The sequence below is a fragment of the Pomacea canaliculata genome, linkage group LG11 (assembly GCF_003073045.1).
Source record: "Pomacea canaliculata isolate SZHN2017 linkage group LG11, ASM307304v1, whole genome shotgun sequence".
NCBI classification, from domain to species: Eukaryota; Metazoa; Mollusca; class Gastropoda; order Architaenioglossa; family Ampullariidae; genus Pomacea; species Pomacea canaliculata.
In genome coordinates this window covers 14,102,314-14,633,120 of record NC_037600.1, presented here as the reverse complement: position 1 = coordinate 14,633,120, position 530,807 = coordinate 14,102,314, and the positions used below count along the sequence as shown (strand labels likewise).

Genomic DNA, 530,807 nt, shown 5'->3' with positions numbered 1-530,807 from the left:
CCATTTTAGCCTGCAATCAAAAAACAGAGCCTACGTACCTGAAGGAGTTTACTGTCTCAACAGGTACACAATAAAACAAAATTTTATTTTCCTAAAGTCTATGCCTATCTCTTCTGTCTTATCTACATTTAATTTTGATAAGGCAAATAAAAACAAGTAAAAACTCCAATACCCACCAAAACCTAACACTTCTTATTTTTTTAAAAATCCAGTGATTGATGTTTGCACTGGTCTCCCTGACATTCTGGTAGCAGACTTTTCAGGGGTATTTGTCAAAATGTCAATTTGTCCAGTTACTATGTTGGCAGGCTGTGTGGTTTCTGTTGGTCTCTTAGCTGTCTGGGTTGATGGCTCAGTTGCTGGATGAGGTAACTGCTGCTTCTTAGTCGGCTGGAAGCTGATGCAGTCCTCCAACTTCCTTTTTTGGACAGCATTCTGGCAAATAGTGTCCTGTTTTTTTTGTTGTTTTTTTTTAGCCAGATGAGCCTCTCTTTCCAAATGCACTGTATATGATGCATGTGCAGAAATCACATTTTTTATCATTTGGTCACTGGGGACCATCTGTATGGCTCTCAGTCCTCTGGCCCTTAAATCATACTTAATAAACCCAATGGCTTCAACATTTTTAGGTGTAAGGTTGGTTCTGTCTTTTTCAACAATGTCATCCATAATATTAAAGGTTCCCTCTGCCCGGCATTTTATTCGCTTCCAGTAATCGTTTTCTTTGAGTACGGATCAGTGACTAAACTTATGTCGGGGACGATACGAACATCGCCAGTGAAAAGACAGATAAAGGTGGAAACACTAAAAGGACTTTTAATTGTGAAGTGCAACTTTGACAGCGAAAATTCACGAAATCCTTGTGAAAAAATGTATGACACAATCTTGCAATGACTGAAACTTTACAAGGAGATTCACGGTCTATGAAGTACGGTTTTGGAGTAACAGCCCCGCAAGATGACAAAGGTGCTGGACCATTATTAGCACGATAATTTATACAGCGCCTCACCTGCACGTCCGCAAAGTTGGCTGAGCGGGAGATAAGGTAGGAATATTTTAATTTAAATTTTAAATACCGGTTTTCTATTTAAAATGGAATACTGTAGTGGCGTGGACAGATCTGCCGTTGAAAGCATCACTGCTCGGTAAAGTCAGAGGAAAGTCCCCACACAGCCCCCTCCCCCTATTTATCGGCGTTCTTTGTCGGTGACGACAGCATCATCGGCACGTGTCTTGCTTTCGCTCCCGAAACGTCTGACCACCTTACCCGAGGTCATCTTTCTGACTTATTGCTAGCTGTGTTAAACAAGTTGTGACAAAAAAATTGAAGTTCAGAAAACACTTCTAAGTTATAATTAAGCAAATTATTGAACCCATGTCTTCACGTTAAGCCCGACAATAATAACAAGCAGTTTATTAAGTTATCGTCACCATATTATTTCGCTGTAAGAAAAATCCGGTACTATCACAGACAGTGGGAAAGCTAGGTTACAAACAATGAAAACACTAAATTCGTGCGTTATTTGGCGAAATTAATCCAACCTATCTAACTGTATATAAATCAGTGCTTCCGGCATCATATCAATAGGGATGTTGATACATGTACTCCATGACCCTGGCCCCGCGCGGATGGTCGGCCCCAGGCCCCGCGTGGTCCTAACGCCGCCTCTGCCTATTACCACTAGCGTATGGTATCGTTCATGATACGAGAAATTTTCGCTTTTTTATTCATAGTCCCTGGTCCTTCGTAATCAGTGAAAATTTTGAATTTTACTTTCCATCCCAGTTCCGTCCTGAGATTTTTTCTCAGGACGGAAATCCGTCCCCCGGACGGAGAACTCCCATCCCTGATAAATCAATATGATACTCCAAACCCACACCACAGCCAAACATTTCAGAAACCATTTCCTACCCTATACAGTGACCATCCAACTCTCCCCACCCCCAAGTCCTAGGCCAGACCTGCCATGTGGAGTGTGCAAGACCTTTCTGGCCTTGTTAGGTGTATGCCAATGTGACAGTATCTGACAATGCCCAGCCTTTCAGCGACCCTGTAATCCTCACCTCACTGACCCACTCAATTGTTCACAGATCCATCATTTGTCAGACAGACCCTGTCATCTGTCAGATGTTCTCTGCTAAAAGATGTGTGACACAATGGTCCTCTCCCCAAACAATAGGTTCAGCCAGACACTGATGGGAACTACCCGCTAGATAACTTAGTATACCACGAGAGTGCAACACAATAAAATAAAAGCACAAAAATGCTGGAAAGCAATGGAATTGTTGTTTTAGATGTGCAGATTGATGCTTACACAACAGAATGTACATATCATAATTTCTATGTTTTTATTGCCTTGTTTTCAGTCAATGTTTTTATTTCTGCCTTTGTTCGAGGGCTAGACATAGAACTGAGATTTCACTGTACTTTAGACACTTGTTGGTACTACGAGGCATAGCCAATTGGCACTCATACAGATGCATGCCCCACTTGACAGGCTTAACTTTAATACTGACTCTACTGGCAATCCTTCCCCTTCACATACAGTGCCACATCAACACCAAAATGATGTTAAGGAATGTTTACAAGATGACCCAAGTGGAAGATTTCCTGCAGTTTTATTACACGCATGCAAAAAAGTAAAACAAAATAAATTATAGTACAGTACATTAACATGAAGAAAAACAATGTAAACAAAGGAAAGAAAAGTGCATATGACACCTAGCTGAAATATCTACAGACTTTTATGCAGTGGTACTTTTTGCAACCTTGCAATGAAAAGAGAATTTGAAATAATTTTCATACTACGAAAAGTTAAAGAACTTACATGATTCAAGTGTTCAATCAGTGGTCTCAGCTTATGCAAGTGATCACAACGGGGTAGACTCCTCGGTAATGTTGTCATTTATGTGGAAGGACAAAATTTGTATAAACCTCTCTTTCTCTTCATATGCTTGGATGTTCAGTACTGAATTTGTAGACGTCAACAATCCTGTTTTTTTTTTCCACACTCCTTATGTGAAGAGAGTTGCAAGTGTGATATCTCGTTGATCGTAGCAGGTTTTCAAACTGCAACGTACTACAATAAAAAAAACTCAACCGAATTGCGTTCTTCTGAGGGCAGCAGTTTGAAGGCCCTTGAAGTTCGGGTGATGCCTTGAACGTGAGGTGATACATTACTGTGAATTTGAGCACCATTATTTATATTTAGTCTTTTTCACATGCGTAAAAATAGCTATCAAGTCTACAATAAGACCTACGGCCATCAAGTTTTCTTTGGTAGCCATCGGCACATAACGTGCTTCATCACTCGCCATGATGGATGGGCATCTTCATCGTTCCAAATTCACTCCTCGTGCAGAAGTTTTACATTTAAACAAACATATCTGAAGTAGAATACAACCTTCATCGTTGAATTTCCTTGAAGCAACTATGTCTGCTTCTCGAAATAAGAGTATTTTCTGCGCTGAGAATCGTGATACACTCTGATCGTTGGTTTGCTTCTAGCTAAAGTCTCAACGACGTTACTGGTCAGCGAAATTCAAATAGCAGCGACTCGCCCGGATGGACCTGACTAAGAACGATAAATGCAAAACAATGTATTCGTAGTTACTTCCCTTAGTCTACTTGGAATTAAAAAAACAAAAACCCAAACAAATAAACCCCCAAACGTTACTGAATATCCTTTGTCAAATCACAGACGTGAATAAAGACACACAGGAAAAAAATCTCAGCAAAAGTTCAGAATAAGAAAATACGAGACCACAAATAATTAATCCATAACCAGTCTTTATTTGTAATGATTCAGACTAATTTTTTTTTTTATGTCGAGCTCTAGCTGCTCCTCGATCATTACCTATTTGACACAAAAATTCCAAATTCTCACTATGGATTAAAATAATTATACAATTAAAGTGACAGTTGAATACACGCACATGCATGCACGCAAACACACACATGCATGCACAAAAGCACGCACGTACGTGTGAGTACACGTATACAGGCTCAGAGACATTAAAAGAAAATAATGCGTGTTTTACTGCCCAGAAAAGCAACCAGTCACCATGGGAGCGGAAGCAAGCCTCAGTTGATTTCAGATAAGCAAAATATTGGGTTTAAGGTGAAAGTGAGTTCTAAAAAATGTTCAAATTGCAATCAATCAGAACCTAGAAAACAGTGTGGTTGTGCATTGGCCAGCTGGAAGTGATGGCCTCTTTGCCAGATCCTCCCTCTGGGTCATGTTTTCGAGACTTTTAGCGACCTCTGGTTTCTTTGTCATCCGTATTTTGACAGGTTACTTAATTTACTTGCCTGGTGATATTCATGCATATGTCATAACCAGCGAATGGCGAAACTGAAAGAATTCAGTCAAAAAACTAGATGGTACATTTTTCCCCACGAAAGCTTGCATCTGATGGTTGTCACATAAGGCCCGTAAGATGGTCCAACGGATCAGTATTTTTGTTGACCCCGTCTTCCTCTTCTACCTGATCGTCGGCTGGATGCCTTTGTTCTGACACTTTCTCCGCATTTCTCTGCAATCAGTAGATAAGTGAATAAATGAATGGGATTGAACGAGATGATGGACACACGGGCAAACCAATAACCTCATATGTCGGCCACAAAAGAAAGGAACAAATTACACCAGCATAAAGTTGTTTGAAATTATTTTTCACTAATCTAGAAAAAACAACAATAACAACAATTTGTTAAATACATTTCCCTGTGTGGACGCGTGTTCACCATGCACTGCAAACACGTTCTGAAGAGGCAGAGAACTCCAAACATTGGGGCATGATTAGGAAAATAAGCGTCTACCGAATTTCTCTCGTCTGATGCGTGTCACAGACAGGTGGGCAACACAAACAGACGAAAGAGAGTCAAGAGACAGATGAATTTTGAGTTGTGATAAGTGGCAGATGAGATAGAGGGAGGGAGGGAGGGTAAAGAGAAAAATGAAATATTAAAAATACAGGTGTACACTTACTGGTTTGGATAATCCCCGAACAGAACGGAGTTACCTTTGGGAGTGGCATTCGCTTTAAGCCCTGTGTCAAAGTGAAATATAAAGAACAAAAATACAAAAATATAAAGAAATATAATATAAAGTAACATCATTTAGTTTTATATCCAAATCAGTAAAATAAAACAAAACAAGAGCCCCCAAAACCTGAAAAAACCCCGAACAAAAATTCTGCTCAAAAACTTAGGGAGGCAACAGCCTGGCATTTTTGTAGATTATTGCTAGCGGTCTCGGAATTTCGTGTTACACAAACGTTTACTCTAGAAGTTATTTTCAAATAAGTTCACAGGACTACACACAACTCCACATATAACATGATAAAGACCATCTTATATTCATATACCTTAATAAAGACAAAGTTATTTTAAATACAACATAATCAGTTTTCTGATCATTTGGTGGGGAGTATGTTGGGATGGAGAGGCAACAATAAAAGAAGCTGACTGCAATGTGACTGCAATTTTTAATTTTATTCAAAGTATCATCAAAGTTGTCTAAAGTGAATGCCGTTCAAAGTGGTAAGAGAAAAAGAAAATAAGCAAATAAAAAAAAGTAAACAGAAACTCAACAAACAGCAAAAACAAAAAAAAAATATAGCAAGAGCAGGTAACAAAACAGATCGTCCCCCTCAAAGAAAAAAATGATAAGAGAAAAAAAAACCAAAAAAACCAAAAGTAAAATTGCTGTGAAATGGAGAAAATCCACAGAGTGATAACCTTAACCAGCATAACCCTCACATTGGAAGCAGAGGAGGAATCCTTTCTCCTCCCCATGGAGCATGGAGTGATGCAGAGTGTAGTTAGCGTAAAACAACATCTCGATCTTGGAGACATCCTTCACCGGAAATGTTGTGTCGTGTGCATCGATAAACCTCGTGACATTTTGCTTGGAGGAGTTGGTGTACAACAGAACCAGGAAATCGCTGTGCCGTATCCCGAAGTCTTGCACCTATGAAAAGAAAATAAATAAATAATAATAAAAAAAAATGCTGTATGAGAGTCAACGGCGGGCTCCGAAAAGGTTCACGCAGAATTAGAGATATGTATCGAAATACAATGAAAATTTGCAAGAATCATAAACATTTAAAAATTAATAAGCAGCAGAACAAAGGTAGATAACAAGTTTTTTTTTTTTTAAAATGGGACAAAATACGTTGAAGGAACGACTGCTAGGTTAATGCATTTGATGCAAATATTCAAATTTAAAAAATACTTTATGAGAGTCTTACTTGCGTATGAGTTGTCTATTGTTGTTTAAACTTAATGGATATGTCATCAAAGCACGTGTTCAGGCACACACACACATATATATGAATATGAGTGAGACGTCTCACCGTAAACCATAGATTCTTAATTCCGGGTTTCTGTGGACGAGTGAAGTATAGAATGCCATACTTGGAACCATCTCTGTAGCTCCATGGATACAACGTGTGGCTTCGAACCAGCCCTGACTCTTTGTTGGTTGTAGATATATTTCCCAACACATCAAGAACAGGCGCTGAGTGGAGTGAGACAAAAAAGAAAAGAAAATCAAGCAGATGGATGGCTAGATGATACTCACCACCTTCCTCCTTCAAAAAATCGCATTATGAATATAATGACGCAATAATCACTGACTTTGTTTTTGGTAATCCACGACTAATCATTTGATTCAGCCCAATGATTATAATATTTTAAAGCTAAAGTAAACCGTTTAAAAGTATTATATACATAAGAAAGAAACAAAACAATTAATCAAAAAATAGACGATTGGATAAATGTCTTTAAATTCTTTTCTATTTCACTGTAAATAGAAGAAAAGAATTTCATCGACCTTCTTTTTTATTTTTTTCATAATGAAAATATCTTTATAGTAGAAGTGAATTACTAGGGATGCCAAAACCTAAAAGGTAATTCCTCATGATTGGTACAATGGTACAATGATTTGGGTAAAACAAAGGCCTAGTGTTTCCTTGCTTGTAAAGCACCACCATCAGACAACATGATGTTTTTAACAATGTTGGCTGGGAAACAGAGGAGTCCAAACACTCCACCACCAAGTAGATGTCCTTAGATAAATTTCACTTGCATACATAATTGTGTGTATCCGAGATCGCGGCATAGCTGGATGGTTGGGAAGACCTCATGGTCGCATGCCAGTTTGACAGCACTCGTGGGAGTTTTGAGATATACAAGATGTATTAGGAAGGCATATCAGGCTCGTGTCGAGTGACGATATTTTTTCATAGCTGCCATCTGTGCTCTACTGTTACTGCTAGGACGGGAGGCTTTATCACAAAAGCAGAAGCAAAGAGGACTGCTGCTGGTGCTATCATTGTTGACGATAGAGAAAGAGAGAGAGAGAGAAGAATTTTTGAAGAATGGAATGAAGAAGACACCAGACAATTTGACAATTGGGCTTACTCTTGTTTTTGATGCACGAGAAGCTAATTTCGAACGACTCCGGAGTTTTGCCGACACATTGTCCTGACCAGTCCTTGTCTATCGTTATGATTGGGTGACCCCTGTAGGTCAAACTGCACGTTTTATTCCACTTGCATCTTCTGGCCTCGGCAAGGAGGAGCTGGGTGTATCCCCTGCACTCCCCGGCCACGGCGGTGGCGTTGACTTCAAAGACAGGACCGCTGGGGCACTTGAAGCTGAAAGGCTTGGTTCTTAGATCGTTGGATGGAAGCAAAAAGTTGTTCCTGTCTTTGCATGTTGCTGCTAGAAAAAAAAATCGCTCAGTGATACATTATCAAGGCATATACCGTACAAGGCATCTTTCTCTCTCATCACACTCCTGATAAACAAGTAGAAAACACAAGAAAAAAGAAAAGGAACGAAAGACCTGGGCAAACAGACAGACATACAGACCAAAGAAGAGATGGAACTATTAATGGCACCAGATGTCTTTATAACAGTCGTTCAAAATATTCTGCAGTCCGCAGTAAAGTAGGTCTGTCGATCTCAATACTGATGATGGCTATCGGACATTTTTCCAGATGGTATATTATGGCATATTTATAAACATTTTATAGTTAGCGGAAGGATTTTTAATGTTTTATTTTATCGATGCGACTCACTTCCCCTGTGAATACTATAGTGCCTCCGAGGCAACTGCGTAGTTAACCTAATGGTAGAACCGGACCTGTACATTAGTGGTTTGTTCATACGTACTTGAATAAGACGTAGTAATACTTTGATAATTACTTCCTTCACCTTTTCTCAAAACTGCTATTGTGAAAAACACATTTTCAGTCCTTTTTTCCAGATGAAGGGGAACATAGTAATGGAGTGAAACACAAGCTTCCAACACTGCCTAAATTAAGGTTAATGAATCAGAGAATACTAGAAAGTACTGATCCAACTGTTCTAAACGTTCAGACACCGGACAGACACGCGCACTTACAAATATTTTTTTTGTAAGTGTACAAAATAATGATACTAGAACCAACATTTTAATTTAATTATAACATGCTTTTCCTTTTTTAAAATCAAGAGCTCATAATAATTTAGTGTAAATTATAGAGAAGCAAAGAAATAATCAGTATTACTCCACACAGATGCATGACCACAGATAACAGACACGCATGCAAACATACAAACATTCACAAGCAGATTCATTTCGGTTCATGTTATAATAATAATAAAGTATGATTGCAGGGCTTGAAGAGTGAATGGAGTTGAGCTATACGTGGGTTTTGGAAAGTGAGAAAGCAGTGTCTACATCGTGGCAGGTGCAATCTATTATCCTATCGTCGCCATCCCATCGTACCTTGCTGCGAATTTCGTCGCGATGCAGATCCCTGGGCAGGTCCTTTCCTTCCTCGGGGAGTTCTAACGGCGCTTGCAAAACACAGCAACACCAGTAGCACCAGCAGCACCTTCATGGTTACGAGGCCGAGTGGAGAATAGTTGTCACCCCCCTTTCTCCTCCAAACCAGATCCGCGCGTGCGCCGGTGTGACTTCCGGCTGTGCTCTTGTTGTCTTTTGTTGGCAAGAGTTTTGGGTTTTTTTGTTTGTTTGCCAAGTCAGTGACAGTGGTCAATGGTTCGCGTGTGCGTGTGGGTAGGAGGTGTGTCTGTGTGTGTGTAGGGGGAGTGAGGTAACGAAGGGGAGGACCACCAGCTGGGGAACCGCTCGCTCGTCGTCGTTATTCTGAGGGTCGTAAGGTCTCGGGGACACGGACTTTGGTTTTCTCCCAGAATAAAGGACAGGAAAATGGCGCACTTAAATGATAGTGGATTCTTAGACCTTTTCAATGCATACAAGTTTAATTATGTGCGAATCACGCGATTTTGTTTGAACCATTCGAACACATCTCTATCCAGATCGTCAGATTTTAAACCTTTTGTTGTCTTGCGAGCACTCATCCCATTAAATGTATCGGATGAAGTTACGAACTTGTAGAGTTCTTCTTTCTTCTGAACAATATCACACACTGTTTGATTTCCGATGAAAGTTTGACGGACGATGCAACCCATACACATCTAGCACTCTAGTATTGTACTTATTCATGTTTGTCGAGGGTTGTAGGTCATTTCTCGAAGTGTCTGCTGAACCTACCGTTTGGAGATGGGGGGGACTGGCGTGTCACACATCTTTTAGCAGAGACCACCTGGCAGATGACGGATCTACACTGTGGTACTAGGGTTTACACCAGGGACGATTGTTTCAGTCGGGTCAATGAGGCGACCAGGATTACAAGGGACGCTGAAAGGCTTTGTCATCACACCTAGCAAAAGCCAGAAAGGTCTTACATATGCTCTCAGATGTCTAGCAGCTTCTTTTTTAGGAGCTCACGGATAACCAAATGCACTGTTAATTAAAGACCGGAGAATCGAGGTTCTACTGTATTATTTTAGTAAAAATTAAATTAGACAGCCTATTATATAATTAAATATGGCTTATCTTTTGACCAAATGCAGGCAGAAATGCCAATGCTAATGCGGTAATAATATTATGTAATATTATTCTTTAAAATATACGATAGCGGCGTTCTACCAAACGGACGTCGCATGCAAGCCATCTGTCTGGCTTTCTTTCCTCCCTCTTTCAGACCTTCAGTCTACAACGACGAATTTCTAAGCGGTATAATGCGTTTGTTGAAGAAGCGGTCGTCAGCAAATGGAACTAAAACCCTGGCATCAGATTGTCATTTACGACCATCAAAACAATTGCTAGAAAGTCTCTGTCACTGTCGTCAAATTTAGTGGTCTAATTACTTAATTGGGTCCTTTCGATGATTCATCCACTTAAGGACGACACTGCTCTTCTGTGAACACAACGGATCCAGTCCCATGAAAATAATGTCGCTTCAGGAACGATACAAGGAGCTTCTTCCTTTGCACTTTGCCCTTTGCCCTCGACAAACAGCGAGGAAAGAAAACAGGCCGACGTAGGATGGGACTAGCGTTGTGGTCGTCACTGTCGTTCGGTGTCCTGGGAAAGCATGACTACAATCGTGTTCTAGTTTGCTCCGTGATTTCAAGGCCAGTGGGTGTCAGGCGATTTTACTTAGTTTCGTCTAAGTCATCCGATCCGACAAATGGCGCAGCAGCAGTAGTAGTCGTAAACAGTCGCCTAAACCTAATATTATGGCCACAGCATGGATCACCTCGTCTGTTGACCAAAAATGAAAGGTTCTTACGGGGAAAAGTTTGTCTGACTTTAGAAATAAAAAGAAATTGTGCCATGAACTAGCATGTCATTCACGACAGGTCGTAACGCCTCACAACAGTCACGTGATACTTTGTTAGATCCTTTCTACGCAAGGATAAAACCAAAATTATCTTTGTAATCCCAGGGCTTCTGCTTACGCAAAAAATTGCGTACAGTACGCATTAAAAGTTCGGAGGACCCCTTCAATTTTCGTCAATGGGATCCCAGGGGACCCCTTCAAATTTTGGCGAAGAACAGATACAAAATTGGGTAAGTGTAGTGTCTGACATCGTAGCTTAATCTATTATTGTCGTCTGCTACAAGGTGAGAGTTACTTCCCTTGCGCTGAGATTTTTTCCTTACTGGGAAGAGTTCCAAGATGTCGTTGACAGCGTGGATAGAATCATCGTCTCAGAAACGGAAAGAAAGTGAGCACCTCAAGTACAGTGAGCATAAGCTCATCACAGATGTTTGCACAGACTTCATGGCACAGAAATATCGCCGTTTCTGACTAGACATTACAGTGCTTTGTGTGCCTAAAAGGCAGTTGAACAAAGTAGTCGATTTGTTTTGGTTTTTTTTCAACTTAGTAAAGGGACACCTTAGAGTTAGCCTGGGACTCCTAAGAAATCTGAAGAAGGGGTTCCTGGGACCCCAAAGAATTAAACCTTAACAGAAGCCCTGTAATCCTTTCTAATATTCTTTGATTCATTAACCTTAATTTAGGCAGTGTTGGAAGCTAGTGTTTGTTTATTCATTTTGCCCCGGTTTTTAACACTGAGTGCGCTGAGTAGACTCTGCAGTTAGGAAATGCCGTGTAAAATCTTTTTTTTTTTTTTTTTTTTAAAAAAGGAAGAAGAACACTTTTGTGCCTCTGGGCGTCCGTTATTTAATACACCAAAACCATACACTGACATCAAACTGAAATAAAAGCAAAAGCAAACAACTTAGCTGAAAGATTGGAAGGAACACGCATTTTAAACTTTACCTTTTTTTTATTTCGCACAATGCCCAGCGAAATAGCACAAAGAGAAAGCAGGAACAGCGAATGACAAAGAAAGCGCAGGTAACTCTATCGATACCTTGAGACTAATGACCAAAGAGAGTTATGGGACTTACAACAGTTACGATCGTGAGTTACGAAAATTACGAATTATGAGAGTTGTGAAAATTATGAAAACTATTGACAACTCCTTCAGATTGTTTCGTAAAAATAAAAAAGCAAGCAAAAAAAAAAAAAAAAAACCCGAAAAAACAAACAAACAAAAAAGCAAACAAAAAAAAGAACAAAAAAAAAAAAGCAAAACAAAACAAAACCCAAAAAAAAAAAAAAAAAACAACAAAAAACCAACCAACCAACCAAACAAAAACCAACAAAATAAAAAAAAAAAAAAAATAAATCACATAAATGTAAAAAAAGAAGAGATCTCAAAGTGTGGGGAACAATTTTACCACTATTTAAAAATCGATCTGCTAAATGCGGAAAGATAAGTGTTAACAAATCTAGAAAAATTAAACTGCTTTATTTTCTTTAAAGGATAATACTATAAAGTTTTTCTTCAGTGACTACTTGCGCACACTCTTGAGTCAGGTGTAAGAATGATTTAATTGTAATTTAGTTAATAGCAAGGTCACGGTAAATTAATCACCTGGTAACGAATTACTGTCACAAACCGAGAAATGCACATTCTTACGCAGAAATGCATGCAGGGTAGCTTGATACAAGAAGAAAGATTGCCATTAAATAAACTGTTTTAAATGTGTCTTTCAAAAGACGTGAAAGCTTAGGACCTGAACACAGAATACACATATCGTTGCATGTAGTAAGCACATCAATAGACGTGGTAAGCGAATACTGTACACATTCTGAGAAGAACGATTGAAGTATTGGAGATGAAATTAGCCTTTTAAGTAGGTAAGTAATATTACAATATTTCTTGTCCTTGTCCTTGTTCTTTAAAGTAGTTTTCATTGTTCTTCTATGACTTCTTGCCTCCATTTTGTTGCCCTTTTTAGGTTTTGGTGTCCTTTCCTTCTTGCCACCTTTCTTTTGTGAGCAGGTAGGTATTCCTGGCAAGACACACATATATGATTTCATTAGGAATGCTTGAAAATCATCGTTTAAAGAATTCTATAAAAAATGAATTTTTTCTACTTGCAAACTTTGTGCCAAAGAAACTTTTCTTTGTACAAACAGGTGAAAAGAAATTCCACTTTGGTACAAAGGGCGTTCATTATGCAATTTCGTGAAAGGAATTTCTTTGTGAACAGGGATTTCTCCTTTGTGAATATTTGTGCAAAAGAATTTATTCTTTGTGAAAATTGGTACAATGATTTTTCTGGATTCTCTTGATATCAGCCTAACCCCAGATATAAGCCCTAGTTCAGATCGTCAGCCAGACGAAGGGATTTCTCTCGTCAGTTGAAACACATGACGGACGTATTGAATCATAAAGCAATGATATTCATATTTACAGTAATACTAAAAATAAATGATAATATAAACTATAATGGACAATAATTTAATGGGAAATGGAGTAGCAAGAAATTCAGGCCTGAAGTCAGGGTTTAGAGAGTTATGACGATGTCGCAGAAGATGACATGACTGAATTAGAATAAATGCAGATTTTTGTATAAATAAAAAAACATTCGCAGGTTGAGTTTCAATGAAACCGGAAGTTATACATTGCTATACAAATCACGCAAAATATTTATTGAAGCTAATGGCATTTAAATGTAAACTCAACTCACGCTTCTTGCTTTCGTGCATAACTTTTGATCTTTAAAGAAAGAAAAAAATGTTTCTTGCAAATGACTTTGCTTTCTATGCTGTTTTCATGAATTCATTGATGCACACTAAACTATAAAGTTTGCAGAAAAATAGTTCTTAATGAAAAATTAAACAGAAAAGTTTTAAGTAAAAGAAAATCGCTTACCGTTTTCAAACAAAGGCTCACAAGCGTTCTTGATGTCTGACCCTTGAATATAAAAATATTGACAAGTAAGTTACAATAAGTTTGTTGTTAAAATCATTCATGTTATACTGTTGTGTCGTACATGGAGTTCCAAAACAAGATAAACAATCTTTTTTGAACCTCAGCTCTGTTTATATATTTGTGCTCGAGTACTGTAAAGGAAAATAGACATTTTTTTTACCCCATCTCTACCTGTCTTTCTGTGTTTGGGTGTCGTAAAACAAGATAAACAATTCTCTTTTGACCTCTTTTTTACCTGCATCTTTTTTTACGTTTGAACACTTATGTATTCATCATTTTATGTTGTAATCGGTCTGCAGTTTCAATAAATTGCACCTTAAAGGATGTCTTCAAAAAAGTGAATGCTTCTATGATGTTTCTTGTGTGTCAAGGTTTGGTTCTCCTTCTACCGTATCTCTATTTGATTTCTTTTAAGGGAGGGGGATTTTCAGTTCAGCCCTCTCTTCGATCTTTTTCTCTGCTAAGGAATAAAGCTTGGATTTTAAGTACTGTATAGGTCCTGCCTTCAGCCTATTTATGAATTGGGCACAATGTTTAGACACTGTGAACCACTGCCCATACAGCAGCTGGCTGTGGGATCACTTACCGTAAGACCACAACATTAGTGACAATTTCGAGTACAGAGGTACTTACAGGTGAAGCAGATGACGAAGCCTTTGGCTCCATAACTGACCCCTGCATTGAAGGCAAAGTTCACCGTTTCAGCATCGTCGAGTTTTCTGGTTTCCTCCGGGGAGGGCTCAGCCCTCATGAAGGTTTCGTTGTAGGACTCGAACAAAATTTTGTTGTCCTTTGTCCAGCTCACAGTCAGCACGTCTTTGTGCCAGAGACGGAAATCCCGAAACTGGTGGGGGAAAAAAATAAAGAAACTGGAAGGAGTTGTGAAGGTCAGGAACACTTCAGCATGAAAATGGTGATAAGACAAAAAGCACAGAGTAGAGAAAAAAGATGGAGAGAGGTGGCAGGCAAAGAGAGAGAGAGAGAATCGGTCCATCGGTACAACGATCAACAGAATACACATCCAGACTCTGTACCATCTGGACAAAAAAAAAAAAAGTAAAGAAAGAAAAGGACAGGCTAGAATGCTAGCGTCCTCCCTTTCCCATCAAACAAACCAATCAAGTGTTTATCCTAGACAGGTCTCCTTCTCACCGTGTACACAAATTTCTTTCCTCCGTTGGCGGGTCTCCGAAGGGTTACATTGTGGTCGGCGCGATCGTAATTCCAAGGATAATCGGGGTGGCTTATGAGAATACCTCTGTCAGCGTTTATCTCCCTTGTGTTGCTTTCATGAAGAATGGGAAAGACTTCGACTTTGTCTGTAATCGAGAATGAATGAAAAGATCATGAAATTCCATCTCCCCTTGTTTGATTAGCCATTTTGTTTTAAACTTCTTCCTCATCTCATTTATGGTCGCTTATTATACTATCGGAAACGACGCAGACACAATTTAAAAAATTCTCACTAGAAGAAGAAATAAAAGTGAAATGAACCAAGCATACTTTTTTCCCACCTACCACCAACACACTTTAGTGAGGAATATAAAAAATGACCTGATAAAAAAAAACCGAATGACTACTACTGACAATGTATTGATAAGGTTCGGGATAGGTTTTGTTATTGTTGTTGCTGTTGTTATGTTGGTGGTATCTTTTTGTTGTATTTTAGCTTACTCTTAGTGCAGTTAAAGTGCACATGGAAGGTCCCCGGCGATTTGGTCATGCAGTGGCCGTTCTTCAGTAGCTCATCTGTACTGAGTTCCTTGAGTTTTAGCATGAAGTTAAAACTCCGAGCTTTGTTGTATTTAATTAAGCAAGAGGTCTTCCAGTAGCATTGGTTTTCCTAAGGAAGGACAGTCAAAACATACTAGTTTAGCATCGATGAATAACAGTAACAGTGTGTGTCAACAATTTGTATTGAAGCTACTAACAGATACGACAGTGTGTTCACAATCTCTATTCGACATGCTTAAAGGCCTAATAGGATGGAAAATGTTGTTCCATTGAGCGAGTAAAGTTCAGTGCAAGATGCTATCTCCCCAGATACCTCCCTTCTGAAGTCAACAACAAAACAGTCAGAAATGCACATCAGTGCATTTATGTTGTGAATTCTGCAACCAATGGGAGAGCTGGGACCATCTGTTTATTAGGCGTGTTTGTAAACAAAAATGATGCCACGATTTTGACTTTTTCTGTGCTTGGCGATGTTTGTAGGCGTGTATCTGGAGATTAGAGGATCATTTACCGAGAAAGATGATAAATAGAATCTTGCCCAGGGCTTTCTCAATCATTAAAAACAAACTGCAGCCTATAACATACAGGAAATAGAATGAACAGTCTCTATTACAACTCGTTGTCACACAGAGCAGAACATACAGTATTAAAACTATTAAATAAATTTGAGAGCGTTTTCACAATGTTTTTAGATATGCTTAGCTGATATTTGTTGCCTGTGTGAAAGCAAGTTAGACAACACTGATTCGATCCACATTGATGGCTATGTGTCTTTCTACAAGAACCGTAGCAAATGCGTAAGAAGATCGGGAGGTGTTCTTATGCTAGTAAGGGAATCGCTCGCTCAATATGTAACTATTTTTGAAGAGCAATCTGGAAAAAATAATATAGATAGCGATAGTGTGCATTATTACTCTTTTGTTGATCACAAGATAAACCAGGATGCCTTATTTCTAAAAGTAAAAAAGGAAGCCATAGGACAGGATATTATGTTTGTGGGCATGTACATACCACCTGAAGGGTCACACTATGTAAATTTAGATGCATTTAGTGAACTCGAGGAGACCCTTCTTGCTCTTAAAACAGAACATATATGTATAATGGGAGACCTAAATGCTAGAACTGGGCAAATCTCAGAAAACCTGAGTGATGAACCACTGAACCCTGATTGTAGTCTCAATAATTATTATGATCTACCAAAACGTGTCTCCCAAGACAAAAGTACTAATAACAATGGTAAAAAACTAATTGAATTATGCAGAAACCTAAACCTTGCAATTGTCAATGGAAGAGCAGGTCCCGACAAAAACACAGGAAAGCTTACCTGTAAAAACTCAAGCATAGTAGATTACTTCATACTGTCTGGAGAACTCTTTAATATAATTGAAGACTTTAATGTCCTAGAATTTAATGAGTTATATTCTGATATTCACTGTCCACTAGAACTCCACCTCAAACTACCTTCCAAACAAAACCTTCAACCCAAAGTACTCCCATTACTAAATGATGATAAAGTAAAGAAGGACACAACACTAAAGAAACCCAAATGGAAAAACAGAATGAAAGATGACTTTATTAGTTCCCTAGATTCAAACAAGATTAGCCACTTAACAAATGAAGTCAACGAGCTGTTACAAAGAAATCATGAAGTAGACTTACACAAGATTGATGCACTAACCCAAGAGGTATGTAATATTATGCTGGATAGTGCTAGTAGATGTGGCCTACTCCCTTATGCCAGCAACCCAAAGAAACAGCAAGTCCCTAGTCAAAAACCTAAAACCAAACCATGGTTTAACCCCAACTGTCGCAGGAAAAGACGCGAATTCTTTAAAGCACGGCGCCAAGCGAAAACGTGTAACAACCCAGAATCCCAATCACGCATGAATAGAGCTGGACAGGATTACAAGAGAGAAATAAGAAAGCAGTTTAAACTCTACCAGCAAAAATGGTTTAGGAAAATTAGACACTTAAGAAGTAAGGACCCAAAGGTTTTCTGGAACATTCTGAACAAGAATAACAGTGATAAAATAAAGAAGGAAACCCCAACCTGTAATGAATTTTTACAGCACTTCATGGAGATAAACAATCCTGGCAATTACACACCTGAAACTGACCTACTTGTGAATACCACTGAAACTAGCAATAACTATCTCAACAGTGAAGTAACAGAGAGTGAGGTTGCTAATTGCCTAAAAAAGCTAAAAGGAAATAAAGCTTGTGGAAATGACAATATAATAAATGAATTTTTAAAATTTTCTCAACCAAAGACTCTGACCCTATTCACAGCCCTCTTTAACCTCATATTAGCAACAGGTCATGCCCCCACAGAATGGGCAACAGGTATTATAACACCAGTTTTTAAAAACAAAGGAGAACAAAGTGATCCAAATAACTACCGTGGCATTACAATCCTTAGCTGTTTTGGTAAGCTATTCACAAGTGTCCTTAATGTACGCTTAAAACATTACCTAGAGGAAAATGATCTCATAGGACAGGAACAAGCAGGCTTTCGGCAGGGGTTATCCACCCTTGACCACCTATTCACCATGCAAAGCATCCTCGAAATTTTACTAAGTAGAAAAAAAACGAGTTTTCTGCGCGTTTATAGATTACCAGAAAGCATTCGACAAGATAGATAGAACTTACTTGTGGGAAAAATTGCTAGATCTTGGAGCGAAGGGAAGATTCATGAATATAATCAAGGATATATACAAAAAGGCAAATCCTGTGTTTAAGATTAATGGAAACCAGTCAGAGTTTTTTAAAAGTAGTCATGGTGTCAGACAAGGGGAGAACCTATCTCCTCTATTATTTTGCAATTTATCTTAATGATCTGAAAACGCATCTCTTAGCAGACTCTGTTAGTGGTCTCCCAGAACTAGCCAAACTGACACCAAATAAACCTCACCCCCCAAGAACTGATGTGCTTCTTAAAATTATTCATACTCCTATATGCAGATGATACTGTCATTTTATCCGAAACACCAGAAAATCTACAGAATGCTTTAGACAGCATGAAAAAATACTGTGACAAGTGGAACCTGACAATTAACTCAGACAAAACAAAAATAGTTATTTTCTCTAGAGGTAAAATAAGAAAGAAACCAACATTTGTTTATAACGGTGAGAAACTTGAAATAGTAGACTATTACTCCTATCTTGGCCTGAAACTAAACTACAATAACAAATTTCTAGTAGCACAAAAAGACCTATATGACAGAGCCTCAAGAGCCATGTTTGCTTTACTGAAAAAATGTAAAAAGTCACAGCTACCACTAGATATTCAACTCGACATGTTTGACAGAATTGTTCTTCCAGTACTTACCTATGGTTGTGAAATATGGGCATCAGGAATTAGTGACATTTGTGGTAAACTACAGCTAAGATTTTATAAAATGGTCCTCAAAAATAAGAAAGTCCACCCCATCTTGTATAGTGCTTGGAGAATGTGGTCGCTTCCTGTTAGTCTTCTTATTAAAGTAGGATGCTTAGCTTTTGGTTTAAATTGATTAGCAACAGTAATAAACTATCAAGCACTACATATAGAATGCTCTTAAATCTACACGAAACAAACATTCTTAAGTCTAGCTATATCAGTACTATCCAGACAACGCTGCAAGACCTTGGCCTAAGTGGAATATGGATAAACCAGAAAAGCATAAACATAAACAGGTGATTGGTTCAAGAAGAAAGTAGATAGGTCCCTACAGGACCAGTATATCCAGAATTGGTTAGGGGAACTAGACTCCAAACAAATATACTCAAATTATAGAATGTTTAAAAGCAGCTTCTTACTAGAACCCTACTTAAAAATCCTACCCCCACATGATTACCTCCCTTTAATAAAATTTTAGGTCATTGAATAACCACTTTCCAGTGAATAAAGGTAGGCAAACAGATATCCCTAGAAATGAAAGGTTCTGTAGACTCTGCAACACCAAGGACATAGGGGATGAATTCCACTATCTTTTTAATTGTAACAAATTTGATACCCAGCGAAAAAAATACTTACCAAGCTACTATACTCGTAACCCAAATGCTTTACAAATTCCAATCTTTATTAGCCTCAAAAATAAAAAAGACCCTTAGTAGACTATCTCAATTTGTAAAGATATTACTAAGAACAGTAAATTAGTTTAAATTGATAAAACGTGTGTGTGTGTGGGATATATTGTACACAGGATGGATGGGAGTGCATTACCCCTGTGATAAAGAAATAGTAAAGAATACAGAACACCTGTGAAAGAGAGTGAGGGAGAACAAGAGAGTGGTTATCCTATGTTCTGATATGTCCAGATGCTTTAACCTACTCGATTACAATATCCAAGTTTACACGAAATGATTGGAAAGGAAAGAATGAGTGGATGATTTTGAATATATGTAAATGAGAGACACCCTATATTTAATGATAAGAATGTGAATGTATATGCATTGATACTTCCTAATTTCTCAATACCCCCTGGAGGGCGACAGAATAAAAGAATCTTGAATCTTGAATCTTGAATCTTGTAATGATATCAACAGTCCAGAAGCTGTGTTGGACAGTCAAATAAATGATGATATTAAGAAAAAAAAACCCCAAGACCTAAAAAAACAAAACAAAAAAAAAAAAAACAATTCAAACGTTAGTGCTGATTTATTTGCATTTCTTAAACTAACAAAAAAATTCTTTTAACGAAAATGCGAACCAGTCTGCTGTAGCTGTGTTATTGAGACATGTTTAAACTTTCGAAAAAAATGAAAGAAATAAAGGTGATAATTTAATCCACTCTAAAGTGCCCAGAACGTAAGAAGGGAGCGTTTGTGTAAGAAAAAAAAAGTGAGTTACCTGTACGAAGAGGTCATGTGTGATGCCCCTACAGGTTTCATTGACACCTATGATGTTGACAGAGGCAAGGACTCCTCCAGGACAGGTAGCATTCAGTCCTTGCTCGAGGTCTTCGACACTCATTGGGTTAGGACATGAAGGTTTCCCTTTGGAATCTAAGAAGAAAAATAAAGAGATAATGAAAAAACAAGACAAAGAACTACAGAAAAGACGATAGTCAATGCCTTTGGCACCAGAAGTAACAGGTCCAACAGTGGAAGATAATCCTATAAAACCAAGCACATCGGATAAAAAGTTGTATTGTATACTGCTTTGAGAGTATGATAATCAAAATATATAAACAGACCTTTCAGCAGCAAAAGAGTTGTTTGGAAAATTTCTGACTAAATCGAAATAACAAATGAAATTAAAATGTTTACTGCGAACGCAGACTGACTGCACTGAAACGAAAATGAAGATGATGTACTCGCCTTTCTTTTTTCCGCCTTTATTTTTTTTCTGTCCGTTTCTCTCTTTTTTCTCCTCAGTTAAGAGGAGACCCAGCAGAAACAGGAAGAAAATGAGAGAAAAGCGCATATTTGCAACACGAAGTTGAAAACGGCAGATACTGTAGATGATATTCTTTGCAACTTACAGCCGTTTAACAGCTAGCAAGTCTCTTTCTGATTTAAAAGAAAAACTCTTGGCGCTCTCTCTTTTTTAAAAATTTTTTGTGTGCATGTAATTGTTGTCCTCTGCCATCTAGCGCCAGGAGTCCATTGCAAAAGAAAAGTGTGCATCCCTTCGTGCATTACACACATCGACTCCAGGAGTGATCTGGAAGGGTTTACAAGCCTGTTATTAAGATGTCTGGCTTTTCTGGTTAAAATAAAATTTGTCTTTTTTTTTTTGCCTAGGTGACTGAGAAGCTCTTGAAACGGTTTGACATCGCTACAAGAAAAATATACATTCATTGAAATTTTTTTTTTGTTTTTTGTCAATTCATCGAATTCGTTCGATTCATAAAATAAATGCAGTTTTAGGAGTGAAATAACAATTGAGGTTTATTTAAGGCGCATAACTTTTAGACGATGATAAACTTCTGCTTTCGAGTTTTTAAAAACGGAAGAAGAGATTTCACAATGCTCAAGCCAATTGCTTTCAAGGACCGTGTGAGGGGTGAGTTGGGGGAGGGGTGCACCATGTTCAATTGTCACAGACTTCATGGCCATCTGTGTAAGTCTTTTCTGGCTAGAGGCCAAGCGGATCCTTGTGACTTGACATGTTGCTGTGGTGATTACTGACCCAAACCAGCAGCTAAAAGTACAATTGTACACGCGCACGCACACACACACACACACAACAGGATGAGTGTTTTATTGGCTTTTATAGACTCTTGAACTCAAGATATTTGATTATGAAGTTCTTTTTTCTTTCCTATTTTACTCTTTGTTTTGCAAGAAGCTTCTCTTGCTAGCACTTAACGTTTCGCCCCGCATCCCTCTCCATCTTGCGAGTATTCCGGTACTTGACATGGCAGTCAACACCGCTAAGAACACACAAAATGAGAACACAAAGAACAGACACGCACGCACGCACGCATGCACACACACAGAGCATTGCACAGTATTTCCGCTGATAATAGAAGATTCTGGAGTCTTTATTAATTGTTTCTGCTCGTGTCACAGTGTCCTAGTTTTCAGCACTCGTGGTCGACAATCGCACGGTGAAACAAAAGAGTGTCGCATCCTATTAATAGCTTTGTGTCAGACAATGTTACCCAGTTTCCACTAGGGCGAACATCTAAATGTTTACAAGAAGACGAAGCATCTACAGGAGGAAGAGTTGGAGAGGAGAATGGGATGCACGAAGAACGAAAAAAAAAAGGATGAGAGTGAAATGATATTCGGAAATCCCAAGAGCAGCTCTTGAAGAGGTCAAGTGATATGTGCTAAGGACTAGCTTTCAAACCAGCAGCTGCCATCTAAATAAGGTTTAGAGGAAATTCTGGTATTTTTAGTCACCTTGTCGAAAGTTAGGCAGAAATGAATAAGAGACGACATTGCTTAAAGTTCATGGCCGCCAGCACACACAAACACAAACATACACAAACATGCGTACGTGTACAATGACACTTGCATCTTGACGACAGGAAGTACAATGATGAGGTCAGAGTTGCAGGTCAGATTTAGTTCCACTTTTAGCTCCAATTGTTCCTCGGCACTCGGAAGAAGTAACGATCTAGATATGTGTATGCATGTGTTGTAAAAAAAAAAAAAAAAAAAAAAAGTGGTATGAGCGAACATCAACATCAGAAATAGATTTTGCAAACATAATAATAATCATCAAAACACTGTTGGATTGTTTATTTTAAATGGAAAGTCCCAACCACCACCATCAAGCTTTAGCACCATTTGAGAAGGGGGATAATTAGAAGGGAGGGTAGCACTGGGAACCTTCCTTGAAGGCTAAGTTCAATAATTTCTATAATCTGTGGTCTGTGGCTGCGCTGTTGACAGATGACACATATAGAAAACAATAAGGCTTGGCGGAGAAGAGATCCGAACCCGTCATACCCGATTTTGTGTGGGTCAACCACTGCGCCTGTGTAATACTCGACCAAACCAAACTAAATCACAGGAAGGCAAACAATACATAGCAGCTAAAATATATTTTAGTATGATGTCGCTCAATAGTCTGTGAAGTGGATAGATAGCCTGGTAACTAGACCAGCGGCATCCACAGACACATGATCTGTCTATACAGCTCCTTGTCTATACAACTCTGTTATACAGACCTGCACAGACGTACACACTATAGCTGCCGCGATACTCGGGTTCGCACATCCCCCAGTTGATCCAACGATAGAATTTGTACCTGATATCATAGATTGATGCTGAGGGAGTGTGGGAGTGGAGATTAGAACCATCTATTCAAATGAGATAAGGATCTAGCTTATTCTAGCAAAAAGCTTCCCTAGGACCTAGGTCACAGCACTACCACACCATCTTTTTTTAACAGTGTCTTGTCACAACACGATATCTTTCTTTTCTCTTTCTTTCTTTTAGTTTGTCTCGTCTTCTTTCATATTTCTCTAGTGTTATTTTCGTCATTATTATTATTTCTTCGCGGATGCGGATTGCAGACGTGTCTGCTCATGGGAGGTAAACGAGTATGAGGAGATTGAGGAATGGCAGTTACGTCCCTTAGACCGGCACATCTCACCATGGAAGTTCGTGGTGTCATCTTCTCCCTCCTCCAGCCCCTGCCACCTCAGGCCAGTTGTGCCTTGAGTTCATGTATTTTTATTTTAACTTTTTGTGCAGGTACAAAGGTCATGGGTGGGTCAGCAAAAAGTAAATAGTATATTGTTCTTTCATTTGAAAGTAATTAATGTGTACAGAAGTAAAATTGTCTGGAGGTTTAAAGCTAGGTAACTAGAAGTCTCTATACCCAGGAAATAACTTTAACCGCCTCTCTCACTCTACCTAATTAATAGAAACTGGTTTAGGAGATTTCTTGAGTAGTGTATGGATATCAGACTGAATTCCGAAGTAGGGAAGTAGTAAAAGGAGTATTTATAAATTTACATAATTTTGCGAAATCTTCACTGGTGGTTCTAAGCGTCCTTCGTGAAAAATGAAATAAGATGCGCACAATACTTTGATCGTTTAAATTGTAGGAAGGTTGTGATAAAAGGACAGGAAGATCGGTTGGTCAGATGACATTAGCATTTTGGTGATCATATTTAAGCAGCTTTCGGCCAACAGAAATGTGCATAGAATATTTTTTTCTTAAAGAGAACAAAGTCAGTAGCACAGCAGAACAGAACTTTTATTGACAATAAAAAAAGCCTAAATGATGCCGAGCATTAAAAATAACAGATTTTTTTTTTCATCGGCACTTATAGAATTACAAACGACATAATGTACAATGACAAGGCTTCTAAGACTAGGTACCTTTCTCAGGTCTTCTTGACTAAAACACTTCTACAAGCGGTCTCCAGGTTACAAACGAGTTAAAGTTCCAGAGAGGCAGTGTTGGGTCGATTTTGTAAATCAGATCACACATGTATGGTCCATCACTGGGCATTCCCCAGCACTTACACATGAATAGCAAATTCCCTAAATTCAAGTTGAATGTGACGTAGTATTAAAGGACTAACACACACACACGCACACACACAAGTATGTGAATAAAGTGTGAAATAGTAAAAAAGTGAGGTTGCTATAATATCAACATTTCTCCAAAATTTACCTCCCGAAATGTATTTGTTATTTCTCTGTTGAATACGTATACACGCATGCACATAAATATTAACTAATCCATCAGTACACGTACAGTAGCAGACACACACGTAGTCGAACGCACATACAAGTACTTGCACGAAAGCGTTCGATGCCCGCAGTTCATCATCATAGCACAATATTGTCAGGCTCTCTGTCACGTGACCAAGACGGGGCTCTACGACTGCTTCAGCTTCTGTCTGCGCTGTCGTCTTGTCTTACTGATGAAAGAACAGTTGGCTGCTCGCAGACACACAGACACATACGCACGCACACGTACGGAAGCACGCACGCACGCACACACATAAGGGTAAAAGTTAAAATAAGTAATCAGAGTAAGACACAGCTTTTGTGGGTACATAGAAAAGCATTTTAATGAAAGAACATCGTTAGTGTATGAAGAGTGTGTGTGTACATATATTATTATATCAGTAGGTGGTGTGAGGGTGGTGTATGTGAGAGTTAAAGAAAGTGAGAGTAGAAGTGAAGAAAAACTGGGAAAGGGAAAGAGTGATTGTGTGTGAGAGAGGGAAAGAAGGGACAACAAAGTACATCTGTACTGTCTGTGATATGAAAGCGTTTGGGTCATTTCTCCATAGAATATGCCGGAAAAATTTATACACAGAGTCGCAATTTAACATCAGAAGTATCAATCCGCTTTTGTGAGTTCATATCTTAATTACGCCCCAATCCTCTTTTTCTTTGTGTTTTCGGTTCCACCCCACATCACATGAGTGCATTTGGAACCGTTTGCACGTCATTCCAGACAGGATAACGAAAAGAAACCCTGATCACACCCACTCATTAGCAAGGAATGATAGAAAACCCAGTCACGATTTTTCCCCGTATGAAGAAGAAATATAATATTTGGTGCATTCTTGGCCAAGGAAATCCCTTAGATATTATTTTCCTCTCTCTACAATTTCCTAACGCTTGGCTAGTTTAGACTTTGGTCCCTAGAAACACTCCCACCAACACTTGCAAGCTTTTCCTTGGCATTAATACTGGAAATCAATGGCGACCTAGGTGGGTCCCTAATGAGTGAGGAAATAAATGTGGGTTTGTCCTGGTTTTTCCCAAGATCCATTGCAACACCCACAGCCCCAAGCCTAATATAATTATCAATATCTCTGCAATCTAGGTCCAGGAATGTTGGACCAGCCCTGATTTAATTTTTAATTTTCACTTTACAGAACAAAGCAAACGAGATTCTCAGATTTCATACGAGATCTCACTATTCATCGAATGTTAGACCCTAGATACCAATGGTTGGAATACTAAATTTTAAAGACATGCAGTTTACCTGGTTGTGTATTGATCATAAACACGACAACCCACAAACGTAAAAAGAATGTAAAACAGACATAAACAAAGCATTTGTCACCTTTGTGGAACAGGCCTTCACATGCTCCTGAGTTTTTGGGGTTTTCGTCTGGATGTGACCCTGTAAAGGTAAATCGTGAAGTTAAACACAGATATTTTGTTTTTATTCCTGTAAATCATGATTTTTAAAAACAAAGTCTTAGTTTTGAATCCAATAAGTCGCGGGTTTAAAAATATGTATTTCATTTTGAATCCAACAAATCTTGACTTTAAAAACATATATTTAGTTTTGAATGAAATAAATTGTGCAAGACAGCACCAGTCTCCACTGAACAACTTCTGTTTGCAGTTCATTGCGCTTTTGGCAATACACAGAAAAGAGAGAGCAAATACAAAGAAACCCTAGGAGATAATTGATTAATTTTCTAAAAATATGAAAAAAATCCATTGTCTTGTCCTATAATAACATGCAATTCATACAATAAAAGGTGTGCATTGTATAGTTATATAATAATTAAATAATTATCTGCTCGCACTTACACGCAAAGCAGATGACAAAGCCGCTGCCTCCATTACTGGTAATCGTTTGAAGGGCAAAGGTCACTCTCTCAGCATTGGTGGCTAGCTTGCTGACGTGGTCTTTACTAAGAGTAAAGTTGGACCTGAAGATCTCGGTACTTATGGCACCAGTGTCCTGATCGATCCAGGTGACAGTCAAGTAGTCTTTGTCCCACAGATGAAAGCTACGGAACTGATAACACACACACGAAAACACACACACACAAAATATTTAAAGACAGCTTGAAAACTTGGCATACTGTGTTATGACGGGTAAGTGTACCCGGAATGGTGGATGGAAAAACAATTCATTTAGTATGGTCATGTACAATAACAACATGGAAGTGATTCAGCAGGTGAGGTGAGGACGGCGGATGGAGACGTTTGGATCTGCCGGCAACACGCCCCGCCCTTGACACGGTGAACCATATCCTGTGGCCACTGAGCGATGAGACTTTTTACCTTAAACTACGGGGTCATTTTATTTTGTTTCTGTGGTATGCTTTGCATTATAGTTTGGATCAGACAGAACTTTAAAAGATCCAAGGCAATAAAGTGATGGAACTGAGTAAGCGAGCATGGATAATGTTCCCTTCTGACTTGCTAGAAAAGTCAGTTTGAGGTGAAAAAAAAAAAAAATCAGAAAGAAGGGAAAATGCTGTTAGGACATACATAGATACAGACGGACGGACGGACCGACAGACAGAGACCATTATAAAATGTTTCGCAAATCAGTTCCAGGCAAAAGAATATTGAAAGAGCCACTGCAGGTAATTTCCAGCTCATAGTAGCAGTGAACAGGGGAATCCTACATTTAACAAGTGAACTCACCGTATACTGCAGGTTCATAGACCTTGCCGGGTCAGGGTTCAAGAGGGTCAGTGTGTGGTCAGCTCGGCTGTACAACCATGGGTGCTCCTCGTGGCTACGGATGAGCCCCTTTCGGGCAGTTGTCTCCCTTGTCTGGGTGCGGTGAGGCATATTCATCACGTGTGTGCCTGAAAACATAGATGGTCTGATTAACCCTGAATGTTTACTTCAAATTCTCGTACAAGCTGTGCTAATGAATGAATGAATGAATGAATGAATGAATGAATGAAGGAAGGAAGGAAGGAAGGAACGAAGGAAGGACAAAGGAACCTATCATTGCAACTTGTTCGATGAAATAGAAGGATTTTAATTAGTGGCAGTTAGCTCAGAATAATTAAAGATAAAATAGAAAAAAAAACCGGTGTGTATGGATATCTGAAAGTAAAAATGTTCATTGATTGTGTCAAAGCACAACATACAATAAAGTTAAACATGAAAATGCTCATTTGAATTTTATCCCAGCATTGAAAGAACGTAAATTGTCCGTGTGACTGTTTAATAAATAAACAATCACAGGTCGTTTCCAGAGTAATCTTCTTCTGCTTTTTTTCTTTTTGAGCATTGTTACTTTTTTTATTGGGTGCATCATGTCATTGAAAGTTTTTTCCTTCCTGATATACCTTTCGTGCATTCAAAGTTCAATTTGAAGCTCTTCGCAGTCTTTGCTAAACATTCTTGGCTTGTAGGGAGGTTTGAAGGACTACCTCCCTTGGGCATGAGCAAATAGGTGGGTTTCTTATTGTTTACGATCTGGCAAGAAGGTTTCCAGTGGCACAGTAGCTCCTGTAAAGCAGGGGAAAGTGAGCAGAAAATAATTCAAATCCAGTATGTCACAAAGTAATGAGAAAAATATAATTACAATAAAACGTGTAGTTTGTTACCGATATCAGATGTCAGTTTCGGGTTTTAAATAATCTTCCAAATATAAAAGTAAATGTACAAAAGTCCTGTTACGCATGCGCGTTAATTTGATGTCATTAAACATGAATGTACGTGGTGCATAAATTGTACAACGTGCTATTGTTTTTCAACTTTGCACTATTTAGGAATGTAAATACATGAACAAAAAAAAAAAAAAAAATTGAGAGTCCAGATTTCCCTCCCTTCTACAAAGATGTACACTGTGGACTGGATAGGTTGTAAAAAAGCTTCTTGTTTCAATGAGCTTAAAGTTATAAATTTAGCAACTTCTCTAGACGTAGATGGTGATGTTTCGTCAACTAAAGGTGTAGAGTAAGAGGAATGGGACTTACCTCTCTTATGTTGCTTAACTGTAAATAAGCACTTCTAGAATAGCAAGAAAACTGGAAGCCCAAACTGTTTGAAAGATAAACTATGTTTTTTTTCAGGAGCATTGGCTTTCTTTTTTCACTCTTACCTGTACGTACAACTCGGGGGAGATGCCCTCACACCCGCCATTGACTCCGACAATGTTGGCAGAGGTAAGAAGACTATCCCTAGGGCAGGTGACGAGCAGGTCTTTCCGGAACTTTCGTTCTGTGATGGAGCTTCGACACTTTTTCCCTCCTGAAATTGATGCCAGGAATGATGGCTCATGCGTTTTCAGGATGATTAAGGTTAAAGATCCGGTAGAGCGAATGAGAGACTGATCGGCCCATTTCAAGGGAAATCCAAACAGTACACAGTACAAAATAAAACAATGCAATAAAATATACATCCTTAGATACACAAACAGTGTGATGAAATAGTAAACTATTAGTTAAATTTTGTTCTTCAAATGCCTCATAGATGCAATTTGCTACATTATTAACGATATACTGGGTAGTATTTGCTAGTAGCATGGATAAACTAAAGGGAGATAGTTACAGGTAATACGTTTTATGTACAATTTCTTTCTCAATACATTGTATATTAGACATACGAACACAACATGCAATTCCGACTCTACAACACCAGGACAAAAGGGACATAATGGGATGTTAGGATTGTCAATTTGCTTGTTCCCAAAACGCAAACGATGTGGCTTCAGACATGAAACCCCAAGTCGAAACTGTATTAAATCATTACAAATTCCTATGTGTTGGACATCATTCAGATATTACACATTGTTGCTTGCTAGTACTACACAAAATATCTAGTTGAGTTTGAAGGCCTTGTGGTGTATCTGAAGTGAGGACTACGTCGTCAGCGAATAACAGAATTAATGATATGTAGTAGGTCGGGGCTTAGCTGCACTCCAAGTTTACCATGCTCAATAATATTCTTTGCTAACAAGTCGATAGAAAGAAAAGAGGACAGAACCACATGTTACCTGGTTTAACCCTCTGGGGCAGAAGAAAGAAACAGTAGCATCACAACCTACCCTAACTTCTTCCTGAACGACGTTATAATACTCTGGAAAGCGTTTAGGTTTTACCTTTGGCCCCATTTATATTCAAAATGTTACACAACTTTCCCTGTACAATAGAATCAAATGCTTTTTTGAAGTCTATAAATGCAACGTAAAGCTTTTTGTGGTGTAGTAGTTGTTTTTATACCATAACTGAGATCTAATATAAGATATGAGATCTAACTAATATTTTATCTATTGTACAGTACTTTTTTCATCTTGTACAAGAGGTTGGGGGGTATTGGTGTTACTAAAAGCCAGCAACTAAGGCTATATCCCAGCAAGGCAGCCAGCCCTGTAAACAGATGCCGCATTCAACCCCGTCATGTAAAGCTAGCTCCAAGAAATGTGAGGTCTCTAATACCTCACTTCCTCATGACCTGAAAAGGTCATGGTACGACCTTTACCATTTTTGTTTACCTTAAAAATGAGACATTTGCTTTAAAAATATTTGCCACGTCTTGAGTACACTGAAGTAACAACAACACCCTCACGAAAAGCGAGCATAAATCCACATGTGTATGTGTGAGTATGTGTCCATATATGCGTCTGTGTCTATGTGTACATGTGGGAGCATGTCTCTTTATGTGTGCATATTTGCACATGTGAATATCTGTGTATGTGTCCTTGTATGTGTGAATATATGTGTATGTGTGGATGTGTATCTGCATGTATTTTTCTGTATATGTGCACGTGTTTGTGTGCTCATGGGTGCATGGTGTATGTGAGAGAGAGAGAGAGAGTGGGGGGGAGCATGTAGAGAAGCAAATCACAGGAAAGAAAGACAGAACAGAAGGTCTAAGGCTGAATTAAAAAATAAAGAACCACAGACATGAAGAATCAAAGAAAAAAAAGTGACAGAAGCGAGAACTGTCGTAAGTGCACACATCACACAGTTTTAACCCTCTGCCACTCGTGCTGTACTGCTTGTACAGGTAAGTGCCAAAATCTACATGCTTAACATTGATTGCTTAGGCACAATAACAAAATGGTTACTTGCCCTTTATCCTGCGTGTCGCCGTTGTGCTCATAAAGAGAATACTCGAAATCAACACGAGAAAAAGCGAGATTTGCATGGCGCTGTCCCAAGTGGTTCGTGTAGCAAATGGGCTTCTTTATTGCTCCCTGCTTGTCCTTATGGCTTGCCCTCGAGGGTTACCCTTTTCTTGAAAAAGAGGAAGGAGAGTGTCCTTGCTTTTAATTTCTCGATCTAGTCATGGGTTGCACTCCGCAATGAGCTGGACTAACCAAATCAATTGTTTTATTTCGTGAGATAAAGACAATCAGGAAGTCGCACGGTTAAGACTCTGGTGTCGCAGATAAAACACGAAATGCTAAAGCTTCAGATTGTATCAAGTCTTTCAGAGGTAACTCTGTCTGGTGCGCTTGACGTGGGGTTCAAAGAGTTTGCTCGAGACGAGACTAAAAAGTAAGTCACGTGACACAACCTGCTGCGGTTTATGGTCTGTAATAAAGTTTATTTTCCTCTCAACTTCTTTCAGTTGGCTGTAGTCATGAAGAAAGGTATGCCGCTGTAGATAAAAAAAGGCATAATAGAAGGTTGAAAGGTCACCACGGTATGAAACCTTGTATAACACAGATGGTCCTCGACTTACAAAGAGATTACCTTACGATAAACCAACTCATTGTAAGTCGGGTGCAGTGTGCAATCAAATGCCAAATTTCGCTGAATGTGTGCATTGGTCTCTTTCAAAGTTCAGGAAGGAATGACTGATTCTTTCTCCGCTTGACTGTGTGTGGTGGTGGAATAAACTACGAAATGGGCGAACGTACGAATCAACAATAAATAAATGAATGTAGGGCCACTGAATTTAAAATGTAATAGAACTTGTTGAAGCCACCGCGCAGAGACATACTACTACTCACAATGCCATGCAAACCAACGTGGATACTGAATTTCTTGACATCTTTTTTTAAATAAAAAAAAAAAAATTATTCAACGTTGACCTTTTCTTACAAATTAAGAGTCAATCATGGCGGCATGTGGGCAAGGTCTCTCCATTAGTTTCACATCAGTCATTCCACTGTTGTCTTCACGAGACAAACAGAAAGGTCACGCAAACGAGGTAGCAGAGCACGAAGGGGGAAGGAGGTTAGAAAGTATGGGGGGTGGAGGAGGTTCTCATAGGGGAGGTATCCATGTGAAGCGGCAGGAGATGAGAAAAATCCAGGAAGTGGTAACCTAGTCGTCCTACTGGGGAAGCTAGACCGTTTGGAGACCCCGTTGCTGGACTGCGCTCTACAAGAAAGCAATCTTCCCCAATCTTCAACAAATGAATATCGCAGTGAGAATAATTCAGCCATCACATCTTCAATTGTTTTGTTGTTTTTGTTTTTAATAAAGGAGTTAGGAGCTCTTGGTTACAATCATGGTGTCACGAAGCTATTGACCACTTGTATTTATTATTTTGTTTTTTAATATTTTATTATAGTTGGAGAATAATTTCCAGTAGAGTAGAATGGAGGGGAAGAATTGTTTTGAGCAATTAGCTTTAGGCTTGAAGGAAATAAATGATTACTAGAGATACAGAAGCTAATGTTTCGTATACTTTCATGATGTGGGCAAAAGAAAGTCTCTACTGCAGAAATTGTTTGCGGTACATAAAATGTGGTTTTGAGTGTGAGTATGACTGGCTCCATTTTTTGAGCGAATTGAGTTAATTTCAACACTGAGTTAGTGTTAGGCTTCCTCCCCTATCCTCGTACATATGTGTGAGATAGGTGAACACACACACACACACACCATACACACATACACATATGTACCTACTATCACCCATTGGTGCCCCCAATTCCTAGTCGCGTGTGAGTTGACCTTTGCTATTTCTTCAGACGTGTGTGTGCGCGTGTGCGTGTTTGTACATATACAATAGCGGCACATTTCTAGAGTCCAGAAGCTCATCCAGGAAGTCTTACAGTCCAGGAAGCGCGAGAACGAGGCCCCGAAAGCGGACGCTGCCCCCTGTGCATACAGTTGACCTTTTGGCGGGTTCACGCCTCCCTCTTTTGAAGTCCTCCCTCTCGCGATCCAGGAACAAAAGACGAGCTCCCCAGTAAAATCTTGAAGGGCTGAGAGTGTTAATGCGGGGAAGGTATAAAAACACGAGCAAAACAAGAATTTATTTCTTTATTTTATGCTTCAGCGGTGACTTGTTGACCTTAGAGAAACGTAGAGCTCGAGACACATGCAGATTACAGGTTGTGGTCTTCATCGTTGTTCACACAGTACATGTGTAACGGTTTTCTGATGATAAATTAAGCAAAAGCTATAGTTTATCAAATTAATGTAGGGGGGCGTAGCTTCAGTCCGTACAGCAGAGCGACACAAATAATATTTCCCAGCCATCCAATGAACAGACATAAACTGAGTTTAAAGTTTGTTTTTTTTTAATCACGAACATTGCTACCTTAAAAAAGCTTATCATAAAGATTAAACAAAATATTTACATTTTGCAGGTAAATTGGTATGTACAGTAATCTTGTTTATACGAATCGTGTTCGTAAATATTCACGATTAAAATAATTGAACGGCAGTTTATCGCATCTTATGCACCAGTGTGTGATGTTTATTTATTATATACATACGCGTGTGCGTACGTGCGTACGTTTTATATTCAAAACAAAAAGCGGAAGAGGAGGTAGTGTATGTCATAAGGTCCCTCAGCCGGACATTTGTCATAAAATATGTAGATATGTTTAGCAAACTGTTGTACAAAACTTTGACAAACAGAAACATATTCTAGGACATGAATCCAGTGAACAACGGCCTTTAGGACACAAGGCAAAGGTGGAGGTGCACGACGACCTCACATATGTCCAACATCAACAAGCAACTACGACTACTTCAGGGTGATATGTCAACTTCCTCGTCGCTTCATCTCTCCCTTTGATTTCGGAATCCTGTTCCCTCTTCGCCCTGCAAAAGAGTGTCAGAGTTTACTAGGATAGTCAAAAACATTTATTATTTGTCCACTGGTTACTGGTCATAGTGTGAACTTTAGTCTTGTAAATTAGCTTGTACTATCCCACCTTGAGTAACTCGGACATTCGTGATTAACATTGTTTTTTTCCCTATGAATCTTTACGAAATTAGTCCTCTCGATGAAATTTTAATCTTTCTAGACATTGTCCAGCATTCTGAGGACCATGTCTGACTATCATAACATGACAGTATGTTAAACCGTAGTAAAAGTATTATTGTTTGTAAAAGTAACTAGTCAGGAGATAGAAAAGTCAAAGATTGGTTCATTTCTTTACCTTTTTTCTTAGAATTCTTTGACCGTCGTCTCTTCTTGTTTTCTTTTATTGTATCAGACAGACTGCCACAGTCATAGAAGTCAGGATCCACAGGTCCTGTCATGGGGACAACAGCTAAAAAAAAAATGGTCACATCATTATTAAACTCAGACAAAGGTAACAAGTTCTCATAACTCACCTTTCAAGAAGACAGCAAATGTCACATCTCGACTGACAGAAATAGATACAAAATAATTTTTTAAAACTCACGTTCGAGTTTCAGAGCAAAGCCTTGTCCATGCATGGAGTGTTTTCCCTTTCTGAACTCGATGTCCACGCAGCCCGACAGAAAAGTTTCTTCCAAAACATCATTTCCGGCAAAATCCTTTCGCAATGTTCGACGGTTATTCTCGCTGACATCCCACAGTCTTAACAGATCCCCGTTCTTTGATCGAGGAGGTAAGTCCAGGTGGTTGCTGAGTATGCGCAGTCCATACTTCCGGTGCACTCGCAGTCGCTTTTGGCACGTGAGAGGGTGCGTTTCGTAGTTCCACGGGTAATCCTCGTGGCTCAGCAAGATGGCGCTTGTGAGGTTCATTTCCTCCAATTCCTTTGTCACAGAGGTTGTACACGGATTCTGCACAGCAAATGATTGGAAATATTGAATGCCCTCGGTTTACTTTCCTCTTTGCATGTCTTTACATCTGACAGATTTGGTTTATTTAAATGGAGAAATCGAACGACAGATTTAATTTTTAAATTAGGAATTTTAAAGTTAGCCAACATAAATCTAGAGTATACAATAAGGAAGTCTGTAAAGAAAAAAAAAGAGCTTTTACTCATTCACTCACTGACTAAATGACTGATTCTATATGTCTCACGCAGGCAGGCACGCACTCAAGCACGCACACACTTCAGAGAAAGAGTATTGAATTGAATTGAATTGAATTGAATTGAATTGAATTGAATGATTATTTATTTGATGGGTCAACGACCCTTTCAGAGAAAAAGAGAGAGAAAAGATTGAGGGTGTGTCAAACCAAGTGAAGCAGCGAAGGAAAAAAGCTCGACCTTTATTCTATTCGTTCTTATGTTAAACTAGTAAAGTGTATTAAGAGAACAAGTTCAAACCACTGTTTTCCTGAGATTTTTAAACACAGTCTTGCCAAATTTAGTCAAACATTCGACGATGTACTTAACATGTGAAGTTCAGTACTTTAAAAGTACCCGGACAAGATTAAGGGTGTGTCAAACTAAACGAAGCAGCCAAGCAAAAAGGACGACCCACATTGTTTGTTCGCTCTTATGTCAACAAACTAATAAAATTCATTGATTATAATTAACTTCAATGACATGTCGAGGAAAGATTCTACACCTGGATAATTAAGGTAATGGAGCGAAGGTCCCTAAATTAAATGTCACGAAGCAGTTTAACCTGTTCACTGCTGGGTGTCGAATCCCATCTGTTGACCGTCAGACGCATGGAACGTATGTTTCTTTAAATAAAAAAATTTATTGCTCACCAAAATAACTACCTTTGGGAATTGATACATTGATTACAATCTATTGGTGGATGGAGGCTACCACAGGTATGAACAGTACAGCTGACAGTTATTTTAAATTCACCTCAACCAACACAAAGGAGCAGTTTAAAGGAATGAAAATATGATGTTAGATGATGTGTGTTACTGATCTGATTTTTTTTTTTTTTTTTTCGATGGTGACCGAAAAGGAGACACAACCTGTCAAATAAAAATCAACTTCAAGCAGGAAAAATACGAAACTGAAGGAGTTAAAGCTATTTCGTGATGTAGAATAGTTTTACCAAAACAAGTTGAAGGATACCGTGGGGATTTTTTTAGCCTCAATGGTAGAATCCTTATTTTTGTTATTATGAGATTTGTTAAAACACCTAAGTTCTCTTTTTTTCTGTGTATGTGCCTGTTTATTGTGTCATCAGTTTTGAATTGCTAGCATTGTGATACAGTTTCTTCTGCATTTGAATTCGCTGTTTATAAGGAAGGAGAGATGTCAAAGGCTTCTGTCGGTTGTTTGCCCAACGGCCGATGTTTTCGAAACCCTTTATTGTGTTACCTTCTGTAGGCGATTAATGTGTAAATACGTTTTCAGAAATAAACTATTAGGAATCGGATTTAGCATACCCATCAAAACAAATAGACCGAAGCACGTAGGAAAACACACACACGCACAGAAAGGGACACACCCTCAGTTTCCCAAAAATGCATGCGCACACAAACACACCCACACAGGGAACTAACAATGAAACATGGAGAATGTAGCGGTCCTGAACTTAGCTGCATCTTTATTGAATAAATCTGTTGATTTATTGTTGTAGCTATTTTTTAACATCCGTAATCTACAAACACATTTCTAAATAGTCTGTGAGGCTAACCCAGCTATGGGTGGAGTGTAACACTAGTTGTATGATACAACCACATTTATTTATTATTTTTCACCTAACAGGCGGGTATCTGATTAACCAGGCAAGGCTACATGCAACAGAAGGAAAAAATGACTCTTCCGTTACCTAGATACGATGCACCACTTACAGTTTATGGCAACAAAGCAATGAGACACATTTTTTAAAACTTTTTTTAATAGCATTTTAGCGTTCATTATCATTTGTAGTTTTGAGTAAGCAATCTGACCTTTTGGCACACACGAGGCACCGACGAGGTCGAAGTAGTCCGGCAGGCGAGCCAAGCATCGCTCGTGAGTCACTCTCAGAATCGGCATGCCCCGTTGCCATGACATCCGACACGTGGGCTGCCAGTAGCACTGCAAGCGCTGCACCAGAGAGTTGGGGGTCTCCCCCACACAGTCACCATTCACCGCGCTGCAGCTCCGGTCCCACCCCGAAGACCCCATGCGCACCCGTGGGTCAAAGATCACACCACCCCAGGGGCAGTTCAGGGTCACCGACTCCTCCGTCAGGGGCAGGCAGCTGCTGATGGAAGGCTCGCACTGAGGAAGAGCGAGAAACACACTTGTAGTCTCTACTTCACCACAGTACAAAGTGTGCGAAAACATTTGTTAAAAATGGATTTGTCAAATATTTTACATGAGTGGAGAAGTTTTGTTCTCCAAAGTCCGTTTGAATATTTAAATCATTCGCCGGACATATACATATTATCAACTGAAAACTTAGGCTGTTGTCTTTGGTAAGCTCCTAGTTTGACGACAGTGTAAACACAGTCACCTCAGCACAGGCCGCGGGCAGGAGACTTCTATTTACTTCTATGCATCCTGCCTACGTCCCTACGTCATGTCTACGTCACTACGTCCTGTATACGTTCCTTTCTTGTCCTTCACAATCTGCGTTATAATGATTCGCTTAATGTAAATTTATACTGTTATTTTAAAAAAACAACACCCCCCAAAATAAAAACAACAACAAAACAAACAAAACAAACAAACAAAACAAAACAAACAAACAAAAAAAACAACAAAACAAACAAACAAAAAAACTCCCCAAAAAACAACCAAAGCCTAGATTTACTGACTTTCGAGTCTTTCTGATTTTGCGGACCTGTTTCCCACCCCTGCTACAAAGCTACAGTTGACACAAGTTTATGCGAAAGCTCGATTTATTATCTTTACCCAAACCCACAACCATCCGGACTACAAACCATGTTTGTCAGGCTATATAAAGGCTACATAAATGCACTATAAAGTATAGTGATGTAGTCATTACTTTCCTTGAGAGACAATTACTATTACAAATAAAATATTATAGAGCCGCTATGTTTAGAGATCCTGGACCATAACTATTATCATATTCTAACCAAGGTTTCAAAATAATCTCATTTATATTGTGAATAACAAAATGTAAATGAGTGTAAGAAGTTTGGTTCAACACAACAAGTTTTTCAAGCTACTAAAGTTTACATTTATTTCCACACACGCTTTACCAGTTAAAATTATTGTTTACAGACTATTATTATTAAATTTTATTTATTGTTATATTCGATTATTTTCCTCTCAAATCGTATCGTTTGAAACAAGCTGAAGTGCTTCAAACATCAGTTTCAGTGAGACGAGGTGTAATACTAAGTGTTATATGTTGATATGTATATTTTGCTGACTGTTTTATGTTCTACTTTAATATAAAGCAGCGGAAAACCTTGCAAAATGGTGAGATCTAGATTCTGGCTTCATTGCCTCCCTGGTTTTACATTCCAGATATCCTCTTAAAGGACAAAATTAGGAGTTATATATATATAGATATATATGCCCTATACAAATTTTTCTCAGTCGTCCGCAGTTCATCTTCATTGCAAATATTCAAGGCTAACGACTTTACCATTAAACGAAGTTTCTCCAAACGTTGATATGACACGGGCGTCGTCCCCAAGCAAAATTTCCTGTGTTTGATGCTGAAATGGCTTTTCTGGAAAAAAAAGATACTGTTACTTGTAGATCATGAATTCAAAGAAAACTTTATTGCTTGAATATTGAGGAGAAAAATATCTTTTTTTTTTGAACCCTTATACATGCTATCCTTATTTTGTACAAATTTTCCTGGCCTATTATTACGATATTTCTTTCATACTTGTGAAGAAATTACTGGAAAAGCAGAAAGTAGAAACATGAAAAGTGGCAGGTATCATTAACCTGTTGGCTTAAAGCAAGTAAACGTTTCATCGTGTGGGCACAGAATGTGGACACACTGTAATAAGAGAGGGTTAAAGTTCACAAGGAAACTAAATCTGCACTGAGGGCTACATATAGGGCAATCGAAAAAAATAAAGAGATATTAAATGACAAAAACTGCGTTGGGGTGAGTAAGTAGATAATATTCACGCTACTTGCGGCTAAAATCTTGTCTTTGTAAACACGATAGAGGAATGGACAAGAAGAGAGACAGAACAATATTTTGACACTTGTTGACAAACACTTTTTGACCAAAGGATCATTATAATAAATAAAATATTTACGCTCAAACAGGATAACGAAAGTCTCGTCCGATCCGCCATGTCCGAGGTGTGAGAAGAAGTCGACCACGATCTCTCCTGACGTCACAGCAAAGATGGAGTGAAGACGGGTCCCGCATGCAAGTGGTTGCTCGTGACCACTCGAGGGAACATAACTCAGCCTGAAGGAGCCTTCGTTGCAGTGAGTGGCAGCGTCGACTGTCACTGAAGTGTCTGATTGGGTTTGGGTCTCAGTCTGACCACAGAACGACCGCCACAACCCACGATCGTTGTAGCTGTGAAGCGACGACTGACGGTTGCTAAGGACACCAGAGTCGGCGTCAATGACAGAAGCGTTGTAGTCGCAGATGTCGTAGAGTTTGTCTGAAAGAAGGAAGATAAAATTTTAAACCTTTTAATTAATGTTTGGACTCTCAGTTACTTGTTTATGTTAGATAAGAATGGTTAAAACATTACAGTGGGGTATCTTACTGTCACCAAAACAACAACATTACTGTGCAGTGAAAACAATAGAACTCTCTCCCCTTCCATATCCGCCATCTACCCACCATTGAATTCTTTAAATGTTCATTAAAGACACATCTCTTCCTCGAACATCACTCCCAAGAACAGCCCACGCAATGCTAGTCCATCCTCAAACTTCTACTCCTCTTACTCTGCAGAATCAGATACTCTCAGTTCTTGTTACCTGATTCCTTTTTGCGTTTTATATTTGATCTTTTGTTGGTCATCTTGTATCAGTTATCGGTCCTGCTTTTATATTTTCGTCTGTCGCTTGTTGCCCATGCCCATCCCATCAAGCACTAAAGGCACGATCCTAACGAGAGTGAGTATGCGCTATATAAATCACGCGTTGTTTTGAAGAAGAAGAAGAAGAAGAAGAAGAAGAAGAACAACAACAACAACAACAACAACAACAACAACAACAACAACAACAACTGTTCTGCATTATATGAATATGTAAACTTTTTGTACGTGTAAACGGGACTTCAGTCGTATGATAATGTCCGGAGATCCGCAAGTGCTCCTTGTAATGGCATTCATGACAAGACTTCCGGAATGTTAGCATTGGTGTGAACCAGCCAATAAGATGTAAGATGTATGACGGACAAACTTTATTATGAAACTCTGTCTTACCAAGCCTGTCTGACTTGTCTTGTCAAAAATCATCTAGAATTGTTACTCTGTCTCCCCCACAATACAGCCTCAGCGGCTGAACAATCAACCTATCTTGCAATGGAAACCTCTTAAGCAAACCTGTGCACGTCTTTCAAATAATTATAAACATAAAAATAAAAATAAAAATAAAATAAACATTAGAAAACTTCGCACTTCTAGTTTAGGACCTTCTCAACCGGACACACTGGCAAGTAGATGACAATGATAAGAAAACTGTTCATACAACAACCCCATCAAAAAATTACTGTCACAAAATTCGTCAGTGTGTGTCTCAGGTTAAAGGTCCTCATTAATCGGGAAAATGACCTGCATGTGCACGCAGTGGCTGTAAATTAAACTGACAACACTCACCGCCTATCCTCCCACCCCATCCCTAGCAATAAAAAAAAATGCAGACACGACGCATTATTATCTTTTTGCGTATCGCCCACCCGTACAGTCGGAAGTGTTCCGGCGTGACAATGGCCCCACGTGACATACAGGAGTACTGGAGTCCTTGTATACCCGGAACAGTGTCGCGATTGCGCGGTGATACGGGGTGGGAGGTGACAGGCGGCTGTCTGTTGGTAGATTAGCGTCTGTGGGTGCGTTTATGACAGAATTTAGCTCCTTGAAAATACTTTAATGAAAAGGATGCTAAAAGTAAAACGTTGTTGATGTCTGAAGAGAAGTAAAAAATGAGCTTGAGTGCTTGCTGACATGAGTGTAAAACATGATAATAAAGTGGGTACAAACTGTGTGTGTACGTGTATAAGAGTGTGTGAGTGTGAGAGTAGAGTGAGATTGTGTAAGTAAATGTAACTCTGTGTGTGTGGGAGAGAGAGTTGTGTGCGTGTGTGGTGGTGTGTGAACGTGTGTATACGCGTCTTCGTGTGTGTGTGTGTGTGCAGTTTTCTCGTTGATTATTATATCACAACGAAGAGATAATGTTCTTGAAATGACAGCGGGGATACAAAAGGAGATAGAAGAAATATGCGCATAATTACCTACAGGTAATTATAGATATCACACACACACATTCACATACGTACGTCACATTTACTTACTTTTACTTACACTCCGATACTTGCAAATGTATTATCTAGTCTCTTTGTTTAAACATGTTTGTTTTTTGTCTCCCTCCTGCCTCCCTCCTTGTATTCATTCATTCGTTACTTTATGAAAAGATTCTGCAAACTTTCATTCTCTCTCGTTTGATGTAGCCTGTATGTAATACTAATAGTATTATGTGCACATTATGTGCGTACGTGCATATATCATGATTGTAATGTGATACATTATTTTGTTATTATTGTTTTAGACACCATGGAATAGGCAGACGGCGGATTTAATTTAATGAATGCGAATTCGAATTCAGTTAAAATTAATTTCTCTCTTTCTCTCGTTTTTTCTCCCCTTCTATTCCTGACGACTACCATTCCTCCATTTAAAATGTATAAATTTAAAGACTTCCTTTCACCGACAAGAAACTACACAAGTCATTTTGCTCTCTCTCTCACACACACACACAGAGCTAGAGCCTGCGATCACGTGAGCACATATCTCTGTACACAGACACCCTGTTGATAAAGTCGACACAGCTGACTAGCCCCCTACCCCACGTTTCTACGTTCCTCGTTATTAACGGGTGGATTGATAAGTTTTATACGATGGCCAAACATTGAAGGACAAGGAAGTGTCGCAAGCACCAATCTTCACGGTTAGAAGGTTCTTATCGCAAAAAACACTTTTGTCCACCAGCAATAATCTAAGTCCTGTGAGGCAGAATAGGGAAGTTCACTCAGTTCACATGAGTTTAAACGATCACAAACGATCAGGAATAAGTACGAAGTCTTATCCACCCCCTCCTCCACGACTCAGACCCTCCCACTTTCGTTCTTCTATAAACTTTGTCCTTTCTTTCAGTTTCAGCCAAATAATTTCACAGAGCAAGCTTCCTCGCAGAAGCGGTAGCCGGACGTGAGGAGGAGTTGTGGAAGGTGAGGAGGATGTAGAGAAAACTCTTCCTCTCTGTCGACAATTCGACTCAGTTTCGACTGAAATTTCTCGAAAAAAGACCTGACAGTTCACCACCGTCCTGCAGTTCATCTGCCCGAGTGAGGGCCGGGGTAGGCACGACATTCAAGGCAGTTTACAAAAGTGCTGCATCAGCTATTTTCTCGACTTCCTCATTCCCAGAAAACTGATCCCCAGGTCATTGCAAGCAAAAATAGGATTCTGGGTGAGGGGAAGAAGTAAATCGGTGAACACATCTTAAAGTACTCTTACTTGGGGTGCAATTTATTTTCCTCAATAATTGGGTAAAGCGCAGTGGAAGATACTTCTTCCATCCAAGTCTGCGTAGATACCCCAGTTTCGTTCTCAAAATACTTGTCAACAAACCTTCCAGTAAGAAATAGGTCAGTATTGTGGAGAGACATGAGTGTACATGAACCTTTTATAAAGGTTAATGAAGGCCTCGGTCTGTGGAAAAGTATGGTAATTGCATATAGGTATCTGTGTACAAACGTGACGTCACGAGTTCGACATTTCTGTACAAGGCGATGTTTGTAGACATGTATCTCGCACATGCACACGTTTTTGTTTTTTGTTTTTTGGAATGGCTTTGCTATTCTTCCTAAATAAAATCCTAACGAAGTCTGTAAACATGGAGTTGATTCTCTCACCTGAGGGAAGGCAAAGTGGATTGTTGAAGGCGACGTAGTTCGGGGTGACTCCTACACAGCTGGAGTTGGATGATTTCACAATAGGCATGTGCTCATGCCATCTCAATGTGCAGGTGTTTTCCCAAAGACACTTGTTTATCTGTTTCATCAAAGACAACGCTCCATCATCATCATCATCATCATCATCATCATCAATGTTAACGAGAGTGTATTCGGGTTAACAAAAGCTGGATTCAGTAAATCTCTTTCGCGGAATCGGTTAGCGAAAGAGTTGAATATTTTTTCTTATTAATAGGGCATTAACTGATCAAAAACCCAGACAAAGTAAAAGAAAAATATAGACACAATATACAAGATAGACAGAAAGACAGACCAACACATACTTATAATAAGAATAAGCATGAAAATAAAAACAAAGAACGTTAAGAAAAAAAATTGTCTCTTGTCCTCTCTAATAAGGAAGCACAACTAAACAAACAAAATAGTAAATAGAACACAGCACAAGGACACTAATTCTGTGGCTGGCTCTGGGAAGTTAATGGAAGCCATGGGTCGGTGTTATTCAGGTTCACATCCTTATCACAGACCAAAATGTTGGTGAGTCACGAACTCAGACCTACTGGTCATCAATTCATCGTTCTTCTGTTAGGAACGCAGAATTTATAATTGTTCAGGAACATTTTTCAAATCACCAGGGGCCATAGTTGTAAAGTGAGTGTATGGTCTTTTCTCAGAGCGAAAATGGGGAACTCAAGGAAAAGCGTCTTGTTTCCAAAATCATAAAGCAGTTTCAAGAAATCGTGGACATTTTTTCATGTTTCTTGACCTCAGGGTACATTTCCCTCCGTCTTATAATAACGGCTTTAGGGGAAAAATAACATCTGCGGGGTCTAGACACCACTCTATAATTTCGGAAACAAGACGTTTATCCTTGACATCACTCTACTAACGCTAAGTCCACACTGGGGAAGTCTTTTAAAGATGAAAGAGCGTTTCTTTTAACAATGAAAGCGAGATCGATTCCACTTCCTTCTCGTTTTTGATTTTTTTTTTAAATAAACGTTCCCGGTTACAATTGTTACAGAAACCCTGCAACCAGCATCACCTGAACGCTCGTGTCACGTGCTTGTCCGTGACAGTCGGTGGCCGAGAAGCCGCAGGATTCTTTGTCGTGACGCGTGTGCGCAGCGACGTAGAAGACCGGGCGGTAGATGACGTAGCCGAGAGGACAGGTCACGTGAATTTTGTCCTTCCTGCTCGTGATGCACTTGCCCCACATGTGCTCCGCCTCTGGGAGGAAAGGTCAAAGGTCGAATACAGGAATTAAGAAAAACAAACATAGAGTGATTGAGATAAACGTGCATGACTTGAGGTGACATGGCGGGATTGAGTTGAGACTTTCAAGTGAGTTCGAGGAATCGTTATCAGCAAAAATTACTCGAATTTATTATTATTATTTTTTTTTGTTCATCAGATCAGTTCTGTCAAGTGATTACAAATTACCTGCGCGTATCTGATCGCGAACGTTCCTTTCATGTGATTCATTTTTGTATGTCCGACGAGACAATAAAATAAAACAAAGAATTCCCCCCCAAAAAAAAAAAACAACAACAACAACAAAACAAAAAAACAAAAACAAAACTGCAACAACAACAACAACAACAAAAGAAAAAAAAAAGAAAAAACAAACCAAAAACAAACCCACACTAATGGCTTGTCTGAAATAATATTTTGTTTCGCTGAAGAAGTACAGACGCATAAGTGGGTGTGTGTTTTCAGAAAAAAGTACATAATCTTCACAAACAGGATATATACTTGTGTACCGGACATATTATTGCAATAAACGAAGTAAGTATATGGCCAATAGGAATCCGAGATCTTTTTTCAGTTTTAAGTTTGATCTTATTGCGGGACGTCCTGGTTGTCGTGCTCGACTTTTTGTTCTTTATGACGAGTGTTGTCAAGCACCTCCGATAGGCACGAAATCAGTCGAGATGTTTTATTTACGCGGAAGCTTAGATGTCATGATTAGAGAACACACAACATTGATGGAATGATTGACTGACGGACTGATTGTTGTTTATCGCCGGGTCAGCGAGAAAGGTCATATCGTGGCGGATATTGTAATCAGTAGAAATCTGATACGATCCAAAATGGCCGTAGATTGTTCATGTAAAACATTTATGGGAACACTTACTTAAAAGATTAAAACCATAAATATTTGGCGGGAGTCTGTTATGTTTAGGGCTTTTATGGCAGTTATAAAGTCATACAGTTATATAAGATGACAACAGACGCTTATGAACACTGTGAAGGTAACAATCATGAGCCAGGTTTTCTCCCTTGACTCTGTATGTCAACATTATTGTAGGGAGCTCACAGGGAAGATGAAAGGACCATAAAATATTTGAAATCGACTCTTTAGACTATCGAACTGAAAAAGAGAGTATAAAAGATATCCTAAAATAATTACATAGAATATTACTAAAGGGAAATAGCACTTGAATAACTTTTCATCAGTCCGTCTCTCTTTCTCTCTGTTAAGTATTTACAATTGTGAGCCACATCTCATCGACATATTTACAAAAATTCCTTTCACATTTTGCATTGCCAGGCAGGCACTTGACTGGAATCCTCAGGGGAAGAGGAGAGCTGGGAGACCAAAGCAGACTTGGAAAAGAACAGTAGAGAGCCAGGAAAGGACTAAAGGGGCTGTCTGTCCAAAAACGGGTCCGCCGGCGAGGTGGTGTTGCGGCCCTATGCTCCTCCCAGGAGTAACAAAGACCCAGCTAGACTAAAATATACAGTTGTCACGGACAGCAGAAACTAATTCAATTTTCATATATAATTGTTTTCTGACATGATCCAACAAATATATATTGATTTGTCATATGGCCAAAAATGTTTCCTTGTCCTCTGACAATAAGTATCAACAAATCTCATTTGATTCGGTATTCAACTTGACTCTTTCTGTTGGGATTTTCTATGAAATCAATAAATAAACAAAGACAAACAGCAAACAAAGGTCTAATTTTAATATGACATCGCAAAATTATTTTGGTGTATTTTTATATCTATAAAGTTAGAATGTCTTCTCGTAAAGCTCGTCCAACATTCTTAAAGCGCAACAACTCTAACATCGGTGAAACTCGGATAAGATTTCAGTTTACCTGTAAAGTCAACATTATTTGAAAACGTTAACAATAAAAGACAATAAAATGCGTTAAGAAGATTGCCGAGATTTAAAATTAAAAGGGCTGATTTAAAAAGGTCGCCATATAGCCAAGGAAGGTTAACATTTACAGCAATTTAAATCCGAACTTTATCGACGTATTCACCATTTCAGTGTAAAATGTCAAAAATATATAAATAAATTAGAGAGAAAACACACAGAGTGAAAAAAGGAACAAAAAAGAAAAAGAGAACAAGAGAGATGTAAGACGTTTAATATACACAACACTGATTGCGACTTAAAGCTGAAACGATACCCGAGAATTCATCTGATCTGGTCCATTACGCAACAGGAATACATCTGGATAATGGAATTCCCTACTTAGTCTATTTCTATCAATAAAGTGGGTACATTCCATACCTGGTATACAGAAGGTGAAATTCCCAAGCAGGATTACGTGGATGATTGTGAACAGCAATGTCCAAAGGTAAAGCCCCATTGCGCTTTTGCTTGCAAACGACAAATGATCGTCCCTTCCTGGTCAGGCGCCGCACTTAAACAAATACAAATGTCACAGCCAATCAGGGTTAGAACGAATAACCCAATATTTGCGTGGGCGTCGCATCCATGAATTATTTGTTTCTCATTCTAGGGTTGGTTGTTTCGGTGAAGAAAAAAGTCACTCACATTTCACCCTTTTTCCTCCACGGGCAGAGACGATTGGGGGTGTGGGTTTGGAAGAAAGCCACGTGACCTCAGAACAGATGATGTTCTGTCAACACATCTTCGTTCTTTTTTTGTGAGAAATGGACTCAGAAGGCAGCCACGACTGTGTGTGTAGAACGTGCATCACAGCTCGTGCTCAAGACTTCGACGTCCGTAGCTGGCAGCACCATCACCAGCACCAACACCAGCAGCAGCAGCGGCGACGGCAGCGATAACGGCGACGAAATGAAGCATTGAACTGATGCAGACGTCTGTGTGCGAGCGTTCTAGTCACCCAACACTCTTAGTAATCAGGGGCCGTAATTATAAAAACCAAGAGCAAGTCGTTTCCGTAGTTACAACGCGATGTCCAGATCTCGCTGACACTACCCGATGTTTGTTGTTGTTGTTGTTGTTGTTGTTGTTTGTTTTACCTCACGGCAACTTTGCCATCACTTTATAACTACACATACACTCGGTAAAAACATCATCTACGGGGTGTGTACACCTCTGTATAGTTTTGGAAACGAAACGCTTTTCCTTGAGTTCCCCCCGCTGTCCTAGGGGTTAGGGTTGCCCTCACTTCTAAGTACAACTCTAATATTTAGACTCGCGCTGCGGCATCTGTTGACTGGTGGCCGGTGACTTTACTCAGGGTACTCAGGTTCACCAGGCGGTCCGGTGGCACAACGGCTAGCGCTGTTAGCGCCTGTCACCAATACAGTGAAGGTTGGCTGCCCTGAGTTATTTCTCGTCTCAGGCATGCTGTTCTTTCTCTGCACGTGGCATCTGTTTACAGGGCTGGCCGCCCTCCGCCAAGGACGGTCCCAAGCCCGGCTGAAAAAGGAGGAGGGTTGGGCGTGGGGCCAGCACCCCCACCCCGTAAAAAAAAAAACAAATCCTTGCTACCAAAACATCGACAACAGTTAAGACTGTAGTCGATGGCCTATGCCCCAGGAGGGGCGAAAGGGCCCAAAAAAACAAAAACAAAAACAAAAAAAAAACTCAGGTTCACCCCTTTATCACATCTCTATTTATTGTCCCTAATGCTAGTTACAAACATCCTCCTGTTTAGCGAATTCACCAACCACATCACACATAAAATAAAAGTACATCCAGGGGAACTCTTCCTGCTACAAATATATAGTAAAAGCAGTGCTTTAAATTCTTCTTTTCACTCCTTTCAGAGGTGAATCCGCGTTAGGAGCAGAGGTCAGTCACTTAATACGGATGTAGAACACTTACAGGTGATTAAGGAAGCCACGTGACAGGTTCTGCAGGATTATCCTACATGAGAGAGCTGGTAAAGGATTTAGAACTGGACACAGACTTGCAGCAGTCTGCAGATGACAAACATCTTCTATCGAATGTTGAAATATCTAACTTATAAGTTTTAGTGTCGAGTTTGAGGCCTGTCCTACTGTGGTCTTATAAATTGCAGGGGAGGCAACTGAACAAAATACCACTTACCACGAGGTGTCTCCCTTTAATACAAACGTCGACGTTTGACAAATCGTAATATCTCCAACCTGATTTTAAATAATAATAATAATTAATTGTATGATAGATTTTTTCTTCATGATTTTGATATCATTTTGTAGTTTCCAAGTTATTGCTTTTTTAATATTTTAATTTCCAAGTAACTTTATGGTCGAAATTAAAAATGAATGAAATTATGATTTCAAAATGTCATGACTGCAAAAATTAATTACTACACAAAAATAATTATCATTTAATACTACCTAAAACGCTCTAATGTTTTTAGGAGACCTAAAAAATGTCACTTCAAAACAGGAAAACCTTTCTCCCTGATTTCTTCTCAAGAAACTGGTTAAGCTGCAGAATTGAGCGATAAAATGTTTACAGGTCATTGTAACAAACTACAAAACTTCTTTTATGTGTCTTTTATGTTTGTCTTCTATTCTTTGTCTGTATAGTCGTTTCTCCATTTGTCCATATTCTATGTCTCCTGTCTTAAGCGCTTAGAGCATGCTCCTTTGTGAACGTGATTATGCGCTGTATAAATCACACATTTATTACTATTATTACTATATTTTTAAAAATGTCATTTGTGGTTTTCCACAGTATCCTAAATAAAACTAAACAGTATCCTGTTTAACTATTTAAGTCAAAACCCGCTAATAATCAAGCAATTGAATGTGAAACACGAAGCCCGAATATCTTGAAATTTTGTGAAAACTCGTTTAATGGGATGTTGTTATAAGATTGTCTTTAAAAAAAGTAGAGGCTTAATGGAGAACATTTTAAATAATATGAAAGTAGTAAATTAAAACTTCCGATGTCAGGGCAAGAGCAGGAACTAGCACCCACAACAATGTGTGAGATGAGAGTAGCTTTCCTCTTCCCTCACCTTGCGACAAACATCTCGATGATGACGTTCAAGGAAGGGAAGCAGTTCAGCTGTGGATTAATTATCTTTTGCTCATGCAAAAGAAGCTGGACCTCAGTATCATCGACGGATGAAGTCAGTGGAGATATTTCTGCTTCATGTTTGGGGCTCGTCCTCAACGTGACTGTCACCCTCCCTCGCTAGTGTTTTAAAGTGACAAAGTCATTCATCATGAGGCCCCTTAAGGGTCGCTGGGAAAAATGTTTTGCACGATTCGTAGTGAGTCTTCAGCGGTAAGAAGGATTGGTTGTTCATATCAACAGATTATTATCGGTAGAAGGTTGTATTTTTGTTTTTTCTGAGACTGTTGATTTACTTTTTAGGGACCCGAATAAAAGTGGTGTACATAGCGCTCTTTGTTGATTCATAGAAGATTGAACGTAGGACAAAGTTGGATGCTCTAGAGTCTAGACGACTTGAAAAAGTCTGTTAATCTGCACGTGAATTTAGTTTGTCATGCAAACGTGCACGTTCTCGAGTGTAATATGTAATATGTGCTTTCCTTATTTCAATATTATTTTAACAAAAAATATGTTTGTTACAAACACTTGTGAAGCGTATTTGTAACTGGTGAGGACACTGGAAAACTGTTGCCATATGTGAAAGTTCAAGGAGACAGGAGGAACCAAGATAGATAAATCGATGATGATGACGATGATGATTATGATGGTGATGATAATAATAATAATAATTCAAAATTTATAAGCGCATACTCACATTCCTAAGGAGCAAGCGCTAAAGAACAACAACAAAACATGGACAGCATACGAGGGACAGGAAAACAAACAAACAAATAACAGGTGAACTATAAAAGAATAAACAACAGTACTACCGAAAAATAAAATCAAATACAGAAAACACAAAGAAGAACCAAATAACGAGATAGATTGAAGATTTTTTTCAGACGTAGAAATGGTCTACAAACCTCAAACTTTAATGTTCAGAGGATATTCCTTAGAAATCATTACCATAAATAATGGGATGAATGCCCATGGCATACGTGTATGTGTGTGGGGGTGACGATAAAGGTTATTCAGGGCCCACAGCACCCTGTGACGTGAACCGTTACCAAAAAACCCACAGACACTGCGCCATGCCTCAATGACTTCTGCCCGAGGCGAGGCGCCACCTGGAATTTGAAACGTTTGCTGACAGAACGCCTACAACCTACATCGTGTTGACACAGTTTCAACGGGCGATGAGGCAAACCTTAATATATAAAAAGCGAAAGGATGTCAGGAGAGACAAATGAGAAAAAGAAGCAGGGAGGAAGGTTGAAGAGGACACACCCGTCTTACTACGCATGCGCGAACGCACGCACGCACGCCTGCACTCACACACACATGGACGCACAAAGACACATAAATAAAAAATGTTCTTATTTTTATTTTTCTCGCATACTGACTGTCACATGTGGAAAGGCTTAAACGAGGTACCAGCACGCAAAAGAAAGTTTTGTTTTAGAAAATTGAGTACTTTTTGTTCACATGAAAGTACAAGAAAATATATGAAAACAAAACAAAAACTGAGTTTCTGTCTCGATTAATTTTTGAGATTTTTTTCTTTGAGGTTTGTAATTTCCGTCACAGCTATAATTACTTTATTTCGATCATGTTTGAAGCTCTCATATACAGCAGCTAGAAACATTAAAAGTCGTTAAAAACTTTTTTTGAGAAATTACCAACAATGATTTTCTACTCGTGAACAAAAAATTAAGTTACAAAAAAAAATGTACTGGGGTAAAAACTTATCAAAATCTGGAAAGATGATATGCAGATTGAAAAATTACAAAGCCATCAATCTTTCAGGCGGAAGAATGAGAAGCTTATGAGTAATGAAGTGTAAACAGGAAGACAAGAGATATTTCTAGTAAAACTATTGTTAGGGTGTAAGGTCGGTGAGAGACAAATAGTGAAACAATAGAAGTAAAGGGTTGGAGGGATCAGTCAAATGCCCCCAGAGCACCAGAACGTGTCCAAGGGTGGAGTACGGCAAGAGGGAGGAGCCAAAAAACAAGTGCAGTAATCCAGGCTTGAGACACCTGGCTTGACGGTGACATTAGTAATCAGAAAGCGTCAAGAGAAGATAAACAACAACAATAAAACAGAATAACAACAAAAACCCAAGTTTTCCACCAAAGAGGAGACGTGATGCTGGACGTGGAAAGGGAGGAATCAAGAACACCACCAAGACTCTTAGAGCTGGACAATCAGGGAATCGTGGTGTCAGACAATCTGAGACCAGAGGAAGAGACAGTTTTCTAGCTTCAGTGATTATTGCTTCAGAGTTCAGCTCGAGTTTACTTTCAGTCATCCAGTTCTGGATGTTAGAATAGCAGTGGTTGGTGGAAGAGAGAAGGTTTTCAATTTTTTGGCAGGAATGACTCGACAACCAAAGAACAACCAATGCTTTTGCCTGCACAACTGCATCTAAACCATGTTCAGCCTATATCAAAATATAGCATGGAAGTTAATTTAATTCAGTTGACACTTGGTGTCAGAAATTAAACTAAGTATTGTACAGATTCAAACTTGACTGTCCTTTTTGAAAAAAAAATTTATCGAAATTGCATACCTTTACAAAGTGATTTACTGAGACGAGAGACATTTACAGAAAATTATTTAACTCATGTCCTTCTTCAGATTTAATTTACTTTTGCTGTAAAGTTCTCCTGTACCTCTTAATGTCTCCAAAACTTATGAAATGGCAATAAGGAAGACAACTGTATGGCTGTAAAGATATTCATGTGTATTCGTCAGCTACAATTGTTTTCAAGTATCAGTTCAGAACACTTCCATGTACGTACAATACGTATACTGTTATCTGAGCATCTTGATTACGGGAAAGACGACGAGTATTACCCAGGGTGTCTATAAGTATTGATAAGTAGATGATGATCTTTAGAGACTAATATATAATTTTCCTAAAATGGTTGCAAATAAATATATTTATACGTATATAAAACAAAAATTGACCAGGAGAGATCATGGAACATGATTATAACCAACAGTTGAAGCATTCCGTCATTGGCCTAGAGAAAAATATAGTTGTTTCTCGGTGGAAAACTTACAAGGAAATACTAGTTACCAACAGATGCATAATTATGAAAGAACTGAAATGTTTGAGGAATTATATTCGCGGAAACTTTCTCAAACATCACGATAAATTGTTGGTCAGGCCGAACAAAAAAGGACAAAGCATCCCTTGCAGGGCCTCTGCTCGTGACGTGGTTCTGGAGCGTTTGACGTAGACAGAAGAAGATGAAGACCTGTCATTGTCATTGTCATCGTTCGGGCGTTATATTAACGAAGGCTTGTTGTCGGGCCTGTTTACTTTCAGTCCGACCACTGTCTTACACCCAACATCGTAAACAGCCGACAGTAACAGAGTTAGATTCTGGAAATTTCTAGCGCGTGCTGACATCTAGGTCTGTGGCTCTGTCACGTGTTCGGAGGTATATAAGTGGAGAGCTGATGAGATTTGGGAACTAAGCTGAGAAAATACAAAAAAAAGCAAGTGACTAAAATTTGAGCCGAGAGAAATATATTTTGTGTTCCTGGCACTGCGCACATCTCAAGGAGCTTTGTTTACGGTCATGGCACTTGTTGTTCAACTAACGGCGATTTTGTTGTTATTATCTCTCGGTAAGTACAATACCATCCACAGACAACTATTTCAACAAATAAGTTAATCCCTAGTTGACAATTTTAATATAGACATATATATTTTAAAATTAAAAATGGATGCTGTATTTTTACATTTATTGCAGAACTTTTAGCAATTAAAATATGACATTATTCTGAAAGAAAGAAAGAAAGAAAGAAGAAAAAGAAGAAGAAGAAGAAGAAGAAAGAAGAAGAAGATGATGATGATGATGATGATGATGAATGATGATGATGATGATGATGATGATGATGATGATTGTGACAATTGGATAACTGGTGGACATTTTCTAACATTCTTTCTATTTTCCAGCTTCACATGTCAATGGCGCCAGCACCGCGGCTCCATCTGTCGCTGTCGACGTCACATCAGCATTGTCATCAACAGAATCACTAATAACTGCATCATCAGCGGGAGTTATTACGGTAGCATCTTCACCTGCAGGCGATGTCAGCGCAACAACAGTTTCTTTCGCTGTAGACGCCGGCGCAGCAGCGCCATCCTTAGACTTTGGCACCACAGACACCAGCAGCCAGACTACCGAGTCCTCTTTGCCAAATAACTCCTCCCTCACAGACGCATCCCCTAGCAACGCCTCGTTCATAGGTGACGTCACAACTCCACAGCCGCCTCCCGCAGAGCAGACGGTTCCGGTAGTTCCTCCATCAGCAACAGGCGTCGACCCCGGGAATGCATCCCTGACGTCATCAAGTGACAATCTGACATCTTCCTTCCCAGACGTGAATGTCGTCATATCGTCACCAGCCCAGCCCAGTGGGGGGAATGCACTTCCTGACCTGGTCGCAGAAACGACAGCATCGTCGACTGATGCTACAACGGCAGGGACTCCCTGTGACCTCATTTCCGCCAATCGATGTCTCCAAGCAGGATTCAATGATTTGAGCCAATCGCTCTTCTTTCTCTTCACATTTCGCAAACCCCAGGTTACCGTTCCTTACTTCTGCGGGTAAGTGTCACGTGTATTTTCTGTTTCTTTTTTGTTTTTCTTTGTAAAATAATTTCTTAAAATGAATCTTAAGTGGAATGTCTGTGGAATGTACATTCACAGGTCCGTAGGGTTAGTTTCCCTTTAAAAGGAATCTTAAGTCGAATAAAAAGGCGCCTGTCTGTTGGTTTGTAACGAATTTTTTGTAAAAATTTTCCTGGCAGCAAATTTAGCGCACACCGCACCTGTTTGCAAGAACACCTGAGGTCCTGTACTTCAAAGGAGCGTCTTCGGCATGACGTGTTAATGGCAGCGATGGACTTCATCTGCTTACCTCAGGCCACCCAAGGTAAAAAAAAAACAAAAAACCCCAAAAACCCTGAAAGTATATTTGCCTCAGGGGTCACAGGCATGACAAAATAATTAATCTATGCTCATCTCCAGGTCACGGTAGAGGACATAATACATCATATCCTTATCTCACAGGTATGAATTAGCCTCCGGACATCCCCAAACCGTTACGAAAAGTCTTTTATGTTTGCCGCTTAAGACTTCAAAGGTAATGGGGCAACACCATCAGTGTGGAATGTTTGCTTTAGGGTCTGAGTAGGCGTTGACTCAAGTGGGCGTGGTCATTAAAAGAGCTCGGGGGAAGAATTGTTGTCGGATATTGCTTTTATCCTTCAGTAACTTGCAGTTTATGTTGATATTGCAAAAATAACTTTGACGGCAAAAGAGTTAAAGAAATAAAAACCTCATTAAACAAGAGTAAAAATAAAGTATAAATAAGTTAAAGCTTAACAAAATCAGATAATAAATATAAACTATAAATTAATTCTGGGTTGCAGTGGTCGCAGCTGTGTTGCCATGTTTGCAGAATGCACAGACAGGTGGAGGTCTTCTGCAATGCTCTGGCGGTGCTCAGCTTGCTCTCAGACAGGGTGACATGTGCAGGTGAGAAATTTCATACCTGTTGTCCTTCTGGACTTCTTGGTCTACTACTTGTGCAGTGATGCTAGTGGCAACCTTGTGAATGGTGTACCAACGTGACGTAGGCGCTGGTTGATCGCAGGTGTGAATCGCGTTCTTTGCTAGCGAATAATTAATTAACGGATGGGTTTTTGAAGTTGAAATTTACAGGTTAGATTTTTGTATCTGTGATATCTGCAAAAAACGCAAATCACTTAGGTTGGTCTGTAAACAATTCTCAAAGAGCAGAAAAATAGGGGAATATAGGGATGCCTTATAATTACATTCAAATTTAACATAATCTAAATTTAAATAATTTAATTCTTTTGAGGTGGGGGAAGGGGTTATTTACCCTACACCTAACATTCGTTGATGTCTTTTTAATGTCTTTCTAGCCTGATGTCGGCATACACTGACTGCGCCAGCCAAGTGTTCGCTCGCTGCAGTGCCAGTGCTGCAAGCGGCATCCGGGACTTGCTGTACAACACTTTCTCGCCATTCAGAGCCACTTCTGGTTGTCCGGCGAGACCGGCCACTCAGCTGCCCTTGGCAACGACTCCCTCTCCGGTCCCGTTGACTGGGAACTTCATTCTGACAACCACTACAGCTACTGTTCCCTTAGCAAAGACGGGGCAGCCGTCTCCTCCGCAACCATTTACGCCTCCCCCGCAACCACTCGTCCCCCCGAAACGTGAGTTGAGTTCGAGTCTTTGCATCCATCTTTATTACATTTTATGTAACGGGTCTCACTTTTAGTCTCATTCTTCCACGTTCCAAGGTTGACAGTTTTCCAATATTCCAATATTGATGGCGCATGGTAATAATAATAATAATATAATAATAATAATAATAATAATATAATAATAATAATAACAACAACAATAATAATAACAACAATAATAATAATAACAATAATAACAACAACAACCAACAACAACGCCAACAAAAGTCAAAGAAAGAAAGTGTGGGGACGATGGATCCCTTAGGAATATTCCTGGATCCTCGGGTTGTTAGCTAACAGAACAAACTATCAGAGATAAAATTAAACCTCTGTGAAACAATTTCGGAAAATGTCATTTTTTTGGTTTAATTATTCTTTGATCATACTAATTTTCATTTCAACTTTATTATCAAATTTATTCAATTTATTCACCAGCTCGTCTTCAGCTGAAATGCTACGAATGTAGCAGCGCATCTTCCGGTGCTGCCTTCAACGAGTATTGTGCCCCTGACGGGGACGTAAGCCGCCGCTACTTGCACAGTTCTCTCCCTTGCAACGGCCCCTGTTACAGCAGATTGCAGAAAAACTATTTCGGACATATGTGTGAGTACAACTCTCGTACCTGTGACACATCCTTCTCTCAATCTTCTCGTCTGTCCGCTCATCATGGCGGACTGGAAGTCCTGTTGTCTTTTTCTCGCTGTCCTCTTGACCTCTCCTCGCAGGAAATCAGATGCAGAACATTTTAGTTGTAAAATAAAATAATAAATGGTTTCTCAATATTTGTACAGATGTAGAACGAGGCTGTGGAGCTGGACTTCAAGCAATTTTTCCAGGCGGGATTCCAACACACGGCTGCCATCAAAGACCTCGACAGACATGGTGCTTCTGCTCCCATCGCAACGGCTGTAACATTCAGGACATGGAGCAATACATGGAGTCAGTCTGAAAATTCCTTCATTAACATTCTTCTTCGGGTGGATTGACGGTGTATTGTGGATCAATGTTGTATGGAAGCAAATGACAGACAAAAGAAATTGTATAAGAGATTTGTAATACCAGTGACAGACCTTCACGTGGAGCAAGAAATCCTGTACCTTCTTTCAGCTTTTGATTAAATATTTTTTTTTTAAATTACCGAATTTGTTAAATCAGAATGGTTCAACGCTATTTGATTGTCATGTGACTAACATAATTTTGAAAGAAAAACTTAAAAATTTCTGAATTTTTAAATAATTGTTTACATTTAAAAAATACTGGTATTTGTGAGTAATCTTCATTGTACTGTGACAGAATATCAAGCAACGAATTTTACGACTGTTGGTATTGGATTTGTACATGGAAATGTAAGACTGCAAGGTATTTCAAAGAATGGGATAGAAACTTTAGCAGTCAGTTTCCTGGAATGTAGTCTGTTTATGTCAGTTTACTGGAATATAGTTTGTTTAGACCAAAATACAGGAATATAGTATGTTTAGGTCAAGGAACAATTTTATGTTATAACAAGAAGCCTTAGTCTGAAATCCTACATTTAAAATATGACTTCAAATCCTCTTCCAGGGAGTATGGAAAATGAGACAAGGACTTATTTCAGTAAAGTTGGAGATACACTTTTTAATATGTGGATAAATTATTTGAGACAACATGGGATGAGTATACGATAAAATAATTTCTTTTAAACCAGTTGAATCCGTCTTTGAGATATATGCCATATGTATAAAGAAAAGGCTAGATAGTACCGATCTTTAAAGCTTGAGTGTCTGTGGGCAGCTGCTACTTTACTGCGCATGACAAAAGGTGATGAGGATGAGAAGCTGACAAAAGATTTTGTGCACATTGATATGGATGGCTTACTTTGCTGATGGATGGAATGTTAAATTGTATTACTTTATGTGTATATTGATGCTTGATTTTGTATGTGCACATATTGTAAAAATATTGTTATTTTTAAGTGATTTTTTTGTTTTGTTTATTTGTTCCTTATAAAATTAAAGTTGAAAAGAATGTTCTTTGCGCCTAATACGACCATTTACTGATTCGACCAGATGTGTGTGTGCACACATGTGTTTGTGTGTTTATTCTGTGCAACCGCTTCTTCCTTTAAATTCTTTCCCGTAGTACAGATTTCCACTGACTGAATAAAAAAATAAAGATTTCATCGCAACCTATGGACAAGAATTTTTGTTTGATTTGCAAAATATTCCTATTTAATCTACATCATCTCTAAAGTTTCCAACAGAAATCACTTGATTCAATTTATTTTTTTTTCCTGGAAATGCCTTGCGTCCATATTCATCAGTGTGATCACGTGATTAGGTATTTCGAAACCTGTTGATCTTTATATAGCGCCAAAATTCCACAAAATCCTCTGTTTCAGTAGGAATAGTTGACTTTTAAGTTTTATTCATTTTTAAATTGTGATATCGCGGTCGGGAAAGGCACACAACCATTAACAAGACAGCAGCTGAGTGCAGTGGTTGTAACCTCGTCCTTTCATAGCTCTCCAACACCCCAAGGGGCCGCAGTTACGAGTAAGCCCTTACCCCGGAGGCACCATGGATAAATCTATGTTTTATTGTTATGGTAGTTATAAAACGTTGTACAGACACCGCAGACGAATCTTCTCCTCGGGTGGTTGTCGCTGTAAACAAGCGGTAAATATGCTCAACGCAATTTAAATCATTATTCACGGGGTCTGCACGCAACTGAGACGAGACACTTGCCCTGGGTCTGGCTATAAATAGAACCAACTGTCCAATCAGGGCACTTGGGACTTTCCCAGATGACGTCATGGAGTGCAGAGGCTATATTTGTCCCATAAACATCCGGGTCCTAGACATCAGTGTCCAGAACGCACGTGACATTTAGATCCTCCTCGGTACAAGGAGGCGCTGTCGTATCCCCCTTCACACATGAAATATCCACATGCTGCTGCATAGTCTTAATATTCATAAAATGGTTTTAATTAATTTTCTGGAATTTATGAACATTTGTGTGTGAGTGGGAAGAAATAAAGGCAATCAAGCGATCAATCCAAAAGTCAATATAAATATATATGTATAAAGAGAGGTAACTCATAACAACAAAGAGTCGACAGACATTTGAAGTCTTTATTTGCAAAACTGTCATCGATGTAAAACAAGGTCTTCAACAGATAACATTATTGTTGTCAGTTTGTAGAAGAAAAAGAACTGGACAACATTATTTATTTACAGCTACTGGAGTAGTGGAACCAATGCTGGCGGAATCTCTGGCACAACGAGAGTAATGCTCATGGGCTTTAAAATAAACACAACAAGGTAAACATAACAAGATGTGTATGTATGTGTGTGTGTGTGAGAGAGAGAGAGAGTGTCTCAGTGCGCATGCTCGTCAGAGCTACAGTAAATGTTTTTTCTCTGGATTTCTGTGAAAAAAAAAAAAAAGCCGACATCAAGCAAACAGTTGTCAATGAAGCACAGTGCACAAAAAGAACCTCAGTGACGCAATACTTTCATTCAACGGACAAAATTCTTTTGAGAATCAGTTTAAAAATGTCTAAGATGAAAATACAGTGCACCAAATAAGTCCCAACTCTTAATGTTTCATTTCGTGATGTGTAGGCATGGCGTAATCTTCAGGTTTGCTCGTACAGTTTTGCTGTTTTAATTTTTTTTTTTTTAATAAATGCAGATTTTCAGTCGTTCCTTTAAAAAACGAGTAGTCACGAAAGGATTATTTCATAAAACAATACCAGAATCATGAAGAAAAAAAAAATGGGGAGGGACTAGGGTCACCATGTCGCCTCCGAGAGTTTCATGAAGTCGTGGCATCAAGTAGGTAACATGAGCGCAGGTGTGTCATCATCGCTTCGTGCACTTCTTGCTGGTTCCTCTTACAGAGAATGCATCATAAGCTGTTTGAAAGCAAAACTCAGGGACTAGCCGTGGTGGTGGTGGTGGTGGTCGTGGATTTGTAGTGCTCTTCGAGGTAGTACTTTGACACGTCTGTCAGATTCTGGGTGTTACTCAGATCTCCCAGGCTGAAGCACCAATAGACCTTGTCCAATACTCGGCATCCAGGTGAGGTGTCATAGGTCTCAGGAAACCAGAAGTTTCGTTCACACCCACGATTGATCGCTAGGGTTTAAAAATAAAACATACATTGTCATGGTAAGGAAAACTTTAGCAAGAATTTAACCCTAATACTGATTTGAAAATATTGACAGGATAAGCAAACATTTTCTGGAAATTGATTATAAACCAAATCCTTTACAGGAAATCGACAAAGTACTGAAGAGAAAACAGAAAGTTTGGCAGGAAACTACCCAGGGTACCAAAGAGAAAAAAAGTTGACAAGAAACTGACCGGGTAAGACAAGAAAAGAGGCGATGGACTTCATGTGAGAATAGTTATAATGAGGACAACAGACAAATAACGGAGGACGTTAATGACGATGTCGATGATGACGAATAATGAAGTATGAAGCTATAAACCAGGATCATGTAGGTTTTCTTTGACGTTGACTATATAAAGTCAAAATGTTTAAAAATAATCTTTGTATAAATTTCGTGTTTGACTCTCTAGAAACGTCCATCATCAGCAGCTACTTCTCGAGTACTGGAGTTTTAAAGTCAGTGGTAGTGTAGCTGATGGTCAAAAGAAATATTCAGGCCCAAATGGAATTAGAAATTAAACCAGGGCCCATAGTGGCTAAATCTACAGTTGTATCACTTTTGCTACTATGAATATGGACAGGTGTGTCATCTTGGTTATCTACGTCGTCACACCTGTTTTCATCTGGTTATTCCGCTGTACTTATAGACCGTGATGGGTCCAAGCACTAGATTTCTGAGAAAGGGGAGAAGTGGGGGACCAATCGCATTCTTTGAGCGCTTCACTTACTTCCAGCCGGCCATAATGATCCAAAAGAGACGCAGGGCCCGTTACAAGGAGATGTCGCACTAGTAGGGGTGATGGCGCCGTTAACGGGACAGTCGGGGTTGAGCCAGCCGCCCTCGGTGTGGGTGCCGCTGTTGCAGTCGTAGCATTGGTAAGGAGCTGCAACAAAGAGAATGAGGATAAGAGGTGGGAGGTTAGCTAACCCCCTGCTCCTCCCTCCCCTGTCAGCTAGACAGGTGGCACAGGTGTCTTGCTCTCTGTCGTCTGCTCCTTTACCCGCCCCACCGGCCACCAAGACACACACACACAACACACAGGTTGGTTGTGCTGGGTTCAACTCTCGTTATGGACACGCTATTCTTTCTCTGAATGTGGCATTTGTTTATAGGCTGGCTGCCTTGCTGTCATATAGCCTTAGTTGCTGGCTCGGCGAAAAACATCATTCCCACCTCCCTTGTGCTGTATTTGTCTTTTTTTTTTTTTTCGTTTTCTGTCTTTCATTGTGTCTATACATTTTTTCTGTATTCCCTTCTGTTTGTCGAAGCAACACAACTCACGAGGTGGGATTGTCGTTGTCGTGGTGCCCTCAGCTACAGTTGCAGGGGGCGTGGTAGTGTCATCAACTACAGTTGCAGGGGACGTGGTCGTGAAGTCATCAACTACAGTTGCAGGGGGCGTGGTCGTGTTGTCATCAACTACAGGTGCAGGGGGCGTGGTCGTGGAGTCATCAACTACAGGTGCAGGGGGCGTGGTCGGGGAGTCATCAACTACAGGTGCAGGAGGCGTGGTCGTGGAGTCATCAACTGCTGGAGGGATCGTTTCAGTCGGCACAGTCTCAATGGGCGGGAGACCTGCTGTGGTGGTGACCTCATCAGCTGGCACGGTGAATGCGTGAGCACAAACACCTGAATAGAGAGAGCAGAAACAAATTATTGCTTTGCTTTCAATAATGAACAGGTGTTTTCCCTCAAATGTCCATGTGGATTAATGACTTTGTATTGCATCATCATCATCATCATGTGCATCATCATCATCATCATCATCAATGGATGGCAATTCATTACCACAATCAACACACACTGCGGGACGTTTTCAAGCGAACACCTGTGGGGTCACGTGCTACCAAGCTGTCGACTGCACTCATCCTCGTTTACAGACAGCTCAGTTGACGTTTCGGCGCTAACCATCCATCTACCTCCCCATTCCCCGAGTCGACAAATGCATAGCTAAACAAAGAAGAATTGTTCGCTTGCCTAACAGAGACAAGAAACACATATTTCAGTCAGCTCATTTGAGACAAAATAGAATTAGAGAGGCTTTCGTTGTATGCCCAGGGGTTAGGACTGGGAGAGTTTGTTAGCTACAATACGTTTGTCTATATTCCTCCTAGATTTCACACATTCATATGTAGATGTTTGTATGTATGCCTGTGACATATATTGTATGTATGCCTGTATTATATTCATTTATGAATATATACCTAAAATACAAGAAACAGTTCATCTGTTATCGGATTTGGATCACACAGGTGCATCCCTGCGCGCACACTCAGACAAATAAACTAACAAAAGAAGGAACGAACCAACCCACCAACGAACAAACGAACGAACAAACGAACGAACAAACGAACGAACAAACGAACGAACAAATAAATAAGCAATCAAGCAAGCAATCAAGCAAGCAATCAAGCAAGCAAACAAATAGGCTATGACACACGCAAGATTATAAATGAGAATTTTAACGGTGTAAAACCAATCACACCCATAATTACCTGAACATCCTTACATTTTTTAAAAAAATATCTGCCTAAGCTAGAAATGTCCCCAAGAGGTATAAAAAAAATTCCAAATTAATCACCCGAACCCTTAGAGCAATTAAGTTTCTGACATAATTATGTGCTCCTATACGAAAGAATGTAAGACAAAAACAAACACCTCCACAAAAAAAACAAACGAAAAACCAAAAAAACAAAAACAAAAAAAAAACAACAACAACAACAAAAAAAACCAGCAAAAAACAACAACAACAAAACCAAAAAAAAAATAAAATAAAAAAGAAAGAACCCTCCCACAGCGTTTTCAAACGAAAATAAATGTCACACACTGTAGTCATACAAAGTACACTCTTACCCAAAGCAAGACAAAGCAGTGCGACTGAAAGTTTCATCTTCCACTGTTTCCTGAAGCAGACCAAGTTAACAGCAGGTGAGACACCGAGCGTTGTAGAGAACAGTGAACAACAGGGTCACGTCCGACTATTTATAGCAGCGCCGACCTGTGAGTCTTTCCGGTAACGTGAGTCACCGACTGTAGTGGGTGGGCAGACAGGTAAGAAAGGTATATACTAAGGTAGGACATTTGTGTCATAACGTGCTAAACATTCGCTAACTATCCCACGAACAGTTACAAATATTTTACAAAACAAACTGCAAACGTAACAACATTTTGTTGTTCTGAGTTTTGTTGTGTCGTTGTGTCGCTTCAACAAAAACTTTCATAGTTTTACAGGTTTTACAGAATTATTACAGAATTTATGTCATATACCGATCATAAATTTAAATTAAATTGCACATTCGCTATCTGTAGGTGAGTTTATTTCCAGAACATTCTCACCAGTCTCACTTGTCCACAGGACGTCTTTCTTTCGTCCAAGACTTTCTTTGTTCTCGAGCTTTGTTATCAACTCTTCCTGTTCAGGGTCGTCAGCTAATGTCAAGATAGGAAACCATCTGTTCCTTTATCTATTATCGATAGAATTTTTTAACGATCCTTGATAATTTATTTTAGCAATTTTGATACTGTAGTGCTTCCATAAGTATTACAATTTCAATTTCGTTACATCCTGTAGCGCACCTTCAAGAAACCGGACAGGTCTCTGATTTTTTTTTTTCAGCCTTCTTTCCTTCTCCTTCTCCGCTACCGACCTCCCCTACTCACTCCATCAAAATGGGATAGTGCATAATGGAGGGGTGCGCTGAGAAAATATATTTTTAAAAGGGCGTAGGGGGAGACTAATAACTTTGAATGCACTAAAAGTACGATTGCCAATGATAAAAATAATGGTTTTACATTTGACATTGCCTGGAGAGGCGTCGTGCGCATGCGTCTCACGTCTGACATTAGTATAATGAGGCACGAGGTTCTAATTGCACTATCGTTGTATGAAGAAGAAGAAGAAAAAGAAAAAAAAAAAAAGAAAAAGAAAAAGAAGATGATCTAAGTGTTCTGAGATAAAACAAAGCCAGGGGAAATGAAGAATACACATGCGCAAGAATACTTAATGTATTGATGCACATGACGAGTTAAGTTATTTGAATTGCCCATTGGGACTAATAAAGTTGGTTGTTATTGTTATTGTTATTGTTAAGTGTTTACTAACACAACTAATTAGCTTAGGAAGGAAAGTTGTCTATCTGAGCTTCTCTTCTGGAAGTGTATCGTCTATGAATGTTTCATGTGCGTGCGAGTATATATATGTGTGTGCTTGTGTTAGAGAGAGAGAGAGCATGCATACATTTATTAATATCTTTAGAAATGTAAATTGTTCTTGATTTATTTAAAGCTTTTTTATGTTTACTCTGGGTGGTACCCGACCCCAACACCCACTCGTGCAATAACTGGCAAGTCATCAGAAACAAACAGTATCCTGCACTTACCCTGTATCCTGTTGGTGTTTGTCATCTACCCCAGCCTTGCCCTACTGTCACGCCATCGATCCACCTCGGATATCTTTCCATGAAGAACTTGTTTATTGCCGCTTCAATGATCTACAACCACGACATCGTCAACACGTGGTGCAATGAATTCTTTTATATCTGGTGTTTATGTACAATATCGCACCCAAACACTTATTTATCATGTTTCATCGCCATAAAGCCTGGCATTATATCCATATCTTGTTGACGTACGTTGAAGACACGTCAACTGTTTTCAGTTATTGAATAAACAACTCTCCGTGTCTTTGATGTTTTATAATAAAATAGCTTCAAAATCTTTAGTGGCGGTTATTTTTTTTTGCTTACAAATTAAGCTCCGTGGATATTTGTTTTTACGACAATGATTTTTTTTATATTTACCTGCAGTTTGTGAGAAGTGATTAAAAGCACTTTAAATGTTGTTTAGTTTCCAGTGTAAACTGCTCCTTAAAGTACTCAGCTTTATGTTTGTTAACCCTTGTAACACATGTAATGTCTCTTGTGTTACAGACACGCAATCTAAACATTTACAGTAACATCTCTCGTAACACATTAAATGTTTATTTTTATTACATGCACATGAATTTAAATAACACAGTAGGTTTTTTTGCTCATATCAAGAAAAAGTTGTATCACTTTTAATATAATAATTAATTTAATATTTGTTAAACCTGTCGACAAATCTGGCTACACAACTGTTCTCAACACTTCTGGTAACAAAAATCATCCATCAATCTCTAACAAAATAAGAAATAAAATAAGAATAAAATATTTAATAATTGAAATATCTTTGCTTATTCTGTAAGCCGCTGGTTTAAACATGTTTCTTCAACAGTCTCACGAAATACTAAAATCTTTGACGATTGATATATCATTTCTTATTCTGTAAGCCGCTGGTTGAAACTTGTTTCTTCGTTACTAAACGTTTCCAGTCCAAACAAACAAACAAACAAAACAAAACAACAACAAACAAACAAACAAACAAACAAACAAACAAAACAAAACCTTTGGGAATCAATACCAGGTGTATTGGAAGTTTATTTATATCTAACTTCAGACCCTGTCTATTGAAAGTTTCTTCACCTGTAGGTTATTCAAAGAAACATCGGTTATTCAAATCTTCCGTCTTGCAGACAGGATGAATAAAATGATACTTTGCTTTAGTGATGCACGTGAACACACGCATGTGCAATCTCCAATCATTTTATTATTCCCACCCAGACACACAAACACACTGTTGTGTTTGTCAATATTCTTTTCTATATATAACCCTTAGAGGTCTATATCCCCTGCAGGTGTGAAATCTATTTTCAAACGATTATGATCAGGTGTTTTGAAGGTGTGTGAAAGGAAGAGTTCGAATGTCAACAAAGTATTAGAACTCGATGAATACTTCCTGATCCGTCGTGGAAAAATAATATTTTTTATTCTGGTTAAAGTGTCTCGTCTTTGTTCACGGAACAAAGAAAGGAGTGTGTTGTGGTCGAAGACAATTTTCGGGTGTGATGTTTATGGCTAAACCGATTTTCCCAGTAACTCTCTCCTTGATTTCTTTACAACCTTGCACCGGGGATCCGTCCTCTCGTCGAATGCTCTCACCTCGTCAAATCCTTTGACAAAAAATCTAGGCTGTGCTAAACAGACAGGCCAACATGTAGATAAAACTATGTACTTTACCTTTCTGCACCTTACCACAAGTTATAAAAAAAGTTTTATGGGAAAGGAAAGGAAGGATACCTGAGGTTAGTAGGACTGGGGTTTTTTTATTCTTCATTTGCATATAAATGTTATGCTGATGTGAGCTCCCTGTAAGGACGATGCATGTCAGCTAAAATTCGCCATTTGTATTCTATGAAACAGAAGGGTGAGGTGAGAAAGCGAGGGTTGAGGCAGACAGGAAGAGGGGAAACCCTCCATGACGTAAAGTCTCGACTACAATGGCTCGACAACATTTATAATAATAGTTTCCGTGTCATTCTGACTAAATTGTCAGGTGAGCAGAAGTGCAGACTGCACCCCTGCTGCAAATATTTTAAATATACGCTAGGGTAGGAACGATAATTGATGGCATAAAGCTAAAAGGTTTTTTTTTTTTTGGCACTTTGGGTAGGTAGGAAAGTGTTAGACAAATTTTTCAGGGCAAGGTATCTTTTGAGACGGCGGTGACTATCTCCTCTACCCTTCACTGCTATACCTTTCCAAACCCTCTATGAAATCAGGTATTCATTAATTCAGTGGGTCTCCTACGTCACACAGGTATCGAGCTAGCAGGACCTAGTGCTTACCTGGCGTCAAATCAAAATAACTTGGTCAAATTTTTTTCGGACTGAAATGTTCGGTGTCTTGTTCGCCACATCCTGATATCCTGTTTAACAGGAAATAAACTCTTCAGCAAGGGAAGCTAAGTATGGTTAGATCATCCTGAAAGGATCCATATCCTGTCTCTTTTCGAAGTAGCCCTGGGGAAAACCATGCAAACAAACTTAGACCTAATTTGGAGGGGTCAGACCTTGGCTAATTTAACGGTTCAAGTTTAAACCTTAAAACTTCAGAAGCAAGTTTTAAAGTGTTTTATGAAATTGCTTCTAAACCCTTTGTATTAAAAAGTGTTTTAACTTCAGACCTGTGTTGAAATTCGGAATATGTTGTAATTCCTTTTGATGATTTTGGAAGGGAAAGTGCTTCCACCTCGAGGTGATTTCGCACTGTGGGGGATGGGGATCGTGGGGGTATGTGGGAGGTGGGAGAAGGGGGGAAGGGATTGGTGAGGTGTGGGGTTAGATTGTTTTGTGGGTTTGTAGGTGTTGTTCTACTCATGCTTGTGACTTCTTTTCCTGTTGATGTCTGGGAGGTTTGCCAAGTGCGCATTGGTGCTGAGCTGTGTTTGTCCTCTCCTTTCCTGTTGTCAGTCTGCGAGGTCAGCCAAGTGTCCTTTGTGGTGAACTGTGCTGGTGTCCTCTTTCCCTGCTGTTGTCACTCGCTATCGGTGCCTAGGAGGTTCCCTAAGTCCACCCTGGTGGTATTCTGTATTGGTTACCGGATCCCTTGTGTTGCCCTATTCTAATATTAAAAAAAAAATTAGGATATAATTTTAGTTTCCATTTTTTAACCTGGCTTTTAGGTGATTTGATGCCTCTTTCATGTTGGTGTTTAGTTTTATTAACCCATTTATTAAAACGTCTATGGCTATTGTTTGAGTTGTTTTGTATTAATGGTCATGTTATCCAGTTATAACCTTTTGCCCATCTTATTTCAATCTAGAGTGTGGGTGGTTTGTCACCATTGGTGCTATATATGTCGTACAACGGAGCCCATATATATATAACTTTCTGTCCTGTAAACTTTAAATAAGTTCCCGTCATCGTATTTTCTCTATTGAGGCAGTCACGAACTTCAATGTCCCTGCCCTTCCATGACCTCGTATTTACCAGACACCAAGCCTCATGGTGAAGGTTGTATTTTACGAAGACAACGATCTGCACTTGGTTTTACCCCAATCCTTTCTATAACCTGTGCATCTTTGTTTTAGAGTATGCTAATAAATATTAACTTGGGAAAGAAATAGTATTATCAAAACAAAATGGATGTCCTTCTCTTCATTTTTGCCTGAATGTGAAATAGAAGTCGATGGTTTCACAAGAATGCATGCTTCGTGGTCGGATATGTTTACATAACTACTTGTTTGTTTAGCAAGTTGTTTGTTGACCAGATCTTGTGGGAAGTGTCACGTGCTCAATCGTATCTTATCGAAGAAGGATCCAGGGTTTAAACCTGATGACGTCACGTCCCCGCCTTTCCCGATGACCCCAACACCCTGACCGGTGGCGGATGTCTGGCTCTTATCCAGCGAGCGACAGAAGGGTGCAGCATAGATGTGGGGGGAGGAGGGAGTCTGCTTTGTCTGCGGTTAGAGTGGAGGGCACTCAACCTTTCACTAGGTGACCTCCTCCTCCTCCTCCCCCGCACGCGCCAACTTCCTGCAGCTAAAGGTCAAGGTAAGTACAGGTGTGTCGTGGACGTCCTACTTTACCTGACAGCGACGTTTGAGAAGATGTCCATCAGAGACTGATGTTTGTTATTAACTTCTAGTTTTTTCTTTTTAAAAAAAAATTTCTTTTATTCACATGCTTCTGTCATAGAAGTACAGTGTTCAGGGTTTTATTCCTGTCTGTCTTGTCAGTGAACGGCAATGATATTTTTGGCATCTGGTATCATTTGGCAAAGTTTTGATACTTTTATTTTATGTTTGATCGGCCAACGTGTTTGTTGTTATTATTTATTATTGTTATTATATATTATGTTGTTATTATAACCAGTGATAGATATCGGCGTTTGGTAGGGACAAGATCTGTTGGTGCTTAATTTCGGCAAGAACTAATTAATTCTTTGTCATTGTTATTGCAACTTTCATTGCCATCGTCACGAACATTATCCTTCTTACTGCTATTGTCACTGGCATTGTCATCCTCACGGTTATTGTCCCTCTCATTGTTATTTTCATTGCAACTGTTTTCATTATCACTGTCATTGCTATTGTCGCTGGTATTGCCATGGCCGTTGTCATCATCACTGACATTGTCATTCTCAGTGTTATTGTCACTGCCATTGTTATTTATTATCAGTGCAACTGCTATTGCTATTTTCATTGTCACTGTCATTGTCACCATCAATGATAACTGTATTCTCATGGTTATTGTCATTATGGCCATCATCCCTTTCATTGTCATTGTCAGTTATAAAGTAAGTCGAGTAAGCAACAGTAATTTTGACGATGTAAAAAACCTAAATGTGTTTGTTTTTAAATTGGTAGAGGGTCGTTTTTTGTTTTTGTCAGAAAAATTCTTCTTATTCCCCACCCATTGCTTATCAGTGATTGCTTGTATCTTTTTCGCTTGATGAACTTAGTTCCTGGAGCAGAATGGAAACAGGAGATGTCGCGTTCATCTGAGTAACAAAAGACCAGGACTCAAAGCGATACCGCCTCAAATCGGTGTATATGCTCGATAAATATCCTGCTTACGAAAACATTCCCGCAAATACCCATCAGTCTGTCCTCATTAACAGATATCACTTTGCTTTCGTTAGTGCGAAGTCTTCCGCATGACTTCACATGAGTTCATTAGAAAGGACAGCCATGACACCGACTGATGTCTTTATGTCTGAGACGGAACACGAGGGAGGAAAAGGAGGGGCTGATCTCTTCCCACCTTACCTGGAAAAGCATTTATCTCACCAGTTTATCAAAACACACGTTTTCTAGTTCGTTAGTCATGCAGTTATTTTGTTTGTTTATCTTTTCTGTTACTTAATTTAGGAACCACACCAATCTTAATAAGTCCTACGCAATTTTTAAAAATTTCTTAAATTTGTGTTTCTAGATTGAAAAGAAAAGCTCTGGATCTCTTTGCATTAAAAGGTTGGGAATATAAAAATATATATTAACACACATATATGTATATATAATATGTACTTTAATTACGTAATTTATGTTTGAATGTTAGTGATTTAAAAACAAGGATCCCTCTTCAAGCTGAAGAAACCCAAACTGTCCGTTCGCGAAGAAGAATTGTGTCAAAACACTGACAGATCGTTGCTGTCCAGATGATGTCTGTCAGTAATCCCGACGACGACAAAGGTGACGATGGTTGCGGTCAGTGACCTGTGAACGATGTCCCCGGCACTGCGTTTGTCTTCGTCTCTGTCACCATCAGCCAGGACACTCGTGGAGGTCCTCGGAACTTTTTTGGATGACGGATGGTGGTGAGGGGGAGGACACAACAGCCAGTCGCCATGTTTGACAACTGCAGGGGTGTCTTCACAAGGTCTTGCTGAACAAAACCAACAAAGCAAAACAGAAGACATATTTTCACTTACTCTGTACTAAACCAGTACAAAATATGAATTTTACCTCTATTTCAAAAAATCTATTTATGGTGACTGAGGAGCAGTATTGTTTGTGGATGTGACTTTTACATGAGAGAGAAAATAAATGGAAAACCAGGCTTTGTCGAGGACCAGGGTGAACCTCTCACCAGGGGCGCGCCATTGCCGAGTCCGTGACGGCATTAACCCCGGGTAGATACATCTCGACGACCCAGTCAGTCGCTGGCCTCTGGCTGTGAAACATGCCATTCTTCCCTCCCCACCAAACCTTTGCCTCCAGCAGATCCTCGTCCTCACCCTCCCTCAGGCTTCCTCGCCAGGCCTGGCACGTGGTGGTATCTGCGTTAGTATCTTCACAACTATCTCATGTTTTAATCAGAGAGAAAATTTTGAATAAATAGTGGGTTAACAGATTTTGCAAAGAGATGAGAAAAAAATGTTTGTGTGCATGTGTTTGTGTGTGCATGCGCCTACTTTCGTGTGTGTGTGTGTGAGAGAGAGAGCGTGTTTCTCATGTTTGTGTGAGTATGTAGGTGTGTATGTAGGTGTGTTGATATATGTGTATACCATTCTGTGAGTTGATCTTATGGCAGCTGTATATTTCCCGGATTCTAGATAAGTGCCGCAGACCTCACTTCAGATACTAAAACGTTTTTACAACAGGAATCGTCGACGTTGACGCAGGTGACATGTGGACGAACTTCCTCTGAGATGTGACATAGCTTGCGTCACACTCGCGGGTGTCTAACGTCCTCGTCGTGATCTAAAACAAACATATCAAATTATACTCCATTGGGGAGCGTCCATAAATAGAACGAAGAGCAGGTCTGACAACAAAAAAAAAAAAAAAAAAAAAAAGAAAGAAAGAAAAAAAGAAAAAAAAAACCCAACTAAACCATTAATACAAATGTCCCGAGCATTAACAGGAGAAACATATTGGAAAGGGAGGCAAGAGGAGACAGAGCCAGGCTACTGACGTCACTTAATGGTGGCTGAGCATTGACGTCATTTCCTGGTTGAGATCTCGCTGTCTCGCTTCTGCCGAGATCTTTGGCTGTCGCTCGTTTTCCTTTCGTCCTCACCCCGCGATCGTTAGCGAGCTTCCTCTAACAGTTAATAAACACTGTCCCCTGACCTTTTGCACCGCCATTAGTTACTGGGCTACAAGTGCCTTTTAATTAATAATCTAATTTAATTTCCTGATGTCTTTAACTTACTCACATTAATATGGCCTTCCGTCTTCTTTTTTTAGCTCCTTATCTTGTTTTGTTCCTAATGGTATATTATATCTCTAAAGGTTTTTCAGTTATGTTAGAGGTAGATCGGTTTTTGTTTACAAGAAAATGGTTTTCTTATTCAGATGTCTTTTCTCTGCTGTGCAGACATTTGTCACAGACTGTGGACTGTTAAGGACTAAGTACACAGCTCTGTCCTGAGTCGTGTTCACTGTCAACACTGACTGTAACGTGCCTTAGGGCTCATGGGCTCCGCCAGGGATTCAGTTGGCGACAAGTTTTTTTTTCTCCACTCCCGCAATCTGTGTTTTCCATCAGTTTACAGTGACCCAGTGAACTTTTGTGTCCTAGAAATCAAGCTTCTTTTATTCTTTCTTGTTATTCTTCATTTATTCATTACTTTTGTTTGCTGTGAACTCATTTTGTTGAAGTATTGGTTTAGTAATTTCCTTAAATAGTGATTGAATTTGTTAGTTATGTATGATATATTTTTATCAATGTTTTGTGCAGTAGTATTCAAACTTTTTCTTCAGCTCTCAGTGAATGACAGTTTGGTCACGTCTCTAGAACGGGTAGCTTGTTGGTTTTGGTGGTCTGTCATTTGGTCGGACATCATTGTCTCAATATTCTTCCGTTTTTTTTAATTCTTGGGTTATATCGCATCATTAAAACTGGATTGCTATTATTGTTCAAGACTTCAAGACTATAGTCAGAAAAGTCACGACAGCGACCTTCATTATTCTCTTGATTCTCTCTCTTTCTCTGGCTGCTTGAAAATAATTGTTGTCGACGATGATGAGTATCTTAAAATAAGTGAAGTTCACAGGAGGCCTGACAGAGCTCATCGAAAGAACCGAATGGAGGAATGAAGAAGGCAGTGATCCAGCGACGTGAGACGGAAATAATGTTTGTTATTCATCCCTTTTGAGATCTCTCTTGTTCGATAAAGTGATGAATATCGTCAATGCGTCGTCAAAGCTGTTTCCTTTGTAGCATGTTTGTGTGGTGAGGTGGGAGGTGATGATGGGATAAAGGCGTGGTGTCATTATGAGCTCTATACGTCACATGTTTATTATTGTGATTACAGGTGGACAGCTCACATCAAACACACTGTCATTTCAAACGCAAGGTGAGTGCAGAATATCAATCAGTGGTCGCAGGTGGTTCCTTTTTTTTTTTTTTTGCAGGTTTCAAGCCAGAAAGACAATAACAACCCAGACAGTAACTTATTTTCTCTGTACTACCTGTTGAACACTCATCAACGATTGATGCATTGCAATAAAGCATTGCAGGCCAGGTGGAGCAGGTGTTCTCATTGAAGGAGCGGTGTGATGATGCTGTTAATGACGACGGGGTTGGTCACGCTGAGTACAAATTTATTGTAAATCCATTGTTGACTTTAAATGGTTCGCTGAGACCTTACAGACCTGAGTAATTCTCGGCCAACAGGCAGCAGTTCAGAGAGACACGTCCATGGCGTGTGGATGTCAAACTGCGATAATCTTCCTGGTATTATGTAAGCCTACTCACGTTATTTAAATTGTCATGTGAGAAAAGAGAACTATTTTTTTTTTCATATTTATAGACAAATATCTAGCAAATATATGATAAAACAAAAAGATATTTTCTCTAATATCATCGTCATAAAAAAAAAAACATTGACCGTTTCTCGCCCCTAGACATTTGCATAGTTCGCGACAAACATACGATTAATTTTTATCTAATTTATGCATCGTCACAAAATCGTCGTGAACACAAAAACATTTCTCTATGACACTGAACGGAAAACCTGAAGGAAAGAGGAAAGGAAGAAATACCTGAAAAAGACGAGAGAAGAGACAGAGAGAGAACAACTAGAGGAGAAATAAGACGGAAAAAGCTGTCTTTACAACAGTTTTACAAGTAAGGCTTCCATAATAAATTACATCTGTGAATCTCATTACTTGATAACTATCCAGATGGTATCGGACGGCAGACTTAGCAATAAAACATTTGATAGCTTAATTAAGGAATTGAATTATTTGTTTCATCGCACATTAATAGGAATATTGTTTGAACACACCGGACTGTTGATGGAACGGTTCAGAACTTTCGCGTCATAAGGAGGTGCATCAGTGCATGGTTGAATGACTCCACGTTGATTCTCTTACCACCTTTAAGTCTTTAATCTTTTCAGAATCGGTGATTCTCTGTGACCCTGTCCTGACCCTGAGAGTGCATAACGCATGTCTGTAATTTACTTTGTGTGTGTGAGTGTGTGTGTGTGTGTGTGTGAGTGTGTTGTAGAAGTGTGTCTGTAATATGCGAATACGGATGCATGGTTGTTGATTTAGTCTATGTATGATTTATGTAAAGCACTATGCCAGGACTCTAATCACTCGGGTATCTGCTACAAAACAGTCCTAGCAGCATCATCAGTCACTTATATTAACAAAACCCATCTCTGCAACCCCTCTACCCCTCAATGATTGCGTACTAAGCAACTTCCCAGTTCGCCTGGTTGTATACCTACAAGCAGAGGAAAGGTTATGTTATTGAATTTATATTTTTATCCAAAGTCATTCATCACTTTAAAAAAAAACAACAAAAACAACAAAAAACAAAAAAAAACAACCAGCGGACCAGCATCGCACCTCCCACCCCTAAATGATTGCGCCTCTGGATCGTTTTTAATTGTTTTGAAAAGAACTTTATCATAATCTCGAAAAATAAGCTATTGTACAGCTTCTGTACATTTCGTCTGCCATTAAATCGCGAACCAGAAAGTAAAGCTACGTAGATGATCTGATGTCACTCCCTACCTGTAGTCTACAGTTTTGGGTAGCTGGACCTATAGCCGCCTCTACCCTGGAGGTGACACCTACTTTTGTATCAGCCTCTAGAGTTGTTTCTGCTTTTAGGAAGTATTTTGTGATTCAAGGAACGTCGATTCCAGAGTGACGACTGTAATTTTCGTAAAAACTTGTGTCAGGACATCGAGTCCAAAAAGAAGGTGTGGAAGCTGCGTCACGTGACTACAGCAAATGTCTGCAAGATTCGAACATTCAGCGACTGATTTTTCTTTGAGTACACATTCACAAACAGTTCTTTTGTTCTCCAGCTCCAGCTGTTTATTGCAGGAAAGAAACTCAATACTAGTTTATAATTGAAAAAATTGTTTAATTTTTGTTGTTGTTGATATTTGTGATTACGGTAAGAGAATTATTTGCACCGCTATCGACATGCATGTTAAAATTAATTTAAAATTTTTAATGTGGCGAGTCTCCGTTACTTATACTGTGTTTGGTAGAGTGAGATAATTTTTGGTATGGAATTGAGTCAGTGAATTTTTTTTTTTTTTTGTCCTCTTTTCATTATCTAAGTATTAAATAGACGAAAAAAGATGGAGGAGAAGGAACGTGAAAGATTGAGACAAGAAATTTTGGGGCAAATCAGGGTTGGAGGAGGGAGGATAGGTATTGGTTCATGCAGTCAGATGCAAACTTACTTTCAGAGACTTACATTTGTTCCTGTGTCTTTTTTTAGGGGTGGAGATTGATGTGGAATGAGAGAAGAAATAAAAAACCCGGACCTCAGATTGACTACAGCACGGGGACTCACGGTACATCAAATATAAATCTGACGAGGCAGGACACGGCGAGTGTACTTCATCTGGGAGTTCTTGGTAGCTCGGCAGTGCTCGTATAACATTTCCTTCAGATGCTTCTCCAACACCAGGCTCCACAGCATCCGGGGCTTCAGTGCGTCTCTTGGCATCAACAGCTTCTTGTACACAATGCAGTAGTGAGATTTCGAGCGGAACGGCGCTGAGACCTGGTGTTGGGGCCGCAGGTCGGGCCTGTAGGGATCATCACGTCTGTCGCGGTCCATCACGCGGGCCTTGTTATGGCGGGTCAAAGGTGGCAACGACATCGCTGAGACTTTCCGAATGACTCAAAGAACGGCGTCCACAAACTTCAGGCGAAAGTTGATAACTGGAGAAAAAAAAGATGCAAGGTTGTTGATGTCGTTGCTGAAAACAAACTTTTGTAACTTGAATTTTTTCTTAAAAAGCAAGGAGCAAACTGGCAACAAGGAGGTTAACCATTTGTAAACGCATCTTTTCGGATAGTTAGCGTTAATTGTTTGTTACATCATAGTTTGATCGCAAAACTCACGTAATATCAAAACTTGACCTGACACTTGGCAAGTCCTAGGACAGTAATTTTACCACGTGACCTCACAGCTGGGTAGACAGGGTCTCCCTTCTGCCACCCAGTCGCTTCAGAAACGCCAAGACAGCGAACTCTTCTTAGCAGACGGTAAACCTGAAAAAGAAAGAATAAATAAAGAAAATAAATGCTTCGCTTCTTCGTGTTATCTAAGGCTCTGACTTCTAAATAGCGAACTAAAAATGCTATGACTTATGAATTATTTATTTACTTTTAAAGTTATGACATTTGTGACTGTACATTAGTAATAAATAATGCCTGTTTTGTTCACTCACTCACTCACTCACTCACTCACTCACTCACTCACTCACTCACTCACTCACTCACTCACTCACTAGTTCAAAATAGGATTTCTAAAACATCCATATCAAAACCTTTGATCACTTGCATAGACCTTCTATCCCACTCAAATACTTATGCTAACAATAAAAAAACTGCACGAGGATATCATTTACTAATTTCCTAGTCACAAATCCCTGTCAAATTTGACAACAACTCCGATCTTTGTACATATTTGAATTTTTTTCTTTAATAAATCAGTTTTATAGTGAAGTAGTGTTTCAGTTTTCTTATCTTAGATAAAAAAAAAACCAACATAACTTTGCTTATTCTGTTACTCTCGTAAATAAAGGTTTGTCATTATCTTTGTCACCCACTCACTCCTCGCATGATATGCAGTGAACAATGCACGATTCTTTAGATTAGATTTTTATCTACTTTCTAGATCATCCTTTTCATTCACCCTCGTCCGGTCTCAGTTCGTGTGTACGTAAACTGCGTACTTCGCAAGCCCACGTCTTTATTTTACATTCGGGAAAAAAATGTTCAAAAACGGCAAAAAATAGATAAATCAAGAGATATAAAAGGCAGAGAGACAGAGAAAAAAAAAGAGTTTAGTAGTGTGTTTAGAAGGAGGAAAGATGTTTGAATGCACGTTTAAAAGATTATTAAAAGTGAACTTAATTAAATAGACTCCTACAAGCAACGTCCTGTGTATGTCAGAACTCACGTGCACGTGCAGGGTTGCACATCCTCACACGGACATGTTCTCAGCTGTTCACACACCCCAACGCACACACCTGTCGTCTACGTCATCTAGCATCATCAGATTGTCACGACAGACAAAGACTAGATTCTGTGTCATATCGTCTTATCTGTCGTTTCGTGTCGTGTTATCAGTCGTGTCTTAAAAGAAAAACAAAGAAACAAACAAACACACACAAATAAACAAACAAACAAACAAACAAACAAACAAACAAACCAACCAACCAACCAACTAACCAACCAAGCAGCAGATCTCGTAAGATGTCGCCAGACCTTCACAACGATTGCATTGAACTTAAATCAGGAGAACTCCTCACTTTTGACCTGCACCTGGATGATCCTGAGGTTGAGACATTCACTGGCACTAAATGCAGCTAATGTTTAGTGTCGCCCAGGAGACTAGATAATGTTGCTGCGCCCGCACGGAGCGAGAGAGCGACAGCAGATATCGTCTGCCTGTGGATTCAACTCGCAGGAATTGCGTCACATGATAATGACGTCATCCACAGTTTCCGTGACCTCAAAACTCGTTGGCATGGCAACGGAAATGATGTAATGGTTTCTTTTTCTCCCTTGTGTTCTCCATTGGACAGAATGCCGTAACGTGTGAACTGACTTCCAGGATATAAAATAAAACCACTCCAATGATGATGACGATGATGATGATGATATGACGGCGACAACATTCTTGATGTGTTTGATAAATTTCACACAGGGTACAGAAGCTGTTAAACTTCCCAAAACTAAAGTGAATCCCAACAGTTAAAAAAAAAAACACCTGTACTCATGAGTATACACATATTCAAACAAAAGCTCGCGTGCAAGCACACACACACACGCACATATCCTTCGAAAGGAAACGAACGTGTAATAGAGATCTGTAGAGAGATGTTGTAAATGGTCAATAAAAAATTATAAGACTACCACCACCACCATGACCACCTCAACAACATAAAAAAAAAAACAACAATCCAGAAGTCACGCACTCCCAACTGATGCAACATTTCGTGATCGCCGAAGAAATGAAAATAATGTAAATTCAAAATACGTTTATTTGCGTAACGTTAATAAAAAAAACCCTACAAAAATATGAAATACACACATCATACATCAGTAAGCATAAAAATTATAATAAATACCTAATAGGTCATTGTTCAACATCTTGTGCACTAAGCACAGCAGAAGTAGACATCGTACGGTTTCTTACGACCCACTTGCCGAATTTTGGAACTCATGGTGGGTTGTGAAACGCGGGTGGACACCTCCTTGATGTGCTTTTCCCACACCAGGCTGGTCAGCAGATTGGGTTTGAACCAGTCCCGCCTCTCCAGCAGCTGACTGTACTTTCCCTCGTAAAAGGTTTTTCTGTGAGCTAACGAGCTGCTCTGACTATTAGAATTGCTGTCATTCACTTCTCCTTTCTTCACCTCCTGGTCGTTCATGGTATCTATCTGATTTTTGTAAAAAAAAAAATAAAAAAATAAAAAAGGCATTTCTATAATGAAATGTTGGCATACTTTTTTGTTTTGGCTGTGTAGTGTAGCATGCGATTGCGAGTCCTAATTAGTATATCTTATCCAGGCTGCAAATGATCCTGTCCCCACCACGCCCAGTCATATAGTGGATCTAATAGGTCTAGGTCTTTCTTTTTATTTCGGCCACTCATCGGTCTGCGTGCAAAATGCTTATTTGAAACCTAATGAGGTCTTAAGCGGTCAGAAGAGAAATCCATCGATATAATAGTGTGTATATAATAGTGTGTATATAATAATGTCTATATAATAATGTCTATATAATTGTATATACAGGACTGTGTATATAGGAGTGCATATATAATAGTGTGTATATAACTGTGTGTATATAATAGTGTGTATAAAATAGTGTGCAGTGTTAAGGGTTTCAACTGCTCATCATTTTTCACAGATTAGGATGTGCAAGATGGAGGTACAGATCTAAAGCTCGTAGTTCAGATTCACAAAGCATTATTATGCTCGTATAAAAGTAGATTATATAATATAATATAATATAATATAATATAATATAATATAATATAATATAATATAATATAATATAATAACTAGAATTAGTTCTTGTCCACAGAGCAAATCATCGTCCATAACTTAAGATACACAAATACAAAGACTGTTTTTAAAGACTAAACAGTAGATCTTGGAACAAGGAGCTGGAAAAGATACAGGGAAACCAGAATAATTGTCGTGCATCAAAGTCATTGATAATTACAAGAACTGCATGGTAGCAAAATGTTCCAGTGAGAGGTTAATGTTTCTGTACGTACTATGCCCTGAAGCTGAAAAATGAATGGCGGACGCTGGCAGAAGAATGGTTAAAGAACAGAACATGATTCCTACAGTCGGTCACAGAAACACATCAGAAAGTAAAGTTCAGTCAATGATGAACACAGACACAAACTGCATATCCATTGCAGTTACAACCAAGCATATAAAGAATCAATTATGGAGTATAAATTGAACGTGTACTTACGTTAATTAGTACTATCCACAAAGCGATATCGTCGTATAATAAACTGTTCCCAATCCAATATATGCACCACAGATTAAAATGTCGACGCTATGTCTTCAAAAAGTCTAAGCAGTTTTCTAAAATCATTTTCTGAAAAACATTTTTGCTCCTATACATTATGAATCGCCAATGGTCAGTAGCTTTTCTGTCTTGGTGCTTGTAAGTCTAATTGTTTCCGAGATCGGGTAGCTTGGTAACGTTGCTACGTCATTAATGAGCTCATTCTGAGGTCAGCGACGAGTTTGACGTGTGGGTACGCAACTTCCGGTTACCCAGGGATACTTACTTGCTGCCATTTGCCGAAACCTGGCGAAATGAAGGTGAATCACGTCTAGACATGACAGGTGGGTCCTTGAATCTTCAGTTTCAGTCTCTTCACCAAAATGAATTCCATTCAATCTTGTTGAAGTCTTGACTACTAGAAGAATCTATAGAATTAACTAAAGTTAGAGTTAGGGCTAGATCAAACGCTGGCCGCGTCGAGTGGGAAGGTCCAACAAATTACGGTGTCCCTGACCAGAAACTACAAATAAAATGTTTCTCGAATATGTGCGTTTTAAGGGCATGCTTGAATGGCTCGATCGTGTGCTGGTGGCGTATCACACGAAGAAGGGAGCTCCAACAAGATGATGCTGAATGGGCAAACATGTCTTCACCAAATGTTTTCGTCCTGATTCTGGGAAGGGAAAGGAGGCAGAAGAATGAAGATGTCTGCTAGGGTTGTAAGCAGTTCAGAGGTCATAGAAGTGAAAATAGGAGCAGAGCCTGAAGCAGATTGAAGAAATTATTTCTAGTTTATGGAAGCTAGTGGAGAAGACGGAAAACATATTTTGATGATCTCGCTTGCGTGCCTAGAGTATGACTCGTGCTGCAGATCATGTAGAGTTGCTGGAGTTTGTTGATAAGATACAAACGATAGCCGGACGAGAGAATTTTACAAAAGACAAGTCAAAGGCATACACGAGGATGTGAGCAGTTCAAACATAAAAATGCATCTCCCACTTAAAGTTACTGAGTGTTGAATGTCCATATGTGTCTCGTTCAGTGAAGTCACATTGGACGAAGTCAAATGTCTGCGAGTAAATAAAGTATACTCTGTCAAAAAGAGTTTGCTTGAATGCGTTATCACATTCTGTTTAAAATCACTATGTAAACATCCCAGTGTTGCAAGTTGTAATTTCTAGAAGCTTTTACTCTTTTTATGTAAAAAACATCCGAACAGTTTTTATACATTTTTTATAACTTACGCTGATCATCAAAACCATGAAACTTTTATAATATACAGCAGGTATCCTGCCCATGAATCATCGCTATTCACGGGAAATGACTTTTAAAAAGTCAGTTTGAGGGAGACATGCTTTAGCCGCTCAGTGATGTCATCTTAATGGAGGATGGGGAGTGTATATGTGATTTATGGGGAATGTGGAACGGTGGAGTCATGCAGTGCATGGCGTCTGCAATAGAATTGCTTGAAACCTATTATGTTGCCATGCTGCATGACTCAATATAAATTGCCCAGCATTTGTGCACGTTGTCACTGTTATGGGCATCTTGGATAAACTAACAAAATTTTAAATGGCTGAATAAATTTGCTGTAATAACAGAAGGCAAGGAAAGCCATGATCTGTTTGTTGAAGTATGTTTTAAAGCGAGGATGATGCAAGGGAAGCAACTGCGAATGCTTAACCAGATAGCTAGTGTACCTCATTACTTCCCTTACATTGTTTGCACTACTCATGGACGTGGGATAGAAGTTCGTGCACTACTGTAAGTCGACGTCAGTGTGAGATACTTTATTTTTAAGCTTGTGCGCTTCACATTTGGGGAAAATTCCAGCTTGGTACACCGCTACTCTAATTTTTTCTTTCTCTCATGTCATGGGATCACCGCGCATTGAGCGCATCTTTGTGATGCGGATACTAGCGCGCTACAAAACTACATCATCATCATCATCATAGTTAAATCCTTTTGTATCTTTCTCTTCTCCTGTTCCCATCCCTTTCATGCCTCCATTAATTCACAAAACACCATTCAATAAAATGTTGACAGCATTGCACTTTATTGTTCTGTTTGTATATTATTGAAACACGAAGAAAATACTCTCAAGCAAACATTTTAAATTCGCTATTTATTTTCAAAACCACTTCAGCTTCTTTTTTCCAAATATGTTAGCTTCTTCACATTTTTTTCAAAGTAACATTAGCACTTCAGCACTCTGTGAAACTGAAGAAAAGAAACTTTTCATGAAAGGAGACCTCACTGAAACAGTTCATTACTCTGGTCTTTAAATAAGGATCTGTCATTCGTCAGTTGAGTTTCTCATAAATTTTCGCAAACTTTGGAAGACAGAACGTGTTATTTTTCCTATATTATCTCCTTTCTCCAACCCATGCCACAAGCAGTCTATGAGCCAGGAACTGTATAAATTTTCTTATACGCAACGTCTGTGCGTCTCACAAACCTCTTTAAAAATGCAACATGACAAAATAATCAAAACAGTAACTGATATTAATTTTATGGTGGAGGCAAAAGTAGAATGACTAAAGCATGAACTAGAAAACAGAAGACATTCACACCTTTTGGCCAATCATATCAGTTTATTCACGTACTGTCTTCAGAAATAAGCATTAAAATGCCTGCTGCTAACTTTTATAATATATACCGGACCAAAAGAAAAAAGAAAACCCCAAAACTTAAACCTAAAGAATTAAAAAATCTTTACCAACCACTAATAAAAGGTGATGCTAAAACAATTACATATTTTGCAAAAGGAAGATGATCTTGGATAAAGTACAGGGGAAACATGCTCATCTTGTTATTACTGCCATGATGCTTGGAACATTTCTAAGATAACTTAAAGTGGAAATGCCATCAAACTTATTGACAAGAAATATACACATGTAGCACCAAAAGAAAGCCGATACATACTGCCTCTCTGTCCCTTCAAGAAAAAGACTGTGATGTGAAATCTGTTCAAGAAACAGCATTTCATCTGATTGAGTTATATTTTGCTTTCCTGACACAAATCTAACAATAACTAACATGATTTGAACATGGAAATAGTAACATCACATAAGTCTTGTTAAACATAACTAAGGGGTTTATCCCACAGAACTGTGCAGGGATACAGGAGCTGATATCCCATGCATCCAACCTGGAACAGTTCACCCTCTAAAATTTATAGAGATCTTTATGTATAGAAAGACAGCACAAATTACTGTAAAACCCCAGCCAACTCACTGAAATTGCAATAATTACTCCACATGCTCCAATGTCATGAAAATAAAGATTAATGACTTAAGAGAAAAAACAAATTTCAGCAAATGCCTACCTTTTATCATAGCACTGTCTTCATCATAGTTTTATTTTTCGACATCTTTGATAACATATTAACAACTGTCAATTCTATCACATCTTCATGATACTTCACAATACTATCTCATTCTGTGAGAACGCATCAAATGCATCTCAACACACACAAACTTCTTCCCAGACTGTCACTCATGCAGACCCTTTGCATATCAAAATGAAGTTTAAATAAATTGTACGCTTCCATGCAGTTTCAAAATATCAAAATGTACTGACAAGATTTAACTTGTTGATAATGCCACACAAAATTAACCAAATAGAATATAATAAACTACAACACAAATAGCAACTACTTCTTAGACAGATTTTACTGTCAATACGAATGGTGCATGCTACTAGGAAATATGCAGTGAGGCCATCCTGTAACTGACCAATTAAATAATTGCACAATACTTGCATAAAAATCTCTATCCGTTATACTACAGAATGCTTTTTTATGCCTTACAAATAAAAGCAATAAATATTTAGTAAGCATCACGCAAAAGTATTTACTGACAAAGGATTCTGAGTCTTAAAAAAAAGCACAAATTAGATCTATTTCTTTTTAAGTAAGCTGCAACCACTTTACCTCATGCATTTTAAAATGGTGGAAACGTGGGGGTAGGGTTGAAATACATGGCTACAAATAAAACCTGGAAAATATTCAAAATTTGAGTTTTACTAGCATTTTATATTTACAGATTCCCCTCTCTCTAACCTTATTAAGAATTTGACAAATATAGAAATACACTAAGGTACCGTGTCATTGAGTAGAACTTTAAAAAAATGTGTTTAACATGTTTCATGTCGTTTTAATTATTTGTGTTGGCATGTGCTTCATTACATTATTTACAACAAATAATACATATGAAAGAAATACATATGAAGCAGAGAGTAATGGAAACATGCAGTTTTCTTATATAAGGTGTATACAATTTTAGAAAAATAAATTAATCAACAATATGTATAATTTTAAATTAACTGATACAGTAAAGAGTAATAAAAATAAACTACACATTAATCTCAAAATAAGGTTTATAATGTGCATGTTTTAAATTTAACAATTAATAATCATTAGTGCAAAAATAAACATGCATAAAAAACACTTGGGCAAATATTTCTAGACACCAATGAACACGTTTCGATAGACAATTATTAGTTGTTACTGCTGAAAAGCATAAAGTCAAATGAAAATTTAAAACAAAATACAAGCACAAAATTCTTTTTTCCTTCTTAAATGGAAGATGACATCTTTTGCAGAGACTGCTGAAATCCTCTTTTTATTGTTACTAAAGTGAAAGTAAACCAAATGTAATCTTTTTGAACACTTCTTTATTTTTTTCTTCCATAACTGGTATGCTGGAAAAGTTTCTGCTAACAGTTACCCAGCTTCAAGCAGATGGACTTTACACCAGTCTCTGGACTTACATACCGGGTGGCACCCACCTTCCTCTTCAATTGAAAAGCAGGCTTGAGAGACTGTACTTGTCAGCTGCTGTATCTATCCAGGTGTTTTCCCCCCACCTCCCTCAATGACAGATATTAGTCAAGGGGACGAAAGAAAGAATGAACTTAATAAATGAATTTCAATTTAAAATCCAGACTGCACACTGCCCTTCAGAATCAGATCCTATAAAAAGAGAAGCTTTTTCCAGCCCTATCCAACCTTTGCTTTAAAGATTTGAAGATAAAAAATAACACATGAAAAACTTAAGGGGTTGTAATTAAATATGCATTCACTTGTCTATAAATCAAAACATATAATTTTGTTTCTTTTCCCTCTCTTTCTCTCTCTCTCTGTCAATCTCTTTCTTCCACACAGTTGCACATCTATGCTCCACCCCTCCATACTTCTTAATGTTTTGACAAGAACTTTTATAACATATAAAAGATTAATTACATGGACACTGTTAACATGCATCATAACACATTATTATTAGCCCACAAAGTGTTAAAAAAACCCAGGTGTGTTTATGTGTGTATAAAGTCCCAAGAGCTTTTATTCTAATAAAGATATTATACTGATACTAGTAACTGCTTCAATCTGCTTGTCCTGAAACATATGCCAAAGATGCTAGGTCAGCATTGCTAGTAAGCTAATGTTAACACCATCATTATCATCAACTATTCTTAGCATTTAAGTAACACTTGACACATATCTGAAACAATTTTAACACTTGTCAAAGTGTTTAGAACACTTCATATCCTAGAGAATCATATTTCCAGTAACTGGTGTCATTGTTTAATAACATTACTTAAAATCTTATAATTTAAGAAACATAAGGTACATCTTGCAGATCAAACTGCTCATTACAACATACCTTTTAATATCATCTTTCTTGGGTTTCTTCAACTTGCTGCCTTCGAAGCCTTGTCAGTTCTTCTGCCTTGGTGCTTGCGTAGTGATGATACATCATCTTAACACCTGTCACAACTGATAGCCGCAGCCGCAGATTATAGCGAAAGGAATTTTTCTTATTCTTTACAGCACGTTTGTAACGAACTTCTAAGTCCCTGATTTTCTGATCAAGTAGCACAATCTGTTGACAGGCTTTTTCAAATTTTGTCCTGGCTTCACTCATTTTTTCATCCAGATGAGTGGCATCCACTGGCACTGTTGCCATCATACAATCTTAAAACAGTATTGTACTCAGGACTGATTAGCAAGGCTGTGTTATTTTAAATGCAATATCCCTGTACCACCTTTCACCATATACTCTCTTATAGAGTACGAACGTATTACGGTGATATAGTGTCAAATGTATAATATTAAGCGTTTATACACCACAACTCAAATGTGAAAATGGTTTCTAGACACCATCCCAAAAGCACGTATTTCGCACCAAACCACAGAATATTTTTTTTGGTCCGATGTACCCTTTTCCGATGAAATCCTTTTTTATCCAGTCTGCAATCCGTGAAATTATAAACCACTTTAGAATGTAGTGCTTTTTGACCTGCGTTTCCTTCGTTTACGCCAGTAAACGCCGACTTCTTCAACGACTCTATGTCGAATGCTTTCAAGTTCATACACCAACTAACGAAGTGAATTCGATGTTGACAAAAACAATCTGATTTCGACTCAAAATAAGGTTCATCTCTTGCAAGCGGAACCTTGAGGTTTCAAAATTCAACGATGATTTTTCACACGAACTTGATGAAACTGTTTGATGCGTAGTCATAGCAAACGTCGGCTGTGTCTGGCACTTTGTAGCTGTGGTGCAATTTTCACATTGACAGGGGTCAGAAGGGGTCAACACGGGTTTAAACAGAAACAATGAAATCCAGTGTTTTGAAAAAAATAGTTACTAGTAAACATTGAATCGTGAGATTTATTTTATGTCACGACAGTGCTGAACCAACCGAGAAATGCAAAATTTCATGTACGAAATCCCCAACACCTTGCGTTGTAACACAACGACGTACTAAAACAGGAAGTAAACGTCTCGGCTGTCCGAAAACGAGGCCTACGTTGTAGTTAGAGTGACCTCCCTTGGCTAGTAGGGCGTCTTCCTTTCTATTTTTATGTACATTTTGTCATCATCTTAACGAAATTTAAAAGTGTTTTCCAAATTGTTTGCTTCAGAAATTGTTATTGACATATCGGGAGCTAGGATGAGGAAACAAATCTAGGATGCCTGAAGTCATCTCAATGCATGTTACCTGTTTCAAAAAATGAGTAACCCATGATGTCGGGATTTTCGTCTGCTTCGAAATCAAGATAAACTCTGGAAGAGTTATTGAAAAGGAAACCCTACATCGTATAGTGTGTATTCAGCCATCGTTAGGCTAACTTATTTATTTTGGGGCTGTACCCTGTCATTTAAGATAATGTGAGATATTGCGCAGATTTATTTGAAATACAAAAAAAAAAAAAAAGTGAAACAATTAAAATGATCTGTTTATAGCTGGATGCCCATTATGGTAAGTGGAAGTAATGAGCTTCCTTGCTTTCAGCGTTAGTTATGTGACATGCAGAGTCGCCAGGATTTCCAAAATTAAAGATAGATCTCTGCACGCAGGGCACTCTGTATTCGCGCAGTTACTGCCTGGCATCTCAAGTAATTACGACTGTACATGTAAGACAATCGAGCGACCTACGGACTTCTTTGAACCAGTCGATCGTCTGCCAAAATGTGAAATGTACTTGTTTTCATTTTTTAAATTCATCCTAGGTTAATTTGACTGAAATGTAATTTATCAAGTACAACACCATTAGAAATAGGCTGCCCGTAGTATTTTAACACTATATATAAGTACAAAGATAACAAATAACACGGCTGGCATAGAGTCGTTAAAGAGTATCAGGGGCGGCTGCCTTCAAAGGAAAGGCTGGTTTTCAAGTTTTATTGTGAGCGAATTCAAACAGCTTGATATCAAATATTTTACACAGTAAATTTGCTAAGTACACGCCATTATGTACTCGTTCATTCCATTATCAATAGGTAAACAAAATTTGTTGTGTAGTCACCAAGCATGAGTTTTTGATACACTAATCTAGGGCCAGCACTGGACCACTTTTCACTTTCAATCTTCGGCCAATATTGCAACCAAGGAAATATCAATTCGCCTAGTGTGAGTTTTTGATATTTTTCCGTCTCTCTGCATGCAGGCTATGGACACTGTTATACATTTCATGTTATACTGATAATTTGTCAGTCTTACATTTCTTCAAGTCTCTGGCTTAAGCTAGCATTTTATTTACACCCTGGCACAATACTGTACTTGACACAGACCTGATTAAAGTCACACCCTTTGTATGGTCTGATTTTTACGTTCTGCTTCATTTAGCATTTGGTTTTTAATTTATATGTATTTTTTATATTTCATCTTTTGGTTTATTGTAATGAAAACTTGTAACTAATGGCATGCTGACAGCAATCTGTTATAAGAGAAGACAAGAAGCTGCACAAACTGGCATCTTCTGCCCCTAGTCAAATGACTGCAAAATTGGCAACACCAAATAAAAACAACGGGTTCCTTAAAAACGTCTTTATTCAGTGAGGGTGAGCTCACTGTGATGTCATAAAATTACAAATACATGTATATCTAAAAGAACCTTAATGCTACATGTGTTATGCAATACAACACTGGAAAATATAAACTGTGACATTCAAAAGGTGTAAATATTTTTCTTTAATAAAGATGGCACATACAATTGAGATTCATCTAATGTCATTTAGAGATTGTGTTTCAAATTAGGATGATATAGTGTCAAATAGAATATCCTAGTAAAAGATTTCCACCAAAAATCCTAAGGAAACTCAGCTACTAAATAGGTAAACAACACTTTGAGCTCTGAAAAGATATCACAAATCTGTTAAACATCATGTACAAAACTATATCAGCTGTAAAATAATTACAACTATCAACTTTATGTGAAAGCATTTTATAAGGTTATGCAAGAAAGTTACATGTTAATTCAATCTGAATCTAATGTCTCCACAAGCATTCCAACTTATTATTTTCAACTGTACAGAATATTTGTAATTATGACTGTATTTGCACAAAAAAATTAATGAGTACAGACTTAAATTCTATTTAATTCTGTTGAATAAATGCAACAAGAGCAAGAAAACAACTTTATGCATAAATATGTGCATGTGTGCACACACACACACACACTATAAGCACTGGACAGTGTACTGACGACCAATGAACAAGTTGAAATCGTGTGATTCATACATACCAATCAAAAAGTCTTTGTTAGTTTTAAACAGTTTTGTCTGCATTTAAAAATGATCTATCCTTAATCTTGACACATAAAAATTTTTAATACAGTCACAGCTCACTTGAGATATTCAGATCGTCTTCCTTACCCTTTCCTATGCCCGAGTCAGTGTTGCATCAAATCAGTGGCAAAAAAAAAAAAATAGAGTGTAGAAATAGCAAAGTTCATTCTCTCCTCTTCAGAGTTTTCAGAAGCACCTTCTCCAATGCCATCATGGGCGCCTCGAATGCAATGGAAATAACTGCAGCAACCATGAAGGAGAATAAAAGAAGGCCAAGGAAGGCTATCACCTGCAACACAAGCAACCAGCAGCAACTATCAATATATATTACTATCACCACCACTGTTGACAGAAAACAAACAAGCAGCCAACTAAGCAGCAGCAGTGACAAAATGAATTATCCTAATGCCAAGCCCAAAATCATTTCTATGAAATGAGCTCCCTGTCAGGCTGCCTTACAGATGCTCATGGATGAGCACCTGTACACCCCTTTCCTACTTATTCAGGGCTGCTAAGAGTTGCTAGAAAGTTACTATTATGGGATGGAGGCATGGTGGGTGGGATAGGTGTTTTACACAGAACCAGCAACCATGGCTATATCATAGCAAAGCAGCCAGCCCTGTAAACAGATGCCACATGCAGAGAAAGAACAGCTTTCCCAAGATGAGAGCTGAACCCAGGACACTGTTGCATCACCAGAGCACCCTGGGGCATGGCAAATATTGGTGAAAGTGATGAAGGGATTTCGAAGGATCACTGTTGGTATTCTGTGAGAAAGTAGACCATTAATATGTTTGTGAGACCCCTTCCGTTGTGTCACGCTCTGCTGGGTAAGGCATCCCTCTGTTCCATGTTTTCTAAAAAGTGCTTATTGGGTTGATTAAGTTTTCATGTTTCGATCCGTAATTATGATTTTAGGGTTATAAGCAAGGACATTTAATGATGGCGATATGTTCTGAAAAATACACTGCTAGGTGACTTCATCTTTTACCTGTCATTTATGATAATGTGAGATATTGTGTATTCTTTTATAAGACCTGCAGCACAGTAGGTTATGTCTATACCACCATCACCGCCAAACACATGAGTGATACCTTGAACAATGATGTAATGACAAGAATGTTACCAACGACAGGATTTTTACCGTTATAATCTTATGGGACTATGATTGTATATGTAGTCCTCCATTAACCAAAATGTTTTGATTTAAAAGAAATGTATGAAGAAACACTTAGAAAAATGGAAGAAAATGTGTTTAGTTACAGCTAGAACTCATGAACTACAAAGCATAGGTAAAAATTAAAACGGTATCTCACGATAAGGAATCATACAATCTGACACCAGAGTCCATTAGAAATAAAAACTCATGATTTAGCTTAGAGTGATATTACTCACCACATTCTCATCTGAGACATAGAATGGGGTGTCTCTGCTGTAGAAGTATGCTTCCATTATTATGATGTGTACCAAGTAGACACAGTAAGTCAGACGACTTAGGGGCACTAGTGCTTTCCATGACAAAATAGTGTTCACAAATCCTGCACAAATCAAAGGCAGAATGCAGAACTACACGACAATGAACACTAAGAGGATGTTTCCACCCACCCCTACTATTCAATTATTTAAATTATGCACATATTCTCTTAAGCATCATACAAAAGATGTCCTAGTTTGCATGGTCAAGTCCCACACTGGGAGAATTTACTTCTGAGTCAGGGGATAAAAGCCAATTATCAAGATACAGCGGGTATAAAAAAGCATAAATTTTATAGTTATTATTTTGCAACTTTTCAAATAATCAGTTTTCCTGTATTTTTTTTTTAATTGAACCTGGGGTATCAAATTTTAATTCTGACCGCATCAGTGATATTTGGTGAGATGTCATAGCTGATTGCCATGCCAGTAAGTCTTTATATATAGAAGAGTTGGTTTTGGAGTTAAAAAAAAAAAAATGGAGGTGACTGAGACATGAAAAAAATGCTTCTGCTTACCTCCATTGCCAGTAACACAGGAAAAAATGACCCATGCTACACAGGCTCCCCAGGCTGTGCGGCTGAGAGCATTGTACAAAGCAGACAATGACACGCTCAAATATGACCTTCAAAGTCATCATAAAGTCCATACACCACGGCCAAACCCACAGCAGTTGCAACTATCCACCCAAACAGATTCAGAATCTGCACAACAGTAAATAATGAGTGTAATGACATAAACATGGCTTCCACTATTTAATATTTTATCTATCTTTAAACCTAGCTATTACTAATTTCAGGCACTCTATGGTTGACACAGCTTAATACATATTACCACTGCCTGTTAACTTGTTCTAATTGTAACTGAATTTCTGATTGCAGACCATATACTTACTGAAATGTTAGCTCTAATCATGACGCCATAGATTACAAACAATCAAGAACGTCAATCAATGTGAAAAAGGCAAAGGTCCCTGTGATCTTTCTCAGGTCGCTAGGGAGGAGACTACTTTTCTTGGGGACCAGCTTTATGTGATGGTGGTGTCCATCTCCTTTTCTCGCAGCCTTACTTTCCCAAACCCTCTTGGAGTCAGGTACCTATTGCCACCAGCTGGGTCGACTGGGGCAAAGTGAACTGCGCTACATGGGTATCGAACCAGTGCACTCTCAGTTCAGATACCAGCACTCTAACCACTAGGCTATCCACTTTCCCAGTCAATAAATGCAATCAAGGTACTTTATTCCCAATGCATATCAATCTCAGAATTATATAAATCTCAATATTTTTATGCTAAAGACAAGAGATATGTACCAGACAATGATGTGATGCAAATATTTAGCACTATCTTGTAAATGAAACTGCTCTTGGCTGGTTACCATTTTGCACCAAGGACAGCAGATAGGTTAGATGCTAAGACAAGTTTCGGTATGTGGGAGAAAAATCAGAACACTTGAAGACAATACTGTGGGTAGCACAATAAGCAGATAGCAGATGCATATAAATTCCTCAGGGTTTTTTGGCAAGATCTCAACCCATTTCAGTCTTCAGTAATGAACTGTTTTAAGTCTTCATGGTGAGTACATTACCAATGTGTACCAATGCCATAAATATTTCCCATATATAACCTCAGATGGAGATAAATACTGAAAAACTGTTGCTGTACAACTAAAGAAAATCAACGTTTCATTATAGACATATAATGCATGCCGTGTGAATGCTGCATAATACTTCATACCAAACAATTCCCAAGAAACATGCTTGTCAAAAATCAATCATTACCAACTAAATTAACATACTAATACATATAATGTTGAATAAAAATTAAAATACCTTATTAATTTGGATTCTGCAATTATAGTGGTACAAGAGGTATCCTGTTACCATGCCAACTATATATGGACCCATGCGAGTGTATGGTTTGATGTACAGCTCATGCTGGTATTTCTCCCTGAAAAATGTTTCAAAAATAATAAATATATATCTTCTGAAATTGTTTGCTGAGTACAACCTCATTTACTTTGTATAAAGCACAAATACATCAACTCAAGCTTTGACTACAATGTGCACAAATGTGCATGCAGAGAAACACCACAAACACAGGTATTTTTATTATCTCTAATCAGATAAGCAAGTTGGAAAAGAACTTTACAGTCCACTCAGTGCTGCACAAAGTTCCTCTTATCACACTAAGACAAAACTTTCATCCCTTAAGTTTTTGGCGAAAGTGAAATAGGTGGATGGTGGATGGTGGGTGGGGTTAATAATATGTATGACACATACACTACACCCTGAGTACCAGCAGTGAACAAGCTGGCTGGTAGATGGTCTGCCACAGTAAGGCAGGCAGGGGTGACGACTGTTGCCGTAAGAAAAATTCCATATGCGATCATACCATATTTCACCGAGCTGAAACAGTACACAAGAAGAACAGCCAGATTCAGAAGTCTGGTAATGATGTTGTTGTCATTATTAAGGAGCAATGTTAAATAAATATTGGCAGGCTACTAATGCTATTTTTTTTTTTTAATTCAAGCTCCGCCATTTTCTTAAATCTGTAGTGTCTAGTTTGTGCTTTGAAAATGTCACGTTTTGATTCATAAGCTGAAAAAATTAAATTAATAAACACCAATAAAAATAGTTTGGTGTTGGAATTTGGAGATATTTCTGCTCAGGAACGTTACAGGAAAATGTGGTACACTCTCATGTGCACACACACACCACACACTTATTTTTAATAACATTTGAGACTTTATACTTGTTCATACATGTCCTTATATAAAAGCTATAATTTTTTTCAAATAAACTTGCCATGCAAATTCATGCACATACAACATTCAGTATGTTTTGTTTCTTTGCTCAAGAACTATACAATTAAAACTCACAAAACTTACTAATAGAATGGAACAAAAATGAGAGGGCTCAGTATGTAAAATTGCATGTCATTAGCAAGGTACCAAGTGAAGCCCATGCACTGAAAACAAGACAAAAGTTGACAATGAAATGACCTTTCATCTCCATAATGATACATGTTTACACATTGATAAACTAATTAGGCTGACAGTTCTTCAATCACATTGATTATTTCCTCCACACCTTTGCTAACTGTTGCCCAAATCATTATAATCCTCAAGGTCCATAAAGCTGTTGCATATAGTGAAGAATCAAAGGTTAAAGGAAAAGGCAAGTGAAATGGGCAGTTTAGGCTTAAAATATAGATACTGATGCTCTGAATCATTGCTGTTTAAAAATTTCGTGGACCTGGGAAATGGATGGATTTGATGACATCACTTGACAACAAAACATGACAGCCTCCTTGTGCTGCCCAAAAATGATAAAGAATTACACTGTTATCCAGGTCTACAAAATTGTTGATGTACAGCAAGTTGGTCCACCATGACATCTTGCAGTTGTCTCGATCTGGTTGCTTGTCAGGCCACATTGGGCCACTTCCCCAGTATGGTCCCAGACACACATACAGAAGGAGGATCAGCATGTAAGGTGGTGTGAGCCTATCATTAAAAGAAAGAAAAACCAGGGTGCACACATACACACAGATAAAAATGAACCATCGCCATCGAGGGCAAATTGTGGTGGTTAGAAGCTTGATAAACTAAGCCAAAAGGGACAAAATCCACTCATTTAGCTAGGTGAAAAGGGACAAAATCCAGTCATTTAGGTAGTTGAATCACAGTTGAAAAGAGCTACATCCTTTAACACAGGAGCAAGAAGACCTCAATTTAAAATTTTAAAGTAAAGATTTCATTGTAATTAGGATGTCATGTTATGTTTTAAAAAAATATTTCAAATTCGTACATGCCTTGAGATCAGAATTCAAGGTCAAGGTTGGATTTAAAGTATTAATAAATAGTACCTCCAAAAGCGATGTAAGTAAAAAATGGCCCAGTTTAATCTTCCAGCACATCTCTTCATCTCTTTCAATGATAAGAAGGCGACAAGAAGACCACTGAAAATAACAGACAATAAATAATTCAAATGTCAGCTTAGCTTACATTTATTCAATTAGTCCTGATCAGGACTTTGATAAAAATTTAATTACAAAATCTATTACTAAAGATAACATTAAAATGTGTCAGGATAAATAAAATAATGCTTTAAAAATAAAAAAAAACATATTATGAAGAAAACGAACTAAATTTTATACATTTTCAATCTTTTACAACTAGCATCATTTGTCTACATAATATGATATCTGCTATAAAAAAAAGATGTAAAAACCTTAGCACAAAAAAAGTATCCACAGAGAACACTGCATTAGAGATGGCAAGAAAACTCCACCGATCCTGTACTTCCATATAGTAGCTATAGAAGTTTGCTGTAAAAGAAAAAAGTAGTCTGCAGCTCATATGGGCAATACTTGCTGATTAAAAAGGAAAATCTTTTCTAAGTTGGGAAAAGAATTAATTACTGACCAGTGTATATACTATAGAGCCAGGAACAAATTTCTTTTCCTTTTCTCAAGACAATCAGATAGCTCAAGATTACAGTTAAGGGCCTTTTTAAAAATCTGTTGTAACATCAGCACCCAAAAGTGGGTGCAGAAATGTGCTTTGGCTGCAACTCAATCATGAATGAACGTAAATCTTGCCTATGTCATGGCATTTCTCAAATGGTTTTTCACTTGACTTATTTTTAAGATAATGAATAAAAGTAACAGGATGAAAACTCCCATAAAAGAAAACGTGAAGAAATAAAATGTTGTTAATATAATGTACTAACTATTTTTAAATAAAAAACACAAATGTACCTACATGCAGCTCCAAGTGGCGTGATGAATGTATGACCTAAGACCACCCAGGTCATGCTGAAAAAACGTATCCCATGCAAGCAGGCAAGGTTGTTGTGTGACTGAGTGGTACTCAGCAGCTTAGAGCCATTTGTATACACAGAAAATGATACCAGGATCTGGACAATTAGGCCTGTTTACAATGAACAAAAACCTTTAAAACAGAAGTAAAGGAGGAGTTCTTGTAACTCTAGAAAAAAATACAACACAAAAAATGTCTTGCTGGATACATATATATAATTATCCTCTTGTGTATTAAACTTACGATTAATTCACAAATCAAAAATAATGATGTTGGTGATGCTGTGCTAGTACACATTTTATAAACAGAATTGTTTTCAATATTCTTATATTGCTTAAATATGTTTAGGCCAGTGTTTGTATGGAAAACACATTCTGTATTTCTTTTGATATTTGCAAAGTGCTCTGATGAGGATGATTTATAATTCTCCCAGGAAAATACATTTTTCATACTGAATGGTGCAGCTAAATAAAGATTTTTAAGCTTTTTACCCCCTTCTATGTCTTCTGAAAATCTCTGCCTAAAACACACCTGGTTCAGGTGAAGCTATGCCTGTTTTAAAACCCAGTAACAAAGGCTTCTCTTCTTCAGGTACATTCTCAAACACAGAATTGATGCCAAGGCTGTCCATTTCCTGGGACCTCCATTTAGGCATTTGAATGGCAACTATATCTATCAACGTGCCAATCACCATCAGTGCAGCAAACACACTGCACACAACCCTAATACAAAGAGGGAGCAATCACATGAGTAAATGTTTCAAACCATAGAACTGGTTTTACTAGAATGTCTTAGTTTTCCTACACAGACTTTACACATTTTATCTACTTAACCAACCCTTTTTTCTAAACTTAGTATTTAATCTCACTTTAAGTGAAAGTAAAATGCAGCTTAAATGCTAAGAAGCTGTTTATTAATGATTATTAATGACAGAAATCAAGGCAATCACAAGGTAAACAGGAAAAAATGGCCAGGCTTATTTAGTATCTGCTTTGTTATAATTTTATTACATCCTCTAAACATGATTACTAGGTTGACTCATTCCAGCATCAATATATATTTAAATATCAACAACAGTGTATTTATTCAAATTCTACTTACACTCCTGCAATAGCATATCTGTCCAAAGGCTTGCTTGGTTTTTGACATGTTGCAGATACTTGTTTTTCTTTATTCCATCTCCTTGCCACTATAACACAAATATTTACAGATAATTTAGAGACGATTTTTTTAAGTTGTAGTCACCCCACAATGCCATTTGACGTCTGGTAGGAACCACCTCCATTTCTAATATAAATAAACTAACTTCTTATACTTTGTAAAATATGTCCATAATGAAGTTTAAAAAAGATTAATACATTCCCATGGGTTTTCACAATAAGGATGATCTTAAATACCAGTTTCTGCCTTATCAAAAGAGTGTACTTTGTAAGCAGAACATGCAGATTTATACACTTTATAGGTAGATAAAATGCTTCAGTAGCTTATTTTCATTCCGTTAAAATAAAGTTATTTAGAGCTGTTAATTTTTTAATTGCAGAAGCTTATTTTTCCCTTTCTTTTCTTTTTACCACCATAATTTCCCAAACAAAATAGTTTAAAAGGGAAAATTATTCCAATATTCCACTAATCTTCTAAAGAAAAAAAACAACAACTTACAAACTTGTAAAAATAGAGTAACATCTTCACTTGAGCAAGAATTGGGTACACAGAGTCCCTCATTGATAACAGCAAAAGGTATTGCCTGCAGCATCATGAGACGCAACGTGTGAGTGGCATCACGAATAAAAACAGCAAGAGGAAAGATGATCCACAATAGCACTGAAACAACCTCTGAACATTTTTAAACTACAAAAAAGCACATAATAAAGTATAAACTCCATTCAGCAATCAATCTATTCCTGAAATATTTGCTGTGACCACAGATTGTAGCTTCTGGGAAATTTCTGTTTATGCACATACTGTAGATCACTTCAGTATTAGGGGGCTTATCTATTTTTAAATTCTAACCTGTCCAAAATGAAATTCAGTTGAAATAATGTTGTTGAAATGTTAACTAGTTATGACAGCTGTTTAAAATTAAAAAATAAATATCAAGTACAATGGTATTGTTAGACTACTGATGTATACATTTATATACACGACCCATTGAATCACCTCAGAAAGTATCAGTGATGCTGTACAGTACTGTCCCTTGAATTCTGCCTGGATTAAGCTGTTGCTGTCATTTACAGTCAAGTTGAAGCACTCTTTGTATGCCCCAGGCCAAACAAAGTTTAAGCCTTTCAAGTTAGGTGGGGGTTTGCCTATGATATCCAGCACTGAAAATAATGAGATTTCTTTTTTTATTTCAGTCATAACTTGCTGGTTTAACACCGACTTTCTAGAACTACTGCTTCTTCCATATTAAGTAAGACAAGCATATGGAATAAAAAAAAAGGTCACTCAAACACACATAAAACACACCCTACCCCACCCACAACTAGGAAAAGGGGGACAGCAGGATATCTGTTATTCCTACACGAGGAAACAATCATAACAGTCCTGAGATGAAAAGGGTTTTTAAAAAGTTATGCAAGAAATTTCTTGATATTAATCATTATTTTTACATTAAAGAAATGTTTGATGAGTGAAAATTATATTTAAACTTACATGTAAGTGCCCAAGGCTCTCCTCCTACCAAACCTACCAAAATATGTCTTGTCTGGTTGAAGCAAAGTTTGGAAACATTTGCTATACCTGCAGTGTTGTTACCAGACAAAAAATCATCAATTCCATTAAACAGCTCTTCTTGAAAGCGTGTTGGGGATAATAAGATGGAAAATCTTCAAGAAACTGCTCTGAGACAAAAGATTTTTCTGCGCTGGATGATGAAGCTTTTGCCATGGCAAATTTTTGGAAGTAGGATGGCATTTGTTGAGCGGTGCATATCTGCACGCAAAGCAATGCTGTTAGCAATATCACAACACCCATAGCAGCTGGCAGGTTCCTTGACACATGAAGCTGCAGCATCAGATAAAGTTACGCAAAACTATGCTGAGGTAAACAAACCAGCTTGAGGATAATCGGTGAGATCTGGAACAAAAATGTCAAATGATATAGGAACACATAGAATGTGAAAGTGCAAGCCAAAAGAGTGATAAAGTTTAATTTAAAAAAAAATGTTCCTTCAGTGATGACGAAAAAATCGTTTATTATTTAAAATTAGGATTTACGTTTAAATAGATAAATATAAAGCGTGCATACACCTAAATACATATACTGTACATAGGTGCTCTATGTCAAAGAACGATTATTCGGATTACCCCCCTTACTATTAAGGACACTGCTTACCCACTCCTGGAGCTTTTCTCGTCAACATAATATTATTCTTGTCAAACATATTTACGAGGCAACACATCGGCTAAACACAGAGTTTGCGTTCTATTTTTTAGGAAATTTAGTGCCTTTGGTCAGGCATCAGAGTATACCATGGTACAGATTATCGTTTACAGTCTTTGGCAAGCTGTTGAGCGGGATTAGGGGAAACAAAATTTTCTGAAAAATTAACGAAATATTTTGTTCTTGTCGACTTTAATATCATTGTTTTACAATGATCGTATTAAGTGTTCAGTTTTTCTCTTTTTTCATTTTACTCGTCCTTATCTATTTCAGTGTTCTGTTTCATTTTTAAAAAAAGACCTCGATCTGTTTACTTTCCGGGAATTTAATATTTTTAATTCTGATCCTGTCGCCATAGTTATATCTATCGAGAGCTTACATATAGTTATGTTGTCAGTGCTCACACAATAAAGAACCATTAGAGAAATGTTTGCCATCTCCAGTTTGAGATAATAGTCACTGATCCGTGGAATTAAGAATCAGAACTTACCGACCTTGCTACCCCGGTGCCTGATCCGTCATCATGTGATCAGCGAGCGTGTTACTAAATTTAGAACATGCATTGTTCTTGTTTACTTATGACTGATGGGGTGCGTGGTTTTCCCCCGAATGATAGAATAACACTCACGGACATCAGGACAGAGCATAGATACGTTTATTTTCGTTTATTTATAATAATAGATGACAGAAATGTTTACCGTGATGTATTTTTAATCATGATGTTAATGTGGGCAACTGTTTTAGAGGGGCAGATCATATATATTTTTTTCATCTATATATATATAGTTCACTCACTATGCATAGTTAGTGCACGTACGTTGTTCGAAACGCATATGCTTATTTTCTCCCTTTTAAGACGTTACATATGGTGGCTTCAAATGGAGAAAAATATTGTATGAGGAATTAATTAAGTGTCGATCGATATACGTCTGCTACGCTAGCTAATCAGATTTCTAGTTTTCTACAGTATCATAATAAAGGAAACTATGTGAAAGTAAAAGACAGATTGAAAGAAAGCCTGGCAGGGGAAATTTAGCGAGCGAGCTATCGAATAGTCGCTTGAAGACTGATACATACCACTGAGATTTCATTTTTCATTTAATTCGAAACGTCTTACCTACCTTGCCAAGTATAAGATGTCAACCTGTCAAGTAAGGGAGGGGAATCAAGCTGTATAAATGTACGTTTCATTGTATAGTTATACTTACGCCTCACATGCATGAGCTTGACTCAAATGAAGTGACTTCAAGGTAAAGGTTAATAATGAAACCACAGCCAACCAGATCGAGCTAACAGTACACTTCAGCCGGGACGAAGCAGGATACGTACCCCTGTATGTTATAAGTAAACAATTAAAGCAAACAGTGAACTAAGGTGTTCTTGTGGTTAGCAGCCATTTATTGGGAGAGGGAACTTCATGCTGACAGTGAACCACATTCACATTCTTGCCTCCACAGTAGTTTTTTTTTTTTAAAGGGGGCAGCTGTTACCCTTGCCTTCCACTCACCTCGGTTCCTACACCATTGTCTTTGACGGATCACACTTTTCATGGACTCATTTTACAGTATTTTTTGTGTTCAGAAGACGTTTAGGTCCATGTTCATGCACAATTATTTATATTTTTGATTGATTACCCATCCTTATGGCTTATTACTACTGATTAACCCTATCCTAAACTCGGATTACAATCTTCTGTAGAGATTGCAAAAGGACATGTCTAAATTTCTAAACCCAAAAGACAGCCGTGTAAGTTCCTTTAGTTATACACAAGACCTTAAAAAAATATGCAAAAATAAAATACTAGATCTAAAATAAATAATTTAAAAAATGGAGAGAAAGGATGATCTTAATAATAAGGATCCGACAAACCGTCTCGTTGCAATGAAAGATCTTCTACAACCACTGGACAGAGTCGAAGTCTCACAGCATTGTCAAAGTCAATGGAGCAAAGAATATTCTGTCCAGAGAATTCTGTCCTCTCCAGTCGCTGATTCTGTGTGATTCTGATTCAAGCAGGACAATCGGAATAAGAATTTTGTTATATCATCTTACAGGCACACGACTTGTGAATAGTTTGTGTGTGTTGTGTGTGTGCAAAGATAGTTTTAACGGAACTGGAAAAGCACTGAACAAGTCTTGGAGGATTATGAGCACGAAATACTTCTCTTTGGCGTTCATCTTGTCCTGTGGTAGACTGTATATCTGAGCGAACTAATTAACCGCTTTTAGCCACACATATAAAAGTGTCATATCAACCATTACACCATCAACTTCATCCACGGAAACACGATGTCGCCTAGGAAACAGTAAATAAAAGCGGGTTCAAGACTTGAAGAGGTCGGAGACGTTAACTCCATTTAACAGTGCCTACAGAAAGGATCTTCGATCTCTAACGCCTACGCCAGACCGGCTGATTTCGCCCTGCCCTTTGACCTCGACGATTAGCATTTGCTAATGGACGACGAGTGTAGCGTGATTGGTGTCACTTCCGGTCGGTCTTTTCTGCCCAACATCGATTTCTCCGATGCCTTCCGGTCCCCTGGCAGAGAGAAAAAATGGCGGCTGCGCCAGTTACCGTCCTCAAAAGGTGGTGACTGGGTCCCCGACAGTTTCTTTTTTTGCGAGTTAAGCCAGCCTCATCACCGCCTCGTTGAATGCGTTATCTTTAATGTCGGTAGTGTTGTCAATGCTGAAGAACGTGCCTGAAGACCAAGTCGTCCTCAGTTCCCAAAGTTCCCCACCTGAAATAAATACAAATCAGTAAGTTTCCCTATATCTACAGTTATACAGACGATTGCATATCATAGCTTGGTACAACAAGTATAAGTCTTTTGTCTTCTGATATAAATAAAAAGAATTATGAAAGGTATGAAACTTGTAAAAAGTAAAGAATATTATGATCGTTTGTTAAACTGATTTAAGCATGTTAAATAGTAGATAAGTACTTTAAATTCCAAAAACGCCGTTAAACAGTACCTTACCTATAGTCTAACGGTTGTTCAGTAAATGTGATGGCGTAGCATCAGATACACTAAAGTTGTTAGTAGAAGGAAACAGGCTTGCCGGAATTCGTTGTATGGGGATGGATCCCTATATTAAATTGCTAGCAGTTTTATCCTGCTCTTTGTCTAAATAACACGAAACAACTTAATAGCTTAACGACTAAATAGCTTTGGCCCCAGAGGACTCTTGTTTCTACATACATATTATTGTTCCAGAAATGTTTTGCTCGTTGGACGAAAAGTATTCTATCATGCAAGCTGGTTGTTCGTTGCTTCCGATGCGCAGCTTCTACAAAACGTGGATTCAAGTCCTTTTATTCCGTCTGTCACAAATTGATCAGTCAAGACAACAGGTTATGATAACAAATCGCTGTCAGTGGAATTTTTGTACCAATTAACCTCTCAGACCCTTTGGAAAGTGACATGAAAGGATTTGTAGACTTTTATATCTTCTTCGATCTGTAGCTTGCGTGTGTCACCCTTCGACTGTTGTTGTTGTTGTCCCAAAGGGCTTTGATAGCTGAGTGAGAGTGTAACGAAATTTTCTAGGACTTACAGAAACATGTGTTCACATATTTTGTGAAAAGAGCGTTCGTGGGCGGGGTGGGGACTAACAGGGTGGAGTGAGTGATGGGGTAGGTGCGAGAGATCGGTTTGTGCAGTATGTTAGGCCCAAAAGTAAAAGATCGAGAGACTTCCCCTCCCACATCTCCCCCCATAAACACAGCAACTCAAGCCGCCTCATTTGTTAGAAATTGCACAGATTGAGAAGGTCGCCACTTCGGAGCGAGCACAATAATCGTCGACCAATGGGAAGCCGACGCGAGCATTCACGTCCACCCACGTGATCAATACGCGGCGTGGTTCTTGCTGTACTTTCTTCTGGTTCCAGCAGCAGACCGGTGGTGTTTGTTCTGAGATGCGATCACAGGTACACACGTGCAATATGTCCTTTTGATGTCAATCAGCGCCGAGTCGACAGCGCGTGTGTGCGCGTGATTACCTCCACGAAAAAACAAAAAAAAGTAACAAATAAAAAAGTAAAAAGTTCAAGATTGCGCAGCCGCCCATTGAAGGTGATGGATGGAAGATAGGGAACTGTAAATGGCTGTTTTATTAATCCCTTTTATTTATTTTTCCTTTTTTGTTATCGACGAAGGTATGAAAGTGCACGAGTTTTGCTCCCGAGATTACTGTTGCCGCAGTTAGCACTTATACGACTCCATAATTGGAAACATTCATTTGCTCGAGATGATAATTAAGATTTGTTGTTATTTAAAAATAGAAATATCTCTTTGCATGTAAAGATTCTCAGAGCTGAAGTGCCGTAGTTGTAGTGAAGTGGAAGTGGAAGCTAACTTTGCTTTCATTGCCTTTTACCATCTGTGAAGAATCAAATACCCATTAGCAAGTGGAAGTGAGTGGGTGTGAAATTTCTGTTACAAACCCTTATGGCCTCGAGCTAGAGAATAGTGAAAGGGGTAGAGACAGACAGAAAAAAAGAAAGAATAAGAGTGAAATTTTTTTTGGTATGGCATTGGCCCTTCTTTGTATAAAATGGATCAACAAATCATCTGCTGCATGATGTGTGATCAATGAAATACGTTTTTGTTGTCGGGTATTTGCAAGCCTAACCAAATCATTTTTTTACATTCAGCAAACTGTCAGAAAAGCTTTCAGCATTCTATCCTTTCCAGAACATGTACTAGCTGGAGAATTTGCTTTATTGGAACTTGAAGTCATCCGAACCCTCTACACACCAGCTGCTGAACCACAGATGGACTGTTGGTTTGTGGAGGTGAAGGATGTTGTAGGTTTGTGTGGGTGTAGGATGGTGTTTGTGTGTGATATTGCAGGTTTGTGTAGGTGTGTAATTTAGTAGGTTTTGTGGGTGTGTGATGTTGTTGGTCTGTTTTACGAATCATTTTATGTCATTATGTCATTGTGTGTTGCTATGACATAACTTTTGCCTTATTGTCTCCTTGTATCAAGCAACTTTTTTTTATAACCGAGCAAACTGCCCAAGTTAAACTGCCAGTTGTGATTACCAAAATGGGCAATTTTTCATTTATCAGTACAAAAAAATACAGTAGAGCTATTGCGGCTATGAAAGTAGCCATTATGAACTTTCATCCTGTCACAAAATGTCTTTTCTCTAAGTTAGAAACAAAGATGTCGACCGCGAGACAGCGAGAGAAAATAAAGACTTAGGATTTACATTTGGTGGTTTGAAGTTTGAATGCATATGTAATGAAGGAATACGTTTTTGTTGTCAGATATTAATAAAACTAAGCAAAATACTTTTTATTGTCGAAATTTCCGTGCTTGATATCACCTTTGCCATAGTCTGGGGTCTGTATGTTCTAAGTCACAAACGTCGAACAGTAACATTTTCTGTCGTCGATGGACGAAGCTCCACAATAAAGTAAAGCCAAGATGTCTACGAGGTATACGGCTAGCTGTGTCCTGTAGATTTGCACGTCTGCTTACACCATGTCGCTACCCTGAGGGTTTACAATGTTGGGAGGGAGCACAGGTCACAGTCTGTCTCGAGCTGTCGCTCGTAAGAAGAGGAGATTAGACCGTTCTACATATTTGACCGTTACAGTTTTGGACTGTATGCGAGCTTGCTCACACACACTGGTCTTCGAGCTAGCCATATCTTTGTACAAGCAGTTGCTGGGTCCGTCCAGGCTCGTGCATGCCAACCCGTCCTCAGTCCCACCGACAGGCGGGACGCCGCGACGAAGTGTGTGCAGGGAGGGACGTGGAGGCCTGCGCATACGGGTCCGCGAGCTTGGGAGGGAGGGAGAAGGGGATGGGGAGGAGGTTTAGCTGCTGTGCAGCAACTGCCGTCGATAGGACGCCGATGACAGTAGTCGACAGGACTTTCAGCACCGAGGGCACCTCCGAGGTCGTGCGAGAGCAGCCGTGGTACTGGGCTGAAACATTCGCTCGTCTCCGATAAACTCTTGCACCAAATCTGAAAGTCTGGGACAGGTGAGAGAGATACAGGTGGTACGTTAGAAGGTTCCCTCGTCGTTGTCTGTGACTGCACGCTCATCGCCGTCAGGTCAGAAGTGGGTCGACAGCTTACTGATAAGGTGGGTCATGAAGTGTGTATGTGTGTAGTATGAGTACTAAAGTCTGCAGGATTTTCAACAATTGTTTTTTTTTTCACGCGATCCTTTTGATTTCTGTTTCCTGTTCTATGTCCTACCTGCCTCGCTTACTTATTTTATGTAGCTTTTTTGAATTTGTCTTACTCTCGGGCTCTCTGAATCGCACTAATAAAAAAGTAAAAAGCAACACAGGGACCTGTGGATTAATACAAGCATACTTTGTATACGTCTTCCCGGTTTCTTTTTTTTTATCTTTTATTATTGTTTTACACCTCGTGGACATTTTCTTATTACATACCCAAACTACCAATATAACCCCAGCGCCAGTAGACTAGCCACACTCTCTACACTTAAAGATCTACTAAGGTCAAAACGTTTTTCTAACGACTGGGTAAAGCTTAGTGCAAGATTCTAGTTACCCCAAATCAGGGAAAATACCCTGTTTCTAGTCTCGAGATACATACATACAAACATCACCATGCACAGAAAGATGTAAAATCGTGACGTCACGTTTGTACAAAAATGCCTAATTAACTTGTGTTCCCAGCTTGTCCACTAATTCCCTTCACAGAGTAAAAGACATGCATATACACGTACAATCCTGTGTTGTCGATCTCTTTCTGTTTATGCTGATGTTTTCAGGTGTGTATCGCGAGAACGGAAGGGGATTAATGTAGTACCGTGCACCGAGCTTTATAGAAGCATTAGAAAAAATAATTTGCACTCTTCTCGACCTTTAAATCCTGAAGCAGGTCAAGTGATTAGCGTGAGACACCGATCTTAAAAGTCCGTTTGCGTTGTGCGTGTGCATATAACAAATCGGTCGACACCGTTTGCTTAGTAAAAAGTTGTAGAGGAAGGAGTTTTGTTGAAAGGACATGCATGCTTCTGTAACTATCTTCTGAGCGATGCCGGGCAGGTACGCCAGTGTGCACTCATGCCAACGATCACTAAGGAGGTTTTTGTTCTACTTAATAGCCAACCACAACTTTCGTCTAGGCAGCACTTCTAGGGTGTGCATGTCTGGGTATACTTCTCCTTCATTTTTGACCGTTACAGTTTTATGACCGCTTAGGCGAACTCACACACACACACACAGGAAGCCCTTTCCACAACCTTTGTCCCCACTTGCAGAACAGTTCTTACGGGAGCAACCGATTTGGTGAAAGGTCAGATATAAGCGACTTTTTTTTTTTTGTTTTGTTTTGTTTTTTCTTAGATTGACAATACATGACATACAGACATTGTTTTAAAACCGAAAATCGCGAGGCTTGATGAACCCCCTTGCTGTACAGCACATAGTTAAAGTCGAACCTTTCTTAGGGTGGGATGAAATGGTTCGACTCACGGTGACTCAGGTGAGTCGAGAATCACACGTTCAGTGCCGGCCACTCTTGTGGTCATGCTCCACTAATTGCTTTCATCTGGCCTGATAGGTGTCCCCACCTCCCTTCGCCATTCTTTTCTGCCGGACGGTAGAAGATCGACATTAAAGCTTTTTTACCATTCACAAAGAATATTTTGAGACACAACTTTAAGCGAATGTACATTTGTCTGATTGTGTTGGAGTAAGAATTGTATTGTGTTTGAATGTGTTCTTGTTAGTAGTGGTGTAAATGTGTGTGTGTGTGTGCCTACATAGTCTCGTTTTGGAATCAAAATGGCGCCCGCTCTAATCTCATCTCCAGCAGGCCAAGGAAAAAGCGGCTCACATTTTCAAATCTCCTTCCATACATAAAACCTCAATAAGACTCATTAACCCTCTGAAATCTTCCAGGCTGGTAGAATTTGATGAACTTCGTCACGGTTATAAGCAAGCTCACCGACGATGTGGCAGCTCAGGTGTACTCGGTGGAGGGCGTTGAGTCATAATTGCCCCTTGTGAACATGGCGGCAGTCTTTGGAGCAGATCAAACTACAGTCAATACATCCCTTCCCCGTAGTCTGTTTATTATAGCTACCCCCTCTCTAGTCCATTGTTCGGGCTATTAAACCTCTTCAGAATTTCTGTATGTGGCCACTACCTGCTAATGCACTTGTCCAGTTCGCTAGAGCTGGGGAAAGTCAAACAACATCGATCTGAAACTGGATTTTGCGCGGGCGAGCCATTGGCCGAGGTGAGTATAATGGATGTTTTATGTGAAGCTAGCAACTGTGGGTATACCACGACCAAGTAGTCAGCTCTGTAAGCAGGTGCTGCAAGCAGAGAAAAAAACCCAGCCTATCCCAGGCGGGATTTGAACTCCGGTCGCTCTGATTGAGACCTGCACAGTTTACACATATCGATGTATACTGAAAGGAAATATTTACCCTGATTTAGAGAAACATTATGCTGGACTGAGATTTATCCAATTAGAAAGATTTTCCCACCCTAATGGACATTTAAGTAATTTAATTGTGTTTTGATAAAGGGAAAGAACAAAACAAACTTCCACTAAAGCTCATTTTTTCGCTTTTTCTCTCTCCCACCCCGTATCCCGCTTTTAGAAGGAAAAGGGTTAATGTCAGGTTTGAAAGACACACAAAACGAAAAAAAGTCTCAGTGACCTCCAGAGAATGTACATAAAGACCAGAAAAAAATCGAGTAGGGATAGAGACGATTCTTCTCTTCACTCGTTCCCATGTGTGATCAGATGAAAGAGGAACAGTTTCTTACTTTGACATCAGGTCAGTTGGACACCATGTTACTTGTAGGTATTAAAACACTCTGTAAAGCTCGAACTGTATTGGTTCATTTTGGATTACAACTCCTGTTCGTTGTACTTTGCCTGTTTTGTTCTTCCTCCATTTCGCTCCTTCTTATCGTCTGTTTACATTGCTTGTCAACTATTTCTCTCTCTCCTTCTCATGTAATCAGCGAGTGCAGCTTCCTGTGCATCCGGTCACCGCCAATCTCGGTTAAAGCTCCACCATCCAAATCACTTTTGATAACACAATTCCCACTGACACATTGACAAGTCAATGGTCTTCTTTTCTTTATATGTCTGCACGCTCTCTACAATATTCTTTCTCTCACGCATTCGTTCCTTCATCAGTGCATTCATTGTTGCGTTCATTGGTATCTCTTTTATTTTCATTTGTCGATCAATCACCCCGGCCCTACCCTTAACACACACAACTTTATTACCTTAGCTTAATAATAATAATAATAATAATAATAATAATAATAATAATAATAATAATAATAATAATAATAATAATAATAATAACAACAATAATAATAATAATAATAATAATAATAATAATAATAATAATAATAATAATAATAATAATAATAATCCTTTTACAAAGATCGAAAAAGTCAGCAAACCTCTTTATTTTCTCACAGCTGACAAAAATGTGTGTCTCTCTGTTAACCTCTTTAAATTTTCCTCTTATTGCAGTCAATGAACAATTTACCCCTCGAAAGGGGACGGTATTAAGATCAAAGGGAAATAATCTGGACTTGACAACAATAATAATACCGAGCTTTATCCGTGATTGTAGTGTTTATTTTCATCCTGTGTTTTATTTCTACATCCATTGCTTAGTTATGAACTAGAAAAATTCTAAAATTTGCCCATCAAAGATATTTTCAAAGAATTCTTTTGTTAGAAGCAGTCAATGGTGGATCGTTCACCGGGCAGTAGTTTTGATGGGAATATTGCTCCTGCTCTCAAGTCTTGAAAGGTTTGTGTCTGGACATGATGGCTCGTCCACGGTGAGGAGGTCTTGCCCTATCGACCCCAGTAGCAGCCACGCTGGAAGTTTTATTGTATAACTGCTGCTTCTACATTCATGTGTGCTTTGAACACATCCATTCGCTTGGCTTATGTTTGGTTTGTTTTCCTAACTGGTCGGAAATCAAACACTAAGAGCTGAGACCTTTTTGGCCTGTTTGCCTGCCTGTCTGCTTGCCTGTATGTCTGTCTATCATTGAAGAATGTGATGAAAGAATCCTATTCCTGTCTTGTGTTTGACAGTTACTTGGGAATTATTTGGTGATGGAGAAGAATGTGTTGGTCGTCTATGTGCGACAATTGCATCACTACCCTCATCTCCACCCCATCAATCTGTGATGGCTTGCTCACATTTCGTGAATAAAAATTGTGAGTTTGGAAGAAGAATTCGCTCCACTGTTAACTTGAAACTTTTATTCCTTCCATGGAGACAAGCGTGATCACGTGAGTGCCTCCATCTTATTGCCGGTCGTTTCGCGTTAGAACGGCTCGTGGATATTTAAAAAAAAAAAAATCAAAAATAAAAACCAATGAAGTGATGTTCTGAGAAAATGTTTATGCTCGCTACAAGTGTTATTCTTCTGCTCGGCGCACGACTTGCCGGGCGATTTTTCCGGAGAAGTCATCTCCTCCTGTCCTTCCTGCTGCAGGTACATCCTGAAACAGTCTGTCACGTCGTCACAGATGCGAATCTCATGACTTTTAGATAATAAACTTCTAAAAATAGCACGCATTCTTCCTGAGGTTTGAGTATTTCCAGACGTTCGCACGCACACAATTAGATAAACATCTTTTTTGTCTCTCGGACACGCACACGCGCACGCGTTCTCTCTTTCTCTCTCTCTCACACACAGAGAAAAGGAGAGAACACAGATCGATTGGAGCGATCGACGACATCTTTCCCCTCAGGGACTTCGACTTGAGCACACTATTTGCATTGGATAATTGTTGAATTAATTGCACGGGCAGGACAGCAAGGAACCTTTGACTCTAGACACAGATTTTTTTTATCTGGACATCGAGGGCAGACTTTGGGGCTAGAGAATGACGGAACCATCAGGATTGAGACCCCGGATGTAAAGGCCAGCTCGTTGCATCTATTTCCATAATACAATATTTTCTTTCCGCGTGATGTCTTATTCTTATGTAGAAACAGTTGGGCAAACGTGATGGGATCAGCTCGCTCGTGATCATGTATGGCGGAGGAATCGGTCAGACTGACGACTTCCTTTCGCTTCACAAAACAATCCTTCACGCACACGAACCTAGACGAACATGTGGACTACAGAAATGTGTTAAATTTTCATTGTGACCTGTGAATTCACATCAGCCTGATCGAGTAGACCACTAGGTTCGTAGCATATGCAAAGCTCATTCTTATAAATAATTTCAGGGGATTAATCCTGATTTTGTGGATAGTGAAAAATATTGCTTACATTTTCCTTTCTTCGTTTTTTTTCAGATCTTAAACACCAGTATCCATTGCAAAGTCTGGTAGAACGAAGACTAGAAAGTTCGGTTTTGAGGAGAACCAATGGAAAGCAAAGAATTCGAGGAACATGGCGCGGAGATGCTCCATTATGTCACTTCTTATCTGGATTCCATCGGGTCTCGGCGAGCCCTGCCTGATGTTCAACCAGGGTTTATGAAAGGAATGATCCCCGACAAGGCCCCAGATACCCCCGACTCGTGGGAGGATGTGCTGAAAGACGTGGAGAGGGTCGTGATGCCAGGAGTGAGTAGTTTCCCTTTGTGGCAGTTGTACAGTGTCTTACTTGTCCCACACTTCAACTATTGCAATGCGTCTACTTTAACAAGGGAGGGTTTAAAAAAAAAATGCAGTTAAGCTAATTCTGTTTTGAATTGCATACATGAGTCGTTTAAAAGAATATTTTAGACCTTCAGACCTTGTCTCTATAGTTCTAATGAATTCAATTAAATACAGGAGATATATAGAGAGCGCAATTGTTATTCTCCCTGCGCTTTACAGTAATAAACAAACAGAGAGATACATTTTTAATAATGCATGTGAGACTGTAACACGCATGCACGTGCACACACACGCTCGTAGCACCCACGTACAAGGCTCACACGTCAGTCGCTAAATCTCGCCACGTGGCTCACTAGTTATCCGCCCTGCTCTCCACAGACAAATAAATAAATAAATAAATTACCACATAACAATGATACCTATAACAGTTTTGTATAGTATTCAAAGTCCAACGTGTGTTTGTTAGGTAAGGTCGTGACGTCACCATTGTACTCTTGGTGTGACAGGTGACGCACTGGCAGTCGCCGAAGTTCTTCGCTTATTTCCCGACAGCCTCGTCCTACCCGTCCATGCTGGCTGACGTCCTCTGCAACGCCATTGGCTGCATCGGCTTCACGTGGGTAAGTGGCGCCAGTGACCCCGCCTTCTCGCTGTTGGTGCAGTTCTTGGTGTGACATCAACTCTCTGTCGCTTTGTACACCAGTAAGATGTCTAGCCCTTGAGACATTTTCGTTGCTAAGATTTCTTGACAAGAACAGAGGAGGAGGAGGTGGAGGAGTTGGAAGAGATGAAAGTAATGTGCACAACGGAACACGAAACAAACTGCACGTGTGTCAAGTGGCAAGGCGTCAGGGCCAGTGAATAATAATAATAATAATGATGATGATGACGATGATGATGATGATGTCACCAAGGCTTCACGTGTATAACGATCATGTCTCTCTCTCTCTCTCACACACACACACACACACACACGCTCACGCACACAGCCATAATTTTAGCGAGAACGTGGGAGGTAATAAATTGCAAAAAAAAAAAAACAAAAACAAAAATTAAAAAAAAACGGAAGAATATTGAGGGAAGGCTGTTGACAGTAATACTTTTTTAGCTGAAATATAAAACTGCTACGCATGGGAGCATTCATTAGCTGAACTGACAGTGAGTGCCAACTACACGGGGAAATAAAACTGAACTTACCTGAGTTTTTTGACAAGAGGACGAAGATGGCTGGCAGGCCAGGAATCAGGTCTTGTCTCCAAGTTAGGATCCACTGTCCAGACCCCCAGATATTTCTTTATGTTGTGCATCTTTGCCACTGAGTTGTGACTACGGGTGAAGCAACACCTGCGAGTCTGGACACAACTCTATAACCATGGAAACAAGTCGATCACATTTTCCATAACCCGCTTCTCGTGCCTCCTCCTTGCACCTGTGTGTGTGAAGTGACGTACAGGTTGTAGACACAGGTGACGTGTTTCTACAGACCGAGTGACATGCACAGGGCCGTAGGAGACTGTGGTGATGTTGGAACAACCATTGGGAGCTCGTGTCTCGGGTGCGTGTGTGTGTGAGAGAGAGAGGGGGCGCCTTTTACCTGTACCTCGTCACCATGACGACCGAGCATTTGCGACTCTGTCCCTACAGGCGTCGTGTCCATCCTGCACAGAGCTAGAGGTGCTGATGATGGACTGGCTGGGCCAGATGCTGCAACTTCCGGACACCTTCCTCTTTTCGGGACCTGGCAAGGGAGGTGGCGTCATACAGGTGAGGTGGTGTCATACAGGTGAGGTGGGGGTCATACAGGTGAGGTGGGGGTCATACAGGTGAGGTGGGGTCATACAGGTGAGGTGGGGTCATACAGGTGAGGTGGTGTCATACAGGTGAGGTGGGGTCATACAGGTGACGTGGGGTCATACAGGTGACGTGGGGTCATACAGGGGACATGTGCACGGAACGCAGCAGGGGCGCTAACTTCATGGCTAAGGCAAAGAGCTACACACTCAGAAAATCGTGTTACCTCTCCTAATAGTAGTGCCTTGCGATGTCACTCGTACATTTTTGCCTCCAGGACGATGATGTTCGCTTAGATAATCAAACCGACGACGATGACGATGATGACGATGACGACGATGACGATGATGATGATTTGTGATGTTTGTGATTCGTTGTGCGATGACAGGGAACAGCCAGCGAAGCAACCCTCATGTGCCTCTTGTCTGCCAGGACACTCTTCTTCAAAAAAGAGCAAAAGAAGAACCCGGATTATACCTTGGGCCAGCTCGTGGACAAACTGGTTGCTTACTGCTCCGATCAGGTACTAAGAATATTAAAGATATTTTATATTTATATTTTGTATATTTTATTCTTTTGCGGGGAAAATAATACTCAATGAAAGGGTTCCTTTGCGACAGGGTGTAATACTCTACTCTGTATTTTGACAGTTCTAGGAACTTCAGCAATCGGAGTCACAAGGGAAAATATCTATTCGGTCTCAAAAATCGTTTAGATAACAGTTTAGATGCTTTACTGTTCCTTCTTTAAGTACTCCAACCAAACCGATATCCACAGCACAATAATTTTTTTCTCTGATAAAAATCTTTTACTCTCATAAAAGTTTGCTTTGTTCTGAAATTTGTACTAAATTTTACTAAAGAATTGTTTTCCTCTTAATCATATTCTCACTATGTTTATTATTGGATTATTCGTGAATATGTATGGTTTATGTTTTTCTGAGCAAGTCCAACCTGTTTATTGTTAGGCTCACTCTTCCGTGGAACGCGCTGGCTTGATCGGCGCAGTGCGCATGCGCAAACTGGAAACGGATGAGAAGGGTTCACTGCGAGGTCCAGCCTTACAAGAAGCCATACTGGAGGACAAAGCTAAAGGTTTCATTCCGTTCTTTGTGAGTTTTCTTTCTTTCTATTCTGATTACTATACAAATGAAATAACAATAAAATACAATAATGTAATGTATTTTTTTTTACTAGAATTGTTGTTTGTTTAGAATTAATTTATTTTAGACAAAGTTTTAAAGCTGGGTCTCATGAATTGTAGTTTGTAATCGTTGTTCGCTTCGAAGACACTTCTTTTAATAATAGACATTTATAGACAAACTATTTTAGAGAGTAGCATCCTTTTTTAGTTTGTAAGAACAAGGTGTGTGCGTGTATATAAAACATATATCTGTATGTAGAGGTGCAGATGGTAATAAGCATGTACTGCATTCTGTAAAGACTTTATTGCAAGTATAAAAGTATAAAAGTGTAACCGATCAGCTCTTGGCTCTTCGAACTTCGTGCAAAAAGATATTTGTTTGGCATGAAGGTCTCCAGGAACTGTGCTGTACTCTCTTTTATTTATCTTGTATCTTGCTGATTAATGTTTGATAATAATTATTGTCTTTATCAGTTAGTTACTGTCTTTATTGACTATATTTCAGCTAGTTATCATCAGCGTTTTGATCTCTTAATCATTACTCGCCTTTTTATTTGTGTGCAGGTTGTTGCTACTTCCGGTACCACGACCTCCTGTGCTTTTGACAATCTGAAAGAGTTAGGTCCCATCTGTGAGTTAATGATAGATAATTTATGCATCCACACGCTAGGATAAGAGGCAGCAGGAACATGATAGCACATTGTGAACCTAACACACACATCTACAATACAGCCACATTAGTATGCATACACACAACCACACCAATACAAACACTTGCTCCAAACTTTAGGCGCGAGTCTTAAAGAGTGTATTGTAAATAAAAAATAAATAAATAAAGAGGTGTGTGTGTGAGAGAGAGAGAGAGAGGAATGTGTGCATAAAAGATTATATACATTTGTTTATAATGTCGAATGAAGAAAACAATGCACACATGCACAATGAATTCCTGTTTGTGATAACTTCAAAGGGAAAATTGAACAGTTGTCAGAAAAGAAAAAAACAACTTTTAACGTCCTGTCTTCCTGTCCTCACCTCAAGGCCAAGAACACGGGGTGTGGATGCACATCGACGCTGCTTACGCTGGGAGCTCATTTATATGTCCAGAGTTCCGTCCCCTGTTGGACGGAGTTGAGGTGGGTGTTGTTCTTTAGGATGCGGAGGAGGAGGAGGAGGAGGAGGAGGAGGAGGAGGAGGAGAAGGAGAAAATTGGCGTTTTAAGTCGAACCAGCAACTAAGACTATATCAGGGCAAGGCAGCCAGCCCTGTAAACAGATAAACAGATGTCACATACAGAAAAAGAACAGCGTGCCTGAGACGAGAGCTGAACCCAGGGCAGCCAGCGCTCAGTTTATTGGTGACAGGCGCTAACTGAAATAGAACTTCTCAAAATATTTTTTCGCTTCCCGACAGTAAATCACCCTCGTTAATCCTAGTTACTGGAAACATTGCCTTCGGTTACACGAAAGCATCCTATTACGTTATTGTTTATACTATGCAAGCCTATTGTATATGTTTTTTAATTTCGTAGAGGATATCAGCGACTGACCCTTGACTATTGTGCTTTTTTTCCCAGTATGCCATGTCTTTCAATTTCAACCCGCACAAGTGGCTGAAGGTCATGTTCGACTGTTCTACTCTGTGGTGAGTAATATGGACTGAGTATTATATATTATGAGTAGTCTTATTGTTATATTCTTGATGTATTGCTTCCTTCCCTTGTCACATCAAGCCACTCACCGGATTGATCCGACCATTGCGTCATAATTCAGTGAGAAATGTTTGTAGACAGGAAGTCCCTCGTGACATTGAGTGAGAATAATGCATTGTGGTCCAAATGTGTTCAGTGTAATGAAGGAGATATGAACAGTCATGGAAACCGGCCCTGGCTCTTGCCGGCGTCTAGTATAAAGTCCTCACGTAAAAGATGTTAAAGGGACACAACTCGGTTTTGATGACGCCACACGCTTTTCGATTCTTTCCCTTTAACCTCATAACCACCTGATGAAAGATTGGTTAGAGAATTGATGTCCTAATGCAGCTACCCGGTTCTTTGTATCCCAGTGTCTAATTTTTGTGTAATTTCAGGGTACAGAATACTGATTACCTTCGGTACGCCTTTGATGTCGACCCACTCTACCTTAAACATGAAAACCAAGGCGTGATGCCAGACTTTAGGGTAATCCTTCTTTTTCATGTCTGTTAAAAAATTTCTGATTTCTTAAAAAATTTTTTCACATTTTTTAACAACTTTTTATTCTAGATGTAAGAATTTTGACTTCTATGTCTCCGTAAATTTGATGCTTCTGTTACAAAACAACTGTTCTCTACACCATTGTTTGGAAAATAAACAGTTACCTGTAAAGTGTTTCGGGATATAAAAGGTAGATCATTCAAATTTTGTTTTGGTGACCCACAGCATTGGCAGATTCCATTAGGACGAAAGTTTCGCTCGTTGAAGATCTGGTTTGTGTTGAGGCTTTATGGACGACAGAAACTTCAGGAGGCCATCAGGAAGGTAAGCATGCGATTGACAAAAAAACAATTTGATAGTATCAACACAGAAAAGCTCGAGGACAAATATTTTGTTCATATTTTATACTCTATGGTCTTGAGTTGAAATCTTGAAGACTTGAAAGACTGTCTCTGTTGTAACATTGCCACGTAAACAGTTTATTAAACAATCCCTGAGACAGAATCGCGCTGAGTACCAACATGGCGCCTATGGCTTCAGGTGGAGATAGAGGGCAGAGGTTAGTGGTCTCCAGGCCTGACGAGAGGGGGGGGACAGGGGGTCTGGTGTACCCGGGCCCGCGGCTGTCAAGGGGGCCCGGCCATGGTCAGTGGATTTTTTTTTTTTCTTCTTCTCCTTTACATTATATACTGGGAAAATAATTTACGATTTCAAGTACAAGGGGCCCGGAGAGGTCGTCTGTCCCGGGGCCCGGGCTGGCTCTCGGCGGCCCTGGTGGTCTCACCTGATTGCACATGGCAATGAGTCCTCATCATTGTACCTGTATCATTGTACCTCATCATTGTACCTCATCATGATCTCACTTGATCATAAACTCACTTTATCTTCCTCACATACCTCACCGCCTCACTTTCACTTTCTTCACAGGATGTGCGTCTCGCGCATGAGTTCGAGGCTCTAGTGAAGACTGACGACAGGTTTGAGATCACCGCTGAGGTCATTCTGGGGCTCGTTTGCTTCCGGTTGAAGGTACTTTGCGCAGTAGTTCCCCATTACTAACCCACAGGCTACAAATAATCGTCTTTAACTTAACTTACACCCCCACACACACACACACGCATATTAATGGTGATACATTTATTTATGTATCTATATAACCAATTTACACCCAAGCACGCACCCATTGTTGCAGCCTACTTGTTTCTTGGTTAATAACAGGTTTCTGTTTCAGGGTGAAGATGCGACATCTGAACGCCTGCTGAGAGATGTGAACAATGATGGCCGCATCCACCTGGTCCCCTCTCACATGAAGGGCAAGTTCTTTCTGCGCCTGGCCATGTGCGGGCCCAGCCTCCAGAGCCAGGACATTGTCTACGCCTGGGATGTCATCAAGGATGTTGCTGACCACGTGCTCAATTCCCACAAAGCCAAACAATAAAATTATGGTTTATACCAAAGGGTCGGTTAACAAGCCAGGTAACCATCGCTCTAGTCTTTGTGGTCGAGAGTTGAACGTGTTTCAGATGAAGTGTTCAAACTACCGCTGCAGGAAAGATGGAATGAAAAAAAAGGACAAGATGTGGATGAAAGTTTGTGAGGCGATTGTTTCAATATTTGCCAAAATGCAGTTGACTGGACTGTTTCAATGTTTGTAATAAGAGCCCGGTAAGCAAACTCAGGCCTCACAGTAGCAAGACATTTTAATTCCGTTACCTATTCCTAAATATAGTTCTGGAGTTGATGACTGTCATTGTTACCTACTGCTGCCCATGTCGACATTTTTCTCCATTTTCTTGAGATGTCACACCCTTATGAGCACAAAAAATAGTAATTTTCTTTACTTTAACTTAATTGCACAGCTTGCCTAGTTTCATTGGCCGTCCTGTGTGTGATAATCTTGCAGTTCAAGATAAAGTTTGTTGATGTCTCGCAATGTTAATTTTTAATTGTTAAATTGTTGCTATAGGCCACTCCTGAAGGTCTTGTTTAGCGAGAGAGTATAACTTATTGCATTCATGCCAAAGAAGTTTAAAGTGAACTATGTGGATCACAGCACTGCAGTGGTAGTACTTCAAGCATAATAAACAGGTGTGCGAACGTGTTTGTGTTTCTTATGTGTGTGTGTGCGTGCGAGTGAATGTCTTCTGTTGTGTTCGAGGTTTGTCTTCTAGGCAAGCGCCAATGGAGCTGTATTAACTATTTATTAATATACACGTATTTATTTATAAATACAATAAGGTTATTTATTAATATAAGTTAAATTTGTTAAATTTAATGTTTTTCGTTCCACAACTGCTTTTGATGGCAATAAACTTGTTTAATACATCTCTGAATTTAAAAGAAACAACTTATACACGATTTCCGAGTAATTATTTTCTTTAAGCAATCTAGAAAAGATTTTAAATAAATGTACTTCGTTCTAATAGGGTAAAAAAATGTGAAAAACAACAACAACAACAACAACAAACGAACAATTTTTAAAGAAAAAAACTGTTGTCTTGCCAATGATGGACCCAAACCATCGAATTATTTTCCCAATTTACTGGATTCATTTTATGACAAGACATTAATTACATAAACCTAAACGAATGCCAAAATATGGTTTTTCAAAATCAGTAAATATTTAATTTTTTTTAATAAAAAGGTCTAGGGTACAATTTTTTGAAATGGTAAAACCAGGAACTTGTATTGACTGGACTGCTGGCAGACGATATTTTCCAGGTGTGTATCTCCAGAGCAGAAGGGCGGTATTTACTCGCGTTTGGAGAAGCAGTATCTTGCTATGACATTTTCTCAGAAAAAAATATACACCCCACTAGACCTTTAAGAATGTAAACATATCACAACTGTCGAAGAATATGCGTGACGTGACAAGTTCACGAATGGAAAACCTGAAGGAAGTCGTGACCCTGAGGTCATCCCATGGAAAAGCTGATTGTCGTTTGCCAGGTGACAGGCTTGTTTGATTTGTTGACAGTTGATAGGATCACAGGTGGCTGCACGGCGAGTCGCCGTCGTCGTAGTGTGGCCGATAATCCTTGCTTTACACAATAGTTATGGCTTGCCCACCTGCAGACACCACGCAATACTGTGTTGCACCTTAGAATGGCCGATGTCTAAAGACCTCCATAGACAGACATGACAGGCTGGCCACGTGGTGAAAGATCTCTGGCGGGTTTGTTCCTTTCAAAATCCTACATCGTTTCTTTTATCTCCACAAGGTGTTTCTTAGGATTTGTATTTGTATCGTGTTGTTATTTTGGGTAAATGTGTGTGTGCGTGTGTGCACGTGGGTATGTCGAAAAAAGGAGAGAATCGTCTGTGTAAAGCACGAATAGAGCCAAGATACGCCACATAAAATTATTATTATTAGTAGTAGTAGTAGTAGTAATAGTGGTAGTAGTAGTAGTAGTGGTAGTAGTAGTAGTAGTAGTAGTTGCAAGATAACTAGTTTTTCTGTTACAACTCTCGCATGATAACGACTAGGCGGTCTGGTTCGAATCTCGTATGGCGCAGTAAACACACCGCCAATCGAATGGATACCTCTCCGAGTATAGGAATAAGGATGACAAAGTGGGGAGATGGACACCGCACTTCACATAAAGGTGGCCTCGAGAAAATTGTAGTTTTAAACATCTGACTCTCCGAATGACTAAAGGTTACTGAACGATCTTGACTTCCACCTAGCAAGAACTAAAGCTCAAGTCTTGTTATATTTGTGTGCACTGCAGCGCCACCATCTGTTCAAGGTAGGTCACTAATACAGGTTAAGTTATATGGTCTGTAACAAACACTTGAGACATGAATCCTCGTTATTTTTTTTTTTTTTTATTTAAATGGTTACATCGCCCACCGTTCCTTTTTTTCCCGTTAGTAGAAACGACAAAAGTGAGAGGAGAAAACGCTCTTGCCTGCACTTACCTGTTGCGATGAAAGTGCTTTCAAGTCATCAAAGGCTCTGCGCATGTACTGTTGTTCAAACTGTTGTTCAAACACAAACGGCTTCCTACTTGATGTCAAGCGTGGCAACGAGCACAAGAGATCGCCACACTGTTCGTGTGCGCGCTTGGCAAAGGGCGAGGGTTCGAGAATAAACGACCGGCCATCCGTCCACCTTCGAGCGTATTTAACGATATTTAGTTGCCTCGGTCCTTTTTTTTTTTTTTTCCTTTTGGTTGTCAGGGTCGGACGCGGCAAGGTGAGCAGTCCCAGCGTGCACCACGCCGTAGAGGACACCTGTTCTTGAAGGACACGACAGGTACGCGGGGCGTCAGTCAGGTGGTGAGAGCACTTCCGTTACGGTCGGTTGTCACGGTCAGCGTGTGTGTCGGTCGAGTGCTGTACGAACTAATATTGTCTCCCTTCTGTTTGTGGTGGACTTTTATCTGCTCCAATAATGTCAGCAGTTCTTTGATGTCAGTAAAATCCGTTAAGTTGGAACGTGGGCAACGGAACTGCTGGACTAGAGGTCTGTTCCCTCGGGAAGGTTTTGCTTTGAAGTCAGTTGTTCGCAGAAACTTCGGTTGTTTCTGTAATCGACGTTCAGTGTTCATTCGTTAGCCACCCAGCCACTTGCAGCAGTCCCCAGCTCAGCGGTTTGGCACCTGCAGGGGGCAGCAGCAGTATCAAGTAACAGAACCCGGAGTTTATAGACGGTTGACTCTCGGTCGCTTGAGGGAGCCATTCTTGGTAAGTCCTACTGGCTGAGTGTTTTGTTTTATGAAGTTGATGTCAGGTCACCAAAGTATTTGTCCCATACTTTATCTCAAGCCGCCCTGTCTTGTGCGCTTCTTTCTTTCTTCCGTCCTTCCTCTGTGTGTGTGTGTGTTTTCTTTTTCTTCTTACTCTGCATGTCTGTGTGCGCGTCTGACTCTGAACACTGAATTGTGATTTAGCTTCTGTAAAGGAGCGTAAATGATATTATCTTCCTTTTCATCAGTTCCATTTTGCTTAACGAAATCTCGTCACTTCATCTTCATCTCAGAACACAGCTTCGTCAGCTTCGTGCTGGGGTCACATGACGGTGATACAGATTTCTCATCGCTAACAATCACCGTGAAGCCATTGCTGGTGGTCGCTCCATGCGCCTTTAAAGCCCCGTTAATCTCTCCTCCAAGTGGAAAATCTCCCCATTGACATTCCCATTAGTCCTGCCCCTTCCTCCACGCAACCCCCCCCTGCCCCGCCTTTGCAAGCACTGAACCGAGAACTTTCTGCTCAGCTTGCAGGAGAGACGAACACAGGCTGGAACAGGCAACTGTGTAACATGTAGCATGTAACATGTAATGTCGATTGCGGCATGGTATGAATGAGTCTACAGACACTGGCACCTCGCCCAGGTCACTCGTGTGGGTAGAACCGCATTATTAAGGGTGCAGGTGGCAAAGTCGATAGGATTTTTTAATCTTACGATGTTAATTATGAAAGTAAGTCTTACAAGCACCGAGGGAATGAAACCCGTGCACACGTATGTGTATGTGTTTACCTGTGTGTGTGTGTGTTTGTGTGTTTGTGTGTGTGTGCACGAGCCCGAATATACGTGATTCTTAGCTACCTGTCTTTCATAATTTATTCTGCCAGTTGATACTTTGGTAGTGGTTAGTAAACTCAACCAATAATAATCCTCCCACGTCCTATTTCAGTCATGTTCAAACACGCATATTTCTTTAGCAGTTCACAGGGAAAAATTGTGATCCTCTTATACACAATGAATAATATATTTTAATTTAAGACCTCATTAAAATATTTTGCTAAACATTCAACTATTTATTTAAAATGTAGCTTTATTTATTTATTTAAATGTAGAAAATAATCTCTTAAAAAAACTGCTTAGAAAAATTTAAAGCAGACCCTTTTAAATTATATGATGAACCAAAAATATTATGATAATTATAATTAACTGATTAAAAAGTATTTTTACTTTAGAAGCAGAGTCAATAGCTGACTGTTTGTGACTTGGTGGTGTGCGCACAACGGTCACACATTATTGCAAACGACAGAAGGACTTGCGAACGGCTCCCCTATCCGTTATCGCCTAATTAAGGTCTCGGCGGCCATTTGTGATTTACGAGTAGAATAATGCGGCCTGGGAGGTAGCGGTCGGCAGTTTGGTGATCAATTACAAGTGCCATTCAGAATTTTGTGTCGACCGTCGTCAAGCGGCCATGTTGGTGGTCCTGACCAGGCTTGTCTGAGGTGGCAGACTGAACAACAGGAGGGAAAGAGGGACGAAAGATTTAGGGTAGAAAATGAGACAAGTACCCGTATGAGTGATTGACGACCGTTATTTCTTTGATATGCCGACATGATTCAGGGACTCCACTAGTATAGATGTTGATATGCCGGCATGATTGACCCTGGATATATAGCCTGAACTACTGGCCCGACATATAGCATCTCATGTTCCACCCTTCTCTGTACCCAGCTGTTGATCGTCAATGGATGAATCGCACGAAGACACACTAGATGACCAGGTTTCTGAGACAGAGACTGGTGGCGCTGCTGCTGCTGCTGTTCCTTCCAGTGAGACTCACCCGGCATCAAGAGCAGAGAGTGGCTCACCAGACCCCGCCAACACCCCTGTCAAACCGGAAGTCGTTACAGTCGTGCCGTCTGCTCATGTTTCTGAACCTTCTGCAGTTCCCGAGTCACCAGCCGCCCTGCCCCATCCTCACAGCTTCCACGGTCCAGCGACCAGCTCCGTTCAGGTGAGTCACTGGGCGTGCAGGTGCTTCGTCCATCGTGTGAGTGAGTGAGTGAATGTTGGTTTGAATGAACAATGGCATTGACAGAACAAAGTGTAAAAAAATAAAAGTTGGCATCAAAATAGTCTGGTTTCACGATAGGTAAGTATCACAATCTCTCAACCAAAACAAACTTCTGAAAAGGGAGGAAGAAGTGGTCAAGTCATCTGCAACAATACTTCCACTAGTCCCAACGAAACATTTTCTCTCTGACAACAGGTCAGTGGCAACCCCGCCCTTCTGACCTTAAACCAGATGGCGATCGCGAACGCCTCGCAGAATAAGCTCCCCTGCGGCGATGTCAAGGGTCCTCGTCAAGCGATTGGCTCGCCACACGCTCTCCAGCGCCTCCAAGCTGGGGCCGTGGTACAAGGGAGATAAGTACGTGGATCGCTCTTTCTATTCGTGGCGCAACCTGCAACTCTTCAGCGACTACCAGAAACAAATCTACACCCCGTCAGGCGCCATCAAGGGAACGTACCGGAAATAAGCGCCATTGTGAAGGGAGGTAACCGACGAGTGTGATATTGGTTGTGGACCTTGTCGGGGGTGATGTGAATAAAGCAGATGAGGGATTTCTTCAGTGCTAGCAGGGAAAGTATTAATGATGCTCATATAAATGTGAAATAATGCGTAAGAATGATTATTTGTTGTTGTTTTTTTTTTCAAACATAATTCACAACATTTTTAGTCAGAATGTGTTTCTTTAGAATGATTCATCCGTCGCCTGTGAATTTTTTGACTGCTGTACCACAGACACTTTTGGTTTGGTAGAGTCGGCCGTCTTCTTTTGTCATGGAAGTAATTATTTATTTTTAATAAAAAATATAAATGTATGACTTTTTTCTCACCACAACAGTATTACAACATAAACTCTGAATTTTACTGCGGCAGTCTGTGATTTGTGTTAAATGGTTAGATACCTTTTGTCTAATTATTTTGTTAAATTAATTACTATCTCATGTAATGGCTTGGACTGTTGTTACCTAATCTTTCTCTGTCTAACTAATATCCTTTTCATCGAAGTGTCATTATATGGATTATTGAGGATTGAGATTTCTGTTTGCTGATTTACATAGCTGTAGATGAGTTGAGAGTCAATTTAAGAGTCAATGTTATGTTTGTAGACAAAGAAGTGCAAACATATTACATATAATACTAGTTAAACTGCTTGCAACTTTGTTTTTAAGGTCTGAATTCAAGCAGAAAATTTATATACGTTTATGAGACATTTGTAAATTGCAAGTTTGGCATTTACAAATGATAAACTCGCCGTTTACGAAGTTCAATAGAATTTTGTCTTTTCCAAAAAAAAAAAATAAATAAATAAACAAATAAAACCAAAACACTTTTTGGTAATAGGAGTGCTCCTAATATTGGGTTTGTGTGACAAGATAGGTTTGTTTAGCAATTTTTATGTGAATTATTGTCGTTTCTGTCATATCCAAAGGACTGAATGTGGTGGTCATGATGGCAGAATTCAAGCGTTAGCTTCAAAATTGTTTGCTGTTTGGGGAAATCTCTATTGTTGTCATCTTTATCTCAACTTTCTTCTATCTCCAAACACACACACAAGGGCTAAAAGAAAGAGAGTGGGTAGAACTTGATGGCAGTCTTGTCATTGAGCTTAAGAACATTACTGTCTGTTTCCTTTTTTAGTGTGATAGAGAGAAGTTTATAAAGCCTAGCAAGACTCCAACAAGCTTTGCTTTCATAACATTTATTTCTAGATGTAAACACATTTTGTAGTTTGCATAATGGGAAAGAAATGTCATTAAGAGCGCATTGCATTTATTTTTCTTGAACGCACAGCAAAAGTAGAAAGAAAAACAAACCTAAAAGCAAGAAAGCAGTTTCAGTGCTACACTCAGAACAGCCATTGTGTACATACTAGTATCAGCTGTACAAGCTTTCCCTTTGTATATTTACAGTAATAGCAGCTTATTATTTAGTTTTGAACAAGCTTTTGACGATTTAGAAAATACATGAAAAAAATTCAGATCAAATGCTGTGACTTCCTCCCGACTACTGCCACATCGAAGCAATTGCTAAAAAGAATATAAAAGTAGAAAAAAAATACTCGTTGGACGCAGTTTACAAAACTCAAGCGGCTTTTTCTACCCAAGATTGGGAAGACCTGCGACTGTTGTCTGATCAGACACAAGTGTTGGACTCTACAAAGAAGTAGAAGCCTTGCTGGCAGGACCTGAGGAACGCATCGCCCCATAGGTCGCACTGGATGTATTTGTTCTCGTCTGGGGCGTACGGGAAGTACAGCCTCTCTGCCGCAATGTTTTCACGGGTACACGGGTACGCAAACCCTCTGGAGACGATGCCGCCGGTGCCAATGACGATAGGCGCCTGGGTGGTGGCAGGAATCACGATGTGGTACTCGGGGTGATCGCCTGATAGGGTGAAGCCTGGAGGTACGCAGGTCGTGTCCGGCTGGTCCCAGACGAAGTTTGGAGGACAGGGCATGACGAACGGAATTTGGTTGTTGTCGCACATGATGTACTTGTGGGGGTCCTTGGGATAAGGGAAGAACCGGGTAACACCGTTGCAGGGGTTGATAACATCTGGCAGGACCTCACAAGTGAGAGCGCTCTCTCGCCACACCTGGACAACGAAGCGGGAAAAAAGACTTTGAAGTCATGAATCTGAAGTGAGGTGTGCGCAGGCTAGTGTGTAGGATTGTCGGCAAATCACCTGGAGGACATCATAGGTTTTACAACTACCGGCCCCTAATGTCGTGATTTATAATCCACGACAGGAGCAGTGACATAAACAACTCAAAACTAGAAAGAAATAGAAGAGATCAAGGGAGGGGAGGACAGGATATTCTAGGTGGATGACAGCAAAAGAGTAGAGTGAAAGGTCATGGTTTGTCTCACCTCATTAATGGGGCAGGATTGGACGAATACCCCGCCCCACATGTCGCACTGCAGGTACTCGCGATCGTTGGTGGGGCACGCGAAGAAGAAACGGTTGTTTCTCAGGTTCTCCACCGTGCAGGGGTTGACGGGAAGACCGCAGTAGCCAGTGGTCACCGGTGTGCCGCACCCGGACAAGATCGGGCTGTTCGCTCCCACACAGTATCTGCAGTCTTGGCTGAAGAAAGGTCGATCTGAAACATTCGCGTGAGCGCATGCACCAGATGCTGTGTGTCGTTGGACAGTATTTTTTTCTCTCACTCATTTGCACACACACACACACACGTGGTTACTGGTTGTCAGAATTTAAGCTCTAGCCATGGATGTATAGTTGGATGGCTGTCTGTCTGCCAAGACCAACGCTTAGCCTCTTGTGAAGTTCTCCGCTGTTAGTCTCGGCGAGTCTAAACAATGAATGCGACCAAACCGGAAGTTGTGTACACACCAGTCTCGTTTTAGCAGTTAACTGTAAAAATTGTCTGCCAGCAGTCCAGTAATACAAGTTCGTGCTCTAGCTGTAGACAATCACGAAACATGAGAGAGATAGGAAAAAAGTAAATAATACACTGATACAATATTACCAGGACAACAACAACCACAAAATCTGACCAGGTGGGCAGTGGGTGATGTACATCCCGTTCTGCAAGTCGCATTGTATGAAGAGGCTGGTGCTGTATGGGTAGGGAAAGCGGTCCACTGTTCTACCCACCGTGAGGCAAGGGTTCGTAGTCGGGTATGGATAGTCCGCTGAAAAGACACAGACAAAGAAAATATAGTTTATAAACACCACCAAACAATATGAATCGGTCAGGCCGTTTTTATTTTAAAAATATGGACAAAAAAATTCGGTCAGTTAGGCACACGCATGCCAGATCCTCACGCATACGCAGTTTTATGTGTGAACAGACAAGACAGATACTTACTTGTACACGGGGTTTGGGTGGTAGCTGAAACAAAATAAAATGTAAAAATTGAACTAAATATTTGACAAAAGAGCGAAATTATCACAACAATGAGATTAAAAAATTTAGACAATCGAATATTGGAAAAAACGATAAACAAGTGTAAGAAGTCATTATACTTATGTTTATTTACTTCTGGTCAAAAGCATACTTTAACACAATAAATATTTCTTATAAAATGAATGCCTACCTCTAACACAATACATAATTAACAATAAATATTCTTGTATAAAATAAATACTTTACAAATACATACTTCTTTCAAATGTTTATCTACTTCTGAAGCATATATTTTACATGTTTATCGACTTCTGTACAAGAGCATACTTCTTAATAAACACTTCTTTCACAATTCTTACTACACTCGCCTCACGATAAATAAATTATTGCTCTTTACATGAATAGACTTCTCACACATGTTTAAATACTTGTGGAGGAGATACACTTACTTGGAATGCCGTTGACGGCTTCGATTAATGCAAAACAGTTGGAAGTGCTGGACGTGGCCTCCAGGAACGTGACGTAGAGGTAGGGCGAGTTGGCGATGATGGACACGGAAGCCACGTCAGCGGATGTGGTCAGAATTCTGTCCGCGACGTCCCGGAAGTACTGGTCGGGCCTGGGGGTGCGAGGGGAGACGTAGATGTTACCGCTGCTGCAGGTGGTGTTGGCCTACGAACAAAAATATTTGTCTTTCTAGTTATTTTGTCTAACCCTCCTAGCCCCGAAAGACATTTTTTTTCATTTGTTTACCTCGCAGAACTTTCGTCAGAGGGAAAGTTTTTTTTTTTTAAATAAAGTAACGGAAGCATTTTTCATAGCTACTATTCGTGCAAAATTAAAAAAGTAAAGTCCTATGATAAAGGCTTGTGAGATCTACTAAAACAGCTTAGACCAAAGAACACGTGACCAAAGAAGTCTCACTCTGATCGTCATCTGTTGGGACATCATAGGAAAAGCTACGTTGCGACATTGGTCCAGACGACAGCGGATCATCCCCAGCGCCATCATAGGCTCTATACACAAAGAGCAAATAGTCAATTTTCTGTAGCCATTATGATAAATATATTTACTGCCGCATTATTAAACAGATATAACACATCTGTACTCATTGGTATGGTTTCTATACTCATGTAGCTCTTAAATGGAGGCCGGTGGGGACTGAATATAGTCAACCCTGACTCAGATGGATATAACCCTTTAGTTCACATCCTGGAGCAAGTCCATCCTATAACATTTCAGGGTGCTTCATGGGGTTATGGCTCCCCCTCGGAGTTAAGACTGTCCCCTCCATATTGCAGACCTTTTGACTGTACGAAGCAGAGGCAAAAATACATCTTCATAACACATTGCTGAAGCAGCAAACTAACAAATTTTCGTTGCTGACGGATCACATCAAGATGAATGAACGACTCACCTTTGCATATTTTGAACTGCGTCTCCTGTACGATGTCTTTCAAGTGCTGGAACTGATCCACCCTGAGCTGATGGTCGCACGCCGGCTCAGTAGCAACTGTGGCAAGGGAATTTAAGACAGCACCAGTGCCTACCCCGACAGTGAACACAGACACCCCTTCAGCTACAGCCATGTTCCTCGCCTCCTGCAAGTAGAAAGTTTATATACTGTATCTGTCCACCATTTGAGACCTGCGCATTGACATCATACTGCTACTGCTGCTGCTGCTGCTGGTACTACTACTAATAATAATAATTATAAAAGTCTGATTGGTCATGAAAGGACAAGTTTTTCGCTGTTTTCCGACACTTGGAATACGAAGTCTTGAACATTCTGACAAGAAAGGAAAATAAAGCACTTTATTCTATTCGAATTCGTTTCGTCATTTTCAGAAACTCCATCCACCATAGGGACCACTTGAGCATTACAAAATCACATAGAGGATCAGGAGGATACTTGTATCCTATTACTATTTGCAAAGTCTGTCAAACCAAATCCCTCTTCGTATTGACCTGCATGGAAGCCGTGTTGGATGGCTGGTTGTCGGTCACCAAGATGAGGATCCTGGCAGCGTTGGCACGTCCAGTGCTTTTGAAGGCATCGGCCAAAGCACTTCGCAGAAAAAAACCAGTGTCCGAGGTACCTGCAGTCGCTCCAGACATTTGAGATGCACTCTTGATGGCCGCCAAAATCTGGACAAGACAAAAACCTGGAGTAGTTAGCAGCGATATATCGTCTGAAAATTTCTCAACATCTGTTACAAGGGCGGTCGTAATGTTCAGTGAATTCCATGTAATGAAAGCTACTTGAGAGAACACTGTTAGCACTATTACTCTAAACATGTGCGCCCCGTTTGCGTCCATCTTCCTTGTACATAACTCTTCAACAAGATGAACTCTCCATTTAGTCTAATTAATCAGCAGCAGGTCGATGTGATGTCAAGGATGAGGTAGGAAACTTACATCGGATTTCACTTGATTAAACGAGGTCAGCCGGAATTCGTTGCGAAGATTTCCTGCTCCAAACTGATACAGAGATACCCGGATCAGCTGACTGTCCAGAGTCAGCCCGTCCACGACAGACGACACGTATTCCAACATGCGTTTGAAGTTCTCGTTGGAAGTGGCGCTGTCGAGGACGAAGACGACGTCTGCCTGCTGTGTCCCACTGCAAGCTGAGTCAACATCAAGACATCAGTGAACGATCTCTCACACACACTACACACATCCACACACACACACAAACAAATAAACCACGGATGTGTATATGTGGACTGCTGTCTGCCGAGACCAACGCTTGGCCTTTTGCGAAGTTCTCCGCTGTTAGTCTCGACGAGCCTAAGCAATGAGTGTGACCAAACCGGAAGCTTTGTACACATCTGCCTCGTTTTAGTAGTTACTGGGAAAAAATCATCTGTCAGCGGTCGAGTAATACAAATTCGTTCTTACACACACATACACACATATGTACGCACACATCTTACCTCCGTTCCAAAATTCAACTGAACGCGTGAAGTTCGTTGCAGATCCGGATAACCGATAGAGATCTTGCCGAAAGGTTCCTTGCTCTTCGGATGTTGATGGGACTGGTCGTTCCTAAGTAGGTTTATTTAATCAACACGAAAACCTTTTAATATTTCATGCTTAATGGGGTTATTTCTTACCAGTACAAGTTACAATTTATATTTAATTAGAACTATAACCCTGAAACCCGGATCAAAGCGCTTGCATATAAGAAAACACACACACTGTCGCGTACCACCCCCAGACGGCGGAGGATGCACGCCCGTAACCGCTCGCACAGCCGGAACGAACGCGCAACCCCCTCCGCTCGGCCGGAGACGGCTTGCTGACATACCATTCGAACCACAGGCTGAGCGCAGACCACACGACAACGACGACAAAGACAAAGTTTACAAAACAAACAGCTTTATTAACTAACATAAAATAACACTAATAGGAAGCAAGTATCAAAATAATTCCAAAAAAAAATCTCAAGCGTCTCTAACACCTGCTTAGAGTAAACACACAAAAAATAAACACAATAAAAGAGTTGCCCTGTGTACAGGCGAGATGCGAAGCAAACACAAAAAATGCCCACCACCCGCACGTACTGCGGGGTGGCAGATCAACTGTCCGCACGAAGTGTCCGCGGGCGGCAGCCCGCCCTCTGGCTCTGCGTGCCGCTCCAGCGCTCGACCCTACCCCCCTTCTTCTTCTCCTCCAGCTGGCCCCACCCTCCCTCCTCTCGTCCAGGTACGAGGCTTGGGTAGGCCGCTGGTCACGTGAACCCCTGCTCGCCGGCCCTAACCCTGCTCCACCTAAGGCTGGCCGCACACTCGCGCAGCGGGGTCACGAGTTCACACGCCGACGAGGTGACGCGGGTACGGGTAGGCCGGTTGACACAATGGCGGATGATACTTCAACGACGAAAAACACGTAGCATAAAACATGGAGAACAGGTAGGATAAGTAGAAACAAATGGAAGTGTAAATGGAAGCCCAAAATGGCTTGTGATGGTGAGAGACCAGCGCCGGCCGCTAGGGCCACGGTCCCGCACCATCCCCCACGTCCGGCGCCGTCCGTAGCCGGATGAAGACTCTCCAGAAAAGACAGAAAAAAACGCGCCAATGACCCCACGCGCGCGAAAGGCAAGAAAAAGACAAAGAAAAGGGGGGGGAGGAAGCCAAAGAGAGGAGGGGTTTTCTGTCCCGTCCCGAAAAGAAGAGACCTGTGAAGACCCTGCGAGCAGCGGACGCGCGACGACGACGCCGCGAGTCAGGGCTCTAGGGCTCGCGAGACGGATAGGGTTACACAGGGACCCAGGTAAACCGTCCTTTGCTTCTCCCCATCCGGACGCACACACCCAGCGACGGGCCAGCACAGTACGGGAAGAACAACACGGACAGCAGAACAATCGCCGACACGCGACACACACAATACACAGGATGAAGGAAATCGGAGTATTCAGAATAACCACAGATGCCTGTAAACAGATGTCACATCCAGAAAGATATATATCTTATGCGAGATACGAACTGAGGACATCCAACTAGCCACTGCGTGACCATCCGCCCCAAACCCGAAAGAATAACATAGGAAAGGTATTTTGAGAAGCATGAACGAAAGATAAAGATAAGAGAAAGACGACGACTAGAGAAAGATAATGACCAGAAAAGAATTCACAATAGAAATGAAACGGAAAAAATTCAAAGCATTTATCACAAGCTGTAGAAAGAAAAGATACAGCAACAACAACAACAACAACAACAAAAAAAAAAAAAAAGGCCGACAGACTGAGTCAGAAAGCAGTAACAATGGTGTAATACCGCGAAGGTGATGTATAACATGGCCGCCAGAGCGGAGTACAGAGGCTTCTGCAGGTCATGCCACTGAACATTCTGCCAGGCGATTCCGAAGGCGTCTTCTATCTGCCTGTACTTTGCCTGCAATGCCGCGGAGACTGGGAACCGTTGGGTGCTTTGGAACATCGGTTGTGACACCTGCACAGTTCAGATCATTATCAGACAGCTACAAAAGATAATAATTTGAAAAAAAAAATGTTCACCTGAAAGCTGTTTTTCGTTATTGTTTCTAGTTTATATCACAAAAATTCTAGACTCCTTATCACATTTTCGTTTGTACAAATCATGTAGAAATTACATGATTGATGACATTTTAAAACCCTAGCAATAGGGAGAGAAGTATGGATAAGTATATATTCACTATTCACAACACATTATCATTGTTCTGGAATAAATAATGTACGTATTTCACACCACATTGCAGAACCAAATCTGTCAGCTATCATCGTTTTTTATCAGCTGTTTCGAGGAGGAATTTTGTTACCCTCCATATGCCGGCATAGTAATAGTTGGGGTCATAGGTGTAAGGGATGGTCCCGTCCCGTGTTTCCACGTAGGCAAGTCGTCTCAGGAACAGGTAGTCCTCCGGAAAGATGCACGAGTGGTAAATGAGATTGACGACAGCATCGACCACACTTGCTCCTGAAGCCCCCGCCTGCACCACCTGTGACAAGGCAAGTACATCAGGTGAGCACACTGTGACCTATTGTGGTCACTCACTAAAAGAATCAATCAATCAATCAATCAATCAATCAATTTGATTAAATTAGACCAGTGCCTCTTATCCTCTGAAGCTTTGATCTCAAGCCGAATTCTTCTCTTTCATATCCGCCATCTACTCATCTACTCCCCATCAAAACCCTTAAATGTGCACAACATCATGTGAACAAAGCAAACTAAAAATAATTTAAATTTATATCTTACTGGATTGTCCGCAGAAATGGAGAGGTCGGTCACATTCACAATGGAGTTGGCTGCGGTTGCCGTGGTAATCAAGGCTGCAGCCAACAGGAACAGTCCTTTCTGAACCTCCATGGCCGGCAATTAACTGAGCACAGAAATAAAAATAGCACGACTAGAATCTTCTAGATGATAAAAATAACTATCAGGAGCTTTCAAATATACTTTTCAATGTTTTCAACTCGTTCATACTATTAAGTTGCTCTTACATAAGCAAGTGCGCACACACAGAGACCACAAATGGCGAAACAAAAGACATCAAGGGATGAGCAGACTGGACAAAGAACTAAGCTAAAGACCAAGGCAAACCCACCTCAATAAGGCAAAGAATAACGAAAACGCTTGGTTTGGTGTAAAACAAAATAAAAATAAACCAAAGCAAAAAACAAAACAAAAAGAGCGTATAAAGATAAATAACATTTCCGTTACTGTTCTAATTGAAGAAAAGAGAAATTGACTGTGTACAATAATTCTCACTTTTCGCTGATCTGTTCGTGGCATTTGCGACTTCAAGAGAAACAACAAACAATAAAACCATTACCAACTAACATAAATGCAAACAAGAGTTAAGTTCAAATATTTCCGGTCACAAAATCTTCACCAGATTTATAAATACAAAAGACTCAAAACACGAAGTGCGAATCGAAGTAGCCAGAGAAAAGTTGTGGACGGGAAGAGGACGTGCAAACTCCACGAAGACAGTTCTTCGAATTGGGAATCGAAATATTTTTACTTATTTACATTATATAAAAAATACTATGTTAAAAAATTTACTGAAAATAACGAAGAATTTACTATGTAAGAAAGAAATGACTGTATATAATGAAAAATTTACTCTAAATAACTGTGGATAATACAGCGCAAACTGCAAATAATGGAGAACTGTATACAATGAAGACATCACCGTATACAATAGAGAACTAAATGTTTGCCATGAAGAACTTGCTGTGAATAATGTAGAACTTACTGTAGATAATGAAGAACTTATTGTATAAAGTGAAGGACTTACTGTAAGAAGCCTCGGGACCTGCTCTCTACCTGACTTGTACCGGTCGGCAGGGCGAGTGTGAAGAATGACTCACTGCAGAAGGCTTTATACCTCTTGGCTAAAGTATTTCCTGTAATCAGACACAAACACCTTAGCTATCTTGGCAAAAATCTTTCTATGGTGTTTTCTTTTCAATTGCAATGTTTTGTTTATCGATAAAAGAGTTAAAACTTCTATTGCGATATGCTTCAGACCCCGGAGGTCAGTTCATCAACCAATAGAAGTACCAGCCAGGAACACGTAACCGGAATTCAGTTTCATTTAATTTGCAGAAGATGTACGGTAATGACTAGAAAAAGATTGTGAACAAAAACAGCGAATCAGACGCTCAGAAGCTGAATGAAGATCTTCCTTCTTGTCTTCCATAGGCCAGGGGAGATAACACAAGCTACTCTTGAGCCACTCACGAGGTCCGGCGTCTTTTGCTAGCGGAGTTTGGAAAATAAACTCTGGATTTTGTTATGTTTTGTAGGCGTGTATGCATGTCAGTCAGAGGGCCTCTGTCTGTCTGTCTGTGTGTGTGTGTGTGTGTGTGAGCGCGTGTGACGATGTGTGTCTATGCATGCCTTATGTATGTATGTTTTAATGTTTTGTTACGAATGGTCGAGTCGACCGGTAACATTTTCAATGTTTTGGTGATCTACTAACTATACAACAATAAAGCTTTGTTGATGTGTGGCTGATAATAGAGAATACTATCCTGATGATGACTTCAAAGTGTGAACTACAGGTGTCCGGGGTTACTTGCTGGATTCCTGACTCAAGGAAAAGAAGAAATAAGCCCGATATTGCCGAAACAAATAATAAAATCCCGGAGGATGAAATGACTTCTTATATTTTACTGAGACACAAAAAAATTAAATTCAGTTAAAAAATAACTCAAGAAATTCTTTCCTTTCTTCAAAGACTCAACCCTGCATCTAGTTGTTTGCGTCTGAAGTAGTTGTGGACTCTAGTGCCTCAGGCAATTGTTTTCTGCACTTTTCATGAAAATCTTTTCGTTTTGTTGTTGTTTTTTTTATATAGTTTCTCAGCCTTTAGAGATATCTCCTGTACTTACTTCTTAATGACTAATAATAAAATATTTAAATACTTTATGCTTTTCTTTAATTAAGGAGAAGAGTTTTCTTATAGACAGACACCTTTATTTCTTATGGTCCTTGGTTTGTGAAATTCAGTGACTCGTATAGGTCTTTTGGGTGTGTCTGTGTGGATTTGTGTGTACGTGTGCACGTGTGTTTGTGTGCGTGAATATGTGTGTGTGTGTGTGTGTGTGTGTGTGTGTGTGCGTGTGTGCGTGTGTGTACGCGTGTGTTTGCAAAAGTGTAAGTTTATGTGTGAGTGTGTGCTTGTATTTATATACGTGTGTGTGTGCTTATATATGTGTTTGTGTGTGTGTGTGTGGATTTGCAGTACATCTGTCTCCATCTTTCCTGACATCTCCCTGTATAAAACTGATTGTCGCTCTGATGTGACTATTGCACGAAAATAAACATCGAACATCATCACATAGAGACAGAAATACACTCGGATTTAAGTGTGCTGTGAATTGAAATAAAAGTGCAGCAGTCGTATTTTATTTGTTCACTTTTTTGCTTGACGAAAATGGAGATGTAAGTGTCACACATTTGTTCTTTCTTTTTAGTCAGGTCAGTACTTGAAAAAAGGTTTTGAAACCCCTTTTTCAAGCCGGACCTCTAATATTGTTGACTGACAAGCTATCTAGTTTATGCGATAGGTTCTGCACGATAAGATAATTCTGTGGTTAAGAGTCCTGTGAAGTGAGGGGACGAAGAAGAAGAAGAAGAAAGGGGATCTTGAGGTCAGAGTGAATAACACTCGTAGACTCCAGGCTTTTGTCACCAACCGTTGTACCCTGTGCCCTGCTTGCTTTTCACCAGTTCCCCCTAGTTCCCCATTGGCAGAAGGGACTCGTGTACTAAATGTCTTTGCTTGACTGTTTGCCAGTCAACTATCAAACCATTTAAACAAGAAGTAGTCACTATTACAAGTCATTTAAATTTTTTTCTTGCTTTGGTTTTCATCCAACCTTTTAACGTATCTTTACTTTCTCTCTGAGTGATAAAGCTTTAGTTGCTGACACGGAGTAAAACTGAAATAACAAACCGACTATCTCTTAATTTTCACTTCAATATACAATCTCTGATCGCATTTTCTTCTATGGATTATTAATGACCATCTAACGATTATCAATTACTTGCTCGATTCAATGAGCATTTCCTACTCACCAGCAGTGATGCTGTAGTAGATATATATTTATGTATTTTGTGGAAGCAACATTTCGATTGAAAATAGTCGGCATAAAAGCAGTGTATTTATCTCATCATCTTAATACCGTTGCAACTTTTGGTTTGAATCATTCTGTCAAGAAAGTAAACCCTATGGCGACTCTGCTGTCCCATCCAGCTTTTTATTCTGTTCCAATTTCTGAGCATCTCTCTGTCCATAGAAATGTGTATAATGTCTACTCTGCAAACTCTGCATTAAAGGCTTTATTGAGATTTATTGTGTGCATTTTCCCCAAGATCTTTATCTGTCTTACTATTGTTGTTTGTGAAACAACTGTTAAAAGTGTAGCAAACATGGAAACCCATTCCCATTGAATGAGGCCATGGACGAGTTTCCTTGTCTGTGGACGACTTCCTTTTTGATATGAGATCGACACTGAGGTCGTAATCGGCGATAACAAGCTCTGGAAGTGGTGGTGGAGTGTGACTTGAGTGGCCTACATGACTACTCTCTTATCTGGAGTATGGCTTGCGAATGTTTGAACAAAACAGTAAACTTGGTTACAACCATGTTTGTCACAGTGTTTCATTTTCCTCTCTTTCGTCTGATGACCATTTTAGTTTTCTTTTCTTCTTTCTTTAAAAGACAGCTTTATTTCCGAGACATAATCAAAAAGAGGATTCAAGAGGATTCAATTGCATTTTCTGAGCTTGCAATAATTGCAGGATGCCACGGTCATCAACAGGTGTCACCTTTGATCCCGGTTGTCACTCGGTGACTCACCTCATAAGTCGAGCAGTTTTCAAGTGTTTGATGGAAGAGAAGAAGAAACAGTAGTAGATTATGTTGACAGTTCAGGGCATTCTCTTGGTCCTTCATTGTCTCTTGTCCTAGGGATTCTTCTTTAAAACTGTACTGCAATTAGTTTAAAGTCTTTAATTTTCTAGTACAATCTTGAGTACGCAGTAGGTAAGACCATGTCCTCCGCAAGGTGAACTGATCTGTATTTAAATCAGTTTTTTTTGGCACGATGACAACAAACTTCCTCTAGGTCGACTCATTTGTTCGTCATTATCTTTTCATATGGTCTGTCTGACTGACTGTTCGACTGCATGACTACCTATGAGTGTCTGAAAGTCTGTCTAACTACCAAACTACCAAACTGTTTGACTGCATGACTGCCTCTTTGCCTGACTGCTTAACTTCCCGACTGCTAGTGCCTGTGTTTTGATGTGTCCCCTCCTTTCTCTGACTTTTACGTGAAAACGCAAAATTACATTTATTTACAACTACTGCATGTAAACAGGACTGGATGTCGGGACTAATCACCTGCTTTACCATTTTAAACTGATTGATTTTTTACCTTATCTGAAGACATTACCAGCAGGCTGATTCAGAAGGAGCATATAAATTAAAAGCTGACAATGATAAGAGCTGTTGGTTGGTAGCCGAGGGTTAGATCGCTGGCGCCCGAACCCGCCATCGGTCCCGACGACTGTTACAAGGTCAATGGCAACTGAACTGATCGCATGTGATCAACATTACATACTGTTCAAAAACCTTCTATGTGACTTCAACTTAAAGAAGCCTTATTGAGGAACCTTATTAATTTAAAATGCAATTTTAGAAAATTAAATATCTTTTAATGTGAATGGATTTTGTCATTTTCTTATTTTAAATAAGTAGGGCAAAATATGTTGCCTAACATAAAATTTAAATAAAAATCTTATTGTATTCATAAACTATAGTAATGACTAACTATTAATAAAGATTAATGTATGTATTTATAAAGAAATAAATAACTGAAGCCTACTTTATAACAGCTTTTATATTTGAATTAATTTAAATTGCGTATGTAAAAACAGTAAATGGGAAAAGTCTGGCGAAATACACCGTCATCTCCAGCTAAATATTGCTCTTATTATCCTTATCAACCGACGTGATGATAATTTTATCGTCAGACTGTAGTTTACATGTGAGTTTTCACCTAAAAGCTAAAAGCACAATTTTTCTTTTTCACAATTTCTGCCATCAAGTGGAGAAAAAAAATTAGAGGGAAGTAACTCTCAAAAGCTGATTCAGTTTTTGGAATGCAGCAGTTTCCTCCCATGCACTGTTCGATGAGATCGTCTCGGCGTTGTAAACCTATTTGCGTATGCTTGTGTGTTTTGCCGATGGTGAATTAAAGACAACAGAAAGTAATTATGGTTTTCATTCGAAGCTTTCTTTGTGGTATAACACTGTCAACCATTAGTTCCTTATGCATTTAATGTTGTTTTATCGTGACATTTAATTTAAGATTTAAGCCTTTGTGTTTAAATGAGTGAATATCTTTGTCCATCTCTGGACAGCTTTTCTGGAAATTCAGGTAGACTGCAAATTAGATATAAATACCCATTTTAATTGAAGATTCACGTATAATTTTTGTATGGTATGAGTGCTATCAGCGTCTGCTTTCTTTTGAGATTAGACCATTCAGCACATACTTAAGTATCTGATTAGACCTAAAGCAACAATTATTTCTGGTGGGAAATTAAAAAATTAGATAAAAGGAATAAAACAGCCTATGATTCGAGAATCGGGATGGGGATGTGTTGCTTTTTGTTGTTTATATGTTTGTTTATTTCGTTTTGTGTTCGGGTCGTTTTTTGTTTGTTTGTTTGTTGTTGTTTTTTTATTATTTGTTTCGCGTTTATCTTTTGTGATTTTGTTGTTAGTTTTATTTATGGTTTCTTGTTCTTTTAATTTTTAAAATGTTTCTTGTTCTTAAAAAGACGAAAAATTAGGTTAGTTGTTTGAAAGTCATTTCTGGTGACAAATGCACAATATTGGTAGACGTCGACTGCCGGTCTTTTCTGCCTAACGGATTCTTCTGAAGATCTTGAAGATCACACAGTCAGTCCTTTGCTTAAAGATTTTCATGCGGTTTTCCTCTGCTTTGTGTTTGCATCGATACCAGCAGTCTTCTGGCGATTTCAGCTCCGTTGACTAGAGTGTCTGTTGATCTATTCTGCGTTGCTACTGACGACACAATGGCTTTGCGTGCTGTTACATCTGAACTCAGGGCCGCTGAGAGCAAGCCCCTCGCTAAAGCAAGTAGCTGGTAAAGTTCATAGATGCAAGAGTGATCAGAGGCTAAAGACAGATAAAAGTTATGTCAGACTAATCAGTAACAAAGTATTGTATTTGTTCCTAATCTCAACTGCCTGACTGTCCACCAGCAAGTCAGCTTACATCACCTTTCATCACTGGCAGAAAACATCAGTGAGTCATCGTCATCACAAGTGGTCATCGTGCAGTTTGACAGTGTGGTCTGTGTCTATCAGCTATATACAGGAATAGACAAAGGTCACAAAGATACAACCACAGTGCATCGAGCTCTGCTCTCGCCAAATGACTGTAGGTGACTGTTAAACGGATTGATGTAGAAAACCTACATCGCGAGTTGTTTTATGTACAGAAAGATGTTGTGTTAACGAATCAGCAACAACATGAGACCATTCTCCATATTACTGTAACTTCGTCCATCGCCATGAACTGTAGACGGCATGCCTGGTATGGGCTGTGGTTTTTACAATCACCTTCTACATGGTCACATTTATCTTGTGTATAGAGCTAGAGGTCACATATATCTTGTGTACAGAGCTAGACGTCACATATATCTTGTGTAAAGAGTTAGAGAAGTGGCGCCCCAAGAGTGCGTCCGGTAGTGTAATAGCAGTCAACGGCTCTGGGTTCAGATCTCGTCTCGGAACACTCTGTGTATGTGACACCTGTTTGCAGGGCTGGGCATCGGGGGTTTTCTCCGGTTTCCTTCCCCTCCCTTACCCCCCATAGTACGAAATCACCCCAAGGTTGAAGCACTTTCCTACTAAATCAACTAACTAATCAATCGCTCGTTAAAGCGAGGCAGACAAAGGAAGAATGAGTTCAGTGAGTGCTATTTCATGTCCATTTTTTCGGCGTCTTAAAGCAAGCTCGTTATCTTCATTTGTTGACCATATTTTCCTTACTAATGACTCACCATAAAACAATGAAATTACACAAACTAATATTAATCTTTTTACTAGCGTGTACAGTTCATTACACTTTTAATTCGTCTGAAGTTAAAATAGTAAATCATCTATTCTATTTCATACACTTAGAACTTTCCCTGATTCCGGGCACGAAGAATTGTTCAGAGATTAAAGGCAGTTGAGGAATTCGGCATGGAAGTGGAAGCCTATCGGGCAGGACTTAAGGTAAGCATCCCCCGACCGGTCGCAACGGATATACTTTGTCTCATCATAAGTATACGCGAAGAGCAACTTGTTCAGTACGATGTTTTGCTGGGTGCACGGGGCCGCATACCCAGTGGAAATGAGGATGCCGGGGCCGGTTTCGGTACCAATGTCGAATGGAAGCCGCGTAGTATCCACGGGAATCACCACGTCAACGGATGGCACGCACGTCTGGAGGGACTGTTCCCAGACGTGGTTGACAGGACAGAAGAGGATGAGCGGACCGTAGATGTCGTCACACAGGACGTAGCGATGCGGGTCGATGTCGTATGGCATGTAACGGGAAAGACCGGTGCACGGGTATCTAGCCGTGGGCTCTGCGGTTGCCATGGTGATCAAGACAGCCGCCAGCACGAACAGCAGTTCTTGTACCTTCATAGTCGTGACTTGCTGAGTACAAAAATTAAAGTAACATATGAAGTGTGTGACAGATTGGAGCTTCGTGAAAACATTATATACTTCATATTTATTATTGTTCATTAACACAATTATGTTTAAGAGCTGAGCTAGCTTGCATACACACAAGGGCGCGCATTAAGAGAAGGAGGGAAAAAAAAAACGAAAGAAAACTTTTTATTTACTTAGTTAACAGAATAAGAAAAAAGTCTCCATTTTTACATTTAGACCTCAGTCGGTGGAAAAAATTGAAACGCTACATTTCTACAAAAAAGCACTAAACTTAGAGGCAAGAGAATATTACAATAAATACAAAGATGAGACTAAGTTTTATTTATTTGACAGATATTTTGTTGACTAGTGAATAGATAACGTAAGATGTTTACTTTTTCACTGTTAGTAATGGGTGTTTATATTGGGTGGGAGGCCACTGCAAGCGCTCAAAGGTTTATATACATATATATGTGTATGGAGAGAGTGAGAGAGAAGGAACAATAAAAAAAAGAAACTTAATGTACAAAGAAATAAATCAAATTGTAAAGGTATAAAATAAGAAAAATAAACACTTCGAGCATAATATTAAAACAAAATATATAACATATCAAGCGCTTGCTATGTTGAGTGAAACACTAGTTCTGGTTATAAGCGACACCAAAACAATTTTAACAATGACAGAAGTAATTATGAACCTACTTCAAGGACCCTTAGGATCTGCTACACCCAAAACTTATTTTGGTCGGAAGGAGCAGTGCGATAAACCGACTACGAAATACGGTTTTATACCTGATGATTAAAGTATTTCCTCTAATTAAACAACCATATAGAACTGTTGCACTAGTGCCGTCTCCGTGTTTATAAAACAGCAAACTGCAATGTTTTGTCAAATAAAACCTTTCAGTTGACTAACAATATTTGCAATAATTATCGCGATAGTCCTAAACAACCCATCCATCAATGCATCATAATTAACAGGCTGTATGATATAACTCGACTCGAATGTCCTTAATCTGCAGAAGAAATACGGTTTCTGGAAATTTTCGATAAAAGAAATAAACTGACAGATGTTGAAGACGTTCTTCCTTGTCCTTATCCAAATAACCTCTGTAGAGATAAGAAATTATTAACTAACTGTTGTTCAATATTTTAAAAATACAGTCATTTCTAGAAAACTCCCAAACAGCAAACAAATATATTTAATAAATCTCTTTTTCCTGCAAAGAAATTTCTACTCTCCTTCACCTGAATTTTTTTTTTTCGTTAAAAGCTATGTATGTAATAAAGAAGAAAGTAATAAAGGTGTGCTGTTTGAAATAAATGGAAATATCTGGTAAAAATGTTACAGTCACTGAATTCAAAACTTGGCCTACCCTTTGGTGTCTCCTAATCACGATTAAGTCGGCGCCAAATATGTCAGGTCTCAAAGAACTGCAGGAACCATATTTATCTGAGATGACGAAAATGGAATTTTAGAACAGATTGCTGAATTCTCTTTGGAAAAAAAAACAGACTCTAGGTCAGTCCAGATATCGGACACAAGGACCGTGCACTACTCGCTGCCCTCTGTGTGGAAAAAATATTTTGTGGAATAAATATTTATACCGAATATGACTTTTACCATAATTCTAAATAAAGCGTCTGATCGGTACCAGTTAGTTTCTCAAATATATGGAAGAATATGGGAATAACTGATCAGCCATTTAGCAATCTTTGATCAACCGTCAACCAGTCGAAAATGTTGTCTTGTTCCCGTACATCATCCAAAAGTAAACAAACGAGACAGCACGAGTGGTTCGTTTTGAACTATGACTCCACGTTGGATTGTGAAAGCAGACTCCATCACTAGTTTGTTTTAGAAGAAATACGGTTTCTGGAAGATCGTGATCAGGCAAGACAATGACTCAGCTGTAAGTGATCTTTGTTCTTGTCCTTATCTAGCCGATGGCTTGAAAGATGAAAAACTATTGCCAACAGGTCCTTTGTGTGACCTTTTGAGGTCATTCATTATTTGAGTAACAATGTTTTGTTTCTTTGAGTTGTAACTAATGTTATTAATATTTTTAATAACAAACCTTTCCCTGCACAGTGGTGTATTCTTTCTTTTCTTTACACATGTTATTTTTATCAATATATGAACTCATATATATTACATAAATTATATATGTACATGCACATTTATAATGGTAACATTGGTAACATACAGTCCTTTTGATACATGCGGTCTACTAATCTTTCTGCGAAGTTTAAAATAAATGTAACTACCTGGATACTATCTCAGAGTGTACAGCAACTCTTTTTTTTTCTTTTTTTTAAAGATTTGACCTACCTTTTGGTGTCTAGCAGATAAAGCCACTGAGATCAAGTAGTGCAAAATATACTAGACCCTGAAGAATTCTATACACTACTTTTAGACAGACAGACAGGATGACAGACAGACAGACAGACAATGACTTTGAGTACCGATCCTTTCTTTCCTACCTTGTCTGTGAAAGATAAGACACCCACGTCTAAGACAGTCACGACCGACAGATTGTCGGATCATTCACTTGACCTGTGATGGTTGACATTTGTAGATTGACCCATCCCGGGGTCAGGGAGGGGTGAGGTGGTGGGAGCTGGATGAAGCAGCAGCTGACGAGTGTCGTCTGTGTTGAGCCGAGGTCAGCAGGTCCGGACATGTAGGATCAGTCCTTTCCTTTATGTTCCTCTTTAGGTCTCTCTGAGAGGATGGTCTGAGACAATTGTTCGGGTCTATCTGAAAAGTAACAGGGCTGGTATCACAAACAATTTAGTTTGACAACAATCTACATGGTTTCCCCTTCAAAGTAATCCTCCTCGAGTCTAATGAACTTTTCCATCCTTCTCTGCCATGCCATTCTATAGCGCCGTGGTTACGACCCCCTTGATGGCCCCCATACCTTTAAACAACAGGTTCCCATGATGATCCCCTTGACCTTTGGGAATGTGAAAAAGGTCACATGGAGCAAGATCAGGTGAATAGGTCCGGCGATGTTCTCGCAGGGAACTACGGGATGCTCAGGGCGTGCAAGTGGTGAAGCAGCCAGTGTCAATACTGGAAAACAACAAAACAAAGTGATATTTAATTCATATTGCACAACCCATGTAAAATAATAGTCCTTTAATAGTAATTAAATAAATTACTCAGCAAATGGACAAAACATCAAGTTTAAATTGTACTGGACAATAAAACCCCATTAAACTGCACTTTTAAAAAGTTTATGGTAATAATTCATATTTTATTTGTGTGCTCTTTAGTTCACAAATATTTGGACAAATCAATAAAAATGTCACTTAAACTGCACTAACTGTTACATCATTAGCTGGGTAAAGTACTGCCTAATAAGTGTGTAACGGATAAGTACTTAGTAGAGGGGGTTAGGAGGGAAGATCGACAACCGTGGTTGATCTGATCTAGGGTAGTGGGCTGGAAGTTGTTTGCCCTTGAGCAAATGACGTAAATTGTGATGTCAAAATAAGGTGACGTAAAAGATAGAGGAAAATAACGTTAGAGAAAACGGTGGGCAGAGAGCGGAACAGAAGTTGGAATTGGTGGTTTTTCTCTGGACTTTCTCGCTACTGCTGCGACAGCGGAATAAGTATTACCGGGGGAGTAATACTGTGTTTATACTACAGGTGGATGTACTTCACTGATCGTGATTTACTGTAGTCCGTGTCATCGCCGTGGGGGAGCTCTGTGGCTTGGGCATCCCGCAGTACAGTTTCTTGGTGGGGCCAACAAACCACACACTGGTGTGAGCGAGTAAACAACGGTCCCAGAACAGAAAACTTGGTGCAAGACTGGGGCACCGACTTCCATCTGTCGCCTGGAAGGAACAGTTCTTAACAGCCGGAGAGTAAGCGCCGGTGGAGGAAAGGTTTCCTCCCGGCCTTCAGCTCACCTATCATCATCCTGCCAAACACATAGGAGGCAACCGCATGTGCAAGACCGAGACGTTCTGCTTGTAAACTGTTGGTATCGTAAAAACAATTTATTTTTAACAATAAATAGACTTCTAGGAAAGAAGATTAGTGGGACTAATTAGAATAGAGGACTTGGGAGGGTCACAAAGACTTTAATATAAAAAGGTTAATGTTTCATCAAGAACAAACATTTTATACGATAATACAGTGAATATTAACATTGGTAATTCATCAAGAAAGGACAGCTCCGGAGACAGCGGAATACTTCATCAGTGACACTATTTATGGGAATCAACTTTATTGTTAACTCTAATAGTGCGTTGGGTGAATGATAACATATTGGTAATATATCTTGTGTGGCGAATGAAGGAGTGAGTCTCTGATTGTGGATACTTTGCCTTTGTTTCATTTAAAATTGTATTTGAATTCAATAATTATTCGTGCCTCTAAGAAGGTACGCCCACCCTCAAGCGATCAGAATATTTTGGTTTGTGGAAAGAATGCGCGTGTCCGCGGACGGTCCGTGACAAAGTGGGGGCCAAATTTTAAGCGAAACTGTCAACTATCAGCCAAGATAAAGTTAAAAGTGACTCCACCCATAACCTTTCAGAAAGAGAAGACATGGTTAATTTGAAAATGTCTCTGAAAAAAAATGAATGAAAATACCCAACAATGGTTCTAATCGCTGTTTAAAGGGAAATCAGCAGGTGTCACCTCTGACCTCTGACGACAGCAGACCAACATTCTGACCTGTAGCACTAGTGTGTATACACTCACTGCACAAGGCGGTATGCAAAGGTTTTTAATTGCCAGCAACAGTAAACAAGGGGGTGGGAAGACGTCACAGGGCGTGGAGAGTTGATTGTCTCCTCTTTCTCCCCTCTCCCCTCCGTGTCCTCGTCCTGATCATCTTATTACATCGTCTCCATGTTGCTACACTAAACTCTTTAATTAATTGTAGTTCTTGTGATTTCTGTTTGAAATAGTCGAGCGGAGAATTGATAGTATATAAATTTTGCATGGTTCATTAAATATTTATGTGGGATTCTGTTGATCTTCCTCTTTTACCCGAAATGCAATCTGGTTAAAACAGTGTCAGGGGACTTTTATTTGTTACACAGTCTCTAATTTCTTAGACTATCAGTCTATCAGTCCCCGAGTCTGCTTGCCAGGCTTTGAATAATCTTTTGTTTTCTTTTTCTTGATCATTTTAAAATATTAGTACCATCACCCGTAGAAATCATTCCTTAGTGCTGCTAGAAACCATTTTTATTATTCCAAAGTGGTAGAAGTAGAAGTAGTATTAAGTTCTGCTCTTTGACAAAAGTTTCCAATCGCTTATCTCTATAATCTGTTCTCAATCAAATAAAGGAGGCATAAAAATCAGGCAGAGCACATTTTTGACATTGACTTTATTTTTTTCGTTGTTTACAGACAAAAAACATTATTTAAGAAGCACAATGTACATATTTCCACAATCTGGCATTCGCATTATCACTCGTGCATGCGTCTGTATACATTTTGTATTAAAGCAACAATCAAGAAACATTTATTGCATAATAAACCAAGCATTACTTATTTCATAATAAACCAAGTATTAGTGTGTAATAGACCAAGTGTTGTTGTGTAACAAATCAAGTAACATTTCTTGAATAATAAATCGTTCTTTTGTGTAATAAACCAAATAACATTTATTGTGTAATTTTGAACGAACTCTGAGCGGGCCATTGACAAAGGTCAAGCCGTGGAGATTTTCTACTTCTGACCTTTTTCTAGTCTTTTTTCAGCGAAACTATCGTGTTTGAAATGGAGGAACTATACTTGTTAATCGTTTGCATACCCTTCAACTGAACTGTGCAGTTCAACAAAGAAGAAATAGTGAGCGCAGTTCTCTGGAATTTAACTTACATTCCGTTACAAGATACAGACATCTGAAATAAGCTGTACATACAAACATAGCAGTTTGCAAGGCTCAAGCGTCTTCTACCATTTACAACGTGTAGGACTGATGTCTGATTAGACACAAGTGCTGGACTCGGGAAGGAAGCGGAAGCCTGGCTGGCAGGACTTGAGGAAAGCATCCCCCCATAGGTCGCACTGGATGTACTTGGTCTCGTCTTCGGCGTACGGGAAGTACAGCCTGTCTGCCGCGATGTTTTCAGGGGTACAAAGGGTACGGTCGACCCCGTTGATGCGGGTGGTAGTGGTGGCAGTGGTGGTGGTGGTGGTAAAAGTCTGGCAGCTGTTCGACATCTGGTTCCATATGTATGTGGGAGGATAGCACGTCAAATGGTAAGCCTGATGGCTGTAGCACAGATAATAACTGTGGGGATCAGCGGGGTCGGGTACATACTGGGAGCTGCCGACACAGAGGCCAGACTCCTGTGGAAAAACGCAGCTCAGCTGGTCCTGTTGCCACACCTAGTTGGAGACAACGAATGAATGTGAAAAGTTAGCCAGACCACGTTTATGGGGAGGATAACTAACAAAACGAGAAAAAATATTCGAGAAAGGTGGAGGAAACGCATGCAGCGAAGATAGTTTGAATACATCCAGACAGTCGATTAAATCTGGTTTGTAAATAGTAGTAGTAGTAAACTGCGCAATTTTACGCAACCTTTGCTCAAGCGAGGTCGACAGAAGGAAAGCCATGGAGATCATCTGCTACTAACCTCACTCTTTTTTTATTATTGTTTCGTAGTAGGAAAGAAAAACCGTTGTTACGAAATAAGTTTACTTCACACTGGTTTGATAAAAGGATGAGATGAAGAAGATAAATAAATAATAAAAGTGTGTTGCTATGCTGTGAGCCACCAAGAATCACAGCTTGAATTCTCTCCCTTTTATTCGTTTTCTCTCCTCCGCCCTTACTTCATCCCCTCACTCATAACTTGTGCTTCATCATTATCGTCTTCTTTCACGTCTTCAGCTTCTAGATCTTCTACTCCTACTATAGATACTACTAATGCTGCTGCTGTTTTTAGTGGGAGTAGTGGTTCTTGCCGACCTTCTCTGATGTTCAAGGTAATTAAGGAACTTTTGGCTTACCGCTGACGACGGACAAGACTGCACGTGGGGATTGCCCCAAGGGTCGCACTGCAGGTACTCGCTGCTGTCTCTGGGACACGCAAAGAAGTAGTTGTTGTTGAGCAGGTTGTACTTGGTGCAGGGGTTAGAAGAGAGACCACATAAGTCATTGGTCCCTTGAGTGCACCTGGCTAGGGAAGGTACGCTCGGTCCAACGCAGAATTTGCAGTTTGGGTCGAAGGTAGGCACTTCTGAAATGTAAACATGTAAAGAAGACGCATTATGCCGTGAGACATTCTTATACACGTAAATGCATGAATGAACTCGTATATGTGCTGACCGGCAACTTCATCCTATTGCGAACGTGTGGGTCTGGGTCTACTGCATATGGTCGTCGAATCCTGTGTTGTATTAATTAATTTTTCTGCCTTCAGAGTTTGTCTCTTTATTTTCTAGTAGGACTAATGTATTTACAGAATATTTGCTGCTCCTCTGGCTGCTCTGAGGCATGCTGGCTGCCATGTTTTTATCTGCAAGGTGGAAAGGTCATCGCTCCGTTGAGTTCTACTTTCTGTCAGAACTCTTATTTGACAGCTGAAGCCTTCATGTTGCCGTGATAATGCTGTTATTTACAGGCCATCTTGCTGTTATCACCTCCTGTTCTGTGGCAATAGTGTAAGTCTGGCTGAGATGCCAACGGAAATCAGTCTGCTGTTACACTGGCGCAGAGTTCCATTCCCTTTCCTCTGGATGACCTGTGCGCACCATTAATGTGCTTTTCCATGGTGTGCACGATCGTTTGGTCTTTGTTTGACGAAGTCTCCCCAAGTCTGTCCATTGGACTTCAGCTAGTTCACGATGTTTCATTGCGTAGACGTTGCAGTTGGTGAATGTTTTTTTCCCTGATGTACACACCTTCCGGTTTCCGACAGTTTTTTTTCCTTCTATTGCCAGAATGTTAGGGGACCGTGCGATGTTTGTTCATTAACCCTTGCTTATCTTCTGTCCAGATTTGTGGAAGAGGAAAAATCAGATTGCAATCTGATCACTGCCAATAAAAGTTAGATATAATCTTCGATCATATTTTGTAACAATAAGAATGAATATGAAGATATCGCAATGCAAAGATAACTGACCAGGCGGGCATATGGTCAGGTACATCCTGTCCTGCAGATCGCATTGTATGAACATGCGGGTGTTAAATGGATAGGCAAACCGGTCTTCTGTTCTACCCAGCGCTTGGCAAGGATTCGGATCCGGATAGTAAATTGTCGCTGAAAAGTCACGTATAAGACAGCTTTTATTAATATAACAATATTATATATATATATTCAAATGGGTACAGTTTAGTTGAGAAGTATATAATGATAAATTTCTGGACTGAGTACTCATGTTAACATTTTTTTCCTGTAATAAAAACGACTCGAGCATAGTAAAAATAATTATTTATTCTGTGTTCAGACCTCAATACTGTAAACTCAAAAAATTAAGAAAATCTTAAGTCAGAATACCGATAAGGAACATAACGGAAGTAACGACAGTACAGCTTGCCCAAATGTTTATGTAAATATTTTATTTGTAATAAGGACACGTAGATATGACGTCACAATCCGTTCGAAATCTGATTGGCTACAGTATAAACTTCTGAACATGACGTCACTGTATGATGCAGTGTGGGATATGCCCACCATTTATTTTTACACACCACAAAATCGCCGTCAAACCATAAATATCAATGAGAATTACAATGTACGACTGTTGCCACATCGTCTTATTTTTAGTTTGATCACTTAACAAATAAAGTGTGTTTAGTGCTTTTGTTTCCATGCCTACATTTCAATGTCGTGACAAAAATCTCAGTCGAGTCGGTATAAATAATCATTCACATTCAGGTAGACACAGGCAGACAAGTACAAACTCGCGTACCTCACAGAAAAGAGAGACTTACGTATTGTTTGCGGGTGCGATGGTGCTGCAACGAAATGAATTTTTGTTGCGGTAAAAGAATTCTCTAGACCAAGCTAAACAAAACAGCATAAAAGAGGAAAATTAATAAGAAGGCATGGTTAAAAAAACCACGTAACTAAGAAAGAATAATACAGGTAGGAAAACAAGGTGATAAACATACTTCAATTACTAATAAACAAACACAGAGTTATCTCTTTATTGCTGAGCAGAGAGAATATTTTTGATGGTCTGTTGGACAACCACAGATGAAGTGCACATTTGTTTATATTTATGTACTTCGTACCATGCTTATGCACCTTGCTTAGACTTACTTGTTAATCCGTCGTACGCTTCGATCACGGCGTAGCAGCTTGAAGCCCCAAGAATGACCTCAGTGAATGTTGCATAAACGTATGGCGAGCTGCCAGAGACCGACGCATGAGCTGCGTTGGAAGTAGCGTCCACAACCAGGTCCTCCGCATCCCAGAAACTTCCGGTGGGCCTCGGGCTACGAGTGGAGACGTAGATTATTCCGCTGCTGCAGTTGGTGGCGGCCTGGGAGCAGAGAGAGGTGTCTGCACTGCCTTTACTTACAATTGAAGTTCAAAAATCGTATTTTGTTTGCCAGCATGACATGGCCGATGGCAGAGCCACATGGTCACATTTACATTATTACCAATCACCTTGTCGTCAGTAGGTCATCACCACACGAAAGGAATTATCTTCACCAGTGGTGAAAGAAAGTAGGAGAAGTAGGTGTTGTGATGCTGACTAACAGCTTGGAGAAAACTAGGAGCATAAGGTAATGAAGAGCTTTCTTGTCGCTAATAGGCGCCCGCATCAGCAAGTGCGCGATAATTACACACAGCTGCTGACATCAAGTTTTAACTCACTCTGACTGTCATTTGTGGTGAGGTCATGGGGAAAGCTATGTTGCGACACTGGTCCAGACGACAGCGGACCCCTCCAAGGGCAATCATGGGTTCTGTAAGAAAGTTAAATTGTTTAATATTCTTTTAATTATTTTACAAAATATTTACCTTCCAGGTTATTTTCCGTGAGATATTTTTCGGAATTATTCTTTTCAGGAAAGAAGTTTCAAAAGTGGCCTTTACTGTTATCGGTTGTCTGTATGACTTACCTTTGCAATTTATTTTTAGGTAGATATACAGTTCTATCGTCTGACTTTTTCTGAATAATATTTGTCATGGTGTAAAACAAAGAACTGGGTCTACTAAGTACGACAGTAGTTAAGAAACGAGGGAACGTTTATTTGTGTTACCCAAGGAACTGTAGTTATAAGGCAATGATAACGGTTCCATGGGATCAAGAAACTTTAAGTCTGTAGGGTATGGATACAACTTTATTACTTCGGAGAAGCTTTTTCTTGAGTTTTCCATTTTGCCCTGAGGAAAAGGCCTACTCTCTATTCGTTGTTTAGGAGGGAAAATCAACAACCATAATAACTACAGAATGGCATGGCTAGTAGAGAGAGAACTAAATAACTAAAAAGCGACCTGGAGGACTATCACTAAACTTGCTACTGGTAGACAAAAATGGAGGTCTCTTGTGAATACCTTATGTACCCAATCTCGCTTTATATCTACGGTCCCTGGACACGATACTTTCACGAATGTCGCTACGATGTTTAACACTTAGTAATCACCTTGTACAACATTCTTCAAAAGAAAATAAAGGATGGGACAGAAATCTTGTCATCACACATACAATATTGATGTTCTTTATGGAATCTGTGTTTCTAGGAAAGACAGATTTGTAACTAGGTCTGAAAGTCGGTGCTACCCAAATACACATAAGGCTCACCTCTGCATATTTTGAACTGTGTCTGTTGAGCAATGCTGCTCAAGGAGACAAATTGGTCGACCCGTATCTGATGGTCGCACTCAGGCTGAGTTGCCACATGGGCAAGAGAGGTCATAAGTGCCTCATCGCCGACCCCCACAGTAAACACAGACACTCCTTCAGCTGTTGCCATATCCCTTGCTGTCTGAAAATATACCATATTCATACAACATTTTGATGCTGTTGAAGTTGTATTACAATCTTTGGAGCTGCACAGGGGTTTGTATAGGGCATCCGAACACACACATACTGATGCAGATGGAAAAATAGATCTGCATTCCCTAAGTCCATTGGATAGGGGGGTGATAGTCTTTATCATTTTATGTTTACCTGCATGCTAATCAAGTTGGATTGATGTTTGTCAGTGACCAAGACAAGGATCTTGGCAGCGTTCGGACGCTGTGCTGATGATGCAAAGGCCTCGCCTAGAACGGGCTGGAGCTGGCTACCTATGTCAGGTGCTGACGAGGTCAGTGAATATATCTGAGAAGTCCAAGAAATGGTATCCATAATCTACATGAAAAGAATCAACCAGAGCAATTAGCAGCAAAAATATGATTTTTGGCCAAGTCAAGGAAAAGCAACTCCTGAAACGGAACTTTGTCTTCCAGGTTGTTAGAAGTGTCTAGTGATAGGACTGAATTATTCGTATTAAAATTGAAAATTTTATTTAAAATAAATGAATTATATAATTAATGATTTTTGTTGATCCCTCTCAAATGATCTTGGCTACCTGTGGCACCTGAAGGGATTTTGCGAAAACGTATTAGTCAAGTACTAATGAACACACATGTTTAAAGAAATTTTTGACAAGTTTCTTTTTCTAGTGGCTTATCTATCTGTTTCTCCGATTCTTTCCATCTATACGTGACACGTTAACCAGATTATTTCTTCTTCTAAAGTTAATTTATTAGTATCATCAGAAAAACTGTCACTTATTAGAGCCACATGAATCCGAGGTGAGACTTACACTGCTTTTTATAAGATTCGTTCCCAAGCTGAAATCCCTGTGAGGAATGGAAGAGCCTCCAATTTGATACAGAGCTACCCGGACGTTACCGTTGTCCACGGGAAGCCCGTATACAACACGCTGGAGGTAGTCCTGCATATATCTAAAGTTCTCGCTGGAAGTGGCGCTGTCGATGACAAAGACGACGTCGGCTTGCTCTGTCCCGCTGCAAGCTGAGTCAGCATAATAGCATCTGTGAGACTGCTGCTCCTCTCTCTCTCACAAGCAAACAAACAAACAAACAAACAAACAAACAAACAAACAAACAAACAAACAAACAAACAAACAAACCACCACCACCAAAACAAGCAGCGTTTGGCAGGATAGGTGAAGCACATTGTCACCCTCAGTATCATGATTGAGCAGTCTATTGAGTGTCAGTCCTCCCTCTATGTAACTTTTGTGGACTTTGAGAGGGCGTTGGACATTGTCATATAGAGGATGGTGATCCATTATGGTATTTCACCTAAGCTCATAAACCTTTTTCAGGGGTTGTACGAAGACTGGTCTTGCCAAGTTATTCAAAACGGCAAACTCACTAAACATTTTGTAGTGAAGAACGGTGTAAGACAGGGTTGCATATTATCACCTACAATAATCCTGATAATCATAGATAGGATTATCCGCAAGACAACCCAGGACAACAACACCGTATCCAGTGGACCTTCACCAAACAGCTAGAGAACCTGGACTTTGCAGATGGCATTAGTCTCCTATCTCATCGGCAACAACATGCACAAACCAAACTGAGCCAGCTAGCAGAGGAAGCAGAGAAGACTGGCTTAAAGATCAACAGAAAGAACGCCGAAGTGATGAGAATCAATAACAAGCAGGAATTTCCAGTCCAACTTCAAGGAGAGAACATTCTGGAAACAGACCGCTTCACGTATCTGAGGAGCATTGTCAACAAGGATGATGGAGCAGACGATGACATCAAAATCCCCATCAACAAGGCCAGGTCTGCTTTCAACAGCCTACGCCCCATCTGGAACTCCCGAGCATTATCCTTCCGCAGTAAGACCCACATCTTCAACACCAATGTGAGCTGTGAGACCAAAGCAAAAGTAGAAGAATAAAACTTCAGCAAAATGTCATTAAAATCGAAAGGTAATCACTATTTCTATACACCACACATGTTTAATTGTTAAACTTATTCTCAAACAAAACTCTTACTGTTTTCCCATCCGATGGTTGATAATCCGCCTGATGGAAAGTTACTCAGCCAAAAAGATATTTGATCGTTGGGGGATGATGGTATTTGAAGACCCTAAGCGGATTTCACGAAACAGAAAAATAATATTACTCAGAGTTTCATTATTCAGCAATGCTGTTCACGGTTATCTCAAGCATAAAACAAGTGAATACATAAAATAAAATAATAAGCAAGAGATATTTTTCGTGTTGACGGCTAGAGGAGGAGTGCAAGAAGGGAAGATGATGCTGATGATTACTATGACGACGAAGAAGAAAAGGCAAAGAAGCGATCAAGCAGACTGTTCCAGAGAATGGCAAGAATTGTTCAATACCCTGTAGGTGATGTACAGCTTGGCAGCAAGAGCGGAGTAGAGCGGCTTCTGAAGGTCCTCCCACCTCACACTCTGCCAGTTGATTCCGAAAGCTGCTTCAATCTTCCTGTGGGCTTCCAGTAAGGCTGGTGAGCTTTGTTGTTGGGTTTCCATGAACATATCTTTATTCGTCTGCACAGTCAAAATCCAGCCTAACTGTTGTTTACATGCAAGTCTATATCAAAGCGTGCTACTCTCCCGAATACGACCTGTTAGTTCGTGCGTGCGTGTGATGTTTTTGTTGCTGGTACTATATCTTTGCAATATAATTTTATTCTTTTACTTCCCACTCCAAGTTGGCTAAATATAACTCTGCTTAGGCCTGCTAGATAAATGATTTCACACCTTTTCTACTTGGTTCTTAGAAAACAAGCAATATTTTTGGCCATAACGAAGACGGGATACTGAACATTCTAGAACTGTCTGTTCAGATGTTTTACCCTCCATATGCCATTGTAATACGTGTTCATCATGTAAGTGTTAGGCGCCTTTCCATCCTCTGTTTCCAGATAGGCAAGCCGTCGGAGAAACAAGTAATCATCTGGGAAGATACAGGAGTGGTCAATGAGATCCACAACAGCGTCAACCACGTCTGATCCTGAGGCTCCCGCCTGCACTACCTGTGAAAAAAAAAAAATAAAAAGGTTGTATTAAAGGCTAAGATTAAGTGGGTCTAATGATTAAAAAAATTTCATCGAAAAAGAAACATATAGTGAGTGTCATTTCCCTTTCTACAAAAAAGACATAACAATAAATAATTTGACAAGCTTGGAACGTTTATTGCCCTCCAAGCTAACTTAACCGTCAGATTCTTTACGAAAACGCAGTCCCTTTGCTTGGGACGAGCTGGGTAATGACCTCCTAATGACCTGGTGCCGTATTCATAAAGCGAGGGCAAGTCGATAAACCGGGAAATCAAGAACAAGTGTCTTATCTCCATGCCTATAAATGTAAGTTCAGACTTAGTGGGTGACATTTTATTTCAGGGATCATAGATATGATAAGAAATACCCTGACGTAAAGCAGTATTCACAGGATTTTGGACACTTGACCGTTAAGTATCGAGACAAATGTTATATCTTGATTTCCCCATTTTAACCCTGGGTAACGACTTACCCTCACCTCATGAATACGGCCCCAATGGAGCGTCCGCAAGCTTGATAAACTGTGCTCATCTGACGAAGAACATTAAATATAGGCACATTCGGACTATCCACTAAATTGTAAAATTTACAGTTTTCTATGGCTTCAATCTTACTGGACTGTCTGCATGCACGTTGAGTTGGGTCACCGCTACGGTTGCAAGACTTATCAAGGCTGTAGCCAGCAGGATTAGTCGATTTCGAACCTCCATGGTTGAGGGCTAGCTGACAACACCAATGTAAACGAGCAAATAAGGTACATTTCTTAATTGCGTAATTAATGCACACAAGTGCACGCATGTACGCTCTCCCAAACACACACACAAACACATACATATATAGTAATGTATTTCCTCCAATAAGACACAAAACGAAAAGGACATCGACTTGAACACTTGCAATAATGAAAATAATTATAGTATTTATCCATAGAATAGTTTTACAGATTAAAAGAACATTTCGTTTTGCGATATTCCTTTGCCTAAAATAGCTTTCTTAATATATAGTGATTCACATAGTAATCATATAATCAGACCCCAGTGTCGCTAATTGACAGAAAAAATACGGTTTCTGAAAAGTCTTGTATACCATGTAAGTCCATGCTACCTGAGTCTATGTTTGCAACATCGTTATTTTGGGAAAATCGTGATAAAGGAAAGAAGCTGACTCGGGTATAAAAGAACTTCCCTCTTGTTATTATCCACCAATCAAAATTTATTGTTGAACAACCTGCTTGTGCGTTCTTTCATTTTTTCTGGAAAAGCTAAATCTTTTATCGAAGCTCCGAAGTTCTTCCTACAAGGACACTCTACCTTGCTAACGTTGATAAGCAAATGATAATGGCTTATAATGTGGGTTTGAACATGCATATAGAAATACATCAAACCATGTATGAACATTTAAAATCTCTCCTTTTTTGTTTGTTTATGTGTGTGTGCATCTCTAATTGACTTATTTTAAAGTAACTAAAAACATACCTGTTCGTAGAAACTCCAAGAGAAATAAGCCTCTAGTGGAAACAATGATGTCTGTGTACCTCTGTCCTGCTGCTGTTAGGGACAAAGTTTTTTTATATATATAGAGAGAGAAATGCACTGTTTTTAGGATTACGTGGAACCTGTTGTCCTTGAAGGAGACACCGATGTAAAAAAAAAATTTTCTTATCAATAAATTGCGTTCTATTGTCATATGTTCCCGAGACTGGGTCGATTTAGATGATAAAAAGATATTAGAAATAAAGAAAATACATCAGGTTCTGAGCTCACTGTGTTCTTCTCTATCGCAGGGTTTGTTAATGTATTTTAGGGAGATAAAGAAATCACGGTCAAAGTCGCATTTCAGTTTTCTAAGCGACCACTTCGACTTTAAGCACTTTAGACATTCTCTCATTTCTCAGTCTATCAGTCTCTAAGTCAGCTTGCCAGTCTTTAAATCATCTTTTCGCGTTTTCTTCTTCGAGATAATTTTAAAATATTAGTACCCAGGACAATCTCTTCACCAACAGAAGCATTCCTTATTGCTGTTAGAATTCATTCCCTATTGCCGCTAATTATTATTTATTCATTACTACTAAAACATTTCCGCTAATAACTAACCCTTACCGACATTAGAAACCATTTTTTACTCTAGAACAATTCCTTACTGTCACTAAAAACACTTTTTAATTACCCAATATCTGTTAGGTGTCACTAATCACTAATACAAATACTTGCTTTATGTGCTTTTCTGGAAGTAGTAATTTTTGTCTTTGTCATTTTTAAGATTATTTGTCACCGCCGTCACATATTTAGTTTGGCTGAGGGTCAATGCAGTTTTCTTTCATAACATGAATAGTGATGCTTAATTTTGCAGGTCTAATTAGCTAATGTTCTCTCTCTGTGTCTAGCTGGTTCATGATGGCCTCTTTTGTACCACGTATTCTTTCTGATCTCCACTTGTAGTAGTACTATCATCAGTATGATTAAAATCTGCACTTATTATTATTGTTCTATAAAAGTTTCCTATAGCTTATCTCTATAATCTGTTCTCAATAAAACGAAGGAGGCATAAAAATCAGGGAGAGCACATTTTTAACATTGAGTTTATTTTCTTCGATGTTAACAGACAAAAATAAAATCTGTAATAAGCAAAATGTACATATTTCCACTATCTGGCATTCGCATTATCACTCGCATTATTCGTCTGTATAAATCTTGTAGCAAGTCCAGAAACATTTATTGCATAATAAACCAAATAACATTTATTCTGTAATTTTCACCTCTGAGCGGGCCATTGACAAAGGTAAAGCCGTGGAGATTTTCTACTTCTGACCTTTTTCTAGTCTTTTTTCAGCGAAACTATCGTGTGTGAAATGGAGGAACTATACTTGTTAATCGTTTGCATACCCTTCAACTGAACTGTGCAGTTCAACAAAGAAGAAATAGTGAGCGCAGTTCTCTGGAATTTAACTGACGCGCCTGTATACGTTCCGTTACAAGGTACAGACATCTGAAATGAGCTGGACATGAAAGTATAGCAGTTTGCAAGGATGACTGTTGTCTGATTAGACACAAGTGCTGGACTCGGCAAGGAAGTGGAAGCCCGGCTGGCAGGTCATGAGGAAAGCATCCCCCCATAGGTCGCACTGGATGTATTTGGTCTCGTCTTGGGCGTACGGGAAGTACAGCCTGTCTGCCGCGATGTTTTCACGGGTACACGGGTACCCATACCTAACGGAGCCAATGGGGATATGGCTGCCGATAGTGTAGGTGGTGGGGGTAGAGGTAGGGGTGGTGAAGATGATCGTAGTCTGGCAGCTGTTCAACATCTGGTTCCATATGTATGTGGGAGGATAGCACGTCAAATGGTAAGCCTGATGGTTGTAGCACAAATAATAACTGTGGGGATCAGTGGGGTCGGGTTCATACAGGGAGCTGCCGACACAGTGGCCAGACACCGATGGCATCACGCAGCTCAGCTGGTCCTGTTGCCACACCTAGTTGGAGACAACGAATAAACGTGAAAAGTTAGCCAGACCACGTTTATGGGGAGGATAACTAACAAAACGAGAAAAAATATTCGAGAAAGGAGGTGGGGGAAACGCATGCAGAGAAGATAGTTTGAATACATCCAGACAGTCGATAAAATCTGGTTTGTAAATAGCAGTAGTAGTACACTGCGTAATTTTACGCAACCTTCACTCAAACGAGGTCGACAGAAGGAAAGCCATGGAGATCATCTGCTACTAACCTCAATTTTTTTTATTATTGTTTCGTAGTAAGAAAGTAAAATCTTTGTTGCAAAATGTTTACTTCACACTGGTTTTCTAAAAGTATGAGATAAAAAAAAAAAAAATAAAAGCGTGTTGCTATGCTGTGAGTCACAAAGAATCAAAGCTTGGATTCTCTCCCTTCTCTTCGTTTTCTCTCTTCCGCCCTTACTTCATCCCCTCACTCATAGCTTACGCTTCATCATTCTCGTCTTCTTTCACGTCTTCAGCTTCTAGATCTTCTACTCCTACTATATATACTACTAATGCTGCTGCTGTTTTTAGTGGGAGTAGTGGTTCTTGCCTACCTTCTCTTCTGCCTCTGATGTTTAAGGTAATTAAAGAACTTTTGGCTTACCGCTGACAACGGACAAAACTGCAAGTGGGGATTGCCCCAAGGGTCGCACTGCAGGTACTCTCTGCTGTCTCTGGGGCACGCAAAGAAGTAGTTGTTGTTGAGCAGGTTGTACTTGGTGCAGGGGTTAGATGAGAGACCACATAAGTCATTGGTCCCTGGAGTGCAGCTGGCTAGGGAAGGTACGCTCGGTCCAACGCAGAATTTGCAGTTTGGGTCGAAGGTAGGCACTTCTGAAATGTTAACATGTAAAGAAGACGTATTATTTCGTAAGACATTCTTATAGGCGTAAATACATGAATGAAATCATACATGTGCACAGCTCTAGCTGACCGTAAACTTTATCCTGTTGCGAACGTGTGGGTCTCGGTCCAATGTAGATGGTCGTCGAATCCTGTGTCGTACTAATTTATTTTTCTGTCTTCAAAGTTTGTCTCTTTCTTTTCTGGTAGGACTAATGTGTTTACAGAATCTTTGTTGCTCCTCCGGCTGCTCTGGGACATGCTGGCTGGCATCTACAAGTGGAAAAGGTCATCTCTCCGTTGTGTCAGAACTCTTCTTTGACAGCTGAAGCCTTCTTGTTGCCGTGATGGTGGTGTTATTTACAAGCCACCTTGCTGTTATCTTCTCATGTTCCGTGGCAATACTGTTAGTCTGGCTGAGATTCCAACGGAAATAAGTCTGCTGTTACACTTTCCTCTGGATGAGCTGTGCGCACCATTAATGTGCTTTTCCATGGTGTGTCCGATCTTTTGGTCTTTGTCTGATGAAGTCTCCCCAAAGTCTCCCATTGGACTTCCGCTAGTTCACGTTGTCTCATTGGGTAGACGTTGCAATTCGTGAAAGTTTTTTACCCGATGTACAGACCTTCCACTTTCCGACAGTTTTTTTTTTCCTTCTGTTGCCAGAATGTTAATGAAGTCGTTCGAGTGTTATTCTCTTTGCTTGACATTTGCGATGGGACCGTGCGATGTTTGTTCATTAGCCCTTGCTTATCTGCTGTCCAGATTCGTGGAAGGGGAAAATGAGATTGCAATTCCACTCCCTTCCAATAAAAGTTAGATATAATCTTAGATTATATTTGTAAAATATTTCGATTTGTGAGTAGTGGAGGCATGTCTAAAAATATATTTTCATAAGTATAATTGATTCACGTAAGTAGAAAAGTAAGATATATATAGTAAGTAGTTTCACTATTTTATAACAATAATGATAAATATGAAGATATTGCACTACAAAGAGAACTGACCAGGTGGGCATATGGTCAGGTACATCCTGTCCTGCAGATCGCATTGTATGAACATGCGGGTGTTAAATGGATAGGCAAACCGGTCTTCTGTTCTACCCAGCGCTTGGCAAGGATTCGGATTCGGATAGTAAAATGTCGCTGAAAAGTCACGTATAAGACAGCTGTTATTAATATAGCAAGTCATATATATATATTCAAATGGGTACAGTTTAGTTGAGAAGTATATAATGATAAATTTCTAAGCTCACCAGGCATGGAAACAGTTTTTTCAAGGTAATAAAAACCACGCAAGGATAATAAAAATAAATATTTATTCTGTTTTCAGATCTCAAGACTGTAAAGTCAAAAAATTTAGAAAATCTTCCAGAATATTGACAAGGAACAGTAGTAACAGCACAGCTTGCCCAAATGTTTGTGTAAATATTTTGTTTGTAATAAGGACACCTAGAGATGACGTCACAATCCGAAAGATCCGATTGGCTACAGCATAAACTTCTGAACATGACGTCACTGTATGATGCAGTGTGGGATATGCAAACCATTTATTTTTACACACCACGAAATCGCCGTCAAACCATAAATATCAATGAGAATTACAATGTACGACTGTTGCCATATCGTCTTATTTTAGTTTGATCACTTAACAAATGAAGTGTGTTTAGTGCGTTTGTTTCCATGCCTACATTTCAATGCCGTGACAAAAACCTCAGTCGAGTCGGTATAAATAATCATTCACATTCAGGTAGACACAGGCAGACAAGTACAAACTCGCGTACAAAACAGAAAAGAGAGACTTACGTAATGTAGGCTGGTACACTGGTGCTGCAACGAAATGAATTCTTGTTGCGGTAAAAGAATTCTCTAGACCAAACTAAACAAAACAGCAGAAATGAGGAAAATTAAAAAGAAGCCATGGTATAAAAAAACCCACGTGAACTAAGAAAGAATAATACAGATAGGAAAACAAGGTGGTGAACATACTTCAATTCCTAATAAACAAATACAGGGTTATCTCTCTATTGCTGAGCAGGGCGAATATTCTGGATGGTCTGTTGGACATTGCAAGATCATATGGTCAGCGGCGACAACAGATTGACTTTTGTTTTTAAAGTGGTAGAGCCTCCTGATACTCGTCTTAATAAATTTACTGACATCATTGCCAAAGTCTACATGTCTACAGTGTCAAAAAAATGGTGAGTGTGTATAGTTTTAAGGAGAGTTTGGAGGGTCCAAGGGGCCGTAGTTATGAAGCAAGTGTAAGTTAATATTCGAGGGCAAAGTGGGAACTCAAGGAAAAGCGTCTTGTTCCCAAAGTTAAGGCACTGTTGCATGTTTTTTTACCTCCAGAGCACCTTTGATGCCACCTTTATAACTAGGACTCCATGGGTAAAACATCTGCATTGTACATATACAGCTTTATAACTTTGAAAACAATATGCTTGTGTTGAGTTCCACAGAGCAACGACTTACCCTCGCTTCATAAACACAACCACAGATGAAGTGCACATCTGTTTATATTTATGTACTTCGTACCATGCTTATGCACCTTGCTTAGACTTACTTGTTAATCCGTCGTACGCTTCGATCACGGCGTAGCAGCTTGAAGCCCCAGGAGTGACCTCAGTGAATTTTGCATAAACGTATGGCGAGATGCCAGAGACCGACGCATGAGCTGCGTTGGAAGTAGCGTCCACAACCAGGTCCTTCGCATCCCAGAAACTTCCGGTGGGCCTCGGGCTGCGAGTGGAGACGTAGATTATTCCGCTGCTGCAGGTGGTGGTGGCCTGGGAGCAGAGAGAGAGGTGTCTAACTGCTTTTGCTTAGAATTGAAGTGCAATGACAGTAAATATTGTGTTTCGCTTGTCAGCATGACATGGTCAATAGCATGTCCCATTTGCTTTATTGGCAATGACCATGCCATCACCATGTCGTCACTAGGTCATCACCACACGAAAGGAATTATCTTCACAAAGTGGGAAAAGTGGGTGTTGTGATACTACTTTTGACTAACAGCTTGGAGAAAACGAGGGGCAGAAAGCAATGGAGGGTTTTCCTATCTCAAACTGGCGCCCGCATCAGCAAGCGCGTGAGGATTACGCGTTTTTTTAAATAAACACACAGCTGATGACAGCAAGTTTTCACTCACTCTGACTGTCATTTGGTGAGGTCATCGGGAAAGCTATGTTGCGACACTCGTCCAGACGACAGCGAGCCGCTCCCAGGGCAATCATGGGTTCTGTAAGAACAATAGTCTTGAGATTATTGCATGGATAATTTTAAGGCTGAATTAATGTATAAATTTAACACCTCTGTGTATGTATTTACCTCTTATTGTAAATGGTCCTTAGTGTCCTTATTTAGCTATTCGATTGATCATGAGCATTAAAAATGTGTTCTTTGTTCCTACTGGTCCATATCATTTTTTATTAGCAAACTCCGTTTTAATCATTCTCAAAACCACAGAATAGCAGAAAGTGTTCTAAGTAGTTAATTTTTCTCAGCCATTTATTCCTGAGATAAAAATGTTGTTTAATATTATTTTAATCATTTAAAAAAATATTTGCCTTCCAATTTATTTTTCATGAGTTCCTTCGGATTTATTCTTTTCAAGAAGAAGTTTCAAAAGTGATCTTCACTTTTATCGGTTGTCTGTGTTCCTTACTTTTTTAATTTATATTTTAGGTAGATATACAGTACTATCGTCTGACTTTTCTGAATAATTTTTTTTGCCGGGTGTAAAACAAAGAATTTGGTCTACGAAGTACGACTGTAGTTAAGAAACGAGGGTCAGTTTGTTGGTTCCCTGAGACCAAGAAACATAAAGTCTGTAGAGTATGGATACAACTAAATAACTTCGGAGACACTTTTTCTTGAGTTTTCCATTTTGCCCAGAGGAAGACCTACTCTCGATTCGTTGTTTAGGAGGGAAAATATCAACAACTATAATAACTAGAGAATGGCAAGGACTAGTAGAGAGAGAACTAAATGACTAAAAACCTGGAGGACTATTACTCAACTTGCTACTGGTTAGAAAATATGGAGGTCTCTTGTGAATACCTTATGTACCCAATCTCGTTTTATATCTACTGTCCCTGGGCACGACACTTTAACGAATGTCTCTACAATGTTTAACACTTGGTACAACATTCTCCAATAGAAAATAAAGGCTGGGGCAGAAATCTTGTCATCATACATACAATACTGATGTTCTTTACGGAATTTGTGTCTCAAGGAAAGACAAATTTATAGCTAAGTCTGAAAGTCGGTGCTACCCAGATACACATGAGGCTCACCTCTGCATATTTTGAACTGTGTCTGTTGAGCGATGCTGCTCAAGGAGACAAATTGGTCGACCCGTATCTGATGGTCGCACTCAGGCTGAGTTGCCACATGGGCAAGAGAGGTCATAAGTGCCTCATCGCCGACCCCCACAGTAAACACAGACACTCCTTTAGCTATTGCCTGAAAATATACCATATTCATACAACATTTTGATGCTGTTGAAGTTGTATTACAATCTTTACAGATGCACAGGAGCTTGTATAGTGAATCCGCTCACACACATACTGCTGCAGATGGAAAAATAGATTTGCATTCCTAGGGCAATTGGGTACGGGGGAGACAGTCTTTATCATTTCATGTTTACCTGCATGCCAATCAAGTTGTTTTGATGTTTGTCTGTGACCAAGACAATGATCTTGGCAGCGTTCGGACGCTGTGATGATGATGCAAAGGCCTCTTCTATAATGTGCTGAAGCTGGCTACCTATGTCAGGTGCTAACAAGGTCAGTGAATATGTTTGAGAAGTCCAAGAAATGGTATCCATAATCTGCATGTAAAGAATCAACCAGAGCAATTAGCAGCAACAATATTATCTTTGTTCAAGTTATGGAAAAGCAACTCTTGAAACGTCAAGAACAATAAGGCTTATATCTTCCAGATTATTAGAAGTGTCTAGTGATGGGACTGAATTATTCGTTTTAAATTGAAAATAGTATTAAAAAAATAAATGGATCACATAATTAATGATTTTTTGATCCCTCTCAAATGATCTTGGCTACCTGGGGCACCTGAATAAATTTTCTCAAACAAGTTAGTGAAATACTAATGAACAAACATGTTTAAAGACATTTACGACAAGTTTCTTTTTCTATCTGTTTGTTCGATTCTTTCCATCTGTAGGTGACACGTTAACCAGATTATTTCTTCTTGTAAAGTTAATTTATTAGTAACATCAGAAAAACTAATTATTAGAACTACATGAACCCAAGGTGAGACTTACACTGCTTTTTATAAGATTCGTTCCCAAGCTGAAATCCCTGTGAGGAATGGAAGAGCCTCCAATTTGATACAGAGCTACCCGGACGTTACCGTTGTCCACGGGAAGCCCGTATACAACACGCTGGAGGTAGTCCTGCATATATCTAAAGTTCTCGCTGGAGGTGGCGCTGTCGATGACAAAGACGACGTCGGCTTGCTCTGTCCCGCTGCAAGCTGAGTCAGCATAATAGCATCTGTGAGACTGCTGCTCCCCTCTCCCCACAAAACACAAGCACAACCCAAGACATAGACAAGAGAGCGTAAGAGAAATGAGAGAGCGAAAATAGAAGAATAAAGTTCATCAAAAAAATCCGTTAGACTCAAAAGGTAATCACTATTTCTATGCCACTCATGTTCAGTTGTTAAACTTATGCTCAAACAAAACTCTTACTGTTTTCCCATGTGATAGTTGATGATCCGCCTGATGGAAAGTTACTCAGCCAAAAAGATGCTTGATCATTGGGGGCTGATGGTATTTGAAGACCCTAAGAGGATTTCACGAAACAGAAAAATAATATTGCTGAGTTTCATTATTCAGCAATGTTTTAGACAGTTTCCTCAAGCATAAAACTAGTGAATACATAAAATCAAATAATAAGCGAGAGATATTTTTCGTGTCGACGTCTAGTGGAGGAGTGCAAGCAATGATGATGATGATGACGATACGACGACGAAGAAGAAAATGCAAAGAAGCGATCAAGCAGACTTTTCCAGAGAATGGTAAGAATTGTACAATACCCTGTAGGTGATGGTCAGCATGGCAGCAAGAGCGGAGTAGAGCGGCTTCTGAAGGTCCTCCCACCTCACACTCTGCCAGTTGATTCCGAAAGCTGCTTCAATCTTCCTGTGGGCTGCCAGTAAGGCTGGTGAGCTTTGTTGTTGGGTGTTGAAGAACATATCTTTATTCGTCTGCACAGTCAAAATCCAGCCTAAATGTTGTCTCTTTGCAAGTCTAAATCAAAGTGAGCTACACTCCCGAGTACGACCTGTTAGATGACAGTTAGAGCCAGATATATTATATATGCACGCGCACCCCTGCGTGTGATGTTTTTGTTGCTGATGTTATATCTTTGCAATGTAATTTTATTCTTTTCACTTCCCACTCCAAGTTGGCTAAATATAATCTTGCTTAGGCCTGCTAGATACAAGATTTCACACCTATCTATTTAGCAATATCTTACAAAGATTTGAAAACAAAGCAATTATTTTGCGATAAGGTAGACTGGGTATTGAACATTCTAGAACTGTCTATAGTGATGTTTTACCCTCCATATGCCATTGTAATACGTGTTCATCATGTAAGTGCTAGGCGCCTTTCCATCCTCTGTTTCCAGATAGGCAAGCCGTCGGAGAAACAAGTAATCTTCTGGGAAGATACAGGAGTGGTAAATGAGATCCACAACAGCGTCAACCACTTCTAATCCTGAGGCTCCCGGCTGCACTACCTGTAAAAAACAAAAAGATCGGATTAAGTGCTGAGATCTAGAAGGCATAGTGATTAAATATTCCCACATTTTAACTCTGGGTAACGACTTACCGTCGCCTCATGAATACGGCCCCAATGGAGAGTCCTTGAAAACTGTGCTCAGCTGATCAAGAACATTAAATACAGGCGGGACTATTAAAAACCACATTCGTACATTGTTTTCGGACTATTCACTAAATTGTAAAATTTACAGTTTTCTATGGCTTCAATCTTACTGGATTGTCTGCATGCACGTTGAGTTGGGTCACCGCTACGGTTGCAAGACTGATCAAGGCTGTAGCCAGCATGACAAGTCGTTTTCGAACCTCCATGGTTGAGGGCTAGCTGAGAACACCAATGTAAACGAGAAAATAAGGTACATTTCTTAATTGCGTAATTAATGCACACAAGTGCACGCATGTACGCTCTCCCAAACACACACACACAAGAGATAAGAAAATGAACAAAAGAACGATAAAGTAACATGAGACAAAAGCGTTACACCATTTACAAGTTAAGTCAGGGACAGCATGATGATCAATAAAATTTTGTTTCAATTGTGATCTATGCTCAAATTTACTTAAGGAATAAATAAATCAATATAACTAGGACTTACTTTAAGAACCTTAGGGCCCGCCTTCTTTGTGCCTTGTTTTGATAGGTAGTGCCAGTGTGATGACCTACTCGAGAAGCGCAGTTTATATATATCGCCATGAATGTATTTCCTCCAATAAGACACAAAACAAAAAGGACACCGACTTGAACATTTGCAATAATGAAAATAATTATAGTATTCAGTATAGAATTGTTTTATAATAATTCAGTCCCATCAGTATAGAACTGTTTTATAGATTAAAAGAATATTAAGATTTGCGATATTATTCTGCCACTAATGATAGCTTTATTAATATATAGTGATTCACACAGTAATCATATAATCAGACTCCAGTGTCTCTAATTGACAGAAAAAATACGGTTTCTGAAAAGTCTTGTATACCATGTATGTCCATGCTACCTGAGTCTATGTTTGCAACATCGTTATTTTAGGAAAATCGTGATAAAGGAAAGAAGCTGACTCCGGTATAAAAAAACTTCCTTCTTGTTCTTATCCTCCAATCAAAATTTATCCTGATTGTGCATTCTTTCATTTTTTTCTGGAAAATCTAATTCTTTTATCGAGGCTCCGAAGTTCTTCCTACAAGACACTCTACCTTGCTCTTGATTACAAAATGATAATCGCTTATAATGTGTGTATGAACATGTAATTATAGAAACACATCAACTCATGTATGAACAGTTAAAATCTCTAATTTTCTGTTTGTGTGTGTGTGTGTGCGCTTCTCTAATTGACTCATTTCAAAGTAACTAAATACATACCTGTTCCTAGAAGCAAGAGAAATATACCTCTAGTGGAAACATCGATGTCATAAGGAGAGGACATTGCTAACTTGCAGTCAAAACAACAGGCAGCAAGACATCAGCAGCTAACAGTTTGGAAACATCCATCTATCTAATCAATACTTAAAAATTCAGACGCCACGATTTACTTTTGTTTGTTTCTGTTATCTCTTGGTTTTACTTTTGGCTGCAATTTTTGGATTGTCTTTATGTTCACTAGTTTCTGCCTTTTTAAAACTGTATTTTAGAGTGCTAGCTTTCGAACTGAAAGAAGCGATGGTTCGCTTCCCGAGTAGATCCAGTCTGTGTACTTATGTCCTGCTAGGGAATTTTTTTTTTTTAAAGGAATACGCTGTTTTTACGATCACGTGGAACCTGTTGTCCTTGAAGGAGACACCGATGCAAGGGTTTTTTTCTTATCGATAAATTGCGTTCTAGTGTCATATGTCCCCGAGACTGGGTCGATTTAGATGATAAAAAGATATTAGAAATAAAGAAAATACATCAGATGCAGAGCTCTCTGTCTTCTCTATCGCATGGCTTGTTAATTTAGGAAGATAAAAAAGCACAGTCTAAGTCACATTTGTTTCAGTTTTTTACGTGACCGCTTCGACTTCAAACTGACAGAAATAATATAAAATGTCACTGACGTGGATAGTTAAAAATGAAAACTAGTCAAGTAGTGAGTTTTTTAATATACGGAAAAATCGTGATTGGATATTATATCCCTAATGCCATAAATATCAAATGTCAATTTATTTGCATAACGCAATGGAATGTAATGAAACTGCATTTAGAAAAAATACTTATAATAAAACAATTTTGGAATGCCAGATTAGTGTAAGCTTAAGTTTAAAATTATTTTTGATTTCGTAAAATAATTTCGATCAGAAAAAAAGCGTTTCAATGGCTGAAGTATTGCATACTAAACGGTAAACTTCCAAGACGAATTTCTAGCATTTAGACAAAAAAATCTGACAATGATCCCAGTGGGGTCATACACCGAGGACAAATATTCACTCTAGGAATTTTGGGAAAAGCTCTGAACCCGAAAGGCTCTGATTGAAACTTCTTATCTGTGGGAATCAGCAGGTGTCATCTTTGATCATGTGACGTCTGGTCAAAGTAACCTTAAAGTGTGCTTGCAGTCACTTCAAAAGTTGAATTTGAAATATCATTTACCAAGAATAAATTATCAACAATTGCCATAAAATGTCTGAAAGCTGACAATCTGTTGTATACGTTAAAGCCTTCTTATTCTCCTCCTCATCCTCAGCTTTGAAAACTTAGTTTTAGTTCTTGAGTTATCATTAGCAGACTGCAACCTTGCAGTGCATTGCGCAGATGACCCAAATGTAACGAATGATTCAAATTATCTCTATTTTTTTAACCATTTTATCTTCGCCCTTATTTGCCAAAAGCCCTGGTTACACAGAGTATAACAGTCAATTATTTCTCAGTTTTCTTGTTTCCCAATCATCGGTCTGTCAGTTTGTCTATGAGTCATTCTGTCCAAGCAACTATCAGTCTGACCGATCGGCTGCCTATCGTGCCGGCCTTCTATTTGTCTGTCTTTGCAAATTGAGGCTGTGATTTTAATTTTCCCCTCCTCCCTTCTTCCCATGGGTACGTGGGGATATTCACTTCCTCTTCTATATTTTGTCCTGTTCGCGACCAAATATCTAAAAATACAAGGTGCCGTTATACAAAATACTAAAAGAAAAATCCTGCAGAGATTATTTGCATTCTTTTACATTTTAAAAACCTAATACTGCATTTGCATATTTGCGTGCATGTAATATTGGCGTCTATGCAGCTATATGTAAAGATATGGCTGTAATGACATGAGCATGCATGCGTCAGCTCAGTTACCAATGTGTATGCAGCTTTACTGACATGTCATGTTTTAAACCCGCGTTTGCCTGAAAGTAGTTGACCGAACATAATAAGCATCTTTATTCTCTTCCTAATTATAGTAACTTTATTAATAATTAATTGTTTGACTAAGTTTACAACTACCTAACAAACCCAGAATTTCTGTTGTTAGTGAGTCACATATTCTTGTTGCTGTCTTTCCCGTCAGGACGATAAAATCTCCACAGCAGAAAACGAAAATGACCATAAAATCCACTCTGTGAAGCAGGTTCAATGATTTCTAGGTTTTCTGTGATCTATCTATCTATTCCTCTTCGTGCATCAGGTTGCACATAAGGCCTCAACCAGAGTCCGCCACCGATGTCGATCGGCTGAAACCCGCTCTAGGTGACCCCATGTCCAGCCCTTTCCCTTCATCTCCCTTTCCACTGTTCTTCTCCAAGTTTCCTTTGGGCGGCCTCGTTTTCTTCGGCCATCTGGAGTCCATCGTAGGGCGACTCTGGAGAGGTCTGCTGTCTGCTGGCGGAGCACATGTCCAATCCATCGCCAACGCCTTCGTTGAACCTGCGTGGTGATGGACTCAGTTTCAGTTCTTCGGTGGAGTTCTTCGTTGGTGATGGTGTTTGGCCAAAAGATGTTAAGTATGCGCGTGAGGCATCTGTTTTGGAAAACGATGGTTTTGGTCATCTTCCAAGATCCGTAAAGGAGGGTGCTGATCACATTTGACTTGAATATTCTCAGCTTGATCTTCTGGCTGATGTTTTCTGCCTTCCATGTGCTCCTGAGTGAGGCGAAGGCCTGGCTGGCTTTCACCAGTCGGGCTCGAATCTTTCCCTCCGCATCCTCGGTGTTTGACATTTTGGACCCAAGATATGTTAAACTGTCGACTTCCTCAATCTCTTCTCCATTTAGTTTGATGCTGTCTTGGACTCTGACTCTGACTCATACTGTTTGTTTTTTTTAGTGCTGACCTTCAAGCCAAGGTTTCCAGCTGTTTCTGAGACGGCAGGTTTTCTGTGAAATAGCCTGTTAAGGTGTTGATGCCGCACATCGAGTGCCCAGTGTGGTGCGTGAGCATATAACGTCAATTTTCATACGTGGCTATATATCGCTTAAGAGGGTGGGGGGAGTTGGTGTTTTACACCGTGCCAGCAACTATGGCTATATCATGGCAAGGCAGCCAGCCTTGTGAACAGATGCCACGTGCAGAGAAAGAACAGCGTGTCCGAGACGAGAAATGAACTCAGGGCAGCCAACCTTCGCCACCAGGCCGCCTATATCGCTTAAGAGCGCACGGTGCACAGAAAGAGATGAACAACACAGACGCCAGGATAGAAGTAGTAAAAATAATCATAATAATTAATTTATATAGGAAATACAATATCTCAGCCAGAGGTGGACTCATTGCGCTGAACAAGATCACAAAATAGCAGCAAAGATGTGTAGAACAAGTTAACAAAATGGTAACAACGATGTATAACAAGATCAAAAAATAGTAACAACGATGTAGAACGAAGAACAAATGTGAGGACTCACTGCATTCCGACAGTAAAGGGTGATCAATGCAGATTTAACGGTAACGACTCCAGAGAATAAGGTTAGTGACATCAGGAGAATATTGTGAAGATACTGAGTAATCTTGAGAATATGAAGAAATTTTATCATATGAAACTGCAAGAGGGCGATAATCACTTCAGTTTATTCACTGCAGCTCAAGATGGCTGCCGAAGTGGGTGACGGTGGAGTGGAATTCAACCAATAGATCCAAGCAGTTCGCACTTCAAAATAACATTATATACAGTACTGTTGAAAACCAGAAGAGGAAGAAAACGCAGCAGAAGCACATGTGAATATGAAGGTCCAACACCTTTATCTTAATCAAACATGACCTCAAAACAAAAAATCAAGGAGAGCAGATCCCCTAAGTTCGTTAGGCGAAGGGACAGAACTCTCAGTATTTGGAGAGAGTTATTCTTCAGCTCATGGAACATGTGGGACCACATATTCTATTCAAATCAAATCAGACTATTGTCTGTCGAGGAGACCCATATAATATTAATTATGCGAATATGTGTATCGGTGTTTTGTTAAGGTTTTGAGCGCTTTCTGTGCATGGTGGTGTTTTTAGATGTTTGCCTGGAGGAAAGGAGTATTCATCCGGATTTGGGGAAGCATTCTTCATCACCGGGACGATCCAGGCATTAAAGAAAAGAAGATGGTTCTACTTCTCACATGAATACTCACTTCTTTACAAGCAAGCTTATTTTCTTTACTCGTGTATGCTATCCCTTTGTTAAGACATAAATGGTTTTTACATCTGTTCTTCCCTTTTCTATAGTTACATCTACATGTTGGCTTATATTAAGTCCACTGTGGGAACATGCCTCTTATAGGTGTATCATCATTTACTACATCACATATGAACACTTCGAACACGCTATACTAAATTTGTTTAGCATTTATTATATGTTTATTTAAAGTTATGCTAGTACGTACTTATTTCAATCGCTGTTAACAGCCTCGATAAAGGCATAACAGTTTGAAGGTACAGAAGTGGCGTAGATATAGGGCATAGTTGAGGGCGTGCAGTTGGTAGCAGACACAGAAACCAGGTTGGTAGGTGTGATCATGATCCTGTCTGCAACTTCCCGATGGTACTATGGTGGCTTCGGACTATGTATGGCGACATAGAGAGTGCCGCTGCCACAGGTGGTGTTAGCCTAAGAACAGAAGTTGTCTGCCAAACTTAAAGTTCTGATCGAGAAAGAGAAAGAAGAATAAACAAATTTGGTGTGTTAGCTTTCCTGCCATGGCCGGCAAAAGGACAAAAAGAGAGAATTTGGTTGAACAAGAGGTAATACTTGTCTCAAAAAAGACTCAAGTGGCAGCAATGTAGGGTTGTCTTGACGCAAAGTGGCGCATTCATTATTAAATAATCTAGAGGTGATCTTAAAACTTTGTTCGTTTGGATTTATTGGTCATGGTTGCTTCCTTGCGCGGGAAAGTGCTTTCATCAAGGGATGATTTCACACTATGAGAGGGGAGAGGAAAGGAGAAAACCCCCGACGCTCAGCCCTGTGGACATGTATCATATACATATAGTGTCTCGAGTGGAGATCTGAACCCTGCTCCGCTCACTGCAGTGATGACAAGCGAGTGTTTTAATCGCTACACTACTGGGCGCCCATTCCCGGAGAAAACCTCGTCATTGTTCACTTCTGTTATCTGTTTTGCAGTTTTTCTATAGGCAGCCTTTCTCAGAAATGGCCATTTTCTTAAGTTTTGTTTTTGCTCTTGCTGACCTTGGCTACGATATTATTATGGCAATCATTTTGTTTGCTTTCAATTTATTTTTTTTTTAATCTGTTATTGCTTAGGAATTGCTTTATCTTGTTGTGGCTAGGTTATTTCGAATCTTTTTGCGTATCTCCCTGTATGCTAGTGCATCTGACGTTTTTCTCACTCTACCCTCCTACACTTGCCTTCGTGTGCCCTTGTTTTGTCATTTACCTGTTTACTTCTTTTGATATGCCATATTGTACCGTACTACTCTTGGAAAGTCTACTACACTTTGATTACAGTATCAATAAGCACATTCATTATGGGGATAAAACGCTTTATAGCAGTTTCGCCAAGCAAACGAAGGTGCTGGAAAACATTTCTCTGATGAGTACCTACTTTTATAAAGAGTAGTCTGGTTTATAATTGCTTAAACCATCGCCATTATCCTCCTCGGTCGGCCAAGAAAAGCTTAAAACTAACTTAACAGACTTAAACCGCAATCTGAAAAGTTTGAACAGATCTTAAACCACAATAATAGCTTGGTAGTTTCTGGGATGTACACCAATAGGCTCTATCTACTGTATATCTGATACATAGATTCCAGGAAGACACTTCACAGCATGCAACACTATAGGAAATCACAGAAAAGGACATAAATGCCAACCCAAGTCACAGAACATCTATGTGACAAGACCACTGGTTCAGTCTTCTTAAATAACAGTTGACTGGCTCAGAACAATTAGAATCGAAAACGTCGTCTGTTATTCCCTACATTCATAATCTTTTTGGAAAGAATCCCGGCAAATGAAAATGAGAGAGGACAGTCACTAGCTTGGACACAGGTTGGTTAGCTGTTAAAGAACGAGAGTTTGCTGCACTCAATGACGCCTTTAAAAAGCACCAAGAGCCAGACGTAGACGTGAAGATAAATGCAAACAAGATTATGCTTAGTTCCAGCAACCCTAATGCCGAAATGAAGGTGAAACTCGAAAAACTTGATCGTTTTTTTCCTTGACTTAAAACCAGATGTGCTTTCCAGAACAGGACAGAAGGTTGACATGACTCTGAGGCCAATACATACACCCTTGGTTATCTAAAGCACAGGAAACTTAAAAGCCTTGACAGTAAATGTCAAAAAGAAACACAGGCCATGGAGACGAAGGGAAGGGCCAGACCTTCTCCGAGCCTTTGCAAGTTTAACCTGGAGCCTTGCGGTATCCACCTTCCTCCTGTCAAGACGGGGAGGCATTGCATAGGACTTTGTTGTGGATAGGCGTTTCTTTCTAGCATGTTCTCTTTACATCGCTGAAACACCATCTATCTTAAAAGATTGCGATGTATGTAAATTTCTATATTGCATTGTTCTCTTGACTGAGAGATCCAGAATCCCGCGAGGAATATTTGTGATATTACCACATATGGTTATAGGTTCGCCGCCTTTCAGTTGGTTTTCTCCACCTTGTGTTACGTTGATCGTTAAAGCAGCAGAAAATAACTTTGCGGCATGGTAGATATGGGTTATTTATATATTATTTTTTAAAACTTTTGTTTTATCAACAAATGAAGGACAACAATGAAGACTGGTCATGCCTCGTGAGGGTGGTCCTAAAATCTACCTTTATGTGACCTATGACATCAGGTGCAGGTGGTCAAGGCCGGGGGTCCTGTTATCTGGCTGTGAAGTGTAACGCTCTCTTACGTTCCGATATTCTTTAGTCGCATGTAGTCCATGTTTTTCATCGCATTTCAGTTGCTGTGGGCAGTGATAAGAGGGGTGGGGGGCTTGATAAGAAATGAACATGTTTTGTAGACACACTGCATGAGAGTACACTTATGCATAAACTACTCATTTTGACCTTTTTCTAAATTTAGTGCTGTTCGACTCGTAACTATATAGGTTTTTGAATTCTATATTAGTCTTACGAATATCTTCCTTGTTATCAATCTGAAAATAACTTTCTTAAACGTACTAATTTCTGGCATGATGATGATGATTGATGATGATGATTTTTGCATTTTGTCTGTGTTAGAATGATACTTATTTTTATTTAAGTCGTATCGAATTTAATCTAGGATAAAATTTTAAAAAGAGGAAAACAAGTAAACTTCACAGTTTGACTTACGTACGTGCCTGTCCGACGATGTCCACGGGCCGTACTTTGTCCACCCCTGACATATATCACTGATTAGTAGAATTATTCTGAGTGGGATTTGAATCACCCCGAAAGCACAGTGCAATGCCTTATTTTTAGTTCTTAAAGTTTTGTTTAATTTGTAACATTTTTGATCCGAACATGAGATTCTTGCCTTTGAGTGCCATATAGTGAAGTATAATCAAGGCTATGCAATACACATACAGTTCACGATAATTCCATGCTAAGAGTAAGGAAACGTGAGGAAGAGAGGGCGCATTTGTGCCATCAGTGACTAATGAACTCGATCTTAGCTCTTTTAGTACAATTGTACAATTTTTATTTGTATGTGTTATTATTTTTTACTGTCATACTGTAATCTATAGTTAGATGAGACACTGGAGCAATAATACTTTTTCTTTGTCTATATGGACTACTTCTTTTGTCATATGGGGATCAAGACTGGCGTGATCACGTTTGTTGATAACAATTAAAAGTTCATGGAAGTCGTACGTGGGGGTGCACTGTAACATTGCATAAGTACTCCGTTACTTCGCGAATGCACTTCAAAAAGATATATAACAATTTATAGGTCTCAGCTGCAGCTGTCTTTTCTCAATTACGTTTTCACAGTCTAACTTTAAGAGTAAGTCAATGGCATCTTTCAATTATATGTTATCTAAAACTGAAAGCATACTTTCATAACTGCAGTTATTTAGAAACTAAAATAAAAATAGTTTATTATAGAGTGTTAAATACTACATTATTGTATACGTCATTCAACAGGCAGAGCAGTATAGGTTAGCATTGCCACAACACTTATAGTAACGGGTCGTGCTATGTACGGCTATAAACGCCACCTTTCTGAAATTTTTATTCTTACAATTTTTACCAACAACGGATGACTGGAATCTTGACACTGCGTTCTGCAGATGATTACAAAGCCGTGTAGTTCTAATTGAAATAAGAATGTACAGGTATTAATTAGCCATAAAGTCACTCTCTGGCCGTACTCTACAACACCTTTGACTGGTCGGAAAGGACAAATAAAGCATCAAAAGTAAGTCTTTGAAAAAAGTGAAAGAACCGCGCAGTTTTGTAATTTCTGTAGTACCTGACAAGAACATTGCAACCATTTCTTTTTTCAATATTGAAGAATATGGATTCAAACTACTTTGGTTCGTCTTTCCGTTTTAATGTGTATTTTATTTATTTATTTTTTTCTATTTTTTTTTATAAATTTTGATTGGCGCATTTTAACCCCTGACCTTCACAAAACCTCGTGATTTCAAGATGGCGGACCACGCGGTGTTGCACAGCGGTATTTTCATCCTGTTTTACGATCATGGAACTCGGCAAATATCCACATAACTCCAGAAAATCTTATGTTTCCTCTTTTTATTGTGTACGTATTTCAGATTTCATTTTCTTTTTATATTTGTGCATAATTGTGCTGTAAATTTAATCCAAGGCTTACTTGGGGCATTGCAGACGACGTCTCGTGACTGAGCTAGTCCAAATTTATCGGTAGGGAGGTTTTGTTTTTGGCGTGTGTGTATAGTGGCGAGAGAAGTCTGTATATTCTAATTATATTATACTTATTATAATATCTTTATATGGCATAGTTCTCTGAATAGAAATTTAGTTTTAGTAAGGAGGTTTTGTCTTATTCAGGACATTCTCAAAATAGCCTACACCCTCTCCCCCCCCCATCAAAGGTTGTTGTAACTGGATGCACGGGGGTCAAAATTGACGGGCAAACGAAGTTGTTAGTGAGAAATACTATCTAAATGTGTCTGAAGGAAAAATTAAGGGAACCTAATATACTCGTAACGACATTCTGCCTTTTGCTTCCCAAAATGTTTCCTTAGTTCCAACTCTGTTTAGAACCGATGCTTGCACATGGATCTGCGCTCATTCCGCGAAACTTTCCCACATCTTTACAAAAACTTTTGGATACATTTTTTTTTCTTTAGTACCCTACAGTTTCTGTGTGGCTGCATACTTTTTGTCAATGTTTTTATTGATTGTTGTGCTGTACAAGTGCATCAGAAAAAAGACGCTCAACACGAGGGCGACTTGCCGCAGCTCGCTAGCATTTTAGTTTCTTACTCCTATTTTCTCATATCCATTGCTCAGTCAGCTTAGTTCATTTTTGATCTTGTACTTGCCTGTGGCGGTCTGGGGCCACCAACTGTATCTGCTGTTGTTGAGAAGTGTGTGGGAGAAAGAGAATGTGTGTGTGAGAGAGAGACACTATATTTCATTATGTACATTTATATAATCTCTTTTATATCATGTAAATGTATATATTATTGCTAGTATGGGGCACTATCTTGAATTATATTAATTATTATTTATTATATATTAATTATATATATTATATTTATTTCAGTGATGAAGACGATGCTGTACAGGAGATCAAAAGCATGCCTGGCATTAGACGATATGGAATAAATCGTTTGAAGGAAGCGGTTGCACCACTGATTGCCAAGGGTCTTAAATCAGTGCTTATCTTTGGAGTTCCAGGCAAAGTAGAGAAAGTGTGTGTTTTGCAGTACCCTTGAAGTTTGAATGTTTGAGCTTAAAGAGAACATCATCTTTTTGTGTCTTTCTGAATCATTGTACTGTGTTATCTTCTTCATTTACAACTGATTTGTTGTTTTGCAGAGAGTTGTTAGAAACATTAGTGAAAGAGCTAATTTATAAAGAAGTTCACAGAGCTACCATACGGAATCCATTTTTAATGTATACTCATTCCTTATAGAAACCCAGTATAAATTCTTTTGTTTAGAGGGTGGTATTCTGTTGTTGCAGAGTAATATTTTGTTGTTGCTGGTTAATCTTTCAGGATGGCAAAGGTTCAGCAGCAGATGATGAAGATGGTCCTGTAATTAAGTCTGTGAAAAAGCTGCATGAATGGTTCCCAGGTCTTCTAATAGCCTGTGATGTGTGCTTATGCCCATACACAGATCATGGTCACTGTGGTGTGTATAGACTTATTGTTTAGTTTTCCATAACTTAATTACTGTCTAAAAGCTGTGCATAAATCTTTCTTGAAAACAAACTGCTAAAGTAAAATATATTGGTTATTGTTTTTTTAACTTTTGTAGATTTTGTGGATAGTGTGCCTTCCAAAAGCAGTCTCTAATAATCTCAAGGTAGCTTTTATGCAATGAAAACATTTTTACTTTATTGTCGCATAAATCTATTGCTAGGTAGAAAACTTCAAAAGGTTCCAGAACCACCACTGGTCAACTCAGAGATTGTCTTCTAGTGTTTAATTCTCTGAAACCTGTGGAATTATTTCTCTACTTAGGTTCACAAATACAAAGGCCTGTTTTAAAGCATTCATTGTTTTTTTTTGGGTTTTTTTTTCATCCCTGTACAGGAATATTGCGGGAAAATGGCACCATTGACAATGAAGCAAGTATCCAACGATTGGCAGAAGTAGCTGTTGCATATGCCAAAGCAGGTACAATTTGAGAAAGTTTTTCAGTACAGTTAATATTAGATACGATTTATAACTGAGCTAATTTTTAAACTGAGTAATACTAAACTTTTAAAACTTTGTTTGGAATTTGTATTATTCTATGATCCAGATTTTGCTTGTTCAATGGTCAGGTTGTCAAGTCATTGCACCCTCGGACATGATGGATGGACGCATTGGTGCTATCAAAAAAGCTCTGTTCAAGAATGACATGGGAAACACTGTGTCTGTAATGAGTTACAGTGCCAAGTTTGCCTCTTCTTTCTATGGTCCTTTTCGGTACGCATATTTATCTCTTTTAATGCAGAAATAAACACTTTCAGGCTTAAGTTCCTTCTTAAATCTCTTCTCCATGTTCTTTAGTGTGAGAAAAAGTCTTTTTTTTTGTCCTTGTTTTTACCCTTTTTCGTCATTCAAATTTGTTACATATTTATTCTTTCCTGACTGTCGGCATTCTGTGAAAATAATTTGGGATAAGTTTTATAAAGTTCTGTGACCAATGGGTTTTAGTATCCTGTTTTGTTGGGTTTTTTTAATTGTTAGATTGAGCTGTGTTAACTGATGTACATATTGCATTTCAAGTGCACATTTAACCTGCTAGTTATGGGAAGATTTAATTCTGCATAAATAATGACAGTAAATGTTTCATGAGGTAAAAATACTTTTGAAATCTAATTTTAAGATGTCTTGTTCTTCATTTTGCATTTTTTTCCTGCACAGCGATGCTGCAAAAAGTGCACCAGCTTTTGGTGATCGCCGATGCTATCAGCTCCCTCCAGGTTCCATTGGCTTGGCTGAAAGAGCAGTGGTATGTGAAACCTTTCCAAGCAAGAAGAACTTTGATAAGCAGTTTTTTTTGCGTTAGAAAACACTGATAAAGATGATCTAATATTCTGTTATGTTCTTTATTGAAATTTAATTGACTAAAAATTTGGCATTCTGGCAGGATCGCGATGTGGCTGAGGGAGCAGACTTCTTAATGGTGAAGCCAGGCATTGCATATCTGGATGTTGTGAGATTGATTAAACAAAAGGTATTTTAGTTCAGTTTTGAGTGATGCAAATGTATCAAATTTTTCTATAGAGGTGCGTACAAGAAGGTTTTGTATTAAGAATTTTATAGCTTATGTGAATTTTAAAATTTAGCATACTTTGATGAAAATGGTTTGTGAAAAGTATTGTTTATAAAGCAAAACTTAATTTGAAACTGAAATAATATGGTTAATCAAAGAAGTGGTGATATTTTTTGGTGTTCTACAGTATCCAACTCATCCCCTTGCCATCTACCATGTGTCAGGAGAATATGCAATGCTGTATCATGCTGCTGCAGCTGGAGCATTTCAGCTGAAGGCTGCAGTAATGGAATCCCTTTATAGCATGCGCAGAGCAGGTTGGTTGTTCTTTTCCATTTTATTCTTGCTACAGAAATACTACAGGGCTGAGAAGGGAATGTTTTGCATGAATAACATGGGCATTAAGAGTCATTATAGCTTGAAAATGGGTCCTTCCATTCTCCCCGTTTATGGGCATGGTACAAAACTAAGTGAAGTGGGTAATTAAGACATTGCTAAAACACTCGCTTGTCACCAATATAGTCATAAGTTAGGATCCCAGGCTTACTCTTGGGGTGCGACATCTCGTCACAGAATTGGCAATCAAAAGCTCTTTTCTGGCATGCTGATGATGTCCTTCAGCAATCTCTTTTTGAATCAGAAATTTTGTACAAAGAACCTTCACTTTATCCATTTCTCACCGCCATATTCATCATGATGTTTTTTGCTAGGACTTGAAATTTAAAGTCTCTTCTGCTGCTAAACATGAAAAATACAAGGGGATTCTCATTCTGTTTCAGGGGTGGATATCCTCATCACGTACTTTACACCCGAAGTCCTGGACTGGTTGTGCGAAGAGCAGTCATAAATGATGAAATGCTCATAGTTTAGAGAAGAAAATGAATGCTGCTGAAGATAACATCTGTCAAGAGCTTACAAGAAGAGTTTATCTCCATTCAGAAGCACTACTGTGGTTTTTTAAAGTAAAGAGAAATACACTGATGCACAAGAAGCCCTTGCACTTTTTCTGATTATGCCATGCTTATATAAAATACTGCAGCTACAACTTAGTAGATGATAGGGGTATGATGGTCAGCTAGTGATTTTTTTATACGAATGTGTGCTATAAATATACATCTGATAATCATGGTATTTTCTATTCATGTTAACAGAGTGTATACTAGTTCCTTGTTGTGCCACAGCTATAGAGCTGTTGTGATATTTAATAAACTACCAACAAGCTTCAAGCATTACAGATGAAGGGTCTGTAGGAATAAATGTGACAATGTCTCAGGTTGATGTATGAAATAACAAAATACCCAAATAAGTATTATGTAGAACTACAATGGAATTAGTTACTTAGATGTTAATCTGTGGTGTGGAGGACTTGGCCTGCTGAACACTGACATTTTGTCATCACTTTCTGTTATTTGTAAAGCGCCTTGAGCTATACTTCCGAACATTATTATTAATCTAGAAATTTCATTTAAGTGGGTGGTGGGAGAAGACAAACATGTATTATCTATATTGTATTTTAGTTATGTATCAGTAGAATGGGAAAGGTGTAATTATTTTACACAATGTGTATCTTTTTTATCCAAAACTAAAGTTTTTTCATTCCTAGACTATGAAGAATGCATTCATAAACATTAGGTACATAAAACACTTTACAACTTGCCTATTCTAGTATAAGATTGTTAGATAATGAAATTTAAAAAAAAACAATCAGGTGTAGCTCTGGAGAGAATGTATTATGGTTAGATGGACTGATATACAATTGCATCTCATGCAAATATTAGAATCCTACATAAACATTGACATATTAGTCAAGCAAGTTTAATTCTCCATGGGATATAACAAGATATGTTTATGTAATCCCGCGGTTCTCAACCTGTGCAGACAAGGGGGGCATGAATGTGGTCATTTTTTTGAAAGTTTCTTATATCTTATATCAATATTAGGGAAATTAGCTGGCTAAGGGGGTCACGTGGACGTACCTTTTTTCGGCTTGGTGGGGGGGGCGCGTCATAAGTAAAAGGTTGAGAAACACAGATGTAATCCATCACCTGGATTGATATGTGAATTATGCTGTATACAGTTAACTAATAAAGGAAGTGATTTCCAACTGTAGTCTGGACTGGGATACTTTTATGATGAAAGGGTTAGCTTCTACAACATGTAATGAGTGCCTCATTAAACATTTACTACATAGTTAACTGCATGAAATGAGCGCAGTCTATTTTCTTGATGCTTTATTCTGTACAAGTGGTAATGTGGATTAATTAAGTTTACTTCAAATACTTGGTACATTGTTATTAATTTGTTGAGAATTTTCACAATATAACTAATAAATATGCTTATTTTGTCTATTGACGAAAATTCTTTCTATATTGATATAGAATTTTATAAGTGGTTTATTGCTGATTAATAAGTGACAGAACCTATTTTAATTTTACAGACTTATGACAACAAATAAATGATACTGATCTTGATGCAGGCTTATCATATTTTTTATTATCATTTGGCATTGTTACTTTTATCATTCATTTTTAAGTAGTTGTTTTTCAAAGCTGATTTAAGAAAGAACAACTAGGTCAACCTGATCGTTCTTAGATATTATATATAAACATATTTCATATACAAATGTCTTTCACATCTGTGTTCAGATCTGATTTTGTTGATGCTAAAAGACAGTAAATTTTTGTCCAAAAAAATCTTGGTCATTTGTTTCATTTAATATTGCTACAGCTCTTTAATCTACATATAGTATTTTTAAGTGTCTGAATTTACTTAGGTGTCCATTTTGAGGGTTAATTTCAGAAGGATTAGGTGTGCTTGTAGAGCTTTGGTAGAACTTTATTGTAAGCAAAAGAATGCAAATTATCCATCATGAACATCTTCACACTGTCACATCCAGATCCAGCAGGCACACTGTCCAAATTTTATGCTGGAATTAAATGAAACAATACAATTTGGGATACTCTGTTGCCTAGTGCCAACTGGAATAGGATTGAGAAGCTGGATGTTGGGTGGAGGTCTCCTCAGATCTGTGATTGGAAACTGGGACAAAGACTTGTTATAAAATACAACTTTCTTGCACGTAAAAACATGCCCAGAATCTGTTAGAAACATAAAGGATCTGACTTGTAAGAGTTATTTAAAAGATGCATGCACGGTGGAGTTTATGCTCAAATAAAATGATGAAAAGCTTTTACACAGCATCTTTTTCCACGTGTGAGTTTCGTGTGCTTGAACAAATGAGAACCAGTTCAAATCAGAGGTAGGGGTAGGAGGGAGACAGGGGAAAGACCACCAGCTACTGTAGGTATTCACATATGAGGTAAGTCCTGAAGCGTGTCGAAGGTGGTCACTACAATAGGAACATAACATTCCTGGCACGCAAGACAAATTAAAAAAATAAAAACAGCGGCACACATTCATGTCGATCAGGTCTGACGTTTGGCACATCCGAGAAGTCCGCGTAACCAGACCATAGCGACCGACTTGGCCAGTACAACTTAAGAAGTCCATGGGAGAGTTGTGTAGAATGGCCAACTTTGAGCTTACGGAAGACAATGCGAGCAGCGTTTTTTCTTAACTCCTGTCATGCCTGCAGCTAAGGACAACAATGTGGGAAGTTGCGGTAGTCCAGCCGGGACAGAACATATGCAGACATGAGCTATTTTGGATAGAAACAACGGTTAAAACACGGTCAGACTTAGATATTGAATTCTTTTAATAACAATAACAAATACAGATAGCTTTTTCGCACTTCAGTCTCATCTGAATCCTGAAATAGATAACAAATTCCAAACACCGAGCTCGTCAGATTTATTTCCCTTCGACTTCCCACAAATCCCTGACAGCGGAAATGGATGCCATGGCGGCGGATTTGGTAGCCGTTGAGGCATGTTTTTCTGATCGGTGAGAGCTCAAAGAACTTGTCTTGATCGCGAAAGTTTCACACCAAAAGCGGGCTAGCCTCGAAGGAATGGCAGTGAATTATAAAAGTATTGCATCAGTAATGTAAGTCTTTAAATTATTTTATTTCACGCTGTTTGTAAACAAACCAACCATGCCACTTGCTAGTAGTACTAGTAGTACTGTGGTCCTAGTTCCATGGTAAGAGAATCTGAATGCAATCATTTGTCTAATGAAGCGTCGAGTCATTTTTATGAGATAAACGTAGAACGGCGAATAGCATTCCTTAATTAAAAGGTTGTAATATCGGTTGAAATTATTATATGGTTTCATGTAAGTATCATTTAAGGAGACAGTGTAAAAACTGAATGGGGCCTTTTATTTCTTTATAGTATGTGTAATATAAAAACATAAACTATTGAATTTTAAATCTTCATTTCATTACTTATTACTGTTCATACATTTGACTTTTAGAAAAAAGTGTATGACACAAAGAAGACATATATTTCAGTCTGTTGTTCAATGTTTCCTTTTGTCCATGAAATGTTTATTGTGTTACACATTTCTCTACAGATTTTAGCTATAGAAAGTGCTGGCTTTTGGTGTAAATTCTGTTTCTGGCGTGGCAGTGATTGCACCAGAGGTTAAAATAAGGTTTTCAAAAAGTGACAAAACTGCATTTTATATGTCTGATTTCAGGTTTGCACACTGACAATCTGACCTGCCTGCATGAGGATTTCTTCTTACCAGAATGCATCCCAGCAAGAAGAAAGGCTGGGACCCTCATCTTGGATCAGGTAATTGAGATTTGTATTAATATCCTTGGTGTTTAAGTTGCTTTTTTTTTTTGAAAAGAAGTCTTCTGTAGTTTACATAAACAGATGCAATATAAAGTTGAAAAAGAGAAAACAACTGTGCAGAAAGCTTCTTGTTTTTCATAGTCCTTGTGAGTTTAGCCAAGATTTTTACTTTTCTGGGAAGGTGATTTCCTTTATTTCTGATGGGAAAAACTTGTTTCGGATAACGAAACAACTTTCCAGTATGGATTGTGTTCGCTAACCAAGGTTCCACTGTACTTATAGAATAGAAATGTGAAATTTGTGTGCATCTAATTACATAGCCATGGGTGTATAAACCAATATGAATATACATATAAATCAATGTAAACTATTTGACAATGAAAACATTTCAGGGCAATGTAGTGTCATTTAGATTCAAAGCTGTTTGGATCAGTTATTAAGGTAGATATTAAAATATGAATATTCTTAGCATTTCCTTATTCATTGACTTGTTAGAACCGTGTGGAATGGGGAATTGTACAAACTGATCTTCACATTCAGTGTAGAAAAGTAACAGCCACTTCCCCAGAATTCCTGGATAATCTTACTTGACAAATAGGATGGTGTTGTAGATCTGTTCATGGTTTTAGCTGTTACACGCAGACTTTATCAATTAGCAATAGTTGTTTTCTTTACCTTTTTTTTGATCAGACCCCAGACACCCAATTATACATATTTGCTCAATGGCAGAATGATATGTGGGCTTTACTTCTGGTATGCATGCACTTAACAAATCTGGTCTGCCTTTTGAATGTAATCTGACCTAGCATTGCCATGTTTGACACCATGTTCTTCAGTGACATTGCCAGTATAGCTCTTATCACATGGGGCAGGAATTGAAACATGGAAATCTAGTTAATCCAATGTAATCTCATAATGAATTTCTATTTAAGAGAGAGGAAAATAAATCTACCAATATGAGTTACTCCAGACTCCTTAAAAAGCTTGTCTGATAACAACAGTTTTGAATTTTGGATGCTAGAAATGAGATATTGCAGAGTTTTGACAGTGCTTTGAATGAGTTGACCTTTTGTCAGGACGTCTCTTTCTTGCAGATCAGAATTTCTCTTTTTTGCCAGTTCTGTTTGATTATTGCTGTACTGTCAGTGTGAATCGCAAGGAGGATGACCTGTTTCTAAAAGAAATGAATGGAAGATGTGAAATAGGTGCTAATAACATAAGTGCACAATAGGTAATGTTTGCTTAATTATGTTCCTTTGAAAATGTGTTGCTCTTCATTTTTGTTTTTTTTCCCCTTCTTCTCCCCTCTCCGTCCCATTCCATGTTGTGCTGTAGGAAGGGCTGCTTTTCTTTTTCTTTTTGTTATCAATTTGTAATATCAAATATCATGTTAAAGTCAAACTACATGTCAGCCATAATATACGTAATCTTTGTATTGATTTTGGGGCTAACTGTGCTTTAACAATAGGCAGAATGTTGTGTGCAAATATTTTATGAATGAAGGAGGGCTGAAATATTTTTGTATATTTATTTGTATTGACCTTTTTGTAATTACAAAGCATACAACTAAATGAATGCATAAATAATCAACATTTGAGATGATAATGTAAACATAGGCATAACATTTCTCAGAGAGAATCTAAAATAAATAGCTGTTTAAAAAAAACAGTTTACAATGTACTCCAGTCCTTAGTGTGAATAAGTATAGTCATCAGACTGATAAACTTCATTGACTGATGTCAATATGAAATGCTTGGTCATATATCATGAACAAAATATGAAGGGTTTTTTTTCCAAATTAGCAGAAAGTTGTACTTTTTTGTGTTTTGAGATTTCAGGGGAGATTTCTTTCAAAATCAGGTTTTGATTCATGCATTTAGAAGAGGATGACATAGAAAGCTTTTATTTTTTTTTTTTTAGGGGTGGTAGAATAAAGAAAGGCCTCTAAGTTTCAGCTATCTATTTTGACTGTGCAACCACGGGCATGATTATACTTTCTGTTCTTTCACCCCATCTTCCTTAATCAACTGAAATACATTATAGTGCTTGGTCCTGAATGGCATGGCAGGTTTGTTTATGGTTCATGGTCTGGCATTAACAGCAAAGAGGGCTCAATAAAAGAAGGTTCTCTAGCAGTAATTTGCAACTTAACTGTCAACTAAAAATGGCCCTTGCTGCTTCCAGACAGTTTGAACGACACTTTTGAGTTTGCAGTTGAAAAGGAAATTCAGTACTTTCTTTTTTGTCGTGTGAAAGAACTCCCCATTTATGAGCAGCGAAACCTTGAACACAAAGTTACACCCTTCAATGTGCTCTCCCTAGCCACATTTTCAGGCTGCTAGCAATGGTTTTGTAATTTTGTTCCCCCTTGTAAAGGTTTGAACGAGAAACGTATGAGATAAAGGTTCTCATTCTAAAGCTGTGATCATTTTGAGATTTGCAAGTCAGATAATTCTCCTAGGCATGTTTACCACAGGTGTCAGATGGAAATGAATACCAGTTGCATTCCAGACTACCAAATTTAGTGCCAGGTGGCAATGAAAGTCATACCTACATCCCCTCTGTCTTGGGCTCACATACAAACTTAGAGGTTACTGATAATCACCTGCGAAACTGCTTATCACAATGTGGAGTAATTCAGCCTATCATTCAAATTCAGCATAAGTTGAACATTAAACAGTTGAAACCTTCTGATATCTTGTATATTGTTGCACTGCTGTAGATGTGACATTGTTACCATCAGTCTTTGTGCATGTCAGTCATGGACAACCAAAGTCTGCTTCTCTTCATCTTCATTCAGACATGCATTAACACTTGCATATGGTGTCTTGAGTTACATTCACTATATAATTTGTGTCTGCTACGATTCATGTCTTTCAAAGTTTCTACTACACCATGATTGAATAACCTTTGGGTTTTCCTGTTGATACGTATTTTGCATAATTGTTGATAAGTTTGGTCTGTGTTTGAAGGTGTGCCTTTCATTTTGAATCTATATTTTAATACCACTTGTTTTGTAAAGGGCAGTTAAGTAAAGTACTATATAAATCTGCTTTTTTAAAACATAGATTTAGAAACATTGTCCAATAGCTTGGATTTCTCTTTTCTTTATCTTAAGTATTTGCAGTACATACAGACACCTAGATTGGCTCAAGTGTATGCCGCATGTAATCTGTATATGACAATATAGTTGATTATGAGTTAGAAAATACTGGTGAGTTGTGATCATATATGGACACATGCATATCCAAACTTATGGTTTGTTGATTTTTGTTTGTTTGAAGACAACTACTAAATGTATGGCGACTCTAAAGTAAAAACCTTTGCGGAGGAGACGCGACTTTCAGATGACCTTAGCTTGTGGCGAGAAACCCACTTGCAAGCTCTGTGGCAGATGAAAAGGATAATTTATTTTCTTGAACAATAAACTGCAGACATACAGTTCCACTAGACAAGTGAAGTCGGCGAACTCACTGTAGATGTAGGCATTTGGGGCATAAGAAATGGTTCTTTGAGAGGTAGAGAATTGATCTCCCGGCCAAGATTTAAAAAAAAAAAGGTTCAGATTGAGTAGTGATGGTGGTACACGTAGTACACGTACGATTGCACAGTTACAAAACTGATTAAACTAGCAAACCCACTCCCATATTGTTATATATATATGTATGTGTGTATATAAGATATATGTGATGTTGTGGCTTGCATATCTCGAGGGTAAAATTGGCACGTAAATACTAATGTGTGGAGATCCTTATTCGAACCTTTGATTACTGTACCGTCAGAGTGCGGACTTACCGAACAAATGGCTCTAAATCCCGAGGAGATAAAGTATGAGCCCTACATTGCCTTTCATTCTTCTTAGCTTATGCCTGTACTTGGGAACCTTCCAATTGTCGGTTGATGCTCATTGTAGATCTGCTTTTTCATGTGGTTTTGCTGACATTCTGGGAGTCAAAATCGTTGTAATTTCAAAAAAAAAAAAAAAAAAAAAAAAAACAACTACGGAAGAAATTACATCTTCTAACTTGAAAAAAATAAATCCCAAAACGAGAATTGAAATCAGTAGCCCGGCTATGTGACCAATTTTTACATAGGATACTTTAACTCATGGATAGGAGGTGCGGTCTTTGTCCAGCCAAAAAGGCTGTTGAGATCCCTAACGTGGGAAGCAACCGACAGTGAATTATATGGCAGTCAGTGAAGAATTCTCAGTAGCCGTTGAGGGTTTGAATGTCTCCATGGTAACTTAATGGAAAGAGGAAAGGAATCCGAGTCGGCTGCTAGATGTAGGCATGAATCTGTATCCCCTGGATGGCTCGCAGACGATTTTTTTTTTTAAGTGAACTCTTAGAACGAGGCTATTGACAGAACAGCTTCCAGTTTAGCGAACGACGACAATGTCATGTCAGCAGAGTCTGTGAGAGTGACAACAATAAATAAACAGCCAGGAGGTGGCTTACACTGTTTCGTAGAAGCATGCCACTGTGCAAATGTCAAATGTTTCGGTGTAAGTGTTTTTACCTTCCGCGGGCAGGTATGTAGAAAGAGCAAGGCGAGTGGCGAGCGGCTTCCATTCATGCTAGAGGCCATTCAGACAAAAGTTTCAATCTATCGAGAGCCAAGAATTGTTCAGTGCACTTTGAAGAAGAATGCATAAAAAAAAAATAATCTTATTGTTTGCTCGCTTATTCGCCTCTTACTCTCCTCCTCTTTCCTGTACATGCATTTAGTTTGTGACTAAGGCTTATAAAACTGTCCTTTTCACATAACCGAAGATATGGCCAAACAAAAACAAAGTTATGTATTACATTCACGCCAAGAAAAAGTCTGTCAATTTGCTCGCCGAGACTAGCAGCGGAGAGGCCGAGCATACAGTCAGCCATCCACCTATACACGTCCGTGATGTAGATGATAGCTGAGCTGAGTGTGGGAAATAATTCTTAGACTAAAAAGTTTCATCGGAATCAGTTTCTGTGTTACACGTACACTATTTATTTATAAGTACGCTTAATATCGCTTTGCTTAATGAGCATTAAAGGACAACACGAGTTCATTATGATTGGGTTAAGTTAATGTACTGGCGTTTGTTGCCATTATCTTTAGGATTTCCTAAATGAGTACAAACTATAAACTCCATCTGAGTGTCAAAAAGAACATTTAGCAACAACGCATTGTGTCTTGGTCTGTTTTCTGTTACCGAGGATTGCATCTTTCCTCTTCAAATTCAGCTCATGCAGATGGCGCTAGTTTTAGAAATACTACCTTTTCGCCATTTCCTGTTTTCTCGACAAATCCGGGTGTGATAAAGAGAACAACATCAATATAATATTTCTTATGCCTCTTCGTCATAATATACCACCAGAATATGTTTTTATGATACTTTATGCTCTATTTCCAGCGATTTTCGCTCAGCGCTTGTGTTATCCTTTAAGCACATTCATTAGGCCAGATGTGATTTCCTGCCATTATGGGCCTTCTTAGCTAGACGCGTATGTCGCTGTGTTAAGCAGATGTTTACATAATGATCGTATAAATTTTGCCAGTCAACTGTTTGCTCTCAAGGCAGCTTCACACGATTCGATCTTCAAAGGAAAAAAAAATTAAAAACATCGTTGGTGCCATTTCATCGGTTAAAGAACAAAAGAAGACTAAGATTTTTTCACATTTTCATGGAAGAAAATTTGTGATTTGTGGAGAGGAAGAGCGGTTGGGGTAGCTCTTGACTAACTTTAAAAAATTTGTTCAGTCGCGCCGTGTGAACCGGGCTTAAGCTATTGGCTGGATCGCAAACCACTGACCGCTTCCAGTTCGTTTTTGTACAAAGGAGAATCACTTAAATGATGGTCTGATAGGAACACTGTTGCTGGCGGCTCTGGAAGAAGGAGGAGCAGGCGGCCTAGCATTGGCAATCTCGCTGGGCAGGAGGGTGACATTGGATTTCCATGGAGACCGTCGTGACAACATTTTCCAAATGTTTGGTAATAAGCATGTGAACTTACATCCTACTCTGTGCCCCCTCCCACACCAATCTCTTCTGTACGTACAGGTCTACGAGTATAAAATTCTTGTAAAACCTTTAATTATAGGTTCATGACAGCAGGGTTTCAACGGATGTCATACACCAGGCGCAAGAAAATTGACCTGTAAGTTATGGCTTTTGGACAGGGACATTCTACCACGTCTTTTCTCGTACCCGTTTGCAGTGTCCTAATTTTTTTCTCTTCTTCTAGTCTGGTATTATTCCATAATGGAGTTAGAAAGGTGACGTGGAGACTAGCCAGTTCAACACCACCGTTGACAGAGATTCCGTGAGAGCGACATGTCGTCGGTAACCTGGCACGCGGAGACCCGACCTACACAGTTTTTCTCCCCGTGTTTTTTTTTTTCCCTCGTTTTTTATTCTTTTCTTCCTCTCCCCTTTAAAGGGAAACGTTTTATTGTCAGGGCTTCTCGTGTCGAACACATTCCCTGACTTATTGAGCGCCCTCAAAGTTATGGGCTTTCGAGCGTTGCCCAGATCCCTCAGCGCCGAGATTGGACGGACCCTGCGATACGCACACGGTGTCTAGGCAAATCTCCCTCTTTCGAGTGGGAAAGGTAAGATTGATTTATGCCAGTGACTTCACTCTCGCTGATTCGGACTGCTTTTACGTTGTCTTGTCCTTTATAAAAAAAATAAAAACTACTTTCGTAGTTTAGAGGTTACGGCGAGCAGGAATTTTATCGGAAGCCGTTCTGTGGTCTTCCCGTTCTGTACCACTTGACCTCCTGGCAACTTACACCCTTTTCCCTTGCACAAAAAATTCCACTGAAGAGTGCCTGTTTGCAGCTGTATATATTCGTTCTGGAACTGACCGTCACCGATACCGTGTAGTTCGCTGCAAGAATCGCGCAAGAGTAGAGCAGCACGTCGTCAGTCTTCCGGTCGACCATTTGCTTCAGGAACGGGATTGAATTAACAAAAGGAGAAAGTGTTTGTTTTGTTTGTTTGTTTTTTATCAACACAAGGTAAAATCTCGCCCGAGCAACAAGTGCCTGAGGTCAAAGGAAAAGGCTACACGTGCTGTCGGGGAGCTGTTGCTATGAAATGGCGCTGATTTAATGGCGGGCGTGCAGTTTAATTACGTCATGCTTTTGTCACGTCGGCTTGAAGCGCAATATTCGCCCCGTACAAGAGAGCTTAAGATCTCGTTGCTATTTCTTACCAAACCTTTTATTTTTTTTTATTGCAATATTATGTTCTGATAACATAGCTATATATCGTTTCTCACCTCTTCAAAAAAGGGGGAGAGGGGGACAAAGCTGTCCTTTATGCCGATAGGCAATGGGTCCTTTTCATAAAAAAAAAAAAAAAACACTTGCTGGTTTTTACAGCTTTGCTTGTCGATCGAGAACACTCAGAGTTCAATTTAAGTGAAAATATCGCTTAGGGCCCGTCCGCGTATTACGATGTAGACAGAGGAGAAACCCGATGTTACAGAAGTTTACGAGAGTGCGTACTTTATCAGAGATAACGAGCTCTTGAAACAAAACCCTAAACGTTAATAAAGCTAGCCCGCGAGGTTAACGATAGGTGGGAACAAATTAAGGAATAACTTGTGGGGCTGTAGGTATGAGGCGAGGGTAAGGCGTTGCCCTGGGGCAACGTGGGGAAATCCAGGACAAGCGTCTTGTTTCCGACACTCTTCTTGGAAATGAGACTTTTCTTAAGTTTCTTATTTTACCTCTGAGGAAATGACTTACTCTTGTGTCATAACTAACGGCCCATGACGGAAACAAAAGCTAAAGCCCACGAATAAGCCTTGTAACTGAGAAGTGCACAAGCAGGAGTCCATGCTTGGGTGCAGTCTCTCTCTCTCTTTTTTTTCTTCTTAAGGTTGCAGCAAAGCCCTTTACTGTATAGTTTTCATGTTCTTTATGTAAACCTTTTATTATAGGAGCAGGTTACGGTGGTGATGACCTGTTGAACTGTACAACACTGTAGTCTAACCACTGCTTCTAACCGACACGACTTAAATAACGGTACCGCCTTATCTACACAGTACAATACCGAAACTATGCGGTCAAGTCAGGACCGTCAGCCGCCGGCTGGTAAATCCTGTTATACAAACTGAATGTTTACAGCGCGCTTTCTGTGCGGGTACACACAGACACTTCTAATCCATTTAAGCAAACTCTTCACTTTCAGATGGCGCGTGTTCGAAATCCTCCATGATTTTATTGCATACTCTGGAGACAGTCGTAGGGCGTGTGACAGATTTAAAATACAGGGGTGTAGGATCTTTTGTTCCTTTTTTCTCTTCTTTCCCTACTATCTTTCAATTTACAAGGGTGGCTGCCTTGGCGTGACATAGCCATAGTTGCTGGCTCGGCGTAAAACACTAGTTTCTCTCTCCCCCCCCCTCCTATTCCTTAAACTTACTCCAAATATTTACCGAGGCTGTAAATTACCTTACGTGTGTGCGTAAATGTATTTGCAGGCACGTTGACACATTAAGAGTCTGTTGTCGTTTTCCATGGTGAGGGTAAGCGAGCGGTTCAGGGAATGGAAATTGGATTCCATGTCGAGGCTGTAATTAAGCTTACGGGCAGGTCAAAGCCGATCACATTAGTCCCTTGCACCGCAACACGAGCGCATGTCCAACAGAGATTCGCGCCTCTGGCGGGTTCACAAGACAAGAGGTGATCAGCTTAGACAACCTGTAAGCTTAATTACAGCCTCGACATGAATTCTGGGGCTGGCCCGTCGCTTTTAAAATAAACTGTGTTGCCTATATTATGGGTATTTGAAATTGAGCTGGGCATATACTGTAAGAAACGGAACATAATTCCCTTCCCCTCAGTCTTTCACTCTCTGTATGAGCGTGGTTTTATGAGGCCACATGGATCGTGCAGCACTCCTACCAGTAATGGATGTAAAGTCCGGGGGTCTGTTCTTTCTTTGTCTCTCACTCGACGAACCGTGCACAGTGAATGTAGGCAAATAGAATTTCATTGTTTCTCGTGTGCTCGCTACCTCCATTCCAAAGCACCATCGCTTCAGTAGCGCTTTTTTACAAATCCAACGCCGTAGGTGGCGAGTCATCGACAGTTCCAGGCAAGACCCGCCGGGGTGACAGGCGAGAGCTCGTGAGTGGCTTGTCCACTGTTGTTAGGAACAAGGTACGAACCACATCGTGTTGTGTAACGGTCCGTGTGTGTGTCAACGTCAAGCGCCGACAGGTAGGGAAGAAGATATCCACAGTTGTGAGACAGCGGGGTGCTGCAGTATTAACCAGTGTCTGTCACGACACGGGTGAGATAATTGCAGGAGATTAGTACCCGGCATAAACTCACACACAGTAAAGACTAGGTTTGCACTGAAAATATGCCACGTCTCCTTCCACCCATTTCTCTGTCTCACACCCACACACATAACTCTTTTTAATATCTGTGTGTGCAAAGTAGAAAGGAAATGACGAGATTTTGTGCAGATGCTTGGAATACACTATACAACAAATATGTAGTTTGCAGGTCTGGTTATTATTGTTGTTTCGCTTTTCTTTCGCTTCTTTTTTATTCTCTTTCTGCTTCCCCTCTTACCTTCTACTTTTCTTCCACCTGCTTATATACAGCTTTCGTTCCCGCTCAGAAAAAAGATGTGCCCGATGATACATTAGTCTTTGCGCATTTTCTTTACTGATGGAGTCGTCGTTATGCGAGGTCATCACCAATGTTCCTTCCATGCAGTATTTTCTTGGTGATACAAATGTTGATGCGAACATTTCTGACATCCTAGTGAGCAGTGCACTTGTGATGTTATAATATAATTTGTAAAATCTGTTCACTTTCCGAAGTCTAGTTCGTATGTTTCGTTCCATTTGTCGGTTGACTTCTCCGTTGATTGTTCGGGCTGAGAGAAAACAGCAGGAAGTGACTTTCTGGTGTGGCTGCATGCCAGCTGGCAACAGGTTGATAGATATATATGTTTTTTTGAGCCCACAAACAGACGCAAATATTCCTGCCTGTGGCTGTAGACAGGTCGTCAAGGCCATTACTACTGTGAGTGGTCGTAAACTTTCAGCATGGTGACCTCTGGCATCACGTGGAGTCTCTCTCCAGGACCGAGCCCTCGGTGTGAGTGGTTGCAACGTCTCAGCGTGTGTGACCTGTCACCTACATGGAATGCAGGTTTTTGAGAAAAGAAAAACCAAACCCAACATAATACACCCGGAAGAAAGGGTGAGTAATACGAAACAAGACAACAACAACAGATCGCAAGTGCTCGTGTTGTCTGGTAAAAATAGCTTTCATTTAAATGAGGCATTCCAGGTTTGTGCTGTTTGTGGTAAAGCTTAGAGAGCGTCGATGAAATTCTTTTGAATGTGTAATTGTGTAAGTGCAAGAAGAAGGACTGGCCTCCTCCCCTTTTTTTTATTGTCAGATTTGCACTGAAACCGATAGAAAGTGTGTAAAGTGCGTAATCTCGTGTGCTGCTCTTTGCCAGAAATATCTTGTACTATCATTACCGCACTCCATCGTCATAATCATCGGCAGAGTCTTTGCCACCATCGTGTCTCTGTTTTGCTGTATCTCGTACAGTTTCCTAAATGCCCAGGTGATGTGCTTTTACCTAACACTTTCGACGGCCATCACGCCGACCGTTTCTAGCGAGGGGGGAATACATGTCTGTCTATTTTTGGGTTGGTTTTTTTTTTTGTGTGTGTGTCTCATATAGAGTACTCGATAAATACAGCATTGTCAAATTTAGCTTTGCGTAACATATATATTTAAGTTTCGAGCTACAGGTGGCATAGCACACACACACACAAATTAACAGTTTTCCGGAGCAAAAGAAAACGCGAACAAAACATATTCTACGATCTTCATGTATACGAAAGAAGTAATCCTGTAAAATATTGGTCAGGATCCGACAAACGATATATTTTTACAACAGTTAATGAAGCAAAATCACCTACAACTCCACTCCACCTCCGCCACACGTACACTACGTAACACTCATCGCCTTACTTTGATTTATTGCATTTATTGATTTATTTACAAGTCTGTCCTGCACCACTTGTCATTTGCTGCTGATTAGGGTGGAGGTTTGAGATGTAGGAAAATAAAGCTATTTTATAAATCATGGAGGGGCTGCAGTGCACATTGTTGAAGGATTGCTTAATTTCAAAGTGCGTTAAACGCGATGTATACCGTATTACAAGCTGGGCCTGATGGGCGTTGTTTATGTTAAAGACAAATCATCTGGTGGTACCCTGCCAGGCATGGTCATTAGAAGCTGATTTCATTACGAACCTGGCGGACATTCTTGATACTCATGCTGCTTTGTAAAGCAATTGTCCAAAATTATATTTCCTACAGTTACCATGGGCGGTCCGGTGGCTGGCTGCCTTGCCGCGATATTGCTTAGTTGCTGGCTCGTCGTAAAACACTAATTTCTCTCCTCCTCCCCCCTACAGTTACCGTTGATTTGGTGGTCACATAACTGCGTCAGCTGGTAGAAGAATGTAGTTGAGAACGAACTCTCTTCACCCTGGAGAAACTATTGAAATAATATTGAGGTCTCGGGAAACCTTGCATAAAATATTTAGATGCAGAGCTCACGGTACGTTAGGGCGATCGCTAAGTTGCTGACATAATAATCCTTATTTTCGACATTGTCATTTCAGCATTTGAAAGCCGTTTGTCACAACTGAAGCCAAAATGAAATCGGACAGCTTGGTCAACAGTTCGCGCAAAAGTAGCTTTCATTGTAAAGACCTGCCTTTTTATTTGTGCTTGTTGATGCACTGTCACCGTGAAATGACTTAGAAAATCATAATTCTTCATCGCTTAACTTATTAGATTCGTCCGTAGGTGAGCGCCAGGTGAGATAAGAAAAGATTTATTTTGTATTGTGATGACGATCCTTCACAGAGCTGCGATCGAGACAGGGTGCCACGATAATGCAGCAGACGGATCTGGCGAGGATCACTTTCTAGCTCGTGGACAGGACATGCACACAATGTTGATGTGCTCGCCGGTGGACAGCATTGTGTTGGTGTCTCATTATTCCCTCGTGGAATCTCTCAAAGACCCGCGGATTCACTTTCCTCTACCGCAGCTGTTCTCGATCGTCGCCTGCGTTCAGGCAATGAATTGTTCAAAGCACCATCTTCCCCCTTCAACCTTTTACCCACCGCTCTCCATTTCAGTCGTGATCGTCGATAAAGTAGTGTCTGTGCAGAAACAGATTTTGACTACAAGTGTAGGTTCATGTTCACGTGGTCTTTGTGAGGACCGGCGTGAAGGTGACGTCCTGTTGGGCCTTCTGACCATGTGTTGGATGGCTGTGTGGCCGGGTGGGAATGGTGCGAGGGCAGCGTGCCAACTAATACACGTCAGCAAGTCAAGGCCTCGGTCCATGCATCGGCCGAGCTTGGAACATTCCTCGCAGAGCACACAGCAGCTTATTTCCAGGTTCGAGTACCGTAAAGATTATGTGACATTTTTATTGGGGATGTAGGCGGACCCGCGCTGTTTCCTGTTCTTGATGCGAACTTGTTCTCTCGTGCGGTGATCCTCAGAAATGAGTTTGTGCTTTTTGTTGTTTGTTTTATTTGTTGTCTAAAAAGGGCAGGCTTTTTTCCAATTTAATGATAGCTCGTTATTACTGGCAGACAAAGCGCTTTTTAGGGTAGTTGTAGAGGAGTAACCTTCACATAAGTCACAGAAACGTTTAAGTGTGCTGCATGGTTGTCCTGAATTGTATCAGTGCTTGTCCCTGATGTCGTCCAAGGGTTTCTTTTTTTGTTTTTTGTTTTTTTACCTTAAATTGTTGTGGTAATACTAAACAGAGAAACTCTGCTCATTTGTAACTTAGTCTTATATAATCGCTGTGTTGAGTCATGGATGTTTTCTGTTATGTAGCAGTTAAGCGGATTTGTCTTTTAGGTACCATACTTAGTATTCAATAGTATGTGGAACAACACCGACGACAAGATTCATTTGCATCAGACGTTTGCTGCAATAACGGCGCTGATACTGCGTCATGTAAGAAAAAAAAGGCCAGAGGGAGCGGTTTGTGAGAGAGCTAGTTAAGACCACGGTTAATGGCAGAATTATTCATTTATTTCTGATGGATTAAGATGATGTTGAACAGTGCAGGTGGCAGGGATCGCCCTTGACGGACATTCTCTGTTGTCTGTAAGATGACTTTCAGTTGGTTGTTGAGTAGTACTCATTGCTCATTGAGCATTTATACAACGCTTTGATGACTTAAACGAGGCTCTCTTGGATGCTGAATTTTCGTATTTCATTCCATAACTCCTCGTGCCATCCTGTCAAATGCCTTTCTTTAAAGTCCGATCAACTTGTGTGAGAAATCTAGATATTTTTCTATCAGAGTGCGACAGCTGAAGATATGTACAGCCGTACTTCTTCTGGGACAAAGGCCAGTCTGTTCTTTTGTTAGCAGTTCCTCGCAAGCAGTGTTTACGTGATTTGTAATTACTTTCAGCATAACTTTGCTTGGGTCGTGGATTAAGCACTGTTTACTTTTTTTAATTTGTTGTTTTATGAGCCATTTTTTGTTTATCTAGATTCTTTAGCATAGAGAAGCAATGGGCTTTGTTATTGTTCCCCACTCGGCTCGAGCAGCTCAGCTGGTTGTTGTTATTGTTTGCTGTTGTGATGTTAGCGTCTGTTGTCGGTGGGGAATTTCACAGGTCGTTGCAATATCGGTTTATAGCAGCACTTTTTAGGCGAAGGGGATCATTGCTACCTTTGACGACTGTCTTAGAGTGTTCAATAGTGAAAAAACCATTTTGCTGTCGCCTCGCGCATTCCCTCCTTTATAGTTCGGTCTTGAAATTCAATCTAGTTCTGTTAAGCTGTCGTCATTCTTCTCCCGGATGTCACAGTTCACTGCTTTGTATTTGGAGCCTGTTTCGAGGTTGCTTTTCCTCTTTTTCTTTGAGGCCGTCATTTTATCAGGATATCATTTGCGACCTAAAGTTGTTTCCTTTACCTTTGTCGCTGTGAGCGGTCCGGTGGCGCAACGGTTAGCGCTGTTAGCGCCTGTTACCAATACAGTGAAGGTTGGCTGCCCTGAGTTCATTTCTCGTCTCGGGCACGCTGATCTTTCTCTGCACGTGACATATGTTTACAGGGCTGGCTGCTTGCCGTGATATAGCCTTAGCTGCTGACACGGCGTAAAATACCAATTCCCCCCCCCCCCCCCACCTTTGTCGCTGCCTTTCTGGGTATAGCTGCACAAAACTTAGGACTGTTCTCTGTTCAAACTCATAGGCCTCGATCGTTGGTTTCACCTTGGCTAAATTTATTTATTGTTGGCGATTTTGGCGTTCCAATCAACAAGTACGACTAGAATGTCCTTTCTGTGTTCTGCCTTTGGTCTTCGACTATTGCTGTCTCCTCAAATTGACCAATCCCAAAACTGTCCGCCGGTGTTGTTGTAGCTCGTTAGTGAGTTCTGTCAGCTGGCCTAGTGTAGTGTGTGGACGTTCCTTGTACCAGCAGAAGCTTCCTCTCTCACCTTTATTGGTGGTTGGGCTCCAGAAGCATACTTTTCGCTGTCCTCTACCTAAAACTGTCGGTGGGGCCTCATCTTCTTTCTAAGGGAGACAACTGAAATGCTTCAACCGATGGGTCGCCAGCACGTGGGCGTAAGGTATGGCCGGCACTTTCATCATGGAAATGGAACGCAGGTGTTCTAGACAACTCATTTATCAGAGCACACGGAAATGTAACTTATATCTTGTTTTACCCTCACGGGACGTGGGTGGATTCTAACCGGCCTTCCCGATTGGGCCTTGCCTTCTCGTATCCTATTCAGCTAGAAGAAAAGCTGTAGACCACTCGACCTTCAGGACAAAGTACAGGTAGAAAGTAAAAGTACTGGTAGAGTAAGGGTGGTTACGGTGGGACGTTTGCCTTTCTAGCACTCCCGTCTGGGTTACCCGCGCACTGCGTTCTTACGTTTCCTTGGCGTGAATTTGCACACCTTATCGGGGTATGCGTTTTTTTTCGTCCATTACACCATCCTGTTGACTGGTCGTGAGATCGAACGAGAGTCCACGCCCCGTTATATAGGGCGTCACAGCTGCCGTTATTAAAAAGTGCAGCAAGACCTTTTCATGTGTGAATGTGGGGTGGGTGGGTATGGTGGTGAAGGTGGCAGAGAACGTACATAGCGTACACTGGTCTCGGCTGATTTAAAACATGGATAGGAAGCCAACTCTTCGATCTCTGCCGTTTAAAGCACCTGCCGGCGTCCGGTGTCGCTAACATAAGCCGTGGAGTCCGTCGCGCTGAAAGGAAAATTCAATTTAGAGACCGGGCGTCTCCTTTGAGAAGACTGTCATTCGAGAACACAGTCCCTTTAATTTTGCAGTTTCTAGAGGGGAGGAGAAAATTGTCCCTACCTGGCTTAATAGGTCAGTCTTATTGATTGAACGGTTGCGGATCTTTTGAGCCTTAAGTGTTCTTTGGTCCTTCCGAATATACATATATAGAGGTAGTTTTACTACTGGGTCTTTCCATTTTTTGTGTTCATTATTTTTTTTTCCTATTTATTTCTATTACACTCCAAAAACGGTGCAAACGTTAACCAGCTTTAACCACCCTTTGTGTAACTGGCTAGAGGGCGACTATTTTTCATTTCTTTTCGTCTTTGCCTACAGTCACCTGTTCAGGTGTGCGGTTACGTCACTTGCTGTCTTCTGGATTATTTTCTGTGCTTGCTTTTTTTTCCCCCCCAATGGACCACTTCAGCCACCTAGCTTTGAGTCTAATGTCTCTTGTGCAATCGCTGCATGAATTTTCTCGACAGATGATGCAGTTGCTATGCCACTCGTCGTCGTGAGGGCTGGAACTGGAAGCCATGTGCTATGTAGTCTCACGTCATAACCGCCATTGAAACACGTGGAGTCTTGAGTTCGTGCGCACCATGACTCCTCCGTGTTTTTGGTTGTTTTTTGTTTGTTTATTTGTTTGTTTGTTTTTGTTGTTGTTGTTTTGCTAGCTCTTTCCTTCTACCATAATCATCTCAATTTATAGCGCGCAGGTGATAAATGCGACTTTTTGTTTCAAATTCTCGACGTCTTCACCTCATTCTCCACCTCAGCTTTTTTGACCGGACACCTATTGTCGAATACATGTACATGACAACTTTTGGCCACATTTAATATTTTGTCACATTTTTGACAACATGCGTCCGGCGTAGGACTTAAGGCAGAGTATCACCGGAAGACACAGTCACTCCATGTACTGGAAAGTATTTTTCGGTCAGCGTCCTGGCGAGCCGTTTGGAGTTTGGTTCCATACAAAGCTGTTTGTGGTTCGGGTGGGGGGTGGGGTAGCCGTTCACACTTTATCACACCTCTCTTCATCGTTGCTACTGCTCCCTGAGCGATCAGACGTGATCCTGCGAGAGGAGGAGTGTGACGATGCGAGTAAACCTAGCGTCATGAAAACTAGCTTAGTGTGAACGAGGCCGAGACACGTGCACGTATCCCGATAAAGTTCATTGTTCTCTGCCAAACCACAGCTATGTTAATGGGTTCCTTTCGACAAAATGCTGGTATTATATAGAGCTGATAGTGGGTGTAAAACGGTCTGGCAGGCACGACTAAGAAAATCCTCGATTTCTGTGTGAGCTGCACGCACGAGTGCAACCACATTCACACACACGTACACACGCGCACATTATTCTTACACTGCGGGTGTCGAAGTTTCCTATCTTCTACATCAGACACTTGTCTTTTTTAAGATTTAAAAACCTATGTGCGAGTTCATCCTGATCACGAGTCTCTCAGGTTTCACACAGGTGGTCTTCTGTCCATATTTGCTTCCTTCCGTGCAGGTTGGTTTAACTGGCGACGCGTCACAGCACGTGCGTCAGCAACCACAGCAGAAAGCTGAGCAGCGAGTACAACAGCTTGTGTCTCTTGTCTACTGCAGGATATGTCTATACCACTCACACACACACACACAGATCTTGTCATAGCTTGCTGGCTTGGCCTGACCAGTCACTCCCCTCCACTCAGCCCTCTCGTTCACCGCCAGCCCCGAGTAGTATCGAACTGTCATGGCCTTTTGGAACGTTCCGTCGAACAACAATAACCCCGACCTGCTCCGTGCGTTCGTAACCAGTTGGCCGGTGTGACAGGTGCGAGGACAGGAGCGCGGGGAGCAGCACACTCGCTGGGTCGTTGTGCGGCTTTCTGGAGTCGAGCTCTGGAGAAGTGAACAGCGACTACAGCCTTCTGTTCAAGAGTTCGCCAGTTTGCGTCTGAACGTTTTGGCAGCTAGGCGTTGCTCTTCCTTGGACTTTGTCAACAGCGACTTTCGATTAATTGGAGGGTTTTAGCAGAGACGTGTTTGTAATCGCATGAAATGTAATGTTTTAAAAAGGAAACGTTACTTTTTGTAATGGTATGCTGAAGAAGAAAGTGAACTTGTCTTCAGTGATTTGCAAAGACAATAGAATCTTACAAGTAGATTGAGGATATGGTGTGTCTTCATCTTTTCATAGTTTGCAGTGAAACTATAGAATGTCACAAACTAACGTTTTTAATGAAGCGTGACACGTAAGCGGTGTTTAGTGTCACGTGTGCCTTATACGGCGCGGGAAGCAGAAGACGTAACAGTGGTCGGTCTTGGACTTTGCTGTCGCTGACGAAATTCCCGAAGTTTAATCATATTTCCACGATTGTCACCACCGCACAGATCTCACCAGCTAACGTTGGCAGCGAGGTATAACAGTTCTGTGAAGACGGATGGTCTGTTCCAGAGGAGGTGGGCTTGTGGGAGAGCTGTCGTGTTTGCGCGTGCCGCCAGCCCTTATCATCTGTCATACTCTACACTGCACCTCGCCGGGCGGGAAGCGTCCTTGCCTTCAAGAGCAGCTGGACTTTGCAGGAGCGGCTGAGAGTAGAGATCGCACATCGCCATCTTGTCGTTGGTTTGCTGGAAGCATGTAACCTCTCCGTGTACCATCCACCTGTAGTCGTGTTTAGCGTTTATCGTCCACTGATTGCAACATTGTGCTACGTTGTCCAGACGCTTCTTCTGCCGCCGATTGTTCGTATGACAGTCTGGACTAACGACAGCCTAAAACAATTCAGAAGCTTAACTCGAGACTGAAAAGACCTTTGAAACTGTAAGATCAGAATAACTGTACTACTGGCTTGGTGAGGGGTGGGCTTCTGTTTTGTGCTTGGAATGGAGGATTCTGCCTGTGCATGTCCGTGACCAAAGAGAATGATCTGGATGTGATAGCGTAAACAAACGTCGTCTGTGTCTTTGCTCACAAACACTTCATTACTGACTCTCTCCTTTTTTGCGTCTTCTGCAGAGCTCAGCCAGGCATGGAGTCAACTGGACAAGACTCGGAAAGAGGTGAGGATTTTGTTTACTAGTTTTGTTTTCTAAATACATCACTTTTCTCATATGTAACTCTCTCTCCCCACTGGTTTTGTTCTTTCCATCCGTCCCCTTCCATTCCAGTCAGCCCTCTTTATGTGTGGTTTTTTTTTTTTTTCCTGTCTGTCCATTTTGTTATTTTGGCTGGTCGTTTTGACTTTATCTTTCCCCCTTAGCATCACCGCTTTTTTCAAGACTTCAATTAGAAGAACATGAATATTTCGTGCTATTTCCTTCGGTCTGCATGCTTGAATAGAGTTTCAAGCACTAGTCCTCTTTATGAGTGATTTTTTTTTTCTTTTAAAAGTGAACGGCCGTTATTGTTACATGTTATTTCGCTTCATTGCTGACCAGCCCTTACCTCCCTTGTTTTGCTGCTTTTGTTTTTCTTCCTCCCGACTGATTGCTTTCAGTGCCAGCAGTTCGATCACCTCCCCTCCGTCGCCCCCGCCTCTTGATTTCTCCGCGAGGAATTATTCTTAATGTTTTCTGTTGCATCAACCATGCTTCCCCATTTGGTTCTAGCGCACCTGACTGCCTCCAGGCATTTTGTCTCCCTGTGAACTATTCAGCTTGAGCAAGCATGCATAGCCTGACCGCGCATGCGTGAGCGCCTTTTATCCTCTGGCTTGTCGAGTGCGGTGCACGTGCAGCCAACAAAGGCCGAGGGCTTCATCGTCCCTTTGCTGTTTGTATAATGAAAATAATATTTTGAATTTTGCCTGCATGCCTTTTTTTAGACTGGTTGGGGATTTTAGTAATTCGTATACTGTCACTTTTTTCTTGATGATAGAGAAATATTGTCCCTGCAATTTAACGTAATGCAGAAAGAGGATTAATGCCTTGCCAGAAATCAAATTTATGTTTATGTATTACTTTTTTTCTTAATCTTCGCCATGCGCACGCGACCTCGCTCGCTCACTTACTCATTTACGTTCCTCACGGTTGGGTAGGTAGGGAAACTATAATAAAATCATTATGCATTTGGGTTTGTCAAATTTCCAAACATTTTAGAAGGGATATTGTGTTATGACAGCAATGCCGTCAGGACATGTGAGAATGTTACTGTGTGATGTATGTGGTATCTGATGTTATGGATAAAAATATCCCCTGGGCCTCTAGTCAATAAAATACAAAATGGAGCGAAGTAACAGGCTGCAGTGCTTCTGTCTGCTGACAGCGTGACACTATCCGGCGCACAGTTCCTTGCAGGCATTTCTGCTCGTGTTACATTGTTCTTGAGGTAGGGAGCACCAAGGGAAAAAAGCATGCTTTCGGTGTCGGTCAACAACCTGAAGTGGTTTCCGGAAATGTGAACGGTGGAAGGCAAGTACCTTTGCACGATGCCAGTCATCTCCCGCCGTCTTTGCCTTTCGTGTTTCGAGTTGGTTTTCTCCGCATGATGTACGTTGAAGCATGTTGTCGAAGCATGCTACGCCCTGCTGTTTCTAGGTTTCCGCTGGAGGTAGCTCTGCTTTCCATAGTTGTCTTTTTTCCTCCCTTCTTTTTCTTTGATGTCATTGCATCTTCCTTATAGTAGGGTACTACAGTGGGGGTCCACTGGCTAGGGTTTTGGTTATCAGCTGTCCCTGCTTTCATTCTCCCGTCTCTGTTCTCATGCGGCCCCTTGGGAAAATTAATTGCCCGCCCCTGCACTAGAGATTGGCGCTGCACTTTGATGAGGACACGATTGACAGTACCGACATATATTTTCGAGGATGTGAACTTGTTTGGCAGATAGTTGCGTATGGTCGTCATGTAAAAAAAAAACCAACACAATTATATATGATGAGATGAGGAAGAGAGAGACGCTCAGAGTCCGGCTGCGTTTCAGCCAGAAGAGAGGTCCAGTTCTTTGTTTCGCGCAAACCTTGCGGGCTGTGCAGGGGATCGCATGTAATTCCTAACCTCAGCTTAGACGACAAGAGGGACAAAAAAGAAGCTTAATCAGGATTCTCAATTATTTTAGCAGTAGATTGTCTATTAAGAAGATGTGGCGAGGAATCTGGGGTAAACTACAGCCTGTAGTTTGCATGGGAGCACTGACCTGTTTGCAGACCTCGGCAGTTCAAAGTTAACAGAGATGCCTGTTACATTTTGACCCCGTGTCAGGAGCATGCTGATCGTTGCCAGCGTGTCTGGTCCGTGAGCTTGCTGTCTCTCTCTCTTTTAGGAGGTGGATGGAGGGATGTAGCAGAGGTAAGGTCATCAGGGCCTTGACGCGCTGTAGAAGTGCAAGAGCGATTGCTGCCATGCTTGTAGATCTTGTGCCAAACGCAAGTCGCCCAGGTAGGTCCTATGCCAATCGCGTTTTGTCCAGGTAGGTCCCATGTTCGTGACCTATCGTCCCGGCTAGGTCCCAGGCCAATCGTATATCGTCCCATGCCAATTTCTTGTCGTCCAAGTAGCTTTCCTGCCAATCCGCTTGTCGTTGATGAAGATGGATCCTCTACCCGGTCAAGATTACACGAGGCCAGTGTGCTAACCCTTCTGGTTCTCAGAAACGGCGCTGTAGCTGGATGTCTTCGTCGGTATGTGGACAGGGAACAGCTAGTCCTGGCAGCTACATGAAAGACAGACCCGGGGAGTTCAGTTAGGGGAAAAGTGAAGCGAGGGAGGGTACCATAACACCCTTCCTTGCCCCCCCCCCCCCACCTTGTTAGTACAGTCTGTATGCTTCGCGAAACCGAAGTCCATTTCTCTTCTTCATATTTGATTACAGGCATGCTGCGAGTAGAACTATAATACTCTTTTTGTGTTTTGTGTGTATGTGACTCTTCGTGGCTGAATTCACCCCGGGTGCAATAAGCGCATATTGACGGTCTCTATCCTAGTTGGATATATTGGGATTTTTTTTTTTTTTTTTTGTAGAGCGCTTTCTTCTTGTGAAGGTTGAAAGAGTGAAGACGCAATGTTGGATAGTTACCTAAAGGAAAAGGAAAGACGAGGTTCTGTTATGAGCGTCTGCCGTTGCGAGCAGTCGAAATGCAGTGTCAGGGCGACGAAAGACCTTTTGCTTGTTTATCGTCTTGCTTTTTTGAGACCAGAGTTCTATAGTGTACTGCCTGCTGCTATATATGTACATAAACCGGTTGATCCGGAGAGCTGTATGGTGGACGTAGGACGTAGGTCAGAGCATGATACCGGCAACAGATCTGAATAAACCGGAACAAGAAGAGACGTAAAGACGTTTGTGGGGTGAGTCCAATGGAGATGATAGCTTGAATAACAGCACGGACTTTAGTTCGGACGTTGGTTTAAGGTAGAGAAGGACAGGATCTCAAAGAAAGGAAAAGCAATGGTACCCGAGAGTAGACACAGAAGACGTCTGGGCGGAAGGTCATGACTTGTTTTGAATAAAAATGCCGAGGTTCCAGCCTAAGGTCAAAACGGTCGGTCTGTCACAACCCCTGCCCACTCCCACCCTCAACCCATAGCAGAGGTCGGGTCTTCATTTAGTGGTGTATCAGCTGGTCCCACCTTGCTGTAACTTTAAGAGCGTCCAGGCCAAGCAGTCAGCCATCTTGCCCGACTAAGAACTCTTGGCGTTAACGAGTGCGTGCTGAATTTTGGCAGTGCTCGAACTTTCGGTGCTGTCCGTGCATGATGATCGTCCTTTTCATCCAAAATCCACGTGAGGTGATATTAGTAGTTTGTGCAGCACCATCTGAGACCACGAAGACGATTGTCGTTTCTTCCCGATACACAAACTCGTTGTACACGAAAAAAATTGGCGTTGTACGCCGAGTCAACGTTTGAGTTCAAATCGCGGCAATGCTACACAAGCTGCACATCTAGTCAAAGTTGAAATGAGCTAAAAGCTTCATTAATAATAAACTCACGCATTCGGCTAACGGATTGTTATTGTTATTTATAAATATTAAAGATCTGTTAGCCGCAGACAAAAGTCCGCAACTCAGTGGAGACGTGTTAGCGACTTACTGCGAACGGCACCGCAAGGGCAGACAGCAAACGGACACCTGATGGGACACTACTGTGAAGCTGTACAGTTTCCATGGGAATACGTCGACAGGCGATGGAAAAGCGAGAAGAGTACACACTATATTTAGCCTTATAGATACCTGTATGGGGATCGATGTTCTATGAATAGTTCGTTAGGTTTTTTTTAAAATTGTTTATCAGGGAAAGCTGCGAGCACAACAGTGACCGACGGTACACGGGGGAACTAACCCAGAGAATGTAGCGGGTGGCGAACCTCGTCTCACCACAAACCTGCTCGACCGGTCCCCGCTGAACTTTAAAGCGAAAGGGTCGCTAGATCGAGACATCAAATTAATGTTTGCACAATGTAGTGTGTGGCTAAGAAGCTTTGTTTATTTCTTACATATCTGCCCTTGTCAGTGCACGTAGACTGCCTGTTTCCAGGGTAACAGCCTTGTGCCATTAAGTTCAGAAGCTTCGAGCACTCATCTGCTCATATCCATAGACGCTAATTGTGTAACCCGAGCTTTTTCACTTGGTTGACACTATTAATATACTGGTCTCTGCATCAGGGAGTTTCATTTAGGACGGCGGATGCCATGAAGAGGAAGAAAATGTAGAAAAGTGGGGACCGATAGTAGGGAACGCGCAGACAGAATTAATTACTGGACGATAGGTGAACTGGGGCCAGTGACTGGAGAGGGCAGAAAACTGTGCTAGAAAGCACAAAAATAGAGATTAAAGCATTAAAAGAAGAATAAAGCAGTTAAGGTACTAGAAATGAAGTTTTGTTATCTTTTACGAGTATACTTGTGTTTTCAGCCATGTTTTCTCAATCTTTAACCTTTTTTTTAAATTATGAGCTCTGATACTAACAGTGATGGCTCGTTAATGCTGTTCTTAGCCCTAATTCCTAGGAATCCTTCCAACGGGGCTTGAAAGCTTGATCTGTCCTCTCGCTGCATGGCTGTCTTTCTGTCCATGCACTTTGACCCCATCTCCCTGTTGCCTCTCCTTTCCCTTCTCCCAATCCCTTAACCTCTATCTGTTAGGGTGTATTGAAATGGTGGTGTGAAAGGGTGGATCTGTCACACACACACACACTGATGTGTTGAAGAGACGGTGGTTGACCGAGCTTGTCCTCAGTTATTGGTTCATGGCGCAAACAGTTGTACGAGAAGATTCTTCGGTTCGCGTGCGTGACCCGCCGAGGTCAATCCATTCTTGTCGCGCAGCAAGCAAGCGAAGTCTGTTTGATGGAAGGCGTCAGGCTGTATAAACGTTAACAAATAAATAATAAAACAGCGCATGCTGACAGATTTTTGATAATACTTGTGCCTTGCTTTTTAAGGTCTGCCGTATCGTGCTGCACAGCAAGAGGACATTCTCTTGTGCAAACAAAACAAATCGCCTTTCGCTAATTGTAGTAAGTTAGCTTTGCTCTTCTTGTTTTATGTTCACTGGTCTGCGGTTGATGGCTGCCATCGTTTTATTCCTGACAGCAGCCAGACGCGTCAACATTGATCTCTTCTGTTTCAAGTGTACACTCTTATAGGTTATTTAAAATAAAAAGAAGGAAGGAAGGACATGAGTATACAGAAATAAACGCTGAATTCAATTGTAAGTCTGGCTGTTTACACATTTATTTGATTGACACACCAGTGAACTCTACGACCGGACAGTACAAAACATTTAAAAATAGAAACAAAATACAATTGCAGTAATGAACGTTCTGTCTGTAGAAATCAAAATTTGCGTTATGGGTTGTAATTAATTTAGCCAATTCTGAGTGTTCGACTCCAGTCATCATATGGTAAACAAATGTGTTTCGTTTCCCAGATTTCCTCCAAGCTCGGTCACCAGTACGTTGCCTTGGGTTCACATCTCGTACTGGGAAGGCCGTTCTTTCTCTTCTTGTGGCATCTGTTTACAAATGTAAACTGCTCGACCTTGATAAAGTCTTAGTAGAGCGCCAGCTAAGATACGATCTATTGATGTTAACATTCTGTCCCGAGGGGAAGAATCAGCTTGCTGTCGACTGCCTTTTCCGCGTCACGCTGAATGGCAACGAGATTCGCGCAGAGATTTGTGGCGACGATGGTTAAATTAAATTTTGGTGTTTAGAGAAGAAATGCTGTTGTTGTTGGTTTGTTTCCTATGTTGTCAGGTTTTTGTAGTACCGTAAATTTCGGTCTACTGAGTACACCTGTATATAAGCCGCAGCCACAAATTTTTTTAAAAAAAATCTCTTTTTCACCAATAAGCCGCAAATATTTACAACTTGAAGCCTGCATCGTAGGCAGTTCGTCTCGTTTTGGGCATGATGAGGGTGTGTGCTTCGGAAGCTGAAATGAATGTTTCAATTTTATGCGGTTTTGATTTAAAATGTGAAAAGTTAATAATGTAACAGCGTTAATGGTTAACACTCAACATGGAGCTCAACGAAAAATTAATGGCAATCTGAAAAATCGCAAAAAAACCAACCTCATCGCTGTTTAAGCCGCAGAGTTTAAAGATAGAGAAAAAAAAAAAAGTTGCGGCGTTTAGTCGGAAATTTACGGTAATTTTACATGGGAGATTTTGCGAGGTCGTGCGCACTTGTCCCGCAGGACGATAACAATCAACGGAAAGAAATGTTCAGCATCAGATTTGTCTCAGTTTTCAGTCGGTTAAAGAGAGACGGGAAGAGGGGAAGCTGGCAGCGAGAAAAAAAAAAAATAAAAAAACCGGCGAGCTGCATAGCGAACGTGGAGAAAAAGTTGTCAAAAATAACCCTTCTCATTTTGTTTGTTGTTGTATTAGATGCTAGGCGTGTTTTTTTTGTTTTTGTTTTTTTTTTTTGTTGGTTTTTTTGTTGGTTTTTTTTCGTTTTTTTTCAAATTTCTCGCCCCTTTAAATTTTAGTTGAATGGCTATCGGAGTCGAAAAGGCTATATAAGCCAGTGTATTTTTCCCCGCCGCAAACTTGTTTTGTAAGGAGGTGTTTGCCCATTAGCGTGTGTTTTGTCGGTATTATAGACGAAGGACACGCTTGAAGACAGTTGGCAGGCACTCGGGTGCATGGGTATTTCGCCTTCATGAAAAGATTGTTGACAGAAAAGGGGCCTCTTCAACACTCTCTCGCCGACGGCAAAAAAAAAAATTCTTCGTCCATTAGCATTCAAACTCCGGCTGGTTGAACCAGTGTAACCCCACCCGTAACTGCGCACCTTAAAAAGCCTGGAGAAGAGGTGGAGGTTGATAGGGGTGCAGTAGACAGGAGGAATTGTCCAGGAGCTGTCACGCTTTAAAGGCAAACCCGTCTGCAGCATTATATTTGCAGAGGAGACGGTTGAGTTCATTAAAATGGTATTAATTCCCTCTAAGACTGTGGGATTATGTTTGCGTTACGAGCTACAAGCTTGAGCACTCTCCGTCTGCGTTTTGAAAAAAATTATTTATTTCTAAAAAATGTAGCGTGACATTGGCGAGCTGAGTAAACAATTCTGAACTTGCAAGTATATGTTTAAAGCCCTCATTTGGGTTGCGGCCTTCACTGACGCCGTAAATAGGATTTAATGTCCAGCTGCTCGTAGGCTTTTTATTTTGGGGAAGAAATCATTGCAAATTCGCTATGCATTACGGTGGCATCTTTTTGTTCTGTTAGCTGCCTGGCAACTTTGAGCTTAATTGCATGTAGGGACGTGGGTCATGCTTCACCTCCTTACGTGCACGCGGAGAAAACAGGATGGAAAGAGGGGAATAGTACGTGCGCTGCCGTCTCACGTGACTAATTACGTCTTCTGCAATGTCGCCATGGAAAGCAGCGCCATTTTGACCTCTGGTGCTGAAGCTGTTTATTTTATTTTATTATTTTTTTTTTTTAATATTATGTTGTCCAAAGGGAAAGCTTTACCTGTAATTGCGAGGATTTCATGTTTTGAAGCTGAGTGCTTCATCAAATGTGATTGCAGGATTTTTCATGTTTTCATTGCTTAGAGCTGGGGTGGGCAATTAATTTTCCTAAGGGGCCGCATGATAAATTGGGATGGTTTTAGAGGCCGGACTAATATAGTTAACTCAGTTTTACCCAATACTGTATATATATATATACTGGCGGGCGGGCCAGCGGGCGGGCGGACGGGTGGGCGGGCCGGTCAGAGACAGGAGGCGGGCCGGATCTGGCCTGCGGGCCGGCCTTTGCCCAGGTCTGGCTTAGAGGGAGAGCACCGAGTACTTCATCGCGGCATAAGAGTTTGTTGGTGAGGTGGTAGTAGTGGAGGTGAGGGAGTAGAAGGTAGCCAGTGGGTGCGTTTGGTTTATTTATTATTGTTTTTTTAGAATTGTTCTCGACTGAACAGGATGTGAAAATCCTTTCGTAGCTTGCGCTCGCCATCGACAATTGTCTAGACATGAAGACATTTTTTCCGGTAGCAGTGGGGTTGATGACGATAATGGAGTGGGCTGTTGGCTGTCTTGTAATGGCATTTCTTAGCCCCATTAGTATGTGTTTTATTTGAGGCTAAAGCGCTAAGTAATCCATTGACATCTTGACTACAAGATTACTGTCACTTGAATTTTGACCGATGCACTTATAAACAAATTATTTTTTTATTTACTTAGGGGGTGGGGCAGTGGAACTTTGGAAAAACCCAGGGCCTTTCTTAGCCCCGTTTCCTGAGGTTGTTCGCGGCAGGAGAGAGGGGATGATAAGGCTAAGGGTGAGAGCCCACGTCAGGGCAGTTGGTGACCTAACGGTGTTACGTCTGCTAGGAGAAGGAAACTGTGTCAGTTATGTAGAGATTCACATTCCTAAATTGCCGTCTGCTATCTGGACGGCTGATGTCCACTGTGAAGACCTTCCTGAGTTAACACTGCTCGCACTTTACACCAGAGCACAGAACTCAATCTCCAGGCACGCGCACGGTAGGAGGCTAAGCCTGTTATAATGAATTCTGGATGGGACTTTTTTGTGTCTCTCCTCCGCCTCCTTCACATTCTCTCACAGGCATTTTTACCTACGCTTTTTTTTCCTAACCATCCATCTCCCGATCACACTACAGTTTTATCGTTCATTTCTTCTGTCTACTTTTTATCCTGTCTTCTTTTTCCATAATGTTTTTCTTTTAGTGTATCTCTTTTCTCTGTAGGCTTAATTTGCGTTTGCCGTGTAAGGCCACCCGTGTTGGGGTTAGATGGAATCCTGGAGATTGAGGTCTCCTGGCCTATCATACCAACACACCTCTTTGACCCAGACTTCTAGACTGGAGGTTGGTGTGGCCCACACCAGTCAATCGGCTGGTCGTGCATTGCCATAGCTTTGCTAGAAGTCTCACCCCTTGTTGGTTGGGAGCAGAAGGAACGAAATAAACTCCTTTCATTATGGCAAAATAAACAAAAAACAAAACACACTCACTCTTGGGAAACGTATACGTGGGGATGAGTCTTCGAGATACTGTGAGAGTGAATGTTGAGGCCTGGCCCCACTTTCTTATAGTGGACGGAGCTGAGCCGGCCAAGCCGTTCTCGTCCCTCTGTACTTCTGCTATCGTTAAGGGTTTCGAAAAACATTTCTTCTACTGGAATTTCTTCAGGCAACCTTTACCATGCCATTCGTACCATGGAGCAAAAACTATTATCACTCCGGGTAGCACCTCACCAGAGTCGATACTCAGCAGGTAGAGTCTCTCCCTCTACTGCCAGCTCCTCCTTGTACTCTTCCTGTTCCAGAGATCCGTCTCTATCTTACAGCCTTTAAAAAAGGGGGACACTAGTGACCTCATCTTTCTCCATCGTTTTCAGGAACTTCTTTCTTACTATCCTGGATTCTGTTCTATCTTTACAGATGGCTCCAAAGTCCCTAACGGTGGTCCTGTAGCTGAGCCAATCAGTTCCGTCCTTCCATATAGAGAGGGGAGGAGTGTGTCTGTGTGAAAGACTTTCTCCTCGCTAATCATGCGAGCTGATGATCAGTCATCCGCATGGACGGACACACGACGTTCGCAGCTGCAAACCCAACGACGCCTGACGCCTGGCACTGTGGGGTAGTAGAAGGGGTGTCCTGATAATTATGGCCACCCACATCACTAACCGCATAAATGATGAACGACCTGGCTCGTGTTCTTGTTTTTAGTTTTCCCGCGGAATCGATGCACACGTGTTAATGTCAGGAATGTCGCGCGGCGTTTTCTTGTGGCCAATAATTCAGCCAGTGGTGTCCAGACCTGGTGTCCTCACGTTTAGAAAATACTGCCGAGTGTCCGTGTTGAAAAGTGTGGTTTGTTTGTGAAGATTCGTTTTAGAGAATGGCACGCGATACAGTGTAGAAGATTTGGGTTAATCTCTGGAGGGCGACTTGGAGCTGACACCGCTCAGTCGACCACTCGCTCACTAAACCTTTATATATCTCGTACTTTCTCCATCCTACTCGTCCTCGTTCGCAAGGAGCAAAAACTCGTCACTCACAGTTCGGCCGAACTGATAAAAAGCTCAGCGGCTGTACGCGTGGAAACTCGACTGTACAAGATGTAGGGCTGCTGTTGGTCTTTATTTGTCATTGTCAGGGCCTGAGGTCAGCGCGGTGCCAGCGCAAAATCCACATGAGCGATCGGATTAATTCAGTTTTGATCTCATGTGCCACAGAGGGTTCCAGAAAGGTCAGAGAGTACGGATGGTTTCCAATTGAACGTGCTCCTCCCCGCATGCAGACTCATATTTCTCCTCTATCATTATCTCTTCTCATCTACCTTTTCCTTGTTTTGTTTTTTAGTATTATTATTCATCTGTGGTTGATAAAGGTCAGAAGCTTGACCCATTGAGTACTCCATACGTAGCTGTCAGTTCTGTGTTGGCGGGCGATCCTTCAAAGTCTTGCCCAGAGCTTCGCTTTCTCTGACCAGATCGTGTTCAGAAATTGCTAATGTGATATTAAAGAGTCAGGTTTGTTTGTCAGGATCGTGTTCAGAGAGTAGTTCATGATACAGTGTTGAAGAGTCAGGTTTGTCTGTCGGGATCGTATTCAGAGAGTAGCATATGATACAGTATTGAAGAGCCTGCTTTGTTAGCATGACTGTGTCCAGACACGCATTCTCAGCTCAATTTTTGTAGCTGGCTGGCTGGCTGGCTGAGTGGTGGTTTTGATAATTAATGTCAGTAAAATTTAGCATACCGAGGGCTTAGACAGTTCTTGATGCCGGCTTGCCTGCGAGGAGATGTGTGCTTAAGACTCAGAAAAACAGTTTGATGGCAAGGGTCTGCGCGCAGAATCATTTCCGGTTCATCTGAAACAGCTTTAGCGGTGCTTGTTAGAACACTGGAACCTTGATGGCTGAAACATTTGTAAGCTGGAAATGCTGTTGTGTTTGTAGGCAGGAACATCTGACCTAGCGATAGTGCTTTTGCGTGCAGGGAGGAGGTGGAGGTCAGTGCAGGTGCCCACAGCTCGTTGTGAAAGACCCAACAACCATTGAACAGGCCTTGGAGAGAGCGCTCGCGTTTTGCTTGGTCATACAGATGTTTAGTTGTTGGTTGGTTGTTTGTTTTTGTTTTGTTTGTGATTTTGTTTTTGTTGTTGTTGTTTTTGTTTTGTTTTTTTTTTGCGGGGGGTTGGTTTTTGCTTTGTTTTGTTTTTTTTCGAGCCTTGTGAACTTGACGTGACCTCTGCTCTGTGTGCGTGTTTTTTCTTGGTCATAGAGATTTTTATTAGTTGGTTGGGTTTTTTTTTTGTTTTTTGTTTTTTTTTTTTTTTGAGTGGGGGTTGGTTGGTTTTGTTTGTTATTTTTTTCGAGCTTGTGGACCTAACGTGACCTCTGCCCTGTGTGCCTGTTAGTGAAAAGTGACGTGAAAGTGATCCATCCCCAAAGCAATCTTCTACGTTACGGTCTGTTGATTTTCGTGGCAGAGGATAGCGACTGCTCAGCATCGGCGATTCCCAAATGACTGGACACTTGGAAACAGGAAAGCAGTTTTTTTTTTTAAATTTCGACAAATGTAAATTTAAGAAAAAGGAATCATGTAGTGTGATCCCTCCAAGCACAGTTAGTACGACTTTATCCATTGGTCAACTGTTTAGGTTTTTCTGCACATTTCTTGTTCCTCCTTTAAAGGCGGGTTCTTCCTGTGGTGGAAGAGATTGAGTCTTCGTGGGCTACATGCTCGCGAGCTCAGCACTACCACTAGGTGGCTCGCGCTCCGCCCACATTATTTCCGCTATGTTAGTCCGCTTAGCTCCCCTTCCCCCACCATCCCCCCACACACGCTGCTTTCCCTTTCTCGTCACGTTGGCTTGATTTTTATCGCACAAATCATTTTGTTCGCGCCTCTCTCTCGACTTGCCGTACGTCCGGAATCGTCACGAGACCCTCAGCCTGACAGACGACAGTCGACTGACGTTTACACCCGGGGTGTAAATACTCATTTCGCCAGTCGACGTGTTGCAGAATGCCAGGCTTGTTTCAAACAATCCCACTTACTACTTAACCTTACTAGTAATTATCAGATCCAAGACCTTACCTCCCCTACAACCCATCTCACACTGATACACACCGCTCAGACTCCTCTTGTGGCGAGTAAGAAAAAGGGAAGAAAATTGTTAATGTGAGTTTGTGTGAATGACTTTGTACTTGTGTCCACAGCTGAGACGCATGGAGCACCGTGTGGGCGACTTGGGTGAAGGGGTGCCGACGACCAACCACTCGGCTTATCTGCGTCCAACAGGGACTGTCGTCTGCACTACCTCAGAGGTGGAGAGGTCGCAGTCTGAACATTCCTTACCACTCAACGCCCGCCGTGAACCTCTTGCCAGAGTATGTGCTTATATTGCGACAAGCAATTCTCCCTTCAGTTCTTTCCTTTCCTTCAACTCACACACACCTTTCCACTTCAACTGCAATCAGGATTTAAAATGTTATTTTGTCCCCGTGAAGCTGTTACGTCCTTACTCGTAGTATTTGTTAATTAATTAATAGTTCTTATTTCGTATGACAGTTATTATTTCTCAGTTGCACTTATTTCCTAGTGATATTTTGAGGAAATTGGTGGGTGTGACGGATTGTCTCAGGCAGAGGCTCACTTGTCATCCAGACTCTTCCCGCAAAGTCGATGCCTTAGATGGGGAAATGTTTTGCCGAGATGGTGACGTTATGCACAAATCTTTCAGTATGGTAGATCATTATTTAAAAGAATACGAAAAAAAAAGTCTTCTGTGTTTGTGGGCTTCCATGTTCTACGCAGTTTAGTACCTGTAATCCATACACTGCTCACAGTTCAGGGAAAAGCTATGTGTATCCCAGCTTTACCCCGCCCTGTCCTCCTGCCTGCCTGTCTAGTGTGGTGATTAGTCAAGGAGTGAAAGTGTGTTGATGTTTACGTTCAGCGGTAAAGAATCGATCGGGCAGCGAAATGATTTGCCTTTAATGGAAAGGTCATTCGTAAGGTAGCATTTCTATAAACCCCTTGTTAAGAGTAGCGACGGCTGCTTGGCTATGTGGGGGGACCTGCCCTGCGCTGCGTGTCCCGCAGGCTGGGGAAGGGGATCACCTACACTCCTACAACAGACACTGGTAGTACAGTCTGCATGCCATGTTGTCTGGCCCCGGCAGTAGGGACGCGTGCGTGCGCGTGTGTGGTCGTTTGTCGAGGCGGCGGAGTGTGAAAAGGGGAACCCTGACTATTGAACCGTGTCGGGGGACGTATAATAGTAGTGTGGCACATTAGGCCTCGATCTCGGCACCTTCAAGAAAAACTCATCAAGCGTTTTCCACCTCTCTCTCTCTCACACACACACGGTTGTGTGTTTTACCTGGACGGTCGCAGGTCTTATCAATGCAAAATCCCTTTCTCGGTTCTTGCGACGATCCTGAATCAGTTGTAGACTGCAGCCAACGAATGGCTGCCTCGTGCACACACATACACACGTGTACGCGCTAAATACCAAACCATTATTGTTACATGAAACCCGTGTTTAACACATTGTGTTGATTGGGCACAGCCACTTCCTTCAGTCTAGTCTGTTGAAGAAGACTTTTTCTTTATACTAGATGAGTTTTCTTCAACTTACAATTTTCCTATCACTCAAATTAATTATTCCGTTTGTTGTGAGGGTTTTTTTGTTTGTTTGTTTGTTTTTTTGCCTCGTGATTTTAAAAAGAATTTAGCTAGAACCAGGGAACAATTTGACGCAGCTGTTAGTGAACACACGTGCGATGGAGTGTGTGTGTGTTACCAAACACCACAAGACAAGGTCTCGATGAAATGATCTGCCGATGAAAGGTTAGAACACGTTCGGCCTGCTTCAGATTAGCTGGCGACGCACAGTCACACGCCATGTGTGAGTCAAAGAAGAACAGATGTGAACTAGCGGGAAGGTCTGGTACGTTGTCTGGCGCTGGCGGTCTCACGAGTTCAGATGTCCGCCTGAGCACGTGCATTTTCTGCGCATGCGTGGACGCGACTAATGCACGTTACGGAACCTCGTGACTTCCGTATAGAGAAAATTCTAAGTCCCAGATTAATGATAATCTTTGAAGGACGTGCGCACATTTCGCAGGATTTTAAATGTCTGTCAATCTTCACAGTATGTATACAGAATGTTTATTTGTATCACAGCGCTTTGAGCTGCAGCTTATGTGGGAGAAATGGTATTTACAATCCATCATTTTACTTATTATTGTTTGTGTGTGAATCACACCTGCGCTTGCCCCCAGTTTGCATGCCCACCAAGCACACCCCCAACCCTGTGGTGGCCGGAACGCGAGCACGGCCCGATCACAAACGTCAACGGTGTTTGAATGTCTGCCTGCTTGTGTTCGGTGGCCTCATAGTCGAGGCACTGGTGCAGCTTATCCCTTGGCAGGCTGCCATCGGCGCTCGGGGACTGTCGGGACGTTTGGTGGCTGGTGTGTCGCACCATTGTGGCGGAATCCAGAGGCTCAGCAGCGGTGTTTGCGGCGCCGCCCGCCTCGTGCCCTTTGCAGCGCAGATCTGTCCTAGCAGAGCGTTTGTCTTAGTGTCGTCGTTGTTCTCTTACAAAGAAACGATAACAAGGGTGAGTTTTATGTGCGTGCAGTCCGTGAAAAGGTTGGCAGCTCGCGGGTCCCTGCCAGTGCAGGTGACCAGGCGACGGGCGGGCCGTACGCGGGGCTGTTGACGCTCCACTCCACGGCGGAGGTGACCAGCGGCAAAAGCCGCAGACGAGAACCGTTCTGACGTGGAGAAGAGCGTACATGCTTTACGTTCTGACCAGGTGTCTGGCCTTGTGATCTTACCTGACAAGCGTTAGTAAGGGTCAGAGGAAACGGAACGGCTGGAACTGTTATATGCGGGGCCAGTGGTGGACAATCAAGAATCAGACGTCACCACTACGAAGTGTATTTGAAGACTTCAGTCAGTGACCGGTTTCATTACTGAAAGTTATATATATATAACTGGTTTGGATGTTTCTTTGGCACCGACTTCCGTTCGTGCACCTGTTTGCATTGAGAGCCCAAATATTCGCAGCCCTGGAGGATCACTGGAAAAGCTCGTGGTGCTTGTTGCGAGGATGTGATCATCGGCGTCCGTAGACTGCTGGCTTGATCAGCGATTAAAGGTGAGTCATTAGCAGCCGGGGGAAGGGGTATTGTGATTGGGTGGGTAGGGGACAAACAGGTAAAGTATTCATGTCACCGTCACTTGTCGCGATCGCACTCATACTTTCGCAGCTCATGACGTTATCTCCACCGCAGCTGTTTGTATGGGAAATAAAGGATGATGGCAGGTGGAACCGATGCTGTTTTGTTTTCGCTTAAAATTTCAGGCGGCAGAACTTGTTTATCTACGGATGCATCTAAAATAGTTTTCTTGGGAAAGCCGTGTTTTGTTGTGGAATAACCATCTCGTGGGTGCGTTCGCTTTCCCATCACAGTGCGGGCGTTGAAATTCTGACCTCATTGGTCTGGAGAGGATGCCATATACTTTCCACCCCGGGTATTGAGGAAAAGCTAAGCGAAAGAGTACAAAAGCATGGAGGCGTCCGAAAATGCAGCTGTTTTTAAGTAAACCCGAAACGATTCATATCTATGTCCACCTTTGCTATTTCACTCGCCTTTTCCTTGAAGTCACATCTCCAGGCACCAGCCACTCTATTGTGGGACTTGTCCCGGTCATTGCACTGGCTGATCCAGGGGGGAGCCTGTCCTGCTTTGTGCCTTGCATCCTGCCAACGCCGCCGCCTGCATCTCGCCTGGCGTCAACACGGAGGGTCGATTTCTCGGCTGCACGCAGCGCCGTGACGTGGCTGCTCATTGGAGCATGAACAGCGGGCTTCGACCCTCGTGCGGACGAACGGTGTGACCGTGCACACGTGGGTTTCAGCTGAAACATACCGTGGAGGGGGAGGGGGGGGAATTGGTGTTTTACGCCGTGTCAGCAACTAATGCTATATTACGGCCATGCAGCCAGCCCTGTAAACAGATGTCACGTGCAGAGAAAGATCAGCGTGCCCGAGACGAGAAATGAACTCAGGGCAGCCAACTTTCACTGTATTGGTGACAGGCGCTAACCGTTTGCGCCACCGGAGGGGGAGGAGGGGAGGAGTCAGTCAGCCCATGAGTGAGAAGGAAGGGGCTGGACAAAGAAGTTACTAGAACGTAGAAGGGCTGTGCATTCCAAGTGAACCTGAGCGGACAAGCCGATTACCAGCAGACACCATTTTTCCGCTTTTTTTTTTCTTAGCTAAGCCATAATCGTAAAATTTACCTGCAATATAAATGACAAAGAGAGGGGGAGGGATGGGTTGGGTGAAGGCGCAACATGTTCATCCTGGTTGGCAAAGCCACCTGCATAAAATTAATAGAGGAACAATGTAGGGGAGGTTTCTCTAACTAGTTTTTCTAGTGCACTTTCATAGCAGTCCCAGTCTAGTCATTTATGCGGGGTAGGCCACTTAACAGTGTCCACCCTGTATAGCAGACCTGAGCAAACGCCGGCCCGCCTCCTGTCTCTGACCGGCCCGCCCGCCAGTATATATACTATGTATACAGTACTGGGTAACACTGAGTTAACTATATTAGTCCGGCCCTCTAGAACCATCCCAGTTTCTCATGCGGCCCCTTGGGAAAATTAATTGCCCACCCCTGCTGTATAGCTTTGCTCTGTGTAAGAGCGGCGGGGGTGAGAGGAAAGAAAAGTAAGAGTGTGTGTGTGCTCGTGCGCGCGCGTGTGCTTTAATCTCTCTCGGTCTATGTTTGTGTATGTGGAGCAATGTCAGACTATCTTCATCATAAATTTTCATCGGTCTTCATTTCTGGTTGCTGAACTCTGCAGATACCAGGCTGGTGGAGAATAGACGGAAATAGAAGCAATGAACTAGGATATTAGGGGCGAGAAAGCCGCCGTGATCCTCGGATATCTCTTCGGTACACGCCCCGTCGGCCATCGTACGAAAACCAGAACTGCAATTTCCGATTGTCCTTTTCTGAGGTCCGTCAGTCGGGGGCTGCTTCTATGGCCAGGCGTCTTTTCGGATTCGTCGTTAGTGGGAAATGCTTTCACAGCTGGGAATCTTTAATTTGGGAAGAAGGGGTAGAGGGGAGAGAGAGAGAAAAAAAAGAAGTTAAGGAGGAAGGCAGAACAAAGCAGATTGTGTGAGCCTACATGCAATGACAGTTTGGAAGTAGGTTTGCTGTTCTGGTGCTTGTGTTGGAATGAATTGGAGTTGGTATTTTACGCCGTGCCAGCAACTGAGGCTATATTACGGCAAGGCAGCCAGCCCTGTAAACAGATGCCACGTGCAGAGAAAGAACAGCATGCCCGAGACGAGAAATGAACTCAGGGCAGCCAACCTTCACTGTATTGGTGACAGGCGCTAACCGTTGCGCCACCGGACCGCTCGTGTTGGAATGAAGCATGAAGCGGTGGTGCGTGGCTGACCAAATAGAATATGATCGACTAATGGTACGCCTTGACATGTAAACATTTCTTGCCCAGCTCTTTATCATTTACTTTACGGGATTACTTTGAGAATTCGTGCATTCTGTTCGAGCTGTTTGTGGATTTGCTGGCTGGTTTTGCGACCGCCGGTGACGCTGCCGACGATTAGGCCGATGTCTTGTGAGCAGACCCCGTCCCGTAGAGAGATGTAGAGTTCGTCACTTTGTTTGAAAGTCTCACGTTAGCCTCACGTTGCCAGCGCATGTGCATTTTCCACGTCGCGACCGTGGCACCTTGTTGACATTATCTGACTGGGTCTTTGCGAAGATTTGAAATTTGAACCTTTTCTGTGGATAAAAAGTGTACTGAAAATATACTTATTTTTTGGTGTGCAAGGATGAGGAACGTTTTCTTGGTATCGCTGGTCTTTTGGGTTTTTTTTTTTGCGTATAATGACTAGTTCGTACTGTGTATATTATTTTAGAATGTTTTGAAGGGAATTCATGAGTCATTAGGCTGTGCCAGATCACTTCTTCAAGAATGAAGAGGGCCGACACTAAATAAAAAAGCTCTTCCCCGGTCATTCATATCCGTGCCTACATGCCAAGACATGATGAAGACGAAAATGCGCATGCGCACAGGCACTCATTTAATTCGTTCACACTCTTTTTTAGATGGAGAGAGAGTAATTTAGGCGTTGGAACGGTGCTTACAATCCGCCATTCTTGTTGATGGTTGACGAGCCCGTATCCTGTTACTCCTTGATGCAAGATCCCGTTAGCATTGTTGAGCGTAGCTCGAAAACAGCTATCAGACACGTCGTTTGTCCATCCATCAATGGGCACTCTCACGTTTTGACCCAAACATCGCAGCTACATCTCAACCGTGAAGATGATCACTCAGTGAAAGTGAATAAGCGTGGCGTATATATGGAGCGCTGGTTTCACCCGAGTAAGTGCCAACAAAAGACCGCTAGACAATGGCGACTGGCCATTGATCGTGCAGGTTTGCGGTCTTTCAAGCTCTCTTTACATGGCTTCGAAAACAGGAACTTATTCAGACATTGTGTACGCTCTTGATTTCATACCTTCAAAAACCATTATATTTTTGTCGGGAGATGGGTGTATTTTTTTTAGTGGGTGGGGTGGTACATGCGCATAAAAGAATCCAACAAATCGCATATAAGCCTTATGCTAATTTTCTTGTCAGTTCTTATAATTTTCTTATACAATTTTTCCAGTAGTACTTGGTGGGTTCGATTATAAAGATTGAGGCCGATCATCAAGAACCTGTCCGTCTGCGGTTTACCGTGACGTCCCAAGCCCTCGCCCAGCGACACGTCACACGTATGAAGTGGTGGGAGGAGGGAGGTTGGGCAAAGGGAGGGCAAAATATTTGCAGCTATTCGAGACCACTTCTGTAAGTTTATTAGAACACTTCGCCCTTGATATCTTTCCAACTGCACTTTACTCGCTGTTGATTACCGACGGTTGATTCGCCGCCACTGAATGGTGATCAGTGGACCGCTGAATTGTCGGCTGCTGGAAGACAAGTGGAGCGGCGGACAAGTGAGCGTTCATCTAATCGATGTAGTCCCCATTCACACATTCCAGCTCGAAACCATTACGGTATATGGCTGTGCAGTAAAATAACAATAATAATTTAAAAAATAGCGGGAGAGTGAAATTTTCATTTATGAGTTTAACGCAAGATGGGGCAGGGGGCTGAAAGGGGCCATCAACACACACACAGATGTTTTAGCTTGGCTTCCCTTTAGGCATCATATTCTTCGTGACAATATCCCTGGTGTGGAATTCACATCGAGCATGTATATCACCACTGCCTGTCGAGTCGATAATGTTTGTACCAGAAGACATGTGCCCGCCACTGGCGTATAACAACCGGCGCCAGGGATAGAGAGAAAAAAAAAAAGAATAAAAAGACGAAGAAGCGGCGTTTTCAAATTATTTTGAAATTTTAGAAAAACGTTGTGAGCGTTTCTTCTGTGCAAAGGAAGTTGCGTCGGAGGAAGTTGCGTATACTCGTACTGCTTTGGAAAGACTGTAAGGTCGACTTTCCGGCGTTGTGCTTGGTTGGTGAAGCTTGAAACCAGATCATGTTGTCAGTCCATGACTGCGCATGTACAGTCCTACAATAAGGTGGACCCACGTTGTTCCATCGAAACCCTTTGTACTTTTATTTTTCTCTCCAAGGACCATGTATTCCATGGTCTTGTCCATGTCGTGACTTCCCTTCCCTCAGCTGGCGCCACCTGTGTTGTATATCTGAGACATGCTTTTGTTTCCACGTAAGCAGGCCATTACACTTATTAAAATGGGATTTGGCAAGCTGACACCTCTTACATTTGTGCACACACTTGGACATGGAACAATGGGTAAGGCAATAGGAGAAGACTTAAAAAAAAAACCGAAGAGAAGCCATGTGTCGTCCCTAAGAACTTAAAAAGGATCGTGGTATTATGCAGTTGAGTATTAACCCTTGAGACTGCCAACGTGCTTCTGTACAGAGAGAAAAGACGACGATTTCCAGAAGCCGTAAAGTGGGGGGTAAGGAGGGCGGGGCAATAAATGGAAATGGCTGACAGTGTGGAGGGCATGGCATAGGAGGACAGCCCAACCTTATTCTTTCTATGCTTTTATCTTCTGGGTAGATCAAGTACCCATTTCTGCTGGACAGTTGCAGGGTGGGCAGGGGTAGTCAATCGGCTACATCCTAGAGCAGGCCTGGAACTAGTGACCCTCTGTTTCCCACTCTACCACACTAACACGACTACAGAGCCTCTCTCCGTATTGCTAGCTCTTTACATGAGCTTTCTTAATGGCTGGAAATGGAGTGATGATTGACATGCTTGAGGCCTTATCACTCTTTCTGCAAAATAGGATTATTATTTTACATCAGTTACGTTTTAAGGCTAGGAATGACCAATGCCTTATAACTTCATAAATTTGTTTCTCGATTAGTCAACCAACCCTACCCCATACTTCAAAGCGTTGTGGTAAAAATATATCAATTTTTTTTTTCTTAAAAAAAGTAAAAATAAAAAAACTTAACATAGTATGAAATCCTTTTAAGTAATATCGCTGCTTATCCTGAACTTCTATCTCGCCGACATTGCTCATTTTTTTTCTTTCTTCTCTGCACACGTTTCATTTTGTCTCTTTCTCTAGAACGAATAAGAGAGAATGAACGAAGACAAAGTGAAAGAAAAGAAAGAAAAAGCCCCGTTGGTGAGACAGTAGTGATAAGTGATCACGTACACATGGCTGGTCTGTGTGTATCCCCCTCTGTGTGTTTGTGTGGTATCGTGAGTGCAGACTGTCAGTCTGATCTTCTGTCTTAGCGCATGCTAGTAAAGTTTTTGTCTTGTCTTTTCAGAGTGTAGACACTGGCGTGCGTCCTTCACGGCCTCCACAGAGTCACGGAGCGAAGCGCAAGATTAGCCGCCTGGGTAAGTTCTCACCAGATATCATCGTATAGCGAGTTTTTCATTCACTTGCTCGATTTCTATTAGGAAAATTCACACCGACACAAGCACACACGACATGTTTTCGTGCGTGGGATCGACTTTTGTTTGTTTTTATTCAACGTTTTAATCTATATGTAGGTACAAAATCATTTTCTAACTGCTTTTATTGGACATATACGTTGATGGGAAGGATTTTTTTCTGTTGGGAGTTGGTGGGGAGCAATTTCTTTCCTTTTCTCTCCCCCATCCTCCTGGAACAGCTATTAATCATCGTCCATCAGATGAAATGTGCCGCTAGTTGGCGATATCAGCAGAGGCTTTTGTGTCTTGCAGACAAGCACGCGACTGAACCTCGTGGGAAGATCGGCAGCGGCACGTCCCGGCGTCAGCAGCGTCCAAAGGACGGGGCTCCGCGAAAGCAGCAGTGCCGGCGAGCCCAGCGGGGGAAAGAACTCCCGCACTTCCGCTAGCGCCACGAACGTCACTTCCGCGGCGCCGGTGACCCTGAACCTCGCAGGCTCCAGCCTCAAACGTGTGGACTTCTCCGAGCGTCTGCGCCTGCGCGAGGTCCGCTGGGACGGCACGATCAGGGACAGCGTTGCCCGCCCGCCGCCGCCGCCAGCAACCAGTGGCGAGAACGCGACGTTCTCCGTACCTGCTACTGTAGCCGACGCGTCCGTCGTCTTTGTCGTCCTTTTCGTCGTCTTCTGTCTCCCGCCCCGTCGACAGCTTCAGCACCTTGACAGACAGCCGCGCCCTGCGGGAAACGGAGATACGCTTCCTTAACGACTACTTTGTGGAGCAAGAGCGCCCGCAAGGGCGAATCCGCAGCCCGCCTGACGCACGTGCAGGTGGAGGTGCCAGGCGGCAGCGGCCACGAACACGCCAAGGGTGCCCAGCGAGGACATGAGGTGGTCGGGGTTCGGGACAGGGAGGACAGGGTCAGCAGCCGGGGGATTGTCGGTGGGAGGGGGGCAGCTAGCGGCCATGGGGGAGGAGACGGCGGCGGAGCTGCATTCTTGTCCCGAGACCAGCCCGTCGGCGCATGCGCGAACATGATCAACTCGGACAGTGAAAGACCCACCGTGAGGCGGGACGGTGGGGGTGAATGGGGCGAGGCCGCTGGCGGGCCGCGAGGCGTCATCAGGGGCCTCTAGCTCTCGCATGCAGAAGATCAAGAGGACGCTGAAAGATCTACCCAATGACGAATGTGAGTTTGGTTCCTACTTGTTTACTTCTACCCTGGTTTTTATTCCTGTGGTTTGTTTGTTGTTGGTTTTCAACCGATTCACGTAGGTGCTCATGTTTCATTGAAACTATGTTTATGGCAGAGAGAGTTTGCATTTTGACCAGTCCGTGGCAACTCCCCACGTTTTAGTGTCGCGGTTACAAGCTTTCAATTTAAGCTGCGGTTTTACGAAGTGTTTTTGTTTGTTTTCTTTATATGTATGCATTAAGTATGCTTGATTATCTTTTGTAAACCAGTGCTCAATTTTTAGTATTGTTTAGAGTCGCTGTCATTTTTAATTGATCAAACATGGTAGTAAGTCTGTTAATCTTTGTTTATTTACTCATTCATTTATCTTGTACTGTTTATTTACTCGAAGTTTAAGAAATATGTTGCAGTTTAGTTGTTACTTCACCCATTATTTGTATTATTTGCTCATTCTGCACTGCACAAGAGTCACAATGCGTGTGTGCTTGTCATCTTGAAAGTGTCGTCCAAAGAAAAAAAAAAAAGAGAATTTCCTTAGGAAGTTTGCTCGTTACTCCCGCGCCCCGCGCGTTTTCAGTCACGGACTTTTTCTTCTTTTCTCTGAATCAACAGAAAATAATGATCTTAACGTACTTAACCTTTTAACGAAATTTTTGTTTAACTTTGATTCATGTAAGCTGCTGAACGTATCGGATGTGGCTCTCATTAGGGACCTCATCGTGCAAGTCTGGACACTCCTGCCAAGGAAAGCTCGTGCCGTGTCTGTGTGCGGTCTGTGCTTGTTTTTGATCCTGGTGTTGATAGTACGTGCAGGTCTTGGGCCACCTTTTCCCGTCACGTTCGCCTCCTCTCTTCTCCCATCGGTGGACTAACCTCTCCCTCTCGCCATTTTAATTCACCCCAGACCCCTCCCCACCTTGTGTGACAGCATACCTTACGACATCAATAAACAATATTGATTGTGCGGTGAGTTGCGACCTTTTCGAACCCGTTGTGGGCTTGCCACGGTACAGATTGCAATGATGCGCACCGGCAGTAATACTATTACTCTTATTTCATTATTAGTATGCGTTGTGGGCAACATAACAGTTCCCAAGAGCAGGTGGAGCATGGAGAGATTGCCCGTACCCCCAGGCCAGGTCACCTGAGGACTAGATCAAAGAGTATCCTTGAGATGAGAACCCGAGAACCCGTTCTGCATCATTGCTCTCTTTTTCTTTTTTTGCTTAGAAGGCTTCATTTGAACTGCGGGGTGGCGTCTTCAGTAATGTGCGGACACAGGTGGTAGGACTATAATGCATCACAATACTGTTAGTTAAATAAAGCAGAATGTGGCTTTGTGTGTTCGTACGTGCGTGCGTGCCTGTGCTTCAAATCCACGTCTTGTCCAATCCTAACCATAGTTTGCAGAACGACCATTTTGAGCTTCGACAATCACTTAGGCATGTTTGATTTAAATATGCAGTCACCCGTCGCTCTGAATTAAAAATTCTACTACTCGTTTAGCTAGACAAACACGTCAGTTAGAGTAGATCCTGCTCGGCCTTTAGTATTCAGACAACGTGACTGTGCACCCGGCCCCTGAGCCCAGACAGAAAGGCACAGTCATCATTACCCGGACAATACCGGGTGCCCTTGCTAATATAGTAATACGATAATAAGCTGTGAAAATGTCGTGACTTAGGAGGGTAGAACTACACATTTTCTTGGGCATCGTTCACTGCGAAGGCATCGCTTTTACCATGCAATGATCGATGAGCGTCACGCTGAAATCGTAGCGTGTTTTGTTGTCCGAACAATTGGCGTAAACAAGTTGCCCGTAAACAGGAACTGGAGACACACGTTGGTTATTCATGACCTGCTTCAACAACAGTCCGCTTTTTCAAACTCATATTTCAGAATTTTTTGTCGTGTTTGCGTGCGTGCGTGTGTGTTGGGGAGAGGAGAGTTGGTGGGTAGAGTGGAGGGGGGTGTTAAAACGCTTATTATTTATGAAATATGGAGATTTTTTCTCACTCGCTCTCTCTCTCTCTCACGCACACACACCCTGTCCGCCCCCGCTCCTGCCTCCACTGTTCGTGTAAACACTGAAAGACTGTTTTTGCGTGTTTGAACTCCTTGTGTGTTGATCTCACGCGCGGCGTACCCGGGAGGTGCCAGAACATTGGTGGGGCCATTGACACGCGACGCATTGCACGGCTGGGTCACGTTCAGCACCGTTACACCGTCTCGCTGTCCCTCCCGACTTTGATGTGGTGTGAATCGATTAAGGTGTTGACGGTCGGCGGCTGGGTCTTCCAGCCTTTTGCTTGCGGCTACAGAAAAGTATTGACCCTCCGCTCCCCACTTCCGCCTGCTGTCATTGACCTTGCCGTGAATACAGAAAGAGAGAGAGAGAAAAAAAAAAGAAAGATGTTTGCCATTCAAAACTGTGCCCGTTCATGTGTGAACAGTTAGTGTGACACCATGCTGACAACTTTCTCCAGCAAGGAGCGACCGGTAAGGTCTAAGATGCGGAACTGGTTTTGGAGCTGGTTGGGATGCACACGTAGTTCAGGTTGATAACTGTTGATGCGTCCTTCTGGCCTGCCTGTGGTCTCCTGTGACTGTCGGTTTGGCAGCGAGTAATGTGTCACACCTGGCTAGTCCAGGCACTTGCAGCACTCACCATCCTCACGGTATTCTTGGCAAGTCTCCGCCCAGCCGTCACTCAGACCCTCCTGCGACTTTTCTCCAAAGAATGCGTTTGATGAAGTTGTGTGTGTGTGTGTGCTAGCACCAACAGTTCCTTCTTGCACCCTGCCACTTTCATTCACCTTTCTTGTAAATGCATTGCCGTCCTTCCCCTTGGGGTTTTCGTGGCTACGATCTTCAACTTCGTTGAGTGGATAGGTGGGAGTTGGGAGGCGAAACTGCACTTGCTAGTTGACCCTACCCTTAGTTTATCGTCGCTCCGTAACAGCCGTGTGGCTCTCGAATTCTGACTTATAGGTTGCAATAGGCGTTGTTGGACCTCGTCGAGATCTGGCGCAACCTTGATACGCCAAGTGTCTTTAAGTCCAAACGGTTTTATTTGCTCACCTGTCGCCCACTCCTTGCCTAACTGTGGTGGTTTGGCTCGAAAGAGGTATTGTTCTGTCAGACCTTTCACCGTATACATACATAGATGTTACCCCCAACACCATGTCCCCACTTCCACTCTGCTGCGTGATCTAGTAATGGCGGGAACCAGGTAACCAATCATTGACACGCCTGGGTCCACTTCTAGCGTCTTGGCCTATTACTGCGAATAGAGATGATATAGTGGGTACAGTGCGGTAAACAAGCCATAGAAATGTGACACAGGATTTCGCTTCTGATTCACAAAAGAACGGTTCACGAGGGCACAGCGAGGGCACCTTGCTCTGCCAGTGTCAGCCAAAGCGTTCTGCTTGTGAACAGATCGGTGCCCCGACGAGTTTAACCTGAAAGGACTTCGATTCCCGAAACTCTTGCTGTACGTTCTCCTTGCAAGGAAATTGCGGGTGATGGGAGAGTAGTTTTCAGCCATCGCTGAATGCTCTCTGATTAATTAAGCTCAATCTGTAACGGATGTTTATTACCCCCGGGTGGAGGTTATAAGGAGGTGGTTGATAATAGTAGTCGGGGCTGAATCCTAAGAGCATGGTTGACGAGGAGTATGATTAATGAGGTGAATTGTGCTCAGTGAGGCTGACGAGCACAGGCTGATGAGTTTTTTCGTGGGTGAAGGAGAAAGGGAAAGGACAGCTTGCACGGCACTGCTTTCCGGTCTTAGACGGATGATGTAGCTTTGTTCTGATTCTGTAAAAAAGAAAAAAATATTAACGGAACTTTACCAACGAACAAACAGCTGCGCCAGGCGAGCATCGAACCCATTCGCCTTGGGGTTCGGATGCCGGAGCTCTAACCACTAGCTGTAGTGGTTGGCGGCCTGCTGACGCCTGTCACCACGAAAGTTAGAATCAGTGTGCGTGCTTCTGTATGCGTGCGTGCGTGCTTTGTGCATGGTTTCTGGATATAAGGCTATACAAGTATTTACTGGTACTGTTTTGCGGTAAAATGCATTTGATCGGGACATGAATCCGTCGCCTGTGGTACAGCTGAGAGTGATGCCATGTGTCACATTCTTTGGCTTCAGTCCCTTATACTTCAACACGTCCTTAACCCAGCGATTAAAGTACTGATGGGAAGCAACTTGTTTGTTTGTTTGTTTGTTTGTTTGTTGTTTGTTTGTTTGTCTTGTGGTCAAGATCAATGCAAGATACTATTTCCCCAGTTCAGAATGAATACCCCACCCCTTCCATTCTGGAGATAGACGCCTCCAAACATCAGCATGCTCAGAAAGAGGCATGGGTACATTTACATTTGAAAGGTTCCGTTTACTGGGAGGGTAAACGTAGACGTGTCTCTGGACAAGCGTGGCGTACTGGAATTTTTTTTTTTTTACCTCCGTTCATGCATGGACGATGTTTGTAAGCGTGCATCTCGAGAATAGAAAGAGGGCACTCGCACAAAATTTTGCACTGAGTTTCACCCACTCATTAAAATGCAAACATTGCATTCTACTAGTAATCTGGTGCATGAAACAAACGCATGGGCGAAACCTGCACCTGGCCTGCCACGATGCCTCGTCTTGTATGTAGATGACCTATGAGTATAAGACTGTTTTGCTGAGAGTAGAAAGACAGACCAGTTTCCCCTCTTTTCACCCCACCCTCTGCGCGCGTGTGTGCATGATAGAGAAGGTTGTGTGTGAGGTAGGTGAACATGTAAACATATTAGGCTTGTGACAATTGCTAGTCAAGAGGAATTGTTTACTTCATATTTTTTGTTGTTGTTTTTTTTTAGGCGTCCTTGCCAAGCTTCGGGAGAAGATCAGGCAGCAGAGACTTAGCGCGTCATCTTCAGGTGAGTTGACTTTGGTGTGATCACGTTAACAACCACGTACCTGTCACTACAGTAACGAGGGGCATGCTTGTCTGTAGTTGTGTCGCTCATATTACTTTTATTGGTGTGGGGGGAGTAGGTGAGGTAAATGACCAGCGGTCACGTGAATAGTATCCCCAGTGCGATATTGCAAAGGCAAGTAGCAACACTTTGTAACAGAATTTGGAGGAAAGGTCCATAGCTAAAAATTCCAAAGACTAAAAGCAACTGCAGATGTACTTCTGCTCCTCGTACCTTGTGCGCGCGCTTGTGTTTGTGTGTCAGGGGAAAGTGGGAGGGAGGAATGAATGTGAGATCGTTATACTTGCAAGGAAAGTGATCAATCGGCGGACTTCACACTTTTTTACGGTTTTTCACAGCCGATAGGCAGGCGTGACGCCAGTTCAGCAGTTTTCACAACGAGCTCCAGAAATACTGCCGGCGTGTATCTGAACACATTCACCTGCCAGCGACAGGGTCCATCAAGCTTGGCAGGAATGAATCCCCTGACCTCATTCTTTTCGCCGCTCCAACATTAGCAGAGAATTGAGAGTGGAAAGAGAGAAGTCTATTGATGTAATCTATTTTTTTCTTTAGCTGCGCTGCAGGAATATGCAAGATGAACCTTTTGATTGGCTCTTCAGCTCTCTTACCCTTTATAGAAAGTCGTTGCAGGGCTGGCATTTATTTCAGTCACAGGCTGGGCCCCACTGACACCCGCTCAGGTAGAGACCGATCTTATGAAAAGCCTTGGCGCCTTGACCTTATTTTCAGACCACTGCTGGTCAATAGGAGTTACTCGTGTCCCCCCATCCACCCTGCACTCACCCGGCGTCGAGGTTGGTGCCCGAACGGCTGTTGGTTTGGTGTGTGTTGGTGTTGAGGGAGGGATGGAGGAGAACCCTGGTGGCAACTCAACTGCCTTGAAAACATGTCCCCACGCTCACAATCGCCGAAGGTTGTGCGCACTGGTTAGTGAGGGCTTACGTATGGTGATGCTTCGGTGCTTTGGGGACCGGGATTTCAGGAGAGTCTAGTCCCCAAGTCCTTAGGGAACTATGACGGAGCAGCTGGCAAGGTTCTCTATCAGCAGCCCTTGCTGGACAATGGCAGTAAGGTCCGGAGATGACCGTGTTCTCAACAGGACGCTGTTCTCGGCGTCGAGGTAGGAGAGTTGGAGCAGCTTCCACGGGCGCCTTCTATGTCAGCAGGCAGTCAGTGCATCGCACCATACAACAGGATGTCGTCCGTTCGTTTAGAGTTAGGTTCTTGCCCCTGATCTTAGAGTTGTTTTTAAGTGGTTCCTCTTCCATATTCACCTGCTCCGGTGTTGTCCTCGTTTTTCTCCTCTTTCATTCAGTGTCGTGACTGTCATAAGCAGAGTTTAAGTGATGTGTAAAGGTGCATTTTTATTTTTTTTTTTTTTTTTTTTGCCAGTATTGTATTTTCGGAGGATTCTTTTCCCTCTTTCCCATTGATGTATGATTTCTCTTTTTACCTATCATTTGTCTGTTTTTTTTTTTTTTTTCACGCTTTATTCTTCCCTGTTGTCAAGTGGTCCATTAGCACACTGACGGATGGTGGACATGTGTGTGATCTCGGCCGGACTTGATTTTCATATATGTGTAAGCAAGAGGGAAAAATGTTATTGCTCAGTAAGCAAGAACTTTGGACAAAGTGAACAACCTTCACTCCTGCGTGGCAGAGGAATCGGCGGGAATTTTTTAACCAATGATCCCCTCATCCCCCAATCCCCCGCGACCGACGAGAGCATGCAAGTAGCATCGTCCAGGAAGATAACTTTGTGACTACATGTTATTTGACCGCAGAGCATACATCCAGCTTGATATCATCGGATGCCGAGAGCTGGCATCGACGATGAAGCCAAGAGAGAACCTTGCGTGCGTTTTGGGTGTTCTGGAGATAGAAGCGACCTCGCAGTACTAACGAGTCATTCTCGTTATCGTCGGTGACGTCATTACTCGCCAGACGAGTTAGACGGTTTCACCTCGTCAACGTTCAACGTCTTTCTTTCATTCTAACCATGTCCCCTATCCCACCCCCGCCACACACACACACCACACACACCCCTACATTCCTGCGAATGAAAGGTTCTTGACTTTATTGGCAAAGGTTTCCTGCAAGGCGTGGAGTGCTCGTGTGCACGTGATATTCGCGTGAGTCCGCTCGTCATTCAGCGCGTGACCTCAGGAGCGTGACGCGTGGTTTCAATGGTCGCTTGGCGTGTGTGTGAGGGGGTCATGAAGGAGGGGGAGTTCTGCAAGACAGTCTCGCAGCCAGAAATGCGGGTAGGTGGGGAGGGCGGTGGGCCAGACATCTAGACTCTGGGGGCTGTCACAGTTTGGGTCTTATCGCTGCTTGCAAGTCCTTTCACTTAAAAGGGGGTAGGTGGGAAGGTTTGGCGACAAGCCACAAGTGCCGCCACACTTTTTTTTTTTAAACGTTGTCTCTGTGCTAAGTCCTGAGAGGTTAGGTGAAAGGAAAATATTCAGGCTTAATCGTAAAGCAAACACGCTATCGCCATCCTCCCTTCCCCCTCCAGAAAAACAAAAAACTTCACCACCCATATCTTGCGGAGAGAAGGTTAAACCTCGAGGTCTCAAGGCACCGTTTGAGAAAGCATTCGATTCGAATATATATTTTTTCTTTCTCCTAGGCCCAACGTCTGTCGTAAATTTTTCTGCCCAATGGCTTATCGTGAGGGCTGTAGTCGACAAAAGATAGATAATGTTTGGCTGGCGTGTATTGTCCGGCCAAGTCTCTGGGCCAAGAAACTGCGGCAGAACATGAACTAGCAGGACCTGTGAATTCATTTCTTCGCTTTGTTTACTCGTTTGCCTGCAGTCGGCTTGGGCTCAATCATCATAAAAAGCAGACGGCAAGATTGTTTGCGACTGTAAAAGAGCCACCCAAGCGTTTGTGGTGTCAATGAAGTACTGATGGTGTACTTAGTACTTTACCTCCCTATCAGTAACACACACACCCCCACACACACACTCAAGAGAAGGAGAGAGAGAGGCGGACTTTTATGTGGTATAAAAGGTTGTTTATTAAAAAAGGCAGTAAATGAGCACATCTTAATAATAAAAAAAAACTATATAAAAGCTACATCGCTTGGCGCGCTGTTGGAGTTGTCAGCATTGCACCTTGTAGGTCAGCTTATGACGGGTTTCAAGATCTGGCAGCCAATGAGCCAGAAATGCCTATAATGAGACAGCTCTGTGTGTGAGTATCACGTGGGGTAGATCTTTGTCAATTTTCAGGCTTCCGATGCTTGCCATTGTTAGTGGAGACAAAAGTTAAATTTTTTGAAGTGCAGCGTTACCGCGATCAGACACACTCCCCTCCCTGCACCACCCTCCCCGTTACCTTTTCAATCGCACATGCTTGTGACGGACACGGATGAAAGAACAAAGGGACCTCTGCAACCGGATTCCGGCGCATTATGTAGGCGCGCGTGGCTGATTCCTGGGTGTTAGGAGCTGCAGGGCAATTGAAACTCGTGGAAAACAGGAGAGAAAGGAAGGGGTGGGAGAGGATCGCCACCGCCCTCCCCATTTCTGTTCATTGCCTGTAGTACAACATAGGAGGGGGGAGGGATCGTGCTGGATGAGCAGGCCGGATAGACGTGCTGCCGCAAGACAGGAGAAACCTGATCACCCACGAGATTGATCAGCTAGCAAGTACAATCAGTCGCTATCTATTCCTCGGGGTTGCATACCTTCGTATGTCGTCACTGGTCGCCATTTAACAACACACACAGAGAGTCGACCCATTATTCAAAGCATATACAGACACACTCTCTTCCTTTCTCGAATTATGTATATTTTATTTGAGATGACCGGTTGCCTTTTTTAATAAAATTTATTTTTGTTGATCATTCTGTGTTCAGAAATAGAGTTTCCAGAATGGAAGTCGTTTTTGATCATTTCTCATTGTTTCTATTGGGGCCTCATATTTGAGACACTTGGTTACACGTTGCTTTGCTGAGCTGACTAGGACCATCAAAGACTACAATGTTCATTCCCAGACTTCATTTAAAGTTGAAATGAAATATGAGATCTGTGGTCAATTCAAGCATATGACAGTAATGTAAAAGTCTTTAAACAAAGTATTACCCTGTTTTTGCATAGAACAAAGTGTGGTTTACCAGTAAGAAAACATTACATTTGGCTTGAACAACACTTGCAACACTTCATTTAGGATTTAGCTGGGTGTTTTGAGAGTTTCTGTCATCTGTCCAGACACCAGTCGCAGTGAGAGCTCAACTCTGGGACACTCAGACAGCTCCAGGGAGCCCACTCCTCAGCATGTCCTGCATGAGCTTCACGAGCCGATCCTGGTGGGGGAAGGAAGACACAATAGCAGTCTCACCCTAGACAAGGTGCCGCGTACGCGGAAAGTCGCCAGCGGACCACCCCTTCCTTCCTACAAGGGTATGTAAGAGAAAGAGAAAAGTATGGGGATGACGCCAGTTCTCTTGGAGAAGTCTTGATATCAGTTCACTGGGTGCACACAACTGGTTGAGATGCCTTAAGTGTTTTGGAACTAGTCAATGATCATGGTGTGGAGTTTATTGGGATTTTTTTTTTCTGAATTAGCCACAGGAATACAGCATGTAATGCTGTAAGGCAAGAGAGAGAGAGTGTGTGCCCACGTTCATGTATACATACATCCTTTCATGTCAGTGCATTTGAATTGTCTGGTGCATACCTGCATTGCAGCTAATATGGCTAACTTTTATTCCATTTGCTTAATTCATTGGATACTGAGAATTTACTACATAATTTCAACTACTATTGCATTAACATATTTTGACTAATAATCACACAACAACTACAGCTACATGCACTTTGGAGGATAACCAGCACGTGTCTCCTTTGACAGGTTTTTCAGAGGTCCCTTTTGATCCCTCTCTGCAAGCAAAAGTTAGACAAATCAATTGGCTGAGTGCTCCTAAGAAGAAAGCCATGCAAAAGCCAACCAATCCACCACAAGCAGGCATCCAGACGCATGTGAAATTTACCGCTAATGCAGCATCCAGTGTCTCTTCTGTACCAGCCACCGCCAGCACTAATACACATAAAACCAGGAGAGTGGGCAGGATTGTGGCACCTCATCAAAATAATTCTTCCAAACCTGGTGCTAAAGGTGATCTCAGGAAAGCTTTTCTTATACCTTCGTAAATTCTATCCACATCTCCTACTTGTCTTAAGCGAAGAGAGCATGCTTCTTGGTGAGGATGATTATGATTAAGTATAAATCACATTTTTTGATTATTATTATTATTGGATACACTTCTCATTATCCAAACAGATATTATAACCACTTCATCGTGGCGCGCAGGCCACGAACTTGTGTTGCGAGAGCTTGGTGCCACTAAGACAAGAAGTCACAGCACAGACAGAAATAACAGTGGTGGTGCACACAGAGGTACAGTAGCTGTGCTTGTGGCTTTCCTTTTGGTGCCGACATGAAAGACTGCATGGCATTTTTAACAGGAGCCTTTGAGCTCTTTTTGTAGGAATTAGCACTGTTTTTCTTCTTTTGCCTAAACTTTACAGTTGTTTCTTAGTTTTCCTTTCTTCAGAACTTTTCACTAAATAATGGGAATTGTGGCGGAAAACTGCCTGACATCAAGGTTTCTTTGCATACACTTACACTGAGAAGCTTATTTCAAAATATGTTTTTGAGTGCAATGTTTTATTGAAAAAATGAGAAATGTTTATCATTTACTGTTTGTAAACAAGGTAATATATTGTGTGTGTGCATGTGATAGGTGGCAGTAATAGCGAAGATCACAGACAGGTACAGCTAGAACAACGAGATCTTGTGGACAGCACACAGTTGCTGCCGACAGCAGCAGATCCCTTTGCGCCTGTCACTTGTAAAGGGACAGATGGCACAGAGCACCTGGCCCGCTCTCGAGCCTTGTCTGAAGATGCCAAGAAGATGCTTCAAGACCTGCAGCTAGGTGTGTGGAAATGTTGATTGTATGCCCCAGAGGTATTATGTTGGCCTAGAACAATGACGTCCTTTGCATTTACAAGATTTAGGATATGTGATTTGTATGTGTGTGTGCATGCGCATGCCTGTGTATGCTTTCATCCATGCATTCATACTTTTGTATGCTTATACAATACAATGCATCTTTATTGTCTATGTCTGGTCGCAACAGAGATAGAAATTTTCCTTTGTTGCTGGGATTGGTAATGTTCACTCAGGCATTTCCCTCTGTCATTACTTTTTTTCTCTAGATAATGAGAAGGAAAGGCGAAGCATTTCATTTCGACGTCCTGCTGTTAAACGGAAAGCACCAAAACGTATGTACCCAATGGCTGATAGACTAGCATTTTATAAGAGGCAGTCTTTGTTTCATCTTCATCAATGAAGCACTGCTACCACAGCAGATAAAATATTTTGCAGAGTTTGGATATTTTTCTCTATTTAGAAACCAGATACCAGGCACCTTTTCATTTAACTTTTACAGAGATTAAATTGGGTTTTTTTTTTCGTATTATGTACAAAAGCTTCATAGTTTAGAGTAAATGTTTTGCTAATAAAGTAAAGTAAATTTGTGCTAATAATTGCCACAGCCATTATAAACATTTAATTAAGTTTTTCATACAAGTAATCATGACTTTTGTCTTAGAGAAGTTGCTCATTGTACCAAAATAACTCTGTACCTAGCTGAGAAAGGGATCATAATTTTTAGATGGTTTGATGTTTATCGTATAGAAGTTGTTTGTTATCTCAGAATGACTGTACCCAACTGAGAAAGGGATTATATTTAGAAAGTTCGATGTTGTCAGAGAAAAGCTTTTCATGATGTGGAAATGACTGTACACAGCTGAGAAAGAGAGTGATGAACATACAGCACACAAGCACAAGCATTACGATTCAGAATCGGTACGACAGTACATCGCTAAGCAAAAGGCTCAAAGGCAGCAACAGAAAGAGGCTCAGCGTAAGGCAGAGATGGAGGAGGCCCAGAAACGACAGCAGCTGATGCAAGACCTCATTGCCAAGCAGAAGTCTGCAGCCATGTCCAGCAAGGTAGAGCAGGGTGCAGATCCTAGTCATAGAATCAATAACAGCATTGAATTATTCATATTTTCTTTTTTAATTTTGATTTGCAGCAATTTTATTGACATTGATTTAATTCTTACTTAACAGAACTTCCGTATAGATAAATTTATTGTAAAGTTTGATGGGCTTTCTATGTACCAAGTGATTGGACATTCTTCTCAAGGAGAGTATGGATTACTGCAGGGAAAAAATAACTTGCATTTATTGGCTGATGTCAGTGCATGTGCAGTCGAGTTTGATACAAGATTTTGGAAGCAAAAATCAATCAATAATCTTGATTTTACTGTTTTTACTGGAGACTTGAGTGGCAGTTGTTTTGAAGCATTTCATTACCAGTGGGGAGATGCAGCATTAAAATGTCCATGAATAGAGTGAAGCAATCCCAGCATCGACTTGTCTCTTTCTGACATTTACTGTTAAGTAACCAAATCTCATCTTTGAGTTGTTCATTAGCTGGGCAATATTTTGCAGCTGGCCAGTGACGAACTTAGTTCTCTGGTCATTGGGTGGGAAAAAAAAGTAACTTTTTCTGTGCTTAGCAAGCAAAACTTAAACATGATAAAAAAAGCAATATTGTTTTGTTGTCGTTTTACTTAGTACTAAGGAGGATATAGTTGCATGCATCAGTCCAAAACTAACATAGAAAGTGAATGGATATAATTAATTTTTAGTTTGAAATTGTTGACAGCCAAGAAAAGGGAATCGAAGTTGCAAAAACCATGCTAGTGTTCCTCCTGACCAAGATGGCAATGCTGAACAGAACTCGCACTTGCTGGTAGGAAAGCTAGTCTCTTTTGGTGGTGTTGTATGATTTGATGTTGTTGATCATTAGGATGATTTGTGCTTTAAGACATTTCTATAGTCAGAAAAAGAATTGGGATATAGCTATACATGATCAGCAAATAAAAAAAAAATGAATGTGGAAAGCACTGAAAAGGGGAAAAATTTTTGGTAAAAAAAAACCCGATGCATTGTCAAATTTTCTGTAAGAGTGTTAGCAGTGTTAGCCAGAACTTAGCTGCTCCAGGTCAACTTGTAGTGTGACACATTGCAAATTTAGAAATATCACACAGGTTAGCAGCCATACTGACAAAGAGAATGCCAACAAAGATGGAAAGATGGATGTCAGTGACGATGAGGAAAGTGATGTGGACACACTGACAGGAAGCAATGATGATGGATCCACTCCTAGAGCCACCCCTGTTGAAAAAAGGTGAATTTCAGATTACCCAAACTAGTCTGGGTAAAAATTTTAGTCACAATTTTAATTGCATTTCTTTGTTTTTGAGGTAGAGCATCGTGTTTCAATACCATATTAATTTGAAAACTTCACTTGTATATACTCAACAGAATTTGAGATAGCACCAGGTATAGATATAGAGACTGGTGTTGCAGAATGAGAAAAATGTTGTTTGCTTGTCTTAGGGATCACATTAGTAGGGCCGCGCAGGAAGAGACAGCGACAGAACTCTACCACAGCCTCTTCCAGCGTCTGAAGCCACAGCACCAACACCACCACCATGCTGTAAGGCAGCCAGCCGCAGACACAAAAGATCCAAACCCCCAGCCCAACACTGAATCTGTCTTCATACCCGCTGGGGCTGACAAGTTCCCTGCAAGAGTGCTGAACCTTGATGTCGACACAGTCCTTTCCAGATTCGCTCAGGTGGTTGACCAGAGGCGCTCTCACAGAGCCAGGCCGGGGCTGCCAGGGGGTGGAGCAGAAAATGGTTTTATGTTGGGTCCAGGCAGCCTGGACAGTAATGGGGAAAAGCTGCGGGAAGAAAAACTGAAGATCTTGAAGGCCAATTCCCAAACCCTACAGAGCAAACTGGCTCATATGGAGAAAAACATCAAGACAGGTTGGTAGCTAGCCAAGCAAGTGCATAACCTGAAATCACTCAACTTTTTGTATACTCATATCTGAGATAAAGCTCTGTTAAAATATTGTGTAATTGTTTAGACTTTGCAATAAGGACATTCTTAATTTTGATTTTTGTTTGTGTGTGTTTGATTACATGCAGTGTTTGCTGCTCTTGTGTGTGTGTAAACGCAAGGAATATATCTGTGACCTTCCCCCCAAGACTTTGTACAGAAAGTGTTCCTGCATCCAAATAATGAGAGTATATTGAAACATTAAAATAGTTTGGGCCTGTGTCACAAGAGGGGAAGGGGACTAATACCAGCATCCAGCGATTGAGATGATTCTTAGAAAGATGAATCTTGGGTTATTACTTTCACGTTCCAGAGTTATATGTAGCAGAATTTTCACTCTTGATGTTGAATTTTTATGGCAGTGCATTATACAACACCACTGTTGTCTGAAAGCCTTGTTATAGTGTCTCTTACATCCATGGATAACATAATAATATAACATTTTCATTGAACAGTATTTTTTCATGTACCAGAAACCCATTTTAATTTCATTAGTGTTATGTCTAGCCCTTTTGGAAAGAGTGTTAAATATAAACAAGTGGAGTGAAAGAGGACTGAAGCTGAGAATATCTGATCTGTGGCAGTGGTTCCCAATGATTCAGGAAGCTGTAACATGGAGGAAGAATTTGTCTCTCACCATGAGAGGATAGCAGGGTCTCGAGACAAGTATAATGTTTTCACTTCAAACTTGCCAGGTATTTAAAAGCAATTTTAACGTAAAGTTTGCTGATTGATTAGTAGGGTGCATCATTCAGTGCTTTGCTTGAAAGGGCAGCAACTAGCATTTCACTGTGTCCTCCTGGTAAGTTTCAGATCCTAGTGACTATCTTTTTTAGGTTGCTGAATGTTTTGGATGTTTCTTTTTAAAATGTCTCCACTTTCTGAAATCTGAAGGTTAACTGGGTTTACATGGTTTACATGTCTTTGTACATTGCCAGCATGCAGATCTTTAACAAGAAAATGAGTTTTATCCCTCTACTGACAATTCTTAATTCTCAGCCCAACAGAATTATGAGCTGTGTAATTATATCCAGTTTTTAGATGAGATCAAAAGTTTGTGACCAGACATGTAGAGCCCACTAGGAGTAAGTGTTTGCAGCATGTGTAGATCTGGACTAGTTCTAAATTGTTGAATCTTGCAGACTTTGAAACAATGACAAGACAGAAAAAATCAAACAACAAGAACAGCAAAAAAAAAAAATGCATGAATGTTTTTTAATCTGCTCAACTGTGTGTTGGGCTGTAACTGAAGTCAAAGGTTACTCTTGTTTAATTTGTGTTTACTGACTTGTACCTAACACATGCTGTCCACTGATGTAGGTACTCAGACTGTTGGCAGCAGACACTCAGATTCTGAATCAGCCAGTGATGTCAGAGCATCTCGACTAGCTAGCAGAGAGGCAGGAAATGGTCTTGGACTACAGAGGGATAATTATATGGCAGTCCGGAAGGTCACACCACCAGCTGCTTCAGTACCTGAGGTACCAGTTTTTGTCATTTTTAGCAGCTGCTTCTCCAGCTAATGTTTTATGGCAACATTAAGATGTTTGTCATAATATTTTTATTTCTTTGTAATATTGTTATCTCTATGAGGCATGGGGCAAGAAAAAAGAAATAATTTGCTGGTTATGACAGTACTGAGAACTTACCAGGTGAAAAATTCTGAAGATCAAAGGTCTAAATGACTGTGGTTAAAAAAAATTACCTTTACATAGTAATCACAGTCATCAAGTTTATTATCCTCTCAGCTTGCTTTCCAGCAGCTTTCTAGCAGCTTTCTAGCATTTGTGAACCTTCATCTCTTAATCTCAAGTCAATAAAAATTTGTCCTCTGTCACTTATCAGTTCCACAAATCAGTCGTAGTATCTGAGTGCATTTCTGCCTTTCAGAAAGCTGACGAGGACTCGAGTGTGACTGAAGTGTCCACATTTAGTGAGATCACAGCTGCTGATGAGTCATCTAACAACTTAATAACCCCCAAGGTGAGTCAAGGTACCTTCTCTGGGCACACATATCCCCACAAGTGCAGTTTTAGGTGTTGCACCTATTGCAGGTTGTAGGATGATGGTATGGTATTGCTTGTCAAGATTTCAACATATCTGGTTCTCAGACACTTTTTATGCTTTATCTTTTATGAAAGCAAACTGGACTCTTTACAGTTTGCCTATTGGACCAGTAGGTCAGTGGATGACAGGCATAGACTTGTCCGGGCCAGAACTTCCAGTTGAGATATAGTTTCTTTGCCAAAGCAATAGCCCTCCTGAACTCCGCCATAGCTCATGTCAGGAGCAGTACTTGTTGAATGTGTCATTTTGAAGTCTGTTAGGGTCACGTGCCGGCTCACTTGTGTTTTGGCTGACTGCAATGTGTGGGTCATGTCTTGTCAGTCTGGGCAATGTCTATGTCTGTGATTGAAAGGAGTGTGGAAGAGAGAGCAAGCTTTGAAGAGGGATAGTGTTAATGTATGTGCATACTGATTATTCTTTCTTTTATTCTCTCTTTCCTCATCAAACTATATTCCGAGTGAAATGTCACTTGGCCAATAGACAAATTCTTTTAATTATTATTATTTTGGAACCTTTGCAGTAACATGCAATATCACTTTTGCTGTAATTGAAAGATTCATTGTGATTTCCTGATGTCCGTGTTGTTACCAAATAGTATCTTGCACTTTTGGATTCCTTCGTGACCTGACTCTTTTGAGAGTTGTAGGTTTGGTGCTTTTTTCACTTTAATATTCCTCTATGATTTTGCAGTTGACAGATAGTCCTTGCATCCATTATTCTTATTATGTTTGTGTTCATATCTTTTTAGTAATCACGCTTTGATCCCGCCTTTAATAGTGGGGAAAAGTGCTATACAAATTAACCTTATTATTATTTATTATTTTGAGATTTCATTGCAACTTTTACAGGTAGCTCAAGCTGTTGCTGACAAGCCAGTAGTTGCAGGTATGCTATACAAGACACCCAGTGCCTACAAGTGGGAGGAGCCCAAGGCTGATCCCTACAGTGTGTTCAATGTCTTCTCCAGACAGGTTCACCATGGCAGCAGAGGTAAGCCTGTATCATCTGTGTTCCACACACAAATCATTTTTGTGGTAAATGGCAACCAGTCTCTGAGCGCCTGCTTGCTTCTCCTCCAGATGTTACCAGAATAGCATGTCTATTGATGTTGGAACTCATTTCCTTTTAATGCTCTTCTTCCTTGAGGAATATTTGTGTCATACCACCATGACAGCCTCCCCAGTTAGACATATCCCTGAGTGCTCAAAATGCCCTCCACCTCCCATCTTTATTTTATAATTTTGAATCTAGACTATTTCTTGTTTTCTGTTCCAAAAACAAACAAACACAAAAAAGCATCTACGTAGCTGATTAAAATTAGCAATAAAACACATTAAACAATAATTTTGAACATGATTTCTTGTTAGGTTCATGTTAGTCTTCAACAAAACTGCCCAACTATGAAGAAAGTAAAATGCGAATGTGTCTCCTTGTTGCCTTTTACATCATTGGCTCAAGACATTGAGATCCTTAGCAGAAAAGAGACCAGGAAAGTCTCTCAACTTAAATTCATTACAACTAAAAGATAAAAGTTGATGGTGGTAGGTAAATGGATTTTAAAAATACACTTTTTATTGTAATTTTGAAATATTTTTCAGCCTTGAGGTTAAGAGAGAGTGACCAACCAGCAGACAGTGCTTCTGAAACTAAAAGCAACTCTGCAGTTATTAAAGACCCTGTCATCACCTCCACGCAACATATTGTCTCTGGTCACACATCAAGGGGTCACCATGTTGTGGCCAAAACTACGTACACCAGGATGGAGGCCACCCTTCTAGACAGAAACCAGACACCGCAGCAACCCATATCTAGCAGGAACAGAGCTACACGGTAAAGACCGATTTATGCATGCGTTGTGGGCGGTGTGAGGGGGGGGGAGATGATTTGTGTTTCACGCTAAGCCAGCAACTAAGACTATATCACGGCAAGGCAGCCAGCCCTGTAAACAGATGCCACATGCAGAGAAATAAAAGCATGCCCAAGACGAAAGCTGAACCCAGGACAGCCAACCCTCACTGTAACCATTGAGCCACTGGAGTGCCCTGCTAGGAAAGCTAGAGAATAGAATAACATAAATAGAATGGGTTATTGTTTTTTCCCAGGATACAGGGGCATTGTTGACCTGAATTTAAGGAATTTCCTTTACATAAAAAGTTCACTATGAGGAGCAAGTTTCTTAAACAAGGTTTACTCTTTTTACTTCCTGCTTATTAGTAGTATGGTCTTCATGCTGTTTAACAAGTACCATTCTACCCAGATTGCTCTCCCTTGTTTTTGAAAGTATCCACATCCACCCCATGCATGCCATCTTACTTAAGGAGAGTTCATGGAGAATGCTGTTGTTGTGTGCTTGTAGTTGTTAATAGTCACAATGCTATGTATTGGTGTGTTTTGAGATTGAGTGGATTTAAGATATTTAAAGAGACTAGTGAAATGGTGCCTCATATCAGTAGGTAGTCATAATGGTGGCAACATACTCTATTATAGGTCCGATGAGAGGGGACCACTCACTTCAGCGGCACACACTTCTGCTCCAAGTCTTTCTATGTCTGATGATTCCAGGTCTCTGGAGAGGTAAGGCACCACCTGTCAGAAGCATAAAAGAAACTATAAGGATTTGTGAGTGTTAAATGTTTGCAGTGGTCAGTCTCAGTATGCTACATACTAGTGGACTGGATCTTTTTTTATCATATTCTGTGTGACATACTCATGTGAATTTTCTGTCCACAGTGCAGAGGAAGACATGCCTAAAGCTGCATTCAGCAAACAGAGAATGTCTGAGAAGTTTGCCGGTGGCTTTCAACGCCAGACCTCTGACACAGGGCAGGAAACTGATGTATCACAAATGAGTGAAGATGAACCAAGAACATCCCTGAAGGTGTGCAGATTTTAATGTTGTGTTTTCAGAAACAACAAAGTTGTTCATTGTTAAAATTCCCAGTTCTCGTCAAATCACAGTTTAAAATTTTGAAATATTTTTGGCTAAAATGTTTCACATTCTCTATCCTTGCAGACATTTGAAGGGGTCTCAAGCGTGTCTCATCCTCAGGCAGAGGCAAAATGGTCACCTGCAGCACTAGAGAGGCAAATGGCTGCAGAGCTGGCCAGACTGGAGAGTTTGGGAGACTCCTTACAGCAGCTTTCTAGCATGGAACGAACACGAGCTGTTGCATTAGCCCAGCAAGAAACTGTCTCACTGGCCCAGATTTTGAAGGTTAGTGAAATATCAGGATGTGGCAGGCCTGAAGCAACCAGCTTACATTACTGTTGTGTTAGGTCGGTCACATCACATTACAGCAAGCAAAGACCCATTGTACAGAAATTGTCTTCTGGAGAGGTTCTCGCTCAACCTGTTAATACATCAGTGTAAAATCTTTACTGGACTTCCTTATGCACAAGATTGTGAGATTAAGACAAATTATTTTATTACGTATGGGTTCCATAGTTTAACTTGTGATAGTCATTAGGGACAGATTTCTGTTGTGGATCACTGCCATACAGAAATAGCAAGCATGATGATGACAATGATGATGATCACAGGCACGTCAGCAGGAGCACAGTGCAGAACTTCGGTCGCTGCAGCTAAAGGTGCAGGAGGAGCGCTTAGCATCAGCAAAAGAGCTGCAGCAGCAGCTCCACAACATGGCATCTTCACAGCACCGCACAGCTGATGCAGCCACCAGTGTGACACATGACACAAGTAAAGCCACTGCTACAGGTGAGTTATGTTGTGAAGGGTTCCATGTTTGCTTAAATCTTTTGTCAGTCATCATGTAAAGATTCTCCCCATTTTGCTCATTGTGTACGTGCATTCATATGTATGTGTATGTTTATTAAATGCATATACCAGTTTAATGAGCCCAGTACTTTCTATTTTTGTTATGTTTTTGCTATGTAAGTGGGAAAGGCTTGTTTTATAAACTTATCAAGCTTTTGAAATCATCCTTTCAATGTTGCAGTCAGCAAACAGCTGCTGGAACAGGCAGAAAATCGTCGGCCAGAAACAAAAGTCAGCAGTCCCTTGGTTTCCAGATCCAGGAGCTGGAATGACACAGATTATTCAGAAGCTGCAACTTCAACCCCACTCCCCAAGCCCATGCCTAAATCTCACTCCAGATACAGCTACACTTCATCTTCAAGAACCAAGTGAGTCTTTGCAACCTTAGATAAAGCCATCATGCATCTCTGTGGTTTGTTGCAAAAATGCTGGCTGTGTGTTAATTTTTTTATTAGATTTTTTTTTCATTTCTTTCCCGTTTCCACGAAAATCTTGTCACTGTGACCTTAATCTTATCCCACTGATGACCTTGGTCGATAAGTTCCTGCAGACCAGTGGATGTACAAGCATCGTGGGTTAAGGGTAGAGAGTATTTGTATATGTGAGATAGGATATACTACTAGTCTTATCAGTCCTACAACCTTGTTTCTTCTGTAGGAGTGTTGTGTCCGAAAATGTGAAGACAGCAGAAGACACACATAGTGATTCTGACTCCTCCATCCAAACAGCAAGTGATGTGGACACACACAAGACAGATGCCAGCATTGCTGAGGAAGTTCCTGGTGAGTTAGCAGGCTACTCTTCACATTAGTTCCAAAAATACTGAAAAAGATTATGTTTTGCAATCTGAGGATGTGTTTTTCTTTTTCAGATGGTGACTATTCTATGTCATTTGATGACTCCCTGACGGAAGAGGAGTCTTTCAAGCAGGTGCTACCATCAGAGAGCCACCGCAAAGATGCCAGACGCCGCAAAAGTGATAATGTCCAGACCTCCATTTCAAAGGATGAAGGTGTGTTGAGCTGTTGCTCTTTTGTCTTTATTCTCTTATTCCATCAAGAGTTGCAGATGTTTTCACAGTTACTATAAAAGAGTTAATATGAAGAAGACGAATACTGATGGAAAATCACAGCTATATATATATAAAATTTTCCACATGCAAAATATCAGGAATACTTCACATCCACTAAAATTTTTTCCACATTACAGCTAGTTCTTTAGCCTTGGGAGATTTGACTTCTCTCTTCACTGGAGAGGACAGCTTCAGCCGCTTCACAACTGGCATGGTTCGTCAGATCATGAGAGAAGAGGAGCTGCGGTCACAGCATCAGGCGTCACTGCTGAAGCTCCGAGAAAAGGCTCTGAAGGAGAAGACCAAAGCAGAGCTTGCCTGGCTGAAGCAACAGCGACAACGCCTGCGGGACAAAGGGGCAGATGATGTCTACCCACAACTGGACCACAAGGAGAAGACCCTCTTGAAGCACCTACAGGAGCAACAGGTGAGTGGAATTCTCTGAGGTGGTGCATGTTTTGTGTGAAATGTGCAGGGTTGAAGTGGTGTATGCTGTGTGTGAACTGTGCACAGTTGAAGTTGTGTGTCCATCACTGTTGAGTAGTGCACATTTAGGTATGAGATGAACGGCAGAAAAATTATTTTCCAGTCACCTTCTTTTAAGGATGTACTTGTGTTTTTATTCTTTACCGCCACTACAGTTCTTGAATATTATCTTTGATATGTGTGTGTGTACCCATGCATGTTTGTATGTGTGTGGTGAATTGTATGCTCTCTTGTGATTCTGTGATTTGTGAACGCAGGCAGAGATACGACATCTGCGAGAAGCCAACCGTCTAGCAAGCAAAGAACGCCAGAGTCTGCTGAAGCAGCATGAAGAGATAGCCAGAATGCAGCAAGAGGTCTGTGACAATCACCACGTGACTTTATGATAGGACTGTCTTTCAGGGTCAAAGATTTTGATTTTGCACATTTATATCTGCCATTGAACAACATAAATACAGAGATGAGCTGATTATTGTAAATGGCTGTTTTAATTTTGTTTAATGTCACTTCTAAAATGTCTTCTACATTGTCAACCAGTAACTAAATGAATTCTGTAATGAAGGCTTTTGTTGATTTTTTAATTTTTTAACAAATGCTGTAAACATCTACCAGTGATGTAGTAGAATGACAATGATTTACTTCACATGTACCATAAAGAAAACTTGAGAACAATGAATTTGAAGTCTTGAAAGAAGTCATCCTTTTAAGCTAAAATATCTAGAATCAAGTATATTAACTGTGACAGCCATAGGCTATAAGATTATTGTTGTCTTATTTTAAGATTAAAAATGGGGGTTTAGAGGGGAGGAGCTTGCTGGGTTTGTCTAACCAAGAAGACCAGTTCACCAGAATATCTTTCTTGGCAGACACGGCAAAAGCTGAAGACCTTACAGAAACATGGCGCAGGGAGACTAGGACGTCCAGCTGAGGTCCACACGGAAGATGAAGCCAACCTGGTATGTCTTCACTTCTGTCTGCTGCCTTTGAGATTAAGATGCCACCATCTTTGAGTTCCTTGTCATGCTGTTGTTTCATTTGTAGTAACCCCCATTTCTGTCTTTCTGTCTTGATGCAGGTGGAGGTATTGTCAGATGCTAGTGAAGACACTTCTGTGGTGAAGAGTAAGTGAATTCTGGTTTTATTTATTTGTTGTTATTTGTTTGATATGTCTTTCCATTTTACTGTCCTTTGCTTCAGTTCAGTGCTTAGAGCATGACTATGTAATGATACAAAACTTTATGAATGAAGATGATCATTATTATTCTTATTGTTATAACAAGCAGATTTTATGCATTAGCAGTCAAGAGTTATACCTTTTCATGTGCAGCGGCCAAGTCAGATTCAGAGATGTATGGAGACCTGGCATCTCAAAGGAAACCGAAGGGAGAGAAACAAAACATAAGAAAACAACAGAAACTGCGCTTGGATCAGAAGTAAGTTAGCTGTACCAGTTACAGGTTTATTTTCATAAATAAATTCCCCTTCTTTGAGATGCTAGTTGCTATACATACCCATAAGAGAAACATAACTTCCTTTGCCTTTTAGCTATGTGAAAGTTTCTTCCTTGGTTCTAAACCCCCCAACTAGCTGGCGACACTGCAACTCCTTTTTTGATTTTTTTTACTGCAAGTGGTTATTCAAGAGATTTCTGTTAAATATGGTTCAAGCAAAGCCAGTGTGCGGCTTAAGAGTAATATTTTCCCGCGTACCATTGTTTTACAGTTTATGTGACAGAAATCCTTGTCATCATCGCCACAAATGTAGTCACAGAACCACTTGTAAAGTCAGTTGTGTCTTTTCCAGATACCTGACAGCGAGAGAACAAAAACTAATGGAGCGTAAAAAGCAAGCCAGTGAACTTCTGAAGTGGAAACAAGACCTTGATGCAGAAGAAGAGAAGGTGATGCAGTTGGAACGGTCAGCCCTCCAAGCTTGGGGAACCCGCACACAGCCTGCTGACAAGAAGCATAGCAAGGATGTTGGCAAGGATTCCAACAAAAATCATGACAATAAAGGTAAGTTTCCATAGCACATGCTGGAATGTAAGCTTTGCAGTCATTGCATGAGATCTTCAGTCAAGAAAAGTTAAGAGGACAAGAGTCCTCTGCTTGCTTGTTACCCAATCTAGCATATTGCTTTCAGCACTGATGCAGTTGTCCAACAACTTTTTCTCAAAAAGGACATAGAGTTGTAATTAAGACTTTGTGCATTGGTCTAAGACCAAACAAGTCTGCTCTTAGCAAAGTCACCGTGTAACTTTTCATAAGCTTGCAGACATGCTTGTGATGCAACACTTGAGGATTTATTTAGGGTATTTGCTCCTGTTCAAAATAGAAGCGACATGGAGTCTGAAAAGTCTTTCAGACCTCTAGACTTGGTATCAAAAGGGAGCAATACTTAATTCCAAACAAATCTTGTTTTGATGATAAAGTATAATCTGTGGTTTACAAGTTCTGCTAATAGAAAATAACAAAGCATGAGGTGCTTGTTGGTGCAAGATTTTTAATACAAATTAAATTATTTGTTAAATAAAAATAAGTGCTGAGTTTTGTCTTTGCCTTATGCTTTCAATTGACTATGAATTTTTTTTTTTTCCTATACTTACATTTAAAAAATTTTTTATCCATATAAATATTTACCAACATTTTGACAGGAAACCATTGTTGTTAACACTGAAGCTTGAGGGATCACTTGTATTTATCTCATATACTCATAGTATAATCACCCTCGATCCTTTTGTCTCTTACTTGCTTCATAGTGGAAAGTCTTGGGAATCTTCGCCCTGAAACTGCTACCAGACCTGAAACAGTTACCACCTCAAAAGAAGAGTCATCGCTACTGTCTCGCTCGGAGGCTATCTCAACACACATTTCTGTTTCAAAAAGTGAGAGAACTGACCATCGAAAGATGCACACAGAGACCTCTGATAGGCAGTCCCACAGCAGTGCATCATACTCTCCACAGGCCAGTGGAAGTGAAAGCTCAATTCCAGAAGACATCCCAGATGGAGCAGGCACCAGCCACCCCACCTCAGGCCGAGGGAAGCAGCAGATGCTTGACTCCAGCGACGAAACTATCATCAACAGCTCCGTCAATGAAGAGGAGGAGGCTGACAGCCCAGGCCATGACAGGGGAAAGAAGTCATCTGTGGGTCGGTTGCTTCCTCCTGGAAACTCTCCATTGCCTGTTCCGTGGTCTCGGAAGACAGGGTCAGAGAGCGAGTCTGAGGAGTCAGTGTCCCATACAGGTGAGAGCCTGTATTATGATGTCTTTACTTGAGGCCTTGCCACCATTTAATTTTCCAGAGCTTTAATAAATCATTTCAAAACAGTTTGCACTTCACTAGTTCTTTAATCACCATGGCAGCTAACATTTCCCTCAATGCATTAATGCAGTCCTGACCTCATATAAGAAATAGATTTGAAGGTATTCAACTCTTTGAATGCAGCATTCCTTTCTCTAGAATGGTCAGAGTTCTTACAAAGAGGATTTTTAAAATGGCTGTAAACCCAGCCATTTTCTGAAGCAAAATGCTGGCATTTCAATACTTCATATAGTTAATGGAAGCACCCTGAAAACAAGTTTAATCATGCAAGTTTTTTTTTTTTAAAAGCTCAAGACTACTACCGCACTACATAATAATATAAATTGCAGCACGTTATTACCAGTTTTCTGATATAAAACTATTGCATCATTCTGACAGAGACCGTTTCTGATGTGTCGGACTATGAAGCTCGTATCAGACAGCTTAGTGACCTTCTCCAACGCAGGCGTAAGGAGGCAGACATGTTGAAAAAGGAGCGCTCTCGTCGTAAGAAGGACAAACTGAAGGCCCAGGAAGAGTCACTCAAAAAGCAGCTGGAGGTGACATATTTGTATATTTGTTGTTGCAGTGGGACAGTTGCCATTTTTTTGCAGATCGAAACGCATGCAAAAATATCTTGATGGTTTGTCTTTACTTAAGCTCATTCTATCTCGATTCAAGAAATGAAATATTCAGGCTCAAAAGCATTGACACTTAAAGACAGTTGTAACCTGGCAAGTAAAGGGTGGCAAATGTGTTTGAGTTTGTCCAGCAGTAAGCCAAGAACAAAGTGGTCTGCATTCAGAGAAAATAATGTAAAGAGTCCCATTGCCAGGGTTGCCCCTGGATTCAGATCTTGTCTCCAGCATGCTGTTCTCTCTCTTTATTGGGCATCTGGTTACTTGCTGGCTGCCTTACCATGATATCCTTAGTTGTTGGTGTAAAACATCCATTTCTCCCCCTCCCCTTAAGTTCTGGGATTCAGAACTGAGCCTTATGTTTGATGCATGTTTGATTAGTTAATAATGAGAATTAGAGACTGGCATGATAATTTTAAAATTAGAATTAGGTGTCGCATGTCAAGGAAGCTTCTTAGGTTTTTGATAGTCAACAGCAGTTTCCCTGTATAAGCTCCTTCTTTTCTCTCTATGTTGTCTGAAAGAAGACAGATTTATAAAATAGCATAACGTCATGCAGATGGATTTACCAGTCGTGTATGTAATAAGGCTGTGCTGCATAGTGTATCAGGTAGGTAGGCTCACTAGAACTGTGTGTGATGAGGCTATGTGGTACACTTTTTAACTTGGCATGGGTAGTGCTTCTTTGATATCTTAAATCTCCTTTGGACTCTTAGCTCTGTGTCACATAAGTTTGTTTTTGCAGGCGTATGAGAACTTCATTGCCCAGGTGAAGGCAGAACAGGTTGACTTGGAACACGAGGCAGGACGACCAACTGTGCGGCCACAAATTAAACAACCCAAATCCAGCCCTAGCAAGTCTAGCATTGCCTTGTCTTCATCTTCACCAAGCCCTTCAGGTCAAAGTGGCCATCGAGATGAAGGAAGCAACTCTTCCAGTCTGGATGAGACACGAGACAGTGCTGAATCAAATCAGACTTCACCAGCACTTTCTGATGGACAGGGTGAGCAAAAGAGGCTTCTTAAAGAGTTTTATATTTTTGAAATTGTCTTTGAGTCTTTACCTTCCCAGATTAATGACTACCTTTTATTTCTGTAAACAGCAAAGCTCTTCAGGCATATAATTCAGCACTTTATTTTCTTATTTATTCTCAGAAGAGAAGTAGCAATGTTACCATATATCAATGATATATTATTTAGTCTCCTTGCTTAGTGTGCAGAAATTTAAGGAGCAAACAAGTTAGTCTTAAAACCATAAAGAAAACTAGCATGTTCTATTCATCTCCTGCAGATTCTAAAATTTTGCCTCTGGCAGAAAAAGAGAAAATGAAGAAAAAGACTACCACTTTCATGGATCGCATCTCAGAGGGTAGCGAGTCCCGGTCAGAACACTCTCCAGGAAGTTCAGCAAAGAGTCACAGCATTATTAATAAAGACCACAGCATTTCAGATGATCATAGTGTGCCAGAAGTCATTGAGGATGCCATCGACGAGAATTCTCAGCTCATCAGCATTGGCTCAGGACGCTCGCATTCAGGTGCCTTCACAATCAAGACCAGTCTTCCATCAAAGGTGGATGAGGAGAGCAAGACTCACAATAGTCTTGCTGACGAGGCACATTCTTACAGCATGGACTTCACTGAAGGTGTGTCGCAGAGTCTTGGCCATAGCCACAACCGAAAGCTTCCTTCTGCCCGCAGTGATGCTTCTTATGGATCTGGCCAAGGCATCAGATCTGAGGCAGAGATTTCCGAATGCATCGAGAGCGCAGCAGCCTCTTCTGCGAAATCTATGGACAACTCTTTGTCATCTCCTCCTAAGTTGACCCTGATCAAATCTCCATCTGGTAGCATCAAGGACATTTCGACCGCTACACCTGCCTCCTCTCACCCAGTCACTGGTATCCAGGAGTCTGACAGTGAAAATGAGTCGAGAATAAACTCTCACAGAAGTCTTTCAAGGCCATCAAGTGAAAGATCAACCGGCTCTACCACCTTCAGTGATATGCACGACTTTGAGGAAGAGGATGATGTTACCAGTTCAGAATCAGACAGAACACCAGTCAGAGCAGGGACCCCTAACAAAGAGACAACTGTCCAGATGGAGATGGATCTGAGTGTGTCTGCCAGTCTTCCATCCTTATCCGAGAAGCATTTGTCAAGTAAGACAGCACAAGTGAGCCAGCGTGAATCATTGGATGCTCAGCTCGGGGATTTGCTGGGTCTTGCTGAAGATGAAGCCACCCCAACACACACACCGCGAGTTACTTCACCCCTCCTTGGCCAGGTAAGAAGTTCTATATGATGTACATAAGCAATTAAAATTGAAACTTCATCTGGATTGTGCAATGAAATAGTTGTGCTAAAGTGTTCTTGTCAAGGGTCCTATTTTTTTCCCACTTACTAGATCTCAAAGCCTCTTTGAGGTAGACTTTCAAAATCTCTACTTTGATTTCAACCATGGGCACATATGCATATAGTTATAGACTGCTAAGGAATAATTTTACAAATTGTTCTAGAGTTAACATCAGAAGTGTCACCCACTCAGCTCTCTCACCTTGTTTTTGTATATCATTGGTTTTTATTCTAGGAGGAAAACAGTTCTCTGATGTTGACAGACCCACTCGCAGATTTCCATGAAGGTGATTCTGTCCTGGTTGGTGGAGTCCTGCTAGGACGGCTTCGATTTAAAGGCACTGTAGCTTTTGCACCTGGCTTCTGGGCAGGTGTAGAGCTGGACAAGGCAGATGGAGACATGAGTGGGGAGCGTGAGGGAGTGAGCTATTTTCACTGCAAGCCCAAACATGGTGTGCTGGTGCCTGGAAGTGAAATCTCCCCTGTGGAGGAGGTGAACGAGGCGAGAGATGGAGCCCAGTCCCGAGTGGGGATGTTCGAGGATGCAGTCAGCCTGGATAACTCCTTCACTGACCAAGATGATGTGTCTTCAGCCACAGAAGGAGCTGAGCCTGTGAAGGCGACTGTTTCTGCTGTGGTTAGGAAGGTTTTGGATGGGGAAGATGTAGGGGAGAAAATGCCTGTGAGTAGCACAGCTTCCCAACGAGAAAGAGAAAATTTTGATATTCTGGCTGACAGCATTACAGAAGACATGACCCAGTCTTTGATGCATGAGAGCATCGAAAGGATAACTTGCATAGCATCCCGTCAGTCAGCTCCAGCGAAGGTGCCCCCAGCCACCCTTCCCAAGCCAGTCAAATCTCCCCCTCAAACATCCCCTAAGCCAAAGTGGAATGGCAGCATCGACATTGCCACCAGTGCCATGGTTGGTGGCCTCCTTGATGATGCCCTCACCAAAATGATTCAGATTCGTAGAGGTCAACAAGGAGAACAGTGTGAAGGAACCATACGATGCAGTGCTGGTCAACTGGTTTTCCGATGACAGCGGAGTGGAGGCCTCACGAGACAGCAGCAGGGATGGAGCTCTGCCAGCTTCCCCTGACTTGGAACTTGTACCTGGTGGAGAGCTGAAGGAGTTTGAAGATGCAAAATGTGTACTCTCTGCCCAACCTCTGTCATCAGAACTATTTCATCGCCCCAAATCCCCAGTTCCCAGTGATGGTCTATCATCACAAGAGGTAGGTGCAGTACGTTCTGTCTGGACACATGCTGATTATAGGAAAAGACTTGTGACTGTACAGTAATACTTACCACATGCTTGTTTTTCTAAGCTTCATGCAACAAGGTGAAGGCCACAAGAAGATGTTTTGTCTGTAACATCCTTGTCTTTGTTCTCAGAAATCAAAAGTTCTTCCCTTCCACCTTCACAAGCAGCCCTGTAGTATTTGGACCCACAATATTTGGAATCCTCTGCCAGTACATTTATGGCATACGTAGACACATGAAGGCATTTTTTTTCTCTCAAATACTCAACAGATTGAGTCTTGTATGTGCATGTGTGTGTGTGATGTGTTAGTGTGTGCAGTGTCTTCTAGTGCAGCATAATGATTATTATTATCATCTTTCTTGGTACTGAAGTCTGCCCAATTGTCAGTGTATGTGCAATGCAGTATCGCTTTAAATTCAGTATTTGACTTGTTACACAGCGGGAGGATCTGGATGGCGATATTTCTAGTGTATTGGGTGTGGACACTGAATACATAGATGATGACTTCGGCCTGGGCAAGCTTCCACCACCTTATCCTGGATCTGGTGACAAGACTACAGGTATGTAGTAACTGACCGTCTTCCCTTCAACATTATTGCTCAATCTTCACACAACATAGTCAAGGGGGAAATTTAAAGATTTCCAGTCATTCAAATGGACTGCACTTCTGGGTTCAGCTCTCGAGGTTTAAAATAACGAGTGAATATTTCTATTGCAGGTGAGCAGCTAGGGGGTGGCTCCAAGCCACTTCAGCATCAAGACTTCTTTGCTGTGCCACATGAACGTGCTGAGGTCGAGAAAATTGTTGCTCAAGCTGTTGACATCTTTTGGAACCTGCGGCGATGCGGGGAGCCCTGGGAGTCAGTGTCAGTGCCAGCCTCATTTTTGCAGGAGGGAGAAAATGAAGAGACAACAACAGAGCCAAGAGCCAACACAGACATTGTCACCTGCAGTCGACGCTCCTACAGGCATCTTCTGTTTGACCTGACCGGCGAGATTCTGCGTGAAATCTATCAGTACGAGAACGAAGTTGAACCTCCTGCTTGGCAGAAGCCAGTGCCCAAGCGACAGCGCTACTACAAGGTATCACACCCCCTACCACAGTGGACGTGCTTCTGCCAGTGGTTCAAACTGCAGCCATCAGCATCCTGGGGCTGAATGGGGCCGTTGGCAAGATGCGGGGCAAGACTGCCAACAAGTGGAGCGTGCGCAAGAAGAAGACCATGTTGATGCTGTGCTGGTGAAGGAGCTGCAGGAGGAGGAGGCTGACTGGATCAGCTACAACCACGACGAGACAGCTGTCAAGTTACAGCTGACTGACACCATCTTTGAGTCCCTGCTCGCGGACACCGTTGATGCTCTCAACAGAATTTATACACGAAGGCAGCTGCATTCCCAGCATTGACTGGCCTGATATGCTGACGCTTTCACCAAACATGGTCTGTTAAATTTACCAGCCGGTGCTACACAATGGAGGCCTTTTTAGTGTGCCACAGCCGTCTACAGGATTTACTAGGACAGCCTGACTGCACTGAGCTCAACCTGGTGCTGGCTAAAATTGCTACAATTTAATGCAAAAAAAACAAGTCTACTGAAACAAACTTGAGTTGTAAAATGAAAAAACTACAATTTTGCCACTGCTTAAAAAAAGCAGTGGAATTGAGGGGTTTGCTTGTTGTGCATACTTTTTTTTTTTTTTGCCCATGAGTTCAACTTTTTACGAGTGATTTTGGCTGCAGACATGAAAACTTATGGCTTGGATGTGACACATTGGAGACTAATGGAATACTGAAGCATTGAGTGTATATAAGTATACTGTGTGTTACCTCTAGGTTAGTTGTGTGACAAGACGAACTCAATGAGACAAGAATCAGGTGGACATTTATGTGATTTTTTTTTTTTTTTTTTGGTCATTTTTATCTTCTCTAATTGTAGCTGTAACACATGTGCCTTATAAGGATCAAACAACGCTAAGCTTTTAACTTGCCAGCTCTTGGGTGGTTTTGCATTAGAGGCTGGAAATGCAACGCAGCAAAAATCTGAACAAGGACATGAAACTTTCCTTGGAAAACAGCTCTTATGCCAACATCTGCTTATTCATGGTGACCAGTGGGTGTCTCATTGTAGCTGTGTCAAGAGATTGTTTTTCATGTCATCATGCATTTAACAGAGTTAATGCTGAGTGTGGTCTTGTTTGGAAAATCATGCTTCAAGACTAACCCTAGATCATTAAGTGTTGTACTCACGGCTAAGTGTCATCATTTTTTAAAAAAAATATATTCATGTCTCCCTTTGGATGCTCGCATGTCTTGGATGGGGACTTGGGATTCATCCAGATGGCATAGAGCACAGCCCTTAAACCAGACTAGTTTGTGTGGACACTCTTTTACTTTTTATTCTTTGGATTGTTGCTGGTTTTGTTAAATGCAGCATTGTAGATTGTCTCAAAGCAAACATCTGGAATCTTACATCTACTGTTTTAAAACTGTTCCATAGGTGATTTTTTTCCCATATTAACCTAACCCTAACTTTACATAGAAGCAGTTTTACCAGCACATATCTAAAACCACCTAGAATCCATTTGTAAGTAATCCTCTTAGAAATGTATGCATTGGCTGGTAAAGTTTTATCACCAGGGTATGATGGTCTGCCCTGATGTTACAACAGCAGTCCTCAATGGGGAAGCGAATAGCTGAGCGGTTAGAGTACTGGTACCATGTCAGAACTGAGAGGCAGGCCAGTTGGATACCTGAGTAGCTCAGCTAACTTTCCCAGTCGACCCAGCTGGCGGCAATGGGTACCTGACTCCATAGAGGGTTGGGGAAGGTAAGGCAGCTAGGGAGAGGAGGTGGGCACCGCCCTCATGTAAAGCAGGCCCCATGAAAAGTGAGGTCTCTAACACCTCACTCCCAACGACCTGAAAAGGTTAGGGGACAACCTTGTATCCAAAGCTTATGACCTGCAGGCTGCAAAAACAGAACCTTCCACAAAGCATTAGCACTTGCAGAACTGCACTTTGGGTAAATGTGTGATAAAAAAAAAAAAGACCACAATGGGCAATTAGCTTTCCTCATAACCACTATAATGGACAACTGGAGTATTTGCTGAGAGTGGGCATGGTCTCTCTCTCTGTCCTGATGTCCTAATTCACAGGAAAGAACATAGACGACATATTCCAGTTGCCATTGGATACCCACTTCTGTTTCTTGGTGATATCTTTGTGAAGATCATCTATTTGTCTTTGATTATTAATGCGCTTGTCTGTGATATACACGTATCTGTACGTTTTAAGACCTCACATAGTAATCCACACTGGTCGCTAACGAAGTTTTTCATGTGAGAATAGTGTATCTTTTCTGACTTCCTCTCTCTTCTCAGTATTTTTTATTTTATTTGTGAGGGCAGAGTGTCATTTAAAATTGTTAAATCCAATGTTGAATGTATGTGTGCACGATTGGAGGCAGTCATTGTGATGAAGTGCATGAAGACATGATGACAGAAATTGCTCTTGAAAATGAAAGAAAGGACTGGGATTTAAACAGCATGGAGATAAATATTCATGCATTGTTAAAAAAAAAGATCTTCCATAGAAGATGATGAGGCATTGTCAGTTTACACTGCACCCTGGGTAAATGCGTAATAAAAGGCCTTAGTGGGCAGTGAGCTTTCATTACGTCCACTATAGTGGACAACTAGAGTTAGAATGTTAATTTGTATAGAGATATTTATTTGCCATTTTACTCATTCTGAGATAAATATATATAACCACCGTTCATTTTTAATTTCTTGATGAATTATTTTCAAATTTTCTGCATCATCTTGAAAACAGAGTTGAGATAGTGCTTTTGCTTTGATGAGGTGTGTTGCTTTCTTAAAACTGTAGGAGAGTGTTACAAAGAAGAACTTGTATCTGGGACGCCTAGGCTCCTTTTCTTGACTAGTGCCTCAGTTTAACAAAAGTCTTTCCTAGCAATACTAAGATAGTGAGTTGACGACTGCAATGAGATGACCACATGCACCAGTTTCTTTTGTAGGAAGCTAGCAAGGAAATCCAACAATTGCATAATAATTTTTCTCCGACACGAAAAGTTGGGAACGTTTTCGTGATTGCGGAGTTCGGGCTTTTTTCGGGTGGGATGGTGAATGGTAGATGGAAAGAAGACGGCAACCAGATGTGAAAGTTGTCATAGTCATAACGGTACCTTGACAAATCGAGTTCCCGGCATTTGAAGTGGGAATGACATCTGGTTATCCTGTGCTGGTTCTTACAGCTGCTGATGCTTTTTTATTTATATTTTGTTTTAAAAAAAGAAGTGTCCTTTTCACTGAAGTCAGAAAACTTCTAAGATGGTTTTATCAATAAAATGGATGACAGGGTTAGTACTCTTGGCACCATGGCCTATACGGTTACATGTCCGTGTTCTGCAGAGTTTTCCCGACCCACTCCTGTGACAGGTTAGTTCATCAATTGTTTTCGGTACTTAGCAAGAGAGTGTCGGTCACAAAGTATGGGTTACTCTGATAGTGGAGCCAGATATTCAGCTGCTTGTCGCTCGGCAGTTGCAAGCAAACAAGTCAGATTGTGCATTTCTCATTTTGCTGGCGATGATAATTTTCTGAAAGCTTTTAGGGGTTTCTTTTCACACACCTACATTCATGTAGTTATTGTTTAATTGTCATTTTATGGTGTATCTACAGTTTAATGTACAGAATCAAAATGATGGGAGTACATTATTGTTTGATGCTTCATCTTGAAAGAAAAGGTTATTGTGAATGATTTTTGTTTTCCTAAAACAAAGCGGCTGGCTGGGTAAGTTTAGGAGCAATGAGAGAGTCGGGTGCAATTAGCGGAAGTCCTTTTCTAGTGTGACTAATGCCAATATGCCAAACATTACACTTCCGTCCACAGTTTTTACTTTTGGTGGTGCAGATGTCACTTGTATAGGTTTATTTATGTCTCACTCTCAGCTTGTCTCCTGTATCCTATGTGATGTAGCTGTAATAACTAGCCACCTGAGTGGTAGACCGTTTGGCTGTTCAAGATTTAGTTTAGCGATTTATAATACAGAAAAACAGAAGTTATGTCTGACAGGTAAGGAGCTGATATCATTGTGGACATTATTTCGTTCGATGCTTCCGAATACATTATGGGGAAGGTGGGGGAGGGTCTTTTGAATTCTTATCATACAAAAGATGATAAAATAAAACACATTTTATTTTGTCTCGCCATTTGGATCATTAATAACGACGAATTACTGCACGTTATTCTTAATGAACTGAGGGATCATGATGCGCGGAACGCAGCTTGTAATACATGTTGGTGGATTCCATGTGGAGGTTTGGACACAAGTATCACCCTGCTCTGTACATGCATGACATGGAGCGTGCCCTTCAGTACGGTCCACCTGTCAAGACTGGAGCCAATGACAAGAATGTTTTGTCCACACAAGTGTCACCTTGCACAACTTTCGTTTCAGAATCAAGACCTGGTCACTGGGTGAATGTGAACGCACGGCTCTTTGACTTATTGTTAGCGAGGTTTGGAACTAGCTACTAGGGCGCTTTCCTGGACATGGGGGCATTAGATGACCTCGGATGGGGAGGGGGATGTTCAGTCTTCAATCACCTAACTCGATGTTTCCACTCACAGAACCTTCATCTGGTGCGCGTCAGACGAGTCTATTTTTATACCTAATTCTAGACCTTATTTATTTCCTTACTTTCCTTGAAGTGTTTGTATCGGAAAGGAAAACAAAGAATTTTATAGTACGACTACCGTTAATAAATAAGAAATAAATAAACTACATGATTCAGTTGTTTTGTTTTTAATCTGCCTGCTCTTCCATGTTTTTAGCTCTGTGTGTGTGTGTGGTTTCAAACTAAGTAAACAAGACAACACTTGAATTTGTGCTTCGTCAAGATAAGCTGATATCTGTGTGTGTGTGTTCTCCACACCCGGCTTTTCTATCAAGCGGCTGAGTGTAGTTAGACAAAGATGAGTTTGGAGTCCCACCCCAGGAAGTACGGGTGGCTCGTGATTCACATTACAATAAGACCTCGTTGTTAAAACAGTCGCGCGGTGAAAAGATTTTATTTTAGAAGTAATAAAGGTAACATTATTGCACATTTTGACTTTTTATTATTTTTCAGCACTTTCTCTACAATGTCTTTTTGTTTTCAGCCTGTCAGGCGCAGCCTCGATTTCCAGTTTGAAGTTTACCGTGGTGTCATACGTAGACAAGAAGCAGACTGGAATAAGAGTAATAATCAGTAAGACTGACAGACTAAAACTTCAATAAAGATCATATTCTGTAAATTGACTTTTTAAATGTTTAGGCCTTCTTTTATATTTAAAGTTTTTATAAGGAAGTGGAAATCAAAAGTAAGCAGTGGAGTAGCGATCCATTGTCACGACACTACAGGACAGTGTAGCCTTATTCTCACATCATCTGAATTTGTTAAAGCATCGACGATTTGGATTTTCTAACACTGATCAGCAGTGTTCTTTTTTTATTATTATTATTTGTATCCATTACGCACCCGAACTCAGCCGACCGTGGAGTCCACAAAGACTTGCTTTACTTGCCCAGACTGAAGTGTCTCTTCTACCGGTGCATCAGTTCCACGGATCTTCACGTGTGTTCACCACGACATGGACAGTTCATTCACACTAAGAGGACACAGGTACGACACACTGGCATTCGTTGGCACTGACACGCTGACACAGGTAAATAGGTTCAAAGACAGATTTATTTACATCAAGTACTGTCAACATAAAGTACTGTCATCAAACTGTTCAAGCGGCTCAACACTAGCGTTGCTACAAAAAGCTCCATAGAAAAGTTTCATGAACACATTTTTTCCACTTTTTCGTTTAGAATGTTCACCCTCAGTTCCATTGCATCCTTCATTAGGATGGTTGGCCACAATGGTGACTAACGTTCAGGCCTTCCATGAGATGCTGGTGTGTAAGGATGATTGTACAGAGTTGCCCAGCCTGCTTCTGTAAACTGTCGACTAACAGCACGGCATGAGACCGCATCATCTTGTCAGTCTCTCTGTGGTGCACCAAGCCAACGAAAAAATCCTTCATGGCTTTGATGGACGCCTGTACCTTTGCCATCTGGTCAGCCAGGTGTCGCAATTTTTCCGACAGCACTTGAAAGGCGATTCGAGCTTGACACTGCCGCTTAGAAGTTTGCTCAGGATCTTGCGGTCCTGGGCAGAGCAGGTGTCGGGTGTCGTGCGACGTGCAGAGGAGACCCTCGCACCCTGAGCAGGTATCCGGTGTGACGAAATTCCTGCAGCGCGTGATTGCCTTGACGACCAGGTGAGTGGGCAAGTCGTCGGCCACTGTTCCAGCAAGCAGTCTCTTCTGAAAGTCGTCTGGTGTCTCGTCTTCTCCCAGGATGGGGTAACGGCACAAAGGGCATTCGGTCGCAGTTTGTCGCGCCTGTAGCCACGATACAAGACACGTGCGACAGATCACGTGGCCACAAGGGATGATCGTGGGCTCCGTCAAGATGTCCAAACAAACTGAGCAGTCGCTTGACGCTGATGCTTCCATGTTCGTAGTCCTGTCTTAGAAAGAAAGAAATAAAATTCAATTAATTGATCCGTTATAAAGTGTGACGAACGAGGCGGGGAGAAGGACGGCCTAACTCGCCCGATGGGAAAGTGGTCACGTCAGCTGGCAGCTCACCCGACTTTCATCCTCTCACACCCACTCACCCGCCTATAAGCCTATTCTATATATGACTACTTAAAGCTACCCGCCATCAGGTCGGGAAATAGTAAGTAACAAGATAACGAATTTAGAAGATAACTAGGTCTTACAGCAATACTGTACATACAGTACATACAGACTGTACATACGTGCGGACACACGGTCCGTTCCTGACCTAGAATTCACAGTCTTGGAATCTAGTAGGCCGCCGGAACACAAGCCGTTCCTTTGGAACTGGTAGCACCGCTCGGCTACCTTGCCCTCGGTTACTTGGAGATGTGCACAACTGACGGCAAACACCTTGCCTTCTCGAAGACTTCCTGCCGCTGCTCCACAACAGTTGCCCTAGGGGCCTAGGCAATGAACTTCTAAACAACCGCAATGACTTGTCTGCTGTTCTCTGAAGACGACCACAACTGGATCGGTGGCACGGTGGGGTCTACCAGCCCTGCCTCGCACTTCTTGTTCCGGGAATACAGTAGGCTCCTTCGCTTGTCGTTTGGGACAATCAGCCTCTTATTTACACCACACTCTCTCCTCTCCACACAACCAGACCACAAGTGCCAGCAGGTTCTAAACGTCTTTGCTGGAACACGAGGGAAAAAGCCTCGACTACAACTCTGTCCTAGTCTATTATGTAACCGAGTAGTGGGGGTTGTGTAGTGACGACAACAAACTTCCAGCACTCGAACAAAGGCAGGAACAGTCAGCAGCCCTACGACCCTTTATTACACGGACTTGTACAATGGTTGCGTCACATCGCCAGGGGTACTGAAAGTCAGGCTGTCTCTTCTCTCTTCTGTCACAGGTCTGTGCTCTCTCCCTGATCCGCCGACGTTTCTTCACTCGTTTCATCTCAGCTCTGCCCTCTCGGAAGGGGAAACTTTTCTCGCCGTTTTACCCTAGCCAATCACTGCCCCTCTTACGTATGTGGCCCCGATGGGAGATAACATTCGTACCCCTGTTGTCCAACTCAAAGCCTGGTATAGCCCCAGGGCAAACGCTGCCCCTCGCTAATGTTTTTACTAGCTTCGGTCCTGTTAATCTGGCCTTGAACCAGGCTGGTTAATGACGTAAAGTGTGACCTAAGAGATAATGACGTAAAGTGTGACCTAAGAGATAATGACGTAAAGTGTGACCTAAGAGAGGAAACTATGCAAGACTGACCTCTTAATTAAGGGGTAAATCGTAAGGTCAAAGTTGTCTCTTGGCCTGTACAAGGTAGTTCGATTGAAGATGGTAGGTATATATCAGTGGACGAGAGGTGAAGTCAAGATGTTTAAAAATAATTTCATGCCGTTTGTACTCGAAGCCAATTAAAATTTGGAAATAAAAGTGAAATAGCTAAGGGACTAAACTCACAATCGAAACACACGACTTGTCTGTGTGTGGGAGTAGGTAACCATGGTTCTGGGAGAAATAATGATGGTCTTAATTATTTTTCCATAAAATTTTCTGTTTAAAAGCAAGCGTTTGGCTACAATCATGTTTAAACGGTCCTTGAGGAAAAGATGGGAGTGTAGGGGTGAGGGGAGAGGTTCTTACCCTTACAGTAATGCCTGTAATATGTGTGTAATGTCTTATGTCTGTATACAACTACATAAAAACATTCAAACATGATTAATCGGTTATCGAAATTTTCAGAAACAACTGAACTTATAATTAGGAGACTACCAGCATGACCTTATGGTTGAAAAAAAAAACAAGTCAGCGATGGCAGCAGAATCTGAATCTGGTGTTTAAGCAACTCACGGCTCGCTCTAAACTACTGGTCAGTTGTCACGTGACATCGCATTAATTGATGTACGCGCTCGCACACACACTAAGTTGTCTAAGTGCATACCCAAATAAGAAGAAAACCGAACTTTACCTTGTGTGAGAAGTAAATCCGAAATAATTCAAACAAGTTGTGCCTGCAGAACCGAGGAACTACGACTGTGGTGAGAGAAATGGCGAATACGACAACGCGGGCAGCTGCTATGAACTTGTACGACTGTTGACCGTCCTTTCTCCAAACTATACAACAAATTATCTCATAGGCTGATGTAAACTGTCCACCTGGCGATATCGTGAAACCAATCACACGGCCGCAGGACACCCTGGGTACGCCCCATCGTTATGTCATCAAGAAGGAGGCAGAGTGGAGATGCCACACCATCCAGTCCTCGGTTGCATCAACGCCGTCCTCGTTCTTGCTTGGAACTACAGGCGGTCCTCGGGTATGTCTGTCCCAAGTTACGATGCTTCGTGGTTACGACAAATCTCCCATTTCCTGTTTAAAGCCTCGTTTCCACTTACGTTTGTTTTGTGTCGTAATCGTCCTAACAATAGTCTTAATAAATGGAGAATATTTCTCTTGAGAAAATCAAATTTTATGTTTATTTTAAACTTCTGATTTCTGGTGGTGTTTAGTATGAAACAGCACGTACAAACACAAAAACAAAAAGCGAGGCACATATGAACAAAGGTAGAAACACTGATTTAAAAAAAAATAAGTTTATTTATTAAAAACAGTCTATATAAAAGTATAAAACTCTTTGTTTCTCTTTTCGATAACTTTGTGTCTGGAAATCCAGTAAATAAGATTTAGTGTTTAATTATAACAATAGATTCATCTGAGGCGCACCAGATGAAGGGCTGTTGACGTGTGAAACACCAAGCAACCTGTCTGACTAAACACCTGCCCACCCGCCACGTGAGTGTCCTGAGGAGCATCGCAGTAAGCAACTCAAACTCACTCAGAATGAGTAAGTAAAACAGCTGTTCGTCAAATTCAGTCAACGACCAGCTTTTTACTCTGAAAGGTAATAAAAAATATTACTTCCAGGTGTAGAAGAGCGTCCTAGTTGCAAATTTATTCTCGCTTAGACATGGCTGTCTATCAAAATTTCCCAGCGACCTGGTGTTGTGGAAAGCTCCCTACAGGTGGCACTAGTTCATAGACAAAGTATTGTCATTAGTCAACCGGATGGTCTGGAAATTTCTCTCAATTATAAAAAGCAGCTGCTTCGTGTCTGAACTCTATTGATAGCATCAACGGTGTCCGCGAGCAGGGACTCAAAGATGGTGTCAGTCAGCTGTAACTTCACAGCTGTCTCGTCGTGGTTGTAGCTGATCCAGTCAGCCTCCTCCTCCTGCAGCTCCTTCACCAGCACAGCATCAACATGGTCCTTCTTCTTGCGCACGCTCCACTTGTTGGCAGTCTTGCCCCGCATCTTGCCAACGGCCCCATTCAGCCCCAGGATGCTGATGGCTGCAGTTTGAACCACCGGCAGAAGCACGTCCACTGTGGTCGGGGGTGTGATACCCTTGTAGTAGCGCTGTCGCTTGGGCACTGGCTTCTGCCAAGCAGGAGGTTCAACTTCGTTCTCGTACTGATACATTTCACGCAGAATCTCACCAGTCAGGTCGAAACAGAAGATGCCTGTAGGAGCGTCGACTGCATGTGACAATGTCTGTGTTGGCTCTGGGCTCTGTTGTTATCTCTTCATTTTCTCCCTCCTGCAAAAATGAGGCTGGCACTGACACCGACTCCCAGGGCTCCCCACATCGCCGCAGGTTCCAAAAGATGTCAACAGCTTCAGCAACAATTTTCTCGACCTCAGCACGTTCATGTGGCACAGCAAAGAAGTCTCGATGCTGAAGTGGCTTGGAGCCACCCCCTAGCTGCTCACCTGCAATAGAAATATTCACTCATTATTTTAAACTTGAGAGCTGAACCCAGAAGTGCAGTCATTTGAATGACTGGAAATCTTTAAATTTCTCCCTTGACTATGTTGTGTGAAGATTGAGAAATAATGTTGAAGGGAAGAGGGTCAGTTACTACATACCTGTAGTCTCGTCACCAGATTCAAGATAAGATGGAGGAAGCTTGCCTAGGCCGAAGTCATCATCTATGTATCCATCATCCACATCCAGTCTACTAGAAATATCACCATCCAGATCCTCCCGCTGTGTAACAAATCAAATACTTCTTTTAAAGCGATACTGCATTGCACATTGTCACCTGCACTCTACAGTGCCTTTCAGACAAGGATGATAAATAAATCAAAACACAGACAACAATTTAAAATTTAAAAATAATATACAGTCAAATCTCCCTACTATGCCACCCCGCTACTATGCCACTCTCGGTATTATGCCACTTTTGCTCGGTCCCGACTATAAATTCAATGTAAAAAAAAAATTTACTATGCCACCCTCTACTCTCGCTACTATGCCACTTTTTTGTGACTGTTAAAAGACACAAGTTGTAAAATTCCGCGCAGTGCTCGATTATTATACTGTATGGTAGTGTGGGACATCGCAGTTAGTGGGGATGGAACATAGCACGCACACAGGGAGGGTGGAGGCTGGCAATGTGGGGGGTGGGTGGTCGCTGGCCGGGTGACAGTCACGTGACAGAGGGAAGGTGTGAGGGGGTCGACTAGCGACAGGATGCAGGTGCGCGGATGTGGTTGGGAGGGGTGGAGGATGAAGAGGTGAGGGGGAGAATGAGAGGAGACAGCGAGCGAAGCCGACGATTCTTGAGAGCTTTGGACCAGACCTGGGCAAAGGCCTCCTGTCTCTGACCGGCCCGCCCGCCAGTATATATACTATATATACAGTATTAGGTAAAACTGAGTTAACTATATTAGTCCGGCCCTCTAAAACCATCCCAATTTCTCATGCGGCCCCTTGGGAAAATTAATTGCCCACCCCTGCTTTGGACTGACGGGTAACTTGAACAAATAAAGCCGTTTTTACGAACCCTCTCTACTATGCTACTCTCGCTACTATGCCACTTTTGCTCGGTGCCGGTAGGTGGCATAGTAGGGAGATTTGACTGTAATTTGAAATTTAAAAGAAACACGAAACAAGTCCAAATTTCCCAAACCCCACAGTTCGAGCACACGTTTCTTCCAATGTCTCAAAAATATTCAATGTTCCTTCCCACTATTTCCCACCAAGTCTCCACTTGAAACTGCACAAAATGCACACGAAGTAGCACAAAGTATCCTCTGGTATTTAATACAAAGTTTCCACTGGCGAACCCCAGGCGGAACAACAGAAGAGAAAAATAAAACACAAAAGAAATCTAAAAGAAAACCTGGAGAGAAAAAACACACACCACACACATCCAAAACAATACTACACTCTTTCCTTTGTTCTTCCAACAAAACAACCTATCAACACCAAACTTAATTAAAACAATGATGGGCCGGCCATCCCTGTATGGCGCGGCACGCATCAGGCTGTTGACACTTCCAGCTTTTCCCCCTTTTCAATTTCCTTTCTCATTCCTAGCTTAAAAAAATAAAAATACACAGCAGGTTTGTGACACACATACACTGACAATTGGACAGACTTCAGCACCAAGAAAAATAATTCTTATCATGCACTAGCTAACCCAACCACCCATGTACATACAAGACTCAGTCTATTGTCTATATATGCCATGAGTGTACTAACAGCGCCAACACTGAGGCCAAATACTGCAAGATGTGGAAGTATTACCTTACACTCAAAATTGTTTTAATAATACAAATAATAATACTATAGTTCATTTATATAGAACTTTAAACCACCATTAAAGGCAGCGTCAAGGTGCTTTAAAAACACATCAATACTAAATGTTGATCTCAATACCAAGATTATTGCAAGTCCATTTTTCTTATAACTAGCATGTGTTCAGACAGCACCTACCTCTTGTGATGATAGACCATCCCAGGGAAGTGGGGATGTGGGGCGATGAGATAGTTTTGATGACGAAGGCTGGGTAGAGAGCATACATTGATCATCTTCAAACTCCTTCAGCTCTCCACCAGGTCCGAGCTGCACGTCAAGGGAAGCTGCTGGCAGAACTCCATCCCTGATGCTGTCCCGTGAAGCCTCCTCTCCCCTGTCGTCGTCAAACCCGTTGACCTGCACTGCATCGTGCGGTTTCTTCACACTGCCCCCGAGCTGACCTCGACAAGTTTGAATCATTTGGGTGAGGACGTCATCAAGAGCACACCTGGTCATCCTGTGCGCCTTGCCCAAACCTGGACGCAGAGGACACCTTGATCAGTTCATTATTTAATTAGTTAATTAGATGTTTGGTCAGTCCTTGTCTTCGGGTCTAAGATTGACTAGTTTGGGCTTACCTAGAGTCTAAGGGATAAAATATCATTTTTAAGAACGTGATGGATAAAGAGGATATAGACTTAAAAAGAGCGATGATGTTAAGAAAATTGTATTTTCTAATTGTAACTACCTGTCAAATGATCATATATATATTGTACAATACAGGTTTATGACGATTGTCTTAATTTCATCTTCAAAAAAACCTTTCTTTCCGAGGATGACGATGTCTTCAATTTTTATTTTCTCTTTGTCCTTCATGTTGGCTGCAACACATAGAAGAGAAACAAGTGACGAGAGGGTTGACAGGATTACTACGTCACGTTACGTGATATCAATGAATATCATCAACGTTTTCTTTGGCGATAGAAACACAAACAGAAACAGAATTTCTTTTATACACAAGAACGAAAATTTTTTTAATAAACTTTACCTGATATGAGAAGTAGACTGGCCGCTGACACTATTCACGTGGTCTCTGCAGAACGGATTCACTGTCACTGTTGCACCTTCACGCTTGCAATGCGATAGTTGACCGTCTTCCCGCCTGACCAAAATCAAACTGTAACCAGTTACGTAAGCAAATCAAACAAATCAGCTTCTCCTAAACCAGGTGACTGATCGTCCTCGTTGTATTCGTCAACGCCGTCGTCGTAACAAAGAACGCCACTACTATGTCCTAGGTGATTGACAGGTGACGTCAGCCATCCGTTGCGGCGATGATTGTCCAGGGCAGAGCACTGTGGGTGTCCAACACCTTGCAGACTGTGCGATCGTTGATGAATGGAGCGGCGTAATTACGTCAAGGTCTGTGGCCGGCCCCTGGAAAGGAAGAGTAGGGTGCGGTGTCAACAGGTGTCAACCCTTCAGGTGATCCACTAATTTGATCAGAGTTCACGTCTGGACACAGCCAGACATTACAGTTTGTAGTTTGTCATGCACGCACGCGCTTTTGACAAGCATGTAACCAGCACTATGTGATGCTGTTATGGGCCAATTGCTCTCCTAAAAACTGAATAATTATTATTATTGATATTGCTGTTGGTTTTGTTGCTTTGTTGTTGTTGCACACAACACACATCGCAAGCAGGTTTGCCAAACGGTTGAGAACAGTTTGTTGCCAAGGACTGACCTTATTGTACAAAGACTCATCATCAAAGTGCCCGTAAGTAGCGCCACCTGCACAACAGTAGATCGCAGATTAATGGAGGTGGCTCCACCTAGTACCCGACACGTGCCCTCTGAGAGCTTCTGTCTTCATGCCTCGCTTTTGTTTTTCTCTCGCTTTTTCCAGGTATTGCCTTCTTTTCTTATCCTCCTCTTCTCTTGTGTTTTCATGTGTTGAGAAGACGTGTGTTCAGAAAGGTTCATTGAAAGGCATGAGTGGCATTGAAATTCTGGCATAAATGATTGTATGAAATAAAATATCCGAAAAGATTCTTTTATTTTATATATTCTTCGTGGTACAATTTTTTTGAATAAATCTGAATTTCAATCAATAAATTTGAAAGAGACATATAGAGTACAAATTTAGAAAGAAAAATATTTCTGAAATAGAATAATCCCGGTTCTACCATTAGGCTAGCATTAGCTTTCCCATTGTCTCTTTGGTTTTATATATGTTGTATATATCATATAAACAAATGTTTAACTTTCTTTTTCTTTTTTTTTTTAATTCATAAATGTTTTTTAAACTTTGTTGTAATAATACCGATGCAAATCATAACAAATCTTTACAAATGTTTAACTTTCTTTTTTTTCCTTTTTAATTCATACAAATAATTTTTAAATTCAAAATATCACCGATTAAAACATCATAACAAATCTTAAAACCCACTGCAGAAACATCGCACTTTTGCTGCATTTTTAAAGTGGTAATCTCCACTTCCCTGTAATTTTAAGCACGTCGCAGCCCCGCACTTCCTTGGCGGTTTTAGAATTTTTAGAATTTACAATTAAAATAGAAATAAAAGGGGCAATACTTCAGCCTTCTTGTTGATTTGCTTGTTACTTCCCCTTGACGTGTCGGTATATCGTTATTAAAGTTGTGAAAGTCGCGATGTCAGGGAGTTTGCTTGACAAACAAAGTAAAAATAAAATGAAGAGCTTTCGCCGAGATGTGTGTGGATGAGGTAGAAGAAGGAGGAATGCAGACTACCCCTAAAAAGCCCACAGTCGTGCACTGGACAACTGATATATTTAGAATTTAGACTAAAAGAAAATCCCAAACAAACAAAAACAACTAGCTTGAAGACGCATTACAGACAGTATAAAACTGCATGACACACAGTATAAATTTTTTTTCGGGTTGATATGAAAAAAAAACAAACATGTATTAGTGTTTGAAGGTCCGTACAGTTTTCGTGCTCAGTAAGACTTGTTATTACTGAGGTTTGCGAAAATTATCCCTGACGCACATGATAGCTGTTGGGAGAAAAACCCACACGAAGTCGTTTTACTTTTCTTGCCTTAAAATAAATAAAGTACGACGAGCATTGGTCCCACGTGCCTTCGTATGTGTTACCTGCTTTCTTTGCTGCACACCTTTACTTTCCAGTTAATTATAGGAGCAAGGCAGAAGAAGAAAACACGCAAAACAAACACTGCAGAAAAATATTTAAACTGCTGCTTTTCGTTTATCTTTTTAGGGATTCCATTTCAAGTAAAGCTTTTTCCCATCCTCATTCCCACCACTCTTGCCGTCTGACGAATCAACACGTGCATCCATCTCTTTGAGCCATCTCTGTTTTGCTGTTGTTTGTGATTCCTCGCTGCACGTGACTATTCTCGAGGTGGTGCGTGGGACGTAAACCTGGAAGGCACTTCGTAGACATGATACCTGTGGCACCTGTTTCTACGGGATCGCATCACGACAAGAAAGCCTTGAAAAACATAGAAGCCTACCCACTGAACTGTCTAACAAAATGAAAGACGAGAACGATCTGACGAAGGGTGGAGAGGAAGATATTCAATCCAACTCTTTCGAAGTCCCGACTCTTAAAAATAACTAAGTAAATAAGAACACCAAAACGATCTTTATGTGTGAAAAAGCAAAAACAAATGTATAAAAAACTGGAGCTGGTAAAGTGGTGTTCAGTTGTCGAAACTGTTTTCAAGTACAGTGAACGAGGGCTTTTAATAGGACACTAATTAGACTATAATTATAACTATACTCCCTTACATAATCTTTTTAAATTAAACATCAGTGTCTAGACGAAGAATTATTCCTATATCTGTCAAAAAAAAAAACAAATAATGTAAATTTCCATTACACATACGAAAAACAACTACATATAGGTATACAGACCATTATTGCTCACGCACGCGCTCTCTCACCCACAGAGAAGGAGAATGAGGATAATAAGTGTTGGGTAAGGCAGGATGTTAAAAGATTTAAAATTTTAAAATCCTATCAAGCAAGCAAAACGCGATAACTGTGTTGATTTAGGGACTAGACTTTGACAAACACGCAAGACCGAGTACAGCTTGGTATAATAAAAAAATAAACAGTAAAAAAAAATCCCCTATGTAAGCATATATAATAACGATCAAGAACATTAAGGTTGATTGCTGGTCCTAAAGCCTATCAATGGATGTCGATGAATGGCACTCAAATCTCAGCTCAGGCAGTTCAATTCTTTATTTGGGGCTTAAAGATAGAAGCTTCAGAGCCTTATATATACATACTTAAAGAACTAGACAAGCAATTCGAGAAAGAAAAAAAAAAAATTCAAGCAGTGGTCACGGAGCGCAGTGTCACTTCTCCATTAACCCTTCCCCCAACCTCTGTCAAACACCGTTTAAGCTCTTTGTGCAGGTTAAACTTTCGATCACAAGGTAAACACACACACACAAACACAAAGAGGTATATATATGATTGCATACATATAGAGATGAGATGATTGCATGCATACATACACAGATGAGAGAACTGAGGCCAACTTATTTTTCATTGCAAAATTTTTATTATAAACACAGGAGTAAAAAAAAAACTTTGAAGGCAATATTAACTATTTTGCAAGTGGGTTCTAGAGGCATTTCGACCCTTTTAATTCTTAGAATCCACATTGAAAAAAAAAAAAAACAACTTCAGATTGCTTCGTGAAATATTTTGTTATTTGTCAACACCCTGGTTCTCATAAGCTGAGTTCAGCGCTGTTACCTCTTAGCTTGATCAGCATGCATAGCAGTCACACAAGTGAGGAGAAACACGATCAGCTCGCGACATTTGTTATTTAAATTTTCGTTTTGTTAAGTGCACAACGCTGCTGCTTCTAGACTTCCCCAAACCACGACCCCCATATATTAACTCCTTATCATCTAGGTTCATCTCAGGACGTGTTCGGTCATTTGCATACCGGAAAAGACGTGAGGTAAGCACTCATCGCTTCTCTGCGCATGCGCGCTGTTCGAGTAAAGCCTGCAAGCGCCTTGAGTGCGAGCCGAGTCTGTGCTGTTGTTAGGACAGTTGTAAGCTTGGCGTCGGCGTGCGACTGGCACCTGATTTGTGTACAATTCCGAAAGCTGCAGCGATTTACAAAATGCTAGCACTTGTTTGCAGTCGTTGTAGGATATTTTCTCACACCACGACGAGGAATCATCGATACTAACACCGAAGCGTCCCATTCATTGAACTTCATTGTGGTAAACATTACTACTCTGCTACTACTACACCCTGGTGCAACAAAACTTCCATGGACTTTTCTTTCAGATGCTGGCAGCTCGTCATCTTCTGTGCGCAGGTTTCAAGGCAGCATTGTGTTGGGAGGGTCAAGAGAGCTGCATGGTCAGTACAGTCCAGATGGCGAAAACTTGCGCTGTGTGACATGGGTGTGGTGTGACGTCGTGTAATGTGCAGCGACGGTGACAGTCGATCGGGGTGGATGTAGCAGCATGATCTGGTGATGTTGCGGCGCGCACCCCACGGGATGCAGGTGCGGCACATCGCCCTCATGCTGGTGGTCGTCGCCTTTGTGGTTGTCTTCTTCTGTTTACACCTTCTGGCTGAAGTTACGCGCCTCGACGATGCAAGGATAAAGCTGGGTGAGCTAACAACCGACTTTCAGTTAGGTTTTATTCAGTAATAATAAGTTCATTTGTCTTAACGTTTATAACCTTAAACTCATCATATGTGCATTTACCTCGTTTTTGTTGCTTCTTTTATATTAACCAAAAACGAATAAATTTATTTGAAAAGTTTAAAATTAGAATCCCAGAAAAGGCAGTGACATAAAATAAACACCAGCAGCAGCTTTGAACAAAGATATTTGACAGACCCAACATATTATTTGACACTTGGAAGTCATAAGCAGATCATCTACCAAAATTAGAGTAGACCTCATCACATTATTAACATATTACAAAAATTAAATTAATTTTTAAAATAAATAATTCATCTATATTATAATCATAAAAGATATTTTTAGCCATGGCACGGTGATGCCATAGTTCGTAAACTGACTATAATAATCATTTATGAGGTAATGGCTAGGTGCTGAAATTCTGAGGAAGCGTTTGACATGAGGAAAGAAAAAGCTGCAAGATGCATTTAAGTCTAGAGCTGCTATTCATGAATTCTTCATCAATGGCAAATAATGGTATTTAAAAAAAAAAAAAATGACGTGGAGTAAAAGCTCTTTTTTCAGAATCTGTACAGTCTAAAATAGTTTTGCCATTACTTAAGTAGACCAATGCGGATGGCTTCACGAAATGTTATAGCTTTTATAAGTTTTTAAAATGTTGCATATGAGAACTTCAAACATGCTCCAAAATAGTCTAGTTTTAGCTATGACACTAATCACTAACTTCAAACAGTGTCTTAAGAACTGGTAGTGATAGAGATTCAGTTTCTGTTTTGTTTTCCTATATTTTATTGTACTTACATGTAAAAACGAACGAAACTTTGTGCACAAGCCAGCTAGGAAATGCACAAGCTTTTTGATTTACTATAGTAGCGAGGTCTTATACTCATCAAAGAGTTTTTGCTTGACAGGGCTTGAAAGGCAGTTAAGTTGTCACAAAAGCAGTGTGCATGCTGTAAATATAACACCAGATTGTTTTGTCAGGTGTCTTTTTTTTGTATGTCCCCTCTTTACCAGCATGTTTTTTTAAAAAGTAATTAATAGAATTTATGAGTGTGTCCTCAGGATTTAAAAAAGGTACACTGAGTCATACATATATATTAGAATTTTGTGAAAACACTTGCTGCAGTGAAAGGGTGTGGGGAGGGGGGTAAAATGGTTCCGGAGAAATGCATAGTAGAATGCTGCAGAATGTTCTTCAGGGAGTCACTTTAAAGTCAACTTCTAGACCAGGTCTAAAATTTATTGGCTGTTTACATAGCTATTCTTTTCAAGTTTGGTGTGGAACACTAAAATTGTGGCATACACATGAAAAGGAGAATGTCAAGCATTTAGTGACTTATGTAATCAACAGATGTGGGCCTTATTACATTGCTGCTGCCAGTGTTATACATATGTTATTTAATATATATTAATTGTATGAAATAATAATATAATGTAATATCTGCATGTCATTCGATATCTTTGTTAGAGCAGTTGCTACGATTTCTTCTTTACCTATAGTGCAAAGATTTTTTATCTTCTGATTGATTGAAATGGGAAACCCTGTGCATGTGTTTCCTTACAACACCAGTAATATGGCTATGGTATTATGTCTGTAATTGGAATGGTTGCCTTACATTTTTGTTAAGGTAAAATAGGGGTTTTGGTCTCTTCTGTACTGCAATATTACTGCATGATTGTTATCTGAAATAAGATACTTATTAAGAGCACTTTAATGAAATTGATGCCTATATAATATTTTTAAGTGTGTGTGTGAGAGAGAGAGATAGAGGGAAGAAGAGTGAGAGAGAGAAAGAGAGAGAAAGAGAGAGAAAGAGAGAGAGAAATGGTTGTTTGAAAACATCTTGATGATAAGAAGTTCATGACAAATGAGAAGCAGTGAAAGCCTTGACAGAAAAATTTGTCACTGTGATGCAGAACTTCCTGTTGTTGACAGCAGGTACCAGAAAGACAGGAAGGATTATTACTAATAATATTAACAACTATTTCAAGTCATCACAACTGAAAATTTTAGTGTATAAAACTGCTAGAGAAAATTATAGGAAATGCTGCTGTATGGTGTGATTTTCTAAAAAAAAAAAGAGAGAGAAAATCACGTACATAAAACACACATTCCTTAGAAGAACCAGCAACACTGAATTCATCTCTGCAATGCAACCCACTCCATCATTGGATGGAAATCTTTCTTCGCTACTTAATTATGAACGTTGCCAGAAGGAGACAAATTAATTTCTGGGACATGGATATTTCTGACTAAATAATATATAACAGAAATAATACGCCAGTCTTTGCTCAGAGTAGTAGTAATTTAAACTCTTCCTGGTTGTATTCTGTACCACAGCGATTGTCAACCTTTTACTTGTGACGCCCCTCTGATGAACAAAGGTACGTCTATGTGCCCCGCTTAGCCGCACAATGTAAGCTAATTTCACTAATACCGGTATAAGAAACTTTTAAAAAATGACCACCTTCGCGCCCCCTTGTAAGCACGTCGCGCCCCGCAGGCACCCACCGTTTAAGAACCGTGGCTGTACCACTTGCTATTTTCATTGCTAGTTTGAATATTTGGTGTGCACACTGTATTTAGAACTAAAAAATTAGAAGACATTTCCACTGCTATAATTAACCTGAATTGTCACCTTGATTTGTAATTTCTTTCTTTCTGTGCTTTGGTGTGTGTACACACATGCATATGCCTGTCATAGGACTTGTCATGTTTTTGTGTATCATGAGGGATATGGGATGTAGAAAGAAAACAACGAAAAAGTAGTTCATGTGTATCATCTTTCCTAAATATCTGAATAAAATGTTTTAGATAAGCATAGTTGACATTTAGTCTGTTTAGCAGCAAGAGCTAATAGAGTACAATGGCTTAAAGGCTTAGTGGGGAGCAAATTTTCCTCTAATGAATGGGTAAAGCTCAGTGCAAAGTTTTATTTCTGGCAGTCTGAGTGAATACCCTTTTTCAGTTCTCAAAACACACATGTACAAACATCACTATGCACAGAACAATAAAAATCAGAAACATGGACTTCTGGATTGTGCGTGGATACCTTTAAGGTGGCCACAGCCAGTGGGAGTGATAGAACCATATGTTAATTAGGTGAATTTCTGCACAAATATGAAGTCAAAAGTTTGACCTTTCAATGTGATGTTTGTAGGAATTTATCTGTGAACTAGTACCTTGTACCTACTCATTAGGAAAAGAAATTTACCCCTACTAGACCTTTAACGGCGGCAGGAGTGTGACAGAAATTGCAGGCACTTAGACAAGTAAATAATGGTCCAGTCACGGTGAGTTACACTTGAGTTGAAAATGTCAGGAGCACAGTTGGGCACGTGAGCTAGACTAATCCCGCGACTGTTCAACAACTTCCCCTGATAACAATCGCACTGCCGCCACGCAAGTGGCTACAAAAGAAAAAATAATTTTGCCGCTTGGTCAGCCGTAGCCTCCTGAGGTCGGGAAGGTCAAATGAGGTGGAAGCCACAACGGACTTGGGCGCCGTTGTGAGGGTTAAACCTTCTGGGCTGGGCAGTTAATTGCGGTTGGATGTATTTTGAGGGGTACCCACCTTTCTTAAATAAGACGTGTTATCTCACTTTTCTTCCTTAGAATGCCATCGACAGTGAGCGACTCACAGCATAGCTCAGGCTGACAGCTGGCGTTTCAAGTATTTTACTGTTGTGTTCACGTCAGCTTCTCTTACAGCTGACAGAACTGGAAGTTTCGGCAGGCTTTGCTGCTGGCACTGGTTCTCCAGCGTGTGCTTGCACGCACTAAGCGCACTAAGCTGACAGAACAAGCAGGTTGCTGTCGGGGTTGTCAGGTCGTCGTTGTCTGTACGTATGCGGGGGCCGTGAACGCCCCCCTCGACGGCGCTCAACATTGACCTCCGCACTCACAGGGAGGGGTTAGGAGGGCTCTTGTTCCGGAGAAACGGAGACAACCCCCCTGCCCCGACTCACACACCCCAACACCACCTCCACCAACCCCCAAACCCACCAAGAGTGCAACTGGTGTGTAATTTAGACAGGGAAGGAACCAAGCAGATTTTTTTTCTCGTGCAGTGTCTACGTGTTCTCGGGTGTGTGAATGTGTTTGTGTGCGTCCGCGTGTTTTCAAAGAGAGGTTTAAATGCTGGGATAATTATATTTCTGTTTTTTTTTTTTTTTTAAATAAAGATTCTGGGTACCTGTTAGCAAGATCACCAGTAACGATATTAATAGCATCTGGAGCTGCGATCCTCTTACTGTCGGGAAGTGAAAATCTCCTCCCGTCCTCTGCCCTACTTTCTCATTTTCTCTCTCGACGTGGGGCTTCTCATTCTAGCTTCATGCCTATGTCCATTTGTCCTTACATCAGTATGTTATTTTGTATGTCTGAAGATATTTATAAAGATTTGTTTTTGGACGTTTGTCGTATTTTTCTGTTGTTGAAGTCAAGCTGATGTAAACGCCTTTACTGAGGACTCTGTGCTGCTTTATTATTCTTCTTATTTATGCTTCTATTTGCTAATTAACTGTTCGCTAATGGGATGAATTTTCTCCCCTTTGGATGACTAGATTTTATAAGTTCACTCTTTTAAGTAATTTCTTCAGTTCTTCAGCAAATAAGATTCTGATCATGAGAAGGAGTCAAGTAATTAAACAAAGTGCCTATAATTTAGTATTTGTTTTCTTCCCTTTTCCAGATTTTTTTAATATACAAAGAATTTTAAATAAGATATGAGATGTGTGTAAAATTCCTTTAAAAATGTTCCCGTCGAGACAGAATTTGTTGTCGGTCTCACAATCTTACGTTCGTCCGATATAAAAATTTATTTTACAGCTTTAGATATCAGGCTACGGGAAATAATGATTTTTCACAAGTACGGCAAATTGCGGGTCATTAGCCACTATAACTCTGTAACTGGATGCTGCCTCCCACCTTTATAGCTAAAACACGTGACGCTTCTGTCCGTTCACCCTGTCTCCCAAATCTTCCGACTTGAAATATTGGAGGGTTGGACGAGGCAATTTTATACAACCATCTTTTATCTGTACCTTCTTACCGTTTCTCTTTCTCTTGCTAGTTCATTTATCTGGCTTTAATAGCACGTGTGTGTGGTCAGGTGGATTGTGGATGGATGTTTTATGCTGATTTGTGTGCACGCATGTTTGTGTATGCAAATCACTTTGAAATTGGTTTCGGGAACGTTTAAACATTTATTCTTACGTTTTCGCAAGATTCTCTTCTTAAGTCATTACCGAGAAGGAAACAAAGACCTCCATCCTTGTTAAGTGGATCTTGGTGTTGCGCTGAAGCTACAGGCAACAGGGGTATCAAGCAGAGATGCACAAGAAATATTTTATTATATTTTATCCAGTCCTCATCATCTGGTGATCGCCAGCCGTTAGAAATCGATGATTTTTTTTTTTTTTTTTTTTTTTTTTTTGTAATGCGGTTTGGTGGCATGATGGGGGTAGGGTTGGGATGGAGGATAAGAGGCAGTCTCGGCAGCAGAGAGCCAGCAGGATTGAGTGCAGCAGGCTGAACAGAGCTAGTAAAGTCTGGAAGTTTCCCTGAACGAAGACCTTGTTGCGTTCTATTTTAATGACTTCATTTGTTCCAGAACCTGTCTTCTGGCGACAAAGCAGATTGGTCCGCGTTGGTGTTCTCGGCATCTTTTCAGGGTAGCTAAGCTTCTTAGCGAAAGATTTATCTCTCCTCAACAAGCCACTTGCAAAAAAAAAAAAAAAAAAAAAAAAAAAAAAGAGGGAGGAGGGGAAGAGAAAGGAGAGAGAGAGAGAGAAAAAAAAAATGCTTTTCCAATCGCCACAGTCTCGACAGAATATTTTTAGCATTAATCCTGAAGGATGGTGGAATATTGTTCTTTTTTTTCCCCATGTCAAGTTTAAACATCGAGCTTTCAGTTAATCGTGATTATCTTTGGCATTTTGTTTGGAAGCTGCAGAAGTTTGACAGCAGCTATATATATATATCTGGCTGTGTTATGTAGATATTTCTAGCCTTGTAAAAGAAACAGAAACGCAAGTTCTAAAGTGAAAAATTTTTTAGGGGAGGGAGCGCCAGGAATCGCCAGTAGGTTTAAGAAAACATACACATAGAGGTTGCTTACCGCGCGTGCACATACACACACAAATGGACCGATAAGCAAGACAAACATCTTCCACTAGCATGGGCAATTCGAATGCAAAGCAGTCGTGGGACCGGTTCGTCTGCTTTAACGACAATGACGATGATAATACTTCATTGATCCTTGAGGAATTTGCGCACCACCATCAATAATGTTAAAAAAAAAAAACCACCGAAATGTCACAATCCCTCATCCACTCAAAGCAACAAATGATAACAACAAACCGTTTACTCATCCACTCATCAGACAACAAATAATGACATCAACCCCCCGTCACCCGTCCTCTCATCATCAGCAGCAGCGATCGAAACGCGGGAGAGAGTCGGGCGAATGACACGGTGGCTGGCAAAGCAGCTTGGTATCAGGCTAGAGGAGAGAGAGATGAAGGGAACCGTGTAAACACTCCTCCCGACTCCCCCTCCCTCCCACACACACACATCCACCCTTCTCCCCCCGCGGCCCAGGCGCCTCCGTATCGGCGGCGAGGCGTTCTGTTGACCCGCTGTTTGCGGTCGGCGTGCAGCGATAGCTGCTGCTGCTGCTGCTGGAGGGGATCTGCAGTTGACGCTGCCTCCCTGACGCCGCATCCCCCTTTAAGATGGGAGAGGAAACGGGTCGCTGGTGGAGGTCTCGTTTGAAACTGCTTTTCTGACGATGCTAGCGACTCAGACCTTTCCGCCGTCCACCCCGCTTCCGCCCTCCCCCCTACATCCCATCCTCCTCGCATCGCGGAAGTTGAAGATTTTTGTTGTTTTAAGGGTTGAACTTTGAACTGATGTTCACTGCTTCGTGGAAAGGGTGACTTCGTTCATATTGACCCGTGTAAATTGTTATCGGTTTCAAGCTTTGTGAAATTCATTTTAAGTTTGGGGAGGTGGAGGATGATACTCGTCATCCAGTGCAAAAAAAGATGTTTTTCTCATCCTTTATGTTCAGTGTGTGTGGTTTGCTCTGTCTTCATCGTCTCTCAGTTTTGTAGAATCTTGTCAGCGGCTGTTATAATATTCAAAATATAAACAGGTTTCACTTTAAGGGGGATTTCCTTACCAGAAACCGGGATGACTGATGCATGCAAACAAACACAGTTTTCGGTGAATGAATTAGTGAAACAAGTAAAACAGAAACAGAGGAGAAAATAAGCAGTTAAAAGAAAATAATTAATTACTACCTCTATTAACGTTGCCATCATCGTGATCGTCGTTGTCATCATCGCCATCTCATTTGTATAACGGTAGTTGTGGAAGGGAAAGTGGTAAAGTGACGTCTGCTAGATGCAGTATTGGACAGTGACGTACAGGCGAGTGGTGACGAGTTTGATTGGATTGGCTGGTGGGAGGGAAAGACTCGGGATCAATTGATGACCACGAGCACTTTGTCACGTGACGAAAAAAAGGAGGTGACACGATGGGGTGGGGGAGCTGAGAGTGCTGCAATGAGATTCCTCCGACAGTGACGTGGTACTTTTTTAATTATTATTGTTTGGGAAGAAAGGATGTGGATCTCTCCATTGAAATCGAACTAAAATTTTCCTGGACTAAAACTGAAATTTAAGTGTTATTTTTTTATTATATTTCTGTCACAATTCTTTACATTAATACTATTATTTTTATGCGTTCTTTTTATTTCTGCTGAAAGCTTTAAGTTAATCCGTCGTCCTGTCATCCCTGTCGGTCTTCATTCTTTATTTCATCATTCATTTAACTTTCTTCACTCCATTCCTGGCATGGAAGAGGGAAAATTAAGAGCAATATTTTTTTTAAAGTGAAAACCGCCAAACTTATTTTATGGTTACTATTTTTCACGCACTGTATCAGAGAGTGCGTAGGATTCTGCGGACAAATAAGAAGAAAGAGGGAAGGAACATCATAAACAGATCTGTCCTGTAAAGCTGAGTGTACCCGCCTTTGTCACTGTCCAGTGGAATCGATGGGCGGCGTCTAGTGGCGGCTGTCGGTAAATGAGAGAAAACTTTTTAGCGAGGACGACCTTAGCTGCGAGGTCAGGCAAGTGATTGAGAGAAGGGAGGAGACAAGGGAGGGGTGGATGGGCACGACGACTCCAGGGCAGCGTGTAATGAATCCTCTGGATAATCGCAACCGGATAGTTTGGACGTCTAATGGCTGATGATGTCATGGTCTAGGTCATGGAGCTGGCAGTGCGTGCTGAATCGGGAGACAATGTTATATTAATGTTCGTAAGTACTTTGTTGAAACATAAGAGATTTGTTATTAAATGATGATTTTCCCCCACAACCCACTATCTCTCTCTCTATCTCGACTCAAATCAACGCGTAGAATTATTAAAAAAAAAAAAACCAACAGCGAAAACCAGTCGGTTATTTGTTCTTCTTATCCATATTATCTACAAAATATTTTAGGGTTATTTTCCGTCTCGTAAGCTTAACGGTATCTAGAAACCTTTCTTAATTAGGACAAATGTTTGACCACGTTCAGTACAGTTTTCATATGACGATTATTCTAAAACTTTATAAAACTTTTATCAAACCGAGATGCGTTGAAGCACCCACATAGGCAATGCCTCAGTGTGAACAATGTTCTAATGAACTTCAGTCACAGCAGTGGCCATCTGTAAGTCTTTTGGACAATTCAGCATCATGTTATTCACAGGTGTGAACTTTATTAACAACTGAATGTGGTTGAAGATATAACGGAGTAAGGAGCCCTGTAGCAGCACACCACCGGCAGGTGTAACATCATCATCAATCACATCAACTGGCCTGGACTGTCTGGGTAGAACCTGAACCGGTGTAGAACACCACCCGTGACACCATCCTGACACGTGCCAGAATTTCTCTCTTCACTGCCTCACCTCCACACCCCGGGTGCAGCCAGTCATGTGTTAAATGCACGTGCGGGCACCCCAGGTGAAATATTTGTGGTATTGTAGAGTGTTCGAGTAACATTACACACATTACCGCTCTGCGGGTAAGCAGCATTACACGCTTCGTGGATACGAAATTTCAGGCGCTGAGTCACCTTCCCTTTTTTTCAAGGCCCTCTCACGTGCGTGAATATTGTCGTCAGGTTTCAAAACTGAAACAGTTCTTGAAAAAAAATAATTCCAGAAAAACCGTGTTATTGGTAATGAAGTGCCGTGCTCATCATGTTGTGACGTACATTAGGAGTTAATAACCGTGGTCCTCCCTGTGTCACGTGTTTCCCCCATACCCCATGAATGCCCATAATAGCGAAACAAATGATTTCCTAAATTAAAGGTGAAGGAATGCAGAGCCCAACACGGTGAAATGAGGCGCGTAGCGATAAGCATGGCAGTTGGAGTCTCTTCCTCTTGTCCTCCTCCACCCACCTACCCCCGGCCCTTACCCCCTCTGCCTATCATAATGAGAAGTCTGCATGTCTGGCCCCGCTGCTGCGCCGAGCAGAAGGAGAGGAAGACAAAGGAAGGCCGGCAGACGTCAAGACGATCTGATGATGTTCCGGCCAATGAAATCCGTAAGGAGCGCCCTCTCGCGGCAGAGAGGTGCCCGGATGCCTGTCCTTGATCTGAGGACTCGTTATTCGTTTACCTCCCTCCGCTTCTCCTCCTATATTTCCTGCCTTGTCTCCTCAAGTCGCGCCGTCTGTTTTGGAGTTACATACCAATTAGTTCTCTCTGATAAAAGAAGGTTTTGCACGTGGTCGATCCCAGATCCCTTTAACTGATCTTCTAGCAAATCGGGAAAATGGTGTTCGATTCTGTGTCGTCTGTGAAGGAGAGAATCGTGATCACAATTAACTGTCCTCTAAATGAAGCTTTGGTTATAAGTCAGTTCCGGTGGCTCAGGCCTGGGTAGCAGGTGTGAAGCAGGTGAGTGTTGAGTCCGTTGACACCACGGCGACACACCCCTTTCCTCTGGACTGCAATGGCAAAGGGTTGGAGAGTAACGCTAGCTTGGACTCCCGTCGTCACTTCTTCACTCATCAACACATCTAACCCTCCCCTCTAGCACCACCACTCCAACCCCATCCCTACTCGAGCGTGGGTGGTCCCCCGTGTGTTTGTTTACTCTTCTAAGCTTTGCGATTTTTCTTGCTAGGATTCCCGTCATGCTTTGCTAGTTTCCCTGTCACGCTCGAATACCAGAAAAAAATGTGTGTGAGAGAGAGAATGAGAGATGGTGGGACGTCTGACGAGAGAAACTGCTGTCTGCCAAACATCTCTCGCAGAAACCTCGAGGGAGAGGGGGAAGAACTGAGGACGATAAAGGAATCAAGGAATAGTAGTAATGTGTTTACGGTCGAACTGTGATGATCGACCATAGAGTGCAGCTTGGGAAGACAAACCCTCGCCCCAATGATTCTAGCCTTGGATGCACGTGTGCGCCACGATGTTCACAGGGATTCCAGACCGCTTTTTTATTCTCTTATTTCTCCGGCATCGAGGACGTCAGACGAAAATGGTATACGCGTGTGTTTGGTAGATTACAAAAGATGGTTTTAATGAACCCAGTAAAATGTATAAGAACTATATGTGACAGACAAAACAAATAAATACGAAGATCAAGAACAACCATGTAAAAGATTGTTCTTAAATGTTAAGTGTTTCGAGTTAATTTTTTTCATTCTCTGATATGTATTTAATTTTGGTCTCCAAAGCTCCTGTTTATAATGAATGTTAGCGAAGCCTGTTGCCCAACCCGAACTGAATCAAATCTGGGGTAACGCTTATTTATTTATTTATTTTGAATATTCTGTTTTATTTGTAAACTTCACGCCTCGCCATCTGCCGAATAGCGCATGCGCATTGGCACCCTTTTTCCGGGAACTGTAGGGGCTTTTCAGTCAATAGTTAGTTTGCCCATCGAGTTAACTTAATCAACTAGTTCTCTTATAGAGTTAGGGAAGTTTTTTCCCTTTTGGTAAATTGATGCGAGTGAAGACAAGCCTGACCCGTTCCTTTTGGAGAAGGGGACTTTACGATTCATATCTGAACAGTAACAGGACTGGATGTTCTCTGTGAGCTCTGGGCGAAAAAGGGATAAACGGATTGTGTTGTCATCTTAAATGATATCTTGGTCAATAGAAAGTCTACAAAGAGATTCTGAGGCGTTTGCTTCAAGACTCGAGAAGAGACGAGAGTTATGACCGGACGAATCGTGGCTGCTTCACCACGACAATGCACGGCCTGAGCATCACGTAGTTCCCCGCCGAGAAGAACATCGCCGGACTGGAACAACCTCCCTATTCACCTGATCTTGCTCCATGTGACCTTTTTCATATTCCCCAATGTCAAGGGGATCATCAAGGGGACCCGTTGTTTAAAGGTATGGAGGCCATCAAGGGGGTCGTAACCACGGAGCTGAGGGGCATCAAAGAAGAATCCTTCCAGCAGTGCATAGAAGCATGGCAGAGAAGGATGGAAAAGTGCATTAAACTCGAGGAAGATTAACTGAAATGGGAAACCGTATAGTTTGTTGGAATTGAAATAAATTGACACGTCCCGTTACTTTCAGACTGACCTGGTATAACGGTTTTTATTATTTTATTTGCTCGTCAATCAAAAATAAGAGACTGAAATCTGCAGATTAGCTGGTCGCGACCTTATTCAGCCGGAAGGGATAATTGATTGCTGTAATTTTTTCATCGACACAACTGTCATCATCAACTAGGAGAGATTTATTTTTAACCTGAGGATTGGGAAAGAGCAGATTTTTTCTTTTTGCGCATTTTGCTGGTTTTTTTTTGTTTGGTCAATGCGGTCCCGACAATGATCGCCAAGCACTAGTCGTCATGAGTATTGAATTCATGACATCCTGTCCTTCACTGGTCGGAACCTCACTGTTTTCCACCTTACTCTGCCTCAAAGACCTTAACCGGCAAAATGTTGTCAAGTGTTTTAACCTGGTATGGCAAAGCTGTTTGTGAAGATCACACGAAACTAATATTTTTTGTTTTGTTTGTTTGTTTTTGGGAGCGAACAATTGAGACATTGAAAGTTTGCTCAACGTTGCATCGATTTTGATGATGATTATAATGATGATGATGATGATGCCTGCATACGTAGCAGCAAAGGTCGTCCAAACTACTCCGGAGGGTAGTGGTGGTGTTGATAATTGGGATGGAGAGCATGGGTGGGGAGCGGTGAGGGACTGTTTAGCGGCTGTTTGGATCCAAATGTTCCGAAATTGCACGACCAGTCTGCAGCGCCCTCGAATCGCTGGGAAAACAAACGACGGGAGCACTCCTGCAGGCAGCAGGTGCGATGTGGGCGATATCCCATCAGCCCATCTTTAGCCGCCGATGCATCGAAAACACACTCTGAAGCACCAGCAGCACCAGACCCGTGAGACGCTTGGGTGGGCCACCCCACCCTCAGACCATACCTCAGACGATGGAGAAGGAGCGGGGGAGGAAGGAGGTGCTGCTGATTTTGGCGTTGGACATAAAGTCCGTAACGAGGTGAGCGGTGACGAATTGAAGTTTAGACAAAACACAGATCGTCGATGAAAAGGAAACTAGTCCCTGATTCTTTTCCACCTCCACCCAATCCTTCATGTTCGAGCGCGTGGCTCGTGACAAACCTCCTGGTGGGTCGTGACGCTTCTTTGATTTTTGCTCTACGCACATGCCTACGCAGATTGAATGACGTCTTTTCTCGCTTTGTGACGTCTTCGGGGAAACTGACGTGGACTTGTTACGTCAATTATAGGCTATGAGCGAACGAGCGTATGAGCGAGAAGAGGAAAGGATTCAAGGGTTGTAAGCTAGAGAAAAAGGAACCCGACATCGTAAAGACTCGAATGAACTAATGCGGGGTGGGTTGGTGTTGGGTGCACTACCCATAAACATCTAAACATTAACCCATAACCTTTTTAATTTCTTTGAATCTTAATGGATTTTAAAGGTTTGGCCGTTAAAGGAACGGCAGATGGCATGTCTCTTTTGTTGGAAAGGAACGATTTTTTGCGGGGGAGTGGGAGGAGGATTGTGGTAGGGAAAAGAGTGTCAGACGATAACATCCGGAACAAAGGAATACTGACATTTGGAAAAGTCCTTCGAGCGATGGCCTCCAGGTAGCTGATCGTTAGAGCAATGCCTTCCAAATATTTGACGTTCGAGCAATGCTTTTGAAGCAACTCGTTCATAAAACATCTTTGAGCTGTTGTCTGTGACAAAGCTAATCCTCTGTTTCCACTTATTTAGACATCACATAAAGCTTTAAAAAAAATACTTTAGAGACTGCTTTTAGTGAAAACCAGAGAACACGAGAAAAGAAAAAGAGAGAAGGAAGGAAGGAAAACTGTAATTGATGCGTGACCTTTTCCTTCGTCGGCAGTATCTTCTACACAAGGGAGGGAGGGGGAGGAGAGCGCCCACTGATAATGGCAGATGTTGGCATCACGCTACCTCCTACGTGAGGGTAGAGAAGAGGGGAAGGAGAGGCGACCACTTTTGATAAAGTGTTAGTCCCTGGCTTTATCTACACCCTGATTTTTTATGTACTATGTACCGTATCGGCTGGCCGCGCGCGATACCGGGAAATGTCATTGGTAAGTAGTTTATTTATTAGGCTAAGTCGCTCCGTATTCCAGATGCCACTAACGCCGACATGCCATTCTGGACCCACCCACTTCAGAAAAGAAAAATCTTTGCTGCGAGGCTATCAAGGCCAACGTGAGCAAATCTCCAACACTCGGTTTACTTTATTAAGATGCAAGCTTTGTATGTCCAGAAAAATGTCAGAATGTGATGTTACTGGGAAGATACGAGCCTTGCATGCACAAGAGGTCAAGCAAGTTTACATTGTGAAGCAAGCTTACAGTGTCAAGGTTGCAAGTAAAGATAAAGACACATCCACGTCCCAAAATAATTATATCACCTACATTCAAATGTCAGACATCAAAGAAGGCATCAACAAACTCCGCAAATTCCGTATTACCAAGCCAACCTGTTGACATAATAAAAATGGATGCGTTGGCCTCTCTTCAAAATGGACGTTAAAATTGTAATATTCAGAGGTTCCTTCTCTTGACCTATACTGTTACTTTCACTGTAGTGTTTGGAAATTAGCGTACTGCAATAATGATTCATAATATTGAATTTATTGTGCTTTTTTGCTTGTTTGAAAGCAAACACATTGCGCTGTGCACAGAAGACTATAAGCGAACCGACAGTTACTCATAGACACAAGCCTGACAGACATGATGTAACCTACATTAAACCCAGTTATTTAAGAAATTGTTGTGCACTGGAATAGGTCTTTAAACAAGCATCTAAAAAAGGTTGCAAAGACCATTGACAACTGAAAAACAGCTCCAGACCTACGGATCTGACATCTGATCTCCAAGGATATCGAGGACTTATGACAAGGACTGTTATCATCCAGATAAATATGTATGAAGAGAGCGCGATCGCTATCCACCTCTGATCATCCGGACAGTAATTAAGAAGTAAAACTTATAATTAATTATCCTTTTTCGTTATTGGTTTGGTGAAAAAACAGAATCGGCGCCTCATGGTAAGTGAGAGAAAACCTCCAACCTGCCCACCTCGCAGTTGACCATCAGAAATGTACCTCGTTTATCAGACGGCGAAAGGAGAATGTTGCGCTCCGGTCTCCACATTCCTGGTATCCCAGACATGTTGAACCACTTACATACAGTGGCCTTAAGGCCGTCTTCTAACAGGACAAATAGAGACGAATGTTTGACTAAAGTTGGCAAGTTTTAGCAAGACGGTTATTGCATTGTCAAGCTTTGTCAAACGTTTGTCCCAGGTTTGTCCGGTTAAGAACGGCTCAACGTTTACGGACCACTAGACTGTGTGACTCATACCTTTGGTTTTTTTTCAGAGAAAGAAAAACAAGCTGATCCATATTTTATTTTGAACCTGCAGGTGTCTCTTTGCTGCTCAGGTGTTGTGTGTGGTCTCCTACATTTATTGCACTGGGTTTCAAAACAGACACTGTGCAGAAATTGTTGATTTTTTTTATATATTTTTGTTTTGGGAAACTTCGTCAACATTTCCGCCGCTTTTTAAGGACGGTTTGAAAGGCCACAAATACCGTAAGGAGTGAGTATCCTGGTTCATATCTCGTCTGGGGCTTGCTAGGTTTTTATTTTTATCTTTATGTGGCACCTGTTCACGGGTCCGGCTGCTATGCCGCGATGTACTCTTGGAAATAAAAACATCTACACCACCCACTTCTCTTACTTCACCACAACTCTACATTCTGATGCAGACTTCGCAGTCCGTCAGATTGCTTCTCAATGTTTTCAAGAGGTATCATAAGATTAGCTATTAAATCGCACTATCTTGAAGACGCGATTGCATGATTGGGAGGAACGAAAAAAAAAAAAAACGCTGACCATGTATTTTTCCAGGAGATTGATGACTACGGCGACAGATTACGTCAGCTTCCCGTAGTTAAGATTGCGTGAGACGTAATCGCAAGGGCGCATCGCAAAAAGAGATCGTCGAGAGCGGCAATGAGTGGAAGTCTTGTTTGGCCAGACCCTCGTTTACTGTCAGTGGAGAATCAGACAATTAGTGGGAAAAAAAAGTGTAAAGAGGAAGAAGAAGAAAATGGACACAGAAACCGCTTAATTGAGAAAATTATCCCTTTCCCTCACAAAACCAAAATAGCTGACTGTTGCGCCACCTGTAGGGAGCGAATTATCGCCCTTGTTTTTCACAAAAGGCGCTCTTGTCCAGTAAACGTTTTGAGTCAAGTACTTTGCGACAGATGGCGTCAGGGTTCTTTGCACGTCACGTCTCGCGCCAGAAGTGCAGGACCCAAGGACAGACATGCACGCCCATCCCGCGCACGTGCACACAAGAACAAACAAGAATCTTGCGCAGGTGCAGACTCAGCGTGTTTGGGTGCAGCTTGCATCCGTGTTACTGCGCATGCGTAAGTGTGTGTGCATCGTTGAAGAACTGCAAATGGGGTTGAAGCTTTTTTTTTTTTTTTAAACCATCACGCTAGACGAAAGTAAAGGTTAACAAACAACACCAACATTTTTTTTAATACAATTTTTGCAGGGGAAGTAAGAAGTGGAGGGCAGGTTACTGCCCCTTGCTGGTAATTACCGACCTTAGCTGCTTGAGTGCGCGCTGTGGAGGTACATTACTCTCGGGTTTTGTGACCACTAGAGTGCCTCTGGACTAGGTAATAAAAGAAGATTCCATGGTTTTATGTCCCTCGTCCCAGCTTACTAGGCGCTGAATGTATGTGTGAGATCCCGGATACCACGATCCCGCTCGGTTGCCTTGCAGCCCAGAGAGTTCATACATGTATGCTGGCCACAAGATTGGTGTATGTGTGTGTATATCTTCCAGTTGCCGCTTCAAGCGGTACACACGTGTGTGTGTGTATGTAATGTCGTGTTGCATCTTGCAGGCTTACATAGGATGAGGAGGGGGCGGTGCACGTGCAGCAACAACTTTTCTCATAAACAAAATTCCTTCCCATCTTCTTCCCCTCACCGAACCGCGACACGGCCAGGGTTCAGATTCAAAGCCTGGGATAAGAGGCTTGGGAAGTGGAACGAATGGGGAGAGACAAGGCAGCAACGGAAATTCTGTAAGGCTGTTTTTAACAGGATGCTGTCAAATATGTGTCGATTATATTTTCGCAAAATGACGATGAAGGGGCTTTGTTAACTGGAAAAATGTCGCCAAACGTTTTGACCAATATTTTGCAAAGTTGTATTTGAAGTTCACGAGAAAACGATTATTTTGGGGCTCGTTTGGTGCTACGAAACTTTTAACAAGATGCTGAGCTAAGTTCAAACTTTTCTGTCAATAAAGTGAGACAAGTAAACGGCTTTATGATGCTTCGACCTTTGTGCAAACACTTTATCCAAACATAACCGTATATATTCGACAGGTGTCTGGTGAAGGACAGCGTTTATGCCATTTCGACAAACCATTTTCCATCATAACTTCCGAGGGCAGCAGAGAGCAGGGATGTTGATATTTTAGGGCGAGTCAGCAGTTGACGCCAGGTCACGGTCAGTTCAGCCTCGTAAACAGGTTCTCCTCCCTGTGGGAATTTATTTACACGAGATCTGAACCTTCTGAATCCTGTTCTGCCTTGGCAACAACCGCTGAGCTGCCCAACAGTTTGTGGGTGGTGTCTTAGCATCCATATTCCCACCACAAGTAACTCGATTGTTGTTGTTTTATCAGAATTTTTTTTCATTCGTTTATTTCGTCCTCTCCATTTGAGTGAGATGAGTTTAATGAGCAGAGAGAGGGAGAGAGGGATTGCAAACCGGATAAATTTGATATTCAGTCAGTTCATGAGAGATGTGAAAGTTTCTCCTGCCGACAAAAGGTTTGTTGTTTGTTGGTGAATGACTGTGTTCAAGCCACAACGCGATGTTATCGAAGGACGAGGGTGGGTGGGTAAGCGGGTGTGTGGGTGACTGGAGGACGGAGGCACGAAGATTTGCTGCGCTTGTCAAGAAAGTGTCTTCTGCACCTGCTTCTTAATCGTTATCTTCGCAGCTCTCTTCTTACTATCTCTCCCCTCTCCGTCATCACTTCGTGTCGGCTGTCGCGCAGAACAAGGCAGTAGGAGGAGTCCAGAGGCCAAGACACGTAAATTCTAGAAACCAACTCAAATTCCCAGCAACCGGTAGAGAAAGGACTCGCACCTTCGGAAACCTCGGGACCTTCCCCGCCTTCCTTTTTATGGAAAGGAAGTGTTTGAAGGCCTCGAGCCAAACGCTGGGGACATTCCGGGCCGGTTCTGGCTCAGGTTTTCCAAACACTCTCTACCCAGGGGGAGGCCGTCACATATTCCTGTTTGCCATCTTGAAGGCGGGCTGAAAGCTGTTTGATCAGCGCTGGTTACTCGTCAGAACCCGGCTTGTGCAGGGCATCACTCCCCTGCCTCCTCATCCCCCACCTTCCCGGCCTATTCATCCGACACTTTTAGCGGCTATCGATTCTCGCCAAGCCGCGGACTGTCGACCCATTGTCGAGCTTGTCGGAGCTCTCCGGTGCCGCCAGGTCCAAAGAGTTGCCGTTCTTTTCCTGGAAGAGCACGTGTTGCTCACACGAAAGGGGCCACAACTCTTCTTTTTTCATCCATCTTGTTTCGTCAAGCGTTTGGTCAAGTCCTCGTGTTTCATCGTTTCTTGCTCTTTGAACCTGACCGTGGAGACACATTCGAGAAGCTGACATTTTCTGCAATGCTTTGACGAAAGTTCACTCAGTCATGCAAGCAGACATTTTGTCGTTAGAAGAAATGTTCTTCTGCACACGGTTCGTGCCCGCATCTTTCATCAGAAATATTACTGCGCTTACGTGGAAAAAAAAAGATATTGTTTCTTCCCTTTCAAAACGCAGAAAAGATCAATCAACAGTTTGTAGTAGTGGCGACTGGAGAAAACCGTCGCATCATCGGTAGAAAAGACGACGGAAAAGTTTGAAAAGTCAAGAGATGAAAAGTCGTCTTTGCTCTGCTGGAGTGCATCGTCAAGACTCCTGCAATCAATGCAGTCACAAGACAGAGGAAAGAAAACATTTAAAAAACGTTGTTTGACGCTGATGGAAGTCAATAGTAGTGGCAACTTAAAACCGTTATGGCGTCACGGAGGGTGAATTAGTGTTTTATGCCGAGCCAGCAACTAAGGCTATGTCACACCAAGGCAGCCAGCCCTGTAAACAGATGCCACATGCAGGGAAAGAATAGCGTGCCCGAGACGAGAGCTGAACCCAGGACAACCAACCTTCACTGTAGTGGTGACAGGCGATAACCGTTGCGTTGGGCAGAAAGGACCAGTAGGCGACATGGAATTATAAAGACGCAGATGAAATATAATAAAATTTATTTTAACTTGAATTAGATATATTTTGTGTATGAAAGAAAGAAAACAAAAAAGTTTAAATAGGAAAAAAAGCGCTAAAGACCGAAGATGACATGAGAAGAAGCTAGATGTCACGTGGTAAAATCGATACCAAGGCTAGAGGTCACATGAGGAAAAGCTAACTGTGTTGAAATCGATACCCAGGGTACTTTGATTCAGAAACTCGTTATCTTCGCTTGCCAGCTGATACATTGATTGGTCCGTGCAATTCTTGGGTGACTGCGCAGCTCTTGGAGTTTTCATTATGAAGGGTGAATGTCTTCCACACAAACTCCGCTTCTTTTTGTTCTTCTTCTTCTTGTTCTTTTTGTTCTTGTTCTTGTTCTTCTTCTTGTTCTTGTTCTTCTTCTTGATCTCCTTGTTCTTCTTCTTGTTTTTGCTTTTGTTGTTGTTGTTGTTGTTGTTGTTGTTCCATTAATTATACATCAGCATCACCAGTAGTAGAAGAACAAAATATACAGTCGGAGCAACAAAGTTGTATAAAAAGATTTCTAGTTTCTAAAGTTATGAAATCTTAATTAGTTATGTTTAGACATTCTTTAAATATATTTTCAGCGGTATGACCTCTCTTTCATTGCCAAACATTGCCTATCAGCGAGAGAAAGATTTTCAAATTTCAGTTTAGAGTATCAGGTATTCCCCCCGCTTTCTTTTTTTTGTACCTCATATGAAAAAAGTGCAAAAACACAATTTTAAAAATAAGATTTTCGGGATGATTTATGCCTATGCAGATAAAGTCAAAGTAAGAAAACGACTTGAGTGCTGCTAGTATGAAATATTTATGTAATAAATCTTCAAGATATTTGCGACCGACGCCATTGCGGTACGTGATTGACGTGAACAAGACGTGAAGGCGTCCAGATGATGTAACCACACGAGAGTCCTGCTGCAACCACGTGGTGGGTTCTGTTCCAGCGCTTCACGTCAGTTGGTTGCTAATGGCAGCAGACAGGACGGCTTGGTGTTCAATCGAACCTCGCCCAGCCACTGGGACCTGTTGGGGTGGAAGCCGGGTATTGACAGGAGGGACACGCATGGGTGTTTGTCTCCCTCGGTCGTGATGCCCAGCACCGAGATTAATGCAATAAAGTCCACTTCATTCTCCCCATAGAGTCTACACCAGGCATGGTGTGATTGAAGTTCTTGCACGAGCTCTCTTTGTGGACAGCCCATCACTTAACTTGAATTAGGATTTATCTCTCTTTCTTTTGTTGTTGTTGATACTTGTGTGCGTGGAGACAGAGAGGCAGACAAACACACACACAGAGTTAGTATGTTTGTAAACATTAAACCAGATGGATGCCGGAATAATCCTATTCCGATAAAATCACATTAATATGTCGGTTGCTAGAATGGCATATTAAACCCGTTCCTTTCCCCCTCACACACACACACACAGTCTGATGACTTTGTCTCTTCTTTGCTTTTCCAAACCTCTCCTTAGAACCATCATCCTGGCAACCGTCATCAAGCTTTTGACTAAGTTGGGGAAAGCTGGGTGTGAAGGCCACAAAAAACCAATACGTTTTGATGAAAAAGTTCAGGATATTGGAACTTAGACCAACAAAAGAGTCCAGACATGTTTTGCCAGTCCACTGGGACTTTGGGGCAATAAGGAGGTTTGCCACGTTGGCACTTTGCCAGTTTAAGAACGTTTCTAGTGAGGGGATAACTGTAATAGATATAAACCACCAAAGGCTAAAGGCTGCCACGCTTCTCTTGGCAATTCGACTCAGTAGTCTCTTCGGTGCCTGCTGCTTCTGAGAAGAACATCGAGCGTCTGTAGTGTTTCTTTTAGGGTCACCCTCGAGGTCAAAAGGGAGATTATCGCGCCCATTTGTCTTGTTTTGTTTGTTGTATCAGTGGGAACCAGGGACGAGTACTCTCGCACAAAGAGATCTTGAGCCTCTCGCACAATCTCCAACGAAAGAAAGCCGGTTGTCCGGGTTGGGTGCCTCTTCACGATGTACAGACCAGGACCATTCTCCAAGCTCTCGTGGGTGTTTAACGAGATCTTCAGATGTTGACAAACACCATCTTTCATGGCTACGTTCACGAAAGGCAGGAAAGTCCGAGAGTTTTGGAGCGAACAACTATTTCAAAGAGAATAAAACCTGACTGTTGAAATAAAGCTTTGGGAAATCTTGAAAAACTTCCACTTTAACAAATTGTCTCTCATTCCCTCTCTCTCTGTGTTTTTTTGTTGCCTGCTGGCAACCTTATGAATGTTTGAGAAAGAGAAGGATGAAGATATTCCTGACACAGAGAGGATGAAAGCAGACTATAATGAGAGTTGACCGCGCACACCTGGTTTGGAACCCTGTTCACGTGTTTGCTGTCCGCCATGGTCGTCATCGGAGGAGCATCTCTGTTCTGGAGGACGACAGCAACTAGTTGTAAAAAAGCGTTGGAGTCATTGAGACTGTCGGCTCTCCACCCAGTGCCCCGCGCAGCTGTCAGGAGCAAGTGTAGCGGTGATGACACCATTAATTGATAGTGATCGCCTCCCTTGTCGGGCTGTGGCGTGGCACCGCCTTCCGCTTTCACGGCGCATGCGCGTCTTTGTTAGGGACGTGCAACGACTGCTGATTTTATTTTTGTGTGTGAGAGAGAAAGAAGAAATTGAGACTTCCGTAATGGTGAATTTGATCACTTTCTTTTAATATGAGACCAAAGCTTATGACAAGCAGGGTTATTAAAATAAAACAATACATTCTTGGTGAGTACAGTAAAGAGATGGAGGGAGAGAATTAGTTTTATAATGGAAACTTAACTAAATATTATCGAAGGCGAAAGGAAACAAATACTCACACCGTGTTGTGTGTATGTGTGAGAGAGAGAGAGTTTAAATTTCTGCAAAGAGGGATAGTCCGTGCTTCTTCAGGAAGAAACATGATAATATTTAGTGGTTTTATTGTAAATTGATAAACACGGAAAATTACCGCTTACCAAGTTATATTCTTACCTTAACCTAACCTTCACTTTCATCCCAGCGCAATACCCGGATGCACAAAACGTTTTTAAACCTTAAAACTGTCGAAGCTACTTCAGAAAGGTGTTTTTAGAATGATTTAAATTCAGTGCATGGGGATGATAAGTGGTTTTCTGTTGTAAAGTTGAAACAGCTTGAATCTGTTGTAAATTTGTTAACGCCGTTGCTAGCGTCGAAGACAGAATCGGCCTCAATCCACCCGGTTTCAGCCAAGGAAATGGTCGCCTCCATGGAGCGAATGGACAACAAATAGTTTCAGCGACTTAGATTGTGACTGGCTGCTGACCTTAGAAATGTTAAAGTTAGTGCCTTACATTTCGGTCTATTGAGTGCACTTGTATGTGAAGCAGCAGCCATTAAATGTTTTAAAAAGTCTCTTATTTTTTCACAAACAAGCCAGACTGGTTTATTAGCCTCAAATATATACAATGGCCAGGTCGATCGCCTTGGTGAAAGCTGCATCGTAGGCAGCTCGTCTCGTTTTCGCCATCATGAGGGTCTGTGCTTCAGCAACTGATCCTGATGCTTCAGTTGTATGCGGGTTTGATTTAAAATGTCAACAATAAAACTCTGTAACAACGTGAACAGTTAACACTTTAAAGGAGATCATCGAAAAATTAATCGGAATCTGAAAAATCCGCAAACAACCCACAGGGTGTAAAGCTGGGGAAAAGTTGCGGCATATAGTCCGAAATTTACGGTAATTTTACTGACTGATGTACAGGTTGCATCAGCTGTAGTAAACTAAATCTTTTCACTTGCAAATTTTATTTTTAACACGAAGCATACTCATATATACATTACCATGAAATTTTGCCAAAACAGGAATGTAGAGAAAGGTACAAATTTGTTTAACTTTTTACCTGAGATCATTATATTCTTCGCCACCATTGGTACATGCGCGTTCATGCATACAACTTAATTCTTAATGCTTGTCTTAAATTTGGAAAGAAAATAATTTACCTCTTTTCTATTTAAAAATAACCACTGGATCTGCCTTCTGTGGTAAAAAGGTTTCCTCTGTCGATGCTTTTTCGTTGGAGTCGCCATTTTTACCCTGGCGAGTGCTGACAGAAACGACTTGTGACTGAATTTAATTTTGTCTAGTTTTAAATTAGTTATAAAAACTTGTTTGTATCGCTTTTCAAACCTTTAAAGCTGCAAACTTTTCCAGATAAGTACCACTTTCGAAAATTCGAAAGTACCCAGTATCACCTCCCGACCGTACCCACCTACGAATATAGATAAACTAGTCTAGGACTTAGTCATGATGCTGGCGTACCATCCGTCATACTTTCAGTTTGAAAACCGGGGTTTTATAGTGAAGAAAAACTGTTTTCATTTAAAGGATTCAGTTAAATACAAAATGATAAAATTGTACACCCACAAACAGTTATAGATGGAAGCCCGCGTGTGTTCCATCTCCATCGGGGCGATCACCGATACTTGTCTGCCTCTCTCTATGGCGGCGAAAAAACAAACGGTTTGTCTTAGAGCGAGGGGCGTGGTGCGTTTTCGTTCTGGCAGAAGCTGGAGCGCGTGACGGATGTACCAGAAGCGAGGTGAGAGTTGTCTCCCGTGCCGTTGTGGGTGTGGGGTGGTGTAGTAAGAACAACTCGTGCTTCAGGTCGTTGGGTGCAAATTGCTAAAGGACGGGCGGGGACAAGTGAGTGAAAGGCTAAAACACAAAAAGAGAGCTTCAGTCTGGCTGCTGTGTTGCCACCTAGGCCGTGACATTCACGACTTGATTGAGCGACGTCACGGGCTGGTAAGTGCAACGGTCACGCGATCGAGGGAAATGAGTGCCAACGCCACGCAGTCTTCGTGACGTCATGACTTCGTATTTCCGGTGTTCGTATGTGACCGTTGTAGCGCTCGCACCCCTTATCAACCCTGTACCCCGACACAACAGTCTAGTTTGTGTGAAGGTTAACCCCAGTTGCACAACACGCATTTACTGCAACCAGCAGCCGGGTCCTTAACAAATTAAAACCGTTCCCAGGACACATTTTCGAACTTTTTTCAGAAGTTGCTTATAAATCATTGAAGTGCGTTGCACGAAATTTTCGAAATTGATGTTTTTCTAAATGTAAAACAACTTGGAACGACGATGACCTGTCTGTGTAGGTTTGTAGGACACCACCGTTACTGACTGACCCTTCCACTAGCGCTTCCGGTCACAGTCCCATGACTGAAGTTTGTTGGTGGACATGATATCAGCCCCATATACCACAAAAGTAAAATACACAGTTTTGAAGCCCCAATAATAAGCAATTTGCCAGATATAAACGACGAATAGGAATTGGCAGGATGTACACACGAGAGGAAACGGAAGTCACGGCTTTTGTATGGGTGATTACATTTTAAATAGTTCGCTCCTTTAGGACGATCTTGAAAATCATGGTTCGATACCCATATGGCGCAGCGTACTTCCTTCTGTTTATCCAGGTGTTAAAAAGGTTGACCTCATGAAGGATTGAAGGAAGGAAGGAAGGGCAGCAAGGGAGACGAGAAGGCCTCTGCCTTCAAAGAAACAACAACAAAAAAGTGAAAGGTTAAGGGGACTACTATACCTTAAAGCTAAAACTTGCAAGCTTAGAGGTCTAGTGAGGCACAAAGGAGTTAGTTGTCTTCGTGCAAATTTTGAAAAATAGTATCACCATGTACTAACTGGTAAAAACTGGTTTTACGAGGGGAGAATAAGAATACGTGTGCTATAGTGCAAGTAAAGATTATGATGGTGAAAGCTGTCTGGAAACCTCTCTTCGTCCCTAGGATTCGGACATGTATATTTCTTTTTTCTCTCTTTATGTGTGTGTGCAGACCTCACCCGTTATAATGATTTTTTGTTGTTGGTGCTGCTTTGAACTCAGGAACCCAAGGCATATCTGTGGCATCGGAGCCAGATGGCATTAATGGCGAAGTCTTCCGATGTCTTGGCCGTGCGGTTGTCTCAAGACGACCGGTGCTGTGAAACCGTAAACCTACAAACGGGCATCCCCACGCCCAGTACTCTACCAAACCGCCATTCCTCGTATATTTTTATGGGGAAATCTAGACGTCCTTTGTCACCTTTGAACCGCAGTCCTGCTGGATGGCTGGAATGCATACTACCGGTGCGGCCAATCTCGTTTTACAGGGCACGAAAGCGTTTTTGTGGCTGCCACCAACAGCAGCTGGGGCCTGATGTCTTGAACGTGGTTCATCGCCACGTCAGCGGGCAACTGGAGAGCAAGATGGTGCCGGAGGGTGGGAGATTGGGGTAGGGGCTGAGCGAGCGGGGTTGGAGGGCGTGACGAGGGCGGAAAGTGCAGGGTGTGGGGTACGTGACTGCAGGGTACTGCAGGTAAACAACGAGAGATGGGTATCGCTTTCACCTGCCGCCTTTGAGAAGCAGGTAAGTGCGGCGTGGGACTGTTATACCAGTGCGTTCTTGGGGGAAAAAAATCTCTTTGATGTCGCTACCACTCACTCTCCTCCCACAACATACACAACCACCCGTCCCCCAACACGCGTGGCCTTTGATGCCAAATGAAAATGAGGTACAATAACTAGCTCAAGGCTGTTTGAGGTCTCTCTCACCCCGTCCTCCACCACCTCACTACATCCCCTACCCACGTTTTAGTCAGGGTGCCAGTAGGTTGTGTGTGTGAAAATGTCGGGTGGGTGGGGAGAGCGTGGGACGAGCTCGATGGCGACATGGCCAAATGATTGACTTTTCTTTCACGGGGCTGAGCTTACTTAACTAATAATAGCAGGCGTCCTTTCACAACCACTTTCACAATCGCACGGCAAACTCTTGTGTACTCTCTGACGTAATGTTTGTTTATCTACAACTGATTTCTTTGCTGGGTGGGAGGAGGGTGGTGTAGGGTGAATGAGAAAGAACTGGGCAACCTTTGAGACATTTTATTACTGGCAATTTTTAAACTGAGTTATAAAGCTATCAAGCTATAAAGTTATCAAGAACAACAACAAAGATGAATTTGCCGTCGCGGTGCCAACACTAGCCCAGTGGCCGTAATGGGCATTGAAGTGTACATGGCTCACCCTGCCATGAAACCCCAAACAAAAAAAACAAAACAAAAAAAAAACAACAAAAAAACAAACAAAACAAAACAAACAAACAAGAATAACTGGTGTTTTATTTGTTACTTGAGAATTTCTTTTGCCTTTTTTACTCAAGAGTTTCAGTTCTGGTATTTTTGTTAGGTTTGCAAGTATCGAACCACCAAAGCTTTGCACGAAACGAAGATCGTGTATCGTGTCTGTCAGGTGGCTGAAGTGCCGACGTGAATAACCCATAACTTCTATTCCCCCTGTATCTGGGGTCATATTCACGAGCGCTTCCAACCTCGGGTGGCCCGCTGGCTCCCTGGCAAAAGCATTTGCTTGTCACCACTGGAATAAAGACCACCAAGTCCTTGGAACCTGTGGCGGGGACACGTTAAAGGTCCTGACACCTGCTCATGAGGCTGGGTGAAGGGAGGGGTTGGAAGGTCTCCAAGTACACTGGTTTCCTTCCTCATCCAACATCTTTCTTCACCTACTCCCTTTACTTATTATTAATCCTCCAGAAACTCAAGTTTCAGGCATTCACTCGCCTTTCGTATAATTCCGATCTTGCACCTTCAGATTGTCACCTTTCTGGTCCACTCAGTGACACGTGGATGGGTCGTCGATTCACCTCGGACCAAGACCTAAATAACTCAGCGAAAAACTTTATTTCTGTAGATACAAAGAAGCTTGTGCAATGATAAAGGAAACGAGTTTAGAATCAAGTAATCTATACTTAAAAATGCAATTATAAAGTTCTCCATATTTATTAAAACAAATTTTTTAGCTTTATTGTGGATAATTATCAACTCACCCAAGTCTGTGGAGATGATGAAGGTGGGTAAAAAAAAATTGCTTTTAAATCTAGTTAACGAACATCTCGACACCCTGTTCTTGTCAGGATAAACAGACAGTGATGGGGAGAAAATTAATTAAGTCTGTCTGCCCAATGAAATTCATTGCTGCACAGTGCACCTTGCTGTGGTAATGATCACGCTGATATTAATATTTTAAACCGTCCTCTACGTTTTTACGTGCTCAGCTGCAGTTAGTTACGTCTTTAATGCATTTTACAGAGTTGTTTTACGTCCTGTGCAACCGAGGCTACATAAATAATGGAGGGTGTAGGCAGCCGTCAGGTGCTGACGGAGATGAGCTGTTGACTGAATGTTAAAGGTGTACTACAGTGCAACTTTTTTTCTCTCTCTAATCATTGAGTAAAGCTCTGTGCAGGAATATTCCCATCATCCCAACCACCACCTTTCTTGAGATACACACCTAGAAACTTTATAATTTTACAGGAAGGGGTCAACAACTGTCATGGATCTAGTCAGAGTGCTAGGACTGGGCGCGTGTGTAGATGAAAGCGTGCGAATGATGGACGTTCTCTAAATAGAACGTGACAAATGACGTAGAGTGACGTAAAAAGAAATAGTGAGGTAAGAGAGAGGATCGTTGAGAAGGGATATGGAAGCAGAAGGACGTGAGAGGACATTTTTTTTTTTTGGAAGAAGAAGGAGGTTAAAAGAGCGGATAGAAGACGGAGTGAGTTAGAAGAGAGCCTTTGCCAAGACAATGTGCCTCGCGAGTGAGTAAAAGATTGAGTGTGATAGTCAAAGAAGAAACCAGCGTGTTAGTGACTGTATTTTTTTTAGTCGAGATTTCTTCTTTTGAGTTTTTGTTTAGTAAACAAGGGCAGACTCGATCGAACAGGCGAATCTTTTTTTTTTTCTGAGTGAAAGAACGCGCAATTGTCCGACCCGCTGGTGAGTTTGAGAGAGCGAGAAACTATAGGCACCGGCGGCGTCGTGACAATTTGGTGACCCCCGACGTGATTCGCCTGTTGCGGGTCTGTCTGCGTCGTGAAGAAGCTGAAGGATTTCTTTTAAAAAGATTCGTAAAAGAGAATATAAAGAGAGTTAGAATGGCTGTTCAGGAACAAACTCCAGGATGGTATATTCCTGAACTCCCCATATTCCAGGAAGACAAAGACGACATAGATGACTTTTTATGTGTATTTGAAACACAAGCCCAAGTTCTCAACTGGCCGAAAGAGATGTGGAGCCTGAATCTGGCCGCTAAGTTGCAAGGCCAAGCCTTGAATGTGTATTGTACATTGGCTCGCAAGGGGGAAACTAGTTATGAGATGTTAAAAGAGAAACTACTACGGACTTTTCAGCGTGCAGAAGAGGAATACAGAGAAAAATTTAGAACTGTGCGGCCTCATGCTACTGAATCCATGACGGCCTTCTTGAAAAGAATATCCTACCTAGCGGACAGATGGATTTCCCGCACCCAGATACCGAAGGATTATGAACACTTGAGAGATCTGCTACTAACAGAACAATACTATGAAAGTGTGTCTAAAGACCTATCCGTACACCTGCGAGAGAGAGGCTTAACCACAGCTGATGCTTTGGCAGAGCAGGCTGAGCGTTACCGGATGGCACATCCAAACAAGTGTCTGGCGAGAAGGACCGATACATCCTTGTTCGCCAAAGTGGGATACAGCTCCCAACCTTCATCTATTATGACGCAGTCGCAAAAAGAGAAATGCGCGGCGATATCCCTTCAGAAGCAGGGCAACAGGAATTTTCCTTCCACAGAGAGGGTAGAAGAAATATGCCACCTCCTAGATCCGTTCAAAGCATGTCGTCATCAAACCATTGGTTGGAGAAGGATGACTCAGACCATCCATTACATTGGACACCCCAAGGCGATGTTACACTTGCCAACGATATGGACACATAGCCAGGTATTGTCATTACCATAGAGCTCGATACCCAAACAGCAATGAAGCTACCCTGAGAAAGGAGAACCCGTCTCCGGCAAGTGTCACTGCTATGTTTACAGCCTCAAACAGAAGAGAAAGAGCACAAGAACACAGATACCAAGTAAATGTTAGAAGGGAAACTACTCATCATTATCTAGAGTCTGAGAGGACCAAGGCTCAACGTGTGTCACAAGCACAACAGCCGTCAATACAGAGAGAATCAACTCTTCAGGAGGTTCATGAAGAACTGAACCACAAAATCAACGACCTCAGTGATGAAATCAAAGCCGTGCAACAAAGTTTACAGAACTTTAAAGAAAATACAGAACATCGTGAACGCAGATTGCAGAGAGAAATCAGTGACCGGGACAAAGAAATTATTCGGCTTAAGGCTGAGACAGAGGTTTGGCGAAAAGAAAGAGATGAAATGTGTAAACAACAGTGGGTCACCGTTGGTGACTTTGAAGAAAAAGTTCACGAACTTGAATTAGGTCATAAGAAACAGTCCGATGACCTTCAGAAAGCCTTAGCAGAAATCAAATTCTTCAAGGAACGTAAAGAAAGCATGAAGAAAGAACTTGAGAATACTGTAACACAAGAGAAATCTCTGGAAATGGCAAATACTGAGACTAACAAAGTGGTGGAACGATTGACAAAACTGATAAGAGAACTCAAACAAATATACGATGACGAGAGAAAAACTAAAAAGGTGTATCTGGGCATGAGACACCAGAAGTCGAGTGAGATAGAGGAAAAGACGACAGACATTGGCACCTTGGCCAAAGAAGTTGAGGTTCATCAGACCTTCAAAGAACTCAAGACAGATCTGGGAAAAGTCAAGAAAAAACGAGCATTTTCAGAGGACTATTATGGGACAACTTTCAAAGATTTAGGATATCTGCTGCTAAGTTTTGAGCCAGAGGGCAAAAACAAGAAGACGAAAATTGTGAGAGCTCTCAAGAAGAGAACTGTCAAACTAATCTTTACATGAGTCTGTAAGGATAGAATACAAGCCTACTATGACTGTTGATTTTCAAAAGAGACGTGTCGCGAGAAAAAGGATATTGTTATTTACTGTAAAATTCAGAGAAAAAAGAGTGACTACGAACATTAACATTGGGATTAGTATAGTGTTTGTCATGTAACCTAGCTTTACGGACAATGAAAAAAAATTAGGAAAATTTTTTTTCAATGGAAGGGGGGAGAAATGTCATGGATCTAGTCAGAGTGCTAGGACTGGGCGCGTGTGTAGATGAAAGCGTGCGAATGATGGACGTTCTCTAAATAGAACGTGACAAATGACGTAGAGTGACGTAAAAAGAAATAGTGAGGTAAGAGAGAGGATCGTTGAGAAGGGATATGGAAGCAGAAGGACGTGAGAGGACATTTTTTTTTTTTGGAAGAAGAAGGAGGTTAAAAGAGCGGATAGAAGACGGAGTGAGTTAGAAGAGAGCCTTTGCCAAGACAATGTGCCTCGCGAGTGAGTAAAAGATTGAGTGTGATAGTCAAAGAAGAAACCAGCGTGTTAGTGACTGTATTTTTTTTAGTCGAGATTTCTTCTTTTGAGTTTTTGTTTAGTAAACAAGGGCAGACTCGATCGAACAGGCGAATCTTTTTTTTTTTCTGAGTGAAAGAACGCGCAATTGTCCGACCCGCTGGTGAGTTTGAGAGAGCGAGAAACTATAGGCACCGGCGGCGTCGTGACAACAACAGGGTTGTATATAAATACATTGTAAAGGCTACAGCCAGTGGTAGAGCTGTGGTCGTATGTTTATTAGGGTATATGTCCGCAAATGTGATGTCACAATTTTTCATTATTTCTGTGAAGGGTAACATTAACAGAAAGAAAAGGTTGTGTGGTGGAGGAGGGTGTTCACCGAAATTAATTGAAATAATATGCATTGAGCTTTACAGAGTCATTAAAAAAAAAAATCCACCCCAGTAGATCTTTAAAAGTGTTGAGACAGATAAGACGGGTGTGAAAGAGAGAGGTGGAGGGGAGGAGACGGATGAGCATGTAGTTCTGAGAAAAAAAAAAGATGATATCTGCACACTGCATCGATGTAGCTGTACGGCTCTATTCCTGAGAGATTCCGCTGTGATGCGCCATCATCAAAACGTGGCTGGGTGCGGGAGGAGTAGGGTAAGGGGGAGGGACATGTGCTCGTCGGTTGCTTGGTGTTAATGGAGCCTGGCCGCGGGCCCCAGAGTAGGGTAATTACTCCAGAGAGACTTAAAGGCGGACATAAAATGAATTAACTGCCGGGGTGCATGTTGCGACGCAGTCAAGGTAACTATCTGATACCCGAATGACCCTCGGATTCCGGGAGAGCCGGGTGCTTAATATCTTTTCACTTCTCTGTTATACCCTACACTCACACCACCAGTCCTTGCGTAACAACTTCTTCACTTTTTTTGTTTTTTTTGTTCCCTTCTTTTAAAGGATGAAAAAAGTAAAGTTCATAAATTTTTCAGTGGAAGAGGAAGTTTTCAGCAAGATGGAAGGAATAAACAAATGGACAAAGGACGAAGGAAATGGAATGCGGGAGACTGACAACAAACCACGTGTTTTTAAAACGTCGTTAATGACAAGAAGAGGCCGAGAAAGCGGTGACATCACACTGTGATGTCACTCGGGGGTCACAGCAGCCTCTTCCGTCACCATGCGATGCTGGATGAGAGTCAGACTGGTTTTGTGACAGGAGGCTGCGGCAGCGGAGATGAACGGTCGGCGTTCACACGCTTGGGTTACGGCAGTTGACATCACCACCAGTAACAACCCAAGCGATGACAAAAATCAGCTGATCACATTTTTTCTGTAAGTTGGACTTTTTTACACGGGGTAGGAATCGTGCTCAGCGAGACTCGTTTCAGGAGGAGCTGACCCCAAACATTCACAGAAATTTTGTTTTAAACTGACATCGAAACATTTTTTTTTTCTAATGTCGTTTCTAGCTCTGCATGTGTTCTGTCTGTCCATCCTTTTACGCATCTGCCTGTCCGTCTCCTTCTCTCTCTTCCTCTTGTGTGTCCATATGTCTGTGTGGGCGCGCGTTCGTTTCTCGGTCAACCATCATCCACTCCCCACCTTCTGTATTTTTTTTCGCAATGTTCGTGTTTGTCTTTTGCCCCAGTTCTTATTGGATGGTGGAATACGTCTGTGCTCCCATGAGCACGTGCGACACGGAGCATAATCTGAGATGGTTGATGTGTGGCTTGGTTGAGCGAGGTCAACCTGCTGGCCGGCCAACCCTGTCACGAGTCCCACGTGAGTCACGAAGCTACATTACAAATGGACTCCACACAGGTCACATGATCCCTCACACAGCCGCGCAGGCGCAATGGCTTTATGTGATTGCACTATTCCTGTGGTTCATCGTCCTAGCGTTGATTGAATTCTGCCTCTTCAATACACTCACTTTTTTCGATTGAAGTGTGTTTCAATAAAATTTTGTTCGACAAAAAAACTAGCGTTTACATTTCAAGTTTGATATCTACTTATGCAACAGAAACAGAAAAATTCTGACAACATAATTAAGAGAGTGAGACGAGAAAAGCTGGGTGAGAGCTGTCCACCCATGAACCCATCACTCTTTATCCCTAGCTGCCTGTAGAAACAGTTTTTCAACGAACGAAACTGATACTTGATTAAATGAGTCATCGACAGACCCTCGCTCACCCTCACGTTGTTTTAATCAACAAGTAAAGCTTAGACAAGGTTGCGAAGTAATATAACTTGGATAGCTTTTAACAGTATTTTTTTTTTTATTTTACCGTTAGGAAATTTCATTAAGCAAAGCGCTTTCAAGAGAAGCTTATTTGGGAGGGGAAAAGGAAATGGCATGATGAGGTCGCACAAAGGGGAGGAAACTCTCCAGAAAAAAAATTTCAACCTGCATCACCAAGAGACTTTCGATTGGTCCGTAAGCTAGATAATTTACAAACAAAATGGTATCGTTTCCGAAAGAAAAAAAAAACAAAACTCTCAACGTGATTAACATTTGAAAATAACATGGACGAGAAGTGGGTGGCGCATGCGCGTCACATGGCATTGTTTTCTTTTAGAGAATTTTCTGGAACGTCTCCAAGGACAACTCTTCGTACTTCACACTTTGTAAAGGCTTTGAACTTGGCTCCTGCAGTGGATTTTTTAAAACTCTAGTTTCATCATCATCACCACCACCATCACCATCACCATCACCACGGATTTGCATAGAACGACTGCGCAACTTTCTCTGGTCACGTGATTAATCAAGTCTTAACGTTGGGAGTGGGAGTAACCATACGGATGTTTATTTTGGTGAGCATGCGCAGTAGCTGATCGATCAACGTTGACGTGAATGCGTTTTCTTGCAACGGAAATCACTTTTTTTGCTAAAAGGAAAAATGTGTTGATGACGGAATGTGTTTAAATCCGTATATCTCGTATACTATCGTCAGACGAATCTGCCTTTGCATGTATTACCAACGGTCACGGCTGTTATTTCGAGCCGACATCTACAAAGGACTTCTTCAGCCTGGTGAGGGCTTATCATTCTTACTGGAGTCCGTGGTTTTGACCGAGCTAATTAGTTGAGCTTGCTTGCTGGCCGAGAGCACAGAAGGTTGTAGCAAAATGATTGAGGTCCCTGAACAACACAGCATCATTGTGTTGTCAGAAGTTATTATAGTCTCAGGGTTAGGGTCAGTCCATTGGTCATCGTGCTCCGGTGGTCATCCTTGCGTGAAGTCGCTGTCCAGCACTCGTCCTTGTGTTTAGTATCACCCTCTACCCACATAGGAAGATCCTGCATGGAGTAGAGGATGGAGCAAGAAGAAGAAGGGGTTCAAAACGAAGAAAGGATAGAATGTTGGGTGGTCTGGGAGGACCGCAGGTCTTTGGGGAGTAAGTCGATGTTGCCGGTGTTGGGTTGCGGTCTCTGTGTCATCACCATCCTCAGGATTTTCACCCCCCGCTGCCTGGCACATGGTTTCCCGGGAGAGGGGTAGGAGGGAGGATCGGTGTGCGAGTTGAGTGTTGGTGGTCATTGGAGGCAGGGGGTGATGAAGGAGGGGAGAAAAGATAAAAGCGGTGATGTCATGGCGGCAGCAGCTTGCGCAAGAGCTGCCGGGTAGGCGTGGGGCACTCACGTTCTGCGCACGCGCGATATCGACAGGGAGAAAGGGGAGGTAGTAAGTCTGATCCATCATTAAAAGGCAGACAACCGCTGTCGCCGAATTACTGTTGGCGCTTGGCAGGCCGTATATCTTTGGGTGATGACAGTTTGGTGTCCGTGATCATCATCTTATCCTTAATGACAACCTCATTGATTCGCCATTGATCCGCGCTGTCTGCCAGCTTGTAGACTGATGCCGCGGTAAGACGCGGCGAAGCCAACATTACAATAAAAACAACAAAATGCACTCAGGCTGTAAAAAAAAATAATAAATAAAATGATGTGAAGCAAAACTCGATGAAAAATTTGTGAAGCGAGTCCTAGGAAAATTTGCGGACTGGAATAACTGCACGATTCAAATGTTGGTTTATTAGCCATTTTATTTATTAATCACTTCTGCGTTAAGAATATGGCGAGATACACAGTGCACGTGTGGCAGGCTGGTTTATTTTGCAGATTTTTCCATTTTTTTTTCCAATTTTTGAAAGGTCTTGTCGGATGTCTGTGTAGAACGTAATCCAAGATACTATTTCTAGAAATCTGAATAGTTCCCATATAATGTGAGATACACGAATACAAACATGAAGAGAGAAGTCTACCTTGTGACGTCACGTTTGTACACCGATATGTCTATTTAACATTTGGCACTCGCTCCCCCATGACGTAGAACGTAAACATATCCACGTACAATACTGAGGCCGGTCTTGTTGATTGTTGCTATGAAAGGTGATGTTTGTAGGCGTTTCCTTTTAAAAAAAAAATTAGCGTGATAAATTTCACAGATTTGTGGAAATCGGGTCTTGCGTTTAAGTTTAAGCCAGACATTACAAAAAGTATATATATACACCCCGTCTAGACTTTTTAAATGTTGGTTATGGTTGTTTTTTTGAAAAAGCTCAGACACTTCGATCGACAGCTGTTCTAACCCCCCAAACTACCTTTGTACTCGCTGTGCCTGCTTCAAAAATGAATTTCAGAACCGCTATAAAGCAGAGGCAACAAGAACTTTAAATCCTTTGTTCCCTCAGCAGTTCAGCTGCTCAGTCAGATATGAATTGTCCTCTGTATGTGTGATGATGATGATGATGATGATGATGATGATGATGATGATGATGATGATGCATGTGTGTCTTAAGAATGGTCTGGATGTATGATTGCATTAAACAAGTTTTCGTGCTGCACAACCTTATCCTTATATTGTTGTCATCAATATCTTGTTTTGTTTATTGTTTTATGTATTTTTGAATATGAGTACACTTCCCGAGTATAATTGCCCACTTAATTAATGAGTTTGGTCATTGTCGTTGGCAGTTTTATTGTCTGTGTTTAATATACATTCGCCGTGGCATCGTACCAGGTAACTCCTGATAGCTCAGAGGTGTGCTGTGAATTATTCCATCGTCCAAACTTTAATCATAAAATTGACATGAAAAATAAAACCTCTCTGGAGGAGTGTTAGTCGGTGCACCAAGTAAAGACTTTATGGCCCGTCTCTATAAGCTCGTTGGATAGATTGCGTAAAGGTTTTTTTTTTTGTTTGTGTGTGTGTGTTTTCATGAGGAGGGGGTGGTATTTTTTCTTTGTATTATTTTATGATCTCTTTAATTCTTTCATTTTTTTTATTATCCTTTCCATTGAAACTTTTGCCAGTTTATTGTTCATTTGTCTCATGCCGACAGGTTTTTATGAATGTGATAAAATACAAACCCTGCTGCATCTGGGTGGTTTGCATGGAAGTTTTATATCTTCTTCTGCAAACACTGGCCCGTGCAAGAGGATGGCTTTCGAATAACTATATTTAAAGCAGGCATGGGATGGATTTTTTCCCCCTAATGGCTGGTTAACGCACAATCCAAGATGGTATTTCCCCAAATGTGGCTGGATACCTCTCCCTCCTCCCAACATACGCACGTCCGTTCTCGAGACACGCGCACAAACATTATTATTTATGCAAAGCAGGTAACAACACTGACGTCAGGATTGTACTTGGTTACGTCTTTGTTGTGAGGCTTTAGCCAATGGAAGAACTATGACCGTATGTTAATTAGGCACGTCTGCGTATTATCGTGACCTCAGAACTTTGACCTCTTTCTGTGCATAGTGATGTTTGTAGACGTATATATATATCAGAATAGGAAGAGCAATACTGTCCGAGATTAGGACACAGTATCTTGTCGTTTGCTTTACCTAGTCCTAAGGGAAAAATTGCACTTATGTAGACCTTTAAGAGGATAAAGAGGTACATAAAATGGATGCTGATAAAACCTGAGCCCAAGCGCTTGTCGATTAGATTTGTACCCGCAGCAGTGCACCCAGATGATAATGTTTCGACGCAGTGTTTGACAAACAGTGTTTCAAACACACTCCTGCTGAAAGATGATGAACATGAGGAGTGGATGGGGAGGGTGAGTGGAGAAATCTTGAGGTGAAATGTGTTGTTTGCTTTGTGGGGTTCTGCTTGGCTGATACTGCATAGCACTCAGTGAAATAAAGACCTCTTGGAAATTGCTATAAATAGTAAAGGGGAATGGGGGAGGGGAGGGCGATGACGGGGGCCAGACAAATACACCAAGAGAAGAAGACGTGATGCAGGTATGAGCTCAGTTCATTTGAAAACCTGTGATTCTAGCTCCAAATATTCCTTTCCACACAACTGCAGTCAAAGAACTGATTTGATAGGTAGAAGTCTTTTTTTTTTTTTTGCAGAATGCGCACGGCTTGCAAGGGACCTGGTTTGCTAGGATGCTAAGATGCTGTACAGTTGACCCCAAGGGCTTGCCTGGCATGACCTACACTCCACGGGTTAGAGCCAATCACAATTCTTGTCTTCAGCGAGAAGACTGCTGAATGACAGTCCGTGCCATGGCATCATGTCTGCATCTCAGACAAATTTACTTCTACCAATGTTTTCTTTCGCAAACCTTCAGATAAGACGATGATTTATACGGCCACGTCATCAGGCAAATGGTTACTACTGCTACATGTTTACTCCTCGCTGATGGCTTCTGGGAAGGGGGCTTCTGGGCTGGAGGAAGGCGGAGGCTGGAAGCTGATGTTGTCGCGCGCTACGGATCACACATCGTTGCGGAACCTGCCTCCGCTCGGCGAGGGAGAAAACCTTTTAGAAGTAAATATTTCACCAAGCTGGCTGTAAGTGTGGCCGGTATCGGCAGGAAGATCTGATAAAGCTACACTTAACAAGTGACGCTGTAAACATATGCAAAGCAGCACTTCAGTATTAACGCCACTCAGGGACTGATTACGAGTCTGGCTGGCCAACAACCACGTCGGCCCCGTCACGTGATCTGATTTGAGAGAAAAAAAAAGGAGGATGGGGTCGTGATTGGCGATACAGAGAGCAGTTGTGGTTATTCAGAGCTAGCCCGGTGTTGCCCGGGTAATTTGTCACGCGAACTCTTCCAAAAGGGATTTTATGGTCAGCTCGCTCTGTTACTTCGTTTGAGTCAGGCTTAATGAGCAACAAATTTCGCGCGGCCTCATTGTAGAAAAATTGGGAAGCACTTTTTACTCATTCATTTGCTGCACTTTTGATGTCTCCTTTCCGAAATTGTTCAGGCTCATTTTGGGCAACATAAGGGGCGAGAGAGAGAGAAGGTTGAGGGCCCGACGTTGGGAGTCAAGGGGAGACAAACAGTGCTTTGATGTGCCTGGGAGGTTGTCTCAGTGTGCAGCAGGGCAAACGGAGGGGAAGAGGGGAGGTAGTTTGTGGTGAAGGGAGGAGAATGAGTTCACATCATAAAACTGAGAAAATGAACATCGAAAACAAAACACGTTTAGGAACAACGTACATCTCATACAGATTTTTACATACACGCGTGCGCGCGGACACTCACACATACAGACATACACATCACATATGTATATATATAGCAAAACATGCACACACAAACACACATGCACATATACACATACATTAGGGTGCCTAACTTCGCTGGAGGGAGCTGCTATCCGTCGTGTTTTTGTCTCATCTGACTCTTCTTCGTGTTGAATTTAATAATAATATTGAAAGGTGGTATATAAATGCACTTTATTATTATAACATAATCTATACACGAATGCACTTGTACACAGACACGCATGCACATAAAAAGCAGTGCCATCCTCAACAGGTGACTTATTTCTCCTTATTTTAAGACCCTACCCGCTTCCCGTTCCTCCCATCCCTTGCCATCTTTCGATGACATTGCATAAATAAAGTTCTTATCGTCATCTCTTATTTGTGTTGTTATTTTTCAGAACGCGCTGTTTCCAAGCTACAACAAGACAGCATAGACAGCTCGCGGCGCCATCTGTCGTTCGCCGAAGAGCAGGTAACATTCCTTTCGGATGAGAAAACATTGGCATTAATATTTAGACGGATCCGTTCGGTCTGGGTGAAAACGGTTCTTGTCGTTTTACAAGCGAAACGGGAAAACATATATTAAGAAAAACAAGTTTTTGTGGGATTCTGAAAGGTAAAGAAAATGGATTTCCAGCGGGTAGGCGTGGAATGAGAAAGAGCGAGAGAGGGAGTAGTGGAGATGCAGAAGATATTTTCGAGGAAAATCTTGTTCCTCATCACCGACTTTTCCATCTTTCACACCCACCTCCTAGGCAAATAGTACTCCTTGGATAAACCCAAAAGGATAATGTTTTGCGGGGGAAAGAAAAGGTGGCACAGACATCGCAGATCAAAAAGGATGCATGCAAGACAAGATACGGAGATCGATTCCAGCCGACGGCGTCTGCCCTCTGCCCCCTAACCTCTGACCCCTGCCGCGCCAAGTTGTGTGGGACCGTCCGCCACAAATTTTTATAGAGTGTTATTTTTCCTTATTTAGCCTGGTGGAGACAGTAGTAGTAGATAACAATAAAGAAAAAAAAAAAACACCGAGGGAATCGGAAGCTGCAGATAGTCTCTGAGCATGCGCAGTTGGTGTAGCAGACTCCCTGGTAGTAGGGTGCCAGTGGTGAACATGGTCAATGGGGCGAAACCGCTATACTCTCGAAGGCAGACGTTTGACTAGTGATGCGGATAAACAAGTGTCGGTGGCATTGACTTGATATGGGATAGATGTCCATGGTCGGTGGTCTCGTGGCCAGGAAGCCCGCCGTCTCCGGGGCTGAACAAAGGCGTCTGCACCGGACGCGGAGTGATCTTCCTCGAGACGAATGAGCGACGCTCGGCGAGCTGCCGGCGCCCGTGAGAAATGTCTCGCCTCTCAAGCAGCCTATTCAGATGAAATAAAACAAAAATGGTAGATATATGATTTCTGTTGCTGCTGAAAGGCCAGTGACCATTATTCAGACTATGATCATGCAAGGTTACTGACGTAAACATTATTTTTCGCGCGTTCAACAGGCTGTCACGCTTCGCTTCCATTGATACTTCGGCAAGAGCAGCCAGCCGTGACAGCGACTAAGAATTATCTTTGATACGAATCACTTTTTTTATCCATGCCAATGAAGCTGAAACGGTGTAGGTCTCCTGAAAGAAGGACAGAATCTAAACCACGCACATACGCTCGACCACCTCCTTTTCCGGTTTGCGCACGGCACCAAGAAAACTGCTAAATGCTGATTGGATGTTGCCATGGACCACCGATTTAAACGTGAAATGAGGTGGAGTCAAAGGTGTCTGATCTTGCTCGTTCCAGCAGTTTGCCAGGCAGGTTACTGATACTGATGTAGATGATTTGCAGATGTTCCTGTCAGCCGCCTGGAGGGTCTTTTGCGAGAGAATAAACGGGTGTTTATCAGGGAGAGCAACTCTTTCACTTCCGGTGCGAACCTATGCAGATGCTGACCCTGAATTTATTTCTTTAACGATCCATCGCATTTGAACCATTAAAAACTACCCTTTGCCTTTTTGATATTATTATTATTATTATTTGCTATCGTCACCGTTTCTTGCCAGTCACCGATTGAGTCGTCAGATACCTAATTACTGCAGTCTGCCCCTCCAAATTGCACCCACCCTACTGCTACCCCCAACTGTTTACGACCCTCCATTCCTCACATGTAAGCCCTGTTCGTCTCTCATATGTAAGCCCCGCTCGTCCATCAAGTCTCATTTGCTTTCACGATCCACGTCTGCTTCCTCCTGCAATTTCCCATCCACCTTCCTCCCTCTAATCTAATCCACTGCGCCTCTGTCTGGCTTGTACCCAAGGGAGATAAGTTTCTTCGTGAGATAATCTGCACTCCGAGAGTTTTCGAAACGAAGGTGACAAGGTAGGACTGGAGGAAGCGGGGGGAGGGGAAAGAGAGAGAGAAAGAAAAAAGAAAGACAACAAATGAGAGAGAATGGAGAAGTAAGAGAAGGAGAGGAGAATGACGCCACAGACCTATACACTGTCACTGCGGGAAGTGTTTGGCTCGCAAGATCGAAGACGTTAATGGCGGACAGACCCTATCCTCAGGGTTCCAGCAGTACAGTCTGTAATTCTTCTGGAAACTAGCAATCTGGGGGGCAGGGGCAAGAAGAACCTTCCGAACTTTTGAGAACTTGGAGTAAGACGAGCTGTGCCTGCTCCAACTCGAAATCGGCTCTTGGTTTGCAAAAAAAATATATATATATAAGAAATTGAGGAACCGTTAATTGCAGCCCTGGAATAGCTACACATTCCACCTGCAGTGGCGGATGGAGCACTCGTTTATTTGAAATAATGCCAGCTGGTGTACACGCGTATTAAGTGTTATTAAGTGAAAGAACTGCTGAGACTTTGTACTCAAACGCATTTTGTACTGAAAATGAAATGCCTGTTATCAGAAATTATTTGATGATTTATCTTGCTGTATCCTTATCTTTGTGTTGTTTGGATTTACACGAACTAGAGTTCTGTCTGTGTGTGAGAGAGAGAAGAGAGAAAAATGTATGTTCATCTTGTATTTTTGGTTCAAGTACATATTCCCAGTTCCCCTTACCAGAAGTTGTTACTCGTTTATTAGTTTTGTCTCCTCTCGCTTTCCACCTTAAAAAAAAATGTCTACGAGTGTATTCAGTAAAGGGTTCATTCTCTCCAACTCCTTTTCTCCTTTCTCTGTCTCTCTGGGTGTGTATCTCTGTGTTTGTGTCTGTTCGCGTGCGTGTGTCTGAGTGTACACGTGTTTGTGTGTGTGTGTGACTCGATGTAAGTCTGTGTGTATATGCAACATGTTTAGAATTCCCTGCAAGTCTTTCCACTCCCAAGAGCAGCACAGACGTGTAGCCTGCAGGTTTTTCCCCAGAAAGAAGAGAGGGAGGAAGACAGCTTGAGAGTTGAAACGAACGAAAAGACGATCACATGTTTTTGTCGGCCATAAAAAAGTAAAGAGAGATGATAATCTCACATTTTAGTAAATTTTTGCCCGGTACAAAAAAACTGTAGGAGGCAGCAGCGCTGGATGGCTGATAGCAAGCAAGATAGCTAGTTTTTCGTTTTGTTTGTTGTTTTTTCCCCACTTTCTCGCAGTAACACGTACATAAAATCTCGCAGTTGCCCCCCGTGTTTCTTCCGTGGTGTAACGATGCAGTGCCTCTGTAATAATACATGAGGCCACGGAGTATCGTTGTTATCGTTGGAGATCTTTGCAACGTCACACCGAGGGCATGGGTCAGAAAATGTCACGTAGCAGGGCATGAGATATTTGTGTGTGTGCGTAACAATCGTTTTCAGTCTATGAAATATCTCTCCAATTTCATCCCGCCTTCGTTGCTATCTGTATCAGCCTACGACATCAGCTATCCATTCGATTAAAAACAGGAAAAAATAAAAATAAAAAACAAACTCAACCAACCATGGAAGTGCAAAAAAAAAAAATTGACTTTTGATGGAAAACAAATCGACTTGAAAAAAGTGTGATTTATAGCTAGAATTCGATCAGAGGTCAGATCAGTGTCGGCGCACGCGAAGAAAAAAAAACCCACGCAAACAAAAAACAGACGTGCAAGGTCTCAGGCGCCACGGGGGGGATGTGGCGGATCACGTGACCTGAGGGGGAAGGCGAAGGCGGCTCATCAGAGACGTAGGTTCGTGTTGCGGATGCTGTAGGCCTCCCAATCTTCTCTCGGCCCTCTGTTCCTGACGTGATCCTAATTGCATCATAAGCATTGCTGTCACATACATTCAGTCCTGGATGCAGGCACAGCTCAACATTTCTTCCTGCAATAAAGATGTCTGCCGGTGCAGTGACCTCCCTTGTCAAGTCTTCGGTTCCTCCCCTTGCGGCCATCCCCTCGGTACTTTGAAACCTCCGCCACCCCATCCCCATCCTCGCCTCTTAGTCGCCTCTTCTCCCTTCTCAGCCGCTTCCTCCACCCAGAAGACGAGGCATGCACCCGAGTCCAGATGAGCGACGTCAGCAGCGCTTGTCACCACCACCAAGACGGGGTTGACAGTGCCGTCGGGGCGGTTGGCTCCTCGGGGGTAGGTCAAAGAGCACGGCTTCGCCAGGCGGCGTGCCAGTGACATGACGCGTGGCGGAAAATTGCCGCGGTATGCCGCCCGGCGAACTGCCGCGCACCGCAGGTATTCTAATGGCGCACCGAGCACTGCAAAGACCCCGCTATTACTATTTATTGCTCGTTACTTTACTGCATTTCAACCACGCACCGCCTCCCACAGGCCCCAGACTCGGAGGACGAGATTAGTGGGATAAGAGGATGAACAGGTCTGGGTCAGAGTTCAATGCTAGGCTCTGGCGTCGCGCACGCACTGATTGGCACACCCCGCGCGCGCACGCACAGAGAGACGGAGGGGAGAGAGTAGGGTGGGTTAGTTGGGCTTAATAATAATAAAAATGTTTATGGAGTGTGGAATCTCACTATGTCGCCAGACTGTCCTTGCTTCACATTACTAGGCCACGTTAGTGATAACAGGTTTACAGACCTATCTCTGGGGTAGGACAGTGTTTCAGGGTGGCACTAAGTCTGGCGACATAGTCCCCCTACCCCCAAACCCTTTCCCCGTCGATGGTTATCGCTGATATCGCTGTTCTCGTCTCCTCTCGTGCAGGACTCTTCCGACGGCGGCGTCGGCGGCGAGGACATGATTGTCATCTACAACCGGGTGCCCAAGACGGGTAGCACGTCGTTCGCGGGCATCGTGTACGACCTGTGCAAGAGCAACAAGTTCCACGTGGTGCACATCAACATGACCAAGAATGCCAAAACCTTGGCCCTCTCCGACCAGGTAGGTGATGGGGCTAGCTGATGAACAGCCAGGTAGATGGTGACGCTTGCTGGTGACAGTGGCAGGTGACTAGGTAGATAGGAATTCTAGCTGGTGACCATATAGTAAAAGTCAGTTTTGTTTTGATTTTTTTTAAAAACCTACCTCCATAGCGATCTGAACCAATGAAAACTGTCAACATGTCTAGGTCACGGGGTCAGTGGAACACGCTAGCAACTAGCGACCACCTGTTCTAGGTGAGAAACACTGCTCAAGGAAATAAAGATATCATAAAATCATTAAAAAACCCTCAAACTAATTATGTAGATTAAGTTTAATTTAAATTTACGGAGGCGGGATAAGTCTTTTCTTCAGTCTATGTGTGTATAATTAAGAGTGCAGATCATGAATAATTTTTATTGTTTTTTTACTGTTAAATATAAGCGCACAAAAACGTTCTCAATGGCCCAGAAATGGTGACTGAATTTTTAAATGAATAAATTGGCAATTATCGGTCAAATACAGAATCGAAACCGCTGTCTGAAAGTAGTCCAATGCTTGTTTCCTTTCGTTTGCTGTCGAAGATCTGTAAGTGGCTTAGAGATGCGACAAGACCTCGGCCCCTTCGTTTGAGTTGATGTAGAATTGAGATGTCCGAGGTGTTAAGTGCGTGACCCGGAGGTATGGCCTACTCCGAGCATCTTCTCGGGACTTTGCCTTACAGTTTGTGACTGTAGGTAGGATTATTTTGCCAGGTGAGTGGAATATCCAACATTGTGGACATAGCGCTGTCAGTCTCTTTATTTCTCTCGTCTGTGTGCGTGTGTTGCTGCACTGAACACACCTCACCCCGCACTTTGCTGGCAGCCGTTATTACTCCCCCCCCGCCAAAAAAAAAACCTTCCTGCAAAGATATGTCATGGCCAATCCACAATGGCATGCTGACATTACAGGTGCAACTTGGCGTGTCCCTGAGGTGCAAGGATCCCTCCCCATCCCAGCTGGAAAAAAAGTTCTGCTCATGACTGGAAGGGGCCACCACAACATTGTCCCTTCACCGTTTTTTTTTTTTTTTTTTTTCCACCGGACTGTTATCTCCTGCACGGGTCTTCTCTCCTGCCTTCTCCCGTCCCCATTGACTTCCAAAACTTCTTCCGTCAACAGCGGCATCATTCTTTGTCCTCAAAGTGGAGGGAGGGTGGGGTGACCGTGGGTGGAAGAAAGGAGTGTTTGTTTTTTTTTCTTTTTTTTTTTTTTTTCTTTTTTTTTCTTGGCTGTGATTTTTCCGTACGGCCTGCAAAAAGCTGTTGGGGCAGCACACAAGGAACCCAAACCGTCTGAACCCCGAGCATGGAGACATAAACCTCGAGCAAGGGTCGGCGGGAAGCAGAGCGAGGGTTACCGCCACGGAGGGTAGATTTACGGCGAGGTATGACAGGGAAGACAATAAAACGTTGATGATGGGTGGTGGGTGGTTGGTGGGGGTAGGGAGAGACAGACAGAGCGACGACTGCGACAGAACTGCAGCCTGCCGCGCACCCCCAATGCCGCGTTCCTCCTGACTACTAGACTGTGCCCGGTGTTGCCATGACGATGTCGGGTTCTCTTTCTCAATCCGTCATCGAACGTGTGTGTGGGTGTTCTTGGTTCTGTGCGTTTCGCCACCGTTTCTTCCGGGAGTCAAAGACGACCGAGAGAAAAAGATGCAAATAAAATAACGATCGTATTAAAAAAAGAAACTAAAGGGTTTGGGAAGTGAGTGGTAACGTGGAAGTAGAGTTGGGTAGGAGGGTGTTTGGACGGAGCAGCAAAATTTGGGAGTGTGAGTTGAGGAAATGGAGTCAAAGATTGAAAAAAAAAAGAAGAAAAAAATGAAGTCCGATTAGTTCTCTCGTTCGTCCCTGGGGCATGTCCCAATGTAGACATGGTCGCTATATTTATCTATATTTATCAGAAAAGCCAGCCACATCAACATGGTCATAACTTTATCTCGGAGTCTGGAAGGTAAAGATGGAAAGCACTCTTGTGATGCTCATCAATCATATCTTTGCTCTTTGCACTGGGGAACAAGAAGAAGAAGGGGAAAAAATAAAAGAATCTGCTTTGGACCAGGCATAGACTGAGGTAGACGAATGGTTAAGTACAAAGCTTTGAAGATGCCACAGATGGCAAGGTAGGCATACAGTTAGGAGAATTTCATGTGCATGAATATATGTGTGTGCTGAGCAAGAGTGCAAGCAAGACTTTTTAGTTTTGGTTGTTGTTTTTCTTTTTCCTGTAAAAAAATGTAGTTTTCTTTTTGGCTTCAGGTGCGCTTCATTAATAACATCAGTTCTTGGCAAGAGAAGAAACCGGCTTTCTACCATGGTCACCTCGCTTTTATAGACTTCTCTAAGTGAGTATCGGCATATTTAGCTCTCTCTCTCCTGCTTCCGTTTGTTTGTCTCTCTCTTTTCACCTTCAGTTTACTGTCTGTACGTCTGGTTTTTTTTTTCTGTTGTTCTTCGTTTTCCATTTGCTCTGTATGTCTATCTTTCTCTCTCCTTCTGTCTCCCCCCGTCTCCTCCCTGTGACGATGGCTGGAATAGCCCTAAGTCATTAAAAGGTTTTGAGTTCGAGTTCTCTCCTTCCTTTCTGGTCTTTGAAACAATAACACAGTGAGACACACTAGAAATCGTACAATACACTACATAAAATATATCAAGCACACAAAGTAAGTACACCATACATATAGTATGCACAGTGCATAAAGTACATAAATACACGCAGTATATACAATCAGGTGTAAGTAATACAGTATAAACAGTACATACAGTTTATACAGCGTGTACAGTGTAAACCACATTCCGCAGTCCTCAGCAGACAAGCAGGAAGACACATCTACATCAGTTGTAGTCGTTACACACATCCTACAGACGGCGCAAGTCGCAGTGAACGACGAATGAACCTCATCACAACGGATGTCAAACGGAACTCAAGCCATAAATGCTACTGAGATTTAAAAAAATTCAAGTTAATAATAAAAATAAAGAAAATAAATGCAACGCGAAAGTGTGGGGTAGGGTTAGGGCAGTGGGTTCTTCCTCCTTCTTTCTTAGTGAAGATTTTATTTTTTAAAAACTGTTTAGAATAATCAGATTGCCTGCCTGTCGGGAGAAGCGAACGGATGTAAAGAAAACTAGAAGCATCTAGAACTTATTGGTCTGGCATCAGGATGTCTTGTAGATGTTTTCTGCTGCTGGAACATTCAGGGTAACTCACTCTGTTATTATTGTAGACTATTACATACATGCAGTGAGCTCGTAATCGTAATATCTTCGTGTTTGTGCTCGTTGACTTGATATTTATTTACTTATTGACCTGAACAGGATTCGAATTCAACAGTTATGCTCAGAGACATGTTGTGCCTGCCACTCGTGCTGACATCTACATGGCATCCTCCCAACGTCCGTAGATGTGAGCTCCGCGGTTCTGTCACGTGACCTGTCAATCGCTGTTTTGATTGGCTGGACGCTTTAAACCTGTAGGCTTCCAGGTTTAGCGGTTGGGGTTTTTGTTGTTGTTGTGTTTTGGTCGGGTAAGATCAAGGCAGTCGAGCATCGAACTGCTCTCACGCTTCTTTTTTTTTTTTTTCTCACGCCCACAGGCCCATTCAGAAGTGGTTGCCATTCCCTTGGTGTCGCCTTGGTGGGCCTCGTTGTCATGGCATTCTCAGTGTCGTTCTCCCCTCCCCTCCTCTCCCCGTGGCTCTGATTTTGTGTCTAAAGGGGGGAAACTCCATGGCGAGAAGGGGCGAATAGCGATGTAGCGAGAGTGGAATTATTGACCATCTGTCTTCGGTTCCGCCGGTTTATTTGAGAGGTTGTCCTCCCTTGCTCCATCCTCATCCTCCCACCCACACACTTCTACTTCTTCTTATGCTTTAAAAAAAATCTTTTCTTCTTTCATTCCTTGGCTTTTCAACTTCCATTCCCCCGTGTTAAATCAACTTTTGTTTTCTGTTTCTTTCTGTCGTTTCCACTCTCCTTACCCATCCCATGGGCGTACCCTCCCTCCCACACACTTACACACCACCTACATTTCTACATTCCCGGATGGCTACTTCTTCTACAGGGTAGGCCACTTAAAAGCAGCTCGCCTGCTACGATATGGAACAGAGGCAGACTACTTTTAAGTGGCCCTCCCTGTACTTTCATTGCTTTTTGTTTTCTCCATTTCCTCATCTCGAATACTTTATTATCCATTGTCTTCTATCCACTGCCTGACATTGCCTTTTTTTTCAGACGCATTTTCATCATTTAACTTCATTCTTTTCTTCTGTTATCAACGTCACCCCAAAAAGAGACCTTTTTATATTTGTTTTCTTTCCTTCTCGGTTGCTATTAATCTCTTTCATCTTGGTTATCGCCCTCCTCTTCAAACACATAACGACCAGACGCTAAGCGGTGATCCAGCTCACTCACATTAAACTGTGATTAGTTTATATTTTTATCATCTTCTCTATCATTTGGAGAAGGCCCCAGTGCCAGACGAGCAAACAGAACAGTCTTTGCCCTGTTTATGGATGGAGGCCGTGAAAGTTGTTGTTGACTGAACGTCGGCTTCACAGCGCCTGGCAGCAAACAACCAGCGGGACAATCCAGTGTGATGGCGCCTCTGTAGCCAGGACTGGCAAACTGCTGAGCTTGACTGCTGTTGAGATTCTTTTCCTCTTTCTGCTTCATTTCTCTTTCTCTCTCTGAGCTGCGGAGAGTGGTGGCACACGGTCCGTGTCGCGGGTTGAGCCTGGATGTCCAGACAGATTTTTGGGTGATCAAAGCGCTTGCTTCTTCGTTTGTTTGTGTTTGTTCACTTGCTAGGGGCTTTTATGGGTTTTTGTTTTGTTGTTTGGTGCTTGTGATATAAAATTGAACAAATCATGTGGCAGTATTAACTGAAAAATTATGAAGTTTTGCTCTGGCCGAACACACACACCCAAACCTCAAAGTTCCTTTTCCTCGCCTACCTCTCTCACTTTTCCAGTCATTGCAGAAAATGATGGGATCTTTTTTTCTGTGTTTGACTTGTTGTCCTGCCCCAGGTTCAGACTACCACCATTTATTAGTCCCCCAGTTCATGTTGTCAGGTCTCTGGGCTTCAACCCAGTCTAGAGCCGCATCTGTTGGAGGAAGGGGCATGTTTCTGGCATTTGGTCTTCCTCCACACATTCGCACCTGGCAGATTCCGCTTCGCCTCTCCTCCGCAGGTGGAATGATCTTTATCGCTTTTGCTTGTTTGTTTTTTCTCACTTGACACATCTTACGCCCCACCAACCTCACCTGTCCTTGTTTTTCTATGTAGTCTCAGTCGTAAAAGTTATCTCAAAGCAAGACTTTTATTAGTTTGGGTGATCCACGTCGTATTGAGTGAAAAATGGAGGAGCAGGCGCTGGAACAGGAGGATTCTCCTTCCAACACTTGGCTTGAACATTTGGCTGTCTTGTTTTGAATGAACTTATGGACGGGGCACATCTTTGTCAAGGTCCCGGCATCGATGAAGTATTAGTTGACACGACAGTCGTCTAAAAAACTAGAAAAAAAAGATGGCGATAAACACACACACCATCGGTGAGTTTAGTTCCAGGTGAGATATCTAAGCGTCCAGAATCTCTCTGCAAGGCCAGATGATCGTTTGGAAGGAGGAGAAGAGAGAAGAATATATTATGTTGGCCTGCAAATTTAATAAAGGAAAATTCAGCGATCCCACACCCAGACACCCAGACACCGAATTACAAGTCGCAGACACCACCTGATTGAGATCTCTGGAAGAGATAGGGGGAAAGGGGGAATACAGTACAGGCAAGATGGCGTCCGCCACGAGGGAAATCCCGCCTTAGTGTAAAGTTTCTGCTGAACACCCAGTTGATTAAACTTTTCTGATCGAGTTTCTTCGCCCTCAAGTCCATCGGCGTTGTCCCCAGAGCACTTTGCGAATAAGATTGAAAAACGGGGAGTAGGGTGGGGAAAGCCTTTACTGGTATTGATTTGGGGGAAAGCCTTGTATTGATTTTTGTAGTCCTTTATAAGCAGGTACTAATATTTATAGTATATCCCCATACATATATATGTGGTTAAACTTTATTAATTCACACCAGTGGTTTTAATGAATGGTTTGTTTGGAGGCCGACGCATCTTTTGACAAACTACTTTCCCCCGTTTGTGTCATTGGTCTCCCTTTTAATGTTGTTTCAACTTTTATTTGATCCTTTAGTATGTTTTTTTTTTTCGTAGTCATTCGAGGTCTTTTTTTTCAGTAGAATGTGACTATTGGCTGTTAGCACAGCGTAAAGCACAACAAAACAAGCAAACAACCCTCTTTTAGTGTCCTTTTGGAAGACAGTCTTCACATTTCCTTCTCCTGTTTTGCGAAGAACCCCGGATAGAGGTCGTCTGTTAAAAGATATTCTTTGATGGTAACGGCAATAAAGGATGTCGTTGGAATTAATGATTGCTGTTAGATAGTAATATATTGAAGAAGGGAAAGTGCTAGTCAGTATGGCAACGTTAGTTCTCAGTGGTCATGTGATCAGGTTATGGGTGCAAAGACTTTGATGGAAAGTCATTTTGTCTGCTCGATCAAAGATTCCTGCTCCCGTTCCAAGGATGCTCAGCTTCTCGCTCGACAAGGGGGAGAACTAGAGGGAAGAGCAGCGGTGATGGACACCAGGAGGAGGGGTAGCGAATGAGAGGAAGGAGGACAAATGTTGTGTTACAAAAAAAAAAAAAAATGATTGTATGATAGATGCATCGCGATGGGATATAGATTATCTGCTGGAGATAGGGGTCAGAGGGGAAAGGTCGCTGAAGCTGATTGGGAACCGATTGCAGACTCGCGGAATGTATGTGTGTATGATGGGGAAAGGGTAATTCTCGTCCCTCCTTGGTCCTGGCGCGACGTGCAGTCGGGCGGTTCCGTGGCGGGCAGTTCATCAGACATGGCAGATGAAAGTTGCGCCGGGGGTCAGAGGCCATCATCTGTTGCGCCTCAGGGTTTCACTTCCGGTTGCGAGGGAGGGCAGAGGTGCACTTCCCGCGAGGCGACGAAGGTCGATGACGGACGATCAGCTGTGGAGCGCGAAGCAAAAAAAAAAAAAAAAAAAATGGGGGGGCTAATCAGATAACGTGGGACAGGGGCAGATTACAGGGCGTATCAGCAGGGCCGGTAACTCTCCCGGCGTGCTCCCTTTCCCACCTAACCACTCCCCATTTTTTATGTGTGTGTCGGAGGATGGTGTGTGTTTAAAAGGAAAAAGAATTTTATACTTTCACCAAACGTCCCACATTTTCAATTGCTTCTGGAATATCAGTTATCCAGGTTTGATTGAGCCTCGTAAGAGCTGGTCTCCGCAGGAAATTGCGCACCCAGTGGGCGGGTTGACAACTACACCTGCAGATGACAGGCATTCCGCTCTCAGCTCTCGGATTTACACTGCGTCCACATTCAGAATAGACCTTGTTTGTATAGTTTTATTCCAGAGCCGTAGGGAGGGAAACTGCTCCACAAATCAGATCAGAAACAGTATACTCTGGAGCGTGGGCTGTAGAGAACAACTGAATTTGTTTTGGTTTTGTTTTGTTTTTCTTGTTCAAATTCAGTCAAAGAAATAATCTGACACCAAAGCAAAATTACAACTTTTCAAAAGAATCAGTTAATTGAAACAAAATGGCTCATTCCTATCTGAATACGTCTAGTTAGCTTTATCAGACTACCTACTTGTCTGTCCTGTTTTGTTCGCCATGTTATATATATCCGTCTTTACGGTCACGTGGGTGCGTCAGCTAAACATTCCTGTCATCGCCCCTGGAACACTTGAGATCGCTATCACCATCTCTGTAGTTTTCCTCAACTCTAGGCACGCCGACGATCCCTTGAGCGGGTAAAGTTGTGGGTTCACCATTGCCGAAAAAATACCCTGTGGCCAAGCTACTAACACAAGAAAGGCGAAAATGAATTGACCTCAGCGTGACCCGAGTTCGCGATGCGGACGTTAGTTTTGCGATCAAAGTGCCTTCGGAGTTTTTTTTTCTTTTTTTTTTTTCTTTCGGGAAGCTCGTGTGGATTGACCAGCCTATGGTGTACTTGTGTGTGGGGGAGAGCACCGAAGCGTAGGGTAAGGGTCAACCGCAGTCTTGCTAAAAAAAAATTTTTTTTTGTAAGTTATAGATTCGGAATACTTTTATCTGAAAAAATTAATGCAATCGTAAACAAACAGAACACAAAATAGCTTTTATTCTAAAACACCGCACATGTATAGATATTCCTGTTTTCACTACTCTTATATTCCACAGCTAACTTTACAGGCAGGCAACCGGAAGTGACGTGGTCCACAAGTCGATAAGTGTTCTGGACAAAGTCTGGTATCGGTAGACCTGTCAACTGGTCTGTTGGTCTCCCCGCCTCTCTAGCACCTTCTATTGGCGGCTGTCGGCCTGATAACTCGGCTTTTAACCTGATTGTTAATTATCTCCTTCCCTGTCCTGCTCCACCCCCAGCCCCCACATCCCTCCTGGATAAGGTACAAGTGTCAGCGAGACTTTGGTGTTGCCTCACGGAGATGAGGCTCGTGGGGCGGGCGAGAACTGTCACGTGATCTCCGCCCATGTGACGCTTGGCTGGCACGGTGCTAAGTGAAACAACCGTTGGAGCGGTGGCGAGATCCGAACATGATGGCCACAGTCATGGATGCAGGCCGCATTGTCCACAACTGGTACAACACAGGTGGCTCAATAAATTTTTAATTACTTTTTAAGTTTGTGATGCAAGCGCATTGTCTGTTTAAATTTATCCTTAAATGATGTATGATATCTTGTATTTCTTCGAACACGTTGTGGCCATTGCATTTTGACGAGGCTTTTCGTCGGTTGCCCGCGGTCTGGATGGACGATTTTCAAGAATTATTTATTCATGTACCTTCACTTCAAACCGATGGTAGACCACTTTGATATCGGTTTGACATCGGCTGTGAATTGGTGTATCGTTCTTCGATTCTTATAATTTTTTTTAAAAAGTCGAATTTGCTGTGTATCTCAGTTTGCAGTTCAGTCCTTCTCTTGTCCAACATGATCCTTTCATGGATTTCCTAAGAATGAGAAAATGAAAAAGCTTTGGCTGGTAACAATTCGTTTAGGTTTGCGAGTTTGTGCATATGCAAACATGCCTGAGTGTGTAAAACACTTTGTAAATGCCTTGAACTACTTTATCAGGAAAAGGTGGTATGTGTATATATAATATTATTATTGATATACTTTCATTGCACGAACACATTAGAAAAAAAGCTTTGTTATTATAAACTCTTATCCTAGGAACTTTCTAATTATAAATATTTATTTTATTTTACAGACTTCAAACAGCCGTGAACGGCTCCCATCGACGTTTAAAGCACGTTTACCTCACGTATCCACACGTGAACGTTCACATTTTCTTGGCCACACAGCCACAGCTATTGTTTACACATTAACTGACCAAGCACGTTCATATCTCTTGTATAGACGTCATCAACACCTTTCTGTTGGTTGCCATGCATCCCTTCGCCGCATATGAACATTCAAATTTATTTTCCAGACTCTAATAGCCAATACTTTTTGTCCACTCTTGCGCGTTCTCATCTCTGACTCGTGAAAGCATCCCCCCCAACAACCTCCAGCATCCCCCCACAACCACCACCAGCATCCCCCCACAACCACCACCAGCAACCCCCCCGTCCAGTCGAGCTCCATCTAATGTATCGCCGTTTTTATCGCCATCAGGACGAGGAGAGAAGCGCTGGAGCAACAGGACCCCAGCGCGTGGTAAGATGTCTGAAAGCATTAAGAGGCGCCCTCTGGACCACGACTGGGAGGCGACACAGGGGCCAGAATCCAAGAATATTGTTTAGCTTGGGGCTGAAGCGGGCTTGTGGGAATCCGATGCCTTAGGAAAATACCTTGGCAGGCAGGCCAGAGTGGATGACAACCACCAAAGAGGATCGTTGTGGGGATGTTCGATCCTACAGTTGCTAGCTCCCCTCCCTTTCCCTCCCCTCCAACCTTCCACACACACACATTGCTCCTGCTTCCTATCTGTCCCTCTCTTTTTTGCCTCTCGATCCTTCTCCCTTTTTTTTTCTTTCTATCCCTCTCTCACCCTACCACCTCCCAAAAGACTCACACAGTCAGTTCTCGTTGCACGCACTTTTTATCGTGTTATTTTTTTTTTTAAACTGATATAATTATTAGGCAGTAAAATTTATAAACCCTGCTGAAGAGGTAGGTTATTTCTCTTGTCTAAATTAAGATCTGTTTGTGCGTTTGTAAATGATTGCTGCTTCATTTGTTGGTCGGCGCGCTGTGCCTTTCTGTGATTGCTGACGAGCTCTGCCGGGCAGTCATTCGGCCGTGCTTTATTAAAGTACTTCTTTCCTTTTATTGTCTCTCCGTCGATCATTTTTTCTGATGTCACTGCCTGCATTTTTCTTTGTGTCTTTCTATTTCCTGTTTTCTCTCTTTCTCTCTATTTTTTCCCCTCCTTCTCGCTGTGTTTTCTCGTTCGCTTCCCGCCTGCTTCCTCGTCGCACCATGTGTTTCACATTTCGCCCTGTGCCTCAGGCGCCTTCTTCCCTCGCCAAGCGACACTTCTACCCGCCAGTCGGCGTAATGGCCGTTTCTTGTAAGTAAACGCTTTCCGGCTGGCCCTCCCGCTCCTCGACCCGCCACCCACTGAGCTACCGCGTCGCGCCGCGTCTCCAGCGCCCCCTGCCCGCCCGTGCACGTCGTGGTGGGTCCCCCGGGTGCACTGCAGCTGCATTAGCGGGCGCCGTACTGCTGGAATGTGCTTTTACTCTGCCTTTCTCCCTTTCCCCAACTTTCTGTATGTGCGCATGTCTTGGTCCAGATTGCTGCTGCCCGCGGCGCAAAACGGAGCAAGAAAATACAAAGCAGTACTGTTGCTACTAGGTTTGAGAATGTGATTGATCCACCGCCATTTTTGTTTGTTTGTTTGTTTTTTGTTTGTTTGTTTGTTTGTTTGTTAGTTTGTTTTCTAGGACATTGGCTCCCTTTTTGGTGATGAATGAAGTCTTTAACTCCACCCAGGGTGCCAGTAGGTTTGGAGAGGGTATGGGTGGAGTTCCTTATCACTGGCCTTAGTGGTAATTGTGAACCACTTCCACCTACTGTTAGAGAACTGGCTTTGTTGTCTGCTCCTCCCTTCACCTCGTGGACAAGCACTGGATGGCTTCGATCTCCGTCTTCCGGACACAAATAGTTGTAGGTGGTCCACCGTAACAACTGCAGGACTCCAGGGTCGGTCGATGAAGAGGCGGTCAGCCTGGCAAGGGTCTTGGAGGGTCGCCAGCCAACCCCGGGGACGGAGAAGAGAGAATGGATTGCCCAGGGGTCAAGGCGTGCAGCAGACTGGAACTGCCTCACTCCTTGACGATAAATCATCTCAGTAATAGAAGTCGTTGGTGTCACTAGAATTCTTCAGTCTTTTCTCCAGCCAAAACCCTCTTCCCTACTCTCCTTCTCTGTCGGTTACAAGTCTCCTTGTCTGCCATCCCCTTTCCCCTGTTCCTTCCCTTGAAGAAGCCATCAGGTAGCGCACACGAGTTCAGGTGTTAGTTTGTCTGCTGGCGGACAGGTGCCTACAGGTAGTGAGACTTCACCCAGACCTGGTTCTGAACCCTGTAAACCATCCTACATCGTGTTGTTCTCTTCCCTTACAAATGGTGGTCGATGAAAGAAAAGGGAAGAAATAATAAAAAGAAACAGGGAAGATAATTAAAACTTTCTTTTATATTCTTCAGAGAACTCGTCGGAGCTCTGAATGAGTTGAACCTGCAAGAGGTCAGGTGGGAGATGAAACTTTATTCTGGATGCATTTGATGGCAGCCCGTTGGAAAGTCGTCATGCTGGCCGGAGAAAAGGAGTTTAATTGAATTGAGAGTGGGGGACGCTTTAGTGTGGAAAATCATTTCTCCTGGCAACGGCGTGGAGCACGCGCAGCGAGGGCGCACGCGTGATGGCCACGCGACCCGCAGGGGGTCATGTGAGTAAATTTGCATATAGAGTGGTGCAGCGGCCTATCATTTTGTTTGCAGATATAACAGAGTAAAAAAGAGAATCATTTCGTTTGTGTGTGTGTGAGAGAGAGAATGTATATTTACCCTAATGCACGACCTCGCCTATGGCTCTTGGCAGCTACCGCTTGTGCAGAACGAAAAAAAAAAAAAGGAAAAAAGATGAAAGTCCCTCATCCGTTGGTTGATGTGTGAGGGGAGGGTTGGGGAATTTATCATATACAGCAAGTAGGGATTTCTCAGAATGGCCTGTAGAAGGAAGAGGTACCACGGGAAAAAGAAATGACGGCCGCCAACGTTGAAAAAATTTCTCAGCCGGAGCGACGTGCGACGAGATTTGAACCCAGGAGCCTCTGACTCTACTCAAGCTATGTCTCGCGAACGGAATACAACTGGCTGCGGCCTTGGCAACCATCAGTGGAAGGGGGAGAGGGAGAAAGTCGTCGTTAAGGAGGTGTTGCACCTGGGAGGTCATCAGGGGCCGAGAGCTGCCTCCATAAAGCAGCACGTCCGTGCACGGGTGGCGCACACACCCGGTGATGACAGGTTACTTCCTCACTTGCAGCCTCATCAGCCAAGATTCTGGAGACGCCCTCCTTACATCACCTTGCTCGTGTCTGACCTGGAGCGCGCTCTTCAAGGTGTAACAGTGTCAGCGTGTTATTTATGATTTTTGTTTGGGGGGGGGTTGTAGTTAAAGTCCAACCTGGAGTGCCAGGGTTTGTTTTATTACAAATGACTAGGTTTGGATTATTGCGAGCTATTGTCTCCCGCATCAAAATACCCGAAACTCTTCTTTCGGTGGAAAGCAAGGGAAGACCCAAACCGTGACGTGATTGTGATGTTTGATTAGTCCTCCTTAGTCAAGTGTGCTACTCGGGTAGGTCTTTAATCTGCTGCACGCGAAAACGATATTTTTTTTTTTTTTTTTTTTTGCACACGATTACTACGAATGTAAACACACTTAGTTGTCGGATAATTAATTAACGTCTGTCATTTTGACGCTGAAAGTTACAGGTAAGTTTGACATTACCTATCAATCATTTTCTGTGTATTATGGCAGACAAATAATTTCCTAAAAAGAATTAATAAGGATGTTTTGTATTTATATTAGGCTTATTTAAAGGCAAAAGCAAGTCAAAATGGGGTAGAGCTTAATTAATGGCTAGTGATGTTGTTAGTCGTGTCCGATAAAAAAATTCGGTTTGCAAAATTTGCTTTTCCCTGTAACAGCGCGTGCCTCAGAAATAGTAGCACGAGCGAGTCTCGTTGACACGAGAATGATGGAGGGTGACGTCAGCGTTGTAATGACGCAAGGATCACGAAAGTAAACTCGTGACGTCAGCGTTGTAATGACGCAAGGATCACGAAGGTAAAACTCGTGACGTCAGCATTGTAATGACGCAAGGATCACGAACTACACGAGGTCGTGACATCACGACTCCTGTGGTGTTCAACAGCGCGACTCCGCCTCCCATGCGATGCGAGCAGAAATGATTTGAGGACATTATTAAATAATGCCGCATTAAGCAGATGAGTATAAAAATACGTATATTATTAAATGTTAACGCTTTTAGTCATGGTTCTCTGGCTTATACATATTTCCCCAATTCCTGCGCGAGTGTTAGAATGATGGATTGCGGCGGGAGGTGGGGAGGAGGAGAAAGTTGACAGAAGGGAGGGAGACCATTGGTTGGGTCTGGCTTCATTCGTTCCAAGCGGCCGAAGCTTCGGGAGAGCATAAATTCCATGCGGACACCGACATATTGGGCGAGCCTTTAGGTTAGACGGAGTTGCCATAAGCCATGAATTGATCAAGGGCCGGGCGAACATTTCCATTAGTTTTATCGTTTCCATTTGTAGACAAGTGTTGGAAAGGTGAGGGAGGGTGATGGTGATCTACCCTCCTAAAAACCGTTCACCTCTCCTCCACCCACCACCGCCACCCACCCAAAAAAAAAAAGGAAAATAATCTTTGAGGACGTACTCTCGTTTGCCGCTTTTTGATTCGCTGTTGTCCATTTATCCATTCTTTCTCTCTCTCAGACTCAAACTCTCACACTCGCTGTCTCTTGTACTCACGCGTCTCACACTCTCTCACTCTAGTGTCCCGCCCATCACATCAAGACGATGTGGCTAACTTCCACGAGAGCAGAAGACATGTGGCCATGGCAACGAAGAGAACATGGGTAGCACTGGGCCATCTCGTAGTTGTCGTTCTGTGTTTCCTTGCCATTGATCCTGGGTATGGCTGGCCGACCACCCGTTTGCCAGCAGTTACTTTCTCGGAAAATGTTCAAAACACGGAGGTCGTTTTCCATTGCGAGGGTCCGATCCCCGTATGGCCGGCCGGCCTGCCCTTCTTCTTTTTTATTTTTTTTTAAATTTTATTGTTATTATTATAAAATTTTTTTGCCAGCAGTCATTTTTCTCTGGAAATTTGCAAAACACGGAGGTCGTTTTGCAGCGCGAGGGGCGGAGCGTGCCGCGGTGACTTTGCGTTTGATCTTAATTGCTTTCCCTGAGCGCCTAGTGACGTCGGAGAGAGTTATCTCCTCTTTTTCGTCCGCTCTCCCACTCCGTCTCTGTCTCACTTTTTCCTGCCTTCTTAGCTCCGCCAGTCCTTTGATTGCTTTTATTAATGTCTTCTTTTGCATCTTTTACGCGCCTGCTACTGTTTAAAGAAGATCTCCAGCGGTTTTCTTTTTCCTTTGGGTATTTTTTTTTTTTGAAAGGCGGAGGGAAAGACATGAGAAGAATGAGCATCCTCGGAGACTAGCTGCCATGATCGTCTGTAAGGGCTAAGGGTGCAGAATGTTAGGGCAAGACTGTAAGGGAGAAGGTTAGAGCCGAAGGAGCTTGAGTGAGGGTCGAGGGTGTGAGGTTGGGACAATTGAGGTATGAAAAGACTTTTAGACATGACATGACAAACTGACCCCACGTACTTTTTTATTATGGAAATTGCGACGAGAGCTGTAATAGTGTACTAGTCTGTAGAGATGCTGTTATTTTATCTTTGAAACCAACTCATCATCTGTCCTACGGGTTTGCGGAACCAAGAGCGGATGGTGGATGGGGTGGGGGAATAGTTGAGGGAGAAAGTGGAGTTGCTGATGAGAGCATCCCATGAAAAAAAAAAAAAAAAAGAGTGAGTTGCATGCAGTGTGCGGTGTAATCCCGGTTCTGCCAGACCCTCCGTGTTTATTGTGGGCCATCAAGATATGTTGGCAGACGGACATGTAAATGCGCCAAATGGATGAGGTTGGACTGGGTTTATGCAAGGGAGAAGATTGCATTATCTGCAACAGGCTTTGAGGAGGAAGCGAGACAAACAGAGAGGAGGGTTGGGCGGAGAAGGAGGAGAGGAGGAGGACCTGAGGTGCTGGTGGGAGGTGTTCTGTGGGCGCACGTGCTGCTGTGTCTTGTACTCAGTCTTCACGTAAGGTCACGTGTTTGCTGGGGCTTGCGTGCATGTAGTAGCATGTGTGTGTGTCAGAGAAAAAAGCATTGTGCATGCTTATGTATTGTGTAAACATTGCTCGGTGTAAAGAGAAAAAAAGAGAGAGTACGTGTGGGTGTGTAAACATTTTTCTATTCACAGAAGGAAGCATGTGTAAACGTATACGTATTTCTATAAACATTTTTTGTGCAGAAATCAAGAAAAAGTGTGTGTGTGTGCGTGTGAGCGCGCGCTTCTTTGTTCGGAGACGAGAACATTTGAATGCGCCTGTTATAGTTGCAACTATATTGTTTGTACCCGCTTATTTCCACTTGTACAAGTCCTCTTTATTCCGCGTTACACTGTCCTCTAACCAATCAGTTGAAAAAGGTCATGACGAGAAAAACAAAAACAACTTTTTTCTGCAGCAAAAAGATGAGTAGGGCGAGATGGGAGTGGTGTGTTCTCACTTGGGGCCGTAGTCATGAAGCGAGGGTAAGTCGTTGCCATGGGACAACTAGTTTAACTTACAACAAGTCTTGTTTCCAAAGTTTAAGGTTACCCCGTGGTTATACAGTGGTAGCAAAGGTGTCCTGGGATCAAGAAACATTAAGTAGTGTCCGAGGGAATTGGACAACCGTTTGATAACTCCTGAAACAAGACGCGTTTCCTTGAGGTCCCCATTTTGCCTCCGTTGAAACGACTTTTCTCTCACTTCATGACTATGCTTCTGAGGATCGGTACAGCACGCTGTATGTATTCGACAACCACCCCCTTATTGTTTCGAATGACGGAAAATAACAACCAACCTCCCGAGAGAGGTGGAGGGAGGGCTGCAGAGCGAAAGAGTCAAATGATGCTGGGAGGGGAGACCATTTCAAGCGCCTTGATGACGTGGGTCTAATAGCTCTGAAATGACACTCGAACAACTTCCTTGTGGGAGGCAACTCCAACTTTTTGTGCAGTGGTAAATAAAAATCAATGACGCTGGTGGTGCCACCTCTCGTTGTCAGGCTTATCATTCTTCACAAACAAGATTATTGGAGTCTGAGGAACGAGGGTGAGTGGGTGTGTTTTCGTAATCTCTCCCCTCCTCCACAACATTACCACTCTTCACTCCCCACCCAGCACGTGTTACCCTGGAATTCGATCACTGCGGCGAGCGGCAGAAGATGAACTTAGCGACGACCACGTGACGCGCGCGACACGGTGACGTTGACCAGCGCACGTTCGCTGTCTTCCTTCTTTGCCCTCCCTCCTGTCTTCGGAGTCTGTCGGCGAATAAGCGACAGGGTGGCGGGGTTTTTGGTGGGTGGGGCGGTGTTTTGCGCTGAGGCAGCAGGGTGCCAGTAGCTTGTCTTGACTCATCCACCCTGATATAAGCCGCAGCTCTCTGTCTCCTCTCTCACCCCGGGGATGACCAAGTTGGCTGGAGTCATAAAGTCGGAGTCATTTTCGTCCACGTGAGGAGGTAAATGGCTCTTTCCGAGGTTGTTTCCGGTGCAGTCCGTCCCCGTCCATATCGTGCGCAGAATTGGAGGGTGGGATGCTCTGGAGTATCTGCCAGTCTCCGAGATCAGTGCCTGTTGACGGGTGGAGGTTTGGCGATGAGAGACCAACTCAAGGTGTAATGACCATCTAACTCGGGGTGAAGAGACTACCCAACTCAGTATACGCATACTGGGTGTACAGATCGTGTATCTCAAGATGTCAACCATCTTTGCTCAGTGGAGAGGCCACGCAGTTCTTGACGGGGAGGAGATTGTCCAGCTCTTGACAACGAGGACGCCCTAACACCCAGAGGCGTCTTCTTGTCGGCAAGAAACCTTTTCCCTACCTCGAGATTAGCTAACTCCATCCAACTTTTGTCTCAAACGCTCGCCTGATAAAACACAGTCTTCAGAGTGTCACGTGGTATTACGACGCGTAACAGTTTAGGTCTCGTCTTTCTTTCTTCAGAGCATCTCCCTCCTCCTCCTCCTCATCTCTCCGTGTTGCGTATCGATTCGATTTTCAGGTCCGTGCGCCCGGCAGTAATTGACAGTGATTTCAGCACCAGCCATGGCTGAAAGGGAGATCACTCACTATCACTTATCAGTAGGTTTCCTCCTGTCGTTGGCAATGCGGAGAGCTACCGGAAAGGGAGAGAACTGCCAGATGAAGCTTCCACGTGCCGGGGATTAATGGCGGAGGTTATTTGATTTCGCGGCCAGCAGGAACATGGCCTTATCACATTTTCTTTTGACTTCGCTTCTTCGTAGTTTTCTTTTTCCTTCTTATCTTCCGCTTTCTTCTTTTTATTCCCCCTTCATGTACTTCTTTTTTTTTTCCCATCCTCCTTCATTTTTGGAGGTCGGGTGGGCGCACTTGTCGCTATAACAACGGAAGTTTTGAATCCAGACCTCGTGTTCCGCTCACTTCGTTTTCTGTGACCATGGCATGCAAGGGGGAGTGGGACTGGCTCACTGTGTCAAGCCGTTAGCTTCTGTTTTGGAGCAAAATGCCAGACTTCTCTTCCCATTTTTTTTTTTTTTACATACAGAAACTTCAGATACCGTGATGAATGTTACCACCTGCTGTAGTTACTTATCAAGCAGACTACCTCCCTCAGACATCTGTCAGTTAACTTGTATCTGTGATCACAGGACTTTGTCTTTTTTTTTTTAAACAATAAATTAGCTTGTTTACACATTTCTTATAAGACAATTAATCCTGCTCAGTAAAAATTACAGCGTACTCTACAGAACGTGCGAACTTTTGCTGCAGAAAACAACAAACCTCGATATTTCAGCGAAAATAAAAAGATACAATCATCAGTCGTAGGATGGTGTCTTGTGACAGGGGAAAGGTAGCGAGAGGGTGATGGACATGTTTTATGTACCACGACGTGCTGGTGACAGCAGGTGATGTTGTCGTCTGTTGGTGTAGTTGCCGGTGTATGCTTTGGAATTGCATCTCGGGTGGATAGATTTCCGCTGGCTGCGACAGTGGCAAGATGTATCCCTGGCGCTTTGTGACGAAGTCTTCCTCCAGCAGAGACCACGTGATGAGAGGACTGTGATCGTCACCGTTACCACAGCCAAAGTCTCGTGTGCCAATGCTAGGGACATACCTGGTTTTTAGTCTTCGCTGCCCCACCCGGCCTTCCAGTATAAACAACCCCACAAACGTACATTCGCCAGAATTAGACATGAAGACAGCCAGACAGGAGCCGCCCGCTATATCATCACTAATCGAACTCCTCCTATCATGCTATAACATGTTTTGACCTTTTTGTCGAGTGCCAGACTTTCCACCCCACTCCCAGAATTTTTTTTTTTTTAATGTACAGGAATCGAATGCGCCGCCGCCACCAGGTAGGAAAGACACACACACGGGTACATTGATGGAATCGCACAATAAGACATGAAAAGAAATATCATGTGTGACCTTTGCTTACATTTGGATATGAACTTTGCTTACACGAAAAAGGTTGCAAAGCGGGGCGTAGGCTGGAGGAATAGAGAGATGGAAGTACAGTTGTGGGGGCGTGGAAGCTGGAAGAGAAAGTTTGGAAATAACTCAACGTGCTTAGAAGATAAGTCAGAGCGAAATCGTCTTATGGAGAACTGAGCTTATTTAATGGAGTTGTATTACTTACTAGTATTGACTATGATATAAATAAAGTAGATGTTGCTTGCTTCTCAGTTTAGTTTTGACTTCAGAGTTATTTAGATTCTAACCTTATTTATTTTTTGGGAGGATGGAGGATACTTCTGAACTTATTTTGATTCTGCCTTCATTTGACAGTAAGCTTATTGTTTATTTAGCACCTAGTCTTATTGTAAACTTTGGGATTATTTTTGACTTAATGGTTTCCGCCGATGTGAACAACTTTTATTTCTGTACATTTATGGTCGTGTGTGTGTATATATATATATGTTTGTGTGTGTGAACAGAATTTGACAGAATAGTTTGCTTCTAGGAAATTTTTCACGAACACTCGATAGAAAATTATGGAAATTGCGTGTCAAAGGTTTGTTCTAAAAAATGGATGCTATAAGAGAGAACAGCTAGGTAATAGGAAGAAGAATCTTTTCAAGTTGTCTCCGAAAACAGTGGAAAGTGCTTTAACACATGCTAAGTGACTTGACACACGTGTCCGCGGGTGCTAAGAGCCGTGACATATTCATCTGTAACCAAGCGCCTTGACGCCTCGACATCGTCTGACCGTTGGCTTCTCATGAATTTTTTCCCCATTATTATTATTTTGTAAATACAATGGCCATGCTGGGTAGCGGACGAGGAAGGTGAGGAGGAGAGTGGTCCAGCAATCAGCAGGATGAGATAGTTGCTGTGGTTACTACCACCCAGAGGTCCCCCACCAATGCCGGACAACGCACAGAGTCCGAGGCAAGGGCGCTAACTCCGCACGGCCAAGGGACGTCACCAGCAGCGGCGTACAACACCTTGGCGACTGCACCCGGCGGTTGTCCCACTTCCCGATCGCATCCTGATAGGACAGACTGGACGCAAATCCTATTAGCTTCCTTGATTGGGTAGGAGAGGACATGACTCAGTGGGCTCCATTAATGAACGAGGGGTAGGGGTGGGGTTGGGGGAGATAACCGTGCAGTCGCCAGCTTTGGTGACGTGCAACGTATTTGAACCGAAGGCTCAGTGGCGGTTTTTTTCTCTCTCTTTCCTTCTCAAGACATTTTATGAATAACTACCGGCCTTATTTTACGGGTAACGGGGGAAAAGTGAATTCAGAAAATCGGATTTCCATCTTTCTCATTCACTCAGCCACCCACCCACTACCCACACTTTCCCTCGTGCGCACTTTCTGCTCTTCTTCAGTTCCTTTTTTTCTCTCTCTCTTTCCTCTTGAGTCTCTCCCTGACTCACGCACCACGTGATCACTAACAGTACCCTAATGTCAAATAACAGCTACAATTTTCATCAGGAAAACATGAAGCATCCGGGTGGGCCGGTCATAAAATCACAATAAGTCTGAAAGAGATCCAGGATGTTTGAAAATTGATCGCAGCTTGTGTTCCGAGGACTGGCCAGGGTGAAATGGCAGCGCACTCTGACCTCGGAGAGCTTTGTGGCAAATGGAGGCTGGGGGATGTTGAGGGAGAGGAGAAGAGTTGAATCACTCGTATAAAAACTACAAGCTTTTTATGACGATGGAGATGGGGTAAGAAAATCGCCTAATACGAAATGAAAGAAGATTATCAAGCTTAAAAAAGTGGCATGCTCGCTATACCAAGTGTTTTTTCATTGGATCCAACTCGTTCAGCCTGGTTAGCTGCTTAAAGGGTTTGCTCTGTCCTGTGTCTTTTCATGTCGGCAGATTACATGGTTAGCAACTTTGCCCCTTTTTAAAAAAAAAAAAAAAGAAAAGCGTGCATGGAACTGTCGAATTATGCTGGCGTCGGACAGAAAGTGAAAGAAAATAAAAAAAGGGGGAATGAAAGAAAGTAACAAAAATAAGGAATGAATGTTTAAAAAAAAAAAAAAAAAAACTACGTATAGTATAGACGAAGGGTTGCTGTAGATGAAGCGTGAATAAAGACTGAAACTTCTTGCTTATCCTTCTTGCAGTGGTATACGAAAACGATTGACACGATCAGGCAGTTTGTTCACAGAAAAGTTTGGCATGATCAAATTATTTGTTCACAGGAAAGTTTGGGATGATCAAATTATTTGTTCACAGGAAAGTTTGGCATGATCAAATTATTTGTTCACAGGAAAGTTTGGCATGATCAAATGGCGTGTTCACAGAGATGGTCGACTGAGTTGACAGACAAGTTTCTTGTCCTCCTACCCCAAATGTGTGGGTTCTCGAATTCCCTTATTTTGGACGGCCATCTCAAGGACCTTCTTAATCAGACACACACTACACCGACACAGACTTTGTAACTATTCTTAGTCTCTCTTTTTTTTTTTTTTTTTTTTTTTACACGACAGTTTTATCCAAAAATATTCAGAGTCACATGTCTGGTCATATTTGTGGTTACAAGGACCTTCGGGGATTGCAGTCCGCCTGTATTCTAACGGTCATCACGTGACTTGAAAAATATATCGAAATACTCTTACGTTGCCAAGGCTACAACCCTTCGAGGAGCTACAACAGAGATCAGCACTCGCCTCGTGTGGTGTGCTCAAAAACGAAGGAAGAAAAAAATAATGCCAGTTAAATTTAGTGTACTTGTTGTCGGGTCGTGTTTATTCGAGGATGAAATGATCGTAAGCGCCAGGAGGATTGGAACGTCCTACTTACTTCTGGGGAGAAGTTATTCTTCCTCGCGCATTTATTTTGATTGGAGTGGGGAGGAGAACTGTTTCCCTTCATGGTGGTGTATAAATTGTACGAGGTGTGCCAGAATACGCACATATGATTGAATATTTTGCTTTTTTTTTTTTTTTTTTTGGTCGGTATCGTAGATGATTAGATGACCTGTCGCGAAAAAAAAAAGAAACATTTTGTTATCAGACTCGGCTCCCAGTAATCGGCTGTCGTTGCTGGTGGGGGATGCTGTTTGTGCCTGGAGACAAGCGGCGTCATCCTTTGAAGCAGATCATAAAGGTAGTCTTTGATCAGCCGCGCTACACCTTGCCAGGCTGGAGGTGCCGGATAGGTCCTGTGTCGGGTGGGTGTGTGTTGGGGGTGTGTATGTCGGGTGTGTGTGTGTTGGGGGTGGCGGGTATGGTGCAAGGGGGGCTCGCGAGGGGAGGGTGAGCAGGTGCTCTCGTGTGATCCCGGAGCCGCGACAGACGAATTATCACGTTTGACGAGATCTCAGGTGTCTGCCAGACACAGCAGGTCCGTGTTCCCATGCACCATAGACGAGAACGAGCAGCGCGTGAAACCCTCCACACGTGTTACCAAGATTGATAGAGCGCACATTCTCCTCCACAACTGTTTTAAATGAAGCTCTATGCGCTTGCTAAACCGGAAAACACATTTTCACTTCTCTTCATCTTGCATGCCCGCTCACAACAACATGCAAGACAATAAGGACACCACAACACACCTCGTCATAAACAAGATAAAGTAATCTTGTCCTGTATGAAGAAAGGAGCAGTGGAGGATCTCAACATATTTTTGAAATGTAGACCTGTGGCTGTACGATTGTAGGAGAGTCGGGTGAGAGTGTGTCCTCGCTTATCCATCTCGGAGCAAATTGTTTTGTTGTTTTTTTGCGAGGGCCTTACGTCACCAATCTTTGACGGAGTCAGGTAGTCACAGCTGGGTGGGAGTGGGGGGTGGGGAAGGAGAGTACCCTGCATCATACGGGTATGAAAGGGGTTAGTGTGCACGTGCCTTCCACTCCTCAGCCTAGACAGCACTGGCCTGGACCAACACAAACAACGCCTCGGCCTGTTGATGAGGCATCGTGAGTAGGACTCAGTTCCGCTGGCTTTCAGAGGTCACAGTGCACGCGGGCTCTCGGCTCTGTGGTGGAGTGTGACGCCACGGCAGCATGGGGTCGCGGGGTGGAGGGGTGGGGACCGATCGAAAGAGAATGCTGTTGTGGGAGGAGAGCAGTGGGTGTGGGGAAGGGAGGGGCTGAGAAATGTTTTGCGTTAAACGTGATTGATGTTCAGGTGAGCGGACTGTCATTAAAGGCTGTTATGTTGGCAGTAACAACCCAGTGAAAAATTCCCTGCTTGCTCGCCCAGGAAATAGGGACCGCTGGAGAGAGAAGAGGCATCAGGCTCCGTGTGGGGAGTGAGAAGGGGGGAGAGAGGGAGGAAAGGATGGATGAGGAAGAACTGTTTTGCTGCTCTGGGTCGAGGTCACGCTAACTAGGAATGGAAGATTCCAGTGGGTCTGCTACATGGCAAAGGCCAGTACTTGACCTCCGAGCATCGCATATTTGAAGATTTCATTCTTCTTTTTTTCAATCTGCGCGGGTATACCTCCTCACGAACGGTTGTTATATCCATCAGCACGTCGTAGTCAAATCTGTTGGTGCAGTGTCTGTACCGCCATTAGCTGTACTTAGTGATCGAACTTATCTGCTGCCATTAGCTATACTTAGTGATCGAACTTATCTACTGCCATTAGCTATACTTAGTGATCGAACTTATCTACTGCCATTAGCTATACTTAGTGATCGAACTTATCTGCTGCCATTAGCTATACTTAGTGATCGAACTTATCTACTGCCATTAGCTGTACCTAGTGATCAAACCTTCAATTAGGTGGTGTTAGATGTACTTAGCTGTTAAACCTGTCCGTACCTTCATTGGCTGTACCTAATATTCAAACACTATATACCTCGCCAGGTATTATTTTTATTGTTTATTATTTTGAAGCATATCAATTGTTCGTTTTATATTGATATATATAGAGAGAGTTATCTTTTGTGTCATCAGGTTTGTCGTCCCTTGGAAGATAATAGTTTGTTCCTGCTCCTTTCATTGATACAGAGTGCTTTGTGCATTTTTTTCAGGTTTGGGGTCCAGAAGACACCAATCTACATCAACCTGATACGAGACCCCTTGGACCGCCTGGTCTCCTACTACTATTTCCTTCGCTACGGCGACGACTTCCGACCTTACATGAAGAGGCGAAAGGCGGGCAACAAAGAGGTGAGTGGGTCACTTCCGGTCATCTGGAACTGTTAATGAAGGAGGGAGAAGATTTAAACAAAACTCTGAAGAGAGACTGCTCTGATAGCCACCCGGTTTGTCACGTCCAGTGTGTGTGTTCCAACTGCTTACATTCTTCGCAGTATTCGTGATTAGTGACCGTCGTGCTACCACCTCTCCACCGGGCCACCCACCAGATGCCGCGGCCACCTTCACTTGTCTCACATGCAGGCTGCACGAGAGTGGAGCAGTTCAAGTGGAGATATCAGCAGTGCCAGCACGACAAAAAGACAGCTTTGAAGGAAAAGAGCAATAGAGGCGGCAACTCCGACGAATGCCAGGTGTGTTCTGGAACTACATCGCCGGCAAGCGGCCATTTAATGTGACGAGCGTCGGGCGTGGTTTAGAAGAACACCAACCGGCATTGTTACCAAACCTCGGAATCAAGATCTCGATGACAGGCGGACAGCCGTCATGGAAGGTGGGGGTGGGAGATGGGCGTCACCTCCATCACAACGGTCTAGATGATCTCGCGAGTCATTTGACATCATTACCCCACCACCACCGCCACCACTCTTGCCTTGCGTGCTGTCATGTGGGAAACTATCACCAGGACAGAGAGATGAGTATCTGACCAGCCAACCGAAGGGAGGATTAGGGAGGTGTAGGGGTTGTCTCCAAATAGCTGTGTAGGTTGGTTGATGCGGCGTTGTGTTAGTGGTGGGAAGGTTTCACACGCGAAACAGAATCTACATGCTTCTTCTGACACACCTGTCCTCCAAATCCAAGTTAGGCTTGTTTGTAGTAGACTGGTCTTATTGTAATTGCTCATGTAGGTCCCTTTCCACTGCCCCGCCCTTTCTATGGTTTTTAACAGGGGTAGACATGTAACAGGCCAAGATGCAAGAATTAGATGAGTTGAAGTTCAAGAATAAGAATTTTGCCAAACCAGTGGATAATACAAAAAAAAAAATAAATAAATAAATAAATAAAAAGTGAAGCAAGCGGACAGCTGGGTTTTTGTTGTGTTACTGGGCTCCGTCTTTCATAAAGGCATTGATGTCTGTTCAAGTTACATTTTGATTGCTCACATATTTTTCGTTCTGTCTCAATATTTCTGTGTACAAAAGTTTAGCCTCCACCAAAAATTGACAGTTGGGCTTCCATAAAAGAAAAACATCGTACTCTCAGCTACTTTTTTAAAATCAGAACTTTATCGACTTACCAAAGATTTCATGCAGTGGCAAGTCCGCAGACTGCATATGTACTGATGGCATTATTTGTGTGAACATGCAATAATCTCGTTTTGAAATCAGCGTTTATTATTATGTCTGTGGGGTTTTTGTATGGTTGGTTTTTTTTTTTTTTGTAAAGCAGTTTGAGCCCGCCTTTGATGGTGGTGTAAAGTGTTATATAAATTAACTTTATTATTATTAATCCTACAAGCTATTGGTGTTTCTATTGTTTTGCCTTGTCAGGTGAGGAGACAAAGGTTCTGTCCGTTCACATGTAACCAACCTTACCCTACTTGGTCTCCTTTTAGATCCACCCTACATTTTAACTCGTCAGACCTGATTTCTTTTTGCAGACTTTTGACCAATGTGTTGAGAGAAATGGAGAAGATTGTGATCCAGAAAATCTTTGGCTTCAAATTCCCTTCTTCTGTGGGCATGCTATGGAGTGCTGGTAATATATGTTGTGTTTGTGATAAAACTGCTTTTTCACAGATATATAATTTTGTTTAAGATTTACTATTTGGATTTACTTTCTTTACACTTTAATTTCTTGCCACTGTCTTCGCTGTTCTTCATCATTCCCTGGGATACAAACTTATTGTGGTTGATGGTGATCAGGAGCATGTTTGCCATTAGCATGGAAAGCTTGTTGGTCAGATAGGATAGTTCTATAGAAATCCATCATCATCCTCAGGGTGCCAGGCAGCCGTTGGGCTCTGGAACAAGCCAAGCAGAATGTTCTGCTCCACTACCTGCTTGTGGGTGTGACGGAAGAACTGGGTGATTTCATTGCTGTGCTGGAAGCAACTCTCCCGCGATTCTTTAAGGATGCCACACAAATGTTCAACAACGGTGAGCAGCCAGCGATGGTGCCGAGACATGTTTGACTCATAAATGCTGATTGCCTCCCTTCTTTCTCTAATTTTTTTTTTTCCTAATATTTGCCCCTAATTGTATACAAAAAAAGTGGGGCGGGGGTTATGACAGCTGATGATTTATAAATATCACAGCATATCCCAATGAAGCTGCAGTGAGTCACCAGCATTGATTGCATATTGATCGTAATTTTTCACATTTGTCAAAAAATGGCAACAAACAAAATATTACTCAGTACTTACTGTTCATTCTAACCCTCATTTTGATTTTCTTTTAACTGATTTTAGGCAGAAAATCCCATCTGCGCAGGACACTGAAAAAGTCTCCACCACTACAGGGAACCATTGATAAAATTCATGAGTCACCCATCTGGAAAATGGAGAATGAGTTTTATACTTTTGTGCTCGAACAGTTTCATTACATCAAGCAACAGACATTTGATGTTGTGGAAGGGGAATACCTAGAAAAAGGACACAGATATCAATATGAAAAAATACGACCGAGGTGACAGTGATGCTGCTAAATACAGAGCAACTGCTTCGTACGGGTCCGTGGTGCAAATTTTAACTGGATGACCTCCTCTGGGTCTGTGAACGTAGACAATGCTACTGGATGGCTAGAGACTGCACAAGAAGTCATAACTACATAGGTTGTGTTGGAATTGAAAATTATTGTGTGCATTACGCTGTGCAAGTGAGTGAGTGAAAGAGCAAGAGAGTGAACTTGAAGCTTTAACATGTAAAGGCTCCCCCTGTGGTTCATTGCCAGCAGGCCAGTCAGTGGACCATTTAGACTGTGGCAGGCGATGTGGTGCTGCACGATGCTTTTCCCCAAGGCATAATGTCACGACGGACAAAGACAATCCAGTTTGTCTTAGTTCATTTGCCAAGGCATGTCAACGTTTTTCTCGCTCATCTGTGACAACTTTTTTTTCCGCTCACACATGCATCTTTTGCTCACTAGATTATGCATTAGAAAGAATTACTGGTGGGTTCTTTTTGGGGGTGAGGGGGTGGTTGTTCATTGCTAGAAATCACAAATTTCTCATGAAATTTAAACGTACAACTTATCTTCATTAACTTTGTGTAAAAATTACCATGCTCTAGGTATAGTTCTTCAACGGAGATACTCTGAATGAAAAGAGGATATTTTAAGGTGATTCTTGCATGCCTGTGATGCAGTTCTTGTATCATTCCTATTATCTGACCTCAAAATTGTTTTTGCAAACAGCAGCACTTTTATGTTTAACCAGCAGGGAACAAAAACATCTCTCAGCTGGCAGACATCGCTCTTATCACAAAATGGTAAATGTATCTATTTTTTTCTTCTATAAAGGCTCAGCAAGCACTTAAAATTGTTGCTGCAGACTTGCATGTCCCAGTTTACCATGTTGTAGTCTGTGTTATGTCACAGGAACCCAAGATTAATCCTCTTGCAGCTAATGTTGGCAGCCATGCAGATGTTTACAAGTCTTGTAAGTCGTTATGTTTTTATTTGAGCTTAAATGGTTTTAAATTTTTTTAATGTCTTGACACTGCCTCAGTATTAAACCTTTATAAATGTGATTTGCTCATTTCTTTGAGGAGCACTACTGCATTTTTAAAAAATGTGTTGCATTTACATCCATTTCTTCATTGACTGCCTGACCTTTGCCCTGTATAAACATTGCAGAGAAAACTGCAGTTCTTCTCAATGACGTATTCACATTCATTCTCCTCCAGCCCTTGTTCCTCACAGGGTAAAAAAATGCTGGTGGTATGTTCATGTTCATGTTTGGTCCATGTTGTGCCACCAACTGTTGCTGTCTCCATTTCTCAAGCTACAAGTACCTTCAGCATTTTGTCTTCTTTGCCCAAACGTGGGCATCCCATGCAAGCTGTCACAAACATTGCTTTTTTTTTTTTTTTGAACAGCAGAATAAAGCTGTCTGTTAATGCTGTTGTCTGTGTTACGTGTAAGCATCAATTTGGGAGAGAGATGTGCTCCAATGGCCTGCGTGGTTCACATGCTGCGTAGTAACTTCACAAATAAAAGTGCAATCACAGCAAGACAGTGGTAGGCTTTGGGTGCAAGGTAAGTACCATGAATAGAAGCTTCCAAGAGCAACTTAGAAACTGCCTTCAAAGAAACAATAAATAAAAACTGTGAAGGACAGATTATACAGCTCCCATTACTTTAAAAAAAAGAACAAAAAAAAAGAAAGAATGAACGTCGTCAGCAGCCAAGAACAAGACAGAATGCATGAGCATGCTGTTTTTAATGATACATAATGGCTTTCCCAACCTCTTGCACTTCTGCAGTAAATAAAACCCATTCCAATGTGGGCAATCATAGACAATTTCACAAAAAAGGGTGAAATCTTTTCCTCCCCATCCTAAGAAACTAGCAATGTTTGATTATAACACTTCTGACCCTGTCCTCTCAACACACATCTGTCTCAACATTGACTGGCAGGTATGCATCAAACATTGTAGCAGAAAAACGACTTGCATCTTCTCCGATGCTCTACACAGCTACCAAGAGTTTTATAATGAGCTGTGCTGTCAACAATAGATGAACAGGATGATGACTTTTTCCCTCAATAAGGTCGCCTAGGAAGGAAAAAAAAAAAAGAATGCCCAGATGCATCAATGCCAAGGCATTGTTGAGAAAAGGCTGATAGCAAGGGTTGCAGATCCTCGGAACCATGCTATTCAGTAGCCATCTTGTCTGCTTACAAATTGTTTGCACAAATACAACTTCAATAAAGATGCCAACATGCCCCATCTAATGGAGACAATACTATTACTGCTCTTATGACAAACAGGTTATTGCACTCTGCAATTTTCCATAATCTTGTCATGTTTTATCAGAGAAAAAGTGACTGCGTTTGAAAACAAATTGGTGGCCTGTAAATTATTAGGCCAGTCCGGACTGCACTTGTATTTTACAGCGAACTTAAGAGGGTTCTATTGATAATAAGCCAGCAATTATAAACGGACATCTAGAAGAGAAAGAAGAAAGGCAAAGCCAATGTTGGACTACTCTCCAGTACAGCACAGCAAAGCAATCATTCAATGAGCAGAGGATCAAAGTGTTCTTAAGGCTCTCACCCACTCACATACCCACCCACAAAACAAAAACCTGCATCGGTATGCACATGATGTAAAAGCTCATCATTGCTATAACCATTAGTTTGCTGCAACACAACAGTGCGATACCCCTCATATAAAACATTACATATATACAATTGAATCACACACAAAATCTGTTTCACACAAATGAATTACATTCGACCACCAGCAGGGGTACACATATAATACTTTTGCCCTCATCAAATCGCCTGTCAGAATGCATGGCTTGACTGTCATAAGCGTTCTCAAACACGATATGTACATCAGCTGTCAACAAGACTTTTTTCTACCTTCTTTCTGCAGATATGGCATGGGACATCTGCACTTGGGTAGATTAACACCCAGGTGTGCTAACACATTTCTCCACACATACTTCTACAAAAAACATTCATGACCAGCACAAATACTTGATACATTTGAATTGCATTTGATGATATGAAACATGAACATGGTACAAATGGAACCACCACTGTGCACATGAAGAGTGATATCTAAAGACCAAACAAAGCACGGACATACAATGAGAGCCAGATTACTACCTGCCAGGTGTGCTGACCGGCTCATTAAAAAAAGAAACCAGAAAAGGAAGATTGACTTTTTTCCAGCACCAACTCTCCACTTCATGGCAGGCCTTTGATTTACTAATAATGCTTTTCAAGGCTTTCTTCAAGCCATGACTAAATCCTTCAAAAAGAAAGAATGTACAGGCTGTATGTTAATCCGTGGTGCAGTCTATAAGAACAAGCTTTGGTCTGCCTTCCCTCATTATTATCAAACCGAAAAAATTCTCACATAATTATCAGAATTTAAGTAGGTAGGCCCAGTTGAAACAAGAGATAAATAACAGTAAGTCTGAGGATAGTGAGTCAAAGCTTTTGGTATTTCATGGGAAAGAAAAGACCGGTTGAAACATCAGGAAGGAGGACTGAGTAAAAAGTGCTCACTCCTCAAATGACTCTGTCCTCTCTCTAACAAAGGTGGCTCAAGATGATAACAGCGGTTCTCAAGTTCTTCAAAGAGATAAATACAGTATATGAGGGATAATTTAATGCCAAGTTTTTATAGCTAATGCAGATCTCTAAGAACCTGTATTTGATGCGCCCTCCTTCAGTTTATTCCTCCACATCTATGTTATTACACTTGCATTCACCCAATAAAAATTTTATTATTAAGATAGTCTTGACCAAGGAAATCACAAAAACACTGCAACTTGTCTCTGTTGCACATTAATATATCTTCAAGGGCAGAGGTTCATAATCAAGGGCTAGAGTTACCTATCTTTGATACTTCTATGAGATACACCTTGAGTGAAATGAAACACTACACAACTCAAAATGGACCACACAAAGGCACAAAAATGAATTTTAGGTCAGTTTTCAAAAGAAAAATGCAGATTGTGTTCTGCAAAAAGTACACAGTGCAGAACTTCCAAAAAAAAACTTGTTGCCCTGTACATAAGTATGATAATGCCCACAGCTACTCTCAAATATCAAACACACACTGCTGTCAATAAGTGGCTCATTCTGAGCATGACTTGCACACACAGTCAATATCTGCTACCATGCTCTGCATGTATAGTGACTAGACAAACATTCAACATCCCACCACAATTACACACCCTCAAAGCAGCAACTTCACAGACGATAGCAACACTATCTTTGCACAACAGTATTTGAAAACCCTTAAAACCTGCCTCTTCTTTCTCTTGTATCATTGCTCTCCCAACCACCATCACACCTATGTTATATATGATATCACTAGTGTCCTGTGCAACATCTTACCTAGATGCCTAGTCAAGCTTCTGATTGGCTTCACACCATTATAGTCCTCTTTCCTTCTTGTTTGTCTATGCATACCTAAAAAAAACACTTTATCCACGAGTGTGTATGAGAGTGCGTGCCAGCACACACAAAATGCTCTTTGGGATAAATATCTTATTTAACTAAAGAGATGTCAAAACAAACCAAGCAGATGGTGCTCGTCTAAAATGAAATGTAACACAAATGTCCACCAATAACCTGACTACACTCCGACACATATTTCTCCTTTCTACAAGAACAAATCTGTTTTTTGTGTGTGTGTGAATCATTGCCATGAAAACAAAGTTGTGATCTTAGTGATGAGACATTTATTTACACCTATGTTAGCAGTAACACAATGGTCAAGGTGATGTAGTGCTAAAAATAATTTTGTAACTAGCACTGAATGGAGGTCAGTTTGCTAACGTTTAGTCAGAAGGTGGAAGGTGTCCATGTTCAACAGATATTTGGTCAAATAAATGCAGCATTATCATTTTGTTATGTTTTGTCCATCAAGACGAAAGCTATTTAAGGAGCACTAACACATTATGCCCAACACATTTGTTCATTACAAATTCAGGTGTTTCATTGCACCATCATATTGGCATTTTGAATGCATAACTCAATATCTAATTCAACATGCCACGATCTGAAGCTTTTGAAAGCAACATTCAACTGTGAATTTAAAAGTCTAGCGCTTATGCAAAGAACCACAGCCATAAGGCAGTTCCTGCTAGCGTCACTGTTCACAAACTATTCCGCTGAAAAGCATGTCCTTCACTACAGCGATAGGATTATTCTGCAAGGAGAAAAACTAAATCTTTGCACTCAAGAAACAGGATATTAGCACTTACTTGGAGCTTTTAGCACACATCTGTATGCCTTCTGCATTTGTAGGCTGTGAGTGGGACCTATCTTGTGCACACCACCCTGTCAACTCCAAACTAATTCTAGGGTTTGTTCACAACTGGGATGAGTGCCTGACCAGGTATCAGGTATCTAAATCATGTATTTACCTTTATGTATACATATTAACACTTGAATAAAATAATGGTTCAACAGCACCTGTTTCCTGCACTGAACGAAAAAAAAAAAAAACCATCTGCTGGTGAAAATTTTTTTTAAAAAAAGGAGATTGTAAATCATGATGACAGCAATAACATCCAGTACCTGAACATGACAATGTAATGCTGATAACAATTCTATGGTAACCATTGTATTACTTGCTAATAATAGGACGTGATGGCAATGATAGCTGAACTTGTTAATTTTATAACTTCAGCTGGAGAGGGGCCTTGCAACAGCAGCACAGGACTATATGCCATGCTCAAAAAGTTCTTTTGAAGAGGCAAGCAATAAGGCATGCTTCAGGTAATCAAACTCAGAGACTTTCCAACAGCGATGCAAAACACAATTATGCCATTATGCCTGCACAGACTTTCAAGGAACCGGGGGTCCTCTAGTACCCTTCAAAACCCCCTTTCCTTATATTTTTCTGCAATAAAGGCTGTTAAAAATACTTCCCACCTACTTCCCTCATAAAATGTAAACAAAAACAAAAACCAAAAAAATCAGTATTGCATGCTTCATGATGGTGATTGATCAAATTCTTAAAAAAAAGAGTGAGAGAAATATCTCAATGATTATATTCCATAGTGAAAGTCTAAATTCAATTCACAAAAAAAAAGTATGAACATATATTTGTTCTGTCTCTAGTTATGAGTTCAAATACCACAGAAGCCAAAATTAAAAATGAATAATGCTTTAAAAATATCACGAAGAACAAATACTAACCTTTCTAAAAATGGTGGTGTGAGTGAAAAGCAAGTAGTTCTAAAGGTATCAAAAAGGTAGGTTGTAATGTATTCATTTAACACATTTGAGAGTATCTAAAAATTTTTAGCATATAATTTCATTAATAATTTCATATACATAAAGTTATTTCAACACAACTTCCACAAACTGGCCTACAAGTGACTTCACAAATTTCTTGCTCATTAAACTATGAAATGAACAACCCAAATGCTTCATGAGGCAGCAACCAGATAGCTTGAGAATATGATGAGTGACCAGAAGAATGAATTAGTAAAATGATATGCTGGACTTATTATGTTTCCAAATGCCTGAAAGTGAGTGTTAGACTGCAACAGGTGTGATCCACAGTCAAGCTTTTAAAGTCGCAAACACGTTGCCAAGGGCATGTGGGCGCGAGAGCGAGTGACCAAATGTGTGCGTGTGTGTGTGTACATGCATGTATTCATGTTATGATGCGGAGAGTGAGAAAGAAAGAATCTGGGAGACAGATTTTCACTGGATTTCTGTCAGTAAATATAACCTAAAAAAAAGGGGGAGAGCAGGAGCAAATGTGAGCATGATTTTGTGAGCCCTTATCACAGACACACTGATGAATGACATTTTGTTTGTTTTTTTTGAATAATCTCGCGACACTCAACTTCAAAAATTCCACAATAAAGAATGAACACAATTTGAGGCAAAATTATGACAAGAATACCAAGATTATTCCACTGTGCCCAGGAACACAAAGTCATCAGCCAAGCAGACTAAGGCAGTGCCTAAGAGCCACCAGAGCAGGTTTTGAGCACAGGGCTCCTGTCATCTGCCTTAGCAGTTCTCCACCTGCTTCAGCACACCCACAACATCCACATCAGATCTTTTCTCAGGCCTTCAAATCAGGCTTACAACATGTCTTCTCTCATGTTCGGCTTCCTAACCACTTTTATATCTTCCTCCAAGTTGTCCTTGCCGATGAATTATTTCTTGTACTTTCCAAAATTTGACACCAACCTGCTCGACACATACCATGTAGCACTTACAAATGGTTGAAAAACCCACCCTCACCCCCACAAATCTTATCTCAACAACAGCGTAGCCTTCTTGTTTATGTGCACAGCTGATGTATCAAAACTTAACTTCTTGTCGGCCTGGACAGAGGTGCCTGCCGACGTGTATTATCTTTTGCTGAAGTAGAAACAACTAGGGTCTACTAGTTTCTCCTCTTTTGTTTTCCCCTTCTGTCAATACATTGTTCCCATCCGTCAGCAAACTGGTGAGTATGGGGATGAGAAGCTAACAGTCAGGAAGAATGATTCTGTTTATACTTTGCTCACAAACGTCTGCTTCTTTTGATTCACTGCAAGCTAAACTAGCTGTGAACAAGTCTGCAACCAAAGGCATGAGCCAAACGACTATTTTGCCTCATGTATTTCTTACTGCTACATACTTGGCATGTCCACAGGTACTAAAAGTTATCAACACACATGTAAAGAGTTGCAAAAGAAAGTAGTGCAAATAAAAAGCACCCTTGCTCCTACCCATGGAGGAGGGGGGAACAAAGCTCCTTCTCTTTGCATACGTTCTGACTGTTGGCCTGTGCATTTAGAACAATGGATGTCTAAGTTGAATGGCATCTCCAGCAGAGGTGAAGGAAACCACTATAAGCAGAACAGCATTTCTTCCGTAGCCATCTGCATGTCAGCGTGTGCAGGCATATGAGGTATGTGCATTGACTAGGTTTATTTGGGCAGAGGCTGCAACGCCTGCCAAGAGTCAAGGCCTGAATTCTTGCCACTTGGTCTGTCAAATGCCAGCAACACATCAGACACAGTTACACACAAATTTTGCAATGATCACCAAGTGTCAGCACTGACCCAAAATAGTGTATTCACCAAAAGCATCCTCTGTTAAGTACCCCTTAAAAAAGTGTCAGACCTCTGCACCACATCAAGGGAACCCCATTCTGGCTGTCTCCTAGCTTTCAGGAATCAACAAAGTGGGCTTTTTCTCCTCCTAATTACGAAAAATGTGGACTACACTTTTAGCTACATGAATGACAGGTCAACAAGCAGAAGCATTTGCCTGGCGACGCTGCTGAGGCTTATGAGCTGTCTGTGGTTGGGATATGCGCATCGTGAGAGTGGAGCCCATGCACAGCTGGCACGGTGCCTGTGAAGCACCGGGCAGCTGAAACAGCACCGTGCCAACTGCTGCCACTCCATCATCTGTGGGCTCCACAGCGATGGGCACCACACTCAAATGCTGTGTGCGCAGCGGCAAGACGTGTGTTGGGGACAGTTCCATGGGATGGTACAGCCTCAAGGCTGGGCGCGACAGACGTCCTCGCCGACTGTGGAATGTCGGCATGAATATGGGTCCGCCCCCTGTGCCCATCAAGCTCAGATTCAGCCCTCCCCCTCCGCCAGTAAAACCAGTTCCTATGACTTCCACTCCCCCACTGTCATCGCCGCCACCACCACACCCATCCTCAGGTTCAATCAGCACCAACACTTTGGCAAAGGGTCGTGAAGCCATGCACTCCATCTCCCGCTCTCGAAGTTGGCGTGATCTTCGGGCGTCGAAGGCTTGCTTCATCTTCCACAGCATGACACACAGGGCCAGGAAGAGGAAGAAGCACGAAAAGAAGACCGAGAAGAACACAAACAAGTCAATGTGAGGCTGGTCCTGTCGGAAGTACAAGATCCCGAAGGTTTTATCCTGCTGCCTCTCATAGTCCCCTCGACTCTGGATGATGATGTAAAAGCGTGACACACGCAGGTTGTGGTCTTGCTCCGGCAGGGTGATTACCAGCCGAAACTGTACATTCCTCACAACCAGGATTGTGTTCACTTCACTGATGGTGATGTAGGTGTTGAGGCTGCTGGCCGTTATGTGCTGAAAGTTGTAGCCATTGGCAGTGACCGTAGCGCTGCGGCGGTGGCGCTGGTTGGCACTGACTGGAGGCAAGCTGTCAATGTCAATGTTGCTGAACTGGGGATCCACTTTGACATAGTGAATGCCCGTTGAACTGTCCACTACCACTTGGAACATGTCCTCGCGATTGGAAAAGAACACATCAGACCCTGCAAGCATTACAGACATGCACTGCTTTTAAAACAATATACAAACATGACCGTCTATATTTCACATGTCCTCATGGTCGAAGAAGAACACATCAAAATCTGCATTTGATCTAGATGCAAATTTATTTCTTTAATATTTGTTAAAAAAATTTTAAGATGTCCATTTCTATATCTGACAATTTAAGCGACCAAGAAATATGGCATACAGGTTGGTTTTTGTAGGTGGTCTTCACTGTTAGTGACTATATCAGGACAAAAAGGACAACTTTATAGAATATAAACGAGCAGTAAAGAAACCCTCCCTGATACCATCTTCTCTCTATTTTACCTCCTTCTGTAACATCAATAGTGATGCGTATGTCAACATTGAGGTACTTGGGTTGTACAGCATAAAAGACTGTACGGCCTGGAAGCAAAGCACCGGGGTTGTGTAGACAATCTGTCTGTGACACGGGGTCAAGGCAGTACTCCAGGTCCACCTGCATCTGTCTGTAACACTGATGGCCCTTGGTTGGCGTGCCCAGGAAATATTCCTTACACTGCGAGCACTGAGGAAAAGAAAACAAATTCTATAATCAGGCTGTATAATTCCCAACATAAATGATTGAAACCATGGATGATGACTGTGTGACTGGTTTGTGCTGATCTGTGCAAGAAGTAAACAAGCCAACTGAGCTGCATGCCCCTTGGAACAAAAATAAAAGTGTTACATTGCATTTTATTTTATTCTTTAGAGGGTTTGTTTTTTTTTTTTGGGGTGGGAGGCAATCAAGCCATACTTGTCTTGGATGCTGCTGGTTGTGAAATAAATAAAGTGGCACCAACCTGCAGCTGCCAGCACTCCAGTCCCTCCTTGGGTTCACAGTTTGTCTCGGTGTTGTTCTGGCAAACACAGTTCTCACCGGTGTCTTTGTTGCATGTGTTGCTATGTCCATTGCACTGGCACCTACATGTTATTATTGAGTTTTATTTCATTTTCTGACCATGTGGCTATAAGTCAACCATTAACCCCTGTCCATGCCAACACATGCATATCTGCATGTGCACACACACACACAAAAGGCAATCAAGCAAAACCATATGCTTCCTTTTATCTAGTTTTTCTATACAAAGAACTCCACACTTTATGTAAAAGTTTATTTGGAGATTGTCGATTTTGTTTTGAAGGGGTGGATGCAGGGTGGGTGAATGGATTTTCTTAGTTACTTTTTGTATTTAGAGAAAATATGTATAAACTGTGCTGGTCTACCTAAATTCCAAGACCTTTCCAGATTATAAAAAAAAATTCCATGATTATCAAAAATTTTCCAGCCCAAGAAACTCAACTCAACCCCCTGAAATCACAAAACTAAATCTAACAACCACAGCATGATCAAGAAAGAAAAAAAGGAAAGTGAAAGCTGAGGACTTACGGCAGACAACGCTGAGTCTTGGGCTCGCCCTGTTTACGGAAGTGACCATCTGTGCACTTTTCACACTGCTCGCCTTCTGTGTTGTGCTCGCACTTGACGCATATGGCTTCCTCCTTGTATGGTCCCCGCTTAGGTTTATCTCCCCTGTAGTACTCCTCCCAGGGTACCATATGTCGAGGCTAGAGCAAATTGATGTTTCCAACAGACATGCCTTAAGTTTACTTTAACAAACACATCCACAGCCTCCACAAACACTCCTCTACTATATGTCAGTCCCCTTCAAAATTTGAGACGAGTTATTTGTACTTGTCATGCTAGTTAACTTTTGCTACTTTGACAAGTCAGTTATATATGAGTCATACTAGTCAACTTTTGCTGCTGATACAGATCACCTATGTTAGTTACACCGGTCAATGATTGTTATTTACTCATTTAACTATGAGGAAAGTTGAAGAGGACCAAAGAAGAATAAAATATACATCAAGAATGACTTTGCGGATGAGACTGTAAGCTCCTAAAGCTAGAGGAAAGAAAAAGTATGCGTGGAAAACTCACATTCATTCTGTCATTTGAAATAAGCTTTGACACATCATGGACATCTTTGCTGACACAAATATCTGTATGGTTGTTACAGAACTGCCGGCAAGGAATACAGGGCTCGCCACTCTGTGGATCTCCCACAAAATTAGGCTTGCAATCCTGACACTGGTTCCCCTGTTGCATAGAGAAGACGGCTAAATTGCTGCAGTCATATATTCAGACAGACAGCAATATAAAGCAAATTTTGAAAAAGAAAAAAGAAAATTGATAAATTTCTAGCTTATAAGCATGAAATTATTTATCTCCACATTCTTCAAAACACCCCCATTATCTTGTGTGACAGAAGTTATTATAACCACAATAGATTGGCCACCCACCATAGTGTTGTTCTCACACTTGACACAGTCAGTGGTCTCAGTGACACTACGACAGTTGCTGTGTTTATTGCACTGACACTCAACTGAGCAGTTATCCCCCACCCAGCCAAAGTGGCACTGGCACACGTCTGGTTGAACACAGGAGCCGTGTACACAAGCCTTGATGGCACACTGGTTCACATCTGCCACTAAAATGAATCACAATTACTTGAAACCATAGTATTTGTGCAAAGCTTGTTGGGAAGAAAGTGAGCAGCAAATTCTTATTTAACCCAAGCCACATAACTCTTAAATTTTGTGGTATGAAATCAGGATGGGTTATAAGTTCTTTGTCCTATGTTGGAAATTATCTCTATCTGTGGCTAAATAAAGAATGCATGCTAATCTGAGGACTAACAAAAGCAGACATTTGCCATTTTTTTAAAACTTTTATTCTACTGCAGCAACAAATTACTATAGCTTTTAAAATTTTCTTTGTAGAAGTACACTGCTTCATCAGATGTTTAGTTGCTCAGTTATAAAATCTTTCAACAAAGAGGGAAAAAAGCCAACAACCCAAAGATCAGTACCTTGCATTAAATTTAAAGGTTTAAAACTTAGCTGAAGGAGTGGACCTTAGCTTTTGTTCAACAGTTTACTTGGTTTTAGGGTGATAAACATTTTATTCTTTAGCTACATTTTTATGAACCAGTATAAAGCTTTTCACAGAGTCATCCTTCCCATTAGGTCACCTCCTGCAGAATATTTCAAATCAAAGAATTGGGCAGCAAAATAAAACATTGTCAAAAGCAGTGAGGTTTTTATATGGCAGTCACCTATGTGAATTATCACCCTTTTTTCTTCCAACACAATAAAAGCCAGTGTTTGGTCCTAGTGAGGTGCATGGGGTCAATGTGAAGGGGAAGGAGACATCCAACTTGCTTCAGTTCTGATCTTACCCAGCGTTCTTTATGTAGCCTCGTTTGCACTCGCATCGGAAGGAGGTGAAAGTATCGTAACAGTCCTGCGTCTTGCGGTCACACGTGTCGTGTCCATTCTCACACTCATTCTCCGTTGGGCAAGTACTGAAGGCCCACGAGGGTCGCACAGACTCGAAATAATTGCGACTCTCTGCTGGGGACTCCACTGCTGAGGCTGCAGAAACAGATTTCCAAACTGTGAAAGAAATGAAATTTTTTAAGTAAATTATCTTTCTTGAAGACAAAACCATGAGAGTTTTACTGTCATTGACACTGTCAGACTCCTTCTCTAGCAATAGATGTTAAGGTCCCACTAACCAGTAGCCTCCCCTGAGCAATACCAGCCCTATAAGAGTTCCTTCCACTATCTACCCTCCAGTTTTTTTCAAAGGCTAGAAGCAGCCAAAACAGTGAGGAGGAGATATTTACATCAGGTGATTCTGTAAGTCTTGAAGAAATATCATTTTCATTTCCGATTCTCCGAGAATTTACACACAATTTTCAAAAAGCCATTCTCTGTTAAGTTTTAAAAGTTTGGTTTGCATTGCTTTGTTTTTAGGGCATCAACTCTCCACCACACCCAGCACCATGTTCAAAAGTTCAAAATGATGACTCCCAATATTTATATTCAACAGTGATGGCCTAATTTCATTCAGACCTGATCTAAAATTTTAAAGTTTCATACAAGTTAGGCGAATATGGCAAACCAAAATTCTGGCAACCTTGCAAAATGTTCAGTTAAACAAAAGGGGACACCAACCAATATACTTCTGGTCGCTGCTGATGTTGCCATCCACACAGATTCCCACGATGGGTCCCTTCAGTCCACCCCGCATGCACAGTCCTTGCCCATTCATAACGCCAAAAGCACACCATCCACAGTTGGGGGTCGTGATGCAGTGAGCACACTGTGTTTTATTGTGACAGGGCTCTGGGCAAGTTCCACGCTTTCCTCCAGATCGAATGTAACCACATTCTCCAAACGAACACCTCAAGGGGAGGTAGGCTGGGGGCATGCACTGAAAATAAAATCACAATGTGAAGGATCTAAAAGGTAATGGATCACTCACTGCACAAAAGATCCAGATTGAATTAACTATAATTCTCATAACATAAACCACAAGGGAATGAAGAGTGGGGATTCCCTAAAAATACATGTCTGACAACCATAATCTTAAAGCTAAATGTTACAGGAAAGATGTCAGTGAGGCATGAAGGATTACTCCTGCATGATGCTACATTGTCATGATGTGAAAATATAAAAAAAACAATCTGTTCCAAGAACACAAATAGTGATGTCCATAGTCCGTTGGTGAAACCCCTGTTATCCACATTTTTCTTTAAAATAAAAAAAACAAAAAGCATTCTCTCACCTCCTGAAGAGATTCACTCCAAACACACATCTGGGACCCTCCTTCAATTCCTTGAGACTGGAGACAGTCATAACAGTTGGTGTGCTGATAACAGCGAGGCGGGCATTTGCCTGGAGGGTAGCTCTCAAACAAGCTGTTCGTGGAAGGGTGCATATTACTTGTGACACAAGTCCAGTCATACATGGGAGTTTTGCTAAAGTACCGTGTCAAATCACCTGTCACATAAAGAAAGCCAGTCACTGATGACATCTATCAGAGCATTCAACTGGGTTTTTACCCTAACAACTTTTCAACAAATGAATGGTCAAAACAGTTGATGAGTTTTACAAACTACGAAATCTCCAAAACATAATGACATTTATCACTTACTTCTGAACATCTTCCAAATATATCAACCAGGACTAACCAGAGCGCTTAAAATGGCGAGTCCAAAGGCAGGGCTTGCTCAGGTGTGAACAAGTCTCGCAGTCTGCAGCTGGACACATGAATTCATAGCATTCTCCAACATGCTGGAACTTGCGGTCTGTAAAACTGCTGCAGTCTAGATCCTGAGGGCAGTTCTGGTCGACAGGAATGCACCGGCCTGTTGGGCAGTTGGAGCACCACCGGCATGTCTGCAACCAATGGTTCCTACCCTGAATTATGTTTCAGCTAATTTGTACCTAATAGCTGTTGTTATTCACATCCTCAATGTACAAAGAAAATAAAAAAGAAGGGGCAGAAGCAGAAGAAATGCATGTAGGAAAAATGCTTTGTCTGTTAACCTTTTTGCAGTTCTTGCTCAACCACTGAGTAAATGAGGTTTTCTGGTGTTAAAAAAAACGGTCAAACTCTAAGATTTATCTCTCTAAAGGTCGCTGAGTTTTGCTATTTAAATTTCTTTACATTTACACTTTAGTCGTGGATTAATCATGGATGAAATGAATTTTCAAATATCTGCAAAAATCGTAGCGCAAATTAAAATTCTATAGTTAACCAATGGCAGAAAATAGAATGCTCATCCTGAACACATCTGGATGTGACAATCTGAATGCATGCACAACCTGTTCAACAGTCTTGAACTGAGGGTATCTGGACAGACACTTGGTGCAACTCAAGTATCGACTACAATGCCGACGTTTGTGCCAAGAAGTATCACACTGTTTATTCTCTCGGCTGACAGGTGATGGCTCACAGCTGCAGTCAAATAAAAACAAAAATCGTGAATCATCTTCATTCATATGAGGAAGATTAAAGTGTACTCAAGTGAATTAACAATTGGTATCTTTTTTATATACATACACAATTTTCAAGGTGGCAATACTTCAGAAACATAATTATAAAAAGGAGTTTCTGGTAAGGTTGGCTAATTTGATAATAAAATTTCACTTGAAATTATAGTTTAGTGACTTTTTTATTATTATTTAAATGACCAAACTATGGTGACCTGAAGTAGATAGTTCACCTAAAGGGAGGTGATCACTGTTAAGAAAAATAGGAAAAGTACATGGCTGGATGCCGAAAAGAGGGCAAAGAGAGAGTTCACAAAGCCAACATTTACTTTGCTAAAACTGTGATGTAAATAGAATCATTTGCAGCCTCAGTTACAGTTAAACTGGATTGAGAAAGCTGGGAGCATATACAGACTACATTATCTTCCATCATGGAATTCTAAAGACCTAACGTTTGCATGTTATGTTGCATGTGTCGGTATAAGTGTTACTATTATTATTCTGTGAGTAAACTCACAAAAAATTTTTTGTTCTTAATTTTTAGCTAACCTTTGATGGTGGGATAAAGCACTCTATAAATCAACTTTCCTCTTATTATTATTTCTTTGATCATTTCTGGTTGAAAGAAACAAAAACCCAACATCTATTACCATCAAATCCTTGACATAAAAGGTGCAATAAATGGACTGAAGAAAGAAAAAGGGAGGGTGTAGAGCAGACAAGGAACACTCACTCTGGGGGCCTCTGTCTACTGACGGAGTAACACACTGCCTTTGTCGTGTTGCTTCCATACTTGTCAAATGCCATTCGTAAGCACGCCTGACAACCCGAGATGTTGTTGCATGTAGATTCCTCTGTAAAGATTGCACACAAGTCATCTGGCAGCGTCAGCCTGGACAGAGTACCCAAGGAGTGTCCCACAAAGCCCCCAAACATGTAGATGTGTCCACCGTCTACCACAGCTCTGACTCCAGTCACAGCTGCTGTCTGCTGAGCCTCTTCAAACTCTGGAAACAAAAGCTGTACACTGCACAAACTCAGCCAAATGATGTCTTATCTATTTAGCATACCCCTAAGACACACTTTGTTGGTTTTTTGAGGAGTTACTTTTTTTAAAACATAATCTTCGAAGCATTACACTTTGCTTTACTGTGATCAAGGTAATCAAGAAGCTGCATGAAAATTTTCTTCAAGACACAAATAAAAATTCTTTTCTTCAATAAGAAAAACTCTTTCAGATGAGGACACTATTCTGTGGTCTGGAAGAAACAATAACCAACAGACAAGGAAGTTGCAAAACATGAAAACTCCGTTTTAGAATGGAAGCCAATCCGTGAACACCTGCTGTATGCCAGGCACAACTTAAGATCCTTCAAGCTTTCTGTCCTGACCTTCTATGCACCTATGGATGAGGTTGGGGAAGGGGACAAAGAGGACCTCTACAACAGCTTACGGGCAGCAATGGAAAAGATTCCTAGCCATGACGTAATAACAGTACATTGAGATTTCAATGTTAGAGTGCAGTTGTGAGATAGAGTGAAAGAATAATAAGAATAATAAGGGGGCGCTACTCTGTGGCTTGACCCCGGCTCACAATCATTCTCTACGTTTTTTTTGACGTGTTTGAATTCTACGGGAATTTCGCTTACTCAAGCTTGTGCATGAATGGTTATAAGTGTTACTTCAATACGTCTGACTGTGAGGAGCACCGTATTGCTGCGTGTGAGTGTCCCTGTACGGGAGAAATTTCTTTTACCAATACCGCGTCCATTTTGTGACCGTTGGTTAGATCTATAGATAGTCAGAAACGGACTGAAACGGACTACATGTGCGGCCAATCGGGACTATCTGGCTGACAACACTCCCTTCAGTGACTGAGTATCGTCCTACCAGGTAGATCTATTACAATCCCAATACCTAGTTGAATCGGCGATAGATCTGCCATGATCGTGCTATGAGCAGTGTACTAGTCTATGCGTGTGTGCCTGTACGGGAGACTTTCACACTTCGATGTGTTAGAGTGGCGCTGTCTTCATGCTGATCTACAGTCGGGACTTTCTGCTATCGCTGAGGCAGAAGGCCACACAGGCCCTGATGTGAATTTCAGTGACATTCCGACACAGGGCGGGCAAAGAAAAAAGAAACTGAGAGGATCTAGAGGAGGAGTCCGACACAGACTGAAGAGGAGAGGGTGCCGACATCCACTGCCAGCCATCACCCTGTCGAATGTTCGCTCTCTCCACAACAAACAGGATGAGCTCTCTGCGCTCATTAAATTCGATGGAGACTACCGACGCTGTGACCTCTTCTGTTTCACTGAAACATGGCTAACAGAGGAGGAGACATTCGGACTTGAAGGATACACAACGATTCGATTTGACAGGAATGCACAAGCGACAAACAAGCATGTAGGGGGAGGCTTGTGTATGCTTGCAAATGAGAAATGGGCCACGAACTACACAGTACGAGAACAGACTAGTACCCCCCATTATGAGATACTGACAGTGTCCTTCAGGCCGCATTATTTACCTCGTGAATTCGGCCAATCACTGTGGTCCTCGTCTATGTGCCCGGCCCAGACTTCAACCTGGCAGCTGAGCACATTGCAGACAAATATAATCGAGCGACAACAAGATCAGTTGATCAGCCTGTGTTTTTGCTCGGTGACTTCAACCGCTGTGATGTCAGTAAAACTGCTCCCTGTCTCCATCAATACGTCACGTGTCCCACCCGCCTCGACAGAACGCTAGACAGGTGTTTCGGTAATGTTGCCGGCTGCTTATGTTCCAAGTGCCGGCCGCCGCTGGGGCAGATCGGACCACAACATTGTTCATCTGCTACCCACATACAGACAGCTCCTTAAACGTGAAAAGCCGACAACGCTATGTATTAGGACCTGGACAACTGAAGCAACTGAGCTGCTCAGAGACTGCCTAGAGGTCACTGACTGGGATCTGTTCTTCACTACCTGTGGAGACGACCTGACTGTCTGGCAGACACAATCACCTCTTACATCACTTCTGTGAAGAGTCTGTCATCCCTACCAAGCAGATCTGCAGCTATCCAAATAACAACCATGGCTAGGTAAAGGACTGAAGCACTGTCTCAATGAAAAGAAGATAGCTTTTATGCAGGGAGACAAACAGAAAGTGAAAGAAAAGGAGAAGGAGTTCAGGGCAAAGGCAAGAACGGCTAGAGTGGAATACAGAAAGAAGGTAGAAAAGCAATTAATTGAGGGCAACGCAAGAGATGCTTGGAAGGGCCTGGACACCATGATGGGTAGAGAACGCAAGACACAAAGAGTAAAGTGTGATGACCCAGTGTCATTTGTTAATGAGCTCAACACTTTCTACGCGCGGTTTGATGTGAGAGACTTCAGCAATGAAGCAGAAAATATCTGTTCTTCACTGTCGGCAGCCACTGTCACCATCTGTGAGGGAGATGTTGTCAGAATTCTCTCTCATGTGAACCCACGTAAAGCCCCTGGACCTGACCACGTGAGAGGCAAAGTACTCAAAGAGTGTGCTAGTCAGCTGAGTGGTGTTTTTACCAGACTTTTTCAGCTCTCCCTTGACTCTCATAGTGTCCCCCGCGTGTGGAGAACATCCACAATAATACCCAGTGCCAAAGAAGCCTCATGCTACCAACTTGAAAGACTTTCGACCTGTGGCTCTCACGTCTGTTGTGGCCAAATGTTTGGAGAGAGTTGTGGGAAGATTGTTAATCCCCACCATGGCTGATCGCCTGGATCCTTTGCAGTTTGCCTACAAGCCACGCAGGGGGTGTCTGATGCAACTCTCACGCTTTTAAATACTATCCTACAACACTTGGACACTTCTGGCACCTATGTTCGGGTCCTGTTCATGGACTTTTCCAGCGCCTTCAACACGGTCCAGCACACCTTCTTGTACAGCGCCTACTAGACCTGGATGTCACACTGGCCTAGTTCTATGGATCAGATCATTCCTGAAGGACGACCACAGAGGGTGGGTTTCAGAGTTCCACCGACAGGTACTATAGGGTCCAGCAGCTCGTCTGACGGAGTTTATTTGTCAGTGGATGGAATGATTCTGTCAGATGAGCAGATCCTCAACACGGGTACCCTCAGGGATGTGTGCTTTCCCCCATCCTGTTCTCTGTATATACAAATGGGATTAGTATTAACAGTGCTATTCTCAAACTTGTTAAATATGCAGATGACATGGCCCTTGTGGGCTGCCTGAAAGACGAGCATCCCTGTCACAGTACTGGCCTGTGTGGGGAGCTGGAGGAGTGGTTTGACCGCAGCTTCTGGATCTGAACGTTGACAAAACGGAGGAGATGGCCTTTGGAAGAGCTACGAAGGAAGAGATGGCACAACCCTCTCTCCCCACCACTCCAAATCAAGGGACAGCAGGTGCAGAGGGCTGCTGTGTTCAGGTACCTTGTACAGTGATCGACGGGAGGCTCTCATTTAGTGATCACGTGAACCAAGTGTACAAAAAGGCCCAGCAACGGCTGTACCTTCTGAGGAGACTTCGCAGCTTCGACGTCAGCTCTGGGTGCTGGAGACTGTGTACAGGTCTTGTTGAGAGCATCCTCTCATTCAACATCGCTGCCTGGTATGGTCATCTACTAGTCAAGACAAGGCAAGGCTGGCCAGAATCATCCACCAGGCAAATAAAATTATTGTCAAGCACAGCTGCCACTTTCTGACTTGTACCTTCATGCAGTCAGAAGGATGGCACATAACATAATTTCGGACCTGAAACACCCTCTCCACACTAGCTTCCAGCTGTTGCCCTCAGGCAGGCGCTATAAGGTACCACGCATAAGGAAAGCTGCCTACCAGAGGTCCTTCGTGCCAGCAGCCATCACCATCCTAAATAAAGGCACAAGGACTCAGGAGGAATCAAACAGAGACTGAAGAAGAGTGAGTGCTGACATCTATTGTCAGCCATCACCTCGTGTGTCATTCTTGTCAATGACATTTTCTAGACGCAGCCGCGGTAAAGTTGAAGAAAAATGAACAATTAGCAAAATAAACAACTGATCAATGCGTACGTGTCATCTACGGTGTCACCGATCATCGCAACTAAAAAATATATCCATGGTATTCATATTGCCATGGCATAGCGTCGCACGAACTGTTTCATCCTACACTTTGTGCGAGTTTGTTGCCTGTCTCGCGGTAAGTCGCTGCGATCTGCGCGGTTCGGACACGATAGGACTGTCATTTCTGTACTGTCATCTGACACCACAGACACTGTTACTTCTGGCACCACAGGCATTGTCACAAGAGTTCTGTGGTGATGGTTTGGAAGAGTAGCATACCACCTGGCGTTTCCTCTTCACTGTCGTCATCCTGAAGGTATGGCGCCTCCCGCAGTTGAATGTCCTTTATCTTGGAGTATACCAAATGATCGTCTAGGTACACAAGAAGGACTGAATTAAAAAGTTCGGCATGGTGGTCTGCATTAACCTCTGGAAAGTGGCTGATGTGGCCGTCAGACCCATTGGCATCCTGGAACGGGCGTGTTGCCAGCGGCCTAGCCAGTCCTTTTGTTGACAATGTCTTCTCAAGATGAGCTTCATGCACGGCTGCCTGTACTGCCTGCGCCACATCTGCGGTAGAGTCCATTATCTGATCAAGGACGTTCTTCCTAGTAGAAGCGACACGCGCCTCCTGCGCTCACTTGTGACCACATCGACCAGGTCCTTGACCACCAGGATAGGAACGTCCTCAGACGCTGGCCGTAAACATGTCCACCACCGCCACTCCTGAGTTTGTTTTAGCTGTAAGTCCTGTATGTGCCCTCGTGCCCACTCGTCAGTGACCGTCGTTACCTCACTGCCGGTGTCGAGCAACGCCATCACTCAACTGCCATAAATGACAACCTCCGCCGTCGGACACTTTCCAGTCAGGCCAGCTACACTTTATTTCCCTGTCATCCTGTTACGGAAAACGGGGGCAGTCACTTTCCCTGACCGGTCGGGCTGCAGTCCTCCGAGATGGTGTCAATCGCCGCCACTTCGACGCTCTGCGCCGCCTTCTACCTCGCCTGCTTAAATTCTGGAGCTTCGCGGCGTATTCGTCGACCACCTCATCACGTTGCTGTGGCACTGATGTCGACATCTTTCCGTTCGCCGTACGCCTCCACTAGGACACCAAGATCTTTCTCGGCGTATCTCTTGCGTCATGCGGAAGCATCAACACTCGACGTCTGGCAGGTCCCTCCAGCGAGCTCAAGATGTAACCACGAGCCGCATTCTGACACATCGGGTTTATGGCGAGAGCTAACTCGACCTCTGTTTCAATCTCGTCGACACTCGTTGGTCCACCGGCAAACTACTGAAAGCGGACTACCTAGTATGCTCGTAGAGCCTCTGCCCACCCAACGGATAGCATCATGGTCCTCTCTATGTACTAATCTTCTGTCGTGGGCTTCTGCCCGTGATGAACAAATGTTTCTTTTTGTTAAGCAGTGCTTTTTAGGCCCTTGGTCACCCAAGGTTTTGTTGTTAGGATAAACATACACTGCCTTGATGGACTGGTGCAATCAACACTATTTTACTCCTCACTTTTACTCCTAACTGTGTGTTAAATGTCTGTATGGGTATGTGAGCAAAGACAAATTTCTGTCCTCCTGGGCAGACAATAAAGTCTGTTTTGATTTGATTTTGATTTGATTTGATTTGATTTGAATACCAAGTCATTAGACACACTTCACCTTTAAGCCACCTGACCACCCTCAGAGAATGACAAAATATATTATTCTCCCTGGAAATAGAAGTAGCCATTAAAAACAAAACAGAAGAATATTTTACTGCCGTGGACTTGGTTTACCTACCTGCAACCTGCACGCGGTGAAACATATTGCAGCGGTAGCGATAGACCAGTAGACTGATGCCATAGGTACCCTGACCATTGAGACCACCAATCACAACCATCCCATCTTCTTTGCCAACTGCTGTGTGGAATGCTCGGTCCTCCCACTGAAAATCGGTATGTTAACATCTTAATTTGCTGGCACAAAAAAGTTCTAATGACTGCTATTGTCAACTGCTGTTCATTTATCTATTGCTTACAAAATGTTTACATGTTTACAAAAAACATTCTACTGCATCCAGCACCTGACTTTCCCATCCTATTTAACCTTCTTGGTGTTACCACTGAGCATAAGTTGGGCTTATATGTAAAAAGAAATCAGTTAACGCTAAGCATCAGTCAAGTTAACATGATTGTCTCCAGATACAACAGTATGCTAGAGTAACACTTGAGCTTAACTGGTTCTATATAACATTTCAAGCTTAAGTAACACTGAAGGTTAATGCCAAGGAAGTTAACAAAGAATTAAGGACAGAATAATGACTAGTCTTAGCCTGAGAGACAATAAGCGAATCAAGTTTTTTTTATCTTCAAGTTCAATACCTAAGACATAATAGTCAAGATGCCTCACTTTATTGTGCAAGACCCATTTGGTACAGCCATTCTTAATAATAAGAGAATACTTTTTTAAGTGTACCTCGCTCATTTCATGAGGATGAAGCAAATTCCATTCACGCTCAGAGATATCATAAGAGTACAGTTCTTTGGAAATGGTCCAGCTGTCTGACTGGAAGAGGTAGCCTCCATATAAGTAGATGGTCCCTGACTTTTCATGAAAGACAGCGCTGTGGCCATACAGACCTAACAAAAACATATGCAGTTGAGAAACATGATGCATCACACCTGTGTACAATATTTTAAAATGCAAGGCAGGAACCATTTTGCTCATCGTGATTTGTAAAATGTTTTGTTTTGTTTTGTTTTTTTCTTGAAGATTATTCATTTACATGAATATTCATCGAAATACTACCCTCAAACTTTTCCTAACTGACCAACCAATCAACACAGTTTTTACTAACTGAATCAACACAGCTTTTACAACATTCTGTAACATGCATCTAATGTAAGCAGGATCCCCTGTGTTGAAGACTATTAGTTACATGTAAAGGGAATTTGCAGAGTGACATCCTTGGAGTAAAGCATGGAAAATTAAAACCAGAATTATACTGATGGCAACTCCTTGATGACCTAGAAAACAAGCCAAATTAAACAGCATATTTGCATTGGGTTTTTTTCCTTCTTTTAGTGATGGGGAGTTAAATGAGTAGGTAAGAAGAGTGCTGGCCCCTTGCTTACATCTGCTTAGTTCTAGACTGACCTATTGGGATTGCTCCTTCCATCTTCTCAGGGGGGTACTCCCGCCATGCCAGCAGACCCCCATTGGTGTCATATTCATACACTTTATTTGAGAAGTAGACACGTGATGAAAATCCTCCAATCAGTACTAGCTTGTTGTCTCCAACATATGTCAGAGTGTGACCAACTAGTGAAGGCATCCAGGGAGGTGACTATAACAAAAGCATTCACATATAATGCATTAAATCTCTACAAAGACCATTAGCAATAACAAAAAATATCAAATTATAAAATATGGTCTGTACAGGACTGAAATTTCTGAACCTGTCTTGAATATTTAAAAGTGGTTCAGTAATATATGGTTCTTCCAACCTATACCTACTATACATACCTTACGCTTACATTTTATTTATTTTTGCTTCCTCTTCCCCCACTCAAGTACATATTTTCTGAACTTTTAGCCACCCTGACTATAGGAACTGTCATGAACTTCTAGTGCACAGCATGTGCAACTTGGTTGGTGCAAAGATGTAATATGTTAGTTGAGATGCTGCTTGTGTAGCTAGTAAACTCAGAGATTCTAGTGTCGGGTGACTCAATGCACAATTTACCTGCTCTAGTGCCCACACATGTGACTCAATGTTGAATTTCCAGAGCTCATTAGTAGGTTGAGAAGGTCCACCATTTCTTTCTGATGTGACGAAACCTCCATAGATGTAAATCTCTTTTCTAAACGGTACACAGGCAGCGGCATGATGATATCTGCAATGTCAACCCAACCCCTAAAGCTTTATGACTAAACATGAATCTCAAGAAAAGGAAACCTAGCATGAATAAATAAAAATTTTAAAAAAGATTGCTAGTTCACTGGATCACCAGTCATTTTAACCCAAAATCATATTCCCTTTCCCTCCCCCAGCTGTACTGACCACCTGTCATAGAAGAATCAACCCTGCCATGACCATATTGTCCCACATAAGACTACATCATACCAACACTGAAAGTTGAATCAAACCAGACTCAAAAGATAAACTGCTTGATGGTGGCACAAGAAACTATTAATATCAAATATTACCAACAGAGTCATACACTGTTCAAACAAAGTTCTACCACCATCTTACTTAACAAGAAATGCCACTTGGCAATACAATTCAGAAAATGTATCGCCCAATGACACACAAACACGATTTTCTCTTAAATCATTTTATTTAAAAACTTTGTCACTATTTATTGTTCGATTGGGGGTTCATGTTAAATGTGTAGGTACATGTTACATCAACAGGTGTCACTGCTCGGGCATTCATTTAGCCTGGGTCTGAGTTAATTTGATTTTCTGTGTTGGGATGATGTGGTCTTATGTGGAATGATAAAATGATCACAAAAGAGCTGATTCAACTCATCCAGTAGGCTGATATGGCAGAGGTGATAGTTTATGGTATTGGGTTGAAATTATGGACTGTTCATTATTGTCTTTTTGTTTACTGGTGCTCATCAGTTAATTGTGCTTCATTAATTATTTTTTGCAAAAGTCACATATTTATAAAAATGAGATTCTTGTAAATGACTAGTCAATAGACAACTAGCAAAAAAACAGATGCAGTGTCATCTGCACAATTTTAAAAAAAGCTCCACAGAATTTCTAAATGAACACAAGAAGAGAAGAAACACAAGCTGCTGACAGACCTTCCTCGAGGGTGAGCCTTGGTTGGATGGTGAAGCTGTGTCCAGTTGCCTGTAACTGTATTGTAAAGCCACATGTCATCCAGAAGGCCCTTCTCTAGGTGGTAGCCACCAAAAACATACAGGCGGCTGTTTCCACATGACACCATGCTGTGCCCAACCCGCCCAACGGGTGCTGATGCTTTGTGGTGCAGGCGACTGCTGTCTACCAGTATTTCTAGGTGTGGAAGGTTGCTGCCAAGGATGCTGTCACAAGCAGGGCCGGCAAAACCAGGCTCACAGCGGCACATACCATGGATCTTGATGGAAAAGAAACAAAAATAGGATGGCAGAAAGTTAAAAAAAAAAAAACAGACGTGACATTTTGTTAAAGATAAAAAACCCAATACATCTTGACCACCACCAACACCTGCAAAATATCTACACCTACCATGTCGCATCGGCCATGTCCACTGTGAGCAGAGCAGTTCTTGGGACACATCTCTGTGTTACAATTGGGCCCAAAGAATCCCAGTGGGCAGGCACATTGCCTGTTCATGCACTGGACTTGATCGAGACCACTGCGACATCCACCTTTACACTCAACTGCTTTGTAGGTGGCATTAAAACCACGATTCAGGTGTGCTGTCAAAAAAAAAAAATCACCCAAATATATCAGCACTGCTTTTCTTCAAATCAGGAATAACTTCACTAGCCCAGAATTCAACTCAGGTGTGTTGTCTAAATCTATGTACAATATTTTGAATTCCTTTCCCCACCCCACCCTGAATCAAAGGAAAAGGAAACTTGCAGCAGACACATTTCATTTTTCTTCTTCAAATTCTTCCACCGTAGATGTTTTGTATCCAATTCCCAAGGAAAATTCTATTTCAGAAGTCATTCACCTAATCTAGAATACTATTCGTCCGTCTCACTCTCTATGTGGCAAACTAGTTTCTCTGAATATATATCATAAGCAGATATTTTCCTCCCTTCCTGATTGAAGCATAAACAACAGAAAGGAAAAACATTATTTCACATCTTACAATGGAGGTCTCCTTCAAAGTAGATGGTTATGATCCCAGAGTAGGCATACACTGTGATATTTCGCCCAGGGTCAATTCCACAGATTGAGGCAAGGTGCTTTGCTGAGTCATGCTCAGTCCCATTTATGAAGCCAGGGATTCCATCATATACATATATGGTATTCTGGGAGACAAAAAGATTGTTGTTATGGATATGTTCTCTCTCACACATAAACAGAACTGTAACAAACTGTTCTGTTATGGATACATGTTCTCACTATAATAATAATAAATGTTCAATTTGCATAGTGCATACTCATTCTTATAGCAACCGTGCTCTTAGTACTTGAGACAAGAACGAGATATGGAGAACAATACAAAGGAACTGAAGGATGAACAACAGTACCGATGACTAATAAAAGACAAATAAAGAAAGAAAACACAAAGAGCAAGCAGGTGACAAGAACTAGGATGTCAGGATTCAGCACAAGAACACAAACAGAACTGCATCAAACTGTTCTGTTATGGACACATTCTCTCACTCACATGAACAGAACTGCAACAAAAGAATCAGACAATGGACAACAGACTAGAAACTATAGTATCTTGCATGCATACGATTCTTAAGCAAAGACTTTACAAGCAAGTGAAACCCTGCAAAGGTTTCCCAGCGATTGACAAACTTTGCACAAAACTTCTGTTTGTCTGCTGGTCTCGAAAAATGTGCTAAAGGGGAAAGGGGGAGGGGAAGAGGTAAAAGTTGATGCTATGTCTTACATGTCCACACTCGATGGCCATGTCGTCCTCGACTGTAAATGAGATGAGGTAGTTTGAAGCTGTGGAACTGACTGGGACGGGAAAGACGGTAAGGATCCATATACAGTAAGCATGAGATGGGTCTTCCACCCCTGTACCACGATATGACCCCAGGCCACCGGAAGAGATGTTGGTAAGGATGGTGCGGTGATCACACCGTAAGTAACACTTGCCTCCATTCCTAGGCAAACACAAAGGACAATTACAGCAATCCAGTACAGTACCAACACTTCAGAAATACTGAGTTTTCTCTCTTAAGCTTTTGCTAGTAAAGGAACTTTAGTCTGAAAGTTTTTTTGACCTCTTACCTGGGATTGCCATAGTAACCAGCTAGACAGGTGTCACAGTGTAATCCTTGAGTATTGTGTGTACAAAAGCACTCCCCTGTCATGTTGTGGCATTCTCCTCTGACCTGGTCACCATGACCATTGCAGTCACAGAGCCGACAGCCTGTCACAAAGTAACACCATTTGTACTTTCGCTAACCACAAAAAGATGCTGAGAACAGTGAATCTCTCTGCACATAGCCTTGTAAGACAACATTTAGCCAATGGAAATAAATTTATGCAAACTAAAAGGAAAGGGATTACGGATGTAATATAGTAATCGGCAATGATGTTGTAATTTGCAGCCGAGCTTTTCTTTCATCACCAGAACCATTCCAGCTGATTTATTCATATGTAAATATGGATTATCTTTGCTTCGGGGAAGACCACCAATCCCTGTTCTCACCCACCTTCGGGATCTTCAGGACGACCATACGAGCCTGGCTTGCACCGCTCACAGTGGAGCCCCATCGTCCGGTTCTGGCATTCATCGCAGTGGCCAACACCTTTGGAGCAAAAACTGTGATTGTTGCAGCCACAGTTAACATCACAGGAAGCGTTGGTCCAGCCAAGGTTGCATATGCAGACATAGTCATGGGCGCCAGAACAATGACCATGGCGGCAGTCATGGTAACATCTAAATGAACAGAAAATGTCTTGAACAAGTGATTCAACGCCTCCAACACAAATAATCATGTGTTGACTGCTATCATCGTCAGTAGTTTTTAGTCACTGCCACAAATGACACATTTGTAAATTAATTTATATAAATATTAAATTCACCTTTCACAAATAAGACTGGATGTTTATGGAATGTACATGCTGACAAAGAATTTCATGTTTGATAGACATCAACACAACATATATCTTTGTTCTTAAAGCCCAATGGCAGCTTTAAATTAATAAAGCCTAAAGGGGAATAATTGTTGGTAAACATGTTATTTTTAAAAAATGAGTATAGCTCTAGTTGTTATAGAAAATCTGTAGCAACGCCTATCAACAATCTATATCCTATATAATGCAGGCCACACTTACATCAAATCAATTTGGGGGAGCTAGAGGCAGTGTGTCAAGCCTGCTTTGAGTTTAAAGAGGTATTACTTGTTTTACCAACCAAACCTAATTCTTAAATTCACAAATGAAACAAATTTTAAAATTTAAACAATTTGCAGTAACTAGTTATGTGGTCCAACAATAGACTTACAAAGATACAAAAAGAAAGAGCTGTAAAGGCTACAAGAAAATGCTTACATCTTATCACAGTAATCCCTTCCATTGCCGCTAAACCCTCTGTTGCATTCACATTCGTATCCTTCAAAGGTGTTATAACATGTGGCATTTGGGTGACAGTTATGAAGACCAAGACGACACTCTTCTACATCAGGGCAGTGATCATAGGACCAGGATGCTGAATCTTCAGGGGAAATTTTCTTTGCTTCAGCTATCATTGCTGAGCAAGACTGATTGTTTACTGGACCTGCAATTCAATAGTCATACATGAATAATCTTTCTTTTTCTCTAAATATTCACCCACATCAAACTTGATTTAGTATAGGTCATGTTGTTGGTAGTTGCCTTTTACTACTGAAATAAGGCTAGTCTTCAAATTGTTTTTTGTTTTTACATAATTATGACTTTGTGACTGTTTCGAGGATACTATTCAGCACAATCAGCTGGGCTATTGGCCAGGATATTGTGCTTTACAAATTAACTTTATAATTATGTTGCTGTTATTATTATGCAGAGTTTAATTTCACTTATCTGTTCATGAAGCCATAAAAGAAATAAATTTCAAGGTATGTAACTCAACAGAAAATTTATTTTGCTTTTGAAAGCTGAAGATCCTTGTCTAGAACAATAAACAGTTCTTTAGAAAATTTTCAAAATAACTGAAAGTCCAGCTGATGGTCATTAGCATGTTTTATACCTGCTGAAACTGGCATTTCACTATGACAGGATTAACCCTTTCTATGATCCGGTCAGCAACACTCTCTATGCTTGTCTCTTCTGGACCGCAACTACAGACCAAACATTATAGTAGCAACTGGGTGTAGTGGGCATACTTACCCACAAAGTCTCCATCCGCGCAGACACCTATGTTGGGGTTGATGTCATTCCCACACCAACCACAGCTAAACGCTGCCAGACAGGACCGACAGTCTGTGTGCATGGAACAATTGTGGCATCCACCACCTACTGTAATAGTGTCAACCCAGCTGGTGCACTGCCCATAGATGTAGCGGGTGACATAGTCTGAAAACGGCAGGCATGTGTGTGTGTTCTCACACCAGGCGCACTCCCCAGTTTCAGCAATGCATTCTGCACAATCTCTGCGACTGCAACGTTAAGACAGACAATTCAATCAAACTGTTTGAAAATATTACATTATCAATCATGGAATTTTCAGCATCTTTTGCCTGTCTGTAGTTGTATGTAAGAATGTACGTGTGAGTTTATATGTATATGTGCAAGTATCTTTGTAAGTATGCATTATTGATGCATATTATGAATGCATGTATACATAGGTACATGCACCTTACGACTGTGCACTTAAGTGCATGTAGATGAAGTTTAGGACATATCTTTGACAAACTTATAGTTGATAAATTCAACTTTGGGTTGAATAAGTCTCAGAACTGGTGCTTTTGGATGAAAAGACTGCACTACACTACTGTATGCAGGTTATAAAGTACAGACATACTGATGACAAGGTGGTCTGCAGTTGCTGGCATTCCAGATGCCATCTTTGTGACGATATCTCCTTGTGCAATGCCCATTTTTAGCTACCCACTCACAGAGTAGGTCCTGAAAAGAACAGCAAAGTCTGAGCTTTATGTTCACTTTATATTTTGCAACTCACATCTTAATAGCAATTGCTTTGTGAAAACATATTTTGATGAAATTGCAAAACAAAACAAACAAAAAAAAAATTTCTCTTTAATACCTGTAGCTGTGGTTTTTTTTTTTTAATTGAAAAAAAAATGTGGTCCAACATAAAATTCTGAAATTTCATGAATTAGTCATCATGTTCTTTTTTTTTAAAAAGTCTAGCAAGCAAAGTTTATAAGCATCCAAACTCACTGATGCACATGGAATAACACTCCACATGGTTGCTACAACTTGGACACTCAGAAGCAGACGTTATGTAGTATTCTTCTACCACATCCCCAAAAGCACTATCACCACTTTCATTGGCAAAACATGTTAGGTCTGTCTCGTTTCGCTGCAGGCATGATCGGGTCACCTACAACAAGACAAACAGGTTTTTAATCAACAGTTGGTCATTTCTTAAGGGCCATATTTTTTGGGCTGATATTAAATCTGGAGAATTGCCTTACAGGACGATAAGTAGTTTCTGGGGGGTTTTTCGTTCAAAAAAGAAAGCAAAGTGTTACAGTTGAGGTTTTCTCCTGGTTGGACATGGACATTCCCGTTGGAAGAGTGAAAAATTATTGTAGTCTACAGCCTCATTGGCTGTTCCTCAAATCTTTACAAAAGGTTTTTAAGCTAAAATGTGAATGTCAACACCAGCACTTCCTTGCAAAAAAAAACAAAAACAAAAAACAAAAGCAAAACAAAAAACAACAAAACAAAGTCTGAAATGGCTTTTCCTCATTACTGATAAACACAGCTCACCTGACACCAGCTGCACAATGTGTCTGTAAGGCAGCTCAGACAGTTGTAATGATGAGCACAGACTCCGTTGCTGTAAGGCTGTAGGAACTCTGAGGTGATTTCATGCTGCTTGACATTGGTGTTGGGCACTAGAAAGCCATTCCAGCTAACAGTCACGTGAGTCGCACGAGCCTCTGGGTCTGCTGAGACACCCTGAACCTGTTCAGTCACCTGATTAAAAAAACACACACACACACAAAATAGATAAATAAAAACAATGAAGATATGTTACCTTTTTAAGGGTGGTAGAGAAAAATTCATAAGTTTCTTTATCTTCTCCCTTTCTCTAACTGACATCACTGCCTAAACATAACTCAAAAAAAAAAATAGAAGAGACACACCTGTTCCAGATAATACTTGTAACCCCGAGCAACAGATGGGAAAAGCGTTCCATTGTGTTTACGAGTAGCACTTGATCTGCTGAAATTTATCTGCTTCCCAATAGATATAACCTTTTCCTGAAAGATCAAAAGAAAACATGAGAAACAAATCTCTTAAATGAATGTGCACAAGCCTTTAAATCTAAATTTGTGGACGTCATTAGTCTTTTACGAAAAAAATTAATGCTCTAGAAAATCACCAGAATGACCTTCTGCATGTCAACATCTCCTCAACACCTTCTCTATCCTTCCAGTTCATTCGTAAGCAACAAGTGTACTGTCTAGACACCACACTTGATTTGATGCTTACTTAGCATCTCACAATTCATCTCAAAGAAACTTCGCAATAAAATATGCAAATTAAACTTTTTAAATACTTTAATACTACTGCATCATTTTGTCCTAAGAAGCTTGCATATCTGAAACACTCTTGCAACTCATGTTTTTCAAAATAAAAACATGATATTCAAATTTTAAAAATGGAATTGATTTTACAAACTAAACATAATTTCCTACCCTACACCTCCAAGGAAACAAGTGAATTATAAAACGCTAAATTGCCTATTTGAAGCCTAACAGAGACACTATTATGCACATGACCCAACCACATTCAATAATCTCAAGAAGGCTTCAAATTTACCATTGTATTTTCCGTATCATCTGTACTGAGGTAGAGTCGAGCTTGTGCTTGAGCCAAGCCCAGGTATAACATGAGTTTCTCTCCTTTAGGTGGTGATGCATTAAGGGGGTAAAGAAATCCCACGAATCTGGCTGTGTAGGTAAATTCACTCTCAATCTTGCGTGTGGACACATATTCCAGAATGCCAGTAGTAGTTCGCTGTATCGTGAGCTAAAACACACAGCACAAAACTATCAAATAATGGAGTTTTACTGCCAGCAATTGCAAAAGGCACAAAATTTGCTAAATTAATATTTATCTCCAGCTCTCCACAATGCTGGTGGTAATATGTTGTACCATCACCTAAAACACATAAATTTTCTAAAATACTCCATAAAATTCTGCTTCATTTATTTTGGAGAGGGATGGGAGGGTGGATCTTCTGGTACAAGATTACACCAACAAGGGATCATAACACTGGTGTCTTTCATCAACTGTTGCTGCTCACCTCATCTGGAAAGGTCAGATTCTTTGGATTGCGGTATCTGACCCAGTGAAGACCAGCAGGAAAATCTTCTTGCTGGCACTGCAGCAGCGTAGTGAGGTTGGCACTCAGTCCACCCCACCAGCCTTCTATCCCAGTGCTGGTGGCATTGGGATCACGACATGTTCCTCCTAGGGCTAAGTTTCCAACCAAAAAAGATAAAATTCAGGCCAGCCACATGCATAGAACCAGATTGTCTGCTTACTAAATGAAGAGTAGTCTATGCATCAATAGTCGGAAGACATTTTTTTAACTCTAAAATTTTTCCATGCCTTAAGGCTGTATTCACATCCACCACAACCATTATAAATATGTTCAAATTTGTTTACAATTTAAATTTAGGGGATGGGGATGTGGGTAGAGGTGAGCATTTGCAGTTGTTTAAAACTCCATCCAGCTCATGAAGTGAGACAAAGAAAATACATGAGAGTTGTGAATTGCCAACTAAACGTATGATGCAAAGTTCTGCTTACCAGATCGTGTCTGACACTGTGCCTCCTTCACGCACCAAGCACACTCCTGGATGTGCACACGGCTTCCAGGTGACTGATATGCTAACCTAGCCCCTCTTCCATGACTCACACAAGCTCCACAGGTGTGTAAGGCAGGGCAGATACCCGGGCATCGATTAAGATTTTCTTGGATTTGTTTGTCTATACAAAGCTGCAGTATGGGTAGATACATTTTAGTTCAACATTAGTATTTCACCACATGGATTACTGTCAATCTAATTATAGCTGCAGAAACAAAATTCTTTGTTGTTTTATGTGACTTACTTATCTATGTGATCTGGTGATCATAACACCTCAAATGCAAAAGGAAAAAACTTTAAAATGCTTGGATATGGTTGCCTTTGAAACTTTTTAAACTGCTTTTACAAAGATGTGTGTAGTTGTTTATTTTTTTTTTGTGCAGGGGGATAAATGTGCTTCATTAGCATTTCTTAAGGGTTCGGGGAGAAACAAGAGTTGCACCACCTTTTATCTATAATTATAATGAAAATCCAATACTAAACATTTATGTGATTCTTTCATAACTAAACAATAAGTGCAATAAGCATCTATGCTTCTATCATGATGACATAAAAAGCATTTAACACTTACATCAGACTGAGAGCGATGCACACACTGTGCAGCTGTGTGGTTTTGCTGACAAAAGACACACTCAGGGTCATCAAGGCACATTGTTTTAATGGTGTAGTCTTTGCAATGATCGGAAGCATTCAGGGCATCAGACTGGCAGCGACAGAAAAAAACAACCACTATGTTAATGCTCTTGAGGATTGTCATTTAAAAAAAAAAGAGGTTCAGGGAAAAGGCATGTGCTTGTGGCATTATTCAGGCAATCATCATAGTAACTGATATTTGCACACACAAAAACAGAGTGGAAAAATATTCTAAGTTTGTTTGTGTGACGACCGGACAGCCATGATCTGTCTGGAAGAGCTGCACAACTGACACACTCTATATCCCTGTCCACTAACTCACCTGGTGTGGAGAAACAGCCGGTGGCACCTTATATACGATCAGGTCATCTAGGACCTGCCCACAGTAGCCACCAACAACCAACATCAGGTTTCCGCGTGCAGGTACTGCTACATGACCAAATCTGCCTTTTGCCGATAAGGGACCTATGCAGAAATTTTTTCATTAACTGATCCTGTAAGCTGACCAGCTGGTGGGCATATAAAACATAACAATTATGAAAGCAAGTGAAATAACTGAATCTCAGAATTCTGGGTCACTTCTTGATATTTCTTATCAACGTTATTAGTTTTCACAGAGTTAATAACAGCTGACATGCAGAATAGAGGAAATTAACACAAGGAAATAAAGGGAGGGTGGAAACACTTTAGAAACACAATAAGAACCACAAAAAAGGATGGAAAAACACTAGAAACATAATAAATCCAACATGATGAACACTGTAAAAGATGGATGGAAAACATCTATAAGAAACTAAAAGTAAGAAACAATGAGACACTAAGACAATCCTCATTACTATTTAGCTCAGTGCTACAACTACAATATATATTATAGTTTCAAATGATGGCTAACATCTTTGTTAAAGTGCAGTTATTTTTCCTAGAACTTATTTTGTTGACATGAATGCTACAAACTCGTTCTTCAACTACATTTATTAAACAAGTTTGCTACATAAACAAGATATATATGAAAATAATCAGGTCATATGTGAAATAAGTCAAATGAGAAAGGTTAGTAAAATTCATATTTGTCAAACTAGTGAATATCTAGGGCATGTTCAAGTATCATTAAGTCTGCTTTCACACAGAGAAAACTGCAAGAATACTAGGCAGGGAAGAAACTATAGTAAATTAAAAAATACACTAAAACATTATACTATTATTTACTATACAGTGTTACTGTATCTATAGCTACTGTTACAAATCTATTGTATCATTTTATGCAGGAATTAAGCTTGCTTGCGAAGAGGATAAATAAAATGTATCCTGCCTATAAAAACAAATATTTATAATATCATGCATTGATTCGATCAGGTATTTCTGATTAATATAAGTACTTAATGCGCCTGATAAAGCACTCAATTTAATTAAGCAAGAACATGCCTCCTACTTACACAAAAAACATACGGCACAAACCACTCTCACACACACACACACACAACAAACATACCCCACCACACATGCATGTTCACATGCCTGTGTGCACTACCCCACCCCCCTCCAAGAAAAAAAGCTATGCAGGCATATATACACTTATGTATTCACATACAAGAATGATCTCTCTCACAATATATATATTCATACATAGGAACACAATAAAACCTACATATGCACACACAGGTGCACAGACATATATCACACACTGCACAATATGCATAAACCTCTACAAAAATAACACACATGCAAAACAACTATGCAGGAATATATATACACCCATACATTTACATACAGAATACATACATATACAATCATGCAGGCATACACACACTCTGACACACATGCAAACTTCAAACATGCATTCTCATCCAGAAATACACAAAAAACACATTTGTAAGCATACACAGTTGCACACACGTGGACACACACACACACATATATACACACAATTTTTACTATCCCACCCTCCCTTTGAACCACTTTTCCTAAAACATTTACTGATCTAGTTAGAGCTATTTAATCAACCTGTTTCTCGACACAATGACAACCAATCTTCCCCAAGCTAACTAAATTATGAATTCAATTTCATGAGAGAATTAATCTGGCTTTTAAATGTAACAGTTCCTTCCCTAGAACACTTGATAGCCATTGAGTATAAATTCTCAAAATAACTTCAAGTTTAGCAGTAAATGTTCAGGCCCTACTGAAATTGGCATTTTATTGAGTCAGGAATTAGTTAATCCTAATTTGCATCCAGGTGGCTGAAGGAAAGGTACTATACCTGTGAAGAAGGTGTGATTAAGCCAGACGTGGCAGCCCAGGTGATAAAAATACATGCGGGGGTTGTAGCAGATCTCCAGACCTGCGTGGTCATGAGTGTTACCACCATAAACAACCATGTAATTTCCCAGGCTCACTGCTGAATGGAATGCCCGCTGTTTCGGAGTAGTTGTCTCTGGCCAGTTAGTGTTGATCAGTTCTGACCAGTAGTTGTCCTCCAGATTCAGGGAGTGAATCTGACTGGTTCTGTCACTGAAAAGTGCACTCCCTTGTGTGTAGCCTCCATAAACTATCAAGGACTCTGACTCCTTGTGATATATTGTTGTGTGCCCAACCAACCTTTTCGGTGGATACCTGCCTCCCTTGATGACAACCACTTCCCAGGACCCTGCCTGCACAGCATCTATTCTGTAAATATCATCAACAAACACACGATCTTCTGTCTTGCCACCAACAAGGTACAGCCAGTCATCCACTGTCGTCAGGGTGTGGCCAGTCACAGCCTGTGGTGTAATGGTACTGTTGGTGGCCCTTAGTGTCCACTGGTTAGATGAAGTGTTGTAATACCACAGTTCACCGCTATGGGAATCATTGGCTAAGACTCCTCCATACACGTAGAAACCATCCCTATATGCTGCCATTGCATGACCACTGCGCGGCAGAGGCCTTGGCTGAGAGGGAAAAACAACCTCCCAGCGGTTACTGCCAAAGCAGTACTTTGAAAGATCATCAAGCACGACATTGAGATCAAACCCTCCAAACACCCACAAGCAGTCAGAACCTTCCAGAAAAACAGCCGTATGCAAAGTCCTTCCTCTAAAGCCACTTCCTGATGGTTGGATGGTGTACCACCCTCCAGACCCCTTGCTGTCTTCTGTGGACAAGTTGCAGGCATAACCAATATAACCCTGGTCACAAACACACCTCTTCTCTGTGCGGGAGAGTGGCATGCAGGTACCATGTCCACTACAGTTGTCCACGCAGAACTGATGCTGGCAGCCATCGCCATGATAGCCAGGGCTGCAGCGACAGGTATGGTTGAGGCAGACTCCATGGTTGCTGCAGTTCCATGGACAATTGAAGACTCTGTAGCGAGCATCAAATCCATGTTTCATGTAATTCCTGTCACTGTACAGGTACAGCAGCATCTGAAAAATGTCCACAAAACAGATGATGATGATGATGAACCAGAACACTCTTAAAAGAAACCACTGGAGAGGTTATACATATTTTATAACAAAGCAGTGACAATTAGCAACAATGTTTGCATTTTCTAAGGGTTAGGGTCAGGGTAAGGACAGGAAAAAAAAACAAAAACAAAATCAATGAGACCTATCTATCTTCTGACTTAAAACTGAAAGCTCATTCTCCTTCTGTGAAATGCACGACACCTGTTGGTTAACTTATCTATGAACATGGATAAGCAGTGTATGGCATTACAACACATCATTCAGATGTCAAATGCCACATCCCATCTTTATATTTGAATAGCTATTTAGGTTTCCTTAATTTTATTTTTCATTTATTCATTTATTTTGATCATAAAAATGTGTAAGATTCTTGTAAGAAGAGATTCAACTAAAGAAAATTCCTAATTTATAAACTAAATGTCATGATTTACCTATAATTCACTCTCATAAATGCTTGGTCAAGGAAAACTGATTATTCACCAGACATACTCCAAAAACCATCAACATGCAAAATGTACCTAGCTTTCAGTTTTGTGAGTTTATTTTTAAAGATATGTTATTTTCCTACATGGCTCAAACAGGTGCCAGCAAAACACAATACCGCCTACAGAAAGATCTGAGTGCACTGACAGAATGAGAAAGATGAGAGGGAGGTAAGTATATTGCATAATAAAGATGTCAGACTACATCTTCCTTTAGCAAACACACTGTAAGATATATAGGGAGGACAGTTGGAGAAGTAGAAGTTGGCTGCTGTTGCAAACAAAACAGCAGGTTTCTGACATTTTTATTTCCATGCAGAGAACCAGTCACACACAGATACAACACAACCACGCACACACACACACACATTTGCCCATTCACACATATATATAAAGTCTTTTTAGCAAGAAAAATAAAATTTGTAATAAATTTGAGATTTTCAAAGTGCCTGACAAAACATGTAGACATTACAAAAACACTTGGCCCCAGTAAATTAAAACAGCTGGCATTTGTAATATAAAAATGTTTTCCCAACGGCAGATTGAGGGTGCTGCTAGATGCTGAAGCCAAAGAAACTGCTTCCCAAGCTGATTCTAAATTTTATGCTGACATACTTCCAGAAGTTATTTTGCTTGCTTCCAAAGGCGCTCTAAGATATGGTACCTTTCAGTCTATCTTTAACCCAGACTTCCCTACTCCAGCTCCACAATCAGCAAAAATAGAGAGAGAGGGAGGTTTAACTAACCCTTTCATACTACTTCTGGGCACTCAGCAAAAAGAAAAGATGTTTAATGAGTGATTTCCAGGTACTCACATATCCTGATCGTGCAACAACAGGAAAAGGCAAGCTGTCTCCACTGAGGGTGGCTATGAGGGGGCTGCGGTAAGAATTCCCATCGTAGATAAAAAGGAAGTCAAAGGAGCATTCTGTTGACATTTTCTCAAACTCAAGATGAATTGTTTTGTTGGGACTGCCAGCTGCAACAAAAACAAAACAAGATAAAAATAACATACTCACTGCAACAAGTGTATTTGTCTCTCCATGTAGCTGCATGTATACTAAGATTGCATGAATATTTCATGTTTATACACAAGGCCACTATCATGAACCACAAATGCAATGAACTGGTAGTGATAAGAAACAGATTCAGGCTTACAGCCTACAGTAATTTAATGGACGAGAGTATCTTCTTTTGGCAAAGAACAGCATCAAAATGAATTTGAAAGCAGATCTACATTAAAATTTTAAAGGTGAAAGAATCTGCAGAAAATCAAACTTTGCCTGCAATCCTGCTTGAGACCTTCTCAAACTACTACCCAGCCCTCCACCCCCATCCCTAGCGGTCTGGTGGCGCAACGGTTAGCGCCTGTCACCAATACAGTGAAGGTTGGCTGCCCAGAGTTCATTTCTCATCTCAGGCACGCTATTCTTTCTCTGCACGTGGCATCTGTTTACAGGGCTGGCTGCCTTGCAGTAATACAGCCTCAGTTGCTGAAAGTGTAAAACACCAATTCCCCCCCCTCCACCCCCATCCCAAGAAAAAAAACTCCTAAGAAAACCATCTTTACACATCACTGCATACATTAATGTATATCCATCTAGCTTTCTATGTTTCTTGAAATAAGCAGTTAGAGGCTTTCTCCACTCCATGCTCAACATGCCCAAGCTATTGCCTTCTGACACAAAATGATGTATCCACAGTCCAATACTCTCTTCTCCTTTGAAAAAGGAGGTCCCAAATAAATTAACTCTTCTGTTAAATAATATAAAACTGATGGCTATTTTTTGTGTGCCTAAAAGCAGTTCAAAACTTAAAGTAGCTTGTCACTATCTCAGTCACTAAGTCAGAAAGAAAACGGAGGACAGGGGATAGTGTGAGTGTATATTCCTGTCTTTATTTAGGAATAAATATGTGTAATTTACCTCAATTACATGTGCATAAATACATTTACATGCAAACACTCATTAGAAACACATCACAAAATGTCCAGTCCCCTCTGCCAAAACAAAGCTCTACTCCAAGTGAACTGAGGTTTGTTACTTTTATTTCTCTCTTCCCGCTTCAAGATGATCTGACAGTGCAGCCATCAGATAACACAAACCATGCCTCTCCTTTGCATTAAAACCGATTAAGCTCTAGCTCAAAGTCTCTTGACCATGTAAAGATCCCTTGAGCTCAGCAGCTAAGAAAACATTTAGCCCAGGAAAAGTGTGTAACAAGGAGAAGGAAAAAGGATTTTTTATGACTACAAATTAAAATCTTATTTGAACTTTCAATGTATCTCACACTAATTAATTTTATAAATCTAGCATAAATGGAGGGTGAGGAAAATTAGTGTTTTATGCTGAGCCAGCAACTGAGGCTATAATATGGCAAAGCATCCAGCAACTAAATGTAAAAGATCGTGGCAAAGCAGCAAGCAGATAAAAGCTATAATATGGCAAAGCAACTGGCACTGTACAAGTGCCACACACAGAGGAAAGAACAGTATGCTCAAAACATGAACCCGGGACAGCCAGTCCTTACTGTATTGGTGACACAAGCATAAAGGAGAAATGACTGATGAAACGTGTTAAAATAAATTTTTAAAATTACTGTTCATCTGCATTTTTGCGGCCCTATGCTCCACTGGGGGTGAAATAGGAACAAGAAGAAAAAACTGTTCATATGCAGGGGTCAACTAAACTTCATACTGGAAACAAACGATGTTGATATGCTGGTCATGTCTCCAATAACCAGAAGAGCAAAATTTTATGCACTACAAGAACTCAGTCTTCTTCTGCATGATATTTAGCATTAATACAAGGCAGCTGCCACAATGATTTGTATTCTGATGTGCAGCTATGGGAAGTCTTTCTCAGTAATCAATAACTGCTTGAAGGGCAAGGGGACCACTCCATATGAATAACTGATCCATACATAACAACAAAAAACAAGAAGTTACCTTGACTGGCTATGTATGTGCATCCAGCACAGGTGAAAATATTGGTTTTTTAATACTTCATTACAGTAAAATATATTTTCAAAATGAAGTAGTCATGTTGATACTGTTGCATATAATATTTAAGGCAGAAAGTTAAGGCTGTAAGATCTTGTTAAGTAACGACCTCAAGATGAATCAAGTATCTCAACAGCTTCTTGGTTCCACCTCTCAAAAAATGTCATCAGACCCTTAAATAACCATCTCTGGCCATGCTGTCATATTTATTGTGGCCACATGTCCAAGATGAAAGGAAATCAGGCAAAAAAAAAGTTTTTTTTTTACAGAACCCTTCCCCCCACCCCATTCTGTGTGCATCTTGACATGGATGAGTCTATCAGAGATTTGGGAAAGTAGGGATTTTAATGCCAGAATTTGAAGACTAACTTCAGGGACAAACTAAAAGAAAACAAGACTCTTGAAAGAACTTCTTGAAATCTTAAATAATGGGAGTCACCATCAATAAGGAGTCAGTTATATCCCCTTTTCTTGACACAAACCTTTCTTGGTCTTTTTTCTGTCATGGTATATTAACTAAAAAGCCCATAGGTTAAAAACACTACGTTTACTTTGTGATGTGATAAGCTAACCCAACCATATTCTCTGGACTAGATCTCTAACAAAAGTGAATAAAATCTTTGTGGATCTGGATGAAAACAAGTTAAAACATCTGTGAACTCTAAAATGTTTGTTTAAAGATGATGGCTGAAATATGTGTCTGCTTCTTTAAGAAGCAACCTTGAATCTTAAGTTCTCTGTTTTGGTTAGTTTTCATCCTGTACAAAGATGTGCTACTGTTGACCCTTCCAGAAAGCTGTAGGAAGCTAAAACACAACAAAAATTAAACAGGACCTACTGAATTTAATACAGAACTGTTCTATAATAACCATGGAAAAGTCTTGGTTGATGCTCAAAATCTGATCATTATTGAAAGGGTTTTTTTCATGCAAAACATAACAGACAAGCTGAAACAGAATGCAACTGGATGATAAAAAATAAGCACATAGTGATTCTACACATTACATGCAGAGTATATTATTATCAATTTCTACTAAGTCATCAATTTCTATATAAAAGTTTGGACATCTATTATACAAAGAGAAAGTACAACTATTACTACTAGCAACTACTGTTTCAGTGACGATTTCTTTCATTACAGCACATAGATGATCACTGCGGTCCCAATGCATATGCTCTGCATCACAAGACTACAAAGAGCCATAGTGATCTCAGGTGGAAATAAAGACCAAAGCAGAGAAAGAAAAGTGAAATTTCAAAAGGTAACTTTTCACCGCCAGGTCTCTTTTTCCATCCCCCGCCAAACCTCTCACAAAGCATTAATTAGCAGCAGCAGTAGCAGACAAAAAGCTTTCTGCAAACACCATGCTGAGGAAGCCTTTATGGGACCAGAGCTGAAGCCTTATTGATTGCCTAAATCAAGATACTGATGTGAAGTATTGATCATGCATTCTAAAAATAGCAGACAGCGTGGGAAAATGGAGAGGGAAAGAATGTATTATCTGCTTGTTCTTTTTAAATATGGACTGGAGCAGTTTTTTAAAGGGGTCTTCAATATTAAACGGCTGCTCAACCTTGATTTTTGCAAAGACAAAGAACAAAGAAAGATCAAAAAGAATGCAAGATTTAATAAATATCAACAAACTTTCTTTCGTAAAGCTTCATCCAAGATATGCTTGGACAAGATATTGCATAGAAACTAATTTATTATCCACAGCTGAGATTTTTATTCACAGCAAAGTCTGCATATTTTATCACTAGCTTTTTATCTGTCTTATTTCTAACTTTGCGTCCCTTTCCAAATATATATATATAGTATGTATTCAAGACAACAAATACTCTACACAGCTTTTCCAACAGTCTTCTGCCCAATTCACAAGCCAGTAACAAGAAAAAAAATATTCTTCAGACAGAAATTTGAAAGTGTTCATCAAACTTTCTTTTGTGGTCCTGATCATCTTTTGCACTTATCTAGGTTCACCTGCACTGCATAAGTATGGCAACTTTATGTACAGAAAAAGAAAACATGGGCACTCTCATACATGAAAGGAGATAAAACACTCATGCAAGCCAGACCTGCAGTCTTGTCTTGTTTGCTATTTCATTTCTAGCACTATAATACTTAGGTACTGTTTGAGCAGTTCTATGTATGATCTCCCTCAAACCTTGAAAAAAAAAATGTATTTGTCTGGGTTAAAATAAGGGGCAATACAGAAGCAGATAATAGCTAAAACCTCATTAAGATATCAATAGTAATAATAACAATAAAGCTTGTAGAGTGCAGAATTCCAGCATGTGGCCAGGTTCACATTGCTTTGAACTCATAAAGAATACAAAACAGAATTGAGAAAGTTAATGGAAAAAAAAACAACTACTGAACTACATCAGACAAGCTGCCCACATAATGCATTTAAGTACAGTACATTATCTTTACAAGCATAAACGCTTTTCTATTTACCTTCATATGCCTGCAAGCATTTTGCCTTTGTCTCACATATTGCCATGTTAGTCAAAAGCTGTGAACTACATGCATATTTTGAACATTATGATATATATATTATTTATAATCGCTTATTACATTATAGAAAACTTCTGTGTAAATAATGAACTAGATTTTTATTTATACTTAAAAAGAAAAAAAATTAAAAAATGCTGACATATAGCTGTAAGATATCTAATTTCAGGAAAAAACATTAAGTCAATCAAGATAAAAATAGATTACTTTCACGAAGTATTATTACTTGTATGTTTGATAGTCAACTTTCAATCTAATGTATAACATGAGCCAACTTTATGCATGCATGGCATCAGCATTGTTAAAACAGTGAACATTTGTATTCTTTATGTCCTTTTTCTATCTTGACAAGTATGTTCAGCAAACAAAGAGCATGAAGTTTCAAGTGAAAATGCCATGCAATTTGCTACCTTCCTCTGTCTTATGCTCTCTCATTGGACACTCTAATTCTCAAATTACAATGTTGTGCTATATAGTAGAAACTGAAAATGTAACAATTAATTTAATATTGCTTGGAATTTCTTTTAGGAGTCAGCACTTCTGACAAGTTGGAAGGTCTTGCTCTCACTCACGCAAGCTTACAGGTGAAACCCAAGCAACTGGAAAGTTCATTATACAACTTATCCCTCTCTCCCAATCCTTTTGGATAGCAAGTATTTGACTGTAAAAAATATGTACTGTTTTATTTTCATATGTATTTAGCACTAAATGATCATTTCAATGATATTGAAGATCAGCAAATTATGAAATCTTTTTCAACGGTGGTAGGCTGTACAATTAGAACTTAAAGACATTGCACAATGATTTTCAAATTATGCAGCATTTTGCTGGTCAAACAAACATGTCAAAAATACTGTATTAACTAGATGTCTGGGTGTTTTAAGAAAACTATTTTTTGCTGTGATTTACACATACTAGAGTACAGTGTGATTGCAATGATTTCTAAATACCTCCATGAAAATTAAAATTGGGCTTCTTCCCGACAAAAACTGATATAGCATTCTGGGGTTATCGTAATACTACCCTCTCCCTGCCCTTCCCCCTCCTCCCTCCTCCGACACTTGGTCGACAGACAACCTAGAAGTTGCCTTTCTAAGAATACCAGAGTGATCATGCCAAAATTTGTAAGACGCAAATACTCACCATCTATAAGCCACTCGCAATGAGAATTGGCTAAGTAATTTTCAGGTCCATCAGAAATGAATCCCTCATCTCCGTTGAGTACCTTGCGACCACTGCAGCTTTGTGTCGGACTGGTTCGCTGCGGGGAGCAGACACTTGCTGCCAAAACCACCAGCACCACCGCCAACCGCATTGCAGACGAGAATTTCACAGCGCCAGTCTGGCGATCTGCTTGCCACCACAAATTTCGCCCATAGCAGATGAAACATTCATAATCTGAGGGTCGCTGCACTATGTGTCAGACACAGAATCTTCTGTCATTCCATAATCATTTCCAGAATCACAGCTGACTGCTGCCACCACCATTTTGCCAACTACTATCTGCCTGCAAGTCTGTGGGTCAGACTCAAGCATGCCAGGTCTGCCACTGACGACGGCGTAGCTCCATTCCCCGTCCTTGCAGCTCTCTAAAATATCCAGCTGCTGCAAACTGGTTTCTGTTTCAAACTATTGATGCTACATGGTCTTTCGAATACTGATTATATTTTGATGTGACAGCTACACACTCCCATTCGTCATTTTGCTTTTGTTCGACCGATTTCCGCTAATCCGCACATACTAAGCAAGGCCGCGTTTCATTGGTTGAAATTTTCGGGGTCAGGTCGGGACGATTGGGTTTTGCAGCTTCAGCACGTGAGTGCAAGTGACCATTGTTTATATTATAAGGTTATACGAACTGGCAAACGATTGACACACCGAAAAGTCTGGGGAAAAGATAGTCCAAATATATTAAATTACAAAAAATAAGACAACGAATGACAGTATTTATTTTCTGTTCTGTTGTTGAACTTGTGATAACAACCATAAAGTTAAAGGGATCAAAGCTAGGATCGATCGAGTTCGATCGAACAGATCTGTTATCAACACGTCAGTCCCCGATGGCTACGTAGGGGTGGGCTAGTCGTACAAGAACACAACAAAGATGGAAATTGCCGCATAACTGTAGATTTTATTTAGAATTTCACTTGGCGGGTGGCCTGCCGTCTCTCGATCCACTCTCACCTCCAAACCAATAAGCTAAGCTTCCCTCAACTGTCCAGCTACACTACTTATACTATCTCCCGTCGTTTGTTCCAGAACCATCCAACCCCTTTTCCCACTGTTTCGTCGCGACCTTTCCCAGCGCCCCCCTGGAGCTAGTGGACACACCGACCCCGCTCTGTCTGGTCATTGTTTCCCCAAGTGGCTCAGGCAACTGCGTAACTTCTGGTGAAACAATAGGTCCAGTCGCCAGTAGCCACGGGTGGACAGTTCAAGGCTGACTATTACGCACGCACCCGGCGGGAGGGAGGGACAGTCCTGGGAGCTGTCTGATCCCTATACCCTCTACAAAGAAAGACATAATTAACTTGGTACAACTTGGTTAACTATATATAGCTGGTCGTTGTTTAAAAATAAATTTTTCAGAGATAAAATTTACGTTTGCATATATGGCCATGCATTTTGTGATTTGACTCGATATACAGATAGGAATCACATATACTGATACCTCGGTTCTCGAACGCCTTGACTTTCGACCAAATCGGTATTCGACATTCGAGAAAATTTGTCTTGGAATCCGAACAAATTTTGGAACTCGAACAATCCGAACGTCCGAGAATGACGTTGCTGCGTCACGCGCAGCAGTAAACTTTACTGCCTGTAGCATTCGTTGACAACGTACGTGTGTGTGTGTATGTGAAAGATCGAGAGATTGGATATACATATACTTGTATCATAGTTGCAATATAGAATCAGGAAGAAGTCGTTGATATTTTATAGTTGATGTAGAAATTTTCTAGAAGTGTTTTGTGCATTTAATGTGTTAACATTATTTGTCTCTCATTCGAGTTATAGTGTCTCGTGCCCTTCCAATGGTTTTTCAACGATATCAAGCAACATTCATTACACAGAGCTTTATACGAATAAGCGTTCTGGACTGAGCGGAGAGAACCTCTCACAAACAGAATTTTCGATTAATTACTGAGCCTAAATTTATATTATTGTTTGCTTATATATTTATCTAGAGAATATTTCGTTGGAGGTAATATTCACTGTGTAATTTGAAATTCTGTAGTGATGTACTAATCATGTTTGTGTATAGATACGCCAATATGGCGGCCCGTGCAGAGCAGAGGACTTGGAGACAGAATGCGGAAAGTATCACGAACTAAGTAAAGTAAGCGTAAAAGGATGAGGTAAATATTTCCTGCAAGAGATGTTGTTATGTTGCCCCCATTGATCAGTTGGTATCAATAGCGACTATTTTTCTGCCCTCGTGCGTGCGTGCGTGTGTATAGTCCTGCTGACCATTTTTCCAAAACAAATAAGAAAATGTATTTGAATATTTTTAAATTGAATGAACGCCTATAATCTGTCACAATAGCAAAACGCAAATTCCTTGCCTTTTTATAGTCAAAACTTTTCTTTGAAGGAATAACTAAGCATTTCTATAATATTTATACCTAATAAATTATATATTTCAGGTTACTCCATTAGAAGTTGAATCCTCATTTAGGAAATAGTTTTAGCCATTTGCAATGGAGCGACTGCAGCCAGTTTTCGGATCTCCACAGTATGTCAGTTACAGTCTTACAAGCCTTGCAGAAGGAAGTGAACCAATAAGTGAAGCAGAGGAAATCAAAGAGGTTTGATCGTTATTTTTATGTTGATGTCTGTTTACAATCTGATGTCTTCTTAACTTGAACAACCTTAAAGTATATATATATGTAGGAATCTGAGAAAATTGATCACGCTCCTAAAAAAAATTTTAACCACAGATAACATTCATTATTGTATCCTTTTTGTAATGTTTTCAGTATTCAGCTATAGAATCATGTACCACATTGATCTAGACATATCAAACCTATGAAGCACTGACTGATGTTAGCACAGAGATGCACTTTTTATGTTCTTATATCACAATCATTTTAGTTTAGGCTATGAGAAATTGTAGGGAAAAAAAAGTTCAGGTCATATTAAAGTTTCTCTTATCCACCATTTTTTAGGTCAAGACCTTACACGCACGAGGCATACAAGCAGCAAAGATAAATGATTTCAAGGAAGCTCTTACACTTTTTGATGAAGCTTTGGAGATTAATGAGAAAGATGCAGCTGTGCTACATGCTCGTTCCCTAGTGGGTCTTCAGATGGGGAACTTTGATGCTGCTTTACAGGATGCAAAGTATCTCATCAACATAGAACCTCGCAGTTCACAGGTTTGGTATTGGCTTAAACATGCAACGTTTGGTGAAAGAAGAATTTCATTATGTAAAATTGTGTTCTAACCTTTTTTGAGCAGTTTTATTTCTTTTAACAGCTTGTCTACATGTGCTAGTTGGTGACCTCTTTGGCTAAAGCTAAAGATGGCTGAGGGATAATGTAGGATTAGACTGATATGGCAGAAAAGTGTGTATGCTTCCTTTTTCGCCAGTAGGAATGCATAATTATATCTCTTTATTCGTGGTAGTAAGTGGATCAGGCATCAGAAATTCTGTATGCTCCTTGGTGTTCTTAGCCAAGTGTTCCTCCACTGTTCTAAGAGTTGACCTCTCTCCCTTGACACTGAAGGATGATTACAGAGTTTGAGTGGATCAATGTCTAAACAAGACTAACTTGTACACTTCTGCGGCTATCAGAATGGGTTCTTGGCAGGTTATTGTTCTTTGTATATAGTCATTGGTCAGAAGTAGGAAAGTATTTTTTGGGGAGGGGTCACAGTTTCAAATGCCTGAATCATTGCTATGTCGCTGGGCATGTCTTCAACTTTGATACCCATAAAGCAGATAAAAATGCTTGGTGGGGAAGCTGATGCAGTTAATAGGTTGGATGCTACTGTCACTAGTGCATGTCCTGAAACATTGGTGCAAGTGCTATTTCTAGACAGAGTGGGTACCAAATACTTTAAACTGTTTAACTCTTCTGGTTGTTGTCTGTTCATGTACATCATTTGCTGCTGCAGCTGAACATTGATCTGGATGAGATTTTTGTCACTACTTATGCTAATTTCTTATGGAAGAGCTTGGTGGTATTTAATGCAGGACTGTGCATCCATATTGTGTGTATGTGTACATGTGTGTGTGTATATGTGTATCTCTTCATGCTCTTGTAAGGGTGTATAAGAGTTCATGAGTGCATGTGCATGATGCAGCCCTGCAGGCTTCTTTTTATATGAACTGCTATTGCTTCATAATTTTGTTTTAAGTATACATGATAAAATTAAAAGTTTCAAATCATACTGTTTCATCTTTTTTAATGAGGGGATTTATGATGTAGACAATTTATAAGACATAATGGGACATTAAATAGTCATTATTTGTTTGCAAGCTTTGTATTGACATATCATGTTTTGACACTTTTCAGGGATATGTTGTTCAAGGCCTAGCACTTCAGTACTTGGGTAGATACCAAGAAGCCTTGAACTCCCTTTTAACAGCACTTGACTTTGATCCTCAAAACACTGACACCCTGACCAGCCACATTGTTTCAACTGTGTCAAAGATATGTAAAATCCCTAAATCTCTGTCCAAGACTTTAAAAGGGTAACAATATTAATGTTGTCTAACCAGTAACAAACACAACCACAATATTAAGTTCATTATTTGACTTCCTTTAAAGTGCCTTCATGCACACACCCACGCAAATGCACAAACATGACAATAATTGTTATTTTATGTTATTTTTTAAAATAAAAAGTTAAAGTGGGAATTACTGTCTATTTTTGGGTTGTGAGAATTATGTCAGAATAATTTTTTTTAATATGTTTTATCTTCATCAAGGTATCTTCATCACTGATTAGCATGTTTGCATGTTATTATTTCTTATTCTGTTAAATATTGTTTCCATCTTTCATATTGCAGCTATGGATGCATACAGCAAACTGAGTGAGGTCGGAGTGATCTTGTTTCAGGGGACACAATATGAGATGTGTATCCAGGTCCTTGAAGCTGCACAACAGTTTCAGACAAATCAGAAGGGAATTACCATGCGCATATTACTGACACTGGCCAATGCCAAATCAAAACTAGGATTGTGGCAGCAAGCTATCAGTCTATACCAGGAATGTCTCACAATAGCTGTTGCAACCCATGAACAGGTTTGTGTTAAAAAGTGTTTTTATAAAGCTCAAAAATACTCTGTGTGTGTATTTGTGCAGACTTGGCTGGTCATTATGTCTGGGTGTGATCAGACAGTGATTTACCTGGGCTGAAACAGCATTTTAATTATTTTCTGCAGATATATCAGACTAAGGCCTTGGTAAATATTGCAACACTGCACTTGGAATCAGGGGACACTCATCAAGCCCTTCTTTACTACCACAAACTTCTGTGTTTGGAAGCAGAACTACTTTCAGAGGCTGGAAGCACTGATGCAATGCCAGAATTCTGGAGCAAAGAACTTCACCGAGGACTCCATCTGAATATGAGCATTGCTTACAAGACCATTGGAAACATGTCTGCAGCTATTATACATGCCCAGCAGTTTGTGAAGTTAGTGGCAATGCATGGAGTTGAAGGTCATGTACAGGTGAGGGTTAGGGTTATGCACGACATCGCAAGCTTCATCACAGCATTTATAAATTGCTTTTGAAAATGTCATTAAAAGTTGTACCCATGAAGCAAATGTGAATAGTCATTACCCTGGGGAAAAATTGTATATCAAGGGTGAGCATCTTGTCTCTGGAATTGTAAAATGATATCGATATCAGACCATGGGGATGTTGCTTTATGCTCTTTTACCCTCGTGACATCTATTCCAATGTTTTATAACTATTAGCCTATGGCTAAGGCTAAGGGAGTAAACCCCTACAGAAAATCCTGATGCCACGATAAAAGTACCGACTAGGGCCCAACGCCTACGTGTTCATGACCAGGCCGACTACCGGCTGTGGTTCACTTGCAGAGGAGTTGGGCACTACGAAGTGCATAATTCTCAGTGTTGGGTCCATGGGTATATGCCGCAAAAGAGTCAACATTCGCCGGATCGGTTGAGGCCCGAATCAACAACGACCGTGCTGCCTATGGGATCGGCTGACTCCAGCGTGGGGTCAGCGAGAAGTGTGCTACGGGAGCCAAAACAGAAACCAAAGCAGAAATAAAGCTGAGAGATGGAACATCCAGTGGCACGCGGAACGTACTCACGTTACACCAGTGCTGCAAAGTGCAAAAACTCACCCACGAGTTAAAACGGTACTGTTGGGACATTGTGGGAATGACGGAGGTCAGATCGATGGACAGGATTTGTCCATGAGACCGGTACTACGTGTACACCTTGTCGAAGACTGTCCTTCAAGGCACCTTGGAGTGTAGCCGACGCCACGGTGGTCAAAGAAAGAACTGGCTTACAAACATCAAAGACTGGACTGGTCGTCCTGCTAGCTATATTGCTCACAATAGGCAAGAGTGGACGGTCCCTGTCAGCTGCCGCGTCTATCCATGTGTCCCCCCAACGACAGGTGCCGGTCAAGGGACGACTGACTGACGGAACCATGGCCCCACACATCTTCACGGTGTGAATAGTGCTTTGTAATTATGGCGGCAAGAAGCTAACTTTGATTTCCCACGGTATTCTCCTCCCTAAATATGGCCACAGCAGATGTGACCAAGAGATACCATTTCTCGTGTGGGCCCCTTTAGAGATGGTGTTGAAACTTTGTTAATGTGAGCTATGAAACAGTCTACTGGTCTAGAGATGGTCATTTTTCTTAAATTCAAGGACCACATTTTTATCACCCCTCAAATTGAATGCCCACCATAATTGCTAACTAAAAATGCTAGCTTTTGAAAATATTAACCAGGGGAATAGTTCCCTTTCGCTTGGCTTTCTGCAGCAAGTTTTAAAATGTTCTTTTGTTATGCTAGCGATGATTTAGAAATTTTCTTCTTTAATTTTTGTTTAGGCAGAATCATATCATAATATGGGAATGCTGCATGAAATACTTGGGGACCTTCCAGCAGCACAGCACTGTTATGAAGAATACTTAAATCATCCATAGCAAGTTCGGATAGACGCAGCATGGCGCAGGCTTATGGCTGTCTTGGGGGCATGTATGGTGTATTGTGCAACTGGTCTTTATCCATAACTTACCACCAACAGCACATTGCAATGGCAGAAGAGTTAGGGGACCAGAAAATGATTGCCATGGCCAATGAAATGCTTGGTGACACCTATATGCTGAAAGGAGAGTATGAAAAGGCAATCAAGCAGTATGAAACAGCTTCCAATTTCTGTTCACATAGTGATTTCAGGTAAGACTATTACACTCCTCGAAATCATAGTTGAATAGTCAGTACTAAATGGACGACAGAAGTGGTTCCAGAAATGTTAATAACCATTTATATGTTGTGTGCACTATGTAATGTGCATTACATCATGATATCATGTACTTTTAAACTGTACAGCAAAGGGACTGAAATGTGGCTTTGACACTAAACCTGTGAAATTTTAATCACAGGACAAGTTCAATGGGAAGTGAATTGGGCTTGAATGATATATTTTGATATTCTAGACTGTTTCTGCTCAAACGTTTGGAATTTAAATTAACTGTTTACTTACAGTCATATGTGAAATATAGTTGTGCATTGGTTCTCAAAGGTCGACTTGTTTAGTACTCCTACCGGATAGTGTAGGTGGTTAAAACAACTGTACTCACTGCAGTGAACAGCTCTCTGTATCTGACACCTGTCGCAGTGCTGGGAGACTAAGACAAGCACGGCTTAAAAGAAGCAGATAAAAAAAAAAAGGTTGTTAAAAGCAGAATGTGTTCTAGAAAGAAAAGTTTCCATGTCCGACCTTACGTCGAAAAACTCTAGGATATGAAGATTGGAGCAGGATGTAAAAGTTCATGACACTAAACGGAAAACTAAGAAATCAATCAATGAAGGAAAGAAAAATAAAATTTGCCTACAGCACCCGGTGTTCCCAGGCGGTCACCCATCCAAGTACTAACCGGGCCCGACGTTGCTTAACTTCGGTGATCGGACGAGAACCGGTGTGTTCAACGTGGTATGGCCGTAGGCGAAGGAAGATTGTTTAGAAAACTTTATAAAAGAACATTACACTCACTAATACATAAAGGATCTACTTGGTCAACCTACAAAGGAAATGTGTCCTGGAAATTTCATTGAAAAAAGCTACGATATAGAGTAGCGCGCGACGGCCATAGCATACGGCGTACTTGTAGGCGGAGCAATGTAAAACAGTGACGTCACGGCCTCTGTCGTCTGCCCACTCCAGATTCACGAAGCAATTTCCCTAAACCTATCCCTAACACTCACACTTAAACAAACCAAACCCATAAACCTAATTACCCTAACTTAGTCCTAAACCTTACTGTAAATCCTAACACTAAAACAAACCCTCTCTAACCCAAACCCTAAACCTAAACCCAGGCCTGAAAAGAGAGAAGGCCGTTAGACTGTTAGAGGGTCTGGTCCAGCGTTTGTGAAGGGGACCTTAATTTGGTCGGTGGAATTTTTCCCCTTCTTTTCTTGACGTACATTCTCACTCTGGGAAATCTTTTCTATGGAGAGGGGTAGTACACGTTTGATCCTTTAATGTAAGATTTTCGTCATTTAATTACTAACATGCATGTGCATGCACTCACATGTAAACAACTCGATATCGATGTTCAAGTAGTGATGAAGATCCTATAGTTCCCATTGTCCTAATGTTTGCAGTCTATATTACATTACTGAATGAAATGTATAGATATTAACAATTGTGAGCATGTTGTTATATACTTGCAAAATAATTTACGATTACAATTACAAGGGTCCGGAGAGGTCGTCGTCTGCCCGGACCCGCACGTGCTGGCTCTCGACAGCCCTTCCTAAACCTAAACCTAACCCTTGGTTGAAATGTGGATGTTCTGCCATAATTGTTTGTGTGTAGAAATGAGTGAAAGATACTGTATATGAAGATAGCTAGAAATTAATGTGTATGAATATGTGTATATTATATATATATTTGGAATATTTCAATAGCCTTTAGAGTGTGAAGGAATAAAGAATATTGTTTCATATTTTGTTTCAGGACGAAAGCTAGCATGCTATGCAAAATGGGTCGTGGCTATCGAGCCCTTGGTCGTAACCAACATAGTCTCTTTTGCCTTGAGCAGACCTTGGCGATGGCAGATGACCATGACTTTGCAGATGTGCGCATGATGGCACAGTATCATCAGGCCTGCATCCTTTGCACCTCTACTCAGCTTCAAGACATAGAGCAAGCACAAAAATCGTTTATCAAGCTCATCCCATTCCTTGAGAAAAAGATTTCTGAACATGAAGAAGAGAAATCTCATTGCCCAAAAGAATACCATGATCAGCTCTCTGAGTGCTACGATGGAATGTTGAGTGTGCTATCTAGAATTGGAAACAAAGAAGAGTGCCTTCAGTATGCAGAGGCTCACAGGTAAAGGTTTGAATTAATATGGCAGGTATTTTATTGCTAGGCCTGGGTTCTGTGAAGTATATGTTGTCAAGTAATGATTTGATAGTTGCATTTCAGCAGATGTTATACAGGTGCAGTGTATAGTGGGAGAAGCATACCATTTATTGCTACCAAACAGTTCAAAATGTTTTTGACAATTTGGAAAAAGGTTTCAGAATTATGTGTAACACATTCTTCGCATGGACTATTTTTCAGAGAGAAATCTTAATTGTAACTCTAGGCCATTATAAATTTCAAATTCACATCCGCTCTAAAAGAGTGTAAAATACATCAGTCAGTCAAATAATGTAAAAGCTCACCTCAACTGTTATGTAAGTTTTGATTTTAGAGCTGCCTTCTGACTTCTCTTTTCTTTGTTGCCTTGAAATCTTCTCATGTGAAAAGCCAAAATTCTGATAATCTCATGCACTCAAAGGTTCTGACACAACTGTCATATCTTAGGAAAAGAAGCCTCACCCAGCTGCCCAACTATCATGCTGTTTGCAAAGGGGTTGCCCATTACCAGGAAATGCATTGTAAGGTGTGGACTATGGAACACATACATCGTACAGTTTCCCAGCAAAATAGTACTGTATTATATTACTCCTTGCTGGACAATGCTTTGCTCATGTGGGTGCTACAACCAGGCACTGGACTTGTCCGATTCTACTCAGGCCGTTCACCGAAACAAGTCAACATACGAACACAGGTAGTTTTAATAAGATCTTGGCAAAACTTCTAAGCTGGTGTGGGTGGGGGTTGGGGGGTGGTTGAATATCTTTTATGAAGAATGGTTCATTTAATTATATTAACCAAGAAATTCTAAAGAATTACAGAGTAGGTTGGAGTGAGTGTGAGTATTATTCTCCAGACCAGGTTGTAGCTTTCTTCTGCTACTTTAGAATATATAATAAAGGTTGAAGGTGCAAGATGCCCATCATGAAGAACAGGAACAAACTTACCATTTATTGAAAAAACAAAATACAATGATATCATGGTATCCTTTTTTCCATTTTGCTCTCTTTTCTTTGGCTGAATTTATTGCACTGTCTCCAATACAACTAAAGAGAAAATATAACTCGTAACAGGTTTCTAAACTGCTGGATGAATTGCTTGATGAAAGATGCCACCCAGACAACCTTACCAAATGTGAAAACAGGGCACTTCCACTTCAAAATGCCACCCTACGCTACCTGCAAAAACAGAACCTGCAGCGGCAACAGATGCAAAAGGTGGAATGTGAAGTAGAAACAGAGACGGCACCAAGAAAGTCTCCACAGCGTCAGCTGTATGACACACTCCTGGCACCAGTGGAAGATATTTTGTTGAAGGTGGAGGATGCCTGTTCTTTCATGGTTGAAAATTAATTTGGAGGGCATGATTGTAAATACAAGATGGTGGTTTCTTGTTCAAGTGTGTTATCAGTTTGCCAATTTTTTAACATATTAGGGCGGTTGGATGGCGCAATGGTTAGCACCCTGTATTTTTCACTGTGATGAGTATACTGCCTTGGTATTGCAGATGGAGGAGCCAAGATATCTGACTATCATACCAGATAAAGAACTGCATCACTGCCCTTTTGCAGCCCTTCAAGACTGGCAGGGTACCTATGTTGGTAAACGTTTCAGCCTTAGTTATGTGCCTTGTATACTGCTGCTAGATCGAATAATCCAGAATGAACAAACAGCAATGCGTCTGCATGATGACCTTGACTTTGAGCGCAGCCAGACATGCAAAGGTTAGCTGAGATAAAGAGTGTTGAATTCGAAAGTGTTTGCTGTTAAAAACTGAAAAGTTATGAAAGGGCATAAGAGTGTAACAATTTCATTTAATGCACATGAGGTGATATGCTTAAATGGATCCATCATCAAAGTACATTTTTAATTGGTGTTTTTATGCCGGTTCAGCAGCTAAAGCTATATCACAAGTAAATAGGTGCCACATGCAGAGAAAGAATAATATTCAGGCCTGAGTCGAGATCTGAACTCAAGGCACCCATTCTTCACTTTATTGAGAACATTAAGCACTTAAACTGTTTCCCCACTTGACTGACTGCCCATCCTTTAAGTACACCATAAAATGAAAAACATTAATTTATGACCAACAGGTGGTCTGCAGAGGCAGATGACACAGGCTGGTACCTTCTTGTCTTTGAGCCCTGTCATCAATGTCTCCATGGAGACCAGCAGTGCAAGTGATAGGATCAACTCCAGGCAAGTGTCTAACCCACGCTTGCTGACATCTGGAGCCACCTTCTTGTCTAAAAACTCCAACACTGGGATCCCAGCAGCAAGCAGAGAGACAACACGCCTGTCTTTGCTCAGTGCTTGCCACTTGTCATCTGTGCCAGAGAAGATTAAGACCCACCATCTGCCAGGTATTGCAAAGAATTCACACAGCATTGAGTCATCACATCAGCTGAGTAAATTTGGAAGCACTTTTGATAAGCATTGAAAGTCTGGACAAGCAGAATTTTTTTATACATATCCTACTTGTTGATGTATTAAGTAAACACTTGCTTTATAACATAATTATTGACACATATTCTTAAATACTGTCAAATCAGCATAGTTGCTAGAAATACAAAATTCCTTATGGTACTTAATAGGGACACCTACCGCTCCAGACAGAATGCTGAGCGCACACACATACTCCACTCTAACCACACGGACCTCAACAGGAACTGACATCACAACATCAACACAGGTTGTCACAACTTTCAAACAGCTTAGTAACAAGGACACGTGTGTTGTCTTTGGAGCACCCTCATTGCCAGAGAGGTATCAGAAAACTAAGAACTTAATTGTATTTTTAATGAGTACTTTGGTACATTTATGCTGGCATCTAAGATGAAGCTATCCCCACTCTCTTTCAAACATTTTTTCTGTGAGAAACTACTTTGACAATTTGACTACTATTAGTAACTTTCACTTTGACAACTGCATTTCACTTAAGAAGATGGCAGTTTCTTTTCTTAATGTGTTTGAAAACTTAAAAAAAAAAAAGGTTAATCCAATGATTGCCACTTGTTTTGGCAGTGTTCTGGTACATGGACGGCCTTGGAAAAGTGGAGAAACCTTGCTGCAGCTAAGCGAGAGCTTAGGATGGTTGGGGAGATGCTGGATGTTGATCCCATTATTGGTGATGAAGCTACCAAAGGACAGTTTCTCAGAGATATTCAAGAGGCTTCCATCATACATATTGGTATGTAAAGAGCAAGTTTTCATTTTGGCTACATAAGTCTGTCGGAAGGTGTTCTTTGTAATTTGTTTTGATGAAACGTCAAGATTTCGAAGGATTTGATATCTCAAGATTTAAGACAATGGTTTAAAACCTATAATGATTTCAGGTATGTTTCCTAATAAGCGTGTTGATAGACAGTTTTGAAATAAAAGAAATCAAAACTGAACGCTAGTTTCTTTGCCCCTGGACCTCCAAACTTGTGGAATTTCGTCACATGATATATACTTTAAAAATAGTCTGTAAAGATACTTCTTTCTGTTCATGGCAGTTTGTTATGCTCATTGTTCAACAGCCACGTTTGCCTGCCTTGAAGAGGGAATATTGGTTGTAACCCCTGATGCGAATCAGGTGCAGTTCAGTGCAGAAGACACCTCCCACCTGATTACTGTGGAGGACATTTTGACTTGCACACTGCATGCTCAGCTGGTCGTGATCAGTGCTGGATTTAATCCTGCTCGAAAAAATTTTATTGATGCTCGCTTCCGTCTTCCATCAGTTTTTCTGGCAGCTGGTAAGTTTTAATTGTTTTGATCAGAAAAGACAGTATCTGATCTTGTTCGATGAATTTTTCTTCTAGAACTGGATCATTGTCATTGTCTGCTTGCATGTGTGAGAGATGGATCACAAGTGAAAGCTACCATAATCTGTTGCCTCTGTGCCGTCATGTAAATTATGTTTATTTTAAAAACTAGTTTGTAAAGTTTCTTCCTCATGGTCTGTCATTATTTGGCCTGTTTCGATGATGAATAACTTTTAAGAACAATGTTCACAGAATTTATATCTCATCTACATGCACTTTTTTATGACTTCTATTGGTTTCTACAGATAAAGCAACTGTGACCCAAACTTTTCAGAATGAGATTAAATAAAGTTGTTGCTATCTATTCAGTGGCACTACACTATGCTAGCTCTTTGTCAATCATACTAGGCATTTCCTGTTACATTTTTTAGGAGCCCAGAGTGTTCTAGTATGCCAGTGGCAGGTGCCTGATGCTGCTGCTGAAAAGTTCTTCTACAGTTTCTATCGTCACCTGCAGTCTAAAGGCAAACTGTTGAGTAGCTTTGCTTGTGCTGTTGAAGACTTACAGAATGATGACAGGTACAGAAAATGAATATGTAAATATGATGTAAAACAAGATTATATAATATTAAGTACATATTAGACATAATAATTATATTATGCATATATGTAATTTAAATATAGGTAATATAGATTTAATTTATTTAATTATGTGTGTGTGTGTTAAATGTGATTGATAATTTATTTTATGTTTCTTAGGTGGACACTTAAAAATACAGTCTGGTGTCAGACTCCTCTTTATATATCAAGTTTATGTAAAAGGTAAAAGGATTTTCCTGAGAAAAAACAAACAAAGCAAATATTTACTTTTAAGCTCAAACAGTTAGTTGTGGTCATATTTGTGAGCATCGTATCAACAAAACTTGCCAGCTACAGAGAGATGATTTTCAAGGTGGTGTTTATTGCAGGTTTAAATCAGTCTGGGTGTGGGGAGCATTTACTCTCATTGGGCGAGATTTGCAGGTCAACCTGAAGCAGCTACAGCATGCCAAACTTGACCAGCAGATTGATCGAGTGGAGCAAGAAGTCCAGGATAACAGTACCAAAGAATTACTCAATCCGAAATCTGCAATTCCACATGGTATAATGTACTCACATCAATGATTTCATTTCTAAAAAGGAACAAAAAAAAAAAGAAAGAAAAGAACATGGACACACAACACAACTTACCATAAAACTGTAGCTTTCATACCTCCATCAACATAAGAGCTTTAATTTTCTGCTCCTGCTCTTCCAAGATGATAGCCAAGCCAGAAGCTGATTAGTTAAAGCCTTTTTCTAGATGTTAATGTAGAAAATTCTTCTAACAATCCACTCTGTATATAGTCCTTGGGCAGAGGTAGTGTCAGATAATGAAAGATCAGCAGGGAAATGGAGAACTATAGATCAACAGTGTGATTAACAGAAAAACAACAGACTGGTTTTCTACTGTATTATAGAGGAAGCAAACAGTTATTAACAAAAACTGGGTACAATTTCTGTTGGCTCATTTTCAGTGGAAAGCAAAGCTGAGAACTTGGAGAAACTTCAGCAGTACCTCTTGGATTTGATATGCCATCAGCATCACCAGCCTAAGGTCATCCCTGCTCTTATTGATACAGTAAGATGAAGAACTTGCATTAATGCTTTTATTTGTTTTTTTTCCTTTTCTCTTATGATACAGTACATTAACAGTCGAGTTTGTTTGAATGCATTCTCCATATGTATGTATTTCTCTTTAAAAAAAATCATGTCCCTGGCGCGCACACACACACACAAACAAGCAATAGGTAGAGAACAAAAAAGACTGAGGTGAGCTTCAAACTAACAAAGAATGACTGACAGAAAAACAGACTGAATTACTCTCACTCATTCACACACACACACTGGTTAATACACTAATTTGCTGTTGATTTCAAATAATTATTTACCATTATCATTATGCAATCATTACTCTGCTATCTGGCCCTGATAATTTTAGCTTGATGCTGCTCTCAAACGACTGCATGTTGAAGAGAACAACCAGGTGACTGCACAGCTGACCACAGAGGCCTCTGGCAGTATGCCTGCCATCCAGCTGCTGAAGCGACTCGGCTTTCACTTCCAGGCTCGAGGCAGTCAGCTGACAACTCCTTACATTGTCTTCCCTCACTGGAATACTGATGATTTGTTGATTCCTGCATATGATGCCCTTCGTGCTGTGTCAGGTAATTTTTTTTATGTACTTAAGTAAAATAACTTTTACATTCTTTCATTAGTTAGGGTTAGGGTATTAGTTTATTCATATTAGTTTTACACATGTTTCTGTCCTGTCATTTTGTATTTTTTAATATTTATTTTTATTTATTTGTATGTTTATATAATAAATGCAAAATTTCTTTAGCCCCTACTCACACTCTTATGCAGCTTGCTCTTATAACACTTAAGAACAAGAATGAGACATAGGCAACAGATGAGAGACAGAACAAACTATTAAACAGCATATGGACTAGGGAAAGATAAACAACGGTACCAATGATGAATTAAAACAAATACAGAAAACGCAAAGAGGAACCAAGCAACAAGGACAAAGAATCGTGATTTTGCACAAGGAAGATATAATTCTGTTAAATCTGTTGGACTTAAAAGAATCAGTTTTATAATTCATATTTGAGTACAGTTGTTGATTGGCCACAGATGACATTCAACATGAAAGGTTTCTTTTTGTTTTCTTATTATAAAAGAACTGGTGTCAGAGCCCAGAATTATGAAAGCATTGTGTGGCTGCCTGCCCTTGTCACAAGAAAACATTTCACTGTTGATAGACTTGGTGAGTTTTAAGGCTGCAGGTGTCTGATGTCTGGAGAATTATCATTGAAGTGTACTTTAGAGCATGCATGCTTATACATGGTAAATGTCTTTATCACTAACAGCAGCCTTAATTACTTTAAACTATGTGAAAGCCTCAAACAACTGTCAGTCCCTCCATAAAACAGTAGATTTTAATGACAAATTTTACCATCAAGAATCAGTGGGATGCTATGGCCTACTATATATAGAATACCAATGTAAGTGCATTATTGGGGACAATATATATTATTGTCATCTTCTTTGCATGTGCCAGTTCAGATCTAGATGCATGTACAATGAATGATTGCAATGGAGCCCTCTGTCTTGCAGATAAGCATCACCAAGCATGCTGCAGAAGTTCAGCTGAAGGTGCGTGATCTATCTGTTCGGCCATTGTGGCAAACGTCACACTTGCGGCAGCTGCTGTTGTCAGTTGGTTTTCACCAGATTGGCCTTCTTCTGGCCTTTAATGGAACGCCAAGAAACAAGTAAAGTTGGTTGGCTGGCGGAAAGTTTGTAAAACACAGTAAAAGAATGTTACTAAAGTGCATTTCTGCAATAGCTTCCATTGGTCTGTTAGCCCAGATTTGTAGTCTTAAGGTATAGGACATTGATTGCTCCTCATGTGTGGTAATCTTTAAATATCTCAAGGAAAAAATCAACGTGACCATATTGACTTTTTTCAAGTTGTATTCAAGTTATATGCAAATATTACTATAGTTTAGTGAAAAAAGTCATTCTGTTGACTATGTATCGAATGGTAGGATTCAGTTTTGGGATTGTGTCAACATTTCAGAAAGATGCTGACATCACTGCTGCAGTTGCTGCTAGCCATGTCATGTTACAAGAGTCAGACACTGCTTTATCATCTGGATGTAAATCTTCTGGGACATGACTCAGCATCTAAGGTAGTTTGTATGGATAAAGCACCGTCAGTTTGCTTCTACAGGTTTTTGACCTTGATTGAATAAAGAAAAGAAAATGGGAGAATTCTTTTTTTTTTAACTTTTGGCTGTTTTTTGTGTAGAATTTTATAGTGTTTATATGATTATGTAGATAGTGTTCAATTACCAGTACTGTTTTAAGGAATAAAATCAACAGTTTTTGATTTTTATTTTCTGTAATAGAGCTCTGCAAGCACAGATTTTGCCAAGATGCCATCTCTTACTCCACTCCTTCTGCCAAGAAACCAGGTAAACTTATGTTAATGCTATTAACATTGCAATAGAAAACCACATAAGCTTTATTAATGCTGTCAGCATTACAGTAGAAACAAATGAAGTATTTTGTGGAGATGTGAAAATATAAAATGCAGTATATCTTATCCCAGTTTTTATCTTCCATTCATCTAGTCACACTTAGCAATTTATGAACAGTTAATTTATTATGATATACTTATGAAACATAAAACTCCCTGTTGGTACACATATTTATAACTTAATTAAAAAATTGTATCATACAAATGATTTCTTGCTATAAAAAATGGTAAAGATCATCCCGAACTTTGTTTTTGATTATTGGGGTAGGGGAGTTGTACCTTAGACTACTCTTTTCTTAGGGCTAGCTTTTTTTCCCTCCTTTTTTCTGCTTTACCTTTCCACAACCCTCTGCGGAGTCAGACTAAATGCATTTATTTGCAGCTACGGATGAGTACGCCATGGTTAAGCACTGTAGAACATCAGGATGAGATGCTGGAGAAACTCAGACTGGCAAAAAGGTTTTCACTGTCAAACCTCTTTTAAGCACATATCTTAGATGCTAATTAAAAACTTTAGGTTCTTCACAACCAGACAACCTCAAGTAGCTACACGGTAGCTATGTGTGAACAGTCAGTACGATGCAAGCATTGCCTCTAAAGCCTCCTCCAGATAAAGGAATATGTGTTGATGCTTTAATTCACAGTAGGATACAAAGATTATTCAAAACTTTTACCATAATGACACTTTGACAAGATTTATCTAAACAGGTAGACTTGAAGCAATTATATTAGTGTAGTCTGGTGATATCAGTTCATGCATAAATGTTGTCCCTGTTTTCTTCATGTTTTGTTGTCCCTTTTCAGCAAGTCTGATTTGTCAGACACCTTGCACAGACAACTGGAGCATGCTAAATCTTGGCATCAGACCACTGTTGTAGCCCAGGTGCGTTGTTAGTATTAAAAGAAGAAAAATTGACTTTTTATCCCCATCCCTGGTAATTGTACAAACACTAGATATATTTACAGATCTGTAAAGTTTAATGCGCATGTAATTTTTGAGAAATTTTCTGCAAGAATAACCACAACATTGTCTCTACAAAGCCACGCAGTCATCTTTGTTTAATGTCTTATAGAGGCCAAAGATATATGTAAATATGTGAAAATATTTGTGATGATTTGTGAAATTAAGTGCTGCTGCCACTTCTGCTTTTCCTATCTGCTTTCCACTTTCTCACCAACATTTTCTTGAAAATAGCTGGAGAAGTCTAAATAGTTTGATAAAGATTACATAGAGAGTGTGTGTTCCTTTATACCTGTGTGTATATGCACATGCATTTGTACAAGTGAATGCATTCATATGACAAAGTACACACACAAACATACTTAAGTGACTGATTTGTGTTAAACTGTGTTCTTGTTTCAATCTCTGTGCTTCCCATATATGGGGACAGAGAGGTGAGAGTAACAGTATCCAGACTGCTGTTTATTAGTTGCTAACTAGATTTTAGCATCATCTAGGTGGTTGGTTTTTTTTTTTGGTGGGTGCTTGATACAAGGAGACCAATGTGCTATAATGTAAATATAATGCTAAAGTAATACTAAATTAAATTCTACTGTAACATAAAATTCATGTAAATGGGATGAAATGAGTTACAGAAAATGCTTGTTTCTAGAAGCTTTCAGTTGTGTAAGTAGCTTTATACGAGTATCAGCTGTCTGCAATATCAATGTTTATAGTTTTGAATTGTAACACCCAGTTTAAAAATTTGAAAGAAAGAATTTGAGCATAAAACTGATTTAAAATTCCTTCACAAGCAGTTCTTTATTCAAAATACCTTTTCAGGCCGACGAGCGTCTCAGCAACTATGGGAGACCAAAACATTTGCCATCAAAGGTCAAGGTTATGCCTGGATCCACAGCTTCGCAAGAGCGAATACCTCTCACTCGAGAACCAGTCCTTGTGCTTCAGGACATTGATCAGCGTCGAGATTATGCTCATCATGTTTTGCATGAACGCTTAGAAAACATTAACGGTCGTTATCGTGAACAAGTCATGAAGTTGTTCTTACCCTACATAAGAACATGATGTATGATGGTACAGGTATTATTAACATTTCCTGGCATAGACTCCATTGGAAGCACTGAAGACACAGAACAGTAAAACTAAAGTATCAAATCTGAGAAAAGAACGAGATTTTAACTCCATGGCATCTTCAGTTAAAAATGGAATGAGAAATTGCATGTACACTTAAATTAGATATTTGATATTAATGATCACAGTTAAATGTTTGACGTGTTAAAATAGTGGGGATAAAAGTTTGTATTTATATATACTTGTTTAAATCATAGGCATGATGTATTATTAAAGAAACATAATAAAGTTTGTTTTTGTTTACAACATTTATAGATCTGAACAATTTTTTTTGTCAGCTGCTTTACGAATAGTCTGTTTTGATTGTTTTGGGGTGTTTGCTGTTTAGAAGCTTCAGGAATCTTACTGTAGCACTCTCATTTTTTTTTTCTGTAAGCAGTTAAACAAAGGTGACACAACAAAAGTCGTTTTATTTTTATATGGTGAGGTACAGGTGCAGGTGTGCAATAAGTGGATAAATGTTATAAATTCATATTACATTTTGATGTAACAAAACAAGTGTTAAGATATTTATCTTCAGGGAAAAAATCCAATTCTGAATTATTTTAACATTTCAGAATTATAGTTCGTTGATCACATGTATACAGTTTAAAGTTGCTCTAAATGTTTCTTGTACAAGCATGCACTATATAAATATTTGTACAGGCATTTCTTTATTATGTAACATTAAAATTTTAATATCATGTTTTAAAAGGTATTGAAAACAGCAGTATAGTTTAAAGTGATATTTCTATTTAGGCAAAGCTATTACATCTGCTGTATTCATTTTTATAACTTAAGTGTGATATTTGAAAAGTACAATTTGTGTTTACAGTTATGAATTCTGTAGAAAAATATATCATTTTGTTTTCTTGGCTTCCATTTTTTTTTAAATGAGCGTGTGCGTGAGAGAGAGAGTATGCATATAAAGGTTATAAATGTCATAAAAAAATATATAAAAGGACAAAATGTAACATCAAAGCTAAATAACAAAACAAGGTCATCAGTTTTTCAGAAACAAATGATGAACATTCAAACGTGATAAAGCACTTCGGTATATGTGTATTAATATGCACACCACACACATTTGAATGTACTTGCATGCGCACACACCTCTTGTGGAGCTGAGTTGTAACAGTATGGAATTAAGAAAATACTTTGTGGATCTGAGTTGTAACAGTCTGAAATGAAGCAAAATACTTTGCGGAGCTGAGATATAACAGTTTAGAATCAAGTAAAATAGATCTCTCTTCATTTTATGTCAAGGGATCTTGACATGAGATTTTTTTAACAATTAAAATGCATCATAAAATTAAAATATTAATAAAAAAAATAGTAACACTGCATAACAAGAACTACATTCTTGCCACAATCAAGAGGAAGAAGCTTAACCATGTGAAATATCAAACAGTCTCACTAAGACTAATCTGTAAGACATGGTGAAAGGAGGCAGAAGGCATTTGTGTGGGTAAGCATTCACACAAGTGTGTGTGGATGTGTTTATGTGTTGTAAGAGCAGGGGTAGACTACTTAATTTTTTAAATACCTTCCTTGGTCAGTTTCTGTTTTGGGATTCTGTATGCCTAGCCTAGCTAGTAGCATGAAGGGTGGAAATCCTGGCCACAGGCTGAAATTCCATGCTATACCAACATCGTAATTATGGTTAAAGGGCATGCCTGCAGGCAATGCAACAAACCTATTTAGACAGCTTTACTTGTTTGCAGTGCAAGGATAAGATATAACTTACACTGGAATGCACACAAATACCTTATTTAATTTTTTAAAATAAGGGCAGAATAAGCATGTAAGGTAAAAAAAAAAAAGCAGACATCCTCTGTTTCTATCTCAAACCATCCTGAAAGTGCACATTCTTGTAAATCCAAAGGAATGAAATACGTCCAATGGGATTTTGAAAACGTTTTCTATGCACATGTTTATGCACACTGTCATCCTTTGATAGTCTGCTCCTGCAGGCAGCTAGTAGTCTCAGTCATACATCAGGTAAATAATATGAACATTACCTATGGTGATGAAATCCAACTATAACATTGAATTTGGTGTGCCACTTTTGAAAGAGGATTGCGGCTGGAAATTTCTAAACTTAATAGTCTAATTCATTTTCTGTTTGATTTTAGAGATGGTCATGTTTGGAAATGCTTCAAACACCATAATTACTAATTTTTTGTCCATGTTATATGACCATAATATTTGTGCGAAAAATAACAGTCTGTATTACACAAATATACTACTTATCTAAGGTGCAGCCGCAAAGACAAATATGTGTGAATGAATTAACCTTGCTGCATCTAACAGAGGAGAGACAACAATGAAGAGTCCCCTCTACTGTTTTTACTGGTTTCCCCATGACCATTACAATAACTGTTCTAGTAGCAGTGAATGCTACGAAAACAAAATAGGTCCTGTGGTTATCTATTTACTCCACCAAGGGACCCACATGTTTTTGGCATTCCATGCTACTAAGATGAGATCACTTTTAAAAGCAATTTGTAGTTAGCACATGTATGATAACCCATTATGAGCAGCAATGATTAATTCATCTACAAATAACAAGCATCATGCCACAAATAACAAGCATCATGCCAGCTGTATTGAAACATTCGCCAGTTCACAATAGTGTCCTACAAATTAGCCATTACCGGATCTTTTTCCCTTTTGCGTTTTTCAATGTACTGCTCGATCTTTTGCATTGCTTCTTCATATGATGTAACTTCTTCTACGCCAGCTCGGAGGTCAGATGGGAGCGTAATAACTCCCTCTCGCTCCAGTTTTGCCTTAATAACTAAACCAAGGCAGACCTTGAAATCAGTAGCTTTGATGATGTCATCATCTGCCAACAAATTGAAAATGCTAATCTTTATTACTAGCTGAAAATGAAGGCATGTAATAGTAAAAATAATACCAAAACTGAGAGATCTTAAATAGCAATTAAAAGGCTCTAAGCATTTGTGAAAATGTTGATTTTGAAGGCTTTGTTTTTATGTCCTATAGGGATCAAATGGTTTAATTGCTTTCAAATTTGTGGAAACAGTCTCTTGCAATGAACAGATGATTGTTTGAAGAGAAAAACATTATATTCGGTCTTTATAATAGACTTAGATGTATATTAAGGGATGCTTTCACACACTATGTACTGCCTTAGGATAATTAATGATGAAAGGGTTTACACTATTCAGAGCAAGAATTTTCAAGGCTAGCATTTTTTAAAGTAAAGGCTATATGCCGAACACTATTCCAACAATGAACTAAAGATAAAGATGGTGACATTAGAGATAAATTCCACTACATTCTAATGTGTGATTACTTCAAAAAAGAAAGAAATTAATTCCTAAATATTATTTTAAACATCCTAATGCAGTTAACTTTAAAAGTCCCTTCAACTCCACAAAAAAGGCATGTACAGAGAAATCTTATCCAATTTATAAAAATTATTTGTAATAGTTTTGATAAGTAATGTCACTAGCTTGCCATTTTAATTAATGCAGTAAAATTATTAATAACAATATGATTGCCATCCTTAGCATATAATTATTGTTTTTCTTATATATATATAAAACATTGTCTTGTATTTACTTAATTATTTATTAAGTTTTATGTATATTTATTTTAGCACTAAATAAGAAAATTGTATCAGTGAACTATTTTTTGAGTATAATGTCAATTTCTCTGTACCCCTCAAGGGGTAAAAGAATAAAATTAATGTCTAATGCCAAAAAAAATTTTTTTAAAATACAGCTTCGTGTCTCTTCGGACATTAAAAATGTCCCTGACTGCTTTCTCTTTTTAAAACACAAAGTACCAGTATCAATTTAAGAAACAATTGCCATTACCAATTCACACAGGCAGGATGAGTATACAAGCTTAGGAAGAATAAGCAGAGGGAGGGGAGAGGAAAGGAAAAAAAATCTACACACCTAAAAGTGACCAGGCCTCCTTGCCATCTACCAAGGGGCGTATCCATCGCGACTTCTTGGGAAGCAGGCCCGCTGCACTGGGAGGAAACAGGGTCCAGATAACATCCCTGGCGTTAGCCCCTCCTACGGGAGAGTTCAGGGAGTTCTTGTGGTCGCAACTCTTTGTTGACGATGACATCGCTGTCTCTAAGCCTCTAAGTTCTTCTGAACGATCATCGTTTCTGTCGTCTGCGATTTTTATCTTTTTATCTTGATCCGGTCGATCAACACTAGGCTCTGGGGAAACCAAATCAATTAACCATGATTATAATTGGAGTGCCAAGGGAGGCTAGGAGGGGAAACCACGCAATAGCCCACAGTACAGTTATCTCCCCCTACAAGATTCAAATACCATTCTTGAGTGAGTGTTCTGCTTTGGACGACAGTTTTCCACATCCCAGATACCATTTGAAAACCCACTCTTATAAAAAAATAAATTGGGGTGCACGTCATCTTATCTGATCGTGTCACATTTAAAAAAACTTCTAAAATCTTTTTACATCTTTAATTCTTTTTAACTTTTAAATCTTGAGATCCTGAGCGACCACCATTGCTGGCATCGGAGGCGATTAATCTGTCCGTGCAAAGAATACTTTTGTTGTTTTTGTTGTTGTTGTTCCCACTTTGTTACTTTTTCCGATCCAGCTATTCGTTCACACATTTGCTTTTGTCTGGAAATCTACCTTTTGTTTTGAAGTGGTAGCCTACTGAATATAGCGATTGGCGCTGGGGTCCTGGCCACTTCCTAAATGAAAAGAAACACAAACTGGATTCTCGATCAAACGAAGAAGAATTCAAATATCAGCAGTATATCAGTTCAAATGTCATGCATGTCAAAGCATATAAGTAAACCGGTGACAAAAAGACTGCGTGGCGTAGCAAAGGGTGGAAGAATGAACGAGTTTGAAAAAGGTTATTTTTAATGAGTGGTCGTTGAGCTGTCATCAGCTGCTGTGTTTTTTAAAGGTCCCACCATGGCCGTAAGCAGCAAATTGTGAGTTTACTGTGTCTAGGGACTGTGAAAGGCGGGTTATGTCCTTCTCCTTCCCTCGAGTCCTTCCCTAAAAAGTTTGGACGGCGTTGGAGAGGAGGTTTCTAGCCACAGACACACCCAAACCGCGTGAGCAAGATGAAACAATTTTTCAACAAAACGATATCGAAGTGCATCTGCATGCATGAGTCTACACGAAAGATGGAGAAGTAAGCAAAGCACAGTCCAGCAAAATCAACTGCCATTCGCGAAACATCGCCATGCAAAAGCGACACCAGACACATACACAAGAAAACACATTTCTGATGGGGGACACATATCAACGAATTAAAATTACAGTAATAGTTAGAAGAGTCCAGCAAGGTCATGGTCAGATCTCCAGACGACATCATCGATGCTGGTGGAGCCTCTGACGAGGGTTTGTCGTCTTCTGATAAGTCACTCGAGGACTCCAGAAAGGAAGACTCGAACCCTAGAGCAGGCTCATAGATGTGTGATGGAGAGCATATCATGTAGAGGACCTCCAGAGCTTCCGACTTGTACAGACCGTGCATCTGAAGGCGCGGCAGGATGTGTTGGCACAGGACGCATGCCGCTGGTGGCAACACGATGAGTTTAATCCGGGGCCGTAACTAACGGTGGAGCGGGGGAAGGGGGAATGATGACGATGATGATGTGATGTTGATGACGACGACAACGACTGTGGTGGTGGTGTCGCCGCAATAGAAGTAGCACAATGACAAAACAGGAGGAGGATGTGCATGTGAATGTAGGTGTATGAATGCATCTGTGTGCATACGTATGTCCATGTGTGTGTATATGAGTGTATATGTATATTATATAGGTATATGTGACTATATGTTTATGTGTGTGATGTATGTATATGTGTATGTAGTAGTATAGTAGAACTGTAGCAAAGATGCATCCCTCGTCTTCTTAAAGACAATTGGAGTTGAAGGTTTGAACTAGCAGTTCATTTTTCAGTGTTGTAGACAATGCTTCCGTATACTGTGGTAATCATCTCACTCCCAAAATCTCGCAACCACTGCGAGATTCTCTTTCTCAGTGACATCAGCTATCCTGGCTATTTCGAAATTGGCAAAGGTAAACTGAAAAGGACCTGTTTAGGCTTGGGTAAAGAAATTTACAGATCCCGAAAACAAAGTCGAAGACAAATTCTTGAAAACTTCGAGTCATGAGAAAACGACGTACGTTAAAACTATGTTACACGTGTAAACAAATAAACAAAGAATTACACTACTCTGACATCGTTTTAGTCACAAAAACATCACCAATATTCTACAGACCCAAAATTTGTCGGGGGAAACCGGAACATCCTGTGATCATCACAGACATTGGGGAGAACTTGCAAAACTCTCGGCCGGAAATAGACTTTCTTTCTAATCGTAGTTATAACGAAAATGCAATACAGTGTAGAGCAGGCAAAGTATGTCAGAATAAGCTTGACTCACGCAAACAAAGTTTGGTGCTAATCGTATGCTTCAACTGTATCAAGGAGTGGTAGTCGCTGCACAGGGACACCCTACTGACGTCACCAGCAATGTCCTCCAGCTCCGCCCTCTCCACGTCTCGGCCCACACCTGCGAATGGTGGGTAGGTTCGGGTGGTGGTGTTTGAGAGAGAGAAGAGAAATAATTGCCATCACATAGCAATCAGAGACCATTGGGAGTCATGGCAACACTGTTGTGTCAAGACTAGCAGACATTTTATTATATTTAAAATTGATGTTATTTCCGTTGTTTCATCACGACCTGGCAATCTTAGTTAATTAGTTAATGAAACTTCAGTGTGTGTGTGTGCGCGAACATTTTAATAACAATAACCTTCAAGAAAGTAGGAATTAAACTAAATGATTATTTCTTATCGGCTATTAGCATGTCTCCAATTTTTCTCGAAGAATATATTCCCTTCACTTATAATAACTATATGGCCTCAGATGCGACTGATTCCTCTAGAACCTTCTCTAAGAGTCCGATATGTCTTACCTTAAAGTCAAAACCCGAAAAAAAAGAGATTTTGTCTGACAAACATGTCAAGTATCTGTAATAAAGATAGGACACAAAAAGAAAGGCGTACAAAGATTTCTATAGGGTTCGTTAGCCATCACCTGGAGGTCGTCTTAGTACAAAAGACAGTTGAGAGGTAGCTTACCTATGGCGAAAATAGTAATGTTTTCTTCTCTTGCTCTCTTCGCTTCTAAAACTGTTTGTTTTCTGTCTGCTGATTGACCGTCGGTGATTACCACTGCCACTTTCTGTACACCAGGTCTTGCGTCCTTTTCCAAGAAAAGATAACAGAATAAATCGTCTGAAGATATATCCTTCTAGATATTCTGAACAACAACAACAACAACAACAATAATGTATCGCGTTTCCTCATTGGGCATCGACATGTGCTTTACAAAAGTATTAAAGCACAAAGATATAAAATGAGAGAATGGGACAATAAGAAAATAAGATAAAATATGACTTTATTTTTCACAAAGGTCAATTAGTTGCAGCCCTTTAAGCATAACAAAACACAGCATCGAAAATCAACAATACCATAACATATTCATCCCGCCATATCAGAGAAACCATTATACAATCATGATTCAGACCCACATACAATCATAATTTATTCACACAAGGAAATATTAAGAAGTCGCTCGGCCGAAACAACAGCTTCTCTTTGGTTATTCAGCATTACTGTACTCGTTGACCTCTTGAACAGCTCCTCGGTGACTTGAACGAGACCCTCTTCGATGTTGAATTTTAAATGATTGATGAGCAAATAGTCTTTTTTTTTTACATCATTGCTCATAAACCGTGTTTCAGATGCGGTTTAACATTCAAAAATTTTAATTTAAGTTACAAAAATTTTTGTCTTGAAAGCTGCAAGTATGGCAATTTATGCATTCCCGTCCCACGTGATTCCCAATTGTGACACGCAGAGGAAAGATTTTAAATCCTTGATGAATGAAATAACAGTATGAGTTACCTTTGAAAAATGTCTCTCATTATTCTGAGGCCTTTGTCAGTGAGTGTCAGCCCAGGACGAAATTGAATTTTATCTGAAAAAAATGGATGAAAATTGTTACAGAGCGAGTGCAAATATCGGGAAAAATCAGTCGCTCGTCTGTTTAGTTTCATTCCTGTGTTTAGTTTTCACGTGCTGACCACATCGGTTTGTGTACCTGCCACGTGTTCGCGCATATGATTGGTCGAACTCAGTCGATGGCGATCTCAGCGACCATTGATCACATCCCCTCAACGTCCATTTCAAAATGAAAAGCGCTTGTTTGCTCAGTCGCTCACCACGAACGAAAAGAAAAGAAAACTTGATATCTTTTAGGAGGGAGGCTTCCGGAAGTTAAGCGTTTTAGCTGCCCTCCATGTTATCGCGCGTGTGTGCGCGTGTGCGAGTGTGTGTGTGTGTGTCTGCGTGCGAGTGTGTGTGTCCTGCTCCTCAATAGATAAACAACAGCGCTAGTTAAGTGAAGTAAGCTGGAGTGTCAGGCCAGAGAGAGATAAAATGGTGAGCTTGCTTGATCTTTTTTTTTTTTTTTTCATCGTTCGACCAAACGACTTTCAAGATGATCAATATGGCTGATGTAGCAGTTTGGGACTACCTTCACGTCTGCAGCCTTCTTACTAGGCTTGTCGGTTTTTTTTAATTTTATTTTACTTTTTATTACTTTTTTTTTTCTTTTTGCTTGGCGTTGTAAACAGGCTAGAAAAGTTCTCAAAAAGGTTTTCATGTATCTGCTCTTGCCATCACTTGTGGCAAGGGGCTTCATCCCCATGAACAGAAGCTATTAGGAGGATTGTTTTTGATATCATAACCAGTCAAAACTTATGTTTCTGCCAATTTTTGCAAATGTCAGAGATGAAGACAACAACAACAACCCAACCCACCCAAAGCAAACCAACCAAACCAACCAAACACCAACCAAACAAACCACAAACCAACCACCTACCCAACAACCAACCACAACAAACCAACAACAACAATAATAATAACAACGATAATAGCAATAATAATCGAAGAACTTCCGCGTGTGGAGGCAAGCTTGATTTACTGTGTAACACAGGGTTATTAAACGAGGTGACAATTGAACACATTACACACATCAGACTGGACACTTGACAGAGCACGGACGAAGGTCTTCATGAGGTGTTCTCGAAGTAGGTGAGTTCTGTTGCAAGATTTGAAACGAGGGTTCGACTGTGGGAAAACTTACCAACAGCCTCGATGACCTCTCGACCCGAGGAATGCTGAAGCAGACCAAAAGACTGAAAGACGTCCGTGTTGTAGGGTACCACGCCCACCCGCACTCGGTGGGGTGCCACGTGCAGGCAGCGCACCACGTCCTTGACGAACGTCATCTGGTCGTTGAAGCTGATGGCGTCCACACTCGTGGAGCAGTCCAGCACGAAGACCACTTCGGCCGTTGAACCTGAGCCTGGTGGATGAGAGTGAGTGGGAAAGAAAAAAAAACTTTATTATTTCTTCGAGAAAATGAAAAATGGCAAGACCAGTGAAACAATCCGATTGACTACACCATTTTTATGTTCAGTCACCTGACTCAGGAAGTCTCAGCGCTGATAACAAAGAGTTCCGCTATTTAGTCGACATTCCCACAGTTGTCACAATTGTAAACAATTTTATTTATTTAATTGTTTACAACCAAATTTGTTTTTACAACTAATTTTTATAAATTTCTGCTGAAAGCAAAATGTTTAGTTAACTAAACAAAAATTCATAAGTTTAATAATGCGCGTGCAAATTTGATTAAAATAGAGATTGAAATAGGTGTAGCTACAACATTCTGCGAATAATTGCGATTAACCTGAGCTCGAGAATCATCGTCTGTCTGTCTCTCTTAATATGTGTGGGTCCCTATTTTTATGCGTGTAGTAATTAATTAAAAATTTATTTATTAATTAATTTGTACTATTGAAATTGTTACAGCATTTTTCATTCTTCCGCACGGTAGAAAAAGGCGTTAGAAAAGGGTTCGCAAGTCTTTTTCTATCTTTCTTTGAAATTCAAACCAATGCCGTACACAGCCATAGAAAAAAGAAGCTATAGAAAGAAAGCATTAATTGGCAATTACAAAATAAGAGGGACAAAGGGACACAAGGGCTTGCTGAGTGAGAAAAATATTTTATTTCAAGAAACATTCAGTTAAACTAATTAAATAAATTGCAGACAGTCAAGCACGCACGTTCATGTTCACAGTTAAGCAGGCTAGAACACGATGAAAGCAGTTATAACCAAAACTAAACAGTCCGCCGAGAAACTCAGGAAAGGATAAGGAGCTCTGCACGAACGCAAACACTTACAGACTAAGTGAAATCATAATCAAAGCTGTAAGAATAAGGTTGGATGAAATTCGGATAAATGTAACATTGTGTCTAAAAGCTAAATAGTACATTCTAGAATCTAGATAATGATATGAGTATAACAGCACGAGGAAAATTAAGTTAAAATATATTACTACAAAGAAACAAATTAACTGTATAAGACACACACACACACAAACAGACACGCACACACGCGCGCGCGCACACACACACACACAAATAAGAAGCAAATAAAAAATAAAACACAATAAATAAAACCAAAAAAATTAAAAAATTAAAAAATAATAAAAATAAATAATAAAAGCAAATAAAATAAATAAAAATAAATAAAAAAATAAAGAAATAAAAAAATAAAATAAAAAGCACAAATAAAAAGCAAAGCTCTTACAATATTAAAAAGTAAAACACATTATGAAATCCAGCGAAAATACATGCCTTTGAAGACCGAGTTGAAAGCATCGTTTAATTCTCCTTCGGTCGGGTAGTGCTCACACTCGTTCACAAATGCCTCCAGTTGGTCACGTGACAACTTTCCGTCTGGAGCCATTTTTTCAAACGTCCTTTCGTATTCTAACAAACACACAGATTTTGTTCTTTGATAGGGAGGTGCACTTAGGTAAATTTGACATGAAAGAACATTGCCACTTCCCTGTTCTCTTCCTTTACTCTTTACTGCCAGCTAAACCCCGACGAGAACACAAAGATCGACGACACCAGCAAGAAAAGACTGGTCAGACTAGAAGAATAAATTAGGGAGAATTTTTAAGAAAGCAGTTGAGATTATTACCCGTGCTTTGAAACATTCGGAGAAAGAGGAAATGAGCGAGACTAGCATACGACATAGGGGGCGGCTGTCCCCCCTTGCCCCTCAGGTTCCTACCCCACGAGTGTCCATAGTCTTGACCCTCCACTAACGCGCTACCTTGATGGTCAGCGCCAAGCAAGAAGGTCAAAACGAGAAGCTCGTGGCGTGCCCTTCGACCCTAGAGTCACGTGACCCTGTTGCACGTACTTTGTCGTCTGTCCACGTACTCCTCCAAGTCGGAGAGCGTGAAGCGGGAGCCAGTGCGCATGACGCCGTGACGGGCTTGCACCCGGCTGACCAGCTGGCGGAGGTCCTGCACCACCTTGGACCAGGGGCGACCCAGCTCCAGCAGCGCGCGCCGCTTCAGGCGTGAGAGGCGCATGCGCGTCCGCCAGCCCCGGAAGTGACGCTGAACAACAGTGGCTGCCACCTGGCGTCGTTGGTTGACCAGCAGCTGATTGTGGTAGGCACTGTGGCGGGGATAGAAGAGTAAGATAAGTAAGTGTTTCTTTTATACGGGTGGGGATGAGTAGGTCTTTAGTGACGTAAATTGAAGAAATATTCAGGAGGAGGAGGAGGAGGAGGAGGAGGAGGAGGAGGAGGAGGAGGAGGAGGAGGAGGAGGAAAGAAATAAACAGCACAATACGTACGCAAAGAGGTCGGCGTGTGGCTTGGTCTCTGACTGCTGTCGGAACGAGTTCACCCTCCTGAGGGAGACGTTTCCATTGGATATGTTCTTCACTCTTGCCGAGAGACTGTCTGCACTACTGCTAGTCTTCCCTTTGTTGCTGATGGAGAACGTATGTGTAATGTAAGTGCCTGCCTGTCTGTCTGTCTGTCTGTCTGTCTGTCTGTCTGTCTGTCTGTCTGTCTGTCTGTCTGTCTGTCTGTCTGTCTGTCTGTCTGTCTGTCCGTCTATCCGTCCGTCCGTCCGTCCGTCCAGTCTTTCATTGTCGGTTTGATTTCTGTCGTTCATATACACGGTCGCACTTGCAAGTATGCATTCATCAACATGCTCTCTCTCTCTCTCACTCACACATACACACACAAGTTCACTGTCTGAACAACTGACTGACAGACACATTAATCAATCATTCATAATAAACTTTTATATCTATATCTGTATCTCTATTATATCTTGATGTCCGTTTATATCTCATAGCTGTATCTATACCGAAATGTCTATGTCTGTATCTGCGCCTCTATCTGTATCTTATTCTCTACATTTCTGTACCTGTATCTTTATATCTGCACCTAAACCTTTATATCGATATTTCTGTAGCTTTTTTTCTATTCATTTTTCTGTAGCGATCGTGTTATATCTGTATCTAAATCTTTCTATCTATATCTGTATTTATAACTTTCTACCTGTGCATCTTAATCTATATATATATACCTGTATTTCTATTTTTCCACATATGTATATTTGTATCGGTATATCTTATAAATATCTTGATCATTGTATCCATATCTGTATCTCAAGAAAGAAAGGACAGTATGGCCCTAGCATCTCTCTTGACATCAAAATAATGATGATCAAGACGACTGATACCCGAGGTGGGTGCGTGAGTGGGAGGAGTGACGCCACGCACCTGTCCCACCTTCAAAGACCAACAAGATATGTACACTGAGCATTGCCATTGTCACCTGTCCATCTCCTGGCGCCAGAGTTGAAACTGGTTCTCCCAGAACCAACTGATGACCCTGTTGTCTTTGGGTGAGGGCTTGGGTCGCATCTCCCTGACCTCGTACAGGTGACCGTAGCGAGGGTTGGTGACGTACTCGCGGGCGCGGTACTCGAGCTCCTTGTTACTGGGCAAAAATGTTTCGTAGTGGATTTCTGCAAACAGGAACTTAATATACTATTGCTTTCCCTTCCTACCTACACATACGAATTCCATCAAACCTTCCTCTCTATTATTCATTATTCTCATTCGTTCATTCATTTATATCATTCATTTTATATTCATTTCATCCATCATCATCATCATCGTCGTCGTCGGCGTCGTCAGCATCATCACGTCTTCACCATCTTACCTAGACGGTCAGGTTTCGGGGAAGTTCTGGGTGTCTGCTCCACCCAGGGTTTCTGGCGGTCCAGACGCCTGGTTCTGCGATAGCTCAGAGGGTCTAAGGTGACGGTTGCTCGCGGTGACATCCCGGTTTTGGATCGTGACGTCAGCTGTGGAGTCGAAGTCTTCGAGGTTCGGGGCTTTTGGGCACATGACCACACGCATACGCGCATGCGCAAACACACAGCCACACGCATTCACACACATTTTCGTACTGGTAATTATGTGTGAAAGCAAGTTTGGGAGCTAACTTGAAGTAGCTTTCATCATCAGGTGTCCACTAAGTGTGTAAAATTGGCATTTTAAAATAATTCTTCTAAAGAAAATTATTATTATTATTATTATTATTATTATTATTATTAGTAGTAGTAGTAGTAGTAGTAGTAGTAGTAGTAGTAGTATTTCAACAATGAAAAAACAGTTACAAGCAAATGCTATATTTTTTGTTAAGTTCAACTTTCCTGAAAGTACACGAACGTGCCATGTCCACCATTTCTTAATAATCCCTTTTCTTATGTTTTATTCTGTCTCTACTTTCTTGCTTCATTCAAGAAAGAAGATCGGGCATCTAAAGAACGCATGTGAGTAACATTCATGACAACCCTTTCCCCCCAACCAAAATTAAAAAATTCCCAAATAAATTTTGATAAATTTTGACAGCTGCTGACACGAACGTTCCCTCAGCAAAATATGGAATTTTTATCCAGACAATGCAACCCACTGACAGTTGGGTCAAGCCTCTAACCTTTATTACAGTCGCGATGCCTATGACCACCATGGTTGAGTAACAATGAGTTCATATTATGTGTAGAATTTCTGTTCACATGACAGAAGTTTTTGGCTTTCCCCGACTGTGAGTGAGTTACAGACTCGATTTGTACTTTCACCTCAGAAGAGCTGATATAATACACTTATTGGTAGCTATTCGACTGGGAAAAAATGACCGGAAGTTGAGGATTTTGATAATGTTTCCCATCAAACCCTAATTGTTTGCAGGAGAGTCATAACAACCAAGCATTTAATGCGATAAACCCGATGTCAGACCAGACTATCCCCATTTTTATGATTACATTCAGCAAGTCTGAGCTGATTACTTCCATCGAACCAAATTACGACCTTTAAAAAGCCGGAAATGACGTCACGCGGACAAATGGACGTCTGAAACGATTCTTCCTGGAGTGGGGTGACCGGACAGTTAGAGTCCCTCTGTGAACTTGTGAAGAGTATCGATGCGTGGCAAGGAAGATAAAAGGTTCATGTTTGAGGAGAATTGGCCATCAACATGAGTTTTCTGCACGTGAAGTGCATTAGCGTGCAGGAGGTTCAGTGCACACATTAACAAAGACACTGGCATCGACTGCCACAGCAAATCCCAGAAAAAACAAATTCTGTTCTAGAAATTACTCCCTTCCCAATAACTTTTGTCTGCCTGCCTGTCTGTCTGTCTGTCTGTCTGTCTGTCTTGTTCATTTTATCGTGTCACATTAAATTAATTTAAATTAAGAAAACAAAATCAAGATCTTTAACTAAATATCAAGAGTACAATAAACTTAACATCTTAATTCTTAATTAACACGAAATAATTAAAACAAGCAACAAAGGAGCTGTAATAATAATTATGTGTCGCTCACACTGTTGGTCACTTTACTTGTTGTATTCACGAAGTTCTGACATGATACTTCTTTTATTAAATAAATCTTCCAGAAAAATTGTTGGATTTTTGTAAAATAATGCCACGCTTCTTGAAATTTTTATTAATTTTCTTTAAAGTTGCTCAAGCAGTTTAAAAAATGGAAGTGGATCATAGGAGTGGGTGGCAGGCATTTCTTCTTCGCATAAAAAATTCAGGTTTGATTTTTTCCCATTCAAATACTTTTTACACAACGATGAGTTAAATCTTTTAATTTCATTAGTTTGACAATTGATAAAACTGTGAATGTTTTTATCTGCAAATCTATCCCACTCAAAGAAGAATTTAAAAAAAATTGTTTTAGGTCGGTGTGGAACTTATTTTTTACCTGACTCTTGAACACGTCTCCCTCGTCAGTTTTATTAATAAAACATTGACATTTCGTGTTTTAGAACGGAGCAAAGAATTTTTAAAGACATGTTTGTACCTTGCTCTTATTTTTGAAAGACAATTCTAGTGACAAACATGGTTTGTTGTAAGCCATTCGTTCTGCGTACATAAATGACTCAAAATAAGTTTTTAAAATTCTTTTTGCTGGCTCACCAGAAAATATGTAACGAAGTAAACATTTCTCGAAAAATAGGGATAACTATGTCACAAATTACAAAGCTGACAGGAGACAGGGCATTGCAAAAAAGAATTAAGTCTGTCCCTGTAAAATATTATAACAGACCTTCTCTTTTCAAATTCCAACGTGTAAAGTCAGATCCTCTAACTAATATTTCTGTTCCTCTAGCTGCATTACATAGCATTACATCGGGAAGACAAGTCTCCAGAATAGTGTATTTCTCTGTGTTCTCTTTGTACTTGTACTTTCTGTAAATTTATCTGAATAATGTATTTCTCTGTGTTCTCTTTGTACATGTATTTCCTGTAAATTTATCACGCTACTTGATATATATTCTGTAATTATAAAAAAGCACAGTGTGACTTTTGTTAAAATGTAAATACCTTTGTGTTGATGACAATCCTATTGTCTACTATACAATTTATGTCCACAAACCTTTGATGGTTTTATTATGCTCCCCCACGAAACAAGCCGATGGCCTATTCAATAAAATGATTCTGATTCTGACAGAATATGTACCAAAGTCCTGTGCAATTCCTTTTTATTAAAATTTTAAAAGTTTTAACAAGCTGAACTTAAAAAATTCAAACTAAAACATATTAATGAATAGTAGAATGAACAATATATGTGTATTGACATGTTGTAGAATAAAAACAGGTCTTTGAATATTCACGGCAATCCCGATGAAATATCACGCTTGGCTGAAACTAAAGGCGGCCATTGTCTGCTACGATTTTTCGCATTCATATCAACCACAGCTTTTCTGTTTATTGTATTCACGAGAAATACTGTTGGGAACTAGCTGATGATGTATGTCGTTTGCTAACAATGTTTCGACGATGATTTATTTCGTTATTTCGTAGTAAGCAGTTGTCCAGAAACTAACAGAACACACCAGAACCGGAAGAGACCTACACTGCACAGTGGGACGAAGGTCAAAGGTTGGCATAACTCTCCAAGATCGTTCATAGAGGTTGTAAAGGAAGGGACATGAAGGAAGAGGATCCCCAACTCACCGAGCTGCCCGAGTTTCGAGTGCTGGATCTGGCACCGACTTCCGGTAGGCTGAGCATGCGTGGTGTGGTCTGGTGGTCACACTTCCACCCCGTCCAGCTTCTCTGGTACATGGAATGGAAGCGCAGCATCGTCCAGTCATCCATGGCGTCCCTGTAATTTCATGGAAGACATTTGAGTCTGGTAGATTGTCATCTCATTTTGTTTGACAATCCGATGGAGGAAAACAAGGGAATGAACAAGATGCAGTTTTCTGTGAGGATCATGCAAATTATTGGACAATCTTGGGCTAAGACTTGGGCCTCCTTGTCTGGACCCTCAGCCGGTCAGTGAGGTAGTTTGAAGAGTCAATGTTTCCATCTCATGATTAGCAAGTTCAGAGCAAGAACTAATTAATACAATAATGCCAAAATAACCAAATTATATACTAATTTTTGATAACTGAAGAAAATAATACAGAAATATTTCCACCAATATCTAGATTATATATATATCAGGCAACATCGACAACAACAAAAAATAACTATTATAATTAGTTCTAAGTTTATTGATACCAGTAATTAGCTTTTGCCGAAGAACTGCAATGGTAATATCATTAACACTAACACTTACACGAAATAGTTATTTTGACAGAAGTTCGGTCAAACTTTAAGTGATTATTCATAATTCTTCTCAATGAGCGAATAATGCCCGCTTCATTATATAATTATCTCTCCTTTTAAATATCTAGTACAATCTCTAGATAGATAATTGTGAAACTTTTATGTAATCCAACCCAGAATATCAAAACAAAGATGCGAGCACGTTGATGACCGGCCGGCCCTTGTGGCACGAACTTGTCTCACCTGTCACAGGTGTCCGTGTACCTGTATCCTCCTCACCTGTAAGACACCAGACGCCGCCTGTTCCTGTCGCCTCCTGGTCACCTACTGATGTCCCCTGTGGTGCCAGCAGCAGAGCCGCGCCATGTCGCCATGACTACCCGGAGCCTGTCTGCGCAAAACTTCACGGATCACAGTTCACTTCGCTCTCAGAAGGCTCCGTCACACCCGACGGGAAAACCTGAAACACCAGGTAACTGCTGGGGGGAGCATGGGACAGGGTAGTCGTGGTACAGCTTTGAAACTCCGGGAAAGTGTGTGTGTGTTTCAAACGTTTGTAATGTACATGATTACTGCTTCATAATGAACCTTTGTCCTCCCGGAATTTCTCTGTCCTTCCTTTTTTTTCTGTGAGTGATACTTTCTGGGGCTGTAGCCATGAACTGGGGATAAACCTACCCCATAGGTAGCAGCATTGAAAGCCAAAGGAGCTAACAGATGCAAATTTCGGATGCTGGTCCATAGCTAAGGTAACAAATGTCTCCCTGTGATGCAGCAGAGGTCTAGCAACCCCGGAGGCAGCAAATACCCTCGAGCTACTGCCATAGACTGCATGCTCGTGCTGCTCTCCTGCACCTATTGTTGCTAAATGCTTGGGACTTGTTCACCAGTGGGTGTCGAGCTGAACTTACCTGACTGTGCCAGCAGTCGTATGCCAAATAAAAATTGTAAACATTATCGGCGAAAAAAGGTGGCCATAGAGGCTCGACAAAACCCTTGTCTTCTGTTTCAGGTTTTTCTATCAATAATTGACCAACAGGATCATCGTTGCAGCCATGCTTGTTCGACAACTTTCGAGCCTGCTCGACCCGTGTGTTGGGACTGGAGTAACTCCTTTATTTCGAGAAGAGGAAACATTTTTATCCATTACTGCAAAGTAAATATGTCATTAAGTTCTTCTGTAAAGACATTTTATTTGTGTTGTTTTTTTTTTCTTCTTTTTGTGTCGCTCTAGCGCTCTTTTTCATTCTTTCCTTTCATCCTTCATTGCTTGTTTGTTTGTTTGTTTGTTTGTTCCTTTCGTTTAGAAGATTGGTGAGGAGACTGGTCAAACGACAGAAGCTGGTGTGGTTCGGTCATGTCGTCTGAGATGACACATGATGAAGATTTTTCTTCAAGGTTGAAGGTTACGGCGAGGTGACATCGAGGCAAAACAGAAGATGGATGACTAACTTGAAAGAATGTCCTGCTGTCCACTGGGTGACCTTTTCACGCATGACCCCGCTGGCGAGAGTTCACCCATCATCGTGTCTCTCCTGTGACTGCTACCTCGGGTACAGTTATGGGATGTTAGAAACAAGAAGACGAGTATAGTCAGTGGAATATGATTTTACTGTAGATGTAGAATCGAGGTCAGCATCATGTTCAGCAAAACACAAACAATTCGAAATCCCACTTTTCCGAATTCGGTCATTCCGTTAAATGAAACTGTCAACATCTTACATCTTTCCCCTTCTTTACATCCTTCATTAGTTTCCATTTTTCTGTGTTTATTCATTTATTTTTCTCACTTTTCTTTTTTATTTTGTGAAGTCTTTATTGTTCCTCTGATGAAGATGTAAAAGTCCAAGCAAACGAAACTTTTGTCTCATCGTGTTCACAGGTGAAACACACTTATTGTACACTTGTGTGTGAATAGTACATGCTACACACAAAGCTTCTAATAAAAGATGGATGAGTTTTGTCAGGTGGTGTATATGAGTGGCGGGACAGTCTAACAGTCAACAGATCGACAGAAGTACCAAGGTACGGAGGGAGAGAGAGAGAGGGAGGGAAGAAGTCAGACGGTGTTGTTTTACAGATTATGAAAGCTGGAAGAAAGGAAAGTAAAGTCCTGCGCACGCCATGCTCACAAGTTCCGGAAGCTTGGCTGACGATTCCATTCTTTTGTTCCAGAGGTTTGATTTGATACACAGGTAGCCGTGTCCCTTGTTTGCCAGACCATTGATTGTCTTGTCCGGGTGGTCGGGTCGCTTCTGGCATTTTCTTTGTGTGTTGTCATGGCTCCTGCAGTGATCATGACACGTGGAAAAGGTCGAGTAGTCATCCTTGAAACTACGTCTGGACATGTTAGCAACAGAAAGGACAAGAGCAGACTGGTTGACATCACTTATTTCTTGTCATCCTTCGTCCGCTCACGGTTGTCTATTGTTTCCCTCCTCCGCTCACACATCAATCGATGATCTCTGACCACTTTTCGAGTTGTTGAAAGTTGCTTTAGAGACCACAGATGTAAAACACAGACGACTGGTACTGCTTCAAAAGAAATTTCTTTTCGGTCGTCGGGGAGTGAGGTTCAAGAGAACAAACTTATTTCATGAACAATGTTTTTGTGATGGTGTTGCTCTCCTTCTGTTTTCTTCCCCAGGTTTTTAAGTGGTCAGATACCTCTTCAACTGCTAGGTTAATAGGAATATAGTACGCTGCGTTATACGGGGTATCGAACCGGGTTATCAGGACTCTAAAACCGGTTTTGTAACCACCAGCAGTACTAACTCCAAAACACATAAACATCTATTAGTAGGTGTTGTGATTTGAACTTCCATATACCTGTGTAGTGCAGCTCACTTCCCACAGTTGACTCATCTGGTACCCGACTCCATAGGGGGTTGGGGAAGGCAAGGCAACAAGGGAGAGATGGTCCCGAGAAATGTGAGATCTTTAACCCCTCATCCCCCTAACAACCTGAAAAAGGTCATTGAAAGACCTTTACCTTTACCTTACAAGTGTCAAAATAACTTTTTAGCTACTTTTTGAAGCAGAACTTCATTATCAAAGATTTCATGCAACGGACTCCATGCCGACCGGATCTGTGTTGGTGGCCGTAAAGTTCTCTTACAAGAGTGGTTACACTACAGTGGCAGGCAATGGCTGTTTTTTTACGACCAGAGTCCATGATTATTGTTATCTCTGTGTGTTTTTGATGTCCCCGGTCTCCACGGCAGACACCCTCTATAATGAGAGTTATTGTCTCCAGAGCAGACAACTAGTCGTGCCATTGACATCAGCCGTTGGCAGAGTACCTGATGTTGTCAGGGTTGATGGCGTTGGTAATTTCGCAAATCACTTAGACACAACAAAGCAAACAAAAAACAAAACAAAACAAAAAACAAACAACAACAACAACAACAACAACAACAACAACAACAACAAAACAACTACAAAAAACAAGCTAAAATATCCGTATCACCTGGTTCTATAAAGAGAGTTCATTAGTGGCACGTAGTTCCCACCCGCTGCTGATATAAAACGATCCAAAGAATAAAAAATAAAAAAAAAGAATCCCTATCATCCAACTCCACTACTCAGTCTCCTGTCAACAACGGATGGTACCCGAGCCTCGCTCCCGTCTGTTTAAAATGATCGTCCCATCTGTGACGTACTTCCGTTACTCGATAAGAATTCTCTGCCAAAGCATACATCACGTGTCTGATGCCAGGAAGCATTCTGGGATAAAGCATTGAGGTCATACTGTGAGTCGATCTGTGTTAATTAAAGCTATAATCACTTCTATTTACTGCACGGACACGGTCTTGCTTTCAATGCCAGATTCGACTTCTTTCTTTGCCGAATCGAAAGAAAAGACAGGCTCTTCCCTTGTATTCATGTCACCCAGTTCATTAATGGCACACAACTCCACACCTGCCGCAAATATATTTCGAATAAACCCCCCACTAAAATATTCCTATCACCCAGTTCCCTAAAAGCTGTTAATTATTGTCACACATCACTTCTTATTTCCCTGTGAACAATGGTAGGACCCAAACCTCTCTTCCTTCTAATAAATACGATCGACCTATGACGTATTACCGTTACTCAATGTTTTTTTTAAAGTTTTGCTGTTTGATTGCACTTAATGTGACATGTGCAGTGCAGTTCCGGCGCCAGGAATGACAAGATGCTAATATTTCCGGTTACCGATCACCGGCCTCTCACAGATAAGTTGACAAAGATAATTCCAGTTCAAGAAGGATCGGTCTGAGCTAGAATTTGTGTAGTGAGTCAGCATTTAACAGGCTGGTGGTGTTGATGACAAACTGTTTTAACTGTAGCCAGCCATACACTGAAAAGCAAGTATCATTACCACGGTCAAAATTCTTGTTGAGTGGGCGTATTTGAAAATTTCAGCTACGGGTTTCTTCCCAGGAATTTAGGCACTTCATAAACTTCCGGCTGACCTCAGCCATGGATGTATCATTCGCCATTTCATCGACAATAATGCTGATGGACAACGCGACGAACAACCACACCGGCCTTTCAGAAGAAGAGTACTTGCAAGCCGTCTTCGACAAGATGGCGCTGAACCTCCTGCCCACCGTGCTGGTTCTGGTCACCATCATCGTAGGTGGTCTCCTAGGCAACAGCATTGTCTTTGTCGTGTACTTGCGACAGTTCAGACCTAGCAGCACCCGCGTCTTCGTGCTGGCCATGAGTGCCTACGACCTGCTGACCAACGTCGTCACCTTGCCCATGATGGTGGTCATCGTGCACCGTGCCTTCGTCAACTACGACCGCTGGTTCTGCAGCACGGCGCTGGCCTGCATCAGCTTCTTCTCCGTGTGCACCGGGTGGATCCTGTGCTTCGTGGCTCTGGACCGTCAGAGGCGGGTGTGCCAACCGCAGAAGCAGCAGTTCAGCCCTCGCCAGGCCTGGCTCTTTGTTCTTCTCGCCACCATCATTTCGGCGCTCGTCACCTTTCCCTTCTTCCACCTCAAGGGCGTGCAACGCGTGCAAACCCCGGATGCTGACGTCACGGTCAGTACCTGCGCCGTAGATGACACCTATCTTGGCACGACTTTCTACACCGTCTACAAACTCTCTCTAGGCATCACCTTCGTGGCGGCCGTGGTCATGGCGGTCGTCTGCTACTCTTTGATCGGGCGTCACGTGTGGCTGCACACACGTAAACAGAGGGCGCTGCTGGAGGTAAGGGGAGTGAGGATAGAGGTGGAGAAAAAAAGTGGAGGTGGGGGCGAAGTATGTGGTGTCAGCAACAACATCAACATCAGCAAGCAGGACACGCACAGCGCCGGAGTCAGCTTGGACACGGACTCTCCCTCCGCGAAAGGATTGTCAGTGCAGCAGTCTGAGAGCTTAAGCATCTTCACCTCCATCAGTGCAGAGGCTGCGTCAGGAGAAGGTAACTCTAACATTCAAGAAAAAAGCGAGAATGTAGGAGACTCGGAGATCAACAAATCGGCAACGACTTTGAGGAAGGTACCCTTCGAAAAGAGAAAATCTTTCAAAGAGAGGACGAAGAGGAGGATAAATCGATCAAGGACAACATTGACGATGGCTGTGCTCACATCTGTCGGTGTCCTCAACTACCTGCCTCATCTGGTCGTCAGGTAAGAAAACCTCGAATGTTTTAGAACATTTTGACATCTTGTTACAAATAACATCGCAATCACTAAATTTTAACAGGATTTATCGACTGTATGTCACAAGGTTCTTTCCTGGAAATATTTGACAGACATAATTATGACAGCTGTCAGACCTAATAAAGATTAACCAGGCAGATAATGTTCAAAATATTTGTGTAGGCCAGGAGGCTTTTGTTGTAAGCTTCGATTTATTTCGTGTTATTTTCAACACTTTTCTTGCTTAACTCCGACATGTTACTTGTTCTTGCCTAGATACGTGCACGAGAAGCCAGGCTTCTTCCTGCGCCCAGACTTGACAGTGTTGTCGCTGAACCTCTACATGCTGGCCATGTGCTCCATATACCTCAACAGCGCCATCAACCCCATCGTCTACAGCTTCTGCAACGCCAGGTTCCTCCAAGAGTGCCGGAAGCTGAAAAACAGACTGAAAAAATATTGGGCTAGGCAGGCCTCCACGCTAAGACGTGTCTAACTCAGCACTACTTTCTTGTTATTTATTTATTACTTTAGGTTTGCTAAAGACTACCTTAAAAAAAAAAAGTAGTGCAGTTTTGCTTTGCGCTGAAATTTAAAAAAGTGTAATAGACTTTAACAGATTTATATTAAAAATATTAATATGTGGATGTCTTTATGTATAATTGTTCCCTTTCGCAAGCCTTATAAGGATGGTGATAGTTTTCAATTTCCGTATTTAGCATAGGATGATGTGGTATATACGGTGCGTACTCTTGAACGAATATCAATTTCCTCATCTAAGTTTCGCCTTTCCAAGAAAATGTTTCATTTGTTTTCTTCCAGCGAAGGGAAATCACTTCCACAATGAGGACCTCTATCTTTTGAGTTTGATTGTTTGGTTCCCGTACTCGAGTAAATAAAAATTTCCTCAATTCAGTCCCTGATATTCACGAAAAAGCTGGCTAAGGGAGGTCACTCACATGTTAATAACATCGATCTATCTAGTTTAATTACTTAGCTCCCCTTTCTCTAGTGCTACATCTATTGTTGGATCTTGTAAACCTTTATATATGTGATTCGAAGTCAAATTAAAATTCAAGAATATGATGATGTTGTTTTCTGTAAAAAAAAAAAAAAAAAAAAAAAAAGAAGTTACTCTGTCTGTCACTTGCTCCATTTACCTCCCTTTATCTCTTTGGCTCTGCAACAATCTGACTTAGTGACAAGCTATTTAGCGACTGTTGTCATTACGGTTGTTATTCGCCTTTATAAGAATGCATTATCTTAATGATAATGTAGACATTTTTGTCTTTTGAACAGTGGCCTCTGTGTGGATGTAGCTGTACGTTGGATGTTAGAGTTTGTACACTGCTCCAGTTGTAAAATAACATCTGCAGGGGCTGTACACCGCTTGATGATGATGACGACGATGAACACTTCAGAAAATATAGATAAAAATATAAATTACACTTTTTGACAAAAATACATAGAACAAAAGAAAACAAATAAGACTATGGCACAATCAGATATATTTCCTACGTGCTACCATATTTATAGGGCACACGCACTCATACACTCACGAAGATCAAAAACAAAGTTACTTTGTAATTGTAAAACAAATGTTCACGTTGAATACCCTTTATTTAATTTTTTAAAGTAACTTATTTTGACAAGAGTTGCTATTTTCACTTGACTTTCAAAACATCTTTTACTTTGATCAAACCCCTTCTGCTTACATGGAAAACAAATAAATTAAAAAGGAAGATAGATATGTTAGAACGGATGCGGGTTTGAGAGTTAACAAAGGAGGGAGGAGGAGAACACAGAACACAGAAAACAGAAAATTAAATTTGAAAAAACTTTAATGTAAGGGTTATGAATGTCATGAATTGTCCAGTCCATGACAGAATATCAAAATGAAAATACACGAGCTGCTAAAACAAAATATCCCACTCAATAGTTATGTACTATATAGTTATACTAACAGTTGCAGAAGCACTGTGGGTAGGTGTTTTTTTTATAAAATTTGCTGATGACACTGCCTTCTTGTCACTCTTGTATGATAATGAACATGTTCATAGTGACGTTCTTCATGTCTCTTAATACTGGTGTGACAAACATTTCTTTGATTTGAATGCCTCAAAGATAAAAGAAATTATCTTTGACTTTAGGATGAACAAGCCTGATGTAGTCGTCAGTACTATCCATGGTGAAATAAATGTTTGCAGCACAGTCTACAGAAAACTTGATATCCAAGATCACCGGAACCGAGAAGAAAGACTTAGCAGTCTTAAGTAATTGTGCTCATAGCAACTCTTCATTTCCATCATAAATCATCCGTATAACCTACAGTTAGAGAAGCCAATGTTCTCAAAGACAGACGAGAACCAGTGAGTGTGTAAGCCAGTCAATCCTACGAGCAGAAGTGGAAAAAGCTTTACACAGTCTGAAGAAAGTGAAGTTACTTGGCGTTGACAACATCATCCCAACTGAGCTGCTCAAGACGATGGGGACGGAACAGCTTTTCTAATCTGGGAAACACATCAAGTGACCTAAAGAGTGGAGAACATCATAATCCTTCTTAAGAAGGGAACCCTAGACAGTGCCAGTGTTGAAGTGTCAAAAATTGGGATCCAAGCATTTTTCGCGGGTTAATGGCCCTTACATTTTGCTGTAATGGGATTTGGTGCATTTCCGCCACACGCTTTACAAAATACGAGGAGGCAATTGGTATGATGCCGTTTGACAATCTGACAAACATACCTACACATATAGACGATGAATATTGCCAGGACCATGTCACTGCCATGAGAGATGATGTTGTTTGCTGATTGCAGTCTGTTGTAAAATCTCGCATGTGTACGAGAAAGGAAAGAAGATGCGGTACACCGTGTTAGCAATCCAAGAGAAAGGCGCACGTCCAAAGAAAAACAAAATATATGCCGGGGAACGAACCGTGACACTAACTGTTCTGGTATCAGTGAAGACTTCACTGGTCCACGTCGCCAGATCGCCCGGCATAAGAGAGAGAGAGGGGTGGGGATGGAAAGGTCGTCAGCGTTCATATTTTTTTGAAAAAATTCACAAGAGACATAATGCACACTTTCATGCATAAATTTTAGAAAGAAAGCATCCTCCATGTCGTAAAATAACAAAACGACATAAACGTTTTCGCGCCTCGTTACTATGTCTTTCACATGAACTTTCTCCTTTGGCGTGTCCCACCAACCATGAAGGACTTCCTGGCTTTTTACTTCCGCAGGGTCTTGCCTAGTTCTGATCTCGGATGGCCTCTTTCAAATGTGGGTGCAGTTCCTGCATCCTTCTAGCCAGACACAAACGCTGTATCCGTTTACATCTTCCGGACCATCCTCACACCCTTTAACGTAAGATCCGAACTTCCCTTTGCCATACCTTGATTGACACTGTTTGGCTAAGCCCAACATGATAGTTGACTTGTTCAAATAGATGTGCTGAATTTTTCTTTATTCTTTTTTATCTTTGTAACAGATAACTGATCTTGTAATCAATCAAAACGCCTTCCAGACCGTATCTCCATAAACCACAACTTAAAAATAAAATTTTCTTTCGATGTTATAGTCAGATGTGAAACACTTTTTTTGGAAACTACTTAATTAATTCAGTCCTTTTCACTTTTACTGTTATTTATTTTGCAGCTTTGGAAAATTTTCATCTACTATTAAAGTCCTGATTGTTTTATTTTGTTTTTGCTTTTTATTAAAAAAAAAAACCCCAGCGCATACCTCAATCGAAAGAAGGCTAGGTTATCTGCAAGTTTCCTTGACGATTAGGACAACAGTAAACTCTTCTCTTATTAGCATAGAAAAGAAAAATGTGATCAGAAAGAAGGTTTTACAATATTAAGGCCTAATCAAAACGCCATATCTAGTAAAAAAAAAATTAAAAAAAATAATGACAGCCGTCTTTTAAACGCTACAACAAACTTTCTAATTTGGAGAGAGATCAACTTTTCATTAGTTTTTCCCTTAACTTCATTTTTAGTCGTGATATGGCTTTTGTGACCAGCCGAACACTCTCTCTCTCTCTCGCGAGCACACACTCACAAACAGACTGGTAAAATACCTACCATAGTCATATGTAAAACGGAAAGTAAGGTACAAGGTTGTGTCGCGCGGAGAAAAGAACAATAACTATTGTCCTCCAAGGGCAGCAAGCCATGACTTGTCAGATCCTCTTCTCTTTCTTGTTTCGGAAACTCTTGCCTCTAGCTGTTATTATTGCCGGTGATTCATTGTTAAATCGGCAGTGTCCTGACACGCCAAAGCTGACCTCGGGACTGGTTTCCGGGTTAAAGGTCACTGTCCCTGAACTCTCTCCTCCACTCTGTTTTTACATCCCCAGTTGTGTCATGACATACACGTGTTGCTTACACAACAACATCCTGTCAACAACATCTTATTGTTAACTTTTTTTAGCATTACATTTTCACCCAAGAAATGACCCTAGCATATAAATAACAACTTGCGACTAGATGACAGCAGAACACCGCTACATCCGGGTCCCAGTAACGTGACCGCCTGCGGTTAAAAGCATCTTCCCATAAATTTCACAGGCAGAATAATTAGTTAGTCCCAAAGAAGCAATAGGTATTGTCACTGAACCTAAGAGCAGATTCAAAAGGGTGAATGAATAAAATTAATGCCTAACATCGATGAAAGTGATGAAAGCGGATGTTTGCCGGCGTCCTTTGTCAGCAAGCTCACACAACCGTCCCATCGTCCTTTGTTGTCGGCATTAACCACCTGTTTACAGTCTCTCCCTCGAATAAGCTTCCGTGTTTGAGGACAAGTGGGCCAATGGAATTTTCGCAGCTTTGTGATGACAGAGGGCGACACTTGACGCTCACTGAGTAAAAGTGCTCTGTGCGATCGGCGATGTCCCAGAGAATCTAGAGCTGCATCCTTCCTTGAGTTTGTCAAACGGTTCAGTGCTCTGGTTGTGGCTTCAAAGCAGTCAGGGAGTCACCGACTTAAATACTTTTGTGTATGTGTATGTTCTCACTTTGAAGTCACCTGTTTGTTGTCTTAAAGGTGAGTATTTTTTTAACTGTTCCGACAGACAGTGACAAATGGAGTGTTAACCCCACTTTGTGCCGTACTTTTAATTCTCTGGCTGAGAGTGAAAGGGTGAGTGGATGAGTGCAGTGGACATACTGGTTGGTGGGTTTGTTGATCGAGCGAGTGAGTGAAAGTGAGAGGAGATAGGTGAGTTAGTGTGAAGAACAAACGACTGGAGCATTTCCAACGTCTGCCTACCTGCTTGTTAGGTTTGTCAGTTTGCCTTTTCTGTCTCACTCAGATCTGTTTATTTATCGTAACTGAAAGTGTGAACGCTCTATTCTTTTATTCAGAAACATTTTCGTAAATCGCATATGCATTGCTAGCAATAGCTAGTTAATGTCGTGTTTACCAGTAAGCTGAAAATGAGGCCACCCTACAGTTATTCTCTCGTGTTTGCTGCTGACGTCCTCCACCCCACCCACATACCCAGTCTATAGGCAAATGTAAACGTCACATAGTCTTGTTCTTCCTTCTTCCTGTCTTTCATCCGGGAGACCTCGCCTGCTTGTAGTCCTCACTCTCATTCCCACTCCCCTAGACACGCCCGCAGAGCTAACAGACTCACAAACAGCCTGATAGTAGTAGCGCCTGATGGTTAAACATCCTGGACAGACCACCAAAGCGTTTTGAATATCAGATTTCACTGTTTCTTTCGGTAGTCAACGGCTGCAATCAGAGTCTGTGCATGCAACCAAAGAACAGTTAGTAACGGTAATGACCGAGGGTCGTGCAGAAGGAGGCATGTGACGTGTGTGTATACGGATATAAGGTATGTGATATAACGGGTTCTCGGTTTGTACTGCTATCTGGATGTGTGAAACCAGTCTACATTGCTGACCGTTGGTGAATTACTTCATGTGTGCGTGTGAAATGCATTTGAAAGGTATGTCTCTATGTAAACCGCTCTGAGCCCCGTTTTGGTCCCCGAAAAAAGGTGCTTTTATTTTATTATTATTATTTCTTTAAATGCAACGGAATGTTTCAGTCACTGAAATTTCGTTGTCAGTCCTAGAGATCCATTTACATACCTGAGAAATGTACCAAACCAAAAGTGGTTCAAATGGGATCCGAAAACCTACTTGTTCCGAAGTAGGTTACATGTATGTATACGATCGTGCGTGTGTATGGATGGTGTGTATGTGTGAGAGAGAGACTTTGGATGTATAGCTGAATGTAGGACATGCACATGACTTAGTTTACAGGAGAACATCATCATCCGCATCAGCAGCTGTAGATAATCAGTGATTCGGCATACTACCTTGCTGCGTCACATGAGCAGTCAGCAATCCAGAATATGTCCATGTTATAGCGTACTTTTCAATATCTGTCCGCTTTGTGAAACTCTTTCACTTCTTTGGTTTCCCCCTCTGGACCATTCTCTCTGTGTGTATGCGCGCGCAACTGAATCAACTGCGAGAAGTGTGCTCTACAACACGGGTGTCCATCCTGTAAGTGGGTGAGTACAGTTGCTTTAACCACATCAAAGTCCACTCCCCCTTCCCCTACCAAGACCTATATATAACTTCACCGTACCTGCCAAATCGAAGCAATATTGGCAAAATGCACTTTACTTCGATGTGTGTTGATTGAAGTTCAACTGTGGTTTCTTATTTTTCAGGGATTTAGACGCTACAGAAATTACTAGCTATTATCAGTGATGGATAATAGATCATTCACCACCACCGAATCAAGAATGTTTATAGAAAACACAACAAACAACTACAGCGGCATTTCAGAAGAAGAGTACGTGCAAGCGGTCTTCGACAAGATGGCACTGAACCTCCTGCCCACCGTGCTGGTTCTGGTCGTCATCATCGTTGGCGGTCTCCTCGGCAACAGCCTTGTCTTTGTCGTGTACTTGCGACAGTTCCGTCCTAGCAGCACCCGCGTCTTCGTGCTGGCCATGAGCGCCTACGACCTGCTGACCAACGTCGTCACCTTGCCCATGATGGTGGTCATCGTGCACCGTGCCTTCGTCAACTACGACCGCTGGTTCTGCAGCACGGCGCTGGCCTGCATCAGCTTCTTCTCGGTGTGCACCGGGTGGATCCTGTGCTTCGTGGCTCTGGACCGTCAGAGGCGGGTGTGCCAGCCGCAGAAGCAGCAGTTCAGCCCTCGCCAGGCCTGGCTCTTTGTTCTTCTCGCCACCGGCCTCTCGGCGCTCGTCACCTTTCCCTTCTTCCACCTCAAAGGTGTGCAGCGCGTGCGAGCCCCGGATGCTGACGTCACGGTCAGTACCTGCGCTGTAGAGGACGCCTACCTTGGCACCCCTTTCTACACCGTCTACAAACTCTCCGTAGCTCTGACCTTCGTGGCAGCCGTGGCCATGCTTGTAGTCTGCTACGTTTTGATCGGGCGTCACGTGTGGCTGCATACGCGTAAGCAGAGGGCGCTGCGGAAGAAGGGTGGAGTGCGGATGGAGACGGAAAACAGCAGCGGAGGTGAGGGCGAGGTAGGGGGCGTCAGCAGCACCAGCAGCAAGCAGGACACGCACAGCACCGGCGTCAGCTCAGACACGGACTCTCCCTGCGGCAAGACACCGCAGTTGAATACGCAAACCGCAGAGAAAGGCGCGCAGGGGCTGCAACCTAAAATCGAGACGAGCTGCAAATCGTCAGGGGAAGGTAACTCTCAGGTATTGGGAATCGCGGAGGACGTGGCCGGTTCGGAGACTGACCGGTCCTCCCACTCCGATTCTGAAGTGAACTCTGCTCCCTCCTCCTACACCGACACGACCAAGTGCGTGTCATCGAAGCCACCCATCCAATCAAAGGGTCTCCGCCCAGGGTCCCTGAGGAAAGTTGCTTTTCAAAGGAACAGACCACCATCGAAGCGTTCAGCGAAAAGAAGGATCCACCGCTCGAGGACCACCTTGACGATGGGTGTGCTGACAGCCGCCGTCATCATCAACTACCTGCCTCACCTGGTTGTCAGGTAAGGAACACAACTACGTGATCGGGTGTAGAATTGCTTAGTACATGAAGAGACGGGACAAAGCGTTCTAGTTTTTAATCGTTTATAACTCATCTTTAACTAGATACCGGTCTATGAAATGGACTTTGGTGTTGCTTATCTTCATCTTTAACCTTAAAAAAAAATTGTGATGTTTTTATTCTGACTATACACCGGTCAATGAACTCGAAATAGAATCTTTGCTTGTTTGTTCTGAAGATAAGGGGAGAGAGTAAGGTGCTCTGCAAGAAGTTAATTTTCTTTGTGCATGCTTTCAAAGTAAAATGTCCCCATCTCTATCAGTAATGTCAGAAGCTACATCTAGCTCTTTGTGCCGACCACCTTCGGCTTCTTCTGCAACGTTTAGTTTCTGTCAGCCTCCCATATGCACAAAGAACAATGAGTTCAACTGCGCATGATCGTAAAACATTAATTCCATGACATTAACGAAAGCAAAAGTAAATTGTGACGAGTGATCTACATAGATGATTGCATTTCAAGAACAAAATACCTTCTCTCTCTTCTTGTTCTTGTTCTGGTTCTTGGAATAACCCCGCACTTATATTCCGTTCGGCGGTTAGATAACTCCTGCTGCACCGGCATTCTACACGTAGGTTGCCTCCCTTACCCGAATGCTTGCTTGGTTCGTAGTGACTTGTTTTACCAGTTGTATACCCTTGACAACGCCATAGACTGTAGTTGAAATATGGATATAAACTACCGTTCCTTCAACGAGCTTACAAGAATATGTGTGATGTTCAGAAATCTAGAAAAATCAAAATATTTCAATTGCTCTGTGTATATCAGGATTTCATCTCGAAGACGACTTTTAGTCATTGAGTTTTAAGGATTTATCAGCTGTCTAAAGAATGTCTCTTTTGTAATATTTTTAAACTTTTTTGTTTACAGCAAGTGTCATCGCTAATAAAGTTTGCATACTTCTGTAAAAGTGTGAGTTGTTTGTAAAGTTCGATTTTGATTCCCATCATTTCAACAACTTTCATTGCTTAACTCCGCCATCTTTCTTTTTCTGTGGTTGCCTAGATACGTGCACGAGAAGCCAGGCTTCTTCCTGAACCCAGGTTTGACAGTGTTGTCGCTGAACCTCTACATGCTGGCCATGTGTTCCATATACCTCAACAGCGCCATCAACCCCATCACCTACAGCTTCTGCAACGCCAGATTCCGCCTGGAGTGCCGGCAGCTGAAAAACAGACTGAAGAAACGACTATTCGGCTAATGGGCCTCGACTGTAGACTTTCTACACATCTAAATGTATTCATTCTCTGAGAGAGTGAGAGAGAGATTTAGCTCAGTGCTACATATGTGTGTGTGTTGAAATTTTTCAGATTTTGGCAGACGCAGAACTGAAATCTCCTGCTTGTTGAGTATTTTTACAGCCCTTCGGTGACTAGAATGAGACTGGCTTCCATATCTGATTTTCTCGTGAGATTCCACAGCCACGTCATGACCAATCATATCGCGACTTGTGAGAATCCGCGGGAAAAGGTTTGCCAGGTAGAGTTACTCGGCCTGTTCTGAGACAAGCACAGTGTTTAATACTTTCATTGATTTCAGAGAAACACGGTGAAAATAAGCGCTTGGAATTTGTGCCACACCAATTCTGGATACCCTGAAAGACTTGAAAACAGACAAGTAAAGTTCATACCATTTTACAAGACCTTATCGTGACAAGGAGAAATATTTCAGATGGAGAAAAATTGGGCAGCGTCTGGTCAATAACTACACCTTTTATGTTTGTACCAAAGTAATTCAAATAATTTACCACCAGTATGTAAAAAATGTAGTTAAAAAATGTCAAGACAAAAAAATGAGCAGTACTTGACATGTGGTGAAGGACAAATATTGCCTTGAATGTAAATATTTTCAGCTGTACAGCCTCCAAAATGTTTGACATCGTGAACATAACGTTCCTAAAAGTAAAAAACTGTGTTCCCTTTGTCAGAGTAGTAATGAGAGGTTAAGGATTTGACAACTAAAGCTGTGTTTAACCTTACTTCTACTTGTCTAAAACCAGCTGGTTTTCTGATAGAAGTTTGTCAGTGGGTGTCTCAAGACGGCTTAGATTACTTTGAGAATCATTTTGAATTGGTGGTTAATTAGGATAATTGGTCTTCAACACTGGCACTGTCTAGGGTTTCCCTTCTTAAGAAGATTATGATTTTCTCCACTCTTTAGGTCACTTGATGTGTTTCCCAGATTAGAATAGCTGTTCCGTCCCCGTCGTGTTGAGCAGCTCAGTTGGGATGATGTTGTCAACGCCAAGTAACTTCCCTTCCTTCAGACTGTGTAAACTTTTTCCACTTCTGCTCGTAGGATTGACTGGATTACAGACTCACTGATTCTCGTCTGTCTTTGAGAACATTGGCTTCTCTAACTGTAGGTTATACGGTGATTTATAGTGGAAATGAAGAGTTGCTAAAACCACAATAACTTAAGACTGCTAAGTCTTTCTACTCGGTTCCGGTGATCTTGGATATCAAGTTTTCTGTAGACTGTGCTGTAAAAATGTATTTCACCATGGATAGTACTGACGACTACATCAGGCTTGTTCATCCTAAAGTCAAAGGTCATTTCCTTCGTCTTTGAGGCATTCAAATCAAAGAAATGTTTGTCACACCAGTATTAAGAGACATGAAGAACGTCACTATGAACATGTTCATTATCATACAAGAGTGACAAAAATGCAGTGTCATAAGCACATTTTATAAAAGCTTCTATCTACAGTGCTTCTGCAACTATTAGTATTAGTATATAGTATATAACTATGAAGTGAAATATTTTGTTTTTAGTAGCTCATGTATTTTCATTTTGATCTTATGTCATGGACTGGACAATTCATGACATTCATAACCCTTACATTAAAGTTTTTTAAAATTTAATTTTCTGTCTTCTGTGTTCTCCTCCTCCCTCCTTTGTTAACTCTCAAACCCGACTCCATTCTAACATATCCACCTTTCTTTCCTTTTTAATTTATTTATTTTCCATGTAAGCAGAAGGGGTTTGATCAAAGTAAAAGATGTTTTGAAAGTCATGTGAAAATAGCAACTCTTGTCAAAATAAGTTACTTTAAAAAATCAAATAAAGGATATTCAACGAGAACAGTTGTTTTAAAATTATAAAATTGTTTTGTTTTTAATCCTCATGTGTGCGTGCCGTATAAATAAGGTTGCAGGTAGGAATTATATCTGATTGTGCCATAGTCTTATTTGTTTTCATTTGTTCTATGTATTTTTGTCGAAAAGTGTAATTTCTAAAATTCTATTTTCATCTATACTTTATAAAGTCGTTGTCGTTGTGGTCATCATCATCAAGCGGTGTACAGCCCCTGCAGATGTTGTTTCGCAACTGGAGCCTGAAGGTTACCATGACAAGCAAAACATCAACACAGTATCAAAGACTTGACAGTTTCAAAAGACCCATCAAAGGGGATGGCAGAAAACTGTCTGCCGTGGAGGGAGTGTGAAAACTCTACAGCTAATGTACAGCTACATCCACACAGAGGCCCCTGTTCAAAAGACAAAAATGTCTACATCCGTTACGAACAAGCATTCTTCGAATGGCGAATAGCAACCATAATGAAAACAGTCGCATCATTTTCTGACTTGGCTATATGCAGTCACATTAGATGGTTTGTTGTCCAGTGACTAGCTCGTCACTAAGATGGCTGAATGGCCAGACAGATAAGGGGAGGTAAATGGAGTGAGTGATACTAACTTCTATTTTTTTTCTTTTACAAAAAACAACATCATCATATTAAATCGAGAATTTTAATTTGACTTCGACTCACATCTACAAAGATTTATAATATCTAACAATAGATGAAGCACTAGTGAAAGAGAACTAATTAATTCAATTTGAAAAATCGACGTTATTGTCTCGCGAGTGACCTCCCTTAGCCAGAGATACGTCCACCTTTTCCCTGAATATCAGGGACTTAGTTGAGGACATTTTTATTTACTCGAGTACGAGAACCAAGCAATTAAACCCAAACTCAGAAATAGAGGTCCTCATTATGGAAGTGATTTCTTTAAGTAAACAAATGAAAATGCGAAACTTAGATGAGGAAATTTTACATTCGTTCAAGAGTACTCATAGTATGGGTCCTGTGCTGAATACGGAAATTGAAAACTATCACCATCCTCACAAGACTTGCGAAAGGGAACAATTATACATAAAGACATCCACATATTACTATTTTTAATATATATATATCCGTTAAGGTCTGTTACACTTTTTTATTTCAGCGGACAGCAAAACCGAGCTTTCTTTTTTTCTTTTTTTCTTTTTAAAAAAAGGTTGGCATTAGCAAAACTAAAGCAAGAAATAAATAACAAGAAAGTAGTGCAGAGCTCGACGTATCGTAGCTTTCCTAGCCCAAAATCTGTTTTTTCAGTCTGTTTTTCAGCTTCCGGCACTCTTGGAGGAACCTGGCGTTGCAGAAGCTGTAGACGATGGGGTTGATGGCGCTGTTGAGGTATATGGAACACATGGCCAGCATGTAGAGGTTCAGTGACAACACTGTTAAGTCTGGGTTCAGGAAGAAGCCTGGCTTCTCGTGCACGTATCTAGGCAAGAAAAAGTGTCATGTGGGAGTTAAGCTAGAAACGTGTAGAAAATAACACGAGATAAATCGAAGCTTACAACAACTGCCTCCTGGCCTACACAGATATTTATAGCTTTTATCCACATTACTGTTAGAACAATGAATGAAAGAAATATTTAGACGACATCCTAACTTATAACCAAACGAGAACAAGAAAACAATGCTTGCCTCTCACCTAACTTTTCTCCTTTGTCATAAAAAAAAAAAAAAAAAAAAAAAAAAAAACAGCAACAGTACTTGCAGCTCACCTAACTTTCTTTGTCATAAAAATCAACAAAACAATGTTTGCAGTAGACCAACGTTTCTCTCTGTGTCACCAGTCCAAGTTCTGAAAATACTAGCTCCAATTTTATTGACCATTTCAAATTTAAAATTCAAGAGACTCGTTCAGATCTCATCCAGTCTGTGGTGAGCTGGTGGAGGATGACTGCGTACCCGTTTAAAGTCAAAGGATTTCTTGAAATCGAAGCGGTGTTGTAGATGCTTCTATGTGCATTAAAGAATCGTCAAGGTGTATTTAGCTAGTGGGCTCGGGGTTTTCTTACCTGACGACCAGATGAGGCAGGTAGTTAAGGACACCGACAGATGTGAGCACGACCATCGTCAATGTTGTCCTTGAGTGATTTATCCTCCTCTTCCTCCTCTGTTTGAAAGATCTTCTCTTTTCGAAGGACACCGGCCTCAAAGTCGTTGCCAATTTGTTGGTCTCAGAGTCAGCTACATTCTCTTTCGCGGAGGGAGAGTCCGTGTCCAAGCTGACTCCGGCGCTGTGCGTGTCCTGACTGCTGATGTTGATGCTGTTGCTGACACCACTTACTTCGCCCCCACCTCCGCTTCTGTTCTCCACCTCTATCCGCACTCCCCTTATCTCCAGCAGCGCCCTCTGTTTACGCGTGTGCAGCCAGACGTGACGCCCGATCAAAGAGTAGCAGACGACTGCCGTGCCCACGGTCGCCACGAAGGTCAGGCCTACGGAGAGTTTGTAGACGGTGTAGAAGACTGTGCCCAGGTAGGCGTCCTCTACAGCGCAGGTGCTGACCGTGACGTCAGCATCCGGGGCTCGCACGCGCTGCACGCCCTTGAGGTGGAAGAAGGGAAAAGTGACGAGCGCCGAGAGGCCGGTGGCGAGAAGAACAAAGAGCCAGGCCTGGCGAGGGCTGAACTGCTGCTTCTGTGACTGGCACACTCGCCTCTGACGGTCCAGAGCCACGAAGCACAGGATCCACCCGGTGCACACCGAGAAGAAGCTGATGCAGGCCAGCGCCGTGCTGCAGAACCAGCGGTCGTAGTTGACGAAGGCACGGTGCACGATGACCACCATCATGGGCAAGGTGACGACGTTGGTCAGCAGGTCGTATACACACATGGCCAGCACGAAGACGCGGGTGCTGCTAGGACGGAACTGTCGCAAGTACACGACAAAGACAAGACTGTTGCCTAGGAGACCGCCCACGATGATGGCGACCAGAACCAGCACGGTGGGCAGGAGGTTCAGTGCCATCTTGTCGAAGACCGCTTGCACGTACTCTTCTTCTGAAAGGCCGCTGTAGTTGTTGGTTGTGTTTTCCATCAACATTCTGGACGCGGTGGTGGGGAGTGATCTATCCATCACTGATATCAGCTAGTAATATCTGGAGCGTCTAAATTCCTGAAAAATAAGAATCCCCATCACACATCGAAGTCAAGTGCATTTTGCCGATGCTGCTTACGATTTGGAACTTTACCCGGTACAGTGAAATGTTATATAGGTCTTGGTGGGGGAAAGTGGAAGTGAATGTGGTTAAAGCAACTGCATTCACCCACTTACAGGATGGACACCCGTGTTATACAGCACACTTCTCGCAGTTGATTCAGTTGCGCGTGCGCACGCACACAAACACACAGACACATGGAGTAATTAACCCAATATCAGCCACCCATGTAGACTGGTTTCACACATCCAGACGCAGTACGAACTGAGAACCCGTTATACCACATACCTTATATCGGTATATACACACGTCACATTCCTCCTTCTGCAAGACCCTCGGTCATTACCATTACTCGCTGTTCTTTGATTGCATGCACAGACTCTGATTGTAGCTGTTGACTAACGAAAGAAATAGTGGAAATTCGCTCTTGGAAACGCTCTGTTGGTCTGTCCAGGATGTTTAACCATCAGGCGCTACTACTATAAGGCTATTTGTGAGTCTGTTAGCTCTGCGGGCGTGTCTAGGGGAGTGCTGAATGAGAGTGAGGACTACAAGCAGGCGAGGTCTCCCGGATGAAAGACAGGAAGAAGGAAGTACAAGACTACGTGACGTTTGCGGTTGCCTAAAGACTGGGTATGTGGGTGGGGTGGAGGACGTCAGCAGCAAACACGAGAGAATTTGTCCGGGGTGGCCTCATTTTGCTCTTACTGGTAAACACTACATTAACTAGCTATTGCTAACAATGCATATGTGATTTACGAAAATAAAAGAATAGAGCGTTCACACTTTCAGTTACGATAAATAAACAGATCTGAGGGAGACAGAAAAGGCAAACTGACAAACGCAACAAGCAGGTAGGCAGACATCGGAAATGCTCCAGTCGTTTATCATTTACACTAGGGGTGGGCAATTAGTTTTCCCAAGGGGCCGCATGAGAAATAGGGATGGTTTTAGAGGGCGGGACTAATATAATTAACTCAGTTTTACCCAATACTGTATATATACTTCCACTCACTCGCTCGATCAACAAACCGACCAACCAGTATGTCCAATGCATTGTCTCATTGATACTCATTTAAATACATAAAAAATGTTTCCTCGTGACATATTAAATAATTATGTTCAAGAATTTTAGAAGGTATTAGAAAAGAACTGTAAACATATAAATGATTTTGAATTTACTACGACACATTTCTTATTGTCAGTAGAATAGTCCCGTGTAAGGATCAGTTGCATGCACAAAAGCTGCTTACTGCCTATTACAGGATGTGTTTAATGCGAGCCGAGGTACCACCCTTTCCCCATCACCAAACCGGAAGAAGCCTCAAAGACAAATTGGAACTGAAAGAGACGCAAAACAAAAAGTCGAGATGTCAAATATAAAAAAGGAACAACAGATAAAAAGGATAAAAATGTAAAATAAAAAAGTAAAAATAAAATAAAACAATCAAGACTTTAATAGTAGATGGAAATTTTCCAAAGCTGCAAAATAAATAACAGTAAAAATGAAAAGGACTGAATTAATTAAGTAGTTTCCCAAAAAAGTGTTTCACATCTGACTATAACATTAAAAGGAATTTTTATTTTTAAGTTGTAGTTTATGGAGATACGCTCTGGAAGGCGTTTTGATTTATTACAATATCAGTTATCCGTTCCAAAGGTAAAAAAAAAGGAATAAATAAAAAGTCAGCACATCTATTTGAACAAGTCAACTATCATGTTGGGCCAAACAGTGCCAATCAAGTATGGCAAAGGGAAGTTCGGATCTTACATAAAAGGGTGTGAGGATGGTCCGGAAGATGTAAACGGAAACAGCTTTTGTGTCTGGCTAGAAGGATGCAGGAACTGCACCCACATGACTGCACCCACATGCAGCCTCTTTGAAAGAGGCCATCGGAGATCAGAACTAGGCAAGTAAATAAAAACCAGGAAGTCCTTCATGGTTGGTGGGACACTCCAAAGGAGAAAGTTCATGTTAAAGACGTAGTTACGAGATACGGAAAACGTTTATGTCGTTTTGTTATTTTAAGACATGGAGGATGCTTTCTTTCTAAAATTTGTGCATGAAAGTTTACATTATGTCTCGCGATTTTTTTTTTAAACTATGAACGCTGACGACCTTTAATTCCCCCTCCCTCTCTCTGGGTGATCTGTACCAGTGAATTATTTCGAGACAAAGTAGAGCAAATGAAAATTTAAAATAAAGTCAACATAGGTGCATATTATATTAAACATTCTTCTCATTTTTTGACAAAAGGAGAGTGATAAATTTACTGTGAACATATCTTCACAACCTTCTGTTATTAAGAGGACAGATCGAGAGAGAGAGAAATGTCATAGCACAGCAAAGTTCCGCTAGAAATGATAGGCATCTCCCACAGTCCAGTCCTTGGTCTGGTCCACGGGTGCAGTCCACGAAGTCAGCAGTGATATTACCTGGACAACGTGGGGAACCCTTCTAGTTAGCATAAACTCATTACGTTCATTCATATTGGCAGTCATACATCCATGCTCAAAGAAAAAAAACCAAAGCCAAAATGTAATTTTAAAACAACGATTGTTCACGTTGCTTATCCTTTATTTAATATCCCTACAGCTGGCCAGTGTAATTCGATGCACCAGAAAAGCAATGTTTGTCCCAAAAATTTACTTCAATATTACAGCACTATGGCAACCGCACAGATAACTGAAGTGTTAAGCTCCTGACAACTGTATGCATTAATGGCAAGAAAAATGGAAAACAACAGGAATCCAAAATGTTGTTAAATGTGTAGTAAATATCCTACAAGCACGCTAACCGTCGTTTATGACATGCTGGAAGCCACGTCTTCACGCCAACAGTTTTTAGTGTCTGTTCATGGAACCAGTTTGGGAACATTGCCTGTTCATTGTAAATTAAAAATAAGAGACTTAATCCATACAAAAGCTTTTGCTTAAACAAGGGTGGATGAAGGATGGAATGGACCCACCAATCCTTGCCCTCAGACTTGAAAACAGAAAACCAGATTTAGGCTCCTTGGTTCACAACGTAGGGAGAGTGCGTGTCAACGGGGCTCGTTCCGTCCATGAAATATTGGGGCTACTTTATGGAAAGTAGATACTACTCAGGCAAGCTAACACCGGGGTTGCATCGGTGACATCTCTTGTTCTCACTTACCCTGGCAGGGGTATGGGAATAAATTGAAATGACCCTTGATAGTTTTCTACATCCGATGCCACAATTGCGACTGTGTGTATAAATGTTTTCTGCTAAAGATCCAAAAATATATCTTGGTTAATCCAACTAGAAGATAGTACTAACAAGGAATAGTTATTGTTCATACTTTGTTACATTTTCGCCAACAAGGAACAACGTATAAGAGGGGGGGTCAAGCTAAAAATAACTTATGCACATCCACTTCAGCTCATTTCTGCCCAAAGGATTTCCTGACCTCTTCTCCATTCCCTATCAAGAGCGTGTTCCCGGAGAAGCCAGCATCATCCTGACATTGCACAGAGCCCCACGAGGTCAGTGTTGTCCTAAGTACCACTTGAACACAAGAGGTCATTGGGGCCACGAGCGATACTCTCATCAACACAACGCCCAGCAGATGGAGTAAAAACAAACGGGGGGCAAGGACGACATGAAAACAACAGACAGGATAGACTAGAAAAATGCCGAATAGCTCCGACCAGGACCGATTCCCCCTGCAAATGTTTTTTGTTTTTTTCGAGCAGCGAGAACTCGCTGATGTCACCTTTTTTCCCCCAGAATAATGAAGTGGTTGAAGGGTAACAGGGGTCAATTTTTCATGTGTACTACGGCATGCAAGCACACACGCTTCATTTAAGCGCTTTCTCGTTAGCACAAACTCTCGAGGAAAACAAAAGAGTGCAAACTATTCTAGTTGAAGCAAGATACTTTGAGCAGACATGGAGGGACATGAGGGTTCAGGGCAGACAGCCAGCAAGTGGCACATTCTGCTGATTTAAGTTAACGCCGGACACGACAGAACTCGAATCAGCATGCCGCCAAGCGATTAAATGTGGGTGAGTTGGTGGTGGAAGCCCTTCAGATCTCACACCACAAATACCATGTCTACACATCACAGCGGTTTGCAGGTGTTGCTGGTCTGAGCAGACTCCCTCAAGATGCGCAAGGTGTGAAATATCTGCGTGTTTAAAAGGAAAAAAAAAAAGCTGAGGCTACTAATTCCTCACGAGAGGGATGCAAGAGTTGGCGCCATCCTTCGTTGTAGACGCTTTGAAACACCGCAGCACACCTGCTATCGCTTTCTACCAGAAACGGTTTGGCTATGGAAGTAATCATAACCGTTGGATGGAGGGTGGAAGATATGTCATGATGTCCACAGTTTCCGCATGCAGTCGACTCGGGATTTAAGCGTGTTAGAAACTCCGCAAATTTGAAAGCATTTTACAATTTGTAAAACAGACAAATTATTACTTATTTAAAAAAACAAGACTTGCAGAAACATTGGGCTTGAGCTGTTTATTGACTTCTGCATGTCACTTTCTTCTTGTTGCCAGTCAATAGTTCTTAACGTTTGTGCCATCTTGGATGCTTGTAACCAACTGTAAAGTCTCCAGTGACCTGTATACCAATTATCGGCATTACTCTGGACGTGATGAACTCGTTGAAAGAAAAAAAAAGCAGAAGACAGTGAGTAATAAATGATACCAATTTATTTTAAAAGAGAGATTTAGGAAAAAACAATCCCGCAGCATTACCAGGCAGGCAGTCTACTGAAGCAAATTCTAAACTCCATTTCACCAAACTCCTCTCAAACTGTGAGACTTTAAACTAGGACGTTTGTCCAAACGGTGTGTTACAACATTAAGTGAAGTCTAACTGCACAGAGACAAAAAAAAACTAACTTCTCTGTAAAGTTCGTTACTGAAAAATTCTCTCTGTACTGAACTGGAAGAAAGTATTCATAAAGTCAGTTTTGCTGCGACAGGTTGGTTCAGACTTGGTGCTAAGAATAGTCGAGGGTGTGTTCTCTGCCCGCTGCAGCTGTGTGGATGACTACATCATGGAAGGGGGAACTACCTACCGCGGGAAGCGAAAACTGCTTCTCACGAGATCCAAGACAACAGGAAGAAAGATAACATTTCAAAGCTACTGCATCTCTTGCACAAGCAAGAAAATCTGTTCTGGCCTTAGTTATCTACATAACATCAGGATAAATCTACAAATATTATCATCACCGTTTCCCACAAACATTAGCATAGAATCGCTAAATATGTAAAGCTAAATGCAAACTCCCTTTCTATGCTTCAAACAGGTCCCCATGAACAAATTATAACAGCAAATTCAGAAGAAATATCTAGCTTCAGTCTGCAATTGTCGCTGGCGGCTGGCAGCTAATGATTTACAATCCAGAGAAACAAAAACGATGTCAAAAGCAAAAGAGCAAATGTTTTCCCCTTTTTAAACACCTTGACAGAATCTCTTGTATACTCAGGTTTGTTTGCAAATGCAACACTTTTAACAGGCAAAACAGCATTTTTTCTCAGCACAAAATACATCACCTGGATGCACAACAATCTTTTGGCCTGGTCAAAAAGTATATAGTTCATATGTTTTTTCCCCATGAAAGTGACTGAAAGTTCCAAGGTGTAATTTCTCACTGACCGTATTTTTTAGTGGCTTTAAGATTACTTCTTTATTGCAGAACATCACACAGTGGGTAAATTCACTATAAAAAGCTCTATGTCAGCATCTGATCATTGAAGACATCAGAAAATCATTTACTATCCAGTTTTGTGACAATATACTTTTGTATGCAAAGTATTTGCATTTCATTTACCCTTTCATAAAAAACTTCAGGTTTCTTCAACTCTGAAATGTGACTAGGGTACCACACCCTGAAGTGCAATGGTTTAAAAATATGCTTTCCACTTTCTGGAAACTTTCACATAAAACTAATACATATGAACAAGCATTTGTACATGACCATCGTGATCAGAGGTTATGTTCATCCTGATCCAATGGATATTAGGACGTGTGTTACAAAGTCTTTTCCTTCTGGCACTCTTCCCATCTGTTATGCTGGAAGCATTAGGAACTGGATGAAAGCCGAAGATGACTGAGAGATGATCCTACATAACTGAATGCTTGATGAGTTTGCATCAGGAACAAATACCCCAAAATATTCTTAAAAGCTTTTGTGAAAAGCATGCTGCAATGTGACATACATTAAAACAAAATTTTCAGAGCAACCCACAGATCACAGAGAATTCACATAATTCACTGAAAGCTTCCTAGAGTTTAAAGATACATACACAGGTCATGACCAAAATGCATACCTCTGTTTACTGAAATTGTTTCAAAATTAAAAAATTTCTCAGTCAAAGAAAATTATGCTATAATGAAAAATAACCCCAAAACAACCACTACAAAAAATGGCACCTTGATAATATCCATTCCTTCCCCAGCCCTAAATGCACAAGTCAGATCACACAAGCTGACTTAAAAAAAATTGTCTTGAAAACTTTTGCCTTGGCTTCCTTAAACACACTACCAAAGTCTCATGAACAGAATATACTGAAACTCTAACAAACATAACATATAAGCCCATCCTTCATTAAAGGCTTTGCAGAACATGTATGAAAACGGCCTCACCATAAACAATTCAAATTTCTGCAGCAAAACAAGAAAGCAAACAGATGAACGCTGCATACTGCATAAAAGAAGTTTGTGTACAACTCTGTAACTACTTTTTATGACAGAAGCATGCTAAACGACTAGAATTAAATAATAATTCTCTGTCTCTAAATCATTTCACATGGACATGATGAGGACTTTTTTTTTTTTACAGAAAGAGCATGTGGCAGAACTGACAGATATGTATATGCATATGCGATGGTGTACAAACTTATTTTAGACTTCAAAGAAATGTCCAAAGAAAAGAAGCAAAGTCCCCTAACCAAGTATATTTTTCAAAAAAGTTCCCCCAAAACAAGAAAAAAAAAGCTTAATAGAAAAATGATGGCAAACAAGCAAACAATTGCTGGCTAAACAGAAAATCAACAGCTATCCCAGAACTTCTAAGTATGTTGTTGGGACTTTTCCCACTTGTGAGCCCCTCTCCGCCATCATCCAGTCGGGGTCAAGTCCCTGGACTCTGTACACCATGATTAACTGTCAAACAAAAAACAGCATCCAAATATTATTAGACACCAGACCATACATATCACACAGCTATATGTGTGCATACCCCAGCCCCCTTTCCCCACCTTACAAAACTGAGACCTGACTTCATGAGGCTTTAATACCTCAATGTGAATCAGACTTCAAGAATGTTGCAAGATAACAGGTTTAGCTCCAAACATGATAGAACTCCCCATAATTTGAGCGAACATCCCAACACATCTCTATTCTCAAAGATACATGCCATCTGTAAGTAGAAACAAAGGTCAAATGACTAATGTCAGGAATGTAGAAAGACATCTTTATTTTGTCAAGACTACACGCATCAGTCTAACCTCTTTCTGAGCATAATAACATGTGTAGGCATCTTGAGAAAGGAAAGGGGTTATTCACTAAAATTTGAGGGAATAGTATCTTGGACAAACTAATGATTTTTTTAAAATGACAAACTCTTGTAGACCTTTAAAAAGTGCTTATCACTCAAGGGCCTTTAAAAGGAATAGTAATTTGTCTAAAATTGGTATAAAAACCCATGTACTTTTTACAAGATTAACCAGGACAATTAAGCAGTTACACAAAAGACTGGTAAGGATGCTAATATTTTTCAATTCTAATGTAAATACACATTTACAAAAATGTGTGTATATATATAATTATATAAAGACACGATTCCCCTTTATCGATGAATCAGGCATAAGAAAGTTTTCAGCATCTAACTGCTAAGAACAGAACACCACAAAAACAAAGTCGACAACATCAAAAAGTGTACACAAAGAGGCTTTGGTTGACGTGCATTGAGGAAAGATGTTCTGGTAATCTGAACACAGCAGCAATAATTCATCCTAAAATGCTTCTACAAGGTCACATAAAAAGGAAAAAAAAAAAAGTAAATGAAATTTTGATATCAATAAGTCAGGAAAAAGATGCTGTAAATCTGCAGAATTTTAAGAAACTGCAGTAACTAGTTTCATAAAACTGGTAATACATTAGATAAAGATGACATCACTTTTTCCCTATATGTAAGAAATAAGATACAAGTAAACAGTGTTCAAATATTCTGTTTGAATTGTCCACTTTTGTCCTGTCTTTTTTTTTTTTTAAATTCTCCCTGACTTCAACTCATTGTATCATTCTGCTACAGCAGAAAAAGTATAAAAAATATAATTAATTTAAAGAACTTTTCAGAATAAAAAGAAAAATCCACAAAACCACAAAAGCAGAAAAAGGAGCAAAAACAAAAAGTCAACAAGGTCCACTCAACTATGATGCAGAAACAATTTTTAATGCTTAACAATTGCAATTAAAGAGTGCATTTCTGTGCCTACTGCAAAACAGATTGATGCACACACGCACTGATATGGGTCTGATAAAGCATAATAATGCTTGCCCTGCATTTCTAGTAAAACTATAACTATCCTAAAGTTACCTCAGATTAACTACCTACACTGGTTCCACAATAGCTAAACTGTCAATGTAGTTTTACAAAATCTTGGCCAACCATGTGGGAGAAGCAGTAAGTTTAAATGAGGGATTAAAGAAAACAAATTGGAAGCAGTATAAATGAGGTCAAGCCAAAGAGGTGAATTATGCTTGCTGGTTTTTAAAATACAAAGTTCAGGAATTTAAAACCTAAGAATATAGTGCAAAGGCAGGAAAAAAGGTGCCCAAAAGGGAAAACCCACTTGTTTTTTTCTTCAGCAAATTATTTGCACAACTGCAGTCACCAACAAGTTATAATTAATTTTCTTGGATACAATTGGATTTCTTACAAATATGAAACAACAACAACAATGATTCAATAATGTAACGGAAAACATTTTTCTCATTCTCTCCTTACAGTTATTTTATAGTTTTTATTAATTTTTTTCTTTAAAGGGCAGGAGAGAGTCCTGCAAATGTGTTGCAGGAACCTGAACATAAAGTTAGTGACTGCACTGTCAAATGTACACTGATACATGCTCCGTGCAAGGGCAAATTCTGACTTGAAAAGACTAAGACTGAAATGTTCTTGTTTAAGGTGATTAACAAGCATGTGGGAAAGTACATAAATAAGGTATTTAAATAAAAGTGCATGTAAATAAGGAGGCAAAATTCTTTGCAGCTAAACTTGGGAAAAATCCGTAATTTCTGCAACCTCAATTCTCCTTCTCCAGTTCCCTTGTATTCTAACCAGTATCCGCAAGGTTAAAATATAGCTGAAGACTGGTACACCTTGAAGGAGTGATTTTGTTGTTTTTGTTGTTAATAATGTAGACAGTACGCAAGCTCTTAAAAGTTTGCTGCATGGGACATACATCTACTTGACCGGTATTACCTCATCTGCAAGAAGAGACAGCTCAGAGCTGTCGGCCGCGTCATAGTCATACAAAACTCGGGCCTGCTTTTTCTCAGTTGGGGTGGGAGCAGTGACCTGGATGGCAGGGGGCGCTGAGGGTCGCAGGGGAGCGCTACTGTTACTAAAGCTGCTGGCAGCACTGGTCGCCCCCAAGACCCCGCTGCTGGTACCACCACCGGTGGAGCTGTTGGAGCTGGAGTTGACATTGTAACTGAAACAGTGAGGAGGCCCACACCATTGATTGCAAGCGCTAACCCCCTCATCAGTGGCACAGATAAAGCTGGCATTTGTCTCACAGAATGCCTCTGTGTTTAGGCAAGGCTCAATCTTGGTCTGATGATGGAAGTCATACCTCGGATAACTCTGACAAATTAGCATAGTCTAACTTGGCTCCACCTTTTTCACTCTCAGAAATATTTTTACCAGCATATTACCTTATTACCTTAGGAAGATAAACTAGTTCTCACTTATAAAAGTCACAATATTTTTATGAGACACTATAAACAAACCCTCAATTTTGTCAATACAGTTACAGGTATTTTAATATATAGTTTAGGGGACTAACAACATGCAATTCATTCCCCATGAGAAAAAAAATTAATAATTAAAAATTTTCAATGCATCAGAATTCTTGAGATTGTTATTTGCAGTGATGTTTAAAGAGAAACTAAGTACTGTCTTCAAAAAGAATATCACAGGCTCAAACTCCACAGATCTGACATTTGCCCAACTAAACCAAGATTAAGCCTTGAGCGTAAACAGCATGCAATATAAGAAGAAAGAACAGTAGACCCAAGGGAGACCAGAATCATGCAATCCACTAGCCTGACTGCCAGCCAAGAGATGTCCTAATTAACCTTTCTATAGCTCCAGATAACATTGTCTACAGCAAATGGAGTTTCTACCCCTATGTCTGCTTTGTTCGTGCTAAACTGTCAAGATTTCATTCATAGGTATTGCACTCTACACTGTTTTCACATATTTTCTGCACTGAAAGAAGTTGGTCACTTATTACAGAAATTATAACTCAAAACTTCAGATTTGAAGCTACACAATGCAGCAAAAGAGTGTAGACCCTTGCTTCTACATTCTTTTTTTTTTTAATGACGTGTGTACAAGATTATGAATTTATAGTTGAACTACATCAGAAAGTCTTACTTATGTTTTTTGTCTATTTTAAAAAAAATCATGACAGCAGAAAATTTGCTGAAATTATAAACATAAATACAATCAAGAAACTTACAATTCAGGAACACACACAGGATGCCAAATTTATATTTATTATAAAAAAATTAGTAGAAAACAAAATGGATTTCACAATACCACGATAACTAAAACTGCATAAACCAAAAGACAACTTACACAATTGCATATGTAACCTGGGATATCTAACAGGCAAAATGGAATGAGCGAAGAAATCATGAAAGTCTGAAATAATTTATACAGAGGAATGTTTATTTTTAAAATGACCTCTCACAAAAAGCTAAATTTTAAGCCTAATTTGACCCTCTAACAGTCTATTGTTTGGAAATCATCATTTTGGAAATCAAGTTGATATCTTGCCTGATTTATATAAACATCCCTGATAAATGTTAAATGATCTATATTAAATATTAGAAGCTTTAAGCATTTAAATTAAGAACAAAAAGAAGATTAAAGGATCTTGTAAAGATTTGTTTTTCTGAAAAAGCTGAAAAATACATTAATGCATGCATGTACTTCTTTAAAATCTAATGAACAGCTTATGTCACAAAACTGCCATGCAGTTTGCAAGAACTTACTAATAACACAGCACAGGACAGATGGCTCTACTCACTGATCCCATGTAGGGCAGAGACTAAAGCTTCTGAAAGAGTTAAGACATCTACAAACACGAGCTTACATCTCCATACACATGACAATATGGAGTGATAAGAAGGGAAACATTAAATGGTTGATGAAAAAATAAAATCAGCTATGGAGTGAAGAGAAGGGAAACGTTAAATGTTTGAAGGTAAAAAAATATCAGCTTACTCTGATGATGCCAGAGAGCTGCAAAAATTTCAGTAAACCTTCAACTGGGCAACTGCAGTTGCTATTAAATGTATGTCAACCATGTGACCCCCCCAATACCCATCCCCCAAATAAAGACATCAGACTCATGTTATCCAGTCCACTTGTGGATGTTCACGAATCTTAAAAAGGAGGGCGTCAGACTTCAAAGTGACAATAGGGCTAAGAGGTATGTGTGAGGACAGCACCAGAATCACAAATCTCTTTGAGATATGATGGCTTTGTGGATAGTGAGCTACATGACTGCACATTTCATCCATCAAATATCTACTAATGCTTTTGTAAAAGGGCATCATGAAACTGCTTAGTTAAAAGAGAGGACTAGGAAACATGTATATCATACAGTTTCAGTTTATTGTCATTTTAAAAAAGTCATCTGATTGCAAGGTTATAGTGAATGCTATTCTGATTGTTTTGCTGTAAAACATTGTTTTATGCTCAGTGACATCTGGGGTGTGAAAGGAAAGGTGTAAGGTACAGCAGCATGAGATGGGGAAGGAAACTGGAAAATGGTGTTTATGTCTGTTGACATCTGCAAGATCTGGAAGCTTTAAGCAGGAAGAGCAATACAATCTGTTTCAACCCCACACATGTATGCACACACCCACATGTGCGCGCAAGCACACACACACAAAGAAATCTATTTTGTGCTTAACCCCACTCCTGAAAATGACATCAACTTATACTGAAACTCGGACTCGAACCTTCATTTCCTTACGTTTTTCACAGGATTTTATCAAAAGATATTATCAGGCACTTGAAGGCTGAAGCAATATTTACCATGTTTCCCGTAATGCTTATGTCTGCTTTTGGATTGGAATCAAAGAGTGCTCGTGTTAAGATTAAAACTAACTTACTTTACTTAATGGAACAGCATGGTAAGTGAAAAAATGAATGGCAGGGTAGGTTAGTTAAATAGCTGCAGTGAGTGCAGAATATAGCAGAGAATCATAAATGAACCTACTTTATTTAAACTGACTCCCCTACCTGTGATGATGTTCTTTGTAGGATTGTACAAAATACTTGCCCCTCTCAAAATCAACATTTTTAAATATCTTACTTCAAATACAAATCTTACTTCAAAGCTAATTAAAAACAAAGTCGAGCTCAGGCCCTTAACAGCAATACAAATATATAATAGCCTTTCATGGATTATTCGTTCATGCTCCAGGATTGGAAAAAAATGGAAATAAAAGACTGTTGTGATGAGAAAGATCATCTGTTATTTACCTTCCCAACTGACGCTGCAGATCTGACATGTACTGCTGACACTGTGCGAAAAACTTTATCTGAGCCTCGATGAAATCATTCAAACAGCGCAGGTGATGTGCCTGTAATAATATATCCAAAGTCAGTTGTGCTGCTGAAGATGGTGTAAGGACCATGGTAACCACGGCAAAAGAAATTAAGTCTACAAAGTTTCTCCCTGAACATAAGAAACATCTGTCTGTCTCTCCCTCTGTCTCACACACAAACACAAACCACACACACAGCTGCATCTTGACAAACATATGTGCGCACATGCACACAAATTTCCAAACTGGCTCACGTGTGTGCTGTTAATGCCTTCCAAGAGGATTTTGGTGATCTCTGCTTGGCGGTCAAACTCTGCCTGTGCAGAACGCAGATCTGCTTCAGCCTGGAAAACAATACAACTTGCACATCTCTTAAAAGGCACATAAAAGCTGTGACTATTTCACCTTACAGAAGGTAACTGATATACTCTACAAAAGGTACTATAAGAGCTATAACTGATACATCTTAACAACTGATGCCCCATAAAAAGTGAAATAAACACCTAGTCACACTTACTAAAATGAAAAGCTAAGCTTTTAAAGCCTGTAATTTTACCCTTTCTTTGATTATTTTTTTTTGAAGTATTTTTTTTTCTAGGTCTACCAGTTTTAGAATTTACGTAACTGAAAGTGGATAAGTACTTGTTCACACTTAATAAAAATGAAAATCTATGCTTTTGAAAACTGTAAATTTAATTTATTTCTTTCAAAGTATTTTCAGTTAATTGTTTGAGGTCAACCATTTTTGGATTTTCAGAACTAAAAGTGGATTAGTTGAGGTTTCATTTATTTATTTACTTTAAAAAGTAGATTTTCTAAATCTACCTCCCTCTCACAAAAACTAGACATTTTATTTGCTGCTATTGGAAATGGTCCATTTCAAAGCTTATGCTCATGGTCTGGAAGACGAGATGCTGTGAACAAGCTTTTGTATCCCAATGTAAGGAAATTTCTGAAGGATATGAGCATTGGTTGATGTTCAACATCTGGGATGACTGAGTTTGAAAAGGAAGGAATTACTGAATTCAAAAATAGATTTAATTCTCTACAGACTTACATACTTTACATAATGCCAGGATCGGTTTAATGGTTTGACAGCAAGAACTTTGCAAAGACAAATCATGCAACAATCTTAAGATTTCCAAACAAACTGTGGCCAGATGGAGACATTCTGCAATGAGTGACCCCAGGACAGCCAAACTCTGGCCAAATGGGGGAAATTCTGCAGTGACAAACCACAGAACAACCAGCCAAACTCTGACCAGATGGGGACATTCTAGAGGGACAAACTACATGACAGCAGACAAACTGGGACAATGTGACATTTTAAGGCAGAAACTTTCGAAAGTCCAAACTTTGGCCAGATTGAGTTTTTGAGGTGACTATTCTCAAGAAAGGCGGACAAATTCTGGCAAGATGAAAACTTCCTGAGGCGACAGAGCTCCTGGTTAAGTCAAACTTTGGACTGGGATTAGTCAAGGAGAGTCAAGAAGAGCCATTACTGTTTGACTAACCAATATTATAATACACTAGAATATGTTTAAAAGTGTTTAACATATATTTTTCAGTTTTAAGACAGTGCTTAGAAGGCTAAAGACTCGCTAGAATAAACTGCGGCAAAGCTCGTTCAACATAAAAATAAGTTAATCACAGTTGTAACTTTTACCCTAAAGCATATGTACGGAATGATGAAGTTGTGGTCTGACAATTCAGTAATTGATGAGAGCAATGAACCTGATATGGGGCAAGTTTAAAATTCTGGTAAAAAACAGGCAGAAGGTAAAAAGCAGAAAACCTTTGCCATCTACATGCCAAAGAGCATCACAAGACTAAATAAATACATTACCTTAAAATTTTTATTAAAAACCCCACAACCACAGTATTTAAGACAAATGTATTTGAAAAACTGAAACATCATGATTTATAAAACTACACTGCCTTCATCGTTCAAAGCCTCTCATTATTTCAGCAAGGAAGCTGCCATTTCTACGCAACTGACTTCACACAAAAAATTGCTATGGTTAGGCCTAAAATTTGACATTCAAGACATTTTTGTAAACAAACATTAAGAGTTATTTCATACTTTTAAAATAATTTAGATCACAGATGCTGATGATTTTGAGTGGACCTTTCAAGTCACAAAGCACACTAAGACAATGATAGTTATATAAAATCATTTTTTTAAACAGTAAATATCAATGCCTACAGCGTTCTCATAAGCAAAATACATGTAATCTAAGACACATGAGCTATGCATGACTGCAACCAAGGGAGTATAGAAAGACAGCGCCCACACACTATGGATGCAGGCTTTTTCCTTCAAGGAATAAAATTATGAATGATGAAAATGACAAATACTAAAAAGCACTCTCTAAGAATACACCCACGATAAAAATATCTTTAGTAAAATTAGAAAGTCTTCTGTAAAAATGTCAGTATGAGCATTTAGTTCACTCTGAAAAATGCAAGCATTAAAATATGAAGTACTGTGAAAGACAAAAACTGAACAATGAAGAAATCCCAGCTTCTCAGAAAATACACAAATAAATTCAAATGCACCAGCATCAAAAACTATTTTATGCAGTCTACTTCTCAAGAAGCAGCAGGCCCATTTTATAAAATTGATCCACAATACAATAATGTAATGATCTGATCCCGCCCACACACACATATATGTATGTCAGTCTGAACAAACCTAAAGCAGCAATGCAAGTGCAAAAACGATCCACCAACATGCAGTGACTAAAAACATAAGTTGTAACAACATCAGTAAACAAACTACTAGTGGCTGGTGGGATGGGTAAAGTCAGCCTTCAAGACCATGTTAGCATGTGAATGGATGGGAGACGCCCATGCATACAGAGTAAGCAAGCATGCCAGTATGTCAAACAGAACTAAAGTGTGAAGACTGTAAAAGAAGATGAAAATGATTGAAACAAAGAAGATGACATTTACCACTTCAACTGTCAACTACATGAGCAACAAAAGTACACAGAAAATTTATCTGAAAGCAGCAATAGTGCAAAGTTTTATGTTAAATTTGGAGACATAGAAAGCGGACAGACAAGCCAAAAAAAATTTTAAAGTCAACACTTAGTCATCAGTTTGAGAGAAAGCAAACTGAAGAATAATAAACATCAAATTTCCCCCTTCCCCCAACTTTAGCTCTGTCTGCAATCACAAATATAAGAAACAGATTGCACTGCCCACCAGCACTCAACTAATCCAATCAAATCGTGCATGGGTACGACAGAAATGCAATGGATGACTTGACAGAAGGAAACTCACTTTAGCCACGACGTCATCCTGTTAAAAGGTGAAGCAGCCATGTGCAGGCATGAGTGACAGAGAAAAACAATGCACAAATCTGTTAATTGGAATGCTAATTAAAAAAGGCTAATTCTACTAATATGATTACTGCTTTTGTTTCTCAAGCCACACTGGTGCAGTGTTGGGATCTACAGTGCAGCCTTTATCTATAAGTGACATAGGAAAGTTGCACACTGCTTATTTACTAGATGAATGCAAAAATGAGTGTGTGTGTGTGAGGGGAGGAAGTGACTTATGTAAATTGCAGAAAAACAGTAAACAGTAAACACAACTTACATTATTTAGCAACCTTTTTTATTTCACTCTCCTCTGTTTTAATCTTAGCCAAAATGTCTCAAAGTGATTCTTTCTTCTCCCAACATGAACATACATTCACACCCACAGGCATGCATACACACACCTGTATGTATACTGTATGCTATTATGAAATTCAAATTCAAACTAGGAATATTTCCACCTCAGTTATAGTTTTCTGAAAAATAAGCTTTTAACGATGGCTGATTATTGAGACAGGTAGACAGAAACACAGCTGATTATTTAAGAGATGAACACTCAGTAAAAGAAACATCCAGAAACAGTTGGCTGTCTTCATTCACTCATGGCACCAAAGTTCAAATAAGTGAAAGAAGTGAACTGTGAAATTAGGAAGATTTTGAGGCTATGCAGGAGGAGCAGTTGGCTTTAGCATTCTGCATTCCACTGATGCATGTAGCAATGCTGGCAGTAGTTGATACAAAACAAATCAAAGAACTCAGGGCTGCTCTGATGACACTCATTCAATGGTGGAGTCAGCTGCCATGTGCTATCATCCAACAAATAATTGTATGCTTAAGAGAAGGGAAAACTAACTTTGATCACCAATACCAAAAAGAAAAAAAAAATCAATGGAACATTCCTGGCAAAAAGCTGGTGACTAGTTTCAGATTGAAAGGTAACAATCTAAGCAAACTAACTTGTATGAATGTTACAGCACTAATGTGCAGCTTCTTTCAACCTTCACTAAGCTGCAAAAACAGATTAACTTAGTTATTTGACTACTTATTAAATTATTTATTATTTTGTATTTGTCACATCAAGGAAATTTTACCATCCTAAAATACTGTGTTAGCATATAAGCATTTCACAACATCACAATTTGCTAGATGCAGGTGTACATATGGTGAATGAAACAATTCTTAGGGCATTAGAGGCAGGTATGTGTGACCATGAGCTGAAGAGTGAGTTATTCTTCTTGTACATGCAACAACATCGTAAACCTAAAGTGCACTTCACCCTCATTCCAATGTAGCCCAAGGCTAGTACCTGAGTGGAGTAATTTCCTTGCTCACTCTATGTAACCAGTCCTGTACTTAGTGGCTATAGTAATAGTAAATAACAAGTGATACTCCATGTCTATGGAATGGCATGTGGAAAGCAGAATACAAACTTTATTTGTCTTCCTTTTATAGGAAAATTAAGTGTTTTCACAGACACTAATTTGGTGAGAAATCAGACAACCACTGCTGTTGAATGGGCAGGGATAGTACCATTCACAGAATCAAGCAGGCCTCAAACTACTGTTTCTTCAAAACTAATTTGACTAACCACCACACTACAGACCCCCTTCTATCTCATGGAACACACAACTTAAAATTCTACATAGATGATCTTTTTATAATAATAAATGTGTGATTTTTTTTTTAGTCTGCATTTTTTCCAAACAAAAATGCTTGTCCCAGCAACACTGCCTCATCTATGCAAATAAAAATTTATAAATAAATTTTCTTGATCTATGGCCAATTCCATCTTTATTGCTTTAAATTATAAAAACTGCATAATTAAAATCCAGCTCCACTTTCTCACTATTTTAAACCAAGTAAAAATGAATTCAAAATTCTTAGTGAAATGCTTAATTTTCTTTGCAAACAGATCAAAAATTAAAAATATATTAAATCTTTGAACAATTAAAACCCATTATTCAATATTTATAGCTGTGAACACTTGGTTGACATACTAATAGTATTTACATGCTACTCTAAAGCAACAAGTCTAACAAACATGGTCACAGAAGGAAGTCTTGAGGACACGAATCTAACTCCATCAACAATTGCAATACTAAGAATATATATTATACAATCTGTCTAAAAGCCCACAGAAACATCAAGTGAGACAGGTGCACAGAGTAAAAGAAACAGGGGTTGGAATCTGGGAATGGGAGAGAAATCCCATCTAGACCAGCAGTCAGACACAACATACATGAAGGTATTAAAAAAGTCTAAAAAGTATTCATAGTCAAGATATGCTCTGAAACAACTTTTTTAAAATTCTCAATGGAAAAGTTCAGGCAGTGAAATAACTCCCTTTCTCTTGAAATTGTACATCTGCTGCCGACTGTCAAACCTCACTACTCTGTTTCTTGTGTAATTTGCATTAACTAACAAAGCTAAAGTATCTTAGCTACTATGCTAGAAAGTATCTTAACTATTATGAACTATAGTAGTTGTTGAAGTTAACTCAAGTAAACACTGTCATTCACTCATATCTATTTATAGGTCATCTGCATGACTGAATGTCCCCTTCATTTTTAAAAAAAAAACTACACATTTTTGCTAAACACCCCAAAACCTCTAATACATAACTGATAGTTGCATGCTATCCTAAAGTATAAAATAACAATAAATTACACTGTCATTAAAATGAAATTGGAAAATGTGCATTACGAATACAAAGTGACCACATCGCAAAGCTACGGTCATTGTTTAGGCTTCAACAACAATAATAAGTTAACTTACCTATAATAATAATAAACTTCAAAAGGACAGCACTTAATTAAGGGAAATACTCCAATATTCTGAGGCAAACTGAGTGATAAAGTACACTGGCTAGTAATGTAGGTTCTGCTAGTAAATTTACTACAGGAACACTTCTTTTGGTTCGCTCAGCAACAGACCTTAGAATGTAGTGTTTCTTTAAAAGCCATGTACTTCAAACAGCACTCATTGTAATATTTTAAGGTTGATATTTGATTTTGTCGTTTCAGTCCCTTTTGCAATTTGCCTTTTTGTTGTTGTCAGAAATAATAACAAGTGTTTTATCAAAAAGAAAAAAAAACAACACTTATTTAACTACGTGGAAGAAGGCTGCACCCACTCAAACTACCAATTTTCAATTTTAAGAAATGGAAAAAACAATATTTAAAGTACAATTATCTTCATGCTTGTTCTGAATTTGTCAGGCTTTGCTTTCTAGTTAATGTTTTATGCTTACTAAGACCACAATATAATCACCTTAACCTACATTTTAAAATTTTTCTTAATATTTTGCTTGTTGAAGACTTATGTTAACCAGTACACACACACAACCACCTCAGTCCTAAATAGTGTGATCAGAAACTTCTTAACAAAAAGCCATAAAAGTAACTACTAGTCTTAATTTTTTAGAAAATATATGCCTATCTCTTCCTCTGTTTGTATCCTAGTGAATCTTTGATTTTATATTTATCTTTACATATCCATTTTAAGTCTTTTCTCTTAACTTTGTCAAAGATGTAGAAGCAAAGAGCTCGTTCTAATGCTGAGTATGACTTCATATCACCTCATACATCATGCCTGGTTGTTGTCAGGAATGACAATACAATGGGGAAACCATGCCAAGGTTAGACATTTTCAGTAACCAACATTAGCTTACTAAATCCTGCTGTCTTCTCCACTTCCATAACAGAATCTCATGATAAAACAGACAGAACGACCTTTTGCATTAGCTATTTAACCAATGAACTATTTACCTTCACTTTTATTTTTGAATAAAATGAGCTCTATGTGCGATAACTTGTCATCTTTCTATAGGGTACTAGAATAATCCAGACGTCACTGTTTTAGATATCTTTATTGTTCCTATGCTCTTTTGGTGAGCAAAAGTAGATTTCACATAAATCATACACAGATCTGAAAGCCATTTTTTAAAACATGTCTTAATGCCTGACCAGTCACTCTTAAATGTCTAGGGTTATTAATTTTAAAGTAAAAATAACTCAGTCTTGGTATCATGCGACAGAACTTTGATATACAATTAAAACTAGAGACTACAATACAAGCCTGTAGTGGCAAACTGAGAAGCACGTGGAGTCGGGTGACAAAGCCAATCTAAACACAATTCTATAAAGCGGGAGTACCTAATGACACAATCATGCACACAGGCAGTGACTGACAGTGCCAGTGACTCTGCTCTAGCAGCAAGAACAGTGCCGCACCTCTGGAGGAAAACTCATGGCGTAGGGGTTAGGGTTCGGCGACAGATCCTGAGCAGCGATGGTAACAGAAAGAAGCAGCAGAGGAAAGAGAAAAATGAAGAACGCAAAATAAATACAATAACTGTAGCTGCTGTCAACATCTGTTTAAAACAAGTCGGTCAGACTTCAAATAGCACATTAGTAAATGATGCTCTTCAAGGATGGGATTAAATGCATCATCAAGCCTTACATAAAAATGGCTGTTTAGATGCTGGAAGTAGTATGAAATGAAGACTGATATTCTGGATAAAGCAAATTCGTCATAATGTATTTTTGTTTAACTTGTTTGGTAAATAAAAGTAATATGGTTAATGTGTAATGAAGTTGATAAATGCTTAAATAGATATGATATCAGAGTAGGAAAAATTAAAAACAGAAAATCTATGTTAGGTTTTTCACTCTTAGCAATGCTGTCAACATTTGGGGGGGGGGGGGGGAAATATTAATAGTAAGGAATTACTGTTACAGATTTTACTTTTGAGTCTGTGAATCAGATTAAATATGAATTATTTTACCCACAAACTTAGTGTAGTCTGTTCAGAACAAATAAAATTAACCTTTAAAAAACTTTTTTTCTAGCACTTACATATATTAAGACATAAATCAATGCTTCACTTCCTCCTTTTTTAACTACCTGTAAGACAAGCAGCCATTGAGGTCGCTGTATCACTATATGCTGACTAGCCAAAAAACCCAACACTTGAGCTAAATACCACCATTATTTTTTTGGTGGTAAGAAACCATACATCTTTTTCTTAGTACTTCAATAGATTTTGCAACGTTGCATATTTCATGAAAAATTAAAATAACTGTGTAAGATATGTTGAGACATAAATGCGTGTTTTCGATTTGCACCAAGTAATCAGTTGGGGTTTAGTGTTTTGCACAGGATGTCATTTTGTCATTTAACATTCACCCACTGGAAAAGTGTATGTCTCAAGAGAAAAAAAAAGTGGATTTCTCAACAGTGTAGAATGTTTTCTACTTTGAATTATCAGCAGTAACTGTCCAACTTATTTTCTTTTTCAAGACTGTAAAAAGTGGAAACTCAAAAGAAATAAGTATGTTATGTGGACTGAACCACAGCCTCCTGCTTTCAACTAGTTTAGCTGATACAAAGCATGACAACATTAAATTATAATAGTGAATGAACATTTTTCTTTTAGAAGAAGTTTGCTGAATACTATCTCTAGGTTTCAAAGGGACGTGAGACATATTTTATTTGATTCGCAACATCGTGCATGTAGGTGTCAATTTGGACATTTGGACAAAAAAATAAATTATCATCAAGGATGACGACAAAACCTGAACAAGTGTGCAAAAAGAACAAATAAAAGAAACTAAGCATGTTTTGGACTTAAACTGGTGCTGGTGACCATCAAAATATTGAAATAAATATCATCAAAAAGAAACATTAAAAAAGGTTTTTAAAGTGCACAGACATGGACACATTTCTAATGTCATGTACAGAAAAATGTTAATGTTCTACAGTAAGAAGAATGTCTAGTAATAGGACACATACCAACATTACAATCAGCCATAATATGAAAGAGTTTCTTTTTTTAAAAAAATTCAGAAAAAGAAAAGTTTCTCCAATGACTGGTGCTTACCAAAAACAATGATGCAAGCAAAAGCAGGAAATATGATCACAAGGTACATATATTACCTGTTGCTGTGTAGACTGGGATTTTGCCTTTCGAAGCTTGCTTTTAGCAGCATCTAGGTCAAGTCGCTTGGTTTCCAAAATTTTTTTCTCTTTCTGGAGGGAGGAATGAAAAACCAAGAGTTTATACTTGGATATTAAGTGGCCAAATGAAATTTGACAACATAATCATGAAAAGCATTTTTTACATTATTCAATAGATTCCCCACTTAAGAAGCTCCAAGCTTTGAATGGTTAAAAGAAAGGATAGCAGTCAGTCAATGGAATTGAGCAACAACCTAACTGAGGGAGCAAAAGAATATTAATGACATGATAATGAGAATGAAAAAGAGGAGACAAGACCAGTGATTTGGTAGGCGACAGTGAAGGTCTTCATTAGCCAGAGAAAGAACCTTGTGAGATGAGATCTAAACTCACAGCACCTGATCCTGCACCAAAGATTAAATAGGGTAGGAGAAGGAAGGGGTTCTCCCAACCCTAAATTTTGGAAAAATACGAAGTTTGATGGATAAAAATTATGAAACAAAACAAAACCTAAAAGAAATCATTCAATATTCTAAAACTCACGAGAATCGTCTTCATGTCGCCTTCCAAGAAATTGTGGAGGGGAGTAAGGAAGTTGTTGACTGTGGCAGTCATGAACTCTCTCTCAGCATTGCCAATCTGAAGCTGAGCTTGACCACACTTCACTAGTGCATTACCTGTGGCAAGAAAAAGAGACTGATGGCCTTTTTCAAAACAGGTGAAACTTAAGCAATTTACTGAAATGCTAATTAACTCAAATGCTTCAACTCTTACCATATCTTTACTTAGGAAAAAAATCTTAAAACTTATAATCTAACAAAAAGTGCAAAATCTTTTTATCAGCCATGAAAACTTTGTCCAGGTCATATGTGGAAAGATTACAGTGAAAACGGTATCATTTACCCTCCAACCCCTCTTCTGTTTTACCCACCAGCAAATACTGGCTGCTGCAACCACCAAAATAAAATAACAGCGAAAACAATTTATTATCATATTGATTAGTGATAGCGATCACTAGCTCTTTTGTTAATGACATCCATAATAAGTGACAATGACAATGGTGAGTAAAATTCAATAAAGGAGCTCATAAAACAGGATCCATTTTACTCAGTAAGAACCAAAAAACCTCATGTTAGAAGTTGATAATACAAGTATGTAAAAAGTTTAGTAGGCATGTGGCTACTGTGGAATGATTTTACTTCTTCAAGCTTTGGTTTTCTATGCTAAGTTTGTACGGTGATGAGGAAGTGTCTAATAAATTTTTCTAGTACATCAGAAAAAGATACCATCCTATCACTTGCATAATCTGTTACACCTGTTACAGCATGTATCTGGACATGAAGCCCATTGGATAACATGGTGCAAATTTATGTAACAATTCTCAACTGGAATTTTAGCCCATCTAGATCACCAGTACAGTACAAAACATTAAGGAGATAGAGAAAACAAATATGATTCGATGCAACAAAGACCTCAGATGTTAGTGAATAGGTACACACATAATATAAATATACTGTGGACAACAGACAAAAAATAATATATAACTCACCATAGGAAGTGCCAGGACCAAAGTCATTGCCTGCCTCCACCATGTTGGTGCCAAGGATTTCATACTGTGTAACACGTTCCTTCTTTCTCCTGTCTAGTTTCTCATACAACAAATCTTCCATACGCTGGTCTTTTTTTGTTTTTTGTCACACACATACATGCACGTATATGCGCACGCACACACACATATACACACAAAATTAATAATGATGTTAAATATTTCAATCAACTCTATGTGATCACAAACCATATGACATAAATCTCTTTGGGTCAAACTGCTAGAATCTTTAAACTCAAATGAAGTTTATACAATTCTAGCATATAAAGAAGATAATGTAATTCTCAACCATAAATCTGATTATTGCTTGCTATTGTGTCTCTGTTTATAAAAATTACAAAATGACAAAAAAGTGATACACTTGCAGAAAATTACAAAGAAGTTTACAGATATTGAGATTATACAGAAGATTATACTAATTCTGTAATTCTGAACTTTAAATCTAGGTATTGCTTGCAATCATGTCCATGACAATAGGCAAAATGACACAAAATGACAAACTTGCAGAACATTACAAAATGCAATACATCTTCACAATACAAACATCATTTTCAAAAATACAGCAGTCTAAGAATTTTTTTTTTCGTCTACATTTACAATAAATCTTTCAGCCTCATTGAGAAATAATCTCAGTTCAGACTGAATTTGTGTCTCAACATTTCCTTTTCCATGTGCTATCATTTCTGTTACTCCCACGTTTAAGGATACATTCCATGAAGTCTTCTCTGGACCTGGCTTCTCTGCATGTGGTATCTGTTTACAGGGCTGCCTGTCTTGCCGTGATATAGCCTCAGTTGCTGGCTCCGCATAAAACACTGATTCCCCACATCCCTTAACCATGCATTTCTTATGCATCATCTATTGTGTGTGTGCTCATCCAAGTGGTTTTTTGTGGGGTTACATATGCATCAATCTACTCTCAATCCTGGATATAATGTACAGACTTACGTGCTAAATTTTTCTATTTGACCCTTTATCAGTTATTTAAAGAACTGGAAGCAAGTAAACTAAACCCCTGAATCTAATTTTAAAGAATCATAAAATGAACACTAGTTGTAGAAAGTATGTTTCATGCCCCTTTCTCAGCAACTTGTCAATGAAAAAATGGTGAGAACACACAGATTTACATAATGGGAAAAGAAGAAAGTACTAAAAGTGAGACATACACAGATATGTTTAACCAATGATAAAAAAGCATGAATCCCTCTCTGTATTAGCTGCTCCAGCTGTAAGGATGAAAACACAAGGCACATAGTCACATTCACTCACTGGGGTTGGGCTGAATGAGTGCCTCTGTAGATCGTTTTATTTGCTCTGTCCATTGCTTTGTCTTTTCTGCTCTTACTAGAAGGTTTTCAAAATGAGCATCAAGTACCGTCTTTTCCGCTGTGCCTAGTTTTTCTTCTGTGAACTGTGGATAAGAAACACACATACTTCTAAAATATATATCCATGTTGGACAATATCACATAATTTAGAAAAAACGAGTAGTAACAGATATGGTTAACTGTTAAAATAAGCATGTCTATACTGTCAATAATGTCTCTGCAAGTTATTAACTGTTGACCATAATTTCAATAATCCATCCATAACTGCTGGAAAACAAATTTGGAAAAAAGGCTGTCTTTGTGGGGCATCCTAAAATTGAAAAATTTTGCAAACTGTGATAAAACAAATACACAGAAAGCTATCATCAACCACTGTCAAAGCAACACTAACGCAAAACAGTGAGTTTTGTTTTCTTAAGTTGTCAATGCATCCTGAGGGCAGACATTGCTTGTACCTATGCAAAGTATCTTCTTTGAAATCCAATGAAATCCATTTTCTTATAAGTAAAAAGAACAGTTAAATTCATTATGAAACCATGAAATCCAACACAAACACTGACATTAAAGGATACTTATTGATTCCAGCAAACTGTCTTAGCAGATTCTTAGGAAGACAATAATTTCAAAATACTTTCTTTCCCTAATGCACACTTTTCTTCCACATTTCTAATTATCATTACTCTTTGTTGTATGTACAATTATTAACCCAAAATTAGGTTATAAAAAGTGTCTTTTTCAGGAGAGTTTAGTATCTATGTAAACTGTTTCAAACACTACCATTAAATTAAACATGTGAAGATATTTTTGCTATTTTAATCAGCATTCAGTATTTTCCAGTTACAATTTTAATAATTTTTGCAAACAAATAATCATCAAAATGAAAGTGAGACAGATCAAGTGATTGTAAAAATTTCATCAAGATGACTTCTAAGATCATCATGAATTTAACTATTCCTTTTACATATAAGGACATGGAGATGGGTAGACAAAAATCAACAAAAACTTGCAAATACCCACTAGTCTATATGTGTGCTATGGAATGATTAGCAGTCACAATTTCTGAAGTTTTTATAGCTACAAAACTATGACTGCTGCTGATTTCTTTCACTACAACAATGAGGGATACTTCTGAAAGATTATGAACTGACTAGAATGAAAACGAAAATAGTGTAGTTTATAATATTATATTTTTTTTTCCTGATAACAAAAATTTGTTTGGTGTAACTACTGCAGCACAAGGGAAATAATTCTTAAAATTTGTGTATATTCAAGCCTCTTAAAATAACGTTTGCTGAAAAATATTTGATGCGATCTAAGTCACTTGTTAAAATTAGATGTTGTAGGTTAGTGGTCTCTATGTGACACTAAAACATAAAAATATGTCAGAAAGATTGGGAAATGACAACTTCCCAAGCATGGTAACGTTTGGGGAGGAGGATGGGCTCCTGGTAAGATAAGCTCAAAAACGTCGTTTTAATTCATATCCGATGCAACACCAATAATTCATATGTACCGAAAGTGTAATAGTTTGATATTTCAATTAATTATAAATTAAGGATTTCCCCACTCTGCAATCTCTAAATTCTAAGGTTCTAGACAGCGCTTCGGACGGTTTATCTGACCTACCAGTAATGGACGAAGAAACTATTATATTTCTTTGTCATTATTTAACATTAAGCCAGCTGTGGAAAGGAATTAATAACGCCATTAGTGACGCATCTAGCAGGGTGAATCAGTGAATGAGCAAGAGCTAGTATCGCTGCTAGCTAGTGGGCGTGCGGAAATAAAGTCCTCAAGGCTCAACTAGAAATGTTTTGCAACGGTAAAATGATTTTCTTTTTTTCGGATAAAAAGAAATTGTGTGAACATTACCTGCACAGCTCTGTTAAAAACTGTAGATGCTTCGCCCGCAAACTTCTTAAATTTGGAGTTCATGGAGTTAAAATCCATCATTACTTTTGCAACGCAATCACGTCTCTCGATCGATGAAGCTAGTCATCCAATTTTTTTTTCCGGTTTGCAGCAGCGAATAACAAACAAACTTATAATCATTGCATGTATTTAAATAGATTTGTTCGACAAATGTCATCTTAAGGATAAATACAGTGGACTGCTATTGTGATTTTAAAAATACTTTTTTTTATTTGACACAAGATTTTCCATATTGAAGAATGCGGAATCAGAAGTTGCTACGAAGTTGTTTGAAAATGGAGGCTAAAGGCCTTTGCCCACCGAAGAATAACGACAGTTGATGTCATACAGATGTAAAAAGACACTATTTTACAAATGTAAATGATTTAACTGTGGTCTTTCACGGAACAACTTAAATTGTTGGCATCAGTAAATTTTCCCAAGGTAATACAGAAGAAATCATTTATTTGATTTACTATTCCTATCAGCTGTATTGTTCTTAAGCAAGAGTGAGCAACTTCCTGTTAAAAGTGTGGTTATGCTGCACTCTGGAGAATATAACGGTTTTAATACATCAATCGTATAATTATTGTAGGTTTTGGGACAAATTAACCTTCTATATGATACGTCGATCATTGGTCAAAACATCGTTATACGGCGTATGACTGTAATCCTTTTTATAATGCACCTCCATCATCTGGTCGCTACAGTTCTCCTATGCGATAGACAAATACCTACATTATTATTATGGCCATCAAAACAAACTAACAATTTAAGAAGACACCTGCTGAATGTCTGTACTGATGTGAGACATATAATAGAGGATCATGAAGTTCTTTCACACAGTGTTTGCAAGGATCATCATTATTACTGCTGAAAAATAATCTAATACAGGCGGTCCTTGGGTTACGTCAGTCGTGAGTTAAGATGTTTCACCATTTACTGTATAAAGCCTTGTTTCGACTTAAGTGGTATTAACGTTGTAACGCAAACTTCGTTTTTGGTGTGCACGGCAGAAGAATACATTTCATTATTAAAAGTATTTTATAGGTGTTTTTTGATAATTATTGTGTTAGGATAGGATAAGTGCTTACAGTATGTTAATTATTTACGCACAATATGTTCCAACTTACAGCAAAAATTGGTTTACAATACGACATAACGGAATGGAACAACATCGTAAGTCGAGGACTGCCTGTAATTCCAAAATTTCAAATCATCGGTATTTCTTTCAGTTTGATGACACGTCACCAATGGATATTTCAAAAATTCTGGAGTTCCACCAAAAGGTGATGGTGTCTAGTAGATCTAAGCAAGAACTAGATGAAACATCATGTGGCCCCTTATGCCAGCACCCAGCATGTTGGGACTCCAATCAACGTCGTGAGAGAGGAATACCACACACTTGCATGACCCAGGCAAAGAAAGACACTAAAGAAATTGGTAAGTACATGTAGTTTTTATTGTGCAGCCTAGAGGCAAGTATAGCTAGCCAATTTGATACCTGTGTGAAGCATCATATTTCTCTCAGTTGAGCCAGCCATGGAATGGGTATCTGATGCCTTAGAGGGATGGGGAAGGTAAGGCAGCAATAGAAAGATGGACAAACCCCCCTCCTCATATATAAGCTGGCCCAGAGAAAAAGTGTTGTCTTTAAGATTTCACTCAACCAGGAACATACACATGCCTTCATGAGACTAACCATAAAGACACCAAGTTTAAGAACAGTTTCTATCAAAAGAAGTGAAAGATATGTCTAGTTACATTGTAGTATATATGTCAAGTATTTTATTTGCTTTTATTACAATTAAATAAATAAAGTCTTTAGAATGGTTTTGAGCAGTTTGCACACTTCCAACATTGCAGATTTTCCAACAGTCAAATTTTACAACTTTTTAAATGAATATGGAGAAGGCCAGGTACCCTCCTCTGCTCATATTACTGGACCCCAGCAAACATCACCTCGAGCATATCAGCCCGCTGCTCTACACTCGACAAGGTGGTCTATTCAGCACACTTTATTAAACACAAGGTTACCATGTTGCCTACATTTCACCATACAATATTGCTTTTTGCATTTGAGTGTGTCGACATAATAAATATCAATAAATGTAAGATAAAAAAACCTGTATTGTTGATCGTTTTTTTGTTGATTCCCCCTCTGCCCCAACAGCTTGATCATGGTTGCACCACATTCATCTCCTGCTTTGAGCAATGTAGACAGGAATTTAGAGACCGCCTCACAAGTGCATTTGGTGGAGGTACAGGAGGTGTTTGATGAGGAGGAACTAAGCAGCACATGGGATGAAACGTTTGTGACAAAGAAATGTATGGTCTGGGTGCCCAACTCAACTAGATCATCTGTGGAAAAGAGAAATAAAAGCGAAACCGCCAGGTGAGGGAAAGATTTTATGGTTTACCTCTACAAAAATGACTTACAATACTAGTAGCTCATACTAAAAGAACTCACTGAAGGATATATGTGCACACCAATATCTTTGTGGCAGATCATGGAATGGAAAGTCAGGTCCTAGTATCTTGCCTCCAAAGGATTTGACAGAAGCTATGGTACCTATGGAAGTGAAACAGAAGAGAGAAAATACCATACTGGTAATGAAAGCTTTGAGCATCATTTTATCCAATCTTGACGGTAAAAAGAAAAGCCACGGGAACATTTGAGACAAAACTTCTTAAGCCCTTTTGCTTTTGTCTTTGTCCAAGACTAAGCAAAAGAAAAGCAATAGCTAACTGATCTTCAATGTACCCTGGAGATGAATCTTTATATTTATTTTCAAGGATGCATATACTCTAAACATATCTCTCGAACAGGAAATTCTGTAACTGTTTATTGTTGTCTTTGGTTTCATTCAAAAGTAAAATTTGTCACAACAGCATGCATCAGAACTGCCCGTGTAGCTTCTTTAGTGCTGCTTTATCTCAAAGCAACTACAGCAGTTATAGTTTGCTTATACTGTTGTAATCAAAAGTATTTTGTGTGAATCAATTAACTTTGCTTGCAGTTTGATGATTGGCCAGTTTTGAAGGTAAACACTTGCTGTAGATGTGGTTTTTAACCACTGTAATAGATTTGTACTCAAGGACTGTATTTCATACCTCTGCTATAGTTCACTTAATTTGTAAATCCATGTATCTACCTTTTCTAAAATAACTGGAGGCTTGTGGGTTTGTGGTCATGCCATTCCAATAATGGTCTCTTGTAACTATGCATTATGTATGCGTGTGTACGCAGTGGACATCAAACTAGTCTTTGTTTCCCTTGCACTGCTGTCAGAATTATCTGCTTTTATCTTTTATCAGTTAATGAAATCATTTTTATATCACAGTTATAAAACTCATTTTTTTTTTCCTATAAAACATTACTTGGCTTATGTTGCTCATGTATTAACTGCACATCAACTGTTTAAGATCTGTGTATAAAATATTGCTCAGTTCATTTTATTTCGACCAATATCTATACCTTGCCTCTTTTTCTTTCTTTGAAAAATTATTTATCACTGCTATAGATATTGTACATCTTGTATCGCTGTTGTACTTCATGTATTGCTGTCATTACCACCACCACCACGACAGTTCACTTATAATACACTTTGCTGTGGACAGTGTGCTATAAATAGATTGTTTTTGCATATAAATATGGTAGTATGGGACTGGACGCCCCCTTCCTCTCAAAAACACACACAGGGGCTGCCATAATATCGAAGAGGTTTGGTTGTCCAGTGCCCTGTGACTCACCTGGACAGAGGGAGATGGGTGGGAGCTGCATGGCAACAGGGGAAGGTAGCTGGGGTACCTTTGAGAAGATTTGGAAAAATAATAGGAGGGATTGGGAAGGGACAGTCAGAAAGCTTAGAGTTGGGCGCTGTACCCTATCGAGGAGATCGTGGATAGTGATGGATGTATGTTTCACTCTTTGCTGGCACCATCAACCAGCACCAGATTAAAAGAGCTGTCAACACCTACAACTGTGTTGAATGTTGTGGTGAGGAGTGAGATACTAGGCAAGCAACCTGACTGTGGTCTTTTTATGTTTTAGCTCACTAGCTTCTTCCCATAACCTCTTTAATTCTGATAGTCTTTAAGGTGTTAATGCATCACAGTGACCAAAAATAAAAATGAGATAATGAGTTTACAGAACAAGTTAAAAGTTTTTTTTATTATTAAAATGTTTGATACATAGTTTGACAGAAGTGCTTGTTTCTTGTTTTTGCTTGTAGAAATTTCTTGTTCATTTAGTATTCTATTTTTTACGTTTCACATTTATAAATGGCAAATTAATCAGAATTAAGGTCCTCTGGGCCAAATGGCTGGAAGTTAATTTTAATTGTTTTTTTTAAAGACAATAATAATGTTCATAAAGAAGTCCTACATGCATTTTAACATTCAACATTGCTGAGATATTCCTTATCAAAAATTCATTTAAGACTTATTTTATAGCAGAAGAAGCAGTCTTTGTCAAAGATACCACTTCTCAAGAGAGCACTTTACCCTCAGACACCTTACACTGGCGCTTCTAAGCCTGATTTTGACTCAGATGGGTAAGTGTAAAGGTTTATTAATTGTTATTGGTAGGGCATAATGTACGTTCCTTCTTCAGCCTTTCATTTATTTATCAAATTACGACTATAGTTTTGCCCCTTTTTTTAAAATCACGTAATTGTCTTTCATACACATTTTCATTAAGTTATGATCAGCTTTTGTGTGCATCACTAACAGATAATAGAGTATGTAGTGTGTCAATAATGAAAGCTTGCTTTAAAACATGCAATGAAATTGTTTGAGAAGTCATGCTTTCTGAAGTTCTGTATCATAAAAAATTAATTCATTTGTTTGCATGTTCTAGCTGCATAGACTGCATACGCGAGCAGATCTTACAAAGGTTTTTAAACATTATTGCTCACACAGATAGATTTCAGAGTGTAGAAATAGGCTAGTAGTGATCATTTTGACTGTCTGCATGAAAAGGAATAGATATATAGATATTTTTTTACATTTAATTTTAGTTGCTGCGTCAGTATAGAACACTTGCTTTTATTTAATAGCATTGGAGTTGATTTTGCATGATATATATTTTAGCCTATCAAAAATTCTTTTCAGCAGAAACAGACTACATTATTAATACTTGGAACATATATAATGTTGAAATAAAATGTTAAGTCAGAAGAATGCCATTATTTTTAGTTCTAAATTTATTTGTTACATTGAAATAATAAATTTGTGCCAACTCTTTCTTCACAGATAAAGCATAAAGCATCTATCATGAAATAATTAAAGGCTATTCATGTTGATGAAAAATAAAATGGGGATTAAAGTGTTCAGTGATGATATCATCTGAGCTGACTACTGATGCATCATAGACCATGTATACCAGTAAGAGTTGTTCATGTGAAACTTGACTTTGATTTGATTTCAAGCAAACTAACACTGTTCAATTTTTAACAAGCTTGAATGTTCTTCATGTGAAGATTGAGCAATAGGTTTCATATTTAAATATAAATTAAGTTCCAAAGTTAAAGACCAAACATCTATAAAAAAAAATCTTTTCTGAGCCATTTAAAAACACAATTGTTGGAAGATATTGGGTTTAGTAAGTTAAACCTTAATTTTAATTTAATAATAGCAAGCGTTAGTGTGCAGTGTACTAATAAAGTTGAAGACAAAAAATTTAATGAAAAAAAATTCTCTTTTCTCGACCACTTTGAAAACATAACTGCTTGAAAATATTGGGTGAGACACATTAAATAGCTAGCTTTTGTGTGCTTTGAACACTAATAAAGAAATGGTGTGTTTGATTTTTGCTGCAACATCGCTGCTGGCTTATTCATGCTTTGTAGAATCAGAGAACTGTTGGCCTTGCCACCTGATGCACTAGTGCAAGTATTGGACCACATAAAAAGAAGGTGAGCCGTGTTCACACCTGCACTTCATCACTTCTATCTGTAGTAAACTCCAAAATGTCTCTCAGCTGAGAAGTCTGTAACATCTGTGGATAATTTTAAGTGAATACCCATATTTGAAGGCTGATGAGTTAATGTAGTATAAGTCTGGCAAAAGAAAAGCTAACAGTCTCCTGAAATTTATGTCTAACTTTCTGAGTGCAAATAGAAAGTACAGGATCCTGAAGTACTTATATTGCTTAATTTGGTCTTTCTTGACACTACAGGTAGAAAAAAGTTATAATAAAGCACATACACTCCCATGGAGCATGCTCTTAGTGCTTAAGAACAAGAACGAAACATGGACAGCATATGAGGGATAGGAAAACAAACAAATAACATATGAACTATAAAAGAATAAACAACCGTACTAAACAAAGAATAAAATCAAATACAGAAAACACAAAGAGGAACCAAATAACAAGAACAAGAGCTGAGAGTAACATGAAACTGCAAAAAAGGGAGGGTGTGAAAAAGGACTAGCATTATGAGAAAGGTTGTTATACACACACGTACACACACCTATAGAGCATATATATATTTTAAGATATTTCATGTGGGAAAAAAATTAATTTTGTAAGTAGCCATTTGTCCTACAACTGGTAAGATATGTAGATGTTTTCATTAAAAATAATGGCCAAGATATTTAAAATACTGCATAACTGATCTCAAACAGTGCCAGAATTAGATTTTGCTTGAATAGGACCTGAAAAATAAAATAATCTGGGTTTCTTACTGGTGCCCATGCAAAGTACTGATAGCTTTTCCATTGTTAAGAATAGCTGAGCATGTTGACACTGAGACAGTTGAAGTGAAATGTGCACTGTTTGAAAATGATGTATTTAAATCTCCTGGAGCAGAAAAATCTATTGCTCAGGACATTTTTGAAACAATTTGGGGTGACATTCTTGAACAAGCTGCATTTCTCCCTTTCTCTGTGTTCAGATATGTGCCTTTGTGTGGGAGTATTTGTGTATGTACACATGCAGATTTGTGGGTATGTCTGGAAAGGGGAGAAAACTTGGTAAGGAACCAGCCAATGTCAAAAAGTAACAGGCATAACAATGTGTCCTGAGCAGATTGTGAATTTGTGAATATTTTAAAAGTGGTAATATATTTTTCTCTGTGTGTGTGTGTGTTTATTCTCAAGCCAACATATCAAAATTTAGACTCAATTTTACTTTTTTTTAATTGTTTAACCCTCCTGCTCTTGTTACGCATATCAGTGACATAGTCTCCAAGGAAAGAATCCATGGCATCATCCAAGAAGTTCTTGCCACTGCTCATGCTGGGCCTAAGGGAACAAAGGAGAGCATGACATTCACTTCAGGACTTGGCACTAGTGATGTCTTCCTACAACAGAAGGTGCCCCTCTACCCATCAAGGCAGAGAAACATCCGTGGTACCTATGCTATGCAGCAAAAGCCAGTTTTCCAGATGGATTGTGGTGATGGAGAAAGCAGTGAATATTCAGCAAGAAATGAAAGTAGAACCAATGTGTGTTCTCCCTCAGATTTTTTTCCGACAGTGATACCTCATTACAAGGTAGTGCCAGGAATCGTAGGTAAGCTGTGGTAAATTTAGGTAAAGTATATGTAAATGAATCGCAAGTGTCCTTTACAATGGAGAATAAAAAAATCAGACTTAAAAACTGCTTATTCCACTCAAGTTTATTCAGGGATGTTATGTGCTTAAAAGAATAATTTTAAAGGGCAAAGAAATAATACAATTCTTGCCTGCTTATTTCTTCTTCCTGATAATACTTTGTTCAGTGCAAGGAGGTCAATCAAGCCATAGGCTACAGTTCAAAAGAATAACATAATGCTATATTTTTTAAAATAAAATCATCTCCAATTTCACCTTCATACAGAAGAAAAAGGCACTAAACTCAGAAGGAAAGTTGGTTAAATTTATCATATTAAACCACAGGCAAAGAACAGTCAGCCCAAGAGGCCAAGTCCCAGGCTGACCTATCACACCTACTACGAAAAAAGATTCCTTCAGTCTCTCTTGGACTTCCAGAGTTACCACGTGGTTTGCAACAGACACGTGCTTTTGTGTATAAAACTAAACATCAGCTTGACTTCACACTGGGTGAGAGAGCTGCGTGTGTGTGTGCTTGCCTGCCTGTGTTGGCATCTTGCTTATATGAACTTTATTTCATGCAAGTGTATTTTAGGTGCATCACTTTAAACAATGGGAAAACAAATGTTATTCAAGCACAACATAGTTTAGAAATGAAAATTTAAAAAAAACAACTAATTTCATTGCATGGGATTTGAAATTCCATAAGTAAAAATGCACTATCCATTGTGATCAACTCCTATCTGCCATCCACATAATGGATGTTTTTGCTGCTTTTTTGTGGGAAAATATTGATTCCAGATATTTTAAACATTCACATACAAAAAGGCAGGTATCATTGATTTTTTAAATATAAATAAGGCAAACAGCCTTATCTTCATTATCATTAAATGTGTTTTATTACATACTTCAAATCATTAAATTTATCTTTTCTGGGTTGAATCAGTACCTGTACCAACACCACCTCAGAGTGTACGCAGCACAGAAACTATAGGATCTGGTCATGGGACCACAATACAAGTCAATCTGCCATCTGCATCAGATTTCAAAGATGCTGACCCTAATCAAGAGGTCATGGTGTCTGCTGCACATGAAAATGATGTATGTAATAGCTGTCACTGAATGATTAACTCATTCATATGGATGAATCAGTGCAACTAAGCTGTAGCTATAAGATGTTCACATCTGCAGTTGCAAACTGTATAGGAAGAGTCAAAATGAGAGAAATATAAAGCTATTACAGAAATATAATTGGAGTAGTACTGCAAGGACTAAAACTGCACTACGCAATAAGAAAGAAAAATGTTTCCTAACAAGAATGAAAGATATAGTAGTAACTAAAGGTAGGAAAGATCACGAAACTGCTGTTTAACTTTCTTAAAGGATTGTGGTAGTATATTCCTTGTATTCCTTTGTTTACAGCAATCGGAAAAAATACAAGTGATATCTACATCGCAGTCTCTTTATCTGCCTACGGCGGGTTCACAACTCACAGACAGTTCACATTCAGAGCAGCCAGTCCTGCAGCTGTCAAGTAAAAAACACCAGTCCCCTTCTCACGAAGGACAAGCGTTGAGAACAAGTCATGGTCCTTTAGCATCAAAAGTGGCTGCAGGTAAGAGAATTTTACAATTTTCAGCCATTGTGTAGTTGAGTTCTCCAGTAATCTTAAACTTTAATATTAGAGAAAAGTTTACTTCACATTTGCATTTGTGAATTAAATGGAAAGTGCATCAATATTTAAACTGACGGTGATATAAAATAGCTTTTCTGTCTGCTTAAAAGGTCTCAGCATGATCAGTGAGACAGCCCAGGAGATTGATCAGTCCCTGACAACAATGAAGGACAAGAACTCTCCATTTATAGAGCCTCTTTCACACGCTCCATCTTCTTTAAAAGACGAAGAGACAGCGCTCCCTATGCCAGAATATGGAGCTTCTGTCATAGCTGCAGACTATTGGCCACAGGTGAAAGAATCAACTTATGATACCGACAACAATGCTGTGAGATCGAGGTCTGCAGCTGGCGCAGTCGGTGGTGTAGAAAGTGGCATCCCGACTGAACAAGGAGTGCCTGCACATCGAGCACACTCAGGTCCAAGTATGCGAAGGTCTGAAAGCACCATTCGTGCCAAAATGATTATGGCTGAATCAAGCTCATTGGCAGCTGCCCCACCTCCACCCCCACCCTCACCTGAACCTAAGGAGTTTCCTGAGAGAACAAGCAACCAAAGCTTTAAAGATAACAAATCTGGGGACTCATCATTTGCAGGCCTTGTGCTGGAACAGAATGAATCTCAAGCATCTGAAAATCCAAGAGAACTTTCACAATGGAAAAATCTTAATCTGTCCTCTGGCATTGAAGATAAATCTTTGTCACACAATTACTCTGCAGCTGGAGATGTTGAGCAGGGTTCAAACCCGACAAGAATCCCTTCATCTGATACAGTTACTTCAAGCAGAACCTCATCTGCCATATTACCAAGTCCTGAAATTGGTTCCCCTGTGCACCTTAGTTCTTCAATAGATCCCAAGAAGACTGGTGCTACCAAGAAGAAAAGAGACAAGAAAAAGATGAAAAGTAAAAAAACAGAAGACTCTAGTTCAAGGAAAGACAGTGCCAAGATGAAGTTATCTGAGGAAGAGGGTTCAGAACCAAGTGCTTTCTTAAGCAGTGATTTGGATCCAGCACTGAAGAATTAGAAAAATAAGTTTGATTATACACCATAGAATTCAATTAATCTTTATTGTCTGTAGAAGGCAAAGGACAGAAATTGCAAATGAAGACATGTCACATGTTGATTACACATACACACATGTACACTTCTCTAAACAGAATTATAGGAAGCTAAACAAAATAATGTTTAGAAAATACATAATCCAGTGGTGATGGTTGCTGGCACAAAGGGCTTCTACTTTTTTGAGCAAGTGGTACTTTTTATTGCCTTCCAGATGGTAGCAGCCAAAAACTGGGATGGAGAAGGTATTTAGGGTCTGTAGCAGGATGATTTATTATCTTTCTGACCACATGGAGATGCAAGTCAGAGAGTGCATTGTAGTTGTATTATGAGTTTAGGTGTGCATACATTAACAGCTGGTCAATAGATCAACTCTTCCTGGAAAATATGAAAATGGAACCTGTTGCAAATACTCTCAAAAGTGATCATTGACAACCTCATTCATCGCTTCGGGATCAAACTTAAAAAAAAAAGAAGTCAAAAGCCAAAATGTATGAAGTACCAATTCATTAAATGTTATCATTCTTTGGGCAATACATTTAAAAAATAACGTTTTTGTCGTTTGTGAATGTAATATACTACTAGCTTAAAATTTTGTATTATAACTGTGAAGTTCTAAAAAATACACTGATTTTCTGACAATTTAGGCACACAAATTACTACTAAAGAGTATATATATATACTATTAACGTTTTGACAGATGTAAGTTGGGCTTTTATAGATATGATATATTATCCAACTATATTTGAAGTTAGAACTTCAGTTGTCATTGGTGTATCTAGCATATTTTGCAACTTTTATAGCCAATAAAATATCATGTAATCAGCTCGTTGTGGATGTGTTGTGTAAACGACATTGTTAATACTGTAATTATTTTAAATTTATAAAATATACTGTTGTAGTACAATCTATATTTAATAGCATATATGCTTTACTTTTTGTGTTAAATATAATCACGGACGTGTAATACAAGTTCGTGATATAATCGACTCGACGGTGTTATATGAATTAATATGTTTAGGTTGGGGTGGGGTAGGAAGGGCTGCGAGTTGCAGATTTTCCTCGTTTGTATCGCAGCACCCCTAGCCCCTGCAAATACAGAGAGGGCTGACTGTATGATTCACACATCTGAAAAAGTAATACACTACATGTAGTATGGTACTTGATGCAATGTTTTTTCAAGCAAATTTTAACTGCTGAGTAATACTGGTAATACTGGCTGTAGCGTTATGGAAAGTGATAATGGTAAATAGTAATTAGAAAAGAATATATTTTATTACCTCTGAGAAAAATCTGAAGATATTATTTAATGGGTTGGGGTATGTAGCTAAAGCAAACCACGAAGACAAGTCGAGTGAAGCAGGGGAAATAACCCCAACTTCCGGAAGTGCTAACGCCTTTCGATTTAAGACACGTAACGCTGACTGGATCTCAAATAATAATCAGGTATGTTTGAAACCTTTGGAATGAAAACGTAACCTTACTACTAGAAAGAGACAGTTTGAGTATAAAATATGTGACTGTAAATAAAAAGGTTTCATTCTCTTTTCGTCAGTTTTCACACGAACTCATAACATCAACTCTTGGGGTTTTTTTCCGATGTCGACAAGAGCCATGGAGCCCATGGATTTCGATGAAGACAATCCTGAGGTCGCAAGAATGGGTCAGTCTAGAACATACAGATTAACTCCAGCAAAATTCGTTCCATATTCATCTTCAAGCTTATCGGGTAGTCAGACTCAGTCTTTGGATGCAGCTCTGCTGTCTGGCTCGCCATGTAGACGTACAATCTCTGCAACTAACACTTGGCCACGCTGGAACACGTTTTCCGTCCACAACCCAGCTGTCGAATCTGACTATGACAGTGCTGGAAGTCTTAGCTTCAATCCAGCCATGGAAAGTTCTCAGAGAAGGGCAACTCCTGTAGAGAGTTGGACAAGTCAGAGACAAACAGGTTACCAGGAGGAAGGAAATACATCAATGAACTCAAGTGACAGAAGCGATGTTTCAGAAATAGAGGCAAGTCAGTGTTCTCCTTCTCCATCCTGGGATCGTGTCATCTCTGCATTCAAATCTATAACAATGTTTAAAAGCATGTCTGATGTAGACCAGACATCTCATCTGGATGCACAACAGTATGCAGATAAAAGGAAAGACCAAGGAGATGTGAACACATGGTCTACCAGACCATCTTCACCAGAAATGGTGCGGAACCGATCGTGGGAGCCAGCCCTGAGTGTTACTCGGTCAGTGACAACATTGAAAAGGAAAAGATCCAGCGCAAAATCACCAGAGATGCAGCGTTCTAAAACATGTGTAAGCCAAGTACAGGCAACGCCAATCAAGAAACTGTCTTGGGAGGGAGATGGTCACAATGCAACTGAAAGTACCAAGCATGCCTCCAGGATGGCCAACCAGCCAGGTGAATCATCATCCTTCTCTTCATCACATAGTACCTGTAATCAAGGAGAATCAGGTTGTAAAAAGTGTTATAAACTCTTTTTTGCTTTGATCATAGGAACTTCCGTCCTTATGGGTGTTGTATTTCAAATTCAAGTTGCTCACCACCGTAAACACTTTGCTGAGTTTGATGCAGAACTGCTCAGAAATGAAATGGCTTCTAAAGTTTTTGGGCAGCATGTTGCTATTAATGTTGTACCTCAGTATATTCAAAAGTACCTGCAACTGTTGAATGAAAAGAGAGAAAAATGCTCAGTGGAGGACTGTCAACAGACTCCTCTTGTCTTGTCTTTCCATGGATGGACAGGTGTGGGAAAAAACTTTGTGAGTGACATAATTGCAAAACTCTTTCCTTCAAAAACTGTGACAAAGCTACTGGTTCCATACCATTTTCCACATGAAACTCTTGACCACCTTTACGAGATGCAGGTTGAAAACTGGATTCTGTCAAACACCACGAAATATCATATTAATATTTTCATCTTCGATGAAATGGATAAGTCTACAAGTGGTGTTGTGAAAGGTCTCCAAAAGGCTATTAGAAAACTTGCAATCTCAAACTCTGTGTATTCTCCATCAATTTTTCTCTTGTTGTCCAACACATTAGGATCAGACATCAATAGGCAGACATTTCAGGCAATGCTGACTGGCAAAGAGAGAGAAAGTGTTAGTGCTGATGAGTTTTCTCCTCTCTTCAGTAGTTGTTCTGATCCTTGGTATAAGAGTTTCCTGTCTGAAAACCTGATCTCGGCATCTGTACCATTTTTACCATTAGAGAAGCAGCATGTGGTGCAATGCATACGCCGTGACCTAGTTTCAAAGAAAATGTCCACTCAGCCAGACATGGTTGCACGTGTTTTGAATGAACTGACCTTTGTAACATTAGAGAGTGGTCACCAGTTTTCGCAGACTGGGTGCAAAAGAGTTTTTGATAAAGTGAATCTTGTTATGTTCACTACTTAGACTGGGCACATGATAACTGATATACAATATCTGTCTTTCATTTTTTCCTTGTCCTTTGTTGAAAGAAAAATTAAAAAGCAATTATTATTAAACTGCTGGCATAACATTTTTCATTGTGAAAATTATGACATTGTTAATCTAAGTACAAACTGATGGTGATGTGTACAATAAATGATAATTTGCATTTTCCCCCCATTTGAATAGGAACTTCTATTTTGGCTGATGATTGTCAAATAAAGTTGCTGTACAGCTGTTTTGTGATGGTGGTGTCCATTTAAAAAAAATATGATTATATAAGAATTACTACTGTTTGTAAAGAATGCTTTAAGACCATCTTCCTACATATTTTGTACATTTACAATTTATTTATGAAATACATGTACAAAATTTGCAGTTGCGTTGTTCTTCATCACAAATTTATTTAGGTAGCATTCAACAATCAGACAAACATCTTGAGTAAATGCCATTCATACACAATAGGTCAAAATGCTTATATGTCTCCTCGATATATGTTTTCTAAAATCTAAACACTCTTTTACATAATAAATGACATACCGTCACAGTTTGAACAAGAAAACACCTTTGCAATAATAAATATAGGTAAATGCATGTTAACAGTAATTTACAGACTGCACAGCATGGCTAAACTTCATAGACAAGATCCTATAGAAACTTATAAACAGCATAAGACAACAATGACTTGCCTATCAGACTTGACATTTGCATTATTTTCCTGCAGCTAGTCACTACAGAAATCACATCAGTGCTAAAACATTGCACCAACAATATTTTTAAAAAACTCATGGTATTACAATCTTTTTGCCAGTGCGTTTGAGAGGAACTGGTGCGGGCTCTACATTCAGATCTCTGCGTAGGTCACTTATTTCTTGTTCCCAGTGTTTTTCAAAGTAGACATTCATCAGGAACTTTGCATTCTTTGCACATCGTATGCTCCACGAAAGATAGGTGTTCAAGTACTTTTGCTGATGTCTAAAAATAAAATAGATTATTTGCAACAGTTTTAGATCAATTAGGATGTTATGGACAAAGTCATCATTAAATTTAGGACTGTTTAAGTTAAACACATTACAATAAATTTGATTTATGAAAAATACTTTTTAAATTGTGAACAGTTTTTTTTTTATAAAATAAATAACTATAGCTGACAAGCTATAAATGGATGATATATATATATATTTTTAATCTATCACAACCACCACCAATCTAATTGAATTTTTATTTTGCATGGTTATATTTAACAGTTTGTATCTGACTTACTTCGGTCCCAGGCGTAATGGTCCAAACAATGCTGCTAATGTGCAAAGAGGCAGTCCAGTCTGAATGGCCTCCACCCATTTAACAGTTACTTCTCCAAGCATGTTTGGTGGCATACCCAGCAGAGTGTGGACCAAGTCATGTATCTGTCTGTAGCGAAGCATCACATACACAAGATCTGGGTCGTCCACAAAATGTACAGGAAGCCGTGCATCAGGGGAGAATCCCTGCAAAAATACACATTTATTTGTTAGCCCATCTGTCCCTGTAATGGAATGCGCTGCACAAAATGTAGATGCCTAGTTATAAGAGTTCCATGAGGATTTTAGATCACATTTGGATTTTAGGTATATAATAATATTCAATTTTCTTTTCTTACTTTGTATTGTGTATTTGTTATGGCCATTATCCTGATTCTTATCTTGAAAATGAACTGATAGCTTTTGAGTGTGCTAATATAATGGACATTTTTATTGTTTTTATTACACTCTCACATCAAGATATATCAAACACGTGGACTTTAAATTATTATTGAAATACACTGTCTACAAACACAACCCACATAGTTATCTAAAAAGTGCCAGTACTCTTTGCCAAATGTGCCTTCAGGAAGACTTCCCAGGTAATTTATATTTATTGTCTCAGTATTTATAACTGGTTGTTCCCTGGAAACAAAAAATCATGAAATTAGAAATCTTAGTCTGTACAGGTTCCTTAAAATAAAAATCAGCAGAAACTGAATTGCTGGAATTATAACACTTTTTAAAAAACTAAAAAGAAAGATTAAAGCATTCAACTGTATATGAAAACTTATAGAAAACAGATTGTGGGATTACTTCAACTTCATTTGAAATTTTTCATACATTGCTGTGATTGTATTTTAAAGCAAAAAACAAAATATCTTGGTATGTACTACTGAACGATGAAATGCATTTATCTTGACTTATTATTCACCCCTTACTTCTCACAGCTAACAAGTTATCAGAAAACACAACATACTCAAGAATTTGCTTTCCAACAGAATCTGTGAGCATTTTGGATCGAATGTTTTTTAAAGCATAATAACCTGTTGATTCTCCAAGAGCACAAATCATGTCTGAAACATAAAAATAAAAACTAAAATCATATTTTCAAGTTAGCCACAGCTGCATATAACTCTTATTTTTAAATTTAAATGCACACAAAATCACCACATTATTTAAAAAACAAGTTGAAGTTCAGTCTTATTCATTTATAATGCATCATTATGCAGGATCCTAAAAGGAAGCCCAGAACCGGATCAGATGGCATGGTGTAGTTGCTCCACTGGGGGTGAATAGGAACAAGAAGAGGATAAAGGATCCTAGGAGTGGATTTCCTGTATTTACCCAATTAGGTCAGTTTGTAGCTTAAATTACTTTAGCACTAAGCTGATCATCCCATGGTTTCCATAATAAGAATTCATTAGTGCAATATCATGCTTGCAAAGGAGCATGCTCTCAGCGCTTAAGACAATTGGGAGACATGAACAGACTATGAAGGATGGAAGAAGAAACAACTACACAGACAAGTAATAAAAGACAAACATAGAAGACAAAAAGGAATTGGAGAACAAGCAGTAATGATGGAGTGTTATTAATCTGCAGATAAAAATAAGCAGGTGGATGACTATAATCACAGCTATTAACAATTATTAAGACATCACAATACGAATTCTAAGAAAAAATTATATATTCATTCCAGAAGAATTTACAGTCAATAAAAGAGGAACAAGTCAGCAAAAGATGTTCAACTTTGTGTCACATATCTTCTGTCTTTTTCGTCATTGTTTCACTGAACCTTGGGACTAAATGAAAAATATGATAAGAAAGAGAATAACTAAATCCGTTTATAAAATCTCAATCCTATACTTCAGGGAAAGAGTATATGGCACCTATGTTTTCGATAATCTGTGCTGCTTAGGAATTTACTATTCTACAAAATAGATCTTGTCTGAAAGCATCACTCACCATCTCTGGCTGGGTTGTAAAGACACATGGCAGCTGATCCAAGTGCTAAAAGTACTCGTTGAAATGGCGTGGTGGGTATGTGCCCAGTGTATAATTCATCGTAGCCTAACTGCTTTTTATAATCTTCAGTTTCCTTTGCTTCGTCTAGGTTTTCTGCAAAATTACAGATACAATTGGTTCGCAAACCATTATTGGGCTTAATCAAAATAATGATTTATTTCTATTTATACACCATGCGAAGACTTCCAAAGCAAAACAATAACTAATGCTGTCACCTTAATAGGCAACATTACAAATCAAATTAGTAGTATTTACAGCACAGGCTGTTCAAAAGAAAATATACTTCATGAGTTTGGCAAGCAGACGACTTTTCATCAAGGGAGGTAGTATGCGATTTTTTTCAAGACAAAAGTAAATAATCTGCTAATAAATGAGATCTGGTTACCTTCGTTTACAAACGATACATATCTGTGAGAAGTGAAACACGGAAGCTTTCTTCTGATGCTTTCAATTTTTCTTAAATGTCTTAGATTTGCATTAATAGCTCCTCGGGAGATACAGCGACGAATCACTGCCGCCATGTTTGTTTGGCCTCTGAAATAACTTCACAAATTTGTATTACTAGACTGCTGGCAAACGAGGCGTGAGACGACAAAGCTTCCGGTTTTTTCTCATTTCAGATCATGGACGTAGATAGGATCTACGTTCATGTTTCAGATTAACTGCTAAAACGAGGCATGAAACAACAAAGCTTCCGGTTTAGTCGCATTCGTTGTTTAGGCTCGCAGAGACTAACAGCGAAGAACTTCGCGAGAGGCTAAGCGTTGGTCTCGGCAGACAGACAGCAGTCCACCTATACACGTCCGTGATAACTTTGAACTCGGCGTGGATCACGTATGTAAGAACATCGAAGAAAGAAGCTTGTTCGACATGTCTGTGTTTATGACGGGAAGTGTTACCAGCCTTAGAAGAATAACCACAAACGTAATGCGTCGGTATTGTGTCAGTTCTGTGAAGGAAGCGTTCATATCAGGGAGATTCATACTCGGAACCCACACTGGCAACAGTCACAGTGTTGCGTCACAAACTGTATGTAGACGGTACATGGTTGCATCAACGAGAAGTTTTCATAATTTTAGACCACAGAATGTCTCACAAAAAACGCCGTTACAAGCAATAGCAAGTCATAGACTGTTTCAGATTTACTCAAGGGGATGTAAGAATTGTTCGAACGCAGCACCAGACGCAAACCTTGATCAACAATCAGAACAGGAAAAGAGAGAGGTGGGAAAAATTGGACCCAAAATGGGTATTCAATATACGTGCAAAGTGTGTAAAGGGAGAAACACGAACACGTTTTCAAAACTAGCTTACCAAAAGGGCATTGTGATTGTGCAGTGCAGACACTGTCAAAACAGGCATCTGATTGCAGACAATCTCGGATGGTTTAAGCATGTGGAACACAAGTAAGGACACTTTTTGTTTACAAACTTCAGAGTTTTGGGGGCATAGTAGATTAAATGTCTTATTGATAGTATCCAGAAATCTTGGTAATTTAGTTTGTATTTTAAAAAAGGGAACAAATTTGATTTAAGGGAACCTGTAGTCGACACTATTCAACCAATGTGCCATACATAAACTGGGCGGAGTTTTAGATTTAGTCACATTTCCTTCAAACTCCAACCAGATTTTAACTGTTGCTTTTAAAATATAAAAAAATGTCCTTGTCACCCAATTTATTAAGGGCACAAAAGTACACCCCTTACTACCATCTGCTCAGCTCCACTATCCTCTGTTCAAGCACCTCACAACTTTTCTGCAATGTCATCTCAGTAACACAAATCAATCTGCTCTTAATGAGTAGCTATGAAGGAAATTAAACAAATACCTCAGAATGCTTCATAATTTCAAGAATAAATAGTTTTGGCATATGTCAGGAGGTAATACACAACTCAATAAATTCTCTTTTTTTCCATGTTTCACTGTAACATAATAGTTTCTATGCACTTCAAGAACAGACAACTTTGTCTTATCTGTTAAAAAACTGTATTAGACACACTCTTTATTGTGCTCATTTCCATAGCCCACACTCAGCATTGTTACCATGGATTAGGGTGACTTCATGTACTGCTCCTGCCACCACTCTCTGCATGCAATTTGAGCCAAAGTGTTCATGTATAGATATTAAGCCTAAGTGTACACATTGTATAGATGATATTGAGCCAAAGAGTACATGTTTTATAGATGATATTGATTAATGCAATTGTTTTCAAATCAATAGACTGCCCTATAAAAGTGCATCTATAAAATATTATAATTACATCATTCATTTTTTTTTTCCAGAAATATTGAGGAAATATTGGCAGCACATGGTGAACAAGTGCACAGAATAACAGACGAGAAAGAAGCATTCGAAATTTTAAGTGAGCTGGAAGATACAAAATACCCCTGACATGACTGTGCTGTATGATTTTTTAAAATTCAAATTACCCTCTATAAGTACTTTTTCAACTGTTGGATTCTGCAGCTGTTGATGTATGTCATGTGTGTATGTGTGAATATGTTTTGGGGCTGGGGGCTGGGGGTGCAGATGCATGTGTTTCTGTGTCTTGACTTTTTTCCCGTTGATGTTTTCAGTCAAATGAGGGAACAAGAGTGACAGAAAGTGTGAGGTTCTGAGAGGTTGAATTTTGTCAAGCTGGTGAAATAAATGCTGCAGAGGAGGATTTCTACACTCAATTTCTTTACAATTAGAAGTGAATGATTGGTAGAAGTGCAGTATTTTGAAACAAGATTTTATGCAATATCTTACCACTGATAGTCTGTGACCAATCTTTCAATGTTTTCAGGTTAGATGAATTTGTTTCAGGCATAATAGAATCTGGTCAAGCAGAATAGCTGTGAAAATAAGCAGATGGATGAGTGGTTAGAGCACTTTAATGTGAACCCTGAAGCTAGCAGGTTCAATACCTATGCGGTGCAACAAACATCCTCCATTTAACCCATTGTCGGTTAGGAGTGCCACATTCTATAGAGGACTGGGAAGGGTAAAGGAGCATGAGAGAGAGAGAGAAGAGGGGCACTACCTTCATAGAAAACTGGCCCTAAGAAAAGTCTGATCTCTAATCTCATCTCTTAAAAAACTAACAAAGGTCAGAAGCCAGCCTTTACCTAGTTGTGAAGTTTGTATGATTTACTCTTGAGCCCACTTGCCTTTCCTTGCAAATCACACTGTAGTGTGTTAAACATTAATAGTAATATAATAATATTATCTGAGAGTGAAGGACAAGGAATTAACAGGCTCTTTGCCATCTCTTCCCCACTGGCACAAACTTTGCTGGGTTTTTACAAAAAATCATTTAGGTGGGCAAAGTTTTCTTTTTGTGGGCTGGTCTCAATATTCTAAGCTGTGCGGTTGGCCGGTAAAATGCTAAAAACCCACACCAGGATGGCCAGGTGACTTCACTTTTTAACAACTCCATCAGACATGTCAGCCATGTTATTTATCTTTTGTGCATCAGTTTTGTTTTTTTGAATCTTGCTGAGTAAGATTTTGACTGAATGTAAATGGGGGAATATTAAATTAGTAGTTTAGTAAATTAAAATATGAATGATTGTTAGATTTTAAGGACTGCATTTTCTGTCCAGTTAAAAAAAATTTAAATCTCAGTTCTTCGTATGTTGGAGCTCCGGATCTTACTAGACTTTGAAGGGCACAACTGGGAAAAGACTGTTGCATCCATGTTCTTTCATGTCGGAAACTTCAGAAAAGACCATCTAGCAAAGTGTCTTTTTTGTTAAGTTGCTTTGCTAGATAAAAGTCTTTTTTTGTCTTTAAAGAGAGACTTAAAAATTTTATGTGTCTTAATATTTGTTTATGAAATATATAATTTTTTGTTGGTGTTTTTAAAAGTATCATTTAAAAGTATCTGCAAAGTTGTAATTGACACCCACTCTAACCATAGAATCCAGCAAGCCAAACAGTCAAAAGAAGCAAACTCTCCAGTCATTAACTGAAATGGGATGTATTTAATTATTCGTCCTTTAGAAAAAAGACATTATATAACAGTAACACAGTATAGTATATCACAGGCAGAGTGTTCGAAAAAGAATTTGTTTATCTTTAGCATCATTCCAGGATTAAACTCCACACTCAATGAAATGATTTCAAATTTATGATGCAGCGAGCACTGATGTTTAAAAAAAATTCTAATGTTAATACATGCCAGAAAAGTCGCATCAGGAAGTCATGAGGCATCTTGAATACTTAAGAATGCACAAAAATCTTTTGTTTTTGGTGGAAGGGGGTTTAGATTTTAATAAATGGTGCATTTTTATCAGTAAATGTCTATATCATAATAATGAAGTATGTAAGGTGGTTCTTGGATTTGAAAGTATTGGTGGTGGCTGGGGGGAGGAGAGAGATTAATGTAAGTCAAAACTTGCACAAAAGCTATTTGACATAATATTTTAAATAAAAAGGATGTGCTATTAGGAATGTTTTTCAAATACCGTAATCTCAAATTATGGAAAATATACTTTGGACTATCATGAACTTTTTATTGGAAAACAAAATCTGAAAATCAAAAGTAGTTAATGTTAAGATACATATGAAGATGCCGAGCACTGTAGTTTACACATTTTAGCTGCATTACGCTGTATTTATTGTCCAGTCTCTAGCCTCCTTCCAGCTCAAATTTCCTAGTCCAGTTGCAGGGATGGGGAGTAGCTGTAGCCAAGCTACAGCTACTGTAGCCGGCTACAAATTTTGTAGCTTGTAGCTTAGCCGGCTACAAATTAAAAAAAAGTAGCTTGTAGCCGTAGCTACATTTTAGAAAGTAGCTGTAGCTTGGCTACATGTTGGCTACTTTCACGACTGTAGCACTCTAGTAGTGTACAAAGTATAATGTCTTTGGGTTGTAGATTTGCATCTATATTCCAGAATGTTCAGCACGGCAGCAATGTAAAAGGTAGAATGTGTTTGTGCGAGGGAGGAAATGATGTTCAACAATGTAGCAATGTTCAAAAATGTCTTTATTGCGACGAAATAGAATGTCTGTGCTAGAATGTTCGAGGGGAGGGAGAATAAATAGCAGGGCTGACAGTGGTGTGGGACCTCTTTGTGAATTGGAGAGAGAGAGAAGTTAGGCCAGCTGCTGAGAAAAAGATACTGAATTAAAGAAAACTTCAGTGTGGAATTCAATCTCTGTGTTATTTCTGGTACGACAGCCACTCTACGTAGCCACTTGACGTGTTGGTTACACGACCATTCGTCGACAGCGTGTCAGCAAGACGACGACAGCCACTGCTCTCACTGCTGGGTGTCTTGACAGCCAGACACCACGTGTCTCGCACGCTCAGTAACCGGAAGTACCGGGTCGTCCATGTGGCGGGAGCGATTTGAAAAACGAAGATGGACGTACCCATCAATTTCCAGCCTTATTTGAAATTTTTTACATTTTGCGAAGCCACAAAATGTGGCTATAGTTTCAAATGCAAGAATTGTTGAGAGATTGTTCAGTCTGGCAGGACTTATCATGACAAAAGCTGCGCACTAGGGTGACAGACAGCAACTTCGAGGCCAAAGTTCTGGTCAAATTCAATTCCATGAAGGACTACAAGAATGTAGATTTGTTTTAAGGTTACCGGTACACTCCAAAAATTAAAATCCATATTTTAAATATCTTTAAGGGTTTTTAAATATAGAGTAACAAAATAACATAAATATAGCACTGTAAAACTGTTTTTGAGTACCTAAAGTGAAAATTGTGACTTTAATCAACGATTTTGTTTCAAAACGTACAAGCATTTAAAAAACAAATTTACACAATACCATAAGTCATATACCAAAGGTTTTGGGTTTTTTGTAAACTAGAGGCACAGATAAGAAAACTGATGCATAAGGCGTTTTGATATCTCAAGATTTCTAGGATATAAAAAATCAGACATGGTACCCCCCGACTCAGTGTGAATGTGGCAATTAAATATTTAGAAAATATTTAGAAAAATGTTAATTTTATCAAAAGTAATGCTTATACCATATTCTCAAATGCATGACTTTGTAGCTTATGCATTTCTAAACAAAATTGCAAAATTTTACTGCTGTAGCACAAGCCAATCTTGAGAAATATGTTTTTATAGTTTAGGACTGGATGTCAAAAACGACGAACAGAGAAATTCAAGCTTAAGATTTAAAATAAATATATCTTGTATCAGATCATTTTTGAAAAATATATTTCAGTGTTTATATGCTACATTTGACATCCTACTATATAATTAAAGTCTATTCTAGTATGCCAGGACTATACTTTTCACCCTATCAGCTTTTGGAAACAATTAGTTTGTGTTCCTTTCTTTGTTTTCAGTGTCAGTGTTAGAAAAAAATGCCTTATGATCTGCTTGCCTAAATTAGATTAAGCAGTGTTTTACTTATATTCCATGCAAACTCATTTATTTCAATGGTCTGTTGTTCATTGTCACAGTATTGATAAGAGGTTGACATTTTTCATCACCACATAACCTAACTTATTGAAAATTCCACCAGGTACCTGATACTTAAGCATCTGTTTAGTTTTCATTTCTAAGTAATAGGGAACAAATAGTTATAGAAAACACATGTTTATCGGAAAACTTATATAATTTCTTTTGTCACTAAAACAGGATGAGGAAAAAGATCCAGAAATGTTTAATATAATCGTAAAATACGTGTACTTATTGTGTGAAAAAGGCCGGGGGAGGAAGGGTGCAAGGAATGAATGAAAGCATTTATGGATTCACTAAATAAAATTGTCGGTATATCGCAGTTCTCCGTTTCATTATTATAATAAAAACTTTGTAAAGCAAGTAATAGTGTTTTGTGTGTATGTTTGATGTTTGTGTATGTTGCTACAGCCAGCTGGCTACAGCTAACTTGTTATAACATCACGCTTTTAAAAGTAGCCAAAAGAAGCTGGCTACATTTTAAAAGTAGCCCAAAGTAGCTGGCTACTTTTTGGAAAATTGTAGCTGTAGTGTAGCCGGCTACATTTTGAAAAAAAGTAGCTGTAGCCTAGCCGGCTACAAATTAAAAGTAGCTTGCCCATCCCTGTCCAGTTGAGGCTCTGAAGAGTTGCAGATATTATGGTGTTTTATACAGATCTTTAATGTGCTGGATAGAAGCTGTCCAGCTAACAGCCCACCGCTCCTCATCCTGTAGAAACTTTTTCTCTTCTTCCTCAATGCTTGCTAATGTCTTCTCAAACAAAACTTTGTAGTCCTGTGGAAAGCCATTGAAAATGCTTGTAAGTCAATGGGTAGCAACAATCCTGATTGTACATAAACATGAGGAAGTCACCAATGTCTGGTGGTTAGTGCACTCAGCGACAATTTGATCTTTACTACATGAACCCCCGTGACTGGTTTCCAACCTTTTCAATGCCCCAGGATTATTATTTGCATACCCTACGAAAGTAGTATCACATTTCAAGATGAATAATTATAATGTCTCATTTTTGAACTACACAAAATACTGTGAACAGATTAAACTTAAAAAGCTTTTAATTTGGTACACAAAATGCAGACACAAATCTAGTAATCCAATTCAGAAAAACATTGTAAACAGTAAAATCAACCCAAACTGAAAAAATGTTGCATAATAGTAATTTTACAAGCAATAGTCTGTAAATCTATACATGTAATGGTATTTTCTCCTTTTAATTAACAATGAGATTATTATCATATAACTTATATCCCAGATTTTACACCTGCTACAAAATAAGGGTATGACATAAGCTCCCATTGGAATTAAGAAACACATTTCATCAAAGTAGTCCGTTTCTCTTAAGCTCCCTCTAAATTTGACTTCCTTACCTCATAGGCCATGTCTCGAGCCTTGATGGTTGAGCTGTGGCCTAATGTAATCTTTGCTGTGTTGATTGCAGGCGTTAGCTGGATTTTGTTAGGGCGGTTCTCCAGCACTAGCTGGTTGCTGGGAAATCCTGTGAAACACAATCATTGCTAAATAAAGGCGTTTCTTTATATAAAAAAGGCCATTCCCTCTTCCCCTCTGCAAAAAAATTCAAGCCTTTATTTATTTTTTTTTTTTGGTGTGCTTAGGTAAGAGTTTGTCCAAGTTTATTTATAACTGAGCACCGCTAGAAAGCTGCCATGTTGTCAATCTAAAAAAACACAAAAGCATGTGTTGCATAAAAATCCAGTCCCTGACAGTGTATGACAGTTACAGTGAATGTAAAATGGTATTTCAAAAATAAAAAGTGGTCCCAATTTTTAGGGGGTATTAGCTGATCATGTCTGAAAGTTTATTGGTACATCAAGCAGTTGGCAGTTATTGTGCTTTGGTGAAACTGGTCATGTACTGCTAGATATTTTCACTGTGTTACTATATATGTTTTACTACATATGTTTCAAAGCAGCCTATTGTGTACCTAGCCAGTTGCCCTTTCCACGAGGAAGGGGGTTCTCTTCTTGATCTTCCTCAAGAGCCTCTCCAGTCATTTTACGCCGAATCAATTCAATAGTTGGGTGCCGTTTTCGCTCAACACCTACAGAGATAAAAAAAATTAAATCTTTTGAATCAAATATTCAACCATACAAATATTCACAATCTAAAATTTTGATGAAATAGCATCTTGCACTGAACACTGAAATGTGTGATATAAATGATCTGTTGTGTGAACATATTCTTACGGCCTTTGTCCACTTCATCAACAACCAACAGATCATCGTACTGCAGCAGCTGCTGTTCAGATAGCTGTACAAGGCCCTCCAACAGCATCTTGGCATTAGATTCAGTGGACGTCTGCTCAAAAAATAAATATACAAAAATGAGAAAGAAAATATAAGCTGTAGTGGATAGCCTGTTCATTGAGTTATGGAGGTAGTTTCGGAATTACATACTTTTAAATTTTATTTTACACTTGTAGTGTTGGGGAAGGGAGGGGAACAGATGCTAATCTTCTATATAGGGTAGGTTTTGCAGCCAGGTGAAAGTTATTTATGTCAACCAACATGCACACTAGTACACTTTTATAGTGGTGCTATAAAAATGAATGATAGAGGATTTGGGATTAGGGTACTGAATGGGCGAAGCAGATGACATCATGGGATTTCCATAACTCTGCTTACTGCTCCACCATTTCTATAAAAGACAACAAAACCTTTACCAAACCAAAGTTGTTCCAAAAAGCAAGACTACTCTAAAATTTCTTTGATGGGGCTATTTCACTGGCACATAAATGTAAGCCTCCAGTCCACAAGTATGAAGTGGTCTCCCTTAGTTGTACAATTTATGGGCCTAAGCATACTGAACTAAGGGAATAAAACATGGTGGGTTTGCTTAATCTATGCTGACATAGATACTCAGGTAGGTGGTACTAGGTGCATCAAAATATTGTAAAAATGTTCAGTTATGACCCCCTTCCAGCATGCTGAAAAAACAAATACATTAACAAAAGTATTGTATTAATTGCAGAAAAAAATATGTTGAACTACTTCCTTCATTGTTTATGTCTTTAAAATAATATCAGAATATCATTGTCATTCACATCACAAATGTGATGAATGGTAAAAATAAAGTCAACATGAATGTCACATGCCCAAAAAAAGTCTGAAGCCCAAATGCACTCATTTCACAATAAATTTGCAGAAGGCTGCAAAGTGGAGGCACTCTTAAAATCCATGAAATCAATCTTTCCCTATATGCTCTGCCTATTCCCCAATGGTATACCAACTTGCAGCCACACCAAAGGTAAAGAACATAAGCTCAAAGGCAGAAACAACATTATAAACCTGCTAGCTATTTCATACACAGATTTAAAAACAGCAAAATAACCAGCCTTCAAGCTCTTGATGTGTTCAGCAATGGCCAACATGTGTTCTTCATGCCGCTGTGTTTCCAGTTCACAGAGCACCTCAAGCTCAGGAGCCTGGTGAGGGTGGCCCATTTGGGGACGAAGATTGTTCTCATGCTTTATCTGTTCAAATATTCACAGAACACAAACATTAGCCATTACCTGGAACACTAATAACTTAGGTTAAGAGCTCCTAAGCCCAGTTTTAGAGGACACCGAATACTTGTTCCACTAAATGAGCAGTGTTAGCATCTGTGAATATAGGCCTGAACAAGTGTTCAACTATTTGAGCAAGATCCTGTGAACAATGGATAAAAAATTACCAAAACTGACCTTTTTTGTGTTGCTTTCTTCTAGAAACATCTTGAACTTAGCGTGTAAGGCATCCTGCTCAGACATGGTTCTTGCTACATGTTGTTTCAGCATGTCCTTGATGATGATAGGTGGTACACGGGCAGTAAGGTGTTCCATTTTTGAGAGCTGCTGGCGAAACTCTGACAAAAATTAAACCAAATGACAGTAACTTCTAAGAGCCATATATGGCTTATAAATAACACTAGTTAATATTGTATTCGCCTCTAATCAGGTGTTGACCTTTTCCGGGGCGAGATCATCTTTGATCAAGCCATTAATTCTACATAAGTATGACCCCTCATCACCATGTCTAGACTGGTCTGTTATGCATGAAAATTAATTTCCGTACATGTCATTACATTGAGAGAATTGGTAATGAATTAAATCTTGAAGTTCAAGAAAATAAAAATAAAATGATAAAATGTGTCAAATTATTTTTGTCATTAATTAACATTCTTTGAACTTTTCAACCTTCCCTCATAAACTGCTGAACTCTCAAAAGTTCCTAATTCAAAATAGGTTCCCTACACCATTGTAGCTGAGGTAACCGACCTTGCAGACACTGATTGTGATAGTCATCTGCTTGCTGGTAGTAAGACTGTAGTTTCTGGGTTATGACTTCAGAGCACTGCTCAAAAGTCTCCTGTAGCACTTGAGGGCGTGTCACTGGTCGCACACCCTTCTGTTTATAGTACAGCTGTTGATAAATGGCAATGATAAGTGCACCACATATTAACTTCCTGTTTTCCAATTAATTTTACTCTTACAGAAACCAGTAAAATTCAAAACTAATGACAAAAATGAATTTGATATAATACTTCAAAGTTCTCACTTGAGTTATACATATAGACCAATGATATGCACAGAAAAGAAAATAATAATAAATGACAGTAACTTTACTGCTATTATTATGATTTGTACAGGTTTTGGTGTGTGTTTTTGATTGTGTTCTTTAAACAGCTTTCTTTACAGGTGAGAACTATAATGCTGACCTCTGCTGTTGTGGTGAGACCACTCATGGCTTCACGGAGTATGCTCATGATTAAGCCCAGGAAATGGTTCTCTTCCACCCCGTCTTCTCCTGACAAGAATGACCGTGATTTGTCCAGCTTTCCTGTCTTGCTGCCTCGCTTGAGGCTGAACATACAGACATTGAAGCTGATCACATACCTCCCAGTCTTTGATTTTATGAGTTTGAATGTGCAGTCATCAGCCATACCAATACACAAAGTCATGAAATTCAGTTAAACATCTTTACCCTAAATTCCGCCCTGGTTCAGAAGAAAGAGATGGTAGGGTTGGGCGCCTGCTGGCTGTGGGTTTTTCACCTTCATTAACGCGGGTTGATGCTTGGGAATGAGCTGACTTGTTTTTCTCACGAGTAGCATCCATTGGAATCCCACTAGTAGGAGTGGCAGCCATGCCTGAATTGTGTGAGAAACCGAGTTTCAGAAAAATTCTCATTTCTAGACTCAGCTTTTTCCTAGATATTTAATGCAAACCTAAACTTTCATAAGAAAATTAGATCAAGAATTTTGTTAGGAAAAAATGTGTGCAAGCAAAGATCTCAAAATAATTATTTAAAAAAGGAAAATTAAAAACAGCTGTTTTGAAATTAAAAGCTAGTCCAACAATAAAAGCTAAAGAATCAGAACCAAAACCTGAAAACAACCTACATTAGCACAACAATAGTCATTACATCAGCACAACAATAGTTATTACATTAGCACAATAATAATCATTACATGAACAATAATAGTCACTACATTAGAACAATAATAGTTACCAGTGGAGGCTAGCTCTTCAGCTTCAGCATCTGCCCCGACTATAAGTTTATACTTCTGAGTCCTGCATACAAAATGATTTGATAAAGCTAGCACCATAATATGAGAAAGGACATTTGAAAATTTGAAAATAAAAAAAAAGCTTTTTAAATTAAATTTTGCAACTGCATTATGGTATCTTTTGTACTCTACATTCTTGCTGATCGCCTGGGTGAAAAAAAGAAAATAAAAGATAGCATGCTGAACTATTTAAAGAACAAGAAAGCTGCATGAGGCCTGGGCCTGACAGAAACTGCTGTTTGTGTTATCGTGGAAATCATCATGGCAGCTTAGCAGCAATTTTGTGACGGCTTTATTTGTGGTACTTACGGAAAGGTTTGAGCATGTAATCTGACTACCTCTTTCGTAGGTCACTGTAGGATGTTTTTGGTATGAGGGGACTATTCTTTAGTCAGCACACTCAAATATCAAAAAAGAGAGAAGAGAACTCAATGGTTCCAAACCCAAAGCTGCTCTTGTTTGATATCCTTGTGGAACAGCGAATTTCCCTTACTCAACCCAACTGTCATGAATGGGCACAAGAATTGTTCAAAATGTTCTAAGCCTCACCCAGACCGAGTTGCAGAAACACGAAAGTTTTTTGCAATATTTCTATACTGTTTCCCTTGACATCGATGCACTTGGTCCATTGGTCCAATGATGCTAAAGCATTGCAATGCCATCATGGAAGAAGGTGGCATCCTGGTCTATCAAAAACTGTCTCACGTAAAAATTAAAACAAAAATATGTGTTCATTTTTATAGTTTTATAAGAAGTTGTAGCTATGGCTCTTCTTTCTGAGTGAGGCTTAGAACATTTTGAACAACCCTCATAACTGACTCAGTGGGTTGAGGAAAGTAAAGATGTGAGAGGGAGAGGACATAGGGCAACGCACGCAAATGCAGACCATACAAAATCCAGATAAAGCCACCCAAGTTCTGGACAATGACTCACTTCAAAATGCTTTTAATGACACTGATTGAAGGATCCTCAGAGGATGGTTTTCCAGGTTTGCTGCCTGATGTAAGGCCTTCAGATGAAAAGCCAACCTTGGAGGCTGAAAAGTAAGCCTAATTTATAAGAAAAAACTTTTTTTGGACAAAATTTAGGTAAATGTCTAGTTTTTCTAATTCTAGGTAAAGTAAGCAGAACCAGTCTTACAATATTATGCAAAAGGAAGGGTGTGATCTTAAAAATTTAAATATGTTCTTAGGGTAAAAAAGAAAATTATGAAGTAAGATCACTTTCATTTCTTCATTCTTGTTATAGAGACCTCTTTGTCTGGTCTATAAGGATTGTATTCTGGCAGAGGGATGAAAATTTATCTACCGATCAAAGAAGTTAATCAAATGATCTTAGAAATCTATTTATAAAATATAAAATTTTACGGATGGAACAAGTCTCTAATCAAATAAATGCCTTCTGAAAAAAAGAAAGTACTGATCAAATAAAACTTCTATTGACCAATTGTCACACGTGACACAATCAATCAACCAACCAGCCCAGCCAGCCAGCAATCTATCAAGTGATAAAAAAATAATCTTTAAAAAACTTAGAAAAAGCAATCAGTCAAATAATGCCAGTGTTAAAGTGAAGGTATTGTTAGAATTTTAAAGAGTATTTTTACTGATAAAGCAAGTATTAAAGTTGGTGGTTAATAGCAAGGTTACTATAGATGTAAAGTATAGAGTCCATCTGCTGTGGATTTCATGAACCTGATTTGCAGAGACTACAATTACATATATGGACTTTCAATAAGTCACCAAAAAGCCAGCCAGTCATTGACTCTCCATTAATCTAAAAGCCTGCTAACGTGAGACTCATTATGCCCAAAAATATGAAGCACACATTATCAATATATCTGTAAGCTAAAGTTCTACACAACTGCGGAATCACTGAGAGTTTTCCGATGCACATAATCATGGTAACAAAGCAGCTTCTGTTCTAATCTTACAAAAACTAATCTTTTCTGTTCACAGTAGTCTAAACTACAAACAAGGGACAAATATCTAATGAAAAACTGAAAAACAAACAAAATAATAAAGAAAATAACAAGAATCACTAATACAAGGAATTTACCGCTTGGAGAGGCTGGTGTTTCTTGGGTTTCTAAAGGGATCAAAGATGAACTAAAGTTTAGGATCAAGCGTGGAAAATTTCAGCAAGTTAAATTAACTGAAAATTTTGCGTAGTTGAACACAAGGACATTATTTTAGCAGAAAAAAAGTTTTAAACACAAGAACCCATCTAGCAATTAAACAAGCTATAAACATGAATGCACAAAGCAAATCTTAGATTAGTTAGTACATCTGACATTGGTACATGCCCAACAGATATTTGATACCATCACCATTTTTGCATTATCACACCAACACTCAATGCATGCTTTAAAAAAAAAAATGAACGGCTGGATGCCAGAATGACAGTGTTTCATCTTCTTGTGTCTACTGTTCTAGTCCACCATGCCGCTACATTTTCTAATAACATGGATTGTTAACTCATCTGGGGTACTTTTTAATGTTGCCTGCTGGTTCAGAACATGTGTAACAGTAAAATGTCCACCCGAGTAAAAGAATGTGACATTTGCTAAGCAAAAAAAAAAAAAAACCCAAACCCCAGACATTCCAAAAATAGGCACTCTGATTGTCATTGTTATACACAAGAAAAGTCTGAAAACAAACAAAAAAAAACCATTCTCTTTGACATGGGCGGCAACCAAAAACACCAATTAACACAAGCAAAAACCCAACCAAACAAGCAAACACCCTTAACTTGATCTGCAAGCAACAGACTGGCACTGAAAATTGCAGGTATATTAATTGAACTTTCTGGAGAAAGGTAGCATTTAACTAGAAGTGTAACTGAAAAATTCAAACAACATAATAATTAAAGCCACATTTTTAAACCCTTGAAAAAATGTGAGGGCACACACAAAATTTCTCATCGGGAAAAAAAACCTGCGCTTGTAGTCCCTCTGAACACAAAAAAATCTTATTCTCTTTCTTTCGAGAGAACTATAATGCTGATAATACTGATCCTCAGTGGTAAAAATTTATTTGAATTTTAATCAGCACAAAATCAAAACAAAAACATTACTTATCAATATATTACAAAGCAAAATCTATGCAAAAACCAAACATTAGCTGTACAAACATTTATTAGCACATTAAACCGTCCACCTGCACTACAGCCAGTTGGGGCACCAATGCCACAAACTCACACATGAACAAGGTGTTCTTGGAACCAAACCACTGATAGCTGGGCTGTCTGGACCGCAAGCCTTGCAAATCAAGACACATACAACATTGGCACACCAATGGCGCTTGACATTTTGACATTTATAGAAGTCCATTATTTACTTTACATTATATATATTGTCATCTTTATGATGCTATAAAAAGTTATGGTAAAATGCTCCATAACTTAATGGCAGTACAGGCTGTGTAGTATTTCACTGCATCTAGGTCATGGCATTTAGAAAGTGGACCTCACCCTAATCCACTTGCCTTGAACCACCAACCTTCTGCTCCACAGACCAGTGAACTAACCTCCACATATTATTAACAATATGATATGATATTCAGCTTTTGTGGGCAGAAACAGCCTTTTATCAATCTTTTCATCGCATCTTAGTTGCACGTGATCTAGTGTGCAAGTTTAATGATTGACACCGGCAGCTGTAGATACTGTCCTTGATGATCTGGAAACTCTGGGGGATTTGATACAAGTTCTTTTTTTAGAACAACCAGTCATGTGACATTTCAAAGAGTTGAAGGACAGCAAATGTACAGTAAAAATGTAATGCACAGGAAACTGTCCAGTTCCACATGAAAATACATTTTTCCCATAGGCAGTTTATGTTCATATTTACGAAAATTAATTGACCTACCTATCTGTGGTACGCAGGACTGAGGACGACCGGCTTCTAGCTTACAGTTCAGGTATCCACAGCGCTTTTGAAACAACTCCATGACACTCTTCAGAAAGTCATTTAGCTGGGATGGTGAAGTTTGCTATGGGTAACAGATAAAAGCAGCATTGTCTTATATCCTGTAGCAAATTTTAGATCAAACTCAAGATGGTAACCCTGAGTTTATATGATTTGATAAGAAAGAAACAAGCAAAAAAACAAATAATACAAATTTTACATTCTGAGCTTTGATGGACCTAAATGAAAGACTAAAATGAGGATGAGATATGTTGTAATAACAGTCTGGTAGACAGATCATCAAATAAAGGCTGGACAACTTTAATAGCTCTGTGCTTCGCTAACAAGTTGCTAATTGTTTCAGATCTTGTGCAGATGCAGACCATGTTCAGTGACCACCAAGGTCAGTGTGGTCTCCTGCAGCAACCTTGATCTCAGATAATTTTTGGTTGGTTTACACTTTGAAAAGCTTGTTCTCCACAAGCAAGAGATACTGGCAGGATTAGTAAAGTTCTCACTGATACTGCAACTTTGGGTACAGCATCTAATTTCGATTTTTTTGCACCTGATTTAATGCTTGCCCCCAAGGTAACTGCTTAATTTGTCCAAAGGTAGAACTGGCCCTGAAAAATAGATAGATCTTCAGCTGACCAAACCTCCTTGTCAAAGCGTGGCTGTTCGTATGCATCAATCCGGTGCTCTAGGTCATCAAGGTGGCGGTCCAGATTTTGTGCCTGCGCGTTGCTGGCAGCCACCTCACATTTGATCTTCACCTGAGTATTTGTCAACCAGCGGGCTATCTGCTCCATAAAAAGGAGGTCAAACATGTGGCTCTTGAACCTGCAAATGAGAGCAGCTGAGAGTTTAGTGTCCATATTGCATTAAGTGGGAGTGAAGACCTCTTCTAAAGCTATGAACTGTGAATATGCTATTCACACAGAACAAAACTCTTTAACCATAGTCATAACCCATCCTGTACATAGCATTGTGATGCTACCATCCTATTGTGATGCTACCAGGATGGGATGAGTCAGAACAAGAAAGGGAAGATATAAATGTGAGAGCAGAAAAGAGAGAGACTGGAAAAAATGACTGTGGATGGAAAGAGAGAAAACTGGAAGTGATGAGAAACAGGGAAAGAAGATCAAGCTGGTGAGACAGTCATGGTCAGATGAAAGAAGTGTGAAATTGCACAGCCCTCAGGTCTGTGTGCTTTGCCCTCACCGATCCTCAAATTCACTGGCCACTTTGCTAGCAACTTCCAGTCGTTTGGACTCCATGCCTTCCAGCTCTGACATTATGGAGCCTTCTGCTCCATCAACCCTGTGGGACATTTTCTCCAATCGCTTCCTGTACTCTTCAACCTCTTCTGGGCAGAAGTTGCCTCCCTCTGAAAAAAGTCTGTACAGACCCATTTTTTTTTAAAAAAGAAGCTATATCTGCCTACTAATTTATATTATATATATATATAGCTCACCTGGACAGTTATTTAACACAATATTTCTATTTTATTTTTTTAATGGGTGAAATGGACAGGCATCTATAGTCATGCTCATAGATGCAAATACAAGCACATATCTCGGGGCCAGCTTTCACTGGCTTATTAGGTGGTGTCAGGCTTCCTGGTGGAGGTTATCTGCACTAGATGGGTATCAAACAAGCATCTCTAAGTGCTCTAACCACTTCCATATTCACTCTGATATAAAGCAAAGACTCACTTGAAGGACTTAATGAATCTGGCATTGGAATCTCTCAGCATCTGCAGTGTCTCATCCAGATGCTGACGGAACTGGCGCAAAGATGTTCTTATCACAGCCATAAATTTGTCGAGCTCGACTGCCAGCTGATTTTGCAGCGCCACCAGACTGGGGGGAGACAATAATCCATTTGATAGAACATGAAATGATAAACAAGGTGATTGTCAAAAGATGATCATTTCAAACAAAACACTCAAATCCCAGTTTCATACTCGTTTACAGAGTAGGTAAAGCTTTTGCAAGGATATATGTGAAATGTCACTTCACAGCATGAATCACTGAATACCCTGAGACTGAATGCAGGTAAGGCATGGGGAATGAAATTACCGTGAAGACTTTGTGGCATTGATGAAGATAACTTCAAGAGCCTCAATGTCGTGGCGAAACTTGGTGGCCAGCTTGTTGTGTTCTAAAGACATGGCAACGAAGCGGGCCCGTAGCTCACTCAGTGACTGATCGACTCCCTTACAGTGACGTGTTACTCGCTCCGCATGCATCACCAACTCAGCTACATTAGTTAAAAGAAAAACAACTGGCAGTTATTAGTACTGGCACATGGTAACAGAAATCAACCTTCAACACAACAAATTTCTGTGGGATGTAAGATTTAGCTTGTTGTAAATAAGATATTCTGATTCCACACACTCTTCAAGTAAAAAATATTGATTACGAACAAATTGTACTGTGTGCATAAATTGTCTGAAAATTTGTTATGCCCAAGATCTACCTTTGACAGCATTTTGAAATAATCCTCTCTTCATGCAGGGTCCAGTGAGATGAAAGGAACAACCCACTTTCATCTTTCATTGTATGCTTATAATACTGCTTAAAATCAATCATGCTTGATTTAACCCAACTTCTGCCAATTAGTTCATGCATTATTCAGCATATCCTTTATAAGTGTAGTAAGCCCCAGATGAAATAAAGCAGCCTGTAACAGACTTCCATTTTCTAACATTTCATATGCTTCAGATAGCGATTGTTTACAAATGTTACCATGTAATACAGAACCTTACCTGCTCTGACATTGTGTACATCATATTCTGCCCGACGAGAACGAGGTTGATGCAAATGAAGGCGCAAGTCCAGCTCACTGTTGAGTTCTTCACACTGAAATCAAATGGGAAATTTTTTTTCTGGCTTACAAGTGAGGCTGAAGCTTATAAAGGAAGGGAGTGCTGAAGTCACAATGAAACTCTTATGGCGCTAATGTTAAGCTGTAGTAATTAAAACCTTTTGGTCTTTTAATATATTTATATCCATAGATGTATTTCTTTTTGAAGGCTACAGTTACCTTGGCTATTAAATTGCTAGGGCTTTTAATATATTTATATATTCTTCCATCAAAAGAATTTGGTTACCTTGGCTACAACTACACTAAGAGCTCTCTCCTTGGCTTCTCCACACCAAGTCTCCAGAAAATTCAGGAAGTTCATGCGGATGCTGGAACACGACAACGATATCAGGGGTTAATGCCATCACTAAACAGGTTGTTCATTACATACAGAAAGTCTTTTTTGAGTAAAATGAGTTCCGAATCATCATAGATTTATATTTTGCTGTTTTAGGATGAGATGGGTGTTGTCATTTTAATTTGTATCCACAGCAAAAGAATTCGCATCTGAAGACAAGAACGCCAGTCTGCACACACAACTGAATATTTTATTCCCCCCAATCACCACCACCACCACCACACTTCTATTACTCACCTTTTCTTCACATCTACCAAAAACGATGGGGACATATCGATGGCTTTCAAATATTCTGGCATGGTGTCCTTCACCTCTGACCCGACAGGCATTTCTGTCAGGAAAGTTCCATCAGATTCGGTGACATCTGAGTCCAGCTGCTCCTTGTGCTCTGCAGCCTGTTCTTGTGGGTCCTCCTCAGGAATGCCATGCTCTCCGGCCACTGTCAGAACGTAGAATGTGGTGCCTTTCGATGTGGACAGCACCTCAGCCACAGCCATAGCAATAGGCTTTGTGACTTTAGGAGGCTGAAACATTCGAAAGAGCACATAGACAATTTAGATGTAAGCCAGTGCACACTTTGGATGGGTGATCTTACTTGTGGATGTTGTTACCAAACATGGGGATGTATGTACCTCAATTCTATCTGCTGCTTCCTTTCAGATGTATTTCAACCAACGTATATTCAAACATAACAAAAAGAAAAAAAACCCCACATACCCACCTCAGAGATGGTCATACCAGGCTTTCGTCAACTGTACTGTCATGCCATACAAAACATTTGACAAAAAAATCATGAGACCTTAGGTTGTAGTAGTCGATCCGCCCACGCCAACTACTGTCACGTGACTTGCGGAGCCTGCACCACGAGACTGGGGGTAGGCCTCGTGTAAAGACTAATAAATGTACTTATAGACGTTATAGTCATATACTTGACGTTTATCGCGCATTTAATACGCAGGAGAGCAACTGGTCGGGCCAGCCAACCTCGGGTACGAGGTGACCTCGGGCCTTGGGATCAGGCGATGCGCGCAGACGTAACCGTTATTTACGACGTCATTATCTGTCGTTGGTGCCGGTGAGCCTCGGGACAGGTTAGCGACTGACTGCTACAGAGGATGGGGAGGAGACAGGAGAAGGGGGACTATAGGGACTATATAGTGGTGACGAGGGAGGATAGAGCGAGTCATTCATTTAGTCCACGTGACTGAAATCTTTATATGTATTTATATGTATTTATATATATACTTAAAGTAAGAATTAAGGGACGGAAAAGCTGACTAAAAATTGGGAAGACATGAGCGGCTACCTACACTAGCAGGGCTCATTGATTTGTTTTTCTGTTTGTACAGCGCTTCAAGCCTGCCTTACATGGTGAGGTAAACCGCTCTATAGACCGACTTCATTATCATATCTCTATTATTTATGTATGTCCATATCAATGACACCTGTATGCAACATATGTTGGGTGACGCATGTGTGTCTTTTTGAAAAAAGCGCACGTGTGACGTATGCACCTGTGTGACATATATAAGTGTATGATATATGCCGTGTATATGACACGTGTCTCTGTGGCGTATGTTGCTAATATTCGTCACACACATACAGACTTATCAGTCGATATAATGGATGCATGTGTATATCTATGACGTGTACTTAACTCCGTCACACAACTTCCTCTTAATTTTTTAAAACATTTCTAGCTCCCGATGCCCAAAGGATCTGAACTCCCGTTTGCAATGATACTGCATTTCACGGTGCAACCTCGGAAACAATTATAGTGCTCTCGAGACAGTCTCGTCTGATTCTTTCTTTCAAGTGGAAGTAACTCAAGTGACACAATACCTTCTTTATTATTTTTAACAGTTTAGCCCTCGATGGCTTAATGATAGGAGATAACATACTACGTTTCATCAAGTAACAGCATAGAGGAGAAAAAACCCACCTCAAAACAGTTTTGTCTGATATATACTTCCTAAAAAGTGGAAGCTCGATACCTCCCACCAGGCCACCCTCCAAAAAAATTTAAAAAAAAAACTTCAGCGCTACCATCTTCTCTCTGTAGGTCTGTTGTTATTTCCGCAAACCTCTCTCGTTGCTTGGAAATAATCAAGTCAAGAAGATTACCCCACGTTTCGTAAATATTTTACGGGCAGTGATCCTCCGAGCCACACACCATCTCCCACCCACCCCACACTCGCACACACCTTCACGCCCCTGACTCCTTGGCGGGCCCTCCATGCGCTTTAGCTGCGCGTGTGTGTGTGAGAGAGAGAGGGGTACACGCGCTTGTGCGTGCGTGTGTGCGTGACAAGTACCTCGGTGAAGGCTCGACAGTACTGGTGATACAAGCTAAACCAGTTTCTAGTCCCACGAGTTACCCGAAATAGCCACCCTGCTCATGCATCTGTTGAACAGCAGCTGTCTGCTTTAGAAAAATTTTTAAAAAAATGCACTTTAATGGCCACGCTGACGGACAGAAGGGAGGTGGTGGGGTGCGGTGGGCTGGGAGGAGTCGGGGGTGGTTGGCTCGGGGGGTGGGGGATGTGCCGGTAGACTTGCCCTACCTGGCACGAACTGCTAGGACACATTTCGATCTCGCCAGGGCGTGGAAGGAGGTCCTGTCTAGTAGCTCACCGTGAAAACACGACGGCGAGTATAAGGTCTGTCCCTGATCTGTCGTCAGCGGAGAATTAACCGTGTTTTGGCGGCGAGTTGCCGAGTGAGGAATTTCTGCAAACACGTGTGCTTCGGGAGGAGGGATCGAGGCAGGGGGACTGCCTTTTGCTGGGGAGAATCCCAGGTGTGTCACCAGGTGTGTCACCTTACGACGGAGCGTCTAGGAAATGAATGTGTGTGCGTGTGTGTGAGGGAGCGTGTGTGTGTATCACACTGGAGTGAAGAGTGTGTGTGAGAGAGAGAGGCAGGTGCAGGAGTTACCCAACTACATCAAAACTACAAACGTCTCCGCGACGCAGCCGCGTGTGACTGCTCCTGGATTTACTGTTGTCTAGGACACCACGTCGTCGTTGTTGAGGACTTCCCAGAGCTTTCTTGAAGTTTCTCAGGGCCAACGCGAACCAAGTAAGTATAGCAATAAGTATGTATGTACTGCCTTCACGTATACAATATCGACAGACATCGAGTAGGTCTACCCTCGTTGTCTGTCTTTAATGAAGCGTATCGTAAGTCTAGTCGTAACCTGTCTTCTCAGCCACCTACAACCATGCATGTACTTAAAGAGATTTCAGACAGCGCTACCTGTCTACGGTTGGGCTCTACCTGAAAAAGTCTACCCGCTAGGCCATGACGTCACGATGGTGCCAGAAAAACCATGACGTCATCGTAAGACAAAAGCCGTTCATCTTGAGCTGCGAAATGATTTCTCGCCTCTTACTGCTGTCGAGCGACTAAGCCACTCACTAGAGAAAGTTGTGTGGGTTTGTGCACCCGGGACTCCAGCAAATGGCTCGGTTGATGCAGTTTTCAACTAACACCACTCAATGATCGACACGGACACCAAAGGTTCTCTCTTTGCCTCGACCTCGCTAGTGCTCCCCTCAACGTCCGCGTGTGGAGGTGTCAACCGCATGAGGTCGAACATTCGCACATTCCCTCATTGTCGGCTTTACACCAGACGGCAACAAATTATTATTCCGGCTTTCAACATTGTGGTTACCAACGATCAATGCCATTACTCGAGCTGGAGTTGTTGACCGGGGCTTAGCTGCGCATGTCTAAACCTTAAAACCGTTTTGTAGAAGCAAATTTAGTGTTTTTGAATGCGTTGTATAAAAACCGTTTTAAGACCTAAAAGTGTGCACGTCTATGGCGGTTTCCTCAGGAAGAGGGACGGAAGAGTTTCTGGGGTGCGTTACCTACGGTTCTGACTGAGGAGACACTTGAAGTCGGGCTTCGTTTTGCCTGACATGGCGCAGAGGACTATGTCGCGGAGGTAGACGAAACGTTTGCAGTATTAAACTCCTTCGTCTCATCTCCAGGACTAGGATAGGGAACAAGGTAAGACTCGATCCCCTTACCTCTCTTTGGTCGGGAGAAGGAAGTAGGTCCGGGCGAGACCCGTGAAGCGTGACGATGTTGATTGATTGGCGTGGGTAACTGCGCTCTAAGGTTGCACTTAGTGGTCCTCATTCTTACAGGTAAAGCAACAATTAATATCGTGTAAAAAATGTTACCGTAACTGGTTAGGCGTGATGTTTCTGTGTTATGCTGCAGGTAAACAGGATTTGTTAAAAATATCGCGGGATGACAGAGGTTCCGCGGAAGAGAATAAACATTTGAGAGAAGTTAAACAATGAAATATGAACCTTCTTCTGCTTGCTCTCTCTTTCTCTCTTTCTCGCATAAAACACACACACGCGTTTGGAAATCTCTCTTTCACACACATACACACACTCTTTAACCTACGCATAAACACACAATCTCTCTCTCTCACACACACACACGCACGAGTAACAGCGCGGGGATCGAGCGACGTGACGAGAGAATAGAATTTTTAAAACGTGAACACTGACGTCATTGTCCCGCAAGATCTCGGTCATTTGTCACGTCTTCACGTGACAGGAACACGCTTGTCACGCGTTTGGTCCTACGTCGAGCCGTCGGCTGCCATTTCCCCTGCCTACTAAGTCACATGCCGAGGTTTCCCCTTGTCCCCAGTCCCTGTCCACCACTCCCGCTGAGACACTTCACATGCCATCATATGTTACTATACCGTAGGTCGGTCGGTTGGTTTATTTAGTAGGAAAGTGCTTCCACCTTGAGGTGATTTCGCATTATAGGGGGAAGGGAGGAGTGGGAGAAAACTTGAATATCCAAAGAAAACTGAAAGAAATACCAAAGAAAACCATCGACGGCCAACGTTGCGAATAGGTGTCACAAGTGTTCCAAGAAGAGACCTGAACCCAGAACCTCTTCACTGCTGTGGTGATAAGAGGGCGTCCTAACCATACACTGCCGGGCGCCCCTTTCTTCCTTGCAGCTTATTTTCTTTTTCTTCCTATATACACACCGTTTTCAGAAGTCAAAGGACCAGTTCTTCAAAATGTCCGACCGGTAAAAAGCGACAGAAGAAAGGGGTTGGAGATAAAAGAACCTGCACCACACGACGTGTAAAAGGCATCGACACATGCTCATATATGGACAATATAAGAGTCAGACAAAGGGTCCTGCCACATGCACAGCCGACAGTAAGGTGAAGTCTGTGTACATATTCATAAAGCTGCAGCAATATCAATTAAAAGCTTGCCCCGTCTCGCCGTCGCACACGTTGGCGGCCCACATGTTCACCACAAAGACAAGTGTCGTTGATGTGCCGGCAGTAAACCAACCTGAAGCCATCACCCAGAGGGCATTCTGCAGAGGGTGAAGGGTGTGATGGCTGGGGATGTGCGTGGGAGGGAGCGGGGTGAGAACTTGAGCATCCGACAATGAAATGTGGATTAACAAGAAAACAATAACATCAAGAGTAAATGTTAGCTCGGAGCTCGCTGATCATAACGTGCCATACATAAGTATAATCTGCACTCCCACTACAACCCTTGCTCCCACCCGTCTGTCCGCTTCTTGAAAGCTGGATGCTGGACACGCCCACCTGGACACACCTGTCTTACCTGTCGTAACACACCCGACCGTGTGAGACTTTGTGTCGTCCTGGCCCTGTCACTCGCTGACGAGAACTGAGGCACACGAGGGCGTTATGCACACACTCGGACAAAATGCACGACCTGGTGAAAGGAAACCGGCCTTCTCGTCTTTTATTAAGCTTCTAACACCCGGGTGCCTTTACAAGTCACGGATAAAAGCGATGGAGACGGCGGGTACTATACATACTGGAGAACAGGTGTGTGCTTCTAACTACACTTTAATAAACTGACAGTAATTCTGTGTTTATAAGTGACAGTAAGGCTAAGAACAGCTTGGGGAAGAAGGACAGAACTTCAAACACATAAAAAATTAAATCTGAAACTGCGCACAGAAAATTTAAAACATGGAGAATTGAGGGCGAGGCTTGGGAACGGGGATAATTTCCTTTTTGTGAACGGTATATTATATACTTCTCAAATAAAACTACGCGAAGTAAAACTGTGTAAAGGGATTATATCGTGGTGTGTGAAATGCCCCATAATCATGAACTCAGTGTATCCTGCACTTCTCTGATAGAGTCGTGTACAACATTCTAATGAAAGGTTATTAGCGATTCTAATACATATCATATGAAATACACACTGTATCATATTGTCGTGTCGTACATTTCACACACCATGGGAAGTATAAATAATAACAGCTTTCTCGGTGACTCCAAATAACAAGCTGTGTGCAGCCAGCCGTGTCATGGAACCCTGGGTATAAAATAGTTACGAGGTTGTTGCATTAATAACAAGACACTCCTTGACAACAAGTAACCTTTTTCTATCTTCCCAGTTCCACCACCACACCACCACCATCACCACCACACTGACCTCGGCGGACGGCGTGCCCTTTGGCTGGAGTCTTCAAAGATTTCGCAACATATTTCTTCGTGTGGGTTGTGGGTATGGGTGTGGCAGGTAATTTCCACAATTCACCCTCTTACAGCACTTAGCCGACATTTGTGAACGACACCGGTTAGAAGTGTTCAGAATGTATCGAGAGACTTCGGTCACACGGGACTTTCTGGCTGGAGGAAGGAGAGAAAGAAAGAAACAAAAACTGTGATTGTGCTCGTCAAGGATGTGTATGTACGTATTACCCCGAAACATGATTGCTTTCATTCTAATGGGTTGATCGCTGTTTTTTTTTTTTTTTTTTTCTCTCGTCGGCCTCTTTGGAGACCACAACACACTTTCATTGGACTGTTTGAGCTTCTGTCCCTTCTACAGACTTTATGTTGAGTTGTACTGATCGCTTGATCCTGATTATTTGGCCTTTGTATGATATCATTGTTTTTCAAATTTATCTCCGAGAAATGGCCCTTGCTGTTGAAAAAAATCAACAAACCAGCCTCTCGGTCATTGATCAAAGCATCTGTTCGTCTACTTTGTTGTTTCTATTTGTGGAAACACGATTTCTAGAAGAGAGCGGGCCAATATCAAAATAATAACGGCATCAGATATTTACTTCTTCCTTCGAGATACGAGAAACGGATTGAGAGACACAGACAGGTGAAAGGGAAGACAGGAGGGAAGGACCAGACCCTAGTTTTTTTAGTCTCTTCGATATAAGAAGCTAGACTCGGAAACAGCGAAGGAAGGGTCAGGTTCTAGCTCTTTGTGTCTCTTCCATGTACACGAAAAAAACATGGGAGCGGGGACAGAAAAGTTCGAGAAGCCAGGACAGCAGATAAACACAACGTTGCCGATTGCCGCCTCAAATAGAGAGCTTTGCCAAGACACTCTGGCAACGACGTGCGGAGGATTAAAAGGGTAGCGGGGTGGTTTTGGGTGGGTGACACAGAAACAGTCTTTTTGTGCATGTTAACGTTCACCACCACCACCACACACACACCACCACACACACCACCACCACCACCACACACACCACCACCACCATCACCACCACATCCCCTACAACTTCCCCTCCCAGCGTTTGCTGGGGGTGGGTGGATGTGGAGGAGAGGGAAATCCGCATCAGCAGGAAACTGGAGTATGAAAGTAGGCGGCACATCAAAGAGCTGGTGACCTCCGGAGCTTGCGAGACTTGCCCTGTTCAAACGAGACGCCGGCGTCCGGCGCTGTGCAGCGTCAACATACCCACGTCGTGCAGCACGCCAACGGTTGATGCAGACGCCGCTTCCGTGCCTCGTGCTGAGGTGATGCTGCCCTCGTTAGCTAGTCTCGGCGCGCTGTTTTCTTTAAATTTTTTTAATTTAAAAAAAAGACGTTGTATTCGCATTTCGTCTGCTTGCACGTAGCAGCGTCGCCTTTAACTTTCCAAATACATCCACCAGCAACGTCGCTACTCTTACCAGAAGTTTCCAATGTCGCTAGTCGATCTTCTTGAACAAAGGCCAGAAGATTGGCTCCGATGTAGACGCGCTTCCTCTTTAATGACCATTTAGAGTGCAAATATCGGAGTCAATTCCTGATAAGATACTAGTTGTGAACTAGGTACAAGCTACTAACAGTCTGAGCGATAAATTCTCTTTCTTTCGGGAAACCTTAAAAGCCTTTAAATCTCCACAGAACTACCCAAATGAAGATGTCCAATTATCAGAGTGAAATTATCAAGTATCACAACTCAAATTATCAAAATAATATCATCAGATAAAACGAAGAATAGGCACTTCTGTGGGATCTATATGAAATGATATTTTCATAATTGAAGCTGTATGGTCTACTTCAAGTGGTGAAGATGATGAACGAGCCGTTCGGGGCAACGGTCCTATTCCTTACCTGCTTCCCACCCCAACCCCCACCTTTCTGACTCCCTCCCTCTCTTCTCGCGTACAGTCGATTAGTGGATGCAATTGTGCACCAATTCCACTTCTTGATGCTGATTTTTGTGTTTCAGATAGAGGCTGCCTCACTCGAACGGATGCACGGCGACTGTAGTCACAAGACAATCGAAAGCGCCACGTGACTTCGATTTCTGATTGTGACCTCGAGCTCACCAGAGACCAGAAGGCTAAAGGCTCCTTATCCTTTCCTCCTCCCTCTCCCATCTCTACATTTCATCGTCGACCTGATTAAAAAAGGACGGGGCGGCAGAGCACGTCTCTTGTACCTGCCTCCATCTGGTGACCTGCGCTTATTCCCTATATTATCCTTTTGACCTTTGCCGTCAGCACCGACTCCTAAATTTCTCTATTACATTTGCTCAACCCTCTCCGTATCTAATTACCGATCTGATAACAAACAAACAACGGTGGTAAAAATATCGTTTCGACTCACATGCTGTGATGTCGTGTACTTGACTTTCTGACTCCCCCCACCCCACCTCGACTCCTCCCCTCTGTTGTCCTCCCACCCTTTTTTTTCTTTTTGAAAACTTCACATCGTCACCAGTTGTTGACCATGTCCGCGGTGGAAGAGCTGACGGTAGTGCTGGAGCACGACATCGACGAGCAGTACCAGTACCAGCCCGGGGAGCTGCTGCGCGGCAGAATCGTCGTCAAGACGGTGCGGCCCACGGCGCTGCGCAGCATCACCATCCGCGTGGTGGGCGAAGGCACCGTCAGCTGGAAGGACGTCGGGGACGCCAGCATCTGCCAAGCGCAAGAGACCTACATCGACGCCTCCAAGATGGTCCTGGACACCCGCCAGACCCAGCCCCTGACCCTTGACCCCGGCCTGCACCAGTTCCCCTTCGAGTACCAGGTCCCGGAGAACCTGCCCTCCTCTTACATCGGCAAGTACGGCAATGTCACCTACACCATCCGGGCCACCGTGGCCGGGGTCAAAGCCGCAGACGCGGCCATCACCAGCGAACCGTTCCTGGTCTTGCGCCGCTGGCCGCTGCCGCCATCAGTGGAGGAGCCGCGCGTGCTGGAGCAGGAGAAGCGCGTGTGGGGCGCGTGCACGTTCGGGAAGATCTCGGCGCGCCTGACGTTGGAAAAGCAGGGTGGTGTGCCGGCCGAGGACGTCTTCATGCACGCGGAGATCAAGAACCGCAGCGGCCGCACCATCACAGCCATGCAGGCCTCGCTCATCATGGTCTCCGTTTACCATGCGCGCAACCAGACGACCAGCTTCCGACAGGTGAGGCTTTATTCCGTTACAAACGAGACAGGGCAAAGAACCCCAAAACTGAATGAATGAAAACACACACCCTCTCAGAAAAATAATCTAAAGTGAATGTAAAAATAAATATATGAAAATTTATAATGAAAAGAAATTCTCTGGAGATGGTGACAGATTTCTAGAAAAGTGCACCATGAAGCTAAGACTTTCTGTAAGACTGCGAGGCAGACTTTTTGGAAAACTTTGGCAAAGGGAAATGCTTCTTGTTTCCAAAGCTATAAAGTGATGTCTGGAACCCGAGTCTTACTTCATGTTACCCTAGAACTTTAACATGAACTTTACACTTTTACAATCTCAAAAACTAAACAAATATGATCCCACACCAAGAGAAACACCCATTCAAGTTACTTGGTTTCAATTTTGGCAGGTGGTCAGCAAGAAGCGAGATGAGTTTGATGTGGAGTACAATCAAGGACGGAGGTGGAACTACGTGCGTCTTCCCCTGCCTCCTTACATCCCAGAGTCACACCTGGACTATTGTGACATCATTGAGATTGACTACATCTTTCAGTTCCGCGTGGAGGTGTCTGGCGGCAGTGAGCTGAAAATGGAATGCCCCTTCCTAATTGGAGCCCACCCACAGGGCCCAGAGGTGCCAAAGGTCAGCCATGCGGTCAACAGCCAGTGGACAATACGTGCGTCAGGGCTGCCGATGCTGCCAGGAAACAATGAGCTACAGCAGCAGCAGCAGCATGCGGACCCCCATCAGGACTGGGGCTTGGTCTCCGGAGTGCCAGAAATGCGAGGGGAGAAAGTGGTGGTTAATAATCCTCTCTTCCGCCAAGGGTCAATTATGACTAAAGGGGTCAAGGTTGTGCCTGATGAGCTGATGGAAAACACGCGATTGTGATACTGCTGTAAGCCTTGGTGAAATGGGGAAGGAGACTAATGTAACAAAATGATCCTGCCCTTCATGTGTTCACAGGAGAATACAGCAGTTCCCACATGTTGGTTACTAGGAAATGAGAACAAAAACAAGGAGGTAAACAGCCTGGAAACCTAGTTTATCTGGTTGAAAATGGTATGTGTCCTCTCGTATCGTATTTGTTTCTCAAGCAAACTTTGGAACATGAGCGTGAGTAATGGCTGAATGAGTGAGATGAATTGACAAAGTAAAGAATACTAAACTCTGAGTCCAGGAGAAAGCCTTGCTGTTTGAATCAAGCATAGTTACTTTGTTTTAAGGGAATGTTTTCTATGACAGCATACTAACAAAATAATAAGATTACAACAAAATAACAAAAGTTCTTCAGTGATGCTTTCACTTTTGCCTGTGTGTGTGTGTGCATGCACATCTCGTGTAGCATTGCTCATGAACTTAAGAATGTGTGCACATGAACTTCTATGTTATAGTATTGAGCACATTCAAGCCACATCGGCATAAAGTGTGTAGCAGGAATTAAAATCAGTTGTTCAAAGGTGTTCGCCCTTTTCTTATGGAGATTAAATTTGTGATAGACTGCCCATCTACATACAACATGCAGTTATTTTGTGGATGCTTTGGGTGCAGTGAGGGATCATAATGGTGCAGATTAAGAAAGACAGGAGGCATGGAAATCACAGATAACAAGAGAAAGTGAGGTTGTGTGTGTGGGAAACGAGGTGTTGCTGCACACCCACAGAAACATTCAAACAGCCAATACACACAGATAGAGAAGCACTTTAAAATTATAAAAAAAAAATATTGCCATATTTAGCTATGATCTTTCTATTATGGGTAAACTTTTACACAGAAACAGGCCAGGAAATAATGATTGAATATTGCATGCTATACTTTTTGTCTTGAGTTGATAACAAGATATGTAAAAAAAAAAATCTCTTTACTGTATTTCACATTGATGATAGTCTCCTAATTTTGCAGAATTCTTTTAATTAAAAATAGGACAATGTAAATCTTTATGTTTTGTTCTGACAGTCTGGCCAGATCAAGGGGAATAGCCCTGAATATTTTATGGAGATGATCAGATCAGGGGAGGTATCCAACCAAATGACAAATGCATCTTGCACAGGTGTCACTACCTTGATCATGCACATTTTTTTTCTCGAAACCAAGAGCACTCTTTTAGGTGCAAGGACTGCAAGCAAAAATAGTCAAAGCTCACACAGGGGCCTTTATGTTGTTATCTCGTTTCAGCGCTATAAATCTGGCCTTCATGTTGTTACCTAGCTTTGATGCTACCAAAAGTGTAGCTTCATTTTAGTGCCCATCTTTGGTGCTACATGTGTGGCCCTGTAACGGGAGTGGCAACTGTAAGAAAAGCAGCTCCAATTGTAACTTTTCTGAAGAAGGAACTAAAATTGCACACAATACTCACAGCCTCTTCCACTGCCTTTGTCTTGCCTATTGAACGAGATATTCTACGAGTCTGCTCTGGTGTTACAGATCCAAATTTTCTGGAGACCTCTGTCTCTACTGGTTCTGTTGGTGTCTGTGGACGCAACTCCTCCTCTGCTTTGGCTTTGTCCTGATGTTAAGACACAACATCAGCAAAACAGGATTTTAATCACCTTGCTTTCTCTTGTTTCCTCTCCTTCATCTTGTCTATGATTGATGTTCTGCTAAAGTTGTCATAAACAAACTACAGGGAGACTGGCATCATTTAAAATTTAGTATAAAAATGTACAAAAAAATGGTTAGCATAGTAAATGTTTTTAGTCTCATGGCTCTTCTCAATGAAGCTTCTTTTTATCAACAAAAGGTAGAACATTTGATGCAGTGCATAGGAACTTTCTACTCAAAAAATTAAAACATTTGCCAAAGATGATCAGCTATATGAATATAAAAAAGTGAAAGGTGATAAGAAAAGCTCTAATGTAATGAGTGGATAGGATCTGTGGTGAGGATATTTTAAAGTATTTTTTTACTTGCACAAGGTGGGATGACATAAGGGGGATGTTATTTGACTTTTACTTGCACCAGATTAAATGGTATGTTGTGAAATTATCTGACTTTTACTTGTGCAAGGATAATATGTAAAATGATGAAACTGTTTTACTTTTATATATGTTACATCACATAGTAATTGTGAAATCGTGTGACTTTTACTTGCACAAGATAAACAGGTAAATTGGAGACATCATTTTACTTGCGTTAGGTTGGTAGGTGTCATAGTGATGTCTTTGTGGATTATTGTGGTCAGAGTCAGCAAAGAATTATAAACAAATGCAAATGGTCTTGAATTAACAAACTCAAGCAAAGGAGAAACGCTCTTACATCAGGGTGGGTACGATCCAAAGAGAAATAGGTGCAAATGGCTTGATCAAAATTGTTAAGTTCTGACTGAACCATGTCTGGATACATGTGGACAATGTTCTTCTGGCTTTGATGAAACTCTTTATAACTGAAACAAGAAAATTTAAATTTCTATTAACTCAAAAAGAAACATTAGTAAAGGTGCACAGTCTAATATTCCGAGTGTGTTAAAATTCTAAACAAATAAAGAAATAAAATCAAAACTAAAAGAAACCAATAATTTTTCAACTTTTGTTGCTGGTTGCTGTGTATGGATTATGCTAGAAAGTCTTTTCCATACTGAGGTGGGGTCTAATTAATTTTCTAACATTTTGCAGTATTAACACAGCATGTTGTTAGCGCCTGTCACCAATACAGTGAAGGTTGGCTGCCCTGAGTTCATTTCTCGTCTCGGGCATGCTGTTCTTTCTCTGCACGTGGCATCTGTTTACAGGGCTGGCTGCCCTCCGCCAAGGACGGTCCCAAGCCCGGCTGAAAAAGGAGGAGGGTTGGGCGTGGGGCCAGCACCCCCACCCCGTAAAAACAAATCCTTGCTACCAAAGCATTGACAACAGTTAAGACTGTCGTCGATGGCCTATGCCCCAGGAGGGGCGAAGGGCCTAAAAAAAAACAAAAAAAAAAACACAGCATGTGCGATGGCAAATACTGATTACAGGTCAGTGAGTGAGAATCTTAATTTTGGAAGACAAAAGAGAATAATCAGGTGGCAAAGGAGTTTTCCACCCCGTACTTACAACTCTTGTATCTTCTCCAGCATGTCAAAGACTTTGCTAAGGCTGTCCCGGAGAGCTTCTTCTGATGCATCTTGTCGCATGCGGTCCATCACAATGTCAAGGTTGGCTTCCCACTCCTGTTATATTATGCAGGCATACTTTATTGGGAAACTGAATGAAGAGGTAGAGCTGGAAATTATTGTCGGAACCTCTAACCAACAATTCAGCCTTGTCCTGTATTGTATGTCTCTTCACTTACCTAACACATGCGCATGAACATGGTAGAGAAATTTACATTTCTCAAGAACATCATTCATTGAGTCAGACCATCTTGTGCTATCCTTGCAGATCAGATGTCTCATTCTCACTTCCTTTGACAGCTCACCTGATTTACATAGTCATGTTCGTGGCGACTGTCATCAAGTTTTTCCTGCAGGGCACGCTCTTGTTTTGCCAGACCAATCTCATGTACATCCCAGAGATGGGCAACCCCCTGAGCATACTTGAACATCGAGTGTACGGCATCCTCCATCTTCTTTGTGTGTTCTGCTATTGACTTCTGTTCATAAAAAAGTAATTTGTTAATGACTTTGAAATATTATATATATTTTTAATGCATAAACACATATCACACACACACATACATATATATTTATCAGGCAGTGTCTTGTACACTATGAAGTTTTTAATCTCTTTTAAACACTGACACACTAAATCTCTGTGCCACAGTAAGAAAACTGTAATAATCCATGATAAAATAACATTTTTGTACAATATGTACTCTGTAACTCATGAACTGATCAAACTAAACATACACAGAGGTGTCAAAAATTGGGATAAAATAAAAAATAGTTCTTGCAGTCTACAGGGAGAGCTTTTGTAAGGGTGGTACCAATCTCCTCACAGTGCTTAACTTTCCTCAACTTTCTATAAAGTTATGTACCCATTCCATAGCTGGGTTAACTGCTGGGGTTGGTAGGAGGGGGATATATATATTGTATTAAAGCATACATGCATACAGAGAACACACTTCCTTCACCGCACCTCCATTGTGTCTAGATTCTGCTCAAACATCCTCTGCTGCTCTCCTACAAGAGGCAGCATCTGCTCCTCAACCACCTGCTGAGCCTTACTCTCTGTGACTATGCCTTCCTCCAGCATGGATCTCTGCCATTGAGAATCCAGTGTATGAGGAAATGTTTAAAAGAACATGCATGTAAAACATAATAATAAAAGGGAACAATTATGACAATTGCTTTTTATTTCTGCTACATCACAGATTGAGTTTGAAAACTCAAACAAGTTTCACTTATGATCTAGGTAACTCTTATGCTAGAAACATGGTCAATCTCTGATAAAACTGACCATAAACTATAAATGAGGATCTTGGTTCAGGGACTTATTTTACTCTGAATCATTTCATTATGAATCTCATTCTGAAATTTAGGAATCAAGTAGCCATTGTTGAAAAATTATCAAGGTAATATATTGATTGTTTTTGTTAGAGTGTTTGTACAACTTCTATTGTAAAATTTCAGACTTTATGGGGCCACACATGCAAACATATGCTTAGATGCAAGCTAGACGATTAATGCAGTCAGCCAAAGAGTTCACAAAATAGTGCAACCAATCAGATAGCACCTAGTTTAATGTGTCAGACACCTGCTCTGCATCGTCCACAAGAAAGACCTCGCTTATTGTATAGTCCAGATAGGTTCAGGTGAGAAGGACCGTTTTAGCTTTACTGACCTTAATGTTTTCAATCTTCTCCAAGCATGACTGGCAAACTTTTTCCATTTCCTCATACAGTTTGGTCAGATGCATCTGACTCACAGATTCTGTAATCATCATCATCATCACCACCACCACTACCATCAATTCATCTTTGTTCTTCTAAACATTAAAACCATTAGCATCTACACAGTTATTTCTGTCTGGAATCACAGCAATATCAGTTAAAGTAAAAGAGCTGATCACTAGTGGAAAAATTTGCAAGCACTTGAAAAATAAAAATTTTATAATTCTCCTCTACTTTTGATTCCTTCCCCCTCTTCCTCCACAAGAAAAACAAAAACAAACCCAATGCTAAAGGGGGATAACTCCGCAATGTGATGGGTAATACTCTCTGCTTCAGACCAGAAGATTGTATGTTTGAGGCTCGTTCTTAACCTGTGACTAAACTATTCACCCTGCCCACTTAGCATCATGTGCACCTGATTTTTCAGAGGAAGGTAAAAGACAGCAAAAAGAAGAGCGCTGGGGATCTGCCTTCCAAATACCACACCTTAGACACAGTGAACTCCTCAAAGTTCACTGACCTGCAGCCATCACAAACAAAGCCTTTACATCGGTGACAAACACTAAGTCAAGTGACATTATAAAGATCATAGGTTATAGCCATTCTTGGCCATTATTTACCTAATTCCTGTGATACTTTTTTCATCTGTTGTCTCCACGTGTAAACTGCTGACTTTGTCGAGACTGGAGGTTTGAGATCTCTGAAGCAGAAGAGAAACACAGATAAACTGGGAGAAAGTAACATGAAAAAACTCACATACAAAGTTTAGACTGAAAAATTATTCCTGAGCTACTTATAACTGTGCCCATCCTTCTGAGCATGGCATCACAATTCTTGCATCGTGTTACCTTGAGATCTTAATAATTAACTCTAATTAGATGTGTAGTGTCAGTTTCCTTTGATAAGATTTTGCAAAGTACTGCACAGTGAAGTACTGCAGTTATTCCATTACTTTTGCTCCTTTTTACCCTACCCAAACAAATTGTTTTTTTTAGAATGATTCATGACATTCATGATTATTATCATTATTTGTAAAGCACCATGAGCTTGCCATAGGGCTGAAATAGATGCTATATAAGCAAAGTCGATTATTATTATTAAGAATATGACGTCTACAGTGTTACTGTGATACCAACCTGAGGGAACTGATAAACTCTAGTCTTTGTGAGTTCAGAATCTCCAGCTCTGTAATCATGAACTTTCGCACATTTTCCACACCTGGAGGCTTCACGATATCCTCACTTTGCATAAAGTCCCTAAAGATCACAAAGATAATCATTTTGAATAAGTTAATTAGTGGGCCTTAAGAAACCCATTGTGATGTTTGGTTCTTGTCAACTGTCTAAAAAAGCTGAATGCATCTGATGAATTTTTTAAACATTTGTAAAACTCCTGTGATCAGAATGTCTTCCCTCTTGATGTCTTAAGTTGTGAAAACCACACAAAATGGGTTATGTGAAAGGACAGTTTAGACAAGCTGTGAGAATATTTGAAGTAAAAGGGCTCTACTTTGATCAGAAGCCACAAACTGAAGGAATCAATACATGCAGAAAAGGTTAAAAATAAATCCCATTAAAAAAATATATCAGTTTTTAATTAACAACTATAAAGTTTTTCTGTTGTATTTTCACATCAAAATTAAATAAAGGATCCCTGAAAAGTCATTTTTTTTATTTGATTCACTCAAATAATTGTTTTTAGTGCAGTCTACTATAACCTGAACTTAACAGTAAAAATAGCCACGCAAAAAAGGTTCTTCAAGATCAGCAAGATGCCAACTGCTACAAAAACATGGCCAGAATGAAAAGTTAATATTACCTGAAACTCTGAACAGCTTTGTTAGTTCTAAGCATCTGCCAGTCCTCCACTCGTTGACACCATGTTGAGTGCTGTGTTCTCTCGCGTTCCAAGTCTGCAGACATAAGCCGCACAAAGAGGTCTGCATATGCCCGCCTGTTGCTGAGGCATGTTTGATTGATGACCTGAAGAATAAAAGAAGATGTGTAAGATATACAAAGATATGTTCTACTATCTCATGGCAACAATATCTCTGAATAATCATACAAAATAAATATAGAATGTCTAGACTGCTTGATATCATTTGTTACTGGAGTTTTTAGAGCCTAATTTGATATTTACTGGCAAATATAGTTTCCTGTGAAAACATACCTAAATACAAATTGTAGAAAAACTGTATAACTTCCTGCCTGTATATCTGACTGAAAATTTGCGTATAAATTGATAGAAAAATTTCTTTACAGGAACGGGTATTTAGCAGGTAAAACACCGTACCTTTGAACTACACACACATCATTCACACACATATAAAGCAAAAGCGATTTTTGTAAACACATGGAACCAAAATATATATAATACAAAATAAAAAAAATGACCATCTCAGGTTTTGGAAAACAAGCATAACAGTAAACAAGTAAACAAAAATTTAAGAACAGCTAGAACGCATGTGAAAGGAAAGGTGACCAACCTGTGATTCCCTGTCCAGAAGTCGCTCAAGGTCAGGGGTCAAAAGGTAGGAGATCTTCTTAAGCGTCTCTGAATATTCCTGAAACACTCTGCGGATCTGAAATAACAAAATTTTCCTATCTTCTGTCTGCTATAATGTCACAGTGACAAGTTTCACATCCTGTTTATAACTTTTTCATGAATGTTATGACTATCATCATGCAGCTAATGACTATGTCAGTGATAGCAATGATGACATTGAAGAATGTGATGAAAGTGATGATGAGAATGATGACTTCTTCTTTTCCATTCACTAGCTTATACTCTCAGGCTAGCCTTCAGGATAAATGATGCAGTGTGAATGAAGTCTCTTTTGCTCCCATAGAGCTTCCTTTCAGTGGCCGAATTTTGCAGTTTCCTCCCTATACAGACCATTATACCCCATTTCTGCTCACCCTTTCCATGCGCTTCTCTTCAATCTCGTTTAGCTTCATGTCCAGCTGCTGTATCAACTCACGGTGCCAGGGAGTGGAATTTTCCACCTCCTTCCACAGTGAGATCAAATCATCCAGGCTGTAGGTCAACAGGTTCTACAAGAAAGATTGATTACAGCACTGATCAGCACCAAACCATGGATGGGTGGGTTTCTGATGTCTTATACCAAGTCAGCTTATGAGAACAGTGAGCAGGAAGTTATGTGAACTGTGATCAGATAGTTACGATAACAGAGAGCAGGTACCTCGTCTTTTTCAATTAGGGCCAGCAGGCCAGCAGTTGTAGCACCACCTTCTGCCAGCATCTGCAGTGTCTCTTCACTCACTCTAGTTATCTGTGGTTCTGTTTCCTGTAAACACAACCTTCTTTCTTCATTGACTAGCAATGTAAATGAATTCATTAACATATTCACATTCTTGAACACTCAAGAATAACATTGACAAATGTTCATTTAATTCTACAGAATTTCAAGATAATGATGCCTGGGCTGTGAAGAATATTATCCTTTTATAAACCAGAAGAGGAAAAAATTCTTCAGACATTGTGACAACAAGAAATTGTCTAGTATAAGCAATTATTGTTTACCATATAAGAAAGTACATTGTTTTCAGAAAAAAATGCTTACAGTACTAATCACAGACAGTTCCTGGTGCATATCTTCCACTGCAGTTTCATGCCTGAGAAACAAAAATAAAAACAGAATTAGAATAATCAGTATCATTAATCAGGAAGATCTTCTCATCTTGACAAAGAACTGATATGGTTATGATTTTCTTAGTCAGTTCAAAACACCTCATAACCTGTAAAAATTAAAATATTAATAAAATCAATAATTAATAATGATTATTGGAGTTTTCCATACTGATGTATATATATATGCATATACAGGGGAAAATATATGTATCTATACTTATATAAAAATATATTAAATCATACCTTTCTTTCCTGCTTGCGGTTATTCTTTCAATTATATCTGATCCTTGTTTGGCTGGGACTGAATAAGGATAGGAACTTTTTAATTAAACTGTCTAATTATTTATTATTATCTTTATTAATTGTAACAGTAATCTGAAAACTAATAGAAGACTTACAGTAGACAGAGCTATGCTTAAGGCACTTTACAATCACCAACATTTTTACAGCACTTTATAAAGACCAACTAACACTTAAGAAAATATTATCAAAGGTTTTCAGGCAAGAAAGAATGAAAATTCATCAGAGGGAGGTGATGGTACTTGACATGCCAGATAAAAACAAATAGCAAAGAATGACCACTAGGGTAACCGACACTGTGTACTCCTCACCTCCCTTTGGGTCAAACCATTCTTGCCCTAAGCTAAGAGTAAGGCCTTTAAGATTAAGAGATGTCTTTAAAATAATGTGTTTATTGTTAGATCACAATAACCTACCAACAATATCTGGAAGAGAACGGACATCTATTCCAGCTTCAAAGTTCTCTGAAATCCCAAACTGTCTGCGTACAAATTCTTTGTATTGCCTGAAAGTTTTCAAAAATAAGCTTATCTGTAAGAAAATGAAATCTGAAATCATTTTGTAATAATTAAACAAATGTGAATGTAAATTCACTTGCAGTAGCAAAATTAAGAAATTAACATCTTTCTTAAGTGCTTTATAAACTGGAAATTAAAAAAAAAAAAAGGCCAGGATTAAATTTATATGTAAAAGTCTACTTAATTATTTTAGAAAAATGTAAGGTGACTAAAGCGTCATGAAATTAATACATATTTATTAAGAGACAACTTGCTAGTTACTCTGTTAAGTCTGCAAAAGTAAAAAAAAAAAATTTATATCTATAAAAATTGAATAAAGAAAATGAAATTCAACATGAGGACATAATGTCACAGAAAAGCTTACTTGTAAAGAATTGGGTTTTCTGTGTATGGATCATTTGGAAATGCTTCCACCCAGGTGTGCTGGCGTCTTGTCAGGATCCCATGGGCAGTATCTTCCCGAGTGAGGCGGAACACTGGGGCTGATGCTGGTAAATTGTGTGATGATATTCTCATCATCTCTGGGAGATGCCTGTCTTGTGACACTACTTTTGTCAAACTCTTGCTCAGCTGGAGCTGTTGGATGTAAATTTACTAAAAATCTATATGTTAACTCAATATACACACAATTAAGTGTGTACATGTATGTGTGTAACATATATATTGCCTTTTTCTCTTTCTCTTTATTATACACACACACTCGCATGCATACACAAGCACTTATATGTCTATATAGCATTCTCAATAATGCTATTCTAGAAGTCAAATAGTGGAAGCTCTGTACGGAAGCAAGGGTTAGAGCCACACGGCACAGCAACAACAATCAGCAGTACCATAAGACAGACAGACCTGTATACAATCATGATTCAGATTTGTAAATAATCTATATTGATTTGCACACAGTTGTGTTCAAAGGACACACAGCCAAAACAATTACAAATGATATAGCCTCAATCTGTTGATTCTGCATGCAGGTATACAGAACTGGCCACCCAACAGAAGTTAATAGAACTCTTCCAACAGAACATGGCTATCGTCAGGTAGAATTGAAGACACTATCAAAAGTACGTGTCTGCCTGTTCACAGTCAGAAGGTCACTCTCAGTAACTTTGGAGCAGTTTTCTATTTCAGATCAATCGAATCGCTGAATAAATCCATAGAAGACTGAGAAAGACTTCAGCTTCCAGAGAAGGAAGAGGCGCTGTTGAACTTTCTTAATGACAGACTGAGTGTTAATGATATCCCAATGAAGTATATATGTCGGCAAGAGTAGTGCAAGCGTCATTAGAACATTTGAGAAGATATTTTCCTAAATGAGAATTCATTTTTATGAAAACCTAAAATTAAAACAATATGAACTTATCAAATTTAAAAAGTCAAATTTCTTTGTTTGCCAATCTGTGTCTGTCGATCAGTTTTTAACGTACCTGTGCGTCAAACATCTGTCGATATATTTTCCCACTAGGGACTACACGCATTGATTTAGTCTCCGACATTTTATGTCTGATGCTTAACCACACACTTCAATAAATTAGCGGTGACTTCTAAATCATATGAAATGTGTTACACTGCTTATTTCTATCCTTTCTTCGAAGCTTGGAAGTACACAAGGAGTGCGCCATTTTGGACGCCATTACCAGCGTTTCTTAGAAACCACGCTTTTCTCGTCTTTTTCTCGCGAGAAGACACATAAAATATGGCGGCAAACACGGTCCCAGAACTTATCAACTCTCTCTCAACTTCAGGGGATAAGTTATCTGAGCTAGAAAAATTAAAAACATTATTATCGTCGATTCCTCCATCAGAAGTAAAGCACCGTGTGGCCAATGTGTCGATTATTCCTGTCTTCAACTGTTTACAAACAGATAATAAGTAAGTGCAAAACTGAGCTTATTTGTTTATGACACTGACATTTGTGTGGCATTTGCGTTATCATTCACTCTCATTCGTGCTTTAGAACAGGAATGGTAAACAGTTTTGTTTAAGTCATTTTCAAAGTGTATGGTTTATTCTTGTAAGCTTTCTGTTTTCATTATTTTGGCTGTTTATCTGAATATCAGGCAGCAGACGTAATAATGACGAAGCAGAATTGATGCGTATAATTTTCACATTAGATGAATGTGAAGTAGAATGTTTACTTTTCAGAAGCTTTGATTTTGAAATATAGAATCGTTTTGAGTTCTGTTGCAAAATGTAATGTTTTAAATAATATTTTAGGATCAAATTTATATTTGTTACAGTGCTGAACTTGAAGTGTGCTGTAATGTTCTGGACAAACTTCTTACACCTCTTAGTTCAGAAGTATTGATAGAAAATTTAAGAGAGCAGTTCCAGCAGTGGCTCCAGCATGGAACTCAAAATGCTAAACTTTTGTGCCTTTCACAGGTAAGGTATACTATCCATGATGTGAATATAATCTGAAAACGATGTGTTCAGATTTGTCCAACTGAACTGAGAATGACAGTTTGATCAAATCAGCTCAGTAGCTTGTTCTAGTACATATTTATATAAAATGTATGTTGAACCTAGATGTTGGTTTCGTAAATGGATTTTTTATTTTTTATGGCCTTCTTTAAAGTTTTGTATTATCCTGTCTTGTAGTACAATCTGTCAGTGTCATTATCTGTACAGTACAGATGACAATAATGTTTGAAAGTTTTTATTTTCTCTGTCAACCTTTGGAGTTAAAAGAATGGTTCTTTTTTGTTCATATTTTCTTCAGCTTACTCGCATTAGCATGGAATCTTCAGGGAGTTTAGCTCAGTGTCAAGAGTTGCTGGTCAGCATAGCACAGCAGCTGCAAGAGGAGAACCAGGATGTGGCACGTGCAGCCCATAACATCCTTGTCAATCTAGGTGGAGATTTATATCTTTTGACTTCCAGTAATTCTTCTGCACTAATATCAAGGTCCTGTTTAAGTGAGAGAGTGTTCCTTTTGTCCTTTCTTCTCCATGCTCCTATCTCTGCATTCCTTCATGTTCTTGTATTGCTCACCAGTGCATGTTAGTGTATGTTGTGCTTGTTAGTACTCAGTTATGATATTTATATCAAAAGGTCTCATTCCCCACTGACTCTGGTCTCTTATGAAGTGCTTTGAGCTCAACTACTTGTGGGAAAATGCACTATATGAATCCTATTATTATATTGTCACATATATGACTTTGCAGGAGGTACTACTAATGGACTAGAGGCTGTCTACAGTGGTGAAGTTTTGGACACGCTTCATGATGTCATGCAGAAAAGTGATACAGTGAGATATAGGGTTTATCAGGTTGGTCTCATGATTGACTGTTAAGGAAGTATTTACTTTTATCATATCATTGATTACATTATCCAGTATCTGGTTGATATTCTAAGGGTCAACTTTATTTTTGCGTAATTTATTATGGCATTACAATTTGCCACATTAGTGAGATCCATAGTAATCCCTCTTTTAACAGCTGCCATTGTCCTGCCTGAAAAAGAGTAAACATTTTCCCTGTATTTTAGTAGTTATGCAGAATATGTATTCATACAGACAACTCAGGGAATAAAATAAAAATGCATGAGGGAATCAGTCAAATACAATGGCATACCTCTGTCTGCCAAAGATCATGGTATTTGATCTGAGACTTAAGGTTTCAGTTTTTAGTGTTATAATCATAACCTAAATCTGTTCATTTTGTGTTTGCCAGACCAAAAATCTTTATAAGATAATCATATAATATTAGTTTTAAAACTGTATTTTTATCTTCTTTCTGGTGCACCAGCTGATTGTTGAAGTGAGCAATCTCTCTGACGAGGCATTCCAGAGTGTTGCTGGCTGTGGGCTTCTCTTGAAGTTGGTCAATGAGATATTTGTGGATGACATTCTTCTTCAGCTGAACTGCCTGGAGCTTCTGTCAGATCTAGCCCAGTCCAGGCAGGGACTGACTTTCATGGATGAGATGGGTGTAATTACCAAACTGGAAGAGATGATGTCTACTGCAGACTCTGCCCCTATGGGAGTTTACCTGTTGCCAGGTAACTTTTTCTCTTGTAGTCTCACAAATACAATTTATTTCAAAAAGTTCCTTTGCTTTCACTAAAAAGGTCAAGGGGGAAAAAATTACATAGTGTTTTGAAACACTGGTATCCGAACCAAGAGGCTCACCATATGGTGAAGTGAACTTCCTCCCAGTTGATCTAGCTGTCAGGAATTGGTACTCACTCCACGAGGGTTATAGGGAGGTAAGACAGTGAAGAAAGGGAGATAGGTATTGTTTTTGTATAAAGTTTCCCCCCGTCCCCCTTTCCCTGAGAAAAGGGCCCTCTCAAACATCTCCCTCTCCAACGAGCTTGGATAGGTTATGGAGATGGCCTTAAGGATGATGAAAACATCTTACAGACTAATGTGAACTTTGAAGAACTATTTGCATTTTCTAGAATGCCAGAAGTGACTGATTACACTTTTGTCACATGCTAAATTTGTTTGGACATTAGTTTTATCATTTTTTTGAAGAGTATCCTGGTGCACTTTTTTTGTTTGATGTAAGTGACGAACAAATGGTGGTGCAAAAATATCGCCAGTTCTCCATTTCTGATTTCTTTTCATGTTCCTTTTCAGGTGTGATGAAATTTTTTGGTGGGCTGGCACGGTTTCATCCAAAAGAGGTGCTTAACAGTTTCCAGACTTTTGTTGGGATCATGTTCTCAGCAATCAGTGAATCAGACTCGGGGATAAAGGGCTTGGCCATTGAAACTGTTGGCTTCATTGGCAGTACTGTAGAGGGCAAGGCAGCACTCTCTAAACAAGGTAGAGAAAATGGTGCTTGAGGATTTTTGCTGATATGCTGCTGTTAAGTGAATAGCATGCTTGTTCCTGTCTTCACGTACCTTTTAAACACTGTAGCAGTTTAGATTGTGCAGTTATCTCAACATAATTATGTGTAATAAATTCAGCAATCTCACCTCTGAGGGGGTGGATGGTGGAAGCATATGGCCATACCTTGATAACATGAGTGAAATATCAAAGAAAATGATGGATAAATGTTTATAAGCAAAACTGTTATGACTGTATGCTACATTATAATTGAAGCTGTTATTGCAGCACAATGAGTGATTTACATTTGATATATTGTGCTTTGCCAGAACTCTTCTTTATCTTCATTTTATCATGTAGTAAGACATTATCTTCCGTTAATAAATTTAGGAAATATTTAGGGGCACTTTTGTGTTCTAGTTTTGAATGTGTTATAAAACTGGCACTTTTGAGTTTTCACATCTTAAATGTGGTCCATGAAATGAAATACTTGCAGGCAACAAAATGACAGACTGCATAAGCAATCTTGGAAGAATTTTGAAAGACTCCCCCAGTGACATGCGTGTTCGTTGTTTGGATGCGCTAGCCAGCTTGATGAGAATTGAGGTAGCGTGTTCTGGTCCATGTCTAAAATGACATGCCACTCAAGCTTTCACTTAAGACAAGCATGTTATATATTTTATAAATGAAAAGTATTTTTTGATTATTATTGTTATTATTATTATTATTATGAAGTGAAACATGACATTTTTTTCTGTTGATATATCTTCACAAGACTTCATGTTTATCCCTTGAAGATTTTTTCTTTTTTGTCAGAACAAAAATCTCTTGCCTCTGAACTCTTTTAAAGTGTTTGATTCATTCACTTATTCTTTTCATGCAATCCATTAATGTTGCAGATTGCAGACCAAACAGTAGAGCTCTTGCAGGTCACAGAAGGCTGGTTTAGTCACTTGTGCGCCAACCCGTTTGACGTTATCTGGTCTATTGCGAAGCAGCCGTTCACTGACCTTCAGGTGGCAGCTTTCAGTGTCCTGCAGAGCCTTGCCCTTCTTCCCTGGGGCCAGCAATTGATGAACAACACTGCAGGCTTTAAAGAGTATTTACTGGATCGCAGCACTGTCAACACAAAAGAAGCAAAAGAAGCAAAGTTCCAAGTGGTGAAGAACTTGGCTGAGTCGCCAACAGTAGCAGAAATTTTTGGTGCCCCATTCTATGTGCAAGTAAAGGAGTTTTGCAATCAGGGAACATTCTATGTTCGAGCGCAGGCCGAAGTGGCATTTGAGGAGACTTAAAGTGCCAAGATTTGAGAAAGATGTGACTTGTGGGACATGAAATGCCAGCTTTGTAAATTATTTTCCTGAAGAATCTTCTCAAGAAATGATATTGAGGAATTATAAGATTGTACTCAAGTCAAATGCACTGATTGCAATTCCTACAGTCATAGTTATAGCTTGAGTTTTTTTTAAAGTCAATTCATACACTGTTTTCTGTACTCCTAAATCTCAAGTAAACCATGATGACTGTTTGCAATCAAGAGTACAGTAAGAGTGATACTCTTGTTCATGAAAAATCCATCGCAAAATTATTGTTGGTGAGAAACACAGCTACCATTGATTTTAATGGGATCTGCAGTATATGCAAGGAATTTATCTGTGCTAGAAAAAAAATGCTGCCAACTTCGTGCTCTTAAAGCATTATTGTTTAGATTGTTATTTGAATTGTATTGCATTTTGAGCTGTTATAAGGGAATGTTTCAAATAGAAGATGATAAATATATTTTGTCTAGTTATTTTTGTTGCAAGAATGTGTTAAATGCTAGTTTGTTTTTGTTTTTTGTTTCTTATGTTGATTTTGAGAGTGAGGGTGGAGATGAATATGCTGTTATGAAAGGACTATGGAATACTGGGGTGGAAAGATGGGGAATCTGTGCAAGATATTACTTGTAGGCCTTTATGTCAAGGACAGAATAGAAGAGAAAGTAAAATTAATAG

At 40.6% G+C, this 530,807-nt stretch overlaps 30 protein-coding genes, 2 long non-coding RNA genes and 1 other non-coding gene across 61 annotated transcripts; 13 read left to right on the top strand and 20 right to left on the bottom strand.

The window, feature by feature from the left end:
* Positions 1-4,021: 4,021 nt before the first annotated feature.
* Positions 4,022-9,054, bottom strand: LOC112576012. 2 transcript variants are annotated; one of them, XM_025258202.1, is made up of 6 exons: positions 8,781-9,054; positions 7,427-7,726; positions 6,358-6,521; positions 5,762-5,972; positions 4,989-5,049; positions 4,022-4,536 (listed from the first exon to the last, which is right to left on the bottom strand). In XM_025258202.1, exons 1-6 carry the CDS (start codon positions 8,893-8,895, stop codon positions 4,485-4,487), a joined length of 903 nt encoding a protein of 300 aa, XP_025113987.1. In that variant the 5' UTR covers positions 8,896-9,054; the 3' UTR covers positions 4,022-4,484. The 2 variants fall into 2 exon arrangements, with proteins under 2 accessions (XP_025113987.1, XP_025113986.1); XM_025258201.1 differs by having other exon boundaries at positions 7,427-7,729; positions 8,781-9,042.
* Positions 9,055-12,013: 2,959 nt separating this feature from the next.
* LOC112575930 lies at positions 12,014-20,934 on the bottom strand. Its single transcript, XM_025258074.1, has 7 exons — positions 20,699-20,934; positions 20,229-20,383; positions 15,338-15,506; positions 14,816-14,982; positions 14,297-14,507; positions 13,604-13,645; positions 12,014-12,737 (listed from the first exon to the last, which is right to left on the bottom strand). Exons 1-7 carry the CDS (start codon positions 20,802-20,804, stop codon positions 12,358-12,360), a joined length of 1,230 nt encoding a protein of 409 aa, XP_025113859.1. The 5' UTR covers positions 20,805-20,934; the 3' UTR covers positions 12,014-12,357.
* A 3,099-nt stretch (positions 20,935-24,033) lies between these two features.
* Positions 24,034-31,002, bottom strand: LOC112576252. The gene is made up of 7 exons (XM_025258557.1): positions 30,595-31,002; positions 28,623-28,771; positions 27,865-28,027; positions 27,206-27,372; positions 26,357-26,567; positions 25,878-25,937; positions 24,034-24,733 (listed from the first exon to the last, which is right to left on the bottom strand). Exons 1-7 carry the CDS (start codon positions 30,668-30,670, stop codon positions 24,672-24,674), a joined length of 888 nt encoding a protein of 295 aa, XP_025114342.1. The 5' UTR covers positions 30,671-31,002; the 3' UTR covers positions 24,034-24,671.
* Positions 31,003-33,920: 2,918 nt separating this feature from the next.
* Positions 33,921-46,410, bottom strand: LOC112576186. The gene is made up of 8 exons (XM_025258463.1): positions 46,244-46,410; positions 43,757-43,941; positions 42,652-42,790; positions 38,810-39,169; positions 38,176-38,262; positions 36,521-36,836; positions 34,122-34,488; positions 33,921-33,986 (listed from the first exon to the last, which is right to left on the bottom strand). The coding sequence occupies exons 1-6, from the start codon at positions 46,320-46,322 to the stop codon at positions 36,754-36,756; spliced, it is 933 nt and encodes a 310-aa protein (XP_025114248.1). The 5' UTR covers positions 46,323-46,410; the 3' UTR covers positions 33,921-33,986; positions 34,122-34,488; positions 36,521-36,753.
* A 6,006-nt stretch (positions 46,411-52,416) lies between these two features.
* Positions 52,417-56,357, top strand: LOC112576168. The gene is made up of 7 exons (XM_025258446.1): positions 52,417-52,582; positions 52,914-53,568; positions 53,772-53,896; positions 54,396-54,501; positions 54,912-55,207; positions 55,673-55,840; positions 56,029-56,357. Exons 1-7 carry the CDS (start codon positions 52,534-52,536, stop codon positions 56,184-56,186), a joined length of 1,557 nt encoding a protein of 518 aa, XP_025114231.1. The 5' UTR covers positions 52,417-52,533; the 3' UTR covers positions 56,187-56,357.
* Positions 56,358-58,327: 1,970 nt separating this feature from the next.
* LOC112575999 (integumentary mucin A.1-like) lies at positions 58,328-62,366 on the bottom strand. Its single transcript, XM_025258190.1, has 4 exons — positions 62,247-62,366; positions 60,675-61,022; positions 60,121-60,276; positions 58,328-59,355 (listed from the first exon to the last, which is right to left on the bottom strand). The coding sequence occupies exons 1-4, from the start codon at positions 62,281-62,283 to the stop codon at positions 59,150-59,152; spliced, it is 747 nt and encodes a 248-aa protein (XP_025113975.1). The 5' UTR covers positions 62,284-62,366; the 3' UTR covers positions 58,328-59,149.
* Positions 62,367-74,067: 11,701 nt separating this feature from the next.
* LOC112575431 lies at positions 74,068-76,622 on the bottom strand. 4 transcript variants are annotated; one of them, XR_003101634.1, is made up of 3 exons: positions 76,410-76,622; positions 75,087-75,236; positions 74,068-74,903 (listed from the first exon to the last, which is right to left on the bottom strand). It is a non-coding gene; the product is annotated as an uncharacterized LOC112575431 (long non-coding RNA). The 4 variants fall into 4 exon arrangements; XR_003101633.1 differs by having other exon boundaries at positions 76,422-76,620; XR_003101635.1 differs by having other exon boundaries at positions 76,502-76,618.
* A 10,428-nt stretch (positions 76,623-87,050) lies between these two features.
* Positions 87,051-98,803, bottom strand: LOC112575286 (nose resistant to fluoxetine protein 6-like). 5 transcript variants are annotated; one of them, XM_025257018.1, is made up of 16 exons: positions 98,694-98,803; positions 96,757-97,179; positions 96,262-96,425; positions 95,764-95,848; positions 95,206-95,293; positions 94,636-94,826; positions 94,048-94,215; positions 93,515-93,611; positions 93,150-93,242; positions 92,622-92,787; positions 92,170-92,249; positions 91,559-91,684; positions 91,109-91,226; positions 89,797-89,982; positions 89,201-89,343; positions 87,051-88,094 (listed from the first exon to the last, which is right to left on the bottom strand). In XM_025257018.1, exons 6-14 carry the CDS (start codon positions 94,796-94,798, stop codon positions 89,893-89,895), a joined length of 1,101 nt encoding a protein of 366 aa, XP_025112803.1. In that variant the 5' UTR covers positions 94,799-94,826; positions 95,206-95,293; positions 95,764-95,848; positions 96,262-96,425; positions 96,757-97,179; positions 98,694-98,803; the 3' UTR covers positions 87,051-88,094; positions 89,201-89,343; positions 89,797-89,892. The 5 variants fall into 5 exon arrangements, with proteins under 5 accessions (XP_025112803.1, XP_025112800.1, XP_025112802.1 ...); XM_025257015.1 differs by lacking the exon at positions 98,694-98,803 and adding an exon at positions 97,976-98,090; XM_025257017.1 differs by lacking the exon at positions 98,694-98,803 and adding an exon at positions 97,980-98,022.
* A 4,363-nt stretch (positions 98,804-103,166) lies between these two features.
* Positions 103,167-116,324, top strand: LOC112576021 (aromatic-L-amino-acid decarboxylase-like). Of its 2 annotated transcripts, none has more exons than XM_025258217.1 (13): positions 103,167-103,591; positions 108,791-109,063; positions 109,606-109,719; positions 110,744-110,863; positions 111,279-111,413; positions 111,858-112,001; positions 112,598-112,664; positions 113,072-113,166; positions 113,607-113,674; positions 114,119-114,209; positions 114,450-114,548; positions 115,152-115,253; positions 115,456-116,324. In XM_025258217.1, exons 2-13 carry the CDS (start codon positions 108,863-108,865, stop codon positions 115,660-115,662), a joined length of 1,443 nt encoding a protein of 480 aa, XP_025114002.1. In that variant the 5' UTR covers positions 103,167-103,591; positions 108,791-108,862; the 3' UTR covers positions 115,663-116,324. The 2 variants fall into 2 exon arrangements, with proteins under 2 accessions (XP_025114002.1, XP_025114001.1); XM_025258216.1 differs by lacking the exon at positions 103,167-103,591 and adding an exon at positions 104,454-104,778.
* A 6,347-nt stretch (positions 116,325-122,671) lies between these two features.
* On the bottom strand, positions 122,672-131,776 carry LOC112575811. 2 transcript variants are annotated; one of them, XM_025257838.1, is made up of 14 exons: positions 131,649-131,776; positions 130,604-130,727; positions 130,164-130,343; positions 129,644-129,817; positions 127,799-127,910; positions 127,278-127,489; positions 126,828-127,007; positions 126,277-126,460; positions 125,784-125,875; positions 125,309-125,531; positions 124,821-124,844; positions 124,507-124,644; positions 123,859-124,091; positions 122,672-123,583 (listed from the first exon to the last, which is right to left on the bottom strand). In XM_025257838.1, exons 2-14 carry the CDS (start codon positions 130,712-130,714, stop codon positions 123,122-123,124), a joined length of 2,325 nt encoding a protein of 774 aa, XP_025113623.1. In that variant the 5' UTR covers positions 130,715-130,727; positions 131,649-131,776; the 3' UTR covers positions 122,672-123,121. The 2 variants fall into 2 exon arrangements, with proteins under 2 accessions (XP_025113623.1, XP_025113625.1); XM_025257840.1 differs by having other exon boundaries at positions 131,607-131,706.
* A 6,210-nt stretch (positions 131,777-137,986) lies between these two features.
* On the bottom strand, positions 137,987-140,135 carry LOC112576310. 2 transcript variants are annotated; one of them, XR_003101798.1, is made up of 2 exons: positions 139,981-140,135; positions 137,987-138,607 (listed from the first exon to the last, which is right to left on the bottom strand). It is a non-coding gene; the product is annotated as an uncharacterized LOC112576310 (long non-coding RNA). The 2 variants fall into 2 exon arrangements; XR_003101797.1 differs by lacking the exon at positions 139,981-140,135 and adding an exon at positions 139,307-139,411.
* A 3,810-nt stretch (positions 140,136-143,945) lies between these two features.
* LOC112575805 lies at positions 143,946-164,418 on the bottom strand. Of its 2 annotated transcripts, none has more exons than XM_025257832.1 (14): positions 164,358-164,418; positions 163,978-164,086; positions 163,542-163,721; positions 163,015-163,185; positions 162,668-162,761; positions 162,239-162,450; positions 161,603-161,785; positions 149,351-149,534; positions 148,420-148,511; positions 147,859-148,081; positions 147,528-147,551; positions 146,716-146,853; positions 145,601-145,830; positions 143,946-144,973 (listed from the first exon to the last, which is right to left on the bottom strand). In XM_025257832.1, the coding sequence occupies exons 2-14, from the start codon at positions 164,071-164,073 to the stop codon at positions 144,569-144,571; spliced, it is 2,232 nt and encodes a 743-aa protein (XP_025113617.1). In that variant the 5' UTR covers positions 164,074-164,086; positions 164,358-164,418; the 3' UTR covers positions 143,946-144,568. The 2 variants fall into 2 exon arrangements, with proteins under 2 accessions (XP_025113617.1, XP_025113618.1); XM_025257833.1 differs by lacking the exons at positions 161,603-161,785; positions 162,239-162,450; positions 162,668-162,761; ... (2 more) ...; positions 163,978-164,086; positions 164,358-164,418 and adding exons at positions 149,720-149,902; positions 150,360-150,571; positions 151,572-151,665; ... (2 more) ...; positions 153,222-153,330; positions 154,083-154,101.
* Positions 155,168-161,388, bottom strand: LOC112575806. The gene is made up of 7 exons (XM_025257834.1): positions 161,250-161,388; positions 160,103-160,192; positions 159,518-159,740; positions 158,755-158,778; positions 157,957-158,094; positions 156,711-156,940; positions 155,168-156,079 (listed from the first exon to the last, which is right to left on the bottom strand). The coding sequence occupies exons 2-7, from the start codon at positions 160,112-160,114 to the stop codon at positions 155,648-155,650; spliced, it is 1,059 nt and encodes a 352-aa protein (XP_025113619.1). The 5' UTR covers positions 160,115-160,192; positions 161,250-161,388; the 3' UTR covers positions 155,168-155,647.
* A 9,303-nt stretch (positions 164,419-173,721) lies between the features above and the next one.
* LOC112574894 (delta-aminolevulinic acid dehydratase-like) lies at positions 173,722-179,683 on the top strand. The gene is given in 10 exon segments (XM_025256256.1): positions 173,722-173,752; positions 173,755-173,833; positions 174,824-174,971; positions 175,280-175,415; positions 175,820-175,903; positions 176,053-176,197; positions 176,639-176,726; positions 176,865-176,951; positions 177,178-177,307; positions 177,770-179,683. Coding segments are annotated over 10 exon segments (996 nt in total). The 3' UTR covers positions 177,838-179,683.
* An 818-nt stretch (positions 179,684-180,501) lies between these two features.
* On the top strand, positions 180,502-221,937 carry LOC112574895. Of its 2 annotated transcripts, XM_025256257.1 has the most exons (6): positions 180,502-180,995; positions 181,590-181,687; positions 200,049-200,092; positions 212,670-212,840; positions 221,341-221,413; positions 221,765-221,937. In XM_025256257.1, exons 2-6 carry the CDS (start codon positions 181,642-181,644, stop codon positions 221,899-221,901), a joined length of 471 nt encoding a protein of 156 aa, XP_025112042.1. In that variant the 5' UTR covers positions 180,502-180,995; positions 181,590-181,641; the 3' UTR covers positions 221,902-221,937. The 2 variants fall into 2 exon arrangements, with proteins under 2 accessions (XP_025112042.1, XP_025112043.1); XM_025256258.1 differs by lacking the exons at positions 180,502-180,995; positions 212,670-212,840; positions 221,341-221,413; positions 221,765-221,937 and adding an exon at positions 205,898-207,199 and having other exon boundaries at positions 181,596-181,687.
* A 568-nt stretch (positions 221,938-222,505) lies between these two features.
* Positions 222,506-257,729, top strand: LOC112574896 (centrosome-associated protein 350-like). Its single transcript, XM_025256259.1, is given in 39 exon segments — positions 222,506-222,641; positions 227,517-227,576; positions 231,860-232,051; positions 232,503-232,766; positions 232,932-233,048; positions 233,395-233,589; positions 233,873-233,938; positions 234,466-234,671; positions 235,393-235,479; positions 235,778-235,917; positions 236,130-236,566; positions 237,224-237,334; positions 237,960-238,120; positions 238,530-238,622; positions 239,555-239,696; positions 240,305-240,536; positions 241,194-241,280; positions 241,437-241,584; positions 241,720-241,920; positions 242,247-242,424; positions 242,666-242,852; positions 243,142-243,266; positions 243,356-243,496; positions 243,694-243,983; positions 244,300-244,398; positions 244,909-244,998; positions 245,118-245,163; positions 245,370-245,475; positions 245,846-246,057; positions 246,801-247,289; positions 247,746-247,906; positions 248,730-248,988; positions 249,276-250,270; positions 250,574-251,340; positions 251,342-251,576; positions 252,045-252,165; positions 252,324-252,683; positions 252,686-252,820; positions 252,823-257,729. Coding segments are annotated over 39 exon segments (8,169 nt in total). The 5' UTR covers positions 222,506-222,595; the 3' UTR covers positions 253,011-257,729.
* A 4,577-nt stretch (positions 257,730-262,306) lies between these two features.
* Positions 262,307-263,181, bottom strand: LOC112575443 (centrosome-associated protein 350-like). The gene is made up of 2 exons (XM_025257318.1): positions 263,162-263,181; positions 262,307-263,005 (listed from the first exon to the last, which is right to left on the bottom strand). The coding sequence occupies exon 2, from the start codon at positions 262,712-262,714 to the stop codon at positions 262,322-262,324; it is 393 nt and encodes a 130-aa protein (XP_025113103.1). The 5' UTR covers positions 262,715-263,005; positions 263,162-263,181; the 3' UTR covers positions 262,307-262,321.
* A 6,646-nt stretch (positions 263,182-269,827) lies between these two features.
* Positions 269,828-341,795, top strand: LOC112574686 (heparan sulfate 2-O-sulfotransferase 1-like). Its single transcript, XM_025255915.1, has 8 exons — positions 269,828-270,476; positions 308,733-308,806; positions 313,472-313,648; positions 315,937-316,022; positions 337,608-337,746; positions 339,335-339,432; positions 339,676-339,833; positions 340,145-341,795. The coding sequence occupies exons 1-8, from the start codon at positions 270,338-270,340 to the stop codon at positions 340,363-340,365; spliced, it is 1,092 nt and encodes a 363-aa protein (XP_025111700.1). The 5' UTR covers positions 269,828-270,337; the 3' UTR covers positions 340,366-341,795.
* Positions 341,796-342,095: 300 nt separating this feature from the next.
* LOC112574684 (multiple epidermal growth factor-like domains protein 8) lies at positions 342,096-370,751 on the bottom strand. The gene is given in 27 exon segments (XM_025255911.1): positions 342,096-349,646; positions 349,975-350,194; positions 350,472-350,592; positions 351,059-351,237; positions 351,614-351,772; positions 351,976-352,131; positions 352,133-352,163; positions 352,914-353,109; positions 353,695-353,953; positions 354,308-354,522; positions 354,714-354,921; positions 355,351-355,483; positions 356,252-356,525; positions 362,349-362,493; positions 363,024-363,187; positions 363,705-363,894; positions 364,294-364,444; positions 365,366-365,661; positions 365,793-365,986; positions 366,388-366,550; positions 367,144-367,363; positions 367,491-367,632; positions 367,919-368,145; positions 368,760-368,985; positions 369,576-369,844; positions 370,210-370,313; positions 370,590-370,751. Coding segments are annotated over 27 exon segments (5,691 nt in total). The 5' UTR covers positions 370,617-370,751; the 3' UTR covers positions 342,096-348,624.
* Positions 370,752-370,959: 208 nt separating this feature from the next.
* Positions 370,960-385,086, bottom strand: LOC112574685 (multiple epidermal growth factor-like domains protein 8). Of its 2 annotated transcripts, XM_025255913.1 has the most exons (11): positions 384,479-385,086; positions 378,635-378,798; positions 376,149-377,295; positions 374,214-374,356; positions 373,830-373,961; positions 373,200-373,389; positions 372,691-372,863; positions 372,204-372,413; positions 371,525-371,641; positions 371,145-371,354; positions 370,960-370,995 (listed from the first exon to the last, which is right to left on the bottom strand). In XM_025255913.1, the coding sequence occupies exons 1-11, from the start codon at positions 384,648-384,650 to the stop codon at positions 370,990-370,992; spliced, it is 2,664 nt and encodes an 887-aa protein (XP_025111698.1). In that variant the 5' UTR covers positions 384,651-385,086; the 3' UTR covers positions 370,960-370,989. The 2 variants fall into 2 exon arrangements, with proteins under 2 accessions (XP_025111698.1, XP_025111697.1); XM_025255912.1 differs by lacking the exon at positions 370,960-370,995 and having other exon boundaries at positions 371,020-371,354.
* A 1,471-nt stretch (positions 385,087-386,557) lies between these two features.
* On the top strand, positions 386,558-405,696 carry LOC112575787 (tetratricopeptide repeat protein 28-like). Its single transcript, XM_025257809.1, is given in 28 exon segments — positions 386,558-386,694; positions 386,983-387,144; positions 387,505-387,714; positions 388,859-389,036; positions 389,356-389,591; positions 389,732-390,022; positions 391,395-391,479; positions 391,482-391,743; positions 393,530-393,907; positions 394,388-394,634; positions 395,014-395,256; positions 395,447-395,663; positions 396,033-396,302; positions 396,534-396,705; positions 396,964-396,998; positions 397,001-397,129; positions 397,461-397,679; positions 398,120-398,267; positions 398,657-398,829; positions 399,245-399,348; positions 399,709-399,934; positions 400,451-400,536; positions 400,887-401,044; positions 401,353-401,464; positions 401,684-401,749; positions 402,197-402,273; positions 402,619-402,697; positions 403,598-405,696. Coding segments are annotated over 27 exon segments (4,752 nt in total). The 5' UTR covers positions 386,558-386,694; positions 386,983-387,036; the 3' UTR covers positions 403,841-405,696.
* On the bottom strand, positions 392,396-392,514 carry LOC112576372. Its single transcript, XR_003101813.1, has one exon. It is a non-coding gene; the product is annotated as a 5S ribosomal RNA (ribosomal RNA).
* On the bottom strand, positions 405,456-421,606 carry LOC112575785. Its single transcript, XM_025257808.1, has 15 exons — positions 421,211-421,606; positions 420,368-420,518; positions 417,059-417,233; positions 416,669-416,861; positions 415,672-415,809; positions 415,229-415,491; positions 414,652-414,786; positions 413,091-413,312; positions 411,848-411,920; positions 411,367-411,370; positions 411,020-411,143; positions 410,320-410,448; positions 409,185-409,442; positions 407,818-408,108; positions 405,456-406,733 (listed from the first exon to the last, which is right to left on the bottom strand). Exons 2-15 carry the CDS (start codon positions 420,509-420,511, stop codon positions 406,525-406,527), a joined length of 2,358 nt encoding a protein of 785 aa, XP_025113593.1. The 5' UTR covers positions 420,512-420,518; positions 421,211-421,606; the 3' UTR covers positions 405,456-406,524.
* A 3,436-nt stretch (positions 421,607-425,042) lies between these two features.
* Positions 425,043-428,015, top strand: LOC112575558 (5-hydroxytryptamine receptor 1B-like). The gene is made up of 2 exons (XM_025257495.1): positions 425,043-426,594; positions 426,883-428,015. The coding sequence occupies exons 1-2, from the start codon at positions 425,432-425,434 to the stop codon at positions 427,100-427,102; spliced, it is 1,383 nt and encodes a 460-aa protein (XP_025113280.1). The 5' UTR covers positions 425,043-425,431; the 3' UTR covers positions 427,103-428,015.
* Positions 428,016-431,238: 3,223 nt separating this feature from the next.
* On the top strand, positions 431,239-437,779 carry LOC112575557 (histamine H1 receptor-like). 2 transcript variants are annotated; one of them, XM_025257493.1, is made up of 3 exons: positions 431,239-431,657; positions 433,306-434,621; positions 435,684-437,779. In XM_025257493.1, the coding sequence occupies exons 2-3, from the start codon at positions 433,345-433,347 to the stop codon at positions 435,877-435,879; spliced, it is 1,473 nt and encodes a 490-aa protein (XP_025113278.1). In that variant the 5' UTR covers positions 431,239-431,657; positions 433,306-433,344; the 3' UTR covers positions 435,880-437,779. The 2 variants fall into 2 exon arrangements, with proteins under 2 accessions (XP_025113278.1, XP_025113279.1); XM_025257494.1 differs by lacking the exon at positions 431,239-431,657 and adding an exon at positions 432,358-432,456.
* Positions 437,780-438,416: 637 nt separating this feature from the next.
* LOC112576214 (5-hydroxytryptamine receptor 1B-like) lies at positions 438,417-441,217 on the bottom strand. The gene is made up of 2 exons (XM_025258509.1): positions 439,812-441,217; positions 438,417-439,228 (listed from the first exon to the last, which is right to left on the bottom strand). Exons 1-2 carry the CDS (start codon positions 440,873-440,875, stop codon positions 439,033-439,035), a joined length of 1,260 nt encoding a protein of 419 aa, XP_025114294.1. The 5' UTR covers positions 440,876-441,217; the 3' UTR covers positions 438,417-439,032.
* Positions 441,218-443,500: 2,283 nt separating this feature from the next.
* Positions 443,501-468,030, bottom strand: LOC112575884 (endophilin-B1-like). 3 transcript variants are annotated; one of them, XM_025258012.1, is made up of 11 exons: positions 467,882-468,030; positions 465,952-466,093; positions 464,626-464,754; positions 463,620-463,753; positions 463,056-463,148; positions 457,081-457,098; positions 454,047-454,136; positions 453,728-453,828; positions 452,459-452,476; positions 450,425-450,656; positions 443,501-448,101 (listed from the first exon to the last, which is right to left on the bottom strand). In XM_025258012.1, the coding sequence occupies exons 1-11, from the start codon at positions 467,960-467,962 to the stop codon at positions 447,994-447,996; spliced, it is 1,146 nt and encodes a 381-aa protein (XP_025113797.1). In that variant the 5' UTR covers positions 467,963-468,030; the 3' UTR covers positions 443,501-447,993. The 3 variants fall into 3 exon arrangements, with proteins under 3 accessions (XP_025113797.1, XP_025113798.1, XP_025113799.1); XM_025258013.1 differs by lacking the exon at positions 452,459-452,476; XM_025258014.1 differs by lacking the exon at positions 457,081-457,098.
* On the top strand, positions 467,702-479,091 carry LOC112575882. 9 transcript variants are annotated; one of them, XM_025258001.1, is made up of 14 exons: positions 468,184-468,364; positions 468,767-468,837; positions 469,156-469,363; positions 469,787-469,919; positions 470,094-470,315; positions 470,428-470,530; positions 470,941-470,964; positions 472,376-472,476; positions 473,773-473,838; positions 475,101-475,438; positions 475,804-475,968; positions 476,405-476,559; positions 476,881-477,073; positions 477,244-479,091. In XM_025258001.1, the coding sequence occupies exons 3-14, from the start codon at positions 469,174-469,176 to the stop codon at positions 478,158-478,160; spliced, it is 2,607 nt and encodes an 868-aa protein (XP_025113786.1). In that variant the 5' UTR covers positions 468,184-468,364; positions 468,767-468,837; positions 469,156-469,173; the 3' UTR covers positions 478,161-479,091. The 9 variants fall into 9 exon arrangements, with proteins under 9 accessions (XP_025113787.1, XP_025113786.1, XP_025113788.1 ...); XM_025258002.1 differs by lacking the exons at positions 468,184-468,364; positions 468,767-468,837 and adding an exon at positions 467,702-467,831; XM_025258003.1 differs by lacking the exon at positions 468,767-468,837 and having other exon boundaries at positions 468,185-468,364; positions 472,379-472,476.
* Positions 479,092-479,177: 86 nt separating this feature from the next.
* On the top strand, positions 479,178-482,009 carry LOC112575883. Of its 2 annotated transcripts, none has more exons than XM_025258011.1 (2): positions 479,178-479,641; positions 479,806-482,009. In XM_025258011.1, the coding sequence occupies exon 2, from the start codon at positions 479,810-479,812 to the stop codon at positions 481,616-481,618; it is 1,809 nt and encodes a 602-aa protein (XP_025113796.1). In that variant the 5' UTR covers positions 479,178-479,641; positions 479,806-479,809; the 3' UTR covers positions 481,619-482,009. The 2 variants fall into 2 exon arrangements, with proteins under 2 accessions (XP_025113796.1, XP_025113794.1); XM_025258009.1 differs by having other exon boundaries at positions 479,751-482,009.
* On the bottom strand, positions 481,962-485,556 carry LOC112575885 (ubiquinone biosynthesis protein COQ4 homolog, mitochondrial-like). Its single transcript, XM_025258015.1, has 6 exons — positions 485,327-485,556; positions 484,882-485,034; positions 483,893-483,989; positions 483,456-483,558; positions 482,897-483,120; positions 481,962-482,608 (listed from the first exon to the last, which is right to left on the bottom strand). The coding sequence occupies exons 1-6, from the start codon at positions 485,460-485,462 to the stop codon at positions 482,419-482,421; spliced, it is 903 nt and encodes a 300-aa protein (XP_025113800.1). The 5' UTR covers positions 485,463-485,556; the 3' UTR covers positions 481,962-482,418.
* Positions 485,557-488,353: 2,797 nt separating this feature from the next.
* On the bottom strand, positions 488,354-525,672 carry LOC112575879 (coiled-coil domain-containing protein 180-like). 3 transcript variants are annotated; one of them, XM_025257994.1, is made up of 38 exons: positions 525,461-525,672; positions 524,398-524,609; positions 523,932-524,020; positions 523,459-523,516; positions 523,148-523,199; positions 522,767-522,871; positions 522,483-522,617; positions 522,050-522,145; positions 521,383-521,546; positions 520,701-520,820; positions 520,185-520,264; positions 519,516-519,604; positions 518,811-518,933; positions 518,152-518,325; positions 517,788-517,903; positions 517,015-517,141; positions 516,116-516,265; positions 504,301-504,587; positions 503,953-504,034; positions 503,608-503,701; positions 502,919-503,099; positions 502,553-502,699; positions 502,059-502,235; positions 501,491-501,674; positions 500,796-500,919; positions 500,127-500,186; positions 497,861-497,963; positions 496,870-496,931; positions 496,342-496,507; positions 496,076-496,220; positions 495,636-495,780; positions 495,063-495,223; positions 494,715-494,852; positions 493,567-493,678; positions 493,305-493,421; positions 492,730-492,857; positions 491,977-492,136; positions 488,354-489,594 (listed from the first exon to the last, which is right to left on the bottom strand). In XM_025257994.1, the coding sequence occupies exons 1-37, from the start codon at positions 525,527-525,529 to the stop codon at positions 491,999-492,001; spliced, it is 4,710 nt and encodes a 1,569-aa protein (XP_025113779.1). In that variant the 5' UTR covers positions 525,530-525,672; the 3' UTR covers positions 488,354-489,594; positions 491,977-491,998. The 3 variants fall into 3 exon arrangements, with proteins under 3 accessions (XP_025113779.1, XP_025113780.1, XP_025113781.1); XM_025257995.1 differs by lacking the exon at positions 500,127-500,186 and adding an exon at positions 498,986-499,015; XM_025257996.1 differs by lacking the exon at positions 500,127-500,186.
* Positions 506,610-515,266, top strand: LOC112575881 (arrestin domain-containing protein 4-like). The gene is made up of 3 exons (XM_025257998.1): positions 506,610-507,144; positions 512,572-513,758; positions 514,168-515,266. Exons 2-3 carry the CDS (start codon positions 513,075-513,077, stop codon positions 514,648-514,650), a joined length of 1,167 nt encoding a protein of 388 aa, XP_025113783.1. The 5' UTR covers positions 506,610-507,144; positions 512,572-513,074; the 3' UTR covers positions 514,651-515,266.
* Positions 525,673-525,694: 22 nt separating the features above from the next.
* LOC112575880 (26S proteasome non-ATPase regulatory subunit 5-like) lies at positions 525,695-530,592 on the top strand. The gene is made up of 8 exons (XM_025257997.1): positions 525,695-525,905; positions 526,274-526,418; positions 526,756-526,888; positions 527,201-527,304; positions 527,783-528,035; positions 528,619-528,807; positions 529,310-529,419; positions 529,713-530,592. Exons 1-8 carry the CDS (start codon positions 525,730-525,732, stop codon positions 530,106-530,108), a joined length of 1,506 nt encoding a protein of 501 aa, XP_025113782.1. The 5' UTR covers positions 525,695-525,729; the 3' UTR covers positions 530,109-530,592.
* The last annotated feature ends 215 nt before the right edge of the window (positions 530,593-530,807 follow it).

What these genes read in the sequence shown, in the direction of transcription:
- LOC112575930 (XM_025258074.1), bottom strand. Translation starts at nt 20,804, where the DNA reads ATGCGCTTTTCTCTCATTTTCTTCCTGTTTCTGCTGGGTCTCCTCTTA. An exon ending in TAAAGGCGGAAAAAAGAAAG is followed by an intron (nt 20,384 to 20,698) that starts GCGAGTACATCA and finishes TTTTCTTCTTAG; the next exon opens with ATTCCAAAGGGAAACCTTCA. An exon ending in GCACTTTAACTGCACTAAGA is followed by an intron (nt 14,983 to 15,337) that starts GTAAGCTAAAAT and finishes TCTCGATTACAG; the next exon opens with ACAAAGTCGAAGTCTTTCCC.
- LOC112575558 (XM_025257495.1), top strand. Translation starts at nt 425,432, where the DNA reads ATGGATGTATCATTCGCCATTTCATCGACAATAATGCTGATGGACAAC. An exon ending in CTGCCTCATCTGGTCGTCAG is followed by an intron (nt 426,595 to 426,882) that starts GTAAGAAAACCT and finishes GTTCTTGCCTAG; the next exon opens with ATACGTGCACGAGAAGCCAG.
- LOC112575286 (XM_025257018.1), bottom strand. Translation starts at nt 94,798, where the DNA reads ATGGTGATTGGCACGTTGATAGATATAGTTGCCATTCAAATGCCTAAA. An exon ending in TTGTAGACCTGGATAACAGT is followed by an intron (nt 92,250 to 92,621) that starts GTAATTCTTTAT and finishes TCTTGTTTTCAG; the next exon opens with TGCATGGGCTTCACTTGGTA. An exon ending in GCAGAATCCAAATTAATAAG is followed by an intron (nt 89,983 to 91,108) that starts GTATTTTAATTT and finishes ACTGTTGTGCAG; the next exon opens with ATTCTGAATCTGTTTGGGTG.
- LOC112575881 (XM_025257998.1), top strand. Translation starts at nt 513,075, where the DNA reads ATGTCCGCGGTGGAAGAGCTGACGGTAGTGCTGGAGCACGACATCGAC. An exon ending in AGACGACCAGCTTCCGACAG is followed by an intron (nt 513,759 to 514,167) that starts GTGAGGCTTTAT and finishes CAATTTTGGCAG; the next exon opens with GTGGTCAGCAAGAAGCGAGA.
- LOC112575785 (XM_025257808.1), bottom strand. Translation starts at nt 420,511, where the DNA reads ATGGATGACTGGACGATGCTGCGCTTCCATTCCATGTACCAGAGAAGC. An exon ending in TGGCGCCAGGAGATGGACAG is followed by an intron (nt 415,810 to 416,668) that starts GTGACAATGGCA and finishes GTTCTCCATCAG; the next exon opens with CAACAAAGGGAAGACTAGCA. An exon ending in CATTACTATTTTCGCCATAG is followed by an intron (nt 410,449 to 411,019) that starts GTAAGCTACCTC and finishes CACCATTCGCAG; the next exon opens with GTGTGGGCCGAGACGTGGAG.
- LOC112574895 (XM_025256257.1), top strand. Translation starts at nt 181,642, where the DNA reads ATGCATCCCAGCAAGAAGAAAGGCTGGGACCCTCATCTTGGATCAG. An exon ending in GGACCCTCATCTTGGATCAG is followed by an intron (nt 181,688 to 200,048) that starts GTAATTGAGATT and finishes CGTCTTCTGCAG; the next exon opens with AGCTCAGCCAGGCATGGAGT. An exon ending in GCGCAAGATTAGCCGCCTGG is followed by an intron (nt 221,414 to 221,764) that starts GTAAGTTCTCAC and finishes TGTGTCTTGCAG; the next exon opens with ACAAGCACGCGACTGAACCT.
- LOC112576214 (XM_025258509.1), bottom strand. Translation starts at nt 440,875, where the DNA reads ATGGATAGATCACTCCCCACCACCGCGTCCAGAATGTTGATGGAAAAC. An exon ending in CTGCCTCATCTGGTCGTCAG is followed by an intron (nt 439,229 to 439,811) that starts GTAAGAAAACCC and finishes TTTCTTGCCTAG; the next exon opens with ATACGTGCACGAGAAGCCAG.
- LOC112576012 (XM_025258201.1), bottom strand. Translation starts at nt 8,895, where the DNA reads ATGAAGGTGCTGCTGGTGCTACTGGTGTTGCTGTGTTTTGCAAGCGCC. An exon ending in GCGACGAAATTCGCAGCAAG is followed by an intron (nt 7,730 to 8,780) that starts GTACGATGGGAT and finishes TTTTTTTTCTAG; the next exon opens with CAGCAACATGCAAAGACAGG. An exon ending in TTAAGAATCTATGGTTTACG is followed by an intron (nt 5,973 to 6,357) that starts GTGAGACGTCTC and finishes TTCTTTTCATAG; the next exon opens with GTGCAAGACTTCGGGATACG.
- LOC112576252 (XM_025258557.1), bottom strand. Translation starts at nt 30,670, where the DNA reads ATGCAAATCTCGCTTTTTCTCGTGTTGATTTCGAGTATTCTCTTTATG. An exon ending in CCCCCGAGTTGTACGTACAG is followed by an intron (nt 28,028 to 28,622) that starts GTAAGAGTGAAA and finishes CCTGCTTTACAG; the next exon opens with GAGCTACTGTGCCACTGGAA. An exon ending in CTTTGTCATCTGCTTTGCGT is followed by an intron (nt 25,938 to 26,356) that starts GTAAGTGCGAGC and finishes TTACCTTTACAG; the next exon opens with GGTCACATCCAGACGAAAAC.
- LOC112575806 (XM_025257834.1), bottom strand. An exon ending in AGTGTACCAGCCTACATTAC is followed by an intron (nt 158,095 to 158,754) that starts GTAAGTCTCTCT and finishes GTGACTTTTCAG; the next exon opens with CGACATTTTACTATCCGAAT. An exon ending in AGTTTTGTCCGTTGTCAGCG is followed by an intron (nt 156,080 to 156,710) that starts GTAAGCCAAAAG and finishes GTCTCCAACTAG; the next exon opens with GTGTGGCAACAGGACCAGCT.
- LOC112576186 (XM_025258463.1), bottom strand. Translation starts at nt 46,322, where the DNA reads ATGGGGCTTTACCTTTGGACATTGCTGTTCACAATCATCCACGTAATC. An exon ending in CACGTGACACGAGCGTTCAG is followed by an intron (nt 42,791 to 43,756) that starts GTGATGCTGGTT and finishes TTGATGAAACAG; the next exon opens with ATAAACAAGTGTCTTTGGGA. An exon ending in TTTCGTTATCCTGTTTGAGC is followed by an intron (nt 38,263 to 38,809) that starts GTAAATATTTTA and finishes TTTTTTTTCCAG; the next exon opens with AAAAGCCATTTCAGCATCAA.
- LOC112575884 (XM_025258012.1), bottom strand. Translation starts at nt 467,962, where the DNA reads ATGATGGATTTTAACTCCATGAACTCCAAATTTAAGAAGTTTGCGGGC. An exon ending in TGGTCCTGGCACTTCCTATG is followed by an intron (nt 463,754 to 464,625) that starts GTGAGTTATATA and finishes TTCTTGCCACAG; the next exon opens with GTAATGCACTAGTGAAGTGT. An exon ending in AAGGCATTAACAGCACACAC is followed by an intron (nt 453,829 to 454,046) that starts GTGAGCCAGTTT and finishes ATATTATTACAG; the next exon opens with GCACATCACCTGCGCTGTTT.
- LOC112576021 (XM_025258217.1), top strand. Translation starts at nt 108,863, where the DNA reads ATGGAAAGCAAAGAATTCGAGGAACATGGCGCGGAGATGCTCCATTAT. An exon ending in GCTGCATCGGCTTCACGTGG is followed by an intron (nt 109,720 to 110,743) that starts GTAAGTGGCGCC and finishes CTGTCCCTACAG; the next exon opens with GCGTCGTGTCCATCCTGCAC. An exon ending in GAAAGAGTTAGGTCCCATCT is followed by an intron (nt 112,665 to 113,071) that starts GTGAGTTAATGA and finishes CCTCACCTCAAG; the next exon opens with GCCAAGAACACGGGGTGTGG.
- LOC112576168 (XM_025258446.1), top strand. Translation starts at nt 52,534, where the DNA reads ATGGCACTTGTTGTTCAACTAACGGCGATTTTGTTGTTATTATCTCTC. An exon ending in TTTGTTGTTATTATCTCTCG is followed by an intron (nt 52,583 to 52,913) that starts GTAAGTACAATA and finishes TCTATTTTCCAG; the next exon opens with CTTCACATGTCAATGGCGCC. An exon ending in CTTACCTCAGGCCACCCAAG is followed by an intron (nt 53,897 to 54,395) that starts GTAAAAAAAAAA and finishes TCTGGGTTGCAG; the next exon opens with TGGTCGCAGCTGTGTTGCCA.
- LOC112575443 (XM_025257318.1), bottom strand. Translation starts at nt 262,714, where the DNA reads ATGTATCAGTACGAGAACGAAGTTGAACCTCCTGCTTGGCAGAAGCCA.
- LOC112575811 (XM_025257838.1), bottom strand. Translation starts at nt 130,714, where the DNA reads ATGGAGGTTCAGAAAGGACTGTTCCTGTTGGCTGCAGCCTTGATTACC. An exon ending in TTAATCAAGTGAAATCCGAT is followed by an intron (nt 127,008 to 127,277) that starts GTAAGTTTCCTA and finishes TGTCTTGTCCAG; the next exon opens with ATTTTGGCGGCCATCAAGAG. An exon ending in AGCCGTCAACGGCATTCCAA is followed by an intron (nt 124,845 to 125,308) that starts GTAAGTGTATCT and finishes ATTTTGTTTCAG; the next exon opens with CTACCACCCAAACCCCGTGT.
- LOC112575879 (XM_025257994.1), bottom strand. Translation starts at nt 525,529, where the DNA reads ATGTCGGAGACTAAATCAATGCGTGTAGTCCCTAGTGGGAAAATATAT. An exon ending in AAAGCTGTTCAGAGTTTCAG is followed by an intron (nt 520,821 to 521,382) that starts GTAATATTAACT and finishes TGTGATCTTTAG; the next exon opens with GGACTTTATGCAAAGTGAGG. An exon ending in AACATGACTATGTAAATCAG is followed by an intron (nt 517,904 to 518,151) that starts GTGAGCTGTCAA and finishes ATAATATAACAG; the next exon opens with GAGTGGGAAGCCAACCTTGA.
- LOC112575557 (XM_025257493.1), top strand. Translation starts at nt 433,345, where the DNA reads ATGGATAATAGATCATTCACCACCACCGAATCAAGAATGTTTATAGAA. An exon ending in CTGCCTCACCTGGTTGTCAG is followed by an intron (nt 434,622 to 435,683) that starts GTAAGGAACACA and finishes GTGGTTGCCTAG; the next exon opens with ATACGTGCACGAGAAGCCAG.
- LOC112575805 (XM_025257832.1), bottom strand. Translation starts at nt 164,073, where the DNA reads ATGGAGGTTCGAAAACGACTTGTCATGCTGGCTACAGCCTTGATCAGT. An exon ending in AGCGTACGACGGATTAACAA is followed by an intron (nt 147,552 to 147,858) that starts GTAAGTCTAAGC and finishes ATTTCGTTGCAG; the next exon opens with CACCATCGCACCCGCAAACA. An exon ending in AGTCTTGTCCGTCGTCAGCG is followed by an intron (nt 144,974 to 145,600) that starts GTAAGCCAAAAG and finishes GTCTCCAACTAG; the next exon opens with GTGTGGCAACAGGACCAGCT.
- LOC112575882 (XM_025258002.1), top strand. Translation starts at nt 469,174, where the DNA reads ATGGATATTTCAAAAATTCTGGAGTTCCACCAAAAGGTGATGGTGTCT. An exon ending in AGAGAGAAAATACCATACTG is followed by an intron (nt 470,531 to 470,940) that starts GTAATGAAAGCT and finishes CTTTGCTTGCAG; the next exon opens with TTTGATGATTGGCCAGTTTT. An exon ending in GGTAGTGCCAGGAATCGTAG is followed by an intron (nt 475,439 to 475,803) that starts GTAAGCTGTGGT and finishes ATTAAACCACAG; the next exon opens with GCAAAGAACAGTCAGCCCAA.
- LOC112575999 (XM_025258190.1), bottom strand. Translation starts at nt 62,283, where the DNA reads ATGAAACTTTCAGTCGCACTGCTTTGTCTTGCTTTGG. An exon ending in ACTGCTTTGTCTTGCTTTGG is followed by an intron (nt 61,023 to 62,246) that starts GTAAGAGTGTAC and finishes CTCTCTATTCAG; the next exon opens with GTGTTTGTGCTCACGCATTC. An exon ending in GACAACGACAATCCCACCTC is followed by an intron (nt 60,277 to 60,674) that starts GTGAGTTGTGTT and finishes TCTTTGTTGCAG; the next exon opens with CTCCTTACCAATGCTACGAC.
- LOC112574686 (XM_025255915.1), top strand. Translation starts at nt 270,338, where the DNA reads ATGTTGCGGCGCGCACCCCACGGGATGCAGGTGCGGCACATCGCCCTC. An exon ending in CGATGCAAGGATAAAGCTGG is followed by an intron (nt 270,477 to 308,732) that starts GTGAGCTAACAA and finishes GTTATTTTTCAG; the next exon opens with AACGCGCTGTTTCCAAGCTA. An exon ending in TGTCGTTCGCCGAAGAGCAG is followed by an intron (nt 308,807 to 313,471) that starts GTAACATTCCTT and finishes CCTCTCGTGCAG; the next exon opens with GACTCTTCCGACGGCGGCGT.
- LOC112575883 (XM_025258009.1), top strand. Translation starts at nt 479,795, where the DNA reads ATGTCGACAAGAGCCATGGAGCCCATGGATTTCGATGAAGACAATCCT.
- LOC112575880 (XM_025257997.1), top strand. Translation starts at nt 525,730, where the DNA reads ATGGCGGCAAACACGGTCCCAGAACTTATCAACTCTCTCTCAACTTCA. An exon ending in AACTTTTGTGCCTTTCACAG is followed by an intron (nt 526,419 to 526,755) that starts GTAAGGTATACT and finishes TATTTTCTTCAG; the next exon opens with CTTACTCGCATTAGCATGGA. An exon ending in GGCAGCACTCTCTAAACAAG is followed by an intron (nt 528,808 to 529,309) that starts GTAGAGAAAATG and finishes AAATACTTGCAG; the next exon opens with GCAACAAAATGACAGACTGC.
- LOC112574685 (XM_025255912.1), bottom strand. Translation starts at nt 384,650, where the DNA reads ATGCGGTTGGCGGTGGTGCTGGTGGTTTTGGCAGCAAGTGTCTGCTCC. An exon ending in TTGCGAGTGGCTTATAGATG is followed by an intron (nt 378,799 to 384,478) that starts GTGAGTATTTGC and finishes TTTTTGTTGCAG; the next exon opens with CTGGCAGTCCCAACAAAACA. An exon ending in CGGCTGTTTCTCCACACCAG is followed by an intron (nt 373,962 to 374,213) that starts GTGAGTTAGTGG and finishes TGTCGCTGCCAG; the next exon opens with TCTGATGCCCTGAATGCTTC.
- LOC112575885 (XM_025258015.1), bottom strand. Translation starts at nt 485,462, where the DNA reads ATGGCGGCAGTGATTCGTCGCTGTATCTCCCGAGGAGCTATTAATGCA. An exon ending in TTACAACCCAGCCAGAGATG is followed by an intron (nt 483,990 to 484,881) that starts GTGAGTGATGCT and finishes TTTATGTTTCAG; the next exon opens with ACATGATTTGTGCTCTTGGA. An exon ending in GGCACTTTTTAGATAACTAT is followed by an intron (nt 483,121 to 483,455) that starts GTGGGTTGTGTT and finishes GTATTTTTGCAG; the next exon opens with GGATTCTCCCCTGATGCACG.